The sequence below is a fragment of the Bemisia tabaci genome, chromosome 8, assembly GCF_918797505.1.
Source record: "Bemisia tabaci chromosome 8, PGI_BMITA_v3".
Lineage (NCBI taxonomy): Eukaryota > Metazoa > Arthropoda > Insecta > Hemiptera > Aleyrodidae > Bemisia > Bemisia tabaci.
Window position 1 is genome coordinate 14858964 of NC_092800.1, and position 576424 is coordinate 15435387.

At 39.5% G+C, this 576424-nt stretch overlaps 16 protein-coding genes across 26 annotated transcripts; 10 read left to right on the plus strand and 6 right to left on the minus strand.

Annotated features, from left to right (window-relative positions):
* The first annotated feature begins 46973 nt into the window (after positions 1–46973).
* LOC109037246 (uncharacterized) lies at positions 46974–55490 on the plus strand. Its single transcript, XM_019051822.2, has 3 exons — positions 46974–47125; positions 50512–51130; positions 53350–55490. The coding sequence occupies exons 1-3, from the start codon at positions 47066–47068 to the stop codon at positions 53736–53738; spliced, it is 1068 nt and encodes a 355-aa protein (XP_018907367.2). The 5' UTR covers positions 46974–47065; the 3' UTR covers positions 53739–55490.
* Positions 55322–62896, plus strand: LOC109037247 (uncharacterized). The gene is made up of 3 exons (XM_019051829.2): positions 55322–55449; positions 59461–59937; positions 61332–62896. Exons 1-3 carry the CDS (start codon positions 55381–55383, stop codon positions 61851–61853), a joined length of 1068 nt encoding a protein of 355 aa, XP_018907374.2. The 5' UTR covers positions 55322–55380; the 3' UTR covers positions 61854–62896.
* Positions 62897–63275: 379 nt separating this feature from the next.
* LOC109037227 (uncharacterized) lies at positions 63276–77339 on the plus strand. Its single transcript, XM_072303112.1, has 3 exons — positions 63276–63437; positions 66975–67781; positions 75680–77339. The coding sequence occupies exons 1-3, from the start codon at positions 63375–63377 to the stop codon at positions 76175–76177; spliced, it is 1368 nt and encodes a 455-aa protein (XP_072159213.1). The 5' UTR covers positions 63276–63374; the 3' UTR covers positions 76178–77339.
* A 2733-nt stretch (positions 77340–80072) lies between these two features.
* On the plus strand, positions 80073–91952 carry LOC109037252 (uncharacterized). Its single transcript, XM_019051834.2, has 3 exons — positions 80073–80403; positions 81691–81817; positions 83361–91952. The coding sequence occupies exon 3, from the start codon at positions 83707–83709 to the stop codon at positions 85978–85980; it is 2274 nt and encodes a 757-aa protein (XP_018907379.2). The 5' UTR covers positions 80073–80403; positions 81691–81817; positions 83361–83706; the 3' UTR covers positions 85981–91952.
* Positions 91953–92570: 618 nt separating this feature from the next.
* On the minus strand, positions 92571–115784 carry Tbc1d8-9 (TBC1 domain family member 8/9). Its single transcript, XM_019051819.2, has 22 exons — positions 115414–115784; positions 114739–114911; positions 113722–113898; positions 112367–112463; positions 111212–111374; positions 110044–110120; positions 109457–109513; positions 108229–108433; positions 107242–107441; positions 106729–106802; positions 105455–105673; positions 104793–104996; positions 103951–104209; positions 103154–103226; positions 102474–102626; positions 101378–101563; positions 100225–100437; positions 99535–99697; positions 98832–98969; positions 97600–97791; positions 96414–96484; positions 92571–95187 (listed from the first exon to the last, which is right to left on the minus strand). Exons 1-22 carry the CDS (start codon positions 115452–115454, stop codon positions 95008–95010), a joined length of 3315 nt encoding a protein of 1104 aa, XP_018907364.2. The 5' UTR covers positions 115455–115784; the 3' UTR covers positions 92571–95007.
* A 197-nt stretch (positions 115785–115981) lies between these two features.
* LOC109037251 (CDK5 regulatory subunit-associated protein 3) lies at positions 115982–126365 on the plus strand. The gene is made up of 10 exons (XM_019051833.2): positions 115982–116133; positions 117008–117182; positions 117878–118116; positions 118788–119049; positions 119732–119823; positions 120313–120366; positions 120638–120814; positions 121832–122010; positions 123355–123526; positions 125371–126365. The coding sequence occupies exons 1-10, from the start codon at positions 116131–116133 to the stop codon at positions 125443–125445; spliced, it is 1428 nt and encodes a 475-aa protein (XP_018907378.2). The 5' UTR covers positions 115982–116130; the 3' UTR covers positions 125446–126365.
* A 1210-nt stretch (positions 126366–127575) lies between these two features.
* LOC109037255 (small ribosomal subunit protein eS17) lies at positions 127576–131946 on the plus strand. The gene is made up of 4 exons (XM_019051838.2): positions 127576–127728; positions 128703–128854; positions 130018–130189; positions 131808–131946. Exons 1-4 carry the CDS (start codon positions 127726–127728, stop codon positions 131871–131873), a joined length of 393 nt encoding a protein of 130 aa, XP_018907383.1. The 5' UTR covers positions 127576–127725; the 3' UTR covers positions 131874–131946.
* A 3138-nt stretch (positions 131947–135084) lies between these two features.
* On the minus strand, positions 135085–243897 carry LOC109037236 (RNA-binding Fox protein 1). Of its 8 annotated transcripts, none has more exons than XM_019051804.2 (14): positions 243762–243897; positions 239519–239580; positions 176454–176708; positions 174521–174757; positions 172755–172808; positions 166469–166561; positions 158310–158364; positions 157128–157145; positions 152565–152706; positions 148482–148551; positions 147878–147898; positions 142948–143144; positions 141098–141167; positions 135085–140064 (listed from the first exon to the last, which is right to left on the minus strand). In XM_019051804.2, exons 2-14 carry the CDS (start codon positions 239555–239557, stop codon positions 140023–140025), a joined length of 1293 nt encoding a protein of 430 aa, XP_018907349.1. In that variant the 5' UTR covers positions 239558–239580; positions 243762–243897; the 3' UTR covers positions 135085–140022. The 8 variants fall into 8 exon arrangements, with proteins under 8 accessions (XP_018907349.1, XP_018907348.1, XP_018907353.1 ...); XM_019051803.2 differs by having other exon boundaries at positions 176439–176708; XM_019051808.2 differs by lacking the exon at positions 152565–152706 and adding an exon at positions 153772–153838 and having other exon boundaries at positions 176439–176708.
* Positions 243405–246993, plus strand: LOC109037237 (uncharacterized). Of its 2 annotated transcripts, none has more exons than XM_019051810.2 (3): positions 243405–243538; positions 246027–246164; positions 246830–246993. In XM_019051810.2, exons 1-3 carry the CDS (start codon positions 243533–243535, stop codon positions 246902–246904), a joined length of 219 nt encoding a protein of 72 aa, XP_018907355.1. In that variant the 5' UTR covers positions 243405–243532; the 3' UTR covers positions 246905–246993. The 2 variants fall into 2 exon arrangements, with proteins under 2 accessions (XP_018907355.1, XP_018907354.2); XM_019051809.2 differs by lacking the exon at positions 243405–243538 and adding an exon at positions 244011–244379.
* A 597-nt stretch (positions 246994–247590) lies between these two features.
* LOC109037235 (uncharacterized) lies at positions 247591–268073 on the minus strand. The gene is made up of 17 exons (XM_019051801.2): positions 267864–268073; positions 266636–266769; positions 265380–265550; positions 263980–264282; positions 261913–262012; positions 260703–260869; positions 258961–259221; positions 258153–258258; positions 256277–256453; positions 255225–255317; positions 253115–253256; positions 252639–252836; positions 251795–251937; positions 250573–250773; positions 249626–249845; positions 249058–249233; positions 247591–247730 (listed from the first exon to the last, which is right to left on the minus strand). The coding sequence occupies exons 1-17, from the start codon at positions 267981–267983 to the stop codon at positions 247626–247628; spliced, it is 2817 nt and encodes a 938-aa protein (XP_018907346.2). The 5' UTR covers positions 267984–268073; the 3' UTR covers positions 247591–247625.
* Positions 268074–271252: 3179 nt separating this feature from the next.
* On the minus strand, positions 271253–276995 carry Grx3 (Glutaredoxin 3). The gene is made up of 7 exons (XM_019051837.2): positions 276743–276995; positions 275634–275736; positions 274299–274460; positions 273512–273778; positions 272775–272905; positions 271842–271952; positions 271253–271509 (listed from the first exon to the last, which is right to left on the minus strand). The coding sequence occupies exons 1-7, from the start codon at positions 276790–276792 to the stop codon at positions 271329–271331; spliced, it is 1005 nt and encodes a 334-aa protein (XP_018907382.1). The 5' UTR covers positions 276793–276995; the 3' UTR covers positions 271253–271328.
* Positions 276996–277244: 249 nt separating this feature from the next.
* On the plus strand, positions 277245–284296 carry LOC109037250 (uncharacterized). Of its 2 annotated transcripts, none has more exons than XM_019051832.2 (6): positions 277245–277526; positions 278018–278164; positions 279090–279160; positions 280390–280540; positions 281182–281430; positions 282533–284296. In XM_019051832.2, the coding sequence occupies exons 2-6, from the start codon at positions 278042–278044 to the stop codon at positions 282635–282637; spliced, it is 699 nt and encodes a 232-aa protein (XP_018907377.1). In that variant the 5' UTR covers positions 277245–277526; positions 278018–278041; the 3' UTR covers positions 282638–284296. The 2 variants fall into 2 exon arrangements, with proteins under 2 accessions (XP_018907377.1, XP_018907376.1); XM_019051831.2 differs by having other exon boundaries at positions 277246–277516.
* A 5949-nt stretch (positions 284297–290245) lies between these two features.
* LOC109037248 (ABC transporter G family member 23) lies at positions 290246–370480 on the plus strand. Of its 2 annotated transcripts, none has more exons than XM_072303825.1 (16): positions 290246–290610; positions 341802–341941; positions 344145–344277; positions 347315–347469; positions 349921–350028; positions 350631–350721; positions 351184–351315; positions 352219–352355; positions 354562–354811; positions 357055–357232; positions 358966–359081; positions 360044–360114; positions 360607–360695; positions 361332–361508; positions 369025–369111; positions 370235–370480. In XM_072303825.1, the coding sequence occupies exons 2-16, from the start codon at positions 341814–341816 to the stop codon at positions 370465–370467; spliced, it is 2085 nt and encodes a 694-aa protein (XP_072159926.1). In that variant the 5' UTR covers positions 290246–290610; positions 341802–341813; the 3' UTR covers positions 370468–370480. The 2 variants fall into 2 exon arrangements, with proteins under 2 accessions (XP_072159926.1, XP_072159927.1); XM_072303826.1 differs by lacking the exon at positions 290246–290610 and adding an exon at positions 305793–305982.
* Positions 370481–431865: 61385 nt separating this feature from the next.
* On the plus strand, positions 431866–519141 carry LOC109044616 (protein Wnt-1). Its single transcript, XM_072303158.1, has 4 exons — positions 431866–432065; positions 460161–460423; positions 507292–507584; positions 511611–519141. Exons 1-4 carry the CDS (start codon positions 431920–431922, stop codon positions 512109–512111), a joined length of 1203 nt encoding a protein of 400 aa, XP_072159259.1. The 5' UTR covers positions 431866–431919; the 3' UTR covers positions 512112–519141.
* A 29293-nt stretch (positions 519142–548434) lies between these two features.
* Positions 548435–551674, minus strand: LOC140225271 (uncharacterized). The gene has a single exon (XM_072303549.1). The coding sequence runs from the start codon at positions 551672–551674 to the stop codon at positions 548435–548437; it is 3240 nt and encodes a 1079-aa protein (XP_072159650.1).
* A 143-nt stretch (positions 551675–551817) lies between these two features.
* On the minus strand, positions 551818–553671 carry LOC140225272 (uncharacterized). Its single transcript, XM_072303550.1, has one exon. It carries the CDS (start codon positions 553669–553671, stop codon positions 551818–551820), a length of 1854 nt encoding a protein of 617 aa, XP_072159651.1.
* Between the last annotated feature and the right edge of the window lie 22753 nt (positions 553672–576424).

A 576424-nucleotide genomic window follows, 5' to 3' on the forward strand; every position in this document is an offset into this window, starting at 1 on the left:
TATGCACCGCTAGTTTCCCTATGCACATAAGTGTTTTTACAAATGAGACAGAAAGTATAGTTCCAAATTGCAAAATGCAGTCCAGTTATGATAAGTCCAGTGGCGAGGCGTGAGGCGTGAGTGATCGATTATCGATAAATCCCCATTTGGACTCCATTTTGCAATTTGGAACAACAATTTCTGCATCATCCGTTAAAACACTTTTGTACATGGGGAAACTAATGGCACATACGTTGTTCCTGAACAGAGCCAGAAATTGTAGTTCCTAATTGCAGAATGCAGTCCATTTGAAGCTGTTGTGAAGAATCGATTATTCAGGTGTTTGTTGCGAACACACTGTTGATCGACCTTTTTCCATAGGTTTAAATGGCAGATCGATCGATTTATCTCAAAGCACGCTACGCCTCTGGATAAGTCCTCGGAACAAGTTCGCCCGAAATTCCCCAAACCGCGCTCTTGTGGATTCGGCCTCAGGATTCAGCGAAAACAATCAAATCACAGTCAAATCACTATTATTTCAAGATCTATACATAATTAGTTACTGTTTCAGCCACGACTTGAGTTCGAGTATTTTTTTGTGGACTAACGTCCCTTTTTTCATTGACGATCGTGTAAAAATTTCCTCAGCCAGAAAACTAATGAATGCTTGGAAAAAGAGGAAAGTATCAAAAATCTTCACGTGAAGTACATACAGGCAATAAAAGCACCCCCTTTCCCCTCCTCGAATCAGTAATAAGAACAACAACGCCTAAATGCAACTATTCGTGTTTCATTGATGTGCGTATTGCATACTCAAAGCATTGAAGGTGCTCTTTAGTTGCTAGTCCATGTAGCAATGCACGGGAAAAAAATTTAATGTTGCTTTAGCACGAATATTGTTAGGAAAGTGTGCGACATAAGTATAAATGCTGATTTTACCATAACAAAATGCTATGTTGACTACGTTCACGGTTAAATGAATAAATTCAATGTCGTGTTAGCATTTTTTAAATGTAAAATCAGCATTTGATACTTTTTGCAAATTTTTTTAACAGTATAAATGCTAAATCAACATTCAATTTTTTCCGTGTGGATTGCAATACGGGGGGAAATTGAAATGTCAGAGCCGCAGGAGCTCTACTGCCTTGCGACGGTGCTAATGTCACTAGACACTTGATTTATTAACTCAAGGACGGTTGTAAAATTTTCCTTAAAAATTTGGATGAATTTTCCTGTCGATTTGACGAAAATCTCTTTGAAACTGCCAATATCAAAGATGCAACCCTTAATAGAGAAAACAAAGTTTTTGAATGTTCATACTTGCAATACGGTTGTGTCCTTCTTGTCTGTTCAATAAATTTCGTATTCATTCTAAGTTGAGACACGACCGTAAAAATCGATGACGTTGTTTTAAAAGAATAACGATGCATAATTTTACCTACATTCGAAAAGAAGAAGAAAATACGTCATAAGAAGTCTAAAACATCACAGAACGGAGTAGATGCTTTTCCAGGTTTGTTACAACGTCTTATTTTCGGTGGAAAAGTCCCTAACGTCAGAATCTTCCTCGTGCGACGGTTGGCCGATCATTGCCTTTTTAGGCAGGTAAGTTACTTTTTGTAACCAAGTGTAGTTGACCCCGTCAGTGGTGTGGCGTGAATTGCGATGTATCGATTGTGGTGTCATTTAAACCTATAAAAAAGATCGATTAGCAGGGTGTTCGCAGCGAACACCTTAATAATCGATTTTTTACCATAGTTTTAAATGGCATAACAATCGATGTATCGCAATTCACGCCACGCCACTGGACCCCGTGTGCTAGGCAATGAACGAGAGTGAGTCACTTCGCATGTTTTTTTCCCCCTTAATTTTTTTGGCTAAACGAAAATAAATCATGCTGAAGCTTCCGGCATTATTTACTCTCTCTGCTTTTCATTCCGGTAGTTCTCTTCTCTTTCTCGCCTTGGTTTTCTCAAGTTCACGCACGCGTTTGCTCTGTGCCGTTTTTGTCTCATCTACAGCCAAACTAAGCGTCGCTCCTCCAGCGTAGAAGGGGGTGTCACGATCTCTACATGAGCCTTACTCTCCATATAACTCTATGTTTTCCGGGTCTCATGTGGAAATAGAGACACGCCCCACCCCACGTCAGAGGAGCGACGTTAAGTCTCCTAACTGGTCAATTTAGTTTTTACATTTCATATTCATTTTCCCTTTTTTCTATACTTTCGTTCAATTCCCTCCTTTTTTTTTGCCATTCAAATCCTTGTATGGATATTTCTGTTGCTCTTAAACTTCTATTCGCCTTTTTCGGTCATTCACGCGTGCTCAGAAATGAACTCTCCTGACACGAGCGAATGTTTTTTTCCTTCTTTTTTTTACTCCTTCTTTGACCGACATTTGTGTAGCGCTTCCTTTCTTCAATGAGTCACTATAAGATTAGCTTTGTTTTCCCCCGCATTGTTTCGTACCTTAATAGTGTAGCTGCGCAGCATCAGTCTTCGAGTCCAAATTCTTGTTCCTTTGATACAGAGGGGTAACAAGGGCTAGGGTTGAAACGGATTATATTTTGGTACAAAAAATCGAATTTCATAATTTCGACCCGAAACTGCTTGCAGTATTCTTAAGTATAAGTTGCCAATAATGAGTTCATTTTTTGCCGACAAAAGGCGTAAAAACGCGCAATAATTTGCCAATTTTGTGCATATTTGAATTTAAAAAAAATTTAAAAAAATATATGTATATATATACTCAAAACTTCGTCTTTAAAACATAAAATTTCAATCCGTGACTCCTTCCAATTAGATACTGTAAGGGTACACGGACTTTATGTCCACTTTTTTACGTCCACAGACTTTTCGTCCACAATTTTTACGTCCACAGTTCTAAAGCCCACACTATTATTGTTAAGTCCATTACTTAAGCGTCCACTAAGTTAAGTCCACAAATGTAAAGTCCACTAAAATCAAATTCAAGCGTCATATTTTAGTCCGTGTGTAAAATTATATTGACAATATCGAAATGAGAAAATTAAAAGAGAATGAGGTGATGATATCGGAACTCATATTTTAAATGAAATGTTGATTTCTTCTTTTGATTCATCTTTTCAAATTGTCTTTGGTAAATACTTGGTTTAATTTCTATCCTTGAAATTTCCGATTTAAAATATGCCTTAAATGCACATTCTTTATTTTAATGAAATTGATTACTTCATTTTAAAAACATTTACATTTTTAAAACGTGGTAAATATTTGTAAAACCTTTTCCAAGCAATGGCATCGATATGAATCTCAATGAGCCGTAGTTGTGATGAAAGAAACTATACAAAAATTAATAAAAGAGGAAAAAAACTAAGAAGCGCGCAATTTTTTGTTTTAACTTATTTGTACATCGACCTTCTTGAGTCAAATAGTCCAATTTTGAGCGTTAAGTTGCGCTTACACCACGCTGCAGCACAGTAAAAGCCCAAAACATAAAATAATAAATTTGAATGCTTTGGAAATCATTAAATTTGATACGGAACGACTATTATATTTACAAAAAACACATCATATTTTCCAGTGGTACATATTTCTTTTGCGTCAGTTTAAAAAGGGAATAATCAATGCAGAGAGTGCAAACATTTCAAAATCATGAGTTGAAAAACGCTGACGCGAGTTTAAATATTAGAACTTAACACAGAGCGGAGCGGCGTGTTAGCAGCGCAAAACGCGCACTGGCGCCTACAAACCTAACGGGATACTTCACGCATTGCGCGACGCGCGAAGTATCTCGTTAGGTTTGTAGGCGCCTATGCGCGAGTCACGCTGGTTGCCTGCCTCGCCGCAACGCTTTAAGCAACTATTTCGCGTCAGAGGCGTTGCACAGTATCCTAAAAGATTGCAGGCGCACGAAATAACTAGTTAAAGAGGACTTTCAATTTTGACTGCATCTGTTACTGAAAAATGTTTAATTTGGCATTGGAGCGTTTCCTAGGCTCCCGCTTTGGTTTTCATCTTGCATATCCGTACAGTGTACACATGAACATATGTTTTTATTTGCTCTTAGAGTCTGTTCTCTTTCATGACTTGATTCACGAATGAAATGTTATTAATAATGAAGGAATTCTTCACCTCTCTTAATTTAAAAATCTAAATTTTCGTATATACTCCCATTTTCAAAATTCTTTGTAATGACGTTAATAGCCTATGACGTTGAACGTCTTAAAATATATTAACTAACTAACTAACTAGTAGTAGTATGCATTTATTTTTGAGGTGGTTCCTGTCATTTAAATGAGAAGAAAAAAATGTGGACATAACATGTCCACAATTTGGACAATTTTGGACAAATTCATGGTTGGACATTAAATCATGTGGACTTAATAAAGACTGGACTTAACGTTTAGTGGACATGAAGTCCTGGAAGCACTGTAAGATTTTTGTATTGTTGTAGACTTTTTGTCCCGAAATGTTTACCATAAGGAGTGATAGCTCCAATCGTATTCATAGAAGATTTCGGTGCCTAGCAAACAGAATGATCAAATCAACCACAATTGTCATTTGGACTACATTTTGCAATTTGAAACTATATATTCTGGCCCGATTTAAAAACAACGTATGTGCCGTTTTCCGATTCAAATGAGTGTCCTTACATATCGAGAGATATCGAACAATACCGCATATATGACAATTTATGCAAAAATGAGATAGCGACTTTGTCGCATTCTACAGTATAAAATACGCAACTGATGCTTTTGGTTTTTCTCCAATTCTGTAGAGGAGTGCTGCAATGACGCTGTAATGGCTCTCTTCGCTATGCACTGAAAAAAATTCTCGGCGTTTTTACCAAGGTCCGTTGGTACCTTTACCATCTCACTTTTTTTACTAATTATTGGTAATTTTACCAAGACAAACTGGTAAGCTTACTTAAAAACCGGTATTTTTACTGTTTTTTCCAGGTAAGAATACCGCTTTTATTGGTAATCAATTCCCGGTAACTTCGCCATTTTATCTCGGTAATTCTACCACAGTCGATAAAAAATATTGGCGTTTTTACCAAGGTCCAGTAAAATTACCGAGAAAGTTCAATAATTTTCCCGAGATTCCTCGGTAAAATTACCAATTCCATAAATGGCAATTTTACCAAGAAAAAACTGGGATCAAATAGAACTCTGAATGCTTGGTAATTTTACCCTTTTCTCAGTAAATACACCGAGATTTTTTTTTCAGTTTGAGTTTAGGCAACGATGACATGCTGCCGTGCTATGGAAAAACGCCGTATGAGCCTTCAGCCGCTCCCAAGTTTCCTTCGATAAAAACCGAATTTACCGGGAAAATTGCGAATATTATTTTTCAAAATTTTCAGATAATTCCATACGCAATTTAATCTTAAATATCTGAAAATTTCAAGGACAAATATATGCATGAATGTCTATGAAATTGAAAAAATGGTGAAGTTTTCTCTTCGTTCTGCAAAATCCTCAGTTTGCAGATAGACGGTATTGTGCCGTCCTGAGGATTTTTCAAGAAAGTTGTGAATATCCTTCCTTCAAACTTTTAGACTTTCCAGATCAAATTACGAACGAAATCTCCTGAAAAATCAAAAGGGATTTATTCACCCTGGAAATTCGTGATTTGCCGAGGGAAATTTGGCAGCCCCTGATGGCTCATATGGCTTTCTTTCTTAGCACAAAGTATTGTTGATTATCCATCGATATGAGTTACAAATTGTAGTTCCTAATTGTAAAATTCAGTCCAAATGTTCTACCATGTTCCCATGTTCCAGTTTTCTCCATGTTCCGATGTTCCGATGTACCGATGTTCTCTATGTTCCAATGTTCTCCATGTTCCAATGTTCTTCATGTTCCAATATTTTCCTTGATTCAATGTTCCCCATGTTCCAATGTTCTCCATTATCCAATGTTCTCCATTATCCAATGTTCTCCATGTTCCGATGTTCTCCATGTTCCAATATTATCCATGTTCCTAGCTGGTTCTGAGGAGTTGCGAGCTTTATACAACTACCGAAGTTACCGCAAAAATCCACGACGAATGAATTATTGATTATTGACAGGAGCAGGACGCAAAAAAACACCACGACAAAGAAAATAGTCGCGGTATCCGTGTCATCCCGCTCGTGTTGACAGATGTAAAACATACTAAATTGCGGCAGTAAATGTTCAACAGATCCAACACAGCGGCAAAGGAGGGACGTGCCAGCGCAATTAAGCAAACAACCGCTCTTACAGTGTTGAAAAAATCAATTTGGCGCGGTATTTGTGTTTTCCCGGAATGGCGATTTGAGTCGGGGTTTTGTGGCCATATTTGTAAGTTACCGATACAGCTCGAGTGCTAATCAATTTCATTCGGCCGTGGAGGAGACAAGCCAAATGTTCAAGCCAGTGCGAGTCACTCGCGGTGCTATCGCAGGCTGTGGTCGCGATTTACGAGTTATTTTAAGCAAATTAACCTTCTGCCCTCAGACCGATCGTTGTGTAAGATTTTCGCGAGTAATTTTTCGTTATAAAAGACCTGTAATCACTTACGAGGATCGTGCTTTTCTCCGCTGCATTGAGGAAAAAACATCTAATGTCCAGTGGCGTGGCGTGCTTTGCAATAGATTGATCGATTTGTAATTTAAATCTAGGGAAAAGGGTAAACTACACCGGTCAACGTGGAATCTGTCTTTTGAACCAAACCAATTTTTTTCGATTTCTAGGTGCTAAAGAAGCCCGGAAGTGAGCATATTAACTTCAGGAAAATTGGCTGGTCTTCAGGGCGCCGCCATTTTGAATTTTTCAAAATTGAGAAAACCCAAGATTAGATTTTTGCAAATATCTCCTCAACGGTTCATCTCACGAAAAAAAACCAGCGGAAAGAGCATAAAATTTCCCACCGAAATCATCCTCCTTTGTTTTTTCTAGCTTAATTGTTTGGTCGTGAAATTAACGTTTTCTTCAAAAATTAGTTTAAAAAAGGCGCATTTTTGCGGATTTTAGCAGAGACTTTGCTTCATACCTCCAGCCACGATTATCTGAGAAAAAAAACTGTCATGCTCATTGAAAAGAGTGTAAAATTTACTACTAGAAAACTCATGTTATCAGTTCCTAAACTTGATTTAATCCTGTGAAATGGCAGTTTATTAGCACCGTCCTTAAAATGTGATTTTTTCGACCATTTTCCTTAGAATCACGAAAAAAAAGAGAAAAAAACCCTAAAAACGTGACTCGAACTGTGTAAAAAGGTGGCAAAATAGTGCTGGGTCCACACTATGTTAAAAACAAAACCAAAAAGCTCAAACATTTTCAATCTGAGTCAAAAATTGTGAGCTCTAATGGATAACCAGTACGGCAGTACATAACCGAAGGGGAAGAGCGTTCAGCTCAGGCAATTAGCATTAGAATATTAAGTAGAGGTCACGGCGACAGATCTATAATTTTGGGTCTTGTTATAGACCTCGGCAGTAGATCACACTCGTCAGTGAGATCAAAAACTAAAAAGTTCAAAAATTTTCAATCAGAGTCAAAAATTTTGAGGTCCAATGAGTACCAGTACGAAACTTGCCGTCTCGGAATACAAAACTTGTAATTCGAACTTGAGCTTTGATGCCGTCTTGGATTTTGCGAGATTTTCAGTTAGGTTCACATGACGGGTGTGATCTATATAAAAAGACCCAAAATTATAGATCCCTCCACGTTACCTCACCTTAATATTACAATGCAAACTGCCTGAGCTGAACAATCTCCCCCCTCAGTTTTGTACTGATACTCATTGGAGCTCACAATTTTTGACTCAGATTGAAAATTTTTGAGCTTTTTGGCTTTGTTCCACCCCCCTCCCCTCCAAATAGTGTGGGCCCAGCGATATTTTGCCACCTTATTACACAGTTCGGGTCACATTTTTAGAGTTTTTTCTTTTTTTCGTGATTCTAAGGAAAATGGTCGAAAAAATCACATTTTAAGGACGGTGCTAATAAACTGCCATTTCACAGGATTAAATCAAGTTTAGGAACTGATAACATGAGTTTTCTAGTAGTAAATTTTACACTCTTTTCAATGAGCATGACAGTTTTTTTTCTCAGATAATCGTGGCTGGAGGTATGAAGCAAAGTTTCTGCTAAAATCAGCAAAAATGCGCCTTTTTTAAGCTAATTTATGAAGAAAACGTTAATTTCACGACCAAAAAATTAAGCTAGAAAAAGCAAAGGAGGATGATTTTGGTAGGAAATTTTATGCTCTTTCCGCTGGTTTTTTTTTTTTGTTTTTTTCGTGAGATGAACCGTTGAGGAGATATTTGCAAAAATCTAATCGTGGGTTTTCTCAATTTTGAAAAATTCGAAATGGCGGCGCCCTGAAGACCAGCCAAATTTTCTGAAATTAATATGGCCATTTTCGGGCTTCTTTAGCACCTAGGAATCGAAAAAAATTGGTTTGGTTCGAAGGACAAACCAAACCTCGAAATTTGTTGTGCTGTGTTATCAGAGGACGGTTGCCATTTTTCGTGTCAGAGCGACGTGCGATATATCGCATCAATTCGTTCAATAATTTCAGCTACTTGTCATTTTTTTTCAAATTTCGAGATCGCACTTCTGTGGTCATGTAAACTAAAGAATGTATGTACCAAATTTGAAAAAAAAATTCAACGTATTAAAGGCAGGGTTTTTTAGAGAAAAAATATCGCATTCGATACTGATATCGAAACTGCACTCGAATTATGCCATATATTCCCTCTAAAAATACTCTGCCTTTAATACGTTGAATTTCTTTGTCAAATTTGGTACATGAATTCTTTGGTCTCATGACAACGACAGAACGACACGTTTGTCAAAAGAGCTTGTTTTAAGCCGAATACTGACGAAATATGTATATACTATGTTTTCAGACGAATACTGCGGGAGATATTTTTAAAAAAAAAACCATCTTGAATAATAACAGCATCCTGCAAAACGACAGAGATAAATTATCTAGACATTTTGTCCGCAATCCTGGGCTCAACCAGAGATTTTGTTAAAAACAAAATTGTCATAGAATTAAGGTCAAAGGCGATAAGATTACAAATAGAAACTTTTCCTCAAAATTCCTCAAAAAATTACTTAAACTTTTATTTATAAGTTGAAATTTTAAAGGCGATAAGGTTTCCAGCGGATGAAAATTGACGCACGAGTACGTCGTGGCCGCATGATTTTAGGTTGATAGATAAAGCAAGTTATCACATCCTTGCTCGAGTTTAAAAACGCTGCCATAATATGTAAGAACATCAGTCTGCTACTAATTCCCAAGTGATCTAATAGTTCCTCGTTGCTGCAGTTGAAGTGACAACGTCATCCAAGATGAAGTTTCCGGGCGCTTTCGTCAAGTATTTAGCTGTGGCTTTCATTGGCATGCTGTGTCAGTACGGAACTCTCGCAGCCCCTCAGATGGATGATACAGAGAACAGTAAACCGTTCGTCTGCGTCTTCCGCGATGATGGTTCACGTACTACACCGGGTCCTGATCAATGCGTTCCGCCACAATAGCATCAAACTCTAGAATGGGACTCAAAGAAGCCCTCTCGGGACGGAATTGAATCCTGATCTGGTATCAATTCACCTATTCCATATGCGTATTCAAAATTAATTTGTATTTCAACCTTAGTTTTCCTCGATCACCGTTTCTCGAAATTTTAGTGTAAGAGTTCCGAAACGAAGCTTTAAATTAAAATGTTTTCTCAGTTTCATGTGTTTCCTTATGATTTCTCTATTCTTTGTCTCGTCAGGTTTTTTTTAGTTCTTCAACCTGATCAACAAAAACACAAAACTTACGCGATGCGAAAATTGGAGCATGAATTAAGATAATAATTAAAAGCTTAGGGATAAGATAAACCTACCATTTCGAAAGGAAAAAACCCGAAAGACACGACTGAAGGGGGTGCGTGGATTTATCTACCCTTCTTATTTTTGTATGTGAATGTCACTACAATGCCTCATATGCTCGGCGGACTGAATTCTATAAGTTGAGAGTTTTCATACCGCAGTCAAGGCATCAGTAAGTAGGTACTCTTTTATAAAGAAATTGTTTGTGTTTTCCTTCGAAGCTTAATGTGATTTGATGGACGCTATAATTTGTGTCAGAAATACATGCGATATATCGCATTGATTAGTTCCACTTTTTCAGCTACTTGTCATTTTCCTCGAATATTGAGATCGCAATTCTGTTTTCGGGAGACTAAAGGGGTTTTTTTACCAATTATGACAAATAAATTTAACATAATAAAAGCGTGGTTTTTTTGAGGAAAAATATAGCATTCGATACTGATGTTGAAACTGCACTCGAATGCGACATTTTAACTCTAAAAAAACACGTGTATGTTACGTTGAATTTGATTGTCAAAATTGGTAAGTGAATTCTTTGGTCTCATGACAGTGGAAGTGCAATCTCAAAATTCGAAAAAAATGACAAGTAGCTGAAATTATGGAACGAATTGATTCGATACATCGCACGTTGCTCTAACACAAAAGATGGCAACTGTCGAACCACCTCAACAATCGATGCTTTGTCATAGTCTCAAATGAGAAAAGACGTGCTTTAAGATAAACCGATCGATTCGTTATTTAAACCTAGTGAAGAGGGTTGATTATCAGAGTATCTATACTAATCGATTCTTTTCCATAGTTTCAAATGAGAAAAGACGTGCTTTGCGATAAACCGATCGATTTGTCATTAAACCTAGAGAAAAGCGACGATTATCAGAGTGCCCGTAAAAATCGATTTAAAGATAAATATTTTATCGGTAGAAATCCGGCAACATACGATTCCATAAATGGCGTCTTTTCATAACACAGGTGTAATAGCGTATTGGTCAGTTAATACGTATAAAAATAATTTATTCCTTTAAAAAATGAAATGTTGGAGATGAGTTCCATCTTCAGAAGGTTATTTCAAGATTTTGCCCTTTAAGAATAGGGTTCCGCTGGAAAACCAGATTGGTAAAATCAGCTGGAAGAGCACAGTTCGTCTTATTTGTATAAAAATGAAACATATAAGAAAACCGTAATTGCGGAAAAATTGACGTTGTTTCAGGCAAAACGCAGAAAAAACATTATTCTATCAGAAAGCCAATGAGACCAGTACTCTCAGGTAAAAGGACTCCCTTTTCTGGCAATTTCTGAACTGAAAATTTGTTTGTTGCGTGTCTAAAACGCAACCACACCAACATGCAGAGGATAACACTTACGGCTGTCTTGCCTAACACTTGCCCAACATGAAAGTGAAATATACCCTTTTTATATAGTTAAAATAAAATGTGTGAACTTTCAATCATCCAAACGATTTCTGAGAGTTTTTCGGATGATTGATGGCAATTTGACAAAGAACGGAGGCTTCTCCTAATAAAATTTTCCGCTCTGACGCTACAGCACCAATTTTCTCAAAACTTCATTGATCGTATTCTACAGGTGAGATCGTATCGATATCGATTGGTGCTGAACCAATCGATATCGTAACATATGCCCCAAAAATCAATCGAGTAATTCGAGGAAACGGGATTTCTGTGATGAATTTTTGATACTCATGAGTGCAAAATGGCAATGAAGAGTGAAATTGTCTGGAATTTTCTCATTTCCAGCTTTTCCGACTTAAATTCTAAAATTTTTGTTCGACATTCCTAACGGTCAGCGCGTCTGACTCTAGACCAATAGGTCTCGGGTTCGAATCCCGAAGTGGCGACAAATTTTCACGGAACTGACAAGTGGATCTGCAGAAACAGATTCTACTCGAGGAACTGACGAGTGGATCTGCAGAAACAGATTCTACTCGACCTTAATCCCTGAAAATTTGAAAGCCGGAGCATGGATGTGCCAAAAAGCCTCGTGATGTCTACTGACGATAAAATACTGTCTATAGTTGGCTGTAGACCCCTAAGAATAGGCATGAGCCATTAAACCTGCAAAAATAAAAATAAAATGAAAAAAAAAAATTGTTTGAGGTTATGTTCTGTTGTTTTGAACCAAACGACACATCGAACTACTATCGAATCTATTTTTACACTTACGGCTGTCTTCCCTATCACGGCAGTCTGAGTCTGGGCAACGGTGGTATGCTGCCGTACTAAGGAAAAACGCCGCATGAGCCTTCAGACGTTGCCAAGTTTCCTCCGATAAAAACCAAATTTACTGGAAAAATTGCGAATATTATATTTCAAAATTTTCAGATAATTTTATACGCAATTTAATCTAGAATATCTGAAAATTTCAAGGACAAATATATGCATGAATGTCGCCGAAAATACATGTTGTATCGTGGGAAATTTGGCAACTCTCGAATGCTCATACACTGAAAAAAAATTCTCGGCGTTTTTAACCAAGGTCCGTCGGTACCTTTACCATCTCATTTTTTTAACCAATTATTGGTAATTTTACCAAGACAGACTGGTAAACTTACCTAAAAACCGGTATTTTTACTGTTTTTTTCAGGTAAGAATACCACTTTTATTGGTAATCGATTCCCGGTAACTTTGCCATTTTATCTCGGTAATTCTACCACAGTCGATAAAAAATATTGGCGTTTTTACCAAGGTCCAGTAAAATTACCGAGAAAGTTCAATAATTTTACCAAGATTTCTCGGTAAAATTACCAATTCCATAAATGGTAATTTTAATTTTACCAAAAAAAACTGGGATCAAATAGAACCCTGAATTCTTGGTAATTTTACCCTTTTCTTAGTAAATACACCGAGATTTTTTTTCAGTGTAGTCTGAGTCTGGGCAACGGTGATACGCTGGTCGCTGCCGTGCTAAGGAAAAACGCCGTATGAGCCTTCGGCCACTCCCAAGTTTCCTCCGATAAAAACCGAATTTACGGGGAAAATTGCGAATAATTTTACCTTTTTCTTAGTAAATACACCGAGATTTTTTTTTCAGTGTACGGCGCTCTAGCACGGCAGTATGGGAGCGCGCGCTGTGGGAAAGAGGGAAATTAGCGATGAGAGTGTGAGTCTGGCTCTGGATCGTGAATCATTGATTCCATAAAGAGAGCTGGTTTGCATTGGTGCGCGCCTCGCGGCTCGCCGGATCGTATAAGAGCTCTTTATGGTCGCACCAAGGTCTCCTCTGACCTTCCTCCACGCGCTCCGCCACCAACCTTTCCAGAGCATCACTCGAAATTATGCTAAATTTAAGTTCGTGTCACCGTTAACGCTCGGTAAAAGGGACCACGGGCTGATCATTGATATCTATAGACAAAACGATGGACAAAAAGTCGTTTCCCTCACGAAAGAACGTAACTCCATTTCAATGTTGCCAAATTCCTCCTCGCGAATTGTGTATCAATCAAGAGAATCTTGGGCATTTCTAACTGGAAATTTCACCGATTGTTCTTGACATTCTATGCGAAAATCAGACAAATTCGGATTGAAATTGCACAAGTACATTTTTGCAAAATACGTCTATTGTTTTAGTCAATTTGACAACCTTGGGATGGAGTTTCGTTCCTTCGTCCGGGAGACGACGAAAATAGAATCGAAGTCAAAAATGCACGCAGATCCAGCCATGAATCTTTCGGCAAACGCCCTGTGTGCACTTGCGGGTCGATTATTGAACTTGATAGACAAAGCTATAGACAAAGAAGACAAAAGGGATATGGAAGGATCCCATTGGTGGAGGTGGGTGATTGCAATGGACAAAGGAGGTAGGTAATAGACTAATTAACGGCAACCGACGCGACGACAGACCCTTCAGTTCGTTTATCATTTTCTTCCTTAGTCTAAGAACCACCCATCTCAACCAGTGGGATCGCTGCATACCCCCTATGTCCTCCTTTTCCATCGCTTTGTCCATCATTTTCAATAATCAGCCCGCAGTGTTACATATTTATACATATTTTCGGAGACTTAAACGCTGAGTAAGAAAGGTAGCGACAATTTCAAAATTTGAGCGAATACTACAGAGTGAAGAGGATCACTTTAAACCTGGAATGGCGCCAAATTTTTTGGGGGAAAATGTTTTGAATTGAATTGAATTATTCCTTTATTATGCTCTTTTTTTACAATTTAACAAAATGATTCAGGGATTCTTAAAATAAGTTGTGTACAAAGAAAAAAAGAAAAGTAACATAATAAAGTCACCCACTAAGGTTAGACCTTGTGTCGGATGGGATCTTATTCATTGATAAACTTACATATTAAATAATCGTTTGAATCATTTGTTTATTATATCTAGTAACATTTCATTGAAAAATTTCAGGAAGGAATGAAAGATTTACTCTTTTTGACAACCGCCTAAAAGTTCAAAAGTTCTCTGACATTTCCGAGATTTTTTATGCGGAATTTTGGTGAATACAGCCATACTAATACACTCAAAAAAGAAAAAAATGTAGGAGTCATATGCAAGTTGATCATTGAAACTGATAGACGAAGCGGAAGACAAAGGGAAAATTGAGCAATTTTATAGTTGGGAGCGGGTGGTTGCAATGGGCAAAGGAGGTAAGTAGTAGACGAAAGAACGGTAACTCACGAGGGACCGTATGTAGTTAGTGTATCATTTCCCTCCTTAGCCTGTGAAAACCACGCGGTTCAACCAATAAGATCACTCCATTTTCACGTTGTCTTATTTATCCATCGCCTCCCCTTTAGCCCGATTTTTTCCACAAATTCAAAATAAGACTTCGCATTTAAGTACTAATATTTAATTATTAATTTAATTTTATCAGGGGAGGGCAAAACTACGCTTGAAAATTTCTAAAAATACTCTCTATTTAGGGGAAAAAATCAGGGGCGTTTTTAAGAGATGGCGTTTAATATATTTCCGTTTAAAGAATAGAATATGATAGGAAGTCTACGATGTCACAAATCGAGGTACACGATTCCTCCAGTCTCATCATCAACATATGATGGAGGCAAAAGGGATCTCAAGGTAAATCTACGTCAGATGTGAACAAACATCGAAATAGCAAACGAATGGGTTTCATTTTGCAATAAGGAACCACTATCTCTGGCTCTTCCACAAAAGCACATAGCTATTTGCACATAGAAACTATTGGCATGTAAGCCAGAAATACTCGTACTTCCCTGTTGTAAAATGATTCCACTTTTTTCTAAAATCATTTAGAAATAATGAACTACTATTTTTGACTCCTTCGTAAAAGAACCTATTTGCATTGAGAAACTAATGACATGCTCGTTGTTTCTAAAATGAGCCAAAAATAGTAGCTCCTCGTTTCGAAAATCAGCTGAACAGATGTGGTAGCTTACCCTCGATCACCACTCGCCACTTAGTAAAGGGCCATCGTGGAAAATTCGTAATTTGAAGTAAGCCCACTACTACCACTACTGCCAATTAAATAAAAAGTAATAAGGCGTCCTTGCACAACTGGAGTGGAAATGAAATACTTATTGTCCTCGCTATTTTTCAATTCTCTCTCTCGTGATTTTGTCACACAAATTTGAATTATTTTTTGGCAAAACTGCTCATTGTTTTTGAACACAGCGCGATTTAAAATTTATGCGCAAAATGCCACATTCATTGAGGGCAAATGATGGTTTCTGCAGATTCTAGAGCTCTCTAGGCCGGAGGAGGCTTTGAGCTGATATGGATCGCATTTAGCAAAAAGGAACCAGTGCGATTACGGTGTTGTAAAAATGTTACTTTTGCATGATTATCTAAAAAATCTCCTGGAGTAGCAAATAGTTTTTCCTTCCCACTAAAAAAAAGTGTTATTTGTAAAGAAAAAAAATTATGTAAATTTTTTAATACTGTATAATAATATGTATTAAGTATTTTGAAAATAAAAGAAGAACGATTTTAAAAACACTGTAATCGCGCTGCTTCTTTTTTTGCAAAAATTCGATCCATATTTCCTTCGTAGAACACCGATCGATGTTGAAGTACAAGTTAGAGAATCCATTCCGATCTCCTTGTACGACATCCCAAAATATATCTTTTTGTAGCTCCTTTGTATTATTACAAACACCTTATTCAACCTACGCTACCACCGAATACTTCCTGGCTTTAATAGACAAGAATCTCTCAATAAAAGCACTTTAAATCGACCCTTTAGAGCCTGATTTTACCTGCGCATAAAAAAAAACCCTCCCTATTTTGCGCCAAATTCCCTGTTTCACAAGGAATTCACACGATAGTCCTGCTTGTATTTGGATCACATTCTGCTATTAGGAAATACAATGTCTGGTTTATTTTAGAAACGTATTTTAGAAACAATGGACCTGAAATTATTTTTGTAAGAACAAATGGACCACTAGACAAGGTACGAATTTAAGCATTCTGATACATGTATCTTAACCAGAATTTCACGTAGAACACGATTCGCGCAACGAAAATTACTGAAACCAACTCCTAACGAAGCTATTAACATTTTTATTTCACATTGGTTACGAGGAATTTGAACTGCCCGCTCACAAGAAACTCAAAGCTCTACGTGAGTCATATCGCGCACTACAACGGTTTCAGCAATCTTCTCAATCGAGCAATGTTCCTTTCCCACCATGTGTTTTTCAAACTATAAGTAATTTGCTATAGCTGAGCCAAAGTGTCAAAATTGAGGTTGCCAGATTTTTTTATCGCAGAGACGTTCATGATAACGTTTACGAGCGATGTGAATCACGTAGAGCATTGAGTTTTCATGAGCGGATGGTTTGAATTCACGCACCAAGAATCATTAATATCTTCAGAAGAAGTTGATTTCGGTAATATTGGTTGTGGACATCGTGTTTTACGTGAAATTTTGATGAAGAAACATGTATCAGAATGCTGAAATTCGTACCTTATCTAGTGGTCCATTGTAGATATTGCAACTGTATATCTTTCTATCCTAATCGAGGATAACAATATAATTTATTATTTTGCAATTCTTGTGCATTTTTGGGTTTTTTTTACGGCAGTGGAATGAGTGATACAGCGAATACAGTTCCAAGAATATTTTGAACGCGTTTTGCAATGGGGAACTGCAATTTCTGGCTCAATCTAAAAACAACATAATTGCCGTTAGTTTACCCATGCAGATAGGTGTTTTCATCACTGAGCACGAATCGTAGTTCCTCATTGCAAAATGCAGTCCATTTTGTCTCCGACTGCAGAGCTCGACTGGCAAAGAACGAGAGTCATTGTCCAGTGTCAAGTTCAAACTGATCCTCCGGTTGTAAACACGGCATGCGGCGCGTTTGTTTCCGAAACGACCCAAGCGACAAGCACTTCCGTAGGCACCCGGGCGGTTTCAAAAATAAACGGTGCATGTAATGCAGAGCAGGTGCACGCGCGGTATTAGGGTGTGGTGAGGTGTCCGGACTGACTTACACGACCCGCATCCTCCACGCCCGACGCCGGCGCAAAACCACGTAACTCCGCTGCGAACGCGCGGCGGGTACGCGGTTTTTCCGCGGCGCGAGGCGAGTGGGTGAAATGCGCGCGAAAGGACCGGAACACCCCCCCCCCCCCCCCTCCGCAGGGGCTGTCGAGAGGTTTATACCTCGGGAGAGTCGCATTTAGAATAGCGAAATCTGACGAAAGGAAGAGGATTATGCAAAATTTATTTGAAAGTTTCCGTTTGCTCGACTTGGGTCGGACCCTCTCGCCCACCGCGAACGAGGAACGCTCTCTTTTCAGCATCTCGATTTGAGACGTTTCGATGGGCAAATTGAACAGCGCTAAGCTGAATGTAATTTATCTGTGCTGCCGTGCAAAGCAGGCGTGCTTTGCGATATATCGATTAATACGCCACTCAAACCTATGAAAAAAGATCGATTATCAGGGAGTTCGCAGCGAATACATTATTAATCGATTATTTACCATAGCTTCAAATGGCGAGTTATCGATAATCGATTATCCACGCCACGCCACTGGTGCTAAGGAAGAACGCCGCATGAGCCACCAGACGCTTACTGGAAAAAATTAGCTTGGATCTAGAGTCCGAACTCTTAAAAACATTGACAAGAAAAAATACTCTCGATTCAATCGGATTTTTTCTTCGATCAAGAACCAAGCCTTTTAATCTAAGCGGATTTCCTATCGCTTTAAGCGAAAATCCGACTGAATCAAGAGTACTTTTTCTTGTCATTGTTTTCAAGAGTCTGGACTCTAGATCCAAGCGACTTTTTTTCCAGTACTGCCATATTTCCTTCAATGATAACCTAATTTATTAGGAGAATCGTTAATACTTTTTTTAAAATTTTTTTCCGACTATTTTGTTCGCAATTTTATCTGAAACGTCAGAAGATTTTAGAAAAAAAATACGCATAATTTTCTTTGAAGCTACATGTTTTATCCGGGCAATTTGGCAACTTTTGAATGTTCATACGGCGTTCTTCCTTAGCGCGGTAGTGTGGGCGAGATTCACCACTGCGTTGCGCTGCTACCCAGTCAAAGTCCATGAGAAGTAATAAAGTCCACAAGACAAGGTACGAATTTAAGCACTCTGATGCATGTTTCTTCCCCAGAATTTTGCGTAGAACACGAATTTTGCATCGAAAATTACTGAAATCAACTCCCAACTAAGATATTAACGTTTTTGTTTTACATTGCTTATGGGAAATTTGAATTGCCCGATCACAAGATATGCAATACTCCATTACTCCATGTGAGTCAAAACGCGCCTTACGACGGTTTTGGAAAGCTTCTCAATCGAGCATTGTCCCTTTCCTTCCTATCCTATATTGCTGAAAGTTTAAACAATTTGCTATGGAAATTTATTGAAATTAGTACTGAAGAATCTTTGAAGCACGGTAGCTGAGCTTAGAACTTGGATCAGCAATTTCTAACGGAGTCTCGTTATTGTGATTTATAATATTAGATATGCATATGGTGGATAACTTCGTTTTCACCGTCTACGTTCTCTGTTTAGAACTATTAATATATGTGTAAATAAAGAGAGGAAAATAAGTTGGATTTTACAGCTAATTTTAAACGCCAATCCATGCAGATTGTGCATAAACTTCATCTTCGAAACAAGTTTTTTTTTACCTTTTAATTTTGACTTTTAGCCCTGTGATGGGGCCTTGGCCTTAGTACATCGACACAAACAACCAAAGTAGTAAGTTGAGGAATGCTCACTTCCGCGAATTTGAATAAGCGCGCCAAGCACAGTACTATTAGCTTGAAGCGTGTATCAGCGCCTACAAGACGGGGGGAATACTTCACGCATTGCGCCAAACACTGTAGGGAGTATGGTCGGTATCGGTATGGAACGCATATTAGCGCCCACAAGACTGTAGAAATACTTCACGCATTGCGTATAGGCCACGGTGAGCGCTTCAATTGCTGAATGTTCGTAATTCCTCAGTGTCACAGTGTCACACATACCGTTCTCTGTGTACACAATTTTCGACCAGTGCACACCGCGAGTCTGTTATCTTTACTGTTCACAGTGTAAACAATATGCTAAAGCTGAGCCAAAGTGTCAAGGTTGAGGTTGCCATATATTCGTATCGCAAAGACTGCCACGGTAAAGATTAGCGTGTGATTTGACTCGCGTAGACCATTGCGTTTTCATGAACGAGGGCTTTGAATTCACGCGTCAAAAAACATTAAACATCTCGATAAGGAGTTGATTTTAGTAATTTTAGTAGCGCGAATCGTATTCAACGCAATTTTTGATTCAACGCAATTTTTTTTTTTTTTGGCGCAATTCGACGAATGGCGTCGAATTTCGCAAATTTTGGACAGGACAAATTGCACGACCAGTTGACTTCAGAATTACTCTCAACTCATTTTTTACTTTCTCGCTCCTCTTGTTTCCCCTAAAAGATGACTTGGTGTGTTTCTGTTCAACTCGGGCCTGATGAAGATTTTCCTGGATCTCCGTTCTTTCTTTTCTGTTCGCATGACAAAGTAGGAGTTCCATGAAAATGCAATTGTTTTCCATGGTTTAAAAGCTAAATCTGCGTGTGCGTGAGACTGAGAGTGGGGGGGGGGGGGAGAAAAACAATTCTGTTCTGGTGCGTTGTCACGATAAATTACGCGGTTGTCAAAGTGGCAGACCACGTATTTTGTATGGGTTCGCGAGCAGAGCCTTTTGGTCTTTTGCCAACCGAAGGAGGTTGGAGTGGTATCCAACTATCCAACGTCTCGAATCAACGATATTGCAAAGGATTTGACGTCGCGTAAGGGCGTATCTCGATTTTCACGTGAGCCCTGTTCTCCATATAACTCAATGCTTTCCGCGGCTCATGTGTAAATCAGAAGCGTGGAGTGAATAATCGATTATCGATATTTTGCCATTTGAAGCTATGGTAAAGAATCGATTATTTAGGTGTTCGCTGCGAACACCCTGATAATCGATCTTTTTTCATAGGGTTGAGTGGCGTATCAATCGATGTATCGCAGAGCACGCCACGCCACTGGTGTAAATAGAGTTACGCCCTTACGTCACAGGAGCAACAACCCCCGTCTTTTGGGAACTCGCAGTCATGATCATCTACGAGTCGATTGTTGAATTGTTATCGAATGTTTCGATCGATAAGATCGATTATATATCTTACTAAGATAGGGATACATATCGAGGTCATATTAAATAACGATTAAATGATCGGTCGCTGGACGCATCGTAGCGCTGAATTAGGTAAAGTGACGTATAAAGAGAGGGGTACAGGTACCCCTGGTCCCCTAGGCCTTTCTCCCCTTGACTGGAAAATTATCCCCCCCCCCCGCAAAAAAAAAAAATAATCACCATTCAGCGTGATTTTCAAGAATTCGTTTATCTTCAGACACCATCCGCCACTCATGAGAATGTGATTGGATGCGGGATTTTTTCGGGTCAGCCTCATAAATTGAAAGCGAGATAGAAATGTACAGAACTTCCGATGTGCTCACCGTGATATTGAGTCAATTCTTCCGGTAAAAATTTGCAACGGACACATGGGCTCATGAGGTTTGCCCGTATTTTTTTGCAATTGTGTCCAGGGCCGGATTTACCTACTTGCCGCCCATGGGCCGCTAGTATTTTCCCGCCCCCTTCTTATTCGTTTTGAAACATCAATGAAAACCATCAAATGAACGTGCCAGCGGGGGAGGGGTGCATAAGACGCGTTCACTGGTGTTGAAAACACTTTTTGGGAAAGCCCTGTCAACACCACTAGCAAAAGTTAAGTTTCGTAAACCTATCTCTGTGTGGACAAGGCCTTCCACTCATAAGAAATGAACGAAAAAATTATGAAAGAACAAACATAAATGTGGATTAATGATTTAAACTTCCGCCGCCGCGCCTCGCAGACCGCACTGTGTTTGACGCAATGCGTGAAGTATTCACGCAGTCTTGTAGGCGCTATGCGTCTCACGCTTATCGCACTGTGTTTGCCGTAATGCGTGAGGTATTCATGCATTCTTGTAGGCGCTATCCGTTTTACGCTGCCCGTAATGACCGCACTGTGTTTGATGCAATGCGTGAAGTATTCGTGCAGTCTTCTAGGCGCTGTTACATGCCAATCGCCGCGCCGTGGGCTTCTCCTTTACATCTCAAGTCCTCGTCATCATTTCTCTCTAGGTAAGTCGTGCCATTCCAGGCCAAATTGCGTGTTTGGTTTCTCTCTTAACTCGACTAATTGAAGGCGCTGTCTCTTGTATCACTGAAAGACGACAAAAGCAGAAATTACTATACTCTCAGAAAATTAGATCGCCTTTTCTCGTTTGTATTTTTTTTTTTAAATCCGATTTTTTTTTATAACTACATTTAAAAAAATTTCGAAATTTGCCGCCCCCTATAGATTTGCCGCCTTGGGCCGCGGCCCATGTGGCCACCCCCTTAATCCGGCCCTGATTGTGTCTGTTAGATAAGAGCAAAAGTATGAAAGACCCATGAAAATGTTATCTTTTAGTACATTTTACTTGACATTCAAAAACAGGAGACAAAAAGAGAGTGAGCACGAAAGAAAAGGGCCCTCTGTGTGACAAGACCATTGAGGCTCGGTTCATTTTTGTGTTGAAATGCGGTACTGCAAACCGGGCACAAAATGGCAGAAGATCGTGGAGCATTACGCAATGCGCCTCAATTTGCGCGCGTGAGTTCAGGGTCAAGCGGCGATGCGATATTCTCTCAAGAGTCACCCTGTAACGGCGCGAATCAGCGAAAAGTTTTCTAGCGTCCGGCCGGCAAGGACGACAGACGACAATGTCTGGTGCGTTCGGAGTTGGCGCCACGCGACAAGTTGTATCCGCCTTCCGAGGTGTTCTTACGCCAAAGTTTGTCGCAAAGTTGCCAGATCGTACTTTAGGCCTTGTCCACACGAGCGCGGTTCGCGGAACTTAGTTCGAGGAACTTGTTCCCGGAACAAGTTTTATAGTTCTAATAGTGCTATGGAAGAACTTAAAGTCCTTCGATTCATGAATTCTTTATCGGGAGATTGTCTAATGCTGGTTTATTTCCATGGCCCGAACCAGACCAATCAGAATCACCCAAACGCATGGCATGTTGCCTACTTTCCCCTCAATTTCTATTAAACAGAAAACCAGCCTAGATACATAAGATTCATGATTTGCGGCACAATGTGACAACCGTATTTTCATATGACGTCACTCTCTTGAATCGTCTATTTTAAATAGCATTTAAGAATGGGCTGAATCCTGATGTTACGCCACTTTGGGAACGGAAAATAAAAACATAAGTGGAATATCCTCTCCACCAATTTAATATGCCCTTAAATGACCCTGTTGTTTTGGTGAAGAGGGATTATCGCACTTAACAGTTGGACGTATTTCTGCCAAACGGAACTATGTGCATTGAAACATGAGCCCTGAGGCCCATAAGAATATATGCATAACAGGGCTCACGTCATAATGCACATAGTTCCGTTTCGCAGAAATACGTCCAGTTCATAATAATCCGTGACTATTTTTTGCCAAAAATGGTTCGCGGAATAACTTTTAACGGATCATTTTTCATCGGTTCTTGATTTCCTTTCTTGGTAGTTGAGAACACAACGTAGAAACGAGTCGTGTAGTGACTATCGTCTTGCTTTCTCACGTCGAGAAAAATAACCTCCGATGAAAAAATTAATCCTGCAGAAGGAGAAGGTGTTTAAGAGTTAAAAATGTTTGTGTTAAATAAAAAGGAACGAGCCAAGAAATAGTTCCGCCTTTAAAAATATGAACTTGAATAGATTTTGCCGCCCTGAGTTCCTGGTAAAGACAGCATTATTTTGGGACTATTCGAACAATATTCGCACAGTAGAGAATTGGAAAAATGAAAATATTTGATCAACATTATTAACGTTCCCAACCGATATTTTCATCCCTGCGTTCCCTGGTAAACATTGGCAGTAGAATCTGTGTTCCAAAATACCATAGACCTACAGCCGGCTGTAAGATTTCCAATAGCTTCTATAGACGGCAACACAATTTCTTATAGGCAATAGCGATTAAGCAACAGCCTGGCGATAAAGTGCATGCTAAACGTTCCTAATTACGGATGCTAGGACTTAGTGAGTTTTTGGACTATCGGCCTTTTTTTTGGCCGCAGTATCTTGATTTATTTTGCGAGGAAAGCTTCGTACTTTTGAAGGATATGCCTGCCATTCCTAATATGTTGGAGCGCCTTCAATTTCGTATGATACTGTGCAATATCTCTGGTGTGAAATAGTTGCTTCAAGCGCCGTGGTACGCTGCGGCGCGGCGAGCGGGCAGCCAGCGCAAAACGCGCATTGGCGTCTACAAACCTAACAGGGATACTTCACTCATTGCGCAATGCGTGAAGTATCCCTGTTAGGTTTGTAGGCGCCAGTGTGCCGCTGCTCCGCTGACTTTGACTTTGAAATGACTTTGAAATGTTTGCACACTCTGTATGGATTATTCTCATTTTAATTGATGAATAGAAAATGTGTAGTAAAGGAAAATATAATGTGCGTTTTGTAAATATTAAGGTGATTCCGTACAAACTGAAGGATTTACAAAGCATACGAATTTCTACACAATATTTCTGATAGCCTTTTATAGCCGATGGCGAAAAAGCAACAGCCAGGCGATAAAGTGTAAAGCCCGGCGATAGGAACTATAGCCCGGCTGTATAATTATTTATCGCTTCGTGTAGCCCGGCCGTATGCTTTTTTCCACTTTCTACAGCCAGCTATATATGATTTTCTATCGCCTTCTTCAGTCGGCTGTAAGAACTCCTATGGTATTTTGAAACGCAGCCCCTATCGCCAATTTTTGCCATTAGGTTCCTTACTTTAATCCATTCCATGCTGACGTATACAATGAAAGCGACATTGTCTTCATTCAACTACCGGTCCAAAAAAGTAAAACGCGGCGTATTGAGAATGGTTTATTTTCATCCGCTTCTTTCCTTTTCGCTGTTTTGACTCTAAGTAATAGAGAATAGCGCCGCGCCTTCATAGAGGATTCTCTTTTTCAGGCTACATGCTTCGTGTTGTAACAAGTCAGTGACTATACCTTCTAAAAGGCAGTTCAAAAGAAGTTGGAGGTCACACATACTAATATATTTCTTCAACAACTGCTGAACTTTAAAATTTCCTCGCACTCGCCAGCAAATTCCTGGCATCTACCAACCATAGTGAGGAATGGGGTAAACGAGAATGATTGGCCGATTGCAGCTAGGTCAAGGTGAAATCTGGAGGCTTTGCCTCTGAAAAATGAATCTGTATTGTGCTGATCACCATTAACATGTTTCACTGGTTGTTACCACGGAAGAAAAAGATAGCAGTCTTTAATATTAGACAGAATTGTAATTATTACTTAGAAATGAACACATATTTCCTGAAAGGGTTATTTTGACGAGCATAATAACTGGGAAATTTTTTTTACGAAAGTTCACGCTGTAGAATTGCAACGGTTTTGGGCTACGACTTTTTCCATGCATTTTATGCTTTTTTCATGCGTGGTTACGCGATAATGGCTGGGGTCAGGTCACCACTCAATTTTTTATTTGTTTCTTTGTGTTCTCTGCTGCTGAAAATGAGCTGGTAACAGCTCGAAACGTCCTGCCTTTTAGTGTTTTTAATGTTTTAGCCTTGATGTTTACCCATGTTTTTAAATTTCCTCCTTATTAATCAATGCATTTATAAAGTATATTTCTTTAAATTGAATACATTGACATCCAATTGAGGCGCTGGATGTAAAAAGAGCATTTCTTGCTTGCGGTGCCTCGGGATCTCCGTTAACGTTTCATCCACCAAAGATTAAAGCAAACGAATGGATTTGTCAAAACTTATACTGAATTTTCTTTATGATATTACAATGCTGAAAACTAGAAATTTCAGATAATTTACCCAGTTTTTTCCTCCCTGAAATGTAGATTAGCAGTGGAGACTCTGAAACACTGCAATCAAGAAATGTCCTTTCAGTACCTAACGCCTCAATTTTCCTCCCTCTTCATGAAAAAAGCATCAAAGACATCGCGAATAGTCCGAATCGCGAATAATCATGACTCCACTGTATTTTTGGTTACCCATACGCTGAGAGCATCAAATGGACGTATTTCTGTTAAACTGAACTATGTGCATTAAGACATGAGCCCCGAGACCCACTAGAATATGTGCGTAACAGGACTCACGTCATTATGCACATAGTTCCGTTTATCAGAAATACGTCCAAATTATCTGTAATGTGTGAACGGAGTGTGAAATTGAAATGTTAAGTAATTAAAAAAAACTTATATGTATTAATAGTTCTATAAAAAAAAGACAGAATTTCATAATTCATGTTTCTAACATAATGATTTTATTGTCTGACGTTACTTTGTATATTTCATGAAATTAATGTAGCTAATTTAAGTCATGTAGATAGTTACAATGCATATTCTTGTAGTATTTACGTTTTATTTAAATAAAATTTATTTAAAAAGAGGAAAGAAGAAGAAAATAAAATAGTGTATTTCCTTCGGAGAATACACTAAAAAAGTATCGAATCACGTGACCATCGCAACTGACCCATTGATGAATAGCGCCGGCGTCGTCAACTCTGACATCACTTTTTCTCACGACCTCGTCGCATCGCTACAAATGCCACTTGCAGTTTCTCAGGTGTCACGTTTTGAGTGTGTGAACACATATATTTTCCGCTTGCCGTTGCGTAAACCGCTAGTAATGGGCACGGATGAAAAGCGGACTGAATGCGTTTTTAAGTGAGCTCTTGCACAGCTTCGACGCAAGTTTGAAGACAGGCAGGAGAACAGCGATGACGTATGCCTTCTTTATGAATGGAGCATCGCTGAATGTGTGCGTTGGGTAATTTGCACTGAGACGTTGCTTACAATGTTCATTGCGTTCTTACTAGAGGGAAAACATGTTGCGACAAGACCTCATTATACACTGTTCCCTACTTAAGGGCGAAACAACGTATCTCCATTGCAATGTTTCGAAAATGCCGCTCTCACTTTATTCTTTTCAGGAAAAACATGACAATTTATGGCTTGAAATCTATACAGAATATTCCGCAAACATAGAGGAAAGATTAAAGCAATTTTCAAGAAAATAAAATTACTATTTTTCCAAATAAAAAATGAATTATGACAAGAAGTATGCCACGTCGCGAAAGGAGATACGTGGCTTCACACTTTGGCAATCAAAGTATAGTATTAATCTTTATTTATTTTCACCAGCAGATTTCAAAGGATTAATGTTAGTACTTGGATCCATCGTAATTTAATTCTTTAAATTGGTTGTGCTGTAAGGGAAAACATTTCCAGTCCATCGGCGCTCGCTTCTGCCGTTCTTCGTGTCTTGAAGATAGTTTACCATGTTAGTAACAACATCATCTGTGTCTATGTCTTGTCCTATCTTATCTTGCCGACAAAGTCAGAAACAGTTTCAATAATCAGGCTGCTGGCGAGACGAAACTTTTTCAAGATGAGATACTGCCGCGACCTGCATCTAATTGAAACGAGTTCAGTCTCATTTGTCAAAACACTTCATTTAAAAGCGACGGCCATGAGCAGCAGATCTACAAACTGCAACGAATGCATAACCCTTTCAGCACCTGCTAACACAAAACGCCGTACCAACCCTCGCACGTAGCCAAATCGCATCCGAAAAAAACGAATTTTTAGTCCGATTGTGAAATTTTTCAAAGAATCTTACCTGCGTTTCTCTCTGGAGAGTTCGAACATCTAATGGAGAAATACGCATACTTTTTAAGAAATACATGTATACCAATGAGCTGACTCGCCAAATCTCCCCTATGCAGTTTCTGCAATGACGAAATCGATGATGCAGAACACACCATCTTCAACTGTAGGAAATTTGATGAAATTCGAGAAGAGTACTTCCCTCATAGATCGTTTTCAATGCATCAAATAGGTGAGATTGTATCGATATCGATTGGTTCAACATGTAAACATAGCCTCAAAAGTCAATCGAGTAATCTAAGGATACGGGGTTTTTCTGATAGATTTTCGATTCTTATGAGTACTAAATGGCATCGCAAGGTGAAATAGTATGGAATTTTCTCATTTTCAGCTTTTCCGGCTGAAATTCTGAAATTTTTGTTTGAGGTTATGTTCTACTATTTTGAACCAAACGATACATCGAACCACTATCAAAAACGATCTATAAACTCCAAATTCCGACGCCTGAGACCACATTGGAATTCATTAATGTAGAAAATCCGCAATACTGGATCCGGCTTCACAAAATGGACCGGTGGGTTGAACATTTAAATTGATAGACAAAGCTATCGACAAAGAAGAATCAGCGCTTGAAATCCCCGTGAAAGTTACCATCCCTTTGGCAAACCGACCCGTGTTGACCAGTGTTACTATGCACATTTTCGGAGACTTAAACGCCGCGAGTAAGAAAGTAAGCGACGATTTCTAAATTGAAGCGGTTACTTCAGAGTAAAATCGACCGCTTTAAACCGAAAAACTTCGCCAATTTTTGAAACGTGTTAATTATTTATAGTCCATTGAGACGTTCCATTGAAACTTTACAGGGTAGATTGGAAGATTATCACTTCTCGACAACCACCTAAGAGTACCAAAGTATTCCGAGATTCTTTATGAAGAGTTTTATTCACAAGTATATCGAGACACACAAAAAGGGAAGGAAATGTAGGATTCGCTTCAGGCTAATGTTGGAAATAAGAGACAAAGCTATAGACCAAGAAACAAAGAGAAAATGTTTTATCGGTGGGAGCGGGTAGTTGCAATGAACAAAGGGGCTAAGTCACACTGAAAAAAAAATCTCGGTGTATTTACTAAGAAAAGGGTAAAATTACCAAGAATTCAGGGTTCTATTTGATCCCATTTTTTTCTTGGTAAAATTACCATATATGGAATTGGTAATTTTACCAAGAATCTCGGTAAAAGTATTGAACTTTCTCGGTAATTTTACCGGACCTTGGTAAAAACGCCAATATTTTTTATCGACTGTGGTAGAATTACCGAAATAAAATGGCAAAGTTACCAGGAATTGATTACCAATAAAAGTGGTAGTCTTACCTGAAAAAACAGTAAAAATACCGTTTTTTAGGTATAAGCTTACCAGTGTGTCTTGGAAAATTACCAATAATTGGTAAAAAAAGTGAGATGGTAAAGGTACCAACGGACCTTGGTAAAAACGCCGACCACGGTCACCCACGTGAGATCCTATGCTATAGTTAGACAATCATTTTCCCCGTAGTCTATAAGAACCACCGGTTTAAACCAACAGGACTGCTCCATTTTCCTTTTGTACTCTTCGTCCATCGTTTTGTCTATCGAGTTCAATAATCAGTCTGCAGCGCAGTTTTGGCAGCATTGGATTGCCGATGCGGGGTTCTCCCTCAAACACCGCCCGCCTCGCGGGATGACAGCCAATTAAGAAAGCTCATTCATCCCGCGAGAGACTCGAAGAGTTCGTCAATTGCAAAAACACCGGTTCTATCGACTCATTAGATCTTTCCTCGGCTAATCGATAAATAATTAAAAAAGCTGCCACCAGTGGGCGTTGAATAATGAACGGAGCAGTTCGCGGTTCGTTGCCCCCCCTCCCCCCCCGGCCTCTCCCGTAAGTCTCGCCATTTGGAATATGACACCTGTGGGTGATAAATAGTGCTCCGAGGATAGTGAACCTCCATTGAGAGCAGCGACACACTTAAATGTTTATTCTTTGACTGCCAGTGGCGTGGCGTGCTTTGCGATATATCGATTGTTATGCCATTTAAAACCTATGGAAAAGGATCGATAAACAGAGTGTTCGCAGCGAACACCTTAATAATCGATTCTTCACCATAGGTTTAAATGGCAGAATAATCGATACATCGCAATTCACGCCACGCCACTGTTGACTGCCGTTGATCGGAACTCGGAGTTAGGGATGTCGATTAGCAATCGATTTCAAAAAAATCGATTTTTATCATCGAATCCGATCTTAAAATCGAAGAGATATTTTACCGAAAATCGGATCGATTCCTCGAAATCGACTTTTACCGAAAATCAAATCAATTTACTCGAAAAAATCGCCAAAACTGGAGGAAGAATATCTACATATTTCCCCGAAAATTCGCATTTTAACAGAAGGAATTTGGCAGTGTCTGAACGCTCATACGGCGTTCTTCCTTAAGGTTCAGTTACACGATCAAATTGGGCCTCTCATTGGTCGCATCCTCATCTCAGGTCTTTTTCCACCAATCAGAGCTTCAATTTGATGGCTGAATTTGATCGTGTAACTGGACCATAAGCACGGCATACATATGGAAACTTAGAGGTCCATTTTTAATTTGCCCAGCTATCTTGAACAAATACGGTTATCTTGACCCTAAAATGACGGATCCTGTGAGCGGATTTCGATTACAATGACCAGAAGTTTGATTTAATTACCTCAAAACACCGTAAATTTAACAGTAAAAACAAAACAAAAAATGAACAGAAAGGAACAATAGAAGAACAGAACAGAGATAGATCAAGACTATGCGCGCACAAATACTATCTAAGACGACGGCTCCATCTCAACGACGTACGGTGGATCGAGTCAATAGGAGAGGTCGGACAAAATTTGGAAACTTGAAAAGCTTATAAGTCATTTTATACACAATTTTAGGGTTCTTAAAGTGGTTCCATTAGTTTCCTCGTGAAATTTTCTTCTAACAGCACCCCTTGAAATTTAAAATGTGACGAAAGAAACAGCAAAATTCTCAGTTTTAGTCACAAATTTCATGTCCGACCTCTCTAATTGACTCGATCCACTGTGCGACGATGAGAACGCCTTGATGCAATGATGCAACTATTCGTCCTCCAAGGACGTGCGTGCTGCATATACGCAGCATTGAAGGCACTATAGGAAATCATGTTGCGTGGCGCGCTTACGAGAAAATTCAGCTAGACGTGCGTATAATTTAGGTGAACTTTAATGTCCCTTGCCTACATCCCTCGCCGTTGCCTTGCTTTTGCTACAAATGCACCCACGCACTTGGAATAATCGGCTTCATTGTCATAAGATAAAAGTCTTCCTGGGCGGTTTCTATTTGTGGTTTCGTCAAGACAATAATAATTGGACGTATTTCTACCCAACAGAACCATGTGCTGTTGAGAAAGATGGGGTGTGCTTGTTAGTCGAGGGCCGTAAGAATGAATGGGAAATACAAAGCGCCAGTGACGTAGCCGCCGCCTCCTTCGCCCGTCATCTGTCTTGACTAATGAGCCCTGTCCACAACGCTCTGGACACATGCCTATGGCTCATGCGTGTCGCAATCACTGTCGTTCGATAGAATGTAAAATCCCACTTTTCCAATTCAGCAAGCAGCTGTGCCAACTGTATGCGGGACTCATGAGCCGTGGGCATGTGTCTAGAGTGTGTCGGTCAGGGCTCATGAGTAAATCAGTCAGATCGCCGCTCTCCGGCTTCATCGTCGCCGCTGACGTCACTGGCGCTTTATATTTCCCATTCATTCTTAAGGCCCCCGACTGACGAGCACACCCCATCTTTCCCACCTGCACATAGTTCTGTTTGGTAGAAATACGTCCAATTATTTGTCGGAAATTAAATCAAGCGGTTTTATCCACACCAAAAAAATCTTGTAGATAGCGTTTTACTCACCTTCTATGTACAAGAAATAAGAATACTTAAAGTATGATTAAACTAGGACTTAAGTGTATTATAATGAGAAGTTGCCTCCGGGGCAAGGGGCCAAAGGGAGTTCCGAAACTTCGTAGAAAAAAAGTGACTTCGAAATCTTGCGATAAAATTCTGTTGAAGGTGGAGGAACTTGACGGAAAGTTTCATGGTATTAATGCGCTCAGTTTCCTCCAGTGGCGTGGCGTGAACGGTCGATTATCGATATTTCTCCTATTTGAAGCTGTATGTAGTAAAGAATCGATTATTAAGGTGCCTGTTGCAAACACCTTGCTTATCGGTTCTTTTCCATACGTGTGAATGGCAGATCAATCGATACGATATATCGTAAAGCACGCCACGCGCCGTCTAGTGTTCGTTACCGCCTCAGTTTAAAATAGCTCATACCACCGTACTACCGTGCTAAGGAAAAACGCCGTATGAACATTCAAGAGTTGCCACATTTTCTCCGATAAAATGTTTATTTTTGAGCAAAGTTATGCATGTTTTCTCTTCAAATTTGCAGATGATATAGATTTAATTACGAAGAAAATTCTCTAAAAAATTGAAAGGAAAATATTCACAATTTTCCACGTAAATTCGTATTTGATCAAAGGAAATTTGGCAACTAACGAAGGTCCATAGCCATACGGCGTTTTTCCTTAGCACGGCAGCATAAGTAACTCGAACAATAGCTTGGAATCTACCCGATTATTCAGCATCGAAAATTGAAAATCTAAATTTTTTCCTCGAACCGGTGTTTCCCTTGTTTTCTGCTGTATTCCAACACATTTTGTAAATCTGGCAACATTGAATTGCTCATACGTTGTTTCTCGTTAGCGGAGCAGTAATGTGCGCGTGTAATTAAAGGCGGGAGTCGTTGCCCCTGGGTCAGGGTCGCGCGTCCTGTTTCCTATTTGTCGCTCTGCCATGCTAAGCAAAAACAACATATCTGCATCAGATCTCCAAGGGAGAAACGTGGTTTTTGCAGAGTAGAGCCGCAAATTCCGGGCGCGATGGCGCAAGCGACCACCGCACAGGAAAAACACCGTATACACATCCCGATGTTGCCAAATTTATTCTATTGGAATATTCATTTTGAAAAGCCGTATGGTGTCTTCTTAGGGAAGGAGCTGTTCAAGGAACAACCATGAACATGGCCCTATGGAAAGTTATGAATGTTTTTCCTCGAAGTTTACAATGAGCATATCTCGATAGTTGCGAATAAAATTCTATGAAATATTGGGTGAAAAATATCCACAAGTTCTCTTGAAAATCGTTCTTTTATCAAAAGAAATTCGGCAACGTCCGGAGATTCATACAGAATATCTCCTGGTGTCGGTGTCATTTTGTTGTAAACTATAAGATTTAATGTAAGCATTAAATTTTAAGCTCTTTTCTCTTGAAATTATGAACTTTCTATTTTCCTCTGTTTCTTCACCGGAGGCTCCAATTTAGAAAAAGGAAGAGGAGAAGTAAGAGGATGAAGATGAGATTATCGAAGGATGAAAAAGGAAAGGCAGATCCAGGCACCTCAAATGGGAGGGGGGGGGGGCAAAAGGGGTCGGCGGGCCTCCCCCAGAAAATGTTTGAATTTTTGAAGCATCTAATACGCAGTTTGAGTCAATTTTGTAATGAATAATTACCAAATGTAAGCGTCTTTCCTTCTTCTTTCCTCCGTTTCTTGATTCTTCCTTCCTTCTCTTTTTCTTCCTCCTTTTCTCCGAGTTAAGGGGGGGGGGAGGTGAGACGCACACCCCCCCCCCCATCCCCACCCCCCTACGCCCCCTGTATCTGCCTTTGAAAAAGGATTAACAGAGTAGAAAAAAGAATGAGGAAAGGGAGGAAAATAAGAAAACGAGGAATACGTAGAAGGAGAGGAAGAAGATGACAAAACGGAAGATGGAGAAAATTAAGAGATCTAACTTTTCTGAGAAGTCGTAGTTTATTGTAGGAAATTCGGCAACGTAGGAGGGCACATACGTCGTTTTTCCGTTCGTATGCATACCCCCTCCCCTTACCGCCCCCTCCTATATCTGCCTATGAAAAAGGAAGAAAAGAAATAATAGAGGAGGAAAAAGAATGAGAAAAGGAAGGAAAATTAGAAAACTATATAGGAACTAGCGAAATGCCCGTGACTGAAATCACGGGTCTAGAGGCCGCCAAAATTATAGCCCCGAAAAAATTGTGGTAGGAAAGCAAGACATGCCATAAAAAAATGATTGGATCGACAGAAAAATGAGTTGAGGGGAGAGGGTGATGGAGCTAGAAAAATGAGTTGGGGAGAGGGGAGGTAGAATAAATGCTGGCAAAAAAAATTAGAACTAACCTAGCAAGGATTTATATTAAAAAAAAAAGAAATGAAAAAAAGAAATTGAAATAAAACATCAGCTGATAGCTAACAAAGGTTACCAAGGAAATCAAGGAATGGAACTTTCATAAAAACAGATTAGTGGAAAACAGCGTAAGTAGGGATCTTACGTTAATTACCATTTATACGTAAACGGTACATGCGATTTAACCAAAAATCTATACAGTTCTTTATAAGACCAAAATGGACAAAATTACCAAATTTGAATAGGATAACGTAAATCCAACGATAGTTATCGTGAACGAAAGAATTGACTACATAGGTCGGGTAACTATTATAGGTGGGATATGAAGAATGAGAGGAGGAAGGTGACAAAACGGAAAATGGAGAAAATTAAGAGATATAATTTTCCTGGAAAGTTGTAGTTTATTGTGGGAAATTCGGCAACGTGTGAGGGCACCCGGCACATGCGTCGTTTTTCCGTTCGTATGCATAGGTACCCCCTCTCCTTACCGCCCCCTCCTATATCTGCCTATGAAAAAGGAGGAAAAGAAATAATAGAGGAGAAAAAAGAACGAGAAAAGGGAGGAAGATTAGAAAACTAGGAATATGAAGAAGGAGAGGAGGAAGATGACAAAACGGAAGATGGAGAAAATTAAGAGATATACACTGAAAAAAAAGTAGCTTGGATCAAGCATGATAATTCTTGAATTTGCGGCTAAGAACTTTCTTTATCTTGCTTTAAGCTGACTTTTTCTTGATTCAAGAAAAATAATGCTTGGGTTAAGCAAAAAAGTATTTTATATTTACCAGCAAAATTCTTGATTTAAGAAGAAATACTTCTTGGCGGCAAATTTAAGATTGTTTTTTTCCAGTGTAATTTTTCTGAAAAGTCGTAGTTTATTGTGGGAAATTCGGCAACGTGTGAGGGCACATACGTCGTTTTTCCGTTCATATGCGTCTGTGTCCCGTGGCGGGTGACCGGGGCGACTCCCGCACTTCCTAAACGAGGCAGAGACCCGCGCCAGGACCGGGTGACTTATATGGCCACAACCGATTATGCCGACTCCACCGCTGCCTCTGACATAACCTTCAACGTCTTCCTTCCACTCCGAGATGCCATACGCTTGCTCGCGCCAACCTTCGCTACACACCGGCACACGCGCCTGGAACCAAACCTAAGATGTGCCTCGCCGTCGCAACCTTTCTTGGGGTGGTAGAAAATTGGAGGAGAGAAAGGGTTCGTGAAACCCCTGTCAGGGCGATGCTGCCGTATTGTGTGCGAACCGTCAAAGGTTTATAACATACAATGGAGATGTTGCATGTGTGAGGAATTTGCGATTTGACTGTTGCTTCGTATGTAAAAGTTCGCGAGAAACACGATGGTGCCACTGGTTTTCTCTGAAATCAACTCCCAAGCTCAAAAAAAGCTCTCAAGTTGAGGTCAAAATAGAGGGGATATCCCACGCTATCCTGAGAGTCCACGTCTACATCAAGACAAACTCTCCATGCGAAGATAGGGAGCAAATACATTAGCAGGGTTGCCGTGATTTCAGTTTTAGAGTCCCCAAATAAAGTGGCAGCCCTGTCAATGTATTTACTCTCTATCTTTGCATAGAGAGTTTGTCTTGATGAGGAGGTGGACTCTCAGGATAGCGTGGGATATCCCCTCTATTTTGACCTTGACTTGAGAGCTTTTTTTTGAGCTTGGGAGTTGATTTCAGGGCGAAAACCAGTGGCATCATCGTGTTTCTCGCGAGCTGTTACATAAGAATCAATGGTCAAATCGCAAATCCCTCACACATGCAACATCTCCATTCCACTGATTTCTTCTCTTATATTACGCAAAGATTAGGCATATTTCTGACAGAAATTACGCGGTTATATTTTTGTGAAAAATTGAAGTTACGTTTCTCCGTTAGGGGAACGACGATTTGTGACGAAAGGCCTGTCGTAAACTTCAGCTAGAGCAAGAAGCAGAGTTCCTGCTTTTAGGAAATGACTTAAAAATTAAGATGAGCGCATCGGGAAAGTATTAAATACACTCTTGAGGAGACTCTGTGCCGATGGAAAAGAAACCGAGTTCTCATTCATTTTTGTGGATACGCAAGTTTACCCATTCAGAAGTTGAAATAGTCGTAACACATGTTTCCCATCGACTAACTTTTCCATCCCTGCGTTTAAGTCTCTAGGTCAGCGGAAAAGACACCAAGTTCTCCTTTATTTTTGTGGATACGCAAGTTTACCCATTCAGAAGTTGAAACAGTCGTATCATATGTTTCGCATCGACTACCTTTTCCATTCCTGCGTTTAAGTCTCTAGGTCAGCGGAAAAGAAACCAAGTTCTCCTTCATTTTTGTGGAAGTGAAATTCATTTACTCGGAAGTGGAAATAGTTATATCATGTATTTCACCCCATTAACTTATACTAACCTACTTACATAGGCAGATTCAGACACCTCGAACTATAGAGGAGCGGATTGTTTCTTTGCCCCATCCACCGGGTAGGGGGGCGGATTATGGGAGCATGGAGCTTTACTTTCCATTGCCATGTGGTACCCAAAAGAATCAAAAATCTATCACAATAGATTACTAGACTGACTTCTGAGGCTATGTTTACGTGATCAACCATAATCGATATCGATACAATCTCACCATTTCGATATATCGAAAACGATCTATTATCTTTGTCACCTGTCGATACTCCTTCGAGCTTTTCTGCATCATATACCGATATGAAGGCAACACCGAGAGTAACGAGGAATCCTTCAAAAGTCTACGAAGGAAACTACATATAAGGACATGATAAAAATCAGAGTTGTCACAATACATATATAAGATTAAGGTGAAGTAAAGAGACACTGAATGAGCATAACGACATGTTAATTAATTACTCTAATGTTAATTTCAGGTTTCGTTCTTTTTTCAAACAGTGTATGAGAAAAAATTGCGGAACAAGAGGATATCCTACTCACAACAAAAAAAACTTAACAGTCGAAATAAACAAATGGCTTGGATGACAAGGAAGGCCACTTGGCTGTTAAAATTGTTTGATTTCGTATCAAAAAGCGGCAGCCATTCAGCTGTGATTAACACGATTTTAATTTTCTCAAAAACAACCTCTAAATTTGGTATTGCTTTCGCGTTGACCGGAACCACCGTCTAAATTTTGTATCCGGGCATTTTAGATCAAATACTAAGCTACGAAAATTGAGTTACACTTCAAACGTAACACAAATTACTGCTTTTCAGCTTCATGTTCACGAATTAATTTAAGCTACAGTTGCATGGAATCGTAAGTTTACGGTTGAACCTTAAGAAGGAACGAAAGTGACTCTTTTGCAAACCGATTTTCTGCGATGCAAACTGAAGTGGGTCGCCAGTATATTCATACGCAAGTCGGAAGTCAATCAACCATTTGAGGAGCTTGGAAGACAAGGCGCATACGTGCAGTTCTTGGAAAAATGGAATTTCAAGTAAAACTAGTCTGAATGTCAACAAATTTCTAGTCAATGTGAAAAATTTGCTCCCAAATTCCAATTTTTAAGCACCGAAAAGTCAGTTTAAACTTTCTTTCCGCCATAAGGATCCATGTAATTTCGAAACTTCAATCGCACTGGTTCTGGAAATAGCAAAAACTGCACTTATGTGCCTTATCCTCCAAGCCCCTCATTTGAAATATGTAATTTTAACACTTTTTCCCCCTCAAAAAATCCCTAAAAGCCACAGTGCATCAGAAATGCATGTGCAGAATTTAATCAAGGGAGAATTTGAAATATTACCAAAAATAGGCTCCAAGAGGACATCACGAATAATTTTCTCTTTCTATTTCTCCGCGATTTTCAAAGAATTCACATTGGACGTATAGAGAATTGATTTTTCTATAGAATCTCCACCCCAACCACCCCGAAAACGTCCCAGGTTTCGTGTTTTGTTGATTTTTAGCCCTGGTTACCCGTTTCCCAGTGTTTTTGTAGTTAAATTATTCGGGCTATTTTGTGTATATTTGTTTCGTTTCACTTTAAATTAAATAGGGATGTTGCATGAGTGAGAAATTTGCGATTTGACAATTGATTCTCGTGTAAAAGTTCGCCAGAAATACGATGGTGCCACTGGTTTTCGCCCTGAAATTAACTCCCAAGCTCAAAAAAGCTCTCAAGTTGGTGGCGTAATAGAGGGGATCACCTGAGAGTCCACCTCCAGATCAAGACAAACTCTCCATGCAAAGACAGGGAGCAAATACATTGACGGGGCTGCCACTTTATCTGGGGACTCTAAAACTGAAAACACGGCAACCCTGCTAATGTATTTGCTCCCTATCTTCGCATGGAGAGTTTGTCTTGATGTAGAGGTGGACTCTCAGGATAGCGTGGGATATCCCTTCCATTACGCCCTCAACTTGAGAGCTTTTTTGAGCTTGGCAGTTGATTTCAGGGCGAAAACCAGTGGCACCATCATCGTGTTTCTCGCCAACTTTTACATAAGAATCAATAGCCGAATCGCAAATTCCTCACACATGCATCATCTCCATTATCCCTCTGGCAAAAGTTTGCACCAGACCCACTCCTCAAATTTATTTTCGGGAGCATTGCTTCCTGAGAGTGCGTTAAGCGGAAAAGCCATCACACCTGCCCCCCTTTGACCACAGAGGGGACGGGAGGGGAGATGAACTCCCGCCGTGATCCCCCACACGTTGCCGATGACAGGAGATTTGTCAGTGAAAGGTGTCGGGGTCCACGGGGGGCGGGGGGGCAGGGGACGGGGACGGGGAGGACTTCGGGGAGCTCCAAACTTGGATAAGTTAGTCAAGGTCAGTGTCTTTATAAGGCAAGGCCGAATCCGTGAACTTTCTGCAGCGCCGCGGATGAAACCCAAAGCCTCCGAGTTGCCAGTTCGTGCGATGAAACGAGGATATTTTACGGTCGAAAGTGGGGGAGAGGCGCTATCTGGCAACAATGCCGAGGCCTGGAGTCGTCTGATTTGCCTATACGCCGGACACGGCGGCGCTACCTTGACATTAGTTACGCGCTGTGTCCTGTGTCTCGTCTAGACCGACCTGCGACGCCTGCCCCCAGCGTCTATGCTCTATGATTCACCTCATTTCCATCGGAGTTCTCCTATTTCGGCTTCTATCTTCGTCGATTTGATAGTGCCCCGATCGCCCGCCCGGCGAACTGCCCGTTTTTTAATCTTTCCGGTTTCGATCGCCGAGATAAGACCGGAAATCGGTATCATATGGCGCCAAAGTGATGGCGGTTTCTTAAGAGCAGTTTCCTCGATAAAAGTGAGGCTATCACAGGGTCTCTACTCTGCCGTGTTAAGGAAGAACGCCGTATGAACATTCGGGAGTTGCCAAATTTCCTTTGATGAAATTTTTATTTTTTTAGGAAAATTACGAATATTTTACCTTGGAATTTTCAGGAGCTCTAGATTAAAATACGAACAAAATTCTCTGAAAAATTGAAAGAAAAATATTTATAAGTTTGCCAAGGAATTTGTATTTTATCAAAGAAAATTTGGCAACGCCTGAAGGTTCATACGGCGTTTTCCCTTAGTACGGCAGTACTGTAAGGAAAAAGCACGGATACACTGAAAAATTTGAAAATTGATGATGAAAAATTGATTTTGGAAGGTCGGTACGGAAGTACGGAAGTGGTACGGATTTTCCGTGAGAAGGTGTGGAAATTCGAGATTTTCGTGATAGTCTCTAGATAGTACCCAGGGGAGGGTATACGATTTCCTACCACAATCCTATATCAAGTTCCCGGTTTCAGTTCGGTTCGATTCCTTGTGTTTTTCGGTTTATTCCTTTGTCATCCCATCATTGCACTTTCCCAGTCTGAATACAGTTAAATAAGCATGTGAGGCACCGAAAAAGTAAGGATAAAGTAAGGAAGAAGTGAGGAATTTTGAAAAATGCCCAGAAAAGTAATTTTCGGGAACGCAAGGAAAAAGCAAGGAATTCGAATGACACGGTACCAGTAGACACCTTAAATCGAGATAAGTCATCAATTCTAACGTTAGCTTGCCTCGCGATCAAAAACAAGAGGTCCCTCTAATGTTTGATAAGTTCCGACAGTAGATTCTTTCGAAACGCCTGAGATAGAAATTATTCTGTCCCCTTACACTGAAAAAAAAATCTCGGTATATTTACTAAGAAAAGGGTAAAATTACCAAGGATTCAGGACTCTATTTGATCCCAGTTTTTTCTTGGTAAAATTACCATTTATGGAATTGGTAATTTTACCGAGAAATCTCGGTAAAATTATTGACTTTCTCGGTAATTTTACTGGACCCCGGTAAAGACGCCAATATTTTTTATCGACTGTGGTAGAGTTACCGAGATAAAATGGCAAAGTTACCGGGAATTGATTACCAATAAAAGTGTTATTCTTACATAAAAAAACGGTAAAGATACCGGTTTTTAGGTAAGCTTACCAGTCTGTCTTGGCAAAACACCAATGATTGGTAAAAAAAAGTGAGATGGTAAAGGTACCAACGGACCGAGGCCCGCCACAAGGGGGGGAGATACTGGGTCCCTGGTAACGGGGCCCGGGTCCCGGAGGGGGCCCGTGTTACCCGTGAAAAACCACTACGAATTCACATGCAACCCTTGTTTCGTAAGGAAAAGTGAAAAATTTACCCTAGAAATTTCGCAAAAGGTGAATAGATTTTCAGAAACACGCTGGGGCACTGTAGAATTCCTCTTAAATTTTCAAAGAAGTATACTTCTTGGAAAATTTCTATCTATTTTCAAGATTGTTGTTTAATTATAATCCTCCTATAAAAACCACCCATTTGCTAAATACAATCCTAGTTGAAGCGCACTTAAGCGCATTCATGACTGCAAAAATGTTAACGGAAATCGAAAAGGCCAGCGTGCATGAAGGCTATTTCAATTGCAATCTTCCGTCGCATTTCTAAGGCGCAATGATACAACTATTTGAACTCTCCGGAATGCGTGAGGTATCACGCCGCATTTGAAGGCGTTTTCAAATAGCCAAGTTCCGATACCCGGATTATCGTTTTGCATAGTTCATATTCTTTTGTTATATTCCGTACCACTCGTTCATTTTTAATCTTCGTAGAAAAACCACCCATTTGCTAAATACAATTCTAGCTGGAGCGCACTTCAGCTATGCATTCACCAATGCAAAAATTTCAGAGGAAATCGACAAGCCTAGTAAGCATGAAGGCAGGCCCGCCACAAGGGGGGGGATACTGGGTCCCTGGTACCTGAGCCCGGGCCCCTGAGGGGGCCCGTGTTACCCGTGAATAACTACTACGAATTCACATGCAACCCTTGTTTCGAAAGGAAACGTGAAAAATTTACCCTAAAAATTTCGCAAAAGGTGAATAGATTTCCAGAAACACGCTGGGGCACTGTAGAATTCTTCTTAAATTTTCAAAGATTTATACTTCTTGGAAAATTTCTATATGATTTTATATTGCTCAAACCAAAAATTTCAAAAAATTAATCCGATAGTTTCTTTTTTAAAATATAAATGAGCAGTGGAGATTTTGAAGCACCGCAACCAATAAATGCCCTTCCTACACCCAACGCCTCAATTCATCTGTTTCTTATTGCCGAAAATTTGAAGGAAAAAGGGTTTTCTTCTGAAAATTTTGTTCGATGTTTTGATGATTGCTTATTCCGTTGGGATGGTTATATCGAAGGAAATTTAGCAATACCCGAAAGCTCATACAGCTTTCTTCCGGTAACACGGTAGAAACCTCCATTATTTCGTATTTTTAATTGACTTCAATGCATGCTCAATGCCACTTTTCTGCCGTGCTTAGGATAAACGCCGTATGAACCTTCAGGCGTTGCCAAATTTCCCTTGATAAAACACGAATTTCCCGGTAAATTTATAAATATTTTCCTTCGATTTTTTCAGATAATTTTTTCGCTATATTACCTAACGTCCCTGAAAAGTTCAAGAAAAAATATTCATATCTTTCTCCATTAATAAACATTTTATTGAAGGAAATTTGGCAACTCTCGAATGTTCATACGGCGTTCTTCCTTAGCACAGCAGTATTCCCGTATGAACATCCGAGCGCGGTACATTGACATTTTTTCCGAGGTAATTTTCGAGCCTAAGGGAATTTTTACAATTTCGATCTGAGAAAGTTAAAAACGCGCTATCAATAATTGAGTCAAAGCACCCTGTCGGAAAGCAATGAAAAATCCACGCTCTTTTTCCAATCTTCTCAAATGACCATCCGGAGTGCGGAATTTTTAATTTATTTTCCGCGGAGATTTACAAGTCCATGGGAATTTTCTAATGATCCGATACAGTTGAAAATGCGCTATCAATAATGGAGTCAATAATGCAACTGGTCGAAAAATAATGAATAATCCGATATACTATTACACAGTTGTTCTGCCGTTGAAGACATCTAAACTTTCTTCTATGACCTCTGCAACTCACTCATCACTCATCTCGGAGGGAATTTATAAGCAACGATAAAGCTCCTTCAAATTTAACGTCCGCAAAAAGCAGTTCACTCGAGTTTTAACTAGGCAATTGACGTGAAAGTTGGAGCACACTTGGCAATAAAAACTACTATTTCTGTCTCATTCTAGACGGAACGTTTTGTCGTCCATTTCCCAGCCTATAGGTGCAGATAGGTGCTAGCATTGCAGAAACAGACCCATGTTCCCGTACTGAGGCAAAATATCATATGAGCGTTTGAATCTCCTCTAATGAAAAACAAACTTCCTAGAAAACTTATGCAGTTTTTTCAGTTAACTTTTCGAAAAATTGATTTCCAATGAAATCCAACATAAAAAAGATTTCGAGGAAAAATATTCTCAACTTATTTTCTTTAAAAAATAAGTACTTCACATTGAAAATTTGGGAATATTCCAGTACTCATACGACTATCCTCCTCAGAAGTTTTACCGTCATAAGTCATAAAGTTTTGGCGTTACGTAACGCTGCCCGAAACGCCCTCCTACCCCTGTATTTCGTTGCCCTCCGCGCATAAGGGCGTAATTACACCTCGAGATGAACCCTGGCGCCCATATAACTCAATGATTTCCCGGGCTCATCTCCAAGTGTGGTTATGCCCTTATGTCAGCCAGCCCCTTCTCCTCCTAAAGTCCCCAGAGCGTTGAACGATCCCCGATCATTTTATTTGCTCCAAAGAAGACTAGTTGTCAAAGCCAGCATTCCATCAAACTCTTGGGCATATAGTCAAAGTTTGAAAGTTCACTACATTTTGAATGATTTTATTCAGCACCCTCAAATTTTCAATATTTTAAAAGTTAGAATTCATTACACTACAAACTAACATTGTATACTCCTTTTTAAAATGCTCCTCATACATTTCAGTCTGTCAAAATTGTGTAAACCCCTTCTCCAAAGAAATGCTGCACTATTTGAGATAGAAGTTAATCAATACGCTATAAATCATCACAGCAACCATAAAACGATGAACTTTTTTTAAAAATAATTTCTATCTATAAAGACAAATACCTAACTATTTCGCTATGAAATTAATATGAGAATCAGAATTTGACCCTGAGTGAGAGTAGTTAACTATTCGCTGAAGCACACTGTTAAACATTTTGGAGTGAGCTTTTGGGCCGGAGTCTATAAAGCGTCCAAAACCCCCGAGTGATATGAATACTTAGCGAAATCTATGCTCCTTACAGAGTGGTATACACCATTATGGAGTGGAATCTCCTCTTTTTGGGGAGTGTCATTCGCTTTAATGGTGCTAATTTCCCCTTATCTGCATATATCACGCGGAATTTATGGACGCTACATGACTCCGGCACCTTTTTATTCCTCGATTTTTAACAGTTCATTTGAAAAAATGCCTGCTTTGAGACTTTACCCATGAGAGCTCGATTACTGTTGCTCACTTTTGACACCAATCAGAACTATTGAATAATGGACCACTAGACAAGGTACGCATTTCAGCATTCTGATACACGTTTCTTCACCAAAATTTTACGTAAAACACGATGCGCACAACGAAAATTACCGAAATCAACTCCTTCCGAAAATATTTAATGATTCTTGGTACGTGAATTGAAACCACCCGCTCGAGAAAACTCAATGCTCTACGTGATTCACATCGCGCGCTAAACGTTATCATGACAGTATCTGCGATTTAAAAATCTGGCAACCTCAATATTGACGCTTTGGCTCAGCTAAAGTAAATTACTTATAGTTTGAAAAACACATGGTGGGAAATGAACATTGCTCGATTAAGAAGCTTGCTGAAACCGTTGTAGTGCGCGATTTGACTCACGTAGAGCTTTGAGTTTCTTGTGAGCGAGCAGTTCGAATTCCCCGTAACTAGTGTGAAATAAAAACGTTAGTATCTTCGTTGGGAGTTGGTTTCAGTAATTTTCGTTACGCGAATCGTGTTCTGCGTGAAATTCTGGTTAAGGAACATGTATCAGAATGCTTAAATTCGCACCTTGTCTAGTGGTCCATTAAGGAATTGTTTTTTAAAATGACAAATATATAATTTTATTTAGGTCCCAGCACAGGTAGATAATTCCATGAGACACGTGAATTGGACGATGCGTTTATAAGGTGTCTCCGTGAGACTCTCGATCACTGAGACAACGGTTGATGCTTACAGTTAGCTTTAACAATCGCCAACCATTCAAACATGTAAAAAAATGACCATTCACTATATTGCATGCCTTAAACGGCGCTTGTCAATTGTTTTCTCAAGCGTTCGCGAGGTACGATAAACTTTTCGGGGCCCCAGCCAACTTGGCAAAAAAATCGAGGGCCTTGCAGGGCGACGGAAACACTGAAACTGAGGTCTATGCTCACGGAAGGAGTGCACTGCCCCGGTTCGGCAAGAACCACGTAAGTCTAATGGTTTTTGTAGTGGATAGTTTCTGTCGATGCGCGATTTTGTCGAACTTTGTGAGGCTGCGGCTTAGTAAAAATTGGCAGCCCCTCCGCTGAGCGTGACTTTGGAAGGAGTCACTGTCATAATTTCAGGCGATGCAGCACCATTGCAGAGCCCTTTGCCGTGCCAAGATTTTTTCCCCCGCGCATTCATCAAATTGTATTATGGCTCCTCTCATATTTATGGAATGAGAATGACCGAGAGGACACAAGGACCGTTGCAGAGTTGTCTCGTCTTTTTGTAAAATGGTTTTTGACGACCCAGGTACTTGCCATGTTCAGTTAAGGTGATTCGATGGACGCCATATTTTGTGTCAGAACGGCATGCGATATATCGCATCAATTGGTTCCATTTTTTTAGCTACTTGTCATTTTTCTCGAATTTTGAGATCGCAATTCTGTTGTCAGGAGACTAAAGCACTCACTTACCAATTTTAACGAAGAAATTCAACGTAAAAAAGGCGTGGTTTTTTCAGAGAGAAAATATCGCATTCGAGTGCAGTTTCGATATCAGTATCAAATGTTCGTCAGTCCACTTTACCGTTGAAGTTCGGTTTTGCGAACCTAAAATTTGGTTTGACAAACTGAATTAGTTGGGATGATATGGAACACCGAAATTTGGTTCTTACGACCAAACTTTTTTTTCGGTGTAGAGAGTAGGAGTATGCGGAGAAAAAAACTTCCGCTTTAGAGGATTCTCTTGTTATTCTCAGGAACTATAAGGTCAGTAGATCAATAGCATTCTCACTTCTACGCTACAAGGATAAACAAATGAGAAAGAATGAGTTCAAAGCTCGATTGCCGTTCTACACTCTGCAAAATACTCTCTAGGGTGTATTGTCGCTCTTTAATCGGTTCCAGCTTATAGATGTAACAAGGTGGAGAAATGGTGCTGGGTCCACACCATTTCGCGGGGAAAACAAAGCCAAGAAATTCCAAAACATGTTCAATTTGAGTCAACATGTCCGAAAGAATAGTTTTCCCTCCCGAGAAAATAGTTTTCTCTTTCGGCAGAATAGTTTTTTCTCCCGAGAGAATAGTAGAAAATACGACTTTTCAACGACTTGAGCTCCTACTTTAATATTCGCGCAATGCAAGAAGTATCTTGTAGACTTGTAAGGCGTTGAAAATGCGTCGCTCGCGCCGTGCGGTACGCGTAATGCATGAAGTATCCTGCGATCTTGTAAGGCGCTAATATGCGTTCCGTGGCGTGCGCGCCAGCCCTGTGCCGCGCCGGCCGCACTGTGTTTGATACGATTATTTAAACTTGCGGCGTCAGCGGTTTTCAACTTATGATTTTGAAGTTTTTGTAAAGTTTGTTGGAAATGTTGTCATCCAAATGATAAAACATTACATAAAACCCAACTAATTTTCTCCTCTTCATTTATGTATTATTATAAATAAGTTTTTATTTATTTATGTAGCTTGTTTACACACAATGTTCTTCTGACAGAGAAGAGAAATCAAGGAAGTTTTAAAGAACTTTTGCTGACGAGTCTTCCAGGGAAATATTCAGTATGACGGAATTTCTGCAACATCGCGAACGGAGATATGTGGTTTCGCACTGTGCAGGATTGCCACCACTTTTAGAAAACGAAATTCCCTGACATTGCCCTGATTTCCGCGACACATTTTGGTTTTCCCTGACAATTGAACATATCAACGGTGTAAGTTGGCAATCACATAACTCAGTTTGCGACGTCGCAAACTTCATGTCATAATTTATTTTATAAACGGAAAACTACTCAACGACAATTCTTTAAAACTGCCGTGATTTTTCTTCACTGTACGAAGAAAATTCTGCAAAAGCTTTAAGGAATGATGTCAATTTGGTCTCCCTTGAAAAAATAACGTAGAGGCGGAGATTTTCAGACACTGCAAACGAGATATCGACGGTGAAACTACCAAACCACGTATCTCGTTTGCGGTGTTTAAAAATCTACGCTCACATTTTATTTTTTTGAAGTAGACCAAATCAATATCATTCCTTGAAATTTTCACGGAATTTTCTCCGCACAAAGAGGAAAAATCACAGAAATTTTCAAGACTGGATGTTAAGTAGTTTTTCATTTAAAAAATAAAGTATGACAGGAAGTCTGCGACGTCGCAAACCGAGATACGTGGTTTGGTAGTTTCACCGTCGATATGTGATTGCAGACTTACGCCGTCAATATGCCAAATGGTCGAAGAGAAATAATTAGAAATAGTTTTCCGGCAAAATTTATAGTTCGAAACGTCAAGCTCATTCTAGATTGCAAATAAAGGTACTCATCAATTCTTCCCTAACATGTTCGTCATTTTCCCTGAAATCGTAAAACTCCCTGACATTCCCCGGTTTTCCCGGTATTAATTCCCTGACTGTGACCATCAAAATGCAGTCACTTCCTTGCATGAGGGAAACTATAGATCGTTCTAATAGTCCCAGAATTGGATTGAGTTAAGCAGAAAGGAACCAACCCACATTTTGGAAAAAATTGAGTTATGAGTGGTTTTGAACTCAACCACTGCTCTACTATCTATCCCCAAAAATTCAGAGTTTTTGTTGGAGCAAATTTTGCAGAAATTGAACTTGAAGTTTATCTTTTACATTGAGTCTTATGCAGGAGCCAAACTTTAAACCACTTTTTCTCGGTTCGATCCCGATGTGGCTTGGTTCCTTTCTGTTTAACTCCATCCAATTAAAAATGCAATTAGCACGGTAGAATATCCACCGTAACGGAATTTTTCTTGAATCCAAACGGAAAAATTCTCTCAACTAACTTGTTATCATCCCAGCGAACATTTGACGCGCGTCCACACGTGTGGTGAACAACAAAAGCTCAAGGAGCACCTGTCATCTTTTAGCTCAATGGCACGAGACTCGACACGAAACATGTCGATAATTATGATCGCACGCGGATTCCGGGGCAATCGTCTGTGCGATCCGATCACGGGTGACATGCACGACTCAGCACTATGTTGCTGCTTTTTCACCGACTGGGACACCTACTCACCTTCACACTCCTCGCCTACCAGGTACTTCCAAACGTTAAACTGTCGTGCTAAAAAAAAGAGCACAACATTTGAATCAGTGAGAAGGATAATACACCAACTCGAAAAAATGAAAGTAATCAAGACTCACGCAAAACTGTACAGAAGTTGAGGAAGTTAGCAAAATAAAAATATTTTTGGTTCCGAAAGACAAGTGCTTAAGGGCACTTTAAAGGTTCAAGTTGGAACGGATGCGTTAGCTTCAATGACCTTTATGAAAACTGACTCTCTCTAAAGAAAATTGAGCATTTTTGAGTTACTGAGTTGGTGTGTTTTCGTTCTCACTGATTCATTTGTTGAACTTCCGATTTTGGGATTATTTAAAAAGTTAATTGACGTAATGGGCCTGTTGCACAATTTTGTTTTTTGCTTGTATCCGTCGCAGGCAATTAGTCAAATAGGGCATTTTATCAAACGCCCATGCAAGTAGCCAAATTTTGACAGTTTACAAAATTTTGTAAATTTATGGTGAAGAGCTCACGATTTTTCGATGTTTTGGGGGAAATAACTCATCAAATCTACCAACTTCCCATGTTCCTTCCTCCTCAAATGATGCATATATATTTGAATGGTAAAATTTTAAAAATTTCTGTACTTTATGATATGCTGAAAATTTTAACATAAATAATCGTTCAGAAGCTAAAAATCGTGTAAAAGACTACTGTATGATACACATTTTTACGGAAAATTTTTACTTACAGGAACAATTAATTATTTTGTCTTATGGTGAGAATAAAAATTTCAATCTAAGTCAGAGTAATTGACTAATTGACAAGGCGTTTGACAAAATGCCTGATTTTACTATTTTCTTGCAACATATCGAAAGAACTAAGGGTCCTGATGTCACAGGAATTTTCCCGGAGTGTTTTAACGACCGGAAACCCCCAAATAATAAACTACTTAAAACCACGCACCCCCCAAATTCGAATTTACAAAACGATCATTTTTACGCGGGAACGGATCCGGTACTTTCATGACGTCACAGTACATGACAAACCTGATCTCTTTGGCAGCCGATTGATGAATAGAGTAGGCTTGTCATGTATTGTGACGTCAAGAGTGTATACGAGATCCGTTTCCGCGTAAAATTACCCGTTTTGAATGGGTCGGTGCCTAAAACAGGTTTTTTTTTTTTTTTTTTTTTTTTTATTTTTTTTTTTTTTTTTAGTTTGGAAGGTGATCTCAAGATTTTGTAATAGCGCCATCGTTATTTTTGTGAAAGAGGTTGTTCCATCCCCCATTAGATATGCCCATCTATCAAATATGATCCATATTTTGAGGGGTGATACAGTAACATGCGAGACGTTCAAATATGGCGGTCATTTTGACATAGGCTCCCCCAGAGAGGTGGGCGGGGGGGGGATCAAGATCAAAGGCAAAACATTTAACTGCCTATAACTTTTGAGCGAGAAATCGGATTGAGTTGAGCTTTTTTTAAATGAAATATCTAAACAGGATCTATCTGCACATACCAGAAAAAGTGAAAAAAGTTAAATTTAACACAAATTTTTAGTATTTTTTCAATTTTTAACAACAAGTCGTTCGCAAAATTAATGTCAATATGCATCGCGATAGGAAAGTCTTTGCCTTAAGCGGAATGCAGATTACAATTTAAAAGTGCCTCGTATCACAAGAAGGGAATTTTTGATATCCAGATTCTAGTTACATATATTTACGAGACGGATTTAGTCTGTATTTAATGAACGATTTGAAAGTCCGTTGAGTTTCCTTTTTTTCTCTGTTAAAAGAATTGCTCAGATTTTTGACGACCTTTTAATTTCAGCAAAAGTCCATTTCAACAGTGCGTGATTCTGAAATATATCAAATTTATGATTCAGAGCCACGTACATTATTTTTTACGGAAGGTTTCTATGAACCTTAATGTGTCTAGCTTCTCTGCATCCAATTAGAAAGGTAAACTGGCGTCACTTTTTTTTTTAATTCCGTGAAATTTTACACAATTTCATAGAAGCCATGACCATTAATGGCTCTAATGCCTAGCGTTTTAGTAGGTATGTGCTGAGCGTTCTACATATGTTCACAGAGAAACATTAATATCATCGAATTTTCACGAAGTAGTGCTCCGAGAATTTTTGACAATTTCACAGAATACACGGCCGTTAATGACTCTAATGCCTAGCGTTTAAGTATGCGCTGAGTGTTCTGTGTTCACGGAGAAACATTAAAATCATCGAATTTTCACTAAGTAGTGCTTCGAGAAATGCGCACATTTCAAAACTCTCTATGACGAAAGGTCATAACCACCTAGGGATGGTCTAGTGACGTCGCTTTGTCGCAATGGAAAATAACAAGACAGCTTCGCGATGAAGGTATGACACGTAACGCTTTTAAGGGGTGCGATGAGCTCATTGCAATCATTCTCAGCATGCTGACAGGTGCCAATCTCCGAACAACTAAAGCTGTAAAAGCTCTTAAAAAATCGTTAAAAAATGCATGAAATGTAGGGAACAAATTGAGCCTATGACGCGAATTCAATAGTGCCGAAGTTACTCATAAAGAAGAGATAAGGTTCGTGGCGTAATAGCGCGTCATCCCTCTTGCATTTATTTTAACTATTTTCCTCTCGAAAAAATAAAACAAAACAAAAATTGTTGAGACGTTGTTATAGAAGTAGACAATATTCGAATAAAGCGTCGATGTTGTCAAGGAGGAGCCTGTTTATCACTGCAAATCCAAATGTTTTGCTTTGTGGGATGCTCTATTGCTGTTCTGGCATTGACTATTTAAAAAAAAAAAAAAAAAAAAAAAAAACCTCATAAACAGATGTAATACTCTAAAAACTGTTGAACTATCTGAAGTAGAAAGATTCATTGTTTTCTATACATAAAAATGCGATCTTGCTTCTTTACAAGTTTCTCATCACTTAATTTGGTAATTTTTTTTTTTTTTAAAAAAAAGTCGCACGCAATTATAGTTTTTCATGTAACATATTTTACAATTCATTTAATGGTTTCCATCAATGTGAGTAATTTTTTAAAGTTAGAAAAATGTTAATCCCAGATGCTTTTCGTTACTCCTCTTTACACTTAGATTTCAGCAACGTTGAATTTAAGAGTAATAAGGTGGAGAAATAGTGCTGGGTCCACACCATTTCGCGGGAAAAACAAAGTCAAGAAGTTCCAAAATTTATAATTAGAGTCAAAATTAAATTTTTTTAACTCTATTTTTTTTTTCATTCAAGAGTAATTTTATTTCTCTCTTAAAAGAATAAAAAAATAACAGCAACAACAAGAGTTTCCTAACTCGAGCATTTTAGCAACTTTTAACGTTTTCCTACAATCTTTTAACACTTAATGCTGCTAGATTTGTTCAACTTTTCAATCGTTTTCCCCTCTTTCAACATGTTTTAGGCTTCTGTCTCCGCAGAGGAACTGGGAGCCGAGCCGCAGCCAACCTCTCTAAACGGAGCCGATCTATCTCTGAGAACTCAGCTTTTGAAGTTGCTAAAATCACTCGAGTATCAACGTAAACCGCCGACCGAAACTCACCGTCCATCAGATTCTACTTCGCGGCTTGCCTCCACGGCCCAACAAGCGGAGGGCGCAGGTCTCAAGGTCAACAGCAGAGGAGGCTTTTCCAATTTCTTCCCTTATTTCCGCCGTTATCAAGCGGATACCGAGGACCGGAAACCGGAAGTCGGCGACCGGAAACAGGAAGTCGGAGGCTTAGCCAGGAAGGACGAAGGCAGTAAGAGAGGAGGCCTTTCCGATTTCTTCCCATATTTCCGCCGGTATCAAGCGGATACCGAGGACCGGAAACCGGAAGTCGGCGACCGGAAACCGGAAGTCGGCGACCGGAAACAGGAAGTCGGCAACCGGAAACAGGAAGTCGGAGGCTTGGCCAGGAAGGACGAAGGCAGTAACGCGATCGTCGATGCGGGGTGGAACCTTTTTTCGACCTTTTCAGGGGCGCTGAGTCCTCCAGAGCCCCCCCGCAAACGTAAACCGATCGAGGACATCCCTATCTTAGGTAAATCGGACACACTGGAAGTGTAATTCCAAAACCACATATCTCAATCACCACTGGGAAAAATTGTATTTATCACAACAAAGGCAAAATACTTTCGAAAGATATTTTATGTGCCGAGGAACATATCAGAACCTTGACCTTCCGGCCAAAGTATCGCAAGCGCCAGGCGACGTTTAAAAATTTCCGCCGCCATTTTATTTCTTTACAGAGCAATTGTTGGTTGAATCTGATTGAAAATTTCACATTGAATTTTATCAGCAGCACAAAGAAAATTCATTGAAATTTTCGGACAGCTGCGTTGACCGATTGCGGAAATTTTTAAACGTCGCATGACACTTGTGATACTCTTGCCGGACGGTGACGATATTGAGAGTGAAAATCCCAAATCACGTATCTCGGTTTACGACGTTGCAGACTTCCTATTACTTTATTTTTTTAATGAAGCACCACTCAATAGAGATGTTGCATGTGTGAGAAATTTGCGATTTGACTGTTAATTCACATGTAAAAGTTCGCGAGAAACACGATGGTGCCACTGGTTTTCTCTGAAATCAACTCCCAAGCTCAAAAAAAGCTCTCAAGTTGAGGCCAATATGGAGGGGATATCCTACGCTATCCTGAAAGTCTACCTCTACATCAAGGCAAACTCTCCATGCAAAGATAGGGAGCAAATACATTGACAGGGCTGCCACTTTAATTGGGGACTCCAAAACTGAAAACACGGCAACCCTGCTAATGTATTTGCTCCCTATCTTTGCATGGAGAGTTTGTTTTGATGTAGAGGTGGACTCTCAGGATAGAGTGGGATATCTCCTCCATTTTGGCCTCAACTTGAGAGCTTTTTTTGAGCTTGGGAGTTGATTTCAGAGAAAACCAGTGGCTCCATCGTGTTTCTCGCGACCTTTTACATAGGTGTTCATCTTACATGTCAAACAACAGTCAAATTGCAAAAACCTCACAAATGCAACATCTCCATTCTTGAAAACCACCGTGATTTTTCGTCTTTGTGCGAAGTGAAATCTGAAAAAAAATTCAAGGAATGATGTTGATTTGTTATCCTTTAAAAATATAAAATAGGAAGCGGCGATTTGTAAACACCGCATACGAGTTACGAGGTGTAAGAGTTTCACCATCGATATGGAATGGACCGAATTCAATAGAAACGCGCCAAGTCACATTTCGGAAAAAAAATAAAAATTCAACTATGAGTTCCTGTTGAAAATTCAAAGTCGAGAAAAAATGTTTTGAATGTGGAAATAGTCGTTAAGCTTTGTCTTCAACATTGAGTTGAGAAATGAAACTTTAAACCTCTTTTTCTCCGCGCTATAGCTCGGATCGTTTCTGTGATATTCGGTCTATATGTCTCGCGTCAAAGTAGCTACTAGAAAAAAACCTGAAATTTTGATCGTGACAACGAAAGCTTCGACAGGCACTTCAAGTACTGTTCGTTTTCAAAATTTTCCACAAAAACTGAGAAAGTCACTATAACATTGCAAAATAGTCCAGCAGCATCAGGCATTCCTATAGGAAAGCACTTCGATGGCCGAAGTGCGAAACCACGTATCTTTATTGCAGTGTTATAAAATTTCGGCTCCTAAAACAGGGCCGGATTCGCCTACTTGCCGCCCATGGGCCGCCTGTGTTTTGCCGCCCCCTTCTCATTCGTTTTGAAACTCGATAAAAACCATCAAGTGAACGTGCCAGCGGGGGAGGGGTGCATAAGACGCATTTACTCGCGTTGAACACATTTTTTAGGAAAGCCCTGTCAACGCTACTAGCAAAAGTTCACGGAACTTTGCGCGAAAGTTAAGTTTCGTAAACCTATCTCTGTGTGGACAAGGCCACGCATTGGCGCAACGCGTGAAGTATTCACGCAGTCTTGTAGGCGCTATGCGTTTCACGCTGACCGCACTGTGTTTGGCGCAATGCGTGAAGTATTCATGCATTCTTGTAGGCGCTATCCGTTTCACGCTGACCGCACTGTGTTTGATGCAATGCGAGAAGTATTCGTGCAGTCTTGTAGGCGCCAATATGTGTTACATGCCGATTGCCGCGCCGAGGGCTTCTCCTTTTCATCTCAAGTCCTCGTTATCATTTCTCTCTAATTGTAAGTCGCGCCATTCCAGGCCAAATTTGCATGCAACATCTCCATTAAGGCATTAAACAAAATTATAAGTTTAGCATTTATTACGCTCATTTGATTCGCTCTTTTTCGGCAGGTGGTCTAGTCTCCCTGGGCGGAGCGCTGGAGTTGGCCGGTCAGCGGAGCGTGGACCTGCTCAGCGACGGGAGCCGGAAGTTCGGGGACCTGGCCGTGGGGACGTTCTCGAAATCGGGGTTCAAGTACCCTGCGGCGGGGGAGGGGGTGGGCGCCGCGGGGCTCGTGGGTGCCGTGGGGGGCCTCGGGAAGCTCTCGCCCACCGACCTGATGACCGTCGCCTCGGCCCTGAGCCAGAGCACCGGCCGCGTGGACTTCATCAAGCAGCTCCTCGATAAGTCCACCCCCGAGACGGCCTTCAGACTCGGCCAAGCCGCAGCATCCATCACCGAGCTCAGAGGCAACCCGGCTTTCGCTGGGATTTTCAGGACCTTCGCCAGGCGTAAATGAGAGGGAAAAGGGTCAATTCTGTCGTGCTAAGGAAGAACGCCGCGCCGTATAAACTTTCAGGCGTTGCCGAATTTCCTTTGATAAAATACGAATTCCTCGGAGAAATTGTAAATATTTTTCCTCCAATTTTTCAGACTATTTTGTTCGCAATTCAATCTAAAATATCTGAAAAATTCAAGGAAAAATATGCACGAATAGTCGTCGATAATACATGTTTTACCTAGGGAAATTTGGCAACTCTCGAAAGTTTATACGACGTTCTTCCTTAGCACGTCTGAATGAAAGATCGCATTGATGGTCTCCTATCATGACACAGGGATTTGCGCTTTAAGTGCTTTTTTGGGAGTAAAATTTTGCGAGGAACATGATGAAGCTACTATTATTCTTAGATACTAACTCTCAAGCTCAAAAAAATCTCTCAAATTTGGAGCTTGGAAATTCGTCTCAGAGAAAACCAATAGTACCATCCTGTTTCTCGCAAAATTTTACACGATAGAAAATGCTTTTTATGAAAGCGCAACCGATAAGTTTTTAGTTGGTCAGAGTAGTTTCTTCAAATCAATTTTTTCTAAAATTTTAACATTCAACCTAAAAAACACAATTCTTTGATATTCTTATCTGAGTCACACTGTTAAAATGTATACTTAATGTTCACCCACCGAGACTTAAAAGTGATTAGACTTAAATAAAATGTATCATTTGAGTCATAATTGGCACAGACCAGGGTTTATTCCAATAAAAGAAACAACCAATGTCTTCATCGATGGTTCAATGCCCTGAGTCATATTTGAGTGAAAACCAAAGTTTTTGTCACAAAACCGCGAACTTCGGCTTAGTTAACCAACACTCAATTCCTATGCCATGCCTGCTGTGCGATGAATCGATTAATTTACCATTTAAACCTATGAAAAAGGATAGATTAAAAGGGTGTCGGGAACGAACATTTTATAAAACCTTTTTTCACTATGGCATCAAATGGGGATAATATCAATATCCAACAATTTACACCTGTGGCCGCACTGTTTTTATTTTTGACCGAAAACCTCGGCTTTCTAAAACCAAAAAACTCAGGTGCTCCGTTGAACCGAAGTTGAGTCTCAGTGAGCAACGTTTTTCCTCAGTGACGGAACGTTCTTTTCCTCCCATTGTTGCCATAATGTGCTGAGTAGCAGTTTATCCCGTTTGAACCCATGTAAAATATCCAAATTGACTGGCATAACCTGGCGACCGTGTTTCCTTTAATGTAGAGCCTTCAAAGTTAACTCAATATTTTGCCTATACGATCGACATAGTGAAAATGAAATTGGTATGTAAAAGAATTATCGACGCCAGGTATCATAAAATGGAAAATCAAAGCAAGAAAGAATGTGATATTGCTATCATTTTATTCTCTGGAGCAGATAGTTCCAGAGCATCTATCTGCACGCGAAAAGTAATTGAAATGGGTTTGAAATTTTCCACAGAATCACCGCGGTTTTTTTTGTCACTTCCCGGAAAATTACTGACTCACTAAGCTCCAATATTTCCTTTATGGGAAGAGCTGTCTGACAGCAGAAAAAAAGGTAATACGGCTTCAGTGCTCACGCATTTCCGATGATAACTGGAGGCCCAGCAGCCACAATGCAGCGCAGTTCGGTAGTTTATGGCCATGCCAACATGCAAAGTTATCCGGTGTTTAGTCTGTTTAGTTTCCCTCTCACCCGTGTTTTTGGTAAGGCAAACTGAAATTTTTAATAAACTGATATAAGACCATTTCTTTCGCATTTAGTTAAGATGTGACCTCTAGTCAGTGAAATTTATATTTGAAATTGTCAGTTTTATCCCTGCTAAATATAAAGAAGTTGATCAGTGCAACATGGTGCTATGTTGACGCCAAAATGGTATCAACATGGCGTGGTGACGGTGGCAAGGTATCTGTTGATTTAAATTATAAGAAATTGATCAGTGAAACATGGTTTTATGTTGACGCCTAAATAGTATCAACATGGTGTGATGGTGGTGGTGATACAAATTGCCCAATAGTGACAATCGTGATACCAGGGGAACTAGGTTGAGACTAAGTTGATACAATGTTGATACCATGTTAATGCCATAATGATGCCATTTTAATACCATGTTGATAACATGTAGGCTTCAACATGGCACAATGTTGATAAATCTTGAGTACCCGACTTTGTCAAGGCAAATGTTTCCTTTCTGAAAATTTTCCGAAACAATTTTCAATTTGGCACACCAATTGTCATACACGACTGAACAGTAGGTCAGTTTTGCATAAGATATCGACGGTGTAAGTCAGCAATCACACAACTCGTTTGCAGTGTCTGAAAATCTCCGCCTTTATGTTATTTTTTTAAAGGAGAACAAATTGACATCATTCCTTGAAGTTTTTGCAGAATTTTCTTCGCACAGAGGAAAAAAATCACGGCAATTCTAAAGAATTGTCGTTGAGTGGTTTTCTGTTTAAAAAATAAAATATGACAGGAAGTCTGCGAACGTCGCAAACCGAGTTATGTGATTACCGACTTACACCGTCGATATGTCAGAATGTGTTTGTCTCGGGCATAAAAAAAGACCAGACAGTTAATGTTGACATATTCCCTACTGCTACGTCATCGTGTTTTCTGTGCGCAATGAATTACTGACTGTTGGATATCTGTATCGGCTAGATTACGATCATCGATATTTTACAGATGTAAAGTCTTGCTGATATGAATATCTTGCAAGTAGATTATGCATTCAATTCATATGCATAGCAGTATTTAAAAAATGTTTGCCCTAATTCATTCTCGAAACGTCAGAATATTTTTGGCACTTGAAAATTTCAGAATGTATCGCAGTGTCTGATTTTGAAGAAAAATCACGCGAACTATTAGAAGTTAGATTTTTCTCAGAAATTTGAAATAGAGGCTAAAAATAAAGTGTCGCTTGTGTGGTGATTAGGTAGTGAAATGGAGTGGTTCTGATTATGATAATCTTACTGTTAGCTGATATTAAACGCCTTCAATCGCAAACGATACCTTAAATTCTCAGGAGCCGGAAGAGTTAGCGTACTAGAGACCGCAAAATTAGAGGATTTTCATAACATGATGAAACTATTGACAAGGCATAAATAAATAACTTAATTGTGTGAAATATTTTTAACGGTCCTCTTTGCGGAGATCAAATGCGATTTTCAAAACAAAGTATAATGAAAGTAATTTTCATGTTAGATGAGGCGATTCAGTTAAGTGTGTTAAAATTCATTTCATAATGTGAAACACGCATTTTATTGACGGTTTTTTCTTCCTCTTCTTCTTTTGCGTAAAGACCACCATTGTCACTCCGTTAAACTCACAAACTCGAATGTCAACCTGACATCAACCAGACAAGAGAGTCAGAAGAGTCAATGTGAAGGTTTCAGTTCAGAGGATTTGGTCACAAGGTTTTGGAAATTATAGCGTGCCTAATATTGGCGAGATCAAACCTTCAAGAGAACCCTTTTATCTCCTAGAAATATTTAGAAGTTTTCATCTCTATTATTTCTGGAGTTATATATACGGCAAAAAATTATTCACTCGTGGAGAATTTTTCAACAAAAACTAATTGTCAATGAAGGAGCGTAATTTAGGCTTGGGAACTTAAAATTCTTGGTGAATATATTTGCCTTCATTTGACAAGGTACGCCAAATGAATTCCGAAAAGCCGCAACGGAGGGAACTGAATTACATGCAAATGTATTCGCCTTCATTTGACAAGATAGGCAAAATGAATTCCGAAAAGCCACAACAGAGAGAACTAAATTTCATGTAAATATATCCACCGCCATCTGACATAATGGACAAAACGAGGCTCCCACTGCAATAATCGTGGTATCTTTATGACGTTCAAATTGTTTTCAAAGTTCGAATTAGGCCAATCAACCGACGACAACAACAACAAGCGGTCGAGTCGAGCCGGCTTGGTTATAGCTACGAGCAGATGGCACGGAAATTTTCGAATTCCTCTCAAAAATGTGACCATGAAGCAATGCTCATCTCAGCTGATGTTCACGCGCACGCAACGTTACACGCAATAGAGACTCACCTCAAGATAGACGAAAAGAACAACTTGCAATGTGCAATGGACCACTAGACAAGGTACGAATTTAAGCATTCTGCTGATACATATATCTGAACCAGAATTTTACGTAGAAAACAATTCGCGCAACGAAAATTACTGAAACCAACTCCTAACAGAGATATTAACATTTTTATTTCACATTGGTTACGAGGAATTTGAACTGCCCGCTCACAAGAAACTCTAAGCTCTACGTGAGTCAAATCGCGCACTACAACGGTTTTAGCAAGCTTCTCAATCGAGCAATGTTCATTTCCCGCCATGTGTTTTTCAAACTATAAGTAATTTGCTATAGCTGAGCCGAAGTGTCAAGATTGAGGTTGCCAGATTTTTTCATCGCAGAGACGTTATGATAACGTTTAGCGCGCGATGTGAATCACGTAGAGCATTAAGTTTTCATGAGCGGGTGGTTTGAGTTCACGCATCAGGAATCATTAAATATCTGCGTAAGGAGTTGATTTCGGTAATTTTCGTTGTGCACATCGTATTTTACGTGAAATTTTGGTGAAGAAACATGTATCAGAATGCTGAAATTCGTACCTTGTCTAATGGTCCATTGGACTGCATTTTGCAATTTGGAGCTATAAATTCTAACTCATCTAAAAAAACACGTATGTGCATAGGGGAGCTAACGGCACATACGTTGTTTTTAAACCCGGCCGGAATTTATAGTTCTTAATTGCAAAATGCAGTCCAATTGATAAATACCAATGTTTCTTCTTTGGGCTAACGTGCCATCAATATTCTCAAATTGCAAAAATACATTTGCATCTAAAGTCGGAAAATGCGTAGGTCCGATTTCAAATTCCTGCTTACGTTTTATTTGTTTTTTAAAAAAAAGAGCTAGTTAACGATTAGTCTCAAAATTTTAAGTGATTCTCTTCAAAAAAATAAAAAAAAGATTATTAAAAAGATGGAACTTCCACCAGAGACACGAGTAGAGAACCGCTCTTTGTATCAAAAAACTAACTACAATGACAATGATTTTTTTTTTTCTTTTTTTTTTAATATCAGACATATTGGAGCTCCTAATCTCTGAACCAAACTTCGACAGCTAGACCTCAAGTCAAGGATACACGATCTGGTAACTGCAGAGATCCATATGACCCGAACTTCGAGTCCCATATACGAAGTTTTATTATACATGAACATACTTCAACTAGAATAAGCGAGAGAAGCCTCTACAATTCTTCGCTCCCATTTTTCTCAAAATTCCATTCTAGCCCTGGATAGACGATGAAATTCCCGAACCAATTCCGATCAAAGTAGCATCAAAATGTCGGGAGTCATCAGTCTTAAACTCATTAATTTGCTTCATTTTAAAATGAAAACTTGGCAGAAATGTTTCCTGTGGCAGGAAATGATGAATGGTTGCACTCCATTCTGATCTTACTTTGAACAAATAAGTGCGGCCCGTCAAAATTTGATCGTAGATGCTGACCATCAGTCATCAGCATGTCTACTTTGATCGGAATTGGTTCGGAATTTGATCGTCTATCCAGAACATACCATTCAAAGATGAATTTTCAGCGCTGCCACCAATTTTCGTACGAGCACAAATTGTTCTTTCCGTCAGAAATTGCATGAAATAATTTCTGAAACTCCGCCCCCACGATTATTTCCGCAGGATCCATCCCTTGCTACTCCAATCAAAATCAAAGAAACGAGCGAGGATCTGAAATCCCTCAAGGAGCGGGTAGACGAGCCATTGCCCAGCAGTGGGCTGAAACCAGACCCTAAAGGCGACGTAGAGGACAGGTTTAAAGAGTCACCCTTCAAACGACTCCGGAATCGATCGGAAAATCCGGAACCCGGAATCTCACCGTCCACCAGCCTCGCTACGACAAGATCAAATAATGGGAGGTCATTCGAAAACTCACCGTCAACCACCTCAACAGTCGTGTCCAAGTCGCTCGGGAACTCACCGTCAACCAGCCTCTCAACGATTGCATCGAGGGCTAAAAACTCTTTCGTCCGCGCTGTTAGCTCGATCGTAAAACCGATCGACGACAAAGCTAAGACGGCTGTGAGTGGGGCCGGTCTCACGTTGGGTCTCCTCAGTGGGATCACTTCGGAATGGGGCCGGAAGGCGTACAATTGCATGGTAAGGATCTGACTTGTGATTTAAAACCTTACAGTGTTTATATCATGAAAGTAATAATGAAAAAAAAAAAAAAAAACACTTTTGTCCTGTTGTAAGGTTTTATTTAAACCACATATCGATGAAATTTCCAAGTTCCCAAAGAAGAGACGAAAAGGTGCCCATACGGTTTACAGGAAAGGAACGCTTCTCTATGAATGTGTGAGGAGAACCGAAAGTTTCCATAGTCAGGACCGGTCATTTCCGATCATGACCGATCCTGACTATGGAAACTTTCGCATCTCCTCACAAATGCAAAATTTTCATTTTGTAAAGTACAAATGGACGGAGTTAAACAGAAAAGAACCAAGCCACGCCGGGATCGAACCCGCGAACCGAGAAAAAGAGGTTTAAAGTTTAGCTCCTGCATAAGACTCAGTGAAAAACATAAACTTCAAGTACAATTTCTGCAAAATTGACTCCAACAAAAACTTTGAATTTTTGGCGATCGATAGTAGAGCAGTGGTTGAGTTCAAAACCACTCATAACTCAATTTTTTCCAAAATGTGGGTTGATTCCTTTCTGCTTAACTCAGTCCAATTTAGGATACAAAAGTCGTATTTTGAGGTTTTGGTGGAGGAATCTCTCTAGTGTTAAAAAAGGAAAAGTTACTAACAATGGATCAGTGACTCAATAAAATATTTCGCTTCATATAAAAGTATTACCTAATCCAGCTGAGTTTAGAAAATTTTCCGCGATTTTCTTTTTATTTGGGGTCGCGGGGGAAAGTTGCTTTCAAGTTGAGGAAATTGCCCGTCCTGCGACTTCACTGGGCAGCATTTCCCATTCAACCCTGTAGGTATCAATGCATACCACGTATTCCATCATAACTTTCTTAATACCTGTCTGATTTGAAACCAAGGATTCTTCATGCCCAGCTCACTAGATGGGTTTTTAACAACTCACTAGATGGTAAAACAAAAAAATGCCAACATTCCGATCCCTTTGCTCCTGATTCATTCCGCTTATTTTGTAACTAAAACGAGTTAAATGCAGAGACAAGAGACCCTCCACTAGTATCTTGGCAATGGTGGGAAGCTTTTACTTTCGGGACTTCAGCATTCTATTGTTGACTTACCCACTTGGTCGATGGTCAACAACGTGTTGGCAGTTTCGTTTTGCAAACAAGCCGAAGTTTGGGCAACTTGTTTGGCTCACGACGTAACCCGACGCTCATCATCCACCATGTAAGTAGGTCAACAGCCGAAATAAGAGTGATGGCTGTTGCTCCTTTATAATTGCCCATAGGGAATTGTTGAATCACCGATAGTAAACTCTTCCACCTGTCGCCAAGAGGCCAGTGGAGGGTCTCTTGTCTCTGTTAAATGCAACCTCATTCAAGAAATTTTTGAACCCAGGTACGGGTACACAACGCGAACATCGACAACCTGAGCAAGCTGCGCAACCTGGTGGGGAAAGTCGGAAGCTCGGCCGTGGACTTGGGGGCATCCGGGGTCACGGAGGCGGGCAACGTCCTGGACGCGGTGCGGCGCGAGGAGAATCGGATACTGACCGGGGTCACGGAGAAGATCCCCGTGGTGCGCCATCTGGTGGGGCTGAGGAACCTCGCCGGACTGGCCAAGACGAGCGGTATCCAGGCGGCAGCGAGCGCCGTGAAGAGGCTGGGAGACCTCGCCGTCAACGCCGTGACGTTGCGGAAGACCGAGGAAGTGACAGTCCCCACGGGGGGCATCGGGGGATTCTTGCGGAAGATCGAGGGACTCTCCGGTTCGGATCTGATAACGGTTGGTTTGGCGTTGGGCACCAGCAAGGGGAACGTTGATACCTTGAGGAAGATCGCCTCGACGACTGGACCGGAGTCTGCTTTTAAAATTGGGGAGGCGATCGGTCGCCATAAGTCTAGCCCACGGGGGAAGTAGAGCTCGAGTTGGAACCAGAAACGAATAGACCGCTCATCCCTCATGGTGATCTGTCAAGGTTTCCGATGTGGTCAAACTGCAGTCTGATTGTAGAAATGGATAGACAGAACAATAGACAAAAAAGACATAAGTAGTATGGAGCGATCCTGTTGGTTGAAATGAGTGGTTCTCATAGACTAGGGGAAAACATGATGGACTGTAACGAAAGGGTCTCCCGTGGGTTCCCATTTAGTTAGCCTACTATCTACCGGTTTTTTCCGCATTGCAACCACCTGCGTACACTGATAGGGTCCCTCTATTTTGTTTTTGCCTTCTTAGTCTATCGCTTTGTCTTCTTAGTCTATCGCTTTGTCTATCAATTTCAACAATCCTGGCTGGTGTTGGATGTATCGCATTGATTATGTCAAAAATCTGGGTAGATTTTGAATTTGTATCCTAAAAGGCCGATAACCCCTGCGCATAAGTCTAAAAAATCATTCTAAGCAAAAAAAATTAGCACAATTTGGAGAAATGAAAGCAAAATCCTGTTTGGAGAAAAACCTCGTATTCGATGCAGAAATCGATAACTAACATTTTATAAATCTGACATATTGATCAGATTTTCGACTAAATCGATGCGATATCGCACGCCAGTTCGGCACAGTGCGGTCGCTGGTTGGCGCGATAAGGCATATTAGCGCCTACAAGACAGTAAGAATACTTCACGCGTTGCTCGTTCAATACAGTACGCGCTTTAATCGTTAAAATTTCATGATATCTCGATGCTGGACCTACCGCCATCCCTTGCCTTTTAAGACTGTATAATATATTCCAGTTTTAAACCTTAATTTATAAGCTTCTATGTCAACAAAATGTTCACAATTTCTTCTCAAAACAGTGATGGCGTTTAGCAAACTTGTGAAAATGTTGTACTCAAGTTCGAATTTTTTCTCGGCTCAAAACCATATTCTGCCTCAGTTATTCGAAACAAAAACATAGGTTTTCAGAACATCTCTCTGTGCTCAAAATATTATAATAATAAATCTACTCTTGTTCAAACCCTGTGCAAAGCATTTTTACTTTTTTTTTACCTCCTTCGTCAATTTCAACCGCCCGCTTCCAGCAATAAGATCGCGCAATTTTCCCATTGTCCTCTTCGTTAACCGCTTCGTCTATCAATTTCAATAATCAGCCAGCAAGATTCTGCAACTGATGAATCCATCTTATTGCGTCTACCCATAGTCAATATTTTGCGATCCTAAATCGATCGGAGAGCCGCCAAAATGCATTAGCATCAGGCGCCCGTAACTCAAAAACACGATACGATAATGTCACGCAAATGTCTCAAAAAATGGCTGATGACGCTTGTGGTGTCAGAATACTCACCGTGATTCCCATTGAAGACCTCGCTCCAGTCTCATGACGTAGAAGTGGGACGCACGGAGGCTGAAATCTAATTTCAGCAAAGTTTTTGCACGTGCCTCTAGTGATGATTTTCAGACTGAAAGTGGGACTCCTGAAATCTCATCCTACGCGTCCGTAATGCCAGCGAGGCATCTGTTTCGAGCTCTATTGTTTTCGTTTGTTATTTTGTTTCTTTTGACGGTAAGAAAAATATATGATCTCTCTATTTTAAATTATTGAACTGAGCAATAAGATGGCTTCATCAGTTGCAGAATCTTGCTGGCTGACTATTGCAATTGATAGATAAAGCGGTTAACGAAGAGGACAATGGGAAAATGGCGCGATCTTATTGCTCCAGAATTGAGCTAAGAATCAGCCAGTGCAAGTATCACCATCCTTGCTTACTTTGTTTTACGAGCCCATTCAAATGCGCGTATTCGCTTAAAATTAACTGGTGCCCATCGGAACCTTTGATTGTGATATTGTTCTGGCCAGAAAGAGTTAATACTCATCAACTTTCTAGAGTTATCTAGCTGATCTAAATTCAAGTGAAACAAGTAAGCTGGCTGAGGAAGATATTGATTCAAAATTGTTGCAATTTCATGTTTCTCCCAACGCGGGTTGCATATAGATGGCGACTTAGAAAAAAAGTTTCTCAATTGTAAATTTTAAAAATTTCCGGTAAATGTTCACGTATTTCAAAAGAAAACCAACCAAGACATTTCTCTAAAATATACATCACGCTGAATTTGGAATTTCACATTCCCTCGTCGAGCATCCATCATGCGAAGCATTCCATCCCCCAAAAAATTACAAACAAATCCCTCTTTTGTACATGATTTATCGGACTTTTCTGGGGAAAAATGCTCTTAAACTACACTGAAAAATGCACAATAACTACAGAGTTTATATGGTTGTATGTCACACGGAAATCTACATGCAAAATAACTGCAATTAAAATTTTGTGCAGATAACTTCGTCCGTTTGAGTGAGCCCATTCTGTAGGATACTCTTCTTCAGAGATATCGACATTTTTTTCCTCTCATTGTCAGTCACTTCATTTTACTCAGTATTCATCAACTTTGAAGTCCAGTTTAAAAAGAGAAGTGAGAGCTACAAATTCAGTATACAACACAAAGGAAAGTCATATTTAGGGAGAGAGGGGTTTGATGATCTGTTTTCGTAGTTCGTTTGAGGCATTAATAAAAAATTTAAAATATTGCAAAAATGAATTACATAGATAAGCTTGCTTACGAGGGTTTCCATGCAATTCCGGTAATCTTTTCAGACTTCGTTGATCTTAGGCCCTGCATTGCATGAACACGTTTAAGACTCGACTAGCTAAGTGAAGCGATGTGAAGTATTACCAATAGGGATTCCCTCTATATCATTAAACATCCTAGTCATGATGAGAAACGTGGAGCAAAGTTTATGATTGATTTTGAAATAACGTTTTGGGATATGGGTTAGCGCAAAGTTGTGAAAGTCTCCACAGTGAATTTTTGAAGCTTTGAGGACGCTAAACGTACCGTGGATTCACCCTCTGTAATTCGTTATTGGGTACATTTTAGTTGCTTCGAGACCTTTTGAGGTGTCGGCTCTTCTTAAGTCTTGGCGAAAAGTTTAGCCTTCACTTCCCGCCGAAACTGAAACTTTGTAGCACGGCATATTTTTTTTGCATTTAAACTTAGTTTCTTGTGAACATTTTCTCGATAACTCCTCATAAGAAGACCATTCAATATACAATTCTCTATTGGTAACAATATTAATTAAAAAGCTAAAATGTTTGCCAATGTGTATTATACGATTGTTTTCAATTCGCCTTCAGCTGCATCCGCAGCAATTGTTGTTACGAATATGTTGTGCGCGCTGATCTCAGCTCATTACATACTTGACTTTTTGAAGGCGTTTTAAAGGCGAAAGTAGAGCACCCTGTTGGAGAACAACAGAAGTGAGGTTGAACGAATTGCTCAATCCCTACTTTGTTCGTTCTCCAACAAATTGCGTTACTTGCACACATCACATAAAACGCCTTCAGAAAGTCGAGTATGTAATAGGCCAAAATCAGCACGCACAACATATTTGCAACAACAATTGCTGCAAAAGTAGCAGAAGGCGAATTATTCGGTTAAAAAAATTAGTTTGATAGGAAGTCTGCATGCAACGAGAGGGTACGTATTCGATCGACATGAATCGACCGAAAAATAAAAACGTAAACCGATCTACGCCGATTTAACGAAAGAATAAATTAACAAACCGAATCAAAGGCAGTAGAAAACTTGCATCGACTATTGGAATTTCAAAATGCGATATCTCGAGAATAGAATCAGCCAAAATTTAGATTTTTCGTGATTTTAAATCTACACGTGCCATAGATTCATCCCGTGGAGTCCGTATTTGGGTATGGATACATTTTGGTCGACTTTTTTAAGCGTGCCAGTAGGGCTCGCTTTTTGAAATCACTCGGATGTACCACAGTACAGCACACCGATCAACCAATGCTATTCAACGGGCCGTCCAAATATTTTTTTCCTCGGACCCGTTTTCTTGTCTTTGAACCATTATACTGTCAAGCCCTGATGGTATCTTACCAAAAAACCGAATGAACTGCTAATTGGGAACCCTTGAGAACATTTGCCTGTCAAAACCGTATTATTTCATATGACAAAAACCTCATAGAAGCTTTCTTACGCTCGGAGGACTCAACTCTAGAACCTTCTTTCCCGCCAAAACTGTTTAGCCAATGAGCGTCTTGCACTGCAAGTGCAATCTGTGATGAGCCTCGTGACTCTTTATACCATGTACTAACCGTGGCCCCTGCAGAAATCCACTCAAACCACTGCAGTTATCTCCCGATATAGCTTTGGGTGTCAGGTTTCGAGCAAGGCAATAAAAGACGGCGAGGAGAGGGTCGCCTCGTCGAACCTATTATCTTCCACTCCCGATTAACCATTCACCGTGACGCCAGGATCCACCAAATTTTCACAAAAATTGTTTTCCGTCTATTTAGCGAGTTTTTCCTTACTTTCCGTTAAAGTACAAATAAAAAGAGACCTCATTTGTAAAAATCGGCCGAATAGGAGAGAAGTTACAGTTCGAAATCCAAAGAGATTAACTCAACGCGATTTCGATGCACGGCAGTTCGCCCAAATCACGGTCGTGCGAAATGCCGCATATCAGCTTAAAATCAAGATAATTGGACGGAATCTTTAAAATCAATTTACATTCAACGTTCATGAATCAATATTTTCTCCCAAATTTAGCAAAAAGTACCAATTGATGCAAATAACAAAGACGTGAAAATAGTAGGTATGTGTCCAACATATTAGTTATTCGGCACGCTTTTCCAACATACTCATGTTGGATTTTTCTGCTTGTTTTTTTTTTTTGCTTAAAGACCACTGTGATGGACCAGATCATCTTCCTTCTCCTGGAACGTGACGTAATTTGAACTGAGACAAGCGAAAAGGGCGAAAATAAAAAAAAACTCATGAGCCTTGGCATCCATTGTCAATAAAGTCTGAAATGGCTCATGGGTATTACAACTTCCGCCTTTTCTTCGCAACAACTATTAATTCAATGACGTATTTTGACATGGAAAACGGCCAACTTCCAATAACCTATGAGCCATACCGCATCGTTAGCAACAGATGCCATGGTTCATGGGCTCTAAAAATTCCACCCTTTCCGCTAGTATCGATTTATTTTCAATAACAGCTCCTAATATATGTATTACAGGACTTTTCGAATGCAAAGCCCTTGGCAAGGATAAGAAGTAAAAACGTCGCCAATGATTTGGACTCTCTTGCGGCCCAGCTACAATCTCCGAGGAGACGCGCGCCCACATTGACACCGCCCATTCGTTTCAGAGATAAAAGCTACAAAAGGTTCATCAGGACACCTTTGACACTCGCCAAAAGCGCACCTGATAGTCCCGCTGCTCGCAGCCTCCCTTCCGCGGACATACCCCCCAAAACCACCCCCGTAATCGCATCATCACGCAGCCTCCCATCGGTGAGCCCTCGAGCGAACGGAGGTGACGTCAGAGGATCATCGGTGAGTCCTCGCACCATCGGTGATGACGTCACAGGTTCAACTGTGAGTCCTCGCACCATCGGTGATGACGTCACAGGTTCAACGGTGAGTCCACGAGGGAAAGGAGATGACGTCACAGGTTCAACGGTGAGTCCACGAGGGAAAGGAGATGACGTCACTGGTTCAACGGTGAGTCCACGGGCGAAAGGAGATGACGTCACAAACTCATCGGTGAGTCCGCGCGGCAACGGCGATGACGCGACAAGCTCAATATCGAAAGGTCTCTCATCAATTGCAGCCAGAGCTAGAGAAAAGGCGAACGAAGCCCTTTCTTCTGTTGACGAGGCCGCTCGCAAAGCTATCAACGGAGTGGGACTGTTGATGGGCATCGCTAATGGCTTAGCTTCGAACTTGGGCACACAGGCCTTCAACTCTCTGGTCAGGGTACACAACACCAACATGGATAATCTGGAGAAGCTTAAGGACCTCACTCGATCCGTCGGGCATTCGGTAACGTAATCGTTCACTCTTCTCTAAAGATACATTTAAACTATGCCGCGTGCCAAGGAAAAACGCCGTATGAACATTCAAGAGTTGCCAAATTTCCACCGCCCAGATAAGACAGAAATATTTAGCCAATATTTAAACAATACTGTTTGGATATTTACGCAAACAATGGGCCGATATTGGTTAAATATTGAGCCAATGTTAAAAGTGTACACCATATTTCCTTTTGGCATAAATACTGTGCCAATACTTTAAAATACTGTGCCAATAATGTGAAAATATTTTTATAATATTTTGGGTAAACATAATATTTTTAAAAATACTAAATAAAGATTCTTTAATTATTTTTTAAAAAAATAATTTTGATTAAAATATTATCAAAATATTGTCAGTATTGTGTAAATATTGCGACAATACTGACAATATTTGCCCAATATTGTAAAAATATTATGTCTTATCTGGGCGATAAAATGTTTATTTTTGAAGGAAGTTATAGATATGTGTCCTTGAAATTTTTAAGACATTTTATATTGAATTGCGAACAATATTGTCTGAAAAATTGGAAGGAAAATATTCACAACTTTCCCAATACATTCGTATTTTATCAAAGGAGACTTGGCAACTTCTGAAGGTTCATACGGCGTTTTTCCCTAGTACGGCAGTATGGTGGTCCAATATCTGAAGATTAATGCTGCTGCACCAAGGGAAAGCAACGTATAAACCCTCGGACGTTGTCAACTTTGCCATGATAAAATAGACATTTTTTGGGAAAGTTTGTGAACATTTTGTTTCAAATTTTTTTCAATTATCTCATCTGCAATTTAATTTAGGGTATCTGAAAATTTCAACAGAAAAAATTCATGGCTTTCTTTTAAAATACTATTTTATCGGAGAAATTGGGCAACTTCCGAATATTCATTGGACGTTATTCTCTAGCGGCAGAATGTATCACAGAACAAGGTATGCTTGTTGTAAACTTTTGATGGAGCTATTGGTAGCGTAGTTTCTAAAAATGGGTTCCAGGACATTTCGTCAACGATTTTTTGTCCGCGCACCTATTTTGTCGAGTAGTTTACGTCCACGCGTAAATTAAGCAACAGTGACTTGGTCTAAGCATACCCACTAACTTGCGATGAACCCAATGTCACTACCAAACTTTTGAAACTCTTTGCCTCTCTTAATTTAAAAATCTAAATTTTCGTATATACAGAGTTGAAAAATGCTGAATCTGCGAGTTTAAATATTAGAGCCGAACACAAAGCGAAGCAGCCAACAAACCTATGTGGATACTTCACGCATTGCGCAATGCTTGAAGTATCGACTTAGGTTTGTAGGCACCATGCACGTTGCGCGTCGACCGCCCTCTCGCCGCGCCGCGGCCGCCAGCCAGGAAAATCGCACGAGACGGGACCCGAGTCACTGTTGGAGTGTGGCGCGCCTTCAATCCTGCCAGCAGCAACATGCTTACACCCGTGGTCGCATAGTTATATCATTACGCCTGCCGTGAATGAGTTCAAATATTCATATCTGCATGCGAGAGAAAGCATATTTATCTCCGATTGCAACGTCACAGACCTGAAGTGATGTCTTATTTTTAATCATTCTTGTCACGGTAGGCAAATACAGTTTTTCTAAAGAAATTTTCACGGATTTTCTCCAATTGCCAGAAATTTGAACGCAATATTTTTGCACGTTTCATACCTTATTTTACATACACTTTCGCGGCGCGTCAGCCAGGAAGATCGCACGGGACTTGCCTCGAATCAATGTTGGAGTGTGGCGCGCTTTCAATCCTGCCAGCAGCAACATTCTTACACCCGTGATCGAATAGTTGTATCATTCTGTATAGTTGTATCACGCCTGCCGTGAATGAGTTCAAATATCCTTTCCTACACGCGAAAGGAAGCGTGTTCATCTCCGATTGCAACGTCAGAGACCTAAACTGATGTCTTATTTTTAATCATTCTTGTCACGGAAGGCAAGTACAGTTTTTCTAAAGAATTTTATCGGATTTTCTTCAATCGCCGGAAATTTTAATGCAATGTTTTCGCTCGTTCCATACTTCATTTTAAAAATATTAATGTGATTAAACCCAATCCGAGATTCTGAATCGTCACAATTCAGAGATACATTTTCACTCAAATAGTGGTTAAAACGGGACAGAGAGTCAAGGATAATGACGTGTAGTCCTACCTTTGCGGCGATGTAAGCGGCGTGGCGGCAAGGAACATCGCACGGGACGGGACCCGAGTCACTGTTGGAGTGTGGCGCGCCTTCAATCCTGCCAGCAGCAACATGCTTACACCCGTGGTCGAATAGTTGTATCATTACGCCTGCCGTAGATGAGTTCAAATATTCATTCCTGCACGCGAGAGAAAGCGTATTTATCTCCGATTGCAACGTTATACACCTCAACGAATGTCGTATTTTTAATCATTCTTGTCACGGAAGGCAAATTCAGTTTTTCTGAAGAATTTCCGCGGATTTTCTTCAATCGCCGGAGATTTTGACGCAATATTTTCACTCGTTTCATACTTCATTTTATAAAAATGTATATGGATACACTTTCACTCAAATTGTGGTAAATACGGGACAGAGAGTCAAGGATAATGACGTGTAGTCCTCCCTGCTTAAAATGATGAGTAGGCTATATATTCAGAATTCGCCGACTCACATGAGTAGAATTTCCTACTTATATGAGTAGAAATCCTACTCATATCACTAGAATATTCTACTCATAAGAGTAGAAAAGCTCAACTCATATGACTTCAATTTTTTTCATTTTTTAAAAGTGGTGTTTTTGACCAGAAGACACCGACGTATTATGTAAATTTGAAAAATAAGAACATTTTGTACTTATAATTTTTTTGATGCGGTGACTAGTTTCTGAAATATCGGACATGGTATATTCAACGCTGAACCCATGTGAGTTGAAATCTCTGGTCATATGAGTTGGAATCTCTAGTCATATGAGTCGGCGAAAAGTGAATAGAGAAATTCTGCTCATATGAGTATAATTCTATTCATATAAGTTGAAATTATATTCATATGTGTTGAAATTCTATTCATGTGAGTCTAAATTCTAATCATATGAGTTGAAATTCTATTCACATGACTTTGATTTTCTACTCATTTGTACTCACCATTTTTAGCAGGGCTACTTTTGCGGCGATTTAAGCGGCGCGCCGGCAAGGAAGATCGCACAGGACGGGCCTCGAGTCACTCTTGGAGTATGGCGCGCCTTCAAAACTGCCGGCAGCAACATGCTTACACCCGTGGTCGAATAGTTGTATCATTACGCCTGCAGAAATGAGTTCAAATATTCATTCCTGCACGCGAGAGAAAGCGTATTTATCTCCGATTGCAACGTTATACACCGCAACTAATGTCGTATTTTTAATCATTCTTGTCACGGAAGGCAAATTCAGTTTTTCTGAAGAATTTCCGCGGATTTTCTTCAATCGCCGAAAATTGTGACGCAATATTGTCGCTCGTTTCATACTTCATTTTAAAAAAATTAATATGATTAAACCCAATCCGAGATTCTGAATCGTTACAATTCAGGGATACACTTTCACTCAAATTGTGGTAAAAACGGGACAGAGAGTCAAGGATAATGTGTAGTCCTACCTCTGCGGCAATTTAAGCGGTGCGCAGCGCCGCAGCGAGCCACGGCGCCATAAGCAACTATTTTACAACAGAGGTGTTGCACAGTATCATACGAAATTGAAGGCGCTCCAGCATGTAAAGGATGACAAGCATCCTTTAAGAGTACTGAGCTTTACTCGCAAAATAAATCAAGATTCTCCGGCACAAAAAGAGAGCTGTAGTCCGAAAACTGAGTAATTGATATCATCCGTATTTAATGACGTTTAGCATAATTTTTGTATGTCATCAGAGAAAAAAAGTGACTCGATTTAGGCAAAAACATCCTCGAGTATGCAGTCAAGAAGAATTTATTTTAAATCAAGACGAAATTTGCTGAATGAAAGCGGGTTTCTGTTTGATGTGAGTGACTTTTTTTTATGTAAGCATCTTTTCTTATGCAAACATTATTTTCTTTATTGATTCATTAGGAAATTCTCTCGGCGGTAAATTCGAGCTTAGATCTGCTTGAATCAAAGTCACTTTTTTCTCTTATGAAGTTCAAAAATCATGCTAAACGTTCTTGAATACAGATACTAGGACTTACATGTATTCACGCGTGGACTTATTCACTTTGGGTCTCAATTGGTAAGTGGACCAAAACTCTCCTGCCGAAAAAACGCGTGGACGTAAACTGCTAAAAAAACAGGTGCGTGGACAAAAAATCGTTGTCGAAATGTCCTATAACCTAAAAATGACCCAACTATGACGATGAGCACATCACTGACGTCTGAAATTCACTCTTAACTTCAACTTCTCAATCTACTTCAGAAAGTGGTACATATTTTAGCTTCCTGCTTCGAGTGAGGAGTTGCCCAAAAAGTGTCCAGTTTCACAACTCCGCATGTAAAATTCAAAATGACTGTCATCTTAACAAAATTTAAACAACAATATAAATAAAAGTGCAAACAACACAACCAACAGAAGCCATCCAACGTTATCACTTTTCCCCTCTCATTTTAAAAGTAAGTTAGAGTAGGTATAAAGGTATTTTTTTTTTAGGTCTCGTCATTTTTTAGGGGGAGTTTTTTAGGATTGGGCCGGGGTGGCTACCGCCACCTAGAATGTTATAGTAGGTAAAAAAGCGAATGGGGCGAACAGTTAGATGCGGATGCGACGAAACACGTGATACAACTATTTTAACTTCCAAGTAGATAAAATTGCATAACCGCAAATATGAAGGAGAACTTGGTCTCTTTTCCACTGACGCAGAGACTTTAACGCAGGAGTAACCCTGCAAAAAATGATGAGTAGGCTATTCAGAATTCGCCGACTCACATGAGTAGAATTTCCTACTTATATGAGTAGAAATCCTACTTATATCACTATAATATTCTACTCATAAGAGTAGAAAAGTTCAACTCATATGAATTCAATTTTTTTCATTTTTCAGAAGTGGTGTTTTTGACCAGGAGACACCGACATAACATGTAACTTTGAAAAATAAGAACATTTAATTCTTGTAATTTTTTTGATGCGGTGACTAGTTTCTGAAATTATTTCAGAAACTAAATATCGGACACGGTAGATTCAACGCTGAACTCATGTGAGTTGAAATCTCTAGTCATACTCGGCGAAAAGTGAATAAAGAAATTCTGCTCACATGAGTTAAATTCTATTCATTAAAGTTGAAATTCTATTCACATGAGTTGAAATTCTATTCATATGACTTTGATTTTCTACTCATTTGTACTCACCATTTTTAGCAGGTTAAAAGAATTGGACGGGGAAAAACACGTGATATATTTCGACTTCAAAGTAGATAAAATTGCCCACCCACAAAGATGAAGGAGAACTTGGTCTCTTCAGCGCTGACTTAGCGACTTTAACGCAAGAGTAGAAATGTTGGATGGGGCAAAACACGCGATAGAACTCTTACGACTCCCAAGTCTGCCGTGATAGCGGAGAGAGCAGTAAGTGCATTTCTGTATGGGCCATAATCAGCATATACTTTTATGTGTCTTGAGGCTCATCCCAGCATGCACTCTCTTCGCTATCACGACAGAAGTAAGTAGAATTGCAACATGCACAACACTCCGATATAGTGAGATTGTGAACCTCCCAAATGACGTATCTCCATTTGCGAAGTCGCAGACTTCCTGTCATATACTTCATTTTTTAAATGGAGAACTACTCAACGTCTAGCCTCAAAAACTTCCTTGATTTTTCTTCTTTAAGGGAAGCAAATTCTGGAAAAACTTCACGGAGTGATGTTGATTAGTTATCATTTAAAAAAAAAATGAAAGAAGAGCAGAGATTTTTGAACATCGCGAATGAGATAGGTGATTTGGGAGTTTCACCGTCGAATAGCAATTATTTTACCATATAATCGTACTTTATTGCAAACTCTGCTACACTGTGAAAAAATTTTGAGTGAAATTCTGCACTGGAGTCTACATTGCGCCCAAAACCCCGAGTGATATGAATGCAGAACGGAATCTATTCTTCATAAGGAGTCACTTACACCATTTAGCTTTTGGGTCGCTATCTAACAACTCGCCGAACCAATCCAAAACGCCTTGGTTTGTTACCAAATCATGTTTAAATAATGACGTCGTTCGATCATAATCCTCTAAAGCAACGAACCTGCGGGCTGATTTTTGGAATTGATTGACAAAGCTATAGACAAAGGAGACAAAAGGGATATGGAGGGATCATATTGGTGGAAGCGAGTGGTTGCGATGGACAAAGGAGGAGGGTAATAGACTGAGTAACGGCAGCAAACGAGAGACCCTATAGTTTGTCCATCATTTCTCCCTTAGTCTGTGGGAACCACCCATTTCAACCAATAACATCGCTCCATACTTCCCAAGTCTTCTTTGTCTATAGCTTTGTATATAAATTTCAACAATCAGCCCGCAGCGGACTGATTGTTGAAATTGATAGACAAAGCGATGGACGGAGAGGACACAACGAGTATACAGGGATCCTATTGGTTATTTTCAGTGGTTCTTATAGACTATGGGGAAAAATGATGGACTAACTAAAGGGCCTCTCGTGGGTTGCCGTTATTTAGTCTATTACCCACCTCCTTTGTCCATCGCAACCACTCGCTTCCACCAATAGGATCCCTCCATATCCCTTTTGTCTCCTTTGTCTATAGCTTTGTCTACCAATTTCGATAATCAGCCCGCAGGTTCGGTACTTCAGAAGATTATGATTGAACGATGCCATTATTTAAACATGATCAGGTAACAAACCAAGGCGTCTTGGATTGGTTCAGCGAGTTGCATCCTAACATTGGTATTTCACCGTGGATTTTATAGCTTTGTCTATCAATTTCAACAATCAGCCCGCAGCGGACTGATTATGGAAACTGATAGACAAAGCTATAGACAAAGAAGACATAGGGAGTATGAAGCGATCCTATTGGTTGACATGGTTGGTTCCAATAGACTAAGGAAGGAAATGATGGACTAAATGTCGGGTCTTTAGTGGGTTGCGGTTAGTTAGTCCATTACCTACCTCCTATGTCCATTGCCACCACTTGCTTCCACCAATAGGATCCCTCCAAATCCCTTTTGTCGTCTTTGTCTATAGCTTTGTCTATAAGTTTCAATAATCAACCAGTAGGCCGATTATTGAAATTGATAGACAAAGCTACAGACAAAGAAGACAAAAGGGATATGGAGGGAGCCTATTGGTGGAAGCTGGTGGTTGCAATGGACAAAGGCAGTAGGTAATAGACTAACTAACGGCAACCCACGAGAAACCCGACAGCTAGTCCATCATTTTCTCCCTTAGTCCATAAGACCCACACATGTCAACCAATGGGATCGCTCCATACCCCCTATGTCTTCTTTGTCTATAGCTTTGTCCATCAGTTTCCATAATCAGTCCGCGACGGGCTGATTGTTGAAATTGATAGACAAAGCTATAAAATCCACGATGAAATACCAATGTAAGGATGCAACTCGCTAAACCAATCTAAAACGCCTTGGTTTGTTACCTGATCATGTTTAAATAATGGCGTCATTTAATCATAATCTTCTAAGGCAACGAACCTGCGGGCTGATTATCGGAATTGATTGACAAAGCTATAGACAAAGGAGACAAAAGGGATCTGGAGGGATCCTATTGATGGAAGCGAGTGGTTGCGATGGACAAAGGAGGAGGGTAATAGACTAAATAACGGCAACCATGTCAACCAATATGATTGTTCCGTACTCTCTATGTCTTCTATGTCTATCGCTTTGTCCATGAGTTTCAATAATCGCCCCGCTGCTGGTGAACCTTGGTCTTTCTTTCTCGATCAGGTTGTGGACCTGGGCACGACAGCGGTCTCCGAGACGGTGCACGTGCTGGACGCGGTGCGGGAGGAGAACAACCGGCTCCTGAAGAAGGCGACGGACAGCGTCCCGATCGTGCGTCACCTGGTGTCCCTCAAGAACGTGGCCGGGATCTCGGCGGCGACGTCGCTGGAGTCCCTGGCGCGGGGGACGCGGCGGGTCGGCGACTTCGCCATCGACGCCCTGGCCATGCGCAAGGCCGCCGAGGTGGAGGAGTCCAAGGGCGGGCTCACCGGCATCATGACCGGCATGACCGGGCTCCTGTCCGACAGGAACGCCGACTCGCTCATCGACACCTTCGGCAGGACGGACGGCATCGGGCAGATGCTCGACGGCATGATCACCGAGAACGCGGCCGAGGACACCTTCGAGATGGGCAACTTCATCGGGCAGACCGTCGGGCCGGCTAAGTTGGTCAAGGTCACCGCTACCGGGGATGTCAAGCCCATGTTTCACGATGATTGATAACGGGATGGGTTATTGACTCTGCGGGCTGATTACTGAAATTGAGAGACAAAGCTATGGACATGGAACACTGGAAATAAACACGTTGGATCTAGAGTCCAGACTCTTAAAAACATCGACAAGAAAAAGTACTCTTGACTCAATCAGAATCTAGCTTAAATCAAGAACCAAGCCTCTTAATTTAAGCGGATTTCGTTTCGATTCAAGCAAAAATCCGATTGAATCAAGAGTGTTTTCTCTTGTCAATGTTTTCAAGAGTCTGGACTCTAGATCCAATGTGTTTTTTTGTCCATTGAAGACAAGAGGGGTATGCAGGGATCCTAGGGGGGCCCTTCAAGTATTATGTAGCGCACTTTCCCCGATCTTTGACCCCCCTCTTCCTTGTAACGCAGCCCAACGACTAAAGGAGAAATGATGGACTAACAGGGTCTCTCGTGGGTTACCGTCAGTTAGTCTACTACCCTCCTCCTTTGTCCATTGAAACCACCCGCTTCCACCTATAGGATCCTTCCGAATCCCTTCTGTCTTTTTTGTCTATAGCTACTTTGTCTATCAATTTCATTAATCGGCCCGCTGTTGAGATGAGATCGGCCTGGTTGTCTTTGTCTTCCGAGCTAGGAAACAAAGATGATGAAGAAGGAGAGGAAGAAGAAGAGAAAGAAAAATGGGAGGAGGAAGAAAAACAGAGGGAGAAAAATGAGAAGAGAATAAAAAGAAGAATCAGAATAAAATGTAGACAAATAAGAGGAAGTAGGAATAGAAGAGGAGGAAGAAGAAAGAGAAGTACAGGAGGAAAAAAGGGAGAAAAAGAAAATTCTCCTCTTTCCTTTTTCTTTTTTCTCCTCCTCTTCGTTCTTTTCTATTTCTTCTTCTCCTTCATCATTCTCTTATTGTTCCTTTTCCTCTTTTTCTTCTCCTTCTTACTCTTATTCCTAATCTTCTTTTTCCTTCCTTTTCCAATTCTTCCTAATCTATCTCTTCTCCTTCTTCCTCTTATCCTCCTCCATTATTCCTCTCCTCCTTCTCCTACATCTTCATCTTCTTAATTCTCTTGTCCATTCTTCCTTGCTTTCTTCCTCGTCCTCTTCTTCTTTCCTCTTTCTTTCTTTTTTTCTTCTTCTCTCCTTCTTTTTCTCTCTAATAGTAATCTAAAAAATATCTAGGTAACAATAACTGCATTCATTCTTCGGTTATGATTTATTCATGAATTAAATCATGATGGAAATGGAATTTTCGTAAATTTTTCTCTTATGTAAAATCTCACTCTTGTGGCACAGCTTCATTTTAAAAACACGGCGATGCCATTCTTCATTTTTTTTTTTTTTTTTTTTTTTTTCTTTCTTAAATTATGAGTGAATTTGAAGTACAGTCTTTTTTTTCTTATTTTACATCGTAGCTCGTACTTAAGTCACAGAAGAAGTTTTTATTTACGAGTTCCGAGCCCGGCATTTTTCAAGCACTTCCGCACCGTATGATATTTAAGCTCCAAAAAGCCAAAACTTTATTCCATGAAAATGTAAATCTATTGCAACAGAAAATTTCGTTACAAATTTGACACCTAAAAAGTGGCAACATGTATCTGAGTTACCGTTACCCATGACTCTGTTGTCCGTCGTCCACGATTCCATATGACCCATTCTAGATTTACTTGATAGAAAATTGTCTTTTTTTATTATTAGGAATCAATTTTATTCGAGAATTTTCGTAAATTCTAAAGTTATGGATCCATAACAAATTCTGGCAGGAAAAAATTGACGCTGATAAGCTTCAGTCTCTTGAATACAAACGCCTGGACGCAACATGCAACTATTCGTGCTCAAGGGGTGTCCGTGTTGCATACACCCAAAATTGCAGGCGCTCTGGCTTTCTTACTGTACTTGCGAGAAAGATCTCTGTGCTGCGCGTGAACCTCGTGATGATCATGGCGAACTTCGGAATTTGCGTTAATTCTTTGAAAAAGTATCGCTGCATTGTTGCCAAATAGTGCGATTTACGGTCACGTTGCAACCAAGGCAGCTAAGTTTGCAGTTGTTACTTTTTGGAACTAGAAATGGTAACACGTGTTGGCACTATTCAGATTGTTGTTTAGTTTTTTCTTCTTTTACAAGTATTTCCTCATATGAAGCAATTTTAAGATATTGTTGAAAATCTTGTCGGAATGTAATAGTTGAAAAATTTTCTGTGTTAAGATGATTAAAAATATTTTTGTGTCATGATAATGTTTTTGAAAATTTTAAACATAATTTTGAATAAATCTCCGCAACGGTATTGTCATGAAAAAAATTGTTGCCTGAAATATTTTAATTTTATTGTTGATTTTAAGGGCACTCCAACCTGTTTCCGAAGACTAAAAATTGAATCATGGATAATAGACCAAGGAGGTCTTTCTACTTAGAAATTAAATGCGTAAGAATATGAAACCTACAGACGAAAATTATAACGGTTTAATCAAGTCAAGTTTGGAACAAGAATTCTGAGAAAAAGTTGTTTAAAATTTAATCCAGCATGTTCAGTTTATGAAATCATAGGATTTCAAAGCTAGAATAAAGCAGCTCTAAGCCTCTAATTAGCAGTGCGTAGGTCAGAGGGAAAATAGTAGTGGGGGATAGACGATAGGAAAAGAACAAAAAGGAATAAGGTGGAAAAACAAGAGGATGGATGAAAAAAGGTGAGTTTAGGAAGAGTAACCACAGATGAACTGATTAAAAGACTCCCAGGCTATAAGTCCAGGGCCGGATTTTCCTACTTGCCGCCCATGGGACGCCTGTATTTTGCCGCCCCCTTCTCATTCGTTTTGAAACATCAATAAAAACCATCAAGTGAACGTGCCAGAGGGGGAGGGGTGCATAAGACCCGATTACTCGTGTTGAACACATTTTTTGGGACAGCCCCGTCAACACTACTAGCAAAAGGTCACGGAATTTTACGCGAAAGTCAAGTTTCGTAAACCTATCTCTAATGGACAAGGCCTTCCATTCATAAGAAATGAACGAAAAAATTATGAAAGAACAAACACAAAATTTGGTTTAATGATTTTAACCTCCGCCGTCGCGCCGAGCCGACCGCACCGTGTTTGGCGCAATGCGTGAAGTGTTCACGCAGTCTTGTAGGCGCTATCCGTTTCACGCTGACCACAATAACCGCACTGTGTTTGATGCAATGCGTGAAGTATTCTTGCAGTCTTGTAGGCGCTAATATGTGTTACATGCCGATTACCGCGCTGAGGACTTCTCCTTTTCATCTTAAGTCCTCGTCATCATCTCTCCCTAAGTCGCGCCGTTCCAGGCCAAATTGTGTGTTTGGTTTCTCTCTTAACTCGACTAATTAAAGGTGTTGTCTCTTGTATCACTGAAAGACAAAATTAGAAATTACTATACTCTCAGGAAATGAGAGATTTTGTAGCCTTTTCTCGTTTGTAATTTTTTTTTTCTAAATCCGATTTTTTGTATACCTACATTTAAAAGAATTTGCCGCCCCCTAGATTTGCCGCCATGGGCCGCGGCCCATGTGGCCACCCCCTTAATCCGGCCCTGTATAAGTCCGATGTATATTGATGGTAAAAGTATACGAAACCACATATCTCAATTTGCGACGTTGTAGACTTTCTGTTATACTATATTTTTTCTTTGGAAAATTACTTATTTAATTTTTCTTCTCTGTCAGCAGAAATAATTCTGTATACATTTTAAGCAATGAATTTGGCTTTGTTGCTTTTAAAAAAATAAAATCATCACGGAAATGATGAAACACGGAAACGGAGACACGCAATTTCGCAGTTTAGCCATCAATATGGAGATTGAATGAAATCGCACGGGTCTCTGACGACGCGTCAAATTGAATTTGCCGCCACGAAAAAGCTCAACAGTCGACGGAAGCCGGTCGATCGATGAGCTTGTTACGTCATTCAATTTTCGGTCGGCAAAAAAATTTCATCAACTTAGAAATACCGTAACTATTTTTCTGACTTTCAATTATTTTAGTCAACTAACTTAAAGTGTCGAAATTTGTCTGTGTTACCCAACTCGAGACACTTTTCTCTATTCAATTTCCTAGTTTTTTTAGTGTGGACCTGCCCAAATGTTCATTTTTTTTTGGGCGGAACTTTCTTCGCGCGGAGTTTGCCCGCTCGCGCTTGGGAGCGTTGATCTTTAGTCATGTGTTGGTTTGTTGATTTCTTTTCTCGACCCATTTGCGAGCTGATTTTCCGGACCTGCTTCCCATGATTGGTAATATGCATTCAATTTCGTCCTCTCGTACCAAATTATTGCTGCCCAACTCCAACTTGATGAAAAGAGAAGGAGGGTCTCTCCCTTTATCAGCCTACAGTATACCTGACCTGCTGAAATTCTGGAGTAAAATTCTTACCCTAGGACAGTCATGAAACTTTCCTTGTCTCTCCTCCAACTTCAGAATGAATCGATTGTGTTTTATAAAATTCATTATCTCGTTTGTGGTTGAAGGCTAATGCATGTTAGGTGGTGGCAGCAGTAACTCCGTCGGACGCCAGGTGCCGAGCAATCCAATGTTTACATAGGAGTTCGAACTTCAATAGCTCTAGATAGCCTCAGATTTGGGAAAGGTTATACTGTAATTCTGAATATTTCTCGCAGCATGAAGTTTCTATGGACCAAAGTTTCAATTTTAGCAAAGCCTTTGAGGTTTGGTGTCAGGGTCATTGCTCTCGTAAATGGCTTATTTTGCACCAAGGAGCAAACCCAGTGCAGGAAGGGAGTCCGGATGCTTTTAGTAATGGTGTTACATCAGGAATTCTCTATTTTGTCAAATTGAATCCAAAAAATCGTTGTGTCTTAACCTTTTTGATTCCTACTCATGAGAATAAATCATTAGAGTTGCTTTTCTGTGATGTAATGATAGCATCTATGATTTTAGCATTAATACTGAACACTCTAAATCGCACTATTGTGTATGATTGGTCATGAGCAATAGTGAGATGGAGTCCATGCCAAATAAGTACGCACTTTTAGACCGCGACCGAAGATCTACCATCTTGATTCTTCTATTTACACTAGTGTAAAAGTGACGTTAGACGATCTTCTGTCCCAGTCTTAAAGTGCGCAATTAAACTTATTTGGCGCGAGCTCTATGTAGGAGGAGGATTATATGGACCAGTTCTCTTCAATTTAGGTGTATCAGTTCTATCACTTCATCGAATTTATCGGCTAAACTTTGGAAAGAGCAGTAGAAGAAACTGAATTGCGGGCGGGTAATTTGAGTGTTGTAAGTTATTAAGTTGACTTTTCCTAAAGCTGGAAAGCATCAGCTATTGGAATCAGAGGGCACAATTTAGAGTGAGCTTTAAAAGAAAAATTGCTAAAGGACTTTATCTACAGGGCCAAGGAGTCTTAGCTGATTTTGAGTCAGTCATTGAAACCAAAGTCTCATCTGTACGTCTCAAAATTGCATAATTGTAGTGTGCCCAAAAAGTTATTCAAATACAGCTCTCCAAGTAGAAGTTTCTTTTCAAATTAATGTTTTCTTCCTTTCTTGTTTAGATTTCTCTGGCGATGTTGACGACAAACCAAGCTCTTAATGGATTATGTTAACCAGCAAGTGGAGAACTCAACCAAGTAGTCAGCGCTGGATTTCTCTTTTCAAACTATATGGAACCATCGAATGAGTGTAAGTCAATTTTTTAGAGCATCTAGGGTGTCTACAGGTCTGGAAAAGTCAGGGGAGCTATGGAAAAGACTGGAAATTTGACAAATTCGAAATCTTGAAATCTGAAAAAAAGGAGAAAAAAACACATTAGTGTTGTCCGCACGGTTAATGCATCTCAGTCTGGTTCGGACCTCAATGCTCTGAGTAACTCTTTGAATAGTAGATAGAGAAATTCTTTTTAATATGGAATTGAAATTCTCGGTCAATGTCAAATGATTCACACCTGAAGGAAAAGGTTCACATTTTTCTGTCATTCCTAGTGATTTTTGGAGAAAGTAATCGTCAACTTTCAGTTCTACGCTTGCATATTGTCCGGGGTAACCTGGAAAAGTCAAGGAATTTCTGCCCGCCAAGTGTGCAGACACCCTGGTGACCATTGTTCACCTAAAGCAAAAATAAAGTTTACAGTTTTACAGAAAATTAAGAAAGATCGATTCAGGAAGGCAAAAAATACTCGCATCATGCATTCTTTAGCAAGAAATTCTGAAACATGCAGGTTTTTCAGATAGCATACAAATAGATTTCTCTATAAAACTGAAAATATCATGATGATAAGAGAAGACTCATTTGAGTAAAACATTTTTCCAGAAAGGTATACTGTATTCAGTGCTGATCTAGTTACGCCCAGCAGGAAGGCAACAGGATTGTTGCAAGATCCAAAAATTTTCTTGAAAGTGTTTCTGAGTAAATTTTAGCAAGAAATCCGCTTCTTAGCTTGTTTACAAAGCTTAAAAGTGCTCTTTAAACTGGAAAAAGGAGGCTCGAAGTTGACGTTGTGAATAAATGATGTCATATTGGACAATGACCTCATGGTTTAGGCCACCTTAAATCCAGTGCATCATGACCGCTGTACAATTCAGAGTTGCTTGCATTTGCTTGAAAGTTGTTCAGATTTTAGTAGCAAGAACGTGCTTGGCTCAGTAGCATTATCTGTAGATTGTCTAATTAATATTACCTTGTGATTGTTTTTTACTCAGTATGGAGAAATCGAGCAAAACCCCTCCTTGAAGGAGGGTTTACCATGAATTGAAATTTTTTTTATCTCCGCATAGAATTAAAGACTCGCTGTAGACATGAAAACAGCTGTATCCTATCACAAAGCAACATTGCAATGTTAACTTTGAACGTATAATTTGAGGTTGTAATTGAATTTCTGATCCATAAATAACACAAATGTATTTTTACAAAAATTACTTTGACAGGGTTGCTACAGGCAGGGAAAAACAGGAAATGCCAGGGAGAAATCATTAAGTAAACTTTATTCCTTTCTAAAATGGGTTTGACGTTTGGCACAGCAGATTCTCTCTGAAAATTATTTTTAATTTTGTTTTCCTAACCATCTGACGCACCTATCTTCAATTGGCAGGGAATTTCACTCAAATGTGTCAAGGAAATTCATTTAAATTTAATGGCAACCCTGCATCAAATATTCCTCTTTCAAAGTGAACTTCCAGGGCAATTCATTTTTCTTTGATTTTCATTCCTTCCTTTTGATCTTTTTCAGGTTGTAACAAACTGCAGTAGAAAGATCAATTGTTTTTGCTGTTTAATCCATCAAAGTATCGCAATTTAATCACAATAAATTATTTATGATAAAATCATTTATCGCAATCTGCCAGTGGAGGTGAGTGAGTCCAATTTTTATTAAATTCATAGCCGTACTGAAGGACTCACATCTTTACGAATCAACTCTGGTTCATCCAAATCTCGACAAAGCAGAAGATATTCTTGTCAAGGTTGTCAACTGTAATTCAGAGAAGTTCCTATTGGCTTGCTTAGTCCTGGTCACCCTCTAAGGTAATTGGTTCAAATTGAAAGTCAGCTTTTAGTGCAATCAATATAGTAAAGAAATGGAATTGAATACAGAGTCAGTAGTGCTACCTGGTGATCAAAATAAAATTTTTTGTGACCGGATGATCCCGTGTAAGGAAGATGGTTCTGTAAAAAATTTATCATCTGTTGGAGATAGTCCTGAATTTTTATCCAAAGAAGAAACTGACAGCTCTAATAGCAGTTTATCTCCCATTGTGGAAACAACTATGGTGTGCAATGAAAAAGCCAGTTCACCTCTGAACTTGAAATTCCCAGACTTATCTACCTTTCCTAATGGAAGTCTAACAGACGAAGAAAATCTTACAACATTTGAAAGCAAAAAGAAAAATGGAATCTTGGGACCTACTTCTGAAAAGCTGCAAAGTGTGCATTTTGAAGTTTCCGATGCCAAGAAAATTGCCATTGTTGAGGATGATTCCCGTAAGCGCAATGATGTCAACAACGGGAAGACTTGTCTGCCGATTGAGAACGACTTCAGTGATATACTCAAGTGTTCTCAGTTTGTAAGAACAGAGAAGAAAGAATATTCTACTGATGCCGTGAATCTAGACGAATTGGATCAATCAGTGTCAAAAATCTTAAATTCGACAAAGAATGTTTCTGCAACAAAGAATGATGGAAAGACTGAACCCTCAGTGAGCACTGGACTAGATTCAGAGACTGCTGTAGGGAAAGGTGACCATACTTATCACCTACCACTTTCAAAACTAGAAAACGGTGGGGGAGATATTGCGAACAAGGCTACACCTCAAAATGTCTCTAGCTTAGAAAAGCTAGATGATCACTTGCGACCGATACTTGATGCTAACTCTAACCTTTCATTGACAAATTCAAATGGTGAAGTTTGTGAGTTTCCTATCAGTTCCATTGAATCCTCCATTCAAAATTTTAAAGGTTCAAAACAGGAGAATCTTACATCACTTAAAAGTAAGTGCACATTGTCAACTGAAGAGAAAGAGGATCCAACCTTAAAGCAAAACGCTGACATAGTGACCAAAGAGATTCATGAATCGTCCACTTCTTTGCTTGGAACCGAAGTCACATCTGTTTCAAATGATGCCTGCAGAAATGAGTCTACTTCAATGGAGACAGACAATCAGCTTACCAAAGAAAAGACAGAAAGCTGCTCTATCCTGTCATCCTCGTCGGAATCGCAATTGAAATGTGTAAGCACAAATATCAGTGCTCAAAGTCCAGAAAGAGAAGGAATCACACCTAAGCAACTAGCCAAATCTGATGATGTTCAAGCCGGAAGTCCTGTCAACGATAAAAGTACATCCAAGGATGCGGGAAATACCAGCTCGGAAGATTCCGTCTCAACTGAAATGAGTTATGACTGTAACGAGTGTGGTGCAAGAATGAAAACGCAAAACTCTCTTTTCACCCACAAAAAAATGCATTTAAGAGGGTCCATTGCATCAGCGACAATCCTCAAGCGAAAATTTGAAGCAAGCGAAGAAAATGAGGCTCCGAAAGAGGTGAAGCGCAAAAGAGGAAGACCTAAATTGATTAAATCAGAAAAAAGTGTGAACGCTGACGATGTGACTCCTTTGAAAGAGAATGTTGCCAAGAAAGTTTTGAGAAAAGTGGCGCCTGCAGTTGAAGTGAAGAAGTCCCAATCGAAGCAAAAGGCAAATGAAGTGAAAGAAAACAAAATCTCCAACAACGATAGGGCAACGAGAAGAGTAAGGAATCTGAAACTGCGCGAGCCTGTCCTGGCTAAAGTGAACTCAAACAAACCAAAAAATACCTTAAAGTCTGAAAATCGCGACATTGGTCCCACCAAAGAGAGTCCTAAAATTGAATCTGTTCAAGCCAAAGGGAAAACCAAAAACTTTTATTCCACTACTGTTGAAAGAGACCTGCAGCGAAAATTTGTGTGTTCAGAGTGTGGAGCTAAATTCAAACGGAATGACCATTTGAAAAGGCACCAGTTGCTGCACTCGGAGAAAACATTTCAGTGTTGTGACTGCGGTATGAAATTTTATCGTGGTGACAAACTGAAGCTGCACACCTTCAGGCACCATCTTAAAGTGTCTTCATCGGCTGCCAAAAGTAATATTATGAGCAAGGCCAATAAATCCGCCAAGGTTGTAAATCCTAAAGTGAACTTGAAAAAAGTGGCAGTAGTGAAGGTTTCGAAAATTCCAAAAAGAAGCGTAGAATGTCACAGGTGCGGGATTCAATTCCGGCGTATCATTCCACCTAAGACTGATAAGTCCGGTCTAAGCCGACGCAAAAACTCTTGCTGTATTAGTTGCGGAGCCAAAATGCTCGATGAAATTAATTGATTTTTTTTCTTTGTTTTTTTTTTTTTTCATTTTACACCATAGTTTCCTCTTCCTTTGTTGTGTGCCCTGTATAACCCCCCCCCCCCCCCCCCCTCACTTTGACGTTTTAATCAATCCACTCCAAAAAACGTTCACTTCTGTACAAAGTCTGAAATTCCTCTGCGAGGCGTTGATCAATATATTTGAAAGACTGACATAGTTTTTATGATACCAAATTGGAAATGTACCCATCATTATTTTTAATTACGAAGTTTGTTGAGAATCTTCTGGAGAAGAATTTATTTTATCGAATATATTTGTCTGCGTTGTAAAATTTTAGCTTGTGTTTTTCACTGATTAGTCAGTACTCATAATTTTTGGGACTTCAATTATTATGAGTCGGTTGAAAATTCTTGTTTCCACTGTTTCATTATTTTCTCATTCGAAATTCAATTTTTGTTAAGTTTTTTTTTTTTCAGATAAATTAAAAATATTGTTCAGTTACAGATTCTTTCTGTGGAGATACATGGAGATGGCTGAATGCAAAGAATGTGTATCTCAGTTGCAACGTTTATAAAAATCCGATTATGTATTATCTTTTTGAAAGAAAACGGATCGAAATGTGTCCTTGCATTTCTGTGTGATTTTTCTAGCTGAAGTGAAGAAAATTCACAGAAAATTTCAATTTAAATTTTTGGTTAGTTTCCCTTTAAGAAAACATGAGTGGAGACTAACATAACGCAGTCTGAGATATGAAATTTTTTACCTCAGCTATCAATATGTAATTGTTTATTTATCAATTATTAAATGGAAGGTTTCATGTAACAATTGAGAGATGAGGAGAAGAGGACGTGCCTGTTTCTATCCAATGTTAAGGGATCATTCCTTTATCTACAGAAGAATTCTTTGTGCCTTTTTATTCCCTCCTCAAAAACTACTGTCTTATCTTTGACTGTTATTTTTCAATACTATAAAATTTTTATAAAAAAGAAGATTTTCATGTACCTCTCCCTAAAGGAGAAAGAAAGCTTTCTGGGCGCTATTACATCTTTTATGTAAGTTAATTTTTTTAATCCTTGGTGTTGAAAAATTATAGTACCATCAGTCGAAACTTTTTGATCATTTTAGGAGTGAGCATCTTAGTTTGGTCTGCAGAAGCTTTCTCAAAGGTACCCTTCAATTGATTTTATCAGTTAATGCCTTAATTGATTATAATGTAATCTTACTTAAATGCTGATCTTCTTTGAACTCCTGTTAGTACTCCGTAATTCTCATCTTTTGTATTCGAACGTTCCATTTTCCAATGAAGCCAATCTCATTAAGGTAGTTCTTCTCGGACTCATAGCGTGGTCAAATTGGCATTTGATATCGTATCGGTCAAGTCAAAAAATCTCGGCAGATTTTAACTTTTTAGCTGGAAAAAAGGAGCCTCTTAGCATGAGCCTGAAAAATCATTCTCATCAGAATAATTTGCAAAGTTCAGAGGAATGAATGCAGAATTCTCCGTAGGAAAGAATGTTGCATTTGGTGGGGGAATTGTATTTAATGCAACGTTTTGTTCCAAGAAGAATTCTGCCTTTATTTCTCTAAATTTCGCAAATTGTTTATATTAACAATGATTTTTGGGCTCATGCGCAGGAAATATCGTCCTTTTTTGGCTGAAAGGTCAAAATCTACTGAAATTTTTTTACTGGATTAATGCAATATATTGCATGCCAGTGTGACTATGCCAAGAGCCCACACATCACCTCTTTCAATTTTGACTTTTATTCTAAGCTGAAGGAAAAGGGCCTTTGAATTATATTGCATAGAATGTAGTACCACTGTACAGGCTTTTTAACCAAAATTTTACAGAGGACACTGTGGACGCTTTTCCAAAATTCTATTCTCGATGGAGCAATTAGCGTTTTCTGTTTTAGCTAATTCAGATTTCTAGTTTGCAGGAACACCAGTCTATTTGAGTCGAATTTGTCACACAATTAGAATCAAACAATGTTTTCTGAGTTCTGAATTTTTCTTTTCAAGTTGTGAATGAATGTGTACTAAAATAGCGCTGTTTCTACTTATTTGTCAAACACCCATTTGTTTACAATGACATATCTGACCTAGGTTTTTTGTTTTTTAGAAGGAGGTTTGAATTTACTCGCTCTATTTTTATCTATATGAACTGATCCCTCACTTACAAGCTGATAGTATACTGATTGAGCTTGTTTAGCTGTGTCTGCGTAAAATTTTGATGCAAAAATGTTTCTTCTGATGTGTTAATTGGATCGCATTTAGCAGAAGGTAACCAACCTAGTTACAGTGGTGTAAAAATTATATAACTCAATGTTTATGAAATCACCCAAAAGCTTACGTTGTTCTGGTTTTTCTGCCAGAATATTGTCAACTTTAAAAGAAAACTATTCTGTAAATTTCATCGAAAGATCTTGCATTCAATTTTTTTCAAGAGCAAAAAACTTGTTATTTTGAAAACACTGCAATTGTGTTGATTCCCCTCTGCTGAATGGGGTCTGATTCTTACCTTGTCCAGTGGTCCATTTTCAAGCGATGTAATGCAGAAAGTCATCACTCCTTTGATGTAAGAGCGTATCTCTATCTCCACATGAACCCTGGAAAACATAAAGTTATGTGGAGAACAGGACTTGCATGGAAATTGAGATACTCCCTATCATCAGAGGAGCAACGAAGTGTCCCTCTGATATTTTGCCGAGAAGAATGAAAGCAGGAAAAGCTTTGCAAGAAAAATGTTGCTCTCCCGCAATTAGGAGTCTTTAATGAAGTCTCTTTAGCAGAAACTCGACCAAATTTTTCCAAGTTGTTTTTTATTATTTCTCTTTCATTGTAGCCTGTGCACCTATTGGTCTTGTAGAGTTAGTCACAGTTTCTCCTCTAATTTTTTAGTTTGTAAACTAGTTATTATTGTGTTCATTAGAGTTTGTTAATTGTTTGTTTTGTTTAGAACGGTCAGGTAATAATGTTTCTAGTTGTTTTTTTTTTTCGTAGTCAACCCTACTTTTTCCCTTAAGTTGTTATTACAATTTTGGATTAACTCATCTCTCTCTTTTGCCATCTCATTTTAAGATGAATACTGAATGTTCTGTCTAATCTAAATTTGCCAAGGTTGTTTGCTGTCGAATCAATGAATCAGGCCCATCAATTGTCATCGCTTTAGTCATAGACCGCTCTCAGAATGATATCATTTGTCCAAATATTCCTCGAAGAGTTGTCAAAGAAATCTGAATTTTTCTTTACCAACAGCAGCATTTGTGATCAGGCAATATAAAATTTGGTTAACAGAGCTATTTTTACGTGCCCTATCCACTCCTTGCCACTCAAAACAGTAAAATCTAAAGAGAAGAAGCCTAAGATTTTGAGAGTATCTCAACTGATGTTTTCAATCAGCAAGCCCCTCTCCTTTTTCTTGAATTATTGCTTTTTCTCGGAAAAGTAAATGATGATTTTTCCAAAACACATAGTATCTAACTTTAAGGATCTTGGCATGAATACTTTGAAATGATTTAAGTAAGAGATTGTAACGTTTTAGTGTTCAATCGAAAAGGAAATTTTAGTGGTTCATCTGAAGGAGGAATTTTTAAGCTAATAGTCTGATTTTCCAAAAATATTAATCCATTGATGCATAGTATTTGGATCTGTTAACTTTTTAAGATGGTGCCTTATAATGGACCGCGAAAATTCATCAAGTTTTAGATGAGACATGTTGGCCAGATTTATTTAATGAAAGGAGTAGTCCTAAAACATCACAACTTGTGTATCGATGGATTTTACTGTTTTCTATGAAGTCACCCTGTACGTTTAGTTTTAATTACATTCCTGTTTATTTTGCTTTCACATTTTATTATGGTTTTTTGTTCTAGTTTTATTATGTTTGTTTGTTCCCTGTACCATTGAAGTTATTGATTATTATACCAAAAATTTCCGTGTTATGTTCAGTCAAACAGATTTTCAAAGAAATCTAGCTGAACACCTTGTGCCTTTTTTCTCTCTTTTGAACAATTGTATCGAAAGAGCAGAATGGTCTATAAAATCAAACAAACCCATGGAAAGTAAAAAAATCTAATTGCTGTAACTCTCAAAAATTATATTTTCATCTGAGTTCTTTTTAAATTAAATGCAAACAACAAAGGCTACACTTGCACACTGTCACACCATTTCAGCAATTTTTAATTGCTTGCAAAGCATTTTAAGGTTGCAGTTCTCACGAGGACTTTCAGCCAATTTAGTAGCACATTTTGTGAAATTACTTTGATGAAAAATGTAAAACTGATTTTTTTTACAAGTTTGAAAGTTGAACTGAGAAAGCTTGTGAGGAAGTCGTAAATTATCAAGAATTTTACGGCAAAAATGTATGATCTAAAAGGTAATTTGTACTTTCCTTGTAAAAATACTACACAGACATTTCGTTTTTGGTCTATTTTCCTTCTTTTTCTTCAGGGTTCTTTTTACATGTCTTGTTTTGTAAATCTTACATTGTGTGCTACTACGGAAGGTCAGAGATGGAAATTAAAAGAAGAAACTCGTTAATTAAAGGGAGTCCTCTTTTTGTCTCTTCATGATTTATGCTAAATTTTACTTACCGCATCCTAATGCTCACGATAGTTACTAAGCGGTATTTGTTACCACTCTAATGTCTGTTACCTGATATGTCATACATATCTTGCTTGAAAATTTTTTCTACATCAACGCCTTACATTATTTTTGTTCAAATGGAAATGATGAAATCAGTGCTGTAGAGATCATAGATATCTAGTTAGGTTGTCACTCTTCTTGAAGTTCAGAAGTTTAGTTTTTGTTACTTTTTTCCATTAATGGTAAGCGTCTTGGGTCTAAATTAATCAGTTGTCATTATAGATTGTAAATAAAACTCATACTAGTGGTATTTTTGTAGGGTAGGCAACTTCCACTCTTAAGTTCATCATTTATCCAGAATTCATCATCATAATGTTTTCCTTTTTTTATTTTTATTATCATTATTCTTAAAGAGTGAAATTTATTGTAGTCAAAAAAGGAGGAAAAAGTGAGATAATTTCGTACCACTTAATATTTTTATTGTTCTCTTTTTTGTTTTGTTTTTAACCTAGCAAATCATATAAAAATCAATGGAGTACATACCTTTGTCTATTTTTAGGGATGTCAACATTTTTGAATCGTTCGCCTTCTTTGATCCCTCCCTCTTACATTCCAAGTGTAATTTTTCAATATTTTAGGTTCAATGAGACGGATATTGTGTATCAGACTGGTAAAATGTAATTTTTTTTTTGGACACTACAATTAATCACCTTGTCTGTTTAACTCATCTCTATCCTTTCAGGTCAACTTGTCCCTTTGTTCTTTTGTCAGGGTTGCGGATTACTCTCCGCATCAAGAGATGCACTGTCAATCTTAGCAACTTGTTGCTTGTTGAATTTTCAGTTCATCTAAATTTTTGAGTCTGTATCTGCCTTTCTCTTAGCCCTTTTTATCAATTGAAGTAATAGGTGGCATCTACTTTAATTCTTTAAAAGATCGTAAAATAAAAAATGAAGCTAACTTATGTGAGTATTTATTTGTACCATCCATAAACCACTCAAAATTTATGGATGCAGTTCATGAAATACGCTGTTTTCATTGATGTTGTTTTTTCATTTATGCGTTTCCAACTCATGTATTTTCCTCAGAATGTAATGGTCCTTTTAATCAGTCCAAGTCTTTTCCAAATTCATCTGTTAACTACGAATAATGTAGAACTTTAAATCTAAGTCTTCAATATATTTGTTTCCAAAGGCTTTACTCATTATGAAGGTTATAGTAAATAAAAGAAAATTCCTGATCTATCGGTGATTCACTGTTCAGTTTAAGGTCAAATGTCTGTTATAGAATGGTATGTTTAATTTTCGAAGACTCCCTCACACTCCATTAAATTGTATTTTGTTCATCATTTTTATTACACTGTTTTTTTCTTCATTAAAATCATTTTATTCCTACTAATAAAAGTGGTTTAGTTTTTTCATGCCTTGGACTTCCTCAGAGTATAAGCTAACATGTAGTGGACCTCAATCATGGTATTTTTGGGTAAAATACCATGAATACCAGGATTTGACAAGACAGTATTAGCAACTCAAGAGATGTCTTTAGCTTCTCGATGAATACGCCCATTATCGGCACAACAAAGAGGACTAAGGATAAAGCTGAACAGTCACATAACTCACTTCTTCTAATCTGGTCGACAAACACATAATTTTAACAATCATGCTGCAAAGGAAAGATTTAAGAACTGATATGAATAGGTCTCCTACGTCTCGTTCTCCATCATTCAATAGATTGATATATTTAGTAATTCAATCCATCTTGTTCACTTAAGACCCCTGAATCTGAGTTGTTTTTGATTAGAATATCAGAACAGGAGGAACCGAGAGAGGGTCTTTTCATTTTCAGTAGACTCAGAATTTTAGCATTTTTCATGAACATACAAGAAAAAGAGGAATGTGAACAGGTCCGCTCATCATTTCATTCACTGAAGACCCTACAATTGCAAAGACCTTGTAAACTGTTGGCTGGTGGTGGCTCTAAATTAGATAATAGGGCTATGTATTGAATAAAAAGGTCATGTATTCGTAAAAATTAAAATTTTAATAGTTCAACTTCTTAAAAATATTGGTAATTTAAGCTGGTGATTTCATATAAGAACTGGCAGCTCGTTCATAACGTCTTGATGATTCAGGGAACCAGAGAATGCATTCAGTTACTTAGATTTCATTGAAAATAATGATCAAAATTTTTCTCCTTTAGAATTAGAACTGTTCATTTTCTTTCAACTCATTAATTTAGTATTTTTAAAATTATAAAAGTAACAAAAAATCAAAAAGATGAGTTTGAATTACAACAATACAAGCAATTACAGCAATTGTAGCATACAATTAGTTCAAAAGAAAACTGTGGTTTCTTCCCTACAGATATTGACTCTTCCCTCCATTGTAGAGCCCACGCCCAATAAGTTTACGCACTTCAAGATTGCAACAGGGTCTGACGTGTGACAGTCTGAAGTGTCTGACGTCACTTTTATGTGTAAAGTGAATGAAAGAATCAAGATGGCGGATCTACCGTTGCAGTCTAAAGGTTTGCAAACTTATTTGGCATGGACTCAAATAGATTACAAATCCGTGATATGAGCGATTATTAACAGAGAGAAAAAAGTTATGAAAAGGCCGGTGTTAAAATTAACGTTTGACCAATAATAAATATTTCATTTATGGGCAGATGAAAAGTTGCCATAATGAATAATAATAAAAAAATTCTAGAAATTAAAGGGGCGGTACAAATTTATACAATGAGACTCAATTAGCGTCCTTGCCAAATAACTTTACGCACTTTTGGACTGCGACAGAAGATCCGCCATCTTGATTCCTGCATTTATTTTCAATGCTAAACTGATGTCACACAATCTTCTGCTGCAATCTAAAAGTGTGTAAACTTCTTTGGAGTGGACTTCTATCAAAACAAATTGCACTAGTGTATAAATAAAAATTATACAGAGAGAGCAAGAAAAAAGTTTCTTGCTCTTTTTCAAGATTTCAAGAATATTGACATTGGAAGATGTACAGACATAATATATTTTTCGAACCCTCAACATAGACAAGGTGTAAGACATTGATTGCCTGCGTTTTATTATAAATCATTGCCTGCATTAAATCGAAGGGCTCAAAGGTGGTAATTTTTTGGACACAAAACCTTCATTTTCTATTAGTTCTGATACTTTTCATGCATTCAACCTGTTTTCAAGTCTTGACAAAAACATGATTTGTTACAGTGTACACTCAAACTGATAAAATTGAACAAAGCAAGGATTTTCTTTACAAGATTTTCGTTACAAGATTTTAAATTACACAGATCGCTTTACCAGAAACTTCATAACAAAGAAAGACTTCAAACAAGTCCAAAATGCTCTACAACTCAAAATCATCTGCTTTTAGATGATAACTTAAAAAATGTCTTCACTTACAACGTGTTCTCGACAGAGTGAACCTTGGTCATTCTTTTACTAATTTCACTAATCCGTATCAAAATGGAGTCACCAAGACCTTCTTGAATTAAAAAGTCTGGTTCCACTATTTTATATTAGCATACTGATGCTAATTCACCAGCTAACTGGGGTCATTCAAAATTAACAAAGAGGGGCGAATACAGGTTTTTTTCTCCCTTTTTTAATTAAATAGATTTTTTCATGAATACGTTCCTTCTGTGTAAAAAAGATTTTTGAGCGAGTGTACACTGTATCTGCTCAAAATAATAAAAAGCATGGAAACATTCATTAATTCATTACAACATGTTTCTGAGGCAGGCGTGGAACCCAAGAGGGTAAGTAATTTCCTTGTAGAGTCAGGAAAAATTACATATCAACAGTGAAACTGCAAAAATGCGAAACTCAATGGCAGCTTTCCAGAATCTGTGCTACTATTTTATTTTTTAAAAGGAGACCTAACCGACATCATGCCTTGAAATTTTCGCAGAATATCCTTGAAAAAAAGAAGAAAAAACCAAGAACATTTTCGAGAAATGACGTTTAATGGGTTTCCACTTAAAAAATGAAGTATGACAAGAAGTCTGCAACGTTGTAAATGGAAATATGCATTTCTACAGTTTCACCATCAATTTAGAAGGAGAAAATTAACTTTTCATCATCTTATTTTGATGATTTTCCTTTTCACTTTAAAACAATATTTATAAGGTTTAGTACAGTCTGCAGCATGATACAAGTAAAAATATAGGCTAAAATAGATTCCACTTTCTTTTGTAAAACCTGAAAGTGTTCTCAAAAATTAAAACATAGCACAGAGTGCCATACACATGAAATAAACAGCACGGTTTCCCTAGATCAAAGAGTAAAATAATTTGATATTGCGATACAAAGTTAACTAAAATTGAATTGGATTAAAACTATGAACACTGAGATAAGAAATGCAGCAAGTTAATCTGATAACCCACCAAAAGTTTTCCAGTTGGTAAGTTATCAAAAATTCTGTGATGACAAGAGAAAAAAGTTGCAGCGCATTACAAATTTGAGAGACTGTGTATGGTTCGAAACCTTTTTTCATTGTATTTTGAAATTTTACTGGAGATGTCCACGCGTTCATTGAAAACTTCGATGATGGAGGCGTACTTTGAGATTTCAGCCAAGAAAAGATCAGCAGATATTGATAGTGAATCTTGCACAGCTTCATCAATGTTTTTCTAAAACAGAAAGAGGGATGATGTTTAAAATGTATACTCTTAATATTGATACAAAAGATATGAGCCAAAAAACTGTAAAATTCCTCTTGATAAGATTTTAAGGTCTGATTAGTTCATCTATTTCACATAAATGTGATCCATGTCAACTTCATGATGATTATGTTTACGTTTATTTAATTTCTAGTTTAAAATAACATGTCTGTATATTTTCTTAAATTTCCGTCTAGTTACAAAAGATGACAAAAGTTTTTGCACCTTTCCAAGATACTGCTAGACGAAGTGCAAATGTAAGCAATATGATACATATTTTCTCATTAAAATTTCAATAAATACACGATTTTTGCATGGAACATTATTGAAAGTTGATAAAAATTAGAACAAACAGTGAGTGTATTTAATAAATTAAAAAAATCGGTTTTACCATTTATTATTGAAAGTAACGCCAGATCAAAATTCCCTCTAATTAATGAAAAATCGCTGAATTAAATTGAAGCCTAAATGTAGTTATTCTACCTAAACGTTACTACAACAGTCTTTGCGGTGTAAAAATATGACATTCTCAATCTCAGTACTTCAGCTTAGTCATTGCTTGTTGTTTAAACTTTGAACAACACAGAACAAGGGGGGAACTCTGTTCAATTGAGAAGCCTGGCAAAACTGTTGTAGTGCACGATTTGATTCATGTACACTTTGGTCTTTCTTGTGAGCTGGAAATTTAAATTTTTTTGTATCTAAAGCTAGATAAAATGTTGATATCTTGGTTGGGAACTAATTTCAGTAATTTTCAATCCGCATTTTGTGTTTTAATGTTAAGGAGGAAACATTTATCAGGATACATAAATTTGTCCCTTATTTAGTGGTCCATTCCTTCTCTTGCGAGGAAAAAAGGACTCTTCACTTATGAGCGTCCAAAGAGAAAAGGGCCTTGTTGCCATGAAGGAAAAATTTTTCGGGAGAGCTGTTTTCGTCAACATTAAATCTAACAGTTTCTTCAGTTTACAGGAGGGTAAATGGTTGAGTTGAAAATCCTACTGCATGCAATAAGTTCATTTAATGGAACGATTTCAGAGCCCTTCATAATGATCACAGTGAAAATGAGTATCTAGGGCATGGCCCGCCCTCCTTTGAATGCAACAAAACAGTTATGAGAATTTTTGTCTCCGTTTCGATTCTTTTTGGAATAAGTCTGACTATTGTCAGGTGCAGATTTTTTAAAGCATCCTTACCTTTTCACTGATGGCAGAACTTTCAATTTCTTCATTGTTGGTTTTTTTTCCGGCATGAAGGATGTTGCTGACTGAAAAAATCGAAAAGACACCGTAAAACATGGGAAAAATTTACCTTAAAACTGATATTCACAAACTGACCTCAATGGACGTTCCTTGAAACAAACTTTTACCCCACTGAAAAAAGACTAAAACTTGAAGTTTTAAAAAGTGATCATACCCTATGTACTTTTTGAAACTTTGAGTTTTTTTCTTTTCAAAAAGTTGGATCAAAAAGAATCTTCAAAGAATGAAAGTTGGGAGAGGTCAGATTTCTTTGGAGCCATGTTGAAATGACTTCTGCTTACTTGGACTAGAATTTTGGGGTCAAAATCGAAAGTTTTCCGATCGGGCTGAAATATAGCTAGTTCTTTGTAACATGTTCCATTGAGTCCAATTTTCTGGTCTAAAATGCTTCACGAGTTCATGGGAGCTCCAGGCAAAGAAGAGAAGGAATCCTTGAAAACGGTAAAAAACACACACTTCTCCGCTAAGGAGGCTCTGACAAGTCGAGGAAAAACTGACAGGGGTTACATGGCTGCTGTTCTTGATAACATGGAATTTGGCCAAGGTGCGAAACCACGTATTTCCATTTCGGTATTTCAAAATCGCTACTATCATTTTATTGTTTTGAGGAGGAACAAGTTAACTGTATGGATTGAAATTTTTAAAGGATATTTTGCTGATAGAGAAGAAAAATCAAGGAAGTTTTTTTACGAAATTAAGTTGACTAGTTTTCCAAAGGGAAAATAAAGTATGACAGGAAGTTTGCAACGTTGCAAATGGATATACACGGTTTTCGCGCTTTGCCCATGGATATTCCAAAGGCTTGAATTTCTCTTGAGATTGATTACTAGAATGGAGCTGATTTTCTCCTACGGATACTGTTTCGCCAATAGCTTAGAGGAGGCTATAGAGCAAATTATTAGCTTAATTATAATCTTGTAGAGCTCACTTTCATCAATATTTTCTGAGGTATGATTTTTTTTCAAGAAATGCAGAGAAGACCCTTGTCATATTATTTGAGTAATGAAACGGATTCTTCCAACATACCTTTGAAATAGATTGTAGTGTAGAGTAGTGCTAAAACTTACGAATTTTACACTAAGAGAAATGCTTCCTACTAAAAAGATGGAATTATTCATACCGAAAAACATTAGATCTGAATTTTGCTCTTCAGCGTCTTGTTTGGAGAGGATGAAATTCAAGGTATGGAGCAGTTCGATGAGGTAGATCTGATCCATGGCTGGTAACGGCTTCGTGTCGCCAGACTGCTGTGATGAAAATGTTAAGAGTGATCGGAAAGAGCTGATGCTTCTGACATCGCCTGGAACATCATCTAAACCCACAAAGAAAAACAATTAATGAATAAAAACTGACATTTTATCGAATTTTTACAAATTGATGAATCCAAAACATTCTTGACTTCAAACAATCATTCCTCTGGTTTGTTTTCATATTTACAGGTGTTAACTGTCTCGAATTGTTTTTAAAGCACTTTTCTACTTGTGCTTCCTGTGTTCTGCTCTCTTTTGTAAAGTTTGACACATGCGAATATTTCTTATCTTTAGGTACTATCCAAATTTATTTGAACTCTCATTGCTTCTCACTATTATAATGTATTTCAAAAGTTTGTAACACTTGGCAGTGACACTGCCTGTCAACATTTTGCTTTGGTGGAACTTTATGCTGATGAAATTATTTTTAAGCTTGTTTCACTCGCAATTTGCTAGCTTTGTTTGTTCACTACTGCGAGGGTTGAAGATATGACTTTTGGGACACCCATTATAATACCCATTATGTATTATTTTTGCACCGATTAAAAATTCAAAGTTGCGTTTCAGTTCGATGACTTTGAACCCCAAAAATGGCAGATTACACAGCTTTCTCTTAAAACTATTAAAATAGGAATTTTTTTTGAGTCGAAGATAACAAAGATAAATAAAACAAAAATTCTTAAAACTTTCAATACTTTTTTCTTACCACCAACTTTTATGGACTGCAAACACTACATAGCTGTTGCTCTGCTTTGGTTCAACATTTTGGAGAATTTTTGTGCCAAATTTTAAAAAAAAACTCTCCTCTAATGGGAAAAAAAGCGATGATACCAATACTTCAATTTTGAATATTCAGGTACTATGGTCAGTTTTTTCATGCAATTTCTATAAAGGTAGATTTTCTGAACTGTTAACTTTAAAGCTTCATAATTTTTTTTTCAAACAGTTATGGGGGTTTTTGTACCAAATTTTTTGTCGAACACCCCCTGAGAAGTGTTATCATTTTCAAGTTTTTTGGCAATGAAAGTTTTGTTTCTCAAGGATGGGATGATCTAGTGGCAAGTATGCACCTAAAACTTCATCATACAATGGAAAGTCATACCTGATGAATACTGTTGTGATGAATTATTTGTTTGTTCAGGAATGGTTGTTAAAGTTGTAGTGTTTATCTTTTGTTCTGAATACTGGTCATTGAAGAATTCAACAGCTTCGGAGGCAACATCAGTGTCAGATTCTGAAACTATAAGAAAGAGCTATCAGTGATGAGAAGAGCGAACATTCACGTCCAGAAAAATTTCACATGAGACGAGGGATTTTTGGTGCGAATCTTTTCGGGATCAAAACTAATGCAACTGTTAATGTTGCAAGAACAATATTTTTAACGCTTTCCTGCAATTCTCTAAGATTTTTCCTTACACTCAAATATCATGAGTATCAATTGGACCAAACTGAGTGGAAAAAGGACCAAGCCATACCTTGAGGGAGAAAATTACGTAGTTACTAGCAGTTTTAAATTTAAGTGAAGAAAAATATACAACATGTGAAAATAGAAATCAAACTTCATCTTAAATAATGACTTTGGAAGAATAAAACTTTGCACCTCTTCTCAATAGCCCTAACTGGACGCATTTCTGCTAAACGGAACCAGAGACATGTGGAAAAGAAGAGGTGTACTCGTTAGTCGCAAGTCTCTTACATCTAATTTTAGATCAATGGAAAAAGAAAGGAGGACATTCGAACGAGGAGAAATAACTCACTAATCGTAATGGTATTTATGTAGATGCAAATCATAATAGGAAACTTACATAAGGAACGAGTTGATCCGATGTCTAGCTTCGAAAGAAGAGGTGGTAAGTGGATTATGTACAGTAACTTCAGTCTCCTTTCTGCTGATGCCGAACAAGTTAAGCCCAGACAACTGACTAATTCGCGGAAGTTCAAATAACCATCATCATCAGCATCCATCAACTACAAAAAAATTGACAGTTTTAATATTTTGTAAATTTGAGAAAGATTGAAGATTATAAAGGGTACTTTCCCGGGAATTGTTTGTAAGATACTTTAATGCCATTTATTTTTGGGGGCAAATATCTGCAAGCACTACCTGTGCATTTACACAATGACAATTTGAGAAGTAATCGCTAGCATGTCTGGGACTTCCATTCCTGTTCTTGACATTGTGCTTTCCCGGGAAACTTTGTATACATCAGAGAAAACATTGAAACTTCAAGGACGCTAAAGCCTTAATTCCCTAGAGGTCAGATGAAATTCCAGAGAGGATTTAAAAATTTAGAGATGAGCTCCTGTCCTTTCATAAACAAAAAACTATTCAATTAGATTGGCTATGAGTTCTCAAGCAATTAAATAACTGAGATTTACAACAGTCGAAGCAAAAAGATATCATGCAAAAATTGAGTATTTTAATCACAGAGATTTTGAAGCTTTAGGTTGACTAAGGCACATGCATGATACTCAACAAGACATTTATTTCTTACTCGAAAAATGCGAACAGCAATGTCGTGGGTGACCGTAGATTCAGTGGTGGCCCAAGGTGATACAATGGTAAAAATCATGTGGAACAGTTCGAAATCACACTTGATTGTTTCGTATGGCAGCTGCAAAGGGACTATATCATTCGATTCATTATCTACTGGAGGTTGTTTTCTGCGAGGATTCATTTGTTCTTCCCGCACTAATTGCAATAAATCCTGGAAAGAAGGATTGGGACAAGCGTTATTTGTAGTCTGAAAGGATGAGGAAAGGTTCAGTAAAATGGCAACTTCTAATCTGCCTTGCTCAAGAAAGTCGCAGTAAGACATTCGAAAGTTGCCAAATTTTCTTCAATAAAATATTTGTTTTTAAGGAGAGTTATGAATACTTTCTCTTAAAATTTTCAGGTTATCTAGATATAACTATAAATAAAATTCTCTGAAAAATTCGAAGGAAAATATTCACAAAATTCCCTGAAAATTCATAGTTTTGAAAGAAATTTGGCAACGTCTGAAGGATTCTTGTGACATTTTTCCTTAGCACGACAGTATTGCCATCATTGACGCCTGTTCAAAAAAATCTTCACCATCTCTGTCACAAACTCACAATTTGGTTAATTGGAGATGCAAGGAGATGAAAATTTTAAAATTATTTCTGATGAAGGTGTATTTTTTTTTTCTATCAAGACTTATCATGTGGCAAATTTCAAGCAGTTATTTTCAGATGCCAGAAAATTTAAAACTAAACAGAAGTATGCAAGTCTCACAAAAAACCGTTTTCTTTAGACGTACATGCTTCGAATGTTGACCATAGGAGGAGATTAATACATTTTGATCACTTCCACTCATAGATCCTCACTAAAAGTGTATCCATCAATTGAAAGAGTTGATGTCTATTCTCTTATCAAATCGTCTATTAACCAAACGTTTTGAATGTCTATCAATCAACTAATTAAGCCGACTGTTCCTGATGCTATTGACAATGATTGAATCAGTCACAAAGAATGAGTCAATAACAAAGGATAATTAAAAGGTGATTTGATTGGTCTGCCAAAAAGTGATTTGTTGAAGTTGAAGTTCTGTTTCCTACCTATATATATAATATATAACAGCAATATATAATATATAACATACTATATACTATACCTATATAACTTACCTGAAGTTCTGTTTCTTTGAAATATCCATCTGCCAAGATGCTTCTGACTACGTTTCGAATGAGGGAGTCCTCAAGATTTCTGACGACCTTTAGTCGTTGTTTCAGTCTTAAATTTTCTATATACTGGAGGTTTATTTCAGTATAATTTGACACTGCCATGGAAAGCAGTTTCTGGATGGATATCGTCTAGAAAACGGTATAAGCAACAAGAAAATTGTATATAATTGTGGAAATGGGTGCAGATTATTTGCAAACATCAGAAATACAATTGCCAAACCCATCAGCAAACTCAAATTCCAAAATTTCAACCCCGTAACATATAAATTACAATCCTGAAAAATTTGCTTCGTGCACTGAAGTACCTTTTCTTATGAGTAACCTTTTCCTCATCTCAGATAAAAAGGATTTCTTTTTTTTTTCTATGTTTGCTTGCATACCTGCCTGGTGTGTTCATTTTACATACATACATGAGTCGCTTTTATAGCGCTCTCTGGTGCTTTGCGACGCCTAATCGCCACAAAACTCGGTCTTCCTACAGTCCATCTGGGAGTTGACACTCCCTCATCTCATTTAAAATCCTCTTCCGCCACCCTCTTACTGGGCGTCCCCTTCGTTTCCTCCCAGGAGGAACCCAACCAAGCATCTTCTTCGGCAGCCTCTCTTCCGTCATCCTATTAACATGACTGTACCAGACAAACTGTTTGGTCATGACGTTGTACACGATGTCATTTTCAACTTCCATGATATGACGTACTCTCTCATTACAGACCCGATCTCTCCTAGAAATTCCTGCCGACCTCCTTCAGAAATCCATCTCCGTTGCTCTTGGCATATCCTGTGTCCGTTTCTTCAGCTGTGTTCATTTTAATTTTCATAAAAACATTGCTATCACAGCGCATTATCTTTGCATGTCTTTGTGTCTCATGCACAAAGGTGCTGTTCCTTGCCTATGGTAGAAGTGTTTCCTTTTTTTCTTCTACGTTTGCCTGCATTTCTGACTGACGCATTCATTTTAATTCTCATGCATACATTGCTATTATAACTTATAAATGTCATGGGCAAATAAATGAATAAAAATAAGTATGTCGTTCAATACCATGTGGACCATACGATGCTTGTGAGGCGTTATTACGGGATCCTCTTCATTATAAACGCCAATTAAAAAATCTGTTAGAATCTGAATAGCTTCACCTTCCTCCTCGCATTTTGCCAGTTTCTCTTTGTTCAGTTCCAGCACGGATAGAGCGATCTGAAATCAAATGAGTGAACTCTTAATGCTCAAGGTTGGCAGACTTAGATCAGTGCCGTAACAAGAAGATTTTTGGAATATCTGGATCATAATTTTTGGAATATTTCAATCGGAACTGACTTTCTTGCTTTGCAGCTCCCCTGTTTTCCAAATATTGAGCAGCAATTAAAATTTCTTGAAAAGTTTTTAACACACCATCGATTTTCAAACTAAAATCAATTGAAAATCATTTGATTTCAATTGATTTTGAACATTCCCTGGAATGAAATTAATCAATTCGAAAATTGATTGATTTTTCTCAACAATAATATCAACCAATTAATTAATTAAATCTAGAGAGAAAAAAATTCATAAGAAAAATTTTAACGACTAAAACTTTTACATATCATTCTTATTTATTCAAAATATTATCAGCAAACCAGTTATGTCTACAGGTTCTCGACAAGTTTTTGAAGTCTCAATTTCAGAGTTTCAGGGTTCAAACAAGGAAAGGGCAAGTTTTTCAGCATCTATCTTAAGAGAATTACCTGAAACATAACCTTAGCACCACCGTACAAGAAACAATCAACAACATGGACGGCACAGGAAAAGTTGAGAACACTGCACAGAAAAGAGAACATTTTTGTGAGCAGTCGAGAAAATTGAAAAAAAGGAGAAGGATACAGGATGGAGGAGTTCCGTGTTTTTGAAATTTAGTGTTGACGAGTAGCATTTCTTCCATATGGTCTTTTAACTTGGAATGAAATTTCATTGATGTGTTAATGGGTCAATGACATAACATGGCTGAGACAAAAACTTTGGGATGATGCAACATTTTTCCTTTGACATTTTACAGAAAAATCTCCCTGGCTAAACAGTGCACCAGCAGGAACTGTACTTTGCAAAACGGATCTGTCTACAGAGAGGTTTAAAAAAACCTTGAAGGACTTTGGCTTCCAATGGAGACTTGAGAGTTTTTTTTGGTAAACTTCAATTCTGTGTCACCCGCCTCTTTGTCTCCTTTCTATTTTATATGCGTCCTACAACACAATCTTCTAGTCCTAAACCACCGTAGATAAGTCTTATTTCAAAATTTTCAATGTTGATTGCTTGTATTGCCTCAAGATATTTCACAATAATTTTCTTTTTCATACCCCATTTTCAAAGATCTTGTGGGTATATTATTGCCAATTCACCATAAAATCGTCAAAATTAAGTTCGATACATCACCATGTTTTCTTTTTCTTCTTTCTATAAATTTTTTTACCCCCTTGATTATTCATTAATCACATTCTTGTACTTACAAATTTGACACTTTATCTTTAAAATTACAATGTAATCTTACCTGATAAAAATAGTTAAAAACCAAGACAAGGAGATCAATGAGAACATGCCTAGTTTTTCCAACATCACATGAAGACTGGGAAAATATTTTTCGACGAGGCAATCCATAACGCCTTGGTCTATTATTGCACCTATTACTTTCTTGTTGTAATAATCAGGCATGAGATGTTCGCAAACTACGACCAGCAGCCAGAAAGCTTCCTCTTCAGAGCAGTACAGCAGAAAAACACTGGCAACAATGTTCATCGCTTGACAATATCCTGAAAAATTTAGCAAATAATCTGTTATTTCATCAGGGTCTACAGGAAAAATAACTTCCAGTACCTTTTCCCTATGTTGAATTATGTACTTCTTTGAGAGGGCTCTATGAGTTAATGCTGGTTAAAATTGTGAATCTGAACCTAATGTTTGAAAGGTTCTCAAACCAGAAAATTATACAATCAATAAAGAACTACTGACTAGTCTGAAAAATCTTTTTCCAAGATTCCTTTTTCCACGTGTTTTCATTTTGAGGAAGGGATATTTTTTAACTGGAATTTTATAGTTGCAAAGTTTGGTCATTTTTTGGGATGGATCCAATTAAAAAGTAGACAAAGTGTTAGCAAAGGCCCAGCGTTGAATATTATGCAAAACAGATGACAATTCTCATGTTTCTTGCAACTTTTTTAATGAAACGCATAGAAAATTTTTCATGGAAGAAATTATTGATCTCTGTTACTTAACACTCTAGTATTACCTGAAGCAATACACTTTCTATTAGAATAGAATTTTTCTGACCGAGAGTGTTTTGCTTCAGGAGTCCTTTGCTCAAAATTGACCAGAATTTAGATCACAAAGCTTTACCTATTTGTGGATTTCTTATTGCATAAGCACACAAAACACGTCGTAAGGCATTGATTCCAACGTCAGATTGGAATGCAGGATGCTCCGGAAGCGAACGATGGAGATCACGCTCTATTTCTTCGTTTGTCGTAGATTTAATGCCTATACTCCTATTGACTAGCTCTTTGTAATATCCTGGTTTTGACTCAAGCAGATTTGTGGCACCTGGAAAATAACAGAGGTAAACCTTATTAGCAATGTACTGTTGTACCCTTATACAGCAAGACATGCAGAATAAATAAAATAACTTCGATAATCTCATGCAAGATCAGGAGCAAGGACTAAACAATTATTCACTCAATGTGACAGTTCATCAGTGACAAAATATGTCGATGACTTGGATATTTTTTGGAGAGAGAAGAGTAAAAAGGGGCGGTGGATCTTCAAAGTTTCGAATTTTTTTTCCCCCAAATTTTTAAAGTATTTTGGTTGCTACTTAATATATAGTAATTGAAACTTTTAAAAAAACATACCCACAATTTTCTTAGAAAATGAATAATTTATTGGAGAAAATTTGCCAATATTCAAATCTCATACATAAATTTTTACTGATACTGCAAAGCTCATTTTCATTTCATTGTCGAGACAATTACTGAAATAACATATGTGGAAAATTTACGAACCTGAAAACGTCATCCACAACTCGCTTTTCAACTTGTCGGGGATACCTCTCAGAACTAATTTGCCAACAGCAAAAGTTCGGTACATCGTGACACCACGCTGATAGTGCTCGAAATGCTTCAGCCAAAACTGATACTTCTCTTCCTCAAGTTTCCTCATGGTCTCATTTTTCTCCGATTCGAACATTTCCATTAAGGCTGGCGCGGGACTCCAGTTAAGATCTGTTCATGGAAAGATTAAAATTGTATTGTATTAGCTATGATTCTAAAGAAATACAAAATTATGGGATTCAACTTGAAATTGAGTGCTTGGACAACCCTTATTTCTGACTGGCCCCGAAGAACCGGACCTTTTTGTAATTATTTTGATGAGAAAAATTTGCTTTTGATTACACTCATGTTCAAATACAACTGCCAGATGAATGGGACAAGAAAATAAGCAAACAGACTTAGAAAGCAAGTCGATAGCCAAAGCACGAAACCACGTATCTCCGTTGGCAATGTTAAAGACTTCCTGTCTTATTTTCTTGGAAAACTAATCAACATAATTTCTCGAAAACTTACTTGATTTTTCTTATCTGTTAGCAGAATATTTTGTAGAAATTTCAGGCTGTAAAAAAAATAAAATAAGAGCAGACATTTTGAAACACAGCAATGGAGAAACGTAGTTTCGCTCTTTAGTTATTGAGGTATCCCGGAAGAATATTTCTCATTTATTATTTCACATAGAATACAATGCGCACATTGGAAATTGTTAAATCAACATGTTTAAAGAAAAATCACAATTTTTGGTTACGTAACTTTAAACTTCTAGCTTGCAGAAAAAACTAAACTCTACTTGGGTCAAAGCAGAGACTAAAATGATTTCAGCTTGCTTTATGAAGAAATAATTTTCTGAATAGACTGAATTTTTTGTGAAAAGTTTACAAGACCTTGCATCAGAAGAGCAGAGAAATTTTAGTGACGCCCAACATTGATTATTTCCCAATAATAAATTTCTATTCCATGACCCTCTTGAATCTTGAAAAAATTACGAAATTTTCCTAGAAAGAAAAACTTGCCTGCACAAATATGCAGACCAATCTAGGTGGCTATTGAACATACAGCTAACATGATACAACCTGTGCTGCAGCTGTAACTCTCAAAGACTGAAAAATGGACGATTCAATTATAAAAGGGTGCAAATGCTATTGTGGTTACATTTTAATGAGAATCTTTTATGCAATGCCCTGCTTTGAGTGATATAAATTTAGGTACGTAAAAAAATGGAAACAAACCTGAGATTGATTCCAGCGACACGCTGTTGTTTTCTTTTTTGATACTTGGAAAAGGAGTATACCTATGTTTGGCCCTGTGAAAAAGAGCAGACTTTAAGGGGATGGTATACACACTTTATTTCTTTAAAAAAAACATTGAAAAATAAACACAAATGCACATGATTGAAAACATTCAATTTCGTTTTGAAAATTTAACTTTACCGACTCTTTAAGGCTACCTTATAATTTTGCCTTCCTTAGGGAAAACGTTTTATGAGCATTTAAAATTTGCCAAATTTCCCTTGCTGAAGTACTTAATTATAAATATTTTCCCTTGAAAGTTTTAGATCCGGCAGATTAAATGTGGAGGAAGTTTTTTGGAAAATTCAAGAGAATATAATGGTGAGTTTGTTAGATATTCCGTATTTTATTGGAAAAAAATGTGATGATTACACTTTTACTTATAAAAAATGAATGATGACATTTGAGTAATATGTAACGGAGAGAAAATTGAGAATAGTAGGACAAACTCACCTTTTTATTTTAGACGATAACTTCAGTATTTTATCTATCAGAAAATCTAGATCCTGAATGTTTGTGAACATAAACTGCTGCTTAGGGATTTTTATAATTAAAACATTAGTATCACAGACTCGGCCACCGATTTGAAGTTCCCCTTTTTCCGCTGTTTCTAAATATCGCAGCGGTAATACAAGACTCAACAAGCCTTTATCCTGCACACAACACAGAAAAAAAAACAAAGATAAAATTTTAAAATTTTTAGTTAGCACTGAGATAATAAATCTTTAAAAAACACTTTATAGCATCAAAAAAATTTCGTTAAAAGAAATCCTTCCCAAATCTTACCAAGAGAATAAATTTAACAGCCTTGATTTGCTCTCATTTTTTAAATTACGTTTTCGAGTGTTGAATCTCACTTAACATGATGGAAATCAGGAGGAGATTGATTATCGATGAATGAATGAATAAATTGATTAATTACTTTATTTAATTAATTAAAAATAATTTTCTCACTCCCAAAACTGATAATTTGCTAGACTTAAGATAAAGATTTAGAAGAAACTTCATGAAAATTGTCTTGTGCTCTACAGGTGAAGTTATCCACTGAAAACTAAACCCATGTACTTCCTAAAATTTTATGAGATTTTCCTCCAAAACTTGTTTTCATTGATTTATCGACATAGTTTGTTAGCTGAAAACTTGTTTACTTTTTCGAAAAAAAAATCTTCCCTCCATAAAAATATTTTCTAACTTCCTATTTAAAAAAATACTGGGACCTGGCAGTTTATCAAATACTTTGTGCTTGATAGCCGGTCAAAAAGCTGATATCAAAGATGAATGGCAAAAATATAAAAGGGAACAAAAAATCCAAATTTTCAGCTTTGAGGACTCAGTTAAGGAGATGACATTATCAGTGATCATCCATAAAAGGAAACATTTGATTTAAGTATAAACTGTAAACTTTAGAGGAATGAGAGTAAACGAGGGTGATAAACAAACCTTGCTTTCATAACATAAATAATTTTGAGATAAAAATAATACACCAGGGACCAATGTGCGATTGAACGGCGCATGAAGACAGGCGGTTATCATGCCGTCCAACTTCTCTGAGCTATCTAACCGGAACAGTAGCCTATATGTTTCCGATTCAGTCCTGGCGTCTAGATCTCTCTTCAGGAATGTTTGCTTCTTAGAGACATTAATGCTGGAAGAAAAAAACAAAAAAAGACGATTAATGAAAAATTTGACTTTGATTTTATATTATCACAATTTCAGATGTGGATGAAATAACCTGGTCTCTAAAGAAGTACAGGGGAGGAGTCATCTGAAGAAAGAGGAAAAATCTGCAAAATATGCCGGTGATTTCAAATTTCGACTGTAAGTTTGAGCGAAAGGAGAATCGGAATATTAAAAAACTCAAACAGAAAAAATAATTTTTTTTGTGTCTTTATTTTGTGAATTTAAGATTTTCAATTTACCATTTCTCTTTTCACTCTCATTAATGCCGCCCTCAGTTTGTTACCTAGTTCCTTATGTTAGTTTCAGTTTTGTAATCGTTTCATTTTGCAGGTAAATTTGAATTTCTCACTTCCACTACTTTTTGCATTTTATACCATTGGCATCCTAGATATTTTATACATAGTCTTCTCCTTGAGTACCAAGAAAAAAGTGTTTGATTCTTGGACATAATAAGACTCGCACAGTGATCCATTTGATTTTCTTAGAACAAAAGACAGAGATTTCCAAAATTCTTGGTCTTCTAGATGATCTGTATCTTCTAATGTTATTTTGTTTTCAAATATGTGACTTTGTAAATTCAATTAATGTGGATAAGTATAAGACACACAGCTCTTGTAGTAGTTTCAATATTTTTGAATAAAGTTTTCATAAATAAAAAAAAAGAAGAAAAAAATGGTCTATTGATAAAATTTGGGAGAAAGATTGATTAATATAATTGCATTGATTGATTTGGATAAATTGGTGGCTCACTGGAAGATTTTGTCAGCTCCCAGGTTTACATCATTGACAGAAATTTTCCAAATACACAAGTGCAAAGCGAGCATTTTTTAGGAACATCCAAGTATTGGAAGCTTTAAAATACCCCAGGAAGATTTTTGGGAGATGTAGTTTTTTTTTTTTTTTTTTTTAAAAAGTAACCTAAGATGTAACATTTTTCTTCGTATATCTTGCATTCTACTTAACTCTAGAAAGCAATTAAGACCATTACCTTGACTTATGCAATAGATCACTGTCTTCCTTAAAACTAGATGTTTCATTAATACACCTGTAATAAAAAAGATGCGTATTAGTAGAATCTAATGTGACATGAATGAGGAGCGATATAAAAATCAGCGAGAAATTAAAATAAGAATGCTTTTGTGTACTGGTACGTGCTCCCTTCCAGAGAGTTTTGATTTGCTATCTCTATGAGTGAACAATTTTGAGTTTCAGGTGGTGATTCTACAAGGAATTTGAACCCTTGCTCTTTATAACCATAAATTTCTCATAAAAAGATGATACCCTGCAATCATTGAGAGATCATCTCATCATTGATCTTTAGAGCCCTTCCCTCATCGGACATTTTTGACTCAAGTACTTTCCCCCTCTGAATCAACCCTTCTACCCCAATCCATGAAAATTTTCCAGCTGCACCACTCATTGTGGATGCGAAATAATGTGAAAGGCTGGAAGAAAATAAAAAGAGAAAATTGGATCTTGAAACATGGAAAGAGGATGCTCTTTACAGCAAGAAGCTGACTGGATTTTTAGAGGACACACCTCAAATATAAAAGCACAAAACAAAAAACAACTCACTGCTTCATTGCCAAATTGACCAACTGCCGAATTGATGCAAAAATTTCAGAAGTCCTTTGATAGCAAATGAAATCAAACTGTAATATAAAGGAGATAAAATAAACAGGAGTAAGTCTTCTTGGTGGACAAAGATCTTAAAAATCAACGGTTACTAAAGAACAAGGACAATGTAACAGTTCCTAAAATTCCTTCGTGAATGAGATACGTCAAACTGAGGTGAAATGGTACTAGGAGTCAAGGTTGAATGATGAATGAAGTAAGCGAAACCATTAAAAACTTGGCAGAAAAATACCCTTGTTTAAACACTGAACACAAGATGGGACAAACACAAACATTGTTAACAGTCAATCCCACCTGTGCAAGCTCAGTCAGGAAGTTTTCATGATCTCTCATCGATTGCTTTTTTGTTTGAACATCTTGGTGACGCAATACTTCTTTCACTAGGGGCATATCAATGTCTAAAGTACAAAACCGTGTATCTCGAGTTCAGGTTTCAAAATCTCTGCTCTAATTTTATTATTTTGAGGAGGAATGAGTCAACTGTATAGCTGGAAATTTCTACTGAAGATTTTGATTCAGAGCAAAAAAATCAAGGAAGTTTTTAAGAGATTAAGTTGAAAGTATGACCGTAGGCCTGCAACATCCCAAACTGAGATACGTGGTTTTGCACTTTAGTCATCGATATTGTCTTTAGAAAAAAAAAATTCAGACAACTGGTCAAAAAATTATTTTTTTCTAAAAAACCGTCCATTTGCATGGATTTCAAAATTATTTTCTATCAGCTCTTACATATTCATTCATCTTACTAATTTATTTGCAGGCGCATGGTGAAATTTTCAGGTAAAATGAGTCCAATTCTATAGAGATCTCTTTCTTTTCCTTTTCCATCGACTGAGAAAAGTTTTACTCTGAAATCAAATATAAACCTATGCATTTGTCCTCCGTCCTCCTGTTAGCTCCTACACTTGCACACATAAGGGTTTTTTTTTTTATTATGCATGGAATGCGATGGATCAAGTTCAGGTGGGTATTCAATACTCGGATAGATTGCTGCAAAATGGACCTCTCCCACAAAAACACCTATATTCAGCGTCAAGTCTTTTATGAGCAGTCTCTAATTAGTTTTGTAAGAAAAACACAGAGTGTCTATAAAGAAAATAAAATCTACCTTTTTGCCGGTCTTCTTTTTGATGGTTATAACGACATTATAGGATTTGTAAAAATCGATAATGTCCCTCCACTGAATGACGATAATATGACTAGGGCAGTAGAAGCAGAGATGGGACACTGACAGATACATTGTTCCAGAGTATAACCACTTTTTCCTGTAACTAGAAAAAAAAAAGTGAAAATTATGAAGAGGTTGTTCCAAAAAGGGTCCATTTTGGCTCCTTCCCCCTGGTTTTTGACCAAACTTTGCTCAGATCTTGTACTAGCTGTCCCTGATGCGTAAGCAAAATTTAAGGCTGGGAGCAAAGTTCACATTTGAGCAAAACTTAAAAACTTGATAACTTGCAGAATGTTTAAGTGTAAGTGGTGTGGTTTGGGTTAAAAATGCTATAAAATATTCTTTCCAAGATTATCTATGCCGGTTGCATGATTTATCCAAGTCATTGTTTGATTTTGGTGGTTCGACTTTTTTCTGTTTTTCGTTTCACATATTGCTGCGATTGTTGCTATGTAAACATAAAAAAGTCATGATGATTTTCTAAAAAATTCTGAAGCTACCACACTTAAACTGACCTTAAACACAAGATTCTTTCTCAATTCAAAACGATTTTTAAGTTCGGGACCGGTCAGCAGCCAATTCAGGAAAAGAGAAATTAGGGCAATGGCAAAATTGAATAAATTAGCAATATAGAATCTTTTTTGATGAGTGTTTCTTAAGTGTTTTATGGATGCTGATTCCGAATTTGAACTTAATTTTGAAAATTTACATGAGATGGAACCCTTTAGGAAAAGTAGTATACACAAGGATTAAAATTTAAGTAAACAAATTTAAAAAAAAAAAAAACCCCCTTAAAAGATCCACTGCAGTTTTATGAAATTTCAAATGTTCAAAAATATTGATAGAAATCTCCTGAAATAAATTATGTTAGTTCCTTTTTTCACATAAATTTGCAAAAATTTTACCAGACATAATGTTAACTTAAAAAGATAGTGAAAAAAGGTTTCCCTCCATGTAAATTTTAACAGTTTCTCTGAGAGTTTTTGAGAACTGCTGATCACCAGTCAGTGCCACTGGGGCGTGATTTCAAACACAATCAATCGATGTCCAAACATAGAATGAGAAGAATTTGATGTAATTTGATGTAAAACTTACAAACAGAGGTAAACGGCTACTAAAGTTTCTTCAGGTGGCATATTGAATAACTTCCGGAATTTATCAGCTTCCCGACTAATGAAAGATGTCTTTCCACCTGGGTTTGAAACACAGAATGAGAAAAGAGCTGAATAAAGTGGATAGGAAAGGAATAAATCAATACTTCAAAATGAGCGAGCAAGAAATTAAAAAAATAAACAAGGCTATCATTTCTTGGGCAGATGAATAAGATAGATCTTAAGTCAAAATTTCAAGTTTACCAACAATTAAAATTGTAAAATCATATCAATCATAGATGAGGAACTAAAGCAAATTTTGAACCCAAGACGAGAATGTTGACATTTTCATATGACCACCAAAAAAATTATAAGTAAAATAGAAAGGCTCATAACACGGGGGAAAAAATTCATAAAGTACAAAATTTCCCAGATTCTCTAATCACTTGGTTGATTCTGCTGTTTTGAGCGACATTATAGTTATAACTATCAAGAGGATAAATGCAATCACATTTTGGATAAGATAAGACTCATCTTTAGCGCAGAGCAGCCTCCTTATTTTCTATTTGAGAAGTCTATTGAGAAGTCATGAAAACCATGCTGAGACTGAGCATACAGCCAGAGCAGGCAAGAGAACTTGCACTCCGTCAAGTGAGAAAAGGACCCTGCACATCTCTTATGGGAAGGTGCACCGTGAAGAAACCTTAATTGTTTCATGGGATTCGATTCTCCCCAAGATGCTGATCAAAAGTTATCATTGCGCCAACTTTCTACAATGCTCCGTTTTCGCAAAAAAACGGCCGAGAAGATTCAATTATTCGGCGATAATGAATGATAAAAAAGAACAAAGCATTTGAGAACAGGCATGCGTAAATAAGGAAAAAACGTAGCGCATGAACAGAGCGGGAGAGAGAGAAAGAAACTGATTTGGATGGTCAAGCAAAAAGGGGTGAGGAATCCGAGATAAGACTGCTGCTCGATGCAGGAGTTCCCCTGATTTCCTTGTTGACACACAGCCATCGAGTGCTAAAATGAGGAATCTTTCTGGCTTTTTATCGCCAAATAATTGAATCTTCTCGGCCGGTTTTTGCAAAAATGGTGCACGTAGAAAGTTGGCGCAATTATGACTTTTGATCAGCATCTTGAGGAGAATCGAATGCCATAAAAAAAATTAAGGTTTCTTCATAGTGCACCTTCCCATAAGAAGTGCGCGGGGTCCTTTTAGACTCTTCTTCAATATTTTCAATATCTTAACTTTCCAGACGCACTGCTGATTCTTGCTTTCAGTTTGATGATGTGAAAAAAGATATTGGCAGGCATGAACCCGAACTCAAAGGAAAGAAAAAGAGACAAAAGTACCTTCAGAATTAATATTTTGCAAAGCTGGATCCACGGGACCTGTGACCAAGTGAGATTTGATTTTTGTTAAAATGTAGCCAGTAACTTCATCCTCAGGTAAAGAGTCACACTCTAAGAGAGATTCTAAGTGCGACCAGTCCTTATCAATTTCACCCCAAGTCATGGCCACTGAAATTTCTGCAAATGAAGTGAAATACTCATGATTACATAGATGGTTTCGGTAGTAACTCATCCTTTTAAATTTCTAGAAACTATTGGAACTCATTTGGTCCCTTCAGTTGATATCTGGAAGACTCGTGGCTGATAGGTTTGTTCTGATAAAGCCGCTTACCTGGTAAAAAACTTATACTGCTCATCCCGCTAAAGTGGAAAAATAGCCACAGGGGATATCCATTATTACATCATGCTAAAATTTTGAATTTTAGACCTTCTCTCTTCCTTCCGCGCACTCATTATGCGGGTATGTGACCCTTTAAAAATGTACGTCGCACTTACCTAGGTCTCCCTTTCTACATGAAACATTAGCATAATTACTTACTCAAAAATAACCTGTCATAATATTTGCCCTATTACAAAATCTCTAACATTGGCACTTTGCACCAATCTGAGGGCAACGTCATACGTTGTCAGACCCCCTTCCCATCCTAAAAACAAGATGAGATTCATAGGTGGCTCTGGACTTTAAAATCAATTATCTTAGCAGATGTGTTACTGTAACATTATAGAGTACCTAAACATCATTCTTCAAAAAGAAAAAATCAAAGTCATGGCTTAGGATTTTTTCTACTATTTTCTATCATTCTTAGGAAAAACTGCAAGTTTTTTCTTCTAACAATCGAACTTGAGCAGGAATTTTAAAAATAAGCGATTCAGAGAAAAGGTTCTAAAGTTTTTTCTCCAAGAACTGGTTTCCAAGAGAAAAGTGTGACTTTCTAGGTAACTTATAATCAATGCACTGTCTCCACTCATTTCGGCTTCAGAAATGAAGATGAGTATTTAATTTCAACTGCGACTTACGATGATAAGTATTTGATGAAGGGGTCTGATGAAGAATTCTAAAAGGCGGTGGTCTTCTTGATGTGATGGAATCAAATTTTTTAACCCAAAACGAGAGGAGTTTAGGATCAGCCTGGCCACCATGTCCGACCCTCCGTTGCAAAAGGAAATATAGCGATTTCCGCTCAGTTTCCCTGACACAAAAAAAAAACATAAAATTAGAGATGAATGCATTCAGTAAAAGATGCTTATAGGAACTGTCTGGGAATTGAGGAAATGATATTTTAAAAATGCATGATGACAAAAGAAGATACAAAACATGTAAATTAGTAAAAGCCACTTCTCAGAATTATCTGACCACTTGATCGACAGATTGTTCAGCATAAACTAAATTAAGAGTGGCTCAATCCATAAAGTCAATGACAAGACTTGCAGTCTTTTAAACAGACAGTCTATTGGACAATCACATTTGCGGTTTATCTGACAAATCTGATGATGAATGCATGGTGTGAGAACGGCTCTTTGGACCAGACCAATCGAATACTTCCAAGTAGTAGAATCTGATACTGACTGAGTTCTTCCTCCTTTTCCAATTGAATAATAATTAGTCCGCTGATTTGTGGTAAGGATTGTTACTTAGTATTATCGACTTCATCAAACTTGGCGCAAGTACAGTACAAAAGGTTAAATAGTTACCAGAAGGCGTTCAGCGTGACTTCTTCAGGCTCTACCCACATTTTGAAGGACTACAGAGCGGCCACACTGAGGTTATAGTTTTAAGAGGTGATACTGGAACTGAAACTTATCAGGTTCAATGGTAAAATTGAATGAGTGAAAAGTAGGCATCAGGCATGGATCCATCTTACATAATAACAAGTTTCGGGAATGTGCGGTGGTACCACAAAAACAATGTAAACTAATATATAAAAGCGAAACAATTAGGAGGCGTGAACAATTGTGTAAGGAGTAAAGTTCGATGAAACAATTATCCCATCGAAAATTTCGCACTTCGTATCACTTCATTGATAACAAGCAGTAAGCTCAATTGTTCATAAACAAACCCACCTCCTCCGCACCCCCTGCCAACGACCTTGACGATGATGTTAGCTGTTGTCAAATTTACATCTCGAGGACAACATTTTTTATGAACCATTCACGTGATTCAATTTTTTGATTAAATATGTTAAGTTGCTTAGAGTCTTTAAAATCACCAAAAGAACCTTATTCCTCTCTGTAGTGATAGTCAAAAGTTTAGGAGTTAAATTTTTTGCTGTAGATAATTTGGCAACATTAAAAGTTTTTTATGAACAGCTGTTTTCTGTTGATGTTTATGTTGTAAGCTTTGCGAACAAGTAGCCGTTAGTGAAACGTGGTCATTTTTCGTTTTAATCAGCTCATGAAGTTTTTTAAACCATGGTAAGTTCTCTCCTAGTATCATCAGTTTTTTAATAATACTAAGCATAATTTAATTTTTAGGTAACTATTAATTTAAATAATATTTTCTCTACCCGCCGCTTTCAATCATATAAGTTTTATAGGTTATGCAGACACCAATATGGGTGATAAAATAAAATCTTTTTCTAATCTGGGATCAATCGTCAAAGTCGAGGATGCTATGTTATGTTTCATATACCCCTCCAGTTACCAGATCAAAATCAGGTCAAAAGATATTGATTACGTACGGAGTATTGCGATATCAGTACAAACCTCTCATATCAAATGTTCAGCTGAATCATTAGACACCGAATGCATGTAAAATGTATCAGGAGAGTAACTACCTGGTCAGACCGTCATTTTAAGTTTGTTTGCCTGCGGTTTAACGCCAATATTAAGGACCCAGGCTCTCAAAGTCGAAGAGTAATGGTAAGCGGAGATATACCTGTGCAACAAATGCTTAAAGAGGTTCATGACGCAAGCCAGCCAAGAAAAACAACTGCTAACTTTCAGTGGCACTACTACAGACAGGTTCATTCAGAAGGTCACTTTGAACCATGAACAATTTCCAAAAATATTGAGATATGGAACTTAGAGAGATAAGATATCCCACGTCCCCCACTACTCAATTTAGTACATGTCTCTGGTCTAATACCTAGATTATAGCAAAACATGTATGATAGATGAAATTCTCAGAATTGGACATCACTTCAAGTTATTGAAGAACAAGTGTGAGAAAAAAGGAATGGCGTGGTGCAAAGTGCTGGCGACAATCGTTGAAATCAAATCTACTACATGCCTCATTTTTTCAAGTGAGCTTTTTTTTAAAATTTAATTTCTTTTTGTTTTTTTCCAGGAACAATTCATTCCCATTGATATCCACATCGCTAAATTGCTGGACTGGTTAGTCAGTCGAAGACATTGTAATAATGATTGGGCAAAAAATGTGATTATTATTAGAGAAAAAATAAATGCTGCCATTCAGGACATGCCAGCTCATGAAGGCATCATTCAGCTCCTTTCTGGCACTTGTAAGTTTCCTCCTCATTTGCTTTTTTTTTTTAAATATCATCTTCACATTCAAGGAGTTTGACTCGACTAGGTATCATCTAGTAATAACATCAATTACAGTAGGTAACCCAAATTAAACCCCTAAAAGTTCAAAAATTTTAAGAAATGGCAGGCTCAGTCTTCTAATAGCTTTCCCCGAAACTATTTTTTTTATTAACTGTGAATTTCAAACTCTTCCAAGCTCTCAACATTTTTTTTTTATTAAAATTTTTCAGGCATTTTTTCCGCAAAGATAAGTGCAAATATCTATCTCTTCAGTGGTTCATCCCTCTATTCCACCAAGACATGCCGATGGTGAAACTTGTATCTTAAGTGCGGCATTGCAGACCTCCTAATTCCTATGATGCCTTATTTTTTAAATCGAAAAGTGCTCAATGACATCTCTGAAAACTTTTCAGATTTTTCTTCTCTGTGTGAAAAATATTTTGCAAAAGTTTCAAGCAGTAGCTTTTGTCTGTTCTCCTTTTACAACATAAGATGTGAGTGGAGATTTTATTACACCCTAAACAAGAAAAATGCTCCTGCAGTCTCGCCATCGACCTGTTTCGGTTTCAAGTCCTTTGTTTAAGGTCCTTTTTCCCCTTTGATGGTGAAATTTAGTTTTTACAGTGATTTACCTTGCCAAAGTATAAAATGTAACTTGGTTTTGTTTCAGATATAAATTACTTCCACTGCCTGCGAATAATTGAGATACTGAAGGAGACGGAAGCCGACACAAAGAGTTTCTTTGGTAGCTATGGATCTAAGAGAATGAAGGATTGGCAGGAAATAGTTAGGCTGTATCAAAAAGATAATATTTACTTAGCAGAGGCCAGTAATCTACTGATTAGGAATATTAAGTACGAAATTCCAGCTCTCAAAAAGCAAATATCTAAATGCCAACAAACTCAGCAAGTAAGCTTGTATTTAATCTTTTCTTTATGTTCTCTACCATTCCTGCCCCTTGCCATGAAAAATATCCTTCCGTGTTAGCATTTGAAAATTTTAAGTACACCCACTTTAAAGCAGGGTTGCCAAAGTCAGGGAAGACAGGGGAAACCAGGAGATGTCAGGGAATTTCAAATAGCCACGGAAAAGCTGGGAATGTCAAGGAAAATGACAGAAGTGGCAGGACAAAATTATTGAGTTATCATTATTTGCTTTCTAGAATGGGTTTGTGGTTTCGAACAAAAAAATGTGCCTGAAATTTATTTCAAATTATGTCTCTATAACCGTATGGCATGTTTTCAGTTGTTAAGGAATTTTACCAAAATATGACTGGGAAATTCCATACATACTCTAAAGTCTGTTGCAACCCTATCTCTTGTGCTAACATTTGAAAAAAAGTTTTTTGTTTTTTGTTTTATTTTTATTTTTATTTTTGACCTATTTTTGACCGTCTACTCTGTAGACGATTTCTTCGATCACGATGTAACAAATTAATGCATAGTGATTTAGATGTAATATTGTTAACATAAGATTTAAGTATCAAATTTATGTTAATGTGACGTGTACGATAACTGCCTGTGTCTATGTACAAAAATTTGCAAAATAAATAAAATAAACCTTTTTTTATCATGTCTCAGGAATGTGAAAAGAAAGAAGCACAACATGCGAAAACAGCAAAAAGTGCACAGAATGAAATCAACAACCTTAAGAAACAACTTGGAATACAGAGTGATAACATTCAGCAGGATCTCTCGGAAAGAATTAAAACCCTGCCAGAAATCTATGACAGAATAGCCTCGAAAGTGAAGTCAGTATTACCTGCCGTGTCTTTTTACACCAAATTTGTAGAGGAAAATATGGAAATGAAAGTATCAGTAACCCTGATAAATTTTGTAGCAGGTTTGTATGTTTTTCAATTGCACAATGTGGAAAATGCTGATTTTACCAACCCATTTGATCATAAGTTCATACGAGAGAACCAAAAGACATCAAAATGGAACCGAAAAAAAAAAAGTTTAAAGTTTAATTTCTCTGTGAGACTCAGTTTCAGAGATCAAGTTCAACATCTTTTTCCACTGTCAAAATATTTGTCTCAAATTTGACCTTTTAATCGAATGAAAAATGTGCCTAGTTCAGTTCAAATGGCAGTACTGAGCGTGAAACGGTTTAGTGGAAGAAGGACGTATTCACCAAACTTTCAAAATGTTTTATTTCTTACCCAGTTTCTTCAACCCTGCTTGTGTGACAGTGATTTTATTACAGATGGCATGTAAAGGATTGTCAATGTTTTGAATAGAAATTAGAAGAATTTTTGAAGAAATCAAGTTTTTTTCATGTTCTCCTAGAATTTGACGTTTGGAGGTCATGCCCCTCTTCAAGTAACGCGTTCAAATATTGAATACTAATTCTGCAATTAATGCTCTTATCTATGGTCTAATTTTGTTTAACACGTTTCCTACCAACTGTGGCCATCATGCAGTACGTTTGCTTCCAGATGCCCTTATTGTAATCACCAATGTACTTTTTAGCCCTTAAAATTGTTTCCAGCCTCAGACCGTCTAATATCTCTCTTTTTTTTTAGATCGAGGCAATGCTACAACTTACGAATGGCAGTATGATGAAGCTCCCAGTAGGATCGAAGGGATCGAAACAAATATCGTTGTAGAAGAAAATGTAAGAATATTACAGATATTTGAAATACTTGAAGAATCTTTAAAATCATACCTAATGTTCCTTTACTCTCTACTTTGGTCTCCATAGGGAGGCTAAACTTTTTAACCTTTTAGACAAAGTGCGTCCTGCAGGTCGCAGGTTTTGAACAGCTTAAGAGGTTTTAAAAAATTCAAATTATGATCACACATCACGCAATCCAGAGATTTCTCATTTTTCCCCCTTTTTCCAAATTTTTTAGACTAATGACTCTTTTCTGTCATTCTTCTCTCTCTTTATCTCACTTTACCTATTCTCTGTTCACTTTTAGAGATAACAGTAGATGAAGTCACCAACATTATCTCCTCTAACATGTCAGTGTCTGGGATGGATAAAACTGTAGGGACAAGGAGAAAAATTTTACGATATGAAACTAATGATATCGTGCTCGGATTCGTTGAACTATTACTTTTTTATGAACTATCCCAAAGATTGTTTTGCTTTACTTTTCAGAATGAAGAGGACGATGGTGGAGGTATCGATTGGGGAGATGACACATTCACAGACGTAAGTTTTTCTTCATCTCTTAAATTTTTTTTTTTAAAGGCATGTATGTGAATATGAATTTCATAAATTATTTTATACCCTAGATGAATATCTTTTATTGTGTAGCAAAATTAACACGATTCATCCAATTCTTTTTCTTTCTTTCAATTGTTAAGTCAGTCTGCTAAATTTACTTTTGAGATGATTTTCAAACATGTAAATAATGAAATAATGAACTCCAACACACACAAATGTGCATAATGTTGTACTAATCAGGCAAAATAATTTTCAGGAAATCGACTACGGAATATCAGTTGAAGCAGACCCCAATCAGTCAGATGTTCTTATGCCAGATGATAGTGGTATAGACGTAGAAAAATCTAAAGACAAAGTAGCTCGAGGGGAGGAGGCACTAACAGTTCTAGACAATCCGAAAACTAGGAATCAATTTTTAAATGAAATTATGGAGGTAAGTTACCATTAACCCTGTTTACTTTATCTAACGCGAGGCTAATAGGGCTTTAATTCTGATTTGGAATAAGAAATTGTGAGATGTTCTGCAGGCTTTTTAAAAAAGAATTAAGTTTCTTGCAGTCCATTAATATTTTGTTACCTTCTTTATGGCGAAAATCAACCCCTTTCCAGCTTGGTTACTAGAATTTTTCCAAGATTTTTACAGTTTTCTGCAAGGTTAAGAAGCTTCTTGACTGCTTGACACAAGGGTTGTGTGCAGTGGCGTGGCGTGCTTTGCGATATATTGATTGATCTACCATTTAAACCTAGGGAAAAGGATTGATAATCAGAGTGTTCGTAACGAACACCTTGATAATCGATCTTTTACCATAGCTTCAAGTGGGAAAATATCGATAATCGATCATCGACGCCTGGCTACTGGTTATATAATATCAATATTAATCATGAATCCTAAGAAAAGAATGATTAAAGAAAAAAGGAAAAATCCTTTTGTGGAAATTTAAAAATTTAAGAAAATAAGGGCTCTCAACGAAGAAAGGATATCTAAAAAATAGGAAGGATATAGACTTTTTGAATCCATAATGTTCTTCTTTAACGAGGTAGAAACTAACTAAAAAATTATACTCAACATATTGAAAGAAATTCCATCACCATAGAAAACTTTCTCTGCCTTTAGGAAATCCAGAAAATCATTGCATTAAGAAGCATTTTCTTGACACCTGAAATTTTTATGGTAAAACAAAAGTTTTGAAGAAAGTGAGTTTAGGAAAGAAATTGGAAAATTTTATGTCTATTCTATATTTTACTGCCAATTTTTTTATGCAGTAGTGGATCACATGTCAAAAAATTAGGAGATCTTGTGTTGCGTGATATGTTTGATTTTACAAAACTTAAAGTAGTGGGAGAATTTTAAGTTTTTTACAGCCTGTAGGCACTTCAGTGTGTGAATCTATCCTAAAATATTTTTATTAGTTTTTTTGAGAGACGAATAACTCCTCTCTGTATTTAACAGCTTGAATCTTTTTTGAAAATGCGGTTACACGAAATGAAATCGGATGATGGAGGCCTGATCAGTGATGTTAGTGAAACGCCAGAAAACGTCAAATATATGCTCGATGCTGTTATCACTGTACAGAAGTTGCTCACAGACAAAACTACTGAGCATCTCCATAACGTGAAACATCTTCCAAAGTGAGTATTTCATTTTTATAAGGCTCCAGCAAATTATTTCTCTATCTTGTCCATAGCTGGAAAAATCTCTTAGAGACGAAGTCATTCCTAAAAAGGGCTGTATAATGTGAACAACTCAGCCGGTAAAGAAGAGTTAATAATAACACTTTCAGATACTTTTGATGTGATACAACTGATAACAAATTAAATGTTTCAATCCTGTAATGGGCCTGCAGCAAACATTTGCTAGAGCAAAAATATGAGTTGGTTCTCATAGAAAATGGCTCAAAAATCACGATGAGCGCATCAACGAAGTCTGAAATGCTCTCCTAACGTCAAAATCTATGTAAGAAATTTGCGTTTTTTTGAGCTTCCTGCTTCACAAACATTGACGTACAATATAATCTAGACTGCACATTAGGAAATTTCAGCGAGACGAGAGGCAACCCGGATTGCAATTCGTACCGAGACAATGGAAATGCCAGTCTTGCCTGTGCTGTTGCCTGGTGCGCTTTGTATATCCGGCTGTATCAACTAAGCTGAAGGCGCGTCTTTACCTTGATTTACCCCCTAGCTGTCTTACCTCCCCGCCGAAAGCCGGGCCTAGTGCGCGGTCTAGATTGTGTTATAAGTCAATGTTCACTAACGGTACTATGGTACTGGTGAACATTTTGTCAGAGGAGTTGTTTCTTCCTGCCCACCAAATTCAACATGACCGACGCCAATCCGCCAAAACTGGCCAAAACTCTTGTGCCGAGACGAGATTCTAACCATTTGTTAACAACCTAGCGTGTTTACATTCACGTTTTCCTCGCGTTGATAAAGATCCGTCTTTATAGCGTGGATTATGTTGAGTGTTGCAAAACATTCTGGTGCGCAAGGGTTGAATGGAACGACTCCTTAAACGAAATGTTTGCTGTGGTATCGTTTTTAAAGTAGGAAGCTCAAAAAAAAACTAAAATTTCTTACGCAGATTGTGAAATCAGGAGTGCATTTCAGACTTTCTCATTGACATTTTCTGTAAGAAACAACTCTTATTTTTGCTCTAGCAAAAGTTTGCAACAGGCCCATTGTTCAGAAATATAATGAGTCCTGATGTGTTTTACATGAAGTTCAACTGTCCGTAAGTCACTTGCTTGCAATAATCAGTACACACAGCAGCTCATGACGCTAATCGTGCACTGTGAAATATTTGACTCGTGTGGAGAAGAGGAAGGTTTAAAAACACCTTATTTTTCAAAATTTTACGAAAACAAAGTTAAAATTTTGTAGTGCATCAAGAAACCAAGGTTAGAAATAGGTCAACTCTCTTTCTGGACAACCCTTGTATTCTAATCTCGATGAAAATCCAATTTTTCTTTTCAGGTATGTAGAGAATTTTGTGAAACTATTGAAGAACAAAAAGAATGTCATTGAAAAAGCTAAAACCCTCGAGGAGGAACTGCAACGGAAGTCGAGAGAGGCAGCCCAAGAGGAACTGAAACTGAAGGCGAAATTAGCGTTGATCAATCAAAAGACAAGGGACTTACAAGTTGAGGTGGGTGTAATATTATCATGTTATTCTATCAATGGGAAAAAATTAAACACTAAGAAGTGGTCCGAAACTGTATGTAACAAGGTGGAGAAATGGTGCTGGGTCCACACCATTTCGCGGGGAATCAAAGCCAAGAAATACCAAAAATTAAAATTAGAGTCAAAAATAAATTTTTAGAACTCTAATGCGCACCAGTACGAGACTGAAGGGGGAGAGTGTTCAGCTCAGGCAGTTTGCAATGGAATATTAAGTTGGAGTCACGCCAAGAGATCTATACCGGTTTGAGCCTTATTAGACCTCATTAGCAGATCACACTCGGCAGTGAACCCTCTATCAATGGGCCAAGTGCAAAGTCATACTTTATTCTTCATTGGAAAACTAGTCACCTTAATTTCTTGAAAACTTTCTTAATTTTCCCCTCTGTTAGCAGAATATTCCTTGTAAACTTCAAGCTATATAGTCGCCTTGTTTCTCTTTGGAAAAATTTAGTAGGAACAGAGATTTTCAAAAACTGCAATGGAAGTTCGTGGTTTTGCACTTTTAGTTGTCAATATATTGTTATACCCTCAATTAGGGTAGGGGCACAGTTTTTGGAACCAAATTTTGTCGACTAGCCTTGCGCAAGTTACAGACAGCTTGAGACAATGTCAGGCATGTTCTTCCAATACAGACCAACCGAAATTGAAGAAATGCTTGGTTGAGTTGGTTTCATTTCAGTCTCGGCGGAAAATTTGCCTAGGGTGAAAGAAGGTCCAAGAAGAATCAGTTATTGTAAAATTAGAACCCTGTTTAAACTTCCCGCCAAGACTGAAACAAAACTAATGCAGCTAATCGTTCAGTCGATTTTAGGCACATGTAGCTACGTGATTATGTAGCATCGCGTCCATGATATTGGACTCCATGCTCACCCTTGATAAACTTGCCTGCTCATCTCGTCTAAGATCTTGGACTCCATGCTCATCGCTAAACTTCTCACTTCTTTGCTTGAGCATGGAGTCCAATAGCAAGTATAGACAATTCTTAGTGTTAAAGTTCATCATGATAGAAAATCGTATACTTCTCTTATCTAATCTAACTTGAACTAACCTAACCTAACCTAACCTAACCTAACCTAACCTAACCTAACCTAACCTGACCTGACCTAACCTAACCTAAGCAATGCACAATTCTTATACGAAAACACATTTGTCCGTCTTTATTTTACAAAACTTGTCTTAATAAATTTTTGGACCATATGTTCGTGTGTTGTCAGAGAATACCTGCATCCCACAATTTTGGATGCTATGCTCACTTCGATTTTTCTAAAAAAATTATCCCTCATTAAAGTGAGCATGGAGTCCAAGATCTTGGATGTGATAAAAAACCGAATACCATATAGGTGAGCATGGAGTCCAATATCATGGACGCGATGCTACATTACCAGCTACGTTTGTTTCACTGTAGGCTTGAAAAGCCCTCAAGTACAGCAGATACTCTCTGGGCGACTACGCGAGCCCACTGATTTCAAGGCTTTGTTCACTGGAATATTGGCCGACTACAGCCAACAAAACATAGGCTCTGATCGTCAATGAGTTATGTCCTTACAAGATTATTCATAGAAACGGTGCATATATCTTGTTGATTCTCAGAAGTCAGTTAAAAAAAAAAAATATTGTAAATCCATCAAGCAAGCTTCAGAAGTTCGTAGGTAAATTACCTTTTTTATGACTTCAGTAATAATTTCATCTTTGCAAAATATATTGCGATGTTGAGTATTTCTTTGCCATTAAATATATCTCTTCAAGACTTAATTTGATTATTTTATGCTCTCTGTGGTTTTTATTTCAATTTTTTCCGACTTTTTCTAGATTGCTGCTGACATCTCAAAGAAGTACAAAGATCGACCTGTCAACTTGATGGGTGGAGTGCAAGTCAATAATTGATTTAATTTCGAAGCAACACTGAAAGATATTCTTTAAAAAATTAAAGAAACTTAATGACAGTGCCAGCGTGGAACATGCCGTAGAACCACAACTGAAGATATGTAACATTTTACATCTGACTTTTTCCATGACCGCAATGAGCCAATTTTTTTCATTAGGTTATTGATTCTTAAAAACGGGTTAATTTTTTAAAGGGCTACAATTGATCACCAACCAAGTATTAACTGTTTTGATTTAGGTGACCGAAATGTGAACACTAACATCAGGCTGATGTGGTATGAATGAGGTGATGAGCATGAAAAAGCTTCAGAAATGTATTATTCATCAAACCACCATGCGGCAATGAAACCAATTTTAATTTTGATAGAAGTCTACAAATTTAATTGCAATTCATAAAATGGACCGTGTTTAACAGAAAGGAACCAAGCCTTATGAGCTATTGTCAAATTTAACTGAGCAATGTAATTTTTTATGAAAGAACGTTTGTGCGGATCCCTTTGAAAATTCCAAGGAATTTTCTTCATACTATTAAAAAATTCACTAAAATTTGCACAAAAATCCGCACAACCATTCTCATGTATAAAATTAAATTGCTCCATGAAATTTGGCAATAGCTGATGAGGCTTGGTTCCTTTGTGCTTACCACGATCCAAATTATTAAATTAAGATGGATTTATGAAAGGTTGCAAACCAACACCTTTCAGATCTGCTGTTATTTACTTACCAAACACTCGGTTCCTTCATGATCTATGATATTACTTTGTCTTTGAACTGCTAAAATTCTCAATTTAATTTGATTTTCCGGTAATCTTGAAGTTTGATGTTGTCCTTTTAATGTTTCATTTAATTGCAGTAGGTGTATGTACAGTAAGAAAGTTAAGTTTTTATTGTAATATATTTATTTTTCATTAAAAATCAAACCCAATTTGTTGTTCAATCATTTTGTCCAAGTATGTACTGTTGATATTCGCGCTTAAGGGCTTTCTGTTAAAAATTTTGTTAATGCCATTATTTGCCGATGGTAGATTTTGGAAAACTGAAAAAATTAATCACATAGTTCATTGTACTACAAAGGTTATGTGCAATCATTTCATTGACTGAAATAAAGTATCAGAAATGATTCGGTCACAAAAAATTCAAGAAGTTGGAGGAATTGATTCGGAATCACTGTCTGAGGGGCTGTTAGTAACTAAAGATACGAATATTGGCAATATATGAGAAATGATGTAATGTATGAAATATTCAAGATATACCTATAGGAAACTTTGAAATATAAAGACAAAACTGTCGCAATATATAAGAAATGTGCTAATATATAGGAAATAGACTTCAAAATTGGTATATCATGCGAAAATCATGCAATGTATAAGAAATGTGTCAATATATAGGAAATCGACCTCTCACAATGTTCGCGAAATTCGTGCGATATACAGGGTGATCGTCTCCCTCGCTCGAGCGCCACCGATATGCCACGCGCGTGTAACTTAATCTAATATATGTAATGTAACCCCTGATTATCGGAGGTGGCTGAAATTTTGCCCAAGCATTGGGGATACTTAGTACAGCATTTGAGCAAACTTTGGGCCAAATCCAGGGGAGGGGGGAATCGGCGTTTTTGGAACAACCTCTTTAAGGAGGTGTGTTGTATTGTAAATTCATTTTGAGCGCAGCTGGCGCAATCAGCGTTATTGATGAGTGTTGGATTTCGTTGCTCCTAACGCCACTGGAAAGTGGCTTAAAAAAAAATCCAATTCTGATTTGTTCTCGCTCATGGAGTCACTAAAGAGTGCATCAAGATATAGTCCCTTTATACCGGGGTCCCTTATGTAGGGTAATAAAGGGACTCTATGCTTGCGCGCAATTCGCACCAGACGTCTCAATTCAAACTTCGCGCTACTAGTGGTCCCACTAGTACGTCATCAACATGGCGCCGAAATGGGTGATTGCCAAGGCGGATAAAGAATGGTGGTCGCATTTCGATTTTGGCTGCCATCTTGAAGCGTTGTGACGTCAGGAGGGTACGGGTTTTGCCGTGCAATCCGAGGTTGAGTCGGCCCCCCCGGCCTCGGCCAGCCCATGTACCCGATGTACCCGATACCGTGTGACGTCCAGAGGGTACGAAATGCGACCACCATTCTTTATCCGCCTTGGGTGATTGCAATCGACCGTCTCTTTTTAGTCGCTGCTTGCTCGCTAAACTCGCTGGAATTTTGTGTCGCGTGAGTGAGAAGTTTCGTTTGGTCTTTTCACTCCAAAAGGCGATTTTGTGTAGCTGCTAAGATGGTAAGTTTTATCAATTTGCCCATGTCTCTACTTTTTTGAGCCATCTTGCACCTCATACCGTTCAAAAGCATTCAAACAATCTGAGTTGCGGTTTTGAGGTTAGGAATTCTCCGACGTGTGACAGAATCAGGCTTCGCAATCTTTGGATGAATCCTAAAATGGTCCAATGGTCCAAAAATCATTCAATTTTGAATTAGATTACCCTCGATCGACAATAGGGCTAAATTTCGGATTAGTCTCTGGACCCAAGTAGACTCCTACACTTCGACAGGTTGAACAGCCACTGTTCCTCATTGGCCCAGGAGGAAGTATTAATAAGTAACAAAGGTTCCGAAAGATTGAAGTTGCGTTCTTAATCAATATCAGGCCTCAATGTTAATTACCATCCGCTAACGTCAAGTACACGATTTCCTGAGCTCAAGTACGTCAACTCGTCAACACACAGTCATGGCGGCTTACGGCTCACTGCTCTGGTGGAACTTGTTTGGCGTTATCATTTGAGCCGGTTATTGGGCTGGTGAAATAATATGCAATGGTTTAGGGATATCGATTCTCGAGGAAGTCTCGATACTGGTATTGACACTAAGCAGCGAGCTGAAGTACCATTACCACTTCTTAATCATGCTACAATTCGGAGGGTGCGTAAGTCTGTCGGCTGCTTAATTCCACCTGATTTACGCTTCTTGAAACCGCCCTTATTCGCCTGCTTAGTCAACTATAATGAGCCCTTTACAACTGTTATCGAACCAAGCTTTTAACATTTTTATCACAAGTAATCATCTTGTGAAACCTGATTACTCCGTCGTTTGTCTCAGGGCATAGTAGAGGTGAGGGCCTTCTTCATGGCAAAATCAGATGAAGAATCGGTATCATCGATATTGGGGTTTGAGGATCGAAATCATTGAGTATCGATGCCAAGTATCGATCCGCTTATTTTTAGTGAGTCCCATTCTCATATTTTTTTTGTTCTTCAGGGTCGTGTCAGGACGAAGACTGTCAAACGAGCATCTCGTATCATCATTGAGAAGTACTACACCAAGTTAACCTTGGACTTCCACACTAACAAGCGTGTTTGCGAAGAAATTGCTGTCATCCCAACCAAATCGCTCAGAAACAAAATTGCAGGGTAACTTCATCAATACTAACTTTTCTCAAGTGATGGAAGGCGAATATCACTATTATTTTTAATTCAATACGAACTTATCTGCTAATGTGTTCTCAGTAGCTATGAATGCAGTAATTGGGATTTCTACTAGTGGAGAAAACAGGGAAAACCCAGGGAATGGAATTTGGAGGGAAAATCTAGGGTATTTGATGCTAACACTGGAATTCAAAAAAAAAAAGGTCTCTCAAAAGAGGTCGAAACCAAAAGCAGCCTTTCTTCATGTTTCAATTTCAGATTGCTAACCACATTTGGACTGCATTTTGCAATTTGAAACTATAAATTCTGGCTCTTCTGGAAAAACACTTATGTGCACAGGGAAACTGATGGCACATACGTTGTTTTTAAACCGGGCTAGAATTTATAGTTCTAAATTGCAAAATGTGGTCCATTTAATACCACATGCGAATTTCTTAGATAAATGACTGAATCACCAATTTTATGGCAGTTCTGACATTAAGGAAATTTTTATTTATCTGAATGAAGCAGTCAAAAGTGCTCATAAAGTGACCGTTAAATATGCTTTTGAAAAGTTTATCCATTTTAACAATAGCAGGCAAGCCCAATTTTTCTTAGAAAAGTATTTTGTAGTTAGAAAAAGTGGACAATACCTAGTTTTACAAGCCAAAGGTAGCTTTTTAAAGTTGTCAGCGACCAATCCTGGCAGAGTGGTCAAGTTACACCTCTAGGACGGATGCGGTGCTTAGTAGGGAGTAATTTTCTGATCAAATTGTCCAAGAAACAAGGAAATTGAAATTTGAAAAAAAATGGAAACCCTGCATTCTTCTTCCAAGGCGTCTACAAGTCCGAAATTTCTGGAAAGTCCAAAAATAGTACTGATTTTTTAAGGGCGGTCCGGAAGTACTGAAAAAGTGTAGAAATTTTGCAAGAAGGTCAGGAATTTTTGTCATTTTTGTTGCAATCTAAGCGAGAAATTCACATTTTTGAAATTTCTCGAATTTCATCTAATGAAAGTACTGAAAAAGTACAGAATTTTTCTGTCGAGGAGGCACTGAATTTCACGGAAGTGTGTGAAGAAGCACTGTACAAGCACTGATTTTTGGCCAGCCTATTTTAGTAGACACCCTGTTCTTCAGTTTTTAATTTCATCTTAATAATTTTTATAGATTTGTCACTCACTTAATGAAACGCCTTCGCCACAGTCAAGTGAGAGGAATCTCAATCAAGTTGCAAGAAGAGGAAAGAGAAAGAAGAGACAACTACGTCCCAGATGTGTCCGCTTTAGAGCAAGACGTCATCGAAGTTGATCCTGAAACTAAGGAGATGTTGAAAGAATTTGTGAGTATTCTTTTTCCTTTCACAAAGACTATGCTGAATTTTAGCCTCTGATTTTCCTCACAATAATCTTCGGTTGTGAGGAAATTTGCCGAAGTGTTAGCCCTTACTTTCTCTTGCTCATCTTTGGGAAAATTCAGGTAGATTGGATAGTTGAGGCACCTTCAGTAATAATCAGCAATCTCCATTGTGACGCCTAAAACTTTGGTAGATGGTTCAAGATGTTTAATTGTTTAAGAGGAGTAATCCATAATACTTTTTGTGTGAAATACTGTCATATTTTTCTCTTTAAAATGTTGAAAATGATTGAGAGAGTATATACTTGTAAAGTAATGTAAATGCACCTGCTCTCACTACAAGTATGAAAACGATCTCCAAATTTTTAGACACTGTATATTGCAGGTTTTGATACTAGGTATCTCAAGTCATGTCAAGAAAGTTTGAAATTTTGCCTGTATGCAGTCTACATTTTGCAATTTTCTGCACTTTGATTTTCTGAATTTGAATGAATTCAGTGTTAGAATCTGCCAGAGAAGGTGAGGGCTAATTTAGCCAGCCTGATCCTTTTGAGGAGCCAAAATGATTTTATTTTACCTGAAATAATTTTTAATGAGAACCACATGTCTTCAAGCTGACTTTCCCTAACTGATGATACATTTTCTCAGCTTGCCTCTACCCAAACGAATCCTGTTAAAGTGGTTGTTAATAGATTTTTATATCAATCTAAAAAATTTCCAGCGTTTTCATAGTTAGCTATCAGGTAATTCTCAGGTGCCAACTTTGGCCTAGTCGCAATCATTTATGTGTCGGTAAGAAATATTTTGGTGCATTTCATGCATGACTCTTGTCAAGATTCAAACATTGAATGAAATCAATTTTGAAATTTGTGACCCTCTGTAGAAAGTTGAAGCTCTAGAACTCCGAATTTAGATATTGGTTAGAGTGTATTAAGTACATTTTGGCGCCAAAAACTGAAATATGAATACCAGTCATGACAATTTCAAGTTCATCAGTTAGAAGGAGCAAGGCACTTTTTCCAGTGACAAAGAAAGAGTCCTTCCAAAATTTGAAAGTGGTTTTTCCTTGAACTTATCATTATTATTCATCAAGTTTATATCATCATGAGCCAGGGCAAGTAACCTATCCTCCAACAATTGGCAACACAGCACAGCCTCTCTAATACCATAAAAGCTTTGTGAAAATTTCTGGGCGTACTTATTCATCTTATGGAAAAATTACTGATTCTATTCAAGTTTTATTTTGCTCTATAAGCATTATAATGATCAGTCTAGTGTCCATCTGAACAGTTTTGATTAAACCAAATAAACTTCATTTCACAAGAAGGAAAAATAGTTGATCTTTTGAACGCATTCTTTAAGAAGTCATATATAATACACACAGATCGGTCACTCGTACAACCTGAGTATCAGATTCTGAGAACTTCAGCTGAGTCATGTTATTTACGAATAAATTAGCAGCTAAACCTGTTATTATTCAGCAGAGTTCAATTTTTGTCGGTAAGCGTATATTTATGTTCTTTTTTTTTAAGCCAAATATTCTTTTCATTGTAAGATTACTTCCTTGTGTGCTGATTCTAAAAGTGTGTATTTTTTTGTTACAGGAATTTAACAGCATCAGTGGTTTACAGCTGATCCAACCCAGACTCACCGATTTCCGACGACCTTGAATTGAGGGTGAAGATTTTAGTTGTAAGGATTGTTTCTTTTTTTTAACATTGATTACACTTGTTTTGTAAGATATTTGTCTGTGTATTGCGTTTTCTTTCCACAACCCAAGGAGTATTTTTCACCAACATCTCATCACCAAAAACCTTAAAATTGTCAAAATGAACCCAAGTTATGACACTCCAAAGTTTGCAGTTTAAAAAAGTTTTAGGAAGGTTCTCAAGTTCATCACTCCACAAGTATTGTGAAGAGGTTAAAATAATTTAAAATGCTTCCTTTTCATTGAGTTTCCTAAGTCTACTTTGACCTTCTAACCTTTCAATCTGTCATCAGAGCACAAGCAAGGGTGCTGAAACTTCCCAACCACATCCGGCATGGTTGTATGAAGTGGGAAAACCGCCACAAGAAAAGTCAGAGAAATCCCTTTGAAAACGGGATATTATGGAGAACTTTGACAGATCTTTTGAAGTACCACATTTTAGCGGTGACTAAGTCTGATTTGAGGGGGTGAAAGGAACTTTTTTCTCTAAATTTTTAAGCCTTCTGAGGGAAGCTACCAGGAAGCTTGGTGGAGAAAAGGAAAAGTTAATTGAATCTGGTGGAAGGCTTGGAATTTTCTGCATCCCAGGGCTCAAAATTTGTTGCATTCAAGACTGAAGATACTAGTACAGAAATGAATCAAGCCCTTTTTACTTTTGCTCTGGGACATTCACATAAAATGTTTTCTGCTGAAAAAGCCAACTCCAATTTATCTGTGCAACTTTCTCTCATTTTTTTGTAATAGAAATCATGGATTATGGAATCACGGAGTTTAGTATCATTAGATACTCGTTTTTTTTAGACGTACTGGATGTGTTCTTTATAGTTGGTCTGAGGTTTTGCTTTGAATTTCAAACTGTCTTATTAAACACAATTCATTTTATACGCCAAATAAAAATAAATTCATATGTAGTTGCAACAGTGAAGGAACGTTACCAGCCAAGACTAATTCACACAGGTCAGCCACCTTGCACATTTTCAAGATCCTTTTTCCAGTTGGATTGTACTCTGATAGTCTGATTTAGCGGCTATGTCATCCAATATAATATCGAATCCTTGGTTCAAATGTAAACAAACGCAGAACCTTGTTTCTGATTCGCGCCCTTTGCGCCATGGTGGTGAAGTGCATCCAAGTGTTTCTTACAGTCAGAAGTTCTCGTGTTTATCAGACTTTAATTGATTTATGACTGGTCAATGACTCAATTTTAATGAATCAATACAATTACCTAATGTAGAATTCGCACATGAGGTCATGTTATTTTTTGTTGGTTTGAACCAAGAGTTTGATATTATAACGAATGATGTTGTCACTGAATCAGTCTATTGCCGCAATCAAACGCTGAATTTGGCAACTGAATATGGAAGTCAACAGTCATCGCTCAACAGCTGGAATTTCGCAAATTCGAGTTATTTTCATCCAGATGTGTAGCAAATCTATTCGAATAGTTCAGACAAGTCCGACATTATCCGATGGTCGGTAAGAATCGTTGCTGAATTTTGCAGCAAACAAAATTCAGGCACGGGGCCGATGACTTCCACATTCAAGCCACATACGGCGTGTGATTGTAGCGTATGGCTTAGGATCTGCTTGATCTAAATCGGTCCAAAAAGAAATCCACTGGATCTAAAATTCCAGCTATTATTGTGCAGTAGGGCCTCAAAACCGGACCTGGGCAATGCCAAATGACTGACCTGAATGGATTGATCTTGTCCCTTGCTCCTGAGCCGTGCATTGCTGAGAAGAGCACAATGGACAAATCCTTCAATCCTCCTCAACCCTCAAATGCCCTTTACCATGTTAAAGGATCCAGCTTCATCACGGAAAATAAGTATCTCCTAAATCGTTAACCATAGAGCACAGCAAGACATTTTCTAACCCTCCCGAACTTCTAAATTACTTAATGCAGTTCCCAGATCGATTTAAAATTCAAAAGTACTGGTGAGAGCCGATTTTTTCATTCAGATGAAAATGGATCCATTTCTTTAACAGGAAATTGCAAATACATATCTTCTTCCTTGTTGGTCGGAGAAAAGAACAAACAAAATTTTTCAGCCCTCTTCATTTCATAGATTTCTTTGGCACCCCTTAGAGGCTCATGGGGTCAGGGCCCCCTAGGATCAACTTGAATTTTCAACATTTTGGTGCTGGTCAATTTTTCATCATGATGAAAAGAGAAGGTTTTCTCAATCGCAAAAATGCGAATATCTCGTAAACCGTTACTGGGCAAAATTTTCCAGCCCTTCAGTAAGCCTGGTGCTTCTCTTGCAGCCCCTACAGGCCCATGGGGTCAGGGCTCTCACAGTAATTCAATTTGATTTCCTGGAGTATCCGGATAGGTAATAGATACTAAATACCGTATGCGCCCGCAGATAATCCGCACCTCTTTACCCCGATTTCATCACTCAAAAATCAGGGTGCAATCTGTGAAACTCGTGGAAATTGCATACCCATGGGGCGCTACTTGAGAATGCAAGCTAAGCAGACCACCGTGGAAGTGTGTGGGTTATAATTTTTTTATTTTTTTTAACCCTCTTAACATCTAGGGTGCTGGTTATCTGCAGGCGTAAACGGTACTTACTTTCCCAGAAATCTGTCGCAGAATATTGAGAGTGACCCCCTAGTGTTCCACGGACGAACAAAATAAAATGAATTTTATTGTTTCTCAGTGCTCTTTACTAGAAGGAAAAATTGGGCAATATTCAGAAAAAGAAAACTAGATGGCATTTTTAAAAAAATTCAATGACAGATATTTTTGAGCTTGTCTGAAAGCTTCTTTACCTTCATAAAAATTTTGAAGTTCCTTAAAGATAACTTATAGGGGGAGAAGTTGATTTGAAGTTTTACTCTTTTCTCTCTACTCTCGTAATGAAGGAAATAAAGTTAAATCCTTATTTCATCACTCTCGCGACCCATGCCACTGGGTTCCTTTGTGCTAATCACTGCCCAATTTGTAACTTCCTGTTCTGTGAGGTGATGATAAGACGTATGCGCCTTCATATTGTTTAGATAAGAGCTGAACTTACGATTGGGCTACATTCAGCATTTTGGAACTCCAATTTCTTGGTTTTAAATTGAGTCTGAAATTGTAGTTCCAAATTGCAAAATTAAGTTCAATTGTAGATGATTTCCGGTATGATTACTTTGATTACATGGGAAAAATAAAGGTAAAACGGTTTAAAAACAGAAGCTGAACTTTATTTCTAGATTCTAAGAGGTATCCTTTAGTTCTTAAAATCAAATGATTCAAGATGGAGCAAGTTGAAATGATTCATGACTCTTTCCCCAGTTAATATTTCATAAAAAATCTAAGCCACCGGAAGATACAATTCATAATGGAAAGATGTGGCAGAATAGAGATAAAATTTTTTTTTAAAAAAATGAATAAGAAACTGAAAAGAAAATGGAGCGCTCATAAAAATGATGCACTTAAGTTGAACTTGCTTTGAGAAAATTATCGGATATTACATTAACAAGTCAAACAGCCAAACGAAGCTTTAAAATAAAACCAACTCAGAACAATCAAAACTATTACGTCCTTCATACATGAAGAGTAAATTACAAAGTCTCACGATAAACACGCTATCAATAAGAAAGAAAAAACAGTTTCCTTTTCTTATGGTTTCTGAATGAGGGTAGAAGAAGGGTATCTACAATTTAGAGCAACAAAAAACGGGGCTAAATCAACAAATATGAATTATAACACTTAAATTGTTCTGGATAATTAAGAACTAGGGGTTTTTGTTCGTACGTTCAACTGGTTAGGCTACAGACAGACTTAGCGTTCTGGAATTGTGATGCGATTAAGTTCCAACTATAGCCGACACTTAAGATTATCATGAAAGACAGCGACTTCCATTTAAGTATAGTAACCAAAGGTAAAAATATATTTCTAATATTCTTGTGCGACAGAATTTAAGTGAAACAACACGATGCAGAAAGATTATTTGTTCAAGACAAAATGAGGGGTAAGTTCATACAAAGAAGCAGGCTTTTCAGTTTCAGAGATTGTGCGTCATACTGTCATCAAATAAGCGTAATGTGGAGAGATTCAAAGGATGTTCCGTTCAATATTTTAGATGAACGATGCATTTTCTTAAGTATATTGATTACAAACGTTTTTCCGAGGTCGTTCCGGGTGGAACTGAGTCCGGTAGTTTGGGCACACTAATGCTCAATATTCTATAAATTATCAACCGTTAAGGATGAATGTTCCACTTGATTGGATGAAAAACTTACAATATACAAAAATTAAAAATGGGAGATGGAAAGGAAGAAACAACAACAAAAATGGTATTCTTGTAAGAAATAAGAACATGCTGTGTTTACTCCAGGATAAGTCCTCAAGAGCTTAATGCTTTCGCCAAAAGCTTGAAGATCTGTTCAATGCAACAGTGTATAAAAACAAGCAGTTTTATTCAATATTCTTGCTTGTGCAGCTCACTAAAGTTTCTCACACAATTTTGGGCAGCATTGTATTAAATTTTTTTTTATTATAGATTACTTTGCAAGAATGCTGTTCCTCCCATGATATGCGACATTTTATTGATTATCAGCATGAAAATAAAGGCCAACTTACTGTGAAACCGATAAATACCTCAAACCAGAAAACATCCCATAAATTTCTAAGTCGCAGGCACATAAGACCTGAGATTATTCAAATGAAAGCAATATGAGTGCAATAGAATAACTGCATCTTATCATAGAATAAACACAGCGGAGAGGACGTGATCCATCTGGTGGAAAAGGCCTTAAACCAAAGAAGGAGAGAGGAGAAGCTCTCTGACCTAACTCTCTTTGGGTCAGATTTTTCATGCGTTTAATTGAGATTAAATTTTGAGTTCCTTCAATTGGAAAATAATGACACCTCTTAATAGCTCGTTTACTTCGAAATGAGGCTGAGGTCAATCATGTAAAATTAATAGGCAGTTCATAGTTTTCCAAGATGGAAAAGGTACTGAGACAGAAACTCTACCGTTTAAAATCTACCAATGAAACTTTAGGGAACTTACTGTAATAGGTGACTCATTTAAGACGTGTCCACGGATATTACGCTGAGAATTCCTCGACATATCAATTAAAATTGGAGAAAAAAATATTCTAATTTGTTTTTTTTTGAGAAGAGAAGGGTGCAATATGCGACTGAAAAAACAAACTTTCAACATTTTAGAATGATTTACTTAGAGGTAATTCGTTCTTGTAGGGGAATGTTCACTTTGCCTTCCTTTCCAGATATCGATAGACCAAAATTGCTTTATAATATTGATCATATGAAGTTAAGGCCTCTCCGTTAGATGCATCACATCGAAGGAAAATAGAAAATATCGATACAAATAATAAAGTAAGATGAAACATAGTGTTCATTATGTTGGGTAATAACATTTACAAAAACTATGAGCAGGATACATGAACAATTAATGAATGAATAAATAAATAAATAAAACAATTAAGAGAGAGCATGATTTAGTAAAATATAATTTAAAAAACTATACTATACTAGTTTAAATATAATATTGTATCAGATATGTGCGTACGACATTCAGTTTGTGCTTCATTTGCACCTCGTGAAAAAGGGTTGAAAGCGATTTGAGAATTCTGCCACCCCCCTTCACCACTCTATTTACCCAGGGATTTTTATCATCAAAGCCTGAGTTCAATTCATTTATAAGTACGATATCTTCTTAAAAAAACTACATATTCTGAGTGAATCAAGTTGCTATAGGACAAAAATGTCTATATGGATAAAAAAATATGGGTAAAAACTTACGCAAAAAGAGAAAATGAAGAATTTAAAAAAATCCAATTTCTAATCGCAGCTCACGCGCATGCTCAATTGAAAATTGCAATCAAACCAGCGATTGAGATACTCCCCTTTTTTTAAAAAAAAGAGAGGGTCGAAAAGAGGGGCTGATCAACACTGCAATACTGCAAAGTTTTACCAAACAACTTATTTCTTCATTAATCTGAACCGGAGCAAGTATTTCATCAAAAAGTTTCGAAAAATTCTATCAAATCGTGAAGGAAATTTACCAAAGATTCATGAATCAAAATCACTACCAAGTTCATTTCACCAGTCAACTAATTACTTTTTTCATCAAATGAAACTTAGCGATGTTACAATGTGATCGAGTCCCTTTATCAATGTCAGTTAGACCTGTCATCAAATAGAGGCATGAGAAACTACAGTCCATTTGATCAAGGGTTTTCTCTCACTTCACTTTTCATTCCCGAAGGAAAAACCTGTATTTCTACATAGTTCAGGATGGTACTTTTTTTAATCTTTCGACTGATCCTGAAGCACAAAATCAACACAGAAGATTCAAAACAACTCCGTCTCAATGTGAAGGGAGAAGAAATGCTTGGTATTCAAAATCAAATCCCAAACGATGCCCTGATTTTGTGTTCCTGGGGGGAAAACATTCAATATCCCAAAAATCGTGGAGAGAAGTTGGAAAAAAAGGGGAAAAGAGTGAAAATTGGAGTGACAGAAATTCAAAACGCCCCTAGAGAGAAAAGAACAGTACACAAAAATGTTTCAATGGCAAAAACTGTACAAAGATGAATGCATGTAGAGGGTCAATTGTGTTATCAGAGAAAAGAAATGAAAAAATTAGAAAAATTCATAGAAGACTTGAGAACTGAAAGAAATTCCAACATTTTACGCTTAACAGATAGTTAAAGTAAGCTTAGGAATGGCGAGTCTCTTCCCTGAGAGACTCGACCTATACAACTATCATTACCAATAATTAAAAAGTCATTATGTACAGATCACAAGGTAAAAGTTGTTTGATGAGTATTATACAAAGCAGATCTTGGAGCTCAAATGAGATTCTATGATTCCGTAAGACAAATTAATGCGAGAAGGAAGGGGAGGGGAGGATTGGTCCGACATACTGACTCAATTTAGCAGGCTTCAAAAGTGCTTCACTGTCGGACAACAGAACATCAGTGAATTTGTATAAGTTTTTCAAATTCATGTTTCAGCTTAGAGGATGTTCACGCATTCTCAAGTAAAAGATTGATTACATTAAGATCAGAATTATGGGGGAAAAACTCTTTCATTCTGGGGTAGATTTAACACTGCGAATCCCCGAATTTTCGCTGATAAAATCCACATCGAAAGATAACACTTTGAAAGGTAAGCATAGAAGTAGCGCTTTAATCTGCTTCTACTAGTGGACGCCGAAGAAAAAAAAAAAGTACTCAACACACACAGCAGCTGTTGATTAAATCTACCCCTGAAAGCTGGGAATTAAGGACGTATTACAGTTGACTCTTCATGAGCAAAAGTTTCAGCGGTACAACTGAGGGTACGAATTGACTAGCTTTCAAAGAGAGCGCATCATTCTCAAGGCATGCTCTTCAAGACCTGGATGACTGAGGGTCTAATAAAAGATTCAACAGGGGAAAATTAAACGAACCATGAGACCATCTTCCTACGGTTTGTCTAATTACATTCTCTGAGATAGCAGGTCTTACAGCTCCACTATCACTTCCACCATCGGAATTTACAAGTATATACAAGTGTACGTATATATTCATCTCAATTATGTAATAAAAAGGAAGGGGCAAAGTAAGTAAAACTGATTTAGCGACCACCAAATGAGGGTTAATGTCATCTCCAGGTTTGGATTCAACTTAGTGAAGGAAAAAATCGCTCTCATGATGACTATCTACTCGAAGAGCCACCTTATGGAAGAGAATTTAAAGGTTGTTACAGTAAAATAATTGAATTTTGCTTGTGTCAAAAAATGAAAATTATCACTAGGTTGAGAAATTGTTTATCTCGGACAGAAATAAACATCAAACGAAAAAAAGAAAAGAAAAAGAGAGGGGAAGTTGAGAGGAATGACGCAAGGGTGGATGTGATATTGTCCCTGAACAGTTAAGATAAAAACTTAAAATAACACATTCACAGTATCCTTATTGACTAATAATTCAAAGATCACTTACAAATACAAATCTTATGTACATGAACAAAAATTGTAGAAATTGGAAGGGTAATTGATGACGTGGTAGGTGCTATAATAGAACCGACTTGTACTCTATTCTCAACAAAAGGAAAAAAAAAGAAAAAAAACAACGTTGCGCTCTGGCTTCCTGCGCCTGTGACCTTAGTAGGGTGTAAACCGGTTGTACCCACTTCGATACACAGCCTGCAACAAACATAACATTTTAAGATCAGACTAACTTGGTAAAAGAAAGGTATGACAAAGAACTATCAGATGAAAAATTTGCACGGTTTCCAAAATTTCTGACTTTCATTGCTTTAAAGTTCCGAATTCCCTGACCTTCGATCAAAATCTCTTGTCGGTTCATTTCTTATAATTACACTAATTTTCACGAAACCATGGACAAAGTCACAATTTGTAAATCTTTTAATCCAAGGAAAGTGCATTAGGAAGTTGCTCATATTTCTTCCGATGGCACCAGCTGAAATTGTTGAGCTGACATACTGCTCACTAACTTCCCTGACTTTTCCAGGTAATCACAAATGCCATGACTTTCCTGCAAGCTGATTATTGAAATTGATAGATGAAGTAATCAACAATGAAGACAAAGAGAAAATATAGCAATCCTACTGGTGGAAACAGGTGGTTGTAATGGACAAAGAAGGAGACCCTTTATTTAGTCCATCATTTTCCCCCTTAGTCTATAAAAACCACAAGTTTCAACCAATAGGATTACTCTATTTTCCCTAAATCTTTTTTGTCCATCATTTCAAAAATTTGCCTGCTGACTGCCAGAAACCCTCAATTAGCAAAATCCCATGCCAGAGAGAGCACTTTAATTGCCTGACTGTCAGCTTTACAAAGAACGCAGAAAAAATCTTGCAATGGCTAGAAACATTACTCCGACTTGAATTTTAGTGCTAAGTAGGCATAGAAAAAAAATTGGCGATTGTTGTTGAGCATTGTCTGTATATCTTATTTTTTCTTCAAAAAATTTTACTCAATTCTTCCATCAGCTGTGTCCGTTACGAATGCAGTCATTCCTTACTAAAGAGAATTAGAAGGCATTATGAGATCTTCATTAGTCAGAGTTTAACATTCCCTAAAATTTGGGAAAATCTCCAAAATTTTCTAGACTTTTTGTTCCATAAAGAGTGTCTGTTTCAGTGAATCTTGTTTTGGTTATGGAAGTTCCTTAGGTGCTTCCAGTTGACAATAAACAGAGGTCTGTTCTTACCTGGTAGCCAGCTATGGGTCCAATGCCTTGACTTGCTAGGTAAGGATCTGCATATGCCTCTCTTCCATACCTGACGACAGCAAAAAGTACACAAAATTAGCTGAATTAAGTCCAGCCTCTAGAATCCAACATCTTCAGGCTAGAAAAATTTTGTTCTCTCTTGATTTATTAGATTACATTACTGCCTATCTTTTTTCCTCTGAACTTTCATTGCAGAAAAATCAATTTTGTTTATTCATTTTCTTTAAGCATTTCTTTTGCATTTAATATGCCGAGTAGGAGCATTCCTGTATGATAATAGATTGGCAAGTATTTTACGAGTGCCCTTCTCAGAATTTCTGACATAGAGGATATCTCGCCACAGAGCTAAAGTTATTATGAAGTGGTGGATTGCACAATAGATACGCCTGCCTTTAAAGAAAAATGATGGGGAAAAACTCGGGGCTCAATATCTTTTCAATGGTCCATCAATAGAGATAAACTTTTATTTGGAAAAAATTCGTATTTGGTCTTAGTTTATAAAAAAGATGATAGATAAATAAAGAAGTATGAATGATAAAAACCCGTGCGTAAAACGTGGATTTTTGCATGAAACCCTTTCCTTTGGAATAAAAAAGTAAACACATTGAAATTGCGTTAGGACTGGCTAGGATAGATAAAATTATAGTATCAGGGTTGCCACAGAAGTTAGAAAATGAATTTCCCTGACAATTGAAAATATGCCAGGTGGTTGAAGAGACATAATTTAAAATAGTTTCCAAGTAAAATTTGTTGTTAGAAACGTCTAATCTATTTCAGAAAGCAAATAAAGGGCTAAAAAAATTATCTCCGGCACTTGTCATTTCCAGGTTTTCCCCGACTATTCAAGATTCTGAAATTTTTCGATTTTCTCGGTATTCCTTGATAAAGGCAACCCTGAAGAGAAATAAATTAGAGGGTACAGGTTGTAACTGGGTTTACACTTACACTACCACTAAAACTAACTTAGTAGTCTGAATTGAAAGAAGAGCAGGATTCATCAGAGGGGTAGGATGAAGATGAGGAGGTTAAAATGGGTTTGGGGATAGCGATTACGATGTAATTATCATGATTGGATAAAACCTGCAAAAGGAACAGAGATCAGGGATTAAAGCAAACGATAGATGCGGACACACGAGTCACAATCGTATCACCATCACATACGAAAATGCAACTCCAAAAAAAGTCCTGTTTCTCGTCAAAACTGAGGCTTGAATAAGAAGGGTAAATGACAATAGTCAAGAAACTGACAAGTCATCAATTTAAGGAACAAATTATGTTAAAGTAAACTTTGCTAGGTATGCGACAGTGGGTTTAATAGAAATTTGATGAATATATTTTTCAAATTTCTCTTAAATCCCTCGGGCACGAAGGGAAAACAAATTATTATAATATGTAAGTTAACTCTCTCAACTTGTTCTTAGACTTTCCACATTTCTGTCAGTCAATGACAAATCGTCGCCTTCCGGCCAAAGTATCACAATGGGACGTTTAAAAATTTCCGCCGCCATTTTCTATCTTTGCGGAGAAATTGTTGGTTGAGTCTGTTTAAAAATTTCACCGAAATTTATCGGCAGCACAAAGAAAGTTCAGTGAAATTTGTGGACAGCTTCATTGAACAATTTCTCTGTAAAAAAAATAAAATGGCAGCAGAAATTTTTAAACGTCGCAAGGCACTTGTGATACTTTGGCCGGAAGGTGACAAAATATACATTTCATTAAACGTACAAACCTAGCATTAAACTAGTCATTAGATTTGGACTACAAGAGAAAGAGTTGCGAGTTCGTTGGATGGTGATTCGATGAGCCACACGATTACAAAATGCGCTCACCCAGGAATTGGTGCATAGCCAGCAAGACCGCTTCCTGGCGTCGAGGCAGACGCAGCCACTGCCGCCGCGTTGTACGCTCTCGCCGCCGCCGCCGTATAAGAAGCTGCTGCTACGTAATTAGCCTGTTGAGCTGCTGCCGATGTCAGACCGGCCGGTGCCGCTGCCTTCAAGAGGGGTGATGCTGCAGCAGCCGCTACCTGTTCCGTCAATTTCAAATCGGTTAAATGAAGTCTAAAAATTCCCAACACCTTGACCCCAGGCAAAACCTCAACCTCCATGACTGATGTCACAATCACTCCTCCAAGATTTGATGACAGACATAACTACAGGATATTTCATCTGAACAGGACTCAACAGTTAAGACTTCAGATACAACTGCGCAAATCGCATTTTCCAGTCAGTCATTCTAACTTCATCCCGATATAATCACCAGGATTTTCAACATTCACGCAATTTCACCAACTTTAATCGAGGTCTAATCTCCTGATAAAACTGCCATTATTCGCCAATAAAACTGCCATTTAACGCTAATAGAATCTCTATTTTAACTTCATTTATTGCAGTTTAAAGATCATTATATTGCTCAAAATGGGCATAGATTTAGGGGCAGTTTTATTGCATTAAATGAACAAATAGCGCAATCTTTCATTCCAATAATTTTGCGATACATCCGTATTGATAAAATTGCAATATACACCACATGGATTGCTATCTATCCTCATTATTCCTTCTAGGATCTTCCTTGAACCAACTTACTTTTAATTATGATGGAATAATGTTTGAGTTTGAACACAAAGAATTGCAAAAAGCTCCAAAAGAACAGCCTGAGGCTCGTTGCAGGAGAAAATTGACATAATTTCCCAAAATGTTTTTGCTTTCAGGGAAACTGACCCTTCAAAAACTAACCATTTTAACTCTCAATGCATACTAAAATTAGGTGGAAGTTGAAATTTGGAGGGAGTATATTGACTTTGACAGAGCCAAGGATAGAAGATATAACGTCCTTTGATTGCAGAGAGGGAAAGGAAAATGAATATGATTAAAAAAAAGGGAAAGGTTTCTTGGAAAATCAGCGGGTCAATGTAACAATGTAAAAATTCAGCTTTTCCAATGGATAGATTGGAATTGACAAGGAGTGAATGATACCTTTAAATTAAAAGAAAATTCATAGAAAAGTCAAATTTTACTATGGGGACCCCACAATACTGCCAAGCTAAGGAGGAACGCTATGTGAACATTCGAGAGTTGCCAAATTTCTCCGGATAAAACATGTATTTCTTAGGAAAGTTATGCATATTTTACTATGAAATTTTCAGCTGTTTTAGATCAAATTGCGAACAGAATTATCTGAAAAATTTGACAAAAAATAATAACAATTTTTCCGATTAATTGGTTTTGATTAAAGGAGATCTGACAACGTCTAAAGGCTCATAATGCGTTTTTCCTTAGCACGGCAGAATAGTCGACGTATATTCTTTTCTTTGAACAGTGGCTGTTTGAACAAACAGCAGCGTTGCCAAGACCACTGATATCGGCTTGTCCAGACAAGATAGATTGAAGAAACGAACTTATTTCATTTTATGGACTCTTCTTGAAGAACCCTCCTTAATTGAAAAAGGATGAGTTTCATGTTGCGTTTTTCTTTTATGCAGGGTTTCGGATATTTTCTAAGATCCATGTTGCCCAGATTTTCCCTCTGTGTTTGCATGAGGATAGAAGAGACAGAATTCAAGGTAAAAACTATTTAAACAAACTAAACTTTGAATTTTTGACTGTCAATGCTATGACACACTGAATTTTCTGACACTAATTTCTTAAGTATTTTATTATTTGCCTCAGCTGGTGGCAGCCTCTTTTCCTAACTTACTTTCTCAGGGTGTCTACAGACTCAGCAAGAAAAAAATCCTTGACTTTCCCAGGGTTTTTCGGACTAGAACAATCAACTTACATTCCACATTGACGATTTTAAACACGTCGAACTGAAAACGAACATTTTTAGAATAATGAGACACATGCGAACCCTTTTTCTTTAGGCACCAGGCTCTTTTCTCATGTGCTAATTGTTCAATTAACTGAAAATGATTGAATATTATTCTTCTCCAGAGCCAGACTGAGACTTGGTTATTTGGCATGGACGGCACTGATGTTTTTCCACATAGTAAGTTTCCAAATATTGCAAATTTCCAGCCTCCTATATTAAAGTCCCTGACTTGTTCTCGATTTCCGTGACACTTTCTGGTTTTCAAGATCTGTAGACAGTTAGACACCCTGTTTCCAAGTGCCGTCAAATAGGAAATTAATGAGATAATTACATCTGGCAAACGCAACTTTAGTAAGGGCACTAGCTACGGAGTTGCAGAGGATAAGGCAGTAGTTTGCAGTTTCATAGAAACAGACATCTTGCGAGAATGACTAGAATGATCTCATTCTTCTACCAATTATAATTGACCCGAACTGATTGCAGTAAACGCACGGGTCGTAAGACGATGATGGAGTTTTTTGGCCATCGTGCGTAAACAGTTCAGTTTAAAGCTGATATCTCATTACAGAGGGAGAAAGCTCACACACAGGCACAATTTTCCCTCAAAGAGATGCGCTGTTTGGAGCAACACTAGTTACGTCCATTTAGGAAGGCAACTGCAGATGCGTTTCGATCTTGTTGGGCCAATCCTCAGTGCAGTGCAATTATAATTGAGACGGGAGACTTGTGAATTAAAAAAAATCTCAAGGCTCCTTGCAAACTTCTTCTAAAGAATTTCCGTTTAATTTTCACCAATGCCACAGATGATACAAACAGGGCAAGTGCAAGATCACCTTCTTTAGGCGCTTGAAATTACATTCCAAATTGTCTGGCCTTTTTTTTTGGAATGCAAGTTTAGGTGTGAATGCCTGGTTATTCACTAAAAAGAGATCCATCTTTGCATCATGGATATTCTTAACACTCAATGGCTTTTGCCTGTTTCATCTTGTCACTTCCATTTAATTTTGCAAAGCAGTGATTTTAGTATTGTTTCTATTTTTCAATCAGCTGCACTGGTTTACAAGAGTGCCGTATGAATTCACAAAATATAGCACAACTCACACCACATAGCACTAGTGTAAAACTGCATTATGAAGTATTTACCAAAACACATTATTTAAACTGTGAGAGTAATTTTTACACTTAGGATGGCATGCAATAATAATCGCACTACTTTTTACTAAATCAAAAAAAAAAAAAAAAAAAAAAAAAAAAAAAAAAAAAAAAAAAAAAATGAGAAATACAGCAGAGGAAGGTAAAGTTACATTAAAAGAGAAAGAAAAAGGTTATAATAACTTTTCTCTTGCACCATCAAAGGCAGAGAGTACTTTGACTTAAGATTATATTCTTCTGGGTGGTACAACCAGCGAAAGGAGCTAATGTTATGATGATTATTGATAAGGAAAATGAAGGAACGAGTGATGAGAAAAAAATACTGAGCTGAAAAATCAGCGAATAAATGGCAAGAAGTGAGAACAAAGTCAAACATAAAGTTTAAAGCGTGCATTGAGAGTCAAGATATGTTGTTTTTTATGTCCCAAAAAGCAAAAACATTTCAGTTCATCAATTCCATGCTGTCCAATGTCAGGTAGGATTCAAGCTGACACAATTGGAGCTTAGTGAAACCGAAACCACGACTAATTAAAAACAAGGACATGCGGATTACCCTACGATTTCTCCAAATGGTCAGGTCATGATACATGAAAAATCAACGGAGGCAGGTTAGTTATCAAAATATTAGGTATTGCGACTCAAGATCCAGTGCAAACATTGCACTAGAATTTAATTTCATTGTAACTAACACAGTGAGTGAAATATTTACACAAAATTATCTACTCTTATTGCAGTGCTTGGTGTACGCCAGCTCAGAAGCAACTACAATCACAAAATAAAGGATGAACTGGCTGATATACGACCAAAACGACGTAATTGTATTAAAAGACAAGGTTTGTTACTAGGCTCAAAACTAATCTACTTATACTTTGGGACAGAACACAGCAAAAGTCAAAATTGATTCCGAGAAGTTACTGAGGGAGCGTTTATGTCGATGACTTTTCCCTACTCTCAGCATTACATAAAGTATCAGTTGAAAGTGTATCAGCTCTAACGCTGATGAATTTCCTCTTACAGAGAATATCCGTTGAAGGTGTTTCAGCACTTAGGTATACTGATAACTTAACTCTTCCCTGCTCACGCGCTTCATTGAATATCAGTGGCTTGCGTCAGACTGAGAATAATAATTGAGCATAATGAGACAACTTGAGAATTAGCTCAGAAGTTCTTGAGACCATGAAATGAGATTCTATCGTTATAAAGAAAAAAACTCAAACATAATGAACAAATTCATGACTTCAGTTGGAGCAGGCAAGTTTACTTCTTACATGCCTGACAATTTATGTTAAAGTAGCTAGCGATGCTTTGACATCTTTCAAAGGAACAAACGAACATCAGGAATCTACATTGACTCCCAAGAATTAAAGATGACATTGCTAGCAACATGTTGGAATGTGCATTTCGATATAAAGAAGCAAGAAAATTTGAGAGGCGAGTCCTCAAGAGATGCTGCTTCCATGACAAAAAATATTTTGATGGTCAGTGTCGCAAGAGTGCTAGCCTACAAGGCAGCTATGAGAGCTCAAGTCATCCAATAAAGTAGCTAAATATTGTAAGATACAGGAACACGAAAGAAAGTGAAAGGCACAGCCAGCAGAAGAATAGCTAAGACTTGGAGGGTTTGTCTAGATACATGTATAAAAAACTTTCAAAAGGGGTAAATCGCAAGCATGTTAATGAATCTAATTCAAAGTAGAGGTCTGGTTTTAGTCAAGCAAAGATCTTCCACCCAAAACTTCGAAACAAACACAAACATATTAATTTGGCATGAGAAATAATTCGTAAGCGTATGTTTACCTCTGGGGTAGCAGGTGCCACCTGTAACAAACAACGCTTTTTATAACCTTCGATAAATAATTAAGTACTTCTGAACGTGGCGGTAAAAACACACATTGCATGAGTCAATGCCTATTTATCAATAATATCATTGGGGAGGATAGAGAAAACCGAGTAAAAACTAGAAAAATATGTTTCAGGCTGAATTCGCAGGATTATTAATAGCCAGGATTTATTTCTTGATTATCAGCAATTAATAAAATTTCTTCGATAGAAAACAACTTAACGAGGTATTAGAAAAACTTGATTTCTGTTCAGTGAAGAACATTCTTTCTTTTTTCTTTTTGATGGTAGTATTTCTTGCTGAAGGATTTCGAAAATCTGAGATGAAGGGAGTGTGGTTAATCATTCATTCTTTCTCACCAATTCTACGTTCAATTTTTGGGAGTCTGTACTTGCAATTATAACTTGGTCAGAAAAAAGAAAGAAAGATGACCAAGAAGAAAAAACAAAAACTCTCCTCCGAGGAAAGGAGACGGAGAATTATATTTTGCAGATTCACCTCACTCCATTCTATAAAGGTTGAAAAATAGAGATCAAAGGAAATACAAAATGGGTTACAAACCTGAAGACGATAATTACTATCTGCAGCCGTGGCTGCTTGAGCTGCGAGGAATGGATCATAATAAACACCACTGAAAAAAGAAAAATAACAGCAGACAATGAGATAAACGCAAGTTTGAACTCTGGTAAATCATATAACTCAGCCTACAAAAAAAAAAAAAAAAAAAAAAAAAAAAAAAAAAAAAGCTCCTATGGTGAAAAGAACTCAGCTTACAGGGAAAATAACTCCTTAATTTAGCAGGGCAAAAAATATTCAACAGTACAAATGAAACAAGTTAGAGTCGTCTGCTGAATGGCAGCTTTTAAACCAGTAGAATAGGGACTCTTCTTGCAAATGGACTCAATTATGCAATTTGGAACTACTATTGCTGGCTCATTTGTAAAAGCACGTGTCAGCATAGGAAAACTAAGGTCACAAACGTTGTTTCTAAAATGAGCCAGAAATGGTAAATTCTTATTACAAAATTTAGCCCGATGCATTTTCGTTTGTAGATTCGAATATCAAATCTAATAAAAAATCGTGGAAAAAGGATGGGGCAGAAAGGAAGAAATCAAATTGCGACAAGAGACTTGTATAAATTGATGAGTCTGTGTTTCATAGGACAAAAGCAGTTAATATCGAGCAGTTCGATGTTAAATAAACATGGAAAAATCAGCAATGCTTGGAGAGTAGATGAGTTATTTACCGCACTAACAGGAGTGGCAAGATATCTGGTCAGTTCCACCTCCATAACTAAGAGCGTACAAAAGCGGGAGTAACACAAGAAGAGGTGACGGCGGTTTTAAGGTTTTCTGATTTTTTTTTTTAATCAGAAAAATGAGCCATTTCAAATTGTATGTACAATGAATATCAGGTAACCATAGAACGATTAATTCCATGCGCAAAACAATCAAGTCACACAGTTAATGAACGTATGCATATCTAAGTGGTCATAGCACAAATCGGTATACTTAAACTGTCAATGCAACTCCCTGCACCCTCAATTAATGCAACATTTCGAAGATATTTTGAAAAAAGAAATTAGAGATAAAAAGCTCTCTATGAAGATTAATATCTTCCTGGCTCTGCATTACATAAATGTAATTAAATTGCTTAGCTTAAGCGGGGAAACAACAAAGGAAATATCCTATCTTCAGATTTGAAGATTCTATGAAAAGGGATCAACAAAACCGTTGAATCAAAGAGCATTCTATTGTTAAGGTGAATCGATAGCGAGAGTAAGCGAACATTGAGATGTTGAACACATTTTCCTAACATATTGGTTTCACATTGAATTTTTAGCAAAAGATGGATTGACCCCGCCTAGCCTAGAGACATCTTCGAGTTGTTTCCCCCATAGAATCTGTTTTGTGAATCTTATAATAAAGCTCAAGTATGCAAACGCAAAAATTAGGCATAAAATTAAACTAATTGAATACCATATTTCACCTCTGCGTATTTTCAGCTTCAATTGGGGATAGGAAAAAGGAATTCTTTGGGAGGAAACAGCTTAGCTGTGCCTCTGAGCGTAGTTTGCCGAGACTTAAAAGTGAAACCAATAATTTAGCAAAATTTGTTTGATATCTCAATGCTTGATAGGAACCTACCGCTATATTTACCTTGAACACATTGTATCTCAGATGCTCTATACTAGATCTTGCTAGCTTAATGTAAGAACAGGAGGAGACTAGTATGCTGGATTGACAGTTTGAATAAGATATACTTTCAAGACTTGCGACAAAAATTGATACAAAACCAATAATGTGTCAGTTAAATGTATCACTATGAAATCATGCATACACTGCTGGTTATTTTGTTCTCTTTTCTTTTTAAAATAATCTGAAGTTTGGATGGGTGTAAGAAAGGATGCTCCAATACTTTGAAGAAACGACTTTTGCTACATTTAGATAAATATTGAGGGCATTTTCAGCTTCAATACGGGTTAAAGCCCAGATCTGATAAATCATCTACTTCTAAAGGCTCAGATTTGTGCATTTACATCATTGCATCTTAAATTTCTGTTTTAAAATTCGGGTTTTAGACATAATTTCTCATTTACACCCAAAATCATTTCCTCTTTCATCATGATCTCCTTTGAGTCTTGGAGTTAGTTAATTCTCAGCTCCTCGGCTGAAATAATCCTGGGAATAATTCATCTGATTTTAGACAAAATGTCCTGAACAATTAACTGAGTTTTTGATTAAATTTCTTGGTATGGGTTGTCTAGGATGAGTATGAATATAACAACTGCATCTTCAAGATACCCATCTACTTCAAGGATCCTTTTTTGGGGGGAAGCAAAAAATTCAGGGGGCAGTTTGAAGGAGAAAGATCAAAATTGATCAAATACACCAAATACATAAAAAAAATGGAGTAATCTTCAAATTTGAGGGAGTCTTGTTCTCAAAATCTGACACCCCTGCTTTTCAATCTAAAAATTAGAATGATCTAAGAGCTTTTCCGAAAGTGTCATTTCGCTAGGGATTACTTTTCGCAAAGAAAACTATATTAGAGCTATTAACTTGAAAATTAACTGAGGAGAAGTGGAAAAGCACAATGTATCAAATTCTTAAAAAAGACTTTCAATCATGGGATGAAATGCTACCGTATTAGTTCAATTGAGCTTCTGAAATCATCCAACCATTGAAAGACATCATTTAAAAAAATACAACAAAGTGAAAAATGAATACTCGTACCATTAACTGAGATTGACTGAGACTTTATGTGGGTACCCATTACAGTACGTGAATTTGCGAGAAAAATTAATCCAAAAATAGGAGTCAGATTTATGAACGGGATAAGTGAAATTATTTCATTTGAAAAATAGAGAATAAAGCTGATTTTGGCTGATTGCATGGAAATAAAACATGAATACACTAGGAAGCATACCAAGCGTATGCTTTGAAATAAATGATGATCAACTCAAAAGACCAGCCTATAACTTGAGATTGGTAGGAGGGAAAAGATTGAAGATGCCAAGGTCTCCCTTGATTGTGAATATTGCACTTTGGATCACTGCAATCTCAGCAGTAATACTAATGCTTTTAATGCTAAATTGGGTGGCAGTATTGTTTTTCTGATATCAGGACAGTCTCTGAGGATCATATTCTTTGTTGTTCTTTGATAAGCTCTATTCGATTTACATTGTGGTTCAGGAAGGTTCAAGGAATCCCTCAAGATTGCATCTTGAAAAGGAGGATTTTTGTAAACCAAGTAAAATTCAGCTTAATAACTTCGGAAATGAAACTTTGAAAGGGATGGCAGTGATTCGCACCTGCAAAAAGTACAGAATGCAGAGGAAAAAATTCTTACGACAAACTTTAAGATAGACGTAAACCTGCCTTAAAATTTAGATAACTCCCGATATATTTTCTTTTGTATTCTGTAGTTTATGTAATGGTAAATAATTGTTATTCTTTTCAAGTGTCCAATTCTAAAGTTATACTGCTAAATTTTAGTTTATTAGATTAGGTTGGCAAAAATCATCCTTCCTTTGTGCTATTTTGCTGGAATCCTTAAACCTCCCTTCAATTCCAGTGTAAACCAAATGGGGCCTTCAAAAGAAAGGATCTGTTTATGGAGCAACTAGGAATTAGTCGCAAGCAAATAATTAACACAAGCATTTTATCAAATGCGTAGGCAAATAGTCAAATTTTGAGAGTTTACAGGGTTTTGTGTGTATTCACAAAGACATTTGTATTCTCAATATTATAGGGGAGTAAAAATCTATAAAAATACAAGCTATCATTATATTTTCCTTTCAAAAATGCTGCTTACACTTCTTCAACCATCCAAATTGTGGAAAACTCTTTCATTTCATAAGGTGCTGCACATTTTGAGATAAATATCCATTTTAGGACCATAAAAAACTTACTTATCATTGTATGAGGCAAATTTTTACATAGAAATCTGTCCTGCATGATTAAAGAATTTTTTTTTCTACAGTTAGCAAAATGAGCAGAATTTCAATTAATGCAAGAGCATTTGACTACTTGCCTGGGCATTTGACGAAATGGATAATTTAACAATTTGCCTGCGACAAATACAACCCTGGACGATTACTCGACAGGTAATAGCGGAGATAAGGAGGATGAGTATACTTACGGCGTGTAGGGATTGAGAGCCGCAGTGGCTGCAGTAAGGGGTGAGGGGTGACGTGCGAAGGCTGCCGCTGCTGCAGCCGCAGCCGTGGCCGGAAACGTGGCCCGTGCTCTACCGCGCTGAATAGCAACTCCCCGCAGAGCCGCTGCAAACACACACGTACATGCTCTCACTCACACACGAAAAAATGTTGCAAAACGGAGTCCCTGTCTCCATAGTCCGACATTCAAGCATGATTCTCAAGCTTCTGCTTTTTGGTCCACTATCGAATCTCTTCTCTTTTGTTTCTAAATCTACTAGCAAGTTCATTTGGTGCTTCTTAAACGAGAGGCGGAGGGCAGAAGTTCCCATAATCCTCTTCTACTTTCCCATAATTTTTTCCTAATTTGCTTTAGTTAAGACCACCTGGTCCAAGAAAAAAATCCCTGTGAAAATGCAAACCAAAACGAAGGGGTGACTGGTTTGAGAAAAACAAAAAAAAATTATGCAAACGGCTACTACTTGAAAGTGTTAGGGATACCTATGACGGACGTAGAGTGAATGGGGATTCCCATCATTTTTTGCTGACAAAACCACATAACTGAAATTATAATGAAACTAAGAAAGCACCCATTGGTGCATACTCGCACTCTATTTTCTATCAACAATCTACCTCCCTATCTTATTCTATCTAATACCTGCAATACTACATCAGAGCTTTTTTGGGAGAATAATCAAGAATAATTGAAACTAGCTTAATGCTCAAGAAGCACTATCAAAACCTCATTAAGGACAAGGAAAGAGAGAACGAACTGACTCCGTGTCTCCACAACTTCTCCGGATAAACTTGAGATGGGAATATGTGACAACTATCTTCAAAAAGAGGTACCTAACTAAGTTCTAGCGGAGAGACAGCCATTTTGAGAGGAATGAAAAAAATTGAATGTGAAATGGGGTTCAAAAAACACACTGCTGAAAGATATTCGTCAAAGAGAAATGCTTAATTTGCGAGGAGCATCGCTTTCCACCGCGAGACTTGGGAAAAATTTGAAAAACTCGTGATACATGCACAAATAATTTAATATTGGGAGAGACAAGTTAATCGAAACCAAGTGGAGGATAGTTGAGGTTGAAAAGAACATACGCAATAGCTTTAGTTGCATTCAAGAAGGAAAAGAGAGAACAGGTCATTCAGAAACAATAAGGGGAAGTTTGATATTACTCATATCACCTTCTACGGCGCTGGTTGCTTAAAGCCAAAGGGTTGGAGACCCATGACCATGCGGGCAGTCTGAAGCCTGTCACACCAAACCGTTTGATTAAAAATCATGGAACCGTTCAACGGAAAACAATTACAAAAATTGACAAATTAAACCAAAAAAAAAACCTCAAAAGTTGGAGTGGTCATTGGGGGTAAGCATTGCAAACTGCTTACCCTTGGAGATAATTTCCTCTTGTCTCCGACCTCTCTTCAGCTGGCCGTAACTACAGATAAGTGAAAATAAAGGGAATAAAATTGCCTTGAAAGATTTCATTCAAACTTAAGACAATTCCTGCGATGCAATGTTTCTTAGCGCACATTCAATCTCAAAAAAGGCCCAAGGGGCTACTGTGCTAGTAGATTGCTCTGGGGGTATTTGATGTCATCAATGATGACTGAAGTAGCAGAAAAACCATGCAAAGAAATTAAATTAAGTCAAACAGACATCAAAACCAATGGATGAGGAGCAAAAAGTGACTCTGATTCCAGCATCAGAGGAATATACAAAATTCCATTTTTAAATTAATTTTTCCCTTGGGATCAATTCGATTAAACCATAACAACGTTTAATCACAAGTTTACTGGATCACTGGATTTTTTTTTTCTTGTCAAAAATCGAACAAAATTTAGATTATTGGCCAGCGGAAGAGAGAGAAAGAGAGAGAGAGAGAGAGAGGAACAATTGTTTCAATTGATTTGTTAATCTTGTACAGGTGTGTAGCCTCAAACTTGCTGATAGACAGGAGAAGAACCATATTAATAACCCCACATTCACTTGAAAGATTAGTCACTTAGTTAGAAACGGCGTTTTCATTAAAGATTCTAATCTGCTGTAAAGATTAACGATAAATCCCTATGGACTGAAGTTGGGTTCTGAAAGAGCTGAATTTTTCAATGCCACTTGAATAATAGTAACGGAAAACGGGATTTCAACTGAGCGATTTCCAGTTACTATAATCCTTGCAACTTGGATGACCTGACATTCATGACACTTGCCTTTGACCCAAGATCAAAATAAGGCTAGAAGTGTACAGATTGCAGACAAATTCAGGTGATGATAAGAAGTAATCCTCTTATTCTGGAAAATATTTTTCGGGTCTAACGAGAAGTAAGACTTCTAAAAAGAAATTGTGAATGATTTCGTAACAGTCATAAGGAGATAGAATTTTACTAGCAACCAGACTACTGTAGAAAAGAGTTTACAGTCAGAACTAGAACTTCCCTCTGGTTGAATTCTTCAAAATGCAGGAGGCCTTGTGACAGTGTGAGAGTGATCATTCACACATAATCAACATAAAAAGCAGTTTAGTGAGAAGACAAGACTAAGATCAGGATGGAGAAGAGAGTAATCTGTGATTTTGCATAAGCCTTATTCCCTGCCGAGAGGATTCATTTTCTGGACTAGGGCAAAGAATTCCTCCCCTGGGGAAGAAGTTTGACAATTTTCATGCGGCAAGTCAGCTCATTGCTATCAAATACACGAACACATTACGGTAAGCTTGACCAGGTATTACTTGCTAGGTTTTTTACATCTGCTTGTATCATGGTGAATATCGTGCTATCAGACAGAGTGACAATTTAAAATTACGTAATACACAAATAAGTTGCTTGCAAATAACTAGCTTGCAGGAGTAGAAGTAACTGTCATGAACGAAACAAGAATGTAAATGTTATTTCTGATGATACTTTTACTTATTACAAAGCCAACTTTAGAGCTAGAATGTATGCAGAATATTCTGCAGACAGAGAAAGAAAAGTACGGAAGTTTTCAAGTAATTAAGTTGACTAGTTTTCCAAAGAAAAACAAAGTATGACAGGAAGTCTACAACATCACAAACGGTGATATGTCGTTTCGCACTTTGGCTGACAACATTACTTTTCATAGGAGACCAAAATAGAGTGGCTGTACTTCAGCGTTTAGCTGAAGAGGTTAGGAAATTTTCTTTGCCAGGACAGTTACTTAAACTCCTGAGGAATAGGGAGGCTAAAGCATGAGACAGCGTAATATACAGGAAAAACCTCCTATTAGATATAGAATGTGATGGAAAAAGTAATCATTACATCAAAACCATGTTGTGGCATGACCGAAAAATACAGCCAATACAAAAGGACATTTACCTTCCTTTACACATACTACAAAGCATAAGTACCTTAGCAAAAAACCAAAGTTTCTTTCAAACAATTTAGCTATTTAGCGATGGTGTTAACGTGAAAATCAAAATAGCATTCTCAAAATTATATCATTTCACAGAAATAATTCTGGGAAATATGTTCCATTGTTAGGATTGGCAGGAAGGTTTCAGAAAAGAGGATGGAACCAACTCTTGGTCGAAAGACTCATCATTTTATAGAAAAGAGCTTGATAAAATTCAGAATAAAGAGAACTTTTAGAGGTCTTGGCGTTTGACTAAAGGTTTTGAATATAATCGTACAATTCTTTCCAAAATTTTCCTGGTTTCCCATGAAAATTCCGGTGAGGGGAGTCCGGCACTTTCTTTGTGAAATAAAATTTACGAGTGGATATTTTGCAATTTTGAAAAGTAGTTGGGTACATTCTTTTGTCTTGGGAACGACAATTGATAAAAGGAAAAATAGTGTTGCCAACTTGCAAAAACTTTCACTGCTCCTTCTGAGTTTAGAAAACAAGTGGCACCTTCATGTTTCTCTCAAAATTTTATTGAGGAATAGATGGTTCGATCAAACATCCTCATTGCATGTAACAATTCCTTTTTGAAAGGGTGAAAAATTCAGTACTGGTTGCTTTCAAGTTAGAAACAGGGATGATTTATCTAGGGTCTAATTATTTTGGCTATTTGAGCATAATGGATTCTGGAGTCGGAAAAACAAAGGAATCATTTTAGACGCTGAAAAAATTAAAAGCAGTTATGATGCAAGGATTGGAGGAGGGTAATTTCACTGCTAAATAATCAACAATGCAATCTCATCATTAAATTTGACTGACGTAAAAGACAATCGGCAGAATATCTATTCTGTAACATAAAGAAATATCCGTGGAGAGAAGCATTACTTTCAGCCTGAGACATTGGCGGAACCAGCCAATTGGCAACATCGTCTTTCTCCAGTTAAACCTAAGGAGATGGATCGATTCTTGGGGGGCCAGGTGCTCCGACAAGAGTCGATTATTTAGCATAGCTTTAAATGGAGGAAATCCGGTGTTGCCAAATAGCTAGATCTGCCTGAGATAAAACATTACTATTAGTTTCGTCTCTTGAATCAGGGCTGATTAATGAAAAGGGAGGATTGAAGGTCTGCCCTCATGCAAGCTGTAGTTACTCACTAACTTTGTAAAGAGGTTCGTAACTTACCATCTGGCCATTGTAAAACTGAAACAGAGAAGAAAAAAGAGTTAGTCCAGCGAAGAATAAGAAACAGAAACAGGGTCTTGGATACAATTATTTGTAGTAATTAGATGGCACGGTGAATATTTAAGAATTAGAACACAGAACATACAAAAGGCACAATGAAAACTTTAAATTTTTTATAATTTCGTTTTTTTAACTTCCCACTCCCTGAAAAATCACGTTTTCTGAAATGGACTTAATTTCAGCGTTCAAAATTTCACTAGGAGTTGCACTGTGTTTTTGGATAGTTGACAAGATATGAACAAAAGTAGCCACATTCCTTTACATGAACGTTTTTAGTGCCTTAAAAAGAATTATAAATATTAAAATTATTACTGTGGATAAACCACTCAGGACAAAATTCATCTTTTACATCATGACATTCACAAGGGCAGTGAAAAAGGTCAAACTCACTCTTTCGAGCTAAGAATGAAGAGTGAACACCCGTTGAACATTCAGACAAAGCTGCATTTTTCTAAATGACATTCAATTTTTCAGAAACATTCTGAATTTTAAAGACTTGGGGAAATTCTCTGCGTTCAAATGCTCATATCGATGGTGGAACTGGCAGAAATGCGTAACTCGGTTCACGGTGTCATAATTCAAGTTCTAAATGAATAAATGCCTCTTGTGGGTCAGAAACCTTCGGGTCTCTGGCCCTGTTTACCGCAGGCTATCCAATTGGGGATATCAGGTTTGACGCACCCGCGGAGCTGAGTCATGTGTAGGCTGCCCCCTTTTCCAGCCGCATAAGATCGGGTGCCTTAAGGGCTGAGGGTACATAACCGGGTTTTTCCATCTCACAGCCGTCGGGTCGGTTAGGGGTCGCTTCGGCGGCTCTTCATTGGCTGATGGCCGCTGCCGTCCGGGTATTTCGACGACCCTAATGGTGGGGGCACTGTAGCAGATTTTTCCCCTCATCTAAGAAAAAAAATGCGCAAACTTTTTTTTGAGAACTTCCCTGATTTGTCTTCTCTGTGTGAGGAGTGGTCAGTGAAAGTTTCAAGCAACAGCTTTCATATATTCTCGTTGAAATAGAATGGAAACGACAAACTAGATGCCCATTTCTGCAGTTTTGCAGTCAATATGGCATTTATCTTCAGCACAGCATAGCAGAAATGTGTGCGGAAATTGATGAGAACTTACCATTAGGTATAGGTACTGTCCGTTTCGTCTGTACACGAGCAGTGGCGTTATTCACCTGCAATATTTCATGAGAAAAGAAGAGAAAAAAAAGTAGAATTAGAAAAATATTTATGGTGAAATTTTAAGTTGAATAAAATATTTATTGATAAGTGATTATGTAACTTAGATGTTTGCTTTGGAATGTAAAATTTTAGAGGACCAGCTAATTTATTCCTTTTCTTAACGAAACCAAGTTGCTTCTAATTATCTACTGAACATTTAACGGAAAAATACTTTTAGTTTGAAATGCTGAAGGCTTAACGTTATCATTTACATGGAACTACACATTACGACATTTCTTGCTAGAAGGAACATGTCTCGTTTGCGCTGTTTCAGTATTCCCACAAACGTTCTATTTTCCATAAAAGAACCATTGTACAAGCATATCTGAAACTTTCAATGTCTTTTCTCACTAATACAGAAGCACTGGAAATGTCAGGCATGCAACGGTTCTCCTGTAAAAAAATAAAATGTCAATGAGAAATACTGAAAAAGAACAATCAAAATACATTCTTTCAGGCGGTAGACAATGATAAGGATAGTGAACAGGGGCTTCATATTAACTGAATAAGTTGGTAAAACACTAATTTTGCTCAATTTTTCATTGTTTCCTTCTTACACAATGTTCATGAATACATATTAATTAAACTAAAAAAATAATAGAAAGAATAAAATAATGAAAGGTGAACAAACCTCAAACCAGTAGCACTTAAACAGATGGATATGATAAGATAGGAAAATTATTTAGGATCAGAGGGAAAAAGTACAAAAAATAAAGTAAAAAATCTGGAGCTGATCATTAGTAGTACATGAGCGGTCACTCAACTGGCCGTTTTTATTATTCAGTGACAGATTTTTGGTCTTAGAACACAAAATAAAGGCTAAAATTTTGCAGTGCAAGTGGTAAGCAATTGTTTTGACCTAAAGAATCATACCACCATAGAGACTTCATAATGAAGAGAATGATCATAACGTTAAATTTTTCTATTTTTTAAATTATACGATGGATCACTAGACAGAGTAGGGATTGAACTTTCAAAGACATGCTCATTCATCAAAATTTCACATGGAAAACATTTTCCAAAACTAACTCATAAATGAGAAATTGGCGGTTACTTAAATTCAAATTATCTGCTCACAAAAAGACGAAAATTGATACTGACCATTGAGCGCAATCTTATCTGACTTGCAAAAAAATGAAATTTGACTTGACACATACTTTCTTAAACTTGTGATACAAGCAACCTACCTCTGATCTTGTAAAAAATAAAACTGAATGCACAGAGAAATTCTTTCATCTTAAACCATTATGGAATAAGATTGGTGTTTGATTTGACTCTTGAAGATACTGAAGTTAAAGATATCGGGCAGTAAACTGAGGTACTCAAAAAAAAATGTTAAATCTTGACTTATAAGTTGAAGTTGGAAAGTTTCGATGTGTCCACTAAATTCTATATGCAATTTTGATGGGTGAACATGTGTAGTGGTGCTCAATTTTGTGATTTATTCAGTGGTCTGTAGAGGCCATTGAATCGTTCAACTCTAATATTCAATTCCAGACGAAATTTTCAGTGATTTTTGATTGCTTCAGGTCGGTCCAGTGCTATTTCACGAAAACAGGAACCATCGTTCCGATCACCACTTATCAGAGACAAACTTAAATATAAATTCTCAAATAATGAAAGAAAAATGAGGAAAAAATAATGGATACTAGGAGGTTTATAGCCACTCTAGGCACGAACAATATGTAAATAAATGAATAAAAAAGGAGGCAAAATGTTGTTGAGCCATACAGATTCGAGTATTTGGAGGTTTCAAGAATTAAAATTAAATTTAAAAAAAAGGTTTTGAAAGCCACCTACTTTTTAGTAGTCATCTGTTTATCATTATCTTCAAGTAATTAATTATTATATTGAACTTGTCATCATTTTTTTTAAGTATGGATATACTTTGAACGCCAAGAACAAGTAAACACATGCACAGGAATAAATTACCTCAAAGGGCGAAAAGTTTGATAAATATAATTTAATCATTATAATTTTCAATTGTTGTGCTCGGGTTAATATAGCAATGATGCGTCACCATGTATATATTTTGTTTACAGGACAGGCCTGATTTCCTGTGGTCTATAATTATTGATAGAAATCAAATCCGTTAACCAAAATTCTTCTACAGGGCTCATTAATTTTGCCGTAAACCATGTGCCGCTTGGATGTTAGGAATAATCGTAGAGAGTGCTAAACAATTTGGATCAACTTTGAAAATGGGCACACAGCTGCTCACACTAACATCTACCTCTGTGCTTAACTGACTCATTCGCCGTTTTTTCACTGTTTTTTACCGAGTTCATGAAATGTTTCAAATGAAAATCAAATGTTTGAGTCAAATGAGTTTCCTTAATGCAAATGATAAAAGCTTAAAATCACAATTTGAATGATATCAATTGATACAGACAGTGGGAAAAATTTGAAAAGCAGTTCTAATTATAGTCAATATGATGGCTACTAGCATTGGCACATGACCTTAAAAAACTTTCATTGAAGATAGGATCATTTTAAAATGGTTCGGATTTAAAGAATTTGAAGGAAACTAGTTGTTGTTTTTTTTTAAAACTTTTTTTGTCTTCTATAGTACTGCTACTTTTTGTAGTCAAGTTAAATGTGTTGATGCCCTGCAAAAAAGTAAATGTGTACTTTGAAAAAATAAAAATAAGTATATATCTCTCTGGTGAACACATGCTTAGATGTGAGATCAGGTGGCTGGAGAGCAAATCCTAACCACTTGTGAGATATTTATGATTTAGGGGGCGAGAAAATGATATTAGAGATGAGCATGACAACATAGGATAGGATGAGCGGGTAATTATCGCAACCATTAAACTTATGAGGTGGAAAAGATATGAATACAAAACTGCATTGGAAATTAATTCAAAGGACGAGTGCAAGAAATATTAAATTTCGCTGACTTACCAACCGACAGAATTCTGGTATGTCTGAGCACCAGAGATCTAACTAGGTGTCTCGCCAATGTTAGCAAACGTCACCATTGGACACAATGCAGCGGCAATAGATAACACCGCCAATTATTGCTTCCAAAGATCAGCAAAGGAATGTCAAATTAATAGCACATCAAACAAATTTTCATAACCTAGCCCCTCAGTATATTTCAACAACTAAAAATCGTTCAAGCCTAACAGAACATGGTAGATTCGTTTGGACCTTAGTTGACGCATTCAAGGCTACCCGAATCTCCCAAGGAGTCAGTTTGGAATTTGGATCTACTATTCTAGTGAACAAAAATATTGCCTGTACTGTTCATTTTAGTTTTATTGACACTGCGGACGAATCGTCTTCTGAAAGCTTCTGAGGTGCACATTTCATGGTACTCTGTTAAAAAGTAGACGATTTTGTATCATCCAAAACTTCGAAAATAAAAATAATTTTCTGTACTAAGTAAAAATTATTCCTGAAATACAGTTTGTTACTTCTGGGAACAAAGCTTTCAGAGTAACTTAGAAACTTTCTGATATGCTTTCTCAAAGAATAAAATTTGGATCTACCACGTAACTTTAGGCTTGCTTCTCATGAGATCTGCAAAAAATTTTCCTGCACTAACAGCTCTAAATTTAATTGAATAGGTCAGAAGTTGTGACTTAGTCACTTAGAGCAAATTTCTACTTCTTGACCTTTAATCTATGAAATAAATCATTTCCCAGATTTTGACGACCCACTGCTTCCACAGAAAGCTAATGCCTAACTGGAGGGAATGTGTCTTTGAAGTTGATGAGAAAAAAGCCTAAGGTGATCATCAAATATGAAACATGGCAAGTTAGCACCACTTTTGAAACATTAAATAGATAAATTTTGACTGCAAACGAAAAATTACCTGTGTGAAAAGAGAGGTTTCCTGCTATAACATTTTAAATTTTATCGATTTTTTTTCTTTGAATATTTCAATGGGTATCTACTCATGCTACAAATCATTTTATAGTAAATGACTTAAAAAAATGAAGACAGTAATGCGACTAATAGTCGTCAGAATCGGAATGGAAGCACCGATTACGGAGCGAAAACTTATTCTAGACTAAACCTAGACATTAACATGAGTTCTTCTTTCGTTCTCAAGGGTCTGATAAAACTAAAAATCAAAATGAAAAAAGGTGCGGACTGAAATGGCAGGAAGAGATAACAAAGAAAATAATTAGAGGAAAATTGAAAATAGAGGAGCTAAACGCAATCTGAAGCAAAACAATCAATGAATTGAGGAGGCACAAGTCCAGTTAGTAGACACAAAAATCTACGAAATTAATTCAAAATGCTAAAATTTTGGCTGAGATTCCAAAACTACCTCCGATAGTTGCCACATGAAAAGTTATACAGTAGAGTAGGTACATCTGAGGTTGCTCAAGAGAAAGGATTGACGAGAACAGAGAAACAAGAAGATAATGTCTGGCGGTACGAATGAAAAGACTCACAAGGAGTGGGTACAAGCGGCAATTACAGCTATCAAAATTCATCATAACAGCATTGTCATTCGTCTTTTGCGAATAATTTGGTTTTTGTCCTGCCTGCGTCAGGTTACATTTTCTTCTTACCATTTTTCACTTACTGTGACTGTCTCTCTTTATTGATGAGACTGCTTATCCGTAATACTTGATCATCATCATTTCAAATCTTAAAGAGATAAAATAACTTTGGATCTGTGTTGTTTTAGCTTACACAACCGACTACATTAAAAATGATATGTGAACGAACAGTCAAACTGAAAAACGTAAAACTTACAGTGTAATGTGGCTGAGTGTTTTTATGTTAACAGAGGGTATACATTTGTACTTCAATCCCATGATTATAGCCTTAAGTGTGGCAGATCAAAATTTTAAAAAGACTACTTCCAGCTTGCCCTAATAATGGGCATTTAAAGGCCTCATTATTTGGCCTGATACTAAGATAATAATGGATTGCTTAACAAGTTACTAATTTAAACATTCTGATATGTTTCCTCTTTACCTTGGGTTGTTGTTTGTGTTAAAGTTGCAATTTGTCCAGTGGTTTATTGCTGATTCAACACAAAGTTAAATAAACTAAAAAGTTAGATTATAAGAAACACTTGATCCTTGATCATTGCCTAAAGTACGAATGGTAAAGAGAAGAATTTGCAAATTGGATATTTCGTGATACGTTTTTCAGTTCGATCTGACTTGGTTGACTTTCAACTTACATTCAACTGAAAATGATCCCTTTAGCAGTAGTAAATATTGAGATACAGTTTGCGATAGTTCGTCTGAGAGAAATAGTGAAATAATTGGAGACATGTAAAATTGAAATGATGAGGATATTTTGAATATTTATGCATTTAAATGGCTTCCCGGCAATGTTACAAGACTGTTCTAAGCAAAACGGTGGCATCATACATAAACAAGACAATCATTCAGAAGATGGAGGCAAGTCCCTGACTGCATTTATATTCCATTGAAATTTCTGACTTAATAAAAGTTTCCAGGAAGAATAAGGATTTCACACCACATTTCAGTGAATGGTTAGCCTATCAACTTAGGTCAATAATACCTTACTGCAATGCATTTGTTAAAAAATTTTTCTGTTAAATTTATGAGAAACTGCCCTGACTTTAACTATGTCTGAGGGATAATTTGTGAAGATTTAACTGAGGGACTAATTTTGAATGGACCCCACGTTAACATCAAACAAAAATACTTCAATACTGCGTCAGCACTCAAGTCTGATGAATTTATCGGGTACCTGAACGGAGATTTGATAGAAGATTTCTGCCTGGCTCATGTAATTCACAGAATTTAACCCTAGTTGGATCCTAAATAATTTGTTTCATCAGTCATCAGTTGTTTGGTTACTGGAGAGGGACTCACCTTTGATCGTCTGCTTACCGGTCAACAGGTCAGAATTGCCTTACATTTCGCACTGCCATCTTAAGGTCAAAATGCATAAATATGAAAATTTGAAAAAATATATATACATACAATCACGGATGGCAAACAGAGAAAATACTTTTCAAAACTAAAGTAGACACTTATTTACGAACGAACCAACTGACAATGCGACTACTAGCCGAGCGAATTCATTCAAGCCCCAGCACCTAAGTAAAAATAAAATTGTGCTTTGGCCTTTGACATTACTTTGCTGAGAAACACAGGAAGGTACCAAGATTTTCAGTTTGGATCTCCCATCTGACAAGGTATTTTTATCTGCTCGTCAAAACTGACTGTAGAACCAAATGAGACGATGACGTAATCATATTCAAATTTTTGGGCATCCAACTCGTTGACTTTTCAACCTCGTCTGAAAGTTGTCTTTAAATGTAAAGGATTCGAGCAATTTTCAAGTTGGTTGAGAGGCTCCTATGAGAATAATTCGGGAAGCCACTCTGATATTAGGAAATCAAAGGGGAAAGGGGCAATTCATCAGATGATGCAGCCTTTCTAGATTCCCTTGTAAGTGAGATTTGTCGATTTGCAAAGAATCTAGTTATTAATAAGTCGTGCAACATAAAATTTGTGACAGAATTCTAAGAATATCAAGTTGAGCTTGCTCCAACTGTCATTAGCCTCATACTAAGAACAATGATGAAAATGATATGAGTGCTGTTAATCAATTACAAAGTGGATTACTCAGTGCATTCACAGCGAATACACCTACTTCTGGTCCCGGAGCAGACATCATTATAGAATTGAACAAAGCTCAATGCAAAATGCAAGCGAATGAGAATATTTTTAATGAGTGGCATGAAATTACTTGCCACAAAGCGATTATGTTACAGCAACACATAACAGGGAAGATTCCTGCAACTTTGCCACTGGTCAATTATGCTCGAGTCTTACGTTAAGAACCAAGGCCAGATATGATCGAGTTGTTGTTCCTTGGGGATATTTTTTTCTTTTTGCTCAAGAGTGTCTACAACATACGCCTGCAGTCTGATTATTGAAATTGATATACATAGCAATAGACAAAGACATAGGGAGTTGGAGCAATCCCATTGGTTGAAACTGGTTGTTCTTGGAGACTAAAGGGGAAAATGATGGACTCACCAAAGGGTCTCCTGTTGGTTGCCATTAGTTAGCCTATTACCTGCCTCTTATGTCTACAGCAGCCACCCACTTCCACCAAAAGGATCCCTCCAAATCCCTTCTATCTTCTTTGTCTATAAATTTCAATAATCAGCCCGCTGATAACCAAGTGGAGGACTCTCTTTACTATCACTCGTACAAAGAAAATCCTGCCTTAGATATGGGGGGCAAACATCTCTTCTCCAATCCGCTAGATGTTATAGAGCTTAGTCCCAATTGAAACTTCTATCTTCCCACAGTTAAGAAAGCGACTGAGAAAACAGCCCACACGCAAAAACCATGTTATATGTAAAAACAAATAAGTCTAAATCTTTAAGCAACTTTCCTTTGACTTTTAAGGGTTCTAACTATGAGAACACAAGAAAACTCATTCAGTTTCTCAAAACGCGACAAGTTATCCATAATTTTGAACTTCGAATGCATTCTTCTCAAAACAAGGTTCTTTCGTATGGGCTGTTATTGCAGCCACCTGCTGTCAATTGGAAATCAGAAACAAATGCAATTTTGAATAAGTTTAAATTATTTTGATTTCGTACAATGGTCCAATTTTTTTCTTGTTTCTTTGTTTTTGTTTTACTTCATAAATGCAAATTCTTGCATAGGGAATGAGTGTTGAACAAAATTTGGAGAGATTCTTTTGGAGAGGCAAATAAAACGTTAAAAAAAAAATCCAACGACTTGATGAGAGGCAATCGTTAGACCCGAACAGATTCTGACTTACAGTGATTTTGCACTGGGTTATTTTGGATCTTTTGCGCAAATAGACACCCTTGACCTGGCTTGGTGATTCTGAGTAATTCAGTCGCTACGAGGAAGTTGAAGTGGGCATAGCAAAGAGGGGGGGCACTCAATCGCCAATGAAACAACGACTCGGAAGCTTCATTACTTATTTCGTAAAACTTAAAGATAGATTGGACAAAAGCAATTAAAAACGAACACTAGAAATTATTGTGTCAATAACTAAGGAGAACACAGAAGATGTTTAGTGCTACCGGCGAGGTTGTGTTTCATCTTTCATGCACACCTCAATTTTTCTGCCCTCAACCACGGTGCCATGAAGTCTCTCGCGTGCTTGGTCTGCATCAGCACTATTTGCGAATGTTACGAAACCAAATCCCTGCATGCAAGACAGACAAAACATGCATTCATCAACAATATGATTTCACTGCATTAAAATCAATTAAAAAATAAATCAATTCAGTGGTCAAAAATAAAATCATGAGCAATCGGTCTGATTGGCAAATTACATCACCTTCAGTACATAAATTAGTGCAGAATAATGTTTCTTAATTGTTTCAGCATGAAAGAGTGGATATCAGGGGCCTTTTACAAATTAGGTCATGCTCATAATCGAAAATTCAGCCCTTCCTCTCTCTTTGTCAGCAGAACTAAACTGCCATGCTAAGGAAAACCGCTGTATAAACCTTCAGGCGTAGCCAGATTTCCTTTGATGAAACACGAATTTCTTGGTAACCCTATGAACATTTTTCTTCCAATTTTTCAGATAATCTTGTTCGCAGTTTCACCTTAAGTTTTTGAAAATATCAAGGAAAAATATTCATGACTCTCCTCAAAAATAAATATTTTATCCAAGGAAATTTGGCAACTCTTGAATGTTCATACGGCGTTCTTCCTTAGTACGGCAGTAAACCTGGAGAGTGAATAATACTTATGTCCTGAATCGTTACATCCCCCTGACATGTATACAGAGAACCGAATTTCTTGAAGATTCCTTGACCAAAACTACTGAGACATTTATGAGCAGTTGGCTCTTGCCACTTATTTTTACATACCGTTGCACAGTGTCACCGTTCCCTACCTCTACAGCATGACATAATTTATGAGTGGCCCTTGATCTTATTTGCAAGTTCTGGTATGGTAGCCAAAATAAAAAATACTCAATGTACCTTAGAGGTCTTACGAGGATTGCTCCTTTTTTTTAAGAGAATTATTCAATTTGGCTGCGCGACTAAGTCTTGAAGCCACGTCACGAATCAGTTGAATGTTCTGTGCTATAAAGAAACATTACTTTCCCTTCTCCCCTCGGTATTGCTCGGATGTTAGGATATTTTTACTTCTTTTTGGGCTCCACACGTGCAATTTTGGGTTAGCTAGGTTGAAAATGAGTTGGCTTCTCTATTACTGAACACTACCCGAAAAAACAAGCTTGCTCCTCTTAATTTGAGAAAAGAATTAATTCACAAGTGGAACAAAAAAAAAAAAAAAATACTAGTATGCAGAAGCGTTTTGTCATGCAGAGAAAATCAATTAAACTTTTGCTGCTTTAGATACTTAATCTGCAGAGAATTAAAACAGAAAAGGTCCCGATAGAACAGAAGGAAATGTGCTTGGAAATAACTTTTCAAAATTATGAGTCTTAGAAGTCAAGGCATTCTTTAAAGGCAGGATCTTCACTATGCTAGATAACTGAAAATTTATCTTGTAGTCAGAACTGACTCCAGGAGGAAAAGACAAGTTTACCTTTTTCCTTGTGGAAAACTCTGACCGTAGACAAGAGCTACTCTTAGAAAATTTTCCTCCTAGATAACTGATTTTCTAATTGATTTTTTTCGATAAAATCTGCACGTTTAATTACATTGTCAAATGATTTTTTTTTTTTCATATGCTGAAACAGCTTTTAGGCATCAAGAGACACGCTCAAAAGCCCAATAATACAACTTTAAAGCTTGACTGGCAAAACCCACCTTGAGGAGAAGATAAATCAAATTTAAAAGAAGAGCAGGACAGCTACGCATTTTGACTCTTTTATAATTCGGTTACAACCTAGCTAACCCTGAGGCAAAAATCTAATGTGGGAAGTCAGGAAACATAGCCATACATAAATTGACACTCTAGAATAGCGTTATAATAAAAGGTAGATGAATGATACTGAGGTGCCATGAATTTGTTTTAAAAATAAGCATTTCATTAGATCACAAAAACAAACCGATAAAAATTATTAAAAATGCCACCTGAAAAAGTAAAAAATGACGGATGAAGAAGTGAAAAAGAAGGATCAAAATTATAAATAGTAACAACAGAAGGAAAATATTAATTTGCACAGATACTGAAAACACTAGAAATATATGAAAGGTTCAAAAAGCTATCTGAAACGCAGTGAGAATGACTTGGATGTGATCGAAGATGCGCTACATTTCAGAGGTTTTGCAAGATGACATTTACAAAGCTCTTACTGTTGCTGGGCATAACAGTATTGTAATTTGCACACAAAAGAATAAATTTAAAAATAAAAAAATAATAAATGTAAAATTGTGATAATTAAACACAGTAACTAATTCATGAAATCTCTTCGAGAAAGATCTCAAGTTATCTTCAAAATGACTTAGAGATTGGTTTTTGCATGCAATGTTGATTAAAATTTTTTGACAAAGAAGCTTCATTTCATTTAAAAATAATGTAATCCAACATGTTTTAGACAGAGAAATAAAACTTTATCAACGTAAAAGGTCTCGGTCTGTTTCCAAACGTTTGCTTCCTGTTGTTCAGGTATCAAACGTAGACCCTTGCAAAAGATGCTTTCACACTGTAAAGAGTGATTGATGAAGGTACATATGAAATTTGAAGGGGGGAAAAAGAATGCCAAAATATCCCTTCAAAAGTTCATATATATAAAAAAGGGGCAGTGATGGAAGGATGGAATTGAAATAGGGCAAAGGTAAACTGGTCATTTTCAGTGCTGAGTCAAGCTCTACGCAAAATGATACACCCAAGTCATTATCATTGAAGCACCATAAAAACAGAGCAAGACTGCACTCTGCCTTTCTCTTTAGACTGAGAGCTTCAAAATTGACATGACTGCCAATTGAAAAAATACCATACCCCACAAATACACTATCTAATTAATCATCAATTATTTTTTCCCAGTGCGATTTCAGCCTTCTGTCTGTAAGAATTAGATTGGCAAGAAAACATTGTGTTTCATAAAACATCATTTCAATTTCCTGAAATTTTTAGTGTGTTAAGGATTGAAAAAATGTAACATTGAGAATAGAGTAGAAAGGACAAAACTGCCAACATTCACTTGCAAAAATTTGTTCCAACTAAAATGAGTATACCTGAATAGACGCACTCATGAAAAAGAAACCATCTTCTTCAGAAACCCCATTAAGAGGAATTTCTTTTGGAAAGATGCATTGAAAAGGAAAACTTGAGCAGTAACTGAGGAAACGACCAAATAAAGGGGTAAAACAAGACTGCTCCTAGGATCCTGCAGATAGAAATAAGCAGGTCCTCCTTTGAAATTCCCCAGAATCTTTCCTTGTGATGGACCTTCCAAATATTAACATGACACAAGAGCAGCCAGCAAAATAAAAACGGATTCACGCAAAAAGAAAGAGAAAATGAATTACAATGATTCGTTCAATAATAGTCTACGAGATCAAACAACTATGGCCCTGGAATCTCCTGTGCAGGATACTCAAATCAAAATGCAAGACAGCTTAAAATTCCATCAAAAAACTGGAAAATGCAGCAAGACCTGGAAATATCAAACACACAGAACAAACTCGATTGATCCCAAACTTCTCTGGCGGATGAAGATTAATTTTTAAAAAAAAAGGAAATAAAACGAGAGGACAAATTTGATGGGCAAGATGCGACACAACTAAGTCTTGCGGGGTGTATTTTTAGTAAAATAAAAGCATTACTGAAAATAACATATTATTCATTTAGTTATTTTTTTAATTTTTTTTTGAGGCTTTATGATACTTGCATCCCTACAAAGTATCATATGCCCCTACTCAAAGTAAGCATCTAGTCCTAAAATGAGGGAACCATGAAGAAAAGAGACTCTTTCTAACTTAACGATAGCCTCATGTCTATGGGGAAACAATCGTAAATAAGATTAAGCAAGATCAAATGTCAGTAAAAAAACGGGAGCAATTTTCTAGTTGTTATTGCATAAAATATTAAAGATGAAAAAATGAGAGAGAGCCTTTACTTATATTTTCACTCTCAAAAATTGCAAACAACACCAAGCATCTGAGAGATCCACAGAAAGGAAGATACAAATGCTTTGCTCATAATACTCAAGTTGCAAAATGGATCCAGAACACAATCCAGAAATGGTTTGTGCTCTTTCAAAAACATTCCATCAATCGGATCGCAAAAACAAAAGGGAAAAAATAATCTGTTGAAAAGACACAACTACGACACTAAAAAGGATTATAAAACGCAATGATCAGCAAATTTGCTGACTCGCATCCAGCGAATGAAACGAATAACAATTGAAAATGGCTCTGAACACCTTCGGGCAAATCTACAAGTATGCAAAGAATGATACCCTTATTTCTGGATGTTTGACAAATGAAAAAGAAACTGTTACTGGTACAAAACTAGAAAAAAATATTAACTTGGATATTTCTGAAAACCGATGTTCTACTCCCTAAGAAAAGAAAACTGCAAGCACACAGCAAATGATGTGCTGTGGAAAAGTTGATGAAAAGTTGAGTAAAAGCATCTCTTAATCTTTCAAGTTACTGGATGGATTTTCAGCAAAAGTTGCTAATGTGTTCTACACGAACTAGTAAATCACCTATATTATGAAAAGGAGGATGGAACAGCAGGTTGCCATTTAAGTATTACAAGAGAAAATCTGATGATACTAGGATCTAAAGCTGGTCCAAAAGCCATGATTTACTGGTGCTGACAATTGACCGAATCAATTCTGGTGGCAGGTCGGCTGATTCCACATTTCAACATTAGTTCGTTCAGCATTAGAAAAACTCACTATTCCTCTCATCAGTGTATTACTACATGCACCAAAACGTTCTGAACCTGAAAATTTTGATTCTTTCATCGAGCAAATAAACTGCTTTCAAATAAAAAAAATAAAAACGATGATTAATAACTAAATTTTAATAGGCTCACATTCTGATCATGATGACTAAACAATCATGATGTAGCTTGGCGCATTGAAAAGAATCATGACGTAACTCTGCATCACTCACTTAAATCTTGAAATTATTTTCTCTAAAAAATGCCTTTGACGCACTCTCGTTTAGGGAATACTTCAAAAAGTCAGCTGCGGCAAAATTCCTACTTCTATTATCTTTTTCATCTGGTTAAAGCGACGACACAAGAAGAGTCAGCACACATGTCTTCAATCTAACTTTTAATGCTTTGACCACCGAAACGGAAACTTTTCCCTTTTTACAGGACAAAGTGAAAACTATACTTTTTGGCTTAAAGATGAATTGGGATATGCTTGAGTTCCATCCCAACCTAATAGCCTTTGGCACAAAATCATTGGAGAGTAACTCACCGTTGATGATAGGTATTATTGGAAATTGAAGACAGAGAGAGAATTTAGATACCAACTGGTGAAAACATCTTTGTAACTTTATAACTCAGTAGTTGGAATATAATCAACAAAATAATGGCTATTTGTGAAAGAGATGCTGATTGTCTTTTGAACTGATGTCTGAAGCTTTTTGAATTAATGAAGTTTCTAAATAAATCCTGCGTCTGGACTGATAGTTTCTAACACCATAGTCAAGCTAGACCAGTGTTACTCATATGAACTTCGAGTCCATGTTCTTGCCGAAATTGCTACAGAGCACTTTGAAAAGTTTGGATTCGCCAAGAAATAAGTCTCACAGCTAACATAGACCAAAGGTTTGAGGAATGAATTTCCCAGCTTAAGGTAACTCAAAAGTTAGATGAAAGGAGTGAGTGACTCCTGCGTGACGATATTGTGCATTTATACAGCTTGAGAGCAATCGTCTCTTTTTCTATCTCTACTTCAATGAAAAGCTACTAAGTGAAAACTGAAGAGGTGATGAGAAGAAAGCGTTCAAATATTGAACAAGAGATGAGCACTGGAGAAGGCAATAGTATGGCAAAGAGCAGCACAATCCTGGTAATGCCAAATTGACACAGACACAAAAATTTAGAGGCGTTGAAAATGGTAAGAAACATTCATACGTTCTAAGCGACCAATGCAGTAAAGAAAAAAACATCTTGAGGGTGAATACAAGAATCGTTAGAGCCGTAAGGTACGTCGAAAATGGATAAAAGCAATTTTAAAGGACCAAACAACAAATGGAACATGTACAAATTCGGAACTAGAGCTAAAAGTTGGTTATGGTTAATGTTCGATACAGTGTAGCATTATTAGAACATACTGCTTTAAAACCTAAGTCATGAGCTAAGACATACCATACCAGCAAGAAAAAAAGAACAGAAGTGGACACGGAAAAAATATCCTACAAGAAAAAATGTATAACTATTAAAGAGAGACTTATATGACTAAACGCAAAAAAAAAAAAAAATCAAGGAGATTTTCTTACCTTTGAGCCTCTTTCATTAAAAATAATTTCAACATCTAAAATGGGACCATATTGCTGCAAAAAGAAAGCAAAAATGCATTAAAAATAAAATACAGTACCGATTGCTTATTGCTTTGGCAGATGAAAAGCAGAGAACCAACTTAAAGTGAACTCAAGGAGAACGAAACGATTCAACATTATGAGACTTAACGACTCGACTAGCAAAATAATAACTGACATGAAAATTCAATAAAATGATCAGGTCAACAAATGTGCCAGCCATTCCCCTATCTTACAAATAGAAGTTCGTAACGTATCATGGGTTAAAATTTGTCTGTATGATGGCCAGTTTGAAACAGTGATAGGGATCATCAACAAAAATCATGGGGGGGATATTCTGGGGAATGTTTTTTTCAGAATCTCAAGTTCCACTAAGTCACCAAAATATTAATTTCAGATACAATAGATGAATGTAAGTATTTGTTACAAAACAACAACAACATTTTATTCATAAACTTTGATGGTCCACCTTTTCAAATTTTTCTCTATGCGCTGATCTTTTGCATTAGAAATATTCTTGTTTCATCCACTCACCGATTTTTACAGTTTGATACAAAGTGTTCATGGTGCTTTTATAAGGGTGATTTTGGAGGCAACAAGTATTCAGTAAATGTCATTCAATAAAAGCAACAGGAACTGAAGAAAAAACTTTTCATCATTCATGCAATGGAGTATTTACAAGAAAAATTTGCTACATCTGAGAGTGCTTGATAAGCTGTCATCGCATTATTTTCAATAATTTTCTTCTGATAACGGAAATTGTAGAAAACAAGATTGAAAAGTGAGAAAATCTGCCGATCCGTGACATCATCAGGCGGCATTTTCCATTTGAAAACATGTATTTAACACATAAGGTCATTTGGTCATGCATCATCCAATAAATTCAAATAAATACACACCGCAGATAACAAGGCTAGACAAAACAAAGAGAACCAAAACGTTTCGGCTAGAAACATCCCAGTCTTCTTCAGCTGGATAAAAAATAATACAATTTAAAAACTCAGTACTTGGTTACACCTACCTTTCCAAAACCAGGATTTTTGAAACAAGTATTTGGAAAGATACAACAGAGTACTAAGTTTTTAAATTTTATTATAATTCATCCAACTGAAGAAGGCTGTGGTGTTTCCAGCCGAAACATTATGGTTTCACTGGTTTTTTTTTGCCTTATTACCAGCGGTGTGTATTTATTTAAATGTATGTCTTGTCACAGGCTGCTGAGTATCCAACATATTTTATATCTTCCAATAATTTGACGTATTTACGCTAAATGGAACTGGGTTACATCCACACCCTATGCGCATTGTTCCTTTTAGCAAAAATACGCCCGATTGTTCATTTCAGAAACCAAGGATATTCTCATGCTCAGTTCACTCATTAGTTGGATTGCATTTTGCAAAAAGGAACCACTGGCATTGCAATGTTGTTAAGATTGTGCAACTTCTTTTGTCTTGGAGGAAAAACCCAATTATCCATTCATAGTTTCTACTTTACCCGCTAAAAACTGCACATTTAAGACAAAAATTACCATCTAAATTTCATCGTTTTTCACGAGTTCCGCAATTTTATTGCAAAATATGAAGTTGAACAATCTTAGCATCATTGCAATGCTAGTGGTTCCTTTTTGCAAAATGCAATCCAGTTTTCTTTTTAACATGAAATTCAAGAAATTTCGGAGACCTGCAAATTGTCCATTCGAATTAAGAGGTAACTAAAGGGGTACTCACGCCGAACATTGATCTGAGATCAGGTTCTCTAAAACGAAAAGGTATGTTTGAAACGTGAAGCCTCTTTGGAGGATTCTTTGATGCGTTATCTTGAGCTATTGATGCAACAACTGACTGTGACGTTACTGTCGTCGCTGGTAATGAGCCGGGTATAGCTAGAGCTAGACTATTTGGCGGAGGCGCTACAGTTCCATTTGCTGTGCCTGTGTTGTTCGTTTCTGACTCGTGTTCCGTTTGCTGAAATCGAGGAAAAAGAAATTACTCACTTTTACAAAGGAAACTTACACTTTTTTCAACCCCAGGAATCCTTGAAGTTTAAATCATGGTGTCTAGAATTCTTGACTATGCTCTTTCCCTAATTTCAGGAGTTCCTTCCCTGATGAAAATCCAAAGTTTTTCCAACATCCCCCAGATTTGCTTGAGAAAAACTATATAATTTTTTCGAATTCCCAGGTATGAATACTGCCTTTTTTGTCTATCAGTCGATTTTTGATGCACATTAGAATTATTAATTCGGAGCAAGTTTTTAAATCTGGTCCATGAAAGATTTTCTTTTGTTCTGATTGCCTTTCGCTGATATTTAAATGAGTTTTCTTGATTTTTTGCACGAATAAATTGAGACTGATTTGATTTTACAAACAAACATTTCACACACTTGATACATTTCATGACTTGAATCAAACATTTCACTTCAGAATTTGCTAAACTGCGTGTAGTTGAAAAATGCTTCCCACACTCAGAATTTTCTGTGTCACGGCCGATTTTCCTCAGAGTTCCCTAAAATTTCTTACATCAAATTTCCTGATATTTTTCGGATTTTCCTGACCCTGGATTTTTGACGTGCATTTTATTTACAGGGTTGCCACAGAATTTAGAAAATGAAATTCCCTAAAATTTACCCCAGTTATAAAAAACCAAAATTGGGGACTTTCGGGGGCTAATAGGGGTGTTTTTTCAAGAAAATCGGGGACTTTTTTTCCACCCGAAATAGTGATAGAAAGGGAGCTAGTTAGAGCGTTAAAATGCGTACTTTACACGACTAATTTTTAAGTCATGTTGAACCGATGAAAAAATATGAAAAACCAAGCAACACTTCAGTTTTTTTATTCCTGGTTATACCGCGCTGGTGGAAAAATTTGAAAATATTGGTGTTTAGGACGACTTTTGTCATTTTTTGGGGACCTGAACAAGAAATTTGGGGACTTTCGGGGATATCGCGGACACTCTTCCAAAATCGGGGATAATCGGGGGTATTGGGGACTTTTGAGGACTTTTGAGGACCGGAAGACACCCTGAGGAACCCCACAAATTTAAAATGTGACGAATTAAACGTCAAAATTTGCAGTTTTAGTCAAACATTTCTTGTCCGACCTTTCGGATTGTCTCAATCCACTGTGCGCCGTCAGAGGACACCCTTCCAAAAGTAGGGATGATCGGGAACATCGGGGACTTTTGGGGACCGTTAGACATCCTGTACAAGCGCGGAAAAAAGGAGGGGCGAAAACAGTGTTCGAAACTCACTTTTGAGTGAGGACCATGTGGCGCATCAAGCCCGATTTTTAGGCGCCATTGAAGATGTTTTAGGGGCCAAATTGACTTGTTGCCTATATATTACGGCGCATTTGGTGAGAAGTTAGACGCAAGCTGTTTTCGTACCAGAACTAGTAAGTAGCTGTAACTTGGGGAAGACAAAAGCACAAATGATGAAATTGTGAAGAATAGAGAAAGCTCTCACTTGTGGTGCTGAAAATTTCGAACGATCACCCAATATGAAAATTACGATTTTTAGGGGGCAATTTTTAGGCGCCATGGCCGATCTTTTAGGCGCATTGGGCGCGTTGGCGCCTGAGAGTTTCGAACACTGGGCGGAAAACTACGTCTAAAAAAAAGTAAAATGTAAATAAAATTCGATGCATACCGGGTCGATACTCACTATGCTGACCGTCTGCTGATCGATGTTGTTGAGGGCGACTTGGTTCTGGCCCAGGGAGGGCGGCGTGAAGGGGGGTCCGGGCACGGAGGGCGGGCCCCCGGCGCCCTGCTCCTTCCCCGGCTCCACTTTGATGCCCGCGGCCACGGTGGCGGCCGCCGCTGCAGCAGCCGCCGCGTCCCCGTTCTGCGCCGCGAAGGGCGTCGCGGCCGCGTAGGCCGCTCCCGCCCCGGGAGACATACCCGTTTGGACCATGTGCTGTAACAGACGAAACCGAAATTCATCAGTACGATATGATGGGACTCAAATAGAATGGACCACTAGACAAGGTGCGAAGTTAGGCATTCTGATTCACGTTTCCTCACCAAAATTTCATGTAGAACACAATGGAGATGTTGCATGTGTGAGGAATTTGCGATTTGACTGTAGATTCTAATGTAAGAGTTCGCGAGAATCACGATGGTGCTACTGGTTTTCTCTGAAATCAACTCCCAAGCTCAAAAAAGCTCTCAAGTTGAGGCCAAAATGGAGGGGATATCCCACGCTATCCTGACAGTCAACCTCTCCATCAAGACGAACTCTCCGTGCAAAGATAGGGAGCAAATACATTGACAGGGCTGCCACTTTAATTGGCGACTCCAAAACTGAAAACACGGATTTGCTCCCTATCTTTGCATGGAGATTTTGTCTTGATGTAGAGGTGGAGTCTCAGGGTAGGGTGGGATATCCCCTCCATTTTGGCCTCAACTTGAGCGCTTTTTTGAGCTTGGGAGTTGATTTCAGAGAAAACCAGTGGCACCATCGTGTTTCTTGCGAACTTTTACATAAGAATCAACAGTCAAATCGCAAATTCCTCACACATGCAACATCTCCATTTACGCTACAAAAATTAATGAAATAGACTCCTAATTAACATATTCAATGTTTCTTGACGCGTGGATTCAAACCTCCCGCTCATGAAAACACAATAGTTTACGTGAATCAAATCGCACACTAAACTTTACCATGACAATCTCTGCGAAATGAAAATCTGGCAACCTCAATATTGACGCTTTGGCTCAGCTGTAGTAAATTGTTTACAATTTAAATGATACAGGGTTGAGCCGAAATACAGCCCACATCTCCCTCCTTTTATCGCGCGGTTCCAAATGACGTCATCGAAGGACGTCCGGAATCGTAACAAAATCCTGGCTGACCACCGCTTCGTGTGATTCGTTCGAGGGTTGTGTTGTCGCCGCGGGAGAGTGTCGCGTAGACTCGAGTCGCGATCCGAGAGGACTCGGGAACTCGGGTGATGGCACATTATGAGAAGAGGATGCTCTCAATTAAACCGGCAGATCCTCAATTGTTGCCCGCAGCGAGGGATTGTTGCCAGACCGCCCCGAAAAAGCACTCCATGTCACGGTATTAGACGGAGACAAGAGACCCTCCACTGGCCTCTTCGCGACAGGTGGAAGCTTTTACTTCCGGGGATTCAACACTACCTTGTGGACCATCATAAGGGAGCAACGGTCATCACTCTTTTTTCGGCTGTTGACCTACCTACACGGTGGATGATGAGCTTTAGAGTACCTATATTGAGAGAGTATGGCCACTGGGCCCCATGGAGAGGTTTAGGACCCAAAAATGGCGGTGCTTTGTTTTGGTTTTCGTGGGTGGGAGGGGGGTCATTGCCAACTTTTGACGGTTATCACCAACCGCACTTGCTGCAAACCTTACTACATCTCAGATAATTTTTCTCAAAAATTGCACACGATTAGCCTTAAAAATATGTAAAGAAGTCGCGATAGTGCATTTGGGTAAATTTCTCGTTACGATAAGCAAAGAAAACTACATTTTGAGTCATTTTGCATTACATTAATTTATGGCGTCCGCCATTTTTGGGTCCTAAGGGCTCCCTAAGATGGCTGAGCCAATCAGAGGTGGTAACACCAGTGGCCATACTCTCTTAATATAGGTGCTCTAGGTGGAGGCTTTTACTTGCGGGGATTCAACACTTCCTTGTGGACAATCATAAGGGAGCAACAGTCATCACTCTTTTTTCGGCTGTTGACACCACGTACTCGCGGATGAGCAGAAATTTTCGAAGGCTGGCAACGCCGAGTCCCTCCATTTAAATCCACGATAAACAATCGATTCTCAGCGCGGGAGCCTGCATCGATAAATATCGGTAATTTTAGGTGATTTTAAATGGCTCCGACTCAGTGTCGCCATCTCGCGGGGATCGATCGGCAACGCGGGGTCGGGAGAGGCTGCGCCTTGGGTTAGGTCATAAATTTAATTACCGCTAATTGCTCGTAAACGTGTGAACGGCAAGAACTGGAGGCTCCTCGGAAACGACGCGCGACGCCATGATTAAAGCCATAAACTCCGTTAACGCTACTTATCGACAGTAATAACGCTGTACGCAGAGCCCTCGGAAAGGCGGCCGGCCACCGACGACCCGCGTAACGCGCGTTGACAACGAGTCCGTGTTGAGAAAGAACGCCGTATGAGCCTCCATACGTTGCCAAATTTTGTCGGATAAAACATGAATTTTCTGGGAAACTAGTTAAAAATTTTCTTCAGGTTTCGGAGAATTTATGCAGGTGTCTGAAATTTGAAGAATTTCATGTTGAAGTGGAAACAACTGAAAGAACTAGTCACGAGGATACACTGGAACGAAAAAACACATTGTATCTAGAGTCCAGACTCTTAAAAACATCGACAAGAAAAAATACTCTTGATTCAATCGGATTTTTGCTTAAATCAAGAACCAGGCCTCTGAATTAGAGCGGATTTCCTTTTGATTTAGGCAAAAATCTGATTGAATCATGAGTATTTTTTCTTGTCAATGTTTTCAAGAGTCTGGACTCTAGATCCAATATGTTTTTTTTTCCAGTGTACTGTTGGCTCATTAATCGAGCAATTATTGAAGGAAATATGACGAAAAGGTGTAATTAATGAGAAATTCCGTCCGATGACGTCACGCGGTGTATTTTCTTCTTTTAAATCAATTTTTAGACGATTTCCCATTACAGACAAAAATTATTAAAAATACTGTGAAATCCGCTCATTAAGCACTCTTAGAAGAAGCCCCAAAAAAAAAAAAAAAAAAAAAAAAAAAAAATAGCGTGCAAATTCTGCATTCAATCTTTAGTATTTGAAAAGTTCAAGGAGACCTATGCGTAAATGCAGAAATGAATGTTTCATAGAGCGACATTTGGCAATATCTGGAGATTGGAGTTGTGTCTGGGATTTACAATTTAGGTACTTGATCAAGTGTAAAATTTTGCGACACACACGACGGTGCCACTAGTTTTCTATGAAATCAACTCCGAAACTCCAAAAAAGCTCTCAAAGTTCGAATCGTGATGGAAGGGGAGTGAGAGGCTACCCCTAAATCTATTCGAACATAATCCCACGCAAAGACACGGAACAAATACACTGGTAAGGTTACGACCGGTTCGAGTTTTGAAGTCCCCGTAAAAAGGGGCGACATTAGTGATGTGTTTACTCCTTATCTGTGCACGGCGAGTTTGTCTAGATGTAGAGGTAGAATATCAGTGTAGCGTAGGATATATCCCCTCCATTGCGATGAATTTCGAGAGTTCTTTTAGAGCTTGGGGGTTGATTTAAGAGGAACACAAGGGCACCATTGTGTTTCTTGCGAAATTTTACGAAATATAAAGGGTGGGTATGGGATTCAATGGACATGAATCGATCGAAAAATGAAAACGAGAATCAATCGACGCGAAACCATCGACAAATTATAAAACCCGGGTCGATTCGGTCGACAGGAATCGATCGAAAAATGAAAACTGGAATCGATCGACGCGAACCCATCGACAAATTATAAAACCCGGGTCGATTCGGTCGACAGGAATCGATCGAAAAATACAAACTTGAACCGATGCACGGGGTTGTCGATAGATTCATGGCTTTGTCGATCGATTTACGGATTTGTCAATCGAATTGGTGTCGATCTAATCACGCCGATCGATTCATGTCAATCGAATACATACATCATACACCCTCCTAGAAGATGTGTACTTAAATCGAAAATCCCTGGCACATTCAAGAACTCCGTTGTTGCAGTTTCAATCTTAGTAGCGTTCCGTCGACATATCGAGTCTTGGGCGAGGGACAAGGATTCGCAGTGGGAAGATGGGATAGGTCGCGCAGTGGCGTCTTACGTAGCGACAATCGCGTTGGAGCCCTCATCTCGAATCCTCAACGGACACGAAATCTGACAACACCGCGTAAACCCACCGACGATCACCGCACAATGGATTGAGTCGATGGGAGAGGTTGACAAAAATTTGGAAACTTTAAAAGCTTATTACTCCGTTCATACAAAACTTGGAGCTTTTAACAGTGCTTCCATTGGTTTCCTCTTGAACTTCTCTTTTAGAAGCACAAGGTGTCTACCAGTTATAGAAAACCAAATTGGGGACATACGGAGACTGATAGGGGTGTTTTTTCAAGAAAATCGGGGACTTTTTCCCCCCGGAATAGTAAGAGAAAGGGCTATTTAGAACATTAAAGGGCGTGTTTTATGCGACTAATTATACATGTCACGTTGAACCGAAGAAAACATACGAAAAACCAAGCAACACTTCGGTTTTTTTATTCCTGGTTATACCGCGCCGCCGCGGCTGGTGGAAAAATTTGAAAATACCGGTGTTTAGGACGATTTTTGTCATTTTTGGGGACCTGAACAAGAAAATTGGGGACTTTCGGGGATGTCGCGGACACCCTTCCAAAATCGAGGATAATCGGGGGCATTGGGGACTTTTGAGGACCGGTAGACACCCTGAAGCACCCCATATTTGGACCGCGTTAAACAGAAAGGAACCAAGCCACATCAGCTATTGCCAAATAAATTGAACAATTTAAAGTTTTAATCGAAAACGGTTGTGCGGATTTTTGTGCAAATTTCAGTGAAAATTCTCCATAGTTTGAAGCAAATTCCCTAAAAATTTTAAAGGAACCCGCACAAAAATTCTCTCGTAAAATATTTGATAGCCCAATTAAATTTAGCAATAGCTCACGCGGCTTGGTTCCTTTCTGTTAAACTCGGTCCATTTAAAACGTGACGAATTGAACATCGAACTTCACAGTTTTAGTCAAACATTTGGACGTATTTCTACCAAACAGACCTATGTGGAGGTGAGAAATATGGGGTGTGCTCGTTAGTTCTCTGGCCGTAAGAGTGAATGAGAATAATGAAGCGCCAGTGACGTCAGCGGCGACGATGGAGACTCCCGAGCCGGGGATCCGTGTCTTTAACTCGTGAGCCCTGTGCACAAGGCTCTCTTGCCATGCCCGCGGCTCATGAGTTCCGCATTCAGTTGGCACATAGGTCTGTTTGATAGAATGTAAAATCCCGCTTTTCCAATTCTTCAAAAGGAACCACGCCCACTTTTACATTGCGTCTTATGCAGCTTTCTGGAGCATACCCCATATTTCTCACCTCCACATAGGTCTGTTTGGTAGAAAGACGTCCATTTCTGGTCCGACCTTTCGGATTGACTCAATCCACTGTGCGCCGTCGGAGAATGAGAGCCTTGGAAAACGGGTCGGAGCCGTGAAAAGCGACACGGGCGTCCAGACCATTGTGACGAGCTTTCAGCGCCGGCGTTATCTGCAACTTGCACGCGCGTCCGAGATGCGGTTGCGAAACGCCCCGCGCGCGGCGGCGCGGAGGCACTATCGCTGCTACTGCCGTCGCGTGGATGCTGCAGTTGCCACCCGCCCAACACGGAAATATTTTAAAAATATTGCTGAAATATTGTCAAAAACATTTTAACAATATTTTAACAATATCGAAATAATATTGCTGCAATAGTTTGTTGTCCGCCCCCCTGACAATATTGCAGCAATATTGTCAAGGTAATATTGATAATATATTTTAAAAATATTCACTTGCGATGAGGTTATCATATTCCATATCCGTGTGCGCGCACTCTAGGAGACGTCTTTGGTACTAATTTTCTTTCTAATGTACACATGCGTCCAGGTTGTGGATCGTAGAGTTGTTACTGACCTTAAAATCCGCGCCGTCCAAGTCGGGATTAGAACCCACGCCTCGGGGTGGAGTTGATATCCGAAGTCCAGTACTTTACCACCAGACCAGCCAGGCTTGATGTAGAAGGGCCCGTAAATTCAACCTCTTAACTATCGCAGGCCTCTGAGTCCGTAATATGTTTGTTTATTGACAGATTCTTATAATATTTTACCAGAATTTATTATTTATTATTTATTTATTATTTTTTATTTCATCCTGTAATTTGTGTTTCAAATTCTTTATTAATTGTACTCAACATATTCCTATTCATGTATTACAAATTTTCGTTTTTTTTAACTCTCTCTCATTTTTTTCTTTACCAAATTACTGTTTTTTATAATTGCGTCTTTTTCCAGTTTTAATTATTTGAGCTTTTTCCTAGTTTGAATTTATGTCGATGTATTTATGTTATGTTATTTATTTTTTTCCCTTCTTTTTGTCTTTTCTTCCCCCCCCCCTTTCTTTTTTCTAGCGATTGATTTTAGTAAGTTCCGCAAAATAATTGGTAAACAGAGCAAAACCATACGCTAATTTGGCAAACATTTTGAAAATCTAGCAAAAATTTTAGCCATAATAGCATAAACTAGTAATGTTAATTTCGCAAAAGTATAGTTTGCCATTTTCGCACAGTAAAATTACCACTTTTGCAAATTGTTTTGTCGTTCTCGCCACGAGGGTGGGCATTTTAGCAAAAAAAGCAAATTGCAGAAATCGCAAACCATTTTTTGCCATGTTAGCAATTAATTTTTAAATATTACAAAAATATTTATAAAATATTTTTAACATAATATTAAACAAATATTTTTAAACTAATATTTCTAAAATAATTTTTAAATATTTTGTAAGTATATTTTACAAACTGTTTTAAAATTAATTACATAAATATATTTTGTAAATATATTTAAAACATTTTTATAAATATATTGTTACAATATTGTCATGAAATATTTTAGCAATATTGTCAACATATTTCTGCAGTGTATTTAAGGAAATATTTACATGACAATATTGTTTCAATATTGACAATATTGCTGCAATATTGCTGCAATATTTCGTGTTGGGCGGGCAGTGGCGATTCTTGTGGGTTAAATAACGCTATTTTTTCTCCACTCGAGTATACTGCCGTGCTAAGGAAAAACGCCGTATGAACATACGACAACGCCAAATTTCTTTCTATAAACTGGTTATTTTAATAAAAAAGTTGAGACCCTCCACTGGCCTCTTGGCGACAGGTGGAAGCTTTTACTTTCGGGGATTCAACACTTCCTTAGGGACAATTATAAGGGAGCAACAGTCATCACTCTTTTTTCGGCTGTTGACCTACGAACATGGTGGATGATGAGCTTCGCGTGACGTCATGTGCCAAACAAGTCTCCCAAACTTCCGGCATTTTCGACTTGTTTGCAAAACGAAACTGCTAACACGTTGTTAAACATCAACCATGTAGGTAAGTCAACAGTTTTATGTTGATGCTCCGAAAGTAAAGGCTTCCACAATAGCCTAGGTACGAGTGGAGGGTCGCTTGTCTCTGTTTGGACCGCGTTTAGAAGAAAGAAACAAAACCACACCAGCCACTGCAAAATTTAATTGGGCAATTTAATGTTCGGCAAGGGGATGGTTGTGTGGATTCCTGTGAGAAATTTAAGGAATTTGCAAAAAATTAATTGAAAATTGCGCACAAAAATCCGCACAACTGTTTTCATGTAGTGAGTTAAATTGCCCAATAACATTTGGCATATTTGGCAATAGCTGATGTGCTTGGTTCCTTTCTACTGAACGCGGTCCATTTCGTCGCTTGGCTGACAAAGGGGCGTAACTACACACCGAGATGAGCTCGGGAAAGCATTAAGTTAGATGGACGACAGGGCTCATCGCTAAATGCAGTTACGCCTTTATATCAGCAGGGTGTCTACTAAACCGGCTGACCAAAAATCAGTACTTTTCCAGTCCATTCCCAAGAAATTCAGTACCTCTTCATAAGAGAAATTCAGTACCTCTTCATAAGAGAAATTCAGTACCTCTTCATAAGAGAAATTCAGTACTTTCTCGGTACCTCTAATTGACGAAATTCGAAAATTTTCAAAAATTTGAATTTCTCTCTCAAATTGCCCTGGTAAAAATTGGCAGTAGAATCTGTGTTCCAAAATATCATAGACCTACGGCCGGCTGTAAGATTTTCAATAGCTTCTATAGCCGGCTACACAATTTTTTATAGCCTTTTATAGTCGATGGCGACTAAGCAACTCACAGCCAGGCGATAAAGTGTATGCTAAACGTCACTAATTACGGATGCCAGGACTTAGTGAGTTTTTGGACTACCGCTCTCTTCTTGGGCCGTAGTATCTTGATTTATTTTGCGAGGAAAGCTCCGTACTTTTGATGGATGCCTGCCATTCCTAATATATTAGAGCGTTCTCAGTTTCGTATGATACTGTGCAATACCTCTGGTGTGAAATAGTTACTTCAAGCGCCGTGGCACGCTGCGGCGCGGCAGGCGGGCAGCCAGCGCGAAACGCGCATTGGCGCCTGCAAACCTAACAGGGATACTTCACGCGTTGCGCAATGCGTGAATTATCCCTGTTAGGTTTGTAGACGCCAGTGCGTCGCCGCTCCGCTTTATGTTAGGCTCTAATATTTAATCTGGCGGAGTCAGCGCTATTCAACTCATGATTTTGAAATGTTTGCATATCCTGTATGGATTATTCCCATTTTAATTGATGGAAAAAATATGTATAAAGGGAAAATATAATGTGTGTTTTGTAAATATTAAAGTGGTTCCGTATCAAACTTAATGATTTCCAAAGCACACGAATTTCTACACAATTTCTTATAGCCTTTTATAATCGATGGCGAAAAAGCAACAGCCAGGTGATAAAGTGTAAAGCCTGGCAATAGGAACTATAGCCCGGCTGCATAATTTTTTATCGCTTCGTATAGCCCGGCCGTATGATTTTCTGTAGCCTTCTTTAGCCGGCTATAAGAATTCCTATGGTATGTTGAAACGCAGCTCTTATCGCCAATTTTTACCAGGGTGTGACAAAAATTCCGGACCTTCTCGCGAAATTCCGCACTTTTTCAGGATTTCCGGACCGCCCTTGAAAAGTCAGCACTATTTCCGGACTTTCCGGACTTAAAGACACTCTGATCAGGAGGGCGACGATTTATTCCTCACTTTCTTTAACGGAAGTCAACTGACGGAGATGCATCAGCAAAAAAGCAATTAGACGGGACAATATCCTTGCTTGAGTGGGGGCGTCAGTTCAGGTCATTACGGTCAAACCTGGATTTCGACTGGAATTCCGAGGACAGGCTATCGGATTAAATAATCTCCTCGGCGTTCTCTTCGCTATCGTTAACGACCGAACTCTCAAAACCTCAAAACGAGGAAAATAATAAGTAAATTTTGACGGAAACCAAAATATGAATCGGATAGATGGGAAGCGGTCAAGTTGAGGAGATGGTCGCGAAGCTACAACTCTCATGCTGCGCTGGACGGCGGGTAAAATAGCTGTGTCAAGTGGTGTACGTTGCGTACAACAAGGCGTAGGTACACGGTGCGCGGCGCGGCAGGAAATTACGGACGGACCCCGCTATTACACCCAGGAATGACGCCCAACGGCCAAGTTGCCGCTTTTCCAACAAAAACGCCTCGATTTAGCTTACGTGCAGATGTAAAAAAATGGGCCTGCGGGCTGATTATTTGATCGTATTTATGCCAAAAGGTTCTATGTTTCACACAAACCCTATTCACATAGTTCCTTTTAGAATAAATACATCCATTTGATACGGGCCTGTTGCAAACTTCAGCTAGAGCAAAGAGAGGAGTTACTTCTTTACAGGATTGCCACAGAATTAAGAGAGCGAATTTCTCTGATTTCCTTGACACATCTTAATAAAATTCCCTGGGAATTGAGGATATACCGGATGGTCAAAAGGACATAATGTTGAGCAGTTTTCAGGCAAAATTTGTTATGTCTATGTTAAATAATCGATTCTTGTCGGACCATCTGGCCCCTTCAAGGATCGACACATTTCTATTGGATTAAATGGAGAAAAACAATGTTGCCAATTTAGCTGGATCCGCCATAAACGTGGGGAACGTAATAACTTATGGTATAATGCATTTGCATATGCGCGCAGAGAAATACACGTCCTTTGGTGCGGTAAGGTCATTATTAGTGAGTAGATTAAATTGAAAATTTCTGGCAATTGCTAATATCCTACGGGATATGTAATAAAAAATCAGGGAAAAAGCATTGACATTTTCAGACATTCTACGTTCAGTTGAAAAAAAAAATAATGAGAGGAATTTGAAAGAAAAATATCTTTCTTTCGCAAAAGTTCGTGTGCAAGAAAAGGAAATTTGGGCGAGGGCTCCACCACGGAAGAGGTCTGGAAAAGAAAAGTTGAACTTTTTTGACTTACAAACGTTGCAGCGGTAGGACTTACAGATATTGGATCGCTCGAAAAACTTACCTGTGAACAGAAATAAAAGGAAAAAGTAAGTAAAAATGTATTGGAATATTATTTTAATGACATTTTAGGGCGAAACAGTGTAATACAAGATTCCGTTTTCTCGCGCTAAATTGCTTGAGATGGGCATTGGTTCTGTTTGCTGAAGAACAAATACTCAACCGCAAAAATACTTTGAGACTTGTTGCAATTCTCTGAGATCAGGAGTGCAGAGAGTTCTTTGGAATCAGAGCAAAAATTAGTCGCAATCTCAGCCTCAAAATTTTCTCACGCTTGATAAATATCTTCATTCTGCAGAAACACCTCAATACGCGTTGAGCGAGAGGATGTCAAAATTCTGAGCTCTGACAGTCAGGGTCAGATTAAGGGGGTGGCCATATGGGTCGCGGCCCATGGCGGCAAATCTAGGGGGCGGCAAATTTTGTTTTTTTTTAAATGAAGGTATAAAAAAATCGCATTTAGAAAAAAAAAATTACAACCGAAAAAAGGCGACAAAATCTCTCATTTCCTGAGAGTTAGTAATTTCTAATTTTGTCGTCTTTCTGTGAAACAAGTGACAGCACCTGTAATTAGTCGAGTTAAGAGAGAAACCAAACACACAATTTGGCCTGGAACGGCGCGACTTGGAGAGAAATGATGACGAGGACTTGAAATGAAAAGGAGAAGCCCTCGGCGCGGCGATCGATCGGCATGTAACACATATTAGCGCCTACAAGACTGCACGAATACTTCACGCATTGCGTCAAACACAGTGCGTTCAGCAGCGGTCGGCGTGAAAATCATAGTACCTGCAAGACTGTCGGAATACTTCACGCATTGCGCCAAACACGGTGCGGTCTGCGCGGCGCGGCGGAAGTAAAAAATTCTTCAGCTCGTCAATTTTTATCTTGTTAATATCATAACCTTAATTTCTTCAAACTCCTTGGCTTTTCCCTGACTCTTCCCGGTCGTCGCAAATTCCTTGACTTCCACTGATTGCCTCGGTTTTCCAGACAGCCGGAAACCAACTCTGATTAGGAGGGAGAAGATGAAAAAAGAACCCCTTTACTGAGAAATTTCCGACGCGAGCCAAGGCCCGCACACTAGGGCATTTACTGCAATTTCCCGACAAATTCCCCCAATCCTTGCAATGGAGATGTTGCATGTGTGAGGGATTTGCGATTTGACCATTGATTCTAAGGTGAAAGTTCGCGAAAAACACGATGGTGCCACTGGTTTTCTCTGAAATCAACTCCCAAGCTCAAAAAAAGCTCTCAAGTTGAGGCCAAAATTTAGGGGATATTCCACCCTACCCTGAGAGTCCACGTCTACATCAAGACAAACTCCCCATGCAAAGATAGGGATAGAGCAAATACATTGAAAGGGCTGTCACTTTATTTGGGGACTCCAAAACTGAAAACACGGCAACCCTGCTAATGTACTTGTGCTCCCTATCTTTGCATGGAGAGTTTGTCTTGATGTAAAGGTGGACTCTCAGGGTAGGGTGGGATATCCCCTCCATCTTGGCCTCACTTTGAGAGCTTTTTTTGAGCTTGGGGGATGATTTCACAGAAAACCAGTGGCACCATCTTGTTTCTCGCAAACTTTTCCATAAGAAACAACAGTCAAATAGCAAATTTCTCACACATGCAACATCTCCATTTCCCCAATCCTTGCAATTTCGACCCCCTCGCGACCCTGAAAACCCCCGTCCGGTTCGGCAACAGCGACCGACGCATTCGTCGTAACTGGTTTCACGGTGCGGCGCGGCTTACGGCCGGTGCACCGAAATCCAGGCCCGCGGTTCAACTTCACCTCGTAAAGACCCGGCTCATTGAGAGCAAGGCCAGCGAGCGCGTCTCTCATTCTCGTTAGACGGGTGCCAAAGCTCCCCCCCCCCACCCGCTTCCTCCGTGCGGGGGGGGGGGGAGGGGGCGCCCCGCAGTAATATGCGCGATTAGCCGACATGAAAGCCACAAAATTGAAGCCATTGTTCATCATCTGCGGCTATTTTCGGGGGGAGGGGGGTGCAACGTCGTCGCCCCCCCCCAACCCCCCGGGGGCGCCGTCCTTACCGTAAACGTGAGCCGCGGACGACTTTCCGAAAACGCGCGCGGGCTGCCCTCTTTCAGCCGGCCCCGTTGGCGGGATATAATATCACGGTTGGACTACGAGTTGCAATTAAGAACCACTATTTTTGGAAATAAAATACAGGCGACTCCTTTCACTGCCGTGCTCAGGAAGAACGCCGTATGAGCCTTCAGACGTTGCCAAGTTTCCTCCGATGATAACCGAATTTACTGGGAAAATTGTGAATATTTTATCAAGAGTTACTTCCGCATAACCATCATATGCACCAGTTTCGTCTATACTAATAATTACTTTGATTTACCGCCACTTTTGATACTGGAAGGGAATTTTTTTTTTTTTTTAAATTAAATATATATTTTCTCGACTTTTTTCGAGTATTTCCATCGTAGGGTTTACTCTGCCGAACTATAAGGAAGAACGCCGCATGAGCCTTCAGATGTTGCCAAATTACCTCCAATAAAAACCGAATTTACTGGGAACGTTGTGAATATTTTTTCCCAAAAATTTCGGACTATTTTGTACGCAATTCAATCTAAAATATCCGAAGATTTCAAAGAAAAATGTGCGTGAATGTCGTCAAGAATTCATGTTTTATCAAGGGAAATTTGGCAACTCTCGAATGTTCACACCGCGTTCCTCCTTAGCACGGCGCAGTTCAGAAACAGCGTGCGTGCCATTAGTTGCCCCGTGCGGGCAGGTTGCCTATGCGTACGGGGGCCGATCGTAAAATACCGGGGAATTCATAATTTCATCAAGTCTTTTTTTGCTTTCTCCTGAGTCCTGACTCCTAAATTTTGGAATTCCCTGACTTCAGGGTTCCCGCAGAATTTAGAAATGAACTTCCCTGGCATTTTACTGGTTACTCGGACACGTTTCGGTAAAATTACTCGACAGTTGAAGATATGGCACATGGTTAGAAAGGCATAATTTGAAATAGTTTTCAGGCAAGATTTGAGGTTCGAAACGCCGAACTCATCGCAGAGAGCAATTAAGGGTGGCTTATCACTATGTCTTTGACACTTTCGTCATTTTCCTTGACATTTCCAGGTTTTCCCTGACTTTTAAAAATTCCCTGACATTTCCCAGCACTCCCTCACTGTGGCAACCCTTAGACTTTCCCTGAAATTAGAACGATACTAGTCAATAACCCTTTCAATTTCACTGACTTCTACCAAACACTTCTCACGAAATTCTCTGTCTTTTTCCGACATTTCTAGATTGCCATGAATTCCCTGACTTTCCAGATTTTGTAGAGCGTCGGAAAACCGGGTTGTTCCCGAAAGAGTCCTTAAATCCTGATGCAGGATGTCTACTAAAACAGGCTGGCCGAAAATCAGTACTTTTACCGTACTTTTTCAGTACCTTCAATTGACAAAATTCGGCAAATTTCAAAAATTTGAATTTCCCGCTCAAATTGCGACAAAAACGACAACAAAAAACGCAAAAAAAATTCCGGACCTCCTTGCGGAATTCCGCACTTTTTCAGTACTTTCGGACCGCCCTTAAAAAATCATCACTTTTTCCGTTCTTTCCGGAAATTCCGAACTTGTAGACACCCTGGGATGAAATCAGGAAAATCCTGATGCTAGACACGCTGAAAAATCGATTACGAAAAAATTCGCGTTCAATTTCGGGACACCCCGTACATTGTCTCTGCGCACGGCCCGGCGAAGCGCGGAAGAATGTCCGCAAATCGGCCGAGCGCCACGCTCGTTGGTGCCAAAAATTATCAAAAAAATGACGAGGGGGGCGTGGCGGCGGGAGAATGCGCGACGATGCGCTTCCGAGCGCGCGGGGGGCGCTGACGCGCGCTAGAGCAAATTAGTCGAATTAAACGGGGCGCTGCGCCCGGCTACCGGCTGCAGGGATACCGCTAGATTAAAAAATGGAATCGGGTCACGGATTCGTTTGGAGGCGCTCCAACCGCGGCCTCTTGTGCAACTCGGACTCGAAATGTGCCAAAATTTGCTCCATTGCCGGCCGAATCCCGCTTCCGAAAATAACCGCCCGAACCCCCCGACCCCCTCCCTTTCGCGCGGACAAAGGGCGCGCGGCGTTATAGCGGGATCGGCGCACAGAGAACGGATTCAATGAGAGAAGTTGAACACGAAAAGGAACACTGAAAAAAAAGTTACGGGCTATACAGACAAAGGGCCGTAACTCCAACCCGAGGTTGTGAAACTGACTCAAAGAATTCGATTTTCCACAAAAATGTCCTGTGCAATTTCTGTCTTGGAATTTTCTGATTTTTGCATGAGATCAGATGAAAAATCAGTGAAATTTTCAGTTAGATATACCCCAGATTCTACAGTTAAAAGTGCAATTTTCGAGGGGAAATTTGGCGACAAAATTGATTACGATCTTTCGTATGCGTTGAAAAAAAAAAAAAGTTACGGGCTTCATAGACAAACCATTTGTTCTCGGCTCAAAGGCCAGAACTTCGGAGCACTGGTAAAAAAAACCTCTTGGTTCAAGAGTGCAGTTTCTTGTCGCCGGATTTAAGAGTCTGGACTCTTGTTTCAAGCTGATTTTGAATTGAATCAATGCAAAATCCGCTTGAAAAAAGAGTTCAAGACTCTTAAATCCGGCGACAAGAAACTGCACTCTTAAGTCAATGCACCGCGGCATTGGTCCAAGAGGTTTTTTTTACCGGTGAGTGCTGGAGCCGTAGCTTCGATTTCTTCAAGTGCTACGCCCGGAACTTACGGCCTTCAAGACTGGAACAGATGGTATCCCATACTTAATTGTGGCTTCCATGGCCGGAGTTTTTTTTTCTGTGAAACATTAAAAACTTGGATCTTTGTTGATACAGAGTGTCTACTGGTACCCTGTCAGTAAAATTCCTTGGTTTTTCAGTACCTTTCTCCTTGCTTTTTCCTTTCACTAAAAAGAAACTCCGGCCGTGCTAGCCGTACTAAAGGGCTACATAGACATATTGTCCGCTTTCCGGGCTCAGAGGCCGAAAGTTCCAAACGTAGGTTGCACCCGGAGCAGGCGAGGCTACAGCTCCGGCTGGCAACCCTGTCCACTGTGCGCGACGGCTCTGCTAACCGGCGAGGCGTTGACAACATGCTTGTCGTCCGCGCGGTGGGTAAGACGATAATACTGTCATGCTAACGAAGAACAGTGTATGAGGCTTCAGAGGTTGCCAAATTTCCTTTTTTAGATCACTTAATCGACAAATTCATGACTATTTTTCTCGCCATTTTTCAGCGAATTTCATTCCAAGTCCGATCTTAAAAATCTGAAAATATCAAGAAAAAATATTCATTATTTCCATATAAATTGATATTTTATCAGGGGAAATTCGGCAACATTTGAAAGTTCATAAAGCGTTTTTCCTCATCACGGCAGAATGAAGATTCGGCTTCGCGGCAGGTGTTCTTGTAAACGGATCGCGTAGGTATACTCCGGAGCGTCTGTGAACGGTTCCGTACAGGTACATAATGACTCGTAAAGAAGTCGTAAACTTATTGGGAAGGTTCGAGGCATCAAGAGACATTAAAAGCCTATGTATTCAAACTGAAAAAGTATAACATATCGGATGAACTTAACGATAATATGGTAGATTATATTATCTAACGTTTCTTTCTATGTTTAATGAACTTAATTTACTTCATTTAAATCATGTAGATAGGATAGACACAAGACATATTCTTGTGGTAGTGCCGTTTTATTTAAATAAAATTTGTTTTAAAAAAACAAAAAATAAAACAAAAAAACGATATGGGACCGTTCAAGAAAAAGGAACCTATTCCTCCAGAAGGTAAAATTTGGATAGCAATTTTGCCGTGCTAAGGAAGAACGCCGTGTGAGTCTTCAGACGTCGCTATATTTCCTTCAATCAAAAACTAATTTACTGGGAAAATGTTCAATATTTTTCTTCAAATATTCCAGACAGCTTTGTTCATAATTTATTTATATCGAGGGAGAACATGCCTAATTTTTCACCAAAATAAATATTTCATCGGGAGAAATTTTGCAACATTTGAATGCTCATACGGCGTTCTTCCTCAGCATAGAAGAATTGGCTTCGGACTTAGATCGTCTATCGAGGCCTACAACTGTCTCGGCAACCGACAAGATCGGAATCTCGAGGGTTGAGTGGTTGAGCCCCGAAAATAGTAATTTTCATCAGGGGGCTCAGCCAATCACCGAGGCAAGACTCAACAACACGTAGTGCAGGGAGACGTTAATTTTTGCGCAACGCCGCCGCGCTAAATTGACAATTTGAATCCTCCACCGCGCGCCGGGGCGGGGGTGCGGTGCCGGGGCCATCGCATCGGGAATAAGATGGGGGAGTCACCCAATTGAGGGGCCCGCACTGCGCTGAGTTAATCACTCGCCGAGTGTCCTTACAGACGAGGAGAGGCCCCTTATTGCCGCAATCGAGTCCTAAAATAATTCCAAGACTCAACGCGGCCGGCCAGACCCTCCAGTTTACCTTGATGTCGGATATTGGTGAAAAATATCCGCTTTCTTTTAAGCCGAGATATGAATTATTCGAAGGATTTTCGCTGTACTCCTGCAGGGTGTCTACAAAAACAGGGTGGCCAAAAATCAGTACATTTACAGTACTATTTCAGTACGTTCCCGAGAAATTCAGTACCTCCTCAACAGAAAAATTCAGTGCTTTTTCAGTACCTTCAACTGACGAAATTTGAAAATTTTCGAAAATCTGAATTTTCCGCTCATAATGCGACAAAAATGACAAAAAAATGAAAAAAATCCGGATCTTCTTCCAATATTTCAGCACTTCTTCAGTCCTTCCGGACTGCCCTTAAAAAGTCAGTACTATTTCCGGACTTGTAGACACCCTGTCCTGCGATGGGTCTGTCGATGACGTCACACGGCGGTGCATTTTCTCACTTTGAACCTATAATTATACTATTTCCCATACCAGAAAAATTTAAAAAAAAAAAAAAAAAAAAAAACTGCAAAATCAGTTTTTAAAGCACTTACATTATGAAGCGATAAAAAAATGGACGGCACGCCGCTCGGACCCTTCACGATTGAATCAAATTTACCGACTTTTCCACGTTTGTCCTGGCTTTCCGATTCCTTTTCCCTCTGATGACGTTCGTTGTCTGGCCGGCTAGAAAAATCTGGCGACTCGGTTAATTTGTTTACGATACGAAGAGTAAACAAGACAGGATTTCCAGCGGAGGGACAGCGGAATGGACCTCATATTGCTCACGATGACAGTTTCACGGATTCAATGGGACACCCGCGGCGGTCCGTTGGCTCGAAAATGCTCAATGTTTATGCACGAGTGTGACGAATTTAGAAGCGGAGAGGTGAGGGGACGGTGGGGTTCCGGTCCCCCGATTCGGAGGCTTAGCGGTTGAGCGTTCGACCTTTTCGGTGGATTAAAAGCGGCAGCACTCTCAACACCATCAGAATTAACCATTTGTGAACGCACGGTGCCAACCTCGGTGCCAAAAAACTAAAAATTGACCTATCGGTAGAGTCAGAGAGAATTCCAATATCAGGGCTGCCACAAAATTTAGAGAATGAAATTCCCTGATTTCCCTGAAACTTGAGTAAAATTCCTTGACAATTAAAGATATGCCATATGGCCAGAAAGACATACATTTGAATAGTTTCCAGGAAAAATGTGTTGTTCTAAACGTCAAATCCACTCTAGAAAACTAATAAGTAAAGGTAAATTAAAAATTACCCCAGACACGTTTGTCATTTTCCCTGACTTTTGAAAATTCCCTGACATTTTCCAGTTTTCCCCGTATTCCCCGACAAAGGCATCCCTTAATACATCTCCGCTGCTATCTTCTCCAAAGTGTTACGTGCTGGTTACACGGTCAAATTTCCATCAATTTCCGATCAAATGGTGACTGGTGCATACCATCTACTACCAAATTTCTGCGGCCTGCAAAAATTTGATCGTAAATGATGGAGCTGTGGGGCTCATCCTTCATCTGATTTCCACACAACCGTGCTTATTTCAATCAACAGGCTGTTTTAATTAATTTTACTCATCAATCTAGATAACTCTCGACCGCCATCTTGGTCATCATTTTGATCGGAATTTGATGGAAATTTAAGCGTGTAACCAGGCCATAAAAAATTTACGAGTACTTTCAGATCTGCTCAATGATGGATTTGACCTATGGTCGTTTCGTCCATTTCGCAAAATTTCTCAACTATTCACGTTATATTTTGAACAAATAAACTATTTTTGCCTCCGGGGAATGTTCGAAGAACATTTTTAAGTTGGATTTAAGCAGCGCTGGTTAGTGGTGACTCGGTGGTTTTTTCGCCGGAACCAACCCGGGCCGATGAAGATTAACCTCAATGAGAGATGCAATGCCGAAGGTAAACATACTCGCTGGCCGAGGCGGGCGCCGACGGCCAAGGCAAGTTGGCGGCCAACGAATTTCGGGGCCCGGAGTTTGATTTCACGGTGAGCCGGAGCCCTGCCGCGCTACGGAAGAAAGCCGTAAGTGGATTTGCTGATGAGCCACGGTTAGAACATTATAAGATATGACTCGAGGCTCATCTCAAAATGCATTTGCGGCTATTCTAAGCAACACGGGAGAGGCGGCCGTGGCGTTGACTGATGGACGGCAGGGCATCCAGGAACGGGGAGCGAGCGGTCAGCGCGGTTTTCAGAAGAGTCTCTGCGTATTCTGCTCGGCTAAGGAAAAACGTCGTAAGAGCATTCGAATGTTGCCAAATTTTTCCTGGGAAAAAAATTTTTTTTGAGGAAAGTTATAATTATTTTTCCTAGTCATTTTCAGACTTTAAGCATCAAATTACGCAGAAAATCCACTGCAGGGTGTCCAGTTTTTTTCCATTTTGGGAAATCCTGATTTTTCTTGATTTTGGACCGCTAAATCCCGATTTCATAATTTTTCCGAATCCTGATTTTTTGCGGAGAACAATTAAAATTTCTGTATAAATGTATGCGAAAGCAGAAACAAATCTGATCGGACAGACGAATTTTCTCAAATCCTGATTTTACGACCGATTTATCCGCAAATCCTGACGTAATCGGGATTAAATCCTGAATAACCTCAAATCCTGATAGAATCGAGGAAATCGGGAAAGTCCTGATGCAGACACCCTGCTCTGAAAAAGCGGAGGAGAAATATTCACAAATTTCCCTGAAAATTCGTGATTCGTCGAAGGATATCAGGCAACGTCTGACGGCTCATACGGCGTTCTTCCTCAGCACGGCGGTATTGCGTGTTGCCTGCGAGGAGCCGGGGCCCATTAGCCTCTCCTCCAACGTATCTCAATTTCCACGTGAGCCTTAGGCTACGTATAAATTAATGCTTGTCGGGGCTCATGTGAAAACAGTGATACGCTCGACGATTAGTCGCTCATCGAGCGAGCACCTCACGTCTTACGTCCGGCCCTGGCACGGCGCGCGAGGCGGGGTGGCCATCCGTGCGTCGCGTCGACGACGTCGATGTTGTGAATCGAATGCAGATGGGATATCGTCGATTCGTCCGCGATCAGCTCCGACCATGTTGCTTTCGGTAGAGTACCTAGATGGAGAGAGTGTTGCAGTTTGCAGTCAAAGCCTTTCGATAATAGACAAATACGGCGTTAAGAGTTACTTAACGGGCCCTTAGCCTAGAGTGCCTTTATATGGAGAGTATGACTACTTCGGTTACCACCTCTGATGGTTCAGCCATCTTAGGCTGAATGGAGCCTTCTAGGGCCCAAAAATGGCGGATACTGTACGTAAGTAAATGTAATTGCAAAATGACTCAAAATGCAGTTTTTATTTACATATCGCAACGGGAACTTAATACTCGAATGCATTATTATGAAGTAATTAGATAGTTTTAAGGCTAATCGTGCGCAATTTTCAAGAAAAATCATTTTAGGCGTAATAAGGTTGGCAGCAAGTGCGGTTGGTGATATCCGTCAAAAGTTGGGGCCCAGTGGTCATACTCTCCCTATGAAGGTACTGTACCCAAGATGTTTTAACGTGAGCTCAGCTCCCCAGTGCTGTCATTTCCGAAATTCGGAACTTTTCCCGGAATCTTCTGAATCTCCGGTATTTTCGGCTACTTTCGGAATCTCCTCGAAATTTGCGATTTTTCGCCAGTTTGACCATTTACTGAGCAAATTAAGGGACATTCTGATCAAACTTGACGATCTTCGGAACTAAATCCGGGCGTATTTCGGAAGTTTTCCCCGGAATTTTTTTAAAAAATCGGAATTTTCTCGGAACTCTGGCAAATCGGAATATGTTCTCGGAAATCGAAATTATTTCAGAATCTTTTAATAAAATAGAATGGCAGCACTGCAGATCCCCTCTCCACCTAGAGCATTACTTACTTCATCGTTTCCTAAACGTAACTCTAATTCTACTTAAACTTAGCAAACTTTCCACCAGCAAGCTACATTTTTACGAAGAATTGTCGGTTATTTTTAAACTGAAAACAAGGCATAACTTACTTCGTCGTTTCCTAGACGTAACTCTAATTCTACTTAAACTTTGCAAACTTTCCACTAGCAGGCTACATTTTTACGGAGAATTGTTTCCTATTTTTGAACTGAAAACAAGGCGTCTACCGTCAGATTTTCGATCCCTTTGCCCGGGAATTTTTTCCCCCAGCCTGTAGACACTCCGAAGAGGGACGAAATTCCAACCATTGTGAAATTTCCCAAGTCATGGAAGTTCACTTGCCGCATCTCCGCCCGTGGAGCGCGAGGGAGGGTCGAAAAAGGAGGGAAATATGCATTACGTAATTTTCCGAAGGCCCCCTCGGTGATAATTGATTTATATTCTCCCCCCTCCGTCCCGCCTTGTGAAGTTGCCTACGATTTCAGCGCACGCATCGCATCGTCCCCGTCGCCGCTGATTCATTGAAATGTTTTTCTCGTGACTAGCACCCGTTGAAACCGCGTATCATCCCCGGGTTTTCAATCGCAGTTGCGTGGTTTTTCCCGGGGGGCTCGAGCGTCCTCCGAGCGAGGTAAAAGGTGCATCGGGGCCCGAGCGAAGTGCTCACGATTCGTGACATCACCGAGCCCGCTCTCCGTCGCGCTCAAGGTGCTCGGCTGCCGTGATGGTGCAGAGAAGGGTAAGTGGATTTCCATATGAGCCACGGTTAGCGCGTGCTTTAATGTGTCCCGAGGTTCATCCCAGCATGGGCTTACTGCTCTCTTCGCTATCACGGCAGTCTTGGTACTCGGCGAAGCTCTCGGCTCGCCCTCAGGATCCTCACAGCCTCCGATAGAGAACTTAAAAGCTCCCGTTGGTTGAATTCATGTTCTTCGATTGCGAGCAGAGATGGGAAGTGAAATTTCATAAGGCTCGAATAAATTTCACAAAAGTTGAAATTTAATAATTTTTTTTAGAATTATTGATTACACCCTTGGCGGTCTGAAAGCGTTTCAGATGGTCTTTCTGTTGATGCTGCGGTATTATGCTACACTGAGAAAAAACTATGGTTTATAAACCTATTAGAGGTAAATATGGAACACCTATAATAGTCGTAAATAAACTAATGATTCTCGGTCTGTGAACCATACTAAGGTCTCTGTACCTAATTAAGGTACCCCGTACCATAACTAAGGTATATGTGCTATTATTATATGTAGAGGTACTACTATTAGTGGTGTTCCATATTTACCTCTAATAGGTTTATAAGCCATAGTTTTTTCTCAGTGTACTCTAATGAAGGTGCCAGACACAAAGAGGGGGCAAAAAAGGGAGTTGAGAGAGAAAAACCCCAACCTAACCTCTAAACTAAACGAAAACATTTGCAACGCGTGAATGTTTTAGGCTTGGGGTAAACAATTTCAAAATTTAGAATCACTGTTTCTAGGCGTTTCTTAGCCTCCTGAATCTATCCCCAGAGGTTTCAATAAATTTCATGAAATTTTGTAAAATTTCACTCGAATAAAGTTCATGAAATTTTCCATCTCCGATTGCGAGGCACGGATGGAAATAAATAGGTTGGATCGACGAATTTGAAAGCGCAGAGAAACCCCGGATCTATTGGAAAAAAATACTGAGAGAGAGTGTTAACCGTGCGAGAAACAAGTTTTAGGGTCTTCACAAAATTTAGAAAATGAGATCCTAGACATTTCCTTGACATTAGAGGAAAATTACTTGAAAATGGAGGATACGCTGTATGGCCAAACGGATATAATTTGAAATATTTTTCAGGCAAAAGTTTTTGTTTCAACCGTCAAATCTATTCTGGAAAGCTAATAAAGACGAATTAACAATGTTTCCCTGACACTTTCGTCATTTTCCCTGACTTTTTAAAATTCCCTAGCGTTTCCCGGTTTTCCTCGACTGTATGCATTTGTCGCGGGCTAGTAGTAAAATCAGGCATTTAGTGGATGAAATGTGGCATTGAAAATGCACGATTCACCTACACTGATAAAAATATTTGTGTTCTTGCGTTACTTTTGGTTAATGTAGGAAGTGAAACACAAAGCAACACAAATTTTGTGTTGATTTGGGTAAAGTTCGCGATGAATTTGTCGCAGAAAATGAGAGTTTCAAAATGTTAAAACATAGGCTGATTCGTCACCTTACCGGTGTAAAACGGTAGTTTTGACGTGTGGCAAAAGCCCCGGATCGCAAGAATCTGTCAAAGTATCGAAACTTTGGGCAGGCATGCATGGCGAAACGTGATTGGTTTTATCGATTGCTCCCCCCGTCGGCACGGATCAGCTCCTGAAAAAGCTGCAGTCCTCTGCAGAGCCTCACGGTAATGCTTTACTTAACGTCGCACACAGGCAATAAAAAGAGGTCATCAATGATTCAAGCTCGCTTGGCTGACCAATGAGAGTGCTGCAGAAGGCAGCAACATACCTTTTCCAATCGCGTGATTTACGACTTCTGAAAACGGCGTCGGTTTCTATTTTGCAGAGTGGCAGCAGTCAAAGAAACCTGGGGTAAGTCAGGTGGTTTTACTTGAGGTCAGAATTTTTTTTCTTCAGAGGGAAGATCAGTGCTCGCGCTTATTACAGGCAGTTCACCTCTCCAAAAATAGTCGAATGAGCCCTTTTCTTCTTAAATCCAGGGATTATTTTTTTTTTTTTTTTTTTTTTTTTTTTTTTTTTCTTTCAAAATTAGCCTGAGATTTTTAAATTTCTTTTCAGTCACCACCCTGTTTTGACACTTCAATGTATCTTGAAATTGCTCATGTCCAATTTGATTTTTACAAATTTATTAGTCTCATGACAAATTGAACAAATCGAAAAATCAGCGTTGCCACAGAATTTGGAATATAAAATTCCCTGACACATTTTGGCGAAATTCCCTGACAATTGTAGATGTGACGGATGATTAAAAAGGCATAATTGAAAATAGTTTTCAGACAAAATTTGCTGTTCGAAACCTCGAACCCATTCTAGAAAGCAAATGAAGGTGATTTAACCAATTTTCCCCGACATTTTCGTCCTTTTCCCAGAAATTTCCCGGTTTTCCCTGACTATGGCAACCCTGAAAAAGTCCCAAAATGTTTCACCTTCTTTGGGTCTCGCCTTTCATTTGAAAATTTGGGGGGCGTTTTCCGAGATTTTTTGAAACTTTGCTCCCTCTTTCGAACAAACTCGTCTCCCCAGCTTTTGCCTCCGAGACCCAACGTCCATAACGCCCCGGCGGATTCTTCTCCCACGACGTTCGCAATTGTTCGACTGATTGTATCATATCTTTATCATCTCGCTTTGAAGAAACTGCGGTCTTTATTGGGATGAGAGTGGGAAGATTGACGGAGGAACCTCATACCTGTATTCACTTTGACCACAGAGATTTCCTAACCGTACAAAACGCGAGGAGAAAAGGTTCGACCTCCATACAAGTTTTTGCGCTCGAGGATCGCGTAGCGCTAGCTCCGGTTGAGTAATCGTAGCTTTTTTGCGTGCGGTATTCCTAGTGCCTGTGCAGCAATCCGCTATGAATTAACCGCAAATAATTCGAGAAGAATTATATCGGGTGCTCTGGGCATGTATCCGATTTTAGCCCCTCAGTCGTCGGGATCAGTGACGAGTCGTGAATGATCCATTATCGATATTTCTCCATTTGAAGCTATGGTAAAGAATCGATTATTAAGGTGTTCGCTGTGAACACCCTGTTTATGAATCCTTTTCTATAGGTTTGAATGACATATCTATCGATACATCGCAAAGCACGCCACGCCACTGGTCGGGATGCGAGTCGAGCCTTGATCGTGCAATAGTATCCGTTGTTTTCGGTTTTCCGTACGCAAGATAGAGTGATCGGTCAGCAAAATCGAGATTTTTTCTTTCTCCGTGCCAGCGGGCCGATTATTGAAATTGATAGACAAAGTAATGGATAAAGAAGACAACAAGGATATGGAGGGATTCTATTGGTGGAAGCGGTTGCTTGCAGTGGACAAAAGAGCTAGGTAATAGTCTAATTAACGGCAACCCACGGGAGATCCAATAGTCAGTCCATCATTTTCTTCCTTAGTCTATAGGGACCGCCTACTTCAACCAACAGGATCGCTTCATACTGCCGTGCGAGGGAGAAACAACGCATGAACCTTCAAGAGTTGCCAAATTTCCCCGGATAAAACATGTATTTTTGAGAGATGTTGAGCATATTTCGCCTTGAAATTTTCAGATATTTTACATTAAATTGCGAACAATATTATCTGAAAAATTGGAAGAGAAAAGTTCAAAATTTTTCCAATTTATTGGTATTTTAGCAAAGGAAACTTGGCAACGTCTAAAGGCTCATACGGCGTTCTTCCTCAGCACGGCAGCATACTCCCTATGTCTCCGTTGTCTAACAGTTTGTTACTCAATTTAAACAAACAGCCCTCAGTTGGATGAACGATTATGAACACGACCCTTAGGTGCCCTCGCGTTCCTTCCGCAAGCGGCCGATCGTGTACATTCTGCACCCCCGTTCCGTGCGTGAATCGTCGTCTCTCCCACGAAAGAATGTAACTACATATCAATGTTGCCAAATTTCCCCTCGCTAATTTCAATTTTTTCGCGCCTTCAATTTAACAGACGCAACACGGACATCTATTAAGTACGAATAGTCGTATGCCTGCGCCGTCATCAATTCCATCGTTCTATTTCCATGTTGTGTTGGTTCGTTTGTCTTTTTTGTAATGGTGGCTTCAAGGGCTAGGTTAGCAATACAGTAGAAAATAAGAGAGACGTAAATCGTTATCAGGCCTAGTGAATTGAATTTTCTCCCAAATTTGAGCGACGCCTCATTGACAGCATAGAGCGCTGCGCGCTATCGCGCCTTCAATTTTGCAGACGCAACACGGACATCCATCAAGCATGAATAGTTGTATCTCTGCGCCGTCATCAACGCGCATCCTTTCCTTAGCTCTATTTTCATATCGTGTTGGTTCCATTTGTCTTTTTTTCGTAGTGGTGCTTCAATGGCTACGCATGAGCAACATAGCCGAAGATGAGAGTCATACAAAATTAAGTTATGGTTGAGAGAAACAAAACCTTGTAATCTAAAGAAAATTCACAGAAAATTTTCAAAAGATTCGTATAGTTCTCTTTAAAAAAACCAACAATAAAACATGGGAGAGTTAGGCACCGGGAAATTTATTTTCGGCTAATTCTATTTAAATCTGTTCCACTATACCTGAGAATATTCATGAAATAATTTCTCAAAAAACACTCGCAATTTAAAAATAAATACACTGGGGAAAAAACACATTGGATGTGGAGTCCAGACTCTTGAACATTGACAAGAAAAAATACTCTTGATTCAATCGGATTTTTGCTTGAATCAAAACGAAATCCGCTGAATTTAAGAGGCTTGGTTCTTGATTTAAGCTAGATTCTGATTGAATCAAGAGGACTTTTTCTTGTCCATGGTTTTAAGAGTCTGGACTCTAGCTCCAATGTGTTTTTTTCCCCAGTGCGGAAAAATCAGAGTAATTTTAGAAAAAATTGCACAGGTACTTTCTTGTAAAAAATCGAATTGTTGCGGAGTCAATTTTACAACTTTGAAATGGAGTTACGTTCCTTCGTCCGAGAATCGACGAAGTGTCCTTTACGCAACGGCGCGTTGCGCAAGACGCGTTGGCCGGCGCTAAAGGCGCGCGCCGGAAATCTCGGAAACGAAGGAAGCTCGAAGCTTCGGCCTAGTTGAATGGCGTGCACGGTGCATGTTCGTCGAGAGAACGCATCCGATTAACGCCGGGCCGGAGACTGTTTACATTGAATTAGCGAGATTAGCCTGACTGATGTGTTATGGTGTCGCGCACGCGAGCCCCCGGCTCAGTTCCACTCTTAATTGGAGTTACGCACAGTACAATGCTGGGGTTTTTTCTCTTTTTTTTTTCACCGACACGGATCGCGAATCCACGCCGCGCAACGCCCGCGACCTACACCGAAAGCTCGCAGCTTCATCGGGATGGAGCACGGGCGGTGTTGCCAAATTTACTCCACACATGGGTTGCAAAAAATTGAAGGCGCGCTAGTTTCCTTGAGCGACAAATACACCTGCGATTTACAAGCACTTGTTGAAAGTGAAACACCTAAGGGAAACCAGGATTCCGGTCGCTTGAAGTTGAGCTATCGAAATCTCCTTGCCAATGGACCACTAGACAAGGTGCGAATTTCAACATTCTGATACGTGTTTCTGACAAAAATTTCACGTAGAACACGATAAGAAAAACGATAATTACCGATATCAACTCCTTACGAAGATACTCGAGCTATTACTATTTCCAGCCTTTTTCATATTATTTCCGACTGTTCCTGGAATGGAGATGTTGCATGTGTGAGGAATTTGAGATTTGACTTTAGATTCTTAGGTAAAAGTTCGCGAGAAACACGATGGTGCCACTGGTTTTCTCTGAAATCAACTCCCAAGCTCAAGAAAAGCTCTCGAGTGAGGCCAAAATGGAGGGGATATCCCACGCTATCGTGAGAGTCCACCTCTACATCGAGACAAACTCTCCATGCAAAGATAGGGAGCAAATACATTAGCAGTGATGCCGTGTTCTCAGTTTTGGAGTCCCCAAATAAAGTGGCAGCCCTGTCAATGTATTTGCTCCCTATCTTTGCATAGAGAGTTTGTCTTGATGTAGAGGTGGACTCTCAGGATCGCGTGGGATATCCCCTCCATTTTGGCCTCAACTTAAAGCTGTTTTTGAGCTTGGGAGTTGATTTCAGAGAAAACCAGTGGCACCATCGTGTTTCTCGCAAACTTTTACACATGAATCAACAGTCAAATCGCAAATTCCTCACACATGCAACATCTCCATCCCCCGACGATTCCCGGTTTCCCAGACTTGTAGACTCCCTGTTACAGTCAGAGATGCAAAATAAAATAAATTTCGCGGAAAGTTTTGTGGCAATTAAGCAGTGCGGGTCTATAAAACCGATTTCCTCCTCATGAATGTTACCCCCTGAAGATGAATGAGTCCCTTTATACTGAGAGTCAAGACAACAACCCTTCATGGAGTCACGAACGGGAATTAAGATTACAGAAATTGAACGTTTTACGTAATCTTTGATCGGCCCATTCTCAAATTCCTTTCTCCGTTCCCTCTCTCATTCCGTTTGTTCCTTGCCGAACCCGTAATTCCCTGGTCCATTCCAGATTATAATCTTTGCAATCGGTAAAATTGTAATCTTTATTCCCGTTTGCGACACTGTGTAGGCCTAAAATACGGGAACCGATCAGAAATGGATTCACATTGTCTTGACTTGAATGTTGGAAATACGACGCGGATACGTCTCTGTCGAGTGATTACATTGCAACAATCGAGGAGCGATAATACATCGGATGAAGTCACGACTAATAAATAGTGTTCATCATCGTGGATGCACGGGTCGGGGCCTCCGTTGGCGATCAATCTCCTGCAGCAATAATGCGACAAGTGAAGGTTGCATCGGAGGATCGGCGCACGGTTAGCGCATCGGTCAGGAACGCGGCATTGATGCATTGATGGCACATTGATGGCGTGTAACGAGAACGAGGAGGAGGAGGCGACATCGAGTATTCTGCCGTGCTAAGGAAAACCGCCGTATGAACATTCGAGAGTGGCCAAAGAGGTTGTTCCATCTACCATTGAAACTGGGCCCAGAATGAAATCTCCTCATCTTTTCAGGTATCAAAGGGCATGGTCAGGGACACCCAAAAATGGTTGAATTTTTTCCAAATTCCCCCCTGGGGAGGGGGGGCGGGGGGTTATATGAAAAACGGTTTTTTGGCTCTAACTTTTGAACGGTTTGAGATATTGATTTGAACTTTTTTTTAAATGAAAGATCGTTTAAAGAGCTTTCTTTTGGTATATTATGTTTAATAGTTAGGTCAATTTTTGACCAATTTATAGCCTGTCAAAAATTTTCCATGAGTCCAAAAATCAGATTTCTGTAGTTTAGAGCAGCGACGATCGCATGCAGATGAACAAAAAACTGTTCAACTTATAGCCCTCTCTCTGACGGTTAAAATGAGCCCAAGATCATCTTGGGGAAACGATTTGTCTCCGAGTTATGCTTCTTCAAAGTTGGCGCGGCGGGGTCCGCTTCCGCGGGGCAGCGCTCCGGAGTACGATAGTTCACTCCCACCCCCCTCCCGTCATGCCACGCGACGCAAACCGAGGAAGACTACCTTTAATGATCATTGAACAGATAAATGCACACAATATACGCTATTATGGTGTACAAGTATTATTAAAATTATATTAATATAATAAATAGAAGAGTGGAATCTCACCGAATTTATCATCACCGCAATCCATAGGATCATCGGCAGTGTGATCCGCATTTTCATCCTCATCTTCGTCGTCTGAAAAGCCAAAATCGACTTTTCTGAGAGGGAAGCACTCGTTCAAAAAGGCGGAAGGCGCTGGTTTTTTGTGATTGCGCCCGTAAAACAAATACCACAGTATAGTTACGACGTGAGCACAAGGATTGATGGTACGCGTACCGTTCTTACATGTGCAGTAACTTGCTTTAATGGCCTCGCTGGATTTTTTACTGGTGTCGATTAATATAAATATATGATATTCTTTTTTTGATTTATGCCTCGATAGGATCCGCGATCGAAGAAAAAGAGGCGAATTTACGGAAATATCATATTTTTGAAAATCTGGCAAAAAGTTATCCTTCGTCACTTGAAAGCAATATTTTCCATTAGCAAAATGATCTGCAATATAACTTGCTGCAAGTCCAATTTGATAACTTCCCGAGATGGTGTCAAGATCTTCGCTCCTCCACTGTTCTAATTGTTTAAAATGATCTGTCGTCAGGTTTTCAAAAACTACTTTTTTTCGGAGCCATTTCTCGTCCTCAACAATTTGTTGCACAATATTCGGCTCATTTAATTTTTGGAGCATTTGAATGGCAATTTTTGCGTCGTCACCATCACTTTGCAGGCGTTGAAAATATAAATTATGTATCGCGGACACTATGCGATAGTCGTCAAACAAATTGCCGGATCCAGGTATATTGCTTCTCATTTTATAGAGCGTTTTCAATATAATTTTAATAATACTTGTACAACATAATAGCGTATATTGTGTGCATTTATCTGTTCAAATGATCATTAAAGGTAGTCTTCCTCGGTTTGCGTCGCGTGGCATGACGGGAGGGGGGTGGGAGTGAGCTATCGTACTCCGGAGCGCTGCCCCGCGGAAGCGGACCCCGCCGCGCCAACTTTGAAGAAGCATAACTCGGAGACAAATCGTTTCCCCAAGATGATCTTGGGCTCATTTTAACCGTCAGAGAGAGGGCTATAAGTTGAACAGTTTTTTGTTCATCTGCATGCGATCGTCGCTGCTCTAAACTACAGAAATCTGATTTTTGGACTCATGGAAAATTTTTGACAGGCTATAAATTGGTCAAAAATTGACCTAACTATTAAACATAATATACCAAAAGAAAGCTCTTTAAACGATCTTTCATTTAAAAAAAAGTTCAAATCAATATCTCAAACCGTTCAAAAGTTAGAGCCAAAAAACCGTTTTTCATATAACCCCCCCCCCCCCTCCCCAGGGGGGAATTTGGAAAAAATTCAACCATTTTTGGGTGTCCCTGACCATGCCCTTTGATACCTGAAAAGATGAGGAGATTTCATTCTGGGCCCAGTTTCAATGGTAGATGGAACAACCTCTTTCCCTTGATAAAGCATCTATTTTTGACGACATTCATGCATATTTTCCCTTGAAATTTTCAGACGTTTTAGATTAAAGTGCGTAAACAATTTTCTGAAAATTTTGGGGGAAAATATGAACAATTTTCCCGGAAAATTCAGTTTTTATCGAAGGAAACTTGGCAACGTCTGAAGGCTCATACGGCGTTCTTCCTTAGCACGGCAGTATTGGACACAATATTACACTCGGTTCCGCATCCTTAGGCAACCAGTAACCGAGCGTCGCACTCGTCGCTCATTCATGCACTCACAATCAGCAAAAACGATCATTTCAGAACCGGTGGCGAGCCGTGAATGATCGATGATTGATATTAATCCATATACAGGGTCTACCAGTTATGACAAACCAAGATTGGGGACTTTCGGGGACTTTTAGGCAAGTTTTTTCAAGAATATCGGAGACTTTTTTCCCCCGAAATAGTGAGAGAAAGGGAGCTAGTTAGAGCGTTAAAAGGCGTATTTTACACGACTAATATTACAAGTCATGTTGAACCGATGAAAACATACAAAAAACCAAGCAACACTTCAGTTTCTTTTTTCTCGGCTATACCGCACCGCCGCGGCTGGCGGGAAAATTTAAAGATGCCGGTGTTTAAGACGATTTTTGTAATTTTTTGGGGACCTGAACGAGAAAATTGGGGACTTTCGGAGAAATCGGGGACACCCTTTCAAAATCGGGGATACTTAATCGGGGACATTGGGGACTGGTAGACACCCTGGTTGCTCAAGATTCGCCTCACGTGAGCCGTGAAGCACGATCACGAGACCGGACGTTTTTTGCACCGCTGGGCCTCAGCTGGAGCGAGCGTCTTGGTCACTCGCTCGCGGAATGGAAACCGCTTGAGAGCGGCTCAATAAAAAGTTAAAAACAAGCGGCAAGAGCGCGGATCCACGGAAGGACGGACGGACGGACGAAGACGGACGGTCCGGCTCTCGGTGGACGACGACGGAAGACGACGACGAAGCGATGCGACGACCGCTAAAATAATTTCAGTACCATTTCGTGCGTTTATGGCCGGCGTTTCGCGCTCCGAGACGCGGCTCGCACTCGGGAGAAATCTCCGACGACAACAAACTCGGCGCCGCACAGTAGATCCAGTCGATGAGAAAAGTCAGACAAGATATGGAAACTTTGAAAGCATTTTAAGGTCTCAAAAGTGGTTCCATTGCAGTGTTCGAAACTCACCTTTGAGTTTTAGGAGCCAAATGGCGCATCAAGTCCAATTTTTAGGCGTTATTGAAGATTTTTTAGGGGCCAAATTGACTTTTTGCCTACACTGAAAAAACGAGATTAGGGCTGGGCCCTACAATTATTGCTTCACCTCCACCGCCACAGGGGCAGGCCCTGCGTAAGTAAGGCCCAGCCCTACCTGGACAGGGTCTACCTCTTACCAGGTAGGGCTGAACCCTGAAGCAGGTAGATTTGGGCTCTACGCGCGCCGGGTCTGCCCCTATGGCGGTGGAGGTGAAGCAATTTTACCTACCTGGTTAGGGCTGGGACCTTCGGTGCAGGTACCAGCCCTAAACTCATTTTTTCCGTGTATGTATTACGGTGCATTTAATGAAAAGTTAGATGCAAAATGTTTTCGCAACAAAACTAGTAAGTAGCTGTAACTTGGGGAAGACAAAAGCCCGAAAGATGAAATCGTGAAGAATAGAAAAAGCTTTCTTTCACTTGTAGTGTTGAAAATTTCAAATAGTTACCTGATATGAAAATTCAGATTTTTAGGGGGCAATTTCTAGGGGCCACGTTGGCGCAGAGCCTTCATTTTTAGGCGCATTTGGCGCGTTGGCGCCTGTGAGTTTCGAACACTGTTCCATTGGTTTCCTTTTAAAATTTTCTTATGGGCGGCACCCCTTAAAATTTAAGATGTTACGAATGGAACATCGAAGTTAACAGTTTTAATCAAAAATTTAAAGTCAGGCCTATATAATTGACTCGATCCACTGTGCGCCGTTGTCCGACTCTCCTCGCCTCCAAGCTCTTCGGAAGCTCCCAACCCATCGTTCACCGGACGAAGAAACGTAACAATATTCCAAGGTTGCAAAATTTACTCAAACAATTCCATTTTCTACGAGAATAAACCCGTGCAATTGAGATGTTGCATGTGTGAGGAATTTGCGATTTGACTGTTGAATCTTGTGTAAAAGTTCGCGAGAAACACGACAGTGCCACTGGTTTTTCTGAAATCATCTCCCAAGCTCAAAAAAAGCTCTCAAGTTGAGGCCAAAATGGAGAGGATATCCCACGCTATCCTGAGAGTCCACATCTACATCAAGACAAACTCTCCATGCAAAGATAGGGAGCAGATACATTGACAGGGTTGCCGTGTTCTCAGTTTTGAAGTCCTCAAATAAAGTGGCAGCCCTGTCAATATATTTGCTCCCTATCTTTGCATGGAGAGTTTGTCTTGATGTAGAGGTGGACTCTCAGGGTAGGGTGGGATATCCCCTCCATTTTGGCCTCAACGTGAGAGCTTTTTTAGAGCTTGGGAGTTGATTTCAGAGAAAACCAGTGGCACCATCGTGTTTCTTGCGAACTTTTACACAAGAATCAACAGTCAAATCGCAAATTCCTCACACATGCAACAACTCCATTTTTGCCCAAAATTTGTCTGATTTTTGCATGTGATCAGATGAGAAACGAGTGAAATCATCAGTTCGTAACGCCCGAAGATCTACGGTAAAAATTGCAATTTGCAACAGGAAATTTGGCAACATCGAAATGCAGTTACGTTCTTTCGTGAAGAAAACATTTCCCGGTTTTCCAGGCCGCTGGACACCGTGCTTTCCCATAAGTTTAAACGGCACATCAATCGATGTATCGCAAAACACGCCACGCCACTGACAAAGTCGATCCCAAAGTCGCGTTTTAAAATTCCGACCTCAACCGTAAAACCGGTGCGTTGTCGCGGGCATCCGAACATCGCCGAGCGTGCGGCCGCGGGCAACTTTCTACGTTCGGCGGACACAACGTCGCCCCTCCATAAAATCGTATCTCAATCCCACCGTGAGCCCTGTTCCGCATACGAATCCATACTCTCGGGGGCTCATGCGGAAATTGATATACGTCCTAACGTCAGAGGAGCGACAGCGAGCGCCGATCGAACCGGTTCGCGCGGGCCGGTTCGCCGCCCGTTACGTCCACCACACCGGGCACCGCTAGGAGATGAAAAAGGGTCGTCGGTGTCGCGTCGACCCCGACGGGATCAGTGGCGTGGCGTGAATTGCGTTGAATCGATTGTTCTGCCATTTAAACCTATGGTAAAGAATCGATTGTTGAGGTGTTCGCTGCGAACACCCTGTTTATCGATCCTTTTCCATAGGTTTAAACGACATAACAATCGATACATCACAATCCACGCCACGCCACTGGACGGGATCCGAGCGGGATTCGAGTGATGCAACCGCCGCGCGTCCGGAATATTAATCCCGTCAGCCATCTGCCCAGCTCCTCTGACGTAAGAGCGTATCTCCCATCCCTCGTGAGCCCTGTTGTCCGTATAGCTGCATACTTTCCACGGCTCACGTGGGGATGGTCATACGCCCTTACGTCGGAGGACGTATTGTCACACGCCACGATCTGTCCTTCCTCTAGTTCCCCATTAAAGTACCTAGAAGGGGAGAGAATTGCGATGCTTGTGCTGTTATCTGATTGCTTCACTGTAGATTCCTTTTATTCTGAGAGTTAAGACATGGTGGATCCATTTCTGATTGGTTCCCGTATTTTAGGCCTCCGCGGTGTCACAAACGGGAATGAAGATTACATTTTCACAAATCGCAAGATTGTAGTCTGGAATGGACCGGGGAATTACCGGTTCGGCAAGGAGCAAGCGGAATGAGAGAAGGAACGAAGGAAGGAATTTGAGAAAGGGCCGCTCAAAGACTACGGAAAACTTTCAATTTGTGTAATCTTTATTCCCGTTTGTGGCTACATGAGAGGGGGGGGGGGGGGTTGTCTTAACTCTCAGTGTAAAGGGACTATAGTTCACCGTAGAGTCCCTTAATAGAGAGATTCAAGACAACGCGGCTCATGGATGCCACAAACGGGAATAAAGATTACATGAATTGAACGTTTTTCGTAATTCTTGATCAACTCATTCCCGAATTCCTGTCGCCGTTCCTGCTCCTCCATTCTCGCTGCTACAAAGGAGGTAGGTAATAGACTAATTAACGGCAACCCATGAGAGACCCAATAGTTATAGTCTATCATTTATTCCCTTAGCCTATGAGAACCACCCGTTTCAATCAATAGGATCGTTTCATAATCTGCATGTACGTTTTCTTCATCTATTGTTTTGTCTATCAATTTCAACGATCAGCCCGCAGGAAAAATAACTAGGAGGAAGCGGCGGAGAGGGATGTTAAATTTTTTAACTTACGGACGTTTGATCGTGAGAGCTACGAAATCGGATCAATGGAAAAACTTACCTGTGAACAGAAATAAAAAACAGAGGTTAGTGATACATGTCATGGACTTCAACTGATATGAGAGTTCTTTTAAGCAACATACTTAGATTGCTGAGTCATGCAGTTCCGTTGTTGCCTTTATAATTACACATTATAAAACGAAACAGTCCTTGATTTAAATGTGAAACTTGAGGCAACTCGTCATTTTGTACGATTTCCTTATGTGCTGGTTACACGCTCAAATTCCCATCAATTTCCGATCAAATGGTGACTGGTGCGTACCATCTACCATCAAATTTCTGTGGCCTGCAAAAATTTGATGGTAGATGATGAAACTGTGGGGCTCATCCTTCATCTGATTTCCACACAACCGTACTTATTTCATGTGCTGATTTCAATCAACACGCTGTTTTAATTAATTTTACTCATCAATCTAGTTGACTCTCGACCGCCATCTTGGTCATAATTTTGATCGGAATTTGTCGGAAATTTGAGCGTGTAACCAGGCCATTACTTCCAAATCGATCGAATAAAATCCGCGGTTTTCCCATACGGAAGACACCTTGTTCCTCGATTTTTCCATGTTTTTCTAACTTTACAAAGAACTTGTGACCCTGTGTCCTCGAAAATAAGGATTTGTCGGGTAATTTTGGCAACATGAAGTCTAAAACGACTCTCTTTCTCGACGCGGTGGAGTGGAATCGGTTCGACTTTTCGGAGACGATTCGGGATGACGAGCGGTAGGCAAATATTTTCATTGGCGGCACGGGCGGGCAGTCACGGGTGGTGAGTTGAAACAAAGTGAAATTACCGTAGCGGCCAAGAGACGAAACGCGCCACGGCTACGCTCGTTCGCGTCTCCCAATCATTAAAGTGCACGGTACATTAAGGTGGATCTATAGCTAGAGTAAGCAAACACTGAACGAGAATGATCGAAAACATTTTTCCATCCCACTAAAAAAAATATCTATTTCCACATAGAAAAGAAACTCCGACCGTGGAAGCCGTGCATACGGGCTACATAGACATACCGTCCGCGTTCCGGGTTCAGAGGCCGAAAATTCCGGGCGTAGTAACTGGAGCAATCAAAGCTATGCCCCTAGTACCCGGAGCTTTCGGTCTCGGAGTCCGGAACGGACGGTACGTCTACAGAGCCTTTTAGAGGCCTCCAGTGCCTCCATTCGACGAAATTAGAAAAATTTCAAAAATTTGATATTGCGACTAACAATAAGTAAAAAAAAAATTCCGGACCTTTTTGCGAAATTTCCGCACTTTTCCAGTACTTCCGGACCGCCCTCAAAAAAGCAGTATTATTTCCGGACTTGTAAGACACCCTGCTGCAGAACAGCTTCGGCAGCTGCCATTGCATTATAATATCGTATCTCGAACGTTGCTATCTCTTTTCTCATAACAGGGTGTCTTGTCTACTAAAACAGGCGGGCCAAAAATAATTACTTTTACAGTACATTCTCAAGAAATTCAGTACCTCCTCTGACAGAAAAATTCCGTACTTTTTCAGTGCCTCCATTTGACAAAATTCAAAAAAATTCAAAAATTTGAAATCGCGCCAAAAATGACAAAAAATTAAGAAAATTCCGGACCTTTTAGAGGAATTTCCGCACTTTTTCGGTACTTCCGGACCGCCCTTAAAAAAAATCAGTACTATTTCCGAACTTGTAGACTCCCTGCATAATTAACACGTGGGTCCATTTTAGGGGACATAATTGGATTGCATTTTGCAAAAAGGAACCACTAGCATTGCAATGTTGCTAAGATTGTACAACTTCTTTTGTCTTGGAGGAAAAACCCGATTATCCCTAAATAGTTTCTATTTTACTCGCTAAAAACTGTAAATTTAAGACAAAAATTACCATCTAAATTTCATGGTTTTTCACGATTTCCGCAATTTTATTGCAAAGGATGAAGTTGCACAATCTTAGCATCATTGCAATGCTAGTGGTTCCTTTTTGCAAAATGCAATCCAATTAACACTTGGGTCCATTTTAGCGGACATAATTGATATTTCTGCATGAGACCAGACCTGCGTTGGACCATTTTCCCGGGCGACCAGCGCGAGTGATTCGCGCTGTACACTACTCGCGCGAGTCAAGTCCGCAACGAGAGCATGACCAGCAATGTCAACCTCCGATTTTCATAACAGCCTCCGGCTCGGGCCGGCGGAAAAACGGCGGAAAAAACGATCGCGAACTCTCGGACCGCGTCTACAAGGTGGTCGTTCCGTTCCACTCCGGCCGTGAGGCAGCATCGCGTAGCAGTTCCATTTTGTTTATAACAACGCTCGAGAGCAAAATACACACTTGGGCGCCTCGATTGAAAAACTCTCATAATATTTGCCGTACCTCCGACGAAAGATGCTCGCAACGAATGCGCTGAACCTCGCGGTGCACGCTGCGCGGTTCATAAAATACGCAACGCTGAAAATTGGATTGTTTGGATTGCATTTAGCAAAAAGGAACCAGCGCAATACAGCGTTTTCAAAATTGGATTACATTTTGCGATAAGGAACCACTATCTCCGACTTCCATGAAATCACCTTTCTGCTCAGGGAAACCAATAGCACATATGTTGTTTCTAAAATGAGCTAGAGATAGTGGTTCCTTATTGCAAAATGTGGTCCAATTGTGCAACTTCATCATTTCTTTTAAAAATACTTGATAGATGTGTAGTATTAAAATGTACACGATTATTTTCCTTAAAAATTAACTATTTGTTGGTGGGAAGCAAAAACTATTTGCTATTCTGGGAGATTTTTTTAGTTAATTATGAAGAAGCAACATTTTTACGACGCTGTAATCGCGCCAGTTTCTCTTTGCTAAATGCAATCCAATCGACTTTCCTTTTTGTGTAACGCATTCGTAATACACAAGTATACACCCCCTAAAAAAATACATGATGCTTCGGTAATACGACCCCCCTTGAATTAGCGTAATGGAAAGAATGTGAGAAAAATGAAAAATGACCAATTTCCGTCGATTTTTCACCTACAATGATAAAAATATTCTTGTTCTTGTGTTACTTTTGGTTAATATGGGGAGTGAAACACAAATCAACCCTTTCGCGTTGATTTTGGTTCAGTTTGCGGTGAATGTAGCGCAACAATGGAGGGACTGAGAACCCCAGAGTCAACCGAAGGTTTAGGTTATTTTGTTTCGTGTTTAACTTCTCGTGCTCAGCAAACTTTGATCGCAAAAACGCTTTGAAGCAAAATGTTTCGTGTATCAAGAAAAAAAATCAGCTTAGATCAAGATAAGAAAAATTCTTGGCTGGAGATACAAGAATCAGCATGCTTGGGGCGAAGCATCTTTTTCTCAGCGAAGAATAATCACAATTCCAGGGTATAATTATTAAATATCGAGGTTCCGTGGCGAAATTTCTCGTTTTTTCACCGACTTTCCTTCGTGCGGCAGAGTGACGATTCTGGACTTTTTCCAGGTTTCCCATGACTCCTCAAGAACTCCTCAGAATAAAAATCATTGTCACGTTGTGCACTTGGAACACCTACTTCTTTTCATCCGGCGCCATACGACATAGTCACAAAGCGTCAAAACAAACGTTAACGGAAAGCGAGGACAAGACGATAAAATTAGGTCAAATGTAAAGTCGTTCATTGTAATAGCCGATGCCTTGGTTCCGGTGGGCCTGCACGAGTTCAAGAATCGTACGCAAACATCGAGCTATGAGTTCAGACAGATATTAATTTCGAATCAAAACGACTCGTATCCTCCTCCTCAATTTTCCTTCCGAAAAACTACTCCGGCTCGCCTTGGTAGAGAAAATATTATTGATAAACACAGCTATGACGTACAGCGGCTTGTGCGTGAATGATGTCGATGGTTTAAGTGCTTACTTTGGCTGTGTGCAAACCAAAGGTTCAACACCGATTTTCCGCGTAAAACATCTTGAGCTTTTTCCATATTGCCTTTTGCATGGTAGGTTCAATGAAGCGAGGAACGCAGATTCTTCATAGAGGGATACTATCCTGATAAAAATTGGAAGTAGAATCTGTGTTCCAAAACACACCTACACCTAATACAGTCGGCTCTAAGATTTCCTATAGCTTCTATAGCCGGCTATACAATTTCTTAAAGCCTTTTACAGCCGATAGGGATAAAGCTACAGCCAAGCGATAAACTGCATAGCCCGGAGATAGAAACTTCTATAGACCGGCTTTATAATTTTTTATCGCTCCGTATAGCCCGGCTTTATTATTTTCTTCGCTTTCGGCAAACAGCTACATGATTTTCTATCGCTTTCTATCCCTGGTAAAAATTGGCAGTAGAATCTGTGTTCCAAAATACCATAGACCTACAGCCGGCTGTAAGATTTCCAATAACTTCTATAGCCGGCTACACAATTTCGTATAGCCTTTTATAGCCGATGGCGATTAAGCAACAGCCAGGCGATAAAGTGTATGCTAAACGTTACTAATCACGGATTCTAGGACTTAGTGAGTTTTTGGAATACTGCTCTCTTTTTGGGCCGTAGTATCTTGATTTATTTTGCGAGGAAAGCTCCGGACTTTTGATGGATGCCTGCCATTACTAATATATTAGAGCGCCTTCAGTTTCGTATGATACTGTACACCTCTGGTGTGAAATAGTTGCTTCAAGCGCCGTGGCAGGCGGGCAGCCAGCGCGAAACGCGCATTGGCGCCTACAAACCTAACAGGGATACTTCACGCATTGCGCAACGCGTGAAGTATCCCTGTTAGGTTTGTAGGCGCCAGTGCGTCGCCGCTCCGCTTTGTGTTAGGCTCTCATATTTAATCTAGCGGAGTCAGCATTATTCAACTCACGATTTTGAAATGTTTGCACATCCTGTATGGATTATTCCCATTTTAATTGATGAAAAAAAATATGTATTAAGGGAAAATATAATGTGTGTTTTGTAAATATTAAGGTGGTTCCGTATCAAACTTAATGATTTCCAAAGCACACGAATTTCTACACAATTTCTTATAGCCTTTTATATTCGATGGCTAAAAAGCAACAGCCAGGCGAAAAAGTGTAAAGCCCGGCGATAGGAACTAAAGCCCGGCTGCATAATTTTGTATCGCTTCGTATAGCCCGGCCGTATGATTTTCTCCGCATTCTACAGCCAGCTATATGATTTTCGGTAGCCTTCTTCAGCCGGCTATAAGAATTCCTATGGTAGTTTGAAACGCAGCTCTTATCGCCAATTTTTACCAGGGATAGCCGGCTATAAGAATTTCGATGGTATTTTGAAACGCAGCTCCTAGGTATTTCCAATTTTTACGACGGTATATATCGTATTCTAGGTGATCCCATCCTAATCTCTTTAACAACTACGCCCAGATTTATTTATTAAAAAACCTATCTGCGACGAGAAGTAAATTATACATATTTCGTGTTTAAAAAACATCGTATCAGAAAAGTTGTTTAATGCTCTGAATTTCGCGATGCGCGCCAGCTGGCAACACTGGGTTTTGTCCAATAAATACATGTAAAGCTACCGATATTTTTGAGGGAGGCTGCCTCACCCAAAACGATTATTGATGAGGGATTTACACGGCGGACAAACATTGTTGCCGACTTTCGGATTGAGATAATATATTTTAGAGACCCGCACTGGCGCAGTGGCGTGCGGCGCGCTTTGCGATACATCGATTGATAGTCCATTTAAACCTATGTAAAGGATCGATAAACAGGGTGTTCGCAACGAACACTATAATAATCGATTGTTTACCATAGCTTCAAATGGGGAAATATCGATTATCGATCATTCACGCCTCGCCACAGCACTGGCGATCCATGCAATGTAATCAGGCGAGGCAGAAGTTCATTCGGAGATCATCGCTACTTTTCGCCTGATGATTATTAATGAGTAACTTCATCAGGACAAAATCCGATAAAATTCGCCTAATTATACGAGGGGCGTTCAATAAGTAAGTATCCCCCCTCTCTAAAATCCATAAGAATGGACTAATTTTAAAAAACTTGAGCTCAAAATCTTCCTTAGGATATTTTGAGTTCAACAAAACAAACCGCAACAAAATCGGACCATGTGCGGCCGAACGCGAGCCGTTTGAACGCGCCGAGGTGCTCGACGCTCCCGCCGAATCTGCGAGGATTTGAAGTCCGCTACAGGAGAAGAGCTTCTCTGCCAAAGCCTCAGTCGTTCATCACTGACGAAAAATCAAAGAAATTTCTGTAGAATAAGGGGCTTCCCTCACTTCTCCACATAACCAGCTCGATCCAAGCAAGTCTGATACTGAGACTAAGACTAAGAGAACAGCTTTTGGATGCCTCGTGCGTGGAAGTCTTTCAGCTGACCGCGGATGAAAGAGTGGACGGCTTGTTTGACCTCTTCCACTGATTCAAAATTAACTCCTCCAAGTTCAGATTTTAGGAACGGGAATAAATGGTGGTCTGGTTTGCCATTTATCATCGTATCTGAAATCTGAACTCGGAGGAGTTAATTTTGAATCAGTGGAAGAGGTCAAACAAGCCGTCCACTCTTTCATCCGCGGTCAGCTGAAAGACTTCCACGCACGAGGCATCCGAAAGCTGTTCTCTTAGTCTTAGTCTCAGTATCAGACTTGCTTGGATCGAGCTGGTTATGTGGAGAAGTGAGGGAAGCCCCTTATTCTACAGAAATTTCTTTGATTTTTCGTCAGTGATGAACGACTGAGGCTTTGGCAGAGAAGCTCTTCTCCTGTAGCGGACTTCAAATCCTCGCAGATTCGGCGGGAGCGTCGAGCACCTCGGCGCGTTCAAACGGCTCGCGTTCGGCCGCACATAGTCCGATTTTGTTGCGGTTTGTTTTGTTGAACTCAAAATATCCTAAGAAAGATTTTGAGCCCAAGTTTTTTTTTAAAATTGGTCCATTCTTATGGATTTTAGAGAGGGGGGATACTTACTTATTGAACGCCCCTCGTAATTAATGAATGTCGGGGATGAGGATTTAGGCGAGTTTTTGCGAATGAGGATTAGGCGAGTTTTTGCGAATGAGGTTAGGGTTGCTACACTAATTGCTCAACTCTTGGGTCATCAGTCCTCATTAGCACTGGAAAAAAAAAGCACATTGGACATCGAGTCCAGACTCTTGAAAACATTGACAAGAAAAAGGACTCTTGATTCAAGCAGATTTGTAAATCCGCTCAAATTAAGAGGCTTGGTTCTTGATTTAAGCTTAGATCTGAATCAATCAAGAGTATTTTTTCTTGTCGATGTTTTTAAGAGTCTGAACTCTAGATCCAATGTGGTTTTTTTCCAGTGAAGCAAATCTAAGAGAGGACTTCCGAAAATGATTTTCTTATCGCACATACAGAAGATTGCACGGCGTGGTATCTAAAATATTTTGTCTCTGCTTCCGAGGATCTTGACTTGTGGATAGCGTTTCTCCCGGTTTTCCACAAAAAAAACTCAAAATGGGTTATCTGCATTGTTATTGTTTTCTGTTTACACTGCTTCTGAAAAGAGGCGCAGTCACGCCTCAAAATAGCTCACGGATTTAGGCTGACGCCGAGGCTTAAAAAAGGAAGTCGGTTCTTGGTTTCAGTTCATCGGAGGCACGGTTTCGTCGAACGAAAAACGTGGCAGCCAGGAGTTCGCTAGGAAACCACGAACCAGCTTATTGTTAGAGAGAATGCCGTATGGACATCGACGTGCTGCCAACTTTCGCCCGGTAGAATACGCATTCTAAGGGAAACCAGTATACAATAGAAAAAAAGTTTCTTGGATCCAGAAGGCATCCAGATTCAATTCAGATTCAATCGGATTTTTGAGTGGATCACAAGAAAACCCGCTTAGATTTTCCCTTGGATCGAAAGAAAATCCTCATTGATTAAGAGGCTTGGCTCTCGATTCAAGCAAAAATCCGATCGGATCAAGAGTACATTTTCTTGTCACTTTTCTTAAGAGTCTGGACTCTAGAGCCAAGAGACTTATTTCCCAGTGTAGTTTTTCCAGTGAATTTCCAGGCGAATTTTACTCGCGATTTACTTTACGAAATATGAAATTTTCAAAAGGAAATACTCGGAACTTGTTTCAAAGATTAGGGTTTTATAGGGGGAAATTTGACAACATCCGAAGTTTTTCCTTCCCACGAACAAGTTGTTTTCGTGCGTGCTCCCGAAACGGACTGCGCGTGCCCGCGCGAAGAAATAAATGGGCATTATATTGCGAGCTCGGACACAGCTCCGAGTAGCAAAAACATTAAGCATGGCGAACCCGATTTCTAAAAGACACGTACGCGCAGAAACGATTTAAAAAAAAAAGGAAACAAAATCCGGACCTTCTTGCGGAATTACCGCACTTTTTCAGTACTTCCGGACCGCCCTTAAAAAAGCAGCACTATTTTCGGAAATTCCGAATTATTAAACATCCTAGGAGCGCAGAGTTTGAGACCAGAGGACTTCATGATGTTCCAAATTTCGTTGAGATGTTTTCAAAATTGACCAAATCGGAAAGAAGGCGGTGGGCCACAACCCGAAAATCCAACGCCTCATGATGGCTACACTGCCGTGCTAACAGGGTATCTACTAAAACAGGCTGGTCAATCAAAAATAAGGACTTTTACAGTACTTTTTCAGTACATTCTCAAGCAATTCAGTGCCTCCTCCAACAGAAAAATTCCGTACTTTTCAGTACCTCCATTTGACGAAATTAGAAAAATTTCAAAAATTTGAAATTGCGACAAAAATGACGAAAAATAAAGAAAATTCCGGACCTTCTTGCGGAATTTCCGCACTTTTTCAGTACTTCCGGTCCGCCCTTAAAAAATCAGTACTATTTCCGGACTTTCCAGAAATTCCAGACTTGTAGACACCCTGTGCTAAGGAGGAACGCCGTAAGAGTCTTCACAGGCGATGCCAAATTTCTTTCGAGAAATCACGAATTTTCGGGAATAATTATACACAATCTCCTTCCGATTTTTCAGAAAATTTTACTCGTAATTCGATCTAAAGTGTCTGAAAATTTCAATGAAAAATGTTCATAGGTTTCTTCAAAAATAAACAATTTCCGAGAGGCAATATGGCGACATTCGAATGCTCATATGGCGTTCTTCCTTAGCACGGCAGTACAACTGAAAACTTCCTCGCGAGTTTGCTTCGACTGCAGAATTTAGCGAATTCTTAAAATGGGGTCAACGGGGAAAAACTGAAGTTATCAGCGACGTGTTTAAAGTCTACGAGACGAGAACTATTCGTTCTCCTATACCGCAATCAAAGGCTGCGGGAGTAAGGGGGAGATGATAGGATAGGATACTCGTCATACGCCAAGATAAAAGACGAAGGGCCAACGGGGATAGTAAGGTGGGGGAGGGGGAGGGGAAAAAACTAGACATGTGCGCTCCATATGTGCTCGATCTGAGTGATGAAAACGCCTGATAGACGATGCGGATATCCTCTCCTTGCCCTGGACCAGAACGAACGGTTGCATCGAGCTGGAATTGGACGTATTTCTATCAGACGGAACTATGTGCAATAAGACATGAGCCCTGAGACCCGTGAGAATACATGCATAACAGGGCTCACGTAATAATGCACACAGTTCCGTTTGGCAGTAATACGTCCAATTGATGCAGTTTTAGCACTGACATGTGACGGTGGGAAAATTGTGCTTCTTTACGTCATGTCTAAGTGATAGACAGGGACGTATGTATTCGAAATAAATCATTCGGTTAGAAAACGTCTCAACTCCGAGCGCTTGAAAAATTCGGTTTATTGCAGAGAAGATTAATTTTCTGCCAAATTTCCTCCGATAAAATGTAGTATATTTTGGGAGTTATGATATTTTTCCTTGACATTTTCAGGGCCTAGGTGAAATTGCGAACCAAATGGGACCGCGAGAGCAGAAATGGACGAAGCCATATCAGATATTGCCAAATTTGATTGGGTTATTTACTTAATTATTTACATAATAACAGTTAAGCGCATTTTAGTGCAAATTTCAGAGAATTTCCTGCATGGTTCGAAGCAAATCCCGTAAAATTTTCAAAGGAATCCACACAGACGTTCTCATGAAAAAAAAAAATTAAATTGCCAACTTAAATTTAGCAATAGCTGATGTGGTTTGGTTCCTTTCTGCTGAACGCGATCGAATCATCTAAAAAAACAGGAAAAAAAATATTCATAAGTTGGACAGAAAATTTATCATCAGAATTGCCACAGAATTTAGAAAATGAAATTCCCTAACATTTCCCTGATTTCTTTGTCACATCTTGATAAAATTCCCTGACAATTGAGGATATGCTAGATGCGTTTACTCGTGTTGAACACATTTTTTGGGAAAGCCCTGTCAACACTACTAGCAAAAGGTCACGGAACTTTGCGCGAAAGTCAAATTTCGTAAACCTATCTCTAATGGACAAGGCCTTCCATTCATAAGAAATGAACGGAAAAATTATGAAAGAACAAACACAAAATTTGGTTTAATGATTTTAACTTCCGCCGCCGCGCCGCGCTGACCGCACCGTGTTTGGCGCAATGCGTGAAGTTTTCACGCAGTCTTGTAGGCGCTATGCGTTTCACGCTGACCGCACTGTTGGCGAAATGCGTGAAGTATTCATGCATTCTTGTAGGCGCTATCCGTTTCACGCTGACCACAATAACCGCACTGTGTTTGATGCAATGCGTAAAGTATTCGTGCAGTCTTGTAGGCGCTAATAAGTGTTACATGCCGATTGCCGCGCCGACGGCTTCTCCTTTTCATCTCAAGTCCTCGTAATCATTTCTCCCTAAGTCGCGCGTTCCAGGCCAAGTTGTGTGTTTGGTTTCTCTCTTTAACGCGACTAATTAAAGTTGCTGTTTCTTGTATCACTGAAAGACGACAAAATTAGAAATTACTATACTCTCAGGAAATGAGAGATTGTGTAGCCTTTTCTCGTTTGTAATTTTTTTTTTCTAAATCCGATTTTTTTTAAACTTACATTTAAAAAAATTGCAAAATTTGCCGCCGTGGGCCGCGGCCCATGTGGCCACCCCCTTAATCCGGCCCTGACAGTCAGAGCTCAGAATTTTGAGATCCTCTCGCTCAACGCGTATTGAGGCGTATTGAGATTGTGTAGCCTTTTCTCGTTTGTAATTTTTTTTTCTAAATCCGATTTTTTTTATACCTACATTTAAAAAAAATGCAAAATTTGCCGCCCCTTAGTTTTGCCGCCACGGGCCGCGGCCCATGTGGCCACCCCCTTAATCCGGCCCTGTGTGGCAACCCTGTTTCTGCCAAGCGCGATTCAATTATCTGAAATATCGGAAGAAATATTCACGAGTCGGCCAGGAAATTCATCTTCAATCAAAGAAAATTCGGCAACGTATGCTGTCGTGCTAAGGAAGAACGCCGTATGAGCCTTCAGGCGTTGCTAAATTTCCTTTGATAAAACACAAATTTTCTGGTTAACTTATAGAAATTTTTCTTCTACTTTTTCAGATAATTTTGTTCGCAATTACAGCTAAAGTTCCTGAAAATTTCAAGGGAAAATATTCATAACATTCCTTTAAAATAAACATTTTATAGAAGGAAATTTTGCAACTCTCGAATGTTCATACGGCGTTCTTCCTTAGCACGGCAGTATGGAGGTTCATATACGGGGTTTCCCGACAACGGGCGAATATTCACGGGGCGCTTTCCTGGCGCGGACGGGAGCATTAGCCTCCCTCGTCCGAAATTTCCAGACGCGCGCGGTGGCGGATCCGCGTCCACTTTCTTGCGGGCCCGGGCTTTCATCCGTAACGCGGAGCGAAGGCTTTCAATCATTCCCGAGTCTCGCCGGAGCCGGAGCCGCATTTCTAATAAATCGATACGCTCGCTCGCGGGTCGGAGGGACCGATCGGATCCTGGGAACGGGGGGGATGGGGGGGGGGGGGAGGAGCCGGCTCGGCGATCCGGTAAGTGGTAACGACTCGCGAAAATACGCCGGTGCCGCCGCACCGGCCGTGCGTAAGAAAGTTGGGAGCCACCGCACTGGCGCACAGAGGAGCGAGTCGATGGGAGAGATCGAACACGCTGTGTGGGAACTTTCCAAGCCTTGTGGAAACTTTCAAAGCTTGTAGTGTTCTGTATCCGAGCGATTGGGGTTTGAAAATGCCTTTATGATCGCGTGTAATCATCGATATCTATTTAAGTAGTGTTCCGTCATACCTAGGTACACTGGAAACAAAAACACATTGGATCTAGAGTCCAATGCTCCTGGTTCCTTTATTGCAAAATGCGATCCAATTATGAAGAAGCGACATTTTCACGACATTGTACTCGCGCCGGTTCCTTTTGCTAAATACAATCCATTTATTGTCTGACCTATCCCACACTGAAAAAAAAAACACATTGTATCTAGAGTCAAAACTCTTGAAAACACTCTTGATTCAATTTAGATCAAGAACCAAGCCTCTTAATTTGAGCGGATTTCTTTTCGATTTAAGCTTGAATCTGATTGAATCAAGAGTGTTTTTTCTTGTCAATGTTTTCAAGAGTCCGGACTCTAGATCCAAGGTGTTTTTTATCCAGTGTACCATTACATTAGTGTGGACTACATTTTGCAAATAGGACCGGTGATTCAAAAGTCCCGAACCACCCCTATGACCCTCAGGGATCTTGCCCCTTTTCAGGGTGGTCGCTTCAAAGCTTCTTCATGCATAGGTACCTTGCGGGTGAGGCAAAAATGGATCGCGTTATGTAGAAAGGAACTAAACCACATCAGCTAATGCCAAATTTAACTTTGCACTTCGATTTTTTGAATCTATCTGATTGAATCAAGAGTACTTTTACTTGTCAATGTTTTCAAGAGTCTAGATAGATCCAATGTGTTTTTTTTTTCCAGTGCATGAATTGGTTCCACTGTGAGCCGCGGCGTGGCGTCGTCGTCGTTCCCCCTTTTTTTCGCCGTGACCTCTCCCCGCGGCTCATCGCTTTCGACCGCTTTCACACGCTCGCGCTCCCCGGCGAGGACGACGGACCCGAGTTCCAAGTTGCCCCGTCCCCATCGAGCGTGGAGCACGCAGCTTCCTTTCCACCACGCCCGAGTAGGGTACTCGAGCGCCATAAGAGCACGCGGGTCCCTCGCCCTCGGGAAACCCTTTGAACTCTGAAAATTGCGGCGGAAACCGCGAGGGGAGCCTCCCTTCCTCCGACGCGGGAGCTTCGAGTCAAAGGGCAGAGTTCACGACCGGAGGCGATCTCCGTGACAAATGGACCGAGTTCATCAGAAAGGAACCAACCCACATTAAGTTGAAACTGAGAAAAAGAGGTTTGAACACTGAAAAAAAGATTGGTAGAATTTACCATTCCTTCACGCTGTATTTCACACAGCGTGAATGAGTGGTGAATTCTACCAATCTTCAAGTCGATTCTGCCAGAGGAATGGTTACCTTAACCAGGATATAGTGACGTTTACCTTTCTACTGGCAGAATTGACTCTACGTTGACGCTGTGTGAAATACAGCGTGAAAGAGTGGTGAATTCTACCAATCTTCAAGTCGATTCTGCCAGAGGAATGGTCACCTTTACCAGGATATAGTAACGTTTACCTTTCTACTGGCAGAATTGTCTGATTGAGCGTGTAAATACAGCGAAAGAAAAATTCATGAATATTTTCCTTTCACTTTTATAGACGAGTTAGTTCGCAATTTCATCTGAGGTTTCTGAAAATTTCGAGGAAAAATATCCATAATTTTCCTCAAAAATAAATACATTTTATCAAAGAAAATTGGGCAACTCTCGAATGTTCATACGGCGTTCTTCCTTAGCAAGGCAGCATATTCCCCTGCCAAAAAGTCCAAGTGGAGGAAGAAAAAATTAGTCTGTTTGTCAAGGGGTTACAGTTTACGTTCAATATTGAGCCTTGGAAATAGGAAGTAATAAAACTTTTAAACCTCTATTTTCTCAATTTCAACTTTATGTGGGTTGGTTCCTTTCTGTTAAACTCGGTGCAAATGTGAACTAAAAACGTCGATATCTCAGTCAAGAGAAATACGTTTCTCTACAAACGTACCCTAATAGGAGCAACCCTACTCGTTTTTTCTACCGATCTCAAACGTAACACCACGACGCCTTGCGTAAAGTTCATCGAAATAGGAAGTCCGCCACAGGCGTCGGCTACGAACATCAAAGCGCGACGAAAACTCGCGAGTTCCAGGCTCCGAATCCGCGTCCTATCCGCGGCGACGACGCAACAATGTCCACCTGAGCAGAAATTCCTCGAGGATTGCGCCACCGCAGTCCGGAGCACCGGGAGCCAGCGGGGCCCACCGCACTGGTCGCAGTCGGCCTGTCTTGTCTTGTCCGATGATAATAATAACGCGGGAGGCGCGACCGGCCGGGGCGATGCGAACCCAGTGCCCAGCGGCCCACAGCCAGAACCTATTTCTAGACGACCTTTAGATGCAACCCAAAGCCCCGACGTTGCCGTTTTCCCCACGCGGATCGCCCGAATGCAGCGGCGTTGCCGGTGACCTTCGACGTCTCCTTCGGGAACACGGCCGGAATGAGCCTGCACGGAGAAAAAAAACTTCGTGCGTGGGACCTGAAGTTTAGGTCATGTGGATCTCTGAAGTTTTCGGATGGAGCATCTGAACACTTTAGGTCCAGCTGCTGAGGTTTGGATCACACATCTGGAACTTCCGTTCTTACATCTGAAGTACTTCGGGTTTCACATCCGAAAAACTTCGATTCTCACATCCGAAAAACTTCGGTTCTCACATCTGAAGTACTTCAGATGTAAGAACAGAAGTTTCAGATGTGTGATCCGAACCTCGACAGCTAGACCTAAAATGTTCAGATGCTCAATCCGAAAACTTCAGAGATCCATATGACCTAAACTTCGGGTCCCACGAAATTCCCTGACAATTGAAGATGTGACGGATGCACTGTTAAAAATCAATGCTTTATTCTGAGTGAATAGCCGGCGCGGGAAAAAAATCCAGCGGAATTTCGCGCCGTCCTCTTGGATCACACATCTGAAACTTCAGTTCTTACATCTGAAGTACTTCGGTTCTCACATCCGAAAAACTTCGGTTCTCACATCCGAAAAACTTCGGTTCTCACATCTGAAGTACCCCCGATGTAAGAGCTGGAATTTCAGATGTGTGATCGTCCGAACCTCGACAGCTAGACCTAAAGTGTTCAGATTCTCAATCCGAAAACTTCAGAGATCCATATGATCTAAACTTCGGGTCCCACGCACGAGGTTTTTTCCTCCGTGCAGAAAGCAAATGAAGGTAATTCAACAAACTTTCCCTGATATTTCCCAGGTTTCCCTGACTGTGGCAACCCTTAAACACGGCAGAAATCCTCTTGATCTTCCTCACCTCGAATTAACGAAAAACAGACGATTTTTACGCTACGGAGAGCACTGACCTTCCCATACGTTCAAGCACGCGACCCGCCGACCGGGTCGCGTGGTCGAGAGGGTTCCTACGCCCTCGAGTGCCGTGACGTCATTAACGGACGGCCCCTCAGAAGCACCGAGTATAGGTAACCTGTTGAAAGTCTCAAGTTTCACGGCAGAAACAAGGACCGTGCGGGGGGGGGGGGGGGGGACGAAGAGGAGGCGGATAATCAACTAGTTACCATTCACCTACATACCTTGACCCGCTAAAACCGGACCGAGCCTTCGTCGGCGCATGCGCGATTATCACCCATTCCCCGCCCGACCGCGTAACGTGCGGACACAAAAAAATTACAACCAGCACGGCACAACGGCGGCATCCACGGTTATAGTAAGGAGTTTCATAACCGCAAGGAGCCGAAAACGGGACAGGGAGTCGGCGCGGTTGCCGCGTCGTGTAGGAATTCGCTTCGATCAGTGGCGTGGCGTGAGCTGCGATATATCGATTGTTATTCCGTTTAAACCTGTAGAAAAGGTCCGATAAACAGGGTGTTCGCAACGAACGCCTTAAAATCGATTCTTTACCATAGCTTCGAATGGGGAAATATCGATATAAATCGAAGTACGCCACGCCACTGGCTTCGATTCCCGCCAAGGTGTCAACTAAAACAGGATGACCAATAAAAGTCAGTACTTTTACAGTACTTCTTCAGTACATTCCCAAGAAATTTAATACCTCCTCAATAGGAATATTCAGTGCTTTTTCAGTACCTTCATTCGACGAAATTTGAAAAATTTGAATTTCTCGCTCAAAGTGCGACAAAAATGACAAAAATTCCGGACCTTCTTGCCGAATTTCCGCACTTTTTCAGTACTTCCGGATTTTCATGTCATTTTCCCTGGCACTTCCAGGTTTTCCGCACTTTTTCAGTACTTCCGGATTTTCATGTCATTTTCCCTGGCACTTCCAGGTTTTCCCTAACTTTTTAAAATTCCCTGACATTTCTCGGTGTTCACTGACTGTGGCAACCCGGAATAGCAACAGGTGTCCAAAATTTAGCTGATTTCTGAATGGGATCAGAGGACAACTCATTGTCCGACACAGGGTGTCTACTAAAACCGGCTGACCGTAATTCAGTACTTTTTCAGTACACTCCCAAGAAATTCAGTACCCCCTCAACAGAAAAATCAGTACCTTCATTTGACGAAATTCGACAAATATTTCATAAATTTGAATTTCTCGCTAAAATTGCGACAAAAATGACAACAATTCCGGACCCTCTTGCGGAATTTCCGCACTTTGTCAGTACTTTCGGACCGTCCTTAAACAATCCGTACTATTTCCGGACTTTCCAGAGACTCCGGACTTGTAGACACCCTGCTGTCCAAACTTTAGCTGATTTTTTAATGCGATCAGAGGACAACTCATTGTCAGCGCAATTTTTAGTGCTTTGATTCCGAGGGAAACATAATAATGGGGTTGATTTCGAATCCGAGGCACCCCTCGAACCGCGAGAAACCTCGACAGAAATCCGGACAGTCCGACAACGGGGAGACAACAGCGAGTACTCATTCTCTTGACCTTCCCTCTGCGCGACCTTTCCGACGTTGCTGCGTAATTCTTCGCCGGCAAAAAAGAGGAACGGGCCCGACGGTGAAAAAAACGAACTTGATCCGGCGGCGACGGGTCGGCCCGGGCCGATTAATAAAGCCGAAGCGACTTCCTTTCCCGTTGGATCCGCGAGTAGACAGGGGGACGTACTCGGATACTCGCGGGTTGCGAAATCCGCCCGGGCGTTGGGCAACCTACATTTCGGCCACCAGATGTGATCACAAAACGTATCTCTGACTCTGACCCCCAACTGCTCTCCGGCAAATAATCCAAGCGGTCAAAATGTAACGTCTCGAAGGGATCCCCGTAAAATTCTGAAACGCTACAATTCCTGAATGGACCGCTAAACAAGGTACGAAGTTAAGCATTCTGATACATGTCCCTGAACCGAAATTTTACGATTTGCGTGACGAAAATAACTGAAATTAACTCCTAACCAATATATTTTATGTTTCTTGACGCGTGGATGCAAACCTCCCGCTCATGAAAGCTGTACCATGACACTCTCTACAATAGGAAAATCTGGCAACCTCAATCTTGACGCTTATAGCAAGTTGTTCATAGTTTGAATAAGGCAGAGTGGAAAATGAACAGTGCTGGATTGAGAAGCCTGCTGAAACTGTTGTAGTACGGAATTGGACTCACGCAGAGTATTGAGTTTCTTGTGAACGGTTCCCGTAACCAATGTAAAATAAAAACGTTAATATCTTCGACAGGAAATTATTTCGGTAATTTGCGATGCAATACTCGTGTTCTACGTGAAATTCTGGTTAAGAAACATTTATCAGAATCCTTAAATTCGTACCCTGTCTAGTGGTCCATGGGACGTATTAATGCTAAAAAGAACTATAAGGAACTATAAAGACGCGTGGGAAAGATGGGATGTGCTCGTGCAAGCTGCTTATGAAACAATGTAAAATTGGGGGGTGAGTACTTTCGGCAAAATGGAAAAGTGGGATTTTACGTTAAAGGAGTGCTACTTAAATAGGTGAACTTTGCACCTCGATATCGCTAGAATCACCTTTAAACACAAGTTTAAAATTTTAACAGTGGATATTATCATGGATGATTGCTCAGATTCATACATATTATTCTTTTTTGTTTCGAAGGCTCTTATATCATTTGTCACAATTCTTTCAAGTCATTCGCAAACACCAGTAATCTGAGACGGGCGAAAAGCAAACATTTGCCTTCATTGCTGCGTGATACCACAAACCTACTGCAGAGTTCGAATAGTTGCGCGCTTGACTGGTAGGTGTAATGCGTGAAGTTTTCTTACGGCCTTGCAGGCGCTAATGTGAGTCACGCCGACGACCGTGCATTTCGGCGCAGTGCGTGAAGTATTCTTACGGTCTTGAAGGCGCTAATACGCACCGACCACACTGCGTTCGGCGCGATTCTCCAAACTGGCGGAGTAAAGTAGTGCGTAACTTGCTCTTTTGCTTGTTTAGACCGATGCACTTCGTAAGACCAAACGTCCAACGTGAAGTGCGTCCGGATATCACAGGGCAAATAATTAAAATAAAAAAAAAAAAAAAAAACTAGTTACTAAGATGGAATTTTCGCAAACACTGAATGGATTTCTGTCATTTAAAATATGCTACAAAAAATTCAACTAATTTTCTTCTCCTTATTTACATTATAAACAAGAAAAGAAACACTATTTTGTCCAGCGGTTTCATAAAAATATGAGAAATTATAAGTGAACACATAAAAAATCACGCGTTATTCCCTCGAATATTGCGGCAAACACGCAATGGACCACTAGACAAGGTACGGATTTAAGCGATCTGATACATGTTTCTTAACCAGAATTTCACGTGGAAAACGATTCACACAACGAAAATTACGGAAACCAACTCCTAACGAAGATATTAACGTTTTTATTTCACATTGGTTACGAGGAATTTGAACTGCCCGCTCACAAGAAACTCAAAACTCTACGTGAGTCAAATCGCCCACTACAACGGTTTCAGCAAGCTTCTCAATCGAGCAATGTTCATTTCCCATCATGTGTTGTTCAAACTATTAGCAATTTGCTATAACTGAGCCAAAGCGTCAAGATTAAGGTTGCCAGATTTTTATATCGCAGAGACTGTCATGATAACGTTTAGCGCGCGATGTGAATCACGTAGAGCATTGTGTTTTCATGAGCGGGTGGTTTGAATTCACGCATCAAGAATCATTAAATATCTTCGTAAGGAGTTAATTTCGGTAATTTTCGTTGTGTGCATCGTGTTTTACGTAAAATTTTGGTTAAGAAACATGTATCAGAATGCTGAAATTCGTACCTTATCTAGTGGTCCATTGTTCAGGCAATTAGGGCAAACATAAAAAAAACGCACTCTCATTCCAGTGGAAAGAAATTTTGATCATCGAATGAAATTGTCATTTGGTTGCGACGATCAGAAACGGTTAGAGCGATCTAAACAGTTACGCGCCAATTCGCGCGTCAAGTTTGAACGTAGAAAAAGAAGTTCGAGGTTTTAAACCTCCGTATGACTCTACGTTAAGGACAAAGATTAACAACTGTTCGTGTTAGAAATATGTAGTCTCGACTTCGAACTTTCAGCAGAAGAAAGTTTACGACTAGTTGACCAAAACTACTCTAAATTCGCTTTTTTCCCTACAAAAGTCGGCTTGGTGTTTCCAGAGTTGCCGCAATTTCTTCATCTTCAAATTCTCTGATTTTTCTTGGACTCCAAAATTTTTACTTGTGTTAAATGCGCTGACTTTCGCTTAACCTTTGACGCCTTGTTCGGAGGTCAAATTATGAAAAAAGCCATTAGGTGGCTGGTTAAAAGATAACAGGCTTTAAAAATGACCAGAAAGGGTAACCAGTTGGAAGATCATATTGATATTTTTTGTGACAAGTAGATGTATAGAAATTTAGACTTTTCCTGATTTTCCCGGTTTTCCAGACCACCGGCAATCCTGTGTCTCTGGTGAACTCGTTCAAATAAATCACGACAGGGAAACTTTCAATGAAAAACTGAAATGTTTAACTTGCCTTGCTTAATCGCTTACTCAACGCAAAAAGTATTTCCCCCGCTGCGATAAGAAAACGCAAAGGAAAGCTGTTTTCTCGTGCTTGCGAGCCCGATTCTTTCCTCAGTGCGAGATCAGAAGTTCTAAGCTGGCTTTCAGGCTAAGCTCCCGGGCTGAAACGGTACGCGAGTCGACTCGACTTGTGAGTAGAGCTTACGGAGCTTTCGGCATTAAAGCCGTGGGAAGTTGAAGAATAACCGTGCACCTGACACGAAATCGATCTTCAACTACTAACAACTGCAATTTCCAAGGAACTACCTGGGGGCTCGCTAAACGCTGCGCTTACGTAATTTCCGTCCTCCTAATTTCTGAGCAAATACGTCCGAAGTTTCATCTCTGGGTAAACCCTGGAAATAAATCCTGACAATATACGTGGGCTTCAATTTTTAGGCAGGAGAGTGAAATGTACCCTTCGGGCTTAAAATCTCTCATGACTCAGGTTCTTGAAATATTGACTCGCTTCAATTTTTACGTGGGAGAGTTCAGGGTGTTTAGTTTTTTTCCATTTTGGGGAATCCTGATGAAATCCTGATTTTACCTAATTTTTGAATACTAAATTCTGGTTTTATAATTTTTCCAAATTCTGATCAAATCCAGATTTTCTTGCGGAGAAAAATTAAAAGTTCACAAAAGTAGCTCGATAAAAAAATTCGATCGGACAACCGACTTTTCTCAAATCCTGATTTTACGACCGATTTTACCTCGAATCCTGATGAAATCGGGATTAAATCCTGATTGACCTCAAATCCTGATCGGAAAAATCTTGATGCTGGACACCTTGGTAATGTAAGTACTACTTGGGCTTCAAATCTCTCACGACCCAATTTCTTGAAAACACTCGTTTCCTTCCTACCTAATCAGAGTTTCTATTAATTTTCCCTTTGACAATTTCACTCGCTTCAATTATTAGGTAGGAAAATGTGATGAACTTTTTAGGCTTAAAATCTCTCACGACTCATTTTCTTGGAAATTTCACTAGTTTCCTGCTGCCTTATCAGAGTTACTATAAACTTCCCCTTTAATAATTCCCCGAATTTTTCTGCTTCTCCCCGAGTAGCGAACACAATGTACCTGAAATACTAGGGTAGAAACTCAAATGGTTGCAAATTTCAGCTGTAGCAGGCCCAAGATGAACAGAAATCCATTAAGTTTTTAAACCAAGAAATAGATGTTTAAAGTTTTATTCTTCCGCAAGACTTAATGTCAAAGAGTAAGCTAACCAGTTGTTTTTCCGTTCAATTTTTTTTTCTCATTTTTAAATTTTGGGCAGAAAACGATGAACGAGCAGTTGAAATCAAAACCTCGCCTGCCCTTTGATTTCCCCTCCAAAATGCAATGGAGAATTTGCACACAAAAATTTTATTGCTTCATCCAAAAGTGCCTAATGAGCTAAGTTCGCAGTATTTTTCATAATTTTTTTCTGACATGGGAAATTGGAAACAAATTGATTCAAAAGTGAGAAAATATGCCGCCTTATGACGTCATCTGGCGGCATTTCCCATTTAAACACATGTATTTTAGCAGAATTGGTTATTTTTTCATATCTCCTCTAATAATTGCTCAATTTATGAATCAAGGGTATCTTCGTGTTCAATCCACTCGGTAGATCCCACTTAAACACAAAATTCATCAAATTTCAGATCCTTGCAAGTGCTCCATTTGGTGAGTTTCTATTAAACCAGGTCCAACTCGACGGATATATTTGCCAGAGCGGGCCTTATCGCTGTATAATTTAGATTTAATTTCCGATAAATCAACAAATCCGAACTTGCTGGTCATTTAAACTACTTCTAACGGCCTGACTTCATGTTTGCCATGGAGATAAGACCGAATGAAGACAGACGTGAACGGGTCGGTGCTTCGTTAGTGGCTGAATCATCAATTTTTTCTTCTCTCATTTCAGCTGTCGATGCTGACTGGATCCGGGAGAAGGTCAGCGATGTTACGATCGGAATCCGAGCCAAGCCAAGTCAAAACGCCTTAAGAACGATTTGACGTTGCCAAATTTCCTCTGATTAAAGATTAAGTTTTTGAAGAAATCGGAGAATATTTGGATCGCTTGACAGGGTGTCTACTAAAACAGGCTGGTTAAAAATAAGTACTTTAACAGTACTTTTCCAGTACATTCTCGAGAAATTCAGTACCTCCTCTAACAGGAAAATTCCGTACTTTTTCTGTGCCTCCATTTGAAGCAATTAGAAAAATTTCAAAAATTTGAAATTGCGACAAAAGTAACAAAAAATTAAAAAAATTCCGGACCTTTTGGCGGAATTACCGCACTTTTTCAATACTTCCGGACCGCCCTTTCAAAATCAGTGTTATTTCCGGACTTTCCGGAAATCCCGGACTTGAAGACACCCTGCTTTAGTAAAAAGGAACCAGCAAGATTACAGCGTTGAAAAAATTGTGAATCTTCAAAATTATCTAAAAAAATCTCTCTAAATAGCGAATAGTTTTTGCTCCCCACCGAAAAATTGGTAATTTTAGAGGAAAATAACTGTGCAAATTTTATTACTGTACACATATTGAGAGACGAAGTTGCGCAATTTGAAAACACTGTAATCGCGCTGGTTCCTTTTTGCTATATGCGATCCACTTATCTTTGAAATGTTTAGATAATGTAGATTTAACTACGAGCATAATCCTCAGAAAATTCGGAGGTAGAATGTTCACAAATTATCCAAAAAATTCGTATTCTACGAAAGGAAATTTGGCAACGTCTAATGGCGCATGCGACGTTCTTCCATGGCATCGGAGTACGAGAGAAAGGCTGGGGTTCGATGCTCGCCGGTCGCATTGATTCGACTCAATTATCGGACGGGCTGAAGGGACGGGGATGAAGAATGGAGGGATGCGGGCTGTGTCATTCGTTCTGGCCAACGGCGACGCAAGGGATCTTTCATTAGATCCCTTTCCATCGATCCCACATCGGAAAAGGTTTCAGGCCCGCTCCTACCACCTCTGAACACATTTAACTTCCTGATAAAGGGATACTTAAAGTAAATTGGACTGGACTCTGCAATTGGAAACTAAAATTTCTGATTCACCTACAAAAGCAAATATAGTCACCTTCCGGCCTAAGTATCACAAGCGACATGCGTCGTTTAAAAATATATTCCGCCATTTTATTTTTTTACAGAGAAATTGTTGGTTGGCTTTGTTTGAAAATTCACTGAATTTTAAGGTAAAAGTGCGTTCGAGGTTTGGCACGGATCTGAATTATTTGAAAAGTGCCCACCGACTTCAAGGTTTAAAATCCATCAGATTTCACTAGGCAAGGATCGAAAAGCTCAATATTTTTAGCTAGGGAGTTTTAGATATCACTAGTCAAGGATCGAAAAGCTCAATATATTTAGCTAGGGAGTTACTTTCGAGAACTGAATATGGTTCCAAGAATTCTTGATTTCTTGCATTCCCTGATATTTCTTAAATGTTACACAAATGAAGCTTGTGAATTCCTCTAAACTCTTTTATGAAAAACAAAATTTATCTCGTAAGTGAAAAAAAAAAAAAAAAAAAAAAAAAAAAAAAAAAAAAATCGACCTCCCCATTTTATGACTGCTTTTTTGATGTCAAGTGAATAAAGACCACCGATTTAAAAAATGACTATTTCGAGGCGGAAAAAGAAACAAGTTCTCGATTTTAAGGGTCAATTCCCTCATTTTTCCGATTAAGTACCCGATGAATGCCGGTAGGTACGTATTTCCCGGTTTTCCCAAGTCTTAGGCACCAAGGAACTGAATAAAAGCATTTAATTTTTACTGAAAATTTTACGGTAGATTTTCGTGGAAGATAGTTATCGGAAACGTCATTTTTCTTTAAATTATTTTAGTAAGAGTATTATAATCCCAATAAATTATGCCATGACAAAGCTTTCTAAAAAAACGTTTCGACATAGGGTCTCATCAGCGACTGTTCTAGTTAGTTGGCAGTACTGTTTATCCATTCTCCATTTAAATCCATCACAAATGATCGATTTAGGTGAGGCAGCTTACCTCCGCGCGCTGTGCATTCATTGTTAAAAATACATTTCAATGGATGAAACTCGTGTTGCCAGTTTTCAACGATTATTGCCTGTTGTACCTGTTGCCAACTTTACTATGGTAAATAGCTGAGGGGAGTGAATTTTCGGGATAGTGAAACAGGCACAGTTGGCTTCAAATCTAACTCTCAGTGATATCATGTGTTCCTCACGGTGCTAAGTAAAATGGAATGACACCATATTTTCCATCATTAAATTATTTGCAATCAACATTGTACATTTTAGGACGTCAGAAATGGAGATGTTGCATGTGGGAAGAATTTGCGATTTGACAGTTGATTCTAGTGTAAAAAATTGCGAGAAACACGATGGTGCCACTGATTTTCTCTGAAATCAAGTCCCAAGCTCAAAAAACGCTCTCAAGTTGGGGCCAAAATGGAGGGACTGGCCCACGCTAGCCTGAGAGTCCACCTCTACATCAAGACAAACTGTCCATGCAAAGGATAGGGAGCAAATATATTGACAGGGCTGCCACTTTATTTGGGGACTCTAAAACTGAAAACACGGCAACCCTGCTAATGTATTTGCTCCCTATCTTTGCATGAAGAGTTCGTTTTGATGTAGAGGCCGGTGGACTCTCAGGATAGCGTGGGATATCCCCTCCATTTTGGCCTCAACTTGAGAGCTTTCTTGAGCTTGGGAGTTGATTTCAGAGAAAACCAGTGGCACCATGGTGTTTAAGAATTTGCCGAATCAGATTCTGATCTCTTTGGATTTCCCTGCCACAAAATCATGGCCAACATAAAATCTGCCGAACAATTTATTTTCAGGGTTCAATAGGGCAAAAGCTTTTGATGCACCTACTTGTGCAGAAATAAATCAAAATGTTCCCGCAGCCTGCGGGTTATTCCTTAGAAATTGCAGTCATAGTTGAAGAATGATTTTGTGCTTGGTTATAAATTAACTTCGTACAGTTTTCATGCAAAAAACTATGTAAGCTGTGCTTGCACGTTGAGCCACTCGGCTAAGGCCAGAGCTTAGCCTGAAAGCTAGCTAAAGAACTCTGGATCTTGCACTAAAAAATCTCACATTTAGTATCAAAAGAAAACAACTCTTTTTGGCACTTTCCAGGTACATCAAAGAAAATACTTATTATTCAAATAAGCTTTTAATTAAAGCTTGCACTTTATTTGTCAAAGACAGCTGAGAGTTTCTTCACCATAACTGCCTTAGATTATTGCAACTCAAAAATAAATCCATCATATCAAGGAAACTTTCATTGTCCCTTTCAAAATAATTTAAACTATTTTGCGTGATTAATCGCTTTCTTGACGCTACAGGTTAACTTTCTCAACCTAACTCGAAACTGGATGTTGGAGTTTTTGGCCAACGTGCGTAAAAAATACGCATGTTGGCTAAAAACTCCAACATCCTGTCTTACGACCCGTGCGTTTACCGCAATCAATTTGTGTAACTCAAAACTGCCAAAGAAATTTGCTGTCTCCTGATAGTACATCTGATTAATCCTTAACGACTAGAGATGTCAACAGGCAAGTAGGCGGTTATTTCCATTCCGTTTGCAAGTGACTGTGATGCAGTCATCCAATAACACTAGTGGATAGACTAGGCTTGTGATCGAGCCACGGTCAATTCTCGATCGCTATTGGAGGGTTGCAACGCCATCACTTGCAAGCAGAAAGTAGATGGATGCCAACTCAGCTGACGACTTCTCTAATTTGTTCCTAATTACTCCTCTAAATTGTCGCTTTGCGACTGTTTCTCCAATTGAAGCTGTTAATTCAGGTTCTAAGAAAATAACTTTATTTTTCTAGATCCTAAAAGCTGAAAAACTGTCTGAATCAACTGCGGTTAAAAAAGTGCCAAGACTAATAATGTTTGCAATCAAGAGAGGTGATAGATATGGTGGGAAAGGGGAGGTCCTCCAAAGCCTAACACGATCACCTAACCTCACTCATTGATACCTAAGTAAACATGCAATTTCAGAGGTGATTGGATACAAAACTAGATGGAATGCCTTGGAGTATATTCTTTGAAAAGAGAATAAGATTCTAGGGATGGTTTCTAGCAATTTATGGGCTGAAGAGACGCAGTAACATATGACAAGGTCATCAGAAAATTGAGGTTAAGTTGCGTTGGAAATTTACCGAACCCTCAGGTGGAGGATTAGTCTTGAGATTTAAGCTGTACATTTGAAATAATAGGTGGAACAATTTTGGTTCTGTAATGCATTCTGCTGTGCTGACAAAGGAGCCTACTATATATTCTACTTCCGTAATCGGACGTAAACGTACAGTGTAACCCTACGCTCGAAAAGCTAGAGATGAAATGTCCATGAATATGGATAACAACTGGTTAGAAAGAAACATTAAGACCAGTGTGCCAAAGATCTAGATTAATAACAACTGAACAAAAGCTAAGATTTAGCACGGATTTCAGTTGAGAAACAAAAGCTGGAGGGACCCTCCGTTACATTAGTAAACAGAGGGCACCCAAAATTGAGCAATATGATAGGACTGTGTGGCCAGACAGAATCCAACAAGTTTGTCCTACATGTTGCGAAACTCGGAAGCGAATCTGTACGAAATCGAGGAGATTCAGCATAAAATTGCGCAACGGAACGAGGGCCTCTCTCCGGCCGAGACGCGCTTCAGAATTCGCGGAACACGCCTTGCGTGCGATTCGATTCACGAGAGAAAAACAAAATGGATGGAGTTGGAGTGTCAAAACATCTTACCGGGTAGTACATCCCTTGCGGGGGAAGGAAGAAAGCCCCTGAGCCCCACAGCTTGACTATTTTCTTAAACAACTAGCAACAAGGAAGTCATACGACTCCGAAAAACAAGGGTACTAAAAAAAATCACAGCACTGCACGGGGAGGATCACATGTGGAAACTATTACTACGAATCTCGGCGTGGAAAATCACTATCTTGCGGGTTCGGACACAACTTTGGCATAGACGACCGTCCGCGAATTTGACTCCGGCTCGACTACTACGGATTAATTGGATATTACGGGAGTCATGAGGCGATGTGTGGCAATTGTGCGTTGATTCTCTTGGCGTTCATTCTTCGTCACTCGCCACAAACTTGGACTCACAGGCTCAAGCCAGACGCGAAGCGAACTCAGATCAATGCTGAGAGGCCTAGCTGGTGCCCGCTCCCGCTGCCCCCACCCCTTTTCTCTCCTTCCCTCTTCCCTCCGCGTTCCCTTCGCGCCTGACTCACTCTCTCTCGCGGCCCCCTCCCCCCGTTCCCCCTCCATTGAATCAGCGCGGTGTTGCCACATTCACACATCGAAAAACCACATCCACTGTTTCTTTTTGTAAAAAAAATTGCGATGAGCTTTCGTACTTTGCCCCCTCCTCACCCCCGTAGCATGAGCATAAAAGGTGGGAAAAAGGGATGAAAAAACCTCGGTGAAGTCTACATGGACCCCTCAAAAAAATATGGGGAGCTTTAAGAAAAAAATGTGTGAATTTTTGAAACGTTTTATCATACACTGTTTTGGCTCAAACTTACTAATCCTCGATTTTCATTTTTTTTAAGAAGGCCCCCGGACCCCCTTTGTGGGGTGTCTTTTCGTTTCCCGACCCCTTGCCTTTCTGGCCTCCCCACAAAAAAGCCCAGAAATTTTTGGACAGGAGAGGGACTGAAGTATATATGATGGTGCTGAGGGGACGGTTAGAGAGCATTAAGTAAATTGTGAAAAAGTAAATTCACAAAGCACATGAGTCTAAAACTTCCTAATGTTTTGAAGTGTGCTACCATAGACGCGTGTATGTGTGTGAACCTAATACAGTGTGCGCGTCTGGATGATTACGACGGTAAACTGCGCATAAAGCTATAAAAGAAAATAGAATTAAAAAAAAAAAAAAAAAAAAAATTGAGAGAAAAACTGCGATGAGATAGATTGAGCAAAAAAAGAGAACGCTGGACCTTGTAAAAGCTTAATATGGGCGCGATGCAATAAAATAGATAAGTGACGTACCGCAAAAAAATGCGCTGGTATTTTCAGGTTGGCCAGCATAACTCTGTGCAACCGCAAATACTCTGCAAAAATAAAACGTCCATCAGACAAAGTAAATACATTTTAAAAACTCGAACTTATACCTACTTTGCATACACAAAGCATTTGTCACACAAAAGTAATAGCGATGAATAAAATTCAAATGGATGCGTGGGCGAGGGCAAGGACTGGAAGTTATAAATATTAAGTTGGGAAGGGGGTGTAGAAAATTCATTCCAACCCTCCCTACGCAAAAGTCTAATGATCCAACCGACTGCAATCAACAATACAGATTTCAAGAAAGCGGGAGAACTTTTCAGATTAGCCTTTCAATGAGCAAAGGAGATGATAAAATTCCTTTATTCAAAAATTCACCGAAATAAGTACTAATGAAAAATAAGTGTGCTCGTCATGTCAATCTTCCGTCGTCAGTTCTCCAACTGCACCGGCCGCCATGCGCAAAATTCGCCGGAAATCGGAGTACTGGTCAAACGTGGCGCCTTTAAGAAATCAGACGCAACCCGCCGCTCATTTACTATGCGCACAAATGCAAAAAATCATTTTGATCCGTAAATTTTTTTTTTGTTTGGCTCCTATAATACTTGTCAAATGTGATTACTTGGACTTATTCGACTACACTGTACAGGTACCATATCACGTACCAAGTAATCATGTAATCACATGCACCATACTACGGTGCAGTAGCTTCGCCAGAAGCTCATTTGTACAAATTTAAATCTATATTAATAAAAGTACTGAAGTATGCTTGCCAGCGAGGTGATCAATGGGGGTCGCCTCAGTGTTACGAATACGCTACCTAATCGAAAAAAAACAAGAGGGTCTGGCTATGGATTATTCTTCTACAAATCATGATTAGGTCCCGAAGAGTCCTACTTACTGATTTTGAGACTTCAAATGAAACTTAAGTGCAAGAAAAAACTTTCATTACCTACTTGGATATTTCTTACAGAGCCCTCAAGCAAAACCGAATACCACGTACCTACTTACAATCGCCGTTGATACCCACCATGATATAAAGACGAGAAAAAGGCAGAATCAAAGGAACAAATGTCAAGATGGAAGACTTAAAACTTCAGCCAAGATCTTTTCCCATGTCTTTTACCGGCGTCGTTTGTTACGCGAGATTATGATGATGGACTTGACATGACGATGATGAAAAAAATATTGATGAAGAGGCCGAAGCTGTCAACGGAGAAGCATCTTACTTACATCCTCATCTAGCGACACGTTTAAATACTGTGAGCAGACGAGAGAACGAGGGATATTCTGGGCCTGCCATTCTTCATATACATACTTTAAAAAGATGAGTAGATAAAGTATTAATTTAAGCAATAAAAGGAAAAGTTTGTGACGAACGTGAGGCTGAGATCATTTCCTACCCAAATGGTCGCATCAATTTCATTCCATTCGTGATTGAGAGATCGCTTCATTTCTTCCTTTCCACGTCTGCGATTGAACATTTTAGAGTAATTCATAATCGATCGTTCATGACATAAATAGGGAATGAGAAAAGGAAATCCCGCGCACCAAATACGGCAACCAATTGAATTGAAGTTCACTGTGAATAATCGAAAATAGATCGTAACGGCGCGGCAGATAGGTGAGTACAGCGAACCCTCATAACCCTACTGGGACCGGAGTCAACAAACCGGAAATGAAGAACGCGGACCGGAAATCGATGAATAAATGAGGGGCATCGAGTGGCTTTGATTTCAGCAGGTAGCAGTTGCGCGATATTACACGACGATGCAAATTAAATGATAACTCACGCACAGAGGCAACAATTATTTCGTGATTGATTCTGTCTGTAAATATAAGTCTATAACCTGATGATTTCCTCCCTTAAATTAATTCAAAGTCATCTCTAACGGACCGATTGGGGAAATAAGAGTGCATTAATCAAGAACCAGACATCATTTCCGGTTTATAGAACAAAAATTGTACTTTCGACATTCTAGTTTTAACCCTCAACCAATCATTTTATGTACTCGAATTTTCTAAAAGTCACTATACTATAAACATCGATTTGTGAGGCAATTAACAATTATTGAGATATCTATATAAATACCACGAGTATTAGTGCCTTAAAAAAACTTAAAAATTCTTGTCCATTTATCAATGCACTGAGGCTGTCCCTCAAGGTTGATCGGCTGTCCTTCCTCTGCAATTATTTTTAATTTTTTAACAGCACTGAAAACGATTTTTGAAATACAAAACCACACGCTCAAGCCATATCAGCTCATAATGAAAACATAGGTATGGTTAAATATACCAATTGCTGGCAGACCCTTTGTTACTCACATCCTGAGTGTTACTCCGAGACAAAAAAAAATTTTGAGACTGCATGAGTCTCCCTCAGATGTATGTGAGCAAAGTAGGGTCCAAGCCATCGAGGGACTCTAGTGATGCCTGTTACCTTTGTCTAATTTTTACCAAAACACAATATTGGCACTTCGGCATTAAGATGTAGGATTTTTCGTTAAGCTCACTGGCTCATCAGCATAGCGAAGAAGTAGAGGTTTAGTTCAAGTCAACTCTCACGATTTTACGCGTTTCATTTTTTCATTGCACATTTATGTAAATGACAAAAAATAAAAGTTCATTTTTACATTTTGTCACTACTCGTCACTTGGTACAATGGTACTTAATAAAAAAAATTTATAATACAAAAAATGCTTAAAATTTGTTTTTCTGTTTGGTGAATTGATAAAAGCTTTTGAGGGCAAAACCTTGGCTAATTTAAATATGTATTTGAAAAGCCATGGGAGGAATCTTCAGCTTATGATCGCCTTCTGGTTTATCTCCATGGCTAATCAGATCATACCACTTGCAGGTTAATCATTTATTAATGTACTTATGCCTTCATCATCAGACAAGATAAGACTCGGGTGAAATGCAACTAGTTGATTTCATTGCTCTTGCATCACAACTCACAAAAGTTCTCTACGTCCTGCCTTCATCAGGCCAGATAGCTTCTACATGCTGAAGACAACATGAATAGTGTAGCCTATCAATTATTAATTGTATAGATTCATCTCACCCTATTCTTGCATTGCAATGGCAACGGATTACCCCTCGGCAGAATAGAAATTATTAAAAGAAATTTAGCTTAAGTACTTGCATTTTCTTTACAAGATAGAGCCTTTTACAGTAAATTCTGTACAGTTTCCTCCTAACTTATTAGCATAGTAAAATTACTCTTGTTTGTGTTTAATCATACTTTATTTTGTCTTTCATCTACACTCACTATTCAACTTGTTTTTCTTAAATTCTTCGTTATGAGCCTTATAATTCATCTTGTTTTCTGACAGGCTATGCCAATCAGTGTCAAGTTTTCTCATGGTTTTTTCTTCTATATTATTACTTAAAATGTAACATATGCCACTCAAGTTTTTCTTTTAGCATATAAAGCAGTTTCAGTTTACACCAATGTGAATTTAAATTTTTGAAATGAATAAAAATCTATCTATCTATCTATAGCTACCTTTTCCCCAACTTTGGTCGAGGATTTTTTAAGAAGTCAGGTTGGTATTTAGAGCTAGAGGAAAACATTGTATTGTAGATCTTCCTGAATGTTTGAAAGGGCAACATAACATTCCTCCTCTCATTACAAGCTTATAGGGAACTACATACAGGGATAATAAAAGGACGAGGAAGAAAAAAATTGTAAGGAAAAGAGGAGACAATTTTTACCATGAAATTTGCTATTTAGGGAACCCCTGCCAGCTAGAGGGACCCTCTTTCGTTTACCCAAATTTTGCCCCCCCCCCCCTTTCAGCACTTATGCTGCAGTTATCTTGGCAGATTGCCAAACGTAAATTATGAAAATTTGCTGTGCAGCTTCACTAATCCAAGCCCTCTGCAATGATGAGACACCGCAGCCACCCAAAATTAACTTTTGTTGGGGTGTGTCAGCATGAGGGTCCTAAACAGTTCACAACCCCTAGGGATTGAAATTCCTCGACCTGATACATAATGTATGTAAGTACCTCTGTTCAGACTTTTAGTTGCCTGCGACATTGTGAAGCAACATGCCATCTAAATTCTAAGCGATAAAAAATTCTCAATCAAAAATTTTTGCAAACAGCAACTCCAGGGGAGGGAGCATCCTAACCTTAAAACAAAACAATACGGAGTCAGGTCGCATGAAAATGGCAACAACAGGATAATATAGATACATGATTATATTTTTGAACATACTTACAGTCAATTAAATTAAAAAAAAGGACGACACTAGATTTAAAATTGATAAGAGATCAAATAATCATCACTGTTCACTACCCTACCACAACAAAATATTGTACACTGGGTGAGAGGAGGGGGAGGGGATACTAGTTGCTGTTGTACACTGTTGGCGAGCGCCATCTGTTGTGATGGACCTGAACTAATTTCAAAAATCAATACACACGTTTTTGACCGCTTTTGCCGCATAAGAGCACCTGCGACACACAGTACATCTGTTTAGCCGGTGATTTATTACTTTCATCCACACAAAAAGTTATTAAAATTCGTTCTTTTCAACTAGAATCGTTCTACTACAACTAAGTGGGGCGATGAAAAGTGCAGTTTGTTAAAATTTTCTGTAGGATAAAATAGTAAAATGTTAACGATGTTGAAAAAATTTAAGCAAGAAAGGTGACGTGTTTGCTCGAAAGGTTGCAGATTCTAAAATTACGAAGGCATGACTGCCGCTCTAAAAAAACTGCCCATATATCCAAGGCTCATCTACTTGATTATGTTGTATACTTTCACTGAAGGGGCTAATGAATACAAAACGAGTTTTACGTTCCGCGAGTATCCTTTCAAGGAAACAAGTAAAAATGTACGTAGTTAATAAGTCTTTTTTTGGCTCATTTTCTGTAAACTTCTTTGGAAATGAGTACATAATTTATCAACCTAAAGTTACTGTAAATGTTTTGATAGTTAGAGAGTAACTGGACTGAGTTAATTAGAAACGAGCCAAGTAGCATCGAATTTGAACAAAGAAAAAGAGGTCTAAAAGTTTTATGCGTCCATTAGACTCAATACTAAGGACAAAGCTTGACAACTATTTCACGAACAAAAATATTTTTTTCCGACTTTAATTTTTTAATTACTCTGAGCTTATCTTTCTTCAATGCGACTCAGTGCATTTCTGTTAAACTTTACTTTATTTTTACACTTGGTGCATGAGCCATATACATGGCCATAATGCAGGTTACGCTAGATAGTTACATGATACACAGAGAAAAAAAGTGACAGTTGTTTTTTGACAAGAAAGACAGCTTCAGAAGACTGGAGGTGGATAAATTCTTCCTCAGAGCCAACTTGATCCAATTACTCTCATCGTAATTATCCTTAAAAATGTTAATTTTTCACACTTTCAAATTTTAAAATGGAATGAGCCACGTTTGAACCGGTTTTCTTAATTTAAGAGTTCTGTCTTTTCTTACGTACACCAACTTAAGACTAGACTAATACTAAGACTTTCGATGGTTTTCACGTACAAGCGATCACCATTTGGGTTCTCTGAATATTCTATGCATAAGAGAAACATTACTATATCAATAGCTAATTTCAAAAAAATGAGTACCTTAATTGCAATATTTAAAAATCCCCGATTGTGTTTTATATATTTCGAGAGCAACAAATCAAAATTTTGACTTAAAATTTGAGTGAAAACTTTAGAATAAGTGCAGAAAATTTACAGAAAATTTCAACAGGAACTGCTAGTTACTTACAGAGAGAGAGAGACTTAGAGACTTACAACATCGCAATCTGAGATACTTTTTTTCCGACTTTAGCCATCTATAAAATGATGGTGAAACTATTAAAAAATCTATTTTGCATGTTGCATGTTACAAAATTTCCACTTTTACATGATTCTTTGAAGAAAAAGTTACAGGACAATTTTGTAAAAAATCTCAGGTAATATTTCACACATTTTGAATTTTTCCAATATTAATGATCAGTCAACTGATCACTGATCACCATGTTGTCATAGCAATAACAGTTTGGAAAAACCTTTTTGAAACTCTGAAAAAACTATTAGAATAAACTAGGACAAAAGCCCCACTTGGATATTTTGCTAGGTAAAATCTGCATGAACCATTCCCTGATAAAAGTACTGATTGTTTACGGTCCTTTTCTTGTGAATTTTCCAACACCTTTTTCTAATATTTACAAAAGTTGACAGTTTTACAATCAGGTACAAAAGTTGAGCAGATCTTTGAAGATTTTTTAGACATTTTATCAAACAAAATTTTGATATCTTCAAAGTTTACTTCAAAAATACCCATGAAGAGTTTCTTAAATTTTAGCAGTTTTTTTTCGGAGTTGTCTCTGTAAATTTGTAAGTTTTTTTCAGAAGTTCAAAAATGTGCTGTGAAAGGATTGGTATCCTTCGAAATTGAAAAAGTGATACACATGTATGAATACACACACTTCTTTAACATTAACATACAGTTAACCTGATTTTATGAAATTCCAGGAGATCATATTCCACGAGTTTGAGCACGCTTGCGAGCAAAATCCAAGTTGCGCCCAATTAGTTGGTGTCAAACATGTTTCTTGCGCTCGAGAGTGCGTATCACCGACATGCTACAAGGAAATCTACCGTCCAGATGAGGTACAAACACTAGAGACGATTACATTCATTATCAAAACGAAAAAATGAAGACTCTGCATTGAAAATTAATGAAATTGACTCTCCATATTATGAAGGAACAAACGAATTTTAAAGTAACAATGAGGAGATTACTCAATTCAAGAAAATTGTAACTAGCCTAAGTCTAAACCAGTCTTTAGCCTGAGGGAACCAAGTGACATTTTAAAATTGGATTTTCAAAAATTAAAATGTTGGAAACGGTTTTAAGCTTGTCCGGAAAGATATTTCTTACGGTCAAATATCTGATACCTGCCAAAAGTAATCAGTATGCAAAGAGTGGACTCGAAGTTTTGTCACATTTTGCCTTACAGGAGGATGAAACTTTGAACCCATTTTTCCCTATTCCAAGTCTATGTTGCTCTGGTCCTTTCAGGTGGACACTGCCTAAAACCGCGCATACCAGAAACCTACGTTTACATTTGGATCTCCATTAAGTGTTAATTGATTAATTTATTTTTCTTAATTTGTCGAATCAAAAGGGTGAAATCACTAATTTGCTATTAAACTTCCTAAGATCTTTCTTCTTCTTTCAACTTTCAAATAAGAGGGAAGAAAAGAAAAAACCAAATTTAATTTGTGATTGATAGTGCAGATGAAAATAAATTAAAAATTTGAATTTGTTACAGTTGGAGGAAGGAGAGATTGACGTCAGACTGAATTCATTTAAAGGTTGCTTCATTCAGCAACTCAGTCGCAGATAAGATGGAAGCGACCGAACCTAACCAGTCTTCAACTCAATTTAAAGTACAGCTTCCCAGTGGTAACAACAAAGACTAACTTTTAGCAGCATATCACTTCATTGGTAATTTTATTCAGGAGGCGGAGCCATAAAAATTTCTCTCTTCGAATGAGCCACGATCTCCTGTAACTTTTTTACAACAAACTTTCCTTATTTTCAGTAATGTTTAGCGAGAGGGGGCCTAGTGATTTTGACCTGGCACAGAGGAAAATAGGCTGGAAGTTGTATTTTCACATAAGATTCAACGTAAATAACAACCTTCGGGTCAATTTTCTGCTTATTAAATTTTTTTTATTTTTGTGGATAGTAAGTTGGAGGCGGGGGAACAAATGCCTATGTATGAAGTCAAAACGTCTCACAGTTCAATTCTTTTGAAAAAGTCACTTGGTTAGTTTTTGCTTAACACTGCGTAATTATAGGTAATCAACAAATTCTAAAGATTCATGATTTCATCAAAATGTGAAATTAGAAATACTGAATTAAAATTACCTAATTGAAGAGATGCTTTTAACAAGCCATGTCATGACAAGAATTCATCTAATAGATTTAAATTCAGTCAGAAATTGCTCAAATTGTTCAATTGATGGTGATATAATTTTTTCTTAAAATTTGGAGATTTGTTATATTTATAAGCATCTTAAAATCTGAGCTATAAATGCAATGTTTAAAATCCTAACTTAGATTTAACTTTTCTTTGATGATAAGGCACTCCTTTGCTGAAAGATCAGTTTTTTACCCTTGAGAGAGTTGATCGTTTCTGGTGGGATGATGTACTTCATGCTGATCAACTGCAACAAAAATTATAAAAAAACATTAGGTGAATAGAAGTGAATGTGGCTCACTATAAGTTGAATCTTTCAAAGGTGCGATAATGAAGGAGAATATTGAAGAGATGTCTCTCCTCTATGCCAAATTTTTATAGGTGCTTTGCGTACTCCAGAAGAATGATTTTCTAACTTTTATGTATGGATCTTTCTTTATAAGTCGCTAAATTTTAAAAACTACATTATACTGCAAAAAGATGTTCATTCTCGTAATATACGTTTTTTGATATTTTTATTTCCTTCTTTTTCTATGTTCCTTGACTTTCCGTCTTGAATGCACCTGCAATTCAACTCAACCGATAAGAATTGTAATTCTTAGTTTTTGCAGCCCGAGGAAAATGTTTTCCAAAATCGAAGCTCTGCATTACATTCAATGGACCAAGAGAGTTCTACCTCCATTATCATGTAGAGCAAATCTTCCTCAAAGAAATACTTTTAATGAGCCATGCTATGACACGAATTTGACTTGTAGATTTAAATGTAGTCAGAAATTTTTCAAATGATCAATTGAATCTTCAAGTTCGAAAAAGACCCGATTCAGGTTTTTTACGATGTTCATTTGATTTCCATAGAGACACTCCTTTTCTAGTTGTTACACAGTTTTTATTGTCTTTGGAAAAATTTAATTTTTCCAAGACGGGCCATTTTCGAACTAAGAGATTCAATTGTTGGTATTGTGAATTGCTCTTAAAATTTAGAAATTAAAAATTAAATTCTTAAAATCATTCCAAATTTTTAAATAGTCCAGGCCTTATGTTTGTGAAGCATTTTTGATCTGAAAAAAGGTCAGAGCTTTTTATGACATCACCATAGGATAGACACTGTGCTTTTCTTGATTTTCAATAATTTTTTTCAACAGCAGGCAAGGGCGATTTTAAAAGTTAGCACCACTATTTATCCTCCATTTGAAACCATCGAATATATCGATTTTTCTTGAGGCCATGGTGAGACAGGCTGCCTCACTAGGAATCGATTATTTTACATTCCTTTCAATGGAGAAAAAACAGAGTTTTTTTTTTTTTTTTTTATTTATTATTATTCTTCAATTAGGTACAATGAATAGAAAAATCACATAAAAAAAAGAAAGCTACACAAGTTATGATAATCCATTCTGATACCTCCCAGTATCGTCCGTTAGACATACACTGGGCATGGAGAAAAAACAGTATTACCAATTTACAAGAATCGCCGCTGACAGTAGGTCCATTATGTTTCTAATTTTCTGAGCAAAAGGTACAATCTTGCTTCAAAATAAACGGGAAAATATGATGTGAAAATTAGGCTTACGTACCACATCTATGAGCGATTCCAGACTCTGCAGTATGGGAGATATTTCTTCATTTGTTTCATGTTCAGTCAGGAATGAGAGAAGTTTTGCGCTCGTGTTTAAAATAGCGCGGTAGAGTCTTGATATAAGAGGAGCTTGAGTTCTCCGTTGGCTGATGAGTACATGTCTTACAAGCTGATCTGGAATGGAGAGGAATGAAAATAAAATTTCACAGAATAATATTGCTGAGAAAACTTAGATATAATTGCTTTTCAGTTTCACGTGGACTAATTTGATCAGCATCAGCCCAACTACATGAGATGTTGCCAATTTTTTTCTAACGCTTTATATCCAAAACAGAAAACTGGGCAAAACTAAAACTTGAAATTTTGTGAATTTAATTCTCATAAGCTGGGATGAATTCACAGAGTTTATAAAGCTGGGTAGTTTAGTTCTCTTAAAAAAAAGTTTCGGATATTTTCCGTTTTTTCTGGTTATTACCGCTAGTAGACACCCTCATGAAACATACTTAAAACTTGCTCAAGCAGTTTGAAAGCTTTAGTTTATCTAGATGATTGATCTTGATACGCACCTGCATAAACACTTGTGAACCAATCGGCCAAAAAATCTAGAAAATTTTTGCTAAACAGTTCCTTGAGATCATCCGTTATTTTGAGGTAGAAAAAAACTGCTTCGGGAAATGCAGAATGCGTGACAAAATGAGCATGCATCTTGCGAGAGTTAAGCCTCTTACTCCGATCCAAAATCAGCTCAAAGCATTTGAAAATTGCTTGCATCGTACTGTTATCATACTGAAATGAGAAATATTATTTAATCATAATGAAGAACATTACAACAATGCTTACCAGCATTTACAGCTGATGATTCAGGAGAAGGGGGAAAAACATCGAAAACTAAAATTGCCCATGAAAAAATCCTAGAATCCATTAAAAAAAGTAAAAAAGTTGCCTTTAAAAGCAGTTACAAGAAAATTTCTGGCATACAAAAATATCCTTTACTTGACAAGAGACATCATTCCTATTAAAAGCAAAAAGAACATTGGTACTGTAAAACTGAATGTTTTCTTTAACAAAAAATCCTGCTTTTTAATGAAAAATCGAGACCAAAACAGATTCATAACAAGAGGAACTCCCAAATTTGAAATGTTTTAAAATCTGGGCTCTCATTTAATTTTTTTGAAGGAGAATAAATCAACATCATTCCTTGAATTTTCACAGAATTTTTTGCGCACAGAGAGGAAAAATCATGAAAGTTTTTAAAACTGATGCTCAGTAGTTTTCCAACCAATAATCTGCTCTGAACGAAAAATTGAGACCAAAATAGGAACATAACAATGGTGAAACTCCCAAACCATCTTGTGTGCAGCAATTCAAAATCTCCCCTCTCATTTTATTTTTTCAAAGGAGAAAAAAATCAACATCATTCCCTAAATTTTGAAAATAAAGTATGACAAGGAAGTCTGCAACATCAGAAACCGAGATACTTGGTTTAGGAGTTTCACAGTAGATGAATATTTACCTTCATGAAGAGATATAAGAAATGAAGAAGGGCTGTCCGCAAGAAGTCAAAAGACAATTCGTCCTTCAGTGCCAGACAATTTTCAGTTTCAGGTTTGAGAATGAACGTCATCAGATTGACACTCACAGATACCAATTCCATTGAGGCATCCGCGCTGTTTTCCAGAATGCAGTTGGGACTTACATTCATCTTTGGCTCCATCTAAGTGAAATTAGAGATCGATGTTTGAGTATGTAAATTAAGGCAAGATAAGGTAGGTAATACAGATTTTCATGCACAAAAATCATAGCTTGAAATCCCTGAAATTTTTAACAGAATCTGAACGAGCAATCTCCAGTCTAAGTAAATTATGCGTTGATTTTTTATTAAATTATACGTTTATATTTTATTAAATTACTTTAATATTTTCTTAAATTATACGTTGATGCCACTTGGATCCCTTTTGCTAACCACTGCATACCTATTGCTAAAGGGAGAAGTTATGCCAAATTCTTGGCTTAGGGTCAATGCATTCTGGGTACAATGAGTGTATTCAAAATTCTCGCTATTAGCTAGATTATTTTGAAAAAATCAAAATTTTATTCTCTAGACCCATCACTGAAAAATGTTCGTGCCAAAAATCATCTTCCAAAATCCAAAAATATGGTCTTAAGTACTGTTTCCAATTAGCCATCGATACCGTTACATTGAAATCAGTTGCAAATTGGAAACAATTTGACTTTATTTTATGACTTAGAAAAATGATTCTCCTCACAAAAATTCCTTATTGATTGGCCTGGAGACTGAGCTTTTGATTTTTCAGCGATACAGCGATTGCACCCAGACTGCATTGCGTTACAGTTAAAGATACTTTAACTCTTTCATATTTACAGTCCAGGGGGCTGGAGGCATTTGTTTATCAATTTAGTTACAAAGATAAGGCTATCAACTGGAAAGAAAACCTCGGTACTAATACATTCAAAATTAAGTTATTAGTGCGACTGTTCAAAGGAGTCATATGCAAACATTTTGGTACAAAAAATGCCCATAGTTATCAAGCGAAACTAAAGATATGGCAGTTGAAAAGTTGCAGTTAAAACAACGGAATCTGAAGAAAATTTAATGTGAAGTCTGAGTCCACCTCTAGGCAGGGGCAAAAAACCTTGTGTCATCAATTTGTCAAACAGAGTAACTGTAAAATTTCCACAGATTAAAATTGAGAGAAATGTGAGAGGTGGGATACCTGATGATTTGGTGGTAAGAACTTCAAAACTGATAGAAAGAGGTTAGAAGAGTGGTAGCGGACGCAAACGTCAGGGCTCTGCAAATTCACTTCTAATCGACTTAAAAACTTGGGATCAGTGGCAATAACCAGAGGAAGTGACTCTTAAAGGATGAGGGTAGGAGTGAAGAGTGAAACAAAGAGAAGGAAATCGAAAAACGAGTTGATTAAGTGAACATGACTGCGATTTAATAAAATGCTTGTGTCTCTAAATAGTTATCATGACCAGGGTGTCTACTAAAACAGGTTGGCCAAAAATCAGTACTTTTTTGGTACATTCCAAAGAAATTCAGTACCTCCCTAACAGAAAAATTCAGTACTTTTTCAGTACCTCCAATTGACGAAATTCGAAAAATTTTAAAAAATTAGAATTTCTCACTCAAATTACTGAACTTAGTACTTAAAAAAAAGAGTAGACTTTTACTTCCTTGTTGTTTTTTATTAATTAAATGGCATTTAATTTATTACAGGATACAATTCTTTCATTTAATGCAGAAACGACATTTATAACTTCCCAGAGAACTTTGCCGCATTTTTTCGTGAAGATAATGAGTGGCTAAACTTTAGCGAAGCATAGTTAACCATTAAGTTCCCCGGAAATGGTTTGGACCCAGCACCATTTCTCCACCTTGTTCCATTACCTCAAGTTAATAGTTAAAATTGTTGTTTTTTCTAGTAAAGCGCGATGCTTTCATTATGAAAAATATGAACTTCAAAATTACTTTCATCGATGCAATTAACTGAATTATCGGAGATCAGTTGAAACGAAAAGTACAGCAGATTGGCGGTATATTAGTTTGATTACCTTCATAGAAGAGCAGTGTGCTCATGAGTTGAATTATTTTCGAAATAATCACGTAGTTTTTTCGACTGGTGCTTTCTCTCTGCTCCCACTTTTCCCAAAACGAGAGGAGCGAAGAGAAAAGGCTTTGTTTCATTACAAGATCCATTTTTACGGGAGGGCAAAGTCTGAGAAGACTGACGATGTAATAGACATTTGTCTCTGAAAAAAAAAAAGAAAAGAAATGAAAATGCAGAGAAGGATATATAGTGCAGTGGTTATTAAAAGGCAGTGGCGTAATTAGAAATCTTCGCTGCCCTCCCCACTAATTTGAAGCATTGCTCCCCTCAACAGTACCTTTCTTCTTTCCTTCCTTCAATTTTTTCATTCAAACTTGCCACTTCCAAAAAAAAACCAATTAAATGTACGTTCGTCTGGCAGATAGAGGATTCATTACTTGGAGCCCCTATATTAAAACACTACTTGTAGGGATACAATACCTGTAGATGGCTCTGATGCAAAAACCAGAAAGGCTCTTTTCCACAAAATCGTGTGATAATCTTGATTTTTCTGGACAAGATGGTAGAAGATTTGAACAGCTCGTTTGGCAGCAGTGGCATTTTTGGTATCACATAGGGCATTCTAAAGGCAGAAAAATCTACGATTACAATCTCAAGTCTCAATTCAGATGAATTTTGGTTGGAATGGGTGGATTTCAGCTATTAGGATAAAATATGGGAAAGACAACTGGTTGCTCAAAACTTTCAATTATAGTATTTTCTCTCAATGTTTAGTTTTTTGCGTAGAAGCAGGCCACACCAACCCTGAAAAAATTCTTCATGAGATGTGAATAACTCTAAACCTTTTTCTCAGCGTGCTAAACAGTGAAAATGTCAGTTTGGTGATGTGTAACTCGGAGGTAGTCAGTGTATCAAGTCGTTATATAAATAAACCGGGACCTTTTGCAAGCTTTGTCTAATTTTTTTTAAAGTCTTGAATGTATATGATTTTATATGATATGCATTGAAACTCCTGAAAACTATATTACTCCATTTAATTTGAGACTTGAAGCGTGTAACTCAATATTATGTCAGTTTGGTGACGCTATGTGTTTTAGTTTGTGGCCACTCAAGAGAAAGCGCTTGTGTGCGGATTAAGGCATGACTGAGAGCAAAAGTGGAGAACGAACAGACGTGTACTTGATAATTCCACATATTTCTTCCAATTTCAGCATTGTTTCAGTTTTTTCCATGGTTTTTGGAGTGTCTCACTTATTCAATGTCAGTTTGGTGACGCTGTTTTCCATCAAAACTTTTGGTGGAATATGCAAGGATAATGTGAACGAATATTTTTTTCTTACATTTACAGGTGGCGTCTTGACCCAATCTTAATGATTCGTTTGATTTTGTTATTGTGAATTGGCAGGAAAAATTAATAACAGCAAAATGTCAGGTTTGGTGACGTCACCAAACCTGACATGTCCAAACCAAACTGACATGCCAGGCTTGGTAAAGAAAAATAATCGTAAAGATATTGCGATGCAGGTAATTAAATCCTGTAGTATGGAGCTCTAAGATAACAGAAAATTAGTCTTTAGCTTGATATGGCCAAATCAATTATCAAATTTTTTTCAGGACCATTTTCTCCCATTAGCTGAAATCCACCCGCATGTGTAGTATACACGCTAGACCACACTTGACACTGTTGTCTAGCATGTATTCTACATATGTTGACATTCTCCGGAACTGAAGTTTCTGATTTAAAAGGTCTGGGTATCCTCAAAAAGAGAAGGGACTAATGGGGTCTGGACTACACAAAATATTATGGGATCCTCTCACAAAGCAAGAGAGCTATGGAATTTTATCTTCTTTTCTTTATAAATTGTTTAAATTTGCTGTGCTTTTTTTGAGATTTTGAGAAAATTTTCATGATATTTCTAGTCCTTCCAAAAAACTGGCAAAGTTTTGAGAATCCTCCTAATTTTGGAGTCTTAAGAATCCCCTCTCAATCTTTCAGGATGTTTTACAGTATTCCCAATTTTCTGGCAAGTTTTTTAGTTTTTATGAAAAATCCCTTCCTAATTTTTTTGCAAGTGTCCATATTTTACTAACTTTCTTCAAACTGTCTAAATTTTTTTTATTTATCTTACCTAGTAAAATTTAGAATTTTCTCCGATTGTCTTTAATTGACTGAAATTTTTAAGTTTTACAGAAGAAAAACTTTAAAGTCCTTTTCGTGGCGCAGCATTGTACTAAAACACACACTTTTCATTGTTTTACAAAAAATCTTGAAAACTAGGTAAATATAGTAGCTATTTTTAAGACAACTTTCCCTGATAAAAGACTGCATACAAAATTTCAAGGAATTCAGTGCCTGCTAAATTTTGCTATTTTATGATACGATGTTACTCACGATTTTCTGAATAAGATGACTTCTTGAAATCAAACTTAGTGTGTGCCAATCTTGAGAAAATTGGGTGTGAAAAGTGCCATTTTTTGGAATTTAACTTACAGCTTTAAACTTTTGTCAAAAAAACAAACTGAAGCTATGAGATGTTACTCATTAAACGGTTCCTTTGGCTGCCGTGCAGTTTTAAGAAGATATACTAACCAAAACACAATTAGCAGCTTTTTGGGAGACCAGACAAAGATTTTGGAGGGTTAGAAAAGAAGTTCTCTTCAAATTCAGCAACCAACTGTCCACCTGCAAGTATAAATTGACATAAACAAACAAAAAATACAATTGAATGATTAGTTTGAAAAGGCATAACGGTCCATCCCAGGTTTTTGTAATCTTAATTTTTTAGCAGAAAAACATTTCAACGGTTAAACTTCCAAACCCCGAATCTCAGTCTGCAACGTTGCAGATTCCCTTTCATACTCTTATCTTTTAAATACAGATCTCCTAGACGTCAATTCTTGAAAACTTCTGTGATTTTCCTTCTTTGTGCGAAGCAAATTTTGTTAAAACTTAGAGGCATGATGCTGATTTGCTTTCGTTTGATGTAATAAAATAGGAGTGGAGATTTTAAGACACCGCAAACAAGAATAACGTGATACATGATTTCACCTACGATGTGCTCTTTAAAGAATGGCACTGTACCGCCTGTATTGAGACAAGAGTTGGTTGAACTACATAATTAAATAATTTCACAAACAGGATATACCTCCAAAATAGAATGATTTTAAAGGTTTAAGCTGTTTTCATTGAATGCCCTGAGGTTAATTCACTCAACGTAGGTCTGGTCAAATTTTCGGAATTTCTGATAATTTTCTCTAGAGGAGATAAAAAACATACGGATGGCAATCAAACAGTTGAAAAACAATGCAAGTCTTCACTTTGAAGCTCTCTTTTTTTCCAGATTCAAATCTCTCATTATTTTCAAGTAGGAACCAGTCATACATGACGTCAAGAGATTCTACTAGTTTCCAAACTCCAAAAAAAATTTACCACCATGATTCTTCTGAAGATCATGCAGGTTATATTGCTTCCTGTAGATTTCTTTTAATGGAGATGGGTCATTTTCAAACTGATATGAAATACCAAAAGTATGGTGATTTTTTCTTTTTATTCAGAGTGAAAAGAGGAGGTCGGCTGATTAAAATAAAGAAAAGTCAGGCTTTGAGGAATTGAACCTCAAATTTTCTATAGAAAAAACCCACCACTTTTTCTTGAAGATAAGGAATATCACACTGAAAGGCCCACACCAAGACAGCATGATGAGGCAGAAATATTGACTCAAAGTGTTCTTCATTCTTCTCTACAAATGAAATCACTGCTGATTTAGCCTCTGGCAATTTTCTTATTCTTGACTTATCCTTGCAGTTCATGAACATTATCTAATTTGAAAAATAAAAAACAAATGAGCTAGTAAAAACAAATAAAGAGTGACGCAACCAATGCCAAGGCTTTTAAATGTTCCAAAAGTGGGTTGAAATTAATTCAAGACTGGAGAAAGAATTATTAAAAGTATTTAAGACTTTAACAGAAAACTTGCTTAAAAGACAGACTTATTTAAACAGTCTAAAGCAGAAAATCCTACTAAGAGGGTGTTGACGGCCTTGGCAGAAAAAAATTCCCCGTCTTTCTCAGGGTTTCCCAGTCCAAAATACTCAATATTTCCTTGCTTTTCACACCGTACCGTACATGCATAGAACTCAAAATAAACAATTTTTGGGATTCCTATTCCTGTAAATGACAGAAACTAGACCCTTTTTCTAAAGGTATTAATCATTAAATTAATCAAAATTTCAATTCCTTGATGAAACCATTCTTCTATCCACCGTTCAGTACATATAACTTCTAGCACTGAACTCAGTCTGATTGCGCAGACAGCGCTGATGCTTTTTCAGATTTCAAGTAAAGTTGGGTCGGGTATCCGGCGATTATCCGGCCGGATACGATTTTTGCGAGTATCCATACCTGGCCAGATAATTGCGATATCCTGTTTTTGGACCCGCCGGATACTGCTTTTACGGCCGTGAAAATTACGAGAAATTTTTGATGATACTTTGTCATTTTTTGGCACACTTAGAGTAGTCATTGTAATTTTTTTAACTTCGCGAAACCTGTTATCACCGGAATTAAGGATGTTTCCCGCACATTTTCACAATTGCAACATGATCCTCAATTCCGAAAGTCCGCGTGTTTCACTTTCAAAGATGAAGATGCAGGGGAAAGAGGAAAAAAAAAAACAATGCCACCAACATGTGCATAAGTTCTCTGTTGGTGACGTTTTTAGTCCGAGTGTAACTCCACAATTATTGTAATGTTGCAGTACGCAGCTTGTTATTGCAGCATCAAAGCGCTGTTTTCTACTTAGGTCTTGTTTAGGCACTATTTTAATAATATCTCTCTTTCTGCACATCAGATTCGTCTGGTCCTTCACACCATGAAGCCAATGAAAGCCATGCTGCTTATCTGCCAGGTCTTTTTTTTAGTATTCGTTTTAGCGGGCCAACTCATAGCATATCATTAAAAATTTGAGGGTTGCTAGTGCAAAGGCACATATATCGTGGATGACGGTCTTGATGGTGTAATACACAGTTTGCCTCTCATCCCAACCGCGAAATTGGGAGATTTTTCTCATGCAAAAAAGCACTAGCCGGATCCGGTCCTGGCCAGATACCTTGGCGAAGTCTCCGGTGTCTGGCTCCAGCCTGATACAAAAAATCGAGATCCGTATCCGGGTGGCGCTAAAAATCCATTTCGGCCCAACTCTAATTTTAAGTTCCAAGAATTGTTAGATTTCCAGTCTTTTTCATAAAATTCCCTGATTTTTCTTTGACCTGATGAAATTACCTGACAGTCATTTGAGATTTAACAGTAGGCTTTGCTCTTCGAACACTCTTCGCACACGTTGTGCAAATATTAAAAGTTTTTTAAGGATCTCTTAAAAGTCTGCTCAAAGTCCCTTACATGCATATTGTAAAAGAGTTTCTCCATGGAAAATTTGTTGTGAGAGTAAATTTTAGCAGATTAGGTGTAAAAAAGCAGAGAAAAAAATTCTAATCCTAAAGACAATGAAGTCTAACTTACGGCAAAATTAAACCAAAGCAGTTTGAAGAGATTCAAAGAAAACTCCGTCGGAATAGCTGTGAGACAATGACAGATGCTGGAGAAAACTTTCGATACAACACTGCAGCTGTTAAAAAAAAAGAAAATCTAACTGAGAAAAACTACAGCTTTTTCAAGGTCTCAAGTACAACTACGTCTAAAGCAGCTTTATTTTGTCGATTTTTCCTTGCAAGTTCAACGTGTCATTATGACAAAAAACTGCTGACGATAAAATTTTAGTGATATGCCATGACGGGAACCACATTCTTCTGTTTTCATCTTTCATTCTTGTCTCCCTCTCATGGTTATCTACGTGATAATAGAATATAAATTAAAAATCAGGAAAAGATAAGAAGTAAAAACCGATTACAGTTGGCAAATAACTATTAGACAAGGTACAAACTAAAGCATTTCGAGACATGTTTGCTTATGATGGAAATGTTAAAAATAATTTCTTAAACATACTCATGTGAGGCGATCAAATTTTCTTGTGCATTCATTGCCCATGAACAGGGTTGGGACAAGTTAAAATTAATTAAATTTTTAGCGTAGTAACTTGAACTTAAACTTTATTTTTTGAATCGAGTTTTAAAGCCTAATGTGCTTCGAAACCTATTCCAATAAATAAATTTAAAGTGCTAGTGAATACACTAAATTTTTTAAATATTTTATTCCCTTGCAAGTTCGTTATTCTCATACAATTCTGTATCCCTACAATCTATTTGACGAGCACTATTTTTTAAAATTTATCAGTGCATGGTTGAAAAATATAAGGGATAAACTAAATTACCTGCTGTAGAAGTAATGATTTACACCAAAGAACAGCAAAACCGCCGATAATTCTGCAACAGAGGTTTTCGGAAACTGGAGAAAAACTTGCGGCCAGGCAGATATTTTACTTGACAGAGCGTCAAAACCTGACGTAAGAGTATGTTGAAGGAGCTTGCAACAGTCATCATTCTCAGAGTCGATTCGTAGTTCATTTTGGCTTGCTGACATTATAACTTGGACCAGGATTGAATTTATTGTAGACTGCAGCTCGCTACCTTGACTGAAAAAAGCACATCACAAAATTGAGAAGGTTGAAGAAGTGATGACATTAATTTCAAGTCTTCCACTTAAAAATTTTGCAGCATCGGTGCAGATTACCATAGTTTTATTTCATTTTTGTATTGCGATGAGTTACACCTAATAAAATATCAGGCTCATAAAAGCTTATCAATCTAAAATCAAGGATTCAAAATGATATCTCAAGGAATTCCAGAAAACAAAATTTTAGTAGCTTAGGAGAGTATCTTCAAAATTAAATCCATTAACCTTCAATCTCTGCTATCTACACACAGTTGGGCAAAAATATGCTACAAGGATATGGATATTTGACATTTCAGAGGTCTAATTAATCATACACAAAATAATCTGATAACGCAAAATTCAGGAAAGTTTTGGTAAGTTCCCAAGATTTAAGGATATTCCAGGACTATTTGATGGATTCGCCAAAAATTAGCCCAACTGGATTTCACATTTTGATGGTCAAAAAGCAAAACGACGTATCTTTATTTGCGACATTGTAGACTTCCTGTCATACTTTATTTTTTCTTTGAAATAGTAGTTGACAAAATTTGTTGAGAATGTCTTTGATTTGTCTACTTTTTTAGCAGGATATCCTGTAAAAATTTTAGGCCACAAAGTCGGCATTATGCTCTTCGAAAAACTAAAATAGGGACAGAAATTTTGTGAAACTGCAATGAAGATAAGTGATTTTCCTCTTAAGCCATCAATTTCTTAATTTTCTCTCATGGATTATTTTTTAACAGAGTATTGAACTACTTAACTCCTTTACACTCTATGAATTTACCCAAGATTATCAAGAGGGTACTCTCAACGTTTGAGGTTTCAATGTTGCTTAGTTATCTGTTTGAAAAATAAAATATCAGAGAAAATTAGGCAACAACTGATGTTAATAGAATGGTTTCAGTTGAATTCAATCATTTAAGGCATCACAAACTCTCGTTGTAAGTCTTGTGTTTTAAAAGATTTTGGCATTTTATTTTCTCCTTGCTAGACGTTTTCACATGACAGTATACAAAGAATGGGAAAAAGGAGCTGTTTGCATTTCAAGCGCCCTGGAAAAGTGGTAGATAACGTAAGAAGTGTACAGACATTTTTCTCATGAATTTCTCAAAAGTGGTGGGGTTAATGGAAAAAAAGCCGTACTTTCAAAAGTGTTTAAAACAATATTTGGGGCTGAAGTACATCAAAACAACGGATGGTATGTTCTGTTATTCATACTTTGAATTGCAGATTTTGCAGGAATATTAATGTCATTCTGTGCCCGCTTCCATCACAGAGTGAAAATCAGAATTTGTTACTACATTATTTCTTCTCTCTGTGCAGCGTAAAATTTATTCGGGATATACTTTTTTCATTTTTCATATGATATAGGTATCATAAATACGATGCAAAAAAAGAGAAAAAAATTACAAGCTACTTATAAAATGCATTAATGCTACTTCTAAGAAATTCTTGACTTACTCAGATTGAAATCTAAAGACAGTCAGAGAATAAAACAGACCACTCTCAGCTATTTGCACATAAAGGGGTTTTTTGTTTCCCACATACTTCTCCAGTTTTAGCCATTCATTGATCAAGGTAAGAGCTGCAAGGTTAAGTTTTTCATTCATTTTGGATTCTCGAGATATCTGCGAAAGAAAAGACTTGACTTACACTTGATACATTGCTAGAGAACACAGAATAAAATTATTTCATTTCTGTGCTGTGGAGTGTCATGGATAAAGGTGTCAAGTGACATCCTCTTGATTTGGTGAAAAATAAATTATAAGTTGAAAAATCACACATAAGCGTATGACACAGAATAACTTTGAACTTAGATATCGAAGGAAATGTACTGTGCTCGGTTTTTTCAATGTATTCTTTGAGCTCAGTTTCATTCAAAAAGACTTCATACTGAATCAATTTTTTCTAAACTGTCAATGAAAATTTATATCCTTCATTAGTGCGTACATACCTATCTTAAATAAACACATAAATGGCTAAAAGGTGATGCACCCTGGTTTGAAAATATCCTAATTTTAAACTCAATTTCAGGAACAAGGTTTTAAATATTTCTGTGGTCAATTCACTTCATTTTTATCTCTTTTGCCGTAAATAAATGTGTGAAATCTCAATAATGAGATGCCAAACTAACTGAATACAGAATTACACACCATATTTGAAATTAATAATTGTGCTCAGAAGGTTTTTCATGCGACCTTTCAATTTGTAGGATAGAATGTTTGACAAATGATTAACTAAATAGTGTCAAAAAAACTTGAATGATTCGTAAATTTTAAAGAAAAAACTCTTAAAAAACTATTGAACTAGCAAGGTTGGGAACCTTTTTTTATACTTTAGGGCGCAAAAATGCTACTTTACACTTTTACAAATTTTGAACCACTTTTTTCAGTAAATCCAGAGAAAAGTTTTGCATAAAATTTCAGTTTTTCATGTTGCATATTTAGCAGATTCATTACTGTCTAGCATCAATATGAATAATTTTCAAAATTAAACAGAATTTTGATGCAAATTTTTTTTTCCCAGACAGAATTTTACTTGAAAAAAAAGAAGCCATTTTTAGTTCATTAATTTTGACAATTTTGTTCGTTTCTTAAAGTCCAAACTCAACAATTGAATTCATATCGTTTGTTGAAAGGATAATAAAAACATGTTGTAAAACTAATCTTACCGATAATAAGAAGGGAATTAGAAAAGAACTTATGATTTCATGTATCGAGATCAAAAACTGCGTCCTATTGTCAGCTGAGTTGCTAAACACTTCAGGCTTCCTGCAAAAACGGAGAGAGAATTAGGTATTTGAGGGGTCATTCAAGTATTGCGTAAAACACTTTCAGGTTTTTTAACCCCCCTGCCCCCCCCTTGTAACGTGCCTGTAACGCAGCCCTACCATTTAAAGCAGCCCCATTTTAAAGAAATTCAGACATGGACTGGGGACTGGAGTGGAGACTGATGGAGTGGGGATAGAGGACGGAGTGAGTAAATGCGACGCGCATTGCGTAGGCTGGGTCATGCACCAAAATTATTCAGTTGCGATGGGCAGGATTTTCAATTTTTAGCACATATTTTTCAAAGTTTTTTTACTTCATCCAGCTCAGATTTTATACGTAACGCTGGGCTTGACCCCCCTCCCCTTGAGTGCGCTACATGATACTTGAACGGCCCTTATAAAATAAAAATTGAAAATGGGAAAACAGGTGTGTAAGCAATTTTGAATTTAATTTTTTTACTGTTTATCTTAAGATTCACAGCATATCTGCTGAAGTAGCGTCATTGCTGACTACGAACTCATCGACACAATGGGCCAGAGGCATAACATTTCTGCAGAGTATCTGACCGTTGTTCCAAACATAAAATTTCATGAAAAAACTAAAGTCTATTCAAAGGTTTCAAAATGTCACATATTTCTAAAGGAAGAAAAAGCTGATTGAAATCTGACCAACCAGAGGTTGACGATTGCAGTGCCATAACTTGGCCATGTCTTTTGCTGGGCTTCAGCCAAAAAGCAAAATTGGAGTTCTTCGCCTGCCTACATCACTACAAACCGTCAAAATTATCGTTTCAAATAGATCCACATTTGGGAGGCTTCAAAATCAAATTTCTCTTCTTTTTGAGTCAAAAAAATCTGGAATAATTAGCAGGGACTCAACTCACTTGGTACTGAAAATGGATTAGAAATTGTAAGTACCACTAACAAATTACCTACATTCTCTGGGTGGTTGAAAGTCCAACAGAACCGTTTTATTTTGGAACAGAATTTCTTTTCAGTCCAGTCCAATTCCCAGAAGAAACTGAAAACACCCCTCTAAATCTTTTTTTAGCTCAAAAATTCGGCTGCTTTCAAATCCAAGTCAACTGATGGTAGCTTTAAAAGGAAGAGATATATAAAAATCAAGATATTTCATAAAACTAACAGGAGCTGGATCTGGGTCATTTAAAACATGATATTCAGCCATAATCGTAGGGACAGAGCTATTTCAGTACTTCCATGAATGGAAAAGCATCTTGAAAAAATTCAATTTCATTACACACTGAACTACCTCAGGATATAGATGAGGGTACAATGGACCACTAGACAAGGTACAAATTTCAGCATTCTGATACATGTGTCTCTACCAAATTTTCACGTAGAACACGTTGCGCACAACGAAAATTACCGATATCAACTAGTTACGAAGATATTTAATGATTCTTGATGCGTGAATTCAAACCACCCGCTCGTGAAAACTCAATGCCCTACGTGATTCACATCGCACGCAAAACGTTATCATGACAGTCTCTGCAATATAAAAATCTGGCAACCTCAATCTTGATGCTTTGACTCAGCTATGGCAAATTGCTTATAGTTTGAACAACACATGGTGGGAAATGAACATCGCTCGACTGAGAAGATTGCTGAAACCGTTGTAGTGCGTCATTTGACTCACGTAGAGCTTTGAGTTTCTTGTGAGCGGGCAGTTCAAATTCCTCGTAACCAATGTGAAATAAAAACTTTAATATCTTTGTTAGGACTTGGTTTCAGTAATTTTCGTTGTGTGAATCGTGTTTTACATGAAATTCTGGTCAAGAAACATCAATCAGAATCCTTTGATTCGTACCTTGTATAGTGGTCCATTTTGGCACTAATGAAGTAGATTTGTAAAATGGAGAATAAATAGTAACCGTGAAATAATTCCAGTATTGATGAAACAATCTGCGCCTTAGAGAGAAATAATTTAAGAGGATGAGTGACACATACCTCAGTAAGAGGACTCCAAGGAGAGCAAATACATGGTGCCATTTTCTATTTTTGCTCAAATTTTGGTTGGAAAGGACAAATTTGATCTTTTTCAAGGTCAATAAGAGGACCTTTAATGTTTGTTTTTCTGGAACCTTGTTCGATTCAATTCCTTCGGAGAAAACGGCGACCGTCACAAAACAGCAATTTAAAAGGGTGTCATCGTCGCTCCTAGTCGATTTTAAGGTGACTTTACATAGATGCATGAGTGTTTTTTGAGAGTTAGTGCAGATGTGAGATATCTTCACTTTTTCCTCGGTCAGTCTGAAATAATTTCCCAGACAAAAAATGTTAACATGATAGAAGTAATGATAATATTGCAGCATTAAATAGGATTGCCACAGACTTTAGAAAATGAAATTCCAGACATTCTCCTGATTTCCCCCACACATTTTGGTGACATTCCGAAACATTTGTGGATAAGCTAAATGGTAAAAAGGATATGATTTGAAACAGTTTTAATCAAAAATTTGTTGTTTGAAACGTTAAAAGCATTCTACAAAGTAAATACATGAACATAATTTAAAAAATCTCTGACTGTCACAACCCTGGCTAAAATAAGAGCAGCTTTCGTGTCTATGGATTGATCAATACCCAAGTGTTTATGGTAACTCCATATGTGCTTAGACAATGACAGAAATGTGGAGACGCTTCACACAGTAATAAAAAATTAGTCATCATTTGCATGGATTCAACTTCTTTTTTCTTTTCTCTCATGTTTTGTTTTTTGAACAGAGAACTAAACTATGTAATACCTTTGGACGGTCGGTGAATTTGCCTTAGATTATGAAGAGCACCTATAATTATGTAATTTCAAGATTCATTAGTGCTTAGTTTTCTGTTTAGAAAACATATCATAAAAAAAAAAATAAGTAGTAAGAAAATCTGATGTAGTTGGGCTGATATTATGAGTCGTTAAATCTGTGCACTTACAGCTCCTCAATTTCTACCCTTTTTAGGAATCAATAACTCCTTCTTTAAATACAGACAGTTACTTAAATCAATTTAGCAGCATCAATGTGTGTACAATTGATCTGCAGTAAACAGTTACAAAAATCAATGGGTTGAAAGAATTGAGCAGACAGAGAAAAGTCCAGTTTTCTCCATACAATCCTCGGACATTTTCCCGTTTTTCATTCATCTGCAATTCGAGAGAAAGGTCCGCCTTCTAGTAGTGAGAAGAAAACTCCTTATGGCTTTGGATAAACTTTTTGGAGACTGAGTGATTCGCAATCAAAGCATTCTTTAACTTTGTAAAATCAGGTTGAATCATACTCATTTGTCGTTAGTTGCACTTCTAGAAAATATTATTGACGGAATATTATTTTTTTTTTTCAGTACAAATACCTGGATTTCATTACCTGTGGAGGATCAGAAGGACCAATTGAGTGATCTGATTTGATTCTGCTGGAGGAAGATTTCCTCGAGACACACTATAAATGCGGAGACAGGTTTGTACGATGCAACTTGCTTGCGTGGGTTTCAGGAACTTTTCAGACTTAGCAATAATCCAAAACCAGCTAAAAATTGATCTGACAAAGAGAGAAATGAATGGGTCAGTGAAATGATGAAAGAAAGCCCTCTTCCCTCTCCTACTTTCGGAGGAAATTGAGTGGAGACGCATTCAGATGCAGCTTTTTAATCGGAATTTTCGCAACAGTAAAAACTAGTCATAAAACTTTAAAGCACCTGAGCTTTTTTCTTTCTTCAACTTTGGATAAGGACATGCACTCAGCTTATTAAAATTATACTATACTGATAAATAACACACGAAAGAGCTGGTATGAAAATTGCGAAGTGGAAAGAGTAACAAACTTTTTTGGCATAATTCAAAAAAGAAAAAAAGTTGCTATTGATTTTAATCTGGAGAAATATTGAAACTTGAAAAGAGCTTGTAGTTCTGTCGTAATTTGTGTACCTAGTATTATTTTAATTTCATAAAAGAATCATATTAATGAAGGCATCTTGGTTGTTAAACAAAGATATATAATGCAATACATCAGTCCCCCATAGCAGTGGCCAAAGTGCGAAACCACATACCTCCGTTAGCGATATTGCAGACTTACTGTCACACCTTATTTCTTCTTTGGAGAGCTAGTCAACGTAATTTTTTGAAAACTGCTTTAATTTTTCTGCTCAATATGTAGAAAATCCTGAAAAAATTTCAAGCTAAGTGTAAAGTTGGCTTGTTTTTCTTTAAAAAAGGAAACAGGGACAGAAATTTTGAAACACCACAATGGAGATATGCGGTTTCACACTTTGGTGATTTATAATCAACTGGCTTGCATTAGTGCTTATCGATGGTGAAACTGCAGAAATGCATAACTTGGTTTGCCGAGCTGCAGACTTCTTGTCATACTTTACTTTCTACATAGATAACTACAGAACGTCATTTTGTAACTTTTCATTGATTTTAACTAACTTTTTAAAGAATATTCTGTGATGAGGTCAAGGCTATGGTGATGGTTCTGTCTTCTTTTAAAAAATAAAATAGGAGCAGAGATTTCGAAATACCGCAACCAAGATAAGTATAGGCATTTTTACAAATTCACCGTTGTTATATTTTTTGCCAGGCTATCTTTGCTTAATTATGACTTAAGGATATAGAAATACTTACTTCATTAATTTGGGGTTACAAGAGGACATAGTCTCTGCCATAGCCTCAATAAGATCTCCATTTATGAAAAAGCATGCCACATACTCTGAAGTACAGTTTTTGAGGAGCTCATTCAATTCATTAACAGCTTTGACCTGCAGAAATCACAAGAATTCACAATCATAATCCATCATAAATTTTGCAGACTAAGATTGCCTTAATTTTTTGATTGATATAAAAACCTCAGGAGATAAATAATTCATGGAGCTCCTGTCCGCAGCAAATGCTGACATGAAAATTCTACTGAAAACTCTTGTAATTACAGGTATGGTTTGAGCAAAAGACTTGAGTTTTAATATTTATGAGGTGCAAGCTTGGTTCAAACTATCAAAACTTTGCCACTTACTTTAGCAATTCTAGAGAAGAGGCGGAGACAAAATTAACAGAGCAAGATGAAGGCTTCCATAAAATAATCACAAGGGAGCAGTCTCAGTTTCAATTTGCACGATTAATTTGGCTGTTCATCCAATGAGATTTGTTTGTCTAAGTTCTTGATAACCTTGAGTACCCACCTGTGTGACTATATCATGATAGGATTACAACAAGTAATGAGTGCTTGAAGTAACCCTAAACTTGCCAGCGCATATACACGGTGAAACTACCCAGACCACGTATCTCGTTTGCGGTATTTAGAAATCTCTGCTGTCATTGTATTTATTGGAAGGAGAATGAATCAATAGCATTCCATACAGTTTTCACAGAGTTTCCTGCACGAAGAGAAGAGAAATCACAGAGGTTTTCAAAAATTGATGTTCAAAAGTTTTCCATTTAAATAATAAAGTGTGACAGGAAGTCTGCGACGTCACAAACCAAGATAAACTTGGTCTGGAAGTTTCACCATCAATTTGCTAGAGAACCTTTGAAGCATGATACAAACAAACTGAATGGAGACCTGCATTAGGGCTCTCGTAAACTGGGAAGATTCATCAGCTTCCGTTTCTACTACTGAAGACGCATTCAGGAAACTATAATCGGACAAATATAACATTACATGTAAGTATCCTATTCTGTTTTTAAATGATTTAAATTGCTAACATTTACCTATAATGTACCAGTCAGAAAAAAGTATTTGGTCCTAAAGGAAAAGATTATTGCGAACTTATAAAACTGGTTACAGGTGCAGGTGCTCCAGCCAAAATTGGATTAACTTCGAGCACTACTGAAAATGATGTACAGCAAGAAACAATACCTGTGATTTTAGTTCCCCTGATGCGAGGCATTTTCTCAGATACTGAATGAATTTCTGTTTTTTGGACTGTATTGAATCTGTTTTCACCATAATCGGTCTGCCAAATGAATTTACAGCCATCTTGCAACCTGCTTGCAACTCGAGCACGTGGATAAACAAACAATAAAAATTGGCGCAAATTGATTTAAAAATTGCTGCATTTTCAAATTATTCCCTTTTTCGAACAAAAGGAATTTTAACGGCAAATTCTGAACCAGACGCTGTGATTGGTTCAGAGCGGTTCATTCCGTTTATTCCGAGTTGAACTAAATTAAGCGGGAATTTCAAATAATTCCGGATATCCTGTTCAACCAATCGCTTCCGTTTCCGGTACAGTGTTGCCAGTTTCACCAAACAAACCAATCTGACAACACTGTTTTACCGGAAACGGAAACGATCTGCTAAGCAGGATATCCGGTATAATTTGAAATTCCCGCTTAATTTGGTTCAACTCGGAATAAATGGAATGAACCGCTCTGAACCAATCACAGCGTCTGGTTCAGAATTTGCCGTTAAAATTCCTTTTGTTCGAAAAAAGGAATAATTGGGAAACTTTAACAGTTTGAACTAATTGGCGCCAATTTTTCTAGTTGTTTATCCAAGTTCTCAAATCAGTTGAGGACAAGAATAAGTAACGGTATCTGAGCATAAAAGTTGAATCAACTTTGAGTAAAATGTGGTTCACAAGTTAGCTGCCGGCTGCCGTGTACACTAAACAGAGAAAATGACGTCATATATTTAAATATTCTACCAAATTTTTTCTAATATTACTTAGAGTACCTGTATAGGGAGAGTAGCGACAGATCTGAAACTCCGAAAGTCCATCAGGCCTTCACCGATGCCTCCGCGAATAAAGTTAGGGCCCAAAAGGGCAGCCAACCTATGAATTTCGAATGTCCAGAGCGATTTACAAATACAATTGTTACGAACCGTCGTTTAGAAAGCATGTATTTGGTTTACTTTTTGCATAAATTTACTTATTTTTGCGAAAGAACGCTCTTTTATGTACATTCTTAGCCATCTTGGTTAGAATTGAAATCTGTAGGCTGGCAGTGAAATTTTGTGTGTTAGAAGTTGCTCAGAAGGGTGGCTGCACTTTTGGGCCCTAAGCCCTCCATGAACCGATCTGTCGCTACTCTCCCTATACAGGTACTCTAATATTACTCAGTAATAATTTGGAGTTTTGTAAAAGCTCATTTGTTAATAACTGAGAAATGGGTATGACGAAATTAAAAACACGTGAAAAAATTTGACCGTTTGTTATACCCAGTACAAATAGCCTATGAGCAGGTAATCATTACCTCAACTTGTAATCGCATTGTTTTCGATTTGCCTTCAATCTGTTCAGCAGCAATATTTACTACAAGGAAGTTATGCTCGTCAATGCGATTTTACTTTTTGAGGGTGTTTTAATTTTGAGCACATAATACAATAAATTTATTGTCGGAATTGGATTTTTTTTCGAATCGCCTCCAATTCGCTTTGCAGAAATTGTTATTTTATGCAAGTTATTGTGTCAATCGTGATTTTACTTTTTGAGGGCGTTTTAATTTTGAGTGTATGCATGTACAACAAACTCATTGTAAATAGTATATTGTTGGATTTTTTTTATTTGCCTTCAATCTGCTCTGCAGCAATTGTAACCATAAGTAAGTAATGTGCATCAATTGTGTTTTTACTTTTTGAAAGCGTTTTGATTTTTATTCGATTTGCCTTCAATCTGCTCTAGCTGCGGCAAATATTACTACAAATACGTCATCGCGTCAATGTAAATTTTACTTTTTGAAGGCGTTTTAATTTTGAGCACATATACAACAAACTCATTGTTGTAGAAATTGAATCTTTTTTGATTCCCCTTCAATCTGCTTTGCAGCAAGTGTTACTACAAATATGTTACGAGCGTCATTTGTGATTTTACTTTTTGAGCGCGTTTTGATTTTGATTTAATTCATCTGAAATTCGTAGTGGAAATTGGAATCTCCACTATTTTCCCATCAAAATGGCAAAGTCCAACTCAATACAGAATTGCATGTATCAATTGCATTGCATGAATACTAAGGTGAGTCAAATTTGAATTATTTCTTGGAATCATCTGCAGCTTATTGGGACACTCTTACAGGGTAAAAATTGCAAAGAAACCTCTTGAATGCAACCAAAAAATTGCAGTTCATATGATTGCATTTAATTTCTCAAGAAATAAACCAACAAACAGTTTTTCTTGGCATTTTCAGTAAATTTTCTCCCCTATCAAAAAAATTTACAAAAAATTTCAACAGGATATTTTCATAAGCTTTCTTTCAAAAATTTGAAACCAAAGATTTTTCAATGCTGCAATGGAGCTATGCTTGTTCCGACTTTGGCCATCAACACTTAAATGACACTTGGAAACATGTAAAAATGAAACTTGTACAAAACACAGTCCGAATGAATATTTTCCTATTTAAAATTGATTCTTTTTATTCGGTTCTCTGAAAAAAAAATCTTGATTTCATTAGTGTTAAATGTTCATTGGAAGGAAAAATCTCCGTTTTGATAGGTAGACTGATAGAAAAATATTAGACTCATTAATTCATCGAGTAATTTTGATCACACTACAAGGTGGGATTTTTTTTATACTTGTCTTTTTTTGGTTAAGCTTTCCTTGACCAAGAAACATCTCTTTAATTTAATATTTCTTGGTAAAAAGGTTCAAAAACTCCAAAAAAGTTCAAAAAAGCTCCATGTTCTTCAAGAACAAGTTACGAATTGGATTAGAATTTCCTCACGTAACAAGTATTTTAAATTGCTATGTTGTAAGACTCCATTTATATATAATTATTTCAAGGAAACTCAAACAACAGTTCTATTGAAGTTCTCCCTTCCTTTATTCTAAAGTAATTACACTAAATTACAAGGAGCCATTTTGATTAGTTTTTCTTGAGAGAAAGAAAACATAATTGTGACTGGATCTGTAAAAAAGAAAAAGGAGAAAGGGAAAAGGAGAAAATTTTACCAATGTTTTTTCAAAAACTCAAACCAACTTTTTTCTACACCATAAGAATTTTTGTCTTGGAACTTCAGGACTCATACTTCCTTCAATTTTGAAGATTCTAAGGTCGAACTTGTGCCAAAATATCAAGATTTCCTTCCTCCATGCATAAGAAAAAAGAGGGAAAATTTTCTCCCAAGAGATAAGGTCCCTGTTCACAGATCCAGATCAAATCAGAGATATTTAAGCATTGCAAGTGAGATGCATGTTTTGCACTTCGCCATTGATATTGTCACCGAAGTTTCTTATTCATTTGCAAATAAAACCATATAGCATGAAAAATTGTGGTAATGCTCCTCGCACAAAAATAATGGAAACTGAGTTTTCTTTTTGGAAAAATAGTGTTTAATTGGCCTAAAATGATGTTCAACAAAAAAGTTAAATGACAAATGAATGATTTAAGATGATGTTAGAGATGAAACTAACTCTCCCGCTTCTTTGAGTTCTTTGATAATGTCTAAGCCGCCAATTAGACTCCCTTTCACATATACTTGTGGATACGTCGGCCATGATGAGTAGATTTTCAGACCCTCACGCACTGAGTTATCGTTTAAAATGTCAAAGGTTTCAAATTTAACCCTGAAAGAAGAAAATGCCAATGAATGAGGAGCATTATTCATAGATTTGATTTTATTTCATATTAAATCTCTTTACCTGCAACCATTTCTTTTAATGGCATAATAAAAAAAACACATTCAGTGTTAATGGAGGGAATATTTCATCCTTTCGGTAAAACAGCAAAATGTTTTTGGATGGAAGATAAAACTGAAAACTCTCTTACTGGATGGATAATGAACACATTTCGGAGTGAATTTAAAAATAAGGGCTAGTTATCTATGGTATTTGCACCATCAATTGCTGACACTGTGAATAAGAACAAGTTCCTGCACAGGACAGAGGAAAAAACTTACCCTGTTTCTTTCAAAATTTCCATCAACTGTCTGCTGAAACCACACCGAGGATTTTCAGGGTTGCCTTTCATGAAAACCATTACATTTGCCTGATTGATGAGGGCTTTCAGCCTAGAAAAAAAGGTAACCGTGAAAAATGATGAGAATAGAATTTAAAAAAAGGCATGCACTTGAAAATATATCACCTCAAAACGTAAACAGAATCAGAGGAATTCCTCGAAGGAGAAGGTCAAATAAATTCAACCGTAAGTCATAAATTGCTTGAATAGGTTTCTACTTCTATTCTCTTTTTTCCTTTTTCTTTTTATTTCTCTCCTTCTTAAGTATTTCAATATTTATTCTTACTTTTTGTTTCCTTTTTCCAATTTCTTTTATTATTTCATTTCAAAATGTACTGTTTCTTTCTTTTTTTATATTATTCTACTACAATTATTTATTGTTTTATTTTTCTCATTTTTTATACTTAATTAATGTTAATATAATTGTGTCTTACTCTCGTTTTAATTTACGTCACTATATTTATTTTATTGCTTTTTTTTTGTATTATTATCATTTGTATTTATTTTCACATCTGATTGGGCAGAATAATTGGGTATCGCAATTTGCCAGGCAGATTAATATTGTTTTTTCGTTTATGTTTTACATTTTGAATAAATATCTTATCATATATATCTTATCTTAAATAACGGGTATTTAAAAAGTACTTAAAATCATCTTCTCACAGAAATGTACTAACAAAGACATTCTTTTTACAGAATTAGGACTTCATTTCTTTCTGCAGTACTCTTGTCAGCTGGCGAAACTAGAGCCAGCCAGTTAGATTTTAATCATTTCAAACAATAAATGCTCTTGCCAAGAAATCAAGACTATTGGTGCTGAAATTGTGCTACTCTTTGATTTCCACATGAATTTTAACACAAGCCTTGAACTTACCGCTCATTTAAACTTGAGGTTCCATTTGAAGATGGACCACTCTTGGATTTGACTAACTCTTCTAATTCTCCACTTTCTTTCATTTCTTTGATGATATCCAAGCCACCAATCAAATTACCATCCACATAGAGCTGAAAATCAAATCAAGCAAATGAGTGGTACACAACATTGCAAGGAGGAACCAAAGGCTGGTTCTTAACTATTAAAATTTCCATAAATCCAAGAGTTATCTATAATTGACTGTAAAATCTTTCGTAATCTTTGTGATTCTTCATGGGAATACATGTAGTTTATTGAGAACTGTAGGGCTGAGAGAATATACATTTCAACCTTTCAGAAATGAGAAGTCAAATTGTGAGCCAATGTAAAGGAAGCTTTCAGTATTCAACGAAAGGTACAGATATTGCCGAACTAATTAATTAACAGAGCGCAACTGGAAAGGCCGGCAAAAGTCAAAGGATGGTTAGATTTTCCTCTGGGGAAAAATATCTTTGATAAGGAAAAGAAATACAAAACAAAATATTTTAAAATTTACGTTTTAGGAAAAGTAAACTTAATACTGTCACACAGTTTCCTTCAACAACATTAGGCATTCTTTCAAGCCATAAGGATCGTATTAAAATACTCCTCTCAGCAGTGGTGCATATACCTCCATTACATTTTCTTCTGTTTAAGGATCCTTTTCCAAAGGACTGTCATTTGTACTTACAGGAAAAAAAAGTGTCCATAACAATTACCTGTGGGTATGTTGGCCAATTGGAAAATTTTTTTAGGCCTTCTCGTACAGCATTATCGTTGAGAATATCAAAAGAGGCGAAATTACAGTTCACCTCGCGAAGGATTGAGACTATTTGATTACTGAAACCACATTTTGGCGTGTCTGGGGTGCCTTTCATGAAGAGGATGACAGGAGCACTGTTGATGAGTCGTTTCAGCCTATCATTAATGTCTTCTCCCTCTCCGACATGATTTGCGCCAGAGGTAACGGTGGGTTTGGCACTTATCTATAAATCAAAATTAAAAGAGAAAAATTAATAAAGCCCATTAATTAATTTAACATATTGATATGACCTTATATTTATGTGTTAGCAATTGGCTGATGCATGAGAGGTTAAAAAATAATGAGCTGACTTTGGTCTGCTTTCCTTAAATGTGTACAGTGGAAATCGGACACAACGACCCTCTGGGGACCAGCCGAATTTGATCATTTTATCCTATTGTCATTATGACCGATGTTCAAGTACATTGAATAGATAGGGTTTCAGCCATGGAATTGACCAGATCGCAGGTCGTTGTAACCGATATGTTGTGAAAAGCGATGTCGTAGCATCCGATTTCCACTGTATAAGCTTTATGGTCTCCTGTGCTTAGAGTAAACAACTTGCTCACACAAAATGGTAACACAAGCTTTGTTCAGATTGAATTCCACGGAAATAAGCAGAGTTTTTTTTACCAATTTTTCTTCTTGTTGAATGCTATCTCTAAAATACTATGAAAAAGACGTGTTTATGGTTTGATACTCACCAAGGATTTTATCTTTGCTGTAAGCTGAGGGGCGTTTGCACCATCGACACGGTCGATATCTTGCCCGCTTTTGAAAAAAACGAAAGTAGGAACTGCGGCTACATTGTATTTCATTGAGAGATCAGGGAAATCTTCTGCTGCAATTTTGGCAAACTTGACTCCCTTCAAAACAAAAGATGAGTAGTAAATAGTGAGCAGTTAGCAATACATAATTATAGAACAATGGGGAATTTGCATGCAAATTTTTTATTGCTTCATCTGAAAGGGCTGAAAGAGCTAATTTCACAGTATTTTTTATAATTTTTTTCTGATATGGAAAATAGTATAAAAATAGATTTAAAAGAGAGGAAATGCACCGCCTAGTGACATCATCTGGCGGCATTCCCCATTTAAACACACATATTTTAGCAGATTAGATCATTTTGTCATATCTTCTCCCATAATTGTTCAATTCATGAACTATGGGTATCCTTGTGTTCAGTTCACTCAGTAGTTTCAACTTGCACACGAAATTCATCAAATTGCAGACACTTACAAATTCTCTACCTATTTGAAAGAACAGTTACTATGAATGAATGCAGAATCATTCGATCTTTTGAAAAAATGTGTACCTGAAAAATAAGATTTTGTAAAACTGACATTTGAAAGAAACTTTACAATCAGTATGAAGATGTCGGGTGAAGAATTACATTTAAATTTTTAAAAGTTTTTCCAAGAAATCCCCCGTCTCTTTTTTTATGAATCTTAGTGGCTTTGACTGAAATGATAAGAAGCTCTTGAATTATGTTACAGTAGAAGACTTCTTGGTTCCCATCATATGAGACAATGAGAAACTTGACTCAGTGCAAACACCTCTTACTCTGTTACATTCTTTCTCTTTCTAATTTTACAAGTAAATTATTTAAGAAAAAGAGGAGTGGTATATGTAAAGAAGGGGTTTTAATTCATATCTTATCTAGTAGCCCATTGATTTGAAACTTACATTCTCAAAAGTACTTTATGTAAGTTTTCGAACACTACTTCAAACATGATTGCCAGTTGGTGGTACTACACACCAAAACGTTATTTAAATTAAAATACTAGAGTGTTACGTGAACAATTTATGAGGATACTTCCTTCTTCACAACATTTTATTTCCTGGCATAAGTAAATTCAATAGAATAAAGATTAGTCCTTTCATCTTACTTGGAGGGCACCTGAAAGAGTTCGAGCGGAAATCAGAGTTGATTGTAGATTTCCCTTGTCCACTTACTGACCTACTTAAATAACTAAAATAAGAATCAGTGCCAAGGAACGCAGACAATAACTTTCATTTAATGAGGTGAGATGACTTACTTTAAAGTCTGCTTGTTTCGATAGCTCTGAGAAAACAGAATCCATGTGTTTGCACTGATCCGACCAATCGGCATAAAAATGAATTGTGACCAACTCTGGACTCCTGAAAGCATAGAAATACTTGAGCTTGTAGACATTATCTGTTGAAAATAATACCATTTTATTCCTTGCCTATTTTAATGCGGTTCATCTTATAATGTTGTTTAACATTTAAAAAAGTCCTTTGAGGGGATGTTGAAAATAATTCTAGGAATGATAGTAAAGAAAAATTCACTAAAAAAATCATGTCAAATATAAGTAATCAGCTTGATAAAATTTTCCGAGGGATTTTAAAATGTTAAAATGGAATTATGGGTCATTTGTAAATACTTTACTGAGAGTCTGATGAGGGTTATGGCAGATTGTTTCTGAAAACAAACTTTAGAATAATTATTGTACAGGCTTTTGATACGACTGATAATGTGCGTTGCTAAAGTCTCCGGAGAGTTCTGACAGTTCCGACATTATCCGCAGACAACAACAACCATTTTTCAACCCCAGAGGAATTGCCCAGTGACCTGCAATATCAGTCTTGATCTACTCTCCAACTCTCCAATCTCTCAAGGTCAGAGACTACAGAGAATGGCGTAGAAGGTTAGCCTTGCTTCCTCTTCTCTTCGCTTCTTTCTTCTCAGGCAACATGATAAGGCACTGGGCCTGCAGTTCATTTATTGTCATGAGAATTGAGAAATAAGGTAGATTTCTTCGACTTTTCGTTTTTGAAATTAAATGTAAATAGACAGTGAGGAATCCAGAATACGATGACAACAGCGCGGAAACATGACATCAGCCATCGGATAATCAGTCGAGCTCTCTGATCCTCCGGAGAACAAGTCGGTGACTTTAGCAATGCAGCTGTTGTTAGTGGCTCAAGCACTGACAATGTGCAAATGAAAACAATTCATTCCCTGATGCAATCTTAAGTTCGCAGCTAAGCGGATGAGTGTTGCTGGTTGCTACTAAGACAGGCATTTGCTGAAAAGGATATATAGTTTATTCTGGTGACGTATAGACCTTGTGACACTAGAGTATAATGAAAAGATTACCATTATCATAATAGTATTACTTACTGGATGAGAGTTTCAAACTCATCGCTCTTTTGGATACTGAGGAGGGTCATCTTGGAGTGACCTGTGACCTGTGATGAACACTTACAAAGGGCTAAAATGAAATTGGGTTAGAATACACACGCTAGTTTTAAAATTTCATGGCAAATTCACAAAACCTGAAAATTTACGAGGAGGAATTAAAATGGAATAGTGTGTGAAAACACAGGGTAACTTAACCTCACATGCACCCAAGTTAAAGGGTCTTTCACACAAAGCGTTAGGTGACACGATGAGCTACCTAGTACCTCCGATTCGGCATTTGGCTCAAAGATATACTTAAAGACATTTCCTTGCATAAATTTTAATGATTTGGAACTTGCAAACATTTACTTTTATGACCTGAAGATATTATAATTTCCATGAAATTCAATTTTATTATGATGTTTCGCGGAAATTATAGATAATGATTGGCGCATCTCTCGTCGTGCCGCTTAGAGTACTGTTTGAACGACCCTCATTGTTTGTTTACATTTGTATGGTTAGTTTTCCTCTTTTGCTTGCTAATCTTCAAATCAAAATTGAAATTTAACAAAAAAAAGAGAAAAATATTGAAAAGGAAGTTATCTGTTAATTGGAATTCCAGGAAGGATTCTCTAAGTTTTCATGTGACTTGTGCAACTTTGTTCTGTCCTCTGTTCTATGGTCTCTTTGTAGCAAATGTGCAATGGGGCATCGGATGATACGGATTCCAAGCAGACTTTTTTGAGGCATTTCGCCTTGTACAGGCACTCATTGGTGAGTCCAGGTATAAATTTGTATTTTGTATCATTTTTGTCTTTTCCTGGCAGGGAGGATTGAGTACTTGTGATATCATCTTTAGAAACATGCATGCCATGAATGTTGGAGTCATCTTATTAACGACCGAAGTAAGTAGGTACATGATCATCAAACATTTTAAGGACAGCAGACATTGGATAATCCAGGATCCCTGCCACAATGTATTTCATCTATCACAGCAATAGGAAATATTAAGAGTTGACGATACTGCTGTTCTTGCTTCGGTCATCAAGTAACTGATTGATAGTCAAAACAAGGGGGTCACAAACTTTGTCTTTTGCGGAATCCAAACTGGTAACCGGGTATAATCTTATCCCCTGATTTTGGAGGAATTTTAGAAGCACTCTTTCCCAGAGTTTGGACAGACAGGATAGCAAGCTTATAGGTTTATCAAAACTTATTTATCTTATTATCTAAGAGGAAAGTGAGTTGTCTTTTCATTCATGTTTCTTCTTTCAGAAACTGTGAATTTTAAGCGGGATCATGATTTATACAAGTGGCCTGAACAGTTTCTCTGACGGCTCAGAGGTTGAGGATGGACCAGAAGCTAACACTTACAAACGGAAGTACATACTACTCTTACAGAAGTGCAATAAGATGCGTTTGGTGAGTTCTTAACTTTAAGATCATCGCCTGATCAGTGACCGAGAAGAAGAGAATAATCAAATGGATTGCATTTTGCAAAAAGGAACCACTAGCATTGCAATGATGCTAAGATTGTGCAACTTCATCTTTTGCAATAAAATTACGGAAATCGTGAAAAACTATGAAATTTAGATGGTAATTTTTGTCTTAAATTTACAGTTTTTAGCGAGTAAAATAGAAACTATTATTCGATAATCGGGTTTTTCCTCCAAGGCAAAAGAAGTTGCACAATCTCAGCAACATTGCAATGCTAGTGGTTCATTTTTGCAAAATGCAATCCAAATAAGCAACCATAATGTTAAATTGTATTTAGATCAGTAATTTATTCCGATTTTAGCAATCGCAATTTTTTGCAATTTATTTGAAATCGAAAATCGCAGTAAATTGCGTTCAGTAGAGATGAAATTGCTACTTTATCAATGCAGATTTGACAATAATGTTTGTAAAAAATTCTGCCAAGTTGAGCTAATATCACAATATTTAATTTTGGTCATTCACTAAATAAAACTCAAGATTTTATCATGAATTTGATCAAATGCTGAAAGTTAGCAACTTTATAACAGTGAAACGGTATGTAATGAAATCTAAATAATAAAGTCAAATAACACAACTATTTCTACCAACCAATGAGCCCTCCAACCTGTAATTTTTTTTTTTTTTTCATTCATTTTGTGTAACGAATTTAAAATTTGACGAGGGATTTTGACCTACTTAGGTATTCTGCCGTCCCATGGTTGCAAGCTGCTCATTCATCAAATTGAAGAGAAACAGTCCCTGATTTTGGTTTTAAGAAGGTGTGATAATCAATGGTCTAAAATCAGGCTGGTGTGTATATGTCATTATGTTATCCTTTGAGTTTTAACCAAGTCTATCTTCTCTTTCTTAGGACAATGAACGCTTAGTGCTCAGAATACATAATGTCAAGAAACTCACTCGTAGATATCGCAAGGAAAGAAAGTAAGTGTCATCATGTAATTGATTTTACCTACAGGTGATGGATTCAGAGAAAAGAAAACCTCAAGGTGAAAATTTAATAAATGTCATAGAGGAGAACGGGTAATGAGAGACCAGGGTAATGGGAGACTTTTGCTCCTGCTGCTGGCGCCTATTTGAGATTTAAGTAACGAAATAAAAAGTAATGGACTTTCGGTTCATTTCTACGTTCCTGTACTAATTCCGGACCAGATCATACGGCAGGAGATTGCAGGAGGTGTTCGTGAACATGACCTCTTGTTTTCATTGATTTCTAAATTCTGAATTCGCTCCGCGCCAGAATTTTCGTGATTTTAAGTTAATGAACTTTTTTCAAATAAAAAAAAATCACACCATTTTGTAGCTTAGGATATGTACTTCATGGCTCTAATTTTTGTTTTAAATTACCTTTAAATTTACAAGGCTGGCAGCCAAAGTTTCTCTTTTCCCCGCATCGTAAATTTATTTGAATCAGTAAGAAATTCCACATTTTAAGTCACATTTCGAAATTGCTGTATAGGTCATTTTTATCAAGATTTCACAACCAAAATGTTCACCGGAGCAACTTTTTAATTTTCAACTCTATTTTATAGTATTCAGACTAGATATAAGCTCAGCTTTTGCATTCCTTTTTTTTTTAATACAAATTTAAAACTTAGTTTTTAGTGCATTTTCCGAAGGAAAAGCTCAGCTTTCAGCTTTGATTGAAAATCATTTTTTTACAACTTTTCTTGACTATTCTATCAATAATATTCATTTATTACAACCTCAAGAGCAAGTGAAAGTACTTGACAGAGAAATCTGAACAATATCAAAGCAAATCGAAGCTATGAAGTCTTGATATTCGCAGCTCATAAAGCATGGTCCGTGGTGTGGAGAAAAAGTTGTCATAAGTTTTGATCTCCAATTTTCGGAATGCAAAGTGGGTCAGTTAAGCTTGTGAGGGATTCGTCTGCAAGTTGTTGATACCTGCAGTTCTTCGTACGCGTGAAAAGATGTTCATGGTAAAATTGCACAAAAAATTATCTCTGCACAGAAATAATAATTCCTTATTAGGAACCCTCTATCGAAAAGTGAAAATCAAATATTTTACGCAACTTAACAAAAATCCTGTCCTGGAAAATTTGCTACTGTCAGTATAGGTCATGGATGGTCATGGAAAAATGGATTAATGCTCATTTGTGTAAACGAAATGATCCATTTCTGTGTTAAAGGTACCTTATGGATCGACTGGATGTATACAATGATGACTGGAGAAATGCAAATTATGAGCTTCTTCCTGAACCAGAAAAGTCGCACTCTGACCTCACGCTATCTAATCTCTTGGATGGGTCCCCACAAGTTGGCTCCAATAATTCCTCGAAGGTATGCAACTCCTTTTTTTTTTATATTCAAAGTTCATCCTTGCTTTTCAATGTATGTGTGAGACAAACAACAATGGGTCGGTGGCATCTACTTTTTTTTATTTCATTTTCTGAAAGTATAGATTAGAGCTCCAAAACAAGTCAAATGAATAAGGAATAATGCAATTACTCACTAGAATTCTGGCCTCCATTTTGAAAATTTATGGCAGTCATGCGTTTTGCCTGCCCATATGGGGCTTCTTCAGTGCTGAAACTAACGCTCAAATACTAAAAACACTAAATACGGATGGATTTTTCAGTGTTTTTAGTATTATAGCATTAGTTTCGTCACTGAAGAAGTCCCATATGGGGGGGGGGGGGACGCCCGTCTGCCATAGATTTTCAAACAGGAAGGCAGAATGCTCTTGGAGTAATTGGATTATTATTATAATATTGGCAAATTCAACATTTATGAATAAGTAATATTATAGTCATCAGACTTTTGAGGGCAGTGTACCAATAAAATCATTCTGGTGGCTTGCTTAGCAATTCAGGAATATGTTTTACCTCATGGCCTTGTGGCAAATAAATTAGGTCAAGTCACTCCATAATTGTTTACTTTGGCAGTGAAAATTTAGTTTTTGACAATTTTTCTCGTTTCAGACACCGTCAAGTAGCACGGAAAAAACTCCTGGATCCAAAGGGAAGGGTATGAAACGCAGAGGTGAAAAAGCTGAGAAAGACCCGAATGCGCCCAAACGTCCTGCCAATCCATTCTTCCAATTCTGTCAAGAACAAAGGTCCAAAGTCCTCGACAAGATGACATCAACAGGGCAGTCCGAACCAACCAAGCAGGAACTCACCAAACAACTGGCCAATACGTGGAACACCCTGTCAAATGATGACAAAAAGGTACATTCCAAATTTTCATTTGAAAATAAAACTTTCTGCTTTGTTTTCAAAATGTAAGAAGATTCTAAATTAACGATCTCCTCATTATCCTTTCTCTACTCGACTACCTAAGTCACAGGACTAGCCTCCCTTCCTTGCTATCATAATGGTCAGGAATCACTCTTTAGACCTCAATGCACTTTAGACACCGAGATTTTCTAAACATTAGGTAAAAGCTGAATTTTTGGTATCAAAAATTGAAATAGTTATGTCTGTTTTTTTCTCTTTTTCTCCCCCCCCCCCCCAACGAATTACAATTCTAAACATACAACAAATTCAATTTGAGATTAAAATTGGGTACTAAGCTTTCCTTTTAAAATAAAATATCCCCATTGGAAAATCCTATCTTCTTCCTTTGGAGTTAGTTACCTTTTTGTATTTTTGGCCTAACTAAAACAGTTCTACATGATGCGAATGTTTTTTAGTTTTAGTCAAGCTTTTCTGAATGAGAAGCTTTGCACATTTTATTAATAGCAGTAGTTAAAGTAGTTAAATAGTTTTTAGTGTACATACAAATGCTTATTTGCAAGATCTTAAAATCATAAAAGTGGAGTTTTGTTCTTTTGTCTTTTACATCTCTAGATCTGCACAAAATGAAGTTACTTGTTAGTGAACTACTAAACTATGTTACCTATTTGATTACCTTTATTTTTTTCTTTTTTGAGTTGCAACACACATCTGAATGACACACACACAAATTGAAACAAATTGTATTCAAACTGAACAAAAATAACATGAAATTCATAATGTCCTAATAGTCTTATCAGCAAATGTCCACAAATTATATCAGCCATTATGAAAATTTTTAAAGATCCTGTACAGACTTGGTCTTCATATATGTTAGAAATGAAAATTGAAGAAAATCTCAAGGGGATTGAACAAATAAAATTGAGTTACTAAACATGACTTAGCTAAACAATAATATCCTGTAACATTCTTAAAAATTTTACATAAATTTCTATTTATTCTTAATTTTCATTTTTTTTACTTTCCTAATGATATATCACACTTTTGGAACCACTGCTTTCTAATAGCCGAATTTTGTTTTGTTTTTTTCCCCTAGGTCTACTACAGTATGTATGAGAAGTCTAAGGAGAAGTATGCAGCTGAACTAGAGCAGTACAGTTTGAACAAAGTGAAAAATGAATCCACGATGCAAACTAAATAGAATTGCTGATCTTCCGTTAGTGTTTTCATGCGAGAAATACAGGAAGCGGAGATCGACATCACTAAAGTCAAGAGATTTCAAAATTAAAATCGTGAGGTTTTGATAATGAAAAAGGAAGTCTTCTTCTCCTGGCTGTCCCCATGTAACGGAGTAATTTAATATCCAGCCATGTACCAAACAGCTTTCCCTCATTTGCTGTACTATCAGGAAGTTCACAACTCACTACTTATGCTTGTTTCTGATCTTTTAGTTAAAAACGACATCAAGGATTTTCAAAACTAACTGTGTACTTGATAAACGAGTGTTGTAATGGATTATTCCTAGCCTAACTCCTGTGATATTTTATCCTTTTACTTTTTACAGTCCAAAAGTCTTAGGATTAATGTTTTTTCAACTGTGTATTTTCATGAAAACGATTTATATCAATGCTAATTGACATGATACGAAACAGTTTATGGTATGGCATTAAAATCCATTTTGTTTGTATTGCTGACAAAATGTCAGGTAAATGTTTGTAGCCGATCAGAGCGAACCCCAAGAGAACTTTCCAGAAATGTATCATCGAAGTCTGATAACAAGAAATTGTTTGCGATACCATTCGTTTGATTAATTGGTGATTTCTGAGTTCTGTGAATCTTTCATGCTGGAAAGCTGCAAACAATCAGAGCTGAAATTACATTTCGGTTTGAAATTCTGAATGTACAGAAAAACCGCATAATGTCATTCCCATTGAAAAGGTTGGGAGGAGCAAGGCATCAATTACCAATACGACAGAAGTAGTCCTAACTGTATTTCACAAATGATGTTGCCTAATTTTTGCTCCTGTTTTTTCTTCTTTTCTTTTTTTTTAAACAGAAAACTGAACTTTTTAACGACTTTAAACTTTCTGTGAATTTACCCTTGATAACGAAGAATATATCACCAAAATTTCAAGTTTCAGTGTTGTTTAGTTTTCTATAAAAAAAATACAACATGAGAAAAAAATTAGGCGATGTCTGATGTAGCTAGAGTGGTTCCGGTTGAATTCGCTTGATTTGACTTTAAGCTAAACTATAATAAATCAATGGCCAAAGTTCAAAACCTCGTATCTTCATTTGCGGCGTTCCAGACTTTCTGTCATACTTTAATTTTTTTGGAAGGCTACTGAACGTAATTTCTTGAAAATCACGGTGATATTTCCTCTCTGTCAGTAGAATATTTTGTATGAATTTCAAGCTACACTGCTGGCTTGTTCCTCTTCGAAAAAATAAAATAGAAGCAGAATTTTTAAACATCACATTGGAGATACGCTGTTTCGAACTTTGGCCATCGAAATATATCCCTACTGGGTCCTCTATTCACTCACAACATCCCCTGCAAACTTAATCTTTAACCTGAGGAACTTAATTAAAAAAAATAAAAATTAATTTGTTGAAAAGTGAGCTTACATTCAATTTTCCAGCAAGGCTACTTTTCATATCTTCATCCTCCTCTTCATGGAGAAATGAATAGGCACCTGTTGTCTTACCGGGTTCGTGTGAGTTGTCATGTACCTAACATTAAAGCACTGTGTTCTTTTTAAAAATTATAATTTTAATCAAATATAACCAAGAATGTGATATGTAATATAGTGGGATCTTTTCCTCGAAATAAAACAAATTGTTTTACCTGATAAAATAATCTTCTGATTTTATGATGTGACCATTCAAATCTTTTGATGTGTAAAATCCTCATAGATAATTTGTCATTTCCACCACAAAAAAACGTAACCACATATCAATGCTTCCAACTCTCCTCTTGCAAATCACATTTTCACTAGGAGGATCTTTGGCATCTGTAACTGAAAATTTCAATAATTTTTTCTTCTATCTCAAGCAAAAAACAGGAACATTTTGGACAGAAATAGCACAGGTGCATTTTTGCAAAAAAAAATGAATTGTTTTAGTCAATTGTGCAACTTTGGAATTAAGTTTTGTCCCTTCGTCCGGCAAAAACCAAATTGATTCATGGTTGGCGAAGATTTGGATTGCGCTAAACAGAAAGGAACCAAGCCACATCAGCTATTGCCAAAAATCGGGCAGTTAAAATTTTTACATGAAAGCGGTTGTGCGGATTTTCGTGCAAATTTCAGTGAATTTCCTCCATAGTATACGAGGGAAATTTATTACAATTTTCAAAGGAATCCGCACAAACGTTCTCTCCCAAGAATCTAATTGCAGAGCTAAATTTGGCAATAGCTGATGTGACTTGGTTCCTATCTGTTAAATGCGGTACTTTTAGCCTCTGCAGAAGTCGATCAGAAGAGTTTGATTCAACTTTCCGTTCAACATTCAATCCATCTCGCGGCTTCGATTGGATGAGAAGTTGAACGAAATTTTGAATGCAACTTCGCACTCAAGAATCCGTTTAACTTTTCATTAAATTAGTCCAGGCGCCTGGTAAGTCTACCTGGAATTTTGGGTACACAGCGATTTTTTTGGCTTACTGTATGTTTTTTGGGTCGCTGAATCCGAATCTGAAGTTTCCTTCCGCGTATCTGGTGAGCATTTTCCGCCATTTTGAAAAAATGGCCTGAAAAGGCCTTTTTTTTGCGGTTTTTTGATATAGCGGCTACGCCTGAGAAAAAGTCCCGGATTTAGTTAATATTTTGAATAGCTGGCATAATTTGGAAGAAAATGGTGTATACATATGCTAGGTTTGCTTAAAAATTGAGGAAGATACAGCATCGTGAACATCGCGCCCATTCACGTTTTCGCGGCGCACCCGTCGACGCGCGATCCGGCTCGCCGCGGTCAGCCAAGTTGCGAAGCGTTCCAAAGTTCCGAGATCCGAGGTTCCTCAATTTTTAAGCAAACCTAGCATATTCATATACCATTTTCTTCCAAATTATGTCGGCTATTCAAAATATTAACTAAATTCGGGACTTTTTCTCATGCGTAGCCGCTACATCAAGAAAACCGCAAAAAAAGGCCTTTTCAGGCCATTTTTTCAAAATGGCGGAAAATGCTCACCAGATACGCGGTAGAAAACTTCAGATTCGGATTCAGCGACCCAAATAACATAATGTAAGGCAAAAAAATCGCTGTGTACCCGAAATTCCAGGTAGCCTCATTTTTAGCTACCAGGCACCTGGACTATAAAGCCAGGGTTGTATTTCGCAAATAGATAATTTTTGCAGAATAATTAAAAATTAAAGAAGCGGGAAAAATTTAACTAAATAAAAAAGGGAACTCAAAACAACAATATAATGCAAATCAATTTGGAAAATCTCGTTAGGTAAATACAGAAGATTCGAAAACGCCTTCAATTGAGGCGTGATACCTCACGCGTTCCGGAGAGTTCAAATAGCTGTATCCCTGCGCCGTAGCAAGGCGATGGAAGCTTAGTAGCGTCCCCGCGTGGTTTTTCGGTTTTCCTGTGCCGCTACTGCAGTTTCAACCGTTATGGTCGTAGCTTAAGGGCGCTAAAATCAGGGTTGTATTTCGCGAATGGATAATTTTTGTAAAATAATTAAAAATTAAGAAGCAGGAGTAATTTCACTAAATAATAAAGGGAACTCAAATCAACAATATAATACAAATCAATTTGGAAAATCTCGTTTTGTAAATACAGAAGATTCGAAAACGCCTTCAATTGAGGCGTGATACCTCACGCGTTCCGGAGAGTTCAAATAGTTGTATCCCTGCGCCTTAGCAAGAATGTGGAAGATCAGTATTGAAGTAGCGTCCCCGCGTGGTTTTTCGGTTTTTCTGTGCCGCTACTGCAGTTTCGTCCGTTAAGGCCATAGTTTAAGGACTCTAAATTCAGGGTTGTATTTCGCGAATAGATAATTTTTGCAAAATAATTAACAATTAAGAAGCAGGAGTAATTTAACGAAATAATGAAGGGAACTCAAATCAACAATATAATGCAAATCAATTTGGAAAATCTCGTTATGTAAATACAGAGGATTCGAAAACGCCTTCAATTGAGGCATGATACCTCATGCGTTCCGGAGAGTTCAAATTGTTGTATCCCTGCGCCTTAGCAAGAAGGTGGAAGATGAGTATTGAAGTAGCGTCCCCGCGTGGTTTTTCGGTTATCCTGTGCCGCTACTGCAGTTTCGACCGTCTAAGCGCCTGGTAAGTCTACCTGGAATTTTGGGTACACAGCGATTTTTTTGCCTCCTTTATGTTTTTTGGGTCGCTGAATCCGAATCTGATTGTGTGATCTGATCCGGTGTAGACGATTTCCGAGCAGTGCTCGCCGCACCACGAGCTTTCAATCCTAGAATCACAATTCAACTCTTCCTCCGCTTTCGTCGAATGAAAAGTTGGAGCGTACACGATACTGGCACGAAAACACAATTTAGTCCAGGCGCCTGCAAATTGATTTGCACTATATTGTTGATTTGAGTTCCCATTATTATTTCGTTAAATTACTCCTGCTTCTTAATTTTTAATTATTCTGCAAAAATTATCCATTTGCGAAATACAACCCTGGCTTTATAGTCCAGGCGCCTGGTAGCTAAAAATGAGGCTACCTGGAATTGCGGGTACACAGCGATTTATTTGGCTTACTCTATGTTATTTGGGTCGCTGAATCCGAATCTGAAGTTTCCTACCGCGTATCTGGTGAGCATTTTCCGCCATTTTGAAAAAATGGCCTGAGAAGGCCTTTTTTTGCGGTTGTCTTGATATAACGGCTACGCATGAGAAAAAGTCCCGAATATAATAAATAGCTGACATAATTTGGAAGAAAATGGAATATAAATATGCTAGGTTTGCTTAAAAATTGAGGAACCTCGGATCTCGGAACTTGGCTGACCGCGGCGAGCCGGATCGCGCGTTGACGGGTTCGCCGCGAAAACGTGAATGGGCGCGATGTTCACGATGCTGTATCTTCCTCAATTTTTAAGCAAACCTAGCGTATGTATACACCATTTTCTTCCAAATTATGTCAGCTATTCAAAACAGTAACTAAATCCTGGACTTTTTCTCATGCGTAGCCGCTATATCAAGAAAACCGCAAAAAAGGTCTTTTCAGGCCATTTTTTGAAAATGGCGGAAAATGCTCACCAGATACGCGGTTGGAAACTTCAGATTCGGATTCAGCGACCCAAATAACATAGAGTAAGCCAAAAAAATCGCTGTGTACCCGAAATTCCGGGTAGCATCATTTTTAGCTACCAGGCGCCTGGACTAAATAGTGTTTTCGTGCCAGTATCGTGTACGCTCCAACTTTTCATTCGACGAAAGCGGAGGAAGAGTTGAATTGTGATTCTAGGATTGGAAGCTCGAGGTGCGGCGTGCACTGCTCGGAAATCGGCTACACCGGAGTAGGTGCGACCCCAAGAAAATACGACTTTTCAACGACTTGAGCGCGCACCGTGGTATACGCGCAATGCATGAAGTATCCTGCAGACTTGTAAGGCGCTATACTATGCGTCGCGCGCACCGTGCTGTGCGCGCAATGCATGAAGTATCATGTGGTCTCATAAGGCGCTACTATGCGTCTTTTGCCGAGCAGGCATGCCCCGCGCCGCGCCGCGCGCCGGCCCACGATGGATCGCGTCAATTGGGAGGGGGAGGGGACACAATTTGGAAACTTTAAACGTTTATAATACTGTTGATACAAAACTTTGAGGTTCTGAAAGTAGTTCCTTGTGGAATGTTCTACCATGAGCACACCTTGAAATTTAAAATGTGACGAAATAAACTTCAAAATTTGCAGTTTTAGTTAAAAATTGCATGTCCGACCTCCCTGATTGACTCGATCCACCGTGCTGCCGCACTGTGTTTGATGCGATTACATACGACATGAAATTCTCCGATAAAAACCAAGGAGAAAGGACAGGGAAGCTATGGAAGCATATTATTGCACCTTTTTCGCACATCAGGATACCTATTTATTGTATCCTATAATTTTCAGCACGCAACATGGATTTCCACTGAGCACGAATAGTTGTATGAAGGCGTTAACGCCGATATCATTGTCCTATACTCGAATACATAATACTAAAGCGTAAAGAAATAAAGCCGCATGAACAATAATTAAACACTCGAAGGCTGCCAAATTTTCTCCTGGTAAATACGAATTTCCCAGAAAATTTGTAAGCTCTTATTTTTTTTTAACTTACCAGAGAATTTTCCACGCAACTTACTTTAAATATTCTAAAAAGTTCAAAGATGAGTAGGTATGGGTCATAAAGGGATTAGAAGGGAGGCGATCGCACCTTGACGATTTGTTTCGGTAGGTATCCCGTGACGTAGGTAGGTACAATATGGCGTTGATACTCCAGCGAAATCCAAAATTTAAAGAATGAAAAACGGGTCATAACGTCCAGTTTTTTTTTTTTTTTTTGGCTTACTTTTACTCATAATATAATTTTAAGTACTTTATATAGATCGACTTTTTTCTATAAAATACACCATTTCAAGAAAATCGATGACAAAAATCTATGTATGTATTTACGACCACGTTCCTCCTTTTTCTCTCTTTCCGAGGCATTATGTTGTTCGTATTTCTGCTAAAAAAAAAAAAAAAAGTGTGTTTTTACATTTCGGACATCTTAGACTTTTTTTAATGATGCAGGTCAGTACGGCGACTTTTATCATCGATTTTCTTGGAAATGGTGTTTTTAGTTTATGGGAAAAAGTCATTCTACATGAAGTGTTCGAAATTACATCATGAGTCGATTTTAGCAAAAACATTTGACGTTATGGTCCGTTTTCAAATTCCGGATTTTGCTGACCAGGTTGTACCTTCCTACACGAAAAAAATTAAATTGCTGATTTAACAAGTTTTTGGTTAAAAAAGTGACTGCAATGTTTCAATGTAGATTTTGCAACAAAAAAATGCTACTTTAACTACCCCGTGGTTAAATTAGCTGTCCACAAAAGTAAAGCGTACAATTGAAACATTGCAGTTACTTTTTCTAACAATTGAATCGTTAGGTCAGCAATAAATTTTTTCCGCGTACGTCACAGAGTAAACAATCCTTAAAATGCAAACACCTCTTTTTTTCTCTATGTCATTTGGGGTTGGAGCAATTTTTGTCTAGTTTAGGCCGAAAATGGGTCTTCGGATTTTTCCGAGAATCTCCTCCTGGCAACCTCGACGATACATACATTGCAAAAATACTAGTTCATTTTTGTGCCAGAAGAGTGCGTGATACACGGAAAAAAATTAAATTGCTGATTCAACGATTCAATTGCTAAAAAAAAGTGACTGCAATGTTTCAATGTAGATTTTGCAACAAAAAAATGCTACTTTAACTACCCCGTGGTTGAATCAGCTGTCCACACTAGTAAAATGTACAATGGAACCATTGCAGTCACTTTTTCTAACAGTTGAATTGTTAGGTCAGCAATCAATTTTTTCCGCGTACGTCACAGAGTAAGCAATCCTTAAAATGCAAACACCTCTTTTTTTTTCTATGTCATTTGGGGTTGGAGGAGAAAAAGAGGGTCGGGCGGGGATGTGAGACCAAAAATCCTCCCGAAAAGTAAATCAATCTCCCTAAGTCAAAATTTCTAGTCGAGGGGGGGGGGGGGGCGATACAGGCGCCCCGAGGCCCCCCTCCCACCCTCACCAACGGCGAGAACAATCGCTGGCTGTGCCCGACCCCGCGGGTGAGTCGCTGAGCGGCTGCCGACACTGTCTCTTCTTGGTCTCGACTCTCGGGTGTCCGGCATCATCGTCATCAACATCATCATCATCATCGTCGTCATCGGCGCTTTCCCGCTCTGTGTTTACGCCGTCGCGACAGCTGTTTTCCAAACAAATCATCCTCTCCGCCGAACCGCGCGGCCGTCAGTTTTCGCTCGAGCCTCCAGGCGCGGCCCCGTCCATTTCTCCCGCGGAAAATTTCTCCATCCCCGTTGACCCCCTTGTGTTTTCCCCACGGTGTTTTCGGGACTGTGCTTCCTTGGATTTTTGGATTTTTCACGCGTCGCCAGTGATGTGAGCGGAGTGACGTCGGAAGCTGAAGGACGTACCTTGAAATAAGAGAGGTAGGTGAACTGATTGTTGTCGTACTTCGGACCTCAGTGCTGAGGGAAAACAGTGCATTCGGATGATGCCAAATTTATCTGGATAAAATCGGTGGTCGAAGTGCGAAACCACGTATTTCCATTGCAGTGTTTCAAAATTTCTGATCCTGTGATATTTTTGCGAAGAGCAACAAGCTAACTGTATAGCTTGACATTTACGAGTATGCAGAATATTTTTTTGACAGAGGAGAAAATTCAAGGAAGTTTTCGTGAAATTGATGGACTAGTTTTCCCAAGAAAAAATAAAGTATGGCAGGAAATCTGCAACGTCGTAAATGGAGCTAGTGGTTTCGCACCTGCGATTAATTTTATTAATGCGATATTTTTTTATTTAATTTTTTTCAGAAAGAAACATGACGATTTGTACCTATCGAGTTAAACAAAAACTCACTAAGTCGATTTTTTTTTTTTTTTTTTTTTTTTTTTTTTTTAATTTTAAAGATTTCAGAGTCAAATAGCTGTTAGATATCTCCAGTCAAAAATTGAAAGTCGGAAAAAATATTTTGAATGGCAAATCGGTCGTTAAAATTTGACTTTAACGTCGAGTCCTCCGAAGGAATAAAACTCTGAGCCTTTCTTTCCCGGTTTTCCTGGACATGTGACATTTTTTAAAATAATTTAACAGCAATTGAATGGTCATGCGGCGTTTTTCCCCAGCACTGCAGAGTAGGTACTTTGTAGAAAAGGCGCGCATGTCCCCTGTTTCATCTCTCTTTTTTGTAATTGAATTGTGAAGTGTAGTTCGAAGATGACCAGAGACATGGAAAATTTTAAAAAAGTATTTTTGTTGAAGAAAATTATTTTTAGGATCCGACGTAACTTTTCAGTTTTTTTCACTTAAAATATTTTTTTGGATCTCCTTCTATGTTAAAATCTGCGGATTTCGGTCAGTGCAAAAACGACGCATCTTCAAAATTAGGAAAATCTTATTGTTCACAAAAAAAAAAGCATCAACTTTGGTAAAAAATTCTCTTTCGTCGATTCATAAAATGCTAGAAAAACATTTTCAATCGAGTAATTGATTATCAATCAATTTTGAAATATTTGATTTTTTGGTCAACTTTTGTCCCTCGGTATTGAGTCGTTTTCGACTTTTTTTTAAGGTTGTTAATGTTTCTTGTAAGGTTGTAATTAATGCATCGTAATAATAAAATAAAGAAAAGGAAAAAATTTAGTTTTTGAAAGTACAAATTTTACTTGGCACAATAGACCTTTTCCTTAAGTAGCAACTTGTAGCAGAAACATTTATCTTTATAATAAACCTCCAATTTTTAACAATGAAATTGCAATTTTCATAGCGGACTTAGAAAAGGGAGCTGGGAGCCCCTTCAATTCGGCAATAGGCAACATACACAACACTCCCATTTATTAGCATCATTCATATCATGTTATCTCGATTCCATGGAAGCTGATATGGCTGAAGTCGAAAAATGCATATCTCAGATTGCGACGTTGTAAATCTCCACTCCTGATTTATTTTTGAAGGAAAACCAACCAAAAGTTGTTATTGAAATTTTGTACAATTTTTTTATTCGTTCTAAAAAAATCTCATAAAATTGCGACGAAACATTTAGCGTTGGCCTCCGAAAGTAACTTTTACACTCTAAGGAAGAGAGCATAGGCTGAAAATACGGGAATCAATCAGAAGTGGATTCGCATTGTCTTTACTCCTAGTATAAAGGGACTCTACAAGTTTTTTTTTTAAATTTTCATTTTATCAGAAGAGACTTGGCAACGTCTGATGGCTCATACGGCGTTTTTCTTCAGGATGGCAGTACTGCCTTGCTAAGGAAGAGCGCCTTATGAGCATTCGAAAATTGCCAAATTATCTCCGATAGAACATGAATTTTTGGGAAAACTCATGCGTATTTTTCGTAATATTTTTAAGCATTTTAGATCAAATTGCGAACAAAATCGTCTTACAAATTGGAGGGAAAATATCCAAAATTTTCCTGGTAAATTTGGTTTTTACCGAAGTGAGCTTGGCAGCGTCTGACGGCTCATACGGCGTTTTTCCTCAGCACGGCAGTACAGACCAGGCGAAATGCGGTAGGGCACACGGCATGCGGCAATGGCGAGACCGTTAAGAGGCGACGGCCTGAGTCTGAAATTTCCATCTATTGGGTTAAGGCCGCCGTCTTCACGCAACGGGCAGCCGGCTCACGGTTTAAGCGCCGAAACTTGCGGCTTTGCGGGACAACCTCTCCGTTTCGGCTTCGGATCCTCGTTTATTGTTATACTTGTAATGCTGCATCATTCCCAAAAAACCGCAGTTCTCCGTCTGTAATCAATCGCGCACTGTTGCCGTTATAAGCCCGTATAAAGTCGGACTTACGGTTCACCGATATAGTTCGGCTTCGTAGACTATTGACGCTGGTTCGCACGACTGACGGTTCGGTTGAGAGCCAGTGGCGTGGCGTGCTTTGCGATATATCGATCTATCTAAGATTTAAACCTATGGAAAAGGATCGATTATTAGGGTGTTCGCAGCGGACACCCTACTTATCGATTCTTTACCACAGCTCAAATGGAGAAATATCGATAGTCGATCATTCACACCTCGCCACTGGTTGAGACCTTTGAACCAAAAGGCGACTCCTAAACTTATTGGTTGCCGGCCAGGTTGGCCTAATGGTCAGCGCGTCTGACTCTAGGTCAATAGGTCCTGGGTTCAAATCCCGGTGGTGGCGTCTAATTTTCACGGAATTGACGAGTAGATCTGCTGAAACAGACTCTACTCGGCCCTAATCCCTGAAAAATTGAAAAGCCTGGTGCATGGATGTGCCAAAATCCCTCGATGTCCACAGACAATAAACATTGTCTAAAGTTGGCTGAATGTGCTAGACACGAAGCCATAAAACCAGCAGGAAAAACAAAACAAAAAGGTATTGGTTCGCACAACAAACGTCCAGCAGGTTGCTTTTGTTGCCGTTAGAGGTTCCAAAGGTTCAAAAAAGGTCCTTTAGGCTCTTTCCTCGGCACCGATGTGTCAAAAGAACATTTTTTTATCTTCAAATGACAACATTGCAGCTACTATTCAAATTTGTCGCGGGAAAATCACCAAGCTCAGTGACTAGTTCTTGCCTACCGCGTGCGTCGCATTGCTCCATGTCATGACCACTGTGTTCGGTGCGCTGTTGCCAGAAAATTCGAATTATCGACGAATTATTTCCAATACAATCTTAAAATTGTAACTGTCTACGAGGAGAGCGGTTTTATTTACCAGAGAGAGTTTCCTCTAAAAAGCGATAATGTTTCTCAAGTTGGGGTTGAAAAAAATAAGTCTGAGTTTCTAACGAAATAAATTTTCTAATGCCGCAAGTTTAAGTTGCGAGCGGTTTGATTTTAACGGTGTTGATGGAGGCTATGGGCTCTGAACATGACTGATTAATATGTAGATTTTCCTCGAAGATGAGGCGTCTTGAACTGCAAATTGCAAAACATCCTAAATAACTTGCAGGCTAATAGCGGAAAGAAAGTCAGTCCTCTCTCCTTGATGTTTAATAATTGGAATTTGGAGTGAATTTTTCATTAAAATATATTTCAAGACCACTTTCAGTTAAAATCATCAATATCACAATTTTTTTCAAAAACTGCACTTATGAGCCTTTTTCTCCAAGTCCCTCAATTCTGGTTTGACATGTTTAGGCGTTTTTTTTGCCAAAATGTTCGCAAAACATTCCCTCATATGGCGATATCAATAGAATTCAGAGCCTGAAACGAAATGAGAGGACATGATTGGGACTGAGATTTTCTCTCGTCGTCAGATGAAATATGGCAAATATGAAGAACTCGGTGCTCAAGTCTTGTTTAATAGACTCTGATTAACTGGACACTAATTACCGCAACCTGGACGTAAATATTTATAAAATTCTACTGTTTTTCAAACTAACGTAACAACTCACACCCGTCGTAATACGGGATTGTTTTCGTTAAAAGCTTCGCATAACAGTAAAATTTTAATCTCGTCTCGCTTATTTCTGTACCACTGAACCTTTGAATAATTTATTACATAATTTTAATTGAAGCATTATTTTAATTTTGTCTGGTTTTTTCCTTGCACGATAGCTTGCATGCATTCCGTTCAATCATTTGAAAAAGGATACTTAAGAGGGTTTCGTTTGCCAGCTTCATTGACCTTTTTAAAGTAACTAAATGTTCTTTTTCTTAAAACGAAGATGAAAATTTAATGGAGCCTCTTTTTTAAAATAATTAAATAAACAATATAAGAGACCGGCACGGTTCATCGCGGCGGTCAGTGGATCGAGTCAATTAGAGAGGTCGGACATGAAATTTTTAACTAAAACTGCAAATTTTGAAGTTTATTTCGTCACATTTTAAATTTCAAGGGGTGCTCATGGTAGAACATTTTACAAGGAAACCGATGGAACCACTTTTAGGACCTCAAAGTTTTGTATCAACAGAATTATAAGCGTTTAAAGTTTCCGAACTTTGTCCGACCTTTCCCATTGACTCGGTCCATTTGGGGCCGGCGCGGGGCTGGCGTGCTCGGCACGAGACGCATAGTAGCGCCTTATAAGACCATAGGATACTTCATGCATTGCGCGTACAGCCTGGTGCGCGCCACGCATAGTATAGCGCCTTACAAGTCTGTAGGCTACTTCATGCATTGCGCGTGCAGCACGGTGCGCGCGACGCATAGTATAGCGCCTTACAAGACCTCAGGATACTTCATGCATTGCGCGTACAGCACGGTGCGCGCGACGCATAGTATAGCGCCTTACAAGTCCGCAGGATACTTCATGCATTGCGCGTACAGCACGGTGCGCGCGACGCGGTTTCAGGTCAGTAGGTCTACGTCAGAAAGTCTCCTTTTACTAAAGTCTACAATACATTAACGTCTATAATACTTTAACGTCCGCGAATATTAAGTCTATCTAACAAAAACTTCTATTTTTGTATCGTCCACCAAATGAATGTCTACTACGGGAGGAGGTGTTTTCAAATTAAAGTCTAAGTACCGCTGCAACAATTCTATTTCATTCTTTCGTCTATTTACTACGGTAGTCTATCTATCAAAATGTGGACACAGCGAGGATCCTTTGTCAATGAGTACAGCTGATACAGATGATTGCTAACCTAACACGCTTCCATGGCAACCATCAAACATGTACCTACATTTGGAGCTTTTTTCATTTCACTCGTGAAAAGAACTTGCTCTTAGAAGAGGTTATAAGGGAAGAAAATTTCTTTGACCAAATTATTTTTGTAATCAGGGGAGGAATATTAAATTATCTATGTTTGTGAACAAAATTTGCAGAAAGAAGCATCAAGATGGAAATGGAGACGGTTCTTAATAATAAAGGGGGTATTAAATTGTCAAAGTTTATTAACGAAATTTGAAGAAATTACTGTAAAGAGGAAACAATGGAGACGTTTCTAATCCCCACTGCCAAACGGAAACAGAAATTAGTTCACCAGCATTACCTGTACACGAAAAGGAGAGTAAGTAAAAACGGTAGGAAGATATACTGGCGGTGTGAAAAGAGAAATATATGCAATTCGACAATTGTTACTAATGCGGATCTACATGGCGGAATTGAAGTACTGAAAAACGCGCGACGGCATACTCATGAGCCCGACGTCTTTTTTTATAGACGATGTTTTCCTGCAGGCGTACACTGTGTGGACTAATTTCCGTAGACTGAATCGGCGTGTATTAATTCTGTGTTTCAACTTCATTCTACGTAGACTTACAACTCGTAGACTCATTTCTGTAGACGCAAAGTCAGTAGACTTTTTGCAGTAGACCTACAAACAATAGACCACATTCCCGTAGACCTACTGACCTCTAACCGCGCGACGCATAGTATAGCGCCTTGCAAGTCTGCAGGATACTTCATGTATTGCGCGTATACCACGGTGCGCACTCAAGGCGTTGGAAACTCGTATTTTCTCGGTGTCGAACCTACCCCGGTACCCGTTGTACACGATTACTATTGACCCGATCAACTGTGCGGAGTATCACGTGTTAGAGAGACGCTTGTGGAAAACGGGAGACACATTTCGATTAGTCCTCAGATGCGCCTAATTAAACGCCTAGGGTGCGATAATCGTCAATGTATTCAAATTTCGAGAGTGTACATGAAAATTACTGCAGGCAGTTAATTATGTTGATTTACGGACGTAACGTTTATCCGCTGCGAGGCTTCCAAGAGGGCGGTTCAAAGCAGGACGCATGAGCCTTCACTGGAAAAAAAAAAAAAAAAAACACATTGGATCTAGAGTCTAGACTCTTAAAAACATCGACAAGAAAAAATACTCTTGATTCAATCAGATTCAAGCTTAAATCAAGAACCAAGCCTCTTAATTCAAGCGGATTTCCTTTTGATTTAAGCTTAAATCTGATTGAATCAAGAGTCCATTTTCTTGTCAATATTTTCAAGAGTCTGGACTCTAGATCCAATGTGTTTTTTTTTTCCCAGTGTTACTTCTACTGTTAACTTAAAAAATGTAAGAGCCTCTACATACAAGTTAAAGACTTGTGAGATAATGTCAAACTAGACTCATTTACGCACCAGACGCGCATCCAGCAAATTGGAAACATTGTCTTTTCTCCATTTAAACCTATGGAAATGTATCGATTTTTGGAGTGTCTAGGTGCTCCGACAAGAATCGATTACTAAGCATAGGTTTAAATGGTGGCAATCCGGTGTTGCCAAATTGCTGGATCCGCTTCTGGCACTGATGAATGGACTGACCGCGCGCGCATGTCAATCGTAACGGGGCAATTTTTCTCGGGCGATGTATTTCTTGCCGTGGCGTAGGTCGGCCGTCCGGAGAAGTGTGAGCCCGCGTCGGGCCCGATCGGGTGAAGATCACCAGCCGCTAGCCGCGAGGAATCAGGTTAATGCCACCGATTATCCTCCGCGCTCGCGCTCGACCAACGACCGACCCACCGCACCGCGCGCGCTGCGCGAGTAATTCACGGTCGGTGCAGCGAACGCTTGCGCAATCTGGATGCTGTGACGAAAGGCGAAACTGAAAGTGACGCTGTTTCGGCAACAGTGGCGTTGCGTGCTTTGCGATATATCGATTGATCCTCTATTTAAACCTATGAAAAAGGATCAATAAACGAGATGTTCGCAACGAACACTTTAGTACACTGAGAAAAAAGATTGGTAGAATTTACCATTCCTTCACGCTGTATTTCACCCAGCGTCAATTCGGAGTCGATTCTGCCAGAAGAAAGGTAAACGTTACTGTATACCGGTAAAGGTAACCATTCCTCTGGCAGAATGGACTTTGAATTCACGCTGTGCGAAATACACTTTCCCCCCAAAAAGGAGGAAAAAAAGGGAAGAAGGAAGGAAGGAAGGGACGGAGGAGACATAGAGGAAGGGTGTTTATAATAGTTAATAATCCATGACGAAATTGACTCAAACTGCATATTAGATGTCTTAAAATTTCGAAAATTTTTCCCCCGCTCGAAATGTGTGGATTCACCTGGGAATTCTCTGATAATTCTTCATATTTCTGTTTGCAAAAATGACCAATGTTCCAGCATACCATCTGCATCAAGAATAGAGTAAGGTTATTTGGACGTATTTATGCTCAAAGGAACTATGTGCATAGGGTAAGCATGCGACATAGTTCCTTATAACATTGTTACGTCCATTTTCCCCCTTGGATGGTCACATTTCATGTGTTATTGAGGCATGAAAATAGATTCGCCTTCATTTAATGTAATAGGCAAAACGCGCGTCCACGAGCAGCAATAGTGGTATCAAAATTCTTTCACTGAATGCAAGGTTGTGCATCCATAATTCAAATACCACGATTGGACGTAGTTATGTTAAAAGGAACTATGTTACACGCAAACCCTATGCACATAGTTCCTTTTAGCATAAGTACTTACGTCCTATTGTTGCTCGAGAGAGCGCCTTTAGCCCATTAACTCAAATGACGGCGAATGTAATCCCACGAACGCATAACACTTTTAAAAAGGATTGGGGACCCTCAAAACTCAATTATTGGTGAGTAGGATATAGAAATTGGTGCAAGGGGGGAGGGACTTTACCCACTCTCTTGTGGTTCACGATGCAAAATACAGAATTGGAATGTTTTTGGAGCTCCGTCAATGTTTTCAGATTGAGCTACCGTGCGACGTGGAAGGGGTTGCGAGTAAGGATACAAAGAGTTAAAAATTATCGAAAAAGGTCATTGAAAATGAAGGGAATTATGACCCCTCTCCCTGAAAAAATCTCTCGTTACGTAGATGACGTCACACAGACTCTAGGACCCACGGTGTGAATGAGTTCCGCGGTTTTACGATAATTGTTTAATTGTAAGTGCAAAGGACATAGGCAGCGAGACGCACCAGATATAGACGCAAGTTGCTGATCTCACAATCAGAACCAAGGTGACGTCATGACTCTGCATTTCCGCAGAGTATTTTCACCATGAACTGAAAAATCTCCTTATTCTGCTCTTGAATTTAAGCTGTTTGGCGCAGAATGCAACTGCAGGTCTAATTGGACGTAACTAATCATTCACCGAACAGCCTAACACAGCCGTGCTGAGGAAGAACGCCGTATGAATTTTTGAGAGTTGCAAAATTTCCTCCGATGAAATGTGTATTTCTAAGGAGATTTATGAATATTTTTCCTTGAAATCTTCAGGAACTTCAGGTGAAAATGCGAACAAAATAATCTGAAAAATTGGGGGAAAAATAATCATAAGTTTTATCAAAAAATTGTGTTTAATCGAAGGAAATTTGGGAACCCCTGAAGGTATTCATACGGCGTTTTTACAAGGAGGGGAGTCTCTATGAGATTTTTCCCTCCATAGTGAGAGAACTCTGCGCAGTGCAGAGTCATGACGTCACCTTGGCTCTGATCACATGATCATCAACTTGTGTCTAATCATAAGCACAGTTTGAGCGATGCATGCTGCGAGCTTTTATGAGTCCGACAAGCATACGGCGAGAGCGAAAGAAAACGAAAGTCAAAGCTTCCTAATTCCATTGTTTTGCTAGGACGACGACGACCGGCGCTCGCAGATTCTGATCTGTTCCGCTTCCCATTCATCGCCGGCGTTGCCAGTCGGGCGAGAAACACTCCGATTTCGCGTTGACACTCCCGCCGCACAGTAGATCGAGCCAATCAGAGTGGTCGGACATGAAATTTTTGACTAAAACTGCAAATTTTTGTGTTTATATCGCCACATTTCAAACATTTAAGGGGTGCTTTTTGAAGAAAAGCTCACGAGGAAACCAATGGAGCCACTTTGAGAACTTCAAAGTTTTGTATCAACGGAGATAAAAGCGTTTAAAGTTTCCAAATTTCGTCCGACCTCTCCTATTGGCTCGATCCACCGTGCGCCGGACGCAGCCGTCGATCGTCACATCGCCCAGCGTCGCACAGTGGATCGAGTCAACAGAAGGGGTCGGACAAAATTTGGAAACTTTAAACGCTTATAACTCCGTTTATACAAAACTTTGAGGTTCTGAAAGTGGTTCCATTGGTTTCCTCGTGAAATTTTCTTCTAGAAGCACCCCTTAAAATTTAAAATGTGATAAATTAAACATCAAAATTTGCAGTTTTAGTTGACAATTTCATTTCCGATTTCTCTAATTGACTCGATCCACTGTGCGTCGTCTCGCGACATTGCCCCAGAGGTCGCGGGATCGGAAGTTGGGCATCGCTCCGGCCCAAGTTTCGGCGGAGCGCCACTCGAGAAGTTGAGACGTGCCCGCGTCGGCTTCCGTCGCCGCGTCGTCCATGCGAATTCGCGGCGGTCCGCGAACTTGAAAGATTTTCGCGATAGGCGAACGCGAAAATCGCACGGTACGCCTCAGGACCTGACCACTTTGCTCATTCTTGAGAGGACACATACGATCCGAAAATCCTCGTTTTTTAGCTAAGGGGCTCCATACTGGGCCGAGTCGATTGGAGAGGTCGGACAAAATCTGGCAACTTTGGAAGCTTATATTATCGAAAATATGAAGGTATATGGAGCGATCCTATTGGTTGAAGTGGTTGATTCCTACAGAGCTTCCTTCTAACCTGAATGTTCATGTGACGTTGTTCCATAGCACGGCAGAATTGGCCAAGGCTCCACGGGAACCCCGAGGGGACCCGATCTGGGAATTGTGGAGGGTTCCCTCATAGGTCACTGTTCCATTATTTATTCCCGATGGTCTCTTCATTCACCCCAGAGGGATCCATGGGTTCCAACGGGTTCCCATAAAATCCCCATGGGTCTTCATCAAGTCCCCGTGGGGGCCCTTTAGAATCTTATGGGCCTCCATAAAACCGTTCTCACAGGGAAATGTTAAAAATATTACAATGGCTTAAACAAATATATGACATAGAAAAAATTAGTCTCACTTTGGTCTACGGAATCGACCATTAAAACTGCCATTCACCGTGACCTTCTTTGTCGATTACAACCGCCTGCTTCCACCATAGGCGGATTCAAGGGATGAGGGCACAGGGGGCACAGGAGGCGTAGGGGCCCCCCGTTTGCCCGAAAAAAAGAGGGGAAAAAGGAAAGAAGGAGAGAAAGAAGGAAGGACGCTAAAATTTGGTTATTATTCGTGACGAAATTCACTCAAGCTGCATAATAGATGCTTTAAAATATCGCAAAAAGTATCTGGAGGAAGGCCTTCGAACCCCTCTCAGTCCCCCATTTCCTCCGTTCGAAGTTTATGGATCCGCCAATGGCTTTCACCAATAAGCTCGCTCTATTCCCGCTTTATCTTTTTTGTCCATCACTTTGCTGATCGATTTCAAGAATCAGCCAAAGCCAAAATCAGCTTTCTTTCAAACCGAAACAAGGCGCTAATTTCCGGGTTGGCAAGATCTCCAATACTCCATTCGAGGCATCCGCTAGAGCTCATCAGGCACCAGCACCATTGACCTCCCTCCCCTGACGATGTAAACAGCGCTAAAAATACCCGGGGACAGGGGTGCCATTTCCCACGAAAATCCCAAACATTTCCATTGATTCCCGCGTCGAGAAATGAAGACGCCCGACCGATGGTCGCAGATCGGACTGCAATGCTGTAGTGCTAAGGAAAAACGCCGTATGAACATTCAAGAGTTGCCAGATTTCATTCAGTAAAATGTTTATTTTTGAGAAAAGTCATGAATATTTTTCCTTGAAAATTTCAGGAACTTTAAGTGAAATTACATACAACATTATCAGAAAAATTGGAAGAAAAATATTCATAATTTTACCAGGAAATTCGTGTTTTATAAATGGAAATTTGGCAACGCTTGGAGGTTCATACGGCGTTCTTCCTTAGCACGGCAGAATGAGCGAGAAGTGTCGGGCACGACACGCTATGTTTTTCAATTCGGATGCGGCCGCTGATGTCGCGAGAATCTCAATCAATCGGCCTTGCGTGCCGGCCCGTGACTCTTGCCTTAAATTCGCGCTTTAGCCCGCCCCGTGCCCGCCAGATGGTGCTCCGATCGCCGAATCCTCTCTGTCGAGCTAAGGAAAAACGCCGTAAGAACGAATGTTCGCGAACGCGCGTTTGTATAAACGAACGCTCGAATGTTTATTCGAGTGTTCCCGAATTAGTTCTGGTAAATTTAGAACATTCCGGAATTCTTGTGAATTCTTTTCTTCATTTTTGTATGGGATTTTCTTCGGAGTTTAATATAGAATGAGTCAAAATTCCAGGTAAAAGTATCGATACTTTTTCTGAGCAATGGGTATTTTATCTGCAGATTGTGCACCAATCGCGAGGTGATACGACGTTTTCTCTGAGCACGATAGCTCCATCGAGGATCCCATGAAATCTCCGGCTCAAGTGGCAATGGAGATGTTGCATGTGTGAGGAATTTGCGATTTGACTGTTAATACTTGTGTAAAAGTTCGCGAGAAACACGATGGTGCCACTGGTTTTCTTTGAAATCAACTCCCAAGCTCAAAAAAGCTCTCAAATTGAGGCAAATATGGAGGGGATATCCCACGCTATCCTGAGAGTCCACCTCTGCATCAAAACAAACTCTCCATGCAAAGATATAGGGAGCAAATACATTCACAGGGCTGCCACTTTATTTGGGGACTCTAAAATTGAAAACACGGCAACACTGCTACAGGACCGGATTAAGGGGGTGGCCACATGGGCCACGGCCAATGGCGGCAAATCCAAGGGGCGGCAAAAATTTGCAATTTTTTAAAGTGTAGGTATAAAAAAAAATCGGATTTATAAAAGCAAAATTACAAACGAGAAAAGGCGAAAAAATCTCTCATTTCCTGAGAGTAAAAGTATAGTAATTTCTAATTTTGTCGTCTCTTAGTGATACAAGAGACAGCACCCTCAATAAGTCGAGATACGAGAGAAATCAAACACGCAATTTGGCCTAGAACGGCGCGACTTAGAGAGAAATGATAGCGAGTACTTGGGATGAAAAGGAGAAGCCCTCGGCGCGGCGATCGGCATGTAACACATATTAGCGCTTACAAGACTGCACGAATACTTCACGTATTGCATCAAACACAGTACGGTCATTGCGGTAAGCGTGGAACGCAAAGCACCTACAAGACTGCGTGAATACTTCACGCATTGCGTCAAACACAGTGCGCTCAGCAGCGGCCGTCGTCGGCGTGAAACTCATAGCGCCTACAAAACTGTCGGAATACTTCACTCATTGCGCCAAACAGGGTGCGATCTGCGCGGCGCGGCGGCGGAAGTTAAAATCATTGAACCACATTTATGTTTATTCTTTCATAATTTTTTCGTTCATTTCTATTGGAGATAAAAAATCTGCGTACAGATACCACTATTCGACTCCCCGCGCCAGCCATATGACAAGTTTCCTCATCACACGGGTGGGACCGGGGGGTCGAACAATGTTATGTCGGTTTGGCCAGAAAAATAAAAAATAAAATTCAAAATTCAGGTGGGATTATAATATTCCTAAGGAATACGAATCTTTCCGAGGATATGACAATCTAATCATCCTGCTCCACCGGCTGTGGGTAGCCAAAGTCGGGGATTTCGACTCCAGCCCTCGATTTCTCGACATCATCCGGTAGAGGTAGCTCTCTGGCATCCCTCAGGACTCCAGATGACGCCTCGTTTACCGAATCCGTAACCTGGTCTAGGAACGGTCCCGACCAGGGTAGGGACTCTGTCGGGGCCGAAATCTAGAAGACCAGACTATCACACATCGGTTTAACGGTATCAAACAATAATAAACAAAGACTTATCTGAGCACGTAGGCTCGGAATACAATTGGGGATTGACTCTAATGGGCCGACCTGACTAACAACAAACTCCACGGCATTACACAGCCGATTGAGACACGCCGGAATCGCCTTGAGGCATATCTTCGGCTGGAAGGTTGGATTTGGACTTGAGGTTTCTGAAATTTTTAATCTTAATGTCCAATGTTTTCCTAATGAATTCGAGAATTATTTTCCAATTCTCATTGCTCTCCAACATTAGACGCATTATATTATCCGGGGTTAAAATTTGTCCAGTTAGCCTTTCGGCTTTAGATCGAAAATCTTGCGAGATAGGGCACTCAAAAAACGTGTGTTCCTGAGTGTCTAAATCGGCTGAGCAGAAGCTACAGTAGGGACTGGGGATTAGCTTAAACCTATGCAAGTACGTTCCGAAACTGCCGTGACCGGTCAGAAACTGGGTCAGATAAAAATCAGGAGCGCCGTGATCGCGACGGAGCCACTCGAGTGGATCGTTAATGATCCTACGGCACCAGGTATCGACTCTGCTAGAGAGCCATCTCTGGCACCATATCTCTTGTGTATCCGCCTCAACCTCGGCCGGATCCTCAATCTTCTGAGCCCTCCTGAATCTCTCCCTTATCAAAAGATCCTCAGGAGGAACAATGGAAGGCCTTGTCCAAGCGGATATAGGTTTACGGAACTTAACTTTCGCGCAAAGTTCCGTGAACTTTTGCTAGTAGTGTTGACAGGGCTTTCCCAAAAAATGTGTTCAACACGTATAAATGCGTCTTATGCACCTCTCTCCCGCTGGCACGTTCATTTGGTTTTCATCGAGTTTCAAACCGAATGAGAAGGGGTGGCAAAATATAGGCGGCCCATGGGCGGCAAGTAGGTGAATCCGGCCCCGCACTGCTAATGTATTTGCTCCCTATCTTTGCATGAAGAGTTTGTTCTTCTTTAGAAAAATAAAATTGGAGCGTAGATTTTGAAACTCCGTAAACGAGATACGTGTTTTTGGAGATTCTCATCAATATAAGTTTTTGTTATGGATCGCTCCAAAGATGGCTTCAGCGTTGGCAAAATTTAATTGGATCTTCCTCTAATTCCCGATTTGTCGTCCCCTATCAGCCCGTCTTGCAGAAAACAGAAAAACATTAAAGCAGAAAACAGCAGCATAGTTATCTCATTCTTGTTCTACCTCCAGGCACATTTTAATAATTGTTTTCGCCAATTCAATAACTGCCTCACGGAGATAAAGCTGCGACTCTAATGGGGTACTAAAGTTTTCGGTTATGTTTTCCGTATGAAGTAAGACCAAACTTCAATTCGGGTTCTGAAGTTTTTTTTAGGCATACATGGACCGCGTTTATCAGAAAGGAGCCAGGGCACATCAGTTATTTTCAAAGTTAACATGGGCAACTTAATTCAGCGTTCGTGGGGATTCCTTTGACAATTTCAAGGAATTTGCTTCGCACTATGCAGTAAATTCACCGAACTTCACACAAAATTCTGCACTGCCATTTTAATGTAAACAATTAAATTTCCCAATTAAATTTGGCAATAGCTGATGTGGCTTGGTTCCTTCCTGCTTAACGTGGTCCACCTAAGGTCGAATTTTTCTCTGGCCACTTCGATTGTTTGAATCTGAACTTTTGGTATTCCAAATGAACTGAAGTTCATAGTCCATGTGGCGGGCGTTTTTCCCTTCGTGCAAACTTTTTTCTTCTCCTCTTCCGATTGGCTCTCGATGGCGCAATCTCATTGCAGGGAACGATTCGACTATTCAATCGTCGCATATTCGAAACCGATCAATAAATTAAGCTATGATTACTCTGAGGACACGATCCAAGCACCGCTAATTTCGTCGCAGGATTCGGCGCTGTCGCGTAGATCCTCCTGACTCATCGCCAGTCAGTGCTCAGCCTTCTTACGACTCTTCATCGGTGACCAGTGGAAATTATAGACCCCAAAATATTGCCACTCGTTATGCATTTGAAATGCGTTTCACGTCCTAATTCAAATCCAGAAATGCACCATTCAGTTATCGCAGTTTTCGGTTGATTCGAGGGCTTTTTAAGGACTCCTTTGAAGGACAATGATCCAGAGCGCAGAAATACTCCGGTGACAACTGCAGAGCCAGAAGACGGGATTTGCAGAGAGAAGGTGAAGTTGAGATAGTTTTGTTCGTTCGCTTTGATATTCGAAGTTAAAGAATTTGTTCAATAAGGGTTGCGGTTCAATTTTTTAATTTTAGCATCAAAGTGGGATATTAACTGATTCGCTGGAAGGATATATCACTGCCGTGATACCGAAGAGAGCAGTAAGTGTCAAATTTTCGAAACTGAGTTTCCTTCAAAATTCGTCTCATCTCTTTTAGATAAAATCATTGAAATAGATCAAACAGCAAAATTCATCTTAATTTTGTCAAAACGAGACATTTATTCAGAAAGCCGTAAGTGCGCGCAAAAAATGACGTAGTTTCAGACATGACAGCAGTAAGTGACAATATTCCTCCAGAGAGCCAATGAAAACAGTGCTTTCAAGTAAAGTACCGCGCCCTCTTATGCCAATTTCTAACCTGAAAATATACCCTTGTTATATGATTGAAATAAAATCTGTCGATTTTTAATCATCCAAACAATCTCTAGGATTCTTTCAGAGGATCAGTGGCAATTTTCCGGTCAGAAGTTTCTTAGGAAGTTCGGAAATTTTACCTTAAGGCAATATTGGAATTTCATTGATGCAATCTTTTCCAAAAGGTTGTCTCAATTTTGGAATAAGATTGTATTAATCTGCGAATGTTCAACGGACACGATTGCGTGAGTAATATTGATGCGAAGTTGAGAGAAAAATGTTGTTAGAAGCTTTAAAAAACAGCTAATAATAATGTTTTATTAATATCCTGTCAAGGTTGTCTCAATATTGAAATAAGATTGGATTAATCTGGAAGTAAAAAGGAAAGTAAAAAGGTGCAAAATTGTCAAATCGGAAGAGTTCTGGAAATATTAAAGGTGTCATTGATGAAGAACTTCAAAAGCGGGTATCCGACTTGGAGCCCCTTCAAATTTGGCGATACTCTCCGCTTCGCCGGGGAGTTAGTTTAGTTGCTTGACCCAACCAAACCTAACTAAGGTCGCTGATTGCATTATTACTCGGGAGTGTGCTAACTGGTGCAACGCGTGGAGCGCCTTGAAATCCGGCAATACTCTCCGCTTCGCCGGGGAGTTAGTTTAGTTGCTTGACCCAACCAAACCTAACCAAGATCGCTGTTTTCATTATTACTCGGGAGTATGCTAACTGATGCAACACGTGGAGCGCCTTCAAATTTGGCGATACTCTCCGCTTCGCCGGGGAGTTGGTTTATTTGCTTGACCCAACCAAACCTAACTAAGGTCGCTGATTGCATCACTACCGGGGCGTGTGCTAACTGGTGCGACACGTACAAATAGAAGAGAGGTCTAATTCAATTTCGAGCATAATAATTGGTACCTTAAATCTTTTATTGTTTTTCTTACTTTCATGAAATGAAAAATACCCTCCTTATATAATAGAAATAAAATCAGTCCATTTTTAAGTATCCAAACGATTTCTAGGAGTCTTCCGGACGATTAGTGGCAATTTAACAAAGAGCGGAGGCTTCTCTCAATAAAATTTTCCGGTCAGAAGTTTCTGTGCCCGTTTTCTCAAAAATTCATTTTTGCACTTACTGCTCTCTTCGCAATAACGGCAGATCAATCAATGCGGTTCAGATTTCTCAGCATGCTCAAACATAAGATTTTTTTTTAAAAAAATCAACAAGTTTTGGTCTTTGAGACTATAGATGCGGGGTGCGGCTATTATTTTTTCCCCGTGTAGTATGAGTAAATGCTGCATTGCGTTGCGGAAGGGGAAAAGTTCGGGCAAATCCTCTTGTCTATTCCAACCGCGTCCCTCATAACCATGACTCATTGACTCGTTGACTCGTAGTAGAAGCAGGCCCGTGACCAAGACTGACCATTGCCTCAAAATCCGAGATTCATCTTCAACATGATTTCCCTTGTCACCGTAACGGAAAATTCCTCTCGGGAAATAAGCTTTGAGCCGGTGCCAGAAATTCCTTCAGGTGCCGGATTCTGGGAATTGCCACCCTGCACCGGCATACAAATTGATGGAAACCGTGAATACACGTATCCCAACCGGAGGGTTTAAAAATATTCCGCTCTTTTTTCATGTGTAACCGTGGTTAGGAAGACAAGGCATGCCGTCTCTGACATCAGAAAGAATAATTGAAACTAGAGACGTGAGTTTAAATTCGAATTCTCGTGTGAAGAGACCGAATCTCAACGTGAAATTTTAAAACTTTCCATTAAATGTGGTTAAGAGAAGGAGCGTATCTACATAGAAAGAAAACGTCATGGATATTTAGAGATTTTTCTCTGGCAAGAGGCCGTTTATGAAACGTTTATGAAAGGCCTGCCTTAACTTGAAATTTCGACCTATTTGAGGCTATGGATGAATTCAGCGCTAGAAAATATGGCGGGCGTGTCTAGTCTGTAGCAATGAAAACTCAGGAAAAACGGCGATTTTGTTAAAAAAGAAAAAAAAAAAAAAAAAAAAAAACCTTTAAGCTCCGACTGAGGGCCTACTTGAAACAACTTTGGCACTCTAGGAAACTGCCATCGGATTTCTATAAAATCAGCGCATTAAGCAAGTGTCTTGGCTAAAAAATTGATGTTTTTTTGGTGAAACCGGCAGCATTGGCTGGAGTGGACACTCATTTGAGACGTGTGCGAATTCGGCCAACTTGAACTTGCCATTGGCTCTTTCTCTCTCAGAGGACATCGCACACTACCGCACAGTGGCGCGCTGGAACCAAAATCACGCCGAAAATCAGTCAGTTTTATTTGCCTCACTTGAATGCATTATACAATACAAGGCCATCCACATTTGAGAATTTAAGAAAGGGCCTATCTGTTTAAGGGATGGATCGCATTTTGGGATTGTAGTTTAGCTCCAGAGGCTAATTTTTTGCTGAACAGTAACCGGATGATGGATAGATGAACATTGAAAAAAAAAAAAAAAAGAATCTTAAATTTTCCGCCAAGATGTATTTTTTCTTTAATCAAGAATTTCTCTGGTTGATATAAGCTGCTTTTTTGCTTAACCCAAACATTATTTTTCTTGTCTCAAGAAAAAGTCAGCTTAAAGCAAGATAAGAAAAATTCTTGGCGGCAAATTCAAGAATCACCACGCTTGATCCAAGCTACTATTAGCGGCTCTGGTGCTTGCACTAGAGCTGCTATTCCGGACGGTCCCAGCTGGGGAGTATCAATGCAGCATGTTACATTGTAGAGACCGCGCGTTGGTTGATGGGAATCGGCGCCATTTTCGGCTATGTTCCTTGTCATGACTTTATTTTATTGCATACTGTTTTATTGTTAGTCAATGCTATGTTGTGTATTGTATTTTTGGAATCATGGTGATACAGTCAACAATTCAAAACTTGTTTGTGCTTTTATCTCGTGATGGAAAAAATGTACTTTACGTTCAAAATTTGAAAATTTGAATTTTAAAGTTTTCGCGGTTAAGGAAGCTTTAACCACTGGGTTAGAGCTTCCTAGTCATTTACTCGATATCAGCTGATAGCAAACAAAGGTTACCAGGGAAACCGTAAACGTCTAACAACTATCGTGGCCATTGGGGCGATTATTGAAATGATATCGACTTTATGTCGCCGCTTACGACAGGACATAGCCCTATCTTAACTGTGTAATATATCGCAATTCGATATTGTTTTGATTTTTAAAAGGAGCAATTCATTCATACAGTTCCGATTAGTTTTGGCGAACGGGCTCTTAGCCTGCTTAGTACGTATAATCCCAAAACGCAGGAAAATAGATTGTAGGAAAATATTTGCATCGGAAAATCGTAACAATTTTCCCCTAGATGTCTTCCATTCCGGGTACATATTTATTGAAAACGGCGACTTTTTCAACAGTCCTATTTTTATCTACAACATCTAAGTGGCCCTTCATAATCATTTAATTTTGGCCCCTGGCCAGAAAAAGGTTCGGAAATTGCAGTGATTTTGCCGAAAATGCTGAAGTAAGTAAATTTGGGCATTTTTTTTTCCTTCTTCAAACTCTGTGGAGAAGCACTTCTCCTCCAGTACATCTATTTTTTTACTTATCTCTCGCAAGGTACATTTACAGAAGGTGTGTTCCAGTATTAACAGTTCAGATTCGTTGTTTTTTTATTATAACGCTTATTTCGGAAAGCAATTATTACATTGTTCAATTCTACTGACTTTCAACACTCGATTATACTCCCGGCAAATTCTGCAGCAGCGTTTCAAATGTTGACTCTAATGCTTCCAACAGCCATCCGATGTCTAAGAGTTTATTCCTAGATTTAGGGATTTTCCGGAATTTCCAGGGATTTAGGGATTTTTCAGGAAATCTAGGGATTTTTTTTTGATGAGGTAAAGTTACCAAAAATCAACTTTTTAACCTCAATTCTAGCTTCGACAATCGAAAACATTTTTTCATCTATATTTTGTAGGCCTTTTTGGCAACACTATTTTCCCCGCAAATAAGCCGGAAATTAAAACGATTGCGTCCTTCGATGTACTTGACATTCAACTGCATTCAACCTGTTAATAATAAGAAATCAACTAATATTCTTTCATTTTATTGGTCTGGATTAGCACTGCTTTCAGAGAGCGCCAAAATTCAAACGAGCCAATCAGATTTAAATATTGCAAATCGCTACATCGAATGACATCATGATTCTTCATAAAAAAATGGCGCTTTTTGCAAAATCTAGGGATTTTTTAAGTATATTTGAGCAAATCTGGGGATTTAGGGATTTTTAGCGAAATCTAGGCATTTTTTTTCTTCCCCGCTAGGGATTTAATATCGGAAGACTGGCTTCCAGTATCGTAGCGTTGATCGTCGCTGATGTCGAAATGGAACCTAATGCCGGACTTACTGTAACACCTCCATTCCTCAATTCCGGTGAGGAATACGTCTCTACCCTTAACTCAATATAAATATACAAATTGATAAGTGAGTGCTTTAGTCTCCTGAAAACAGAATTGCGAAACTTAAAATTGGAGAAAAATGATGAGTAAATGAAAAAATGGAACCAATTGATGGGATATGTCGCATGCCATTCTGACACAAAATATGGCGTCTATCGAATCACCTTAACTAAATAAAATAACCAAATTTTCAACTCTCAAACTATCAACTATCAACTATCAAAATTCAAACTATCAAAATTTCCAACAATGACAAAAATGATTGTAATATACCTATAATGTAATGAAATATACACGCTCTAATCATTTAATTTGTATTACCTTTATGTTATGTACCTACATGTTATACTATTTTTATAATAAATTTTGCCAACATGCTTTTCAATTCAGTCTACAACATTTCATTCCGACGTGGCAATAATGATTTATAATGCCCCTAATCATTAAAATGAATTACAATAGTAATGCCGCATTATAATGTCGTATTATACATCGCAACGATTCATGTCCTACTGATTATTGATTATTGTAAGATGAATTCTGTTTTCTCTGATTGTATGTTTCATACGTGCGAAGCAAGTACGGGTCACTAGAAACGTGGTTCGTACGGGTGGCTGATGAAATTGATCTTCGAATACCTTTTGATGAGCTAGGGAAATGGAACCATCTGCATCTCATGGACAATAAATAGTTGCCGTAATTAAGGTCATCCCGTGATTAAGGTGCCGTGATTTAAGTCATAAATTCTTCATCTAATTCTTGATTCATCTCCAAAATGTCTGCTAAAGCTTTCATGCGCTTCTCCTTGTATGCATGAATGAGCAAATTGGGTATCGAACAAGCGGACACTTTTTGAAAATTTAGATGATTCTGGACAATATCGTACAGAAGTCCACGAGCTGCAGATAGAACCATTACCTCTAGCTCATCAAAAGTTATTCGAAGATCATTCAACAACCTCTTTGACAAGTTGCAAAAACTTTTCGTTAACAATAGTGTCACACGGTACTAGGAATATTTACTATTTAACGAACCTTATATTTCCCTGACTCAGTCCTAAATTATAGAAGTATGCGTTACTTTTCCAGCAATCCAAAAAAACAATTATACAAAAAACCAATACCTACACTTTCAGATATAAAAATGCAAATTTTTTGCAGCCTCGCTAAACGACTTATCAACCAGAGATTTTTTAGGAAGCGGACCTCCAAAGAGCTTTCAAAATTAAAAGTATACAACAAGTGATAATGCCATGTATTCGCCATATCAAAGCCCAATACACATTTATACACCGGCTACGTAAATCTGCTAAGTTACAAAACATGAATCGACAGTTGTCGGATTGTACATCAATGACAAAATGTGTCTAGGCCCTCATTCTTGACTACAACTACTGCCCCCAGAGCCGCTCTCCGACGCCAATGCGTTGGAGCTTCCTGCTTGTTTTTTCATTGAGGGCAAACCGATGAAGGAACATGATTTAGCAACTCAGCCTGCAGGTCGACTATTGGAATTATCCGCGATAAATAGAGATTTGACAACTTTTAAATGTTTACACAGCATTTTTTTCTCCGCACGGAAGTGCAATGGATCCTTGTCGCTGGTTGACCGCATTGCACTCTTCAACTCAGCTCACTTCCATTTTTTTTATCAGCGTTTTCCCGTTAATCTACTCGCATTGCACTCTACATTTTCCTCAAGTAATTCAGTTTTTTTTTTTGTTTTTTTTTGACAGCATAGGCAGAGGGTTGAATGCCCTGTAACGAGAGGGTCCGCTTAAGAATTAGGTTGCATCTGTTCTAGGTCGATATTCAGATCAGACAAAAAGTTTAATGGTCAAATCTATTGAATACTAAAATTCTGTGTTTTTTACCGGAACATGCACTTTGCATGCAGATATAAAAGAAAAGTTCTCTGGATCACGCTTGTTCGATTGAATATTGTTTTCAGAATTTTTAGTACAGTTGGGGGGCTTTGAGGATAAGAACGTATGAGTGCGGTTTTTGAAAAAATTGAGACATTAACTATTTCAAGTAAAATTAGTCTTAATGCATATTCTGCGGAAAAACTTGCTCCCAAATTCCAATTTTTAAGAACCAAAAAGTAAGTTTGAACTTTCTTTCCGCCATAAGGCTCCTTGTAATTTCGAAACTTCAAACACTTATTTCTCGGAACAGCAAAAACTATATTTATGCGCTTCGTCCTGTAAGCCCTTCATTTGTGAACACTAACTTATCTCAATGTCGACCGCAGTCTCATTATGAACACGCAACTTTAAAGTTCGGCGGTGAAAAATGATGTGAAAAATGTTGCTTGTCAAGAAAAGATTCTTTACAGCGAAAAGATTTTCCTTTCCAAGCGCCGAACGCCCAAACTCTCAAAAATGTACTTGAAAAATATTCAAAACTCTAGAAGTCTTCAAAATTTGATGATCTAAAGGCTCGTGACTAAATTATTGATCTGAGTATCAGCCTGCTTCGTGTTCATAACATTTCTCATCCGAGAAATTCGCAGGTGAGAGCCCGATGCAGCATCTGCTCGTTCTTAAAATTCACGAATAATCAAGAGATAATTATCGAAATTTAAGGAACAATACGGCGATTGAAATCACGCCCGCAGCTTTCTCCACTTAAGGGTCGCGGGGGGTCCCAACCGACAAAGAAACCCTTCACATTTGTTTTTTGTGCCGACTAATTTTTGTCGGAGAAAGTACCGCGGAAACACAAGAACGGTTGTAAGGCGAGCACACCTCAACACTGTCGTGCTAAGGCAGAACGCCGTATGAACCTTCAGGCGTTGCCAAATTTCCTTTGGTAAATCACGAAATCTCTGGAAAATTTGTCGATATTTTTCGTCCAATTTTTCACATATTTTTTCTCACAATATCGACCGAAGTTTCCAAAAATGTCAAGGGGAAAATATTCATAACTTTCCCCAAAAATACACATTTTATCGAAGGAAATTTGGCAACTCTCGAGTGTTCATACGCCGTTTTTCCTTAGCGCGGCAGAACAGATGCCTACGCTCAAAAAGCGCGGTAATAGTACACCGCTGCTCTGACGTAAAGGGCGTATCTAAGTTTCCTCGTGAGCTCTGTTTCACATATGAACCCATGCTTTCTGGGGCTCACGCGGAAATCGGGATAAGTTGTTACGCTAGAGGGGCGATGAACGATGACGTCACTTGAAGGGTTCTCCGTCACACCGCATTGGATCCAACGATGACAATAACAATGACGTAATCTCTCTTGATTTTACCGTTGAGAATGGGTTCGATGTCCGTAGATTCTATGGAGACACTCTTCAGCATCCCTAAGAAAAACTCGCGGATCAGTTCGTTTCTATGTCAGTGGGCTGATCATTGAAATCGGTTCCTAAGGAGGAAGAAGAAAAAATAAAGCGATCCTATTGGTTAATGTTTGTTGTAGACTACATGGGATGATGAACTAACTTTAGGGTCTCTCGTTGGTTGCCGTTAGTAACTTACTTACCGCATAGGCGACAAACATACCGGAATAGTTGTATTCGACAAATACACGTATCGTATCGCCCCATTTACCTTTTATTGAACCGATAAAGGATGTTGTTAACCAATTCGAAAGTATCGTTCTAAATCGTCTTCAATTTTTCCGCATATGCCACAAACATACCGGAAGGCTCGAATATTTGGACTCGAAAAATGCACGTTTTGTATCGCCCCATGATATTTTATTGCTCCATGAACGATGCTTTCAGCCAATTCGAAAGCATCGTTCTAAAAACCGCCTTCAATTTCACCAAATAGGCAAGAAGCATACCGGAGAGCGCGAATATAGTTGTATTCGAAAAATGCACTTTTTGTGTCACCCCATGATCTTTGATTGAACCGATAAAGGATTTTGTTAACCAATTCGAAAGTATCGTTCTAAAAATCGCCTTCAATTTCACCACATAGGCAAGAAACATACTGGAGAGCGCGGATAGTTGTATTCGAAAAATGCACGCATTGTATCGCCCAATTTACCATTGATTGAACCGATAAAGGATGCTGCTAACCGATTGGAGGGTATCGTCTATCGAAGGTAAGCTTCAGTCAGTCAAGGAAAATATATGTCGCAGGCAATTAGTCAAATCAGGCATTTAGTCAAATGCCTAGGCAAATAGTCAAATTTTACCGAAAACCCACTTTGGCTATTCGCCTAGGCAGTTGATAAAGTGCCTAGGCATTTGATAAAGAGCCTAGGCATTTGACTAAATGCCGTATGGCCTTTAGGCAAATAGTGAAACTCGTTAAAAATCAGGCAAATAGTCAAATTAGCAATTAATACGAACAATTTACTCACCGAAGTCATTTGTTGGAGCAACTAAGCTGATGGTGGCATCTTGAGGAGCATTTGACGTTGTTCTTGAAGCACAGACAACGTCGAGTACCACATTGTTTTTTGCTTGGCTTACAGGAACACTTCATAACACCTTGGCCGCCAAACATAGAGCCGGCTGCAACCGCCTCACGGATCGATATGAATTTTTCTCGCGGAATTTGTGAAAAGTCGAAATCAACACAGTCGATTCGTCGAAGGTCAGGTCTGGCGCACCAATTTTTTATGATTCCACCAATAGTTCCGACTTGGTAAACTCCGTTACGAATATCTGTTACGAAACCTTGTACATTCTGATGATCAAGAGGCCCTCTATCGACTTTTGGGACGGCTAAAATAACTTTGTCTTCTATTTGTAAATCATCAAACAGTTTTTCACTTGATTCTGCCATGCCAGCTGCTGCATCTTTTTGCCTTTCATGAGTTTCAGAACGTGTCTGACGAATTACTATTTCATTCTGGCATAAGTTACAAAGGAAGGTAGGGGATGTTTGCCCGTCTTCGAGGGTAGTTTGCCCACATTGTGCATGGCAGACATTAGGACATGTCGAACACTGTTCAGTTTTACCACCTGTCTGACAGTTACAGCAAGGGACATCATTTATGTCATCTTCCAATCTAGCAGCTTTTTCTACAGGTGCATCCGATGGTTCCGGCTCATTTGAATCCCTAGAGCGTTTTCTTTCTTCATTCCCTTTGTTCTGCAAGTTTTCCAAATCTTCTTCAGTCGTTAATTTAGCAAGAATGGAGGATGGTATATTGCACTCCGCTCAGCCCCGGTCAGAATACTCTCTGGCCCCGGTCCGTTCATTTGACTATGTGCCTGATCACCTCTCGGCATTTTGTCAAATGCTCAGGCATTTAATAAAATGCCTAGGCATTTAATCAAGCGCCTAGGCATTTAGTCAAATGCCTAGGCAAATAGTAAACTTCGTTAGTTTCTTACATTTCTTGACTATTTGCCTAGGCATTTGACTAAATGCCTGATTTGACTAATTGCCTGCGACATATACAAAGAGAGGGAAAAATAGTTGAAAAATTGAAAATCGGAGCAACATACTTTGGCAGATTGAAGATAAGTCTTGTCAGGAGATTTCATTACATTGTGAATTAAGAAGGAAGACAAATTTTGGACGTATCTATGCTGAGGGGAACTAGAGACGTGTGGACTAGATGTGGTGCGCTCGTGGTGAGCTGCTTGAGAAACAGTGTAAAAGAGGGCGAGATAGCTTTTTGCCGAATGGAAAAGTGGGATTTTACATCAAATCAAACGAAAGGAAGTGAGCTCCAAAATATGCCAACTCATGAGCCGTAGCCAAGGGACAAAAACCTTGTGGACAAGGCTCATGAGTTAGTAACCGCGCTGAGCGACAACGGCTTCGCCACACGAGGTTTTTCCTTGTTACTGCAGTATCGCACCGTAATCTATTCAAATTTTCACACCGGGGTACCTTCGATTTTATCGACCTGGTGATTAAACTACAAAATACAATCATCATGCAACAGTAGGCAATTAAAAGTCGATTACACAGCAATTACCTGCAACTTTACCAGCTGTGAAGCGATGCCTGACTCGGCTTCCTAGCATTTGTAGCACTGTAACGGCGTCGTTTCAACATATCTTTCAGCCGTTAAATTTCAGTGCCGTTAAATATCTCTAGCCGTTAAATTTCGGTGTAAGATGAATTTCCCGCCCAATAATCCTACCTCCTTCAATGTGAAATTCGGCGCGACTCAATGCGTAGATTACTCGCCGAACGGTGATATAAATTTTTTTGCAAGAGTTTATGATCGTGCATTTCTTCCTAGCGTAAATTATTATGAGTCATAATTTTCTTACTTCCTTGATTTCGTGATTAAGCGAGAGCTTTTTGTCGATTGACCTTCGGATCATACTTCTGTTACTTTTTATGTTGCCCCTGTGATTTGTTATAGTGTAGCCCCTCCTTTTAAGCTCATTGGGAATTTTACTCATTTTTTTAAATTCTTTTTTTCTTTTCTCATAAAGAAAGAGATAATGAGTAATTTCGACAGGCGTCATTACCCCGTCTATTGACTTAAGATCTTATTTTCAGCAACTAAATCTTAAGAGATTTATTTGCAAAAACTTTCGAGTTTTTGTGGGTAATACTGTCAAAAATTGCATTCCAATTTATTCTTGAGTCCATTGTATGTGTTAGGTTTATGCATTAAATTGATAAATAAGCGGCTGTATTTCAAGATGTTGTACCGAAAAGGCATGAACTGGCGAAAACAAGCTTCACAATATCAACTGATAATTTGATATTTGTTGGGAAAATTTTTAAGCGCTGTCAATTTAATCTCAAACTTCCTTTTGAATTAGGTCGAACGAGGAACTTCACTTAAAGCTAACTTAATATCACTAAAAACCAACTCAATGACGTCAAATTGTCGAGATGCATCATATTTAAAAGAACTCCATTACCATTTATTATGAAACAATAATGAAAAAAGAATATCACAAACCGTTACGTCTGATACTGAAAAAAAAAAAAATTGTGAGACACATCTTCGTGTTTAAATAATCAATCTTCATATTTGAGGAGTGATGTCTGCTTTAAATTCCACTATAAATGGCACTTGTTACGCACTGTTCATTATGGATGCGCATTAAATTCCATAAAATGATCACTATACACGCAAAGAGACAAGAACTCTCCGCGTCATAAACTGATCAGCGCCCACTTTAATGATCCTATGGCTCGAGTCATAGTTTATACCTCCGCGATCATATGAAGCGACTCCGCATTTTAAAAGAAAAAATTAACTTTTGTTCGTACGGGTTTCACGGTCACGTCCAAATGTGTACCGATTGCATAATTTCAGTTTTTTAATATCGTCTGCGGCGTTGCCAAGGGAGACAAATTTGGTTTAAAAAAGTCAATTTGGAAGTCATGCTATTTCGTCGTTCATCTCACAAATGTGATGAGGTCAGGCAAACCGCACTTCACCCCGAAAACTCATACACGGCTCAGTAAACCGGAAAACACCGATTTTGGGTCCAATTATCAATTTTCAGTTTTTAAAGTGAAGATTTTCTACCACTTGTAAGAGCATCGAGTCCATGTTCTGTTTTTCGAAAAGAACTATTGGTTCTTTCCGGTATGTTTATTGCCTATACGGCGAAATTGAGGGCGATTCTTAGGTGCAGGGCCGGATGCACCTACTTGCCGCCCATGGGCCTTCTGTATTTTCCCGCCCCCTTCTCATTCGTTTTGAAACTCGATAAAAACCATCAAGTGAACGTGCCAGCGGGGGAGGGGTGCATAAGACGCATTTACTCGTGTTGAACACATTTTTTGGGAAAGCCCTGTCACCACCACTGGCAAAAGTTCACGGAACTTTGCGCGAAAGTTAAGTTTCGTAAACCTATCTCTGTGTGGACAAGGCCTTCCATGTTTGGCGCAAAGCGTGAAGTGTTCAGACAGTCTTGTAGGCGCTATGCGTTTCACGCCGACCGCTGCTGAACGCACTGTGTTGGGCGCAATGCGTGAAGTATTCACGCAGTCTTGTAGGCGCTATGCGTTTCACGCTGACCGCAATGACCGCACTGTGTTTGATGCAATGCGAGAAGTATTCGTGCGGTCTTGTAGGCGCTAATATGTGTTACATGCCGATCGCCGCGCCGAGGGCTTCTCCTTTTCATCTCAAGTCCTCGTTATCATTTCTCTCTAAGTCGCGCTGTTCTAGGCCAAATTCCGTGTTTGGTTTCTCTCTTAACTCGACTAATTGAAGGTACTGTCTCTTGGATCACTAAGAGACGACAAAATTAGAAATTACTATACTCTCAGTAAATAAGAAATTTTGTCGCCTTTTCTCGTTTGTAATTTTTTTTGTTTAAATACGATTTTTTTTATACCTACACTTAAAAAAATTGCAAATATTTGCCGCCATGGGCCGCGGCCCGTGTGGCCACCCCCTTAATCCGGCCCTGTTTAGGTGGACGATACCTTCCCATCGATTAACAACTAACATCATTCGTTGGTTCAATCAAAGGTAAATGGGGCAATACAAAACGTGTATTTTTCGAATACAACTATTCGCGCTCTCGGGTGTGTTTATTGCCTATGCGCCGAAATGGAGGGCGGCCTTTAAGTATACGATATATGTGTTACGCACAGATCGTGTAATTGCCCAGTTCATGAATTGGGCAGATTTTTGCTCATTTCATGAAATGGGCAATGTTGTTGCCCAAATTGTGAAATGGCACCAAAATTGCCCATTTCATGAATTGGGGCGGGAAAAAATCGCCCAATTCACGCATTGGGCAAATAATGAAAAAAACGCTCACACTCAATTTGTGTAATTGCCCAATTCGTGAACTGGGACATGAAAATATTGAAAGTAAGTATTGAAAAAAGTAGAAAGTAGGAAATGATATCATGCTAATGTAACTCACCTAATTGTTATTGGCGCAGGTCCTTTGCGGGTGGCAAGCGGAATTGCACTGCACTTTATTCTTGAAGCAACGGCACTGTAAGGTGCGACACATAGATTTTTTGCAGGAGCACCGCTGGTACCCCTGTCCACTTCCGACGGACATTTTCCGCACCAATTCCCGAACACTGAAACAATCTTGCGGCACATCCTCCACCTTCAGACCTTTATATTTCACAACTTCAAAAGCATTTCGCGCTAATCGTGTAGAAATAATTCCACATTTACTACCGATCTGGAACAAGCCATTCTCCTCCTTCATCACGATCCCAATAATATTGGCTGGATCGCCGCGACCTCGGTCAAATTCGGAGACGGGGACGGTAACGCAATCCCCAACTTTGACTCTGGCTAACTTCTTTTCCGCACGTGTCAGCATTTTCTGTGCCTGCGTTTTTAAACTTTCGCTCGCTTTTTGACGAAGCGTTACTGCAGGATGAGCCTTTGATGCCTCTGAGGTCGTTGGAATGTTAGGCTGAGACTCTGCTGTTGTTCTGTCACTGGGTTGAATGTCGCACGCCGACATTTGACCGAGGTCGCGGCGATCCAGCCAATATTATTGGGATCGTGATGAAGGAGGAGAATGGCTTGTTCCAGATCGGTAGTAAATGTGGAATTATTTCTACACGATTAGCGCGAAATGCTTTTGAAGTTGTGAAATATAAAGGTCTGAAGGTGGAGGATGTGCCGCAAGATTGTTTCAGTGTTCGGGAATTGGTGCGGAAAATGTCTGTCGGAAGTGGACAGGGGTACCAGCGGTGCTCCTGCAAAAAATCTATGTGTCGCACCTTACAGTGCCGTTGCTTCAAGAATAAAGTGCAGTGCAATTCCGCTTGCCACCCGCAAAGGACCTGCGCCAATAACAATTAGGTGAGTTACATTATACTCTGTCTCACGAACGACGATCCCTGGCCCGACGGTCATTTTTGCAGTCGACGGCAACACCGCTAATGACCTGTACGAGGCATTTCAACGAAGAGACTCGCGGAGCCTTTTGGTGCTTGGACCTCTTGTCACTTGCCCGTTAAGAGATGAACCCGTCGGCAGGCCCGTGACATAATTCTTCTCCCGTTGAGCAACCCGTATTAGTAGGAGTACTATTTTTTTTTTTAATTTTAAAGAAAATGGACTTTTAACAGCATCAAACGACGCAGCATGAAAATCCAAGCAAGGTGACGTAAAATTATCTGAATTAAAGCAAATTTGACGATTTTGGCATCTCAAGATCCGATAATGATCCGTGCCATCTTGAGATGCCAAAATCGTCAAAATTGCTCCATTTTTGATAATTATACATCACCTTGCTTATATTTTTATGCTGCAACAGTTGACGCACTTAAAACATGATTTTTTTATAAAATTGAAGAAAAACAAATTTTGACTGACTTAGTCTCGTAAACCCAAAGCCCGGCCGCGCGGTACCTGCGCATTGTACTGGCTGCCTCTCTCCTCGAACGGTCTCCAGTGTTGTCATTTACGGGGTTTTTGACTACTTGCCTTATATTTTCCAGGGATCGTCGTTCGTGAGACAGAGTATAGCTGATATCATTTCCTACTTTCATACTTTTTTCAATACTTACTTTCAATATTTTCATGTTCCAGTTCACGAATTGGGCAATTACACAAATTGAGTGTGAGTGTTTTTTTCATTATTTGCCCAATGCGTGAATTGGGCGATTTTTTCCCGCCCCAATTCATGAAATGGGCAATTTTGGTGCCATTTCACAATTTGGGCAACAACATTGCCCATTTCATGAAATGAGCAAAAATCTGCCCAATTCATGAACTGGGCAATTACACGATCTGTGCGTAACATATGCATGTTCTGTTAAAGATGGAAAAGATGATGAAAATATGATAAAGATGAAAAGATGATGATGTTTGAAAAACGTCATTCTCGATAACAGCACCGACACTTTTTCTTCTCTAATTCTCTATTTATCTTTCCTTATCTTGCAAATGTCCTCAAAAGGCCTCTTTTTGGTATTTTTGTGATACGAAAACCGAATGATACGAAACCTCCCCCCTCCTAAATGATACGAAACCTCCCCCCTCCTAAATGATACGAAACCAACTCATCAACGCTGTCGCACAGTGATTTTTTTTTTTATTTTTTTTCGCTTTGAGGACCATTTTGCCTGGCTTCATTACATATAGTTGATATATCTCATTCAAATCAAGTCTACTGCTCTCAATTCAAAATGTACGGAATCGTGTTTGCACCAGAGACTCTAAATGACTAGAGGGATTAAAAAGCATCAGTGTTACATAAATTTCCAGCGTTAAGAAGAGTAAAAAAAAAATCGCACGTCTTTAGGCACCTAAAAACGATACACGAAAAGTATGGTTGGATAATGAATTAAAGAACAGGTCTCCCTGTTTCTCTAAAATGTTTTTCTCTACCACCGACTATCAAGTCCAATTATTTTATTCACCTTTCTCCTACAGATACATGATTTCAGGATATGAATGTGTCCTTTTAGTTGAAATGAGGGAATAAAACGGCGTATTGAAATGAAATTCAAAGGCGTTGAATTAACAGGATCAGTTAAAAAATTCACCATTTCATAAAAAATTATATAGCGTGTTTCTAAACCACACGGTTCAATTATGCGGAATGCAGTATTTCATGTCACAAAAAAAATTTAAAACAAATGCTTAGCAGTAAAAAATTAAGACAGCGTCATGGAAATTTTGTACAACTGATATTTAAATTTTAAGACGCACATACACACTTAGACACAACTAAAAACAACAAAGCACAGGAAGTAACAAATATCTTTATCCTGAAATTTTAATTCAACTCAGGAAGTGCAAGAGAGAGAAGATTAGGAGAAAGAATCAAAAGAGAAGGAGGAAAAAACTATATTTCATTTTTTCTTCAACTGTCTTTCTGTTTTCTTTTTCCCTATTCTTCTTCGTTTATGTTTCCTGATTTTTGAAACAAAGGCCAGGACCAAAAAGACATAAATCTGTCAGACTAGAGCTATACTACCGTGCTAAGAAAAAACGCCGTGTGAGCCTTTAGTCATTGTCAGCTTTCCTTCAATGAAATCAGAATTTCTGGAAACATATGCGTTGAGTACTTTTTTTTCAAATTTTTCAGATCATTTTATACAAAATAGTATCTAAAATAAATAAAACATTTACGGGTAAGGATGCGTAATATTCCTCAAAAATGCATGTTTTATCAGGAGAAATTTGGCAACCCTCGAATGTTCAGTGTTTTTCCTCAGCAGGCAGTATAGAGTATAGAGTCCCTTTATACTGAGAGTCAAGACAACACCCCCTCATGGAGTCACAAACGGGAATAAAGATTACACAAATTGAACGTTTTTCGTAATCTTTGATCGGCCCATTCTCAAATTCCTTTCTCCGTTCCTTCTCTCATTCTGGTTGTTCCTTGTTGAACCCGTAATTCCTCGGTCCATTCCAGATTATAATCTTTGCAATTGGTGAAAATGTAATATTTATTCCCGTTTGTGACACCGTGGAGGCCTAATACGGGAACCAATCAGAAATGGATTCACATTGTCTCGACTCTCAGTATGAAGGGACTCTAGTATAGAGGGGACCCAGAGAGTCGTAAATATATAGATACTGAATCGACAACGTTGTGTACCCGAGGATGACACTTGAAGGCATCCTAAATAGGATCCAATCTACAGCCTCATTTTTTCCTCGTGCTCATTGACGGTGCGAAAAATTAAAACCGGTTCAATGAAATCAGCTTGGCGCGTTCATCTCTTTACTTATGCAATAGCGCCGTCGTAATGAATACGGTATTGATCGTACCGCATTTTTGAACGCGAGCATTTGAGCATGCTTTTTAAAAATTTGAATAAAAAAATCCCTCGCCCCCTCTCCGTGGATTTTCCGACGATTGTTTGTGATGAGGCTCCAACCTGTGGTTCAGTTCGTCTGAAATTGTTGGGGGATGCAGTTTCGGTGTCGTGTCTGGTGCGGTATCCCCGACGTTATTTGTGTGCGTTAATTCTCAGTGTGATGCAGTTGTAGTGATGTTTTGTGTTGCGATCGTCAGACTTTGATCTTTTTTTAGAAGGCGTGTTTAAAGGTGAGTCATTCTGAATGACTTGGAAGTCTTTTAGACATGGGGCTAGCAAGAGTGATTCTCTGGAGGTGGCTTACTGCCGTGCTACGGTAAAAGCCGTATGAACCTTGAGGCGTTGCCAAAATTCCTTTGAAAAAACACGAATATCCGGGTAAACTAGTGTATATTTTCCTTCCAATTTTTCAGATAATTTTGTTCGCAATTTCACCTAATGTCGCTGAAAGTTTCAAGGAATAATATTCATGACTTTCCTCAAAAATTAACATTTTATCGAAGGAAATTTGCCAACTCTCGAATGTTCATACGGCGTTCTTCTTTAGTACGGCAGTACTACCGAACTACGGAAAAAGACCGGTTAAACCTTCAGGCGTTGCCAAAATTCCTTTGAAAAAACACGAATTTCTCGATAAACTCGTGAATATTTTCCCTCCAATTTTTCAGATTAATTTTCACCTAATATCCCCGAAAATTTCAAGGAATAATATTCATAACTTTCCTCAAAAAAAAAAAAAAAAAAAAAAAAAAAAAAAAAAAAAAAAAATTATCGATGGTTCGCCATTTGACTTCAAATTCAATACTTCTTTGATCACGCTGTTGTCAGATGTGCGGTACATGCTTCATTTCTCTCAGTGACTCCTAAAGTCCCTGAATGGGTACGTTTGCGCAAAGAGGTTGTTCCAAAAACGCCGATTTTGGCCCCCCCCCCCCCTGAATTTGGCCCTTGGAGTTTTGAAAAAATTGCAACTTTGCCCCTCCTGCCCCCTCCCCCCTAATTATTCGAGGGGGCTGAAATTTTTCCCAAGCATCGCGGACAATTAGTACAACATCTGAGCAAAGTTTGGGCCAAATCCAGAAGGGGGGGGGGGGGCAAAATCGGCGTTTTTGGAATAACCTCTTTTGGGGTCTCATATGCGCAAATGAGAGAAACCCACGAGCGCAAACGTGTTTTCTGCGCTTTTGCGCCGTAATTTCTTTGCATTTGCGCTTTTGGAACTCGCCGAAGCTGAGAACCCAGTGCACGATCTTGCTTGCTTAAGAGGCGTTTAATTGTGGTAAAAGAATTCGCTGTTAGTCAGCATCGCTATGAAGTGATCTAGTCTAGACCCAGACTCAGACAGGATGATTGTGAAACAATTTCAGACGTCTCGCTTCAAAGTCACGTGTGCGTCTGGCTCGCGATTTTTCACCGCTGATTGGCCAACGCGAAGCTGAAAAGGCTGAAACTCTCCGGCGGAGATTAAAAGGCCTTTTGCGCAAGTTCAAGAATCAATGAAACATGAACCAAAGCGCGAGATGAAAGAGGAGGCAGGGAAAGAAAAGGATAACGAGCTAGGAGTATGTTGGGAGGATGGAGATGCAGGGACCGGTTTTACTAGCTCAATTTTATGTGTGTTTATTGCGCAAATTAAACGGTAATTAAGCTGTAATATCGCGCGGTTGCAATGCTGTGCGACATAATCCAATCATTTTTATTGATTCTCATAGAAATTTTTTCACGATTTTGAGCCATTCTGCAATGTCACACTGTGTGTGCAATTACATACCTTGTAAAACGCCTGTGTGGCAGCAAATTTTTCTTTATTTATAGAGTGGCCCAGCTGACAGAATAATATTTTGGCCATTTTAGGTCACATTTGCGCAAAAATCTTGAATTACTGCTTAATATTGTGTCAAACGGAGCAAAAGGGTGGTGCTAGAATGTACCATTAATCAGATGAAGAGTGCAAGCTAAATTTTAAAAACGAAGAAATAGTTTGACGAAATCCAAGGAAATGTGACCCAACTTCCTCGGTCCCAAGTGAGTAGCCCCTGGTCGTATACACTTTGATTCTGAGACTCCCAACCCCTCCTATTTTATTTTTTTAAAGGAGAACAAGTATATATTATTTATTGAAGTTATCGCAGAATTTTCATCGCACAGAGAATAAAAATCACAGAAGTTTTCAAGAATTGCCAGTGAGTTGTTTTCCGATTAAAAAATAAAGTATGAGAGGAAGTCTGAAACGTCGCAAACGGAGATTCGTGGTTGCGGACTTACACCGTCGATTTGTCCCGTCCGCAATGGTCCAGTTACACGATAAAATTGAGCCATCAAATTGAAGCTCTGATTGGTGGAAAAAGACCTGAGGTGAGGATGCGACCAATGAGAGGCCCGATTTGATGGCTCCATTTGATCGTGTAACTGGACGGTACGAGGGAGATGCACTCAAATGTTAAGATTGATAAAGGCGCCATGTCTTGGATGGAAAGAGAATTCTTCAGCTCTAATTCTGCCTGCACTCGAAGTCTTGCTCCAATTTTTGTTCGCGACGATTGTTATCATTGCACCTGCACCAGTGCACCGTGTTCGAGGACACGCGCAGCTGTCACTTTTTGCAAAAAATGTATCATTTTTTGCGCAGAATTCTTCTGCGGAAGATTTATTTCTCATTCATCAAATCCTTTCTGTTGTTTTGCAATTTAATTATGAGTATGCTCTTCAGTTTAGTTTGATCTCAAATCAACTCGGAACAACCGATTAATTTCAGTTGCTCCTTCAGATAGCTAATATCTCTCTATTGTCTGCGGAACCTAGTTTGTCAGCGAAATCCGATCTATTTATTGAATGAGGATTCATACTAATGGTAAACTAAATGCGACTCTGTCGTCTTCGTCTCCTTCTCTTTTTTTTCTTGAAAACTTTTTTTTTTTAAATTGTCAGGAAGAGTGTTTATCTACAGTTTTTAGTCCCTATCTTTTCCTATTAACTTCACAAGCCTTTAGCTTTTAGCCTATATCTTTTCTTATTAACTTCATACAGGCCTTCCAGGCCGTTGTGCTCTCTAAGTTCCACATCGTGAAACTCATTCAATTAGTGAAAGGACAATGAAAAAAGCAAAATAAAAATAAACTCCAGCGAGCTGCGAGTTGATTTTTATCAATACAGTTTTCATTAGTCAGTAAATGTGTACAAAGTAGAAAAGACATATTCAGGCAGATTCAGACCCACGGAATACAGATCTCGAAGGTTATTCAGCTTATTTTTTCAATGTGTGATGACACGAAAATCCCAGGGTTCATTGAAATTTCTTTCAGCCTCTACTCCTAAAATTTGAAATTCCAAGAGAAAACTTCATCCAGTGAAGTTAAAGTTATTTGCTAGAGGAATGTTAGATACGATTCCATTTTCTCCCACCGGGCCACTCGATCATTACGTAACCACCGGTTTTTCACCTATTTTTCCCCAATTAGAAGGATCATTTCGACCAGTCCGTTTGTAGCTTAATTTGCCCAAATTTTTAAGATTTTATGAAAAAATAGAGGAACTACATTCAGAGCTCCATCAAAAAAGAAAGAGAAAAATTGATACTTAATTCATAACACTTAATTTAATCAGAGCGTTAAGAGCAATTAAGATTTTAGCGGTGTCCTCTACAGTGGCTAGATGAAACAATAGAGGGTAAATCACGCAATATTCCCTTAATTTGTTAACTATTTAAATATAAATTTAACACCTCTCACACTTGAATTTTTGCTCTGATTGATCTTTTTTTTTTTTTGGGTGGTATGTTTGTATGCTTGCTTTTCCCATTTTTCAACGGTTTCTTTTGCATAGGAATACGTATTTTTTCTACAATTCTCACGTGTAACGCTCATTTTCATGCATTAGCCTGATTAACGTAATTAGTTTGATCAATGTGTTTCCTAGGGCGTGGGAAACGTGCTGAATAAAAAAACAAAACAGATAAATTAGGAGAAACGATTAAATAATTGATGTAGGCATAGTCAACATGCACGCTCTATTTAAAGACTTCTAGTCTTAGGTTTTCCGGTAATAATTTCTTTTAAAAAGATACACGCGCTCAAGACGCGCGTCTAGCTCGCAGGTGTACTTGCCCCCTAAAAGATCCAAATCGGCCATGCCAGGGATTTGAAGATAAATCAAGAATAGATGCATAAATTTGACAGGTAACGGAGACACTGGCGGTGGCAGCGCAATGTCGACTATTTTGCAAAACGCAAACGCGGAGTTAGGTCCTAGGTGCCATCTAGTAGGCGAGTGCAAGTGAAAGAACTGAAGCGCGCGACGCACAAGGCCGCTCGTGCGATCGCGGCTCGCGCATAGCTGCGAGCGTTGGTCGCTCACGAGACTTTCGGCCGCAACCTGCAAACGAACACTGTATCAATTTTACATGAGAGTCATCTATGAGAAATACACTGGGAAAAAAAACGTTTAATTATATTGTTTTCTATGTTGATGTTCCATCATACCCGTCACCACGTGCTTTTCTCGTGTGCGGAGACATGTGGCTCTAGAGGCTCGTGATGCGTTCGAATTACAGTACTTTGATTATCAGCGAGTCTCAAAGGGGGCTTTTTTTCAGTCCCTTGATCGTATGTGATGATCGTATTTGTGAAAGTGAGTCTTATCTACGGTCGAGATCGAGACCATGCGCGACTATTATTGTTCGTGATTAAGGTTATCCGCGGTTTTAGTTATTTGCGGTTTTAGTTATTTGCAGATTTCGTTATCCGCGGTTTTCTTTACCCGCGGTTTTCTATACCCGCGGTTTTTGTTATTCGCAGTTTTGGTTATCCGCGATTTTAGTTATTTTCGGTTTTCTTTATACGCGGTTTTTTATACCCGCGGTTTTCGTCATCCGCGGTTTTAGTTATCCGCGGTTTTCGTTATCCACGGTTTTCGTAATCCGCGGTATTCGTTATCCGCGGTTTACGTTATCAGCGGTATTCGTTATCCGTGGTTTACGTCATCCACGGTTTTCGTAATCCGCGGTTTACGTTATCAGCGGTATTCGTTATCCGTGGTTTACGTTATCAGCGGTTTTCGTTATTAACTGTTTTCGATTATCCGCGATGCCTCCACCACCAATTTCCGCGGACAAGCGGGGTCTTCTTGTTCTGTGATAATAGCTTATCGCAAACCGACGCGATTGAGCTCAAATATCTTATGAAACTTTTGAATGCTATCCTGAAAAAACGACTATGCTGATATTATGTTGAGATCACATCGTCACAAATATGGTAGTAAAATGGCAGTGACATTGGTATCAATTTGGTCAAAGAGACCACTATGAACCAGAATATTACAGTGCTGGACGCTGGTCTTACTTTGGTAAGACACTGATAGCAACATAACATGGTGCCGGAAGGCACCTAAGCATGAAGCATAAGAGTACCATTATGCACATCCAAAGAGACTTAAACGCTGATTAAGAAAAGTGAGCGATAGTTTAAACCGAAAACGGAGTCAATTTTTGGGAATTGTTAAGTAATTATAGACCATGGTGATATTTCATGGGAAAATTGAGGGGGAAATGAATGATTGTTACCTCTTGACAACCACTTAACAGTTCAAAATTTTTCGGAGAGTTGGATGAGGAATTGTGTTGAAAATAGATATATCGAGACAAACAAAGAAGGAAAGAAGACGATTCAACTGCTGGCTGTTAATTGAGCTTGATCATGATAGATAAAGCGAGTGATAGAGAAAACTAAGGGAAAATAGAGCAATCCCATTGGTTTAAACTGGTAGTTCTCATTGATTGAGGCGGAAAATTGGGTTGCTATCACGTTGTCTACACGTCATAGGCATAGGCACCATGTTGGCTGTTTAGTTTTCACTTACTCTGACGTTTTTAGCAGTATACGGTAAAAATTGAATTTCTGATTTAACGATTCAATTCCTAAAAAAAAATGACTGCAACGTTTCAACGTAGATTTTATAACAAAAAATGTTACTGTAACCACTATTGTAAGCTAATTTAACCACGGGGGTGGTTAAAGTAGTATTTTTTTGTTGTAAAATCTACATTGAAACATTGCAGTCACTTTTTTTTAGCAATTGAATCGTTGAATCAGCAATTTAATTTTTTCCGTGTATCACGCACTCTTCCGGCACAAAAATGAACCAGTATTTTTGCAATTTATATGGCGTCGAGGTTGCCAGGAGGAGATACTCGGAAAAATCCGAAGACCAATTTTCGGCCTAAACTAGACAAAAGTTGCTCTACAGAAAACTTTGCCCCCGTAGACCAGGGCCTCTTTTCCTACCCCGCGTGCCATGCTACGGAAAAACGTCGTATGAACATTCGGACGTTGCCAAATTTCCCTAAATTAAACATTCATTTTTTAGGAAATCTATGAACATTTTTCTGTGAAATTTTCAGGCACAGTAAATTAAATTGCCACTTAAAGTCTCTGAAAAATTAGAAGGAAAATATCCACAAGTTTCCATGAAAACTCATATTGTACCAGAAGAAATTTGGCATCGCCCTGTGGTTCATACGATGCTTTTACTTAACCGATGGATGGTCTCGAAGTAGAAGCGTGGAACAACTAAAAATTCTCTAGGATCGGCTCTAATCGCGACGAAAATTGAGAGTTCGTGTAGGATAGCGATACTTTATCGAGAGAGAAACCGGTTCGAGTATTACGAAATGGCGAGTGGCGGGAGAAAAAAGGAGAAAAAACCGCGCGATCGACAACCGCAACCGGCGAAACAGGTGTCATTAACTTATGAGACCGCTGACTTTAAGCAGAGAAGGGGGGGGGGGGGAGTCATCTCCTCTCAAATTTGGGTTAGTGCGCTGAGGCTACTGCCTGCTCCCCAAGGTCAGTGTCATGAAGGTATCCATGAATGAAGATGCGGTCCACCGGGTAAAGTATGCAACGGTATTTCAAGATCACGCTTAAGCAGACTAAATGTCAAACTGGGCTTCTCATCGTCTTTGGAGAGTCCTTCGTGCGTAGCGAGACGTAGTGCTGAGGATGACATAATTTGTATTCTGGAACCAAGAAACTTTTTAAGGGTTTATGCAAAAGGGCCTCCATCCGCGAGTCGAGACAAAGAGAGTTAAAGTCTTCATCGAAATTTTGTGTGGAGTGCGATGGAAACAAAAAATTACGAAAATCAACTCGTAAGGAAACAGCATTTCTGGTTGCGTTAGTTCAAAATTTCGGCTCACAAAAATAAGGTGATTCGATGGACGCCATATTTTGTGTCAGAACGGCATGCGATATATCGCATCGATTGGTCCCATTTTTTTCAGCTACTCGTTATTTTTCTCCAATTTTGAGATCGCAATTCTGTTGCCAGGAGACTAAAGCAATCACTTACCAATTTTAACATAGAAATTCAACGTAAAAAAGGCGTGGTTTTTTCAGAGAGAAAATATCGCATTCGAGTGCAGTTTCGATATCAGTATTGAATGCTACGTTTTCTCTTTGAAAAAACCACACCTTTATTACGTTGAATTTCTTTGTTAAAATTATGGTTAATGAGTGCTTTAGTCTCCTGACAACAGAATTGCGATCTCAAAATTGGAGAAAAATTACGAGTAGCTAAAAAAGTGGGACCAATCGATGCGATATATCGCATGCCATTCTGACACAAAATATGGCGTCCATCGAATCACCTTATGTAACGATTGAAGTCTACAAGTTCAACTCTATGTTTTTCAAAATTTAGGAACTTTTTCTGTGCACTGTATTTTCCTTGACAGATTTTTGAGTTTAGTGAATCTAAAAAAGGGAACGATTTTGTCCAATCATACATTGATTATTTGCACAACTAAGAGCATTGTTTTCAATGCTCCATATTTTAATCACGTGTAGATTTTGACTTTTTCTTGAGCGAGCAAGTCGAATCGTCTGATTCTGATGTTACTCTATGCGTCACGTCCTTCGCTCTCATTAGATTCCATTTTTAGAGACAAAATTCATATGAATCCTTGAATGAAGACTTAAAATGAACTCAGAATTGATCATTTTTATGAGCTTGGATTCGTAAGCCATGAAACAAGTAATGATAATTTGACTCGTCGCGTAGGAAAATCGTTGAAATTGCATTAAATGCGACAAAATGGAATTCTTTAACGACAGAATGCAAAATTAATTAAAATACTGTGACTTTCGGTTTATCATCCGGAAGGAACTGCAATTCTTTCACGGACGACGCAGTTGCCATTTACAGTAAAATTCGGCTTTTTTATCAGGAGCAACTAATCTTTGCCCCTTTATCGTAAGGGCACATCTCAGTTTCCACGCGATCCAGTGGCGTCGCGTGCTTTGCGATCTGTCGATATTTCCCCATTTGAAGCAGTGGTAAATAATCTATTATTAAGGTGTTCGCTGCGAACACCCTGTTTATCGATACTTTTCCATAGGTTTAAATAGCCGATCAATCGATATATCGCAAAGCACGCCACGCCACTGACGTGATCCCTCTTTCAAGTATGAATCAATGCTTCTGAAGCCTCATAAGGAAATTGAGATGCGTTCTTACGTCAGAGAATCGATTTAATGTGCAATTGATCTCCCTCTGCAGGCAGTGCAGGCGAGCACTTCCATTGATGAGAAAAAGAATTTTGCATGCAAACAATTGTCAGAATTCAATCCTCTATTCTAGAACTCAAAAGTGTCAAGATGGCACAGTTGGAGTCTATGGCCAGAGCAACCTCTAGAGTTTTTTTGAACTCGGAAGTTGATTTTCGATAAAACCCACGATTTTCCCGCGAAATTTGAAAGGAGAAATTTCCTTACTTAATTGAAAATCCCTTGCCGGCCAACAACTCTTTGGCTCTTTTACAGACCACCATAGGCGTACCTTGAACGGATTTTAGGGGTGTCTCAGCTCCCTCCTCTCTAGGAAGGGTTTCAGTCCACTCCTGAAAAGCAGTGGCGTGGCGTGCTTTGCGATATAGCGATTGATCTGCCATTTAAAACTATGGAAAAGGATCGATTAACAGGGTGTTCGCAGCGAACACCTCAATAATCGATTCTTTACCACGGATTCAAATGGGGAAATATCGATAATCGATCATTCACGCCACGCCACTGCCGAAAAGGGGGTTTCGGGGGGCTTCACCAGGATAATTTTGGAAGATTGACTTCTCTTGGATGCATTTTGAGGTTATTCTTAAGATAAATCCTCACCCTCCAATCAAAATAACACAAGCGCCATGCGACGTTGGAAAATGTCAGCCGCCATTTAATTTTTTTACAGAGATATTTTTCAACGAAGCTGTCGGATGATTTCACTGAATTTTCTTTGTGCTGCCGATAAAATTCAGTGAAATTTTCAAACAGATTCAACCAACAATTTCTCCGTGAAAAATATTATGGCAGTGGAAATTTTTAAATGTCGTGTGGCGCTTGTGATACTTTGAGCGGAAGGTGACGAAATGCAGCCGCATGTCGACTCAAACTACTCACAGTTATGAAAAAAAACATCATGCACAAATTGCTATCCTCTTATTATAACATTGAAACACGGCGATGCAATAGTTCGAAGGCTGTTTCCTTTTATGCAGATTTTTTATGGGGGAGGGAAGGATGGCACTACTTCACTCTCCAGAGGGGTCCGTTGTGGTCCCCTAAGACCCACAACCCTACAGACCGTACTAAACAACGTGTCTACATTTATTAAAACTTGACTTCATATCGAAGATAAACCAAAATTGAATCCGTGAGTTCGAAAACACACCATAACTCGGTAACTCGAAAATGCGCAACTATCATTGAATACGTTCAATTTTAAGGAAGGTCATTGAAGTTAGCGCATTTGTTCCAACTTGGACCTTAAAAATGTCCGTAAGTGCTGGTTTTTCGGCACCAAAAATCTTTTTCTTAGACTAAATTCTTCATCTACTGTGCAGTTTTGTGTGTATCTTGATTACTTTCATTTTTCCGAGTTAATTGGTGTGTTTTGGTTCTCACTGATTCAATTGGGATCATCACTTTTTTGTCAATTTTACAGCTGCCCAAAAATGGCAGCGTGGGCAATGACGATACTTAACGAAAAGCAGCGACATCAGTTTCACTAACGAGCCGCCTTTCTGCAGCGCCTCATTAACTTTATGGAAATTCCTCCGTCAAGGTGGAAATATATCCGCTTTTAATCACGTGTAATTATGTAAATATTTTCTCATCGTTGATCATTTTCCGATGCGCGCGGTTGTCACTTCCCAGTTTGTCCACCCCCGCTCTGCCATGCTGAGGAAAAACGTCGTATGAACATCCGGATTTGCCAAATTTTCCCTTGTAAAACATTCATTTTTAAGGGAATTTGTGAATATTTTTCCTCGCAATTTTCAGATACTGTAGAATAACTTGAAAATTAGATTCTCTGAAAAATCGGGATTAAAATATCCACAGGTTTCCTTGAAAATTCGTATTTTATCAGACGAAATTGGGCAATGGCTGAGGGCTCGATCAGCCTTTTTTCCTTAGCACGGTAGCGCTGTTGTTGCGTTCGGACTTTTAGGAGACATCACAACGTGGTTGGCACTTAATGATGGACCTGTTAACCTCCCTTTTTAAAGTTTTTCCGCGTCGAACTTTTCTCTCTTTTCATTTGCAGTGCTTAACAGTGGCGTGCTTTGCGATGAATTGATTACTCTGCCATTCAAATATATGAGAAAGGATCGATCATCACAAGGAGCACCATAATAATCGATTCTTTTCCATAGTTTTAAACGGGAAAATATATCGAGAGTCGATTATCACGCCAGCAGGCTGATTATTGAAATTGATAGACAGAGCAATAGACAAAGGAGACAAACCGAATAGGGAGGGATCCCATTGGTGGAAGCGGGTGGTTGCAATGGACAAAGGAGATAGGTAATAGACTAACTAACGGCAACCCACGAGAGACCCGATAGTTAATTCCTCGTTTACCCCCTTAGTCTATAAGAACCACCCATTTCAACCAATAGGATCGCTCTATACTCTTTATGTCTTCTTTGTCTATAGCTTTGTCTATAAATTTCAATAATCGGCCTGCTGGTTACTTTGATAACATTGCGTGGGATCGCGGTAAAATGTTTTCATTAGACTACTCGTCTTCACTTAAAGACCTCTGAATTTTCAAGAAACGTCAATGTTTGGTATTTTTAAATGTTTTTTGTTTCGAAATGACCGATATTATCCCCGGCAAGCGGTGGAATATTGATCACGATTTAAAAATGTTGGGTGTCAACATTTTTTTTGTTTTTTTGAAAAGATCATATTGTGTTACAATGAACAATATTATGATCCAAAGTCAAGAATTAGTCAAGTAAAATTGACTCTTGAATTGAATAAACTCGAGTGACTTAGAGGCAGCTCAAATTACTTTCAGTCAATGAAAATAATCCTAAAATCAGTTGGACTCAGACTACATTCTGAAAATCGAAACGGCAATCTTTGACTCAATTTATAAAAAATGATTTTCAAATGGTTTCTTCTTGCATGTAGGTGTTTTCATGCATGCATGAGCCGGAAATTCCTCCATCATTGCAAAGTGAAGTCCAATCCGATTGGAGTTAAATGAATTTAAAAATGGTTTTTCAATCGAGCAATAAAAGTCATGGTTAGTTTTAGAATAGTCACAGTTGACTGGCTTTTTTTTTCTATAATGAGCAGAAAATTATCATTCTTAGCAGTATTAGCTGTCTTCATCGGCTGTTTCATGAAATAACATCAGGAGCGTGGTGTGAATTGCGATACATCGATTGTTACGCCAATTAAACCTATGGTCAAGAATCGATTATTAAGGTGTTCGCTGCGGACACCCTGTTTATCGATCCTTTTCAATGGGTTTAAATAGCATAACAATCGATACATCGCATAGCACGCTACGCCACTGAATTTCATCAATATGGAAATATCGAAACTGGGCGGCGTTTAAGGAATGGGAAGCACGTGACGCTCTAAAAAAAATGATAGTCTGTGAATAACTAAGCGCCGTAAACGTCTCTCCAACAAAAATTTAAAAACCTGCAAAAACATTTAGTTTGCATAAATTAGCCTCGGCGTTTGATATTTGCATTTAAACCAAGTGACGGAGTGAAATTTCAATCTTATTTTTTACCTCTTCGATACGCTATCCAATTGTTCAATTGTTATTTTCCTTCCACTTTTAAAGCAATCCGGAGTATAGCACAAATGTACCATCCGATGTTGTCTCTTTTTACATAAAATTCGCCATATTTTCATTGTTTTTTATGGGAAAATCGAAGAATTCTGAACCATAGTGTTGCTCCTTTGACGTGAGGGCGTATCTTCATTTCTACGTGCGATCCTGTACGGCATATCGACGGTGTAAGTCGGCAATCACATAACTCGGTTTGCGACGTTGAAGACTACCTGTCGTACTTTATTTTTTGAACGGAAATCTACTCGACGGCAATTCTTTAAAACTGCCGTGATTTTTCTTCTCTGTGTGACGAAAATTCTGCATAAACTTCAAGGAATGATGTCAATTTGTTCCCCTTTCAAAAAATAACATAGAGACGGAGATTTTCAGACACCGCAAACGAGTTATGTGATTGCCGACTTACACCGTCGATATCTTTCTTTGGATTTTTCGGAGAATGTTTAATGCGATTTACTCTTATACAGGTGAAAATTTCATGAAAAAATATTCCCAACTCGATATTTCGGAAGAAAGTATTTATGAATTCTACCGAAAATTCGTGATTTTTCAAAGGAAATTTGGCAACGTATGAAGTCTCATACGGCGTTTTACCTTAGCACGACGGTATGGCTCTAAAACTGACAAACGATGCCCTTTCTCATTCGATCAGCTCCACGACCGTCTAGGCATGGGATTTTTCAAATTATAAATTCGTGGTCTTTCTCATTTCCAAGGTTCTCAAGTTTTTTTTTTTTTCTGCATACACGATGGGCGCGTGTCCATTCGCTTGGATGAAAGAAGATTCGTTGTATAATATTCTGTCGAAGATGTTTAAGCTTGGCAAAAGGTCGCGAAAGATGCCAGCCGTCCGAAGTAGCGTTCAAATCGAAAATCTAAAGTCCTGGAATATTAATTCGTATAAAGATGAGCATCGAGAAAGGGCACACTTCATGAGCGATGTTCAATTTTACTGTATAGAGGCTGCTGCACTCTCATTCATGTTAAATTCAAAAGCGAAGGAAAAAATCAAAGGAAAAGGCTGTATTTGTCAATAATATCCGATCAAGATTATGTCATCGTCATATTTTTCTTGCTATGGCCTTATGAGTAGACGTGAATTTCCGTGATTTTAAGCCATACTTTAACACGCGGTGACTCATTACAATAAAATTATCTACTTAATTTGAGAGTGTAAGGAAAAAACGTAGATGAAATAGTTTAGGACTGGTGAGGGACAGACTTGATTTAGTGCAGAAATAATGGTGTCGAAAAGGAACACTGGTGGAAACGATGCAGGATTCACATAAAAGGCAGTTGAGCCACCCAATAAAGTGCAGGACCAATCGCTAATCAGAAAATTTCAACTCCTCCGCAGATAGGCAATGGAATCTCCTGCAAAATTACGTAACTGCGTTTATTCACGGCTGCTGGCAAGCTAGATATGACGGCTAAAATAATGTGTATTTTTTTATGATCAGAGAGATATGTAAGCTAAAAAAGAATGGACTCAAAGTTCTGAATTAGATCAATAAATGTCTCACCTAATTAGTTCTATAAAGTATTTTAGGAGGACGTGGTTTTACGTGACGCACTTCTCACTGCGTGCATAATAGTAGGGCGGATAAGCATAACAATCGTGCATCTCTGGAAGAAAGCATGAAACTTTCAGGATATCATCTTTACCTATAGAAGGTTCAATTTCGCAAGTGAGCCCAAAATTCTGAGGCCATGGGGGCCGGGGGGCAGGGGGCCCTGATTTCGCTATGTTTTGCCGAATTTTCGCGTTGAATCATTGTTAGAACGCCGTTAACAATGTAAAATGTAATCAAAACTTGAGTAAACATCATTAGTAGGTTCTCTCAAACAGTATCCTAAAATGTTATCACCGTCCGATCTCGGAGCACCCCTCAAAATGCCTAAAATTCAAAATGGCGCCCATAATAAGGCCTCCAGAATATCGGTATTTTCACTTGTGCATATCCTGTCATGTGAGGTATCATTTTGCATGTAATTTTGGTCGCAGATTTCATATTTGAAGTCAAAACAACCCCCCGGTCAAAATTGGTGCCCCCAATCCAAGATGGCGGCCAAATTTTAAAGGCAGGAGGGTGCATTTTTTTCAAATTTTTACGTGATAAGGCAAGTGATATGTCATTTTCCATGTAATTTTGGTCGCAAATTTCATATTAGAAGTCAAAACAACCCCCCGGTCAAAATTGGTGCCCCCAATCCAAGATGGCGGCCAAATTACAAAGGCAGGAGGGTGCATTTTTTCAAATTTTTTACGAGGTAATAAGGCAAGTGATATGTCATTTCCTATGTAATTTTGGTCGAAGATTTCATTAATGAAGTAAAACAAGTCCTCCGATCAAAATTGGTGCCCCAAATCCAAGATGGTGGCCAAATTTGAAAGGCAGGAGTGTGAATTTTTATGAGAAAAAAAATCACGTAAGATGACAAGTGAAGTATCAATTTATACACATTTTTAGTCAACAAAACGAATCTAAACGAAATGTAAAAAAAAATCTTTTACACAAAAATGAAAATAGATAATTAAGAGAGTGATCAGTTTGGCCGTCCACGTTAGTCATGCTGTTAACAGGAGCATATACATAATGAGTTATTTTATTCATTTTTAAGCCCATATAATATCTCAATAAACGTTTCACGCAACGCACCTGTCGTACCCTCTCCAGTCAGTGTAGGAGAAAATCTTAATCAACTTATGCTGATTCACATTCCCAGTAAGGCTCTTCAGGATCTTCCTCCTACGGTTCTTTAGGTTTTTATAGTTGGAGTCTTCAGAACTTCTGCATGAGTCTAAGAACAAAAAGATTATTTTCTTGGAAGTACAGCATGGTGTCACTCCCTTTCTTACAATTACACCGGATAATTTTAAGCGGGGATTCCGGGAGCTGGTGGCATGTCACTTAAAATAAGGATGAAGCTCCTTGTTTTTATTCATCCATCCCCAAAGACAAGCATCCAGATCACTTCATCCCATGAACAGTTGAGTATAAAAGTAGCTCCTAAATTAATGTTACCTACTTCATTGCTAATGATGTCGAGGGTAATTTCTCTAATTGAATGAAGAATTTGAAAGCTGGAACTTTTTCCTTCGATATGTGATGACGAAGGTCGTCGAAAGTCACATTTTTTTGGCTACCGTAGAGGAGTAATATTTCGACGGTGAAACAGCAAAAGTGCGTATCTTGGTTGCGGAATTTCAAAATATTCGCTCCTATTTTATTTTTTGAAAGGGGACCAAACCAACATCATGGCTTGAAATTTTTACAGAATATTCCTCACATAGAGAATAAAAACAAGCGAAGTTTTCAAGAAATGACGTTCAATATTTTTCGATGAAGGAACTGAAGTAAGTATGACAAGAAATCTGCAACGCCGCAAACCGAAATACGTATTTAAGCAGTTTCACCATCGATTTACTCTTTTCCAGCTCTTCATATCCGTTCATGGTTTTGATTATAGGTTCCAAGAACCTTTCTTTAAATTCTTGCCGGTAAGGATCAGATAAAAGCGTACAGAATAAAGTTGCTGTTTCTATTTTATGGATGTGAGGGGTTGAATCGTAACCAGTTAACGCATGCAAGAACACCGATCATTTCGGATTTTGCGCGTTTAACATCACTTCGAAAACGCAAAGAAATATTTGTGTCTGCTCATCAATTTGATGGAACATAGGTTTGTGCAAGGGATTCGTAAGTACCTATGCTTTGATCGCACTCGATGGAGTAGAGACCCACCATCTGAAACCGACTGAAAGTTTTCTATATTATTTTCGGTACTTATTAATTGTTCGTCCTCTGAGTCTAGGGCATCTGAAATTGAGTTCAGAGTTTTAGTGCAGTAATCAGTAAGACTCCTCACTATTAGTGGCTCATCACTTTTCACATGTCAGTCATGATCACAAACATCTTGATTATCTCTTTTCATTTTTGTGTAAAAGATTTTTTTTTACATTTCGTTTAGATTCGTTTTGTTGACTAAAAATGTGTATAAATTGATACTTCACTTGTCATCTTACGTGATTTTTTTTCTCATAAAAATTCACACTCCTGCCTTTCAAATTTGGCCACCATCTTGGATTTGGGGCACCAATTTTGATCGGAGGACTTGTTTTACTTCATTAATGAAATCTTCGACCAAAATTACATAGGAAATGACATATCACTTGCCTTATTACCTCGTAAAAAATTTGAAAAAATGCACCCTCCTGCCTTTGTAATTTGGCCGCCATCTTGGATTGGGGGCACCAATTTTGACCGGGGGGTTGTTTTGACTTCTAATATGAAATTTGCGACCAAAATTACATGGAAAATGACATATCACTTGCCTTATCACGTAAAAATTTGAAAAAAATGCACCCTCCTGCCTTTAAAATTTGGCCGCCATCTTGGATTGGGGGCACCAATTTTGACCGGGGGGTTGTTTTGACTTCAAATATGAAATCTGCGACCAAAATTACATGCAAAATGATACCTCACATGACAGGATATGCACAAGTGAAAATACCGATATTCTGGAGGCCTTATTATGGGCGCCATTTTGAATTTTAGGCATTTTGAGGGGTGCTCCGAGATCGGACGGTGATAACATTTTAGGATACTGTTTGAGAGAACCTACTAATGATGTTTACTCAAGTTTTGATTACATTTTACATTGTTAACGGCGTTCTAACAATGATTCAACGCGAAAATTCGGCAAAACATAGCGAAATCAGGGCCCCCTGCCCCCCCGGCCCCCATGGCCTCAGAATTTTGGGCTCACTTGCGAAATTGAACCTTCTATAGGTAAAGATGATATCCTGAAAGTTTCATGCTTTCTTCCAGAAATGCACGATTCTGGGAACTTTTCCCCCTTATCCGCCCTACTATAATACGCAAAAAAAAACTATTTATGAAGAACCTCTGGAAAACCCGCTATTTCTTGTCTTGGCTGATTGTTGAGTCATGTCATTTTCCATTTAGTCATTTATTTGTAGCAATGCCGGAACATCTCTTTCCTTCCAATCCAGCCTAGCTTTGAGCAGAATGTTTGAAAAATTGTTCTGAATTAGGTATGATCATTTTCTAAGGGCCTTAAAAAAACAACAATTCTCAAAAACTAGGGGTTACTGAATCTCTTTAAACAAATTAAGTACTGGGGAGTTTAGAACAAGAGGAATGGAGATAATCGCGTTAAAGTCTTCTGACAGTAAAACCGCCAAACCACGTGTTTCGGGTATTGTGACCATAGGTATTCGGATTCCTATGACATTTTATTTTCTTCTAGGTAAAGATCATCGTCTTTTTACAACATTTTGCGTCGTTTTTTTCACCCTTCCAAGAATGTCTTCCGAAGATTCTGCGCAAAAATATTCAGTAACATTCCTTAAAAAATATAAATGAGCAGAAATTTTGAAACACCGTAACACCTGTGTTTACCCGGAGCAGTTTGACGAAAAATTACACGAGTCCGAATTTTGATTGTGGTGTTAAAAGAATTCTGCTCCGACTCATTTTTTTTCAGCCTAGCCCTCTATCGAAACAATTTTCAGAAGAAATTCTTAAAGGGACTAGAAAGACTCACAAAAAAACTTGAACAGTTATCCCACAAAAAAAAAAGTAAAGCACGACTTGCAATCTGCAACGTTAAAACTTGAGAACGGTGATTTTATTCACCATCGATTCAAAGGCCATTTAAACGAATCGAAGAAAATTTTATCTTTTTGAATATTTTAGGAGCTGGAGTCTGAAATAGATATCACGTGAGTACAATCTAAAAGGAGACATCAAGATTTCTTCTTGCAATTTCCTCCACGCTACCATGCTAAGGAAAAACGCCGTATGAACCTTCAAGCGTTGCCAAATTTCCTTTGATAAAAGAGAAATTTCCTGGTGAACTTATGAATATTTTCCTTCAAATGTTTCTGATAATTTTGTTTGCAATTCCACCTATATTTCCTGAAAGTTTCAAGAAAAAATATTCATAACTTCCTTGAAAAATGAACAATTTATCGAAGGATATTTGGCAACTCTCGAATGTTCATACGGCGTTCTTCCTTGGCACGGTCATGTTATATCATCTCTTTTTTGTTGTTTTTTTGTGATACTGCGTGTTTTTTTAAAATTTTTTTTCGGAGAGGATTAAACACTTTATTTGAATTTTTTTGTTGCAGGAAGGGGGAAGGATGTTCGCGTCGAACAATAATACGTTCGGTGAGGAACCGGCGGTATTGGTGCGAAAAGCATGCCTCAGCTACGGCCCCAACGCCAAGATTCTAAGGAATCTTAGCCTCACAGTCCCACAAAATCAAATGTAAGTGAATATCAATTCAATATTTTGTCGAAAATGGTCCCTTCGTAAAAGAGTTAGGACTACTCTGTCTACCTCTGACTAAATAAAAACGCCATATGAACAATATATAAAACCCACAATTTCCCAAAAGGATCATTAATAAATGACCCGAAATTATATTAGATATTAAGCGGATTCTTAAAGATCAAGGTCGAATCAGTTTTCTGATAGTTTCAATCAATACCATAAAAGAAATTAGAATCAAGGGAGTTCCCAAAGGAACTAAATGAGAAAAAGACTTTTTATGAAAATTAAACCAACCCAAAAAGTTAAAAGATATTCAGAAAGGAAAGCCAAAGCTAATAGAAACACAACAAAAAAGTTAAACAAAGCAAAGTCAGCAAAGTTAATACACGGTGCCATATTCCTATTAATAAAACGTGAATTATCCAGGAGAGTTGATGATTTTTCCCGTATAAAGTCAGAGCATTCACAATTTCAATCTTATATACTTACCTAAAAATTATGAAACGTGTTTAAATTTTCTCAAAATTAATACCTGGTTTGGAAAAAACTTGACAGTGTTCATTCGCCGTTCTGTCGCAGCAAGATAGAACTACCATGTAGAGGAAAAACGCTGTATCTACATTCGATAGTGGGGCGTTGCTAAATTTCTTCTGACGAAGACTTAATTTTCCAAGGAACGAGTCACTATTTTCCTTTGAAATTTTTAGTGAATTTTACTTCTTACTTAGATGAGTTCATCCGTACATCTCAAAAACTAACATTCTCAAATTTCTCGGAAAATACATAACTTCATCCGGGGCGACCCTGGTAAAAATTGGCCATAAAAGAGCTGCGTTTCAAAATACCATAGGAATTCTTATAGCCGGCTAAAGAAGGCTACAGAAAATCATATAGCTGGCTGTAGAATGCGGAGAAAATCATACCCGGGCTGTACGAAGTGATAAAAAATTATGCAGTCGGGCTAAAGTTCCTATCGCAAGACTTTACACTTTATCGCCTGGCTGTTGCTTTTTCGCCATTGATTATAAAAGGCTATAAGAAATTGTGTAGAAATTCGTGTGCTTTGGAAATCATTAAGTTTGATACGGAACGACCTTAATATTTACAAAACATACATTACATTTTCCTTTAATACATAATTTTATTCATCAATTAAAATGAGAATAATCCATACAGGATGTGCAAACATTTCAAAATATGAGTTGAATAACGCTGACTCCGCCAGATTAAATATTAGAGCCTAACACAAAGCGGAGAGGCGACGCACTGGCGCCTACAAACCTAACAGGGATACTTCACTCATTGCGCAACGCGTGAAGTATCCCTGTTAGGTTTGTAGGCGCCAATGCGTGTTTCGCGCTGGCCTGCCACGGCGCTTGAAGCAACTATTTAACACCAGAGGTATTGCACGGTATCATACGAAACTGAAGGCGCTCTAATATATTAGGAATGCCAGGCATCCATCAAAACACACGGAGCTTTCCTCGCAAAATAAATCAAGATACTACGGCCCAAAAAGAGAGAAGTAGTCCAAAAACTCACCAAGTCCTAGCATCCGTAATTAGTAACGTTTAGCATACACTTTATCGCCTGGCCGTTGCTTAGTCGCCATCGGCTATAAAAAGCTATAAGATATTAGGTAGCCGGCTATAGAAGCTATTGGAAATCTTACAGCCGGCTGTAGGTCTATGGTATTTTGGAACACAGATTCTACTGCCAATTTTTACCAGGGGATTTGTCAACATCTAAATGACGACACGACATTCTACTTCTGCCATGCTAAGGAAGAACGTCGTATGAACATTCTAGAGTTGCCAAATTTCCCTCGATAAAATGTTTATTTTTTAGGAAATTGATGAATATTTTTCCTCCAAATTTTCAGAATCTTTAGGTAAAATTGTGAACTGAGATATCTGAAAAATTGGGAGGAAAATATTCATATATTTACCAGGAAATTCGCATTTTATGAGAGGAAATTTGGCAACGCCTGAAGGTTCATACGGCATTTTTCCTCAGCACAGCAGACTTTTACTAGATGGTAAGCTCTCTGTAGATGTTGGGCACAAAACCAGAAAACACATGTCTCGAGCAACTTTTCAAACCTCTTCCGTATTTTCTTTGTTTACCTATTTTCTATTTTTAAAAATAGGTACCGTGCGCACGTATTAAAAGTATGAAATTTGATTCTGATTTGCAGATATGGTCTTCTAGGGCCTAGCGGATGCGGCAAAACAACCCTGCTCAACTGCATAGTTGGAAGAGTGCGATTAGACTCGGGGAGTATATTCACCAAAGCCAAGACGACCTCAGAACTAGGTTACATGCCACAGGTACAGCATTCAGAAATATTATTCATGTTTTCCTGCGAGATATCTAAATTATTCAATAGTTTAGGGCAAAAGAGTCGCAACCAACATCTTCTGAAAAATTGAATTATTCACATGCTAAATGCTTTGGAGGGCTCTGTATGTATAAGACAACTCGGTAAGAACATGTAACGCCAAACGTAAGATGCCAGACCTCAAGTATTTCGAACTGCAGAAAGCATTGAGACTGCCGGGCAGATTTCCTGCTTAATCTTAAAATTGAGAAAAGTTAGTGACAACCCCTCTACTCTAAAGTACCTCTGGATATCTGCTCCTTTATATGTACTTTTTTATTGCACAATTCAGGCGAGGAAAATATAAATACTTGAAAATTTGGTTATAGGTTTAGTATGATTTCGGAAAATAGGCAAGAGAAATTGCCTATTCATTGAATGCTTCTATTTTTCAAAATTTTTTGCGCATACGCCATACACACCATAAAACATTGGAAAACGTGATTATACAGGAGACAAGGAAGCTCACGATTAAAATTAGTAGGTTGACTCAACAATTGTTATCATTCGTCTCTTCACATTGAATTATCAACATTGATATTTTCCAAATGATTCATTGTGCTTATCTTTCTCTACGTATTGAGAAGAAATACTCCACTAACAGGATCTCGTTTGTTTATAAGCTTCAATTACAACAAAGAGGGAGGGAGAACTATCAATACAGTTTCAGAAATACGATCGAAATGAAATAAGCAAAAAATTGCAACGTACATAACTTTATGCAGAAGTGTAGATACACTTCTGCATGGGCATGATCCAAAAACATGGTATACATCTCAATTGTAGGTCAGTCAAAAAAAATTAAGTTAAAGTTCTTTTGTGGGTACCGTTTTTTTTTTTTTTTTTTTTTTTTTTTTTTTTTTTTTTTTTATTGGTGTTGATTTCCATTCAATTATTATTCATGAGGAAGCAGCAAAAGATCCGTCATTGTGTGCTCATAACTCTTTATCATGTGCATTTTTGTTTGCATAAAAAGTTGAGGTTTTTCAGACCTTTTCTCATCTTTTTCCTCCTCTTTGAATTTCAAACGAAGAGCCAATTGTGTCATAACGATAAAATAAACCGTCAGTGAAAATGTATAATCTGTAGTTTTACTCATTCCTTGAATATTGATGAAAAATAAATTTTACCAATCTAAATGTAAATAATTAATTCTTACCTGGGATAGAAATTAAAATTGTTTTCAGTTATTTTGGGAGGGTTCATTTTGCTTAAAATATAAAAACGAAGGCGTGTCATTTTCAACATCGAACTTCCGTCTACTCTGTTAATCATTTGTGCAAACTTCAACAGGTTATTTTTACCTCTTATTTTTTCTCAAAATTCTTTGCAACGTAATAGAGTGTACACACCTCCATGCCTCGATGGGGGAAAAAAGCACGAACAAATTGTATACCCAGTGGCAGCGAAATTCAAATCAAAACAAGGAGGAGGGGTTTTCAAGATTTAAGTGTGGAATCATAACGAAGAAAAAAATGGCACTGTCTTGATGGATGTGTCAAAATTGTGTTTTATTGTTGCTTGCAAAATACACGTGTAACGATTTGAACCTACCTCCTCAGACGCAAAATTTTCCGCAGCCAATTAAGTAGGTACCAAATTAACGCACCATGAATAACATGACACTCCTCATTTGCGCTATCTAATGAATGACAAAGTCTTGGTACTATTCGAAAGCAATATCCTGAAGTCGAAACAACGTTTAATCAAAAATGTGTTACGCTTTGAGGACTTTCGCAAACTTTTTAAGAAATTTATTGTCTGCCTCGTTAACAAGAATATTTCCCGTCAAAAAGATCCCGCCGAAATGCTTCCGCAGCTATTTAGTTCTAATAGTGATATTCAGTTATTGTTTAATACTGTGCAACTCTTTTACTATTATGCCCATTATGACAATTATATTTTATAGCTTTTTATTGCTCTCTATTCGTAAATTTTGGCAATTATTGTTTGACTGTCGAGCAGTTATTGACGGACAGTAGATTGACCAATGATCACGCTGTGGTAAATGGCATCATCGTTTGTTGCTTGTTATGCCATTAAATCTTTTTTTTTATTCTTCAAGAATGCTGACTGATCACGACCATTCTCTGAAAAAGGGTAATCAAAAGAAGTATATCATTCAAAGATATGATCATAGCACACACAAAAAATTGATGGTGACACAATCGATGAAATATTGACAAATATAAGAAAAATGGGAAAAACTGGATTAGTTTTCCTCATCCGCATTCCTACCTTCCCGAGTCATAGAAAGACCATTCTCGCATCATATCTACTGCTAATGAAAGCACAGTGTAATCGGTATTTGGTGATGAGTTGGGACGAAGTGCCTCAAAGTGGGGAAAAACGAGATGCAAAAATTTGAACGGTTATTTACGCATAATTTGGCGCAAAAACAATCAAAATATCTACAAAATTGACCCTTCGACACAGTGGTCTTGAAGCCAAAAAAAAAAAAAAAAAAAAAATAAGTTAAGAATTCCCCCTAAGAAGATCATAAAAAAACTCCCCGTAGGTAACAATATTAACTAATGAGCTATTACGTTTTTCAACGTGTATTTCACGGTTGTTTTCGATACGCCTTCAGCTGCGTCTGCAGCAATTGTTGTTGTGCGTGCTGATCTCAGCTCAATACGTACGAGTACTTGACTCTGTGAAGGCGTTTTATGTGTGTTCTCTCTAACAATTCAATTTTTTACAAGATTGCACATGTGCAACCCCCCCCCCCCAAGAAAAATTTTTTTGCAGGAGGTCAAAAAAAAAATCATAGAAATGCTTAGTTAGAAATAACCAAGGTTCTCCTGGTTGACGTTTTCGTTTTTCGAGGAGAATGCAATATTGATATGTAATTACATTTTTCCACGAAGAAAACGACATGTTGTAACATGTGGGTGCAGATGCAATAGTTTAAATTTCGAATACCCTCTTGAAACTCTGCTGAGATGCTCAAAAATGTTATGCTAATATAAAGTATTTGCTTTCAGGACTTAGCGCTTCACAGAGAATTATCAATTCGAGAAATATTCAGGTTTTATGGATGCATGTTCTCAATGTCAGAGACAAAAATTGTACAGAGAAGTCGAGAGTTACTACAGTTCCTTGAATTACCAAATGATGAGAAAGTTGTGTCGGCGCTCAGGTTCGTATTTATTTGTCATACATGTTATTCATAAACTAGTTTAAACTCTTAAATTGGTCCTCCTGGTACTCCTGTGATGGAGATGTTGCATGTGTGAGGAATTTGCGATTTGACTATTGATTCTTATGTAAAAGTTCGTGAGAAACACGATGGTGCCACTGGTTTTTCTGTAATCAACTCCCAAGCTCAAAAAAAGCTCTCAAGTTGAGGCCAAAATGGAGGAGGTATCCCATGCTATCCTGAGAGTCCACCTCTACATCAAAACGAACTCTCCATGCAAACAGGGCCGGATTTACCTACTTGCCGCCCATGGGCTGCCCGTATTTTTCCGCCCCCTTCTCATTTGTTTTGAAACATCAATAGATCGTATTCGACAGTGGTTCGATGTATCGTTTGGTTCAAAACAATAGACAACAAGAACATAACCGCAAACAAAAATTTTAGGATTTATTTTGGAAAAGCTGAAAATGAGAAAATTTCTAACAATTTCACTTTTCATTGCCAGAGAGTAAAAATTTAATCACATAAGACCCGTTACCTCAGATTTCTAAATTGACTTTTGAGGCTGTGGTTGCATCTTGAACCAATCGATATCAATATAATCTCACCCGTGTGATCCGTCGATTATGATCTATAAAAACCATCAAGTGAACGTGCCGCGGTGGGGGAGGGGTGTATGAGACGCGTTTACTCGTGTTGGGTACATTTTTTGTAAAAGCCCTGTCAACACTAACAAAAGCTCAGTTCCGTAAACCCATCCCTGTTTGGACAAGGCCTTCCATTTATAAAAAACGAACGAAAAAATTATGAGAGAACAAACATAAATTTTCTTAAAAATTTTGCCGCGCCGACCGCACTGTGTTGGCGCAATGCGTGAAGTATTCATGCAGTCTTGTAGGCGCTATGCGTTTCACGCCGACCGCTGCTGACCACACTGTTTGGCGCAATGCGTGAAGTATTCATGCAGTCTTGTAGGCGCTATGCGTTTCATGCTGACCGCCTCGCCGCGCGCCGCTCCGTTCCAGGTCAAATTGCGTGTTCGGTTTCTCTCTTTACTCGACTAATTAAAGGTGTTGTCTCTTGTATCACCGAGAGACGAAAAAATTAGAAATTACTATACTTTGACTCTGAGGAAATGAGAGATTTTGTCGTCTTTTCTCGTTTGTAATATATTTTCTGAATCCGATTTTTTCCTCTCTTTTTTGATACCTACATTCATAAAGATTGCAAAATTTGCCACCCTCCACATTCTGCCGCCATGGGCCGCGGCCCATGTGGCCACCCCCTTAATTCGGCCTTGAATGCAAAGAGAGGGAGCAAACACATTAGCAGGGTTGCCGTGTTTTCAGTTTTGGAGTCCCCTAATAAAGTGGCAGCCCTGTCAATGTATTTGCTTCCTATCTTTGTATGGAGAGTTTGTCTTGATGCAGAGGTGGACTCTCAGGATAGCGTGGGATATCCCCTCCATTTTGGCCTCAACTTGAGAGCTTTTTTGAGCTTGGGAGTTGATTTCAGAAAAAACCAGTGGCACCATCGTGTTTCTCGCGAACTTTTACATGCATGAGAATTAACAGTCAAATAGCAAATTCCTCACACATGCAACATCTCCATTACCTCTCTCCTTGTATCTCTTCGAGGACAAGAAAACCCACGAAGAATATATGCCTGCTACTACCGTGGAAATTAAACGAAGTTCCTTGAGATACTCTTTTTAAACAATATGATACTCCGTATGGAACAAAGAAGAAAAGATTCATCGTAGTAACCCACTGTAGGAGGAAAATAGCAGAGCTTAGGAAAAAAGGAATCAATGAATAAATGTACATTGGAATAACCAGGAAAAGATCTCCATGGAATAAAATATTCATAATTTTATCACTTAGCAGCGAGGATCTGTACTCGCAACACTCCGAATAGGGCATAAATATTTTGAAGGAAAAAAAGAAAAAAGAAAACTGCATTTGCTACTCTATTATTCACTTTCCATACTATGATGACTTTCCAACAATGATTCACAGTTATCCAAACGGAAAAATATTTGAGTCGAACATCATACAATTGATGTGATTTAATACTTTAAATCTTCGACGGATTGGGTTAGGAATCAGGTCTTCTCTGAGAGAATACAAAAAACTTGACGTTTTTTTGCTTCATTAAGGATATGAAGCCTCCTTAGTTTGTACAGACAGTTAAATTGGCGTTTCATTCGAAGACGATGATGATCACATTATTTCCATAGCTGTGTCCAGATGATATGCATATTTCAATATGCATTCAAGTTTACATTGTCGGAATGGCAAATAATCATAATTTACAGTTTATTTGACGACTTTACTGTTTGATTTTGCTGCAGTTTTCAATCATTTGTGTTACGAAGTGACTTTTAATAGGGCGAACAATAAGTTTTTGTTCACAATATTTGTCTACAATGTTATTGGTTTCTCTTCGTAGTGGCGGCCAGCAGAGACGGATATCATTTGCTGTTGCCTTGTTTCACGATCCAAAACTGCTGATCTTAGATGAACCAACGGTTGGATTAGATCCATTGCTCAGCCAAAGGTATTTTCGATTTCATCCTCATTTTTCTTTCATTTTCAAATTAGTGCAGATAGAAACCCGAGAAAACTTAATAAATCTGCGGGTATGTAAGTAATACTTAGATGAAATATCAAGGCGTACATTTTTTCTCCTGGGAGATTTCAATTCGACTTTGAGAAAATTACAGAAATATTAAGACGGTGAAACTGCAGAACATCTATCATTTATTCTTAGACCGAGAAGGCATCTTAAGACGCCAGAATTGCTTAGCTTGTTTTCAACAAAGTGAAAGAGAATTGAAATGAGAGGAGGGGCGAGAGAAGAGAAGAGGGAAGAGGTGGAAATGAGATGCAGAGAGAGAAAAAGAAGCGCGGAAGTGAGATAAGGGGAAAACTTAAACTTTACAAGAGAAAAACCTAGTTGGAAATAGCGCGCTGGCCGCAACTCAAAACTCCTTCAACTCGGCAGGTATGCAATTTAAGCTACTTAAGAGGCGGAATATTTGTATCACGCAATTTGCGCCTCGATAATCGGATATCATGTGCATGTTTTAATTTATGGAGAGTGTAAAAAAATTATTTATATTGCAATCGATTTTAATGTGTGTTATTTTTTTGCCTCAGTATCTGGGAGAAACTGATGGAAATGGCAAGTTTTGGTAAAACCATTATCATCACAACACATTACATAGAAGAGGCCAGACAGGCAAATATGGTGAGTTATCATTCTAATCGCATTTTCAATTGGGACCGTTCTGTTTTAGAAAAAGTGGACAGCGATCTGATGGCTGAATTATTAATTAAGTATACATAAAGCTGCAAAACTTATTAAAATTTTCTATGAAGAATGGCTTGAGGATGGACATTATCAATTCTTAAAAATGTATGCAATAGCCTTTACTCTACGAAAATCATTGGGTGCAAAAAAAAAAAAAAAAAAAAAAAAAACAAACAAAAAACAAACAAACAAACAAACAAACAAACAAACAAACAAACAAACAAACAAACAAACTACTTACCAATCCATTTTCTCATTGTTGTATCTCCAAATAAAATAAAAACTATTTTAATACCATTCATACTTTCACACTTTCTTTTTTCATTCAAACTATTTAAAACTTGTCAATCTCTGGATGAATGTTCATTTCATTTTCTTAACGTAAAATTTTGGTTTCAGATTGGCATGATGCGAAAAGGAACGATTCTTGCAGAGGCTCCTCCCGCAGAATTGCTAGCTGTACATAATTGTAATTATTTAGAAGATGTATTCTTGAAATTGTGCCATATTCACGATACGACTTCAAACCCAGTAAGTTATTATCTTTAACCTCTTATCCAAACAAACGAGAATGTTAACAATATGCCCAGATTTCATACAAAAATCAGCGTTCTCAACAAAATTTTCCCTGGGACGGTCATTTTAAAAATTGAATTTTTTTAATGTTGGAACCTTATAATGGGATTACGCTTGTTTGTTCGGGAAACTACCAAATGGGTAATGAAATCCGGGGAGCGACGAATTTGATACAGACAAAATCTAACCTGGTGCTGCTGTGAGGAATCTCATAGATTTTTTTTTTCAGGCATAAAGAAAAAAGGCAGGATCTTGCATTTTTATTTTTAGAAGGAAATGTCACGCTAATAGTATTCTGAAGTTCTGTTTAGCTCATGCTTTTATAGTTTTGATTGATCAAGTGGGGTAATTTTTTTAAAAAGAGCGATTCTCTAAAGTTGAATCCGGAGACCATACTCAGGTTCTTTTTATGGGAAACATGCTGTGAGTATTCTGAGAATAATTATAATGTGTTATTGTTCATTTTTGCACCGAAAAAAGGAAAGAGTTGCATTTTAACGAAAACGCACGCATTTATGTTGTGTCTGATTTGCGTTTTAATCCAACAATTTTCAGCTTTTTAACGTGGTTGATTAAAACTTCAAAAATCTGTTTCCCAAAATTACGTTCTTTGAACTGCTGACTTTAAAGCGCCGTAGCTTCAATTTGGTTTGACTTAATTAGACGTCTCTGGCGTCAAAACGCTGGCTAATGACGCTTCTAAGCAATGTTGTCAATAGCTTTTTTTTTTTTTTTTTTTTTTTTTTTTTTTTTTTTTTTTTTTTTAAGCTAGGTCCTTTTATCGTGGACCGTCAAAATTTTTATTTGAGGCTATTTTCTTTTTCCTTTTTCCCTAATTACCTCCATATTTCTTTTCAGAGTGAGCTTGCCAGATCTCAAACAGAGGTAGAGCCATATCGGCTACAAGAACCTCTGAAAACAAAGGAGGGTTTCTTCTCAACTAGTTTTAAGGCCCAATTTATGAAGAACCTGTGTCTTTTGCGAAGGAATCTCGCGTAAGTATATGTAACGTTTAGTTGATTGGATTACATTTTGAGATAAGGAACCAATATTTCTGGCCCATTTTAGAAACAACGTACATGTCATTGGTTTCCCAATGCAGTGGTTCCTTATTTCAGAACGTAAACCAATTCTCGTGAATACACCGAAATTAAACGAACATCTGCATAGCAAACACCTGTTGCTGGAGGCAGATTTTACTATAAATTTTCTGTCATAAAAACCGTGATGTTCAAAAACACATCTTAGTTATTTATTTGCGAAAAATGCATTTTTAAAATCTTAAATCAATTTTTCTCTTCGAAAAGAAAACTAATCTCTCCGGAGTGATTAGTTTTCTCTCTGGTGAGATTAGTTTTCTCTCGAGAGGGAAAAGTTTTCTCCTGGGAGAGAATATTTTCTCCCAGGAGAGATTAGTTTTCTCTTAGGAGAGAATAGTTCTTTCTTCGGAGAGAATAGTTTCCTTTCCGAAGAGAAAAATTTTCTCAGGGGGGACGATCCAGTATACAAAAAAATGGTGTCACGGATTCACGGCTGTAAGAATCGCCTTCAAGTTGAAAGATACCACCGGCGATGCGACCAGCAATCGAAATGTTCAAAATGTTGCTTGCATTTTTCACCACTACAGAATCTGAAAAATATGCTGGGAAGGAGTGTCCCAGACAGTAAAAATAAAGTTCTTAAAACGAGTTTTAGCATCTCAAATACGATGTTTTTCTGTGCTTCTAATTTAAAATCAAAGCGATATCGCTTTAATCTCCCATATGTCACAGGCAAAGAGTCAATTTAGGCATTTTATCAAATTCCTGTAGAGGAATAGTGAAATATTCTCATTTAGATTGAAATTCTAATGTTTAGAATTCGAATTTTTTAAATTCTGAATTTTAGAAAGAATAATTCGGTACTCATCATGTTAGAAAGATATGCCTGCGACCTATACGTACGTATTAATTGAATTTTCGCTTCGGAGACTTTGCCGCAGAGTAGAAAAGTAAATCAACCAACAGAAAGTTCATTCCTGAATTATCGTTGTACTTTTATGGGTTGGGGTCTCAGGCTAATGCTGTATCTTGTGTTACTCGGAGACTTAAGCGCAGAGTAAGGAAAGTAACTCAACCGTGCGCTGCCGTGCTAAGGAAGAACGACGTATGAAGATTTGAGAGTTGCCAAATTGCCCCGGATAAAAGCTGTATTTTTAGAGAAAATTTTGCGTATTTTTCCTTGAAATTTTCATGCATTTTAGATTAAATCGAGAATAAAATTTTCTGAAAAAATTGAATAAAAATATTAACGATTTCCTAGTAAATTAGGTTATTATTGAAGGAAATATGACAGCATCTGAATGCTCATACGACGTTCTTCCTCCTCACGGCAGTATAGGGAGTGCATTTGTAAATAAATTATTGTATTTTTTGGGTGGAGTCTCAGGTTGATGCTGTGTAGTGTGATACTACTCGGAAACTTAAACGCAGAGTAAGAAAAGAATTTCAATCTACAGAGAGTCAATTTTTAAATAAATTATTATATTTTTGGGTTGGGGTCTCAGGTTAAAAATGTGTATTGTGATACCACTCGGAGACTTAAACGGAGAGTAAAAAAAGTATCTCAACCTACAGAGAATCCAGTTTTAAATCAATTAATATAATATTAGCTCCCTGTAAGCCTTCGGGAGCATAGGGGACTTCGGCGGCTAGGTGTCGCACACTGAAAACAAATTCTCGGCGTTTTTACCATGGTCCGTCGTTACCTTTACCATCTCATTTTTTTGCCAATTATTGGTAATTTTACCAAGACAGACTGGTAAGCTTACCTAAAAACCGGTATTTTTACTGCTTTTCTCAGGTAAGAATATCACTTTTATTGGTAATCAATGCCCGGTAACTTTGCTATTTTATCTCGGTAATTCTACCACAGTCGATTTTAAAAAATATTGGCGTTTTTACCAAGGTCCAGTAAAATTACCGAGAAAGTTCAATAATTTTACCGAGATTTCTCGGTAAAATTGCCAATTCCATAAATGGTAATTTTACCTAGAGAAAACTGGGATCAAATAGAACCCTGAATTCTTGGTGATTTTACCCTTTTCTTAGTAAATACACCGATATTTTTGTTTCAGTGCAGGTGTCGCAGAGCGCCAGAGAGCGCTTTAAAAGCGGCTTTATCTGTATGTATGTAATAGTAATTTTTGGTTTGGGGTTTCAGGTTGACGCTGTTTATTGTGATGCTCCCGATCGTGCAGGTCGGGACGTTCAACTTTGCGTGCGGGCACGACCCGACGCGGCTGCCGCTGGCCGTCGTCAACGACGAGTTCCTTGCCTCGGGCGCCACCAGCTGCTTCTACAAGGAGCACGACGCCTGCATATTCGACCTCAACTATACTCATTCGGCGAGTTGTCGCTACTTGGACAAGCTCAGGCATCGGCAAAACGAGCTCGGAGACCTCTTCAAACTCGTAAGTCTATCATTCCAAGCTCTAAATGGAGGTATTTCTGCCGAACGGAATAGAGTACCTTTATATAGCGTCCCTTTATACCCAGAGTTAAGACAACTCGATTATCAGCTGACTGGCAGCCGGCCTTGGCTGGCCATGGAGGCCGAAACGAGTGCACCCAAACGAACGATATTGAGGATAAGGATCAGGAATCCTGCGATGTCTGTCACACAAAAACAACAACATCAACAAATTGAACAATTAAAAAGAAAATGAGATTGGTTTGTGAATAATTTCTTGATCTATTTTCATTTTGGACCGATGGAAATAACAATTCACTCTTGATAAACCACAATTAGGTAATATTTTCATTATTCTTGTTCACATTCGAGGTACCACCATCTTGGTGCACTCGTTTCGGCCTCCATGAGCGAGAACCAATCAGAATTGGATTTTTTTTTAGGCCACTTTCAGCCCAACCCTGGCCCAACCAAAAGTGAGTTGTCTTAACTCTGGGTATAAAGGGGCTCTACCTTTATAGACAGAGTATGGCCATTTCTGTTCCGGTTTTTCATTGGTCGCGAGCGAATAGGCTGACACGATGCTCTTAGGATCGTAAATAAACAAACAAGATGGCTGTTATCAGCAAGCAAGATTGAGGTTATGCACATCTGAAATCCTCCTGTGATAAAGGTGAAAGGCGATTTAACAATGTTTTCATGTGTTTTTCGTGTGTTATTCGTAGATATGCTTGTTTAAAATGTTACTGCCGTATAATTGACATTTTTGTCAAATTTAGCTTCTTATCGATGTTACGGTGAGTCGCCATCTTGTTTGTTTATTTACGGCCCTAAGAGCATCATTAAGCCTAAAAACTCGTTGACCAATCAAAAAGCGGAACAGTTTTCCTGTAGTAAAAAGATACGAATGGCCATACTCTGTCTATAAAAGTACTCTAGAACGGAACGCTGTGGATCGTGTTAATAAGAAAGGTCGGACATAATTTGGAAGCTTCAAGAGCTAATAACTCCGTTTATACCAAATTTTGAGGTTCTAAAGAGGTTCCATTGGTGACACCGTGGTATACGCGCAATGCATGAAGTATCCTGCAGACTTGTAAGGCGCTATACTATTCGTTGCGCGCACCGTGCTGTACGCGCAATGCATGAAGTATCCTGTGGTCTTATAAGGCGCTACTATGCGTCTCGTGCCGAGCACGCCAGCCGCGCGCCGGCCCCCAATGGACAGAGTCAATGGGGGAGGTCGGACAAAATTTGGAAACTTTAAACGCTTATAATTCTGTTGATACAAAACTTTGAGGTTCTAAAAAGGTTCCATTGGTTTCCTCGAGAAATTTTCTTCTGGAAGCACCCCTTAAAATTTAAAATGTGACGGAATAAACATCATAATTTGCAGTTTTGGTCAAAAATTTGATGTCCGACCTCATGGGCGCAGCTAGGGAGGTCCTGGTGGGGCCTGCCCCCCCCCAGAAATCTCGTGGCCCCCCCTAGAAAAACGGGATCCTCCATTCCTCACCCCCCCTCGCTCTCTTCACCACGAAAGGTGGTCCCATAGCCCCCCCTAGAAAAATTTCCTAGCTACGCCCCTGTCCAACCTCTTCAATTGACTCGATCCACTGTGCGAAACTGGAGACGTGTCAGAAAGATGGGGTGTGCTCGCGGTGAGCTGCACAAGAAACAATGTAAAAGGGGACGTGATTACCTTTGGGGAAATGGAGAAGCGGGGGATGGGAGAGCGTTGTGGACAGGGCTCATGAGTTAATGATTCGGTATCGTCTGCATCGGCACTGCTGAGGTCACTGCCGCTTTATATTTCCCATTCATTCTTACGACTTGGGAACTAACGAGCACACCCATTCTTTCCCACCTATCTACGGTTCCGCACTGAAAAAAAAAAAATCTCGGTGCATTTACTAAGAAAAGGGTAAAATTACCAAGAATTCAGGGTTCTATTTGATCCCAGTTTTTTCTTGGTAAAATTACCATTTATGCATTTATTTATTTATGATTTTGCACTTTTCAAGTATGCTTAACGAGTTTTGTGTACAACTTTCACGAAAGATATATCCCTTGCAGTGAATTAATTCTTTCTCTGTCTAGTGGGACATTTTCATCACTCAGAGGGTATTTTATACCTCTTGTAAACAATGATATTTTTGGTTCCATAAAATTTAATGGATTTTAACTGTTCAGTGTTCAGCTCAGACTGAAAATTGTTCATCAAAATGGTATTACTGTTAATAGGTCGATTACGATACACTAGAAGCCGGACAGAGGGCAGTGAAGAGAAATGATGCCTGGGGCCTGCTCCATATTCCAGCCAATTTCAGTATGGATTTAGGTGCCCGGCTCAGCAAGGGCCACAACGTCGAGGAAGTTTTCCTGGATGGCAGTGTTGTCGACGTTTGGCTCGACATGTCCAGTAAGTACACATATTTTAATTGAAAATAAGAAATTAAGATGAAAATCGAGCTACAAGCCAAAAAACAAATTGGAATGTCATCAATTACATGATGCTAACTAGAAACGTGCAATAATTGATGAAGAAAATATGACAAAAGGAAGAAACTTACAATACTGTCGCGCGGAGGAAGAACGCCGCACAGTGGATCGAGTCAATTAGAGCGGATGGACGTGCAATTTTTTACTAAAACTACAAGTTTTGACGTTTATTTTGTCACATTTTAAATTTCAGAGGGTGCTTCTTGAGAAAAAATTTACGAGAAAACCAATGGAACCACTTTTAGAACCTTAAAATTTTGTATGAACGGAGTTATAAGCTTCTAAAGTTTCCAAATTTTTTCCGACCTCTCCTATTGACTCGGTCCACTGTGCGTCGTATAAGTATTCGAGAGTTGCTAAATTGCCCTTGTTAAAACATGCATTATTGACGAAATTAATGCATAGTTTTCCTTGACACTCTCAGATAGTTTAGATTCATAATTGCATACAAAGTTATTTTAAAATGTTGGAAAAAAATATTCATAATTTTCTCAGTAAATTCGCTTTTTATCAAAGCAAACATGGCAGCGTCTGGACGCTCATACAGCGTTCCTTCCCGGCACGACAGAATAACACCAGACGTTTCGACCCATCTTTTCATTGATTTTCTTCAGTGGTTCTGGTGCAATAAAAACAAACGAATCACTTGAACCGACGAGAGGAAAAGCAAACGCTCACGAAGAAACAACACGATCAAGCAGAGACTGCAAATAATAGATTTAAAGCTATATTTTGTAGAAGAAATATATAATTGCAGTTCAAATAAGGAAATGTTTAAAAAAGTGATAATAAAATGACAGTGATAGCAAGTGATTATTTGCTTGTAGTTAGCAACATGTAATTGATTGCATTACATTTGGTGTTTTGGCTTGTAGCTCGATTTTAATTTTAATTTCTATTTGACAGCTTAGCCTGCCAATTGGTATTCCAGTGTATTTTAATTACTTTGCTCAAGTTTTTGCTATCGAGTATGAAAGACAATATCAATCGCAAGCTGTAATTTTTCCCGCTCACATATTAATTCCAACTGTTAAAATTTATTTCTTTTTGACGTTCTCTTCGAATGAATATTCATTTAAGGGCAAAAGTGAAAGAAAAAGGATTAATTTTACTGAATTATATTCGATTGATAGGAATATACTGTCAATGTTACCCTTAGCGAGCGAGCTAGCATTCATAAATCGAGGAGTATGTAAAATGGCATATTCCAGAAGGTGAAGGCGTTTTAAACGTCCTTAGCTTTCATTCTGAACAGTCCGGCTCTCCACAGCTGCGTTGCTGAGTGAGTCCTGTGCTAGTGCTGTACTGCCGTGCTAAGGAAGAACGCCGTATGAGCCTCCAGACGTTGCCAAGTTTTCTCCGATAAAAAACCGAATTTACTGTGAAAATTGTTAATATTATTTTTCGCAATTTGCATACAATTTTGCACGCAATTTAATCTAAAATGTCTGAAAATTTCAAATAAAATATGCATGAATATTGTCAAAAATACACTTTTTATCAAGGGAAATTTGGCTACTCTCGAATGATCATACGGCGTTCTTCCTTAGCACGGCAGTATACTATATAACCTTGGGAAACCTTATTCCAACAATATAAATAAAATGATTCAGAATTTTTAACATTTTTTACTCATTTTCCCCCTGTTTCCAGATCATGTTATTGGATATCAAATGAAACGAGAAGTTGTAAGTAATTTCGTCGATGCAGTGAAGGAGCTATTGGCGGATTGCGGCGTTGACACAAAATACGGAAGTATTCCAATTAAGGTAATATTTTTCTCCGATTCATTTTGACGATAATTCCTTTCTGTGCCAAATTTGTATGATTTTCTACGCTGGACTATATATGTGACTGCCCATAGAGATAGACAAAGAGACCCTATTCCATGTAGGAAGATTTTCAGGAGATTGATTTCCATCAAGCTCGACTGAAAAAGTACATTATGAGTTTTCGTTGGAGAACACGGTCTCCTCTTCCAATTAAAGAAAAAGTTTCAAACTGCTTCGTTGATTTTTATGTCAAAATAGGAGGTTGGGGGGAGCATGGGGTTTCATTCTTAGTGCAGCTGTAAGTTCCGAACTTGGTATTTTAACATTTTCCTCAGCTTTTCTGCAAAAATGTATTGTTTAAACTGCAAACATCTTACCGTCACAATTGCGGTTCTGGTTTGACATTTTTGGACGTTTTTTATGTTAAAATTTCATCCAAATATACGCGGTACCAACACCAATTCTGTGGCTGTCGCGTATATTTAAAAATATACATTTTCTTAACACTGGCCTAATTAAAACGAGTAAATACTTGATACAAAAGAATATTCAACGCAATGTGTTTTTCAAGTTTTTTTTTCTTCTGCAAATGAAATTTTGTCATTTAAAAAGGCTTAAGATGCTAAGTATATATGAAACATTCAAAGAATATAAAAAATTGATGATAAATTTGCGTAACAGCAGGGCTTTTCCAGGTACTGTAAAATTTGATTGGCTCAAACTAGACGAATGACCAATTTAATCCAACTGATTTTATGTATCTGGGTTAATGAGTTCAAGACATTTGAATCTAATCTGGCAATGTGAACTCAAGGCATGTGTGTACTCGAAGTATGTAACGCCAAAACTCAAAAAATAAATCGGGAATCAAGCGGAACAATCTTCAAATTTTCAACTCTAAAGTTTGATCAACTTTTTAATAATTCAAACAATTAATACCTCGCTTTTATGGATTTCAGTTCAATGAGGCAATTTATGGGGACAACAACATGCCGTTTGTCAATTACTCATCTCCCGCCATTCTTTGCTTGTAAGTAGCCGCTAAACTTTTTTCCCCCGCATGTTGCAACGGAGGACAACTACATCAGATACCGATTTTAAATTTATAAGATAGCGGGAATTTCGTGAATTATAATTTTTATCTGTGGCTCCACTAAACCACTATGTCTTCTTATGAGCCCTTGAATCAAATAAGACGAGCAGCACCAACAAAGCATGGAAATGGAGGAAAGGAAAGGAGTCACGTCGATGACGGCGCGAAGATACAACTATTCGTGCTTGATGGATGTCCATGTTGCATCTGCAAAATTGAAGGCGCGAAGCGTGAAATTGCAATGGTATGCGTTCTATGCTACCGACGAGATGTTGCTAAGATTCGGGAGAAAAGTTGAAAAACGATGTCCGATCACGCCTCTCCTATCTTCAGTAACTTCCTAAGAAGAACTAAAATTACAACTTACGACTACTTTTATTTACTACATACTATAACTACGTCAACTTTATTAACTTACTTTGTCTGCAGGTGTGCTTTCTATCTTCCGGCTATTTACATAGGAGCAAATATCATGGCAGAAAAAGAAGGTGGCATCATCGAAAGAACCTTAGTGGCAGGTACTATCATTCAGTGTGTGATTTAGTTTATTCACTTTTCATTCTTGAAATACAAGCAATGAACGCGAGGTGTTTGCAAGGAATATTGGTTACCTTACGTTGTAAATGAAGATAATGTGAGGGTTTACTACTATCTTCTTTCGTTTTTGAACGAGATTAGAAATAGATAGGACAACGTAATAGGTGTACAATTCTCTACTTTGGAGCAGTGCCACAGCAGATCTGTCTGGTTCATATCCTTGGAGGCAGGAGTTATTCAAAAAATCAACCTATAAAAGTTCAAAAATACTATTTCCAATTTTGAACCGATTCCTCTGTATTGAATTTGATGGTTAATTGAATACAGTAAATTTGACCGTTTTAAGGTTTCGAGGTATGATTTTTTGAATGATAGGTATCCCTTAGTTATTGATCTAGAGTCTAACATTTTGATATCTCCGAAATAATCCCCTCCGTAGTTTCGATTTGAAATTTAAAATCTATGGATCGTTCCTAAAATGTTGTGCATCAAAGCTAAGAACTCGTCTTAAAATGATTTTAATACTGACAAGTCCCTTGGCTGTTTGATTTAACAAGCCTCTTTTAAACCTTCAAACTTTGTCTCAAAACTTTTTATAACATGGCTTATTTTTTCAGGAGTGAAAACGAAAGAAATCATCCTGGCCCATGTGACTATTGAAATAGGTTTCCTGACCTTACAAACTGTGTCGCTAATGTTCGTGGCTTACGTAGTCTTTCATAACCCATTTGTAGGGGACGGTCTATCGATAGCACTACTCCTCACCTGCATCGGAATCAACGGCATGATGTTCGGTAAGTTTAAGCTTTAAGTGCTTTCAAGTACCTATGGTATGCGTGAGTATGCATTTAATCACCTCACTAAGGTGAATCTAAATAATTAACCTGCAATGATCCTAATGTCACCATCAAAATTTGGAAATTGTTTGCTTCCGTTAAGTAAAGAATCTAAATTTTTGTATACGAGCTCACCCTTCATATTTTTTGTGAAGACATTAATAGCCTGAGATGCTGAATGTCTCTAATAAAATTGACTAACTCACTAATAAAGTAATCTAGGAACCCAATCTATCACCGCGGTGCTCTGCTGTCCCGCAGTTTTTGTTTTCTGGAAGCAATAATACTAATCGTAATCAATGAATTTATGTAAAAAACTGACCCAGAACGTACGTCAGCATTACCATGGAGTAGTCTGACATCTTTGTAAGATTTATTGAATATCCGTATAAAAACTTGGAGGAAGGACGTCACCCATTGAATCGACGTGAAAGAAGAAAGAGTATGGTTTCTCTCTCTCACACACTGAGTCAATTAGCGACGTCAGTTTACTTAATTGCTGATACGAATGTTCAGTTATCTTCACAAATCAATCATACTATTCAGTCTTAGTGCTCAATAGATTATGACTTATATTCACCCCAATAGAATGCACTCGTGGGTGAAAATATCAGTATACTAGCAGGAAACCCGTGCTACGCACAGGAAAACCCCACCATCAGCAATCACTGTGATTAGTGATCAGTTACTAATTGTGTTTCTGAATTATTATCTACTATTTCAAAATTGGCGAGACGCACTGGTTTGATTAAAAAGTAGAGATTAGTAGTATGCTGCTATTTTGGTCCGTTCTGCAATAAGCTCACATGATAATTATAATAATAAAAAATACCCAATCAAAAGTTGGTTATTTTTATGAAGATTTGTTACTTTTGTCAGTTCAATGTTCAATTGAAGTTTTCTGGTGAGTTGCAGCCGCGAAAATTACGGGATTTAGCCAGCGGTTTCGTTTAATTCACAGCAATGGCGGGTTTGTCATCTACATCGCGGAGAAAACTTGATTTTTCCAGGGATTTTGTAAAACAAATTAGAAATTACACGATAATCACCACGGTATCACGGCAAATACGTCGTGTTCCTAGCGAATGTTTAAGATCATTACAATTGCGCGTTATTCACATCAATATCGTGGCATACACGCGAATTTCTGACTCAATTAATAGTCCGGGAGCACATGTTCATTTTTGGGGTCCCGTGGGACCGTTAATGATACAAGTTGGCGAGATGGCTTGATCTCTTCGTCTTGATGTCCTGAAACAGAATTTCGATGCTGCCAGGCTCAATTTTTCCCGGAACACCCTTAAATTCAAGATGGCGCCCAAAATGGCCGCCACGGGGGTGAAGTGGGTGAAAGTGACTCCCATGGTCGACATGTATGTCGATTCCTATGTATTTTTGGTCGAAAATTTCAAATATATGCTTAAAAATGTACTCCGACTTCTTAAAGACCCTTAAATCCAAGATGGCGGCCAAATTTCCCCTCCTGAAAGTCAAACGACCACGTGTGCTCCTATATGGCATGTGAGGTATCTTTCATACCATTTTTTGGGCCGTAAAATCGAAAAATGATGTTAAAAAATCCTTTGCGATTAATTTAAGGCCTCAAATTACAAGATGGCGGCCAAAATTGCTGAAATTTTGGAACCAAAAATTCTATAATAGCTTCTCATATCATGTGACGTATCGAACCCCATAGATTTCTGGTCGTAGAATCCAAATCTTGAATTCAAAATTCACCCCGGCCCCTTGGGATGTCCAAAATCCAAGATGGCCGCCGAAATTATCCCTTACAGGCTCATACAGTCAGCCTTGACCTTAGAATAGCAAGATATGTATCCATTTACAGGTTTATTGGGTCGCAGAATTCATAAATTAAGGTTAAATCAACCTTCCTTTTACAATTTGCGACATTTTAGTTTTAAGAATTGCGGCTAAAAGGCGTGAAGCGTGTGGATTTAAGAAATATTTCAATTTTACACGTTTAAAAAATTAATTACAACTGCTAACGTCATCGCTTATTCTAATGGATAAGCCCTGATTTGCGATTCACTTATTTGTAGAAAACATGTGTCAATAGTTTCAAACTCTATTTAATCCTGTGAAACAGCAATTTATCAGCTCCGCCCTTAAAATGTAATTTTTTCGACCATTTTCCCTAGAATCACGAAAAAAGAGAAAAACCCCTAAAAACGTGGCCCGAACTGTGTAAAATGGTGGCAAAATAGTGCTGGGTCCACACTATTTTGAAAACAAAACCAAAAAGTTCCAAAATTTTCAATTGGAGTCATAAATGTTGAGCTCTAATGGATAACCAGTACGGCAGTACATAACTGAAGAGGAAGAGCGTTCAGCTCAGGCAATTAAGCATCAGAATATGAAGAAGAGACCACGGCGAGAGATCTATAATTTTGGGTCTTGTTATAGACCTCGTCAGTAGATCACACTCGTCAGTGAGATCAAAAGCCAAAAACTTCAAAAATTTTCAATCAGAGTCAACAATTTTGAGGTCCAATGAGTACCAGTACGAAACTTGCCGTCTTGTAATACAAAACTTGTACTTCGAACTTGAGCTTTGATGCTGTCTTGGATTTTGCGAGATTTTCAGTTGAATTCATATGACGAGTGTGATCTACTGATGAGGTATAAAAAGACCCAAAATAATAGATCTCTCGACGTTACCTTATACCTTAATATTCCAATGCAAACTGCCTGAGCTGAACTCTCTCCCCCCTCCTCAGTTCTGTACTGATACTCATTGGAACTCACAATTGTTGACTCTGATCGAAAAATTTTGACCTCTTTGGCTTTGTCCCCCCCCCCCCCCCCCCCAAAGTGTGGACCCAGTACTATTTTGCCACCTTTTTACACAGTTCGGGTCATGTGTTCAGAATTTTTTCTCTTTTTATCGTGATTCTAGGGAAAATGGTAGAAAAAATCACATTTTAAGGGCGGAGCTGATAAACTGCTGTTTCACAGGATTAAATCAAGTCTAGGAACTAATGACATATGTTTTCTAGCAGTAAATTTTACGTTCTTTTCAATGAGCATGACAGTTTTTTTCTCAGATAATTGTGGCTGGAGGTATGAAGCAAAGTTTCTCCTAAAATCAGCAAAAATACGCCTTTTTTAAGCTAATTTTTGAAGAAAACGTTAATTTCACGACCAAAAAATTAAGTTAGAAAAAATAAAAGAGAATGATTTCTACAGGAAATTTTACGCTCTTTTCACTGGTTTTTTGGTTTTTTCGTGAGATGAACCGTTGAGGAGATATTTGCAAATATCTAATCGTGAGTTTTCTTAATTTTGCAAAATTCAAAATTGCGGCGCCCTGAGGACCAGCCAATTTTCCTGAAGTTAATATGGCCATTTTCGGGCTTCTGTAGTACCTAGGAATCGAAAAAAATTGGTTTGGTTCGAAGGACGGAACCCATGTTGACCGGTGTTATCGGTGTACAAATAGTTAAAAACTCTAGACAAAATTGTTTAAAAAATAATTTGGTTTATGCCTCTCGTTATTGATGGGATGTTCAGAAAAAATTAGTTATCAGACATTTAAAAGATAATTTAGTTCAATTTTGAAAGTTCATGTTGCTTAACTGTTTACAAGCCCGGTTTTTTCTTCTTATTTTGCTTTGTTTTTTGTTCCTTTCCTTGGTAACAGTTAATTAGAAATATTCGCGTTACCAAGAATATCTTACATTTCTACGAAAAGCTAGGTGCTACAAAATGCAATTGATTGTTTAGTGTTAGTGCTCTTGTTTATGAATGATAAGTTTATTACAAAGGATAAGTTGCGAGGCATCCTGAAAGGATCCTCTTCTAGTATTCTCCTTTGAACTATTTTCCTAATGCCCATTGAAAAGACTGAACCCAGAGAAAAACCAAAAACGCCCTAAATTCTTATCAAAAACTTGTGCTTGCTTCGTTTTTTTTCCAAAAATGTACACCATTGATGTGTGTATCATGTCGCTTCATAAACCTTTTCTCCTATTGTTACTTTGTCTGTAAATAAAACCTCATTTTTATTTCTGCCAAAAAAAAGACAATCCTATCTCGTTTAGTCTAATCTTCCTAAAGCTACATAATCCTTTATTCATTATGATTTGCTATCTTGCCCATTAAATTTATGCTGAAGGGGGGGGGGGTTCTTAATAGTTTGAAGGGTTGATTTAACCTTCATTTATGAATTTTACGACCCAATAAACCTGTAAATGGATACATATCTTGCTATTCTAAGGTCAAGGCTGACTGTATGAGCCTGTAAGGAATAATTTCGGCGGCCATCTTGGATTTTGGACATCCCAAGGGGCCGGGGTGAATTTTGAATTCAAGATTTGGATTCTACGACCAGAAATCTATGGGGTTCGATACGTCACATGATATGAGAAGCTATTATAGAATTTTTGGTTCCAAAATTTCAGCAATTTTGGCCGCCATCTTGTAATTTGAGGCCTTAAATTAATCGCAAAGGATTTTTTAACATCATTTTTCGATTTTACGGCCCAAAAAATGGTATGAAAGATACCTCACATGCCATATAGGAGCACACGTGGTCGTTTGACTTTCAGGAGGGGAAATTTGGCCGCCATCTTGGATTTAAGGGTCTTTAAGAAGTCGGAGTACATTTTTAAGCATATATTTGAAATTTTCGACCAAAAATACATAGGAATCGACATACATGTCGACCATGGGAGTCACTTTCACCCACTTCACCCCCGTGGCGGCCATTTTGGGCGCCATCTTGAATTTAAGGGTGTTCCGGGAAAAATTGAGCCTGGCAGCATCGAAATTCTGTTTCAGGACATCAAGACGAAGAGATCAAGCCATCTCGCCAACTTGTATCATTAACGGTCCCACGGGACTACATGTGCTCCCGGACTATAAGACTACGTAAATGTGCGTATAAAACTCATAAACATCTGTTACTTCAGATGGGCGAAAACGTATGATTTTCCTTCAATTTTGTATGATACCACATACCTACTCCGGAGTTCAAATAGTTGCTCGCTTCAATTCTGCTTGTTAAAAGTGACGAATTGGAAGAATCCAATCTAAATTTCACGAGAACTATGGGATGTAACCATCGGTTTCCCTATATAAGATTTAATGTTTTGAAATTAAAAAAAAAAAAGAAAAAAAAGAGCATTAGCGATGATTTAAAATTTTGCAAGTAAGACTCATGTGTTTCGGTTCCACGATCGGAGTCAAATATTGATGAAATGCGCGCGAAACCCCCGCTTCTCCTCCGATTGAAGCGTTGCACACCGTCTTTATGTTCCATTTTTATTTATTTATTTTATTAATGAAGCCAAGCAACAGCTTCTCTCAAAATTTCCCGAGAATTTGCCTTAATCATTTCAAAACAAGATAAAAGTAACAAAAAGTAACCCCAGGCGACGTGAAGACTAAATCACAACATTTTTTTTACTTTCGAACTTGAGCAGGTAAATTTTTTCAAAAAAAACAAAACAAAACAAAACGAAACGAACGGTTCCGCGGAGCACATTTTTCACCAATCTTGCAAAAAAAAAAAAAACGGAAGGGCACTCGAGCCAATGCGCGAACCAATCGCGAAAATCGCGAACCAATGCCGTAGAATGAAGAGACTACGCCAGTCTCTTTATTCTATGCCGATGCATAGACAGATTTTCCAGATTTTCACATCCCTGAGAGAGTAGCCCGGCAACGGATGCACGAGTCGGAGCTCGCAACAATCATGGCGCGGCGTTTCCAACAGCGCGACGCCGAACTCGTTCCATCTTCCTCGCACTCGTTGGACGCTTAACCCCTTCCATCTTCCTCGCACCCGTTGCGCGTACCAGAAGAACACACGTAAAATTTATCAGCTGTCTTTCAGCGCGAAACGCGGAAATCGCTCCATCTCGCTCGCACTCTCTCTCGCACCCGTTGTCCTTACGGGAAAATCGACCCACGCGGACCGCGATATCCCGCGAACCGGCGGGCGGATCGCGAAATCCTCCCTTATCCGGCGCCTCGGGGTAGAGAGGGATCCCAGTGCGGAATCTCAGGGTCATACGGCCTCCCGTTCACGAGATCCGCTGATACGTGAGTGAGTCAGTCAGTCAGTGAGTGAGTCAATCAACGTGAAGTCTGCTTTATTAGTATAGATTTTATACTAATTTCAATTGGACACTGAAAGTGAGTCCAAAGAGAGATATGGCTGTTCCAAATTAGTGTTCAGAGGTTTAAGCAAGATTCTGAGCGATTAGTCGAAACTTTAAACATCGAGAATTTTAGTAGCTGTCAAAGTTAGGGTGTTCCGTTTTCAGACAACCATCTCAAAACCTTGCTCCCCGGGCTTTTTCCCATTCCTTTTGGTCCCCAAAAGATAATTCTGAAGTTTCAGCGTCATAGCTGAAGTCTACACTTTCCCCCAAAGCGATGCAAATTTTGGAAGCAATTACATTGGTTTAAATGGGGAAAAAATAGGCAAATTCCCGGAAATACGTTTTTCGGTTGTAAAACGCGCCGAAATGATTTCAGACCTGACCATCTCTTGGGAAGTCATCAAGAGGCCTATTTTGAACGAGAAAATTCCACTTTTGACCCAAAGAGGGGGGGGGGGGGGTCAGGGCGCAGTTAGTTTTGAGGCGCTGCGCGCAGCAAAATGATCGCATTTGACAGTTTTTGATCAACCTCAGAACAGGTCCTTTGAAGCTGAGGAGGCTAATGTATCTCATAAATTGTAATAAAATAATGTACAAGAGTTGTTTTCATCCCTTCAGAACTATTTTCGACCATTTACACTGTTGCCAAATTTACTCGAACCTGGAAGGGAATTAGTGTTTATCATCTTCTGTACTTGAGTAAATTTGGCAACAGTGTAAATGGTCGAAAATAGTTCTGAAGGGATGAAAACAACTCTTGTACATTATTTTATTACAATTTATGAGATACATTAGCCTCCTCAGCTTCGGAGGACTTGTTCTGAGGTTGATCAAAAACTGTCAAATGCGATCATTTTGCTGCGCGCAGCGCCTCAAAACTAACTGCGCCCTGACCCCCCCTCCCCCCTCTTTGGGTCAAAAGTGGAATTTTCTCGTTCAAAATAGGCCTCTTGATGACTTCCCAAGAGATGGTCAGGTCTGAAATCATTTCGGCGCGTTTTACAACCGAAAAACGTATTTCCGGGAATTTGCCTATTTTTTCCCCATTTAAACCAATGTAATTGCTTCCAAAATTTGCATCGCTTAGGGGGAAAGTGTAGACTTCAGCTATGACGCTGAAACTTCAGAATTATCTTTTGGGGACCAAAAGGAATGGGAAAAAGCCCGGGGAGCAAGGTTTTGAGATGGTTGTCTGAAAACGGAACACCCTAGTCAAAGTGAATGGTCACTATTCATTAATTATTGGAATAGTCAAATGCTTTACCAATACGAAATAGGGACTCGATTTTGAATGAAAGCGAATAAAAGTAAACCAAGTATTTTTAACCCTTTATCAATTTTTTCAGGTCTCCTGCTCTCAGTTATATGCTCATCGCAGACAGACGCTGCATTTTTTGGTGTTAGTACAAATTTCCTCTTGAAATTCATATGTGGTAAGTTATATATGAATCCTTATGACTCTTTTAATTCCACATGAATATTTATCTGAATTATTCGGCTCGCGGTTTGTAATTAATACAAAATGTCAGATTCGATCGTGAGGAAAATGATAATAATTAATGGAGGGAAACCAGTGGCGTGGCGTGCTTTGCGATCTATCGATATTTCCCTATTTGAAGCTGTGGTAAATAATCGAATATTAAGGTGTTCGCTGCGAACACCCTGTTTATCGATACTTTTCCATAGGTTTAAACGACCGATCAATCGATATATCGCAAAGCACGCCACGCCGCTGAGGGAAACGTACGGACCAAACTCGAACAAATTAACCTAGCAACTCACAATTTTAAGTAGGGAATATTAAGACCAGTTTTAGGTTAATACATCTTATTCTCTCCTGTTACAAGAATTATTTAAACAACGCCATACACATTTGAATGTGTGATTTTCCAATCATCATTAATCCCCTATTTTCAAAAATTCATAGGATGTCAGAAACGAGTAATAAAGATCAACAACACAATCCATTTAACGTAAATACATATTATATTTACACAAAAATGTGAGCGCATTCATTCCAACAGAACCACAAAACTCCTTCAAAAAGAGTCAATGCAATTTGTGTTGCTTTTCTCCAGCATATTATGCTAAGCTATCTTTGAGGAAAAACATATCTCTTTCGGAACTGTCTCAAAAGCGGTTTGTTCTGTTCATCGAAGAATCTCTTTAACTTTTGTAATTCATCTTGGGCTTTGATGTTTGCGCTAGCAGTTGATGTTTTGCGTTGTTGCGTTTCTTATTATTCTTCTTTCTTTTCTCATTTCTATAAATTCACTGGATAAAAAACACATTGGATCTAGAGTCCAGACTCTTAAAAACATCGACAAGAAAAAATACTCTTGATTCAATCAGATTTAAGCTTAAATCAAGAACCAAGCCTCTTAATTTGAGCGGATTTCCTTTTGATTTAAGCTTAAATCTGCTTGAATCAAGAGTCCTTTTTCTTGTCAATGTTTTCAAGAGTCTGGACTCTAGATCCAGTGTGTTTTTTTTTTCCAGTGTTCGTAAAAACGTAAAAAATAAAGCTAAAAATTACGTTTATTTTTTGTGTGACAGGTCTCCTTTGGCCGGTGGAAGGCATGCACGGGTCGTTACGATCGATCAGTATGTTCCTGCCTCTGACCCTCCCGGTGGAGGCTTACCGAGCTTTGTCCATCCGAGGTTGGGGTCTCACCAACAAAGTCGTCCTCGCTGGATTCGCCTCCTCAATAGGATGGACGCTCTTCTTCATTGCTCTAATCATCATAATCTGTAGATATAAGAGGGATGTCTGGGTGGGGAAACAATAAACTGTACAATGTAGTCTGTCTCGAATTATTTTATTGCCCCCCCCCCCCGTTTCCGATAAAGTCAAAGTTGCTGCCGTAACCAAAGAGAGTTCCAAGGTCAAATCTCCGAATAAGAAGCACAAAACAAAAACTTTTGAGCTTAAATGTTTTCTTGGAAAATGTTTGTTTTTACCTTTTCTTCCTGATCTCTCGGTTATTTTCCTTTTTTTGAATGACGATGGTCAGGAAATTTAAAAAAAGGTGAAACAACCATTTTCTAAGAGAACATCATCACGATTCCTGATCAAAGTGGAAAAACTTTCAAAATTTCAGCTTGAAGCCCAACATTAAGCACTGATTTTTCGTTTAAATACAAGATTTTAGGGGAAAATACGTATAAACTGTGCTGAAATTCGCTAACTCGTCATCGAAAAAAATACATCAACCGTGATTTTTTTATTCGTAAATTCAGCACATACGCTGATATTTCGGCCGGGAAAACTTGAACTGGAGACGATATAAAATATCCCAGGGTAAAATCACCAGACTTCATAAGCGTATTCTGTGAGTAAGAAAATAATTGTTTTCCTGTATAATTTCCGCCCTAAATACTCCCAGTTTGAACTACGGCCCCCGATTTTTTAAAAAAAAAAAAAAAAAAAAAAAAAAAAAAAAAAAAAAAAAAAAAAAAAAAAAAAAAAATCATCTCTAAAGTCTGGAGAGCATTATCAACCAAAATCATGAAAATTGATAGCTCTTTTAATCTTTTGGCTCCAATTCTATTCTATTCATTGTCTTAAACAAATTGAAATCTTAAAATAAAAGGGATTGTTGGAATGTTGGGGATCTTAGATTCTTCAGAGGAAGAATTGCGTTCCCCGTTGGACCTCAAAAATCCCTTCTAGTATGAGAATTTAATATTTTTAAGGTCATAAATATTAGCGCTAAGAGCTTTAGGGGACAACCATAATTGATACTAAAATCCTAATCAATTTGTAGCACTAAAATCATCCGCAGGGCCTCAAGAATATCGAAATTTCACATCAACGGGAGATTTAAGGGGGTTTAAAGCTTTCAGATTGCTAATCTTAGTTATGTCACCCCCTAGCCTCATAAAATTTCCCTTTAATTCAAGGTTTCAGTATTATTGAGGCCATGGATTAATTGGACGCATTTATGCCAGGCGGAACCATGCTCATCATGTATAGTTCTTATGTGAGCCCTGTTATGCATATGTTCTAGTGCGTCTCAGGGCTCATGTTCCAATGCACATAGTTCCGTTTGGGAGAAATGCGTCCAATTCAACATTGAAAATCATGGGAAACAACTGTTATTCATTAGTTCTGAACCATAGCAGTTGCAAAAATTTTACCCTTAGATTGGAGAGAGGGCAAAATTTCGACTGGGAGCCCTTTTGATTTGATTAAAAAAAAAAAAAAAAAAAAAATAGGAAACATTTAAAAAATGTTCAAATGGTACTCGCAGTATGATTTAGGTTTGAATGAGAGTAGCCAAAATGTATGAATGATAATGCATGATTCATAAAAAAAACTTCCGTTTGATTATAAAATGTAAGTTTTTGTTTCTTTCATAAATTCCATTATCATTCACAGCACCTGGCTACCACCGCTACCCTCATGCAAACAAAAAAAAGAAAAAAAAAACTGTTCGAGGAAAAATTATTATCTTGAATTATTATCATAACATAAGCTTCTACAGTCTGGCCGTTCAACCCGTACTGGGACACCCTGTTTTTACAGCTTACTTTCCTGTCCCTGCGTTTGAGTCTCCGGCCAAATTTAGGCCTGATTCATGAGGGCACCAATGATCAACCCAACAAAAACCACCTAATTACACCACACCACTCGGTTGCTCAACAACCGCTGACAATCGGAGTGACAACGGTGACATAAACGAGATTCCAGCGCCCGTTCAAATATCCGCGCTACAGTTTTGAGATTTTTGACGCCGTCAGAAAATGTCAAATTCCATGCTCGGAGTGCCGCGTTGCCGCGACTCTATAAAATTCCAAAATCCACTGAAAGAGGACCACCACACTGGGGAGGAACGTCGTATGAACATTTAAGTGTTGCCAAATTTGTACGAATAAAATTTTTATTTTCGAAACAAGCCGAAAATATCCTCTCCTCGTATTTTCAAAATTTTCATGTACGCCAGATTTAACAACGAGAGATATTGTTTTAAAATATTAGAGTAAAAATGGAGATGTTGCATGTGTGAGGAATTTGCGATTTGACTTTTGATTCTTAAGTAAAAGTTCGCGAGAAACACGATGGTGCCACTGGTTTTCTCTGAAATCAACTTCCAAGCTTAAAAAAGCTCTCAAAGTCGAGGCCAAAATGGAAGGGATATCCCATGCTATCCTGAGAGTCCACCTCTACATCTAGAAAACCTCTCCATGCAAAAAAAGAGAGCAAATACATTAGCAGGGTTGCCGTGCTTTCAGTTTTGGAGTCCCCAAATAAAGTGGTAGCCCTGTCAATGTATTTGCTCCCTATCTTTGCATGGAGAGTTTGTTTTGATGTAGAGGTGGACTCTCAGGATAGCGCGGGATATCCCCTCCATTTTGGTCTCAACTTGAGAGCTTTTCTTGAGCTTGGGAGTTGATTTCAGAGGAAACCAGTGGTACCATCATGTTTCTCGCGAACTTTTGCATAAAAATCAACAGTCAAATCGCAAATTCCTCACACATGCAACATCTCCATTGTTTAAGTGATCCGAAAAATTCGTATTTTATAAAAGGAAATTAGGCACTGTTTGAACGTTTTATGGCGTTTTTCCTTCACACCTCGGATTTTCGGGCATTTGTTGGAACGCTTTCTGCGGCGGCTCCTACAGGAGCGATCAACTCAGTCAAAAGGACGTATAGTCATCGTGAATTGAGCTCCGAGACCTATAAGAATACACGTGCGACAAGGCCTCTGGCACGATGGATATAGTTCCTTTTGACTTGAGTGCATTCAATTGACGCGCGAATTTTTATGAGTGAATTATTTCGCCAACTTCTTTCGATGAGCAATTAGGCCGGACAAGTACACTCGAAAACACCTTCCGCGGGGGGCCTGGCCGCTTCATTTTTTTGTGTTATTTTTTAATCTCCCGGCAACCGGATTTTTTCTGTCGTTCTGTGTAAGAACAACGTATCGAAGTAGGGTTTTTCATTGTAGTCACGCTATCACGGCTTAAGGGCCTCACTTTGTTTTGCACGTCGCCCGTGTCGATATCTCTAAATCCCTCTGTGTTTAAGTTTGTGTCTGTGTGACAACTTCGCTCTGTGGGAAAATGTCTCCAAAGTTTGGGGAATCCCGGAATGTCGATCATCTGTCTCTCCACTTCCATAGTTGTTATTAATTTTGCCTAAAGGGCGTTCTCGATGCGCCGTCATCCGGATTTAACCAGAATTTGTCGTTCCCCTGACAACGGAACGCAATTCTATTTCAAGGTTGCAAAATGGACTCAAAAATTGAATTTCGTACAAGGTATTGTCAGCCCCGGCTAAAACATCACAAGCACCATGCGATGTTTCAAAATTTCCGCCGCCATTTAACTTTCCTACAAAAATATTGTTGATTGAATCTATTTGAAAATTATTTCAATGAATTTTATCGGCAGCACAAAGAAAATTCAGTGAAACTTTCGAACAGCTTCGTTGAAAAATTTCTCTGTACAAAAATAAAACAGCGGCGGAAATTGTGAAACGGTCGGAAGGTGACGATATGACTGTGCAATTTCGCCGTATAAACGCCGTATGAACATTCGAGGGACGCCAAATTCCCTTCAATAAAATGTTTATTTTTTAGGAAAGTCATGAATATTTTTCCCTGAAATTTTCAGGAACTTCAAGTCGAATTGCGAACAAAATTATCTGAAAAATTGGTGGAGATGTATTCATAGGTATATAAGGAAATTGTTTTTTTTATCAAGATAAATTTTATAACCGCTTGAAGATTTATACGGTGTTACGACTTTTAGCGGCTCTGGTGCTTGCACTAGAGCTGCTATTCCGGACGGTCCCAGCTGGGGAGTATCAATGCAGCATGTTACATTGTAGAGACCGCGCGTTGGTTGATGGGAATCGGCGCCATTTTCGGCTATGTTCCTTGTCATGACTTTATTTTATTGCATACTGTTTTATTGTTAGTCAATGCTATGTTGTGTATTGTATTTTTGGAATCATGGTGATACAGTCAACAATTCAAAACTTGTTTGTGCTTTTATCTCGTGATGGAAAAAATGTACTTTACGTTCAAAATTTGAAAATTTGAATTTTAAAGTTTTCGCGGTTAAGGAAGCTTTAACCACTGGGTTGGAGCTTCCCAGTCATTTACTCGATATCAGCTGATAGCAAACAAAGGTTACCAGGGAAACCGTAAACGTCTAACAACTATCGTGGCCATTGGGGCGATTATTGAAATGATATCGACTTTATGTCGCCGCTTACGACAGGACATAGCCCTATCTTAACTGTGTAATATATCGCAATTCGATATTGTTTTGATTTTTAAAAGGAGCAATTCATTCATACAGTTCCGATTAGTTTTGGCGAACGGGCCCTTAACCTACGGCACTCGGCTCATGGGAATTTTTTAACTCTAAATTTTTTAACCTAACTCTTCCATTCCGGGAACATATTTATTGAAAACGGTGACTTTTTCAACAGTCCTATTTTTATCTACAACATCTAAGTGGCCCTTCATAATAATTTAATTTTGGCCCCTGGCCAGAAAAAGGTTCGGAAATTGCAGTGATTTTGCCGAAAATGCTGAAGTAAGTAAATTTGGGCATTTTTTTTCCTTCTTCAAACTCTGTGGAGAAGCACTTCTCCTCCAGTACATCTATTTTTTTACTTATCTCTCGCAAGGTACATTTACAGAAGGTGTGTTCCAGTATTAACAGTTCAGATTCGTTGTTTTTTTATTATAACGCTTATTTCGGAAAGCAATTATTACATTGTTCAATTCTACTGACTTTCAACACTCGATTATACTCCCGGCAAATTCTGCAGCAGCGTTTCAAATGTTGACTCTAATGCTTCCAACAGCCATCCGATGTCTAAGGGTTTATTCCTAGATTTAGGGATTTTCCGGAATTTCCAGGGATTTAGGGATTTTTCAGGAAATCTAGGGATTTTTTTTTGATGAGGTAAAGTTACCAAAAATCAACTTTTTAACCTCAATTCTAGCTTCGACAATCGAAAACATTTTTTCATCTATATTTTGTAGGCCTTTTTGGCAACACTATTTTCCCCGCAAATAAGCCGGAAATTAAAACGATTGCGTCCTTCGATGTACTTGACATTCAACTGCATTCAACCTGTTAATAATAAGAAATCAACTAATATTCTTTCATTTTATTGGTCTGGATTAGCACTGCTTTCAGAGAGCGCCAAAATTCAAACGAGCCAATCGGATTTCAATATTGCAAATCGCTACATCGAATGACATCATGATTCTTCATAAAACAATGGCGCTTTTTGCAAAATCTAGGGATTTTTTAAGTATATTTGAGCAAATCTGGGGATTTAGGGATTTTTAGCGAAATCTAGGCATTTTTTTTCTTCCCCGCTAGGGATTCAATATCGGAAGACTGGCTTCCAGTATCGTAGCGTTGATCGTCGCTGATGTCGAAATGGAACCTAATGCCGGACTTACTGTAACACCTCCATTCCTCAATTCCGGTGAGGAATACGTCTCTACCCTTAACTCAATATAAATATACAAATTGATAAGTGAGTGCTTTAGTCTCCTGAAAACAGAATTGCGAAACTTAAAATTGGAGAAAAATGATGAGTAAATGAAAAAATGGAACCAATTGATGGGATATGTCGCATGCCATTCTGACACAAAATATGGCGTCTATCGAATCACCTTAACTAAATAAAATAACCAAATTTTCAACTCTCAAACTATCAACTATCAACTATCAAAATTCAAACTATCAAAATTTCCAACAATGACAAAAATGATTGTAATATACCTATAATGTAATGAAATATACACGCTCTAATCATTTAATTTGTATTACCTTTATGTTATGTACCTACATATTATACTATTTTTATAATAAATTTTGCCAACATGCTTTTCAATTCAGTCTACAACATTTCATTCCGACGTGGCAATAATGATTTATAATGCCCCTAAACATTAAAATGAATTACAATAGTAATGCCGCATTATAATGTCGTATTATACATCGCAACGATTCATGTCCTACTGATTATTGATTATTGTAAGATGAATTCTGTTTTCTCTGATTGTATGTTTCATACGTGCGAAGCAAGTACGGGTCACTAGAAACGTGGTTCGTACGGGTGGCTGATGAAATTGATCTTCGAATACCTTTTGATGAGCTAGGGAAATGGAACCATCTGCATCTCATGGACAATAAATAGTTGCCGTAATTAAGGTCATCCCGTGATTAAGGTGCCGTGATTTAAGTCATAAATTCTTCATCTAATTCTTGATTCATCTCCAAAATGTCTGCTAAAGCTTTCATGCGCTTCTCCTTGTATGCATGAATGAGCAAATTGGGTATCGAACAAGCGGACACTTTTTGAAAATTTAGATGATTCTGGACAATATCGTACAGAAGTCCACGAGCTGCAGATAGAACCATTACCTCTAGCTCATCAAAAGTTATTCGAAGATCATTCAACAACCTCTTTGACAAGTTGCAAAAACTTTTCGTTAACAATAGTGTCACACGGTACTAGGAATATTTACTATTTAACGAACCTTATATTTCCCTGACTCAGTCCTAAATTATAGAAGTATGCGTTACTTTTCCAGCAATCCAAAAAAACAATTATACAAAAAACCAATACCTACACTTTCAGATATAAAAATGCAAATTTTTTGCAGCCTCGCTAAACGACTTATCAACCAGAGATTTTTTAGGAAGCGGACCTCCAAAGAGCTTTCAAAATTAAAAGTATACAACAAGTGATAATGCCATGTATTCGCCATATCAAAGCCCAATACACATTTATACACCGGCTACGTAAATCTGCTAAGTTACAAAACATGAATCGACAGTTGTCGGATTGTACATCAATGACAAAATGTGTCTAGGCCCTCATTCTTGACTACAACTACTGCCCCCAGAGCCGCTCTCCGACGCCAATGCGTTGGAGCTTCCTGCTTGTTTTCCTTGATACGGCAGAATTGCTATCCAAAATTTTGCTGATTTATGCCTGTAGTTTCAACCAATTATCGAGACCTTTCCGTTCAGATACTATAAGTACTATAAGTTTCGGTACTATAATGTATTCAGTAGTGGAAAACTTTGTCTTTAGAGAGGATTTTTTCGCAAATAGTGGAGATCGGGGAGGGAAGGAGAACTCCAAACTCAACGAATCGATCTTTAACATGCATCTTTATCCGAAAATAGTACAAAATCAATACTAACAATTTAAACAGCGGATAGCAAGGCTAATTTACACATAAACAAGTTGGTTTTTGCAATCGCTAGCGATAGCAATATTCGTCATGGGAACTTTTGCTTCTGGGATATGAAAATGTTAAGGTACAGTTCGTTTGTAGTATCTTCAGAATTGAAGGGGCTATGTAATTTTGTGTCGACATCTCTTTTTTAACATTTTTAATTTTTTTTCTTTGCATACAAGAAAGCTGTTATTTACCAATTATTTATTTTCGTTGGATTATGTATGGTTTTTGGAAGTTAACGCATTTAACTTTCAGTTTCGTTTTTTCGGCGTAAAGTATGATATTTTTACTCTACGCATATGCCCAAATACGCATCATAAGTGACCTATGTGCTTCCTAAGTTGCCATTTTTTTCATTCAAATAGATGTAACTGAAATGTTAGATGTGTACTACCTATACTACTTTCATGTCATTGCTTTATTTATTTATTTACTTTTTGCGTAGGTATAAATTGTTATTTTTTGCTGAATTTTGGAGAAAATATTGCTTTAAGAACGTGGAATGTAAATTAATTTTATTGAAAAAAGAAAATACCATCATTAATTTGGGCGAACAGAGAAAATATACATCAATATTTGGGTCAACATCTCCCTGATTATATGAAGGATGAAGATATTAGTATTTCTGTATCAAAAAACTTAGCTTTTGTCTTCAGAGATACAATGATTCTAGTCCCAGTCAATTTGTTTTATTGAAAAAACAAAAAAACAAAAAATAAATAAAAAAAAAACAACTGAAATGTTAGACATACTATTTTCATGTCTTTCTATTTGTATCAATAGGTACTTTTTGCTTAACTTACAAACGTTGAATGCAAATTAACTTTATTGAAAAAAGAAAATAACGTCATTAATGTGGGGGAACATGTGGCTGATTATATGAAGGAGGTATATTCCAGTATTTATGTTTAACATATTAATTCACGAGAAAATGTTTGTACATTTATCATCTACTATTAATTATTTTTTGATGATTAGTCTAAAACATTCAATACAACCATTAAAAAGTAACACCCATCGTCGGGTATCGAACTCCCGATTGCCTATTGCCCGCTCCTTTTCATAAAAATGAGACGCCTAAGTCAACCAGGCTATCACGGCTCCGCGGCTGGTGGTGTAAAAATAGCATACAAAAGACTCTGACGGTGGGCGGGGCTTATCACAAGAGTTGTTTTCGACGCTTTGTAGCTCCCGAGATATGAAAGAAATGAGCTAAGCGCCTTTCTCTGTGAGACATTGTTGCTATCATGTGTCTTAAGGTTCATCTCACCATGCATTTGCTATCGCGGCAGTAAGCTGAGGCAATATTTCTGTATTCATGGATTAAATCCATCAATCAAGTTCTGATTTTGGCTCATATATCCGTAACGGGTCCTCAAGAACAATTTTCCGCCTTGTACGATGGTTATTATTTCTTTAAACTATGTTTAAAATTTGAGGTGGGATAATGGCGGCTTCTCAAGAGCAACGAGGTAGGCGATCTTTTGCACCAACGAACAGAAAACTGATGGCGAAAAATAGCCAATGAAAACCTCCCAAAAAAAAGAATTTGCCTAAAAACGGAACTTCGTGGTTCTGCGCAGATTTACCAGTCAGACACGACATTTCAAGGTGGAAAAAAACTCGCTGAAAGCGAATTTTAGAAATCAACACAACTTGACGTAGAGACATGATTGGCTAAAAAATACAACGGTTTTTGATACATCGGAAAATCAACCAAAAATCGGAGACTGGGCGAAACGCTCAAGGTCGCAGAGGTATAGGGAATCCCATAGCGAAAGCAACGGAACGATTCTAATATCATGGGGAACTCCGTTCCCATGACAATACCACCAAATCGTCTCGGCTGAAACCTCAGCCGAATCAAGCCTTCCTCAGTTGGATAATGACAGTAAAATATTTTAAAAATCTAAAAAAACTTAGTACTTAGCTGTACCTCTCAAAGCGAGAAAAATGTTGTTAAAAATATATTGTACACTGGAAAAAAAAAAAAAAAAAAAAAAAAAAAAAAAAAAAAAAAAAAAAAAACCACATTGGATCTAGAGTCCAGACTCTTGAAAACATTGACAAGAAAATGGACTTTGGATTCAATCAGATTTCAGCTTAAATCAAAAGGAAATCCGCTCAAATTAAGAGGCTGGGTTCTTCACTTAAGCTTAAATCAGATTGAATCAAGAATATTTTTTCTTGTCGATGTTTTTAGGAGTCTGGACTCTAGATCCAGTGTGTTTTTTTTTTTCGGGTGTAGGTATAAATTCAAACTAACTATCGGGTCTTTTCCAGAATGATGAAATGAATATATGATGTGATGCAACTCTGTTATGGTCTCGGTGAGGAGCTGGTCAGCGGCGAGGCGTGAATGATCGATTATCGATATTTCCCCATATGAAACTATGCCAAAGAATCGATTATTATGAAAGTCGTTGCGAACACCCTGTCTGTCGATCCTTTCTCATAGGTTTAAATGGCAGATCAATCGATAAATCGCAAAGCATGCCACGCCACTGGAGCTGGTAGGGGGCAAAACGGGAGAGCAGAGCCTTGCCACGTCAGATCAACTCCTCACAGTCGATTTGCAGCGGGTTGGCTCTCGCTGCCGTCCTAAGGAAGAACGCCGTATGAACATTCGAGAGTTGCCAAATTTCCTTCGATAAAATGTTTATTTATTAGAAAAATTATGAATATTTTTCCTTTAAATTTTCAGATGTTTTAGATCTAATTACAAACAAAATTATGTGAGAAATTGGTAGACAAACACTCAAAACTTTTCCTGAAAATTAGTGATTTGCCAGGGGAAATTTGGCAACGCCTGAAGGCTCATACGGCGTTTTTCCTTAGCAAGGCAGCTCGGGGCAGGAATGCAATCTAGTAGTGTGCCGTATGAAAGGAAACGAGAGCACGAAGCAAAAACAGCGTATCATCGTAGTATCTTTCCTGGAGTTACGCTGTTTTCGGTATCCTCCGGCTGCTGAAGATGTTACGCTATGCCGAGTTATCAGGAACGACAGGTCGGGCCAAGGACAGTGCTATCGGTGACCGAACACCGACCGCCGAGAACTCACCCACAGCGTCGTCGCCCTCGCGTAAGGGCGCCGCTCCGTTCCCGCGTGAGCCCTGGGGAGCTAGGGGTTATACCGGGAATAGGGCTCATCTCAAAGTGCACTTACGCCCTTACGCTGGGGGAGTCACGGCAGGAGTCATCTCCGTTCGAGCCGTCGAACGTGCAGCCAAGAAGAATGGCTCATTAGTTTTTGCCGTGGTCACAGGCTGCGGCTGCGGGCTGATTATTGAAATGTTTTTGAAATTATGTTTTGATGAAATTATGTTTTTGAAATTGAGACACAAAGCGATCGACAAAGGAGATACATTGGAAATCAACTGATCCACGCAGATTCAGTTTCCAATTTTTTTGGCAAAATGATAGACAAAGAAGAGGAAATGAGCTGCTCCACACAGATTCAGCCTTCAATTTTTTTTGAAATTGATAGACAAAGCGATAGACAAAGAAGATACATTTGAAATCAACTGATTCACGCAGATTCAGTTTCCAATTTTTTTGGCAAATCGACCCATGTTGATCAATGTAATGCGGTGTTATCTGGAGACTTGAACGCAGGAGTAAGAAAGTAAGTGACAATTTCAAAATGCAAGCTGTTACTCGGGACTGAGCTTGATCACTTTATTCCGATACTTTTCGGTAAACTTTGAGTATTTACACCCATAATGTCGTTTCATTAGAGAAGAATGACATATCTTTACTTCGTGACAACCATCGAAGAGCCGAGAAGTTTTCTGTGATTTTTGATGAGGAATCTCAGACGTTTGCATCAAGACACACAAAAAGGAAGGGGTATTTTGGGACCACTCGTAGGCTAATTATTGGAATCCATAGACAAAGCGATAGAAAAGGAAGAAAGCAGAGAACTAAAGTACAAACTTCAAACTCAAAGTTCAAACATCTGACAAAAAATACTTTGTTCCCCTCTTTTAATTAAAAAAGGCAAGATTCCACAACTTGTCGATCGAAGTACATGCCCTCACCTCCACGATCATGTTTCTGTCTCAAGTCCACATTCCTGGAAAAAACAGACCGAAAATCGCCATCAACCCGGAGCCAAAAGTAAAAGACGGGAGGGGAAGGGGTGAGAGAGAGAAGGAAAAAACTTACAGAAACTTGGAGCACAATAGGAATATTTACTCCCCGCTAATGGGCAGTATAATTATTATTGGTTCTCTCGTTTCAATTAGCTTTCCGAGCTACACCCCGGGGGGGGGGGGGGGGGGGGGGCTTTATCCAAGCTGTGACAGCGGCCGGGGCGGCGCGTCTCGACGCAGGCGCGTGAGAACCTATTTTTGATTTCGGTGAGTCAGCGTCAGCGGCCTGAGCGGGCTCCGCCAATATTTGACGCAAAGTCTGTCATTACTACGGTCGAGGTGATGGGCCCGATTGTCTTCCGATCGCCACTCTGCCTCTCCACGCCCCCGGTCCACCGGGATCTCACGGAACATCGAGGCGTCACTGCCAGATCATTTTCAACGATATGAACCAAAGACATAAAGACGGAGGGCTAAAAGCAAAAAATGAAGCTTCTTTTCAACCACCTCTACGATTGGCTAGAGGATTGGCGGCGAAAGCGGGACAAGTTTGAAATTCAAATGTAGGGCGGGAACTAAATAAAATTGCGGAAACAAAGTATTTTAGGTTGATTTTTGCCCAAATTCAGGTACAAACTCATATTTTTTTAACTCTAGGTTAGTTTCCGTCCGTCGTCGACCGATTAATTTCATTTGGGAGTAACGTTGATCTAGAACTGTAACGGCCTGTTTGAACCTGCAGAACCACCATGAGCAGAAGAAAAACTAACTTTATCTGAGATTACTGCCTGTTACCGAGCAAAAGTAGGTGTATTATGTTAGGACGCAGACCGAACTTTCTTAGTATATTCGTTTTAGGAATTTAAAATACGTTTCGAAGAAGAAATGTGGAAAAATCAAGAGGACAAGTTCAAATCAAATTTCCGTTTGCCGCCATGGATTCCCGCGCTCATTTACACACTCACACAAGCGCGCAGCGCCGAACCTAACTTCACTTTTTCCCCGTGCTTTTAGATACGAGCGCTCCGTCTTTATGTCTTTGATATGAACCGATGAAGAGGAGGCATAGCAGACACTGCCGTGATAGCGAAGAGCGCAGTACTCTGCCGTGCTAAGGAAGAACGCCGTATGAACATTCGAGAGTTGCCACTTTCCCTTCGATAAAATGTTTATTTTTGAGGAAATTTATGAACATTTTTCCTTGAAATTTTCACGAACTTTAGGTGAAATTGCGTACAAAATTATCTGAAAAATCTGGGGGGAAATATACATAATTTCACCAGGAAATTCGTGTTTTATCAGGGGAAATTTGGCAACGCCTGATGATTCATACGGCGTTTTTTCCTTAGCACGGCAGTACTGCCATACTAAGGAAGAACGCCGTATGAACCTCCAGGCGTTGGAAAATTCCTTAGATAAAATACGAATTTCCTGGTAAATTTATAAATATTTTTCCTCAAATATTTCAGATAATTTTGCTCGAAATTCCACTAAAAAGTCCTGACAATTTCAAGGGAAAATATTCGAAACTTTCCTCCAAAATGAACATCATATAGAGGGAAATTAGGCAACGCTCGAATTTTCATACGGCGTTCCTCCTTAGCAGGACAAAGTAAGCGTCAAATTTTCAAAATTAAGTTTCCTCAATCTCTTTTAGATGAAATCACTGAAATAGCTAAAACAGTGAAGTTAATCTTTATTGTATCAAAACGAGACATATGAAAAAGTCGTAAGTGTGCAAAAAATGACGTAGTTTCAGGCAAGACAGCAGTATGTATGCAGAAGATAGCACTTACGGCTATTTTACCTAACACTAGCCTGACATAAAAATGAAAAATGCCCTTTTCATGTAATTGAAATAAAATCGGTCGTTTTTTAATCATCAGAACGATTTCTAGGAGTCTCTCGGGTGATTAGTGGCAATTTGACAAAGAGCAGAGGCTTCTTCCAATAAAATTTTCCGGTCAGAAGCTTCTGGGCCCGTTTCTTCAAAACTTCATTTTTGCACTTACTGCAGCTCTCTTCACTATCACGGCATTAATATGACGTGAGAAAACCATAAAGCTTGGAGGCGGCAACAGGGAAGTAAGAGCCCAACTCTGGCGTGCTAAGGAAGAACGCCGTATGAGCCTTAAGACGTTGCCAAGTTTCCTCCGATAAAACCCGAATTCACCGGGAAAATTGCGAGTATTATTTTTCGAAATTTTCAGACAATTTTGTACGCTCACTGGAAAAAAAACACATTGGATCTAGAGTCCAGACTCTTGAAAACTTGACAAGAAAAAGACTCTAGATTCAAGCAGATTTCAGCTTAAATCAAAAGGAAATCCACTCAAATTAAGAGACTTGGTTCTTGATTTAAGCTTAAATCTGATTGAATCAAGAGTATTTTTTATTGTCAATGTTTTCAAGAATCTGGACTCTAGATCCGATGTGCTTTTTTTCCAGTGCGAGTTAATCTAAAATATCTGAAAATTTCAAGGAAAAATATGCATGAATGTTGTCGAGAAAACATGTTTTATCAAGGGACATTTGGCAACTTTCGAATGTTCATACGGCGTTCTTCCTTAGCACGGCAGAACTGGTGGCTATTAGCCGAGGCTGGCGGGGCCCGCGCTGATTGGCCCGTCTAATTCAGACGTCACCCGTCACCCGTCACTCGTCACCTTCCCTCGGTAGCCAAGACGCTTTGGCCCCAGCCCTGGTTTCGGAGTCCAGAGTCGATGTTTAGTGCTTTCAATTGGCTCCCAGACTATCACTCAATCGATTTGATCGGCTTCGGATCCCGGGATCGTCTCAGTGTTTGTTCAGTCCTTATCTTTGAAATCAAACTGTTTTCATTAAGCTCATTCGCCCTCTCCGTGTGGATCACCTTCTCGAGGTTGCCGCGATTGAAAATTAATCAAGAGAATCGAGAAAACATGCACTGGAAAAAAAAAAAAAACACAATGGATCTAGAGTCCAGACTCTTAAAAACATCGACAAGAAAAAATACTCTTGATTCAATCGGATTTAAGCTTAAATCAAGAACCAAGCCTCTTAATTTGAGCGGATCTCATTTTGATTTAAGCAAAAATCTGAATAAATCAAGAGTATTTTTTCTTGTCAATGTTTTCAAGAGTCTGGACTCTAGATCCAATGTGATTTTTTTTCCAGTGTGCATCTTGGGATGGAGATGGTGACTCAATACATCAATAAAATTGCTATTGACTGGTTATTGTTTAGCAGAAAGGAACCCAGCCACAAGTTCAACTGGGCACTTACATTTTTTATAAGAGAACGTTTGTGCGGATTTTTCTAAAACTGTTAAGTCATTTGCTTCGTATTGTGCAGAAAATTCACTGAAATTTGCGCGAACATCCGCACGACCGTTCCCATGTAAAACATTAACTTGCCCAATAAAATTTGACCATAGCTGTTTTCATTCCTGCTTAACACGGTCCAACTTAGAGCGGCGTCTCCACAACCATCCTAACAGTGAGGCATTACAGATACTTGACAATGGGTCAGTTGCGCTGGTCACAGAATCGTGTTTTAACGCTTGATTCTTTTAGATTAGCAAAAAATATGAAGATTCGTTCAAGCAGCAACTATTTACGCTCAATATTAACCGAGATATCACACTTTAAAAAGTCGGGTTTTTGACGTCATCCATCGGGGTAGTGACACCCTTGCTTTGGTTTCTTCCACCTTGCTTTCATCCGAGTTTGACGTTGAACCATTGCAAATGTGCGCAGATTTGCATAATTGAAATTTAAGCTTGTGCACGGCCAAATTTTCCGTAAAAATAGCTTTCAGATGCATCTTAAAGAGGTCATCCAACATATAAACGTCCAATAAAGACAAGGAAAACCGCTTGCCGTTGATGATGACGCCTTGATACAACTATTCGTGCTCAGGGGATGCCCCGGTTGCAGATGCAATCAATTGAAGGCGTTTTAGTTATCCTTCTCGCGCAGGCATTTGTCGGGTTACAAGTTACAACAGGCAAGATGTAAAACGAATATGAAAGAATGTATAACTCAACAATTTCGGTGGGTTGACACATTCTTCTTCTGACTTTTTCTTGCAACTTTCCCTAATTCCAAATAACATTAACCATCAATGAACCATCGTATGGTCCTTTCAAATGATCTTTCAGGCAGTGAGCAATGAACATCTTAAATTTAAGGAAGCAAAGGAAACGTCATGAAAGAAGGCGGACAAATCCAAGAATGAATGAAACAAAGGATTAGTCATAATTGTTTTAAGGAATTTCGACTGGTTCAAAAGTAATTATTTTCAAAACAACATGATTTTTTTTTGCGGAGAATATTTCAAGCAGTACATTCCTCTTGATTCAAAAATATAGTTTTTTCAGTGTCTGATCATTCAGCCTTTCTTTGTAATATCGTTCTTTTCCCTTCGATCTTAAGAACACTGGAAAAAAAGCATTGGATCTGGAGTCCAGACTCTTAAAAACATTGACAAGAAAAAATACTCTTGATTCAATCAGATTTCAGCTTAAATCAAGAACCAAGCCACTTAATTTGAGCGGATTTCCTTTTGATTTAAGCTTAAATCTGATTGAATCAAGAGTCTTTTTTCTTGTCAATGTTTTCAAGAGTCTGGACTCTAGATCCAATGTGTTTTTTTTCCAGTGAATGCAGCAATAATCGAGACTTCTCCATGTCTTATACCGGCAGTGTTTCATTAAAACTTCTCGAATCCATCTTCAGGTTATGTTTATTTGGCAACAGTGACTTGCGTAAATGTTTGGGTTCCATTAGCTGAGTTCACAGACCCACTACTCAGTAGTGAGTGACGTGTTCAGAAGATCATATAACCTCACCTCCTTCGTCCCGGTCACTAAATCATGATGTTTGAATTCGTCAATCTCCTGATGGCAGGACGCAACTTTTCTTCACACGAATCTCAGTAAGTGAGGATGTGCAGGAACAACAGGGCTCACTTGAAAGTAGAGATATGCTCTTTTGTAAACAGAGCAACCGTTTCACGAAACGATCAAGAACGGAAGTTCCTGGCTTTCGTTAACCTTTATTTTAACCTCTTTTATCTTCTCGTTAACTTTTTTCTTGCCTTTTTCTACCTTAAAACTATAGAAATATAATTTTTGCACTTGCTCATTAATAACGAGTGGTGCTAAATAACCACTTTTACCTACTGTAGACGTTGCAGAATTGGACTAAAATTTGCAACAAGACACTATACCATTCCTAGCTCACCTGCAAAAGCTATTCACATCGGAAAACTGATATAACGGATAAAATGGTAGATACAAAAAAATCATAAGAAATCTAAGATAAGATAATGACTTAATCTATCAAATTTTCTATCACAGAATAAAATTATTATTAAAATTGAAATTGATAAAAATAAAGCTACCACTCCCCCAAGTTTGTGGGGAATTGAGCGTAAAATCACGTATTCGGGAACGGGTAATATCAGTCGGATTGAATATGGATAGTAGAGTAACAAGTGAATTTGCTGTAATTAAATTCTCAGAGTCAACTAAAATCAAAGGAAAAAACTTGAAATAAATTCAAATTTTTTTTTAAAAATTTTGAGCACCCTGTATATGGACGTATTTCTGTGAAACAAACCTATGTGGAGGTGAGAAATATGGGGTGTGCTCTAGAAAGCTGCATAAGAAGCAATGTAAAAGTGGGCGTGATTCCTTTTGAAGAATTGGAAAAGCGGGATTTTACATTCTATCAAACAGACCTATGTGCCAACTGAATGCGGAACTCATGAGCCGCGGGCATGGCAAGAGAGCGTTGTGGACAGGGTTCATGAGTTAAAGACACGTATCCGCGGCTCGGAGTCTCCATCGTCGCCGCTGACGTCACTGGCGCTTTATTATTCTCATTCACTCTTACGGCCAGAGAACTAACGAGCACACCCCATATTTCTCACCTCCACATAGGTCTGTTTGGTAGAAATACGTCCATATAATATTATTGGCAACACGGTGGATAATAACATCGTTTTTCAGGCGAGCAAGTCAATCAACTTGGAGTGGTCGGAGTATCTAAGGACCTTCTTTTGAGACACTTCTTTTAACGAAGAGGAGTTTACGCCATCGGAGCATCTTAGTATCACCCGAAGTAGGTGTCGTTTGTTTGCAGACAGATAGCTGCTGGTCCATTGATGGTTTTCCGATGCCTTCATTGTCTGCGCTTGACCCGTTTGATCATTCACAACAGGATCGTTCCTGCTCAAGATCAAGTGGTGTAAAGTCTACCACTCACTCTGCTTTCATTCAAGAAGCACCCTCGCGTACGCCTACTGCATCTCTTAATGCACATTATTTTTCCCTATTCAACAGCAAACTGCGATTCCGAGGGGACTCTCTGCGTGCATTATCCCATTCTCTACGCGCGAACGGCGGAAGGGCACTATTTTAATAATATCAAGATTTAATCAGCTTGATGTGTTGTTGGAGACAGGGTATTCGGCTAATGTTTTCGCAACAAATTATTCAGCTTGTGTGCTCTCTAGGGGTCCAATCACACTGAAAAAAAATTCTCGGCGTTTTTACCAAGGCCCGTTGGTACCTTTACCATCTCACTTTTTTACTAATTATTGGTAATTTTACCAAGACAGGCTGGTAAGCTTAGATAAAAACCGGTATTTTTACTGTTTTTTCCAGGTAAGAATACCACTTTTATTGGTAATCAATTCCCGGTAATTTTGCCATTGTATCTCGGTAATTCCACCACAGTCGGTACAAAAATTACCAATTCCATAAATGGTAATTTTACCAAGAAAAAACTGGGATCAAATAGAACCCAGAATCCTTGGTAATTTTACCCTATTCTTAGTAAATACACCGAGATTTTTTTTTCAGTGTAACCATGGCTCATATAGAAATGCACTTACTGCTCTCCTCGCTATCACGGCAGAATGAAGAGTGATCGGGAACCATGTATGTGAGGGGTCGGACTCCTGTGGTGTAGTGGTTGTAGTAGTGTGTAGTGGATAAGCCCGCTGTATTCAGAATTAGAAAATGGGACCCCGGTTTTTTTACATAAGAGTAGACCAGAGAGCTTAGGAAGGGGGGCAAAATTTTAGACTCCCGCCAATGAAAAATGGCGGGAATTTCAAAAGCGGAAAATTGAATTGAGCGGGAAATGTTGAATCTTGGTCTATTAGTAGGTAAGTGAATCGAATGTATACTCCCTCGCTACAGACTATCGGAAAGCGACGATACGCTCCGTTCCGTTTCGTTTCAGTCTTGGCGTGACGTGAAGTTTGAAATAAATGCCAATTTTTTCATTCGATTCTTATTGGTCCAGTCGCTTCCGGCCAGAGTGAGATTGGACAAATGAGAGTCGGGTATAAAAATCTTCTCATGTTTTTGGTCGTTCTTTTGTCAACATGGGCCTAAGAGATCGCGAAGCGTCCTCTGGGGGTTGGGCAGCGTAGCAGACAGGGTGCATAGCCCCTTAGTATGCCGCAATCACACGCTGAATTTAGCTGCTGAATGTGGAAGTCAACAGTCATCCCCCAACGGCTGAAATTTAGCAAATTCGAGTTATTTTCATCCAGATGTGTATCAAATCTACTCGAATAGTTCGAACAAATTCAACATTAGTCCGATGGTTGCTGAGAATCGTTGTTGAATTTTGCGCGTCACGCGTAAAATTCAGGCATCGGGCCGATGACCTCCACATTCAAGCCACATTCAGCTCCCACATTCAGCGTGTGATTGCGGCATTATATCTATTTTTAATTTATGTTTTCCGCGTGAATACTAGAAACAGCAACACCGCGATTTTTTCGCTCTGTTTCTGAATCAGAGTGCCCGTAAATGGAGGCGATACCAAAATGCGGCGAGACTCCCGGACAAAGGACCGTTTCATGAATGAAACTGGCGATAAAGATCAAGCAGAGACGACATCGGTGCAGAGTTCGATCAAACGTGAAATGTAGACGAGGCATCCTCACCGGGTTAATGGTGATTGGTGAACATTCGGTGCTTCGACCTGGCAAAAATCGAGCCTGGCGAGTGTAAACGCATGTTCGGCATTGCGATAACAGCAATCGGAGCAGAGAAAACGTTGCCGCCAAAGGCCGCTCGCCTATTCTACCGTGCTAAGGGAAAAACGCCGTATGAGCCTTCAATCGTTGCCTTATTTCCTTTGATAAAAACCGAACTCACTGAGAAAATTGTGAATATTTTGTTCCTCAAAATTTCTAGACAGTTTTGTACGCAATTAAATCTAAAATATCTGAAAATTATAAGGACGTTTTGCTTAAATTTCCTCAATAATTCATGTTTTATCCTGGGAAATTGGGCAACTCTTGAATTTTCATACAGCGTTCTTTATTAGCGCGTTATTATCGCAGGTAAAATTCAAGGCTCGCGCAAGGATCCATATTCTAATTGAGCGTTTCGATGACCAATTCAGTTCTTGACGTTCCATGTGTCACTGGAATTTTTTTTCGGTGACGGAAACGCGATCGAACAGGCGTTGACTATTTTGTCGGGAGCTCGACCCTTCCCTCTAAGAGAAACCACTATGTTCGATGGTCAAGGAACAAAACTTTGTAGCTCCATTGCGGTGTTTCAAAAGTTCCGCTCAAATATTATAGTTTCGAAGAAAAAAAGACAACTTTATCGTTTAAAATTTTTTTTTCGTTCAAAGTTTAACAGGGAGTCTGCAACGTCGCAAACGAAGATACTTGGTTTCTCACTTCGGCCATCGATATGTAAAAGATGGAAGGTATTTCCGATCTCTTCGCGCTACTTGTATTCGTTTGCAGCGATAAACACTGGGATGTGCTCACGACAGCGCCTTGATACAACTATTCGACCTCAACGGATGTCCATATTGCGTTCAAAAAATTGAAGGCGCTTTGACTTCCTGCGTTTGCAGCTATAATCACTGGGATGTGCTCACGACAGCGCCTTGATACAACTATTCAACCTCAACGGATGTCCATATTGCGTTCAAAAAAATGAAGGCGCCTTGACTTCCTGCGTTTGCAGCTATAATCACTGGGATGTGCTCACGACAGCGCCTTGATACAACTATTCGACCTCAACGGATGTCCATATTGCGTTCAAAAAATTGAAGGCGTTTTGACTTCCCGCACACTAGCTGCAGCCTGCAGCTGGGTCGATCGAAGGACGCTTTCGCAATGTTGCAATTTATTTAAGCTTGATGAATATTCATATCGCATGTCAATGGTCACAGTCCGGAACCACCCCAGCGGTGTTTCAAAATTTCCCTTCCTATCTTAGATAAAAAACAGAGTGTGGCAAATGTGTGCGACGTCACACACGGAGCTACCTGGCTCCTCACACTGACCATAGACAAGTAGTTAATTTTGTGATGGGCAGGAAAATGGTGTGATGCACCTTTGCGGACACCAAAATTACGAGCAAGTAATTGAAGCTTGGCCGGCCGGGGGACGCACTGAGGATCGAGTCAATTAGAGAGGTCGGACCTACATTTTTTGACTGAAACTGGAAATTTTAATGTTTACTTCATCGCATTTTAAATTTTGAGGCGTGCTTCTAGATGAAATTTTTAATAGGAAAATAATGGAGCCACTTTGAGAACCTTAAAATTTTGTATACACGGAGTTATAAGCGTTTGAAGTTTCCAAACTTTGTCCGAACTCTCCGCTTGATTCGATTCACTGTGGGGTAGGGTGTAGCGCAAAAAAACTTTTTTCCGCGCATGACATTCGCTACCCCTGGAAAGTATGTGGTTGGTGCACAAAAGAGCCCACAAAAAATTCCAGCCGCCTACAATGATCGTAACCACTGCCACTTTTCGGTCAAAATTTTGGTTGGGTCACGCAACTAAGCTAACCTCCCCGAGAAGCGAGAAGTATCGCCTTTGAAGGCGTTCACAGCGTTTGGTTGGGTCACTAACTTCCCGGAGAAGCGAGAAGTATAGCCAGACTTTAAGGCGTTCAAAGCGTTTGGTTGGGTCACGCAACTAAACTAACCTCCCGGAGAAGCGAGAAGTATAGCCAGATTTTAAGGCGTTCAAAGCGTTTGGTTGGGTCACGCAACTAAACTAACCTCCCGGAGAAGCGGGAAGTATCGCCAGATATGAAGGCGTTCTAAGCGTCCGTTTGGGTCATGCAACTACACTAACCTCCCGGAGAAGCGGGAAGTATCGCCAGATATGAAGGCGTTCTAAGCGTCCAGTTGGGTCACGCAACTAAACTAACCTCCCGGCAAAGCAGGATGTATCGCCAGTATTTGAAGGCTCTCTCGGCGATCACAAACTTACAGTTAACTAAGCGTTCACTAAAATTTGCCAGGTTCCAGAAGATTTTCAGGCAGAACTAACATTCATTTTAGTCATATAAGATTAAGCAGACGACTACGATCTGAGCCTTATAAATGCAACATTTTTTTGTACGAAGGAACTAAAAGTTCTGGCTCAGCCAAAAAAAGCACCTATCTGCAAGAGGGGACTAATGCAGCATGATTGCAGACTCGGGAGAAAAAATTCCCCAGGTTTTCCGTGACCAAAGTGATAGTAATTCCCTGCATTTTTCCATCGACATTAGTGCACGCGGACCTAAAAATGAGGACATACTGGCATTGATTCCAGTGAAAATGACATGTGACCCTTTTTTCAGTCTGAATCATTCAAAAGACTAGAGTTGAAATTTTCTCATCGATACTCATCTCTGTATTCACTCTGTAGAATGCCTAAAACTTTAACCAGACTTCAGCCTCAAAGAAGACTGGGATTCAGTCCGAGTGCATGGACAGGGCTGACGCTTTTCAGATTTTGAATTATAGCTTTTTACCTGTCATCCTCACAAAACAGCAACTTTTCCTTGATTTTCCTTGACCTGAAGAAATTCCCTGACAATGAACTGTTTTCTTAAGTTGTAGACAGCCCTGCTGACGCATGGACGTTGTTTCTTTTATACTCAGTGGGGCGGTGCTTTGCGATTGATTAGCGTCATTCAATGTGCTGATGTTATCTGGGGAGATGCTTGAGCAAATTGGTGTGGTTTTTCCGAGTTTACTATAAATGTTGACCTCTCCCTTCCCTCTTCATTATCCGTATCCAAAAGCGTACCCCCTCTTCCGGGTCTCATTTCAAGTAATATTTGAAATCTTCTATTTGTATTCAATCTTGGTGTCAGAGGCAAATAGTAATAGCTGACAGTTTGCTATCCAGCAATGGTACATAGAGAAACATGACACGCTGCCATTAACAAACTTTTTAAAATTTAAGGTTCCATTACTTTCACTATTAATTTTAGTTTTAATTGGTTTTCTGTCCTTTCTCCATATTATTTACAGGTATTAGGGACCTCTGATGAAGTGAAGGTACATCACAAACTCATTATTTTACCTCAAATTAGAATAGACTGGTTATAGACGGAAAGATCTGGAAATACAAGGTAGGACCAAAGAGGTATTATACCAAAGTGTCAGAATTCTACCCTCGACTTGGGACTTGACACTCTTTACCTACAAGATCTAGTCTATAATTATTGTCACCTCCTCATCAAATTGCAAAAACGTAGCAATGTGGCTGAGCATTCTCGAACTGTAGCCATCGATATGTTTAAAAACATCGATCTTAACAGGTGAGTTACACCAATGTGTCAAAATTCCTCCCTCCAGCCGGGACTTGGCACTCTCTACCTGCAGATTGAGGTCCATTTCATAATCCTTTGTTTCCCCTGATCAAATTAACGCTGGCAATTACTCGAATCGGAACGACAAACCCTTCGATACCTGTCAAGAGCGCCAACCAAAAATCGCCAATTAACAACAGACGCTTTGGGTGTCAAACGCACACACTCACACACCCATAACCTGAAAACGGTAGATGGTGACCGGAGAGAAATTAATAAACACACTAGGAATTTACAGTAAGAACCGCTTAACTCTAACGAAGATAGTAGGGACGACGGTGGTTTTTTGGTCGCGGTGGTTAGAATGAGGAACGAAGCGGACAATAAAAGGTGTTAAAAGCATAATAAATCAGACACACGCACACACGGACGCGGGGAGGCTAAGGACACCGGGAGGAGAGAGTAGAAAGGGAGAGGAAAACAAAACGGGGAATGTTTCCACCACCGCGGAGGCTCATTCCCACGCCCGGCGAGTTATTAAGGGTGTAAAACACACCGACCTCTCACCTGAGAGGTGGCGCCTCCACGGGGCGCGGGACGCGCCGGCCGCTCTTGGGTGGTGCCGAAAGGCTCAAAGCCCCCCGACATTGCCGCGTCGACTCCGAGAGGCCCCTCCACAGCTGGTGTTTTCGGGAATAGATGGGTTTCTTCCGGCCGAACGGCAACTGAGCATAATCCATTGTTGCCAAATTTCTCTTTATAGTTTTTTTTTACGTAATATTTTATTACACAGAAAAAAAAAATCTCGGTGTATTTACTAAGAGAAGGGTAAAATCACCAAGAATTCAAGGTTCTATTTGATCCCAGTTTTTCTTGGTAAAATTACCATTTATGGAATTGGTAATTTTACCGAGAAATCTCGGTAAAATTACTGAACTTTCTCGGTAATTTCACTGGACCTTAGTAAAAACGCCAATATTTTTTATCGACTGTGGTAGAATTACCGAGATAAAATGGCAAAGTTACCGGGAATTGATTACCAATAAAAGTGGTATTCTTACCTGAAAAAATAGTAAAAATACCGGTTTTTAGGTAAGCTTACCAGTCTGTCTTGGTAAAATTACCAATAACTGGTAAAAAAAGTGAGATGGTAAAGGTACCAACGGACCTTGGTAAAAACGCCGATCATTTTTTTTCAGTGTAGAGAACATACAAATTGAAACCAATATTGACAAATATTGGCACGAGGGCCTAAGTGGTACATTCTAAGTAAGAGAGAAAGAGCATAAAACAGAAAGAGAAATGATATCAAAGTTAAGAAAGAGAGTAATATACATGAAATTATTAATTATATAAAATTATAATTATGCTTTAGGTTAAGATTATGTCACCGGAATCGCCTTGAGGCACTTCTTCGGTATGTCCTCTTTATAGTCTGGATGTGGAGAAAAAATGAAGAAGTACAATACTTTTTTTTTTTTTAAAAAAAAAAAAAAAAAATCTCATGTAAAATACTGTGGACACGAAATAACTGGACACAGAATAAGCACCGTAGCTGTGATATCACATATCAAGTCAGAACCTTGCCTCTAAACTTAAATGTTCTTTACACCCGATAAAGAATTTGCACGTGAAGATTTTGTTTCTGCATTTGAGAGTGCTTAATGAGCTGCGTTCACAGTATTTTATATAATTTTTTTCTGATTAGGAAAATGGAAGAAAAATAGATGTAAAATTGAGAAAATTTGCGACCTTGCGACGTTTTTTCCTGAGCGTGAAATTCACAAAATATCAGATACGTGCAAATTCTGCATTCTCGCCCGCGGATGCATCGAGTTGAACAAGAACGCACAAGTCATATTTTGGGGGAAAAAAACGATTTGAAACTACTCTTGAGCCTACATTCTGGTAAATTTTCTTCTGCTAAATTTTAATCTGAAAATCGTCAGTAATCTTTGTCTACAACATTGCGTCCTATGGGGGGCTCCTTTTCTCTAAACAAACCTGATATACCTTGGTGCTTTCCTGTTAAACTCTGTTTAAATAAAACACCGCTAAAAACTCTTTTCCACATCATAATTTTACGGTAAATATGGTGACCTCAAAGTAGCTTAACGTCTTAAGAATATGTGATATGAACCTTGACCAATTTTGAAAGTTTTGCTCGAGTCACTTCAAATTTATGAGCAAGGATAATGTTGAACCTGTCGGGTTCTTGCATGTAATGACCAAACATGATTTTTGTTCGAAAAAAAAAAACACCGAAGAAAAAGTATGCTGATTTAACATTTTGGATGTAGGGAAGTGTGCGACAACTCACAAAACGCTGAACTAACCGCTGCTCTAACAGTTACGATAGTAATGTCAAGATGTAAAACTAACTATTGTGGTGGTTAATTCAGCGTTTTGTGAATGCAGAATGTTAAACAGCATCCTTTTTTTTTTTTTGGTGAAAGAAACGTCCAATTTCTGGAGTTTTTGCTTAAACTTGACATGAGCAATGAACATCCTCTCAAAAATGAGTTTTCCGTATACAAGTCTTTCTCCGAATTTTCGGCCGTGTTTGGTTCGATTCCATTATCTAGAGCAGTTTAATTTCCGTGATGAAGCGGCAACCATGGGCGGCTATTGTGCCGCGAGCGGCTGCTGTGGACGTCACAACTCGTGTCCATGTCCGCACTTGTATTATAACATTATAACATCTTTATCCCCGGCGGAGGCAGCCAAGAGAAATGCCGGCATGGAAAAGGTCAACCGTAATACCTTTATACTCGGCTGCACTCGCCGACCCCCCCCCCCCCCCTTCCTTCGTTCTGAACCCAATTCCTTTCTCGACCAATAGATCGCACTACTCGCTCCATTTTTTGTCGAGTTCTCGAGATTCGACCTCCGTCTCTTCCTAATCATTAGACAGCTGGTTGCGTCACGTTAGGTTATTTCGGTAACAATCAATTTTAGGTGGATTAAACTTGTGCGCAATGCATTCTAGGTAAGATCGATATTTCTCAAATTTTAATCTTTAGGTGAATTATTTTGGGAAAGTCCAAATTTCAGTTTGTAGATAAATCGTTGGAGACTGTTCCTGCCGAAAATCATGTTCCAAAATCTTGAAATAAAGTCCAAAGTACTGTTTTCATTTTGCGACCAATTCCAATGTATCGATATCGATGATTAATTGGAAACAGTACTTTTGACTTTGTTTTGAGATTTTTGAGGAAGATTTTCGGTACGAACATTCTTCAATGATTTATCTGCAGACTGAAATTTAGAATTTTCCAAAATAATTCACCTAATGATTAAAATTAGGGATGATTCGATCGTGCTCAGAATGCATATCGCAAAAGCTGAAAGATCCACCGAAAATGGACCACCATCCTACGGACTGATTATAGAAATTGATAGAAAAATGCGAACACAAAAGACAAAGAAAAAATGGAGCAATTTTGCGGTATAAAGTTTTAATATTTAATTCTTTCCCAAAGAGTCCCAATAAAAAATCATTATGGGTTGTAAAAACTTACAATTATCAAAACATTGACACTTTTTTCTAATTCAAAGTGATCGATTTCAGAATGAAGTAATCACTTCAATTTTAAAATTGCGTCGCTTACTTTTCTTACTCTGCGTTTAAGTCTCCAGAGATATGCCCAATAACACTCGTTAACACGGATCGGCTTGCCTGCAAACCCTATGCACATAGTTCCTTTTAGCATAAACAAGTTAATACGTCTTTTTTGTCTATCACTTTGTCTATTACTTTCAATAATCAGCCTGAAGTGCGGGAAAATTAGCTCCGTCACGAAACATGCTCCAAGAGACATCATATTTTAGAGATCCCGCACAATCTGAGAAATGTAATCGGGCGAGGTGAAAGTTAGATTCGGAGATCAACGCTACTTTTGCGCCACGATAGTTGATAACTTGATAAGCAACTTGTTGAGCAAATTTCAAATAAAATTCGCCAAATGATGACTAAGAAAGGAATACAGTCGTAGTATACATTAATAAGTACAGGAATGAGAAGACATTTATCTAACGATAGAAGTATGAGATAAACGCGGGAAATGGCGAGGCAATTCGATGTTCTCAGCTCTAAGTGAAATAAATCATGATCAGTTTTAAGAAATCAGGTCGATTCCCATTGAATTTAAGAGAGAAATTAGTTTAGGGTGTGTTAAAAAGGGTCATTTAATAATTTTCAGAGTGTGCGTGAAGTTATAGTCCTGATTAATTGTGGAAATTCTGCTTAATTTATATTAAAGCTGTGAGCATGCGCGCTTACTTTTGGAAGGGCTGGGTTTTTTAACGGAATGACCTGCTTTTTTGAAGGAGAGCAAATCAATATCATTCCTTGAAGTTTTCACGGAATTTTCTCCGCAAACAGAGGACCAATCACGAAAGGTTCCCAATATTGACGTTGAGTATTTTTCCATTCACTGGACAAAAAAAAATACATTGGATCTAGAGTCCAGACTCTTAAAAACATCGACAAGAAAAAATACTCTTGATTCAATCAGATTTAAGCTTAAATCAAAAGGAAATCCGCTCAAATTAAGAGGCTAGGTTCTTGATTTAAGCTTAAATCATGATTGAATCAAGAGTCCTTTTTCTTGTCAATGTTTTCAAGAGTCTGGACTCTAGATCCAATGTGTTTTTTTTCCAGTGTTTAAAAAATAAAATATGACAAAAAGTCTGCAATGTCGCAAATCGAGCTACGTACTTTGGTAGTTTCGACAATATGGCAACATCTGAAGGCTTATACGGCGTTCTTCCACATCAAGCATGATGATTTATCGAAACATCGAAGTTCGATCTATCGCTCCGACGATGGCTCGATTACGGCGGTGTAGGAGTTCCGAATGGGGACCTCCTGGGCCTACGCATCCTCGGTGGGTCCCATCGATCGGCGATGCGGCATCGGCATGTCATCAATGAACTGGACCGAGCCTGCAGCCTCCGCTAAAGAGTCTTTCAGGTGGAAACTGCGCTGCAACCTCTCGGTCTTGGCAAGGATAATCTCTGACTCGAAATTCTCTCCGGGTCACTTAGACAATGGAGCACCCTCTAGGGCTTAAGATCACCTCTCCTCATAATCCCTGGAGTGGTCCGATCCGATTTTGTAACGCAGTAAACGGACCGTTATCCCATCTCGTGCTTTGTTTCCGGCTACCTATTTACAGCCGAAGACAACAGTATGTGCAGAAATGACCGTATTTAAATCAAAAGGAACTTGCCTATTGTAAAATGAGTCCTGGTATGCATATGTCGAAGGCAATTAGTCAAATCAGCGCTGGAAAAAAAACGCATTGGATCTAGAGTCCAGACTCTTGAAAACATTGACAAGAAAAAGGACTCTTGATTCAAGCAGATCTAAGCTTAAATCAGAAGGAAATCCGCTCAAATTAAAAGGCTTCGATTCAAGGAAAAATCGGATTCAATCAAAAGTATATTTTCTTGTCAATGTTGACAATGCGGAAATCCGCTCAAATCAAGAGCCTTGGTTCTCGATTTAAGCTTAAATCTGATTAAATCAAGAGTATTTTTTCTTGTTAATGTTTTTAAGAGTCTGGATTCTAGATCAAATGTGTTTTTTTTCCAGTGAGGCATGTCATCAAATGTCTAGGCCAGTAGTCGAATTTTGACAGTTTACGGAATTCTGTAAATTCATGGCGAGGAGTTCATGAGTTTTCAATATTTTGGGAAGAATAACTCTACAAATTCGCGTGCTCTCCTTGTTCCTTCCTTTTTACATGCCTTCAGTACATTTAAATGTTAAAATTTTAAAAATTCTATGTCGTATAACATGCTGAAAATTTTATGATAAACGTCTATTCAGATTTTTATAATCGTTTAAAATACTATTTTATGCTGAATACTTTCAAAGGAGAATTCTTTCTTACAGGAGCAATGAATTATTTTGTCTAAAATTAAGGTGAAAAATAAAAATGTCAATCCAAGTAAGAATATTTGACTATATATTTAACAAAATGCCTGATTCGACCATTTGCCTTCGACACATCATGGGTTTGGGGGCGCTTCTACGAAGTCAGCAGCACATACCGCACAAGTTTATTCAATTGCTCAAGTGTTGAATAGTGTCTTATTATTGGTCAAGAATTGAGGAGTTCTTTCGAAAAACCATGTATATAGCCTTTAAACTACTTCTGAGATTGCCCATCTTCGTAATACAGTGGTGTGTTAATATTACCAACTTTTCATAGGAAGGCTGTTCGTATTATTCAAAAGAACAACTCAATCGGTCACTAGAAAAGGTCGAGTTAGAAAAAAGTATATTTCTCTTCCGAAAAGAATCTTAAGGAGAATCTGATAATAACATAGCGGAAAGTTTGGAAAACAACTTTTGAACGAGATACCAATTTTTTTTTTCTTTTTTTAACACACGTCAAATAGAAGTTGCGTTATTTTTATGATGGAATTCTTATTTTTGCAATTTCATCAATGTTAAAAACACTTAAATTTTGGCCAGGAGTTCATTTAAAGACTGCGAACTGTGCGAGTTGCCTTCCTCGTAAAATTTTTAGGAGAAAACATGTTGTATGTACATTTAAGGGGCTCGGAAGACAAGTGAGATAAGAACAGTTTTTGAAAAAATTAAGATATTAATGATTTCAACTAAAACTAGTTCGGAAATATACTCTACAAATACTTCACTGCTAAAATACAATTTTTAAACATCAAAACTTGCGTTTAAACTTTCTTCCCGCCATCAGGCTCAGCTCCATGTAATTTTGCAGCTTTAAACACGTATTTCTTAAAATAGCAAAAACTGCTCTCATTCCACTCGTCCTCCAAGCCCCTTGTTAATAAGAGCGTACATTTTCTGTGTTTAGATCCTTGCCCTGTCTCCTGGCCCATTATCAACTTCACGTCGTCAACGATAGGGAAGGTCGGGGGTGTTTTCGCCCTCCCGTAAAATCGGGGCTTTCCAGCTTTGCGGTTCGGTACAATCACGATCTATACGTTCTCTTGTAGTTCCGTCGGACAATACGCTTTGTTGCCGCTAGCACGTGGAGGTCCCGGTCCAGGCCCTCGTGTTCGCGACCAAGGTCGAGGGGGGGGCATGGAGGTAGGTAGGTGAGATCGTAGGTGGTAGGTGGCCGAAAGATGTGTCTGTTTCTCGCGGGACACGCCCCCTCGCAAAATAAATGAGGCTGCAGCGTGGTCCGTCGCACGGTGGGTCGAGTCAGTCGGAGAGGTTGGACACGAAACGTTTGACTAAAACCGCAAATTTTTGTGTTCAATTCGTCACATTTTAAATTGTAAGGGGTGCTTCTAACAGGAAATTTTACGAGAAAACTAATGGGGCCACTTTTAGAACCTCAAAATTTTGTATAAACGGAGTTATTAGCGTTTGAAGTTTCCGAATTTTGTCCGACTTCTTCTATTGACCTAGCCCATTGTGCGTCGTTCCGTCAGTGCTTTAGTGAGGGTACCCTTGGGTCCAGCGAGACGGATCGAGCCGCTTTGCCGAAGAGAACACCAAGAGCGCTTCGGCGTGGGCCACGGTTTGCATGGATGCTTATGTATTTCGAGGCTCACGCGGGAATGTATTCGTTGCTTTCTCCCGGATTGGGCCGTCAGATCCTATCGAAGCATCCGATTGACATCAACATGACTACTTTGCAGGCCGCGGTGGCCGTAGCATTCATGTATACGCGCCTGCACCGGTTTACATTGTTGTTTCGCCCACGTTGGAGGCTCTTTTATCCGCGTGCCCGCCTACCTTCCTCTCCTCTGATTCTCCGGCAGGAAAAATAGAACACCTCCCAGGGATCGTTTCTGTTCGCACTTTTGTACCGAAATTCGGCATTCGTCCATGAGTCAGAACTAAAGTTACCTAGATCGCACCGCACGAATGTGGATGTCTGTAATTTTGCAGCATTATCGAAGCGATATAGTCGAATGAGCCAGAAGTTGAAGTAGGAAATCAATGTTTTTTTTGGGTCCAATGATGAAGAGAGCTGCGGGCTGATTGTTGAAGATGATAGACAAAACGATAGACGAAGAAGGCATAGGGAGTGTGAAGCGATCTTATTGGTTGAAATGGGTGGTTCCCATAGACTAAGAGATAGAATGATGGACAAACTAAAGGGTCTCTTGTGGGATGCCGTTATAGTTTGTCTATGTCTACCTCCTTTGTCCATTGCAACCACTCGATTCCACCAATATACTTTTATAAAGATTCCTTCATATCCCTTTTGTCTTCTTTGTCTATCGCCTTGTCTACCGATTTCAACAATCAGCCCTCAGTGCAGGATCTCTCAAATATGTCTCCTCTAGTGGAGACTTACTCACGAGGCTCGACGAGATTTCGACTAGAGAGAATCGCACCGGATTCACTGCTTCGTTTATAATTTTCCTGCAATTTGTCATTTTTGGGTCGAAGGGACGTGACTTCGTTCCGGAACTTTTGACGGTCATGGAGTAGGAGAAATTGGAACAAAAAAGTTCCGAATCCCGGAACGTTTGACGAACATGGAATCGAAGTACTGAATGGTGTAATTTTGGGAGCAAACAGGATGACCAAAGGGTTCGGGGAGGGGGGGATGACCAAATTTTTAGGTTTGTTAAATTTTAGACTTACAGGGTGGGGCAAAAGTCTGGAGACGGCTGGATATTTTTTGAACGGCTGGAGTTAAAGAAACGAGCTTTGTAGTAAGTTCCTAGACCAAAAGAAACTATCTTTTGTGGGGGTCAAAATTTTGGGAGGACCAAGGGGGGCCTCTCAGCCCCCCTAACTTTTTTTATAAATGGCAACCCCCATATTGTGACACATCGTTCAAAAGGGCATAAAAAAAGAAAACTTTTGGCGCAAACCGGAAGTCTCTACCTATCATTGAAACAAAATGGCAGCCTTAAAACTGGTCGAAAATCGGTATTCCGACTTATGTCAAAGATTCGACTTGGAATTTGGAATCCGGGGGTTTTTTGGGTCGGGAAAAACGAATTTGGCATATAATTTTCAAAATCTTTGCTTCATTTCAAAATGGCGGCCTAAAACCGGTCAAAACCCAGTTTTTCGGCTGTTATTCAATGGAGTCGCTCAAAAAAATGAAATCAGTTCAGTTTCTTAGTTCGGGGAAAATGGATATGGTCATTTGATTCCCAAAATGTCCTTGATTGAAAGGTTCAACTTGCTTTTGCTCCTCTTCCACATGTTTCCATTTTCAGTTACAAACCGAAAAACCGGGCCTCGACCGGTTTTAGGCCGCCATTTTGAACTGAAGCAAAGATTTTAAAAATCAACAATAATACACATCTGCTTTGGTATTAACTAAAATCGTACCAAGACACACGAAGTTCTTAAATATTGAGGGATAGGACTGCGACTCGTCCGAGTCCAAGAAGGGCGCGATCGGGAAAACTGCAGGGATATCTATCGACTTGGAGACCCTGAGTTTACGGGACTAATGAATGGAGTCGTGGGCTCGAGGCAAATACTGATGACTCACCGCGCGGCCGAGGCGACTAATGGCTTCGCCGTGAGAACCCCGGCCGCTCCAAGTGTTACGCATGCCGGCTTAATTATCACTCAAAGCCCACCACGGAAAAAAGAACTCTTTTACTTATTTCATCCATCTCTGCTCACCGCCTTCGCCCCCGTTCGCGACGTCTCAACTCCCGGGAATCGGAGGAAGTCATGACGTGTGATCGACCCAGCCAGGGGCACCGGTCTCCCCGACACACCGAGGGGGCAAAAGTTGTTGAAAGAAGGATAAAAATATTCAACAAATCTCTGAAATAATATTATCAACTCATATCGTCACCTTCCGGTCAAAGTATCTCAAGCGCCATGCGACACACACACTGGGGGAAAAAAAAAAACCACATTGGATCTAGAGTCCACACTGGTAAAAAAAAACCTCTTGGACCAATGCCGCGTTGCATTGACTTAAAGAGTGCAGTTTCTTGTCGCCGGATCTAAGAGTCTTGAATTCTTGTTTCAAGCGGATTTTGCATTGATTCAATTCAAACGTGAATTGAATCAATGCAAAATCCGCTTGAAACAAGAGTTCAAGACTCTTAAATCCGGCGACAAGCAACTGCACTCTTGAACCAAGAGGTTTTTTTTACCAGTGCAGACTCTTAAAAACATCGACAAGAAAAAATACTCTTGATTCAATCAGATTTAAGCTTAAATTAAGAACCTAGCCTTTTAAATTGAGCTGATTTCCTTTTGATTTTTAAATCTGCTTGAATTAAGAGTTCTTTTTCTTGTCGATGTTTTCAAGAGTCTGGACTCTAGATCCAATGTGTTTTTTTTTCCAGTGCAGTGGATCGAGTCAATCAGAGAAGTCGGACGTAAAATTTTTGACTTAAACTGCAAATTTTATGTTCATTTCGTCACTTTTTCAATTTTGAGAGGCGGTTGTAGTGAAAAATTTCACGAGAAAACCAATGAAACCACTAATAGAACCTCAAAGTTTTGTATGAAAGGAGTTATACGCCTTTAAAGTTTCCAAATTTTGTCCGACCTCTCCCATTGACTCGGCCTACTGTGCGGCGTTTCAAAATTTTTGTCGCCATTTTAATTTCTTTACAGCAAAATGATTAGTTGAGTCTGTTTGATTCGCTAAATTCTATAGGCAGTACAAAGAAAATTCAGTGAAATTTTTGGACAGCTTCGATGAACAATTTTTCTGTTAAAACATGAAAGGGCGGCGGAAATTTTGAAACGTCGCATGGCGTTTGTTATACTTTGGCTGGAAAGTGACAATACGGGGTCAGAAAGCTTCACTCAATGGAGTAACTAGATTATGAATAATAAATAAGAGGTATTAAGGTTGCTAATACACTTATTTAATTACTCATAAGGGTAACACATTGGCAGATCCAGCAATTTGGCCCCACCGGAATTTCCTCCATTTACACATGTGGAAATGTATCGATTTTTGGAGGGACCAGGTGTTCCGACAAGAATCGATTATTTATATCATAGGTTTAAATGGAAGAAATTCGGTTTTGCCAAACTGCTGGATCCGCCTTTGGTGATACAACACCTGAGGCGCGAAGCGGCTTAGGGGGTTGGCCCGCAAAACGGTTTGAGGGCGTAGCCCCCAATAGTCTCTACTACAACCATAAGACGTATTTGCACCAAGGAAGCAAGGAACTCGAATTATGTGCGTAGGGTTTGCGGGTAAATCGATCCACATTGACGAGCGTCGTTGCGCGTACCTCTGGACTTAAACGCCAGGTACAGAAAGTAAGCGACAGTTTCAGTCGGGGTACCAGTTTAGTTTGGTGCCAGTTTCTTAATCATATCAACGAAGAACACTATTGTCTGATTTTGGAGCTGTTGAGGTGAAAAAGTCGAATATCATGGCGACCCAAAGGTCAAATTTAAAAAAAAAAAAACCACGGCTCCTTTTAAAGCTGAGTGTATTGACTAAAAAAAGACATTATTTACAGTCTTGCTCTTTCTATAATATCCGTCGAGCAAAAAAATAGTGGAACTTTCTTTTTGGGAAACCATCGTAGAACAATGAAAAAATACAAGCGTCTGCGGATTTCGACCATCGGGCCCAATTTTGATCTCCATTTCGAGGCCAGGAAATGTAAATATCGTCAAAATACGCATATCTCTGTGAAAAAAATTTCGTCAACTGCAAAATAACGAAAAATCTTGAGATTCCGGGAGTGGCCCGACTTGGGTCCTTCACTGAAAAAAAATAATCTTAAATTTCCCGCCAAGAAGTACCTTTATTTAAATCAAGAATTTCCCTGCTTACTATAAACTACTTTTTTTCTTAACCCAAGCATTTTTTTTTCCTTTATCAAGAAAAATTTAGCTTAAATCAAAATAAAAAAGATTTCTGGCGGCAAATTCAAGAATCATGCTTGAGCCAAGCACATTTTTCGCTGCGTTACCTACACCTTTCCTTTAAATTTCAGTATTGTCACTTGAAAAAAATTCTAACGAAGGATTGGTCCAGTCAATGAATGACGCGCGACGAGGAAACGCGCCATGAATGAGCGTCATCGGGAAACCGCGAGAGAAAACCACGGTCGCCCTAATTAGCGGAACCGTGAGGTGGCCCCCATATTTCGTGGCTCGATGGTCCGGGTTATCTCAGACGAGGCTTTGTAAAGGGCTGCTCATCTGTATCTCGGCCCGTGAAAGGAACCCACCCGGAGGTAAGTAGCATCTCAATCCCGAGCCCCGGCCGAGAACTAATTAATTGTCGAGCCCGGGAAGGTTGATGAAGACATTAAATACCTCTTTAGGCGGAGGTGTGGGTGGGGGGAGGGGTAATTCGTTACCTGCGGCCACCCTGCGGAGGGTGCCGACCCTGGGAGGTATGCATCTCCCCGGCAGCTGCTGACAGCCGGCTCATTCTTCCCCCTGTGACCAATCCGAGTTTTATTAGTCGAGGATATTTTGCCTCACAAAAAATAACACCTTTTTTCGGGGGCCCCCGATGTCCTCATCAATGAGGCTCCTCGGGAGCGGAAGTATACATTTCACACCGCTAAACGCCCTCCGCGGCTCCGCCGGCGGCCGCTCCGCCCCCCCCCTCCCCCACCTGCCTACAACCGACGTGAAAGGATGTCGCGGTTGTCCCGCGGGAAGAAGGCAACCTCTTGGCCGCACGCTCCACTCAAATGGACCATTAGGAAAGGATGAATAAAGACACTAGACAAGATACAACTGGCCATCTTCTTTGACTATAGGTTTGTCTATCAATTTCAATAATCGGCCTGCAGGCTGTTTACTTAATCTGATAGGCAAAGCTATAGACAAGAAAGACGAGTTAGAAAAGGCGCGATCCTATGGTTGAATGGATGTCGCGGCTGTCCTGCGAGAAGAAGGCAACATCTTGGCCGCACGCTCCACTTGAATGGACCATTAGGAAAGGATGAATAAAGGCACTAGACAAGATACAACTGGCTATCTTCTTTGACTATAGGTTTGTCTATCAATGTTAATAATCGGCCTGCGAGCTGTTTACTTAATCTGATAGGCAAAGCGATAGACAAGAAAGACGAGTTAGAAAAGGCGCGATCCTATTGGTTGAATGGGTGTCGCGGTTGTCCTGCGAGGAGAAGCCAACCTCTTGGCCGCACGCTCCACTCGAATGTACCATTAGAAAAGGATGAATAAACACACTAGACAAGATACAACAGGCTGCTTATTGAAATTGATAGACTAAGTGATAGACAAAGAAGACATAGGCAGTTTGGAGCAATCCTACAGGTTGAAATGGGTATTTCCTATAGACTAAGGGAGAAAATGATGGACTATATTTTCCTCTATAATCTTTCTCTAACTATTGGGTCTCTCGTGGGTTGCTGTTAGTTAGTCTATTACCTACCTTTTTTGTCCATTGCAATCACCCGCTTTCACGAATAGGATCCCTCCACATCTCTTTTGTCTTCTTTGTCTAAAGCTTTGTCTATCAATTTCAATAATCGGCCTGCAGGCTGTTTACTTAATCTGATAGACAAAGCTATAGACAAAAAAGACGAGTGAGAAATGGAGCCATCCTATTGGTTGAAAGGATGTCGCGGTTGTCCCGCGAGAAGAAGCCAACCTCTTAGCCGAACGCTCCACTCGAATGGACCACAAGACAAGGATGAATGAAGACATATACAAGATACAACAGGCTGCTTATTGAATCTGATAGACAAAAAAGACGAGGAAGGAATGGAGCGATCCTATTGGTTGAAACGGTTGGTTCTTTCAGACTTAGTGGGAAAATGATAGACTAACTCTAGGGTGCCCCGTGGGCTGCCGTTGAGTAGTATCAAGTATCCTACTTACCGCTTTTGTCCATTAAAACCATCCGCTTCCACCAATAAGATTCCATTTCCTCTTTGTCATTTTTGTCCATCGTTTTGTCTATTAATTTTTATAATAGACCTGCAACAGACTCCAGAATTTCCCTCTCTTATTTTGTGCCTGGATGTAGCTTTCTTAAACAAAATTTCTCGTCAGAAATCTTGGAAAACTCCTAAACTTTCAAGAAGATATCGAGAAATTAAAATTTTTCATTCTTCCCTGGAATAATTCAGCAAGAATTCACAATGGGCTTTAAAAACTCAAGATTATCCAAAAACTGACACTTTTTTGCGGTTTAAAGTGCTCAACTTCAGTTCGAAGTGATCACGTCAATTCTGAAATTGTTGCTTATTGTCTTCATCTTGCGTTCAAGTCTCCACGCGCAGATGTTAAATATGTAAAAAGCTCTTCATACATGTGCTCGATTATTATTAAAAGTTAGAATATTTCCTGACGTTTCTCCATCGCAGGGTCGGACTGGCTCGCATCTGAGGGCGCAGACCCTTAGCCGGTTAAAGGGGCGTAATATGACATTTCCTGGTGGGGCATCCCCTACGAAGAAAGGGGTTGAGAAAATTTTGGCAAAGCAGCACAAGTTTACGCTATTTTCAGGCTCAAAGTTTATTAAGTAATCGCAAGGAGTAAAACTTGCAAAATAGAACGTATTGAAGTAACCGACAGACTTCTGAAATTAATGAAAACATAAAAAATTAAAGTCACTAGGGCGTATCCAAGCACCATTATTTCCAAAAGAACCGAGCCAGTGCTGCGGTTTACACGAGCCTAAGATGTGGGTCTAAAAATCCATCCTAAAAAATAATCAGACAAGAAACTGAAAAAAGAAAAAAGGACGAGTATCAACACAGCTGAAGACAGGAAAGACGTATTCGGGCCTCTTTTTTAACTTTTTTCCCAAATCTGAGTAACACCTCATTGACAGAATATAGCAGGGCATTGAGAGCTCACGCTTCGCGTCACCGCGCCTTCACTTTTTCAGATGCAGCACGGACGTCCATCGAGTATGAATAGTTGTATCTCTGCGCCGCCGTCGTAAACGCGCATCCTTCCCCTCCCTCTATTTCCATATTGTGTTTGTTTGCGTTTGTCTAATTCGTAATGGTGCTTCAAGCACTACGTGAGTAACATAGCCAAAGGTAGGAGGGATATGTTCGGGCCTCTTTTTTAACTTTTCTCCCGAATCTGAGTGACACCTCAATAACAGCATATAGCAGAGCATTGAGAGCTCACGCTTAGCGTCAACGCGCCTTCAATTTTTCAGTTACAGCACGGACGTCCATCAAGTACGAATAGTTGTATCTTTGCGCCGTCGTTAACGCTCATCCTTTCCCTCACTTTCTTTCCATATTGTGTTTGTATGCGTTTGTCTAATTCGTAATGGTGCTCTAAACTAGTAGCATATAGCAGAGCTTTGCGAGCTCACAACTCACGCCATCGCGTCTTACATTTTTCAAATGTAATGTGGACATCCATCTTGCGCGACTAGTTGTATCGTGTTTACACTTTAGACGTCTGTTTTTTTTTACATTCCGAGATAAATGAAGGTTAAGTTTGCCCGCGATATGCTATGGTTTGTCCGGATCAATAGTCATAGAAATGTGTTTAAAGGTCTCTCAAGAGGGGTATAAAGGGTGCGTATGTCTAAAAATCGAACCGACCATCCCTTCTAAGGGAGTTACACATAGGGATGATAAAGCGCCTGTATGTCAACAGAAAGGTGAACAATTCACAGAAAAGTGTTTAAGCTTCAAAAAGTTGTTCTTGGACCTCTGTTTATCACTCTCATGCGTAAAAGCACCTTTTCTTTACTCCCATCTCTCTCTTCTTCGGTTCATTTACGAAATTTTCCGCACATATTCTCGGTCGTAATTTTTTTCTCTTCTTATTTTGCTATCTGTCAGAGGGGCGCGTTTTTGGGCCGCCAAGGGGGCGTATCTGCCAATGGCAGATTGGCCTTATGGCCAGTCCGAGCCTGCTCCATCGTGTGCAGAAGATTTTATAGGCATTCCGTTCAATAACATTCATTGGTTTACCATGACAGACAAGACAACAGCAAAGATGTTTGGGTCTGTTGCGAGCAAGAAGTACAGCCGTTTTGAGCGTTGAAGATTGTGATAACAAATTGGCAATTTCTAGGAAACTACATTATTTCTTTTTCCAATAACTCCTGAGAAGAGTTCGATGACCGCAGTAGCCATACTCTCCCTTTATAGGTACTCTAGGAGGCCTCAGAGGTGAAGTGAACAAGACTTGAGATATTTTTGGCGGGAAAATTTGAAGACGTAGGTCTAGCGGAAACCGCGGAAATGTCAAAATTCGGGATGAAACTGGCCGACTGTGGCCCTCCTGGCATTTATTATTCCATTTCCAAAATGTGCATACCTGCAAAGCAAACCGGCCTAGGTGTGAATGAAGTATCGTGGCCTAAATAGTAGTTCAAAGACCCAGACAAACGGTGCGACGTAGGGTCCTTCTCGAAACTAGGCCGGAAAAGGGCCTCATTGAAGAAAAGTGGAAAATCCACCGGTCGAGTCCGACTGAATGGTGGCGCCAAGAGGGCCTTTGAAAGAGGCTTTAGGGACGGCATAAATTACACAGTCGATTTTGGGGTTTTGTTACGGTCGGCAGACGTACATCTCTGTTTTTGTCGGCGGTGCTCGGCCCGACAGTAAAAATGAATGAAATTGCTCGAAAGGAAAAGCGTTGAAAATGGAGCCACCCACATCAGTCGCGAATAATTGTGACACCCGATTGTCATGCAAGGGAAAAAACAGGATGTTTCTGGCGCTAATGGTCTCATTCATAAAACGGCCTAGGTATCTACCTCGACCGCAGCGGAGAGCCTGAGAAAAAAAAACGGGTCACGATATTGTGTGAAATAAGGGCAATATGAGTGCCTGGAATCGTTCGGGACTGTGAATGGTCGGAGCGTGAAAAAGGGTGCCAAGGGAAGAAGTAGCAACCCCTGTCCTCGTCGTAAATGCTGGTATTTGCATAGGTTCTATTGCCACCCTTTCCTGGTTTTCAGGAGCGGTTGCTGTAGTTATCGGGAAAATCCTCAGGGTGATCTTGATCAGAAGTTGCCAACTCGCCGGTTGTATTCTTCATTTTTTAGGTGTAGGTGCGCTAATGATAATATATTAATATATCGTCACCTTCCGGTCACAGTATCACGAGCGCCGCCAAATTCTGGTGGAGAAACATTTATCAGATTGCTTAAATTTGCACCTTGTCTGGTGGTCCATTCTGTCTAGATTTTTTCAAAAGTTCCGGAAAATCCGAAAGATTTGGATCGTTTCGGGAACTTCAAAAGTTCCGGAAAAAATTCCGGAAAATCTCAAAAGTTCCGGAATTCGGCAGTAGTTCCGGGAAATGGGAGCACTCCCAAATTGTCTTTGAGAAGTCTCAAAGCTGGCAACACACATTGTGACCGGGAGGCAGGATCGAGGGGGGGGGGGGGGGGGCGCAAGCAGTCTCGGAATCGTGATAGCGGTCACTGGATTCGTGTCCAGACCTGTCTGATCAAAATTTGCGCAATGATGGCATCCAGGGGGGCCATGGAAGAAGGGGGGACGGGCATACTGCCGTGCTAAGGAAGAACGCCGTATAAACATCCGAGAGTTGCCGAATTTCCTTCAACAAAATGTTCATTTTTGAGGAAAGATATAAAAATTTTTTCCTGAAATTTTCAGGGACTTTAGAGTCCCTTTATCCTGAGAGTCAAGACAATGTGAATCCATTTCTGATTGGTTCCCGTATTTTAGACCTTCACAATGTCACAAACGGGAATAAAGATTACATTTTCGCCGATTGCAAAGATTATAATCTGGAATGGACCAGGGAATTACGGGTTCGGCAAGGAATAAACGGAGAAAGGAATTTGAGAATGGGCCGATCAAAGATTATGAAAAACGTTCAATTTCTGTAACCTTCATTCCCGTTTGTGACTCCATGAGGGGGTGTTGTCTTGACTCTCAGTATAAAGGAACTCTAAGGGACTTTAGGTGGAATTGCGAACAAAATCATCTGAAAAATTGTAGGGAAAATATTCATAAGTTTACCAGGAAATGCGTGTTTTATCGAAGGAAATTTGGCAACGCCTGGTGGCTCATACGGCGTTCTTCCTTAGCGCGGCGGAATGAGTCAGCGGTGGTCCCCGGCTTGACCGACGCGGGCCCCCCCGGATCCCCGAGTGGATGCCCAATGCCACTGCCCGGTGCCCGATGCCCGATGTCGGGGGGGGGGGAGGGGGGAGCGATTGGGGGCGAGTGCGCGCCGCGCCGCGGCGAATCGGCAGATTCCCCGATTATACGCACAGAAACAAGTCTGCTGCAGGTACTACACCTTTACGCCGCGCCGTTGCCGTCTTCCTCTCAAGATAGCGCCACTGTCGTGCTAATGGAAGAACGGCGTATGAACCTTCAAGCGTTGCCAAATTTCCTATGATACGACTCGATTTTTTGGAGAGTTTAAGAATATCTTTCCTCCCATTTTTCAGATAATTTTTCTCTCAATTTTACCTGAAGTTCCTCAAACTTTCAAGGAAATGTTTTTCCCTGAAGTCTCCAGGCAATTTTAGCAGATGCATACGTACATCAGGCCTTGGTGTCTCATTAAGCGCTTTCGTAGTCGTAAGAACTAATAAAAACGCCTTCCTCCGGATAATGTGACGAATATAAGTGAATGGCTGTTTTTCTTAACGCTGCGTTGAAGTCTCTACGCAGTTTCAGTAGAGGCATACGTATATTGGGTCTTGAGCGTCTTGCTAAATTATTGCATAGTTTTCAGGACTAAGAAAAACTCCTTCCGTTGAAAAACGTAACAAATGGAACTGAATGGCTGTGTTCCTTACCTCTGCGTTAAAGTCTCCAGGCAGCTTCGCTAAGGAAAAACGTCGTATGAGCTATCAGGCGTTGTCAAATTCCTTTAGACAAATCACTAATTTTCAGAAAATTTTGTGAATATTTTCCCTTCAATTTCTCAGATAATTTTGGTTGTGATTTGATCTAAAACGTCTGAAAATTTCAAGGGAAAACATTCATAACTTTCCTAAAAAATGATCATTTTACCGGAGGAAATGTGGCAACTCTCGAGTGTATCATACCGGGATGCGCAAAAGAAACCCTCGGTACGCGTGTCACATGTGCAGAGTTCCCCCTCCCTGCTCCCTCCTAAAAGATAGGGGGGTCGTGACCTTCCCAAAAATTGTCTCTCTCGATGGTTAGAACAAATGTTCTTACCAGTACATTAAAACTCAAAAATTGAAAACCTTATGGTGTATCGAGGGTTTTTTTTACCCCGATCGGCATGAGTATTTCCATGTTCGTTGTGAGCTGGCAGTACATTATCTGGCCTACCTCGAAAATTGAAGGCGAGATGGTAACATGCATCGCTATACCCCCTTTTTGATACGAAATCACTAGATAGGGTTAAAAATGTTGGCATCACAATCAATGTTTCCTCGCGAGGAATGTTGGAAATGAGGGCGTTGCGATATGGAGAGGAGTCAAGAAATCCTATTTTCAGCGTTAGGCACTTTATGAACGGTCCCTTACGCATTATATGTTAGCCTACTATTGCGTGGATATTATGCTCTGGTGAGAGAGAGACTGTTGAAGTATTTTCCGGTAAATGTGGCAAGCTCCCGTGAGAGTAAGCTTTCCGGTAAGAATAGTAACATTGCACCGAGAATGTCTTCTTGCCTACCTCAGAATTGAAGGGAAAATAGCGATGTTCGTACTCTTCATAAAAAGAATAAATATGAGAGGTAGAAAAGAACAAGGTGGAGATGATGATGTAGAATTAGGATAAGAAAAAGGAGAAGAAAAGAAAGAAAAAAAGATGATGGGGAGAAGTGGAAGAAAAAGAAAAAGGTGAAGAATCTGGAGAGGGAGAAGATGAAGAAGATGGATAGAAGAAGGAGAGGAGAGGAAATAACATGAACGAATTTTGACCAGCGAATACACTTTTCTGGAGGTATTTGCCCAAATGGGAATGTTGAGTCCCCGAAAATAAAAGTTTCCACTTGTCGCCAGGACGCCAGTGGCGGGTCTCTTGTCTCTGGTCCGTATACTTTCCCGATATAGATAGAGTACCTATAAATACAGAGTATGGCCATTTTGGTGCCGATTTTTCATTGGTCGCGAGAATATAGGCTGACACGATGTTCCTACGGCCGTAAATAAACAAACAAAATGGCTGTTATCAGCAAGCAAGTTTGGGGTTATGCACATCCTACACCCTCCTATGGTAAACGCGAAAGGCGATTTATAACAGTGTTTTCATGTGTTTTTTATGTGTTATTCGTAGATATGCTAGTTTAAATTGTTACTGCCGTATAATAGAAATTTTTGTCAAATTTCAGCTTCATTTCAATGTTACGGTGGGTCGCCATCATGTTTGTTTATTTACGGCCGTAAGAGCATCATGAAGCCTAAAAACTCGCTGACCAATCAAACAGCGGCACAGTTTTCCTGTAGTTTAGAGATACGAATGGCCATACTCTGTCTATAAAGGTACTCTACCCCTCCCCAGCTGCATAAAAACTCTCTCCAAACGCCCATTTATCCGGGTCACCGGTCAATTTTGTGCCTTTCAGCGAGCTCATTATTGAAATAGATAGACAAAGCTATAGACAAAGGAAACAAGGGGAAAATGGAATAATCTTATCGGCTGAAACGGGTGGTTCTTACAGACTAAAGGGGTAAATGATGGCGTAGCCATAGGGTCTCTCGAAGGATGCCGTCAGTTAGTTCATTGATTACCTCCCTCATCCACTGCGACCACCCGCCTCCGCCAATATGATCGCTCCATTTCCTCTTTGTCTATCAGTTTCAGTAATCAGCCCGTGGTTTTGCCATCGACACAGGTGCAAAGAGATATCGGTGGGTTTGAAGCGCCAATTAATTGAAATGGTTGTTTTTTCTACTCTGGCGTTTAAGTCTCTTCTTCGAAAAATCATGGGTTTAGGTCTGCCGTGCTAAGGAAAAACGCCGGATGGGGATATTTCGCGGTGGATGTGGCAAGCTCTGACGGGAGTAAGCTAGCCGATGCATAGTACTCCGGCCGGTCGGACTCGGCCGCGGGAATAATTATGAACGGGGACCGAGGAACGGGGAACGGGGAACGTGGAACGGGGACCGGGGATAGTATGCCGATGCCGTGTGGCGGTTGCCGGGCGCGGATACTACCTGTGATGAAGTTATTAACCCATATCTCTTGCCGACAAAGGCCAGGTAAGCCCACCCAAACAGCTCCATTACCGTCGGATTCGCACAACGCCGCCCCGGACCCGACGACCGCCACGCCGGCCAACCTTGTAATTACAATATCCAACATCTTGTTTTCTTTTTAGTATTTATTAACTTAAATATCTCACTCTCCGGTGTTAGTTTCCACACGTTGCCCCAGCTCCGGCCCGGGCCCCGGGCCCCGGGGTTGTGCCGCACTCCGTCGTCTCCCGTACGCAGGGACGTAACTCCATCTCGAGGTTGCCAAATTGGGTCCAACAATTAATTTATATTACATAATTATTATTTATCTAATTTTATCCAAAATTTCCCTGATTTTTGCATGAAATGTGAGGAAAAATCAGCGCGATTTTCAGTTAGAAATGCTCCGGATTCTCCTGGTTAATGTGCGATTTGCGAGGGGAAATTTGGCAGCATCGAAATGTAGTTGCGTTCTTTCGTGAAAGGAACGACGACTTGTGGGCCCTGACGGGAGGATTTTTCCCCCGCCCCCGCCTGCGTGTCTACGCTTTTCGGTTTGGTTCTCTGTTTCGTCGGATCGGACTCGTAGATTGAATTGGTTCAGAGGCAATACATTCCGGAGCAGTGCTCTTATTCCATGTTCGTTAAAAGTTCCGGGATCCGGAACTTTTTGTTCCAAGTTCACCTGTTTCATGACCGTCGAAAGTTCCGGGATTCCTTTTAGATTTTTTCAAACGTTCCGAGAAAGTTCCGGAAAATGCAAGAGATCCGGAACATTTCGGGAATTTTAAAAAGTTCCGAGAAAAATTCAAGAAAATTGCCGGGATTTTGAGGTAGTTCCGGAAAATGAGAGCACTGTTCCAGAGTGGCTAAGAATAGTTTTTACAGTCGCTCCTGAAACAGCTCCCTTCCTCCCTCCCCTAAGGAAAGGAGTTGTTTAAAAAACGACTAAAACCACAACCTTGAAAATAAAAATGATTAATTGCCAAAGATGATACATTTTAGAGACCCTGCACAAACAGTATCAGCAATGTCGCCGAATGAGACTCAAGTTAAATTCAGACGACAACGCTACTTCTTGCGGATGATGGTTACTGAGCAAGTTATAGAGCAAGAAATCAAATCAAATTCACGTGATGATGACTTATTAATATCGAGGTTGACATTTTTCCACGTGAGTATATTCTTAGATTAGCTTGCTGAAACTCAGCTTGAAAGTGCTTAATACTTCGCTCAACAATCATCAGGCAAAACTGAGCGTTGACTTCCGGACAAAATTTACACAAAAGGAAACATTGCAGGGCAGGGTCTCTGAAATACGTTGTCTCTGTTGCCATGAGATATGCTTTAAAAGTTTGGGCTCGGCCATTATCCACTTGAAAACGCTGTCCCGGAAATGGCGTCCTTTTGTTGGCTTTCTCACGGACAATTGACGAAGTCATGGAGCACGACATCATTAAACACCGAAAACGACGTGTTCAAACAGAAATCAAACACCGGAATCCTCCAACAAGGCGTACCGAATTGACATTCGATCCGTCCAAACGTTCGATATTCGTCAGTATCGAACCCCAAAAAACTCCTTAGTAGTTCTCAGAGGCCCGCAGTATCCATGTGCGAGTATCTTGTGTGGGTATACATTTGTGTATAATGAATGACCGATTGTCATCTTTGAATAATATTTCTTCACACTAAATCGATGGTGAAAGTTAAAAAACACATATCATCAAGATCAAATCATTGAACGTTGCAGTTTCACGCTATATTTTATTTCCATGAAGAAAAACCACCAAGTTTTGGCATTTCGGTTTTTTCCTGATTTTGTCTCGTCCGATTAACGCGGAGTGTTTAGTGCACGTCTTAGTCTTAGTCTTATCTGGGCACTTTATAGACCTCTTGAGCGACCCTTAAACATATTTCTTCCTTTTCAAAATGACTATTCACTTGGACATATCATCGCATATCTCGGGCAAACTTGACCTAAATTTATATCGAAATTCAAAAGTAAGAGACATCTAAAGTGTAAACGCGATACAACTATTCTCGCAAGATGGATGTCCACATTACATTTGAAAAATGTAAGACGCGGTGCGTGAGTTGTGAACTCGCAATGCTCTGCTCTAGTTTAAAGCAACATTACAAATAAGACGAACGGAAACAAAAACAACATGGAAGTAGAGGAAGGAAAAGGATGCGCGCTAACGACGGCGCAAAGATACAACTATTCGTACTCGATGGACGTCCGTGCTGTATCTGAAAAATGGAAGGCGCGTTGACGCGAAGCGTGAGCTCTCAATGCTCTGCTATATGCTGTTAATAAGGTGTCGCTCAGATTCGGGAGAAAAGTTAAAAAAGAGGCCCGAACACATCCCTCCTACCTTCGGCTATGTTACTCACGTAGTGCTTGAAGCACCATTACGAATTAGACAAACGCAAACAAACACAATGTGGAAATAGAGGGAGGGAAAGGATATGCGCGTTTACGACGGCGCAGAGATACAACTATTCGTACTCGATGGACGTCCGTGCCGCATCTGAAAAATTGAAGGCGCGGTGACGCGAAGCATGAGCTCTCAATGCCCTGCTATATCGACGGTGAAACTACCAAACCACGTCGGTTTGCGACGTCGCAGACTTCCTGTCATACTTTATTTTTTAAATGAAAAACTACTCAACGTCCAGTCTTGAAAATTTCTGTGATTTTTCCTCTTCGTGCGGAGAAAATTCTGTGAAAATTTGAAGGAATGATATTGATTTGGTCTACTTCAAAAAAACAATATGCGAGCGTAGATTTTTAAACACCGCAAACGAGATACGTGGTTTGGTAGTTTCACCGTCGATATGCTGTCAATAAGGTGTTACTCCGATTTGGAAGAAAAGTTAAAAAAGAGGCCCGAATACGTCTTGCGTGTTGTCGGCTGTGTTGATAATCGTTCTTTCTTCTTTTTTCAGGTTCTTGCCTGATTTTTAGACCCACGTCTTAAGTTCGTGTAAACCGCAGCACTGACTCGGTTCTTATGGAAATAATGGGGTGCTTGGATGCGTCTAGTGGTTTTAATTTTTTTTATTTTCTTTAATTTCAGAAGTCTGTCGGTCACTTCAATACGTTCAATTTCACAATTTTTACTCTGTACGATTCATAAACTTTGAACCTGAAAATAGCGTAAACTTGTGCTGCTTTGCCAAAATTTTCTGAACCCCTCTCCACGAAGGGGATGCCTCATCAGGAAATATCACATCGCCAGCTTTAACCAGCCAAGGGTGTACGCCCTCAGATGCGAGCCAGTTCGACCTTGGATGGATGTCGGGGTGAGGATTTTGGTAGGCTAGTTTTTACAAATTGATGCAGGATTACCAAACCAATTACTCAACTCCTTGGTCATGAGCCATGATTATATGGACCACATTTTGCACTGGACAACCACTATTTCTGGCTCATTTTAGGAACAGCATATACGCCATTGGTTTCTCTATGCAGAAAGATGCTTTCATGGAAGAGCCAGATATAGTAGTTCCTTATAGCAAAATTCAATCCATTTTACAAGAAGAAAGATAGCAGTGTGAGGCTCTGAAATGAATCAATGAGTTCGAAAACACACTAACTCGAAAAAAAAAAATGTTCAAGAAACACTTAAAACTGCGCAGCGGGCGAAGAAGTTAGTTTAAGAAAAACCTTTTTGGTGTCAAAGGACAAGTACTTAGAGACTTTGTAAAGCACCAAATTGAAATCGATACACCATGTTTGATGACAGAGAATTAAGCGTTTAAAAGCGAGTTGGTGTGTTTACCGACTTTCAGATGCTGATTTTTCATGGTCTGCCCTGAAATATTTATATTTTTCGATCTGAATAACGCTTGAATATTTATATAACTTGTTGATACAAGGCATACTGAACCGAAGAAAGAAAACCGCAAGATCGGATGGTCACCCGTTTCCCTAGAAATGGCCAAAATTGGTATTTCCAATGAAATACTTCGATTTTTCCCTTTTCCCGTCGCTGTTTCGAGCACTTCCGATTGCAATCTCGAAATTTCTGTTTGCGTGTAGATGCTTCTATCCATAAGTGTTACTAAACCGTAAAAAGCGAAAATAAAAAAAAAACAGTTGGTGTGTTTTCGAACTCACTGATACAAATATGTTTTCCCGCTGGGTTCGAATAATCGATTATATCGCCATCGCGGAGCCTCTTCGATAAAGGGATCCGAGCCGAAGTCAGAGTGAATAAATATTTGGCTTTGGGCTTTTGAGGTTGAGATCCGGCTGGATTCCTCCAGTATAGTGTGATGACGCCGCGCCGCACAATGAATCAAATCAATCAAAAAGGTCGGACATGAAATTTTTGACTAAAACTGCAAATTTTCATCTTTATTCCGTCACAATTTAAATTTCAAGAGGTGCCCCTAGAAGACAATTTTACAAAGAAATCAATGGACCCACTTTTAGAACTTCAAAGTTCTGTTTAAACGGAGTCACAGACGTTTAAAGTTTCCAAATTTTGTCCGACCGCTTATTGACCCGGCCCACCGGGCGTCGCCCGTAACGAGATCCAAAACAAGCACCGGTGATCCGATTCTCTCTAAAATAGGTTGTTTGAGTGTTTGTTTGTGTATTTGTTTATTTGTTTGTCTGTTTGTTTGTTTGCGTGTGCATGAGCCGTGGCAGTAGTCGCTTGCTCTATGACTCTGATTTTCATTCAATGATCCTGAGTTCTTGTTTCTGTTCGTCCGTTTGGAAGCATTTATGCTGAATGGAACTATGTGCAAATGAATTAAATCTAAAGAAAGTATGTACATAGGGTTCACAACCTTCATAGTTTTAGCAGTGGCGTGGCGTGCTTTGCGATGTATCGATTGATCTGTCATTTAAACCTATGGAAAAAGATCGATAGAAGGGTGTTCGCAACGAACACCTTAATAATCGATTCTTTTCCATATCTTCAAATGAGGAAATATCGATAATCGATCATAAACGCCACGCCACTGAGTTATAGAAATTTGAGCCGCTTTCACGGCGCTCTCTGGCGTTCCGCGACACCTAACCTCACCTAACCTAACACCACAGCCGTATTAACCCTCTATGGCAGGAATTAATTTTGGATCTCGGACACTAATCTATTTTGAAGCTTGCATAAAAAAATAGAGTACCGAATTTGTTTTCAAAATTTTAAATTTCAGGGAATAAATTATTCAAAAAAAGAAAAACCTAACGAACTTTGAAAAATAATGTCAAAAGGGCTAGATTCGATTTTTAAAAACCCCAAAAATACGCTGTTACGAATTCGTAACGTTATGCCTTAGAGGGTTGAGAAAAACGCCGTATGAACATTCGAGAGTGACCAAATTCCCTCCAATAAAATGTTAGTATAAAGAATTAGTAGAATTATTGACCTGGAAATTTGACTTTCGCTGAACTATTGCAGGTCGAAGAATTTCGGCGCTCTCACATACGAGACCTCCAAAATGAGAGTAACTCGATCGGTATGTAACTATTCAAACGCAAAGGAGCGTGTGTTGCATGACCGACTAAATGCAGGCGCATCATAATGCCAAGTCCGTTCGCTGGCGCTGCGTCACCCGGGACGAAGCCTATCCAATTATTTTAAAGCTTTAATACTTGCGTTCGAAGAAGTGAAGCTTGAGAAATGTTTTCACGCCGGTAGATCTTAAGTTGTCATCGGAGAAACATCCACATTCTTCCAGTAAAATTACTCTAGAAGATCGGTAAGTTTCTAAACGGACCGTCCCGTCACCCTTCTTATGCGGAAACGGATTCCTAGACGAGTAAGGTAAACATATTACTAACCTGTGAGTAAAACCCTACCTAAATCCACGACGAAGGGGTTTCAAACAGTGGCGAGACGTGAATGATCGATTATCGACATATCCCCATCTGAAGCTATGGTAAAGGATCGATTATCAAGGTGTTTGTTGCAAACACCGGTTTTTGATCATTTTTCATAGATTTAGATGCTAGATCAATCGATGTATCGTAAAGCACGCCACGCCACTGGTTTCAAACATTCATGGGAAATGAGGATTTACTGTGTATTCGGCTTAAGCTACCTCTGCCGTGCTAAGGAAAAACGCCGCATGAACAATCAAGAGTTGCCAATTTTCCTTCACTAAAATTTTTATTTTTGAGGAAATTCATGAATATTTTTGCTTGAAATTTTCAGGAACTTCGGGTGAAATTGCAAACAAAATTATCTGAATAATTGGAACAAAAATATTCATATTTTTACCGAGAAAGTCGTGTTTTATCAAAGGAAATTTGGCATCGCCTGAGGGTTCATACGGCGTTTTTTCTTAGCACGGCAGACCTGAACCCATGATTTTTAGACGTAGAGTCTTAAACGCCAGAGTAGAAAAAACAACCATTTCGATTAATTGGCGCTTCAAACCCATTGATATCTCTTTGCACCTATGTCGATGAAAAAACTACGGGCTAATTACTGAAACTGATAGACAAAAAGAAAATGGAGTGATCATATTGGCGGAGGCGGGTAGTCGCTGTGGATAAAGGAGGTAATCAATGAATTAACTGACGGCATCCCTCGAGAGACCCTATGGCTATGCCATCATTTACCCCTTTATTCTGTAAGAACCACCCGATTCAACTAGAGTACCTTTATAGAGAGAGTATGGACAACTCCATTTATGTGGCTCTTAGGACCCAAAAGGGTGACAACGTGAAGAACGAAAATCACTAAAAAAGTGCCACTGCTAACCTATGCATTTGAAAGATTAATCAATAGGACCGACAGCTCATTCTAAACAGGCGTTTGAAAGTATCAAGACATTAAAACTGAGAAAGTGTATGCGAAATTATAGTTTTATACGTGCTTTTATAATGTTTGATCAGTGTAAATAGTTGAAATGAGAAAATTAGTACCGTTGGATAATTTGAGTTCATAGGTTGGCTGCCCTTTCAGGCCCCAAGAGCTACATGACCTGATCAAACCTAACCTCCAGATTTTCGAGTTGTCCATACTCTCCCTAAAAAGGTACTCTCGTTTCAACCAATAAGATCATTCCATCTTCCCCTTGTTTCCTTTGTCTAAAGCTTTGTCTATCTATTTCAATAATGAGCCCGCTGAAAGGCACAAAGTTGATCGGTGACCCGGAAAAATTGGTGTTTGGAGAGAGTTTTTATGCAGCTGGGGAAGGGTTAAATACATACTGTCGTGGATTGGATCAGGTGTCGATTGGTGGAGAGGAGAAACGCGTGCCAGAGCAGGTTACAAAGTGAGTCGAACAGGGAGTCTGGAGCACGTGTCCATGCACCCTGCCTTCCACGCCATCTGGCAAGCATCAAGCCTCAAACACCCTATCAAAAGCGACACTGATGTGCTGAGGGACAAATCCAGATTAAAATTCGAAGGTTTACCCGAAAAATGTTTTTTTCTACAAAAGTTACCGTCAGTTTCCGTGAAATTTTTAGAGAAAATAAATACGCACTGGAAAAAAAAAAAAAAACACATTGGATCTAGAGTCCAGACTCTTGAAAACATTGACAAGAAAAAATACTCTTGATTCAATCAGATTTAAGCTTAAATCAAAAGGAAATCCGCTCAAATTAAGAGGCTTGTTCTTGATTTAAGCTTAAATCTGATTGAATCAAGAGTATTTTTTCTTGTCGATGTTTTTAAGAGTCTGGACTCTAGATCCAATGTGTTTTTTTTTCCAGTGCGGATGCGCCGAAAACACCCCGCAAAATTAAAAAGAAAAAGTAATGCACATTTTTTTAGGAAGACTTGTATTTCACCGGTACCTTGTCAAGAAAAGACGCCGTATGAATGTTCTTAGGTTCCAACATTTTTCAGGAAAAATGTTTTTTTTTCGGTAAAAGGTATATTATTATCATTTTTCGTGAAATTTTTTCAAAGACAGTTGATTCAAATATGCTAAAAACTATCCGAAAACAAATAAAACAATAATGTTGCCAACTCGCTAGATGTGCCAATGTGTAAAACACTCTCCTGCGAGTAAAGGTTATGAAACCAGACTTTGAGATTCTCGGTTATGAGGCCCATTTTACCATGGATAGTCTCACGCATTTTAATGGTCAAAGTGCGAAACCACCTATCTCCGTTTGTGACGTTTCAGACTTCCTGCCGCACTTCACTTTTTCATCGAAAAACTAGTCAACTTAACTTTTTGATACTTCCTAAATTATTCCTTTCTGTCCACAGAATATTTCCTCTCTGTCCACAGAATATTTTGTATGCATTTCAAGCTATACAGTTCCCTTGTTTCTCTTTGAAAAATCAAATAGGAGCGAAAATTTTGAAACATCGCAATGGAAATACGCGGTTTTGCACTTTGGCCATCGATATTTCACCGAGTTCACTTCAAACACATGCATAGGAGCTCTACTCGAGCTCAAACTAAAAATTTCAGCACAACTTGGCACAATCTGAACTCTCAATGATTATGAGTACATCCTGTGGGCCTCTCTAAACTCAACTTTACTAGCCCAAATCTGCTACAAGTTCAAGGTCACCCCGAAAAACGAGGCTCCTCACAGGAAATACAAATCATGAATGAGTAGAGGTCTTGACTTGAAGCTATCAATAATCGCATAAATCGAACGTCAAGAGCGGCCGAAAATAACCTCACACTCGGCCGTATTTCTGCCAAACGGAACTATGTACATTAGGACATGAGCTCTGAGGCCCATAAGAATGTATGTATAACAGGGCTCAAGTCATTATGCACATAGTTCCGTTTGACAGAAATACGTCCACTTAATGCCACGGGCAGGCCACACGGGTCTGTTTAGAAAAGTCAAGTGCACGTTGATCAGCGTTAAGACTTCGCTAATTTCGTCGTCTTTTTGACGAGAGGCTTGTCTTAATTTCCGCGTGAGCCCTGTTTCACATATAAATAGAGCTTTCTGGAACTCATGCAAAACTAGAGATACACCTTTAAGCCAGAGGTGCGATGATTCTTGAGCCAGAGCACACAATGCTTGTATCTCAACGTTCGTATGACTCTATTCTTGTGACCTCCATACATCCGGTTTTTCACAAAACTTCCGTGATTACTTCCATTCGACCTTTTGTTCAAATGATTTCAATATTGAAATAAAATGAGCAACTATAGAGGAAGTACAATGTCAAGTATTTTGACAGTTAACTCCTCTCCAAAATTTCACGTAGAAAGCGATCCGCAATTCGAACGAAAATATCTGAAATTCACTCATAATTAAGCAAGATATAAATGGTTTTATTCAGCACTGATAGTTACAGAAAATTATAAGAAAAATACAGATGTTAGATACAATTTTTAAGGTTAATCTTTAGCTGTAGTTCCGAAAAAATCCACCACGTCGCGCTGCTAAAATCCGACTCCGAAATCAGTGATTATTTAAATATCACAATAGGTATCTTAAATTCTAAGACTCATAAGTTCTAGCAGCATACGTCTGGAATCCTTAGAAACAAACGCGAGCTTTGAAAGTCTAATAATAAAAGCTATAAATTGATCCCAGTTTCTCTTACGGGATATCTGTAAGTGCGAGAGAGACATCTCACGGTGGGAGAGAGATATCTGCAACTGCTGAGAGCGATCAATCGCGATTGGTTGCATCAAGGTCATCATGCTTAACCCTACTTTTTTCTGGGATCAAATTGCAGAGCTTCAGAAATGACTTTTCACGTCGTTTTTAGGGTCAATAGGAAGAAGAATGTTTTGGCTAGAACTTATGACTCTTCGATTTAAACACAAATTCCTTCAACTTTTATAAAAGCTCAAGGACTCATGTGAAGCTGTACGGACTCTAATAGCATGGACCAAAAAATCAAAACACAGCGGTGGCGCCCCCCTGCGCGGAGAAATTTCTTACTTCACGCAGCTGTAGATAAACCTTAATAAAATGCATTGATACATTTAAAGACAAATAGCTAAACTTTTTCCAGTAAGTGCATTCTTTATCGAAGGAAATACGGCAGCACTTGGAGGTTCATACGGCGTTTTTCCCCAGCACAACAGTATATGGTCGTGCTAAGGAAGAACCCCGTATAATTCTTCAAGCGTTGCCAAATTTCCTTTACGTCAATTTGAATATTCTAGTGAATTTTTGAATATAATTCTTTTCGTAATTTCACCTAAAATTCCTGAAAATTTTAAGGAAAAACATTCATAACTTTCCTGAAAAATGATCATTTTATTGGAGGGAATTTGGGAACTCTCGAATGTCCACACGACGTTTTTCCCTAGCACGGCAGTATGGAAGATAACATTTTGAGAAAAAATTCGAATCTACTTTACGTTAAAATACAACTCTTTCCTTTTCTCGGTGCGAAAATGAACAATAACACATTATAATTATTCTCAGGACACTCACAGAGTGTTTTCCAAAAAAAAAACCTGAGTACGCGGTCTTCGGATTCAACTTTAGAGAATCGCTCTTTTTAAAAAAATAACCTCACTTGCTCAATCAAAACTGTAAGAGCATGAACTAAACAGAACTTCAGAGCACTATTCTGCCGTGCCAAGGAACAACGCCGTATGCACCTTCAGGCGTTGCCATTTTCCTTTGATAAAACACGAATTTCCTGGTAAACTTATGAAAATTTTCCTCCCAATTTTTCAGGTAATTTTGTTCGCAATTTCACCTAAAGATTCTGAAAATTCAAAGGAAAAATATTTCTAACTTTCCTGAAAAATAATCATTTTACCGGAGGGAATTTGGCAACTCTCGAATGTCCATACGATGTTTTTCCCTAGCACGGCAGTATGGAAGATAACATTTTGAGAAAAAATTCGAATCACTTTTTTTTCCTATTCCCAGGGAGCACTGGAAAAAAAAACACATTGGATCGAGAAGACTCTTAAAAACATTGACAATAAAAAATACTCTTGATTCAATCGGATTTTTGCTTAAATCAAGAACCAAGCCTCTTAATTTGAGCGGATTTCCTTTTGATTTAAGCTTAAATCTGATTGAATGAAGAGTCCTTTTTCTTGTCAATGTTTTCAAGAGTCTGGACTCTAGATACAATATGTTTTTTTTTTCTAGTGTTCCCAGGGAGTATTTGATTGCCTCATATCATGATTCGATGAGTTTATTTTCCCGAAAAACATCTCCACCCTAACGGAACGTACTGCAGCTGCCGTTAACGGAGGTTTCCTCGTCGAGGAAAAGTCCACAAGACGGGGATACCTAAAACCGATGACTCATCTCCTGGATGCTGATTATTCAACGATCCCGACGCCGCGTCGTCGGTCGCCGCGCGTCGCTATGACCGGTGCCCAGGAGGAAGCAGTGTCTCCGCTCTCCGATACCTGCCTTTGCAATCCCTATCAATCCCTTCACCGTCTTTTCACAGGCTCCGCCGCACAGTGGATCGAGTCAATAGGAGAAGTCGGACAAAATTCGAAGACTTTCAATGCTTATACTGCCGTGCTAAGGAAAAACGCCGTATGAACCTTCAGGCGTTGCCAAATTTCCTTTTACAACACTAATTTTTACGAATTTTTTTTTTAAAAAATTCATTCAATTTCTCAGGATATTTTGTTTGTAATTTTATCTAAAGTGTCTGAAAATCTGAAGGAAAAATGTTCATAGCTGTCTTCAAAAAGTATTATTTTCCTGGAGGAAGTTTGGCAACATTTGAATACCCGAATTCCCAAACGGCGTTTTCCCTTACCACGGCAGTATAACTCCTTTTATACAAAATTTTGAGGTTTTAAATGTGGTTTCATTGGTTTCCTCGTAATATTTTCCTCGAAAATCACCCCTTGAAATTAAAAATGTGATGAAATAAACTTCAAAATTTGCAGTTTTAGTCAAAAATTTCATGTCCGACCTCTCTAATTGACTTGGTCCACTGTCTGCCGCCACGCGAGGTAAACAGTCTCACCCAATGTTGCCTAATTTTATGAAATAATATGTTCGTCCCACATGGAATCTGATGGAATTTGCGATAAATCGGCATCATGCATGTTTAAACTACCCGATATGCCGTCTGATTCATTTTGGGGGTTCTGCAGAAATCGCCTCTCTAAACAGCTCATTTTCACAATGAATCATTTCAAAGCCTTATTTGCCTTTTGATCTCTGGCCTTGCTCATAACAGCAACAGGTTCAAACCTGCACCTGAACCACTTGCGCGTTTTATTTATGAGGTTGCCTTTGATTAAGAATCAGGGTTTTAGTAGGGTACCTTTGAGTATGGTCAGGGTCACTGAGTCCCATGGAGAGGCGTATGGCCCAAAAATGGCGCCGCTTTGTTTTGGTTTCTGATATGAGCGAGGGATAGAAAAAATGATAAAAAACTTCGTGCGTGGGACCCGAAGTTGAGGTCATATGGATCTCTGAAGTTTCCGGATCACGCATCGAAAAAGTTGAGGTCTAGCTGCCGACGTTCGGGTCAGACATCTGAAGTACTTCGATATATACCGAAGGGTTCGGGTCACATATTTGAAGTACTCCGGTACATACCGAAGTGCCTCGATGTCTGACCCGAACTTCGCAGCTCGACCTCAAGTTTCCGGATGCGTGATCAGAAAACTTCAGAGATCCATATGACCTTATCTTCGGGTCCCACGCACGAGGTTTTTTTCTCCGTGTGCCAACTGGGGTCCGGGCCGTGTATCGGCCAGAGGGCGACGGTGTGCCCCACACCGAAAAAAAATTCTCAGCGTTTTTACCAAGATCAGTTGGTACCTTTACCATCTCACTTTTTTTATCAATTATTGGTAATTTTACCAAGACAGACTGGTAAGCTTACCTAAAAACCGGTATTTTTACTGTTTTTTCGGGTAAGAATACCACTTTTATTGGTAATCAATTTCCGGTAACTTTGCCATTTTATCTCGGTAACTACCAGAGTCGATAAAAAATATTGGCGTTTTTACCAAGGTCCAGTAAAATTACCGAGATTTCTCGGTAAAATTACCGATTCCATAAATGGTAATTTTACCCAGAAAAACTGGGATCAAATAGAACCCTGAATTCTTGGTAATTTTACCCTTTTCTTAGTAAATACACCGAGATTTTTTTTCAGTGCATAGTTTTCCACACGTTTAATCCCGGTCGATCGCTTCACGTTTTTATTTTTGTATCGCACTGAAAAAAAAATTCTCGGCGTTTTTACCAAGGTCCGTTCGTACCTTTACCATCTCACTTTTCTTACCAATTATTGGTAATTTTACCGAGACAGACTGGTAAGCTTACCTAAAAACCGGTATTTTTACTGTTTTTTTCAGGTAAGAATACCACTTTTATTGGTAATCGATTCCCGGTAACTTTGCCATTTTATCTCGGTAATTCTACCACAGTCGATAAAAAATATCGGCGTCTTTACCAAGATCCAGTAAAATTGCCGAGAAAGTTCAATAATTTTACCGAGATTTCTCGGTAAAATTACCAATACCATAAATGGTAATTTTACCCAGAAAAACTGGGATCAAATAGAACCCTGAATTCTTGGTAATTTTACCCTTTTCTTAGTAAATACACCGAGCTTTTTTTTCAGTGCATAGTTTTCCACACGGCTCCGAACTTGGAGTCACCCAGTAGGAAGTGCGCATGTATCCAGCCCATAGATCTCATTGTTTGCATGCGCCTGAGCCTTGGGGCTGGGGGGCGGGGGGTTAACGCCGAGTTATAATGTGTGTGTTTTTATTTCTTCGGCCGGTCTTCGTTTTGGTTTCATTAGCTTGAAATATCCCATTAGTGCCGTTGCTTCGCCTTCCTATCCGTCCGGCCAAGAACACCCACGTCCCACGTCCTGGTGCACGGCGAATTCGTCACACTTCTCTGTACCCGCCGCCGCGCAGGGCCGCTCATCCATTGCGGTGCACCGCAACCCCCCTATCCCCCCTCCCCCGACCCGCGTGGCCGGCATGATGCGTCGCTTTTACACCTCCCGGCAGCTAAGTCCCGCGCCTGGACTCTTGGATCCATATTGAGCGACTCCGATCATCGACCAAATGGAGCAGCGTTCGAAACTCGCCTTTGAGTTTTAGGAGCCATGTGGCGCATCAAGCCCGATTTTTAGGCGCCATTGAAGATTTTTTAGGGGCACAATTGACTTTTTGCCCAAATATTACGGCGCATTTAGTGAAAAGTTAGACACAAGATGTTTTCGTAACAGAACTAGTAAGTAGCTGTAACTTGAAGAAGACAAAAGCACTAAGAATGAAATCGTGAAGAATAGAAAAAGCAAGCTTTCACTTGTAGTGCTGAAAATTCTGAGTTTTTTCAATTCAAATAGATTTATTTTTCTTTTTTTATGTGACTTCCTGCGAAAATTCAGATTTTAGGGGGAATTTTTAGGGGGCACGTTGGCGCAGAGTTTCATTTTTTAGGCGCCATGGACGATTTTTTAGGCGCATTTGGTGCATTGGCGCCTGTGAGTTTCGAACACTGAAAGGGACTATATTCATTCTGCCGTGCTAAGGAAGAACGCCGTATGAACCTTCGTGCGATGCCAAACTTCTTTTGGTAAAGTACGAATCTTTAGGAAATCTTGTGAAATTTTTCCTCTCAATTTTTCAGAAAATTTTCTTTGCAATGTGATCTAAATTATAAGATGATTGCAGTTAAAAATATTCATTATTCGTCCCAAAAATTAACATTTGAAGAGGGAAAATTTGGCAACTCTCGGATGTTCATACGGCGTGTTTCCTTGGCACGGCAGCATTCGGATATTAGTCCTGAGCTATAGTCCATGAGAATACAAGTATGTATAACAGTGGGCTGATTACATAGAGTGCATGGAGTCATAATATAATGTAGGAAGCTGGGGTTATGTTCTGGTGGATGAGTTCCGAGCCCGGTGTGCGCCGAGATTACGTCACCTTTTTGATACATTTTCTATCCAAAATTGCGATGTATAATACGTGATAATTCCCGCATATCGGATCGCCTATCGCCAGCCGGGTACCCGTGTGTCGAAAACAATCGATTATAGATCGAAATTGTGACTCGGCATCGCTCGTATGAATATCACAGTAAAAATTTGTATTCCATGAAGTTTAAAGAAAAATTGAATGAGAACTTGATACTTGCGATGTAACTATTTCAACGCAGAGAGCCTGTATTGTTCATATCTCTAATATTAAGGTGGAATATGCGATACAGGTGGAAGTCCCGCGATATTATTCTAATCTAATGCCTCCTTTCATATTGTGCCATATCTTCCGCCTTCATTTCAGACGCATAGGCCAAAAACGCTCCCTTGCGTTAGTACAGTTGTATCTTTTGAGATTGAACCATGCGAGAGGTCAAACGCATGCAGTGTAGTCGAAGGATCAAGATGCTGAAGGTCCCATCGTTGCCTGTAATGACATATACCTAACGTACTTGAAGCATTTAATAATATAATCATTTTTATTTTTATTTTTTCATACTAAATTAGATATGAAAATAGTGTCACTGTAAATAAATAAGTGCGTTTCCTCTGGTTTTTATGTAGTCTTGAAACAAAGCAATTTATAGCGGAATTTTGCGACTAAGCGCATTTAACTTGAATGCCCTGTGAAATGCTCAAGATTCTCTCGGTAAAAAAACTGAAAAAAGAGAATGCTGCCTTAAAATTCTGGATGTAAAAAAGTGTGCGACAACTTACGAAACGCTGAGTTAACCGTCAGTTACCACAACAATTTCAAGATGTAAAGTTAACTGCAGTGGCGGTTAACTCAAAGTTTTGTGGGTTGGCGCACACTTTCTCACATCCAGAATGTTAAGTCAGCAATCTTTTTTTTCGGTGAATGCAATTTCCGTGGAGAAAATTGATAACATTGAAATGTCGTAACGTCCTTTCGTCACGTGAGTTTCGTGAGGGTAACAAACGTTGTGAGATAAGTTTTATCTCAATTTAACAGGTAATATGCCCAAGATTTTCTCAGTAAAAATTCAATTTTCGTTGGGGAAAATTCGTAAAATTGAAATGCCGTCACGTTCTTTCAATTACTATAGCAATGTCAATATGTATAGCAAACTACTGTGGTGGTTAACCCAGCTTTTTGTGAGTTGTTGCACACTTTTTTACATTCAGAATGTTAAGTCAGCGTCCTTTTTTTCGGTAAATGCAATTTGCGTGGGGAAAATTGATAACATTCACGGGAAAAAAATTGGGTAGCAATAACCATACTCTGGCTAAAAAACGGCACAACCAGATAGTATGGTAATTTCCACCAAATTCTCACAATAAGGAAAAATCTTGTTACTTTCACAAAAATTTTGATGGAAGTTACCATACTCTCTGGTCGTGCCGTTTATTAACCAGAATATGGTAAATTTTACCTAACTGCACTACCTAATGTAACCGCATTTCAACACGGAAAGAAAAATTAGGTAAAATTTACCATATTCTGGTTAATAAACGGCACAACCAGACAGTATGGCAACTTCCACTAAATTCTCACAATAAAGAAAATTCTTGTTTCTTTTACAATAAAATTGATGAAAGTTACCATACTCTCTAATTGTGCCGTTTATTAACCAGAATATGGTTAATTTTACCTAATTTTTCTTTTCGTATTGCACTGGAAAAAAAAAAACACATTGGATCTAGAGTTCAGACTCTTAAGAACATCGACAAGAAAAAATACTCTTGATTCAATCAGATTTAAGCTTAAATCAAGAACCAAGCCTCTAAATTTAAGCGGATTTCTTTTTGATTTAAGCTTAAATCTGATTGAATCAAGAGTCCTTTTTCTTGTCAATGTTTTCAAGAGTCTGGACTCTACACTAGAAAAAAAAGAATCTTAAATTTGCCGCCAAGAAGTATTTCTTCTTAAATCAAGAATTTTGCTGGTTAATATAAGCTACTTTTTTGCTTAACCCAAGCACTATTTTTCTTGAATCAAGAAAAAGTCAGCTTAAAGCAAGACGAAGAAAATTCTTGGCGGCAAATTCAAGAATTATCATGCTTGATCCAAGCTACTTTTTTTTTCAGTGTAGATCCAATGTGCTCTTTTCCAATGTGAAATGCAGTTACGTTCTTTCGTCGCGTGAGTTTTGTGGACGTTCTGAGACACGTTCTACCTCGATTTACGAAGCACCCTGTAGGAGGCCTGGAGCCCCAATACATAAGCGCAGCGTATCGGACTGCGTCGCGGTGGCAGGACATTCATGAATGAGTTTATGGTCCGGGGGGCGCGTCCTCCGGCGGGGGCGGGGGCGGGTGCCCAGGTGAGGAGGCCCCGCCCACGGGCAGCCCCCGCCCCCGGTGGTGGGGGCCGGCGCGCGGGGTGCGGCGCGGGTCCGCGCGGCCCGGCCTCGCGCCCGCTCCGGCAGATGATATCGGAATCGGTGGTGCTCGGATGTCGGATGTGATATAGTGATGGTGTGATGTGGTCAAGCGCGCCGCTGGTGCTCCTTGCAGTTTTCGCGGCCCTCCAAGCCACCCACGCCGGCCAAGCCGGGGACGTCCACGGAAAAAACAACAACAATAACAACAAGCCCGGTCGAGGACGCGGTCGAGGCAGCAATTGGTGGTGAGTACCCCGGAAAACTACCTTTTCATCTCGCTCAGAATCGTCAATTTCATCCCTTTGTCCTGTCACTGGCATGTCGTCATTGTTTTGTGAAGTATTTTGACCATTTATTTTAGGGCTTTCTTATCGTTCTTGCTCAATTAAATCCTAAACTGTGCGTAATCTAGGGTGTTTGCTGGTTGATCCTTTTGTGAGTACCCCGAAAAATTACCTTTTTATCTCGCTCAGAATCGTCAATTTCATCCCTTTGTCCTGTCACTGGCATGTCGTCATTGTTTTGTGAAGGATTTTGACCATTTATTTTAGGGCTTTCTTGTCGTTCTTGCTCAATTAAATCCTAAACTATGCGTAATCTAGGGTGTTAGCTGGTTGATCTTTTTTATCTCGCTCAGAATCGTCAATTTCATCCCTTTATCCTGTCACTGGCATGTCGTCATTGTTTTTTGAAGATTTTCGACTGTTTACTTAAGAGCTTTCTTGTCGTTCTTAATCAATGATATTCTCAATTGTACGTAATCTAGGGGATCTGCTGGTTGATTTTCCCTTTTGACGATGTGCGTGCGGTAGCGGCAGCGAGCTTAGAACCATCAATTTCATCCCTATCCCTGTCGCCGGCATGTCGTCATTGTTTCGTGAAGTTTTTCGACTCTTCAATTAAGGGCTTTCTTGTCGATCTTGCTCAATGAAATTCTCAACTATACGTAATCTAGGATGTTTCCTGGTTGATTTACTTTTTAACGATGTGCGGGACGTCGGCAGCGATCGGTGTCAAGTCCCCAAATAGTTCTCATAACAGCTAGTATATTTCATCCGTTTTTCCCGTCGTCATTGTTTTGTAAAGTTTTTCGACTGTTTATCAAAGAGCTTTTTTGTTGTCCTTGCTCAATGGAATCTTCAATTGTAGGGTGTTTGCTGATTGAGTTTATTTTTTAACGATGTGCGTAGTAGCGGCAGGGATTGATAGCGAGTCCCCAAATAGTTTCCATATCTCGCATAAAACAGTAAATTTCATCCCTTTTTCGTATCGTCATTGTTTTGTGAAGTTTTTAACCATTTATTTAAGGATTTTCTTGTTGTTCTTTGTCTATGAGACCCTTACGCGTAAACTAGGGTTGTTTGTGGTTGATTTTACTCTTTTAATGATGTGCGTAGTATTGGAAGGGATTTTTTTGCCTTAAACAGTTAATTTCACTCATTTCTCCTGTAGCCGGCATGACGTATATGTTTTAAGAAGTTTTTTTACCACTTTTTGACGGTTCTCTAGTCGTTTTCTCAATGAGTCCCCGCAAGCTATCCATAATAATTGGTATATGATAGTTACGCGAAAAAATGAGACTATTTTACTTTTTAGCGATGTTCGGGCTCGTGGAAGCGATTTGTTGTGAATCTCTTGAAAAAGTACTTACTCCTTGCCTAAGACGGTCAATTTCATGCCTTGCCGCATTTAGTCTTTGTTTTTGAAAGCTTTTCGCTGATTTATTTAAGATTTTCTTGTTTTTCCCCGTATGAGAGCCCAAACTACATGTAATCTTTGGTTTTCGGTAGTCATAGAAGGGGAATCAGGCGATTGGACGATGGTCACGATAACGATTGTTAGTCCGTCCCCTAAGAAAAGTATTTTCTTCTTGCATAACATTGTGAATTTCATCCCCTCTTTATATTTACTGTGATGCCGTCATTTTTGGTAAAGTTTTTCAACTATTTAAGTACTGACGCGGTTTTCTCATCGTCCTCTTAGAACTTTGATAGGTACTCAAAATGACACAGTATCTGCATTTCACGCCAAATAAACTTAATTATTTAGATACTTTCTCTAATTTTCCCCCTATTATTTTTGCTAATATCTGGCGCTACGAAGACTTCTTGAAAGTCAGTTACCTCCTGTGACAACCCGCATTCCTAGACATTCGTTCAAATCACTTATACTCATCCCTTCCTAGATTAACGTCGACAAATATCAACCTTCACTCCTATTTCCAACCCCTCTCTCGTTCATTAAAGGTTGCTTTAAGTATCAGTTTCGTTTCCTGTCAAAAACTCCTCTGCAATAACGACCCTAATAGGTTCTTCTCTTGACCAATTTTAACTAGCTGAAAATCAAATCTCTCATGGTTTGATATAAAAAGGATTAGAATAAGGTGTTATGAAACATACATGATCACAATATTACGCGTAATGAATAGATTAATTTAATTGCGAAACTTGCGATATACCTTATACTGTCTTCACAATATTCCGAGCGGTATTCTTCGATTTAAATGTGTGGGAGAGAAGAGAGTCTGAGCACAAATTAAAATATTTTTTTTTTTCCGTTTATCATCCTAAAAGGGATCATACAAATAAATTGGCTTCTGTCATACTGTTCTGTAGTTTGGAAATGTGTCATTATAAATGACTCATTCCCTGAAATTCATTCCTGCATATTTATTGCGGTAATCGACTGATCGCGTTTAATGATGGCGTTCACGTGAATTCCTGCGAAATAGCCTTTTTTCATCCAAAATGATTCATCAATTCACTTTTACTGAACGCGATTGTCGTAGAAAGTGTTTTTATAAAAGCAATTTGATTGAAATTACTTAATTTTTTCTCGGGGCATGATAGGATAATTGATTTATTCAGTTTAATTAGTTGTCCGCTAGTTTTTTCGTTGATCTCCTGTAGTAAAAAGTATCAAAGTAATCAGTTAATGTACAAAATTCAACGAGAGTTTCAAATCATGCCTCTCGTAGATAAACTTGGACAAATTTACCCAACTTTTTGGGATTTTCGTAAAGATTTAATGGATTAAAATTTTAACGATGACACCTTCGACACTCAGCCCTCATCTAAAATTATACGAAGATTTTTTTCTCTGTGTTAATGACCACCGGTAATTTTTTATGAGGTTCTTTTTAATGACACCCTTTGAAATGAAGCCTGTCTAACGATGCAAAGACAATATTTGCCTATTCTACATTCGAATAAAAAATAAATAAATTAAAAAATAAATGACTGTGTCCGCTCACAATGTCTCAATTTTTTTTCCTTTGAGAACTTTGAGTCCTGAAAAATAAAAACACGCCAAAAAAATCAATGAAATCGAAAAACTGTGACTGACAATCCTTTGCATCTGTCATATCATTTAACTTTTGACGGTTTTAATTTTCCTCTTTTTTCCATAAAATTTACGCTTACGGAGGAAATTCAGAACAGGGGAAACTGAAAATAGTGCAATGAACTCAAATTTTATTATTTTGTTTAATCCTCATCGCTCAGCACATATCATTTTACTTTTTGAGGAAACTTGCATGGCTCTCTTTGATTCATTTTCAATTGACTGAATGGAAAAAAGAGAAAATCCAGAATGGCAACGAGAGAAAATACCGCGAATTAAAGTTACACAAAAGTAAAAGAAAGGCTACGGTTACGCAAAATTATTGAAATTTCAACGAGAAACGATACACAATTTCTTTTTCAACCCGAATACCGCCAGCAATAAAATTCGTGCATGCTAAGTTTACATGAATCCGATCTCATACCACAATTGTTTAGAATGAGACTTTTTCATGCACATTTTAAATCTGTTACATTCGCAACCATTTCTCAGACCATCTGAAAATGTGTGCTTTTACCTCGGCAGTTATGAAAGAATTCCTGACTGAGTAAAAACAAAAGTGGCGTATTGTGCCGAATTCTCGATTACCGTAAAATTGCATCAAGAAATGTCTGAAGCAAGACCACCTTTCCGTAATTTTCCGTATCTACATGATATTCTCTCATTAGTTTCAGCTGCGATTCCAAAATATTGAGAAATTTGCCTGTTTTTTACCTCCTTTTATTGAGAGCTTTGATCGTCTGTCTATATTCATCATCACTCATGAATGACTTGTCACGTGTTGTACAGACAATGAAACTGCAAAAACGCGTAACTTGCTTTGCGTCACTGCAGATTTCCTGCCATACCTTATTTTTGAAATGGGGAAATACTCACAATTCATATTTTAATAACTTCCGTAATTTTTTGTCTCTGTGTGCGAAGAATGTCCTGTGAAAATTTCAAACAATAGCGTTGGTTTGTTCTCTTTTGATAAAATAAATTGGTAGCGGAAATTTTGAAACACCGCGAACCAGTTACGAATTTTTGCAATTTCACAGTCGATATGCATCACACTACCGATCATTCGACAACTGCCAAAACTTTATGAATAAACCAACAAACGCAATTTTAAAATATTTTTAACTTCTACTTTTCATTCGATCTTAAATTCTACTACCGCGGTCTGATCATTGAAATGATACACAAATAAACAAAAGGAAATGCAGCGATCCTATCGGTCAAAACGTGTGGTAGCTGTAGCTATAGACTAAGGGGGAAAACAATGGACTGACTATAGGGCCTATCCATAAATGTTTTGGTTTTAAGGGATCTATTTTAGTCTGCAGTAATCTGTTCGATTTCGAAATCGTCGCTTACTTTCTTACCTACGCGTTTAAGTCTCTTTGGACGTGCATAACGCAGCCACTGAGGCAAGTGGTATTAGCAATCTATACGTGTAATTGTTTGGAGAAGCAGGCTGATTATAGAAATTGAAAGGCAAAGCAATAGACAAAGAAGACAATGGAGTGATGTCATTGGTTGAAAGTTGTGGGCTAAGGGGAAAATAATTTACTAATGGATCTTTCTTGGGTTACTCATAGTTAGCCTATTACTAACCCCCTTTGTCTTTCGGAACCACCTATTTCCACCAATAGGATCGCTTCATTTTCTCTCGTTTTTTTTGTCTGAAGCCGTCCATAAATTTCAATAACCACAACCAGCCCGCAGGGTCATTAAATTCCGTTTTATGGCCAAGCTAAATTTCAACCAAGCTCAATGATATCATTTTCGGGGAAAACACCGAGATTAAACAATCGCATGGTTCTTCAAATCATGGAGAAGCTCGAATTAAAATCGCGAAGAATGAGAAAACAAGAGGCGGAATTCATAAATGAAAAAAGCTTGGAAAGCAAAAAATTACAGAAGGAGCACCATAACTAATTACCTCCTCGAGGAGTGACAATATTCCGCATATTTGTATATAACCACCATAAAAATAAATTCGTCCTCCGAAAAAATTCAACGCGAGGAGCTAAAACGAGAACTCCCGATTGCGGGTCAAAGACCACCTACTGCCGTGCTAAGGAGAAACCCCGTATGAACCTTCAGGCGTTGCCAAATTTCATTCGATAAAACGCGAATTTTCTGGTGAACTTGCAAATATTTTCCTCGAAATTTTTCAGATAATTTTGTTTGCAATCTCATCGAAGGATTCTGAAAATTTAAAGAAAAAAAATTCATAACTTTCCTCAAAAATAAACATTTTATTGAAGGAAATTTGGCAACTCTCAAATATTCATACGGCGTTCTTCCTTAGCGCGGCGGAACAGCCGTCGAAATTCGACCGTATTAATGGCGAAAGGGCGCAAGGAGCGAGACGCTTTTATGCTCCCGGGAATAATTATTTAGTGACGAATAATCCGTAAAAAAGGCAATTTAAATTCTTGCGCACACATCTCTCTGTTATAATCCACGAACGCATTTCCCTCTCCGATTCATCGAAATTTCGATTCGAAGGAACTTCGATATTTTTTCCACGTATCAAATACGGCAGGATAGTCGACTCGGATCGCTAATCCTGTATATTCGGACCGATTGTTGCTTCAGTTCGCTTTTTAGAAACTCTAAGCAAATATCTAATTAGGTGACATAATAATGTTGGAATTACCAACGCAACCAGTGAAAAACACGAAACAGGTATAATCATAACCAGATTTGAGGTTTTGTTTGTTGAGAATCACTGGCTTGATATCAGAGGCGGATCCAGCCATTTGGCAACACCGTATTTTCTCCGTTTAAAGCTTTGTCAAATAATCGATTCTTGTCTGAACACGTGGCCCCTCTAAGAATCGATACATTTCCATACGTTTAAATGGAGAAAAACAACGTTGCCAATTTGCTGGATCCGCCATTTCTTGATACTTAATTAAGAGCGCCGTTTAAAAAGAATACTTTCTCGGGTAACTTAAGCCTGAAACTGTTCAATTCAACTAAATTTAATTTTTAAATTGAACTTGATCTCCAAAATTAAATTATTATTAGTACGTTTAATTATTTTATTTAAAAGAGACCCGAGTTTCAGGAAACTTAGATCTGAACACTTTGGCACGAGGAGAGTTCAAAAATATTAAACAAATCTAAAACGAATCATGGTTTGTTTTACATGTTTTAAACGCACACCATTCAGAAGAAGCTTACATTTTAAGTTCTTACCCGCCATGCTCACTTTTCAGGACGTAAAATTTCCGGATTCCAATGCAATTTGTTTACCTTTCCGGTTAAAAATCTACCAAGTTGTGTTTGTAACTTGTTTGTTAGGATACTAGGTAAAGTTTTCCTCCGAAATTTTTGAATCTGACTTCCGAACCAAATTCAACAATGCTCGTAGTATTGAAGTTTTTCCGCGTGAAGTGAGTTCCTTTTTTTCGCAACACATATTAACGTCGGCTCCCATAGGAAAGAAGGAGGAAAATTGTGTTATTTTTCGCGTGTACTTAGCTTAAAAATCGGTAAAAATTCAAATTAGGAAAGTCCGAAAGTTCCTTCGTAAAAATACGATTTCTGAATGGAAATGTTGCAACGTTTAAGCGGAGTTACGTTCTTACATCTAGGAAGTGATAGACAAAGAGGACATAATACGCATGGAGCGATTCTTTTGGTTAATTTGGGTGGTTCTTTTAGACTAAGGAGGTAATAAAGGATGGACTAACTAAAGGGTCTCTCGTGAGTCGTCGTTATTCAAAGTCTAAAACCTTACCTCCTTTGTCTATTTCAACCACCCGCTTCCACCAATAGAATCCCTCCGTGTCTCTTTTGTCCTCTTTGTCTATAGCTTTGCCTATCAATTTCAACGATCGAGCCGCTGTGCTTTCTGGGACTCATCTGGAAACAGAGGTACGTCCTTACGTCATAATTGCAACGATTTGAGGATGCGTCGAGGTTGCGAGTGAAGAGCGAAGTTCTCGCTCACATTTTTAGCGGAGCTGCGCTCTTGACATCATTAAGACCTTAATTTTTCTCGTGTCACATACGCGCTCTCACGCGCCAGAAAACGGGATTAGAGGTTAAACTCGCGCAGTCGCGCTGCAGAGCTCCGGCCTTAATTGTTCGCCCTCTGATTGATAGCGCCGGGCACTGCCACTGCTCAGCTTCACAATGCTGCCACACTGAAAAAAAAATCTCGGTGTATTTACCAAGAAAAGGGTAAAATTACCAAGAATTCAGGGTTCTATTTGATCTCAGTTTTTTCCTGGTAAAATTACCATTTATGGAATTGGTACTTTTACCGAGAAATCTCGATAAAATTATTGAACTTTCTCGGTAATTTTACTGGACCTTGGTAAAAACGCCAATATTTTTTATCGACTGTGGTAGAATTACCGAGATAAAATGGCAAAGTTACCGGGAATTGATTACCATTAAAAGTGGTATTCTTGACTGAAAAAACAGTAAAAATACCGGTTTTTAGGTAAGCTTACCAGTCTGTCTTGGTAAAATTACCAATAATTGGTAAAAAAAAGTGAGATGGTAAAGGTACCAACGAACCTTGGTAAAAACGCCGAGAATTTTTTTTCAGTGCAAATGTAAGGTCTAGTCGGAATTTTTTCCAGTTGTGACTCTTATAAAATGACAACAAGTTTCTCTTAATTTTGAATTGACTATGTATAGATATTTCTCTTATCTTATCTAACCTAACTCGAGGTGAGGCAGCCTAATAAGAAAATCAGAATTATTGTAAAGCGTATTGCCATAATTTACTCAAATCAATAGTTGCACACACTGCAAAACACATATCCTCGGAGAGATAACTATTGCTACATGGAGGTTGCTTTCTGGCCTACCTCGGAAAATGAAGGCGAAATGGATGCAACCAAGAAAATGGGACGTGTCTACGTTGCATCTGGAGAAAATACATTTTAAAAACCCTGCAATAACAATCCAAGCAATATAATCAAGCGAGGTAAAAGTAAAATGCTTTTTTCACAAAATGATGATTGATGAGTAAAGTTTTTAGGAAAAAATCGAATAAAATCCACCTGATGACTCATGAATGAAGTGAGCTTTTTCCTAGGTGAATTTTAGCAAATTTTGTTAGGATTGCTCAACTCGTTGTTTCCCTCGCGAAAGAACGAAACTAGATTTCAATGTTGCCAGATTTTATCTCGCAAATTGCATAATAACTAGAAGAATCTACAGAATTCCTAACTGAAAATTTCACTGATTTTTCCTCAGAATTCATGTAAAAATTAGACAAATTTTGGATAAAAATTGCACAAATACATTTTTGTAAAATCAATTCTTGTTTGAGTCGATCTGGCAACCTAGAAATGAAGTTACGCTCCTTCATCCGGGAGATGACGAACTCTCCGGCCATACTGTCGTTCTAAGGAAGAACGCCGTATGAACATTCGAGAGTTGCCAAATTTCCCTGGATAAAACATTTACTTTTGACGACATTCATGCACATTTTTCTTTGAACTTTTTAGATATTTTAGATTAAATTGCGTACGTAATTGTCTGAAAATTTTGGAAAAAAATATTCACAATTTTCCCAGTGAATTCGGTTTTTATCAAAGAAAATTTGGCAACGTCTGAAGGTTCATACGGTGTTCTTCCTTAGCACGGCAGCATAAGTCATCATTAGACCAATCCGAGCGTTGATTTCCGCAAGCAACTTATAAATTTACACTCTAGTAAAGATAGTGGTGCGACGTCTATATAATAAATTCTCTCTAGAAACCCCGAATTTTCAGTTCAAACCCTGCTCACCTGCGCTGCGGTTCTCGCCCTGGCCAAATCGTTCGTTCCCGCGCTGCTGTGCTCACGAAGAACCGCGTACCTACATTGGATATCAATTGGAGTTGCGCGATTCTTTCAAGGTTTGGTGAAGTGCTCGAGTGCCAAGAGACACTTGACGGGTGCGCTCCGGCCGAGGAAGCTAAGTAACAACCGCGTAACTCCCATGGGTATCCTAAGGTTCTTGCGCGGTTCTTCTCGAGGGCGGTGGAAGTTCGTCTTGATTTATGCTCGGTGCGCGCCTTTTCATTGGGACCACGCTCGCGGTCGCCGCCGTTGAAGCGAGCAAACAAACAAACAAACGAACAAACAAACAAACAAATCAGCCGCGCAAACACACTTGAACTCGCAGCACTTCGAAGCCCCGTTGATCGGCCGAGGCAGACAATGTCTCAGCCGTGACGTCACACGCAGCGGCGATCTTGCAAGTTGGCAACACTGTTCTTCCTGCATTCAAATCCAATAAAAACTAGGGGGCTAAGCACCCTGGCCGCTACGCGGCCCAACCCCCAGATAGCGCTTCGCGCTTTCCCAGGCGCTCTTCGACAAAAGAACGACCGAACTAACCCTATTAACGGACCAAGATTCAACATTTCCCACTTAGTTAAATTTACGCTAAATTTGAAATTCCCGCCATTTTTCATTAGCGGGAATTTCAAATGTTGTCCCCCTTTCTGAGCTCTCTGATCTACTCTTATATAAAAAAAACCTCCATCAAGATTTTCCCGCGTTTTTTGGAACTTAACACTTTATGAAATAAAAAACTGTTTGACCCATGCACCTCAAATTTTCAGGTTAAGCTCTTGATAGTATTTGCAAGCGCCATGCGACGTTTCAAACTTTCTGCCGTCATTTTATTTTTTTACAGAGAAATCCTCCAACGAAGCTGTCCGAAAATTTCACTGAATTCTCTTCACACAGGAAAAAAAAACACATTGGATCTAGAGTTCAGACTCTTGAAAACATTGACAAGAAAAAGGACTCTTGATTCGATCAGATTTAAGCTTAAATCCAAAGGAAATCCGCTCAAATAAAGAGGCTTGGTTCTTGATTTTAGCTTAAATCTGATTGAATCAAGAGTATTTTTTCTTGTCGATGTTTTTAAGAGTCCGGACTCTAGATCCAAAGCGTTCCTTTTCCCAGTGCGCATGCTGCCGATGATATTTGGTGAAATTTTCAAACAGATACTTCGGCCGGAAGATGACGAGATGTCACTCCTGTAACGAACGTGATTTTTCTCGGTGCATTATCACGCTGGACGAAATGAACAGACGAGTTTGGATTTTCCAGTTTTCGGTTTCCCCAACGCCAGACTCCGGAGGCACCGTGGGGGCAGTTTCGTTCTCCATGAAACCATTCTTCAGCCGCGTTGGGCGAGTCTCACCCGTTGCTGACTCACTCGGGGGTGGACCAGGAAATTAATGAAAAGAATTGACTGATGTCTAGACGCCGCGCTGTTGTCGAGGCGCTAGAGCTGTCTGCACCGAGCCTCCGAACGAACCGCATCACTCCGCGGGCCTTTGGACTTTGAATTGCCGGTAGTTGGATCGCATCTTGCAAAAAAGAATCAACGCGAACATAATGTCGTAAACATGTTGCCCTCTCATAATTGGATTGTATTTTGCAAGAATTCCAATTGCACTGAAAACAAATTCTCGGCGTTTTTACGAAGGTCCGTTGGTACCTTTACCATCTCAGTTTTTTTACCAATTATTGGTAATTTTACCAAGACAGACTGGTAAGCTTACCTAAAAACCGGTATTTTTACTGTTTTTTCAGTCAAGAATACCACTTTTAATGGTAATCAATTCCCGGTAACTTTGCCATTTTATCTCGGTAATTCTACCACAGTCGATAAAAAATATTGGCGTTTTTACCAAGGTCCAGTAAAATTACCGAGAAAGTTCAATAATTTTATCGAGATTTATCGGTAAAATTACAAATTCCAGGAATGGTAATTTTACCAACAAAAAACTGGGATCAAATAGAACCCTGAATCCTTGGTAATTTTACCCTTTTCTTAGTAAATACACCGATATTTTTTTTTTCAGTGTACGGTGCCTTTACTGGATCTTACCCACGTCTATGATTTTTATTTCGACCCTGTCCAGTGGTACATCGAGAAACGTGGTTCCGAAGTTTCGTCGGGGTAAGTTTGGCGGCGCCGTGGCGGGTCGGGGCGGAGGGGAGGTGCGTTGTAATTAGTTGGACAAATCGTTGTGGCTCGTAAGCTACTCGGTGATAGCGATAACTACCATTTATTTGCTAAGTAATGAGTTGGAGGGCAGCGAGATGGACCGGTGAGTGAGGAGGTGTTGATGCTAGCTCGTCCATAACCTGACCCCGACGGTGGCGTGGCGCGAACGATCGATTAGCGATATTTCCCCATTTGAATCCGAAGTAAAGAATCGATTACTAAGGTGTACCCTGTTGATCGATCCTTTTCCATAGGTTTAAATGAGATTAATCGATATATCGCAAAGCTCCTGGACCGCGAGAGCCGAGACGACGTTGATTTCTCATCCGGGCAGTCCTGACGGCCAACAATGCGCACGGGACAACCACCCGGTCTGTTCGGCCCCGGCGCCCGGAAAACTAGAGTAGAGACCAGCAAGGAGAACGTATGTCTTACCTTCGTTTCGCGGAAAAGTTCTCTTTTATATGGATTGCATTTTGCGGAAAGGAACCAGGAGCATTGCCATGATGCTAGGATTGTGCAATTGCACCCTTACCAATAAAACTACCGCAATCAAGCAATTATATGAAATTTATATGGTGATTTTTGTCTTGACTTTACGGTTTTTAGGGTGTAAAATAGAAGATGTTCATAGATGATCAGATTTTCCTTCCAAGGCAAAAAAAGTTGCGCAATTTCAGCAAGCAAGTTCAGGTACCATGTTGACCAAACTTTGACTCCGACATGGGACAAAACGGATCGTCAAAAGTCAGTGACACTGTAATGCTCCACAGGATCAGGGTAGCAACTTTCCATGAAAAATAAAATCTTGAGATTTCACGTGAAATATTTCATGAGGTTTCAGAAATTTATGAAAGATATTGAAAAACACCGGTTCCTCTTTATGTTTCGCAAAACGTATAAATTGTAACTTCCTTCTGTTTTTGGGCGTTTTAGTGCGGGTTGCATACTCTAGCCCCTGAAAAATACGAAACATTTTACAGCTCCGTGAGATTTCATGAAATATTTAACGGAAATGTCCAATCTTTCATATTTTTCATTTTACGCATGCAACCCTACACAGGATCGTCTGTCTTTTAAAACTGTTACCACTCTCGATGAAAGAATGATTCTAATTGCTTTAAAAATAAGAAAATAAATTAAAGGGAATAATCTCATTCAAAGTTGAAATTAGAATCGCTGCACATCAAAATTATCCTTGTTCAAACTCGAGAGGATAATGAGCGTTTTATGAGAGGATTAGTCTCATAACGGTGGGAAAATATCACCTCACCTCGAATCGAGCTCAGAATCCAATTCCTGCACGATCAAAACATTCGAAAGTATGCACGACTCATAAAACAAAAATTTAACGACACCAATTTAATATTCTACATTTAACAAATGTGCCACACAAAAAAGCCCGGCTCTGGAATACGTCATGCGCGATTGCCGAATCGATATCGTGTAGATTAGTAGCCTCATTTTAATCTGTGTAGAATAATCAGGGAATTCCCTAAGTTTGGCAACGCGAGAGTAAAGAGTCGCAGGCGTAAAGGCGATAAAGTTAAGTAACCTTGACATTCGCGGGGAACTTTTCGGATGCCTGGATAGTCATTGCGGTGACATAATCTGCCTGACCCAATCTTGCGAACCCACATTCTCTCAACTGTGAACTTGTCACATATTTCTGCTTACGTGTGGAAGTTATGAGGACGACTGGAGAGGGTGCTTCGATCCAGGCTTCGATTCTTCAATACTTGATTTTCCATTGCACCTTGTCTCTAAATTTACGATTCTCATTTATATAAATTTAGAATTAATCGTTTGCTTTCAATCATCATGCAATTTATTGCATTTACTCTCGGGGGCTGTGCAATTCCTATCCGAAAAATAGTGGTTTCTTATCGCAAAATGTAATCCAAATGAATCAGTGAGAACGAAAACACACCAACTCGAAAAAATGAAAATTATCAAGACACTAGTAAAACTGCAAAGTAGTTGAAGAAGTTAGTACAAGAAAAAGAAGTTTGGTGCCGAAAGACAAGTGCTAAAGGGCACTTTAAAGGTCCAAGTTGGAACAGATGCGTTAACTTCAACGACCTTTATGTAATCTGATTCTCATGAGTGAGAATTGAGCATTTTTGAGTCACCGAGTTGGTGTGTTTTCGTTCTCACTGATTCAAATATATTTACGTTCTTCGTGTGGGAAACTACAATTAGACTGCATTTTGCAATTTGGAACTTTAAATTCTGGCTCTCATGGAGAAACACTGATGTGCATAGGGAAACTGATGGCTCATACGTTGTTTTTAAACCGGGCTAGAATTCATAGTTCCAAATTGCAAAATGTAGTCCAATTAGCCAAACTTCCTCTTATGATTGGGTTCAAGTTAAGTTGGACTGCATCTTGCAATTTGGAACTATAAATTCTGGCTCTTCTGGAAAAACACTAATGCGCATAGGGAAACTATTGGCACGTACGTTGTTTTTAAACCGGGCTAGAATTCATAGTTCCAAAGTGCAAAATGTAGTCCAATTAGCCAATCTTCCTCTCATTATTGGGTTCAAGTAAAGTTGTAACGATGACGCAATCCAAGCGCCCAGAGTGGAGAGATGATTCACCCTCGAGTAACGGCTAACGGTGCCGATAAAAATCTACCCCACGGATGGCGGGGTTGCTCGTGATAGACGGGGCTCCTCCGCGAGAGGGGGGGAGACAAAGAGCGTGGCCGGACGAGTAGTGTGAGGCCATGCGCATAAAATCGGAAATATTATTATAATAATAATATTCGCTATCAACACATCCTGGCGGCATTCCATTAGTAATTTATTCGCTGCCTCTATAAACGTCTTTATAGAGTCCGAGCCGGGGCTAATCCGGGCGGCGGTGCCGGGTGGGGGGCTCCGGGCGGCGGGGGGAGTCGATTTCACGGGGGGCTCGCGCTGGGGACGGCAACGCGGAATCCGAGGTGGTCCCCGACCGCTTCTTCAGTTGGAGGTGAGGAGAGTCCCCCATCAACCACCGCTCACTGCTCCCAGCCGGGTACACGGGCACCCTCAAGTTCCGACCGGCGAGAGTAGCGCCGTGCCTCTCGTCTCTGATTGGTTCGTGAGTTTTGGAACCGTATCAGCAGGGGTGTAAAAACTTCTGGACCACGTGATCGGACGTGTTGTGATTGGTCGTCTGCCACTCAAAAAACAAGTATGGGAAGAGTGACTTACCGGCCGAACGCCCAAAAACCGGCCGACAATTTTTGCAAACCTCGTCGCAAGTTAACTGTGAAGATGGGTCTTTGAAAGGGATTACAATGATTTACCACCACTAAAAGTACAAAATATGAAAGGAAGTATACTACGAGTTTTGTTAATTTTAGGGTAGGTTCGCACCAGGGTTCGAAATTCACCTTTAAGTTTTAGGAGCCGTGTGGCGCATCAAGCCCGATTTTTAGGCGCCATTGAAGATTTTTTAGGGGCCAAATTGACTTTTTGCCTATATATTACGGCGCATTTTGTAAAAAGTTAGACGCAAGCTGTTTTCGTAACAGAACTAGTAAGTGGCTGTAACTTGGGGAAGACAAAAGAACTAAGGATGAAATCGTGAAGAATAGAAAAAGCTTTCATTTGTGGTGCTGAAAATTTCGAATAATCACCTAATAAGAAACCTCAGATTTTCAGGGGGCAATTTTTAGGGGTCACGTTGGCGCAGAGCTTTAATATTTTAGGCGCCATGGCCGATTTTTTAGGCGCATTTGGTGCGTTGGCGCCTGTGAGTTTCGAACACTGGTTTTCACTCACTTTAACAACGATCAGTTCAATGAGTCACCTAGAGTTACCTTTGGCAACTCTCGAATGTCCATACGGCGTTCTTCCTTAGCACGGCAGAAGACGGTCGCTTCGTTGTGGAACACCCAGTCCGCGAATCATTTGCGAATCATATCACTCAGAATGCAGAGCTCCAAAGCCGCCCAGCTTTATTTACGACTATCATGACACTCCATCACGGGGACCAGCTCGCAGCTCGCCTTAAATTATAATATTATTTTATTAGCCTGCATTATCTTAAAAAATTGAGACCCGGATCGGGCCGAGAGCAGAGCCTCAAACGTCAACACCATTACATAATCTGTTTGACTTAACTAAATAGACTGTCATATTCCTCCCCTGCCTCGCTTCTCTCGGATCCACGACGATTTTTTCTCCCGAGTAAAAACAGCGGATCTGCATCGGGTTTCCGAATGGAAAAGTGAGGATTTGACTCAAGGGGTCGCACTCATCCTCGTCTATGTTAAGTGGGTGTCTCCCTCCCGCCTAATGGCCTCTTTTCATTTGAGAATAAAAGCCCCTTTTACGACCGCCAACTCTCCCCCACCGCGTTGTGTTAGTTATTTATCGGTCGGTTATTATTTGTTCGTCAGGTGAGATTAACTATCATGGGGTGTAAAACTGTAAAATGTCTCCCACTGATTTTTGGTTAAAATTACGTAAAAAGAGTACAGAGATATAGAGACTTGCAAATACAGGAGCAAATGAAAAGAAAAAAGAGTCAGAAGTAAACATTTCAATTTTGAAATTTTCGCTTACTTTTCTTACTCTGCGTTTAAGTCTCCGAAGATGTTCACTGGGGATGTACACAAAGGCGCACCTACGTGAGTGTAATGAAGCGACTTGGTCTAGTGACATTGGTTCTCTAGACTTGGATCCCCATTGAACATCCTCGGAGAGTTAAACGCAGAGTAAGAAAAGTAAGCGAAAATTTCAAAATTGAAATGATTACCTACTTCTGACTCTTTTTTCTTTTCATTTGCTCTGTATTTGCAAGTATCTATATCCCTGTACTCTCTTTACGTAATTTTAACCAAAAATCCCTGGGAGGCATTTTACACCCCATGATAGTTAATCTCACCTGACGAACAACAGGGTCGCCTTACTTTCTCTTCGCCTTCATAGTCTATATCCCTTTCTCTATTTCAATAATCAGTCCGCAGCGTCGACTGATGTCACTAAAATCAGTGTCAATCTTCATTCATTGAGTGCTCAATCAATCGTAACTCTTCCTGATTATGAGTGAAATGAAATAGGACGTTCCTCTCTTACGAAGGAAAAACACCGTATGTACAACGTACATTCGAATGTTGCCTAATTTCTTCGGAAAATATTTATCTTTGACGACAGTTATGACCATATTTCTTTAAACTTTTCAGAGACTTTGGATGTAATTGTGAATAAAAGTCTTTGAAAAAGTGACAGAAAATCCTCAAGTTTTCCAGAAAATTCGTGCGTTTTAAAACGACATCCGTTGGTTTATGCGGCGTTTTTGCTTACCACGACGGATTGGCATCGCGACGCGTCGTGGGAATAAAACCGCGCGTAGCGGATCAACAACAGGATGGTTTGTTGTCGTTGTTTTTGATGCGTTTCCGCAATTAATTCTCGGTGAACGGTGAGCGTTGTGGCCGGTCGCGCAACCGCTGCGTTGATGGGATGCTTGCCAAATGTACCGCTCGAGCTGAAACCCCTGAAACGCAGGGATGCGCCCCCTCTTGCCACATTTAACGGATATTAAATGACGTATACTCTCGTTTTATATGACGAAAATTTATTTTTTCTCGATGGGGTGGGAGAGTTCGGTCGAGAGTAAGGGTCGTATTCATATTCGTTCCTTAAACAGCTCCTTCTCTTAAAAGGCCCCGAATTACATGATTCTGCGGTCAGCGGAGGTCAAAGGAGACTCCTAACAAAGCATCATCAAAATTAACGAATTTCGAGTGAAATTCAACAGAAGAATTCTGCCCCACCCCCCACCCCCCATCACCGACGCGGTACCGATGATGTGTTGCGGCATACACGCCCAATCGTTCGCCCCCAAAACCTCATATCTCCCTTAATGCCGTATCATTGCCCACTGGAAAAAAAGTCGCTTTGATCCAAAGTGCAGACTCTTGAAAAATTCGACAAGAAAAAATACTCTTGATTCAATCGGATATTCGTTCAAACAAAAAGGAAATCGCTCAAATTGAGAACTTGCAGGTGTCTGAAATTTGATGAATTTCGTGTTTAAGTGGAAACTACTGAGTGAACTGAACACGAATATACCCTTGGTTCATGAATTGAACAATTATTGGAAAGGACATGACAAAATGATCTAATCTGCTAGAATACACGTGTTTAAATGGGAAATGCCGCCAGATGACGTCACTAGGCGGTGCATTTTCTCACTTTTAAATCTATTTTTATACAATATCCCATACCAGAAACAAATTATAAAAAATACTGTGAAATCAGCTCGTTAAGTACTTTCAGATGAAGCAATAAAAAATTTTCATGCAAATTCTCCATTAAGAGGCAGGGCTCTCACTTCAAGGGAAAATCCAATTGAATCAAGAGTATTTTTTCTTGTCAAATTGTTTAAGAGACTTTGGATCAAAGGGACTTTTTGTCCAGTGGGCCAAGAGCACGACATTAAGGAAGATATGCGGTTTTGGGGAGGACGATTTGGGGGTGTATGCCGCAACGAATCGTCGGTACCGCGTCGGCGTTGGGGGAGGGGGTGTTGGTGGGGGTGGGGCAGGGGGCGGATACCGCGAACCGCGAGTTGGTGGACAGGCGACACGCCCGAGCTGCCGGTGCCGGTCGCTCGCGGGAGATACACGGGCCGATTAATAATGAAAAAGCAGCGAGAAATCAATTAGCCCGAGCTATGGGGACAGAAAAAAGTGTTACAGTGTACCGCGCTCCGGTCGCTAGCGTTACAGTCTTACACTGTTGCGGTCAAGGAGTAACGCCGAATGCCAATAACCCCCCTCCCCCTGCTCCTGCCCCTGCCCCCTCCCCTTCCCCCTTTCCCCTGCCCTGTCATCTCGGTTGCCGCAATCTCTCTAAGAATACTTCGATCTCTCTTCATGTGACAAACCTCGTAGTCTCCACTGAAAAATAGTTCTCGGCGTTTTTACCAAGATCCGTCGGTACCTTTACCATCTCACTTTTTTTTACCAATTATTGGTAATTTTACGAAGACAGACTGGTAAGCTAACCTAAAAACCGGTATTTTTACTGTTTTTTCAGGTAAGAATACCACTTTTATTGGTAATCAATTCCCGGTAACTTTGCTATTTTATCTCGGTAATTCTACCACAGTCGATAAAAAATATTGGCGTTTTTACCAAGGTCCAGTAAGATTACCAATTCCATCAATGGTAATTTACCAAGAATAAACTGGGATTAAATAGAACCCGAATTCTTGGTAATTTTACTCTTTTCCTAGTAAGTACACCGAGATTTTTGTTCAGTGTCGATCCTTTGGCCAGTGCTAATCAGTAATTGACTTTTTTCCAAGTAAAAAGGAGCTCGTTCGTAAACATTGGGCAGAAGAAAAATTGAATTGTTTGAGTAAATGAATGAGCAACTTCTGACTAAAATTTCACTGATTTTTCGTGTACTCAGAGGAAAAACCAGTGCAATTTTACGTCAAAGAGACCCTACCGTTTCCCGGTGGTATAGTACAATATACATGGGCAAATGTTTTAAGATTCTTTCATCTGGGAATCGCCCAGTTGTGGGGAGTTGGGATTTTGATGGAAACCTCAATTTTGTATCTTCAAGAGTATGTAACGAGCTGTTTTTTTTTTTTTTTTTTTTTTTTTTTTTTTTTTTTTTTTTTTATTAATTTTTAATTTTTAATTTTTACCCAAGAGAAGGTGTAAATATGTATAATTATCTGAAAATTTTGTCTCCGAATAGTAAATGCAGCATGACTAGCATTTTGAACATCCTTCACTGAGGACCACTTTATTTGAACTTTAAACTTTAAATTCACTCAAACTTTGCTTATTTCTGCCATTTTTCGGTAATTTGTTACGATAATTTTGGTGGAAGATCCTATTTTACGGTGGTTTGATTTTTAGCTTTTTGGCTTAAGTCTCTCTCCCGTGGAGGGTCAAGGATGTGTTTCAATAGGCTTTTCTTCTTGGATGTGGCCGCAGACCTTTTCCGGAAAATCTGGCATCCAGAGTTGATGCCCTGGAAATCCGAACAGAATGCCAGAGCTCGATATTGTTTGAATAATGGAACACTGCTCGTCCTCGGTGAATTAGTCAACGACAATGTTGCCAACTGAATAGTAATTACCGTATTTGCACGGTAATTTCTCGCCTCCGTAAGGCCATTCTGATTATGGTCCTTTCAATGTTGACAGTTGCCACTTCGAACCGTGAACAGAATTTGCACAACTCGTAAGTCTCTTGTTGACCCCTGTGCATTGTGCAAGCACATATTTCATCGATTCCCTCACGAGAAAACGTATCAAATCAAGTTGCTAAATTTCCTCTCGCAAATTGAATTTTTGCCAAGAAAATCTTGGTCTTTTCAACTTAAACTTTCGCCGATTTTTCCTCTAATCTCATGCGAAAATCAGAACAAATTTCTAATCATAGTGTACACAGGTTGTTTCTTGTAAAAAATTTAATTGTCTGAGTAAACTTTGCAACCTTGGAATAGAGTTACGTTCCTTCGTACGGGAAATGGCGATTTGTCGAGGTACCGGAACTCTCCGAGAATCGATACATTTTAATTGGTTAAATGGAAAAAAACAGTGTTGCCAATTTACACATAGCTCTACGACAGAGCACGAGCAGCGTCTATTCGCTCCGATGAAATGAGAAGGATAGATGGATGGCCCTATTTTCCATCCTCTTCCTCCGAAGTACGACAAACACTGAAAAGAGAGAGAGAAAAAAAATCCAAAGTTTTGAGATCCCGTTGACGATGCATGAAACTCCGCGCGTGACGCGTCGCACGGTCGTGAGAAGTTCCGAGTCCAGCCCAGAGCTCGCAGCGTCCAAAATAACTCGGAACACGGCATAAAAACACATCTCTCTTATCTCACCCTCGCTGACAGCTCAATTTTTTATGTGGCCAACGAAAGGGTGAAGCTCTCGTCGAATGAAGTCGTCAAAATTTCTCCCTCTTTCGCTCTCCCCCCCTCACTATTCCTTCCCCCTCTCCCCCTCCGCGTTACCCCTTACTTTTACTCGCGCACTCTTACGAGTGGCTCTCTCTTATCCTTCGCTGGATTAATGTTCTCCTGCCGGCTTATCGTGAATTATTTAGATTGTTTATTAATCAAGTTTTAACTGAATACTCTTGTAAACTCCTTATCTCCTCTACGCATGGGTGTTTTCCCTCGAAAGTCCTCGCTCAGCACTGTAAGTTGCACTCTCGAACGAAGGGCGTGTTACAGTCTCTGGCGAGCCCTGAACAGCATGGAGTTAAAGGACACGAGGGCTCATTCCAGAGTGTATATACGCTCTTTTATCGTCGGAGTGATGACTGTACTGGTTTCCATTCTCCGCTCCCTCGTCTCTTTCGTGTCTGACCAACGAGTGTCGAATTAAATCGATAAAATGCGTTTTTCTTATTCTTCTTCTTTTTGTGATTACCATTCAAACACAACCAGTCCGATAATGAGCGCAATTCATCAAAATTTTCTTCTCTTCAGGGGCAAGTATTACAGCTGCTGTTGATTCAATATATATGGTTAGATGATTTTTACCCTTTCCGAAATGCGATTATATGCTTTTTCTCTTTATAGAATATTCAATAATGTAAACTGCATAGTTTTACGATGGAATTTACGGAGTTACCATTTTAAATGTTCGGGATACAGGGATAGGACCGCCCTGCCCCCCCCCTCCCCCCAAGAGGGTCAACAAATGCAAATGTGCGGGAAGTCTTCCTTAAAAATATTGAACATTGGCGTTTTTCGATTTTCGTTCAAAAGATACTAAAGAAGGATCCTTTCTCTTGAAACACCCTGTATAATAATCTCGATCGATAAAAAGCATCTTTCAAATTGAGATTTGGCGACCAGGCTCATTTGATAGCTAACCACCAAAAAATAAAATTGTGCGGAAAGTCTCCCTTAAAAATATTGAAAATCGGCGGTTTTCGATATTCGCTCAAAAGATATTCAAGGTGGGTCCTTTATTTTGATTCACCCTGTATAATGATCTCGATCGAGAAATAGAGAGATTCATCGACCAGGGTCATTTGATAACGACCCGCTGGGCGGGCAACGGGAGTGACTCGAACGCTGGGGCAGAAAAGTAAGCGAAGCGCTCTCGACTGCGGGACACCCTGTAACACCCGAGAGACTCAAACGCACGGCTAGAAAGGTAGCGATGCAATGTTGAGACAAAACGCGGAGAGAAAAAATTGATATTAGCCGTCGCATTCCCCGCGCTCTTCAAATACTAGCGAGTGCTTATTCCTTGGTGGTTAAGGGACTCTATCAGACCTCGTACATCAAGGATATTATTCTCAAAATTCCTCCCATTTTATTACGGTTTTATCATATTTAATATCGCCCGCAGACTCATGCCTGCGCTCCACTCATTCGTGTTTCATTTAATTTATCTATTCCACGGATGTAAAACGCACGCTAATCGTGTTAAGAAATCAATATTGAAAGTCATACCGTGAGAAGCTTTAGCTTTACGTCCACGGATGATCGCTCAAGTCGAAGAACTGAGACTTCAGTGTCATCCAAGTTTTCCAGAGCTCATTAACAGAGGAAGAAAAAGTCATGAGCTGAAAATTTCTCAACGTGTCATCAATTTACAAGAATTTATACAAAAATGTAGTAAAATTATCCATCTTCAAACGACATGGATCATAATTGTATGGAGAAAGAATAAGTGAACCGCGTTCAGCAGAAAGGAACCAAGCCACATCAACTATGGCCAAATTTAACCGGGCAATTTAATTTTTTTTACAAGGAACGTTTCTGCGGAGACCTTCGAAACATTTTGGGAAGTCGATTCGTAATATACAGAAAATTCACCGAAATTTTCACAAATATCCGCACAACAGATTCCATTGAAAGGTTTTTCAAAATTGGAATGAAAATTGCTCGACTAAACCGATAAAATCCTAATTTTAATTTCGAAATCGGCTCGTGAGGAAATAGTCACTGTACTGATAATGTAGTAGGCGTTATGGACATCTCATTTCAACCAATTTTGCCTTTGCGCAACAAAGGAGATGAGGAGGATGAGATTTCGGTGGGTGTTTTGGCAAAATGATGAGGTCAGCCTTTCAATTCAAACGTGAGGCTTTTCCAAATCTCTGACACTCTAATAGGGATACTAATAATCATCCCATTTGTTCTGGAAAGATAGTTTTAATAATTTTCAGAGGGCGTGAAGCTTCACGCGTAACTGGTTATCAAGGATGGGAAGAGAAGATGTTATCAACTACGTATTGATGTAGATCTCGCTAGATTCTCGGCTTGAATGACAGAGCATTTCCGAGATTGAAATTGAGATCGCGCTCTTGCCAAATTTCCCCAAGGAAATGAAAGAAGGTCCGCGTTGATCAAGTAACAACTCAAAGGGTTCGTAGTTTAGAATACGACAACATAGAGGCAACCCGAAAATCAATAACAGAATCTAAACAATGAACAGAGAGGCAGCGCTTTATCCAATAACCTCGGGCCTCTTAAACTCTTGACCGTCAGAGCAGTCGGTTTTAACTGGTCATCAGGTTCGCTTGTCAAAAACTTGGAAAAATAGTGACAAAGAGATCACACTTTGTTTGACCCCCTGTCACCGGACCGGACTTGAGATGTCAACTTCTGTCGGATTTTGATTTAGGACAAAGTTTACTTTTAATTTTCACTTTCTTTTACCTTTTCGACGGCTGTCGTATCACCATCGAGCTATACGTTTGACTTTGTTTATTTTCACTTTCTCCAGTTCGAAAAAGAAATTTGATGAACGGAAAAATGAATTATCTGATCCATTTCGGCCATTACCAAGAAATGCAACTGAACTTGCGAGTTCGGTTACTACTAAACTACCAATACTAGAAACTGCTACTGCAATAGAAATCTGGTTGTTCCACCAATTTTTCTGGCTGATTCGTCCAAAAGCCTAGTTTTTACGTCCACTCAATATTATAGTGAAGAAATCCCTCTTTAAAATACACGATGTATGACGACTTTCACCATGAGAATACTTACCATATGGACGCATTTCTGTCAAACGGAACTGTGTGCATTATGACATGAGCCCTGCTACGCATATATTCTCATGGATCTCAGGGTTCATGTTTTGGTGCACATAGTTCCGTTTGATAGAAATACGTCCATATGGTCTTTCCAACCTTGGATTCATCAGTTAGCGATACAAATATGTATTTGCACTGGTGTCCCGTACCATTAGCACCTGTATCTAGTAACCAGTGTCCATCAGTAGTATCTTTTGAGATAATTGAGTTGGAAACTTGAAATTTTGTAAGTGCTCCTAGGTCAAAGGAGACGTCTTTTGGGAAGCTCTTAAATTTTAAAGGGACCACCCTGAAAAGGGGCAAGGACCTTGGGGGTAATGCGGGAGTTTTGGATCACCCTGCGTAAGCTTAAAACATGATTACAAGACCATGTGACCAGCGCAACTACACCACTCAGATTTTCCGGCCCAACTCTTTCTCCTCTACTGTGCTAGAGAAAAGCGCCGTATGAACTTTCAGGCGTTGCCAACTTTCCTATCTGAAAACACGACTTTCCCGGAAAACTTATGAATATTTTTCCTTCAATTTTACGGATATTAATAAAAACACACTAAAGTACAAAAAACAAATGGGTATACGAGACTAGAAGAGACATAAAACAACCAGGACATTCTGGGGTAATTACATGCCCATTCTCAACTGGAACAGAAGCGAAAAAATGTAAAAATTAAAACGAGAAAATAAGCATCGGTCCTCGACCAACCTCGGTCAGTTGCATGCTCAATTTCTCGTTTTAATTTTTACATTTTTTCGCTTCTGTTCCAGTTGAGAATGGGCATGTAATTGGCCGGAAACGTCGTGGTTGTTTTATGTCTCCTCTAGCCTTGTATACCCATTTGTTTTTTTGTACTTTACTGCGTTTTTATTGTTGTCTGCATTCAGGCTATTGTGTCTCTCGCTCTCTTATCATTTTACGGAAAATTTTGTACCCAATTTTATACAAAGCTCCGGAAAATTTCCGGGGAAAATATTCCTGAATTTCCTTAAAAATAAACATTTTAGTGAGAGAAATTCGGCAAATCTCGAGTGTTCATACGGCGTTTTGCCTGAGCACGTCAGTACTGTAAAATTTGCCTCTTGGGACCAAGTTCCCTTTTCCCGCGGATGGTGACAAGGATGCACTTTGTAGGGTAACGTGCCGGGGACGCAGGCGCATGCGCACGGAGCATCTCAGTCGTAACTCAGCGCAGGTTTCAGTGTCGCCTCGCACTCGCGCGGTCTCCATCTCGAGTCTCTCGCCTCTCGCAAATGTAATAAATCTCACTCTCCGACTTCACGCGAACTCTCCGCAACGTGACGAAACCGCTTGGCAACGTTGTCAAACGTGAAAAATTCATAAAAAACTCGCACGTAAAGTACCTATAGGTAAGCCCTGTGTCCACTCGTCAAAATGGCGTCAAAATGGAAGCTCAAAGCGAATCGATGAATACGATCTGTTCGCGATTGTTGATCAAGAAAAGGTCGCGCCGCTCTATTTTGAGTTGCAACACTCATCAATCGCATCAAGTCCCGACTTTGAGCCACTTATTGTTGAAATTGATCCACTTTGAGCTTCCATTTTGACGAGTGGAGACAGCGCTATACAGGGAGAACACCAGGCCCGCCACATCTCATCTCGGGCCCTGGTAACAGTTTTAAGGCCCGGGCCCCAAGCACGAGGGGGGGGGGGTCCGAGGGGCATCCCCCAAGAAATTTTTGAATCTATAAATCTATTTGGACGCATTTTGAAGCTTCCATAATTTCTGCGGAATAATTACGCTGCTTAAAATGTTGTTAGTGAAAATCAACTATATAAAACTTCGTTCTTCAGACAACAGTCTCTCATAGAATTTCTCCTAAATGTTGTTTTTCATAAATGTTAAATGTTGTGTTTCATAAATGTTTAATGTTGTGTTTCACTCACGCGATGATTCTCAGGAAACAGCAAGCATTAATGAATCGGGCGCAACTCAAAAGCCCAGCCCGCCTCAATTTTCTTTCAAAACTCGGCTCTAGGTCTAGTTCCCAGGGCCTAGATTCGAAGAGGCCCAAAAGCATGGTCTTACGGTCCATTGCATCAGCCAAATTAATTAGAGACAAGTTAATTACGGCCTAAACAAAACGCCACAGCTAGGACAGACCCGGAGGAATTTTTCCATCAAAGTCCGTTGCCGGCTCTCTCAATCAAATCATCCATTTCCGGTCCAACCGGACGGAAAATCAAAATAATTCGGCAACCGCGCCGTGAGCCATTCACCGATGAGCCGGCTCATTTAAATTAGGTAGGAGTCGAGTGTCGATAGCCCCGACACCAAATTTGGCGGGAAATTTGGAGATGAGGGATATAACCCCGCCAAATTTGGCAACGCCTGTCGATATCCCCGAGTGAACCAATTAGAAGCTGTCCGAACAGGGGAGGGAGGAGATTAGGGAGATATAGAGTGTGCATGTAAGTGAGTGAAAACGGGTCGTTTTAAGGAACAACGAAATAACAATGTTTATCCATTAGTATGAGTAGTATGTATTAGTACCGTCCGTCTCCGTATGAGTGTGTAAAAGCGTCGATTAAGTTGATCCATTGGGGCTTAAATGGACGCACAGGGTGCCCCGAAAGTTATTCGAGGTTCGTGCTGTCTTCAGTTGAAGAGTTCCCGCGCCGTATCGACGATCAGCGTTACGTATGCACAGTCGCTCCTGAAACAGCTCCTTACTTCAGAGAGCACTATATGGTTCACAATGTCATTAAAGGTGATTCGTCTTAGGTTCATGGCGTGGATGATCCGGCGTGCAATACATCGCATCGAAGAAGTAAAAAAAATTGGTAGAATTTAACTGTTCAGCAATGAAAAAAAATGGAAAAAAGAAGAAGAAGAAGAAGAAAAACATGTTATCAGCCATTGCAAATGGGCCTAAAGATTCGTTATCAATCAAATAATTTGCAAAATTTAGAGAAACAAGCCAAGATTCCTTTTGAAAACTAAAACGTCACATTCGATGTAGAGATCGATCATTATATCGAATGCAACGTTTTTCTTCACAGAAGACACCGTCTATGACCGCCCTTAATTTTGCGAATTTTATAGTTGAGAGTGAACTTTTCGCCTCATGTGCAAGAGCTATCATCCTTCGTTTGCCTTCAAAGTAAAAATCTTCCGAAAACTCAAAAAAATGGGTATATCTCCACTGCTATCCTTGAAAGTGACCGATCCATTCCCATTATTTAAAAAGAAAAACTAAAAAATCCCTTTGAAATTTTATGTGAAATGTTTTAAATGAGATAGGAAAATCTGCAATCAACGTCAAGAAAAGTCGTCAGTTTTCTGCTGAAGAGACCTACTTACCGGATATCGTAACCTTCCGGCCAAAGTATCACAAGCGCCATGCGACGTTGAAAAATCCGCCACCATATATTTCACTTTTTCACGGAGAAATTGTTGGTTGAATCTGTTCGAAAATTTCACTGAATTTTATCGGCAGCACATAGAAAATTCAGAAAAACTTTCGGATAGCTCTGTTGAAAAATGTCTCTGTAAAAAAAGAAAATGTTGGAGGAAATTTTTAAACGTCGCATGGCGCTTGGGGCACTTTGGCCGGAAGGTGGCAATATTTGCATTTTTGTTTTACTTTAGCCGTCGATAAAAAAAATCCATTTCACTTCATAAAGTTTTTTTTTTTTTTTTTTTTTTTTTTTTTTTTTTTTATGGGAAGGGGGGCACGCTAAGGCTAAAAAGACGACCCATAAGTTGTGACTCGGATCCGCGGATTGCAACAATAAGGGCAATTAGGAAGGCGCACAGCCGTGATTCACAATACCGTCTGAGATCATTCGAGCACTTGGGCCCGAGGTCAAGCTCCAGCTCTGCACAACCGGGCAAAAACCACTTAAGTCACACCGCGCATCCGATGTGGATACGCGTATTTTGTTCCGTATCCATGTGCTAAGGCGCACTTCTCCGATTCACCACCACGCCAGTGCTTTATCGACAAGTCCCGTAATCAATCACAACCTCTAATTGTTCTGGTCCGGCCTCAGCCTCTCAAAATATTGCGTCCAGTGGCGTGGCGTGAATGATCGATTATCGATATTTCCCCATTTGAGTCCGTGGTAAAGAATCGAGTATTGAGGTGTTCGCTGCGAACACGTTGTAAATCGATCCTTTCTACACGTTTAAATGGCAGATCAATCGATATATCGCAATGCACGACACGCCACTGATTGCGTCCGCCCGCGCCCCCGCCACACTTTCCAGCGTTGCCATTCCATCAATAATACTCTTTTCTCCAGCCAGTGCTCCCATTCCATGACCTTCAAAAGTTCCGGGATATCTTTTAGAAAGATCCGAGAAAGTTCCGGGAAATGCAAAAGGCCCGAAACATTTCAGAAATTTCATGGGTTACGAGAAAATTTCAGGAAAATCTCAAAAGTTCCGGAATTCGGAACTAGCTCCGGGAAATAGGTGCACTGTCTTCAGCTGTACCTGCATTCGAGAGCTCTTGGGTCACATATGAACCGCATTTATTGAAATTGATAGACAATATGAAGACAAAGAGAAAATAGAGCGATTTTATCGGTTGAAATAGGTAGTTTTTTTAGGCTAAGGGGAAATATGATGAACTAACTAAAAGTTTCCCCATGGGTTGCGTTCGTGAGTCTATTTCTTTTTCCTTTGTCCATTGCAACCACCCGCCTCCACCAATAGGATCGCATCATTTTCCTTTGTCTCCTTTGTCCACAGCTTTGTCTACTAATTAAAATACTTAACCCACAGCTCGATTACAGTGTCTTCAAAATGCGTCGTTTCTCTGATGAAAGAACATATCTCCAGTCCAAGGTTGCAAAATTTACCGACCTTCTTCTCTTTTCCTCACGAAAATGATAGAGACATTTTTGTGAAAATTCCAGGGTCTCCAGAACATATTGTGGTAAGTCTCTTGTTAGTTGTGATGTAGAGGATAATTCGACGGATTGTTAATCGTGATTTTGTTTTGATTGTTGCAGGGGTATAGCGAAGGCTGGTGAACCAAATAATCTAGTGCCGATGTCTCACGGCGTTTTATACATGGACCCGGTGGTCCACTCTACTTTGCGGCGGAAGCAAAGGCGGCTCGTTCGCGAGAACCCGGGGGTTCTCACCGCCGTCTCGAAGGGTGCTAATCTCGCCATTACGGAGTGCCAACATCAGTTCAAGAACCGACGATGGAACTGTTCCACCACTAACTTCCTCAGAGGGAAGAATCTTTTCGGAAAAATTGTCGACAAAGGTAAGCACACTCTCGAATCATTCACACCCCGTCGTTTCTCGGGCGAAAGAACGTAACTCCAATCCAAGGTTGCAAAATTGACGAAAACAATTTGACTTTTTACGAGGATGTACATGTGCAATTTTAGTCCAAAATTTGTCCGTTTTTGCACGAGATCAGATGAAAAATCTCTTTGAAATTTTCAGTTGGAAATGCCGTAAAATCCTTTGCTAAAATTGCAATTTTCGAGAGGAAATATGGCATCATTGAACTATTTTATATATTATATAGTTACTATAAAATCGTTGCATAATTGACTATGACAATTCTATTTTTTACAAGAATGGACCTTAGCAATTTTTTTCCAAAATTATTCTGACTTGCATGACATCAGAAGATAAATCGGTGCAATTTTCAGTTAGAAATGCCGAGGATTATCCAAATAAAAATTCCATATGGGAGGGAAACTTTGGCGACATTGGAATGTACGGTAGATTCTGGATTAACCGGCTTCTGGATTATCCGGATCGATTTTGCAACCATGTAACTGCGTACGCATTCCGATAAGTGAGCGGTTCCGCGGAGAAGCGGTCGCAAGGCATATTGGCGCCTGCAAGGCTGAAGGAATACTTCGCGCATTGCGCCGAACAGTGAGGTCGGCGTGGAACGCATTAGCGCCTACTAGATTGCATAAATACTTCTCGCATTACGCCAAACGCAGTGCAGTCGGTTAGTTAGCCTAAAACGCACATTAGCGGCTACGAGACTGGATGAATACTTCACGCATTGCGCGCTTTAATCGATGTATTGTAATTTATCGTTGTCGGCTACCATTCACAATCACCATTGAGTCGTTCAATTTGGCGTTTACCTTTTAAATTCGTGTTGGTATGTACATGATGTACACATAATAAGAATACTGTGGTGTTGGTTGGTGGTGTTTGTGTTTACTATTACTATCCGGATTTTTTTTTATCCGGATCGGGCCCGGCACCAATTAATCCGGATAATCCAGAGTCTACTGTAGTTAAGTTCTTTGGCGAGGGGAACGACAACTTCAGACTGAAGAAATTCGGACTGAAGAACTCCTAATTAAACATATCATAGATCTCCTGTCGTAGGGCATGCAGGAGGAAAACGAATCCGAGCCCTAAAAAATCTCTCGCTCACTAAGTTTCCAGCGTTATTTATACATCCGTTTGATTTCGGTCCGACAATAAGACGTATTTGTCTTAATATCTGACGACAAACTGATTACGGCGAGTCGTGTTTGCGATTCAAACCGACTAAATAAACCTAGCCTTTACATTGTCAGTAGCTTATGATCTGAAGATCGAGAACCTTCTTCAAAGCAAAGAAGCAGAAAAAAGATGACTTGTATACTCAAGGATCCGAAGTATATTTTAGGATCCGATCCATGAACTTGTCGCTTGGCTGACATAAGGGCGTAACTACACATTAAGATGAGCCTGGAAAAGCATCGAATTGTATGGAGCCCAGGGTTCATCGCAGATTGTAGTTACGCCCTTATGTCAGGTAGGCGACGAACTGTTTGAATAGGAATCCGACTGTGTCAACGATACATGTGCGTATTTCCTTTCATCCCCTTTAATTCGTCTCCAAACATGAGCATATTCTCACATTGACGCCGGCGCTTTCGGGACAAGTGTGTGGTGTAGACACCAAAAAGTCAACTAAAATTGAATGAAAGTATCGAATATAAGCGGCGCAACGAAATCAAATCGAATCTGATTGTTGGAACAAAGACACAAAAGGATGCGCGTCGGTGAGAAATGGAGGAGGCATGACTGTGTAAATACGATGACAAGCCTTGTTTCCACTCTCAAAATGGAAGCTCAGAAAATATCTATACATGTCTAAATGGGACATAACCTTCAAGCATGCAAGTCGATCGGCAAAATCGATTTTAACTCGATCCATTCCAATCTCTCGTTCCAAACGGTGGCGTGGCGTGCTTTGCGATAAACCGATTAATCAGCAAGTAACTCAATTTGGAGCGCCTTCATTTTCCGCGATACTCTACGCGTAGTCGCGGAGTTAGTTTAGTTGCCTATCCGACCCGAACTGAATCAAGGCCTCGAGGCCTGCCTCAAATTTAAGTGTACACGCTCTCCTGCATATACCGGTTAAAACCATGTTTTCACGGGTCAATTAAATGCAAAATGCAAACTCTAATCTTCTCTTTTTTCGCTGAATTTCATGCATTTGTATCCATTAACAGTGACTTGCGAATTACCGGTGGTCGGCAATCTGGTGTGTTTAGAAAGAACGTCGTGTGAGCATTCGGGCGTTGCCAGATTGTATCCGATACAATGAAAATTTTCCAGAAAACTTGCAAATACTCTCCTTTGTACTTTTCAGAGAACATAAGTTTATAAAAGATCTAAAATATCTGCAAAATTTCGAGGGAGCATCCTCGTAGAGAGCGTTAAAATTGAATATTTAGAGGAGAAAATTTGGCAACATTCGATTTGTTTTCGAGAACGGAAGTTTTATTCCACGACATATCGAAGGATCGATTTTAATTTCAAGAGAGGGATCGAGGTCCACGCGAGAATTTGCGACAAGCGATTTGGATGAAAACCGTCAGGTTTTGGCCCGGAGAATGTCACCAGTGAGAATCAACAAAGGTGACACTTGTAAACAGATCCGATCGCAGTTGACGTTTCCCTCGGCAAACAGCCAGGGATCCCGATAGTACAGGGATCAAATCAAACACCGCTTATCCGTCGGGGTTGAGATTTAGATCCGTGTTTGGGTCATCTCCAGTCAAGTACCACTCAGTGGCGTGGCGTGAATTGCGATGTATCGATTGTTATGCCATTTAAACCTATAGTAAAGAATCGATTATTAAGGTGTTCGCTGCGAACACCCTACTTATCGATCCTTTTCCATAGGTTTAAATGGAATAACAATCGATATATCGTAATTCACGCCACGCCACCGGTACCACTTCCCCTGAGAAGGGTCCTGCTCAGCTGCCGGTGTCTTGTCCTTCGGTTGAGGCCACAAGTGAGTTATTGAATGACAACAGCATAGGGTCGTGTTCATAGTCTTTCTTCAAGCAGCTCCTTCCCTTAAGAGGCCCCATAAGGGTCAAATTCTTAATATAGCACCATTAAAAGAACAATTTTTGCAAAACTCGAGTATTTAGCAGAATAACTTTTAAAGCGGGTCCTGAAAATGAAATACAATTAATTTTTTTTTGCAAAAGGTATAAAATGCGAAATAAAATAATTTGCGAGTTTTGTAAAGTTTAAGGTAGGCTCGCACCTACCTTAAAGTTTATCAAATTCATGGACTTTCCTCATTGATGTCAGGTCGAGCTGAAATATCAGCATTTTTCCCTATTTAATCTACATAAACTATACACATTTTATCGCGCAACTTGGCAACCTTGAATATCATCTCCGCATTTTGTACTTTTTTCAGTAGCGAATCATAGCAGCCCTTGCAACTGTTTACACTTGTTGCATGCACGTCCGAAAATTGAAGGCTCTAGCTCTCTAAAGGCCAATTCTTGGATGCAACTATTCGTGCGCAATTACTGTCCGCGTTGCATATCTCAAGAATTGAAGGAGCACTGCCTTTCTCAGTATAGAGATCCCGCACTAAAAGTCTAAGCGATGCAATCCAACAGAGCAAAAAGTGGCTGCATAACGTTTGCGCACACTTTTCTTACCGATAACGTTTGCGCACGCTTTTCACGAATATCATTTGCGCACACTTTTTACCGATAACGTTTGCGCACACTGCACTATTTGGCAACGCTTCAATGATGCGTCAGTAGTATCGCTTCGTGATAAGACAATTCAACGGACGGATAATTTATAAACGGACGAGGGGAAATTTTCATTTAAATAAATTCCAATAAGCAATCAATAAGTAAATGAATAAATAAGTTAATAAGAAGGAAATAGAAAATGAAAAAAGTTAAGAAAATAAGGTATATGGTTACTCACAGATTTTTCGCTGTTACTTCAGCTAAAAATGCTGTCACTGTCTTCACCGGAATCATTAAATAATTTTATTAGTAGTATTCATTAAGTAATTTCGCCGGATGTAACTAAGACATTGAGGAACGCCGTTTAGGTGCAGTTGCGCCCAGTTCATAAAATGCAGTGGGAACATCATCGGGGGGCAAATAAGATAAGGAAAAAAATAAACGTAGCCACTGTTGAAGTTCCAGTTGCTCTCCTTTTTTTTTCCTCCGGGTGAATGCGTAGCGTAGCCTTGGATATTTTTGAATACGCCGTCACCAATTTTGACCAAGATGAAATCTACAGCCCCGTTTAGCGAAATTGCGAGCTGCAGATTCAAAATCAAGAAGGAGAAGCTTAATATTCAATTCCGTATTGGTGTAGTCAAGACACATTTTTTTAGTAGCGATACTATGACCGCCCGGATCAAAACAAACTCCGGTTTTCGGGTGACACGCGTAGCATCATTGCAGCGTTGCCAAATAGTGCAGTGTGCGCAAACGTTATCGGTAAAAAGTGTGCGCAAATGATATTCGTGAAAAGCGTGCGCAAACGTTATCGGTAAAAAAAGTGTGCGCAAACGTTATGCACCGCAAAAAGTATATTCGGAGGTTAAAACTTATTTTTCACCTCATGATGATTTGATGAGCAACGTTGAACAAAAATAATTTGCCCAATGACGGATGATGATAGCGGGTTGAGCAGTTTGCTAATCGAGTTTTTGCAGATTAAGTTAGGATTGCAGAACCAATTTCTCAACTCTTCCAGTAACTTTTACACTGAAGGGAAGATCGCAGTGCGGAGTCCACGAATTGCATCGTCTCTGATAGTAAATACCATTAATTTACAATAAAAAATGATAAAATCGGCGCAACGCTGTCGCACTAATCCGTCGCTGATGAGTAGCTAATCGAGCGATCAAGTTTATACGAGCAACGAGGCGCAAGAACGAAGCTCGAAGGGAGAAAAGGGAGTTAAGTAACCGACTTACTTAACTGTTATCCGATCGCTTTGATTCACAAGATTTCTTCAAATGCCCGGCTTCATTGACAAAGAATGCGGTCGGCATGGGCACTTGCCAAATTTCGACTCCCATCGCTGCCTTCGTTATTTCGACTCGAACCGTCAATTTGTTTCTCTCTCCTTTTTTTCTGGGAAAACGGAGGGATTCGTGACACTAATCTGAATGATGGGCGTTAGGGCTCGGCGTCCAGCAGAACGTCAGGAAAAGCTGAGTTATATTTTCGTCTGGAGAGCTGAAGAATTTTGAGCATCCGACGATGAACTTCATTGACCCGGCTCGATACAAAAGGATTCGACAGCCGGGGCAACCGTACCGGGATCCGCTTGAGACCGGTGACAAATTTATGGGCGCCACTAAATCAAGTGAAAGTGACGTAATGCCGGGAGTGACCGCGGAGAACAGCTTTGCCAAAATGCTCCTTTTACCGAGTGGAAAGTGGAAATTTGCCATCAGCATGCACTGGAATAAAACACATTGGATCTAGAGTCCAGAGTCTTAAAAAATCGACAAGAAAAAATACTCTTGATTCAATCAGATTTAAGCTTAAATTCAAGAACCAAGCCTCTTAATTTGAGCGGATTTCCTTTTGATTTAAGCTTAAATCTGATTGAATCAAGAGTCCTTTTTCTTGTCAATGTTTTCAAGAGTCTGGACTCTAGAGCCAATGTGTTTTTTTTCCAGTGTGGAGAAAAAGACTTTTAGCCGAGAGCTGAAGGTTGAAATTGATGGGCAAAGCTATAGACAAGGAAGACATAAGGAGTATGAAGCGATCCTATTGGTGAAAATGGTTGGTTCCTACAGACAACGGGAGAAAACGATGGACTAACTATTGGGTCTCTCGTTGGTTGTCGTCAGTCAGTCTATTATCTACCTTCTTTGTCCATTGCAATCCCTCGCTTATACCGATAGGATCCCTTCATATCCCTTTTGCCTTCGTTGTCTATTGATTTGTCTATCAATATTCACAATCAGTCCACTGGTCTGAATGAAACGGAAAGAAACCCTCGTGAAATTGAAAACCTCACACACGTTTTAATCGGGCGGCTTCTGGACAGGTGAAGTGATGTCACCTAAAATTTGTGTATGACATCCCCTTGATTATTCAGGTGACATCACTTTCTTTCCATGAACGAAAAAAGGTGTCGCACATTAACGGATCCAGGGGGCCGTAGCGCAGGGGGCATTCGCCTCCCCCGTTCCCTCGAAAAGTAGGAGTAAAAAAAGAGGAAGAAAGAAAAAAGGAAGAAACGGAGGAGAGGGGAAGGAAGGACGCTTACATTTGGTACTCATTCATGAAAAAAACGAGAGAAAAACACTAAGAAAATGGCCCGAAACTGCATGTAACAAGGTAGAGAAACGGTGCCGGGTCCACACAATGGAGATGTAGCGTGTGTGAGGAATTTGTGATTTGACTGTTCATACTTATGTAAAAGTTCGCGAGAAACACGATGGTGCTACTGGTTTTCTCTGAAATCAACTCCCAAGCTTAAAAAAAGCTCTCAAGTTGAGGCCAAAATGGAGGTTATATCCCACCCTACCCTGAGAGTCCACGTCTACATCAAGACAAACTCTCCATGCAAAGATAGGGAGCAAATACATTAGCAGGGTTGCCGTGTTTTCAGTTTTGGAGTCCCCAAATAATGTGGCAGCCCTGTCAAAGTATTTCCTCCTTATCTTTGCATGGAGAGTTTGTCTTGATGTAGACGTGGACTCTCAGGGTAGGGTGGGATATCCCCTCCATTTTGGCCTCAACTTGAGAGCTTTTTTTGAGCTTGGGAGTTGATTTCCGAGAAAACCAGTGGCACCATCGTGTTTCTCGCGAACTTTTACATAAGTATCAACAGTCAAATCGCAAATTCCTCACACATGCAACATCTCCATTTTGCGAGGAAATCGAAGTCGAGAAATTAGAAACATTACACTTAGAGTCAATTTTTTTTAATTCTTATCTAAATCTAAGAAAACCGTGTGGGTGAATTGAAAATATCCCCAGGAATCAACACGAAGTGCTAATAAGAGTTTGCAGTTTCAACCTCACGCGGTCGCAAGGTCGATCATCTCGACAAAGAAAGCTGGCAAATGGATCCCCCGGCGATGGACAAGAGAGATGCGAGTTGGCGCTAATTTTAACATTTGTGTAGTAAAAAATATAAACAATGCAATAAAACCAAGGCGAAAACGTCTCAAGAGACGCGCCTAAAGCGCCATCTGTTGAGAAGACGACATAAAGGAGTAAAACCCCTCAACGAATTTTACCGGCATCTACTTTGGAATGCTGCTATATGGCGAGTTGAAATATCGTGCCCTGTTTTGGGCAACTCTGCCGAAGCGGGTAAGAACATCGTAAGAACGCCCACACGTTGCCAAATGGACGTATTTATGTCTAAAGGAACTATGTATCGCGCAAACCTTATGTACATAGTTCCTTTTAGCATAAATATACGTCCAATTGTTTCCGATAAAACACTGGGAAAAAAACACATTGGATCTAGATTCTAGACTCTTGAAAACATTGACAAGGAAAAATACTCTTGATTCAATCAGATTTAAGCTTAAATCAAAAGGAAATCCGCTCAAATTAAGAGGCTGGGTTCTTGATTTAAGCTTAAATCTGATTGAATCAAGAGTATTTTTTCTTGTCGATGTTTTTAAGAGTCTGGACTCTAGATCCAATGTGTTTTTTTTCCAGTGAATACACGCATTTCCCGGAAAACTTTTCTCGTTTTCCACGTCCTCTTTTTCCGTTGAACGGTTAACAGACTTTCCCATGCAATTTAATATAGCTTCCTTACACATATTACAAAATATTCATAATCTCTTTCAAAATGAAACATTTTATCCAGGGAAATTTTGCAACAATCGAAGCACAAACGACGCTCTTCCTCAGCACGGCAGATCTCACGTGCTTTATTGAGATGTTAACACGCCACCCTCCAAATTTGCACTTTTTGTCGCGTCTCCGACGTAAGGACGAATCCCATCTTTTTCGTGAGCCCTGTCCTTCGTATAACTCTATGTATTCTGGGGCTCATGTTGATATAGAGATACGCCTTTACGTTAGAGGGGCCACGTTTTATCTTGAGATGGCGAGCGCATCTTGTCTGCCAAGTGGGGTTTTAGAGCGTTGCATTTGAATAATCGAGCAGTCATGTTGGAATTTTAACGTCGCGGTATGAAAATTTACTTCAGACAAAACTTGGAGAAAAATTACTCTCGAAAAGCAGCGCTTAAATTTGCCTAATAATGACTACTGACTTTAGAATTGAGCTGCTAGTTCAGGAGTCCTAAACTAACTTAAAAACTTGCCCAGCAAAGTGCTTACTCCAACACTCAACGGTTAATATTAGTCAAATTTTATTTGGTTTAATGCCAAACAAGGTGTTTAACAATCATCATAGGACGAAATATAACATTGACCTGCAAATAGGCCAATGGCAAGACATTTTTTCAGGGCTGCAATGCTTTTCAGACGTAAAATTTCGTGAAAATACCATTCAGTTGATTTAAAAGTTCCAAAAATCATTTTTTAGGAGGAAGAAGCTAATCAAAATCCGACCAGTCCAAAGCCGACAACTGATTTAGCAAGGTGCTGCCTGAATATACGTTCATACGAAAAATTCACAAAAGAGGCTTGTCAGTTGAAAACGTCTATTTACGGGCGTGAACCTCATCTCAAGTTAGTGATAAAACCGCACACTTCAGAAGCGCCAGTTTCGCACATTGCTAAGTGAAATCCAGAAAGTTTCCCATTGTTGACGATCATTGCGGCATTTTTGCTCCCGTCTGCGTTAAGCTGAAGAAGAACGCTGTTAAAGCCTGCGAACGTTGCCAAATTTCTTCTATGATAACGAGGATACTATGGAGAACTTGCTAGTCTATTTCGATAAAATTTTCAGAACATTTTCTTACGCTAATCTAATCTTATGATTTATCTAAAATTATCATGGAAATACGCTTAGCAGATTTTCCCAAGATAAATAATTTTTTAAAGAAAGTCCGGCAATATCCAAAAGCACATGCGAAGCCGTGTCCAAAACACGGCGGTGTCGGATAAGCAGCGGGCATCACCGACGCTTTAAAATGATACGAATCTGAGGTAGCTGCTCAAGCTGGCGTTTATCACAGGTTTCGGACGTGGATTCACGAACCCCCCTGTTGTCAGTTTCCCAAAACCAAATCTAGTTACCACGCACAAAAAGAAATCCGTGGATTTCCGTGTACATTACGCAACGTTGCCGGTGCGGTAGCATAAGCTGTAACGTAAATACTGTCAAAATCCAGGCCGCGTGTCATTTGTTAAGGTGGTTGCGTTGCGGGCTATGTTTACGTCGAGAACATTACGCCTCTCTTCGAATTGAATTGGTTCCTCCAAGTCCAAGAACTCATGAGCCCTGGCTTTTGTTGATCATGCAGGACGCTAGGGCTGATGAGTTATCGGACTTACGCCCGTCTATCAGATACCGATTCAATTGAGGATCTCTAAAATTGAGCTTTTGACCCGTCTGATTTGACGTGTATAGGCTTCCTCCAGTAACGCACATATTTATATCTTCCGCGAACGTTCTGTTTATTGAAGGATTTTTGAGAATATTGGGTCAGTCTGTTTCTTTGCACTTGGAGTAATTTGAAGGCTGAATCCTCGTCTGAGAATAAATCAAGACTTTTGAACAACGCACGTGCGAGATTTTGCGAAGCTTGACATTTCGCGGAACTTAAAATTTTGCTTCTGAAAATCTCCTCGTTGAACATTGCTTGCATAGCACATATTCCAATAGAGACTTTGCAGGTGTCTGAAATTTGTTGAATTTCGTGTTTAAGTGGAAACTACTGAGTGAACTGAACTTGAGGATACCCTTTGTTCATAAATTGAACGATCATTAGAGAAGATAAGACAAAATGATCTATCTGCTAAAATACATGTGTTTAAATGGGAAATGCCACCAGATGACGTCACTGGACGGTGCATTTTCTCTTTTAAATTTTTTTTTATACTTTTCCCCATATCAGAAACAAATTAAAAAAAGTACCGTGAAATCAGATCTTTAAGCACTTTCAGATGAAGTAATAAAAAGTTGCATACAAATTATCCATTCTGCAAAATCGCCATGCCCTACTAATAACGTTGCAATAACAGCGACAAAACTGGAAAAAAAAACACATTGGATCTAGAGTCCAGACTCTTAGAAACATCGACAAGAGAAAATACTCTTGCTTCAATCAGATATAAGCTTAAATCCAAAGGTAATCCGCTCAAATTAAGAGGCTTGGTTCTCGATTTAGGCAAAAATCCGATTGAATCAAGAGTATTTTCTCTTGTCGATGTTTTTAAGAGTCTGGACTCTAGATCCAGTGTGTTTTTTTGCCAGTGAGTGTTTACACTATCGTTGTTGCGGTTGGACTAGAGAAAACCACGTGATCAAGTTATTGGAAAGCTGCAATGTACCTATCGAACGGCGCCAGGCGTCGCGGCGCGCCGCGTTGCGCATGTAGCCGTTCCTCTGACGTAATCGCGTATCTCTATTTTCACATGAGCCCCCGAAACCCTAGAGTTATACCGAGCACACGGCTCACCCGGAAATTGAGATGTGCTCTCTGTCAGAGGAACGACGATATGTGGACGTGCCGTGGTAAGGTTTCTTTTCCAATCACTAGCCTACATTCATTCTCCCGATAAATAGGTAAATAATCAATTGTGAAAGCTGTTAATTCTTCATCAAGAGTCCGGCTGTTAAGTTGCTAAGTTTACCGCTAAATTGAATGTTTTCTTACTTCGTTCTTGACTTACTGCGTTCACGAAAGGGGGCAAGCGGGCTGATTATTGAAATTGATAGACAAAGCGATCATTCCGTCTCGGGAAACATTTTTTACCTGAGAGACTTAAACGCAGAGTTAGATAAAATGACCATTTTAATGAATTGATAACGTTCTAACGCATGGATGTCACTTCGCGCCTATGTCGATTGAACAATAGTGGACTAATTATTGAAATTGGCGGACAAAGTGATGGACGAAGAAGACACGGAGGACATTGAGCGATCGTATAGATGGAATCGGGTGTATGCAATAGACAAAGGAGATTAGTAAAAGAGGAGCTAACGGCTACGCGCCAGGGAACCTATCGTTAGTTCATCACTTATATCAACCGCCCGCGCGTTTCGACCAATAGGATCGCTCCATTTTCCCTGTGCTGCCATGCAAAGGAAAAACGCCGTATGAACCTTCAGGCGTTGCCAAATTTCCTTTGTTAAAACACGAATTTCCTAGTAAACTTGTGGATGTTTTCCTTCCAATTTTTCGGATAATTTTTTTCACGTTTTCACCAAAAGTTTCTTAAAATTTAAAGGCAATATATTCAAAGCGTTCCTTAAAAATAAATATTTTATCGGAGGAAATTTGGCTACCCTCGAATGTTCATACGGTGTTTTTCCTTGGCACGGCAGTGTGTCTCTTTTGCCTTAGCCTCGTCGTTCAATTCCAATAATCAGCATGCAGCAGCATTTAATGCCTGAAAATTTGGAGGGGGGGAGAACGAGTGCTGTCTATCCTCTTATGTTTACATGATGATGGCAGATAATGCACACTTAATTTTGAGTAGCGTTTGTTAATTTTCACCCCCCTCCCGACACTTGAGAATGCGTACTTCATAAATCATACTCGTGTTTTCACGGTCCGACAAAAACGATACACACAAGCTATGAATGACTGAGCGCGTGGTTCCATTTATCGCGCGTGGCTTGCATCATTCGCACCTCGGCGACCATAAAATTCAGTTTCTATCCTCACTGGCTCCCTCGATTTAATAGCTTTTCTCCTAATTTTAACGCCATATCTCCGTTGCCTCTTCCCGGAGGAAGTAACCATAATTTCCGCTCAAAGCAGAGTAGATCAATCTCAAAATGGCAACAATGACTATCACCGAAGCATATTGTGTCAGTTAGAACGAAGACAGCGATGATGACGTCATTAGGAAACATAGGATGACGTCGCACGTAAACCTCGCTGATTTGGAAAGGAAGCAACCATAAAAGCCACGATGACGTCATCAATTAACGGGATATCCCGATGGCGTCATCGTGGCTTTTCCAATGACGTTTCCTGATTGGTTGATTTATCGACCAATTATAACAGAGATTGCGCTGTACACACAAAAATCGCCTTAGCTTTTATAAATGTATCTGCGTTTCAAACTCAAGTAAGTCGGTTCCAGTTCGCACCGGAATCGGGCGACGCATTTTTTACCTCCAACGCCGGCGCAACGCTGCTGCGCTACAGAAGAACTCCGTATGAGCCTTCAGATGCAGCCATATTTCTTTCAATGAAAGTCAAATTTACCTGGAAAATCGTGAATATTTTTACACGAGTTTTCCTGAAAATTTCGTTCGTGATTTAATCTAAAATATTCAAAAATTTCCGGGGAAACCACGCAAAGCTTTCCTCACGAACACACGTTGCTTTCGAGGAGATTCGGCGACTCTCGAATGCTCATACGGCGTTTCTCCTTGGCAGAACTGCCGTGCTGAGGAAGAACGCCGTATGAACATTCGAGAGTTGCCAAATTTCCCCGGATAAAACATGTATTTTTTACGAAATTAATGCATATTTTTCCTTGAAATTTTCAGATATTTTAGATTAAATTTTGAACAAAATTGCCTGAAAATTTGGAAGAAAAATAGTTACAAATTTCCCCGAAAATTCTTGATTTACCGGCGGAAATTTGGCAACGCCTGAAGGCTCACACGGCGTTTTTCCTTAGCACGGTAGAAACCGGGCGTACCGACCCGGTGGCTCAGCATTCACGCCGTTATCCGAAGATCAGGATCCGAATTTACGATCGGCGAACGGAACAATCGACTGCAGCGCTCGCGGTGGCCAGACGCCGCGAAACCCTCGCCGGTGTCGCGCGCCGGACCCGAAAGGGCCATCATCGGCCCGGGGGGAGGGGGGGGGGGTCGATAAGATCAACACTCGACAACAACTCTGTCGCGGTTGGTAGCCGGGCCGGGAACGATTTCGTCGCTCGGACAACTACACCTAGAGATGAGCCCGGGAAAGTATTGAATCGTACGGGCAGCAGGGCTCAACTCGAAGTGTAGGCACGCCCTTATGTACGGCAGGCGACGATTTGTAAAGCGGCGCGGAACACGAAAAAATTAGTGGGGGGCTTGTAATGCGCGAGGAACAAATTTATTCAAAAGCCATTGTGCGGGCCACGGCCGGGGGAGGGGGGGCGCGACACCCGCGGGGGCAATTATGATGTTAATGGGGCTGTTTAACGCTGTTGGGTCATCCCCTCGCGTGCGGAATGGAACCGGGCTGATTGTTGAGATCGATAGACAAAGTGATGGACAAAGAAGATGGAAGGGAAATTGAGCAATCCTACATTGGTGGGAACAGGTGGTTGGAATGGACAAAGGAGGTGAGTAATTGACTAGCTAACGGCAACTCATGAGGGACCGTCAGAGGCGGATCCAGCAATTCGGCAACACCGGATTCCCTCTATATTTAAACCTATGTTAAATAATCGATTCATGTCGGAGCATCTAACTCCTCCAATAATCGATACATTTCCATAGGTTTAAATGGAGAAAATCAATGTTACCAATTTGATGGATCCGCCAATAGGGATCCTACAGTTAGTCAACGATTTTCGCACTCAAAATTAGTCGGTAAAAACCACCCGTTTCAACCAATTGGATCGTTTCATTTTCTCCTTGTACTCTATGGCTATAGCTTTGTCTAGCGTAGTACGCATGGACATGTGATCATGCGCATCGGGCAACTCTGCCGTGCCGGGAAACCGCCGTACGAACCTTCAGGCGTTGTCAAACTTCCTCCGATAAAATACAAATTCTTTTGGAAATTTTTAAATTTTCCTCTTCAAATTTTTGGGACAGTTTTGTCAGCAATTTTTTCTGTGAATCTGTAAATTTTAAGAAACAAATATGCATGACTGTCCTCCAAACTATGTATTTTATTGTGAGAAATTTAGCAACGTTGTAATGATTCAGTGCTCCCTTTTTCCGGAACTTTTTCCAAATTCCGGAACTTTTGAAATTTTCCTAAATTTTTCTCGGAATCTTTGGTATTTTCCGGAACTTTTGAAAAAATCCTCAAGGAATTTCGGAACTTTTGATGGTCATGGAGTGAAAGGAATCGGAACAAAAAAGTTCCGAATCCCGGATTTTTCGACGGACATGGGATGGGAGCACTGAAATGATCAGAAGACGTTTTTACTTAGCACTGCAGCATTCTCATGGTCACCCCCGCCACCTTCGCTACCCCTGCGCCCCCCCCCCCACCGTTGTCGAGGGAATCGATGCTCCGTCTCTCCTCTGAGATACATTAGTATGATTTATCCGACGCTTCTTACCGTTTTTTCCACGTTAATTACCGGCCGGGGGATTTTACCGGTCAGTGGATATCGTCGGTCATTCGATATTCACCGGCATTGTCCTCCTTGCTCCGTCCGCGAACTGGTCCGGCAGGCCGCTCGCGCCTCGTGCCCGTGTTGCCAATTCGTCGAAAAGTACATAATTACATCTAAACGTTGCAAAATTTTCGCTAGCGAATCATCTTTTTACATTTAGTTATAGTTAGTTAGTGAGTTAATATATTTTAAGACATTCAGCGTCACAGGCTATTAACGTCTTTACAGAAAATTTTGAAAATGGGTGTATATACGAAAATTTAGATTTTTAAATTAAGAGAGGCGAAGAGTTTCAGCAGTTGATTGTTATCAAAGTCTCTCCTCAAACATTTCACCGATTGATCTTCTAATCATGATAAAAAGTCGGCAAAATTTCACGGTAAAAAATGAAATTGCTGATTTCACAATTTTGTAGTTAAAAAAAGTGTCCTATATGTTTCAATGCAGATATTTACAATATAAAAATGCTAATGTACATTTGAAACATGCCAGGAATATTGTTTAACAATTCGATTGTTAAATCAGTAATCCATTTTTTCCGTGTTGGACGGAAATTGCGAAGTCAGCGGGCTGATTATTGACATCGATGGACAAAACGCTTGGAAAGGGAACAATGGAGCCATCTTGTTGGTTGAAGCGGGTGGTTTTACAGACTGAAGGGGGAGAATGTTGAACTAACTATAGGGTCTCTCGTGGTTTGCCGTACGTTAGTCTATTCGTTCATTGCAACCACTCACTTCCACGAAAATAATCGCTCTATTTTCTCTTCAACCTCCTTGTCTACTTATATGCCAATGGAGAATTTGCACGCAATTTTTTTATTGCTTCATCTGAAAGTGCCTAATGAGCTGAGTTCGCAACATTTTTCATAATTTTTTTCTGACATGGGAAATTGGAGAAAAATTGATTTAAAAGTGAGAAAATGTGCCGCCTTGTGACGTCATCTGGCGGCATTTCTCATTTAAACACATGTATTTTAGCAGAATCGGTTATTTTGTCATATCTCCTCTAATAATTGCTCAATTTATGAATCAAGGGTATCTTCGTGTTCAGTTCACTCAGAGGATTCCACTTAAACAGGAAATTCATCAAATTTCAGACCCTTGCAAATTCTCCATTCAAATAATCAGCCCTCAGGAAAGTCAAAACGCCTTCAGTCGCAAGCGTATGCAACACAGACACCCGTGGAGTCCGAATAGTTGCATTCTCTGGTTCTGTAAAGACTTAAATGAGCCTTGAGACAAGGTTTGGGTTAAAACGCCACGCAACACATTTCCTTTCCAAAATTTCTCGAGGAAAATGAATCACATAACGAGATGTCTGAAAATCAGTCAGTTATTCCAATTCGTTAGGGACCTTTTAGAATGGGACCCCGCCAACCCTGTTGATGTATTTCCTTACTATTTCGAAATAGTGAGTTTGAGTGGCTATGACGGTGGACTCCTACCGTAACATAGGTGAACCCTTTCAGTACGGCCTCAACTTTGTGAGCTTTTCTTGAGCTTAGAAGTTTGTTTCAGAGAAAACCAGGGAAACCATCGTGGTTCGCACAAAATTATACGTGTGGGAAAGTACTTTAATAGCTTAATAGTACCGTGTGCTCTGGGGCATGCAAGTGCTCCATTTCAAATTTTCGAATCATTTTTTAAGAGAAAGCAAATCCAAGTACACTGGAAAAAAACTCATTGGATCTAGAGTCCAGACTCTTGAAAACATTGACAAGAAAAAATACTCTTGATTCAATCGGATTTTTGCTTGAATCAAAACGAAATCCGCTTAAATTAAGAGGCTTGGTTCTTGATTTAAGCTAGGTTCCGATTGAATCAAGAGTGCTTTTTCTTGTCGATGATTTTAAGAATCTGGACTCTAGATCCGATGTGTTTTTTTCCCCAGTGAGTATCTTCTCTACGGAACTAGGTGATAATGTTAAAAACAGCGCAAATGATACCAGTACGAATGAGGGGCCCACTCGAGTCTCGATGGATATCCATCCGTTACGAGTGTGATCAAATTAAAACAATTTAGGGAACAACAAGGCAGAGAAACGAGGGGACGGAATTTCATTCAAGGCAGACAAAGAGTGAGGGATTCGTCCGATGTTCCGGGGTTGAATTACAAAAGCGATTAGCCGTTCAAAAGAGCTCAATCAGCGACTAAATCCAAGTTTATCCTCTCGGCACCTCCGTGAATGCAGAGATCTCTATTTTCTGAGGAGTTTTATTGCAAAAATCTTAAGCGCCATTCCGGGTCGTTAAGATCGTGCACGATTTTCTTCCCTGCGAGAGGACGTAGATGGTTTATTTCCGTGAACTTATGATCGTTAAAATTGTTCTGAATTTGCAGCTTAATTTTCAGTTAAGAATCACCATACTTCGATCACCAGATTCCGATCGAACGACGGACATATTTAACCAGTCTCAACAACACTTCATGGCACTTAAGCTGTTTTGAACTTGGCAGTCGGGATAATAGCGAGCACAGCGCACGAAGTGTTAAGCTGCACTGATTCCGATGAACTGAAATTTGATCAGTCGATTATTGCATCTACATAGATGGCAAATTATAGCATCATTATCAGAAACAAAGATCGCTACAGTGAAATCGTTTCTTCCCTGATGCTGATTTTCATAACATCAGTTTCGCTCGATACTTCCTCACTCACGCCGAGTTAAATAGTTATGAGTGTTCAAAATTAAGTTAAAAATGTGTAGCATAAGTTTCCGTGCAGATTTCTCCACTTCTCGTACATTCATGAATTATATCGTCTCGCATTTAGTCGGAAAATTTTTTATGGAACCTGAAAAATGCACTTACAACATTTCAAGACAGAATGTAGCTTATTCATGTTGTAAATATAACAGATCAGCAGAGAAAATTAGGCAGCCTCTGGTGCGAATAGGCCGACTCTGATTACATCTGTCCATTTCATCCTAAGAAATTTGGCAACATTAGAACGCTCATACGACAATCCTCCTTAGCATACAGGAAGAACGCCACATCAACCCTGTATAACCCCGATAAAATATGTATTTTTGAGGAAAGTTTTACGGACGTTTCGCAGCTAACTTTTCAACTAACCTTGAATCAAACTGTGAATAAAAATATCTGATTTGTATACGAATATTACCCGAAAATTCGTATTTTATAAAAGGAAATGCGGCAACGCCCGATGGCTCATACGGCGTTCTTCCCTGGTCCGACAGCATGGGTTCAGGGTTCATTTTGCAGATTCAAAGCGGTCCCTAATCCAGATCCCGTTCCTCCCCGAGGGGGATCTCACCAGCGGCGACCCAATGATCGATTATCGATATTTTCCCATTTGAAACTATGGCGAAGAATCGATTCTTCAGGTGTTCGTTGTGAACACCCTGTCTATCGATCCTTTTCCATAGATTTAAACGGCAGCCCAATCGATATATCGCGAATCATCCCACGCCACTGGATCTCACGCGCACGGTCCCGATTACCCCGGGAGATAATCCGAAATTAAGTAGTCGCTATCATTGTCCGCGACGCTTAAAAACTGATACCCTGGTAATCCCTGCGATCCCCGATCCGCCAGGAATCCGACTCGGCGGTGCGGGAGGATGACCGGTGGGGGAGGGGGGAGGGGGTAGGGGGCGCGGATCCTAACCTATCCACGAGGACGTTTAAGTGTTTCCAGATCGAGAGGCCGGAAAAAACCAGGTGATGGCTCTTGAGTGACAACCCGAAGCACTCAGCCGCTCCGGATTGTTTATGTTTTTCAAGTGGACCAACATAAAGCTGGTGTTTATCTTCGTCCGTTTTATATGTGTGTGGAGCGCGCGCATGCACACCCGTCTATGCGCTTCTACAGGGTGTCTCAGAATAGTGGGCAGTGCTCACATTCCATGTCCGTTGAAAGATCCGGGGTTTGGAACTTTTTCGTTCCGATTCAGCTCACTCCACAACCGTCAAAAGTTCCGGAATTCCCTTTAGGGTTTTCAAATAGTTCCGGAAAAGTTCCGGAATATGCAGAATATCCGGAAATTTTGGGAATTTCAAAGGTTCCGGGAAAAATTGAGGAAATTCTCAAAATTTCCGGAATTCGGAACTAGTGCCGGGAAATGGGATAGGACCGGTTTCAATGCTCAAAGAATATTTCGATAGGGAGAGAGAGGAAAGATTCAAATATACTAGGAGGTACAAAAATCCGAATTTACCGGTAAAATTTTGAATAATTTTTTCCAAAATGCTCAGACAATTTTGTATACAATTTAATCTAAAACATCTGAAAATTTTAAGGAAAAATATGCATGAATGTCGTCAAAAATACATGTTTTATCCGGGGAAATTTGGCAACTCTCGAATGTTCATACGGCGTTCCTCCTTAACAAAAGGCAGCGTAGCGCTTTAATTCAGACCCTACCTAGAGGCTCATTCCATCTCCCCAAGTTCATCTCATTATTTTTGGAACACCCTGTATATACGTGTGTATATGGGCGCTCTCCAAGCTGCTCCGAGTGTTTACGTTACGTCTCGGCTCGCAGTCGCTCCGCGCTCTGTTTCGCCGCCGCGCCGAGCAAGAACCGCGCATGTCCACGAACATCACGGTTTCAATTACGTGGTTCTTGACGGTTCACCTGTCGGCGTCCCGTTAGCCTCGGAAATCGAAACGAAATTGAAACGCGTGGAAAGCAAATACTCACCTCCGACAGCTTCGGAAAACCCTCGACGTCCGAGGGCGCTGAAAAAGATCCATTTTGACGCTCGAGTGGACAGCCCTCGGAGAAGGAATGCCGTCTCGCCGATGAAAAACGCCGTAACGACATTCTGATGTTGCCGAATCGCCTTCGATAATCTACGTATTTATAAAGTAGTCAGTGGCAATTTTGCAAGTCGGCAACACTGATTCCCTCCATTTAAACCCATTTAAAATTTCGATTTCAGGTAACTTCTGCCTCACCGATAATCGATTGTTTTATATGCATTTATACAGAGGAAAAATAGTTTTGCCAACTTTCTAGAATCGCCACTGGAGTAGTTACGCGTAGTTTTCCGTGAAATTATCAGGCACATTCAGAAATGCAAAATTTCTTGAAACTTTATAGGATGAAAGTTTGCGGAATCGCATAAAAATTTTCAAAAACTCAGCAATAGATGTCACGAAACGTGTAGAAACAGTACAATCTTACTTTTGAAAGTTTCGGAAGAATCGTGAGTCCAATCTCGAGGTTTCTCGTCGAATTTTCGAGGGTTGCATACGCAGCCCCCAGAATCGTTCCAATTTCATGAAAAATCGAATTAAATTTACTGTCTAGCAAAATGATGTTTCATTTCGAATTTTTCCGTACACTGGACTGAATGGGATGTACTGAAGGAGAGAGGCTGGCAGCTCCTTGTGTGCTGGTTACACGCTCAAATTTCCATCAATTGCTGATCAAACGGTGACTGGTGCGCACCATCTACCATCAAATTTCTGCGGCCTGCAAAAATTTGATGGTAGATGATGGAGCTGTGGGGCTCATCCTTCATCTGATTTCCACACAACCATGCTTATTTTATGCTTATTTCAATCAACACGCTGTTTTAATTAATTTTACTCATCAATCTAGATAACTCTCGACCGCCATCTTGGTCATCATTTTGATCGGAATTGGACGGAAATTTGAGCGTGTAACCAGGCCATAAGAAAAGAATGAGACTTTGCAAGATAAAAGCGTGATATATCTGTCAATTTCTCGTTTATTCTACACGACTCTGTGACTAGCGCGACTGACCCATTCCAGCGATGCATGGAACGATGGGTAACCAGTGGCGTGGCGTGCTTTGCGATATATCGATTGTTATGCCACTTAAACCTAATGAAAAGGATCGATAAACAGGGTGTTCGCAGCGAACACCTTAATAATCGATTCTTTACCGTAGGTTTAAATGGCATAACAATCGATATATCGCAATTCACGCCACGCCACTGGATTGGAAAGATTCACCTGAGGAATAGTAATCGCCCCTGCGAGTGCGAGTGTGAAATCTGCGGGAAAAAATTGTAGTGGAAAACGGGGCTGCATGTCTCTGAAGGCCCGTTGCCCGACTCCGGAGCGCTCTTACGGCCATCTTCAAGAATGCAGGGGAGCCAGCAGTGCTGGATTCCTGAATTTCCAACATCCATCCTCTGCACTCGGTCGCCAAATCGGCTGTAAAAACGCACTTTTTCTCCTATCCTGCCGTGATAGTGAAGAGAGCAGTGAGTGACACATTTTCGATTTCGAGTTTCCTTCAAAATTCGTCTAGATTCCTTTAGATGAAATCACTGAAATTGCTAAAACAGCGATATTCATCTCAATTATATCAAAACGAGACACGTGAGAAAGCCGTAAGCGCGAAAAAAATGACGTAGTTTTAGGGAAGACCGCAGTAAGTGACACTGTTTCTCCAGAGAGCCAATGAAAACAGTGCTTTCAAGTAAAGTGCCGCCCTCTTCTGACAATTTCTAACTTGAAAATACGTTATTGTTATGTGTCCAAAACGCAACCATGAAAGCATGCAGAAGATAAGCACTTACGGCTGTCTTGCCTAACAATAACCTAGCACGAAAATGGAAATACCTTTTTCATGCAACTGAAATAAAATCAGTCGATTTTTAATCATCCAAACCAATTTCTAGGAGTCTCTCGGACATTTAGTGGCAATTTGACGAAGAACGGAGGCTTCCTTCAATAAAATTTTCCGGTCAGAAGCATCTGAGCCCGTTTTCTCAAAACTTCATTTCTGCACTTACTGCTCTCTTCGCTATCACGGTGCAGAGTTTCCATATCGTCGGTCACGAGCCACGATTAGGCAAATCTGAGCCTCAAGGTCCGAATAATAACTTTTACACTCCACACGGAGAAAAAAAAACCTCGTGCGTGGGACCCTAAGTTTAGGTCATATGGATCTCTGAAGTTTTCAGATTGAGCATCTGAACACTTTAGATCTAGCTGTCGAGGTTAGGATCACACATCTGAAACTTCAGTTCTTACATCTGAAGTACTTCAGATGTGAGAACTGAAGTTTTTCGGATGTGAGAACCGAAGTTTTTCGGATGTGAAAATCGAAGTACTTCAGATGAAAGAACTGAAGTTTCAGATGTGTGATCCGAACCTCGACAGCTAGAGCTAAAGTGTTCAGATGCTCAATCCGAAAACTTCAGAGATCCATACGACCTAAACTTCGGGTCCCACGCAGTTTTTTTCTCCGTGCAGGGAAGATCGCAGTGCGGGGTCTGTAAAATATATTGTCCTCGCTTGGGACACCCTGTATCCATCAGCGAGCTTCGATGTACGGGGGGGGGGGGGGGGGGGATGACGGAGCGGAGCGGCTATTGTGCCATATACGGCGGGGAGCGTGGAGTGATCGGTGACCGGTGAGTTGTACTGCGGTGAGTGTTGTGTTGACGGTGAAGAAGCATCCCTGACGCGGGGCGACGTCGCGTCTGTCCGCCCGAGTATCCGCGTCCGTCAACTGTCCGCTCCAAGCTCCGAGCTCCCATGTCCACCGTCCATCGTCCATCGTTGCCCTCTCGCCAATGTTCATCCGACATAGGAGGCCTACATACAGGGGTGTCCTCCCCTTGTGCGCAAGTTGGCACCCTCATCCACCCTTGCCAGAATTTCAACATAAAACAAGTTAAGCAATCCTATCCTAAAGTGACTTTATAGGTAGAGTAGAGTACCTTTATAGACAGAGTATGGCCATTCGTATCTTTTTACTACAGGAAAACTGTGCCGTTTTTTGATTGGTCAACGAGTTTTTAGGCTTCATGATGCTCTTACGGCCGTAAATATACAAACAAGATGGCGGCTCACCGTAACATCGATACGAAGCTAAATTTGACAAAAAATTCAATTATACGGCAGCAACAATTTAAACTAGCATGTCTACAAATAAAACATGAAAACCCTGTTAAATCGCCTTTTGCCTTTATCAAAAGAGGATGTAAGATGTGCATAACCTCAATCTTGTTTGCTGATAACAGCCATCTTGTTTGTTTATTTACGGCCGTAAGAACATCGTGTCAGCCTATTTTCAGGTGACCAATGAAAAACTGGCACAGAAATGGCCATACTCCGTCCATAAAGGTACTCCAGTTTTTGTATTCGTTGTCTTTGAAGTGCATGATGCATTTAATGCTCGCGACGATACATTGTGAATGACCAGTCGACAACAGCGCCCTCTGGCGAGCAACTTGCCATTCTTGATGCGCGCCTAGCGCCGCACGTCGCGACCCGCGATCCGCGCGCTGCTCGCTCCACGGCCGTTCTCAAGCATCCTATCTCGCGTCGTCGTATGATTTATGTCACTTCCACTTACACCACTGATTGTCACATCTCAGACGAGGCTTCCCAACCCCGCCCCCTCCTCCCCGCTGCTCTCCTCTCTTACTTTCTCTCGCTGCGTATGGCCTCACGCTGTCGCTACCTATGCGTGTCAACCGTGTCGATCAGAGCTACCCAGCCGGGCAACATCCCTCTAAATTCCTTCACCTCTCATTTATTCCGAGGGCTAAACCGGGCTGATTATTGACATTGATAGATGTAGAGAAAGGAGAAAATGGAGCGATGTTATTGGTGGAAGTGGACGGTTGCAACGGACAAAGAAGATGAGCAATACACTAACTAACGGCAACGCAGGGGACACCATACAGTTTGCCCATCATTTCCCATCTTAGTCTGTAACAACCACCCATTACAATCGATAGGATAGCTCCATACTCCCTACGTCTTCTTTGTCTATAGCTTTGTCTATCAATTTCAATAATCAGCCCGCAGTCGAACGTATATCCAGTGACCATTTGAGGGAAATAAGTCTGAGGGGTCTCGACGACTAAGGTCGGAGAGTGTTTATCTCCGATCACAATGTTACACATTTCCGCTCAAGTTTCATTTTTTTCACCCGTTTCAAGCAATAGGGTCGCTCCATTATCTTTTTGTCTCCTTTGTCCATCGCTTTCTCTATCAATTTTAGTAACTATCCAACAATTGCCATACGTTATAGGTGACATCGATGAGTTGTGACGTCATTAATTAAAACGGTCGTTTTTCCTATTCCTGCATTTAAGTCTCTCGGGCCAGAAAGCGATTTCCGCAACAGAACGGCCGCTTTGTCTATCAATTCCAATAATTAGCCCACGATTGTGCCACCGACATCGCTGGAAAGTGACATCGATGAGTTGTGACGTCATTAATTAAAATCGTCGTTTTTCCTACTCCCGCGTTTAAGTCTCTCGGGTCCAAAAGTGATTTTTCGCGATTGACGGTGCTTTGTCTATCGAAGTCAACGATCATTTCGCTGGGTTGGGGCCGCGTAGCGGCCAGAGGGCCCACCCCCGGGGAGAATCCGTGTCAAAGTCAAACCCTCGAGCGACCTCGATGACAAGCGAGTGCCACCAGTGTAGCCACGGATCCAGCGACGGATTCCAGGCCGATTTCAGTCCCGGCCTAGGGGGGTGAGCGGGGGACGACGGAGGGGGGACCGGTAGGGGGGACCGGTAGGGGGGAGGGGGGCGCGAAGGTGGCCGCGGCGACGACGCGACGGACGGTCCAGATGCGGAATCGCGACAAGGAGACACGAGACAAAATTCCCAGAGCCCGAGTCGAAGCGAGATGCTAATCCGAGAGGACAATTAGAAATACGCCAGTAAACGTCTTCTTCCTGTTGTTAAATCGCTCTTTATTCGGGCTCAGCGCCCGTTCGCCGCACCGTGAGCGCCTTCTCATATTCGCTCGGATCTCAGGATTTTATTGAGAATTCCATTGGAGGTACTAATTTGGGGCTGGGGGAGGGCTGCCCTCCCAGGAATCTACTCGGCCCGTCCCTAGAAATATGAGGGATTCTGCGAATCTAAGTGCGGGGCCTGATTGCACAACACGTTTTGCATTTTTAAAATTATAATTCGATCGATTCGAATTTAATGGTCGTTTTTCCTACTCCTGCGTTTAAGTCTCTCGGGACAAAAAGTTATTTTCACGACAGAATGGCGCTTTGTCTATCCAAGTCAATAATCAAATCGCTGGGTTGGGTGAACTTCTTTATCTCGATTTGAGGTGTTCTTACCATCCAAAAATCGGGATTTCAGGATGTTTCATTCAGATTTCCACGATCGGGTCTTGTATTGCGTAAATCTACTTGGCCCCTCCATAGAAATATGAGGGATTTCGCAGGTAGAAGCGTGACACGTTTCGCACCTTTAAAATTTCAATTCGATCAATTATTTTTATTTCGATTTGGGGTGTTCTTACCACCCTAAAATTGAGATTTCAGGATGTGTTATTCAGATTTCTATGGTATGGTCAGGTCTGGTATTGCATACATCTATTCGCCATTCAAAAGAAAGTGAGGGATTTTGCTATACACAAGTGTGTAACATATTTGCCGCCTTTGAAATTTTAATTCGACCAATTTGTTGGTAAGAAAACCTCAACATTTAGATCAGGATATTTTATTTAAATTTCTATGATCCAGTCTAGTATGGGGGAGGAGGAGGGGGGGTGGCTCCGCAGGAATCTACTTGGCCCGTCTCAAAAAATATGAATGCTTCCCAATCAGTGTGTGGAATATTTTCTACCTTTAAAAGTGTTAAGACACAAAGACATTGTAAAAGAGCCGGGTGTCATAAATGTTTTTCACACCGAGTACGCGAGTACTCCAGAATCAACTATTCCCGATACCCTTTCCGAGTGAAAGTATTTCTTTTAGATCCTCGCTCCTCTGACGGATCTCAATTTCCTCGTGAGATCGTTATCACATGTAAATCCATGCGGAACTCTAGGGACACCTTTAAGCAGTAGATACACCTGCGAGTTATAAGCGCTTGATGAAAGTGAAACACCAATAGGACACCAGGATTTCGATCGCTCGACGTCGAGCTCTTTGCCTATTGGTGTGTCGCTTTCAACAAGCGCTTGTAACTCGCAGGTGTATCTGGGCCTTTACGTCAGAGTAGAGTCCCTTTACACTGAGATAGTCAAGACTATGTGAATCCATTTCTGATTGGTTCCCGTATTTTAGGCTTTCACAGTGTCACAAACGGGAATAAAGATTACATTTTCACCGATTGCAAAGATTACAATCTGGAATGGACCAGGGAATTACGGGTTCGGCAAGGAACAAACGGAATGAGAGAAGGAACAGAGAAAGGAATTTGAGAATGGGCCGATCAAAGATTACGAAAAACGTTCAATTTGTGTAATCTTTATTCCCGTTTGTGACTCCATGAGGGGGTGTTGTCTTGACTCTCAGTATAAAGGGACTCTACGTCAGAGGAGCGACGAGATGTGAGCAATTCGCGTCGATAGAGGTCATAATTCACCGTGGTTGAACTCGACGCACATCCGCTTCCACTCAAGCCCGAAAACTCCTCACTCATACCACTGTGTCCCAAGCGCGTTAGCCCGGGGGGGGGGGGGGGGGGGCGAAGACTAATTACGAGTCTAATTGGTGCGCTAATGGGGAGCCAATCAGCGCGCGGTTTCGGCTAATGTCCCGCGACACCGGCGAGGGCTGTCGACGCTCCAGTTATGAGCGGCAGTTTGGCTCAGCGTCAACCGCACCGGTCAACAGACATCGGACTCACCGCTGAGCGGGGGGATATGACGACCGCCGCGGCTTCAGCACCCCCCTCCCCCCTCCCAGTCGCGGGTCCCCCACGGAGATCCTAATCTTGATGGCTTTGCTCTCCGTTCCTTCCAACTCCGGAATCGAACTATCGAACTTCGATCTCAGCGCAGCGAATGCGATTGGATTCTCCGTGGCTGATAGACACTCTGAGCGATTCTCTCTGTCCCCCCCCCCCCCCCACTTCTGTTTCGTCTCCTTTTTCTCCTGCGATTTTTATTATTTTATTTTTTTAAAAAAAGATAATTGATTCTGTTTTAATTCGTTCAAAAATCGAGTTTTCCAGCGAAAATTCGATTCCCCGCAGAAAATGAAAACCATGGCTTCCGAAAAGTAACTTTCACACTGTATGGGAGATGACAGTGCGCAGTCTCTTAATTGGACTACATTTTGCAATTTGGACCTATAGATTCTAGCCCGGTTTAAAAATAACGAATGTGCCATTAGTTTTTCTATGCACATAAGTGTTTTTTCAGAAGAGCCAGAATTTATAGGTCCAAATTGCAAAATGCAGTCAAATTATACAGTCTTTGATCGTCGTAAACTATCAATTTCATCCATTTTCCTGCTAAAATTGTGGAGATTTTGAAACGACGGCGTCAAGGCAATCGTTTTGTGACTTGCAGGCCGTGAAACTCACGAGCGAGATATCGAAATTAGGACTCGCGGCGTGATTTAGCGAAAACCGCGCAACCGCAACGGAGATCCCGCGCAGATACGCGGTTTTGCGAAGCGCGGCCGAGCTGGGAGCCGGAGCGCGAGGGACCAGTAATCGGATCGGACTCGCCGCATAACGTCCCTCCGATGACCAAAGAACATAACTCCTTTCAAGATGAGCCCTCGGCGCCGTTTCATTCCATACTCTCCGAGGCTCACGCGATGATGCGGTTACGACGGTTAAGTCAGCGAAGCGACGATAATTGATTCTGTCACTTTAGTTTACATTTAAATGCTCCTTCAAACATCTTCATTGCTTAAATGCTTCCAACACATATCTCGCGCCATTTCAACGACGAATATTCATTCAGCTACATATTTTCCCATCCGTACCGGTATTACCCCTGCCCGCCCCGCATACCTGGTGGATGTGGTAGTTATGTACTGCGACGAAATGTTGCTTGGAATGACGTTCCGCGCCGCGGATCACTTCACCGCCCCCCTCCACACCCCCCTGACCCCTCTAGCCCCCCGCCGCCCCCCTTTCGCAGCGTGGTGGATAAATTTATCCCCCGGAGCCGCGATGATGTGTAAAAGTTACGAGGTTTCAGCGACGAGGATATACTCCGGTCGTTGTGCGCATTTACTTTAGGGTTCTTCGTTTGTGACATCATCCCTATGAAATAAACGAAAAATAAATGGAATTACATAGATTGATGATTGATCGATTGATTGATTGATTTTATTTGCATCATTTAAACATATGCATGTTACAAATACAAAATACGAAATCTTCTTTAAAAAAAGAGTTTAATAATGATATTTAAAGGGGGATTGCAAAAATTACGATGAGAAAATGGTTCACGAGATTAAAGGTTTATTTGGTGTCCCGAAAAAATGTTGGGCGGGAAATTTGATGGAAAAGTAGCAACATTTACAAGTGTCGCATTAAACGTCGTTGTGTCTCTGTAGCGGGAATGATTTATTGCGCCCAGTTAAGCCTCAGTTCTGAAACGAAAGTTTCATTGTCACGACGACTTCTTGTTTGTTTATCATTCGAAAAAAGTTCATTTCGGCAAGAAAATTCTCATTGTCATGATCAAAATTTAACTTGACGCGACAAGTCGTTCTTTTGGCGTAACGAGCATATGCTGCAGCACGATGAACAATTGTCGAAGGAACTTTTTTTTTTTTTTTTTTTTTTTTTTTTTTTTGTGTCATGAATAACATGCTCACAAAGAATTCAACGTAGGGGATCGTAAAATCCCCTACGCAACCCCGATTACTCCCGTAATCTTGGGGGATTCTGCATCTAAACCTTGGATATATTTTCTTCTATAGCTGGTATTCCAATGTCTCAGATCTGGTAAAAAACCTAAGATTTGTGTTCTGCTGAAAGTCTGTGTACTTTAAAAACATTCAGCCTTTGCTGAGTATAACTCAGAAGGTACCGTCCATAAAAACAAATTTTATAATGAGAGGTACAGGTTTATTGAACGCGACTCTAATTTGTATTCTACTATTCTATCTAATATAAATTCTGAGGATCTACTCTAAATGGTTAATCCTCTCTAAATTTTAGGAACACAGGGTATTCTCATAAAATCAACGCGCTTCATTCCCTGACAAATTTTTATTAATTCGAAAACGACCCGGATAGTGAATTGTTATGTGATGTCATTCCACTTCCTCCTCTGTCTTCAATAAAACCAATTCACGGCGTTCGAATAATAATTGAAATGAACTCTCTGCTTAGGGAAAGGTCTAAAACACACACTTCTGAAACAAAAAATCAAGTGTAATGCGTGGTGAGAAAATGAACCGAAGGAGTTAAAAATAAGGAACAGTCGCATCCACTTTAAAAAAAACGAAGTTTCAACATGAATGACGCATAAACCCGCCTTGTTGCCATGTTGAATATTCCTTGTTTTTTCATTACTAAAAAACAGCAGAATTTTCACATTGTTTGTTGGTTTTGATCAGAAACTGTTCGTCATTTTTAGGCTGCTGTGCTGTGTGACGAAAGAAAACAATGTTCACAACTTTATATCCCGAGGCAATATTGCCAACTTTTTCCGGTGTAATATTCTGATAAAGTATATTGTTCGGGTATTTCACGAAAATCATGAAGCTTACTTTTTAAGCAACAATATTTAAAGAACATTTGTATTGGAATTTTTGATGAACATAAAATTATACATGTTGCAAATACTCGCAATGTACAAAAAACGGCAAATAAATTGTATTGGGAAGTCTCTTTGCAGTGATACTGACTCAGTCTTCGAAAAGCACTGATAAATATCAGTTGAACACTACTGTAATGGTTGACGCAATGTAATTCAAGATATTCAAAAATGGGCCATTTGATCTGGTCTGAACTAAAATTAACCCTACATGTTTTCTCTTCAACGTCTTACGTAGAAAACGATTCACACGCCGTTAAGTTTGACAGAACTAAAATCAACGCTAAATATTTCGCTTCAATGCCTTACGTAGAAAACGATTCACACGCCGTTAAGTTTGACAATTTATTTTGTTAATTTATTTTTTTAAAAACACAGAAAAAACGGAGATAGACTATACAAATGACATAGTTAGTATTTTTGCTATATTTAACCAATTTTTACTATAAACACTTACATCTTCTCGTGTGATTCGTGTTTCTCGTGAAAATTTGAAGGATAGTCGTGTTAAAAGCGCTTAAATTCGCCTTATGTCTGAAGATCCTCCACATTTGCCTTTACTGGGTAAATCATTGCTCGCCTAGGAAGAAAAGGAAGAAGAACAATAACGAGAAAGTTGGTTGCGAGAAGAGTCTGGCAACGCTAGAGTGGGATAAAAGCGTTGAGTTTTCGATACGGGGCTTAATTACCCCCCTTTCACCTGTGGCCTTTTAAGTAGATTGACTAATCCTGTTTTCCAGCCGTATTAAACATGTATATGCCCCGATATATATGTATACTGTCGTGCTAAGCAACAACCTCGCAACTGCAACGCATATCCCGTACCGAAACGCGGTTTTGACCGCGTGCACGCGGTCATGCTAGCCGGGAGAAAAACCTCCCGAGGAGTGGCCGTCTGTGATAAGCTATTTTTTTCGCTCCGACCGGGGCCACTCAGCGAGAACCGCGTAACCGCCGCGAGTTTTTATGGTGAGTTACGCGGTTTTAGCTTAGCGGGACAGCACTCTAGATTATCCCGGCCCAATTAATTGGTCCTCGCCGGCAATTAATTCTCCGAGATATCTCTCCGCTTCGCCTTTGACATAACCTCACTCAGTCCCGAGTGTATTCTCCCGGGCTGGTGAAAAACACCGTATGTACGTACCGATGTTGCCCTTGGTAGTAAATTTATTCTCGACAAGAATTATTAATATTTCCCTCCAGAATTTTCAGATTATTTCAGGGTACATCTCGGAATAAAATTCTCTGGGGAAAAAGAGGAAGAAATACCCGTAAGTTTCCCGGGAGATTTGGATTTCGTTAATATAAATTTGGCAAGTTTGAAAGCTCATACGGCTTTCTTCCCGAGTATTGTGACCGCTCCGAGGTCTTATCTCGCTGATCCCTGTCTTCTGCATTTTTTCTGGTAGTCGCGCGAGTTCCCGGGCCGCTTTCGCGACTCGCTGCGAGTTGCGAGTTGCGAGTGACTCTCGAAGACGCCGTCTCCCGCGGCAAAAGTTATCTCCCGAGATACGGGAAGTTCCTTAATGTGTGCATCGCCACACGGGAATTCGCCCAGGTATCAAGAACGACTGATTTAGAGGCTGCATGTGTCATTCGTTGTATCGAGGTTCTCGACCGATGCAGAGGATCAAACTGGAATGGTCAAAATCCGTTTGGCTCATTTGAATTCAGTCAACTCATTCATCGTGGCCAAACTGAAAATTTGAACGTGATTCTGATGAGAGCAAAAAAAATTTTTTTGACTGTAATTGAAATATTTTTGGATTTTCTTGGCTTTGTTTTCCTGCGGAATGGTGTGGACCCAGCGACGTTTCTCCACCAGAGAGTTTGCAGCAATACTGATTTGCGGTTGGTTTCGATGAGTATCCGTGGAGACTTAAACGCAGATTTAGAAAAGTAAACTATTTTCTCGCGGCGCAAGTATATGGGCTGTATGTTAGAACTCTTGTTGAAATTATTAGTAACACGTAATCTTGAGCGTTTATATCGATGTTGATATGCTGAGAGTTTCAATGAACAGCCCCAGAGACTTGAACGCAAAGATAGAAAAGTAAACTAATTTTTTCGCGCCGAAACGCACGGGACGAGACGGGGTTTACTAATTGAAGTTTGCGTGTGTATAACGCCGTGCGAACATTCAAGAGTTGCCAAATTCCTCCGAATAAATAATGTAGTTTTCAGGAAAGTTATGCATATTTTTCCGTGAAATTCTCAGGTGTGTTAGATCCGATTGCGAACAAAAGTATCTGAAAACTTCGACAAAAAAATATCGAACATTTTTCCTATAAACTCGGTTTTTAGTAAAGGAAATATGGCAACGTCTAAAGGCTCATACGGCGTTTTTCCTCAGCACGGTAGTGCAAGAAACAAAGCTTTTTTTTAGCTCTAGCCAAAGTTTGCATGGCTACATTTTTGCTGGTAACTAATTTTACGTATATTAAGCGAAATAATTACGTACGAAATAATTTACGTATATTAAGACGAATATTAAGCTATTTATTCCCGAAAAAGCACGTAAAAACGTGATTTTCGGCAGTTTTCCGGCTTTTCCGGAAAACGCACGAGGCGGATTTGGTGGGAAGCATCAAATTCGGATTTAGCCACCAAAAATACATAAGAATCAGCTTTAACCTCTTCTGCACCTAACCTAACCTCTTTCTTGCATTCATAAACTCCTATTGGTACTGAACTACATTATTTTTCGGTTTTCGAAACGAGAATAATCCCTCAATTCATGAATCCTCCTGATTTTCCGATCGGAGTGAATTTAAAATAGGCGAATTTTCCCGTCAAGGCTCGGAGCGAGAGCGGAGGATTTAGGGGCGGCGGCCAGGGGAGAAATGCCAAAAATGTCGCCGGGCAGAAATTAAGATTTCGAGTTTGACGGACGAACGGAGCGTTGACAGGTGAGCGGAGTCGCGGCGGCCGGCGATATTTTACGCCGTCCCCGTCCAGACGAGACGACATCGCCCAAGATCCCCCGGGTCCAATTCATATCAATTCACTCTCGAATGACTTTCGAAAGCCTCCAGATGTGAATAAATCGTACTACGGACACGTTTGTGAATGAAATATTGTCTCGGAAAATCGCCGAGAATTTTATTTGTCCGCCGGCCCAGTCCGGACGGCCGTGTAAAATTCTTCCGAGCCGAAGCTGCCAAGTTTTGACCCCTCCCTCCTGAATGGACCGTTGAGATAGGGTAAGAATTAGAGATCCGCGAGACATGTTTCCTCGTCAAAAATGTATGCAAATCGCATTGGGTATGTTGACGATTTCCAAAATCGACGTGTAAGTGAGGGATCAGAATGTTGAGCATATACTGCTTGACTCGAAGCTCGATAGCAAAAAAGATGTCAGGTGACTGATGATGCCCGTAAAGAAATGTCCCCGAAAGTAAAAGTTTCCACTATTGCCGGTATACTGGTTGAGGGTCCCTGATAATCTCTATACATGCGTTGATTTAGTGTCTCGTGTGATACGAAATCAATCAATTGTTCCTTTCATTTGTGGTTTTTATTTATTTATTTATTTTTTTTTAGTGTGTCCAACTCCACGTAGTGTATCGAGAGATCCTTATTCGGGGGCTAGGGTTTTGGATCGACACATTTTCATGCACACCGTTACAATTTTGGGGTGAATCACTGAAAAAAAAGTATGGTGACATCTCCTATAAGTCTACTTGATATACGGTGATACGATTTAGTGAAAATAACCAAATTAATATTAGTGTTGACTAGAACTCTGGCGAAACTTACCATGAGTCTAGTGTTTCTTATCACACTCATATCACTGTGTCAGAGTAGGGTAAAATCTCCCTTATTTTTTTCTACACTGAAAAAAAACTCCGGCCGTGGGAGCCGCAATTACGGGCTATACAGACACACCGTCCGTTCCGGGCTCAAAGGCCGAAAATTCCGGCTGCTGGAGCCATAGCTTCGGCCTCTGAACCCGGAGAAATCGAAGCTACGCCTCCAGCAGCCGGAATTTTCGGCCTTTGAGCCCGGAACGGACGGTATGTCTATATAGCCCGAAATTGCGGCTCCAACGGCCGGAGTTTTTTTTTTCAGTGTGAGTGTATAATGTCTCCGTCTTAGCAACTGCATAAAACATGGTAATTTTCCAGCGAAATTTGGCAAGAACGCAGGCCGGCGGGTGCAAGGTGGTCGCTTAAATATCCTCCCCGGCCGCGGCGGAGACAGTAGGATGGAGCGAAATAAAAAGAGCCAGTTATACGTGATTAGTCGAATTAACATAGAATTTAGCGTCTGCATTTCAGCCGGGTTTTCTCTCTCTTTTCCGCTTCATTTGAGGGAAAAGAGCCCCGTATCGCATGACACAAACCATAACTCGCGCAAACCGCGCAACGCCCCGCGGAAACTCCCCCGCGATGCGCGGTTCTCGCTTAGCGATGCGAAAGGCGGCCGGGGAAAAAATGCCGCCGCTAAACCAATAAATCAAAGATATCCGTCCGGCTCGGGACCATGTGGCTCCCTCCGCCGATGTTTTATTTATCTGGGAACAATAAGTCATTGACGAAGCTCAAATTAAATAATTCATCGCGGTTAATTGTGGCCGGGCAATGAAAATGACGAGTCGGGTAGGTCGGGAGGGGGAGGAGGGGTGATAAATTTCGATCGGCACCGCTTGACCTTTCGCCGTGGACAATGGACGGAAAATGGTGCGGACAATGGGGAAAATGGACCTCGCGCACTCTTCAACCTTGGTGGCTGTCTCGGACCGCCAAATTAAGAGCAAATCTCCGGTCGGAGTGGACGCAACTTCGGATTTTCTTGTTCTTCTTCGATGACGTGATGTCAGACTCGTACGCTGAAAAGTCTGAAGTCAGTTGATGGAATTTGGATCGTGAGTTTGTCTTGTCCGATGAGACATTCCTGAATGGGTGCAGTAAATTAATTGGATTACATTGTGCAATAAGGAACCACTATTTCGGGCTCATTTTTTTAGAAACAGCATATATGCCGTTGGTTTCCCTTTGCAGCTACATGTTTTCATGGAAGAGCCACAGATAGTGGTTCCTTATTGCCAAATGTAATCCAATTGTTTCAAGGTAAGATTTGCGCGAATCGATGGAACGAAGATTTACATGAAGGAGCTAAAATTTCAGGCTGAATAATAAAATCGCGTAAATGCACAGGCGCATATAATCCCTCATATTTGACTAGATCTGTGAAAAAACCGTATTTTCTGGGAGAAAATATTTCTTAAACTTTTGCTAACACTTCAACGACATTTGTCTACAGCCTAAGAGTTTGGAACTTCTGTTTCGATATCTCCTTCAATTTTCGAGATTTTAGGGCCCTACTTGTGCTGAAATTTTCAGATTTCTTCCTCCATGTACTCGCAAAATGTAAAAGAAAATTTTCTTCCGGAATATAATAAGGTGTCCCTTTACATAGATCTGGCCAAATATTATGTTGTTTCTAAAATGAACCAGAAAAAATGGATCCTTATTGAAAAATGATGTGAAATTATATCGTGCTTTTATCAATCAATAGACTTCAAAGGCACGCTAAGTTTCTCAGTAAATATGTGTGACTGTCCGAAATTGTAATCATTCAGCTTTTTTTACTCAAATATACAGCTCATCTCTAAATAAAAAACAAGAAAAAGAAAAAAAAATTGAGCAGCTAAGATTTCACCTCTAAATGATTTCTAGATCATTCTTTCTCAGTTTTGTACAGGAGAAAGGAAGACAAAGGCGCATAAACTTCGCTGTCGTGCGAAGGAAGAACGGCGTATGCGCCCTCAAACGTAGCCAAATTTCCTCCGATAATCTAAAAATTTCAAGGGAAAATTATAATCGTGTTTCTTCCGATTTTTCTGAGAATTTTGTAGGCTATTTGATGTGAAGTAACTGAAATTTTGTAGGAAAATCGTAAAAAACTTTCCTGAAAAATTAATATTTCACAGGGAGCAGTTTTGCAACATTCAAATGTTCATACGGGGTTCTTCCTCACCACGGCAGTACGCATCCTCGTTCCGATGAAATAGAAGGGTGGAGAACCTTCGAGGGGGGGGGGGGCGATTAGAGGGGGGCAAGAAAAACTCCAGTAATGAGCGCTCACAATGGAATCAGCGACTCGGCCGAACACGGCAAAATATTCGAAATTTGACGGGGACGATCAGGAGGGGCGCGGGGGGATCGGGAAACAATCGCATATATCGCTGGAAGATTAACGAAGCGACTCCGAGGAGCGGGATTTGTTAATCTGCACACGTAGCGAATTAAAAATAAATATAATAAATCAGGGCCTGCCTCTCGACTTCTGCACGCATCAATGTCCATCACAATCGGGGAATCTATCTTCCGCCCCCCATCGCCGCCCCCCTTCCCCACCCCTCGAAATGCATCCGAAGCGGCGCTGTTGCCGCAACCTACGGGCTTCCTCATTGCCAAAATGACAAAATATTCGTCGGAATTGAAACGAGAATTTGAGCAAACTGCATTTCAAAACCTCACGAGAAAGAAATATTTGGGCAACCTATAAGGACGAACATGAAAAAAAAACAAGAGGGAAAGACGGGAAACAAGGCTAAGAAAAAGACACTAAAAACTCGCACTGAAAAAAAATTTTCGGCGTTTTTACCAAGGTCCGTTAGTAGCTTTACCATCTCACTTTTTTACCAATTATTGGTAATTTTACCAAGGCAGACTGATAAGCTTACCTAAAAACCGGTATTTTTACTGTTTTTTTTTTCAGGCAAGAATACCACTTTTATTGGTAATCAATCCCCGGTAACTTTGCCATTTTATCTCGGTAATTCTACCACAGTCAATAAAAAAGATTGGCGTTTTTACCAAGGTCCAGTAAAATTCCCGAGAAAGTTCAATAATTTTACCGAGATTTCTCGGTAAAATTACCAATTCCATAAATGGTAATTTTACCAAGAAAAAACTGGGATCAAATAGAACCCTGAATTCTTGGTAATTTTACCCTTTTCTTAGTGAAGACACCGAGATTTTTTTTCAGTGCGAGATGTTTCGGCTCATTTCTGAGACATTCATAGTCGGCAAATAAAATGAAAAATTAAAAAATATCGATGAAAAAACCTGAGACCTACAAGATGGTGGCCGAGATTCGAGATCGAGTTTTTCTCGGGTCTCGGGTTTTTAGTTTTGTATTTTTAGCTTTGTTTCCCGTTTTTCCTTTCATGTTACCATTGTCTCGGACTGCCATATTGTTGCCATAAGGACAAAGGGGCTCGTTCATAAAATACATAACGATCGTAGGGGAGGAAGGTGAGGTCTAAGTCTGCGTTACGAGTGTGTGACAAGGGAGAAGGAGGCGTTAAAGCTGCGTTACGTTACGCTGAAATGGGCCGGTAGCGTTATTTTTAGAAATCTAAGATAGAAAATCTACGTGAGGTGGCGACGAAACTTACGCTTCCGCATTCCGCACGAAACGTATCCGTAGAGAGAAAGGCTAGAGAATAGACTAGAGAGGTGAGGCGAAGAAGAATCAATTTGATTCGATAAAAGAACACGAGTAGGGTTCTCTCGCCTGAGCATGAAGCTGAGACAGGTTGAAAGGGCTTCGTCAGAGAAGACACTGGCTCCTGGGAGAGAGATAAAAATTGGTCTCGAAATCTCGAAAAGCAGTGGGTGTTGACGCTGGATCCATGCTAGGGTCCACCTATAAATCACCGCGAGGAAATTATTCTCACTTATTCTCACGTTCGAACACATTAGTAGTCTAATTATTTGAATGGGCCCTGAAGGAGCAACAACAATCGAGACACAAGAGAGGAACAACCCGGGCTGCCCCGCGCGTTGCCAAGACAACCGAAAATTCTGCGGATTATGTCGCCCGAGAGACTGATTTCTTAAAGAGGGCGGATGTCTTCCACGAGAAATACTATCTTGAAATTTCACGTGAAATATTTTGTGCAATTGCAGAAGTACAAAGTATGATATTTAAAAATATGTTGGGGATGTACATTTTCAATCCCGATGTTGAAGTAAGATTTTGTTTGAACTTGTAGATATTTTATATTTTTTGCTAATCTGTGCTTTTGACAACGTGTATCATACCCTGTCCCTGAAAATTTGGAAAATGTCAAGGCGTTTTGAAATTTCATGAAATATTTTCAAATCTACCCTGTGTTTAGGTACATTACCTGTGGAGCCTTTGAGTACGATCAAAAAAACTCCCCCAGGGGTAAAAAAGGAGCTCAAAACAGCTCTACCTGTCTCTCATCATTTGCCCTCATCAATTTCAATCAAAATTTCAATAAATTAATAGATTCTCAGCTGTAAAAATATTTGAAATAGCTGTGGACCAAGTTTTGACTCATTTCAAATGGCTCACGATTGTCACGCATATTGCAGATGAAAACACTTTCCGTTTACAAATGCGAGGATTTCGAAATACTCACCACACTGACACTAGAAATTTGGTTCATATTAAAAATACATTTTTTCAGTCCAAATTACCGATGTTTCCGGTCACACAAACCGAGCTTTGGCTCGGCTAACCGAAATTCGGTTCAATTGACCGAAAACGTCGATGTTCAATACGAACCGAAGTTACACTGGAAAAAAAACACATTGGATCTAGATTCCAGACTCTTAAAAACATCGACAAGAAAAAATACTCTTGATTCAATCAGATTTACGCTTAAATCAAGAACCAAGCCTCTTAATTTGAGCGGATTTCCTTTTGATTTAAGCTTAAATCTGATTGAATCAAGAGTCCATTTTCCTGTCGATGTTTTCAAGAGTCTGGACTCTAGATCCAATGTGTTTTCTTTTCCAGTGTAATTTTTCTCAGCGCACGGTTCAACGATGGCTCAGTTTATTTCAAGATTCGTGTAGAGCGGCAACAGGCCCATCGCCCACTGACCAAATCCCGAATCGACGGGGCTAAAACAAAAGACCTCTCGAGCACAATCACAAAGTGTGCTCGGATAAAGGAAAGGTGTCACTTGGGAGCCACGGCGGCACTTGAGCCATCGCCGACAAAACCGCACATCCCCCCGTACGCACCGAACCCAGATGCGCGATTCTCGCCGAGCTGCGAAGAGCGAGGCTGAGGCTGTGGGCCCACTCTCGGCCGGGCCGTGGGCCCGGGGAGCGAGGGTCGAGGGACCACCCGCTACTCTGCCCCGGGGGGTCCGGCTGCTGACAGCTCCCGGTGCGACCAGGTGTTCCCGAGCGGGGGCCCCGACAGTGCTTAATGAGACGACATTATTACCGATCGCAGCTTTGCATAACTGCGCTGACAGTGCGTAACATTTCATTCATTTCGCGGGGCCCGATTCGACGCGCAACCCCGGCTTCACGGCCCCGGCTCGAATTTTCGCCCCGTGTAAATCGTCGTCCGCCCGTACCCCTTTTATACGATGAGCCCTAGCGTGGATAAAACGCGATGCTTTCCGGGGTTCGCCTCGGAGGGGAGTTACGCGCTTTTGTATACGGGGCGACGAAATTATCCGTGGGCCTGGTCGTACACTTCCGTTACGAATTCCTGAATTATGGAGGCGGGCCCATCAGCGTGGTGCGTGCGGTCCATTGTGTGTCGTCGAGCATGGCGTTTCCGAAGAAGAAGAAGCGGAGATGATGTCTTTCTCTCTGCGGTTTTCTATGGGCAACCCCTTGCCTTGCTCTTCCCTTTCTCCGCTTTCGAATTAGCTTGTTCGTTATGTTATTGCGGTTTTTGATATGTGTGTGTGTGTGTGTTTTTTTTTTTTTTTTTTTCAATCGGATTCTAATGCAGCATTTGCTTTGAATGCTATCGTGCTAGAGAGAAATGCAGGGTAGTGACGGTAAAACTTATAAAATGCGTATCTTGGTGGCCGTGTTTAAAAATCTCAGCACCGAAAAAAAAGTGAAGTTGATTTAAAATTCTGGATGTTAACAACGTGCGCGAGAACTTTAAAAATGCTGAATTACCGGCTGCAGCAGTTGGTTTTACAACTTGGCATTGCTAAAGTAACAGCTGTAGTGGGTAATTCACCATTTTATAAGTTCTCGCACACTTTTTTAACATCCAAAATGTTAAATTTACCTCACTTTTTTTTCGGTGTGCTTTTTTATATAAAAAGGGAACCAACTTTATGCCTTGAAGATTTCACAGAATATTCTTTATGAAGAGAAGACAAATCGCCGAAATGTTTAAATAATGACGTTGGGTACATATAATTTCCCACGTGGAAGATAAAGTTTGACAAGAAGTCTGCAGTGCCAACGCAAGTCCAATGTGTTTCTAAAAAAATTTTATAATAAAACCGGCGTTTCATATTGAATTTAAAATCAATGTTTAACTTAAATTTTAGCTGTTTTTTTTTCATCCCGAAGATGATACATTATGATTTGAGTTATTTTTTAAAATATATTTACAATTTCGGTTCGATGACATTAAAAAAATCACTAGTTTAAACAATTAGACCTTTAAACACTGGGAAAAAAGATTCGCTTGGATACAGAGTCCAGACTATTGATAACATCGACAAGAAAAAATACTCTTCATTCAATCCAATTTTTCCTTGAATCGAAGAGCCGAGCCGCTTGATGTAGGCGAATTTCATTTTGATTCAAGCGAAATTTCCTATTGAATTAAGGATATTTTATCTTGTCAATGTTTTTAAGGGTCTGGGCTCTTGATCCAAGATACTTTTTCCCCCGGTGAGTCCAAATTTTATTTATAATAATAAAAAAAAATAATCATACTTTAAATTTTCTTTATTTAAATTGATAAGACATTCTCCGTTGAAAATCACGGCTCTGCGTGGATCTCAAATTGTACTTGCGCGGTTCTCTATCTTAATAGTGGCGTTGAGTAGGATTTCTTGCCCGGAGCTTAATACACGCTCGATCGCTCGATAAATTGATTGGAATCCCTCGGAGCTTCCAGAGCAAAGCTCCACGTTGAAAGGGGATTAAGACCACCGAGCGTGCCCCGCCCCCCTCCCACCCCACACGCGGTGTGGGAGGCGTGATTTCTCCGCGCCAGGGGGCCGCCCCCCACCCCTCATTAACGCTGCCGCCAAACTTGCAACGGGAATAATTGTTTTTCCCATCACTACAATACTTTAACCTAATGTTACATTTTGAAAGGTGTATTTAGGTAGTATTCACTGGAAAAAAAAACACCTTGGATCTAGAGTCCAGACTCTTGAAAACATTGACAAGAAAAAATACTCTTGATTCAATCAGAGTTAAGATTAAATCGAAAGGAAATTTGCTCTAACTAAGAGGCTTGCTTCTTGATTTAAGCTTAAATACAATTGAATCAAGAGTATTTTTTCTTGTCGATGTTTTTTAAGAGTCTGGACGCTAGATCCAATGTGTTTTTTTCTCCAGTGTCCTTATAATATTGCGAGTGTTTTTTTGAGAAATTATTTCATGAATATTCTGAAGTATAATTGGACGGATTTGAACGGAATTAGCCAAAAATAAATTTCACGGTGCCTAACTCTCCCATGTCTTATTGTTGGTTCTTTTTTTGAAAGAGAACTATACGTAGCTTTTCAAAATTTTCTTTGTATTTTCTTCAGATTATAAGGTCTTGTTTCTGTCTACCATTACTTATTTTTTTGGGACTTCTATCTTCGGTTATGTTGCTCATGCGTAGCCATTGAAGCACCACTACAAAAATAAGACAAATGGAACCAACGCGATATGAAAATAGAGCTAAGGAAAGGAAGCGCGTTGATGACGGCGCAGAGATACAACTATTCATGCTTGATGGATGTCCGTGTTGCGTCTGCAAAATTGAAGGCGCGATAGCGCACAGCGCTCTATGCTGTTAATGAGGTGTCGCTCAAATTTGGGAGAAAATTCAATTCACTAGGCCTGATTACGATTTACGTCTCTCTTATCTTCTGCTGTATTGCTCACATAGCCCTTGAAGCCACCGTTACAAAAAAGACAAACGAACCAACACAACATGGAAATAGAACGATGGAATTGATGACGGCGCAGACATACGACTATTCGTACTTGATGGATGTCCGTGTTGCGTCTGTAAAATTGAAGGCGCGATGACACGTGGGGCGAACTCGCAATATTCCGTCGTCAGAGAAAATGAAGTACAAGAATTCAAGAAAACAAACAAGACTGAAGAGAAGTTTGTAAAAGACCGATTTGGTACTCAATAAATATCGTTTGAGTACTACCATAATGGTCTTAATGTTCCCGTTTAAGCGTGGAGTCTTAATTGAGCGAATAAATTCAAGAATTTCGGGGATATGTGTTGACTTAATGTGCCTAAATTTTTGGACCCTTCATTTGTAGGCCAAAAGACCAATCTGTCCTGTGAATATACCTTTTCTCTATTGATATTTTTTTCTCACCGCTAGGCAACAGCGAAACGGCGGAGCATGGCAGGGGGTGCCTGCTCACTCATGGACCGATAAATATTAACCGGTACTTAGTTAATTCTTGGACGACTTTACCGGCTACGAGTTAATCAATGCGCTTGTGCTGTACGCAGCTATAACACATCGGAGACTCTCGTCTAGCATTAATCAGTATCTCTGTCCGGCGAGATTTACGGTCAAATCTGTGCACGAGCAACTCTTTCTCCGTCTCTACGAGCGCGGAGCATGGGATTTTTAGCAGGGAAATCAATTTGATTTCATTTTGCACTATGCAACCACTATCTCTGGCTCATTTTAGAAACAATGTTTGTATCGTTTGTTTCGTTAAGAAGATAGGTGCCTTCATGAATGAGTGGTAAGGAAAACCAATCTTTATTGCAAAATGTAGTCCAATTTGACAGATTTAACCGGATCAATCTCACTGCATTTCGCGTTTACATTTTTCTTCTCTTGCTTCATTTTTTTAGACAGAAAACTAAACAGCTTTAGAGCTTGAAATTTTTTCGGTAAATTCTTCAAAATCCAGACTATATGCACAGAACCTTTAAAGGCGTTGCGTGGTTTACTTTCCAGTTAAAAAAATAGAGTACGATGTAAAATTATGCAATGTGAGATGTAGTGAGGCTGATCATGGTCCCAGCCGGCTGATTCTTGAAGTTTTTAGACAAAACGATAGGCAAAGAGGACAAGGGAAAATAGAGCGATCCTGTTGGTAGCAGTGGCGTGGCGTGCTTCGCGATATGTCGATTGATCTGCCATTTAAACCTATGGAAAAGGATCGATAAACAGGGTGTTCGCAGTGAACACCTTAATAATCGATTTTTTACCATAGTTTCAAATGGCAGAGCAATCGATACATCGCAATTCACGCCACGCCACTGGTTGGTAGCAGCGGGTGATTGCAATATACAAAGGGAGGTCACTTATGTAGACGAACCAACGGCAACCCACGAGAGACCTTATAGCCAGTCCATCATTCTCCTTCTAACTCTATAACAATTAACCACCCTTTTCAACCAACAGGATCGTTCTACCTCTCCTTTGTCTTCCTTGTCAACCGTTTTGTCTACCAATGTCAATGATTAGTCTCTAGATTTCATTTTTTGCAACAGAATCTTAAAGACTAAGACGTAAAATTGCAATGCTACTCACTGAGAAAAAACTATGGTTTATAAACCTATTAGAGGTAAATATGGAACACCTATAATAGTCGTAAATAAACTAATGATTCTCGGTCTGTGAACCATACTAAGGTCTCTGTACCTAATTAAGGTACCCCGTACCATAACTAAGGTATATGTGCTATTATTATATGTAGAGGTACTACTATTAGTGGTGTTCCATATTTACCTCTAATAGGTTTATAAGCCATAGTTTTTTCTCAGTGAACGCACGGTCCAGATGTGCCGAGTTCCGTCAAAGACTGCACTTACAATTGGATTGCATTTTGCAAAAAGGAACCAGGAGCGTTGCAATGTTGCTAAAATTGTGCATCTTCTTTTGTCTTCGAAGAAAAACCTGATTATCCATTTACAGTTCCTATTTTACTCGCTAAAAACTATAGATTTAAGACAAAAATTATTAAGTAAATTTCATATTTTTTCATGGTTTCAGTAATTTCATTGCAAAGGATGAAGTTGCACAATCTTAGCACCATTGCAATGCTTCTGGTTCCTTTTTGCAAAATGCAATCCAATTTCTAAGTACAGTTTTGAGCTTTCATTCGAGCACCAAAATCAAGATTCCGCCATTTAATAGCCGGCAACCGTAATTAAAAGTTCCTCTCTGTGAAGGGCGTAATGGACTCAAAAAACGGTCTCTCAATTAATCAAAACTTGGAAGACGAACATCAAAGACTCGGACGGAAAATCTCAGAACTTGGCTCCATTGAGAGCCGGGCAGCGAGGAGTCGTCGTAGCGGCCGTTGCAGAATAATGGCCCGATGCAAAAATCGCCGCTCTGAAGGAGACTAATTCAATGGGCAGAAAATAGCCCGTCCCGTCTGGGAAGTTTCAAAAGGAGCGACCAATTACTCCATTCATGACGCAACGCCAGCCGCTTTGAGAAATATCCACCCCTTTGAGCACGCAGGTCGCCGAAGGACGGAGGGTGGGGCCGGCCACTCGCGACTTCAATGATCCCTCGTTCGAGGGGGTGGGAATGCACCGTCCGGCAACCCCGCCGCCGCTTTTAGCCGGGGCTAATTAAAAAGCTCGTCTGCAATTGATCCTGCTCAAAGCGCGTTTTGAATGGTCATCCTCCGCGTCGCCGAAAGCGCATAAAGGAGCGCTGACCGTAGTGTCCAGCTCCGCTCTGGTGACATTTGCATCGCGAGGATCCGGGCTATTACCCCCTCCCTTTCTTCCCGGGTTGTGGATGTTTTTTTGATGTTTTTAAGCAGCCGGCTATACAGAGGGTTGCGATTGTTTGATGCCCTCGCTTGCATTTCCTGAGGGTCCTTTTGACGTCGAAAACCGCGGATGCTATTTCATATTTTCGTAAGTTGCTCGCGAGTTCGTGCGCCGGTTGACACGGTTGCCGCGGTGAATTTTTTATTTTGGGGTTTCCCATCGGCGTAGTAGAGAGTTTATGCGAACAAATTTTATTGCTACATCTGAGAGTAGTTTATGAACTGAGTTCGGGGTATTTTTTATTATTTTTTTCTAAAAAGGAAAATCGTAGAAAAGTGGACGAATTATTTTCCGTGACAATTAAAATTTTTTTTGAGAAAACAAAAACTATCTGCTTTCCTAGTAGGTTTTTTAAATAATTGTGAAGAAGTAATATTTTTACAACACCGAAATCTCGCTGGTTCCTTTTTGATACATGCGATCCAATTTATGAACAGAAAATTCTATCAAGTTTCCAACGATAAAAGATAAATTTGAAATACTGGAGACTCTGAAACTTTGCAATCGAAGTACGTCTTTTCCAACTTTCATCATAGCATGGGGGTGGTCGAAAATTCGAAATGCGGTGAATTGCAGCAATGCACACGGGAGCCGTCCGGACATCTTTTGAGCGGCTTTCAAAGGCTTCTCTCATCCCCCTCGACTCGGGGGTTGTTTTTTCCAAACATTCGCAATACATTAATTAAAAGGCAAGGGTGGACCCGAAATAAAAAACTCGGTTTCCGTCTAGACGTAACCTGTAATCATCTTTTTGTTGCTAATACGGCCCATTTCTACGTCTTACTTATTAATCGGAACGTATTTTTTTCACCGGCTCAGAAGTCCCCGCCCGTACCGAGGGTGCGCTTTTGCGGGGGAAGACACCACCTAATCTTCCCTTTTGTTGTGGCGTAACCCGAATAGAAATTGGATCTGAAAAAATGAGCAAAGTAAAAAACAAACAAATAAAACACGTCGTCGCGTTCCGCAACTCGTACATTCTGCCGTGCTACGGAAGAACGCCGTATGAATTTTCGAGAGTTGCCACATTTCTCTCCTTTTAATTAGGTAGAGAAATTTTATAGAAGGAGACAATTTGTTTTAGAAACTCAGCTATGCTATCTTCCATATCTTCTGCTATATCCCATTTTAAGTGCATTCTAACACGATTTCGTTTTTTCCCCCAAAGTAATTGAGGCGGTGGGTGCAAAAAGGGTATTTCTTAGTTACGATGCTTTAGAATCTCCGGTGCTAATTGTTATTTTAGAGAAGAAACCATAGGGTCAATTCTCTGAAATTTTAAATTTTCAGCATTGTAAAATCATGAAGAATATTCAGTAAAAGTTACAACAAATTAAATACATTTGCTTCAATTATAATTGGTGAAACATTAGCGGAGATTTTGAGACACTCACTGGAAAAAAAATACATTGGATCTAGAGTCCAAACCCTTAAAAAAATCGACAACAAAAAATACTCTTGATTCAATCAGAATCTAGCTTAAATCATGAACCAAGCCTATTAATTTGAGCGGATTTCCTTTCAACTTAAGCTTAAATCTGATAGAATCAAGAGTATTTTTTCTTGTCAATGTTTTCAAGAGTCTGGACACTAGATCCAATGTGTTTTTTTTCTTCCAGTGCTGTAACTAAGATACGCCCTTTTTGCACCCAGCTCATGAACCACCAGTAGGCGATTAATATCATTTTACCTCCAAATCCAACTTTCGCTTCATTCGATTACATCTCATAGATTGTTGATGCAGGGTCTCGAGAATATATTGGCTTTGGTCATCCATTCTACCTTGTAGGCATCCAAGGCGATATAGGGATGTTTTTTCTGCGAGATGCGGTCCATCGGCGCGAGGAGACCCCTTTCGGTGCGGGCGAGGGATCTGGGCAATTAAGGCTCGGTATGAATTTCAGAGGTGGCTCGGATGACACCCACCCCGACCCGAGACAAAGCGGTCGCCGAGGCTGAAATGGATAGGCGCTCGATACCCTAATCTGCCACGCTAATCGAAAACATCGCATCTGCATAGGGTCGCCCATGAGAGTTACGTGGTTTAGGTTTAGGAGGGCAGTAATCTCCGTCCGAGGAGCGCCCGAGCGGAAGATTTGTAAACAGCCACTTCCTACTTAGCTGCCCAACCGGAGCGCTCAGCATCCGCGCTTAAATTGTTTCCCGGAAAACAATGCCATTTCACGCATAATTCACCGAGATCTTGTCTTCCGATCGGGTGTTTTACACCTCGCCGAGGCACTCACTCTTTTACTCGTCTTTACTCTTGACTGGAAGATCTTCGAGTTCGAGTGTCTATCACTCGGATTCTGAGCTCATGTTGCTGCACTGGAAAAAAAAAAAAAAAAAAAAAAAACATTGGTTTTAGAGTCCAGGCTCTTGAAAACATTGACAAGAAAAAATACTCTTGATTCAATCGGATTTTTGCTTGTATCAAAACGAAATCCGCTTAAATTAAGAGGCTTCGTTCTTGATTTAAGCTAGATTCTGATTGAATTAAGAGTAATTTTTCTCGTCGATATTTTTAAGAGTCTAGACTCTAGATCCAATGTGTTTTTTTCCCAGTGTGGCATCTGTTTTATCAATCTACAGAGGGGCTAAAGACTCTCGATGGAGATGTTGCATGTGTGAGGAATTTGCGATTTGACTGTTGATTTTCACGTAAAAGTTCGCGAGAAACACGATGGTGCCTCTGGTTTTCTCTGAAATCATCTCCCAAGCTCAAAAAAGCTCTCAATTTGAGGCCAAAATGAAGGGGATATCCCACGCTATCCTGAGAGTCCACCTCTACATCAAGACAAACTCTCCATGCAAGGGAGCAAATACATTGACAGGGCTGCCACTTTATTTGGGGACTCTAAGACTGAAAACACGGCATCCCTGCTAATGTATTCGCTCCCTATCTTTGGCATGGAGAGTTCGTATTGATGAAGAGGTGGACTCTCAGGGTAAGGTGGGATATCCCTCCATTTTGGCCTCACTTTGAGAGCTTTTTTTGAGCTTGGGAGTTGATTTCAGAGGAAACCAGTGGCACCATCGTGTTTCTCGCGAACTTTTACATAAGACTCAACAGCCAAATCGCAAATTCCTCACACATGCAACATCTCCATTCTGGACCTTCTCCGACAACCTGCCTCCCCTATTTTTGTGCTTCCCATTTTGTTCATTCATTTATCTCTTTTGAGCAATTGACCTAACGATGGATGGATTTTCTTCTGTTTCAGGTTGCCGGGAAGCGGCGTTCATCTATGCGATAACGTCGGCGGCGGTGACGCACGCGGTGGCTCGCTCGTGCGCGGAGGGGAGCATCGAGTCGTGCACGTGCGACTACAGCCACCAGACGCGGGCGCCGCTCAAGCACAACACGGTGCCCGGCGTCAAGAACTGGGAGTGGGGCGGCTGCTCCGACAACATCGGCTTCGGCTTCAAGTTCTCCCGCGAGTTCGTCGACGCCGGCGAGCGGGGTCGCAACCTCCGCGAGAAAATGAACCTCCACAACAACGAGGCCGGCCGAGCGGTAAGTCCAAGTCGCAATTCCTAACAACCCTCTTAGAGACATCCCTGCACGGAGAAAAAAACTTCGTGCGTGGGACTCGAAGTTTAGGTCATATGGATCTCTGAAGTTTTCGGATTGAGCATCCGAACACTTTAGGTCCAGCTGCTGAGGTTTGGATCACACATCTGAAACTTCAGTTCTTACATCTGAAGTACTTCGGTTTTCACATCCAAAAAACTTCAGTTCTCACATCCAAAAAACTTCGGTTTTCACATCTGAAGTAAGAACTGAAGTTTCAGATGTGTGATCCAAACCTCGACAGCCAGACCTTAAAAATGTTCAGATGCTCAATCTGAAAACTTCAGAGATCCATATGACCTAAACTTCGGGTCCCACACACGAGGTTTTTTCGCCGTGTGGGTGGAAACTCTACCTTAAGTGCCTGTATAGGGAGATCCAGAAAGACGAGGGACCCTTCACTGGCCTCTCAGCGACAGGTGAAAGCTTTCACTTTTAGGGTCAACACTTCATTATGGACAATTACAAGGGAGCGACAGTCATCACTCTTTTTTCGGCTGTTGACCTACCTACTCGGTGGATGATGAGCTTCGAGTGACGTCATGAGCCGACCAAGTTTCCCAAACTTCGGTTTGTTTGCAAAACGAAACTGCTTAACCATCAACCAAGTTGGTAGGTCAACAGTTGAATGTTGAAGTCCCGAAAAGAAAAGCTTCCACCAATGCCAAGATACTAGTGTAGAGTCTCTTGTCTCTGCTTTTAGGGCCCAAAAGGGCAGCCAGCATATACCTATGGATTCAAATAATCCAGAGTGATTTATTATTACAATTGTTACGACCCATTGTTTCTGACGCACATATCTGACTTAGTTTTTGCAGAAATTTACTCATTTTTGCGGATGAATGCTTATTAATAAACATTCTTGGTCATATTGGTTGATATTGGAATCTGAAGATGGGCAGTGACATTTTTTGTGTCAGAGGGTCGGCTGTCCTTTTGAGCCCTAGGATCTCCATATTTCGACATGTTCGTACTCTTTCTTTATAAGCACTCTAACTGTAATAACCCTAATGCCGGAATCACACAGCATGGAGTCATCGGTCTGTTGTCGGGTGGTGCCCATGTATATGCGTGCAAAATTCAGCAACCGATGTTGATCGGAGTTCAGCAGTTATTAGCTGGTCTAAACTATTCGAATAAATTCGACAAAAATGTTGATTTTTTTTTTTTAAAAAAAACCCTTAAATTTACGGAATTACAACTGTTAAGCAACGACCGCTGACTCTCCTAAATTCACGCCGACTAACATTTTTTTCTTTTTGTCTAAACCGCTCTTGCTGATAACGTATGCTTGCCGCGCGGGTTGCATACGAGAAATTGAAGGCTATTTTAGTGTCAACGAAGCTTGCGTCTCCTCGACCCTGCACGCGACTCGCGTCGGAACGAGATAGTAGAAATCAATAGACGATACTTCTTGGTTTACTGAATAGCTATTTTTGTCTATTTGCGCAGAGTGACAGGAAGACCGAAGTAATAATAGGAGACGACAAATTGGCTTTGTTCGTTTTAGATCGACATGAGTCATACAAGTCCAATACTTTGTCTCTTCACCTCGCGCGTGTTTCTCAAAAAGCTAGCCCAACACTTCAGCATTTCGCGCTTTTCTATATTAGGAGATACGCCAAAAATAATTGTCATCAGCATATTTTCATCCGGGATTAAATTTTCAGAGTATTTTTTTAGATTTTGTTGCACTTGATATCGAAACACGCAAGACAGTGCAATTCAAAATAGACCTCTCATCGTTAAAAACTTAGAAAAGGCATTTGAATGAAATAAGACAATGTTATATTTACTTACCCTACATCACCATACATCATTACCTTACGTTCCCCTTCTACCCGTCTTACCCTTTGGAGAGATCTACCTTTGCTTAAGAACTTCAAAAATGCCCTAATTTCAATGGCTGCCTAAAGATTTAATAATACAAAACTTAATTTAAGTATGTGTTCAATCATAGGCGAAAGTTCACATGTAATGAATGTAATAGGCGTCGGGTATTTTTAATCGGCCAAAGAAAGCTATAGTTTTACGCCTATGTAGCGTTTAAACGGAAAAGTGCTCTCCAAAGAAATGAAAATAAATGTAATGTCATTCTTTATGTTCTAAAAAAAATTGTCATCGCGATTGATATTTCATTGACCGTTGTCAGATATTGCGGATTTTTCCGGACACAATGTAAAATAATTGGTATTTTCATGTTCGATTTGGCAACGCTTCGTCCCATCGAAAGAGCATTGTTTCTCCTCAAAGAAGCTGTTGTTGGATAAATATGTGCGTCTATTGGCCCATTTAATGAAAAATGCCGCGGAAAAAATAAAAGAAAAAAAAATGAAATGGCATAAAATACGTTTTGCTGACTGGCAGTAAACCGTAAAAACTAGGTTCGAGTCGTAGGTCGTTTAAAATAGTGCTTAATGATAGCTTTCAAAAAACTTTCCAAGGCTCACTCACGCAACGCTCTGAAATAGTTTCGGAGTCGTTCCGGATGGTTTATTACATTTTTACGCGGGAAAACGGGTTTACGGGTTTATATACTCAAAATGCATTTTTAAAATAGCTCGACTCTTTATGAACTCCACCCATTACTGCCGTCACCGGGGAATCAACACGTGGGGTTTTCATATAAAACACAGCAATAAATCTGAATCGAAGGAAAATAAATGGTTCGCTAAATCTAAACCGATGTTGCCACATAGGTACAATAAGAGGTGATTAGTGACACTACGCCGGGAGTTTTTTCCCGTGGAAGAGTTAGCATACATTTTTGGAAGCTCATCATTTTTTTCAACCAATAAGGAAGTTTATGTGCCCGTGAATTTAAGATCTCCAAGGAAGGAAACAAGAAATTAATCAAGGGAGAGGTGGCAAAAAACAAAAGACAAAAATTAAATGAAAAACCGAGAAATTTCGAAATATCGCACTTTCATTTTCAATCGGAAAATGTAAAAACAAGGAAAATGAATCGTCAATTCACTGTTATTGCAAGATCGAGACTTACCGACTCGATCTTCCAATAACACCGGATTAACGATTCATTTTCCTTGTTTTTTTCCTTCATATTTAGGTTGAAAATGAATTCGGAATTTTCGCTTACTTTCTTATTCCAGCGTTTAAGTCTCCAGCGATTCGCACACGCGTAGGTAGGTGGACTCGCGTGAACCTGTGACAGCAACGAAGCCACCTGGAAAACCCTCATTTTCCCTTTGTGTCTTCGGCTATCAATTTAAATAATCAGCCCACAAATCGCGATACTATTCGTGTCATCATTTTACCTACTTATACCTTGTATTATATCCCCCATTTTTACGAAATCCATCCGCGGATCCAGCAAATTGGCAACACTGTTTTACTCCATTTAAACCTTTGAAAATGTATCGATTCTTGGAGATACCAGGTGCTCCGTTGAGAATCGATTATTTATCACCGGTTTTAATCGAGGAGCCCCGGTGTTGCCAAACTGCCGGATCCGCCTCTGACGCACTGAAAAAAAAATCTCTGTGTATTTACTAAGAAAAGGGTAAAATTACCAAGAATCCAGGGTTCTATTTGATCCCAGTTTTTTCTTGGTAAAAGTACCATTTATGGAATTGGTAATTTTACAGAGAATCTCGGTAAAATTATTGAACTTTCTCGGTAATTTTACTAGACCTTGGTAAAAACGCCAATATTTTTTATCGACTGTGGTAGGATTACCGAGATAAAAAGGCCAAGTTACTGGGAATTGATTACCAATAAAAGTGGTATTCTTACCTGAAAAAAACAGTAAAAATACCGGTTTTTAGGTAACTTTCCAGTCTGTCTTGGTAAAATTACCAATCATTGGTAAAAAAAGTGAGATGGTAAAGGTACCAACGGACCTTGGTAAAAACGCCGAGAATTTTTTTTCAGTGCGGATCTGCCTCTGACGAAATCTTCATGTAACCCTTTCTATGTGTCTAACAACGCTCGCTTTTCTGTGTGTTCCAGCACGTGGCGACCGGGATGTGGCAGGACTGCAAGTGCCACGGGATGTCCGGCTCCTGCACGGTGCGGACCTGCTGGATGCGGCTCCCCAGCTTCCGGACTGTGGGCGACCACCTGAAGGACCGCTTCGACGGCGCCTCCAAGGTGGCGCTCAGCAACGCCGGCTCCATGCGCGGGCAGAACTACAAGAAGATGCGCTACAACTCCCAGCTGAAGCCGTACAACCCGGACCACAAGCCGCCCGGCGTCAAGGACCTCGTCTACCTCGAGTCCTCGCCCAACTTCTGCGAGCGCAACCCCAAGCTCGGCGTCCTGGGGACCCAAGGGCGGGTCTGCAACGAGACCTCGATCGGCGTCGACGGGTGCGACCTCATGTGCTGCTCCAGGGGGTACCGCACCCAGGAGGTGACCGTCGTCGAGCGGTGCTCGTGCACCTTCCACTGGTGCTGCGAGGTCAAGTGCAAGCTCTGCCGCTTCAAGAAAACCGTCCACACCTGCGTGTAGGCTCGGGGAACGCGGAACGCACGCCCCACTGTGATAGAGCGCGCTCTCGCGGGCGGTGCCGGCACTAGCTCCGGACTGTGATACGGACGCAGCGGTTGGGGCCTGGTCTGCCGTGCTAAGGAAGAACGCCGTATGAACATTCGAGAGTTGCCAAATTTTCCTCGATAAAACATGTATTTTTGACAATATTCATGCATATTTTTCCTTGAAATTTTCAGATGGCTTAGCTTAAATTGCGCACAAAATTATCTGAAATTTTCGGAAAATAATATTCACAATTTTCTCAGTAATTTCGGTTTTTATCGGAAGAAACTTGGCAACGTCTGAAGGCTCTTACGGCGTTCTTCCTTAGCACGACAGTAGTGTGGAGAGTACCGGAATTCGGATGTAGGGACGGATCTCCGCCTTCAACTTGCAAATTTCACCGGTAACAATTCGTTTTTTTACACGGAAATGACCGAACAGTACCTGTTCGAAATTATTCTTATTATCCTCAGCAAGAATTATACATTTCCATTGATTTCCAAGGAAAATACGATTGTTAGTAGACATTTTGAATGATTGCAATGGTTTTACGTTTTTACGTTTTTGCGTCTCTGACCATTGAATTCAGGAGTAAGGAGCCGCAAGTCTTTTGAAACATTTGGAATACTTAAAAAGAAGCTGGACGTTGGTTTTTCTCCGTAAGACACAATGCTTTGACTACAGTTTAAGTTTTTACGTTCAAAATATTTTTTCACGGCTTTGAATTTTCGACAGAAGTAAATGTGCGACTAATTTTGTTCAAAATCTTTCCTGTAATTGCAGTTCGGTTTCTTTCTCCTTAATTCAGGCTGATTCGAATTCTTCTCCCATTTATTGGATATCATGAATAGATTCTAATTTTCCAGATTTGAGCCCCAACCCTGCACTGTTGCCCGAGTTGTCTAAGTGTTAATTCCTGGCTGTATGTGGAAGAGTTGAAGATCTTGCATAGCATTAGATTTTCAACTCAACCGATAGGTCTATGTCAAAAATTCCGTATCAACATTCTTTTGCGGAATCCAGCTATGAATAGGGTCTGCGCATGAAAAGCAGCCCAAAATTTTAGGACTACGCTTTTGTTCTTCTGAATCTACTCTTGCTCTATCGTTCCTCTTGTAGAAAGTTTACACTAGCAGACAGAAGACAAGGTAGGAAAAAAACTTTTAAGTTTTCATGCCATTTTCAGTCGTCAATTGATTATTTTGGTTTGTTTTTACGTCATAGATATCGAGTGTTTAATTTTAAACACCGGCAAAACACATGTCTTGTTTCTTTGTGAATCTAAACAGCTCAAACATTTCCTCACACCAACTTCACTTACACCTCAAAGTTGTAGTGGGCCGATAATAGGTAATCATTCACTTCTCTGAAACTGATTCAAATTTTTAATCCCGCAAACCGCGGCAAACAGAAAAATTCGTCTTTCTTTCTTTCTTTTATTGATTCCGATAAAAAAGGATACTTAATGAAAAATAACATCACAGTAGTCTAAAAACCCTGTACTCATTTTAAACAAATAATGTCTCAGAGTGCATGCTGGTTGTGCGCAAAATGCCAAAATTTCTAAAAGCTCAGTTTTCTACGTTTCCTCAAATTTTCTCATGTTTTTTAGATCTCATTGTTTTCGGTTACGACTAAGCAACTTAAATTATTGCGATTGTGTTGATTAAATTTTCACGTTATTTATACATCAACCCGAGAGAAAACGGCGTCTTTTATTCATTTTAACAATTTAATATTATTTAACAATGAATCTATCTGATTTGCGCATGAGCTGTTGTTAAATTAAGTGTAATTTTAATTGTTACAAAATCGTGCCCATTTTCACTAGATGTAAGTGTTCTGTATAATTTTGCTTGTACAGAGTGGGGAAGAGAGTAATAATATTACATGGTATAAGCTAGAGGATACCAAAGTAATAGTCTCCTAAAATAAAAAAATAAAACTTAAGTATCGAAAATTTACCGTTGTTCCTAAGAAAAACATATCTATTTAATTTTGTTTCTAAAACTAGGCCAATTTAATTTTTCTCTTTTAGCATCTTCGTTGAATTGTACGCAACAATTATGTAATTTGGACTTTAACACGCTTTCCACGCCAAATGTATTCGCATAAAAATCTGCAGGCTGGTTATTTAAATTGATAGACAAAGCTACCGACAAAAATAATACAGGCAAAATGAAACGATCCTGTCAGTGGAAGCGAGTGGTTCCAATGGACATTTGAGGAAAATTTTGAATTAACTATAAGATCTCTTGCCGTTAGTTAGGCAATTACTTACCCTCTCTGTCCATTGCGACCTCCCACTCAATACGATAGCTCTCCATTTTCTCCTTGTGTTCTTTGTCTATCGTTTTGTCCATTAATTTAAATAATCCGCCCGCTGAGCGATTATAGAAAGTCTTAATTTGATGACCGAAATTCGTTAAAAGCCTCTTAAATCGTCTCCTACATGATTGTGCGCAAGAATATACAATTTAGTTAACGAAGTAAAAATTTGAAATTTCTCTTCAATTCGCGAGTTTCCCACAACGGAGATTAATCATTATCAGCTTGGAAACTTGCTATATGTAAAGTTACCTTTAGTATATAAATTCAATTATATTGATGCTCCAGATTTGTAGAGGGCGTGTTTTTCAATGAACTTTGCTCAAAACGTCAAGTGATCATTCTGTCGCCATCACTTTTTCTTTCATCTTTTAAAAGCGCACATTGTGAGACAATTTTTCTTTATCGATTTTCCTCTAAAATCCGCTAAATTATGTTTATGTTTGATTTGAAAAATACGCCTTGTGTTTGTTTATTTATTTTAATAATCTCTAGAGACTCAATGTAAAGTAGTGTCCACGGATTGACTAAATATTTTCCTCGGAACTTTTATGTACTTAAAATTGTGGATTATATTTAAAAATGAAAAGCGTCCTCAAGAGTTTGGGAAGAAATTGCTTGCTAGTATACCGAGGGATCAGGTGTTTCAAACTTTGTGACTCGTTATTGTGTAAACATGTTCGAGGAATCATTAATGCTTGTCACGTTAGTTTCACCGGTTAACAGTTAATCGCTGTAAACTTTTTTTAGTGTAATATTTGCGATAGTTTGGGTGTCACATACAATAGAGGGTTTCTTCTTGAAAGCTTTTCTTTTCGTATACTAAATAGATTATTGACTCAAATACTGTGAACCTGTAAATGGACTGATTTTTCGTTTACACCTCTATTTATTACTTTAACTTATCGAATATTAATTTATTTATTTATTTAATCTTTATTCTCGATGCCAGCTAAATTATATGAATAGGCTTTCAAGACCTTTAAGCAAGCGTAAATGATTCTACTAGAGTTAATTTTAGATCATCGTTGAAAAATAAACCGAAACATTGTTTCTCTTTTAGCTCATTTATCAAATTTTCCAGTCTGTTGACAGTTTTGGAGGAGCTGGAATACAGTTTAAAATTCTAAACAGCTTAATCAAAATAGTTTTTTCTTCCTCTTCTTTTGGATAAAAATGTTTTTTTTTTTTATATCTTCATTACTTACTGGAAACAAATTCTCTAGGTAGTTATTCCCGCACAAAAATTTGCATTGAGTCAACCGGAAGACTCCTCAAAGTGACAGGATGTCCGTCTGAATTACTTAAATACCATTTAAAACAAGATTTTCTGTTGACTCAACGAAAATTTCTTATCGGGAAATTATCAATTCGCATTTCGATCGATCCGACAGCAGATGGTTATCCGTTCTCTAAACTTTTTAGCCAAACTTTCAAGCGGCCCATACAAATTCACGTATTCCAAAGGGGCGTGGTTTTCTTTTCAAAAGCTTGTGCTTGGTTCTCCGCGCCAATGACCGCTTTCAATCAAGGTAAACTTTCTCAGTAGTAATAAATATAATAAAAACAGTTAGTAGATATTGCTATATTGTTATTTGACGAGTCTCGAGACTCGGAACGAAAACGGTAATTTCTAGTCGGCTTTTACTTTCTTTTCCGCATTCGATGGAATTGTCTCTTTCCGAACGTCAAACATGGGCGTAAAAAACCGGCGTCGGTTGTTTTGACAAAACCTGTGATGAGTGGGAGGGGTGGAGAAGACAGAGACAAAATGTGAAAAAATCGAGATCACTAACCTCTGAAAGATAGGTCTTGATCAGAATTTATTCGGCCACCAGACGAGTGGAAAAGAGGAACAACCATAAAAGGAGCTGAGAGGAAGATAAAAGAAATTCTGGAGCAGAGGCGGACTCACCGGTGGTCTAAAAAGTTGTCAATCGTCTCTCATCGAGCACTTGTTACAGACCTCTAGTAATATTTTAGTACCTTCTCCCGCTCCAGCTCGGGAGTGACTTTGTTTCGATTGATTTTTGTGTAAATACTATTGGTTTTTATGTCTTTACAAAGGACAGTGTTGTAATCCAATTTTTGTGGGTGGCTTTGATAATGAGAAAGGAAAAAGTTACATTGCAAGATTTCCTCTGATATTTTGAAAGAGAGTTGATCAACATTCTAGCTTGAGATTTCCTGTAAATTTCCGTCATCTTGTACGTAAAAGTCTCATAGCCCTCCAAGCCAGGAAATCCCGAGAGGAGGGGTAGATCGAGGGGGGGGGGGGGCGCTGGTCCGCTGGTGGTGTTAAAAGTAGTATACCCACTGAGAAAAATCCGATTTTTCATGACAAAGAAAACCATTTCGTGAGCAATTCCGTCGTGCTAAGGAAAATGCCGTATAAAACTTTTGACGTTGCCAAATTTCTCCCGTTAATAGGTTCATTTTTGAGAGTGCATATGTATTTTCTTCATAATTTCATTTTTAACTTTCGGACGCTGCCAAATTGCTACGAACAAATCAATATTTTCAAGAACAGTTAATTTGTTTTCCTTTAAAGTGTCGAATACAACATTTTAAAATCAGGAGCACAATGCCGAGAAAAACTCGGAGAAAAAAAGATGAACTCTCAACCCTCAAGGATATACTGTTTTCATCGGCAGAAACTTGGAAACACTTCTGTTCTTACTGCGTTTTTCCTTAGCACGGTCGTTGCGCGAAAGGAGCTTTTACGCAGAGTTAAATTTTACTGGTGGCAATTAAACTTACGTTTAGATCGACCCGTTCCGAATCTCATATCTCCAAAATATCAACGTACTCAATTAATTGATCTCCTTATTTCTAAATCTAAGTTTTGAAACGGGTCAATTGTTAATTCATATACAATTTTTCATCTTTGACGCTCAAGTCGTTTTGAGAATGACTGATTCAATTTTACTCGGAGCGACAAATCGCCATCACAACGAGAAGACAATCTTCCTCAGCACGATTGAATTCAATAAATTGATTCCCAAGAAATTGCTACGGAAAACATTTTTCTTTGTTCGGACGAATCCGATTTTTCTCCGTGCGCTTGGTGATCACCCTGTATGCCAGACTGTGGGGACTTGCTAATGCATTTCCTTGTTAAAATACGCCCAGAATGACCTTGAATTTCGAAGAGTAACCATCTAAAATTGGTAGGTGTATGGATCCAGCGACGAGTGCGACCGACCGCCTCCCCCCCCCCTCCCCCTCCCGCGAGACTCTGACTTCTTTACGAATATATTAGAAGTCCATTATTAATCTGTTAACAAATCCTTGTTCAACGCGATATAAATGCCTGTACGCGGCAATCCACTTAGTTTTATCCGTCTCCTCCTCTTCGGGTCCTTTTTCTCGCGTTTCCTTCTTTTTGCGCCTCTTTTTTCCCTTTCCCCCGTTTTTGCAATCGCTGCAAACGGTGAGGTCCTCCTCCTGTCCAATGAAACCAGTAACATCTTACTCTCTCCTCTCTATTCCTCCACCGTTCACCTACCGTGGAGTGAGGCACCACTCGGGAGTGGCGATTTTACAAATTGGCGACACTGTTTTCCCCTATTTAAATACATTAAAAATATCGATTTTAGGAAAGACATGCTGCCTCTCCAAGATCGATTGCTTTACATGCGTTTAAATGGAGGAAAACCAGAGTTGCCAACTGTGAGAGTTGTACTCTTTGATAATATTTTCCTGCACGTAAAAAGATGCCATCCAGGGTTATTCAGCAGGTCAGGATTACCCTAAATTGCAGAAAAAAAGAACCCCGGAGGTTTTTCGGGGATTATGCTATTTGTCGCAAATTTTGATGTTATGGAGAGGAGTTATTGTCACTTTTGGACCCATCGCTAAAAAAAGTGTTCTTTAATCGTCGAATACAGACCTGTGTAGGTCCTTACCTATTCATTTTAATCCCTCTCAAGCTATGATGTTGATTTTACATTTTACTTAGAAATTTCAGAAATTTCACAATACATATCTGTATGCCTCTGCCAGTAGTTTTAGAGTTTAGGTATCGTACTATCGCAGAATCGTGACAAAGACAATCCCTTTTTTATTACATACATATTTTCATTAAAGCTGTCTACACAGCCAATGAAATCATCAGAAAACCTACGTTTTCGTATTTTAATTTTATTTGATTTCAAACTTTCATGTATTTCTACTCGCTATTTTTGTCATAAAATTCAAATATTGAGGAAAATAAATTATATAAAAATGATGAATAATAAATTGATGCCTGATGATGTTATAGCAAAACGACCTTTAACTCTAAACTCTTTATATGTTGTGATAAAATCGCCAATTCACCCTACAAAATTTCACGATTGCATACGAAATTTGATCTTCACAGGTACCGATGGAAAAAAATGATAAAAATTTTAAATTAATAATGTTGTTTTCATGTAATTATGTAAATTATGTACGTACTTAATTTTCATTTTCAAAAGCAAATGTAAAATATGTAATTGTGTTTGAATTTTATGCTCATAAGCAAAAGTGAATACGTTGTATTGTTCCTGTTTCATAAATATTAGTCATTAGAACTGTGTAAAAATATAGTTGTTAAGTTTTTATAAAAATGTAATTAAACTTTTATTGTGATAATTTTTTTATATATTTTAAATAATCGACGAAAAATATGAAAAAATAAATTTGAAATTTGAAATATTTGCCTTTTCCTTTGTTGACCTCCTGTGCCTTCTTGCGGCAATTAATTTCAATAATATCTTCTTGCGGCAAAAACTTCTCTAATATGCGGTCTTGCTAGTATGGCGTAACCTTCCTAACCTAGCCTTAAAGGTACTGCCTCAGCACAATCACCCTAACCAGTCGAATTGAATAAATCATAGAAAATTTCCGGTCGAAAAATTTAAGGCCGAATTTTCAGCTCAACTTGACAAAAATAACTTAAAAACTAATCAAAAAGTAATCTTCGTAGATTGGATCTTTAGTCCTGCTCTATCGAGTTAGGAAAAAACGCTGTATGAGCATTCTAGAGTTGCCAAATTTTTTCAAATAAAATGACTTTTTCGGCGAGATTTTCGAATTTTTTCACTTGAAATTTTAGGATGCTTTAGATTTAATATCGAATGAAACTTTCTGAAAAATTTGAGGAAAAAGTATTCCCAGAGGAAAATTGAAATTTTTAAAAGGAGATTTGGTAACATTTGAAGTCTCATTCGGCGTTCCTCTCCAGCATTGCAGTGAGTGCTGTTACATAGGGACGTATTTCTGCCAAACGGAACGATGTTCATTAAGACATGACATGAGCCCTGAGACCCATAAGAATATATGCATAACAGGGCTCATTTCTTAATGCACTCAGTACCATTCGGCAGAAATACGTCCATATGTTGATTGTGTTTTGTAAGTCGATTTCTCTCTTCAACTTACTAAGCAAGGTTTAGTTTTACACAGAAAAGTGTAATCTGCTGAAGTTAGCATTAAGAACAAAGTCAAAGACAATATATTTTTTAGACCCTGCACCGAAAATCTAAGAAATTTAATCGAGTAAGCAAAAAGTCAAATTTGATAGTCAATGCTGCATTTCGCCTGATGGTGAGTAACTTGTTGGGCATGAATTGAATGAAATTTGCCAGTAATGACTGTTTTTTATGTTGCTGGGAGTACTTTGCTAGACGAGTTTTTGCAATCTCAATTAGATTTGCTGAACCAAATGCTCAAATCTTTGGTCATTAGTTATAATTAAAAATATCTAAGCGTTGGTTTCTGAAAGTAACCTTTACATTATAAGGAAAATAGTTGTGCGGGGCTGCTAAAATATATTATCTCGATTAGAATGAATTGATTAGAATTTATATTAAAATGCATCTACTACGTACTGAATTTTAGATTTGTTTAAAATACGTATTACTGATGTGAGAGGGCCGCCCAGAAAGCAAGTTTACCTAATCAATATCTGCTAAATTTTTAATAGAGAAAGTCTTTCGACATCCAAAATTTTACTGAGCGTACCAGCAAGTGAGCTGCTGTGTTTAAAAGAACAAATGGAAACAAATGAATATGGAATAAGAGTAAGGGAAAGGAGCGCGCTCATGACGGCGCAGAGATACAACTATTCGTACTTGATGGATGTCTGTGTTGCATGTACAAATATTGAAGGCGCGATGGCGCGAGGTCTGCACTCGCAATGCTCCACTCATAATGTTGCGAGTCATCATTCCTATTCGGGAGAAAATTAAAGAACGAGGCCAGATTACGTCTCTCCCATCTTTCGCTGTGTTGCTCACGTAGCCGTTGCATCACCACCTTAAATAAGACAAACGGATACAAACACACACACACACACACCCTCACACACAAAAATAGAGTTAGGGAAAGGAAGCGCGTAGATGACGGCGCAGAGATACAACTATTCGTACTTGATGGATGTCCGTGTTGCATGTGCAAATATTGAAGGCGCGATGGCGCGAGGCTTGCACTCGTAATGCTCCACTCAATGTTGCGAGTCATTATTCCTATTCGGGAGAAAATTAAAGAACGAGGCCAGATTACGTCTCTCCTATCTTTCGCTGTGTTGTTCACGTAGCCTCTGCATCACCACTACAAATAAGGCAATCGGAAACAAACACAAACAAGAGATAGAGTTAGGGAAAGGAAGCGCGTAGATAACGGCGCAGAGATACAACTATTCGTACTTGATGGATGTCCGTGTTGCATCTGCAAAATTGAGGGCGCTATTGCTCGAGGCGCAAACTCCCAATTCTTTGATGTATGTTGCCAGCGACGTATTGCTTTTGTTCAGGAGAAAAGTTAAAACACAAAGGGAGGTTACGTCTCTCCTATTCTCGACTGAGTTATGCTCAAGTAGCCTTTGAAGCTCTACTACAATCTATTTCTTCCCAAGAAAGTGACTTAGAGTGAATTTCATTTCAAACATAAGGAGGAACATTTATCAGCTAGAAAATAGCAGAACTGACCGTTTAACCGTGCATATCAGTTGCATCGGAGCAAAAGTCAACCAAATTGTAAGTGTTAACTCTAACTTGGTGAATGAATCTATCATAAGTCTTCACATTATCTAGCCCGTTTACGAAGAAAATCCGTTAAAAATGCATGACTTGAACGAATTTTCAGCCTTTACAACATCTTTAAAGTAAGTGATTCTGAATTTGAGACCCCTCTTCAAAAAAAGAACGAATACTAGAGCCTAATTATACATCGAAACCAAATTTACCGGTATATCCTCACGGTTTGACAAAATACAACTTAATCTTCCCATGAAATGCTGTTTAGACCCGCTAATTATCGAAGTAAACAACATCTACCCAGCTAACCTGATAAATGTCTTGTCTTACGTTAAACATGAGGTTAACAAAGAATTGATACATTCCCATAGGTTTAAATGGAGAAATGACAATGTTGCCAATTTGCTTGATCCGCCAATGGTAATTACGTTCTTTCGTAGGAAGAATTATACAACAGGTACCCTTTTATGAGCGAAGATTTTCGTGGTGGAGAGAGTGGGAAAAGGTAAGTTGAATCCCAAACGATCTTTTGAGGGTAAGCTGAGTCCCGTCAATTAATCACCCATAGGTAAATTGAGTCCCGTCAATTAATTCCCCATAGGTAAATTGAGTCCCACTGTATTTGCGTTGGTGAACAGTGAATAGTAGTGGAATGGCAAGTCGAAGAAATATTTTAAATAATTGCTGAGTTCCGATCGAGAGTCTTTATACACGGTCGCTAAAAACCGCACTTTTGTATGTGGCGCCACCAACTCTGCCCAAGATGAAAGCGACATCACTTAAGTCTAACATTCGGCCATACTCAACGAGCTGCTTTGTGTATACCTTCTTCGAAGTCCATAAAAACTTCTTTCGGTTGGAACTTTAAACCTACATATTCACAGCGCTTGACGACAAACCGAAGTGCTGTTGCGTACGTATCAGTTTTTTTGTCAGGCAATAACAAGAAAACCAATGGAACAAATCGACCTTTTAGTAACCATGAGTCGTGAATACTTGCAGATAAAATTTAAGCTTTTTACAATCACTGAACTTCACAAAACATTTACTTCATTTCTTGCCTTTCACGCACTCTCCCATCCTCACACATACAGTGATAATGCTACCGGGACTCAATTTACGTACCACCAATTAGGAGTCGGGACTCAATTTACCTTCTCCCCTAATGACCTCAATGCATTGGGACTCAACTTACATTCGTCCGAGAAAGTTTCCCAGTTCGACTTTGCGGCAAAAGGACGTAACCACATTTTAAAACAAACTGCGTCCTCCGTCCATTTCCATGGTATCGATCCCTCCAAATATCGATACATTTCCATAGATTTAAAGTAGAAATGAAAATGTCGCCAATTTACTGGATCCGCCAATGCTGCCGGGCCAAGGAAGAACGCCGTATGAACATCCGAGGGTCGCCAAATTTCCTCCGATAAAATGTTTATTTTTGAGGAAAGTTATGAATATTTTCCCTTGAAATTTTCAGGAACTTCAGGTGAAATTGCGAAAAAAATTATCTGAGAATTTAGAGGGAAGATATTCTTAAGTTTACCGGAAAATTTGTGATTTACCAAAGGAAATGTTGCAACTATCGCTTTGCTTATCAATTTCAATAATCAGCCCACTTCTCTAAAGATATACGCGTCTAGATTACGAATGGCGTCTAGATAAGCTGCACTTCTTGCATAGGTTCATTTACGTCTACTTATTCATGCAACACACCATTGTCATTATGCACATGCAAAGAGACTTAAACGCAAGTGTACGAAAGTAACCAAAATTTCGACGGCTGTTCTGCCGTGCTAAGGAAGAACGCCGTATGAATATTCGTTCCTTCGATAAAATGTTTAATTTTGAGGAAAGTTATGAATTTTCTTTGTTTAAATTTTCAGAATCCTTAGATGAGATTACAAACAAAATTATCAACAAAATTGCTAGGAAAATATTCATAAGTTTACGGGAAAATTTATGTTTTACCGATGAAATGTGGCAAGGCCTGAAGGTGCATACGGCGTTCTTCCTTAGCACGGCAGAATGGTAGCTACGTTCTTTCGTGGGAAGAACTACGGAAGGTCCCTTTTTCGAGCGAGGGAATTCGCGGTGGAGAAAGTTTCTTAGTCCGACTCCGCGGCAAAAGGACATAACTACATTTCAAAACGAACTGTATGCTCTGCCCATTTCCATGCCATTGATGACTCAAACGAGGACAGGACCGCGCCCGGACTGCCGTGCTAAGGAAGAACGCCATATGAACATTCGACAGTTGCCAAATTTCCCTTGATAAAACATGTTTTCTTGACAACATTCATGCATATTTTTCCTTGAAATTTTCAGATATTTTAGATTGAATTGCGTACAAAATTGTCTGAAATTTTTGGAAAATAAAATTTACAATTTTCCCAATAAATTCGGTTTTTATCGGAGGAGACTTGGAAACGTCTGAAGGCTCATACGGTGTTCTTCCTCAGCACGGCAGAATAGCTCAGGACTCCTAACGTTATGTCAGGTAGGGATGCATTAGAGACAAGGAGACGAGGTAGAAAACAGAGAAAAAGACGAAGGAGGAGCTAAAGGAGAGGAAGAAGGACAAGATGAGGGAGGAGAAAATAAGGTAGAATAAGGAGAGTTAACAGAAAAAGAGGAAGAGAGAAATTCAGAGTTGGAAGAAATGACAAAAAACCTTGTTCTTATATTTCTATTACTTCCTTCTTCCTTTCTCTTCTTATTCTTTCTCTTCCTCTATTTCTTCTCCTCCTCTATTTCTTCTCCTCCTCTATTTCTTCTTTTCCTTTTTTGTTTTTCTTGTTTTCTTTCTCTTCTTTTTTTTCTTTCGCTTTTTTAATCTTTATTTTCTAATTCCACTTCTCCTTTGTCTTGAAAATTTCGAAAATAATATTCGCAATTTTCCCGGTGAACTCGGGTTTTATCGGAGGAAACTTGGCAGCATCTTAAAGCTCATACGGCGCTCTTCCTCAGCACGGCAGCGGAGATCGTCGAATTTCGGGCGCGGGTCTCCCACTGTGCCGCGATCGCGGTCACGACTTCATCTTCCCGATTTTGCGCGGCTGTCTCGGGTCCCGCGGATCGTGCGTAGATAAATACATGTATCGGGATACACGGGTGACCCCGGCGCTGGTCGGGTCCGGGAGGGGGGGGGGACGCGATCCGCCGGGGGACCGTGGGTGGGATCCGATAAATTCGCGGAAGTGGAGTTGGGGGGCCGGGGCCCACCCCTGACAGCCATGAGCGCACGGCTCCCATTCTATACCTTTCCATTATTGCCGCTGCCAGAAACTGGTCGAATTCAATTCGAGCGGTGTTTTGAGAGGGAAACCAAGTTCTCTCTCTTTATTTTGCGGAAAATAGTGTGTTCCGTGTTGCCTCCAGGAACGAAGAGATGACCTAAAAGGCTGGCACACTATTAAAAATCGAGGAATGGACCATTAGACAAGGCACGAATTGCAGCATTCTGATATATGTCTCTGAACCAAAACTTCACGTAAAACACAATGCGCACGATCAAAATTGCCAAAATTAACTCCTTATGAAGATATTTAATGATTCCTGATGCGTGAATTCAAACCACCCGCTCATGAAAACTCAATGCTCTACGTGACGCACATCGAGCGCTGAACGTTATCATGACAGTCTCTGCGACATAAAAATCTGGCAACCTCAATCTTGACGCTTTGGCTCAGCTATTGCAAATTGCTTATAGTTTGAACAACACACGGTAGGAAATGAACATTGCTCGTTTGAGAAGCTTGCTGAAACCGATGTATCGTGCTCGATTTGACTCACGTAGAGCTTTGAGTTTCCTCTGAGCGGGCAGTTCAAATTCCTGGTAACCAATGTGTTATAAAAACGTTAATATCTTCGTTAGGAGTTGGTTTCAGTAATTTTCGTTGCGCAAATCGTGTTCCACGTGAAATTCTGATTAAGAAATATGTATCAGATTGCTTTAATTCCTACCTTGTATAGTGGTCCGCATTATGTTGATATTTTCATGGCATTATAAACATGCCATGAAATCGAACGCCCGGAACTTTCGGTCTCTGAGCCCCCAACGCGGACGATATGTCTATACGGCCCGTTAGTACGACTTCCACAGCCGGAATTTTTTTTCATTCACTGGAAAAAAAAACACACTGGATCTAGAATCCAGACTCTTAAAAACATCGACAAGTAAAAATACTCTTGATTCAATCAGATTTAAGCTTAAATCAAGAACTAAGTCTCTTAATTTGAGCGAATTTCCTTTCGATTTAAGCTTAAATCTGATTGAATCAAGAGTCCTTTTTCTTGTCAATGTTTTCAAGAGTCTGGACTCTAGATCCAATGTGTTTTTTTTTCCATTGTTGCAGCAGTAATTGCGAACAAAATTACCCAAAAAGCGAAAGAAAAATATTAACAAATTCACCAGGATATTAAATTTGTCTTTTATCAAATGAATTTTGGCAACGCCTTACAGCTCATAAGGCGTTTTGCCTCAGCGGGACGGTATTGACATCTACAATTTTGTTTTGCGGATCATAACACGTGTTAAAAAACGCACCTCGCCCCTCACCCTCCCCCCATCTCCAGATATTCAATCGTAAGCGTGGGACCGAGTCCCCTGAGTGATAAAAGGTCACTCCTCTGGCGTAAGAGCGTATCTGCATTTCTGTGTGAGCCCTGGAAAGCCTAGAATCATACGGGGAACAGAGCTCACTTGGAAACTGAGATACATCCAGAATGTTGGCTTGATCCGAGACCTGAGGCACTGTCTCACAGGGCTTAACGTCGCACAGTAGATCCAGCCAATAGGAGAGGTCGGAAAAAATTTGAAAATTTTAAACGCCTATGACTCCGTTTATACAAAACTTGAACGTTCTAAAAGTGGTTCCATTGCTTTTTTTGTAAAATTTTCTTTCGGAAACACCCCTTGAAATTTAAAATGCGACGAAATAAACATGAAAATTAGCAGTTTTAGTAAAAAATTTCATGTCTGACCTCTCCTAATCGACCCGATCCACTGTGCGTCGGCGGACCGGGCAGTATGCAGTGCATTCGGCCTATGCAGGAATCCCGAAAATCGACCAGGCGGCGGCTCAGTGTGTCTCCAAATTCCACCGTTGCCAAACCGCATTCCTATTAAATAAGTCACAGATCACGGGTCCATCCTGGAGTTCTGGCAACCCTGTAAAAATGTCCAGAGCCGATTGACGGCAATTAATAAAACACGTTCCTCTTCCTTGAAGTCGGGGCTGTTTTCGGAGGCGCGAGAAAAAACGCCGCCATCGCGGATAATTGTCCGAGGATTTTCAAAACGGAACCTACAGCACCCCTTTCCGCTTGCCAGGTTGTCAAAAAAAAGCTTTTTTATCAGATATTTTTCATTTAAGTCGAGCCACTTCGTCTATGCGAACTACCCGTTCCAACGAATAGGATTGCTCAATTTTTTCTTCGTCTTCTCCGTCTATTGCTTAGTCTATCAATATCAAAAATCGGCCTGCAAATGAATCCTCAATTTCCTTCCATTTGTGTGTCTCAATATAGCTGTCCTAAACAAAATTCCTCGTCCAAATTTTGGTCACCTTTTGAACTTTTAAGTGGTTGTCGAAGGTGAAAATCGTTCATTCCTCGTGATGTGTTCCAATAGACTTTACGCTCTCCAAAAATTTGGCCTGATTTTTCGGTTGAAAGTAATCTATTTCGGTCCGAGGCAATCAGTTCATGCAATTTTGAAATTTTGCTTACTTTCGTACACTTGCGTTTAAGTCTCTTTAGATGTGCATAATGACAATGGTGTGTTGCACGAATAAGTAGACGTAAGTGAATCAATGCAAGAAGTGCAGCTCATCTAGACGCCATTGGTGATCTAGATCTGAAATCTGAATTTTGCTTACTTTCGTACATTTGCGTTTAAGTCTCTTTAGATGTGCATAATGACAATGGCGTGTTGCATGAATAAATAAACGGAAGTGAGCCTATGCAAGAAGTGCAGCTCATCTAGACGCCATTGATAATCTAGACGTGTATATATCCTTAGAGAAGTAGACAGATTATTGAAATTGATGAGCAAAGCTATAGTTGCCACATTTCCTTTGGTAAATCACAAATTTTCGAGAAAATTTGTGAATATTTTTCCTCGAATTTTTCAGATAATTTCGTCGGCAATTTCACCTAAAGTTCCTGAAAATTTCAAGGAAAAATATTTATAACTTTCTTAAAATACATCTTTTCTGAGAAGAAATTTGGCAACTCTCGAATGTTCATACGTCGTTTTTCCTTTCCACGGCAGTACAGGAACCACCTATTTCAACCGGTACGATCGCTCCACACTGGAAAAAATTCTCGGCGTTTTTACCACGGTCCGTTGGTACCTATACTATCTCACTTTTTTTTTACCAATTATTGGTAATTTTACCAAGACAGACTGGTAAACTTACCTAAAAACCGGTATTTTTACTTTTTTTTCAGGTAAGAATACCACTTTTATTGGTAATCAATTCCTGGCAACTTTGCCATGTTATCTCGGTAATTCTACCACAGTCGATAAAAAATATTGGCGTTTTTACCAAGGTCCAGTAAAATTACCGAGAAAGTTCAAACATTTTACGAGATTTCTCGGTAAAATTACCAATTCCATAAATGGCAATTTTACCAAGAAAACACTGGGATCAAATAGAACCCTGAATTCTTGGTAATTTTACCTGTTTCTTAGTAAATACACCGAGATTTTTTTTCAGTGTAGCACGGCAGTATAGGAACCAACCATTTCAACCGATAGGATCGCTCCTTATTGGGGGAAAAAAACACATTGGATCTATAGTCTCGACTCTTAAAAACATCGACAAGAAAGAATACTCTTGATTCAATCGGATTTTTGCTTAAATTAAGAACCAAGCCTTTTAATTTGAGCGGATTTCCTTTTGATTTACGCAAAAATCTGATTGAATCAAGTGTATTTTTTCTTATCAATGTTTTCAAGAGTCTGGACTCTAGATCCAATGTGTTTTTTTCCCCAGTGCATACTTCCTATGTCTCCATTGTCCATCACTAGAGTACCTTTATAGACAGAGTATGGCCATTCGTTTCTTTTTACTACAGGAAAACTGTTCTGCTTTTTGATTGGTCGACGAGTTTTTAGGCTTCATGATGCTCTTAGGGCCGTAAATAAACAAACAAAATGGCGGCTCACAGTAACATCGATAAGAAGCTAAATTTGACAAAAATTTCAATTATGCGGCAGTAACAATTTAAACTAGCATGTCTACGAATAGCACACGAAAAACACATGAAAACATCGTTAAATCGCCTTTCACCTTTATCACAGGAGGATGTAAGATGTGCATAACCTCAATCTTGCTTGCTGATAACAGACATCTTGTTTGTTTATTTACGGCCCTAAGAACATCGTGTCAGCCTATTTTCACGCGACCCATGAAAAACCGGAACAGAAATGGCCATACTCTGTCTATAAGGGTACTCTATCCATCACTACGTCTATCAATTTCAATAATCAGCCCGCTGGATTTTAACAGTGAAGGAGGAAGGCTCACTCTGGGGGCACCGTGTGGAATGATGGCGCGGACAGCCGGGTCCATTCCGCGGAGTTTTCCTTTTCCCGGGCCGGCGAGTCTTGGCAAGCTCCCCACTCGTGCCTATAAGTGATGTCGAAGACTGATTTACATAACGTGGACACTTGTAAGCGTGTTTTGAGCGGGCTCGGATCTCGACATGACCACAACACCTGTACGCCTCCATGTCCGAACCCGTGTAGCGGGGCACCAAGTCGAATTACGGGCGTATCCTAACATCGTGGTGACGTCATCGGACCCGGAGAGGGAGCATCATTTATCAAAACGACCGCGATCGGGAGATATCTTCATTAGACTACCGGAGCCACTGCCACTCGAAGGGAATCGCATCGTTGTCACACCGAACATACTGAAAAAAAATCTCGGTGTATTTACTAAGAAAAGGGTAAAATTACCGAGAATTCAGGGTTCTATTTCGTCGTTCCCCTCACGAAAGAACGTAACTCCATTTAAATGTTGCCAAATTTCTCCTCATAAATTGTTTTTTAACTACGAAAATCTTGAGCATTCCCAACTGAAAATTTCACCGATTTTTCCTCAGAATTTCATGCAAAAACCAAACAAATTTTGGATAAAAATTGCACATGTACATTTTTATAGAATAAATTAATTGTTTGGGTCAATTTGGCAAGCTTGGAATGGAATTACGTTCCTTCGTCCGGGGGACGACGATTTGGATGTATTTCTCTCAAACGGATCTATGTGCATTATGAAGTGAGCCCTGTTGTGCATGTAGTTTTATGGGTATCAGGGCTCATGCCTTCATGCACATAGTTCCGTTTGATAGAAAAACGTCCATTTGATCCCGGTTTTTTCTTGGTAAAATTACCATTTATTGAATTGGTAGTTTTACCGAGAAATCTCGGTAAAATTATTGAACTTTCTCCGTAATTATACTGGACCTTGGTAAGAACGCCAATATTTTGTATCGACTGTGGTAGAATTACCGAGATAAAATGGCAAAGTTATCGGGAATTGATGACCAATAAAAGTGGTATTCTTACCTGAAAAAAAGTAAAAATACCGGTTTTTAGGTAAGTTTACCAGTCTGTCTTGGTAAAATGACCAATAATTGGTAAAAAAAGTGAGATGGTAAAGGTACCAACGGACCGTGGTAAAAACGCCGAGAATTTTTTTTCAGTGTGTGGATTCGATCCAAAAATAAAAACGTGAAGCGATCGACACAGATTCGATTGACAGTTGGATTGAGTTTTGCAAAAATGAACTAAGAGCATTGCAATGTTGCTAAGATTGTGCAACTTCCTTTGTCTTTGAATAGAAACCTGATAATCCATTAACAGTTTCTATTTTACTCGCTAAAAACTTTAAATTTAAGACCATCTAAAATTTCGTATTTATTCCTGATTTCAGTAATATTATTGCAAGGGATGAAAATGCACAATCTTAGCATCATTGCAATACTTCTGGTTCCTTTTTGCAAAATGCAATCCAGTTGAAGGAAATACCTTGTGTCGATTCGATCGAATTCTTCCGAATCGCGGTGTTAGCGATCAATTCACGAGTTTCTCGATCGATTCATTGGTTTTGTCGATCGATTAACAGGTATGTCGATCAAGTTATGGGTTTGCTGATCGTTTTTTCTAGGTTTTTTCCACCAGTTTTTCGATCAATCAAAGGGGTTTGTTGATGAATTCACAGATTTTGTCGATCGATTCACGGAGTTTGTCGATAGTATTATGGTTTTTCGATCGAATTGGATGACCCCAGCCGGTCAGTAAATGTACATCTGGCTGTTAATATGAAATATAGAGCAAATTTAGAGCGCAAATTATCGGACGATTGATGCACGTTTTCATTCTTCGATCGATTCATGTTAATTGAATCGACGCCCGGTCTTATTAATCAATTGGCGATCGATCGAGTACTTGTCGATCAATTCACGTTTTTAGTTTTCGGTCGATTCATCGTCACCTTCCGGCCAAAGTATCACAAGCGTCATGCGACGTTTGAAAATTTCCGCCGTCATTTTATTTTTTTACAGAGAAATTGTTGGTTGAATTTGTTTGAAAATTTCACTGAATTTTATCGGCAGCACAAAGAAAATTCAGTGAAATTTTCGGTCAGCTTCGCTGAAGAATTTCTCAGTAGACAAATAGAATGGCGGCGGAAATTTTGAAACGTCGCGGCGCTTGCGATACTTTGGCCGAAAGATGACGTCATGTCGATCGAATCCAAACCCTGAATACAGCGCCTGATTCAGTGATTCCGTCGTTCGAATTATCAACATCGAACGTCTCGGCAATGTCCAGTGATCCATTTTTCGTGGTACGTATGAGGCATCGGTGAGTTTTGTCTCCGAGAATAAGAGAACGAGTCACTAAAAACAAAAGGTAAAAAAGTGTAACGGATGTGTGTTGTTGTTTGGGCGCCGTTCAATGCTCGCCGCCGCCGGATGTCAGCAATTAGACAAACACTTGCTGTTTGCTCTGCGCGTCACCCAACCAATATAACTAATACAGAGTCAAACACTCCACTCGCGAGATATTTCCAATGGCATAACTTTAACAACTCTAAACGAGGAATGCTCATTACGACTACGTAAAATTTGCTCTGTATTTCTCTTCCCAGCGGGCCGATTATTGAAATTGATGGACAAAGCCATGGACAAAGAAGACAAAAGAGATATGGAGTGATCCCACTGGTGGAAGCGGGTGGTTGCAATGGACAAAGGAGGTAGGATAATAGACTAGCTATCGGCAACCCACGAGAGACCCTATGGTTAGTCCATCATTTACTCCCTTAGTCTATAGGAACTATTTCAACCGATAGGATCGCTCCATACTCTTTATGCCTTCTTTGTCTATAGCTTAGTCTATCAATTTCAATAATCAGTTCGCAGTCAAGTCAAATTCTCCTTCACTGAAAAAAAAGTGGAAGTGGGATTGACCATAATGGTATAGTAAAAAAAAATATGGTGATAAAAAGCCAAATAATGGTCGATTTAAGCATCTAGATGAAAGTGAGAATCATACTCGATATAAAAATTACCATACCCGGATTGTAAATATCAGTTAGGTGTGTCTGTCCATCGTTTAGGTATTTCTCACCATCAGCTGGGTATTTTTTACCATACGATGAGTTAAAAGTATGGAATAACATGGTAACACTTGCGTTTGATATCTGTAGGCATCTGTATGCGACTGGTCATGGTGTTGGTAGGTTAAATTTACCATACTGGTATAGTCAGCGTGGTGAGAGCTCCCGCTTGACTGCGCTGCGGTCTGTGGTCCGCCATTTTTCGTTTGTCTGTTTGTCAGTTATAAATTTATCACGTTGAGGGTCGGAGTCCGTGGCTGTGTTTTATTGATCCATATTAATCCATGTGAATCCACGCGTAATTTGCCCAAATTTGTGTTCGAATTGTCCCTAAAGCTACCGTCTTCTCTTCGAATCTATCTATATTGATCTGCCACATACATTTTCTGAGATTTTTTTCGTTATTCGTATCGACCAATTTCTGGAGGTTAGGAGTTGCTACGATGAATCTGGCTTGCAAAGTGAAGGAATCCTGAAAATTTGAAAACCTTCGCAAGGTTGTTCTGCAATCCAGTGAATATCGGTTCTGTGTAAAGTCATTTCGAAAACATAAAAGTGCGGAAGTAATTTGAAAATAATCGACTAGAAGTGATTTTTGAATACTTCGTTGGAAGGTATATCTATATTCTTGTTAAAATTTTCGAAGCTCAACATACTCAGATGAAGAGACAAATGTGCGTGGGATTGATGTTTAACTGTAACTTTAAGCAAAATTTGGCAGCTTCTGCCCCACCGTGAACCGTGCGATTGGATTTTCATGTAGTGTCTTTTTGTGGGTATATTTTGAACTATCTATTTATTATATGCAATTAAATTTTCCGTGGATCTGATTTAGTCTGTAAATGATACCTTAACGCGAATAACAAGTATGGTTTTGGTATCATTTACTTGAAATCAGTGAAGCAATTATCTGCTATTTCTCGTTGAAACTGTCTTTAACTGCCATTGATTGTGTATGTAACGGAATTTCTAAAAGTAAGATGTAAGTAAAATATCCAAGACTTTCATCAAAAGCATTTAATAATATAAGATGAGTGGATTTTAGAATCTACAAGGTTTGTCGCAGCATCTGGATGCTTGAAATTACCATACTAGTCAGTCGGGAACGCCACACTGGCACTGTGTCGCATAGTGTCAGCCGTATCGTGTTATTTACCATACCGGTATATTGGTAACTATGCTGCAGCTTCACTGTGTAAAAAATCAAGTAGACAGTATGGTAAATAACACCCAAACTCTGGTAAATCCCACCGATTATTTTTTTCAGTGTTTGGAAATTGTACTTTTACATGGAGAACCTTGGACATTACTAACTGAAAATGTCACTGATTTTTCTCCCGATCTTATACGGAAATCTGATAAATTTTGGACAAAAATAGCACAGATACATTTTTTTAAAAAATTGAACTGCTGGAGTCAATTTTGCAACCTTGGAATGATTTACGTCCTTTCACCTGGTATAAAACGACGTATGCTTTCCTTCCATTCGAACGTATACACAAAATATTCCACGGAGGTTTTTTTCTCTAGGAGTTCTCTGTTAAAAAAGTTAAATATATTAGGACATTTTGAAACATTGCAATGCAGATACGCATTTTTTACCTCCGTCATCAATATTTTTGCGATCCTCTACTAACAATCCACTTAAAATCCGTCTCTAAAGATTTTCAACCACTTCGGGAACCCTCCTGTTCCAATAACAACGAAACATAATTATACAGAAAAACTGATTGTGAAAGCGGATGTCTCCTAACTCAATGGTTCAATTGCAATTTCCGAGCAATTGTAACTCAGTTCATGCAAAAGAGAGATTCCCCTATTTTTTGCGCATTTCTAAACCGCATCGATGGCGCTTCACGAGGAATTTACTTCTTCCGTCTACGACCGTTCAACTGAGAAATTCCAACGAGCGACTCAGCCACATTTAAATGGAAAATTAATCAGCGCGAAATTTTTCCGAATCACCTGAGAAGCATGACTAATTCAACGGAGAAAAATTATTCAAGGCTATGCAGAGCTTAGCGTCAAGATCCTCACCACGACATAAAAAAGGGAAGACGAGGAATGCTCGAGGAATGCCAGATATGCAAGTACACGAGAACCGAACTCCTCTATTAAGTAATTAAGAAAGTCGAGTATGCGAGGGGATAATCTCGAAGATGTATTGAAAAGCGGAGATGAATAAAATAAAAAAAATAAAATTTTGAGAGGTTGCAGGCTCTCCCGTGCTTGGGATCAAGAGCTGAAATGAGAATGAAAATTGCTACTGATTTGAGAGCAGGTATTTGTTGCAGGGCCCGGTGGGTCGATTGTCGAATCGATCTATCGAATATCCTTATCGATAGATCCCTATCTTAGCAATGCAATATATCGATCGAGGTCAATCGATATCGATTCAACTGTCGAGCCCCGGGAGGAATGCGCGTAATATTAATCGCTCCGGACTCAGGCTCGGATCAGCGAAAGCAAAAATTTAATGGGCAATTAATCAAAGTATAAAAGCTCGCGCATCGTTGCCACTTTGATCTAATTATTATTTTTTTTTCAAGACGAGAATAAATTCCCGGGTGTTACTTCTTTTCCGTTCGTGAAATATTAAAAAATCGTTACAGATATTTATTGTTATTTTGCACTCACTTTAAAAGTATTGCATCGACGTTGAAATTGCAAAAATGCCCATCTCGGTTGCGGTATTTCGAAATCTCGGACACTATTTTATTTTTTTAAGGCGACTGAACCAACATTATGGCTTAGAGTTTCTATAGAACATTCTCAATTGAGCGGAAGAAAATCACTGAAATTTTCAAAAAAGGCGTTCAGCAGTTTTCTATGTAGAAAATAAATTGTGTCAGGAACTATGCAACGCTGCAAATCGAAATACGTATTCCTCTTGTTTCACCTTTCGATATAAAAGGCTAATCTAATGTGAATAAGTAGTCAGCTCCAAGGCCTAATAACTGGACTACCTTTTGCAGTGAGGATAAACTACTATTTTTGTCTCATTTTTGAAACAATGATATGCTATGAATTTTCCTCTACAAATAGGTTATTCTATAAATTAGATAGAAATATTAGTTTCCTCGTTGAAAAATGTGGACCAATTACAATATAATCATACAGGAAATGGGAAAAATGCAGGCTGTGCACGGTTTAAAAACTATCAAAAACTTTGCAACCCATAAATTTCAACATTGTTATCTTTAAATTTGCCGTGACAAATCCACGTAAAATACTATTGACAAAAACTAACCCATCGAAGAAGGTACCTTCGATAGCGTGTTGTTATCCCTGCCAATGGGAACGTGTAAATACAACTATTTGTGTTCAGTGATTGGCTGGGTTGCATACGCCAAAAATGAAGTTGTTTCAGCTTTCCTCGCATATCAGCTGCGGCGCCCGTCTTCATAAAATCTTATTTTTCTGCATAATTTTGATTCTGATTTTCTTTTTTTTAAACTTTTTTCTCACGTTTTCTCTAAAACTCTTCAAAACAGACGTTCTTTGAACTAACTTCTGCGAGAGAAATATTCTTTTAATACTTAACACCCATGTCATGAATATCTTAACATCGCAATGACAGGTCCAGTTATACGAACGAATTCAGCGAAAGCATCTAAACATTAAAGTTTTTTTTTTTCCATTCGGTGCAAAAAAAATATCACAGAAGTAATAGCTGTTAGGTGTCCACATTCCACCTCATCTTCGAAACAGGTTTCAGTAATTATGAAATGAGGTATATTTTTGGGGGGAAAAAACTCTGAACTTTTCGGTTGGGCTCAGTGCTCCCTTAAGGACCTCGTTGTAGAGGATAATTTAATTATTAAATCTTCTTTTTCTTCTTCATATTCAGTGTCAATAATCTGCGGCCAACAGCCAAGCGTGTTTTGGGCACTTCTCACTAACAGAATGCTAACAGTGTTTCAACTCTGCCTAATCTTGAGCATAGTTGTCAAATGGGCTCTCAAAATTTTCCAACGCACTTCAAATTAAAGGCCTCCAAAAAAAAAAAAATCTTAAATTTTACAAAGGCAACTCCTAATAAACTGTTAGAATGTTCATTTATGGAAACTCTTATTCGATATTTTTTAAGTAAAATTTACAAGAGATAAACTTTTTAGTGAAAATTAATATGAACTATTTAAATATCAACTGCAGTATTTCAACATCAAAAATATTTGAAAAAATTGATGTTTTTTGAAAAAGTAGTTATTTTTTAATGACTTCTTGGCGGACGCGAGGAGTGGATTGCATTTTAAAATATAGGCAGAAAATGTTTCCTAAACGAGCATTTCAACAGCTTTCTCTAGAGTTTTTGAAAACTTCCCTTAAAAGGTTAAAATAAAAAGGTCTACTGGTCAAGTTATTTGCGTGTTTTGATATTTCATAGCCCCAGAGTTTGCAGTCGGCGAGACTACGTAAAAATGAACGAAAAGCCTGCTATTCAATAGAGAGGGAAAGGGGAGGGTAGACTTTACAGTAAACTCAGAAGTATGTGTGGTTTATTTTTAGGCGAATCCTTGGCTATTTTTTACTATACACTGCGGCACGCATTGTGCGCACACTGCGTTTTTGCCTTCCATTATAAAGGTAGGCCAAAGGACATTCTCGATGCAGGGCTACTTTCCTAATTGAAACAGTGAGTTCGAAAACACATCAACTCAGGTTTTTTTTCGATTTTCATTTTTTTACGGTTTAGTAACACTTATGGATAGAAGCATCTGCACGCAAAAGGAAATTTCGAAATTGCAATCGGAAGTGCTCGAAACAGCGACGGGAAAAGGGAAAAAACTAAGTATTTCATTGGAAATACCAATTTGTGGCCATTTCAAGGGAAACGGGTGACCATCCGATTTTGCGGTTTTCTTTTTTCGGTTCAGTATACCTTGTACCAACAAGTTATATAAATATTCAAGTATTGTTCAGGTCGAAAAATATAAATTTTTCAGGGCAGACTATGAAAAATCAGTATCTGAATGTCGGTGAGAACGAAAACACACCAACTCGGAAATTTTAATACCCTTAATTATCTGTCATCAAACATGATGTATCGCTTTCAACTTGGTGCTTCACAAAGTCTCTAAGTACTTGCCTATTGGCACCAAGAAGGTTTTTCTTGAACTAACTTCTTCGCCCGCTGCGCAGTTTTAGGTGTTTTCTGGACAATTTTTTTCCGAGTTGGTGTGTTTTTGGACTCACTGATTCAATTGAGAAATCGTAACTTTCGCTGTCTCTAAGTCGTGTCTCGCACTGGAACATGTTGAAATCATCCGAAGATTTTAGAGTTTGTTAATCGATTTCAGTACTGATAATTGAAACTGAACACAAAATGTGAAAGGAAATTATTCTTTCCTGAAATTTTTTAAGAAACGTTGTTTCATTCATACAACTGCAGAGATCGTCATTGGTCTCAATTAACTGAGTTGGATTGAAGGCTGGAATTGATTCTTTTTAGAGTTATGAGCGTTCATAACTTTAAATAGGTTACTCTATGTAGAATTTCAGTTTAAAGGGAGCGGGGAAAATGTTGCAAGAATCATAAGAAAATAATAATGTTGTCAAAGTTTAGACTGAATTCTTACAATTTTAGCTTTGAAAATTGAAGACGTTTTTGTTAATAAATTAACCTCTAATGACAATTACAGTATTTATAATTTTGAGCACATGATTATAGGAATAAGGAATATGTTTCTTGAAAATTGAAAGAAAACTATGATTAGTTATACATAATCCTACTTGTGAAGAGGAATAATGAAAATGACATACTCAGACATTATTGCATCAGCTGAGGTGTTCAGAGGCTCACACTGGAAAAAAAAACACATTGGATCTAGAGTTCAGACTCTTGAAAACATTGACAAGAAAAAATACTCTTGATTCAATCGGATTTTTGCTTGAATCAAAACGAAATCCGCTTAAATTAGGAGGCTTAGCTCTTGATTTAAGCTGGATTCTGATTGAATCAAGAGTCCTTTTTCTTGTCAATGTTTTTAAGAGTCTGGACTCTTGATCCAATTTGTTTTTTTTTCCAATGCAGTTATTAACGATCTTTCTTTATCTAGGTCAAAAACCTCTCTCCGGATCATTTTAGAAACAAAACAGCACCTGTGCCATCAGTTTCCTTCCACAGATTTTCTTGCTCTCGCAGATAAGCCGAAAAATATAAATAAAAATAAATAAAATAGTCTATTGTTGCACAATGTAGTCCAATCACGACTGCCAAATTAGGAGAACACAGTGATTTTTGTGTAAAAATCATTGGTCTACGTTTCCTTTTAGAAGAACGCTCTTCTAAATAATTTAGATTTTGAGAAGAGGACGAGCATTTTCGTGGGATAAGAGGGTAAAAATCGTGTGATTGAAAACTGTATAGGAAGAGAGGGGTGAATTATGAGAAAATAAACGAATAAAAAACAGTAATTAGACGTATTTCTGTTAAACGGAACTATGTACCTTAAGACGTGAGCCCTGAAACCCATCAGAATGTGTGCATAACGGGGCTCACGTCAAAATGCACATAGTTCCGTTTGATGGAAATACGTCCAATTGAGCTTTAGAGAGATGGGCGAGTGGATAATTCGTGGTTTGACAACGCAGGAAGGCGACAAAAATTACGCCGAATTGCTGAGCGGCTCTCGAATCTGGAAATCGGTGGCCGGGCCCGCCGTGGGAACCGAGCTCAAATTACAGGTTTAAACCTGTACTTGGAATACTTCTGAAATATTTTAAGCATGCCGCATTTGAGCCGAGGCATTTTATTGAGCGCCTATCGCCAGGTGAAATTAAGTGCCTCCTTCTTAATTATATCACCAGAAATAAATATGAATCTACACCTCCTCGCTGCCTTACATATGAGCGTATACATTTTCAACTCTCTGTTGTCAGGTTGGAGGAAGATGATTAATAAATGTCATACTTTTTCCCCTCAATCCGCTCAATATTCCCCCTCTATCCCCCCTACGCCTCTATCCACCCGTCTCTATCCCTCTACCCCCTTCCCCTCCGTCCCCCTTCCCCTCCGACCCCCTTCCCCCTCCATCCCCCTTTCCCCTCCATTCCCTTTTCCCCTCCATTCCCTTTTCCCCTCCATCCCCTCTTCCCCTCCATACCCTTTTCTCCTCCATACCCTTTTCCCCTTCATCCCCTTTCTCCCTTCCCCCTCTATCCCTCTTCCCCCTCTATCCTGATCCTCATGCGGTTCCTTAATATCGAATGAGAAATTAAATATATGATGAGTAACAAACAAGTTTGCCTCTCGCAGCCTATGAAATCCCCGCATTAAATTTTGGCAACTTTTTTCACTGAAATTCATGATAGAAACTGTTTGAATGGTATATTTGGTGCTTTCAGAGTTAGATTTTGAGAAATATAAGGAAAGTAATCGGTGGTAAACTGTTTGCGAAACCGACGGAGCGACACGCCGTGTTCCTCACCGCCAATTGGAGTGCGTCATTTTGGGGTCTGAGGGATGAGAATCTGTAAAAATTCTTCAAATTGGAGCGTAAAAAATCTAGTTGGGCGAAATCTGTTGGAAATTTTCTTCTTATTTGTAATTCGTAAGATTTGACACCATTGAAGAATGATGACTAAAGGCCAAAATCTTTAACTTTGAGCTTTGTGTGCGATCTCTAAATATTCGGATTTTGTAGGAAAACTTTCAATCAGTACGTTTTTAAATGATTAAGAACCAATTGACTTCATAAAACTACAGACTTACTCTAAATAAGCCGCATTCTACCGACATTTGCTCACCAGTGCAAGTGTTATGCATATTTTTGGAGACTTAAACGCTGGAGTAAGAAAGTAAGCGATGATTTCAAAATTGAACTAATTACTTCCGACTAAATTCGATCGCTCAAAATGAAAAAACCGTGCAAATTTGTGGAAAATATTACGTATTTACAGCCCATAGTGACATTTTATTGATAGAGTCCCGGGGAAAATTAAATACTTTTACATCATGACAACCGCATTTAAAAGTTCAAAACTTTTCCAACATTTTTCATAAAAAATGTCGCCCAAGATAGCTATGCTGGGGCACGCAAAAATGAAAGGCATCGTAGATTCACCTGCCAGCTGATTATTGAAATTGATAGACAAAGCAATGGACAAAGAAAAAGAAGAAGAAGAGAAAGTGGAGCGATCCTTTTGGTGGAAGGAAGTGGCTGCAATGGAAAAAGAGGTATTAGACTAAGCGGTAGCAACCACTCGCTTCAACCAATAAGATCGTTCCATTTTCCCTTCGTCTTCTCTGTCCATCGCTATATCCATGGCTTTTATGAATCAGCTCGCTGGCTCGCTGGTGGCGAATTTTTCTCACCTAAACCTGAATATGATAAGAACGGCGACGCCACGAGACCCGAAATGAGCCACCCACCTCTCTTTCCCCCCCTCTCCCTCCTCCCTCTCCCTCCCCCCTCCCCCTCCCCACTCTGTGGAGACTTAATCCTCATTCCGCGTTTGTCACTCATTCCATCAAATGCCTCGCATAACGACTTCCAATTTGTACAAATATTTCGAAGTGTTGTTGAACCCCCGTTGCCACACCACTCAGATTATCCGTGATGAACAATATCTAGAGCACCGTAGAAGTTTTTTTTTTTTTTTTTTTCCTTGCGTTATATTTATACTACCAGGCTGGGGAAGAATGCCGTATGAGCTTCAGACGTTGCAAAGTTTCATCCGATAAAAACCGAATTCACGGGGAAAATTGCGAATATTATCCTCCAAAATTTTCAGACAATTTTGTAGGCAACTTGATCTAAAATATTTGAAAATTTCAAGGAAAAATATGCATGAATATTGCCAAAAATACATGTTTTATCCAAGAAAATTTGGCAACTCTCGAATGTTCATACGGCGCGTTCTTCCTTAGCACGACAGTATACATCTCTAGCCTTAGGACTTTATACTGGGTGCTCGAATACCTACGAGAACCATAGGAGATACATCAGTCTCAAGGCGAGGCGTTAATGATCGATATCTCCCCATTTGAAGCTGTGGTAAAGAATCGATTATTCAAGTATTCAATATGAACGTCCTATTTATCGATCCTTTTCCATAAGTTTGAATGGCAGATCACTCGATAAATCGCAAAGCACGCCACGCCACCGGTTAATCTAATGAGCCCGGGTCTCGAACTGAGGAAAATCGAACTCATTGGAACAGATAAAACCGTTTCCCTGGCAGTTTCTCTTTGTGCTGAGGCTAATTCAATAAATGTTGATGTAAATGTTGAAATGAGAAATGTTGTTAATAATTTTCCAATTTTTTCGGCCAATCTATTTAGATCATACGAAAGCCAGTTTGCAGTTGTCTTATTCTTCTTCTTGCTATTTTTTGGTATAGAGGGGAGAGTGGTGTCACTTAATAATTATTTTGAGCAGGCTCACCAAAATGAATGAGCATAAAAAATCGAGAAAACAGAGTTACTGGATCAAGCCCCTTGAACCTCCGTGTATCAAAAAGAAAGTGTACTTGTCATGATAGAATATCATTTTTAAAGTTCGTCAAAAATTTGCAATCATGGCATGTGAAATTTCGTTGTCAGGATCAGGGCCGGATTAACGGGGTGGCCACATGGGCCGCGGACCATGGCGGCAAATTTTGCAATTTTTTTAAATGTAGGTATTTTTAAATATTCGGATTTAGAAAAAAAATTACAAACGAGAAAAGGCGACAAAATCTCTAATTTTCTGAGAGTATAGTAATTTCTACTTTTGTCGTCTTTCAGTGATACAAGAGACAGCACCTTTAATAAAATTAGTCGAGTTAAGAGAGAAACCAAACACGCAATTTGGCCTGGAACGGCGCGACTTACCTAGAGAGAAATGATGACGAGGACTTGAGGAGAAGCCCTCGGCGCGGCGATCGGCATGTAACACATATTAGCGCCTACAAGACTGCACGAATACTTCACGCATTGCATCAAACTCAGTGCGGTCATTGCGGACAGCGTGAGACGCATAGCGCTTACAAGACTGCGTGAATACTTCACGCATTGCGTCAAACGCAGTGCGGTCTGCGAGGCGCGGCGACGGAAGTTAAAATCATTAATCCACATTTATGTTTGTCTTTTCATAATTTGTTCGTTCATTTCTCATGAATGGAAGGCCTTGTCCACACAGAGATAGGTTTACGGAGCTTAACTTTCGCGCAAAGTTCCGTGAACTTTTGCTAGTAGTGTTGACAGGGCTATCCCAAAAAATGTGTTCAACACCAGTAGACGCGTCTTATGCGCCCCTCCCCCGCTGGCACGTTCATTTGATGGGTTTCATTGATATTTCGAAACGAATGAGAAGGGGACGGCAAAATACTAGCGGCCCATGGGCGGCAAGTAGGCAAATCCGGCCCTGGTCAGGATTAATATTTTACCTATATTTTTTTTTATTTTGTTTATTATTTTAATGTAGTTAGTTGCTGGTGTGGTGCAACAAAGTTTTTCCTCGGCGCAATGAGGAACTGGCAAAAACTGTTTACTTTGTCGTATGAAATCAACTTTTTTCTCAGTACACAATGTATTGTGACAATTGAAATTGATGCGAAACTTGTGACTCTGCTTTGAGTCCTACACTTGAATCCTGAGTGCCTAATCATCATAGTTCCATTTGTGTAGCCATCAGAGACGATATGTAAAATCAAATTAGAGAAACTCCCAAAAATTCGTAGATAATATTACATAAGCTTTCAAGAAAATTATTATTTTATAATAACAATGTTCGAAAGTTTAAATACGGTGCTCTTCCTGGCACGGCAGAATAACTCTCCGAATTATTAATTAAATCATAAAGGGAATAAAAATGCGAGAAAATAAGGCGTAAGCGAGTAATCAGGGCAAACCCTCGATTAAAATTTCTTAATTGATTAAGAGGCAGATACAAGGCGAGCGATAGAGGGCGGGGGAAGGGGAGGGGGAGATGGGTAAAGTGATATCAAGGTAGGAGGAGGAGGCCGTTAATCTTGTTACACTATCCGTTGCCCCTCTGAAGTAAGGACGTACCTCAATTTCAACATGAGCCCCGGAAATCATGGAGTTATACAGAGAGCAGGGCTCATATTGAAATTGAGATACGTCCTTATGTCAGTGGAGCCACGTATTGAAGCGGACAAGCCGTGAGGCATTGCACTGCCGCAATGCCTTCATTTAACGGACACTGTTCTACCGCATCAGGGAAAAACCGCGAATGTATAAGGGTTATTTATTGAAATTACGTGGTTTCGCGAGGTTACGTGGTTTGTGGTGAATCGGACGTATTCGTAAACTATGAGGCACGCAGATCTAATATGGAAAAAAGCACACACTGGAAAAAAAAACACATTGGATCTAAAAGAAGACTCCAGAGAGACCAGACTCTTGAAAACTTTGACAAGAAAAAGGACTCTTGATTCAATCAGATTTAAGCTTAGATCATAAGGAAATCCGCTCAAATTAAGAGGCTTGGTTCTTGATTTAAGCTTAAATCTGATTGAATCAAGATTATTTTTTCTTGTCGATGTTTTTAAGAGTCTGGACTATAGATCCAATGTGGTTTTTTTTCCAGTGCAAAACATTTATGACCCGAATACCTCAAAGTAACAGGATGGTAGAATGAGCTTTTTTACCATCATGTTTACGTACATAATATCTTTTGGTTTTAGTAATGTGTACGTAGTCCCTTTTTGTTCGAATACTTGCAATTTGACTAAATTTCGCGACAAGGTACTATAATTTTTGACACATTTCAGAGACAACATGGGTGCCGATGATTTTTCTATGCAGATAGATGTTTTTTGAATGAGGCAGAAAAAATATTTCCTCATTGCAAAATGAAGTCCAAAAGACAGAGAAATGCATCGGACAACAAGGTTCGGTACGTAGAAATTATGCACATTGCTATTCCGCCTTCAATTTTTGAGGTAGGTCAAAGAATGTCCACCGTGTCGCACTTTATTGAATTATCTATTTCAGAATTTGTGTTGTGTGTTTCGCGGAAAACTATGCCCAACTTGACAATTTGACGCTGGCTCTACTTTCTGTCTCTTTGATAAATAATGATTCAGTACGATAAAAATAAAAATTCATACATTGCTTAAAATCTCTGGGTTAATTATTTATTTTGTCCATTGTTCGCTCATAGTTGTATTATGAACCAACAGTATTGAGTCATGGCCTTGACAGAACACCTAAATTCGCTTTTCCTAAGACTGCACCGAAAAAAAGTGAAGTTGATTTAACATTCTGGATGTAAAAAAAGTGTGCGAGAACTTACGAAATGCTGACTTACCCGCGACAGCAGTTACTTTAGCAATGCCTAGATGTAAAATTAACCTCTGTGGCGGGTGATTTAGCATTTTATAAGTTCTCGCTTACTTTTTTTACATCCAGAATTTTAAATCAACTTCATTTATTTGTTTAGTGTGCATATTATAATGCAAATTTCAAACCATTATAATTCCACATTACCACGATATTGTTTTGGCTTTCTTTATGCCGGAAGGTTTAAAGAAGGACGCTCCAAGGTAACGACATATGTAACGGAACTCGGCAAAAAGTAAAAAGAGACAAAATAAAAAAAAATCAGAGTTGATTCAATGGCGATTGAAGCAAACGGCCGTATAATCATGTCTCAGAGACAAGTTAAAACATCGCACAAAGTATGCTCACGACAGCCCCTTTTTGAGGAGGAAAAACGAATGAGGAAACGAGAGGTTTCATCGAAAAAGGAACATTAATTGAATAGTTTGACGTCATTCAATAAAACGGGATCCATCCACATTAGCATTTCGGAAACCTCGCGTGACTGCACTTACGCTTTCAGTTGCAGATACGTCTTTTTTAAAACAAAATTGTGGATTCCACTTGATTCATTTAATTGTAAAGAAGCGCAAACAACACATATTTTTTGAAATTGAATTTTTAAAGGAAAAGTCCAAATATAATGATGCTAAATATTTTCAATCAGAAGTATGAAGAATCGGTTCTAAAGCACGCCTATTCCTTGTGTCCTGAAAATTTGACTTTTGGTGGTTTAACATTTTTTCAATTGAACAGATTGTTTCACTGTAACATCATTTGAGGGTTGTGAAATCGGCTAAAATAATGCAATTTTCCATGAATTTGCCCAAAATTATCTGATCGTGAAATTATCTTAAAGTTGAAATGAAGTTACGTTTTTTAGTGTAGAGCACTAATACATCATCGAGACTTCGCACTAGCAAACTAAGCAATGTCATCGAGTGAGGTAAAAGTAAATTTTAGAGGTCAATGCTACTTTTCGCCAAATCATGCTTGATGAGCAAAAAATCATAAGAAATTCGCCTGATGATGACTGATGAATGTCGGAACGAGTCCTTTGCTAGGCAAATTTCAGCTTTAAAAAAAAACACGCATATTTCTTAGGCAGAGGGTAGAGTTAAGAACGTACTTCAGCCTTTCCCGATTAGATCTTTGTGATTTCTGAGCCATTTTCCGAGAGGAACAACTGTTCTTTTCGCTCCAAAAGTTTGCAATAGGCCCATTGCTATGACAATTACTCAATTCTTGGTTCATCTGTCATAGTTAGGCGACAAATTATTAAAATATTAAAGTCACACACAGGTTAGAATTTTTTTCCTAATGAAAGCCTCCAGTGAACCCTTTTTCTATTGGAAATCTCTATTGAGCCTTTTTTATTTTTTTTATTAAAAACTCTTTTGGAAAAAAAATCGACCATTGAGTGACATTAATATTTTGAAAATTTGATCTGTTACATAGTCCGGTTACTTTCCACTAAAATTATTGCAATCATTAGGTAAATCTGTGAGTTGACTTCCAAAAGTAACTCTCACACGATAGGAAAGAAAGCAGTGCAGTCTCTTAAATATATCGTCTCTGGTAGAGTCCCTTTATACTGAGAGTCGAGACAACACCCCCTCATGGAGTCACAAACGGGAATAAAGATAACAGAAATTGAACGTTTTTTGTGATCTTTGATCGGCCCATTCTCAAATTCTTTTCTCCGTTCCTTCTCTCATTCCGTTTGTTCCTTGCCGAACCCGTAATTCCCTGTTCCATTCCAGATTATAATCTTTGCAATCGGTGAAAATGTAATCTTTATTCCCGTTTGTGACACTGTGAAGGCCTAAAATACGGGAACCAATCAGGAATGGATTCACATTGTCTTGACTCTCAGTATAAAGGGACTCTAGTCTCTGGCAACAAGGCAGAACCCCGGCTCGCCGCACACATTCTAATTCGATCGGAGAAATTAAAAAACAAATCAATCAAAAGTGTTTTTGTTTCACGGGGGATTTTTCCGGCTTGGCTGGACGCCTGGGCCGGGCGGCGCGGCGCGGCGGAGCGCGGTAATTATTAAATATAATAAAAAAGTCGGGAGTGTGAGCAATTAATATGGATTCGACACGGAGCGAGTCATGGGAATCGCCCGGTCCTGCAACCTACCGCAGGTGTCCGTTGCCACGTTCCATCGGAAACCGCACCACGCCCACGCGGCCCACCGATCACCGATCACCGATCACCGATCCACCTCGAAAATGAATCGCGATTAGCAGAAAGGCTCCTTTCCGACCCTGGTCCGACGGACGCAGATTGCGGGGCTCCTGGTACAGGGTGTTCCAAAAGTCTCCGAGGCAAGAAAAAGAGGTAGGGGTTAAGTCCCAACTGTTGAATGATATGGACATCTCCAATTAATTGTAGTAATACACCGATTAATGGAGATGTTGCATGTGTGAGGAATTTGCGATTTGACTGTTGATTCTTATGTAAAAGTTCGCGAGAAACACGATGATGCCGCTGGTTTTCTCTGAAATCAACTCCCAAGCTCAGAAAAAGCTCTCAAGTTGAGGCCAAAATGGAGGGGATATCCCACGCTATCCTGAGAGTCCACCTCTACATCAAGACAAACTCTCCATGTAAAGATAGGGAGTAAATACATTGACAGGTCTGCCACTTTATTTTGGGACTTTAAAACTGAAAATACGGCATCACTGCTAATGTATTTATTTGCTCCCTATCTTTGCATGGAGAGTTTGTCTTGATGTAGAGGTGGACTCTCAGGATAGCGTGGGATATCCCCTCCATTTTGGCCTCAACTTGTAAGGATTTAGCGGGTCCAAAAAATACCAGAAAAAATGAGTGTAGCCAAAAAGTGATAAGTTTCCGAGGGACCAAAGAATATGGGATGACGGCTCAAAAATGGTGAAGAAACATGTGCTAGACCTAAAAGGTTGGAGGTGATTGCACCGAGAGAAAGAATGGAAGGATCGAAAAGATAGAGAAAAATGGAATAATATATGCGGTTTTCAAGTGAGAGACTAATTTTTATTGATCAGAAGGATCCTGTCCTAGGTGGTTTTATTTTTACCAGGCTCAAAATGAGCCGGCTACTACCATGGGTAGGAGACCTGAAGGGCCACCAGGCACGTAATGCGCCGGCTTCTGCTTTGCGCAGGAAAGTCAGAAGGACTTGAATTTTGAATGCTGCTATGTGCTATTGCACTTAATTTTACTCCGGATTCATATGAATCGGCTTCTCCGGTAGGAGGATTTGATACAAACGTGAATTTAGTTAGAGATGACTTGAAATTTTTCCTGGGTGAATTTAGATAGGACTGCCAAAAGTGGAATATTAAAGTTGATTTCGTGATGACCCTGAGAGATTAGCCGCTCCGATCGCTATCGATGGGTTGATTCAGCTTGCTCGCCAAATTCGCTCTTTGACCTTGCTCGAGGAACTTGATTCTTGACTTGGGTTCGGGTTTCCTTTCTGGCTGCTGCTTGAATTTGGTTGAGTCTTCGTTTCCTAGGTCTGGAATTAGCTTGCTTCGCTGCTTGGCTGGATCTGGAGACTGGGTGTTGATCGGACGGCGCATCACTTAGAAGTGAATTCATGGAGCGCAGCGTCCCAGTATTTATACCGGTCGCGTGAGAGCGCTTTGCCGCGAGCTTGGCTGTGATTGGTCGACGCGAGCGCCGTGTGAGAAATTGGCGGGAGTACCGCTATGCGAGTTTGAACTTCGCGGGAGCACCGCTAGGCGAGATTGAACTTGGCGGGCGCTGTGGAGACTAAGTTTTGGACGTTTTGAATTTCGCGCCCGCGCGCTGCTCGTGATTGGTGCGCTGCCTCGCGTTCATTCTGAGGCTGGGGCCAATGGAATTCAGCGGAGCTTTTTGCTCCCGGATTCATCACTGTGATTGGATTTCTAATGATTATTAATTTTGTTCGTCACTGTGATTGGATTTCTAATGATTATTATTTTGTAGGTGAAACCGAACATACTCCCCCCGTTGAACGAGTGAACTCGTTCAAGAAGCTAGACTTATATTCATGTGGGTTCGCAATATACATACAGCGGGATCTCCCTATTGGTCGGTTTCGGGTAGTGGCAGGCGGCATAATTTTGACACGGGTCTGCGTAGGGTGCCGGTTTGAGTTTTTACGTCTACCACTCTTATAATTTTGTCAGGGCCTGGAAAGCAGTTTGTGACTTTGCCCATGCGCCAATGCAATGGTGCCAAATCTGGGTCTTGTATCAGAACTAAGTCCCCATTTTTTAGTTTTTGGGTTGATTTCAGCCATTTTGAGCGCTGACGTAATGTGTTGATGTACTCATTTTTCCAGACCTTCCAGAAACTTTGGCTGGCTTGTTGGATCACCTGCCAACGATCCAAACGGTTCAATTTTACATCCGTTAGATCATGCTCGGGGAGTGAGTTCATTGTGTCGCCTATGAGAAAATGAGCCGGGGTTAAAGCTCCAATTTCAGATGGGTCGGTCGAAATCGGGCAGAGAGGACGGGAGTTGAGGACGGCCTCGATTTTGTACAGTAAAGTTGTGAACTCTTCGAAAGTGAGAACTTGAGTCCCAACTACTCTTCTTATGTGGTGTTTTACCGACTTTATTCCGGCTTCCCATAGTCCTCCAAAATTGGGACCAGACGGAGGAGAAAAATGCCAGTGAATTTCTTTCGTGGTTAAAAAGTTTGAAACTTCTTCTTTCGTGACATTGTCCTTTAAAAATTTATAAATTTCCTTCAATTCATTATTGGCTCCGGTGAAATTGGTTCCATTATCGGAGAAGAGATTTTTGCATAATCCGCGCCGGGATACGAAGCGGTCTAGAGCTGCGATGAAGGCCTCTGATGTTAGATCGCTAACACATTCAAGATGTAGAGCCTTTGTCGCCATGCAGACAAATAGTGCGAGGTATGCCTTGGTTTGGCGGGATTTTCTTAGATTGTTTTCCTTTATCGTAAAAGGTCCTCCGAAATCTAAGCCGGTGTTGAGGAAGGGCCTTGCTTCTTGGACCCGCCATTTCGGTAGGTCGCCCATCGGGGGCTGAAAGTTGGTTGGCTTTGTTTTGAAGCACGTGACACATTTTGAGATTTGAGCTCTGACTTTCTGACGGGCGTTGATGAGCCAGTATTTAGTGTTTAGGCTCGCGAGAGTCAACTTAGGACCGCCATGCAGTGTTTCTTGGTGGCAAGAGTTGATTATTAGCTCAGAAAAGTGGCCATTTTTCGGCAGGAGGATAGGGTATTTTGCTGCAAAATTCAGCTCTGAGTGGGTTAATCGCCCTCCTACTCTTAAGAATCCTTCCTTATCGATGAACGGTCTTAGTGATATGAGGTTTGGAGGGGTATCCTTGGAATTTTTCAATGCGTGAATTTCGGATTTAAAATTTGATTGTTGAGTATACTTGATCCAATAGTTCCGGGCTGCCTTGAACTCGTCCGGAGATAATGGTGACTTGAGCTTAGTGCGATTTTTCGGTCTGGCGTTGTGAATAAATCGAAAGATCCACGCTGTAACTCTAATTAAACGGGTTAATTTTGAGTGTGATTCCAACAGGTTCTGGTTCCATGTATCCTTCCTAGTTTGAACAAGAACTACGGGTTCATCTACTATGTCTTTCAATCCTTCTTGAGTGCTAGGGATGGGTTCATTACTTTTTGGCCAGCTTTCAATTGGAAGTTTCAACCATTCCGGACCGTGCCACCAGAGTTCATTATCGATCAATTTTTCGGGTTCGCAGCCGCGGGACGCTAAATCAGCGGGGTTCTCCTTTGATTTCACGTGACTCCAATCTTGAGGATTTAGTGTTTCTAGAATTTTTACGATCCGGTTTGCTTCAAATACTTTCAATCGATGAGGCGGAGTGCGGAGCCAGTCGAGGACGACGGTTGAGTCCGTGAAGGCAAATTTGCTCCTGATTTTGATGTCATCGCAAGCTTGCAAGGAGAACTCAAGTAAATCAGTCATTAGCACTGCCCCGGATAGCTCTAGGCGTGGTATGCTCAGGACCTTCAGGGGCGCTACTCTGCTTTTGGCAAGCAGTAGGTTTACCTTGACTCTGCCATGAATGTCTTCGACCCTGAGGTATACAGTGGCTCCGTATCCCTTCTTGCTGCCGTCACAAAATGCTATCAAATCAAAGTTAGTGGCGTCCAACAAGGAGACGTGACGGGGAATTTTTATGCGGGTTATGTCAGATAGATTGGCGGCAAATTTATCCCACGAGGTTTTAATGCATTCAGGTACTTGCGCGTCCCAATCTAGTCCAAGGAGCCAAATTTGCTGTATAAACTGCTTTGCCATTAATACTATGGGTGTTATCAATCCGAGCGGGTCAAAAATTCGGAATATTAAAGAGAGAATGCCTCGTTTTGTGAAAACTACGGGTAGGCGGTCCAATTTGTAGGAAAATGTATCTGGTGCAGGTTGCCACTGGAGGCCCAAGGCGGAGACGGCTCCTTCCCCGTCTGAGAAATTCAACGGCGTTTCTAGGATGCTAGATTTTGGCAACCCTTCAAGAATCTCGGGTTCGTTGGTGGACCATTTTTTCAGCTCAAATTTGCACTCCCCAGCTATCCCAGTTAATTGCTTCACGCAATTTTTGGCCTTACTGATTGAGTCCGCTCCGGCCAAGATGTCATCGACAAAAATTCGCTTTTTGATGATAGGGGAGGCGTCTGGGTACTTGTGTCCTTCATCCTGTTCAAGTTGATTCACGGTTCTAAGGGACAGGAAGGAGGATGCTCGCTCGCCGTACGTAACCGTGTTTAACTCGTATTCCTCGATGTCTTGCGAAGGGTCGTCGCGCCATAAGATGTGCTGATACTCTCTGTCCTCTGGTCTTATCAGTATTTGGCGGTACATTTTGCAGATATCCGTGGTGAAGGCATATTTGGGTAGGCGAAACCTGGTTAGGATTTCGGCGATGTCTGATTGTAGCTTCTTGCCTGCATATTGGCACTCGTTCAGAGACTTGCCACTGGTCGTCTTCATTGAAGCATCGAAAACAGTGCGCATTTTGGTTGTTGCACTTGAAAGGTTCCATACTCCGTGATGCGGGATGTAATACTTGGCCTTCCCCATATTCTCGCGGGTAACAAGGCTCATGTGCCCTAGGTCTTTGTACTCTTTCATAAACTCCTGGTAAGCTTTCTTCAGCTCTGGATCCCGCTGGAAGCGTTGTTCTAACTTCAGCAGTCTGGACCGGGCCAAGTTGTAGGACTCGCCCAGGTCCACATCAGATTCTTTCATGAGTAGAGGCACCACGTATCTGCCATCAGGTTGGCGGTAATGTTTTTCAACGTACATTTGCTCGGCGATGTTGTCGTCCGGTTTTTGGATCGGCTTGTGAGGGACGTCTTCTGTCCTCCACAACTTGGTGAGTCCTGCATCCAGGTCTCGGTTATTTATTGTGAGTAAGGCGGTGATTTGATCCTGTGATTCGTTGTAAGTTAATTTCCCCGTAGGACCCATCCGTAGATACTGTCAAGAGCTACGGGCCAGTCTTCAGCTAGAATGATCTTACGGCCGGTGTAAATGTGCGGATACAAATCTGCTCCTATGAGCAAGTCAATTGGACTCGGTTTTGTCCATTCTGGGTCGGCTAGTTTCAGGCCTTTCAAGGGCCTCCGCATTGAGTCGGGTAGTGGGTTCAAAGGCATGTTTGAGGTTATGTTCGTCATCACTGTTGCCGTAGCGGTGAAGACTGGTTGTGATTCGAAACGCGACTTGATTACGCATTCTACAGTGCCCTTAACATCATTTATGGTTTGGTTACCCAAGCCAGATATGGCTGGTGCATTTTTGCTTATTTTCAACCCTAACTTCTCAGCACATCTCGCTGTTAGAAAGGTTGACATGGCGCCGCTATCAATGAGACAGCGCATGGGTAGGAACTTGCCCCTTTTGTCTTTCACTAGGACAACTGCGGTTCCGAGAATGCAAGTAGATTCATATGGTTTTGATTCAGAGATGTGGACGGCCTTCATGGGTTCGGAGCTTGAGGAGGTTGTGTCCGTCGCAATAAGGATTTGATTTTTGGGTTCATCAGTTTTATCGACGTGTAAAACAGAGTTATGTCGCCCTTTGCATGATTTACAAGAAAATTTAGACTTGCACGAGGCCACTGAATGTCCACCGCGCATGCAATTGAAACATAGTTTCTTGGATTTGACCATTGCCCTGCGGTCACTAATGGATTTCTTAAGAAAGGCATCACATCGGAAAAGTATATGGTCAGCTTCACAAAGTGGACATGTCGCAGGTGGGTAGGATTTGCCGCTAGATTGGTTCGTATCTTCGGTTTTGGATAGGTGAACTTGCTTGGTTTGGTTGGGTGTGGATTTTGAGTTACTTGATTTTGCGGAGGTGCCGTCCAGCTGCAGGCACTCCTTCTCCAAAAATTCAACAATTTCTGCGATGGTTGGATATTTTACCTCAGCACCACGAAAGTCATCGAGGCGCTTTCTAAAATAAAATGACATTTTCTGGACAATTACGGCTGTCAACATGGATGCATACTCGGAGAGTTCATGTTTTAGCCCTTCAAGAGCCTGGGTGTGCTCCCTATACTTGGTGAGGAACGACGGAATATGCGTAACGTCCTTAATCTCAGGAAGGTTGAGTAATCCATTAAAGTGGTGAAATATATGCCTTCGCTCGCATTGAAAACGTTGGCACAGGATTTGCCATGCTACATCGTAGTTGGAATCAGTGATATCCAACCCTTTAACCAAATCTAGCGCCTCACCCTTCAAGGAAGTGAGCAAGTATTGAAACTTTTTCACTTTTGCTAACTCCTTCACATCATGCACGGATACGCTAAACAGGTTGTAAAAAGACCGCCAGTCTTCCAATTTGCCCGAAAACTGGGGCAACTCTAATTTGGGTAGCCTAACGTTCGTTGTAGATGATGATTGAGACCTGGCCGAAGTGTTCTCAGAGGTTGGGGTAGAATTACGCAAGACTTTAGGTGTAATTGAGAGAAAGGTTACTTCTGCTGCAAGAATTATTTCGTCGAATTCTTCCTGAATTTGATCCGTTTTTACTCTCGATTCATGCGGAAGGTTTGAGTTAAGATTTATCAATTCATTTTGGATTGCATCGAATTTCTCCTGGAATATTGCTAAGCGATCGAAAAGTGGTCTGAATTGCTCACAATTAATGTCCGAAAGTTCGTTTTTGAACGTTTTCTCAATAGCCTGTACCCTAGAAAATATAGTGGCTCGCTTAGTCTCTAATGCTTCTGCCATTCTCTCCTCTTCACTTATTTCGGGTGAATGTCTACCGCGTTGTTTCTTTACCATTTTGCTTGCTTAGGTGCGTTAAGGTTCGAATCCGGCCCGAGGGACCAAAAAATGTAAGGATTTAGCGGGTCCAAAAAATACCAGAAAAAATGAGTGTAGCCAAAAAGTGATAAGTTTCCGAGGGACCAAAGAATATGGGATGACGGCTCAAAAATGGTGAAGAAACATGTGCTAGACCTAAAAGGTTGGAGGTGATTGCACCGAGAGAAAGAATGGAAGGATCGAAAAGATAGAGAAAAATGGAATAATATATGCGGTTTTCAAGTGAGAGACTAATTTTTATTGATCAGAAGGATCCTGTCCTAGGTGGTTTTATTTTTACCAGGCTCAAAGTGAGCCGGCTACTACCATGGGTAGGAGACCTGAAGGGCCACCAGGCACGTAATGCGCCGGCTTCTGCTTTGCGCAGGAAAGTCAGAAGGACTTGAATTTTGAATGCTGCTATGTGCTATTGCACTTAATTTTACTCCGGATTCATATGAATCGGCTTCTCCGGTAGGAGGATTTGATACAAACGTGAATTTAGTTAGAGATGACTTGAAATTTTTCCTGGGTGAATTTAGATAGGACTGCCAAAAGTGGAATATTAAAGTTGATTTCGTGATGACCCTGAGAGATTAGCCGCTCCGATCGCTATCGATGGGTTGATTCAGCTTGCTCGCCAAATTCGCTCTTTGACCTTGCTCGAGGAACTTGATTCTTGACTTGGGTTCGGGTTTCCTTTCTGGCTGCTGCTTGAATTTGGTTGAGTCTTCGTTTCCTAGGTCTGGAATTAGCTTGCTTCGCTGCTTGGCTGGATCTGGAGACTGGGTGTTGATCGGACGGCGCATCACTTAGAAGTGAATTCATGGAGCGCAGCGTCCCAGTATTTATACCGGTCGCGTGAGAGCGCTTTGCCGCGAGCTTGGCTGTGATTGGTCGACGCGAGCGCCGTGTGAGAAATTGGCGGGAGTACCGCTATGCGAGTTTGAACTTCGCGGGAGCACCGCTAGGCGAGATTGAACTTGGCGGGCGCTGTGGAGACTAAGTTTTGGACGTTTTGAATTTCGCGCCCGCGCGCTGCTCGTGATTGGTGCGCTGCCTCGCGTTCATTCTGAGGCTGGGGCCAATGGAATTCAGCGGAGCTTTTTGCTCCCGGATTCATCACTGTGATTGGATTTCTAATGATTATTAATTTTGTTCGTCACTGTGATTGGATTTCTAATGATTATTATTTTGTAGGTGAAACCGAACACAACTTGAGAGCTTTTTCTGAGCTTGGGAGTTGATTTCAGAGAAAACCAGCGGCACCATCGTGTTTCTCGCGAACTTTTTCACAAGAATCAAGGGTCAAGTTGCAAATTCCTTACACATTCAACATCTCCATTGTGGTAATGCACCGATTAATTGTGGTAGTATCCCAATTAATTATGGTGGTATCCTGATGAATTAGGTTACTAACCCAAATGTTGCTGTACCGCCCAAATTTGAGTTGCGGTGCTACCAAAATCAATTGGAATTGTCCATATCATCCAACAAAGGGCAGTAGAACAATTTTGGGGGATAACCCCTGACACTTTTTTTCCATGTCGCACCAGCCCTATAATCCTCAAGGTTCTTACCCCTTTCCAAATTAATCCTTTTGATTTTTCTTTGGGGAGGAGGGGGTCCACCATGTCGTTTCCTTCGACCTATAAGAGCATTCATGTGATTTCAAGCGAAAAAAAAAAGAATACTAAGATTCATGACCTAAACTGAACGTAACAAGGTGGTAAAATTGTGTTTGGTTCACACTATTTCGCGGGGAAAGTTAGATTAAAAAAAATGTGAGTTCTAATGAGTACCAGTACAAGACAAGGGACCAAAGCCCCTTCAAACGTCCTCTGAACGTGTCTTCTTATCGACAAATGTCTCATCATCGACACATGTCTTCAGACCGACACATTGTGTCCTGATCGATACTATCCATCTAATCCACACATGGCTCCTGATTGACGACAAATATCCTTTGATCGACACATATCTTCTGATCGACACATGTGCACTGATCGAGATATTTCTCCTGATCGATACGTAGATACTATCTCATCGACATATCGATGGCTAAAGTGCGACATCACGTATCTCCATTGCCGTGTTTCAAAATCTCCGCTACTATACACCGAAAAAAAATAATATGCTGTTTTAGCATCTAGGATGTCAAAAATGTGTCTGGTGATCCCAAGATGCTGCCTTTACTGCCCCCGCAGTTAATTTTACATCCTGTGAATGCAAATTCAACTGCGGGGGCAGTAAAGGCAGCATCTTGGGATCACCGGACACATTTTTGACATCCTAGATGCTAAAACAGCATATTATTTTTTTCGGTGTATTATTTAATCAAAGAGGAACAAGTCAACTTCATAGCTTGAAATCATACAAAATATTCTACTAATAGAAAGAAAGTTAAGGACGTTTTCAAGAGGTTACGTTGACCAGTTCTCCAAAGAAATAATAAAGTTCGACTGGAAGTCTACAACGTCGTAAACGGAGATACGGGGTTTTACACTTTAGCCATCGATACGTTCTCTGATCGATACAGTGATGAACTCTACCGTTTAAACTTGACTAGAGGATTTCAATCCGGCCTCTCGAATGAAGGCAGATCACTCTGCCAAAGCCCCTTCAAAATTAGTAGATACAATAGTTTCAGCTAGCAGACGCCTTTTTTCTTCAAATATCTGAAATGAGGCTAAATTGCTAAATTACAGCCGTCTTTTTTGTTATGGATTCAGCTTGTTAAAAGCTTGAGCACTGTGCACCTGCCTCACGGGGGTGTGCCATAAAATTGAATAGTGAAGGAGCTAATAACGAAACCTGAAAACCTGATGACCCTCCTCTCTCTCTTCTCCCTAATCTTTCTTCTCCTTCTCCCCATTTTCTCTTTTTATTTTCCGCTAATTTTTACCTCCTTATGCTTCTGGTAAGCCTACTTTTTCTAATCATCCCATACATTTCATCTTCTCCTTTTCACCTCTCTCTATTTTTCTTCCTTCTCATTACTTCCTTCTATTTTTCCTCTGTCTCCTTACGCAAATCCCTATGAAGCATATAACGCGAAACTGAAAACTGCAATTCTGACTTGGAAATATGAAGACAGCGACTTTGTAAATATGCGTTTGATTTACAACGATGTAACTTTCTATAATAATTCATATTTTAAATGGAGAAATAATCAACGTCATGCCTTGAAAAGTCCCCCGATATTTCCTCTCTGTGTAAAGAATACGTCATGTTAATTTCAAGCGATAGTGTCCATTTGCTCTCTTTCAAACAAAAGTAATACCAGGTGCGGATATTTCGAAACATCACGAAAAATATTCACGTTTTCTCAGTTTTACAATCGATATTTTGCTGAAGTTTGATCGCTGTATTAGATTTTTCAAATCTGTTCGTCAAGAGGTCCATTCTTGAGACCTCGAAAAGTGAATGAACTTGGCAAGAGGGTCCCCGCCAGTTTCGACACGATTCGGTAACGCGCCGTAAGCAGGACGCTCACAACCGCAGAGAACCGTAAGTTCAGTCTGGGTTGAGCCTCGAGATACATTAGAACATGCGCGAACCGTGGCTCACCACACAAATGCGCTTGCGGCTCTCCTCCGTAACGCGTTAACGGCGCGATGCGTCGCGACGCAGTAGGTAATTCGGCCGCATTCAAATTTGGAGTACCCATTGATTCCCTTCCGACTGCTCTTCACCGATCAACAGTCACCGGTCGTGGGGCCGATGATTGATGGAGATCACCCAACAACCGACTTCCTCAATCAAAATACAGATTAATTACCGCAGCTCGAACCTCGTGGACCGTCCGCCGTGCCAGGCGAAAACTAACGGATCACATTGCCAGATAGTTGGATGAAATGTGCGCATTTTGCATTGAGCTGTATGGAAAGCGCCTGATTTTTCAGAAAAATCAGACTATCAACGTCTGTTGCGTTGAGTAAAAAATACGGCTTCCTACACGGAGAAAAAAACCTCGTGCGTGGGATCCGAAGTTTAGGTCAATGGATCTCTGAAGTTTTCGGATTGAGCATCTGAACACTTTAGGTCTAGCTGTCGAGGTTCAAATCACACATCTGAAACTTCAGTTCTTACATCTGAAGTACTTCAGATGTCAGAACTGAAGTTTCAGATGTGTGATCCAAACCTCAGTAGCTGGACCTAAAGTGTTCAGATGCTCAATCCGAAAACTTCAGAGATCCATATGACTTAAACTTCGAGTCCTACGCACGAAGTTCTTTTCTCCTTGTACATAGCTCCGTTTTGCAGAAATGCGTCCATTTCTACATTGAGTAGATGTAAAATCATCGATTCATTTATGGTTTTTCGAGTACGAGGTGTGAAAAACTCGGTTAGCAGGAGACCGGTCCCACGAGGGTTTTCGCTTTCACCGACAAGACAAGGCTGCAACTGTTTTCGTCTGGGCGTTTAGTTTTTCAGCGTATCCCGTTTCTAATTCGAGTTGTCAAGACGGGCGACGGGCGACGAACCGCGGTCTGTCAATGCGAAGGTCTCCTTCCCATCCAACGACGACGGGTCCGAGTCGAGGAGAGTTGCACCCGATCGGGCATCGGTCGCGGGTAAAAATACCCGCTGTCATCCGGGATAATCTAACCGCGATCGGTGACAACTTGACAATTTGCTCCGATCATTACATTACTCCTCGAAATTCACGCAAGCTTGGCTAAAGATACGTCTACTTACCATGATCAGTGCACCCGCCTCGTCTTGCCAAGTCTCGCCGAGAGAGACCGAAATTCGAGTGCACTATCAATGAGGTTGTTCAGTAATCGCTGGAAAAAAAACCACATTGGATCTAGAGTCCAGACTCTTAAAAACATCGACAAGAAAAAATTACTCTTGATTCAATCGGATTTTTGCTTAAATCAAGAACCAAGCCTCTTAATTTGAGCGGATTTTCTTTTGATTTAAGCAAAAATCTGATTGAATCAAGAGTAATTTTTCTTGGCAATGTTTTCAAGAGTCTGGACTCTAGATCCAATGTGTTTTTTTTTTCCAGTGAAGGGAGGGTTAGGGATAAGGACAGTTTTTGGTCCACCATGAATTCCCTCAACTCCACAATCGGACTACATTTTATTGCAATTAAATCGGGACGTGCAAAAACCGCTAATGTCCATTTTTCCAGTCTTCAATTTTTTTGAGTTAATAATACTTTTCGGAGTTGGATGCAAATACGTAAGTGGCGTTAATACTCGTCTCCAGGTTATCTTAATCTCAAAACGAGTCCTTTCGTCACTTTTAAGGTTGCATCAGCTCTTTAAAAGTATTATCAACTCAACAAAACTGAAGACTGGAAAAATGGACATTAGCGGTTTTCGCACGTCCCGATTCAATTAGGAACTAAAATTCCTGTCTCAGTTTAGAAATAACGTATGCACCATTCGTTTCCCTAAGCAATTAGGTGTTTTTATCAAGGAGCAAGAAATTTTAGTTCCGAATTGCAAAATGTAGTCCAATTAAGCGCTCAGCTGATAGGGAGCAAGGGATTATATATGAGGGAGATAGGAATTTCGAACAGCTCTTTGCAGTAGGTGCGTAACGGTCAGAACGCCTTCAATTTTTGGTGCACGCAACACGGACATCCATTGAACACGAATGGTCGCATTCGAGCACTACCTTGAGAAATTTGAAGAGCCTTCAATTTTTTGTATATGCAACACGGACATACCCTGAACACGAATAGCTGCATTCAAGTATTCCCATCAACTACACTAATTAGTTAAACCTGAGCATTGACTTCCAAAAGTTACCATAAGGCAGATACGCTAAAATATGTTGCCTCTGATTTCAACATCCAACCAATGAGGCAACGGCGTATTGGGAGTTGAAGAGCGGGCGGTGGAGGTGAGGTGGGGTGTGAATGCGAGCAAATGTCGTCTGCCTTGACTAATAAATAATAATTGTAGTGCTTCGATGAGTGGCTGATCAACGAGGCGAAAATCCGCAGCTCTTGCCGCCGCACGCCCCGCGCCGCGCCACGCAGCGCGTTCGAATTTCCCGCCGCGTCCCATATCTCCCGCGGTAAGAAAGAACGCCTTATGTGCCCACCATCGTTGCCACATTCTCCTTGATAAAACATCAATATTCTAGATAATGGAGATGTTGCATGTGTGAGGGATTATGCGATTTGACCATTGATTCTTATGTAAAAGTTCGCGAGAAACACGATGGTGCCACTGGTTTTCTCTGAAATCATCTCCCAAGCTCAAAAAAGCTCTCAAAGTGAGGCCAAAATGGAGGGGATATCCCACGCTATCCTGAGAGTCCACCTCTACATCAAAACAAACTCTCCATGCAAAGATAGGGAGCAAATACATTGACAGGGCTGCCACTTTATTTGAGAACTCCAAAACTGAAAACACGGCAACCCTGTCAATGTATTTGCTCCCTATCTTTGCATGGAGAGTTTGTTTTGATGTAGAGGCGGACTCTCAGGGTAGGGTGGGATATCCCCTCCATTTTGGCCTCAAATTGAGATCTTTTTTTGAGCTTGGGAGTTGATTTCAAAGAAAACCAGTGACACCACCGTGTTTCTCGCGAACTTTTACGTAAGAATCAAAGGTCAAATTGCAAATCCCTCACACATGCAACATCTACATTATAGAGTCCCTTTGTAGAGAGAGTTGAGACAACACTGCTTGCGGATGTCACGAACGGGAATAAAGATTACACAAATCGGACGTTTCTTGTAATCTTTGATCAACGCATTCCCAAATTCCAGTCTCAGTTCCCACTCCTATTTCGTCTGTTCCTTGCCGTACCTTCTATTCCCCGGTCCATTCTAGTTTATAATCTTTGCAATTGGTAGAACTGTAATCTTTTGTTCCCGTTTGTGACATTGTGAAGGCCTAAAATACGGGAACCAATCAGAAATGGATTCGCATTGTCTTTTCTCTCAGTAGAAAGACACTATAGAAAATTTGGACATTTTCCCACCCGTTTTTTAATTTTTTTTTTTCGAAATTTAATCTATCTTGTGTGAAAATGTCACGGGAAAATATGCATGACTTTTTTCGGGAACAAATACAGTGAAATCTCGCCGGGCGGATTGTCAAGGGCCATGAGATTTCGTCTTATCCACCTTACCGCGTAGCACAAAATGAGCTCGAAAATTTGAGCTACTCGACTTTCAGTTACTTATAAGTGTGTTTTTAAGTAACGATTCCAAATTTTTAAATACTCGTAATCCACTACATATTTTATATTGTTTTAAAGAATTTTCAAATTGTATCTCTTTACTGTCAACAATTCATCGCAAGACATCAAAGGTCACAGAGCTTAAAGCTCTTACTTCTGCTCCACCTTAAAAATAAATATAATTCATAATAAACCCTGTTTTGAAACATTTTTTTTTTGAAATCGCTCTTTTTTTTCGATTTTTCAGGTCTGTATCAAATCGAATTTTTGTCGGGATTTCCGAAAATTTTTCTTCGACTCAAGTAACCTTTCCTCCGCGCCAAGAGTCACGAATTCGTCTTAATCGTGGTCCCTCATCTAAAAAGTCACATTTATAACAGTGCCTAGGGGCCAATATTCGTACGGAGTATGGTTCAACTTTGCCGGATTTCACTGCGATTTATTGCGAGAAATTTGGCGACATTCAAGTGATCATACAGTGCTTTCCTTCAGCTTGGCAGCTATGCAAACGCCTTGAAATCCCTTCCAACTTGACAGCTTCATTTACGGATCAATCTTGACTACTTGTCCAATGTCCCGTCTCGACTAAATGTCTCGTTTTCACATTTCAGTTGGACACATTCATGTAACCGGAGTTTGTCTGTATTTGAGAGGGGTCATTCATAAAATACGTGACGTTCTAGGAAGCGGGGCCGGATTAAGGGGGTGGCCACATGGCCACCCACATGGGCCGCGGCTCATGGCGGCAAATTTCGCAATTTTTTTAAATGTAGGTATAAAAAAATCGGATTCAGAAAAAAATTATCAATGAGAAAAGAGGACGAAATCTCTCTTTTCTGAGAGTATAGTAATTTCTAATTTTGTCGTTTTTCGGTGATACAAGAAATAGCATCTTTAATTAGTAGAGTGAAGAGAGGAGCTAAACACGCAATTTGGCCTGGAGCTCAACGCAGAGACGAATGATGACGAGGACTTGAGATGAAAAAGACAAGCCCTCGGCGCGGCGATCGGCATGTATAACACATATTAGCGCCTACAAGACTGCATGAATACTTCACTCATTGCGCCAAACACAGTGCGGTCAGGAGCGGTTGGCGTGAAACGTACAGCGCCTATAAGACTGCAGGAATACTTCACGCATTGCGCCAATCACAGTGCGATCAGCGCGGCGCAGCGGCGGAAGTTAAAATTATTAAACCACATTTACGTTTGTTCTTTCATAATTCTTTGGTTCATTTTTTATAAATGGAGGACCTTGTCCACATAGAGATAGGTTTACGGAACTTTCGCGCAAAGTTCCGTGAAATTTTGCTAGGAGTGTTGACTGGCCTTTCGCAAAAAATGTATCCAACACGAGTACGTAAACGCGTCTTAAGCCTCCCTCCCCCTCCAACACGTTCACTTGATGGTTTTTATTGATGTTTCAAAATGAATGAGAAGGGGGCGGCAAGTAGGTAAATCCGGCCCTGCTAGAAAGGAGGGGGTTTTGAGGCTGCTCCTCATTTCTCTCGCTAAAGTTCGCAGCAGGCCCATTTTTCGGAGAGCATGCTTTCAGAACCCTCTCACTTTCCTTTGAGGGAGCTGATTGGCCTAAAAGGTCCTTCCTTGACCTTTCTCTAGATCCGTCATTGCAGAGCATTACGCAAAACTCGATGGTCTCGATGGGATAATTAAAGGACAAAATGAATCATAGAGGAATAATGCAGGAACGTACATACACAACACACTCTTTTGGATCCGAATAGCGCAGCCGCCGAAGCTCCATTCATCCTCCAAGTCGTTTCCCTCCAATTTCTTTCATTTTTTTTCTTTTTTTCATCCCGCGCCCGCTCTGTTGTTGCATTTTTCACGCGTAGATAAGCGTCCCGAGCTGCACTCCCACAAAACGGCTCATTCGTCCATTAAAACTGGAACGAATCGCATTCTTGGATTACGGAGCCGGGCTATGGAACCATGGACCCCCCGTTCCTTTCTTCATAAATATTATTCTTCTTATTTGTTCAACGCCTGTGATGCCATGCTCAGGCAAAATGCCGTATCAACAGCCTGGTGCTGCCAAATTTCCTCGCATGAAATAGGTACAGTAGAGTCTCGATTATCCGAGATAACTGGGACCGGAGATACCGCGGATAATCTGAATCTACGCAAGACGGCCGGAAAAAGTCATCGGAAAGACTTTATTCTAAAGAAATCAGTAAAGACACTTACCATGCATTAAAGAAGAATAAAATTATTAACTAAGAATCAATATTTTTCCGAATTTCTCCGTTCGGTTCCGGTCGCTTTCAAAAGAAATAGAAAAAGCGAAAAAAAAGTCCGCTTCACAGACCGCGGATAATCCGAATCGCGGATAACCGAGGCGCGGATAATTGAGACTCTACTGTATTGTTATTTTGAGTTACTGTAAATTAATTTTTTTTTTCGGCAAGATCAACCAAAGGACTTTGTAGATCGATACAATCTTAGATTCAACCTCAATAAATTGGAGTTATTTGTTCGTAGTAACGCTTTTTTGGATTTAAAAAATTGAATTATTTCTCTTCGGGCAAAATGTTGCCAATTCCCTTTCTTTTTGGAAAAATTTATGGTCAAATTATGAAATTTCGAGAAAATTCGGGACCTGGTTTTTACGAAACCTGCGACGTAGATTCGTGTCATAATCCAGAGGGTTGAATCGACCGAAACCGTACATTACTCTGAGACTTCTACATGGGGATGAAGGAACCGTCTTGCTCAGCTGATGCATTTGTCTTTCTTCATGGCACTCTGAGTCGGAGGTTACGACTTGGAAATGGCTGACGCACCGGGCTTTCACCAATGCGATAAGAGTTGGTCGATGTAACCCACAGAATAACCAGACACAAAATATCAACTGCACGTTCACGTTAAATTATGTTCTACTTCCCATATTAACAAAAAATGTAGGTTACATCTACCCACTGGGTACAAGAAATTTGGTGACGTCCAAATGTTCATACGACGTTTACCCTCGCGGAAAACCAATGGCGAGTCTTGAAAATCCACATCACTGTTTTTCCTCCATTTAAATGTGTGTAGGACAATCGATTCTTGGTGAAGCAGCTTGTCTCACCTAAAATCGATATTTTTCATGGAAGTAAATGGAGGAAAACAGTGTTGCCAACTTGCAAAGGCGAAACTGGGTAAAACGCTGTAAGTCTCATGCTCTCATTCACGCCCGGATTCTGTCTAAAAAAATCGGCATCAAAGGGGGAGACAGGGGTGGGAGGACAGGGGTGGGGGACAGGGGTGGGGGACAGGGGTGGGGGGACAAGGGTGGGGAGACAGGGGGTGGGGTTTTGGGGGCCACCCGCCACCGAGCTTTCCGGCTGCAGCTGCTGACTCAGCAGATTCCTCTGCGGCATTTCGTGAACGATTCCCGTAAAAGAGGATTCTTTACAGTTATTTCATAGCTCGGTTTACGTGAGGGGGTGCCTCAAATTGTACGTAAATCCTGGTAAGCGTGGGGCTATACGGACGACGAATATCATTTAAAGGTGCAGATAGGTTAGTTCTCCGTCAGCGCGGCTATACGTGTAGTAGCTTCAGGCGCTGACAGAGCTCGCGATATCCTGGACTGACTCGTGGATTTCAAATTATGTCAATTTACTTGCTGCCTCAGGTATAATCTCTGCAGTAAAATTTTTGGAGGACAGGAAAGGCTAGGATGCAAAAAAGTAAGGGGAGAATCGGCTTCCAAAAGTTCCAGATAAGGTGCAAACTTAGGCACTACACAGCATTCCTTAAGCACCAACTAAATGGACTCAATCAAATACATCTGGACAAGGTATGAATTGGACGTATTTCTGTCAAACGGAACTAAGCGCCATTGGAGGAGGAAAGTAGAGGGGGGGGGGGGGGGGGGCTTTGATTGGCGGCGGAACCGGGCATCGGGCTCATTCCGTCCTATACTCGCAATGATTTTCCATGGCGCTTAGTTCCGTTTGACAGAACGCGCTATCCTAAATTCCTCATAAGGAACTCAAATTAGCGCTTAGTTCCGTTTGGCAGAAATACGTCCAATTAAACTTTAAGCAGCATGTTTTTGCGGGACGTCTGGACGTGAACATCTGAGCGAAATGATACTTTGTTATATATCTTGTTTGTTATCACATAGTATGTGATTATAGAATTAACATTGATTAAAGGGCAAAAATACAAATGAGGGGCTTGAAGGACAAGGCGCATAAGTGCAGTTTTTTGAAAAATTGAAATATTCATTATTTCAAGTAAAATTAGTCTTAGTGCATATTTTAGGAAAGATTGGCTCCCAAATTCCAATTTTTAAGCACCGAAAAGTCAGTTTGAACTTTCTTTCCACCACACGCATAATTTTGAAACTTCAAACACTAGATAGCGAAAACTGCACTTATGCGCCTTGTCCTTCAAGCCCCTCAAATGGCATCACTAGTATATTTCTAACTTCTATGTGATCTCTTTTAAAAACACTAGTTGGTATCTCATTCAAGAGTTGACTCCCAGATCCCTCGGTGTGTGAATAGTCTCTACGTAAGATTTTAAGGAAAAGGTATGCAAATATTTTTCAAATTAAGTACTTGTAGTTCGCGAAAAGTTTAGTATGCACAAATCCAGATAAACTTTTCAGTGGAGATAATCTAGGTCCTACTGGAAATAAAAACAGATTACCACAATGTCAAAATATCTAACCCCGCACTGAAAAAAAATTCTCGGCGTTTTTACCACGGTCCGTTGGTACCTTTACCATCTCACTTTTTTACCAATTATTGGTAATTTTACCAAGACAGACTGGTAAGCTTACCTAACAACCGGTATTTTTACTGTTTTTTTTTCAGGTAAGAATACCAATTTTATTGGTAATCAATTCCCGGTAACTTTGCCATTTTATCTCGGTAATTCTACCACAGTCGACAAAAAATCTTGGCGTTTTTACCAAAGTCCAGTAAAATTACCGAGAAAGTTCTATAATTTTACCGAGATTTCTCAGTAAAATTACCAATTCCATAAATGGTAATTTTACCAAGGAAAAACTAGGATAAAATAGAACCCTGAATTCTTGGTAACTTTACCATTTTCTTAGTAAATACACCGAGATTTTTTTTCAGTGTGGTATGCACAAATCCAGATAAACTTTTTAGTGGAGATAATCTAGGTCCTACTGGAAGTAAAAACAGATTACCACAATGGCAAAATATCGAACCCCGTCCCGTCTTGTGGTCCGTTGAACTTAGCCCTCAGAGCTCCCTCCTCATTACAATCGCAATCGGTGATACTCAACAATCTCACCCGAGGAATTAAAGTAATGAATTGCAGGTCGATTCTGTTCCCACCGATGCCAAACTTATCGAGCACAGACATTACCCCATAGCACATATGTCTTCCTCGCGCTGCCCATTTGTCACCATCGTCGGAAACAGTATGTAATGCAAGTTGTATGCATTTGCAAATGATTAATGGACTCGCGTCGCCGTGCTATTTCTGCTATGTTAATCGTCCGATCAATGATTTATTTTGAAACAAAATCAGAGCGTCAGTGCCTCCCGATACCTGGTTTTTTACTTCTGTAAACATGCTGGCTGTAAATGAATAGCTCAGCTCCGGTCTTGTTAGCGTCATCGTAATCGGTGAGCAGCTTTTAATAATCGACATTTCATTCCTGATGATTCTTCCCTCTCTGTCCTCTACATATGCCTTTCCTTTTCTCTCTCTCACACACACATTCAATTACCACCACCTACAGAGGATAGAGGATTCGACTATTTGGACAGGTACATGAAATCTCAAAAAAGCCCTATTTTCATGTGTATGCACTAATCCCTTTAAATATTTCACGAGTAATGAGTCGCTGCTTTGTTTGAAATATAGTTATTTACAAAACTTCATATCTGTAATTTGACCCCTATACAAAACTTCACTGGTGCCTTTTATTGACTTTGTTTGTTTGTTTGTTTGTTTTTTTGTGGATGTTATGATGCTCTTGAGCGAATAAACTTCATGTACCACGGCATTCGACATAGGTGCAAAGTGACATGGATGAGTTTGGGGTGTCATTTATGGAATTGGTTGATTTTTTTCTCTGCGTTTAAGTCTCTGAGTCTACTTATTCCTCTTAAGAAAGTTGTGACATCGACATAGGTGCAAACAAGAGACACCGATGAGTTTGGGATGTTACTAATTAAAGTGGTTGTTTTTCCTACTTCTCGTCTAATTCTCTGAGTGAATTAAATAAGATCCTCGTGAGAAGATGGGCGTTTTGTATGGTGGCTTTGAACAAATTCAGGAGAAATAGAAGAGTGAAAAGAGGATAAAAACAAAATTTATAGAGCCCATTATGTGTTCTGTTGAATTTGATGTGTTTCTAAAAACTTGAGATTTCTTCCAATACCAAAAACAATGCACTTATTCGCATGAAAAAATTCTCACAAGAACATGCCTATGAGTGAAGGAGGACAAAAACAGCTAGCGTAAGCCCATAATGCGCTAGTACCTACTTGTTTTTTGAAATGTTGGGATTTCAGTTCATTTAAAACCATGAAGCGCAGGTCGACTGTCAAAGATACCACCATTTCATCTTATAAGAGCTTGTTCTGCCTATTCGTCAAAATTGAAAGCAAACCACAATCCCTGAAACTCATCCTTAGAAATGGGCAACGGATCACGCAGTAAACCTTCATTTTGAACAGTTCGGCAACTCCCTTTCAGTTAATTCGCTGGGTATAGAAAACCAAAATTAGCGTCTGTAAATCGCACCCATAGAACAAAAATTTAAACTAAAAAAATAAAAGAAGGAAAAATGAAAAAGTGAATGAAAAAAGTAGTGAATTTGAGACTTGCCCGATGCACTCATTTTGATTTTTGAGCCCTCTACCATGAAAAATAGCTAAAACCATATTTTGCACCTAGGAACTTCTATTTTCAGCTCATTTTAGATGAACATATTTGTCATTAGTTTCCCAAAACAGATAGTGCTCTCACAGATGATCCAGTAATTTCAGTTCTGATTGAAAAATTTTGATCAACTCTTTTTTCCGCTCATGTAAAATTGTTCAACAAACCTACGATGAGTAGATGCGTGACGTTCTTTGCAATATATCGATTGATTTGCCCTTTAAACCTATAAAAAAGGATCGATAAAGTGTCTGTCGAGGGTGTTCGCAACGAACACCTTCACAGAAAATATGGATTGCTGATTTAACAATTAAATTGTTAAAAAATATGTCCGACTTGTTTCAAATGTACATTGTACAATAAAGGAAAGCTAATTAACCACGAGGGTGGTATAGTTAACCTTTTTTCATTGTAAAATCTACATTGAAACAAGTCGGACACTTTTTTAAACTACAAAATGGTTAAATCAGCAACATAATTTACTTTCGTGTTACTAATCGATTTTTCACCACAACTTCAAATGAGGAGATGTCGATAATCGATCACTTTCGATGAAAACGCGATCACTGGGTCGCGATCTGGCAGCAAGGCCGGGTCTCGCGGTCCGGGGAGCTGTTGAGGTAGGTAAGTTGCGTGTGGGCAGCATGACGGCGCGACGTCAGGTCGCCGTCATGGAACGCGGACGTGGACGTTGCCCGATCGTCTGGAAAATCCGCGTATTAAACTCGACGTAACGGGTGAAAATCGGAGGATTTGGCAAGGGTGGTGGACGTTGATTTAAATCGCGGCAACGGGCAACGGGCGATGGTTTCATCGGAGCCCGGGTCGCCGGCGGGGCCCCCGCAGACCACGGATCCCGCCGCCAACGTGTAAAAAATATCCATCAATTGTAAAATTATTGTAAATCAATTTACTAATACTCGTCGAATCCTTTGCATTCTGGCTCTCCATTTGGCACCTGTTCAATTCCCCCGTTGCCGCCTCCATCATCATATCGATTGCTCAAGTCGGAAAATGCGTATAGACGCTATAGACAGTATTCGATAGTAGTTCGATTTATCGTTTGATTCAAAGAGAGCATAACCTCAAACAAAATTTTAGGTGGAAAAGCTGAAAATGAGAAAATTTCTAACAATTTCTCTTCACTAGAAAAAAACACATTGGATCTAGAGTCCAGACTCTTGAAAACATTGACAAGAAAAAGGACTCTTAATTCATTCAGATTTAGCTTAAATCAAAAGGAAATCCGCTATAATTAAGAGGCTTGGTTCTTGATTTAAGCTTAAATCTGATTGAATCAAGAGTATTTTTTCTTGTCGATGCTTTTAAGAGTCTGGACTCTAGATCTAATGTGTTTTTTTCCAGTGTTTTCATTGGCATTTGGTACTCAGAAGAATAAAAAATTCATCGCAAACGACCCGTTCCCTCAGATTTCTAAATTGACTATTGAGGCTATGTTTACACGTTAAACCAATCGATATCGATACAATCTCACCTGTTTGATGTCTCGAATACGATCTATAGATCGTATTTAATAGTGGTTTGATTTATCGTTTGGTTCAAATAGAACATGACCTCAAACAAAAATTGTAGAATTTAAGTTGGAAAAGCTGAAATTGAGAAAATTCCTAACAATTTCGCTTTTCATTGGCATTTGGTACTCAGAAGAATAAAAAATCCACCACGAAAGACCCGTTCCTCTGATCTCTAAAATGACTTTTCAGGCTGTGTTTACATGTTGAACGAATCGATATCGATACAATCTTACCTGTTTGATGTCTCGAATACGATATATAGATCGTATTTAATAGTGGTTCGATTTATCGTCTGGTTCAAATAGAACATGACCTCAAACAAAAATTTTAGAATTTAAGTTGGAAAAGCTGAAAATAAGAAAATTTTTAACAATTTCACTATTCATGGGCTTTTGGTACTCAAAAGAATAGAATCTGTCAAAAACGACCCGTTCTCTCAGATTTCTAAATTGACTTCTAAGGCTATGTTTCATGTTGAACCAATCGATATCGATACAATTCATAGATGGTGGTGTAGAACTGACTAAAGTTGGACTCCATTTTGGAATACGGAACTACTAATGGCCTCTGGCTCGGCCATAAAAGCTCCTACTTAAAGACGGAAATGAATGGCTATCACTTTCCTTTATTCTAAAATGAGCCGAAGATAGTAGATGTCTGCAACTTCGCAAATGTTTAGTTTAGACAAGGAAACTTGACTCCATTTGAAGGTTGCAAAACTGACTCGTCCATTTCATTTTCGAACGAGAATACGACCTTACAATTTTGGTCCAAAAATTTACTGATTTTTACGTCTAATCAGACAATAAAAGTTACGTTTTCATTCAAAATTCTCAATGGTTTCTCGGTGAAAATACAATTCTTTGCGAGCAAAATTTTGCAACGCTGAAATGAAGTTACGTCACTCCTTTACTTTGGGCAATGGCGGACGAAGTCCGTGCATTCCGACTTAAACCACCCATCTGCGGCTTACACGATGACAAGAAGGGCGAGCACTAACAACCGAGTTGATAATATTTGAAATTGTGTAAGCTTATTGCCTACATAACAGTTTGAAGGCACTTTTCCTCTTTCATAGTGCAGTTTGTGGATCGGAATCGGTGGCAATTCGTTTAAGTTGTTCATTCAATAACTTCGATTTGAATTAGTGTAAAATAATCTACATCCTGTTAAGGCAGGTTTCTTCGTCTAAAATCTATTGATTTTGATGGATTGAAGGCATCGTTGCCAACTGGTGCTGAAAACTCAGCACTTTCCTCCATTTAAACCTAAATAAGTCCGCATTTTATCGTGTAAATATGGCTATCACATGATACCACAGAAATAAGTTAAAGTTCTCTAATATCTGAATATAAAACAACATGTCGCCAATCAAGTTATGAATTAAAGCAGCACACAACGTGTTTTCTTTTACAAAAAAAAAAAAAAAAAAAAAAAAAAAAAAAACGAATCACACGATAGGAAGTCTGAAAATCAACTTCTAAACAAGGTATAATGGCAGAAATGAATATAAAGTCATTTGTTCAATCTAACCTTCATTTGATTACAATTAAAATTACTTGTTACTAAGCCTCGTTTAGGAGTTGATTTCTGAACTTTCGGTTGCACGACTCGTTTTCTTCGTAAGAATTTTTTTTTTCTCTCTCTCTCTCAAATAGCCTACGAGGGCTTATCCTTCCACTTTAGTCTTGTCCCCCCTCCGCAGCTCCGTCCCTATAACCAATCCCAGGCAACCATTGTGTGAGAACCCAACAAACTCGGGTCGCCTGCCCAGGAATCGATCCCGGGACCTCCCAATCATAGAGCTAGCGCTACAACCACTACACCATAGGGGCCGACTATGTTGAAAAATGCCTATATTTTGAAAAATAAACAAGTGACTAGTTTGTTTCGTTCAGACCTTGTCTATTAGCAAATTCTTTTGAATTGTTGCATTTAACAGATAAATTATTTAGACGAATAGAGAGGAAGAGAGAGAGAGGGGGAGACAAACAAAATAGTGGAAGTGAGCGAGAAAAGCTAGAGATGTGAGTTCGGGAGGATCAGGAAGTATGGGGGGGGGGGGGGAGGCGAGAAGAGGATTAATCGAAGAAAGTGAAGATATCATGATTGACACGGGAGTGAATCTTTGTAAAGTGGAAAAAACATTAATTTATGATTGGCTGCCGGGTGTTGGGATCGAGGCCAAGGTGGACCTCTGCGATACATGGAAGCTCGAGGTATCGAACTTCGAGTCACCGAGCGTGAACCCGCCCCCGGGCTATAGGCAACGAATCGACAGAGAACGATACCTCGCGCGCCCCCGGGCGGCCGCGACCGGCCACCCACACCGCCGTCCTCCGGAAGACAGCAGTAACTCCAACCTGAGTTGAGCCTCGAGACGCGTAAGAAAGCGCGGTGACCGCGGCTCGCGCCCTGATGGAGTTACGGCTCTTCTCCGCGAGACAGCAGCACCCTGCCGGCTTCGCAACCATGAGTTACTGTAAATTATGGTTCATAACGGGCTGGGCTGGGTATCGGGCGCTGCGTTTATGGCCATCGCCGGCTACGAAATTAAGTCAACAAAATCCCCGGCCACGGTGAGTATTATGAATGTTCACAAGTTCTAATTTAACCTCTCCTCACCCGATGCCCGCCTCTCTTCGCACCCTCACCTTCGCTTCGTCCTCCGAAAAAATATCCCCTCCTTCCTGCGATGCTCACCTTTGTGTGTGCGTGTGTGAGTGGGCATGTGCAAGCCTCGCCCTGGTACCTGATTTATCGGTATGTATCAGGCGGATCTTTGCAACATAGTGCATTTTGACTTAAATCATTTGTATATGTTTTTTTCTTTTTCTTTTTTTTGTTTTCATAGAAAAGTACTACGGGCCTTTAGACAAGGTATGAATGGACCACTAGACCATGAGGTACGAATTTAAGCAATCTGATACATGTTTCTTTACCAGAACTTCACGTAGAACACGATTCGTGCAACGAAAATTACTGAAACCAACTCCTAATGAAGACATTAACATTTTTATTTCACATTGGTTACGAGGAATCTGCAATGCTCGCTCACAAGAAACTTAAAGCTCTACTTGAGTAATATCGCGCACTAGAACGGTTTCAGCAAGGCTCTCAATCGAGCAATGTTCATTTCCCATCATGTGTTGTTCAAACCACAAGAAATTTGCCACAGCTGAGCCAAACCGTCAAGATTGAGGTTTTCAGATTTTTATATCGCAGGGACTATCATGATAAACGTTTAACGCGCGATGTGAATCACGTAGAGCATTGAGTTTCCATGAGCGGGTGGTTTAGATTTACGCATCAAGAATCATTAAATATCTTCGTAAGGAGTTGATATCGGTAATTTCCGTTGTGCGCATCGTGTTTCACGTGAAATTTTGGTTAAGAAACATATATCAGCATGTTGAAATTCGTACCCTGTCTAGTGGTCTATTAGATTGCATTTTGTAAAAGAGGACCAAGAGCATTTCAATAATGCTAGGATTGTGTAACTGCAGTGTATTAGTTGTATTACTTGCAGGTGAATCTTGAATAATCATCCCTTTTTGTGTGTCTTCACAAAGCTGTCTTAAACAAAATTCCTCGTAGAAGATCACCGAAAACTTTTGAACTTTCAAAGGGTCGTGATGAAGTAAACATATTACCTTCTCTCCTTTAAAGTTATATAAAATATCACAATGGGCAGCGAATACTTAATATTCTCTAAAAATTGGCTAAAGTTTTCGGTTTAAAGTTATCAATTTTAATCTGAAGTGATCACTTCAAATTTTTAGATTTTCGCTCACTTTCATATCCCTGCGTTTCAGTCTCCAGGGACGTGCATTTTAACACCGATGTGCTACACCCATAAATGTGGACATACGTGAACCTATGCAAGTAATGAAGGTAACTGACATTATTAATCGAAGCTCCATTTTCTCTTTGTCTACTTTGTCTATAGCTTTGTCTATCACTTTCAATAATCAGTCCATTATTCGTAAATTGAATCCTCTCTAATACTCTCGTAAGCTCGTAAGACCCAGTCACTTGTTTTTAGTGTATTTTCCGATGAAAATATTCTTTGCAGATCGTCTACTCTTCCTTTTTAGAAAAACTTTGGACAAGTAGGAAGGAGTAGCTACTTTCTTGATGGTCACCATTGCACAGACATAAAGAGGGGCCCTCCACCAGCCTCTTGCGAACAGATGGAATTTTGACTCAAGGGATTCAGCAGTTCTCTATGGAACAACACAGAAGCAACAGTTTATGTGGAAGCAACACTCATCTCACCCACTAGGTAAATGATGAGCTTCGGGTGATGTCATGATCCAAAAAAGTTTACCAAACTGGTAGGTAGATCAACAGTTGAATGTTGGAGTCTCGAAAGTAAAAGCTTCCACCATTGCCAAGATAACAATGGAAGGTATGCATATTATTTTATTTATTTTGGCACTTCATTTATCAAGATCGACAAGTTAATCAATTCTAAAATTGCATTTTAGTGTTATTAATAAATTATTAATAAAATATGAAACTTTGAGCTTCATCAACTAATCACAAGCACTGGAAAAAAATACATTAGATCTAGAGTCCAGACTCTTGAAAACATTGACAAAAAAAATACTCTTGATTCCATCAGATTTCAGCTTAAAAAATCAAGAACCCAGCCTTTTAATTTGAGCGAATTTCTTTTGATTTAAGTTTAAATCTGATTGAATCAAGAGTATTTTTTCTTGTCAATGTTTTCAAGAGTCTGGACTCTAGATTCAATGATTTGCTTTTTTTTTTTTTTTTTTTTTTTTTTTTTTCCAGTGAGAATATTGATGTTTTATAACTTGATTTCGGTGCTTGAAGAGGATTAACTGGAACTTCTAGAATAATTATTCGTCTGCAGTGCTTATTAACATTGGGTCTTTTTTAGCGAATGAACATTCATATCATGTTGTAGTAACTTCTCATGCATTTATTATACTTTTTTTTTATAACTGTACCCCTGGTTGTCGGTGGGTTTGGAAACTGGCTTGTTTCTTTAATAATTGGTGCTCCCGATATAGCCTCTCCTCGGATAAACATCTTAAGGTTTTGACTTCGTCTCTGCCATTGCATCACCTCTAGATGTACTGCTTACATTGGTTCCCTCCTGACCAATTACAGCTGGAATTGACGTTACCTCAAGGAACGAAACTCGCGGAACACTCTTGCAACCATCGCAAACCCTTTCCCTCTCTGGATCCCTTCCATCACAGAAGGTAAATAAGCGACAGGATGCGGAGACATGGACAGGCGATCGGAATTTCTCGTCAGTGAGAGTGAAACGTGGCGCGAAGTATTTAAACAATAAATTGTTCCGCGAGCCCGAATGGAAAGGAGGAAAATACCAGGAATAAATAACTATATTTAGGAAAATACCCTGACCACCCAGGCGGGGCACCACGTGTGCTGCGGAGGGGGCGGGGCCCCGAATCGCATTAATTTCCAATAATAACACCTCGAACGTTACTTTTATTACATCAAACATTTGTTAGGCAGACACCTCGGTGTTATTAGCCTAACAACGCATTAACGTGATGAGTATCCCTTTACCTGGCTGCGGCCACAATTCGGCCGCGATCCATCGAGCTTCGATACTTGTCCCGTCCTGGATCGCCGCACAGTGCGGCCCTCTGTAGACGTAAAATAATAAAATTTACAACTCGACATCTGAACATTTTTTTGGAGTATGTCATCTTAAAGATATTTCTGACTTACAATGATGGTTCATTTCGAATTTTTCATTCAAAACTACTTCAGATTTGGGTAGAAAATGGGCGGAAAATGGGTCGAGAATCACTGGTTCAAAAGGAATACGTCAAACGAAAAAGACGTCAACTTCAAATGAAGATTTCTCACTTGAAACGCAACATGCTTTGGGTGGTTGACATTTTCTTAATCCTCAGTTATCCAACTTCAATTCTACCAAAAAGATCTTGCGATTTTTTGCGGCTATCAGAGATATTTGAAGTTAAAGTTTGAGTGTTTCGCGTTGCTTTTACATTGTTAACATAGGGCTGATTCGAGGTTGCCAACTTCAGATGAACTTCTCTCAAAAAATACGCAAAAAATCCTGAGATATAGCATTTTCTTATTCTTCGAGTGTTTTACTTTGTTAAAAAGGGTTTCCCTATGTCGCGCAGTGGATCGAGTCAATTAGAGAGGTTAGACATGAAATTTATGAATAAAACTGCAAATTTTGATGTTTATTTCGTCACTTCAGATTTTAGGGGGTGCTTAAAGTGGAAAATTTCACGAGAAAACCAATGGAACTACATTAAGAACCTCAACGTTTTAAGTAATCGGAGTTATAAGCGTTTAAAGTTTCCAAATTTTGCCCGACTTCTCCTATTGACTCGGTCCAGTGTGTATCGGTGCTACTATCTTCATCATTTAAAGTTAAGCGTGTTTTACCGATTTTTATCCGCATCGTCCATAAGGGTGTCGCCTTGTGCGCCATATCGACCACGACATATCGAAGTTCGATAGTTTGGCCCTCGAAGGGTACCGCACCGCAGCTCGCGCGCGGTCGCTTGACAGCTCCTGGCGCCACCGACTGTCGGCCCCTTTGCATTTTTTCGCTATCCTTTTTTTCACGCTCTTTCGGCTTGCAGAAACCTTTTATGCCGACCCGCTTTGAATGAGCCCCCTCCCGCATTTCGATAATCGCGATGCCACCCGAACAGCGATGATACCTTTCTGCCACATTGGTTGCGCTCCGATATTAATGGTCGAAAACAGAGGCCGATTTTTCGTAGGTTTACCTCAAAAGAGAAGATTCATTATGTCATAGCACTGTCACACGGAGAAAAATATGGAAGGCGAGTTTGAGGTGATTCTATATCGCATTCGATACTGATATCGAAACTGCACTCGAATGTGATATTTTCTCTCTAAAAAAACCACGCCTTTATCACGTTGAATTTCTTTGTTAAAATTAGTAAGTGAGTGCTTTAGTCTCCTGACAACAGAATTGCAATCTCAAAATTCGAGAGAAATGACGAGTAGCAAAAAAATGGAACCAATTGATGCGATGTATCGCATGCCGTTTTGAAACACAATATGGCGTCCATCGAATCACCATAACTGAGAGGCAACCTGATTTTGGATGCAATAAGTAGTACGAAGAAGAATTAAAG

Bases quoted from the DNA above. Each gene is read 5' to 3' on its own strand.
- LOC109037237 (XM_019051809.2), top strand. From the start codon at position 244,239: ATGACTGCCGCTCTAAAAAAACTGCCCATATATCCAAGGCTCATCTAC. The intron at 244,380-246,026 runs GTACGTAGTTAA...ATGAAATTCCAG, and splicing joins TCAAGGAAACAAGTAAAAAT to GAGATCATATTCCACGAGTT. The intron at 246,165-246,829 runs GTACAAACACTA...AATTTGTTACAG, and splicing joins AAATCTACCGTCCAGATGAG to TTGGAGGAAGGAGAGATTGA.
- LOC109037248 (XM_072303825.1), top strand. From the start codon at position 341,814: ATGTTCGCGTCGAACAATAATACGTTCGGTGAGGAACCGGCGGTATTG. The intron at 344,278-347,314 runs GTACAGCATTCA...ATTTGCTTTCAG, and splicing joins AACTAGGTTACATGCCACAG to GACTTAGCGCTTCACAGAGA. The intron at 350,029-350,630 runs GTATTTTCGATT...TTTTTGCCTCAG, and splicing joins GATCCATTGCTCAGCCAAAG to TATCTGGGAGAAACTGATGG.
- Grx3 (XM_019051837.2), bottom strand. From the start codon at position 276,792: ATGACCCTCCTCAGTATCCAAAAGAGCGATGAGTTTGAAACTCTCATC. The intron at 275,737-276,742 runs GTAAGTAATACT...CTATGCTTTCAG, and splicing joins GAGTTTGAAACTCTCATCCA to GAGTCCAGAGTTGGTCACAA. The intron at 274,461-275,633 runs GTAAGTCATCTC...TTTGTTTTGAAG, and splicing joins CGAAACAAGCAGACTTTAAA to GGAGTCAAGTTTGCCAAAAT.
- LOC109037227 (XM_072303112.1), top strand. From the start codon at position 63,375: ATGCCAGCGAGGCATCTGTTTCGAGCTCTATTGTTTTCGTTTGTTATT. The intron at 63,438-66,974 runs GTAAGAAAAATA...TATGTATTACAG, and splicing joins TTATTTTGTTTCTTTTGACG to GACTTTTCGAATGCAAAGCC. The intron at 67,782-75,679 runs GTAACGTAATCG...TTTCTCGATCAG, and splicing joins CTCGATCCGTCGGGCATTCG to GTTGTGGACCTGGGCACGAC.
- Tbc1d8-9 (XM_019051819.2), bottom strand. From the start codon at position 115,454: ATGTGGGTAGAGCCTGAAGAAGTCACGCTGAACGCCTTCTG. The intron at 106,803-107,241 runs GTGAGTTTGTCC...TCTTTTTCACAG, and splicing joins TTATCGTCTAAAATAAAAAG to GGCCAAACATAGGTATACTC. The intron at 95,188-96,413 runs GTAAGGATGCTT...TTTCTGTTTTAG, and splicing joins GTTCTGCCATCAGTGAAAAG to AAAAACATTGATGAAGCTGT.
- LOC109037252 (XM_019051834.2), top strand. From the start codon at position 83,707: ATGGAATTGAATACAGAGTCAGTAGTGCTACCTGGTGATCAAAATAAA.
- LOC140225271 (XM_072303549.1), bottom strand. From the start codon at position 551,674: ATGTACGTTGAAAAACATTACCGCCAACCTGATGGCAGATACGTGGTG.
- LOC109037246 (XM_019051822.2), top strand. From the start codon at position 47,066: ATGTTGCTGCTTTTTCACCGACTGGGACACCTACTCACCTTCACACTC. The intron at 47,126-50,511 runs GTACTTCCAAAC...AACATGTTTTAG, and splicing joins TCACACTCCTCGCCTACCAG to GCTTCTGTCTCCGCAGAGGA. The intron at 51,131-53,349 runs GTAAATCGGACA...CTTTTTCGGCAG, and splicing joins CGAGGACATCCCTATCTTAG to GTGGTCTAGTCTCCCTGGGC.
- LOC140225272 (XM_072303550.1), bottom strand. From the start codon at position 553,671: ATGGTAAAGAAACAACGCGGTAGACATTCACCCGAAATAAGTGAAGAG.
- LOC109037236 (XM_019051803.2), bottom strand. From the start codon at position 239,557: ATGCTGGCCAACCTGAAAATACCAGCGCATTTTTTTGCG. The intron at 147,899-148,481 runs GTTTGTAACCCA...TGTTTGTTACAG, and splicing joins ATAGTAATTATCGTCTTCAG to GTGGCACCTGCTACCCCAGA. The intron at 143,145-147,877 runs GTAAACATACGC...TTGACGGAACAG, and splicing joins TGGCACCTGCTACCCCAGAG to GTAGCGGCTGCTGCAGCATC.
- LOC109037251 (XM_019051833.2), top strand. The intron at 120,367-120,637 runs GTAAGTTTTTCT...AATAATTTTCAG, and splicing joins GAGATGACACATTCACAGAC to GAAATCGACTACGGAATATC. The intron at 120,815-121,831 runs GTAAGTTACCAT...TGTATTTAACAG, and splicing joins TTTTAAATGAAATTATGGAG to CTTGAATCTTTTTTGAAAAT.
- LOC109037250 (XM_019051832.2), top strand. From the start codon at position 278,042: ATGATTTATACAAGTGGCCTGAACAGTTTCTCTGACGGCTCAGAGGTT. The intron at 278,165-279,089 runs GTGAGTTCTTAA...TCTCTTTCTTAG, and splicing joins AGTGCAATAAGATGCGTTTG to GACAATGAACGCTTAGTGCT. The intron at 281,431-282,532 runs GTACATTCCAAA...TTTTTCCCCTAG, and splicing joins TGTCAAATGATGACAAAAAG to GTCTACTACAGTATGTATGA.
- LOC109044616 (XM_072303158.1), top strand. From the start codon at position 431,920: ATGTGGTCAAGCGCGCCGCTGGTGCTCCTTGCAGTTTTCGCGGCCCTC. The intron at 432,066-460,160 runs GTGAGTACCCCG...TGATTGTTGCAG, and splicing joins GGTCGAGGCAGCAATTGGTG to GGGTATAGCGAAGGCTGGTG. The intron at 460,424-507,291 runs GTAAGCACACTC...CTTCTGTTTCAG, and splicing joins CGGAAAAATTGTCGACAAAG to GTTGCCGGGAAGCGGCGTTC.
- LOC109037247 (XM_019051829.2), top strand. From the start codon at position 55,381: ATGGCCATGCCAACATGCAAAGTTATCCGGTGTTTAGTCTGTTTAGTT. The intron at 55,450-59,460 runs GTAAGGCAAACT...TTATTTCCGCAG, and splicing joins CCCTCTCACCCGTGTTTTTG to GATCCATCCCTTGCTACTCC. The intron at 59,938-61,331 runs GTAAGGATCTGA...TTTTGAACCCAG, and splicing joins GGAAGGCGTACAATTGCATG to GTACGGGTACACAACGCGAA.
- LOC109037235 (XM_019051801.2), bottom strand. From the start codon at position 267,983: ATGGCTGTAAATTCATTTGGCAGACCGATTATGGTGAAAACAGATTCA. The intron at 266,770-267,863 runs GTATTGTTTCTT...TGATTTCTGCAG, and splicing joins CAGGGGAACTAAAATCACAG to GTCAAAGCTGTTAATGAATT. The intron at 260,870-261,912 runs GTAAGATTAGTT...TTTCTTTCGCAG, and splicing joins TAATTCCCTTCTTATTATCG to ATATCTCGAGAATCCAAAAT.
- LOC109037255 (XM_019051838.2), top strand. The intron at 128,855-130,017 runs GTAACTTCATCA...TAATTTTTATAG, and splicing joins CTCAGAAACAAAATTGCAGG to ATTTGTCACTCACTTAATGA. The intron at 130,190-131,807 runs GTGAGTATTCTT...TTTTTGTTACAG, and splicing joins AGGAGATGTTGAAAGAATTT to GAATTTAACAGCATCAGTGG.